The 565,092-nt window shown below is 45.4% G+C and overlaps 26 protein-coding genes and 6 long non-coding RNA genes across 53 annotated transcripts; 19 read left to right on the top strand and 13 right to left on the bottom strand.

Annotated features, from left to right (window-relative positions):
* The first annotated feature begins 19,398 nt into the window (after window positions 1–19,398).
* LOC143822709 (gamma-aminobutyric acid receptor subunit gamma-4) lies at window positions 19,399–61,378 on the top strand. Of its 2 annotated transcripts, none has more exons than XM_077308174.1 (9): window positions 19,399–20,028; window positions 33,548–33,696; window positions 35,806–35,873; window positions 51,334–51,554; window positions 52,024–52,106; window positions 58,165–58,302; window positions 59,160–59,312; window positions 60,187–60,389; window positions 61,056–61,378. In XM_077308174.1, the coding sequence occupies exons 1-9, from the start codon at window positions 19,922–19,924 to the stop codon at window positions 61,356–61,358; spliced, it is 1,425 nt and encodes a 474-aa protein (XP_077164289.1). In that variant the 5' UTR covers window positions 19,399–19,921; the 3' UTR covers window positions 61,359–61,378. The 2 variants fall into 2 exon arrangements, with proteins under 2 accessions (XP_077164289.1, XP_077164290.1); XM_077308175.1 differs by having other exon boundaries at window positions 19,444–20,028; window positions 61,052–61,378.
* Window positions 61,379–119,208: 57,830 nt separating this feature from the next.
* CNGA2 (cyclic nucleotide gated channel subunit alpha 2) lies at window positions 119,209–133,055 on the bottom strand. Of its 2 annotated transcripts, none has more exons than XM_077307760.1 (7): window positions 132,890–133,055; window positions 130,424–130,554; window positions 127,927–128,037; window positions 126,945–127,106; window positions 125,197–125,304; window positions 122,191–122,297; window positions 119,209–121,207 (listed from the first exon to the last, which is right to left on the bottom strand). In XM_077307760.1, the coding sequence occupies exons 2-7, from the start codon at window positions 130,513–130,515 to the stop codon at window positions 119,796–119,798; spliced, it is 1,992 nt and encodes a 663-aa protein (XP_077163875.1). In that variant the 5' UTR covers window positions 130,516–130,554; window positions 132,890–133,055; the 3' UTR covers window positions 119,209–119,795. The 2 variants fall into 2 exon arrangements, with proteins under 2 accessions (XP_077163875.1, XP_077163876.1); XM_077307761.1 differs by having other exon boundaries at window positions 127,927–128,034.
* A 4,838-nt stretch (window positions 133,056–137,893) lies between these two features.
* LOC143822521 (mitochondrial fission factor-like) lies at window positions 137,894–149,819 on the bottom strand. Of its 2 annotated transcripts, XM_077307762.1 has the most exons (7): window positions 149,684–149,819; window positions 145,405–145,604; window positions 144,746–144,912; window positions 143,842–143,924; window positions 142,125–142,280; window positions 139,149–139,227; window positions 137,894–138,944 (listed from the first exon to the last, which is right to left on the bottom strand). In XM_077307762.1, exons 2-7 carry the CDS (start codon window positions 145,592–145,594, stop codon window positions 138,813–138,815), a joined length of 807 nt encoding a protein of 268 aa, XP_077163877.1. In that variant the 5' UTR covers window positions 145,595–145,604; window positions 149,684–149,819; the 3' UTR covers window positions 137,894–138,812. The 2 variants fall into 2 exon arrangements, with proteins under 2 accessions (XP_077163877.1, XP_077163878.1); XM_077307763.1 differs by lacking the exon at window positions 142,125–142,280.
* A 2,332-nt stretch (window positions 149,820–152,151) lies between these two features.
* On the bottom strand, window positions 152,152–164,832 carry PRRG3 (proline rich and Gla domain 3). Of its 2 annotated transcripts, none has more exons than XM_077307764.1 (4): window positions 164,681–164,832; window positions 160,814–160,858; window positions 158,575–158,735; window positions 152,152–157,350 (listed from the first exon to the last, which is right to left on the bottom strand). In XM_077307764.1, the coding sequence occupies exons 2-4, from the start codon at window positions 160,818–160,820 to the stop codon at window positions 156,817–156,819; spliced, it is 702 nt and encodes a 233-aa protein (XP_077163879.1). In that variant the 5' UTR covers window positions 160,821–160,858; window positions 164,681–164,832; the 3' UTR covers window positions 152,152–156,816. The 2 variants fall into 2 exon arrangements, with proteins under 2 accessions (XP_077163879.1, XP_077163880.1); XM_077307765.1 differs by lacking the exon at window positions 164,681–164,832 and adding an exon at window positions 163,597–164,622.
* A 5,178-nt stretch (window positions 164,833–170,010) lies between these two features.
* Window positions 170,011–176,744, bottom strand: RIPPLY1 (ripply transcriptional repressor 1). Of its 2 annotated transcripts, none has more exons than XM_077308154.1 (4): window positions 176,255–176,744; window positions 175,424–175,523; window positions 173,364–173,425; window positions 170,011–172,908 (listed from the first exon to the last, which is right to left on the bottom strand). In XM_077308154.1, the coding sequence occupies exons 1-4, from the start codon at window positions 176,356–176,358 to the stop codon at window positions 172,710–172,712; spliced, it is 465 nt and encodes a 154-aa protein (XP_077164269.1). In that variant the 5' UTR covers window positions 176,359–176,744; the 3' UTR covers window positions 170,011–172,709. The 2 variants fall into 2 exon arrangements, with proteins under 2 accessions (XP_077164269.1, XP_077164270.1); XM_077308155.1 differs by having other exon boundaries at window positions 175,424–175,499; window positions 176,255–176,742.
* Window positions 176,745–189,045: 12,301 nt separating this feature from the next.
* On the top strand, window positions 189,046–192,579 carry CLDN2 (claudin 2). The gene has a single exon (XM_077308152.1). It carries the CDS (start codon window positions 189,276–189,278, stop codon window positions 189,960–189,962), a length of 687 nt encoding a protein of 228 aa, XP_077164267.1. The 5' UTR covers window positions 189,046–189,275; the 3' UTR covers window positions 189,963–192,579.
* A 3,211-nt stretch (window positions 192,580–195,790) lies between these two features.
* LOC143822747 (uncharacterized) lies at window positions 195,791–199,003 on the top strand. The gene is made up of 3 exons (XR_013226248.1): window positions 195,791–195,851; window positions 198,580–198,673; window positions 198,780–199,003. It is a non-coding gene; the product is annotated as an uncharacterized LOC143822747 (long non-coding RNA).
* Window positions 199,004–206,144: 7,141 nt separating this feature from the next.
* RBM41 (RNA binding motif protein 41) lies at window positions 206,145–213,997 on the bottom strand. The gene is made up of 7 exons (XM_077308593.1): window positions 213,803–213,997; window positions 213,131–213,250; window positions 212,713–212,905; window positions 211,508–211,712; window positions 209,578–209,894; window positions 207,803–207,950; window positions 206,145–207,523 (listed from the first exon to the last, which is right to left on the bottom strand). The coding sequence occupies exons 1-7, from the start codon at window positions 213,808–213,810 to the stop codon at window positions 207,372–207,374; spliced, it is 1,143 nt and encodes a 380-aa protein (XP_077164708.1). The 5' UTR covers window positions 213,811–213,997; the 3' UTR covers window positions 206,145–207,371.
* A 6,205-nt stretch (window positions 213,998–220,202) lies between these two features.
* Window positions 220,203–238,031, top strand: MMP11 (matrix metallopeptidase 11). Its single transcript, XM_077308591.1, has 8 exons — window positions 220,203–220,409; window positions 228,838–229,079; window positions 231,895–232,038; window positions 232,999–233,132; window positions 233,960–234,207; window positions 234,525–234,738; window positions 236,435–236,692; window positions 237,335–238,031. Exons 1-8 carry the CDS (start codon window positions 220,233–220,235, stop codon window positions 237,466–237,468), a joined length of 1,551 nt encoding a protein of 516 aa, XP_077164706.1. The 5' UTR covers window positions 220,203–220,232; the 3' UTR covers window positions 237,469–238,031.
* A 2,982-nt stretch (window positions 238,032–241,013) lies between these two features.
* SMARCB1 (SWI/SNF related BAF chromatin remodeling complex subunit B1) lies at window positions 241,014–250,494 on the top strand. The gene is made up of 10 exons (XM_077308592.1): window positions 241,014–241,295; window positions 242,783–242,894; window positions 244,439–244,468; window positions 245,464–245,593; window positions 245,886–246,023; window positions 246,892–247,019; window positions 247,514–247,680; window positions 248,206–248,396; window positions 248,597–248,728; window positions 250,208–250,494. The coding sequence occupies exons 1-10, from the start codon at window positions 241,203–241,205 to the stop codon at window positions 250,245–250,247; spliced, it is 1,161 nt and encodes a 386-aa protein (XP_077164707.1). The 5' UTR covers window positions 241,014–241,202; the 3' UTR covers window positions 250,248–250,494.
* A 1,601-nt stretch (window positions 250,495–252,095) lies between these two features.
* Window positions 252,096–258,325, bottom strand: LOC143822885 (derlin-3-like). The gene is made up of 7 exons (XM_077308594.1): window positions 258,048–258,325; window positions 257,758–257,823; window positions 257,419–257,492; window positions 255,429–255,522; window positions 254,353–254,548; window positions 253,648–253,738; window positions 252,096–253,234 (listed from the first exon to the last, which is right to left on the bottom strand). The coding sequence occupies exons 1-7, from the start codon at window positions 258,138–258,140 to the stop codon at window positions 253,102–253,104; spliced, it is 747 nt and encodes a 248-aa protein (XP_077164709.1). The 5' UTR covers window positions 258,141–258,325; the 3' UTR covers window positions 252,096–253,101.
* Window positions 257,743–259,577, top strand: LOC143822886 (uncharacterized). The gene is made up of 3 exons (XR_013226284.1): window positions 257,743–257,988; window positions 258,236–258,596; window positions 259,523–259,577. It is a non-coding gene; the product is annotated as an uncharacterized LOC143822886 (long non-coding RNA).
* Window positions 259,578–261,812: 2,235 nt separating this feature from the next.
* Window positions 261,813–279,968, top strand: SLC2A11 (solute carrier family 2 member 11). 3 transcript variants are annotated; one of them, XR_013226389.1, is made up of 13 exons: window positions 265,211–265,339; window positions 267,125–267,223; window positions 267,324–267,484; window positions 270,413–270,537; window positions 272,688–272,817; window positions 273,313–273,461; window positions 274,175–274,362; window positions 275,195–275,305; window positions 276,479–276,580; window positions 276,681–276,756; window positions 277,571–277,698; window positions 278,664–279,406; window positions 279,524–279,968. XR_013226389.1 is itself a non-coding variant. In XM_077309132.1 (12 exons), the coding sequence occupies exons 1-12, from the start codon at window positions 261,911–261,913 to the stop codon at window positions 278,862–278,864; spliced, it is 1,491 nt and encodes a 496-aa protein (XP_077165247.1). In that variant the 5' UTR covers window positions 261,813–261,910; the 3' UTR covers window positions 278,865–279,968. The 3 variants fall into 3 exon arrangements, 2 of the variants coding, with proteins under 2 accessions (XP_077165247.1, XP_077165246.1); XM_077309132.1 differs by lacking the exon at window positions 265,211–265,339 and adding an exon at window positions 261,813–261,931 and having other exon boundaries at window positions 278,664–279,968; XM_077309131.1 differs by having other exon boundaries at window positions 278,664–279,968.
* Window positions 279,969–280,852: 884 nt separating this feature from the next.
* Window positions 280,853–297,816, top strand: LOC143823146 (solute carrier family 2, facilitated glucose transporter member 11-like). Its single transcript, XM_077309133.1, has 12 exons — window positions 280,853–281,428; window positions 282,417–282,515; window positions 285,456–285,616; window positions 286,520–286,644; window positions 287,854–287,983; window positions 288,907–289,055; window positions 290,593–290,780; window positions 291,603–291,713; window positions 292,732–292,833; window positions 293,504–293,579; window positions 294,696–294,823; window positions 295,037–297,816. Exons 1-12 carry the CDS (start codon window positions 281,402–281,404, stop codon window positions 295,244–295,246), a joined length of 1,506 nt encoding a protein of 501 aa, XP_077165248.1. The 5' UTR covers window positions 280,853–281,401; the 3' UTR covers window positions 295,247–297,816.
* Window positions 282,822–303,036, bottom strand: LOC143823150 (uncharacterized). 5 transcript variants are annotated; one of them, XR_013226393.1, is made up of 8 exons: window positions 300,779–302,030; window positions 299,171–299,238; window positions 297,827–297,928; window positions 295,014–295,115; window positions 294,210–294,324; window positions 292,199–292,275; window positions 289,689–289,719; window positions 282,822–285,321 (listed from the first exon to the last, which is right to left on the bottom strand). It is a non-coding gene; the product is annotated as an uncharacterized LOC143823150 (long non-coding RNA). The 5 variants fall into 5 exon arrangements; XR_013226394.1 differs by lacking the exon at window positions 289,689–289,719; XR_013226391.1 differs by lacking the exons at window positions 282,822–285,321; window positions 289,689–289,719; window positions 292,199–292,275 and adding an exon at window positions 302,812–303,036 and having other exon boundaries at window positions 293,791–294,324; window positions 300,779–300,872.
* Window positions 302,324–313,709, top strand: LOC143823148 (solute carrier family 2, facilitated glucose transporter member 11-like). Its single transcript, XM_077309134.1, has 12 exons — window positions 302,324–302,582; window positions 303,501–303,599; window positions 304,625–304,785; window positions 306,308–306,432; window positions 307,684–307,813; window positions 308,982–309,130; window positions 309,498–309,685; window positions 310,692–310,802; window positions 310,994–311,095; window positions 311,766–311,841; window positions 312,743–312,870; window positions 313,147–313,709. Exons 1-12 carry the CDS (start codon window positions 302,559–302,561, stop codon window positions 313,351–313,353), a joined length of 1,500 nt encoding a protein of 499 aa, XP_077165249.1. The 5' UTR covers window positions 302,324–302,558; the 3' UTR covers window positions 313,354–313,709.
* Window positions 313,710–314,810: 1,101 nt separating this feature from the next.
* Window positions 314,811–317,299, top strand: MIF (macrophage migration inhibitory factor). The gene is made up of 3 exons (XM_077309135.1): window positions 314,811–315,013; window positions 315,721–315,893; window positions 317,072–317,299. Exons 1-3 carry the CDS (start codon window positions 314,906–314,908, stop codon window positions 317,136–317,138), a joined length of 348 nt encoding a protein of 115 aa, XP_077165250.1. The 5' UTR covers window positions 314,811–314,905; the 3' UTR covers window positions 317,139–317,299.
* A 2,773-nt stretch (window positions 317,300–320,072) lies between these two features.
* DDX51 (DEAD-box helicase 51) lies at window positions 320,073–334,692 on the top strand. 2 transcript variants are annotated; one of them, XM_077307615.1, is made up of 16 exons: window positions 320,073–320,194; window positions 321,938–322,221; window positions 322,915–323,108; window positions 323,505–323,655; window positions 324,271–324,416; window positions 325,859–325,930; window positions 326,333–326,439; window positions 326,910–327,018; window positions 327,483–327,628; window positions 328,940–329,132; window positions 329,908–330,023; window positions 330,104–330,220; window positions 330,842–330,943; window positions 331,104–331,167; window positions 333,311–333,445; window positions 334,215–334,692. In XM_077307615.1, exons 1-16 carry the CDS (start codon window positions 320,172–320,174, stop codon window positions 334,239–334,241), a joined length of 1,986 nt encoding a protein of 661 aa, XP_077163730.1. In that variant the 5' UTR covers window positions 320,073–320,171; the 3' UTR covers window positions 334,242–334,692. The 2 variants fall into 2 exon arrangements, with proteins under 2 accessions (XP_077163730.1, XP_077163729.1); XM_077307614.1 differs by having other exon boundaries at window positions 321,938–322,302.
* Window positions 334,693–334,854: 162 nt separating this feature from the next.
* LOC143822457 (glutathione S-transferase theta-1-like) lies at window positions 334,855–342,710 on the top strand. The gene is made up of 5 exons (XM_077307616.1): window positions 334,855–336,840; window positions 338,748–338,835; window positions 339,777–339,927; window positions 340,887–341,063; window positions 342,473–342,710. The coding sequence occupies exons 1-5, from the start codon at window positions 336,729–336,731 to the stop codon at window positions 342,656–342,658; spliced, it is 714 nt and encodes a 237-aa protein (XP_077163731.1). The 5' UTR covers window positions 334,855–336,728; the 3' UTR covers window positions 342,659–342,710.
* A 2,221-nt stretch (window positions 342,711–344,931) lies between these two features.
* Window positions 344,932–352,403, top strand: LOC143822341 (glutathione S-transferase theta-1-like). Its single transcript, XM_077307352.1, has 6 exons — window positions 344,932–345,134; window positions 346,519–346,575; window positions 349,422–349,494; window positions 350,775–350,925; window positions 351,365–351,541; window positions 352,176–352,403. Exons 1-6 carry the CDS (start codon window positions 345,023–345,025, stop codon window positions 352,374–352,376), a joined length of 771 nt encoding a protein of 256 aa, XP_077163467.1. The 5' UTR covers window positions 344,932–345,022; the 3' UTR covers window positions 352,377–352,403.
* On the bottom strand, window positions 349,488–358,068 carry LOC143822344 (uncharacterized). The gene is made up of 3 exons (XR_013226132.1): window positions 357,837–358,068; window positions 351,620–351,702; window positions 349,488–349,684 (listed from the first exon to the last, which is right to left on the bottom strand). It is a non-coding gene; the product is annotated as an uncharacterized LOC143822344 (long non-coding RNA).
* LOC143822342 (glutathione S-transferase theta-1-like) lies at window positions 354,184–358,594 on the top strand. Its single transcript, XM_077307353.1, has 5 exons — window positions 354,184–354,388; window positions 356,312–356,399; window positions 357,192–357,342; window positions 358,067–358,243; window positions 358,364–358,594. The coding sequence occupies exons 1-5, from the start codon at window positions 354,277–354,279 to the stop codon at window positions 358,562–358,564; spliced, it is 729 nt and encodes a 242-aa protein (XP_077163468.1). The 5' UTR covers window positions 354,184–354,276; the 3' UTR covers window positions 358,565–358,594.
* Window positions 358,595–359,024: 430 nt separating this feature from the next.
* On the top strand, window positions 359,025–361,937 carry LOC143822343 (D-dopachrome decarboxylase-like). The gene is made up of 3 exons (XM_077307354.1): window positions 359,025–359,380; window positions 359,915–360,090; window positions 361,542–361,937. The coding sequence occupies exons 1-3, from the start codon at window positions 359,273–359,275 to the stop codon at window positions 361,612–361,614; spliced, it is 357 nt and encodes a 118-aa protein (XP_077163469.1). The 5' UTR covers window positions 359,025–359,272; the 3' UTR covers window positions 361,615–361,937.
* A 2,383-nt stretch (window positions 361,938–364,320) lies between these two features.
* On the top strand, window positions 364,321–432,361 carry CABIN1 (calcineurin binding protein 1). Of its 2 annotated transcripts, none has more exons than XM_077307295.1 (36): window positions 364,321–364,660; window positions 365,319–365,411; window positions 367,988–368,101; window positions 368,676–368,810; window positions 369,534–369,714; window positions 370,941–371,070; window positions 371,714–371,863; window positions 372,775–373,052; window positions 373,564–373,732; window positions 374,024–374,160; window positions 374,981–375,198; window positions 376,070–376,148; window positions 376,506–376,669; window positions 376,981–377,130; window positions 378,684–378,878; window positions 379,539–379,775; window positions 380,194–380,356; window positions 383,353–383,474; window positions 384,028–384,189; window positions 385,709–385,915; window positions 386,567–386,712; window positions 387,190–387,451; window positions 387,553–387,813; window positions 388,302–388,453; window positions 388,767–388,858; window positions 395,949–396,128; window positions 396,609–396,919; window positions 397,913–398,026; window positions 409,338–409,501; window positions 417,059–417,155; window positions 417,239–417,889; window positions 418,290–418,364; window positions 420,540–420,804; window positions 425,178–425,351; window positions 426,678–426,892; window positions 428,345–432,361. In XM_077307295.1, the coding sequence occupies exons 1-36, from the start codon at window positions 364,658–364,660 to the stop codon at window positions 428,486–428,488; spliced, it is 6,390 nt and encodes a 2,129-aa protein (XP_077163410.1). In that variant the 5' UTR covers window positions 364,321–364,657; the 3' UTR covers window positions 428,489–432,361. The 2 variants fall into 2 exon arrangements, with proteins under 2 accessions (XP_077163410.1, XP_077163409.1); XM_077307294.1 differs by having other exon boundaries at window positions 388,767–388,945.
* On the bottom strand, window positions 389,200–397,899 carry LOC143822318 (uncharacterized). 2 transcript variants are annotated; one of them, XR_013226128.1, is made up of 5 exons: window positions 397,739–397,899; window positions 396,964–397,219; window positions 393,713–393,968; window positions 391,903–392,064; window positions 389,200–390,578 (listed from the first exon to the last, which is right to left on the bottom strand). It is a non-coding gene; the product is annotated as an uncharacterized LOC143822318 (long non-coding RNA). The 2 variants fall into 2 exon arrangements; XR_013226127.1 differs by lacking the exon at window positions 396,964–397,219.
* An 8,942-nt stretch (window positions 432,362–441,303) lies between the features above and the next one.
* LOC143822583 (T-box-containing protein TBX6L-like) lies at window positions 441,304–453,638 on the top strand. Of its 2 annotated transcripts, XM_077307920.1 has the most exons (10): window positions 441,370–441,457; window positions 443,047–443,296; window positions 443,465–443,615; window positions 446,328–446,430; window positions 447,081–447,245; window positions 448,156–448,302; window positions 448,662–448,732; window positions 449,136–449,218; window positions 449,819–450,014; window positions 452,470–453,638. In XM_077307920.1, the coding sequence occupies exons 3-10, from the start codon at window positions 443,593–443,595 to the stop codon at window positions 452,879–452,881; spliced, it is 1,200 nt and encodes a 399-aa protein (XP_077164035.1). In that variant the 5' UTR covers window positions 441,370–441,457; window positions 443,047–443,296; window positions 443,465–443,592; the 3' UTR covers window positions 452,882–453,638. The 2 variants fall into 2 exon arrangements, with proteins under 2 accessions (XP_077164034.1, XP_077164035.1); XM_077307919.1 differs by lacking the exon at window positions 443,047–443,296 and having other exon boundaries at window positions 441,304–441,457.
* Window positions 453,639–454,332: 694 nt separating this feature from the next.
* Window positions 454,333–466,534, bottom strand: CRKL (CRK like proto-oncogene, adaptor protein). Its single transcript, XM_077307273.1, has 3 exons — window positions 466,042–466,534; window positions 463,516–463,972; window positions 454,333–457,796 (listed from the first exon to the last, which is right to left on the bottom strand). Exons 1-3 carry the CDS (start codon window positions 466,353–466,355, stop codon window positions 457,662–457,664), a joined length of 906 nt encoding a protein of 301 aa, XP_077163388.1. The 5' UTR covers window positions 466,356–466,534; the 3' UTR covers window positions 454,333–457,661.
* Window positions 466,535–466,571: 37 nt separating this feature from the next.
* LOC143822301 (uncharacterized) lies at window positions 466,572–469,136 on the top strand. Its single transcript, XR_013226122.1, has 2 exons — window positions 466,572–466,829; window positions 468,706–469,136. It is a non-coding gene; the product is annotated as an uncharacterized LOC143822301 (long non-coding RNA).
* A 1,298-nt stretch (window positions 469,137–470,434) lies between these two features.
* Window positions 470,435–485,200, bottom strand: KLHL22 (kelch like family member 22). Of its 3 annotated transcripts, none has more exons than XR_013226184.1 (8): window positions 484,945–485,198; window positions 478,817–479,076; window positions 477,519–477,684; window positions 475,817–476,535; window positions 474,509–474,701; window positions 472,638–472,871; window positions 471,617–472,407; window positions 470,435–471,581 (listed from the first exon to the last, which is right to left on the bottom strand). XR_013226184.1 is itself a non-coding variant. In XM_077307800.1 (8 exons), exons 3-8 carry the CDS (start codon window positions 479,041–479,043, stop codon window positions 472,030–472,032), a joined length of 1,917 nt encoding a protein of 638 aa, XP_077163915.1. In that variant the 5' UTR covers window positions 479,044–479,076; window positions 482,639–482,763; window positions 484,945–485,200; the 3' UTR covers window positions 470,435–472,029. The 3 variants fall into 3 exon arrangements, 2 of the variants coding, with proteins under 2 accessions (XP_077163915.1, XP_077163914.1); XM_077307800.1 differs by adding an exon at window positions 482,639–482,763 and having other exon boundaries at window positions 470,435–472,407; window positions 484,945–485,200; XM_077307799.1 differs by having other exon boundaries at window positions 470,435–472,407.
* A 1,319-nt stretch (window positions 485,201–486,519) lies between these two features.
* On the top strand, window positions 486,520–519,153 carry MED15 (mediator complex subunit 15). 2 transcript variants are annotated; one of them, XM_077307296.1, is made up of 18 exons: window positions 486,520–487,102; window positions 490,164–490,251; window positions 493,050–493,101; window positions 494,401–494,424; window positions 495,783–495,998; window positions 499,441–499,688; window positions 502,047–502,376; window positions 503,392–503,502; window positions 508,313–508,432; window positions 512,835–512,977; window positions 513,089–513,210; window positions 513,663–513,797; window positions 514,508–514,571; window positions 515,190–515,256; window positions 515,885–516,045; window positions 516,704–516,870; window positions 517,123–517,221; window positions 518,226–519,153. In XM_077307296.1, exons 1-18 carry the CDS (start codon window positions 487,047–487,049, stop codon window positions 518,360–518,362), a joined length of 2,340 nt encoding a protein of 779 aa, XP_077163411.1. In that variant the 5' UTR covers window positions 486,520–487,046; the 3' UTR covers window positions 518,363–519,153. The 2 variants fall into 2 exon arrangements, with proteins under 2 accessions (XP_077163411.1, XP_077163412.1); XM_077307297.1 differs by lacking the exon at window positions 508,313–508,432.
* Window positions 519,154–519,393: 240 nt separating this feature from the next.
* On the bottom strand, window positions 519,394–526,200 carry CCDC74B (coiled-coil domain containing 74B). 3 transcript variants are annotated; one of them, XM_077307300.1, is made up of 9 exons: window positions 526,022–526,200; window positions 525,696–525,940; window positions 525,558–525,602; window positions 524,957–525,049; window positions 524,694–524,844; window positions 521,532–521,742; window positions 521,364–521,446; window positions 520,516–520,566; window positions 519,394–519,686 (listed from the first exon to the last, which is right to left on the bottom strand). In XM_077307300.1, exons 2-9 carry the CDS (start codon window positions 525,847–525,849, stop codon window positions 519,551–519,553), a joined length of 924 nt encoding a protein of 307 aa, XP_077163415.1. In that variant the 5' UTR covers window positions 525,850–525,940; window positions 526,022–526,200; the 3' UTR covers window positions 519,394–519,550. The 3 variants fall into 3 exon arrangements, with proteins under 3 accessions (XP_077163415.1, XP_077163413.1, XP_077163414.1); XM_077307298.1 differs by having other exon boundaries at window positions 519,394–519,689; window positions 526,022–526,194; XM_077307299.1 differs by lacking the exon at window positions 526,022–526,200 and having other exon boundaries at window positions 519,394–519,689; window positions 525,696–526,015.
* Window positions 526,201–531,206: 5,006 nt separating this feature from the next.
* SMPD4 (sphingomyelin phosphodiesterase 4) lies at window positions 531,207–551,943 on the bottom strand. 2 transcript variants are annotated; one of them, XM_077307271.1, is made up of 19 exons: window positions 551,782–551,943; window positions 551,589–551,675; window positions 550,909–551,051; window positions 550,726–550,801; window positions 549,728–549,836; window positions 548,170–548,222; window positions 546,816–546,964; window positions 545,975–546,107; window positions 545,154–545,225; window positions 542,319–542,408; window positions 539,140–539,285; window positions 537,845–537,935; window positions 536,930–537,030; window positions 536,598–536,761; window positions 535,930–536,135; window positions 534,805–535,038; window positions 533,836–533,967; window positions 533,305–533,433; window positions 531,207–531,737 (listed from the first exon to the last, which is right to left on the bottom strand). In XM_077307271.1, exons 1-19 carry the CDS (start codon window positions 551,854–551,856, stop codon window positions 531,411–531,413), a joined length of 2,517 nt encoding a protein of 838 aa, XP_077163386.1. In that variant the 5' UTR covers window positions 551,857–551,943; the 3' UTR covers window positions 531,207–531,410. The 2 variants fall into 2 exon arrangements, with proteins under 2 accessions (XP_077163386.1, XP_077163387.1); XM_077307272.1 differs by lacking the exon at window positions 542,319–542,408.
* Between the last annotated feature and the right edge of the window lie 13,149 nt (window positions 551,944–565,092).

Genomic DNA, 565,092 nt, shown 5'->3' with positions numbered 1-565,092 from the left:
AGTTACCAAATAGGCTGGAGCTTCCAGGAATCCTGAGCAGATCATAAACCAACCTGTTTCTCCTTAAAATTAGTTTCTCAGCATCAGGTCTGAGCTCTGGACAAATCTGGAACTCCCCCACCTGCTAGAAAGTGGGGGGGCATCCTTTAAACTTAAAAAGACCTACAATCTTGATCCTTCAGTGTGGGGCATAGCTGTGTTGTTGCACAGAAAGAATCCTAAAACAGAACTTGTGTAATACCTTTCATTGGGACCAACTAAAACAGAGTCACAATGCAGTGGGCAAGCTTTTGATTTATCTAGATGTATATTAAAAAGAAGAGATGGGAAGAGAGTGGAAGATATATTTCAGACCATGTTGTTCAGGTCTCTGGTCTGTATCCTGTATTTGCAGGCTTCCTTAGATGAGGTACATTTGGGTGTAGCTCAAAGGCATAGCTTCTACAGTATATGGCAGTGCCCTTGCATGTCCAGTTTTACAATGTGAACCATCAATCACGGCCAATATTGTGCCAGTTTTTGCCCCTAGAAGCCAGGTTGGCCTTGCCAGCAGGCATATCAGGCAAAGATTGATGGATTTCCCCAAAGTAAACTAGAAAAAGGGGGTCTGCTTGAGTATTTATGTCTCTTGTGGTCATTCTCATTCTCAGCATTCCAAACCCAACCCCTGCATTCCAAGCCCAATCATCTTTCATTGCTGGTGGCCAATCAGTTATTGTAGATCAGCCTTCCTCAACCTTTCTACCATAGAGAAACCCCTGAAACATTCTTCAGGCTTCGATAAATCCCAGAAGTAATATCAGCAGGCCACACCTCCCTGTCAAACCCATGGAAGTCACGTGTCATCAGAAGTGACATCATCTAGATCAGGGGTAGTCAAACTGCGGCCCTCCAGATGTCCATGGACTACAATTCCCAGAAGCCCCTGCCAGCATTCGCTGGCAGGGGCTCCTGGGAATTGTAGTCCATGGACATCTGGAGGGCCGCAGTTTGACTACCCCTGATCTAGATGCTCCCACCAGAAGTGACATCATCCTCTGTTGCTCCCCAGTCCTACAATGTCAGAAACAGCCCAGTGGCCTACTCCACCATTATATCACTCCCTACCACCACCACCCCAATGGAATTAAGTTGAAATGAGAGTACTTACCTCTCTGTACCCCAGGCACGACCAGTGCCATGAGCTTTGGCCAGCAAGGATTTTTATGACAAGAGCCCCTTTCCACCTCGTCCAGGCCCATCATTGGCTATTTTGGGAGGCTTTTTAAAAATATATTAAAATTAATCAACTCCCACCAAGTCAGAGAAGCCCTTCCAAGGCTGTTGAGAAACCCCAACGTTTCACGAAACCCCTGTTTTGAAAGCCTGCTGCAGACAGTAGTAGTGTCATCTAAGGCACCTCACACCCTATCCTTGTTGTTGGTTTTTGTTTTATTTATTTATTTCTATTTACATAACACCCTCCCTCGCAGCTCAGGGCAGTTTACATAGAACACGAGAGAACACAGGAGTAAGTATAATATGATTCAGTAACAACATCAAGTAAAACAACAGTAACAGTAGTGATTTCAACAATATTTCAAATATAAATTGATTAACTATGGTCCCATCAGTTGGTCAGTTTGTGAGGAGGGGTTGGGGGGCCTGGTGGATGTTGCTGGTTCAGTCGATCTCAGCCAAATTCCTAGCAGAAGAGCTCCATTTTGCGGAATTGTGCTAGCTCCGGCAGGGACCTGATCTCTTCTGGGATGGGGGCCAGAACAGAGAAGACTCTGGCCATGATTGAAGTCAGACATGCTTCTTTGGGGCCGGGGATCTCCAGTCAGTCAGTTGTGGCAGAGTGTAGAGCTCTTTGGTGGGTATAGACAGCGAGGTGGTCCCTCAGATACACTGGGCCCAGACCACATATGGCCTTGACGATGATTACCAGAACCTTAAGTTTGATCTGGCATTCAACTGGTAACCAGTGCAGTTGTTGGAGAATGGGCCTGATCTGTGAATCACAATTCAGCAGAAATGATTCCAGTACACACTGACATAAGCCATTACCAACTTAATCTGTTTGTGGGGCTGTTGAGAATATAAACACCAGGGGTTAATCAACTATCCTCCTGGCACCAAACAGAACATAATATTCCAGGAGCAAATAGGAAATGTGGAAGTCCTTATATCACAAAAATGAAGATGAAGTATTTAGTAAAAGAAGGATAAAGAAGAATCTTGACTCAGCAAAGGTGAAGCTTATGAGGACAGGAAGAGAGTAGCTGCCTGCCTGTCAAAAAACACTCATTTTGTGTCTGTGAAATTAAAAACATTTCACAGAAGGGTGTCCTAGCATGTCCCCTAAATAGACCATAAGTGGCCCTTCTAAGTTTCCCCCCATTTAATGCTGCAAGGTTTCATGCTGCCCTCTGATAGGGAGGACATTTTCCGCTTTGAGGTGCAGGTGGCACTTCTGACCACCTTCTGAATGCCTTTGCTCTGTCCCCTTGAAGCCCTCCCACCTGATTTCTCCAAGATTTGAGAGTGGCAAACAAGATTAAGAATGTGCACACATACTGCCTGAGTCTGTGTTCATCAGAGAGAGTTCAAGTAAGCCGGTGCAATGCTGTATTGTCCGGTGTTTATTCTTTCCCGAGCATTAAAGCAAGTGCTCCTTCAGTGTGATAAATCAAAGTTTGCCAGATCAGCATTTCAAAAATGAATTGAACCTTAATCCCCGAAGAGAAGAAGAAGTCAAAATGAAGGGCTGCAAGAGATACAGGAAGACGAGGCCTTATTCCAGCGATAGTTATAAGCCCAGCTGCCTGCAGGAAAAAAAGCCCATGGTCTTGTGGCAATTAATGTGGGCTTCTTTTTTATTTTCTTTTATTTGACTTTGTTTCTATCCCACCTTTCACGCCAGCGGGGACCCTTGCCTGGTTCCCCTCTCCTCTTGTTTAATCCTCATAACCACTCTGTGAGGTAGGCGAGACTGAGAGTGCATCCATGGCACTCCCTTAGTCCAACACTGTAGCCACTGCTTTAGCAGGACTGCCCCTCCTTCAGGGTCCGTGGGAACTGCTGATAGTGACACTTCAGATGAAAAAGGGTCCATTGCAAGTCCTGAGATGCCCATGGTGCAGGCCCTTCTAGATGCTTCCCAGGCAGCCAGATGCTTCCCAGGCAGCTGGGGTTCTTCCCCAGCAAACAGGTCCAGGTCCCCACAGTAAACCATGCTGCTTTCTCTGTTTAGGATCCACAATGCTTCTGGGGCAGAAGGCACCAGCCCAGAAGCTGAGAAAGATCCTTCTCTCTGCTGCAGGATCACTGCCAGTCAGAGCAGAAAGCACTGAAAAAAATGAATTGATGGCCTTGAAAGACCCTTCATATATCTGTCAGGAGCCTAGGCATGCACTGCTGCAAAGTCCTTTATATCCCCTAATGCAGCAAATACCAAGGTTCAGGTACTTAACCAATTGAATAAGAGACATACAGGAGATCACCTTGCCAAAGTTAGCTCACGGAACAGACGAATTGACTCTGACAAAACTCTAGGTTTGACCTGGGATTGACTCAGGATCCCCCCACCCTTCCAAAACCCCAGGAAGACCCTTCTCATGAAAGAACGTTTGATCATAGCCAGGTGCGAAATCTAGAGACAAGCTGGCTGGGGAAATTATTCAGATGGCCTTCACTAGCCCACACAAGTACTTGTTTACCATTTCAAAAGCGCAGGGAGAGATACGCATATTCACACTTCTAACACTTCTAACGAAAGCCAGCATCCATGAAGAGGCACCCAAGAGGGGGAAATAAGCCACAGATGTAAGGAAACCACCCACCTCTAGAAGAAATCCAAGGGGATCCAGGGGAAAAGTTCAGACACCGGAATATATCCAATAAGTGGGGCAAGTCCTCAAAATGCCTAAATGTGCTGGCCACACCAGTCCCTAAGATGAAATGCCTTGCTGGACTTTGCAGGATAAAATTAGAGTCCAGAAGCACCTTTAAGACCAACCAAGATGTATTCAGGGCGTGAGCTTTTGAGTGCAAGCCCTCTTTGTCAGACTATGATCTCCTTACATGACAGGGAATTTATAGCAAAAATAAATTCTGTTACATCAGTAGACTGTGTCACAACCAAATACAGCCAAGGATAATCCTTTGTCAAAACAGCCGATCAATCCTCTGAATTCAGTGTAGTTTACAAAAACACAAGGAGAGACCAAACTGCCTGTTGTCAGTGATCAAAGCCTCTCACCTCCCCATATGCTGCTTGCTTGTGAACTTTGCAGGGTCACCCTAATGGGAGCTCACCCAGTTTCACTGCAGGTTCTATATATTTTCCCTGCTTAACTTGATAAGATGAACTTAGGCTATGTTCTTCTCCAGACCCTGCAGGGAAATACCTTTCTACACAGGAAGAGGTTCAAGCACACATCTTCCTAAGGCTCCCCTTGTTGTCATGCTTCTTGCTTGGTTTAGTGAACTTTGTATTCTAATTTACATTATTTTGGGTTCTAATTCATTTTTATATGGATAAAGAATGGAAATAGAGTGAATTGATGACCAAAGGCCTTAAACAATAAAGAAGGTGGAAATTCCTTTGCTTTCAATTGTCATGCAACAATAAGAACTATTATTGTATGTTTTGAAAGTACCTTTGTATTAATGATGTAATTATGTAGACTAACATACCATCATATTTTATAACTACAGGACTTAGCCACGGAAGAAAGCAATACGTTTGAAAATGTGCTTGTGAAATATCCAGACCCCATTTTGGCTGCTCCCTTTTTGATTAACACTGAGAATACACTTTTTGTGAAGAATAACATCATTTATTTAGAAGCCACTACATTCAGTTCTTCTGTCCTGCTCAGTTTAGAAGCCATATCCAACTCCATCCGTATCAATGCAGGAAGCACAGTCAGGAACCTGGAAACCAAATGGATCTTCTCTGCTTCAGACAGCATTGGCATCTTTAATTACGCTGGCACTGGAGCCCAGCTGGAGGGCAGACAGATGACATGTGAGCCAGAATGGAGCATCTGTTATGTGCAGGTCCTCCCCAGGAGGCTTCGCAAGTGTGGGACAATTGCCCTTGCAGACGGTGCAGTGGGGCAGGAGATCTGTTCACCTTGTCTCCGGTCAGCTTATGCTTCCTGCTTTTGGCTCCAGTGCTGTGGCTCTTGTGTGCCCACAGATCAGAGTTCTGTGCGTACACATCTGACATGCATCATTTACACTGTAGACCAAAGTGATCAGCCTCGTTCCTCTAGCAGGAGCTTGGCAGAGATCCCAAGTTTGACATTATCAGTGACTGAGCTCTCTTGCAGTGGAAAGGAATCACACAACATCTTCCCACTATCCAAGGCTGAGTTTTGGGGGTCCATGATTGAGAGATTAAAGATTAAGAAAACCAGAACCCAGTTTTACATCTTGATTGCCAAACGATAAATACCCAAACTGGAGGGAGGATAAAGAAGAGTACTCCTTCAAAGCATCAGCCCAGCCCAGCCAGAGGCATATTGATCATTGTCCCTCCCAGGGAAAGTCCTGGGAGGCTACCCTGACTCCAAGGGCCATGCATTCCCTCAGGGAGGCCCCATTCACCATCTTTCTGAAACTCTTTGCCCTGGTTTTCCGACACTCTCTGCCTGTCTCTTTCCCAGCCTCCTGGAAGAGGACATGGGTTAATCCTTGGCTCTGTAGATCCGCTGCAGAGCTCCCTATATCTTGATTCCCCTTGCCATTGGCCTCAACATCAGGAAATGCTGAGAATGTCTTTCTCAATGCAGAAATTGCTGCTCCAGTTGGGGTACCAACCAAGCCCAAAATAGAATCCACTCCAGGCTATGAATTTCACCCTTGGAACAGCCTTCTCTTCCACAATGCAGGGATTGTATCCTATACCAGGGATAGTCAACCTGTGGTCCTCCAAATGTTCATGGACTACAATTCGCATGAGCCCCTGCCAGTGTTTGCTGGCAGGGGCTCATGGGAATTGTAATCCATGGATATCTGGAGGACCACAGGTTGACTACCCCTGTCCTATACCATTACAGGTACTCTGTAGCAGCACACATCCATCTTGTATAGTCTTTTTGTCTCAAAAGTCCTTAAACTTGAGACTACTGCTCCATTCAGAACCACACTACTTGAACAAAGTTTTTTAAATAGAAATTTAGCTCTGCTTGCTTTAATTTATCTTTCTTAATTACTGCAATAAGTTCCCAGCCCTGTGAGCATGGAGATGCTTTCCAGATTGCAGCCAGGCTTCTAGTGGTGGGTCATTCCTCCACTTGGAAGAGTAATCATTGCTGGCATTCTTCCCACTGACTCAGGAAGCCCAAGGACTGAGATTGTCACAGAATAATGAATAAGTCTGCATGGGAGGGGCTGTAGCTCAGTAGCTTCTGCTTGGCATTCAGATGGTCCCTGGTTCAATCCCTGGCATCTCCCATTTAGAAAAAGGATCAGGTAGTAGGTGAGGTGGAAAACCTCTACCTAAGACCTTGGAGAGCTACTGTCAGTCAGAGTAGACACTCCTGACATTGATAGACTAGTGTTCTGATTCAGGATAAAGCAGTTTTGTGTGAGCAGGTTGTGAGAGTGCTTTTTATATCATACATGAATCAGAATGAGCATTTTGTATCGAATGAGCACTAGAAAGTAACACCTTTTAAAAAGGGGGTAAAAACTCCTCACTCAAGTTTTCACAGAATGTTGAGAGCTCATGTAAAAGCTTATTGTAAAATGGCAATCTAAAAGACCTGGATTTGAATCCCCATTCTGCCATAGGAGCTCACTGGGTGACCCTGCATTGGTCACTGTCTCTCAGCCTAATTTACCTCGCAGAGTTGTTATTACGAGTATAAAAGACAGGAATAATGAGAATAATCTGCATGAGATGAGCGGCGCGGCCCTGATTCCATCTCCCCGCCCCCCCCACAGTAAAAAACTTCCCCGGGCCGCAAGCTTGTGGCCCGGGAAGCTTCTTACTGTGGGAAGGGGGGAGAGGGAATCAGGGCACGCACCGCACATCGCGCATGCGTGGCCCAGCCGCGCATGCACACATGCACGATGCGCAGCCAAAAGCACGCATGCGCTGCATTTCGGCCATGAATTGCGCATGCATGCAGGCGCGGCCTGGCCGCGCTTGCACGCTGCGCAGGCGGGGCAGTTGCCCCGCCAGTCCCCGGCCAGAAAAAGGTTGGGGACCACTGGACTAGATGGCCTGTCTGGCCCCTTCCAACTCTATGATCCTATGATTCTGTAAGCAAACAAACTGGAGTGGCTGAGCATGAGCAACAAGTAACAGAACTGTTGAGGAATATAAAACAATCAGGGGCTTGATGTGGATGGCCCAGGCTTGCCTTGTTTTGGATGCTAAGCTTGGTCAGCTCTGGTTCATCCTTAGATAGGAGACCACCACATACTTCTGGACACAGTCTGAAGATATTTAGTTCATCCTTTTTAGTGCTACTTAAAGAAAAAGGTATAAACATTATTTGTGGCTTCAAGATCCACCCCCCACCCCAGCTCTGCATCCTATTACAATCACTATGTGCAGTCAGGTAGTGAGCTGGTGTAGACTCTCGCAAAACTGTTTTCTATTCATGCTGGATTCTTTAAAGCTAAACGGATTATGGCAAAATGTTGGCATTTGTTATTTTTAGTTACATTTCAAAAACAACCGCCACTGTAATGGCAACTTACAAAAAAGTGATTAGGCAAGCAGAGAAAACCCAGGATCCTGCTACGCCAGCAGCCCACTAACACCAGCATCTTTCTCCTGGCAGAAACATGACAGAGGAGGAAAGGGTCACTTTTTGCAGTGGGAGAGCATAGCAACACCAGAGAAATCTACGGCGACACCAAAACCCACCAATCATAGGATGTCATGCTCCATTCCACACACAGAAAGAACCAATCAAAACAGACCCACACCAGCTCACCCATGATGTTACCATGCCCCACTAAGCACACCTGCGAAGCACAAGACACCAATGCAATGCAGTCCCCTTCTGCTGTGTGAATCACCGTGGTGTGTCCCACAAGGAGCCCTGTAATTACCTATCGCCCAAGGATCCCTGCCAAGTGGGAATCAAATCCCCTTCTGCTGCACAGGCTGTAAACACTTGTTCTTTTGACAAGAGGACACATGAGAAAGGGAGGGAGGGACGGCCCAGGCAGCTCACCCGGCCTCTTCCAGAGCTCGCTTCAGTGAGAACCCTCAAAGGAAGTTCCCTACCCCTACCCCCAGGATAAGGGTTCTGGTCTTGCCTGGAAATGCAGTGTGCTCCTCAAGGGGGAAGGAAATTTCTGGAAGGCATGAGGAGACAAGATACTGGGACAAGGTAAGGCACAATTGCTCATTTATACAAACTCACTCTGCCATCTCCTCAACTACTGGAGAAAGCACAGAGATACAGGTACATGCATCCTATTAACATACAAACAGAGGGAGGAGAGGAAGAGAGATTTCACACACATACTTTCACTCAGGGCAGTAAAGTGGTCTGACAGAGCTTAGGATATCAGGATAAGTCCTGCTCTTCCCCCTTTCTGCCCCGACTCCTGTCCCATACATTTGTGACCCCTGCTCTGAAAGAGATATGCTGACATCACCTCATCCTCAGCCATGACTCAGTGTTATAATTCACATTATGCTTCCTCTTCCAGAAAGCCAAAGCCCTTTTCATCCAGAGATGCTTCCTTGCATAGCTTACAAGCCATGTGATTCTGACCACTAGTAGGCATCCTATGGAGCTGATGGGCGGTAGGTTCAGGACAGACAAAAGGAAATACTTCTCAACAGAGAGTGATTAAAAGGTGGAATTTGCTGCCAAAGGATGTAGTGGTGGCCACAAGGATGAATGGCTTTAAAGGAGGATTCAATAGAGTCATGGAGAATAAGTCTATCAGGGCCATGGTAGTTGAGGGGAAATCTCACATTGACCGTTTATGCACTGGAGGTTTCATGCTGTGCTGCAGGCTGGAGTTTTAGTCGTGGCAGGTTGCCCCACCTCTTCCTGTACTCACATGGGAGAGCATTTGGCCCAGTGCACCTCATGCTCCCCTGATTTGTGCTCCTGCACAGGAGCTGGGGCAGTGAAGTTCCCAGTGCATAAACGGTCATTCAGAGGCACTAATCATCTGAATCCCAGAGCCAGGAGGCAACATCAGGGGAATGCCTCAGTCTCTGTGCCCAGTTGTTGGCCCTCCAGAGGAACTGGTTGGCCACTGCATGAGAGGTATGCTGAATTAGATGGACTATTGGCCTTCTCTTCTTTACCACCACAGCACACTGTCTGTTCATATTTATCTTACAGTTCACAAGTACCCCAATATCTGGTCCATCCATGCTGCTCCCCAGAATTTATCTCCCATCCAGTATGTATCTTTTGCATTTCTGTGACCCAGATGTAGAACTCTGCACTTATTCTTTTTTAATTGCATTTTGTTCTCATTTGTCTCATTTTTCCACCATGTTCAGATCTTGTTGAACTCTATCTCTAGCTTTTGGGAAGTTCACTACTCCTCCCAATTAGGTGCCATCTGCAAATTTAATGAGTAGTCCCTCCACCCTCTCATCCAGATAACTGATAAAAGTGTTGAAAAGTACCAGATCCAGTACCAAGTCCTGCGGCATCCCACTGCTCACCTCCCTCCAATCTGATGAAACACCATTGCACCCTTTGGGTGCAGTTTTCTAATCAGTTCCCTATCCACCTGACCATCCAAAAATCCAATCCGCAGTCAAAGGCCTTACCGAAATCCAGGTAAACAACATCTACTGAGGTTCCACAATCTAGTAAGCCCATCACTCATTCAAAGAAGGAAACCAGGTTGGTCTGGCAGGACCTATTGGAAACAAATCTATACTGACTTCCCTGGATCACAAAATTGTACTCCAGATGTTTGCAGATTGCCCCCTTTAAAATCTGTTCCACTACCTTCCCAGACTCACTGGCCAGACTCACTGGCCTGTAGTTTCCCAGGTCATCTCTCCTCCCTTTTTTGAAGGTTGGGATAACATTCACTCCCCTCTAGTCTTCTGGCACCTCTCCAGTCCTCCAAGAGGTCCTAAGGATGATGGACAAAGATTCAGCAAGCTCTCCAGGATGCTCTGAGCACTCTCAGGTGCACACCATCCACCTCAGGGGACTTGAAGTCTTCCAGTGCAGTCAGGTGCTTCTCAATAACCTTTCCTTCCATATCAACCTGCCACTCAGACACTATAACTTGCCTGCTATCATCCTTAGATGTGTCTATATTCTTCTGGGGAAAACAGAAGCAAAGTAGGAACTGAGCCATTCTGCTTTCTCTCTGAGTGTCTCCATCTTGACCCAAAAGGAGGCCTATTGCTTCATTTATCTTTCATTTGTTCCTCCCATATTTGAAGAAGATTTTCTTGTTATAGTGTGCTTTCCTGGCCGGTCTCAGCTCACTCCCAGCTTTGGCCTCTCTGATGGCTGACCTACAGTGCCTTGTAACCTCTAGATACTCTTCTTTAGACGTCTGTCTATTTCTTGAACATCTTCTTTTTCTTCCTTAGCTCCTACTTAAGTTCTCTGATCATCTAAATAGGCTTCTTGGATCCTACCATGTTTCCCTCTTGCTGGAATAGTCATGGCTTGATCATGCAATAGCTCTTGTTTAAGGAGAGCCCACCTGTCATTTGCTGCTTTCTCTTCCAGCATTCTTGTCCACAGATTTACTCTCAACATGTTTCTGAGTTTGTTAAAGTCGACTCTACAAAAGTCTGACATACACATCTGACTACAAACTTCCTTGGCTCCCCATCTCAAAAAAAAATTCTAGGAGGACATGGTCACCTCCCCAAGTTCTTATGTTCTTAATGTCCTGTCCTAGCTTTTGTGTTTTATTTCTTACCCTTCCCTCAAGCAAAAGCTTTTCCATTTTTCTAAAGTTTGCCTATAATTAATGTTGTAGCCATGATTAGATACAACCCCCCCAACCCTTTTCTTTTTAGAGAATACTACTCCTGTTAGCCCCAAAAGTATTAATGAAGTGGTTCTTGGTATAGAATATTCAATTACAGCACTAATTATATTTAGAGCCCTTCTAAAGAAATCACATTCATGATTTATAAGGTAAAAAGTCTTCTTCTATGCACAGCCCCTCCGACAATTTCCTCTGCTGTCACAAAAAGCCTTCTCTAATTCCACAGGGGTCGGGCACCATCAGAAAAGTAATCTTTTGCTGCATGAAAGAGAAGGTCCATTATCCTACTTATTCTTCAATGGAATAAATATCTTTTAAAGGAACATAAACTCTAACAGAGGAAAGAATTCCATCACAGAGCGTGATGATCACTTATATCTAATGAACACATTTCTACACATAGGAAGGAACAAATTCTTGGGAGGGGGAAACAGACTCTTGAAGAGAGATCTAAAGCTCTCATCATCATCCAGCTCATTCACTCTGCTCCGTAGAATCATGGAGTTCATCTAGTCCAACCCCCTGCACAATGCAGGAAACTCACAGCTACCTGCCCACCCACAGTGACCCCTATTTCATGTCTAAATGATGTCCTCCCCAAGAAAATCAGACTCCATGGCCAGTCTGCCCTGGAGGAAATTCACCTCCAGACCCCAAAGTGGCAATCAGCTCCTTCTCCTGGCCCAACTTCCTGTGTCACAAGAGCCAAGAACTGGCACAGCCCTTCCCTCCTGCCCACCCACCCATTCACTCACCCACTGACTCACTCAGTCACTCAGTCACTCCCCCATGCACTCATTCACTCACTCATTCACACACTCACTTACACACACATTCACTCACTCCTGCACTCACTCATTCCCCCACCCACTCATTCAATCCATCAATCACTCACTCATCCACTCATTCACCCACTCACTCACTCACACACTCACTCACAATCTGCTATTTCTAACCAACACACCATTCTACTGGGAATGGGGAAATGGGTGGAACCACTGGAGTCAGACCATTGGTCCATCAAGGTCAAAAGCATCATAGAATCAAAGAATCATAGAGTTGGAAGGGGCCATACAGGCCCCTTCCTAGTCCAACCCCCTGCTCAACGCAGGAACTTAAAGTGTCTAGTCACACTGATGGCAGCTCTTGGGTATTTTTCATATCACCTCCTAGCTGGTACTTTTAACTGGAGCAGCCATGGATTGAACCTGGGACCTTCTTGTATGAAAAACAGATGCTCTGCCATTGAGTCTGCCAACCCATATTGTGTGCACACCTCACATAACCTGTCAGCATTACCCATATTAATAACGCAATTTTTACATTTAAAAATATTTCCATACTGCCTCTTACAGAAGTTTTAGGGACAGTGTATGGCCTAAAATGCTTCTTTAAAAATCATCTAATTTGTAATATAGATATAGATCTGGAAACATAAAACTGCAATACAACAGGAAAAAACAGGAAAACAGGGGGGAAATGGACCATCCCTTCACTAGAGAGGTAATGAGATGGTCTTTAGCAGGTGATGTTATTTAGGTCCATGCCAGGAAAAGCTTCAGCTGCCCATTTCCACAAGCTACACCATGGGTTAAGGGTCTAGATGGATTTTCTACAGCCCTCTAGGTAACCCTATCAGGGCAGTGATAAATGTGACATTGCAATCTTCTGGGGCAATGTACATGAGAAAGATCCCAAGTTGCTTCCCCAGCATCTCCAGTGAAAAGAATCTTGGATAGAGGGCCAGAGCCGATCTCTACCTGGAAAATCAAAAACACTCACGCAGGGATAAATTATTTCTTACATAATAAATAAATAAAAAACAAACAAATACATTTCTGGATGTAAGCCCCACCGAATAAACCTTTGTGAGATTCTTAGACTTGCTTGGGGTTGCTCCCTCCGTGTGTTTATGTAAGATAAATCACAACGTAATCATAAGAAGAATTAGATCCTTCTATGCTTACTGACATCCGTGCATTTAGAAAGGTGTGGCTGCCTAGGATTGCAAAACCAAAACGGGAACCGTAACACAACCTGAACAGAAGTCAGGAACCCCAAAGTTGATCTGCAAAATAATATTAAAAATCATTACAAATATTTATTAAACAAAGTGCATCAAATGCTCTCTGAGGCCACCACACTCAGCTTTTGCCTAACTCTACATCAAGAGTGCATTTCCATGTGTGTCAGAAAAAGCTTTGATGTAGAGTTAGGCAAAAGCTGGGAGTGCTGGCCTCAGATAATGCATATTTTAGAAGGTGGGCTCCAAACCAGATACTTTAGAAACACTAGTTGGAGCTACACCTAATAGATTTTTCTTTGTCACCAGCAAGCTTTTAGATTTTATTCTTATACAAGAGAGCATCTCACACAATATATTGACCACTGAGGAAGACCCCTGTGGGTCAAAACACGTTTGGTCTATTCTGACATGTATGTGTTGTTTTTACTTTGTTTTTAATATATTATTGGTGCACTTTGTATAATAAATATTTTAATGATTTTTTAATATTGTTTTGCAGCTCAACTTTTGAGTTCTTGACTGCCTAGGATTGCACTGGTGGGCTATAATTCTAAAGATTAATTCCTAAGAGTAAGATCCATTGAATAACATGGAAATTATTTCTGGGTAGACCCGATTAGGAATAATCCCTGATGTCCTTCCTTTTAGATCACAGCCACTTACAATACTTAAAATCAACACAATCTCCCCAAATCACAGAATTCACGTGAACATTTCTGGGTTGAGGCTAGTTGCATTTAAATATCTATTGTCAAAAGCTGGTAGCCTGGGGGGAGCATGCATGCGTGTGTGTGTGTGTGTGGGCATGCAAGTGGGTGCGCATAGGCATGGGCATGCTGTAAGCTACAGCAGGAAATGTTTAACTCAGCAAATAACACCAGACAGGTCAATGAAAATATTTCCGTAAGTAAGGCTGCAAATCTTTGATTCATGAAGTTATTATATTTGTTCAGTGTGATATCGTTGCAGAAATGTAAACTTGAATAATGAAAGTAGATTTTGCAACTGAGTGTATACTGTGTAGCAATTGCAGACTTTTTTCTACGTATCTCTTAATGAAAGCTTTTGTGAAAGCCTTAATTAAAGGAAGCCAAGTAGATTGTGCTTCCCTCCCATCCCTTGGAGCAAGTATAGAACACGCTATCAGAAAGATGTCAGTTTTGTCCCAATCCTTTTAAACTTTGTAGACATATGAAGTCCAACTCTATTAAAATAAAGAAAAACAGTCTTGGGATTTGGGTACTGATGCCTCTTCCAGGAATTCAGCTGGGCTATTAATGAGACCATGTTCACCCTGTGTACTATGAATCAGTTGATCACAGCCAGAAGTAAATGAGAACTGGAAACCATTTCAAATACTTGCTACTTGCCTTAATCCTGACTGCTATAGGATGGAAATGAATAAATCGGTGGATGCATGAAAAGACATGTCCAAGAAACAATTGTGGCACCCTGCATATGCAGCTTCCTGTGTCTTGTTATCATGGCTTCTCCTCCATGAATAACTGTTAAATATACTTAAAGCTCAAGTAAAGAGAAAAATAGGGGAAAGCACTTAGAAAAAGGGGTCTCTTGGCTACAGCAAATGCCTCACCTGCTCTCCAAAACCACTTGGCATGAAGAGCAATCAAAAGAGGAAGGTGAATTAACCTCAGCACTCACCTTATGTTCTAGCTGGGAATTTTGCATGCAATAGAAGAGGCGTTCAGTTCTCCACAGCCTAGCCTCCAGAAGAATCACTGTGAGCAATCTGAAAAGCACACCTTTTGAACGCAGACCGACTGCTGCCCATTTGCCCACAGTTGTTGTAGAAACCTGCTCTGAGTGGGCAGGATGCTCCATCCAGCACTGCATGGTCGAACAGATGGACAATCAGGTTAGAACCCTGGGCTAGCAGAGAAACCCAATTGTGTCAAGTGAATCATTTGCAACAGCAGTTGATAGAGAGTCACCCTCCACATGATGAGGCTATGCATTAGCAAAACAGCCAGCTAGTGGAGCTCAACATCTACCTGGCACAAGAAATTGACAAAAGTCCTGACAGACAGGCAGCTGAGACAGGAGAGCTGCTCCCCAAAAACTTGGTGGAGATTTAGCTCTCCATCTGCTTCTTTGGCCTCATTACTTCTTGCCATGTGTAGTCAGAAATTTGCTAATCAAGACTGGATCCAAACTACAGCCATTTGAAAATATAGTAACTGTTCCCATTCCAAACAAATGTGTTCAGTAGCACCCAGGAGCAATCAGAAGTTTTGCAACCTGATAGTTATTCTGGCATTTTGCTATTTGTCTTTTTTTATTTCCCAGGGCCATAGAAAGGGTAGGGAGAGGAAAGAGTGACTCAGCAAATATGTGCCAGATAGGGACATCATCCAACCACAACAATTAGCCCCTTGCACCTGATGGGGTTATCCTTATTGGAGCCCTTTCTGTGCACAATATTAATTTGCTACATTCTGAAAATAGTTACATTGTCCCACTGGGTTTGTGAGATCCTTCTGATTCTACATATGCTTGTATGAACTGTTTCATTCTCTGAGGTTATTCTGCTGAGGAACAAAAGCTTTCCTTAGGCATGCTATGAAGTAGGACACTGCAGGACAGAAGCAGAAGCTTAACCTCAGGTCCATTCACCACCTCATGACAGGAAGCCCATTTGCAACTGGGGAAGAAGCAATGGCATTACTTGGGTGGGCTGGCTGGAAGACAGCAGGGTTGCAGACACTTGAGAAGAACAGAGGAAGATGCCAAGGTTTTTCCTTCCCACGCCAAGTAGTAAGAGACCTACCTGCCCTGTAGACTCAGAGGGATGCGAATACAGGGAAATGCTTGAGATTGACTCCTGCACAACAGTGGGGATGCTGTCTGTCTCACAGGCACCATTTCCATACTGGGAACTTCGTTGTCCCAGTTCCCGTGTGGAAGCACAAATCCGAGGTGGATGAAGTGCCTTGGCCCAAATGCTTCCCCATGTGGGAGCAGAAAAAGGTGGGGCCACCTACCCCAGCTCAAACTCCAGCCTTCACGAAACCTCCAGTGAAAAACCAGTTATATAGAGAGAGATGTGAGAGAAATCAGTGGTGATAATGGATAGGATAGAGCCTCTTGTGGCGCAGGGTGGTAAGGCAGCAGATATGCTGTCTAAAGCTCTGCCCATGAGGCTGGGAGTTCAATCCCAGCAGCCGGCTCAAGGATGACTCAGCCTTCCATCCTTCCGAGGTCGAGGTCGGTAAAATGAGTACCCAGCTTGCTGGGGGGGGTAAATGGTAATGACTGGGGAAGGCACTGGCAAACCACCCCGTATTGAGTCTGCCATGAAAATGCTAGAGGGCGTCAGACATGACTCGGTACTTGCACAGGGGATACCTTTACCCTTACCTTAATGAACGGGCATGAACTGGCTCACAAACTAAAGTTTCTGGTGAATTTTGGCCAGTTCATGGTTTGCATGGAAGGTCGTGTGTGACAGGACAATGTGTAAGTGTGTAAGAGAGAGAGTAGGGGTCAGAAGCCAGCTCTCAGGTTCAGACAAAGAAAGCACCTCCTTCAAGGAGATAACACTTATACACAGAAGGATGTAGCATCCCCCATTTTCCAGGCATACTGAATGGCTCACTCCAGCACTTTTATCCCTAGCCCCAGTGCCTGAGTAACCTTTCATTATTCTTTAAAATTCTGGTACATTTTCCAGCAATTGCTGTGGTGCACACTTTGTCAGTTGAAATGTTTATAACTATTCTGTAACATCACTAACAATAAACCTCATAAGCAACAGTAACCAGTATTGTAAATTATGCACACATTGTCTTTAGATTTTCCACTTCAACTATTATAGTAAGCCAAAATATTTAGAACAATAGCATTGCCTGTTCTTCCCAACAACACCCATACCCGTGTATCTCTTATTATGCAACCCTGTTCTATGTGAAAGTGGTGTTAATGACCCCAAATGGCTGAAGGACTGCAACAACATCTTTCAGTGTGCTGTCTTTCTACCATAAGGCAAGTGCATTGAAATTGTGCAGAATTATTTACATACAGTAAGAGCCTCTTGTGGCACAGAGGTGTAAGGCAGCAGATATGCAGTCTGAAAGCTCTGCCCATGAGGCTGGGAGTTCAATCCCAGCAGCCAGCTCAAGGTTGACTCAGCCTTCCATTCTTCCGAGGTCGGTAAAATGAGTACCCAGCTTGCTGGGGGGTAAACCACCCCATATTGAGTCTGCCATGAAAACGCTAGAGGGCATCACCCCAAGGGTCAGACATGACCCGATGCTTGCACAGGGGATACCTTTACCTTTATTTACATACAGAAAAGGATTTTTTACACCAAATACTATAAATCAGATTAAAGTATAAATCTTGGAATAAGATTCTACTAAATTATTCGTGATTTTGCGCTTCTTGAAAGGAACATTATGTCATCCGTTTAAAAAGTGTCCAAGAGCTGGATAGGCAATATTTATCATCATCATAATCATCATCATCATTATTATAATTATATTTCTAGCCCACCACTCCCAAGAGGCTCGTGGCAGGTTACAACATATATAAAACCCCCAATAAAAACTACCCCTAATACATAAAAAATCTCGCCAAAATACCTAAAAACCCAAACACAGAGAGTAACCAAGCGGCGGAAAAACTACCCAACCTAACCCAACCTGCCCACACTGAGAAAAGGGCTCTGTGGGGCAGCTGAAACAGAGCAGAGAGGAATAAGCAGCTGTATGAAGCATCTCTCAGGCAAAGACCCGTGAAACTACCTGCCCTTGTTCTGGCTCCCTGCTGCTGAGGGCTCCTCTGTGTGGCATTCCCAATTCTTGCCTTGCTGGGATGTGTCTGAATAACTGCAGGGTGCCCCACTTTGCCAGTCATCAGGCCACCAGGCTTTTCATATCCAAGGGATGCCTCGTGCCAGTTCCCTCCTCCTGCCAGCAGATAATTGCCCTCGCCCAGGCTATAACATAAGAAAACAAGAAAAGCCCTGCAGAGTGAAACCAGTGGGCTACCTGGTCCAGCACTCCATCTCCCACAGTGGCCCCTGGAGAGCCAGCAGACGGGGCAAAGAAGCCATAGACGCCCCTGTTGTTGCTGCCCAAGGTTTCCTGCCTCTGGAAGTGGGGGTTTCCTGTAGCCCACCACAGCTTGTAGCCAAGGCTTGGCCTGTCCTCCTTGAATCTGCCTAGCCCCCACAAAGCCCAAGGGTGCATCTAATGACCTCAAGCAGGTTCTCTAGAAAGGTGTGATAGTTCAGCATCCAAAAGCCCACGAGCCAGGCAGGAAAGCAAGAAACCTGTTCCGAAACTGGTATACAGATACACTGCCCCTGAACATGGAGATTACGTTTTGGTATCATTGCTGGTAGCCACTAAGAGACCTCCCACAAAATAACCAGTGCCCCCCTCTCATACTCCCCTCTATGCATCAAATCCCATAACAGTGGAATCATTCCCATTGAACAATCTTAAATTCAAGTAATCTGGAGGGCCGGGGAAGAGCTGTCTCTTCTCTTCAAACCATTTGTGATTTTGTCAGTTTCTAACTTAGGTATCCCCCACACACACACACACACACACACCTGCTGCCCAGGGGGGCCCTGGCATCCCCCAGCACATTTCCTGGCACCCACTTCTTCCTGGGGGCAGATCCTGAATTTCTTTCACTTCACTGGGGCAGGAAGTGCTTTCCAAGAGCCTGTGTGCCTGCAGGGAGCCCCCGGCGGGAACCTGCCTCCAGCAGGGGATGGGGGGGGTGCTTTGCTTGGCCCCGCCGGACATTTGTGGGAGCTCCCAGGCTTTGGTGGCCGGTCGTGCCCTCCGTGGCGCCCATGGTATTGTGGCACACTAGGTACCTGTCCTCCAGGTGCCCCTCCGGTCCGGGGGGGGGGGGGGGCTTCTGTTCCAGCGCGTTCCTTTTCGGCCTCTGCAGCCTTTCGGGGTGGGGTGGGGAGGCATTTGTGCTGCCTGCCCAATTCTGCCCCCCGCCCCCATTCCAGCTCGTGGGTTGGTGGGACTGAGACGGAGCGAAGTGTCAGCAGGGCTTCTAAAGACGGTAGCCCGGAAGACCTCCCCGAGGGCTTGAGTAGGGAACCCCTATTGGGAGCCTGGCACCCCCTTACCCCTAGTCCCGGAGCGCCCCCCCCCCCCCAGAAGCCAGGCTGGCTGTCTGGCCACCGGCAACCTCCTGCTCGGGCCCGGCGGCCCCCTGGGCGCAGTGGCAGAAGCGAGGCGGGGCCAGGGGCGAGGGCCGAGACATCCCGGAGGCACGCCGAGCCCTCGCTCGACGGCGGGCTCCGAGCGGGCCCGGCTCAGGCGGAGGGGCTGCGAGACCCGAACTCGGCGGACGGGGGAGGCGTGCGGGGGAGGGGGCGTTAGGACCCCGCGCGGGCGGGCGGGCGGGCGGGCGTGGCGACAAGAGCTGCCCCCTTCCTTGCCCGTCGGCTCGCCTCCTTGCCTGGCTCACTCGCTCGGCTGCCGCTGTGCCGGGGAGGGAGGGAGGGAGGGCGGCAGAGATGCCCGCTGGTGGCGCCCCTGCCCCGGACCAGCGCGAAGCGGCGGTGGCGCGCCAGGCGGGAGGGGGCGGCCGGCAGGCGGAACGACACTGCTCGTAACAGCCGCCGCCGCCGCCGGAGCCCTCGGGGAGGACGCGCGGAGCCCCCCGGGAGCGGCCCTCGGCCCCCGCGCTCGCCGCCCGTCCCGCTCCCCCTGGGATGTCCCCCGCGCGGCCGCGTCTGTCTCCCGGCGTCCACCAGGGGCTGCTCCGCGGAGAGGCGGCCCGTCGCAGTCCGCCCCGTCGGGCTCGGGGCCCTTTGCCCGGCGCACCCGCCGGATCGGGGCCGCGGAAGGACGGCGCGCCGACTGCCCTCGGCGGCCAGAAGAGGCTGAGCGAGGACGCCCGGGAGCGGAGGCGAGCGGGGGAGCGTCGCCGGAGCCTCCCTTGATGCCGACGGCGCGGCCCGTCTGGGGGAGCCCGAGCGACGCGCTGAGGACGATGTCCGGGAAAGTTCTCCTGATGTACCTGACCATCTGCCCAGCCCTGCGGATTAGGTGAGCCTCGACGGGCGGGAGGGGGGCTTCCGCTCCCTCGCCCTCCCCCTAAGCCGTCCGGTCCCTCCGCAACCTCGTGGGCAGCTGCAGGTTGGGGGAGGGGGGGGGGTCGGGTTGTAGGTGGCCCTGCGCTTGGAAAGGGAAAAGCCAGCCCGTAGAGAGCAGGGCGGAGGGAAAGGATCGCCCGGCCATCGCTACCTGGCCTCGCTCTTCGTGCCTGTAAAATGGAAGCGCCGAGACGGCCGTTTGCGCGGGGCTTGGCGAAGCAGCAGGTGCGGAGGGAGCAGGCGGCCCAGCTCCGTGGCCTTGACGCCGCAGAAGGGACACGGGGAGGCTGCCTGGAAGAAGAGAGGGGAGGAAGAGGCGCTTCTCAGAAGCGATGACGGATCCTCTGCAGGCGCTGCAGGCTGGTTCTCCCTCCACCCCCCCCCTGGGTGTCTCTCCTGCTTTCATGTCCCTCTGGCTTTTCATTATGTGGACCTCTTTAAACTTGGGGAGGGGGGAACTCTGTTGAGATAGGCTAGAAATCCCCCACCTGCACCTTGAACATCCTTGGACTGTCAAGCCACACTTTTCAAGTCCACCTTTCAGAGCATATCATGTGCTCCCGAACCAAAAAAGACACCTTCGGAGTCCGGATCAAAAGTCGGTTGATGCCAGAAGATGCTCAGATTTGCTCTTTGGAGAGCCTGTGGAGGAGGAGAAATGCTGAAACCTTTCTCCACACCTTTCTGGCTCAGATGCAATGGCCAGTTGATGGGGGTGAGGCAGATTCACTCCACTGAGAGTGCAGGTGTGGCCATGCCTAGTCTGTCCAAAAAGGCATTGTGGCTCCAGCTGTGGCAGGCCAGTGTGTGCGCAGGTGAGCGGAGGCAATGTGCTCCTGCCGCTTTCTCCCCCCCCCCCCCCGGAGTCCGGCTGCCACGTCCCCCACCAGCTACAGAGGAAGGGAAATGTGGCTTCTTCAGCTCCCTGTGCCCAAATATGTTCATATCAGCCCTGAATATCTGGCGGTCTAACCATTTCCTGCAGGCAATTTTTCTGCCCGCCACAGTCCTTGCTTCCTCTGCAGCTGATCTTCCGCACCAAGATGTGGTAGCCAGACAGAGCCCAATAGGACGAATAAGCATGATGCTGCCTGGTACCGAGTCAGACCCTTCGTCTATCAAGGGCAGAACTGAGGCTGACCAGAGACCATTCCACACACGTTGGATAATGCACCTTCAGTGTGCTTTTGCAGCTGGATTTCCCTGTGTGGAACAGGATAATCTACTTCTGAAGTGCATTATCCAACATGTGCAGATGGCAGCTGCTGTCCAGGGTCTCGAGTTGAGCTCTTCCGTATCACCTGCTGCCTGATCCCTTTGGAGAGAGTTGCCAGGAACTGAAGCTGGGACTTTCTTCAAGCCCAGTAGGCACACGGAGGCATTCAATGATCACTTTGTCGGTTCCTGGGCTGAGCAGAGCACTGGTCTAGACAAAAATTCTTGGGTGAAGTCTTGACCATTCCCTGCTTATATTAAGCCCTGGGCTTGGGCAACAGTTTCATTGCAAAGGAAGCTTGCTGCGCCCGGGGTGTAAATGGGGCGGTGGGGGGAGAAGAGAAGAAGTCCAAATGGGAAGAGGTGTTGTTTCCAGTCTTCTTTGCTCTGCTGGTAAGTTTAATGGGGGAAACAGGGAAAGAACATGCTGTCAGCAGATCATTTCCCTCAGCTCTCCAGGGAAGAGAGATTTGACTGGCTGGAGCTAATGGACTAAGCCGACTTAAGGACCATGAAATCCTTCCACAAAGGCTCCTGGGAGGGAGAGGAGGGAGCCCAGGACTGACCCGCAGAGGGCCACCAGGAGCCCCCTCACTCCAGGGCCAGGCGCATCCCGGGCTGCAGGCACTTATCTGTATGCTAATGTTTGCCCCTGCGCTCGGATCAGCCTTGGATCATTTGCATATGTGCAGTCTGCTGGATTGGGTGCAGATTGTATGCAAATGTAAATGCCCGGCTTGTACACAAGGAGCACCGCAGGGAGGGAAAATGGGATTTCCACTCCGCAGCCCTTCTTTCTGGGTTCCCCCTTTGACTTCCCCAAATCCTTAAAGAATGTCATTGGTTCCCTTTGAGTGTCTGGGGGCTGCTTTGGCTTCAGCCAGCCCCCCTCCCTGCCAGCATTTTCAGAATAGTTTTGCTTTGGGTTGATTAATCATCTGTTGTTCTTGTTGTTCTGTTTGTTTTGTTTGGGGGGGGGGGAGAAAGACCTTATGGATTTCAGTACTTGTGTGTCTTAGAGAGAATCAAATGAAGGTGACCGATAATCTCTCCAGGAAAAAACGGGGAGTGGGGGGAGGGGGGCTAACATTATTAAAAAATCATCGGAAAGTGGAGCCAAGCTGTGCAGAGATTGATGGCGATCATTCTATTAGAGAACTGGACACCGTGTCAGAGGGCCGAGCCCTCTATTAAAATGCAATGCAAAATTCAGAGTAGTGTGTGATTAAGTGGCCATTTATCATGTTGATCACTTCCTTCTGTTCTCTGTCCTTCGGATACAAAACAAAGATAACTTACCTTCCTCCAAAGAACCCTGGGTAGCGTACCTCCTTCTCCCCTCCTCCATTTTATTTTCACAACAACCCTGTGAGGTAGGTTAGGTGAGAGAGTGCGTCTGGCCCCAGGACACCCAATGAGCTCCAAACAGAACCTGCATGTCCCAGAACTTGGTCTGACACCTTAACAGTTATAGCATGTTTTTTTTCATACTACATTAGATTTCATACTACATGACATACATTACATACCACATACGACATTCAGATACAGCTGAATTATTTGTGCACAAAGGCCTTGGGACAAGCAGAGATAGAAGGGCCAGAATATCATTGCCCCCAGCATGGGTATTGCATCCGAATTTCAATATCTTACTATGCAGGGGGGACAGAGTGTCTCGAAACCCCCCACAGTGCTTAAAAATGATGTGGAAGATGGAGGCTGCCGTAAGAATCCACAAGAGCCACTGCAGGCCAAACCACGGTCCATGAAGTCTGAGCTTCGTCACTAGAGTTGGTGGCTCATGGAAGGTGATCTGGGAGCTCTCCAGGAGCTCAGGACAGCACTTGCCTTTTGCAGTTCGCAATAACACCCCGGGGGTTCCTTCATGGCCCTGAAAGGATTTCCCAAATGGGTGAGAGTTAACTTTTTTAAAATATAATTTTAAAATTTGTTAAATGCATATCAGGTGGTTATGACCATAGATGGACATGTCGGCCCCTCCCCAAATGGCCAGTGATGGGCCAGGGGGAGGGGGAAGTGAAGGGGCCCTGGGTGGGCATGTCCACCGCTCTGCTTCTCCACCATATTCTGCACGATCTCACCCCTTCTGGGGTTTCTCGAAGCCTGAAAAATGTCTCAGGGTTTCTGAACAGTAAAAAAAAGTCGAGAGCTGTACTAGGTAATAGCCATGAAATTAATGGGGATCTTTTTGGAGCTGTCCAGATGAATGGCCTTCCCAGTGTCTTAGGGCAATGAATTTCATATGTTAATTATTAATTGCATGAAGACAGCTGTACTTTTGTTTGTTCTGAGCCTTTTGGCAATCAGTTTCATTGAATGTCCCCAGACTTATTCTTTGGAAAGAACAATCTCTCCCATTCTCTCAGCGTCCACAATCAATTTACATCCTTGCTGCTCTCCTCCATCGTTTCCCCCCCCCCTCAAGCTTACACCCTCCACCATATCTCTTTGCATCAGCATCATCTAATATTTCCCAAAGTGTCCTACATCATGCACAGAGGGGCCCGTCAGCAGACCACCTAAGCTGGTGAACGGAATAGAACTTTCCTGAGACAGAGCTGGCCCTCCTCCATGGGGATGCTCCGTTCTAGAAGCTGCCAATCAGGCTGCCGTGCACACGCCCACTTCTCGGCCATGATTAGGAGCTGAGGGCAGTGTGCCCTTTCTTGAGCCAAATGCAATTAGGGCCTGCTGAAACTGCATGCTCTTGGGATAATGTCAAGCATTGCCCAAGGAGGGGATGTCAAACTCCATCTGTCCTCTTCTAGGGCTGATCATTCACACAGCTGACACATCCCAACAGAGGGAAGCTATCTCTATGCCGTCCTGGCCCTGTAAGGCCATTGGACAAATCCCCTCTCTGTACAAACACACATCCATGCCCCAAGCTCCAGCAGACTCCTTCTTTTATCTACTACATTCCAGTGCAGGGCTTGGTCAAGAGAGGTGGTTGTTTTGACAAGCAGGTGTTCCAATATGTCAAGCATGGGATTGTCTCCCTCTTTGATTCTCCCTGAGCCATCTGGAGCTGGGCTGCACCTTTCATGAGTTGCCAGATTGAACTGCTCGGGTGCAAAGCAGCATCTCCTCCTTTCTGCTCTGCTCTTGATTGCAAAATGTTTGCTGCGTGTGACATTTCCATTAACAGACACAAGGCATGGCCCCTCCACCTCCCTAATTGCTCTGTGCCTGCAAGAACCAAGCCATCTCTTATTACACCTGGGAAATAGAAGAGCTTCTTGTGCTTATCTTTATTTGGAAAGCAGAGGCAGGGAGTGGAGTCCTTAAACCAGCCACCAGCCTCAAACTGGAAAGCAGGAAGGTTTTACAGTCATGCCGTGGTAAAGGACAGCCACTGTTGTGCCTTTGGGGAGATGTAGCTCAGTGTCAGAGGAGGGACAGATCCTTGCCTAAGACCCAGAAGAACAGCTTCTGGTCAGGATTAACACTGGCAGTTCTAGGCTAGATAGACCATTAATGTGTGACTCATGTTAAAGAAGCACCTTGCATCAACTTGAGAACAATCCCACCTAAGCCATGCAAAAAAGGTTCACTAGGGGTAGTCAACCTGTGGTCCTCTAGATGTCCATGGACTACAATTCCCATGAGCCCCTGCCAGCAAATGCTGGCAGGGGCTCATGGGAATTGTAGTCCATGGACATCTGGAGGACCACAGGTTGACTACCCCTGCACTAGAAGGCCTTTGTAGAGGTTGCCACCAGAATGGTTCTTTGTTGTCTAAGAAAGGCTGGACTCACAATATTTCTCTGGGCTGGACTGATAACCAGGGAAGTTTTTTGAACACTACTTCTGAGCAGTTCATTTTCAGTGAATAAATCTGTGGGAATGTGTATTTAAATAACTAATCAAAACCTCAGTCATTCTCACTAAACCACACTGGAAAATCATCACTCAATACTATTCGTAGATCATCTGCTCTGGTCATCCTTCTGTCACCCGGCTGTCTGACACACAGTTCAAGAGGGTGAGAGGGAGAAGAGATGTTACAGTTGTGTAACCGGCAGGGACTTTTACCAATCAGCAGAGTCGCACACAGGCTATGCCACCAAGAGGCTTGCACTGAGAGGTCCACCTATTCAAAGTGGTGGTTACATCTCCAACACTGCCTGTGCTTGGGTCAGAGAGGAGGGCTTAGATTTGAGGAGTTCCTGTTAGGGAATCGTCCTAACCCCACATTGTTTGCTGTCACTGGTGCTCCTGATTGCTTTTCAGCAGTTATATGGGAGGCCATTCCCAAGTGGCCCAGTATAGCAGGATAGGGGGAGTCTTACAAAGACAAGCAGCTCTTTGGTCCTCCCTTCCAATTAGATGACATCCTGGGATATTTTGTAGATCGTGAAGGAGAGCCTTCTCCCCATTGGCTGTTTTTCACAGTGCGGCTTCATTGCTCTTCCATTATCAGATAGAAATGGAATTATCTCAGTGGTTCTGCACAGTTCTTAATATAGCGCTCAATTTCGGCATGAGCTTGTCATGTCCACCCCCTCACAGCAACTGCGTATTACTGAGCCCTCCCAGGTTTGTGACCAGGAAGCTATCTGAGGAAATTTGCCTGCCCCACTTTTGTTAGCACATTAGTACATGGGGTTTCCCCCATGCATCTTGCAAACATGTGAAGCCGTTGGGGAGAACTGTCAAAAAATCCTTGCTTTTTTGTTGAAAAGGGCAACATTCTAGTCAACATCAAACACCTCCACCCTGTATTGCTTGCTTTCTGTGCTATTCCAGTTAATTTCTATCTGCCTTAGGGACTGTGCATTTTTTAAAAAGAAAGCTATCTGTCAGTGGCTCTATTTATTTACCCTTGCACAGAGATAAACCTAACACTTACAAGCATGTACTTGCAAGCAATCCCCAGCCCAAATTGTGAGCTCACACAGAACACCATAATCGACCTTCCTGATTTCATTTCTCTTTGCTTTCTTAGCATCTGCTCTTTATTTTTTGATTGATCTCTCAAAACTGTTTCACTGGTGTAAGATAAACAGGTAAGGTCCACAGCAGTAGCCCTGCTCTGATTACACACACTCACACACACATAGTCCTTCGAATATGACATGGGTGGCTTGCAACCAAAGCTGGATTGATGCATAGGCTACTGTTGCAGGGGTAAACTGTGGCCCTCCAGATGTCCATGGACTACAATTCCCATGAGCCCCTGCTGGCGCCAGTAGGGCCTCGGATTATGGAGAGATCTAAGCTATAAGGCAGTGGTCCGCAACCTTTTTCAGGCTGCGGACCGGCAGCGGCGGGGAGGGCGATTGCCCGGCCGCACATGCCGCGCATGCGTGGCCGGGTCGCGCATGCACGTTTGTGCCATGCGCTGCTACAAACGTGCATGCGTGGCACTCCCACGTATACGCAAATGTGTGGGAGTGCCACGTACGTGCGTTTGCGGCCATGCATGACGCAAACGTGCATGCGTGACCCGAATCTGCATGCGTGGGGTGCCGTGCATGCGTGTTTGCAGCTGCGCATGGCACAAATGCGCATGTGCGGCCCGGTGTGGCCCTGCGGAGGCAGGGAGCCGCGGCCTTCGCGGCCCAGCACCGGTTGGGGAGCACCACTATAAGGGACTTCTTGAACATAGTTTAGGGCTCTGTCATGTCTGAGGGCCAAACTAGACATGACAATATCCCCATCTCTGGCCCATTTTAAAGCCTGATGAGACATTTTAAAAAGGCTACATGGGCCTGATTCAGTCCACAGTGCCGCGGGATGAGGGAGATCTTGTTTCTGCCCTGTATGTCTTTTCAAGTACCTAAATAGCCACGGCTGTGTGAGTGACAATTTCAACACTTGGAAAGGTTGGGGTGGGGGTGTCTCTCACCTGCCCCACTGCAGGCTCTTGCAGCTGGGGACTCTTGTCACATCTAATCCAGCCTTTAATCTGCCTCTGCCGGCAACGGAGGACGGGGCCTCCTCTGTGGTGGTGCCTCAGATGTCGTTTGCCCTCCCAACAGAAGGTTGCTATGTAGCTTGTTAAGCTTTATGCACCAGGTGGTTTTAAATTTTTCCTTTGCATTTCTCTGACTTATATGTCCTTTCTACTCCTGTTGAGCCCTTGCTGTTGTCATCATTTTTCCTGCTGCTTTTATGTGCTGGATTTCTTTCTTTTATCATTTGCTGTTTCCACCTGGACATCTTACTCTGCTTTGGATTCCTTACAGCAGTGCTGTTTTCGCAAGCAGTTCATGACTATTGCCCTCTTTGGATCTACTGCTGCTTTGCTCCAGTTGCCCCCAGCCTCATTAGGTACGATCCATTCAGAAAAACCACAGTCAACGTGTACTTTTAAACACTGTGTGGATGGGAAGATACATATTCTGCTGACACTGGTACCATTTTGCACCAGCTTGGTATAGTGGTTAGGAGTGCGGACTTTTAATCTGGTGAGCCGGGTTTTATTCTGTGCTTCCCCACATGCAACCAGCTGGGTGACCTTGGGCTTGCCACAGCACTGGTAAAGCTGTTCTGACCAAGCAGGAATATCAGGGCTCTCTCAGCCTCACCCACCTCCCAGGGTGTCTATTGTAGGGAGAGGAAGGGAAGGTGATTGTAAACCACTTTGAGACTCCTTTGGGTAGAGCTGTTCTGACTGAGCAGTAATGTCAGGGCTCTCTCAGCCTCCCCTCCCTCACAGGGTGTCTGTTGTGGGGAGAGGAAAGGGAAGGTGATTGGAAGCAGTTTTGAGACTCCTTCTGGTAGAGAAAAGCAGCATATAATTACCAATTCCTCCTCCTCCTGCTTCTTCTTGCCCCCTCCTAACCTGCCATGGCTGCCATTTCCACTCCTTCAGCAGACAGCTTTAGTCAGGGCTCCACATTTCCCTTTACATTTCCTCAACAAAGGAGCTAAAAACTTCTTTTGGGAAAAAATAAATAATGTTAAAATGCTACAGCAATCTAGGTATTTCCTATTTTTAAAATGGTTGGTGGGAAACCCTCCATTGTTGGGGGAGTGGCAGCCACAAAGTGTTAAGGTGTGGGAAGTACTGGGGAAACTTCCATGGGGACGCTCTGTTGCTGTTATAAACGCCTCTGTGTTCACAACAGCATAGAAATCCGCAGAGACAACTGCATCTGTCTGAGAGCAGCTGTGGCTGTCACTAACTACTGCTTCTTCTGCCAGGTGTGCCAGTAACACTTTGCCATTCAGACTGAACAGGTTAGTACTGCAGTTGTTTTAAAGACCAAACATACTCCCAGAAGCCAGTTCTTTTAAAAGATGGAAGGACTGCAGGGGAAACACTGGTCTGCAACTGCTTGGCAGAGGTATTTTCAAGGTTCCCCTGAAATTTGCAGAAACACATTTCCAGACAAAAAGGCTGGTAGGAACATAGCTGGAAATGAGAGCTTTTTATTGAGACGGGCTTTATTGCAAGTATGTGTTTATTTATATTCTTCCTTGCTTCCATAAGCATAGGAACTGCCCTGCTGGATCTAGTGCAGTGGTCCTCAACCTGGGGGTCAGGACTTCTTCGGGGATCTAACGACCCTTTCACAGGGGTCACGGCACGGCAAGCAACTTGGCAGGGGAGCGCCATCCACACAACAGCCTTGCAGGGTAGATCGAGATAGAGCATTTGTCTGTCTGGAGCAGCGGGAAAGAGTGAGCTCGGCATGGTGGGACAAGAGGCAGAACTGAACTGAGAAACCCCAGAAGAAGAAAAAAACTTATATACAATCATGAACAGTGGATCTTTATGCCATTGGTCAGTTTCGGTTTAATTTCTGTGAAAGAACACTTGCATAATTTTATGGTTGGGGGTCGCCACAACATGAGGAACTGTATTAAAGGGTCATAGCATTAGGAAGGTTGAGAACCACTGATCTAGTCCAACATCCTGTTTCATACAGTGGCCCAACAAATGCCCCCAGAAAGCCTGCCAGCAGACCATGGAGACCAAAGCCTGCCCCTTGGTTGCCCCCTGACCTGTTGTGTTGCCTCTACATCAACTGTTCAATCATCAGCTATCCTCCATTACTTTACCCTTCTTTAAAATCAGCTAAAGTTGTGGTCATCTCTACATCCTATGACAGTGAATTTAGCAAATTGATTACTTCCCTTTGCCCAGAATCTACTCCCCATCATTTTCAGTAAATGTTTATGAGTGAAGACATGGGGTGGGGAGTTCTCTGTATCCATTTTCTCCTTCTCATGCATAATTTTATGAATTCTAGCATTCTCTCCCCCCGCACACAGCCATCTATTCTTGAAACTAAAAAGCCTCAAATTCCTTAGCCATTTTTTGTACTTAAACCCTTGGTCCTTTTGGTTACACCTTTCTGCATCTTTTCCAGTACTACAATATTAAGCGCAAATACACTATCAAATTCAACATTTAAGATTTCCAGGGAGGGGCTATGGCTTAATGGGTGAGCATCTGCTTTGCATGCAGAAGATCCCGGCTTCAAGCCCTGGAATAGGCAATTGGAAAAGCAAGGGCCAGATAATAAACCATGTGAAAGATCTTGACCAGAGACCATGGAGTAGACAATACTGACTCTGGCAGACCAACAGTCTGACTCAGCATAAGGCAGATTCATGTGCTGAAGCACCCCATTCAACACTGAGCAGCCCCCAAATTGTTAGGGTTAGCAATATTGCTCTCTCTGGCCATTATTTATAACTGTAGTGACCATTAGGTAGTGAAATGTCAGTCTTTTGTATATTCTGAAATGGTTGTATGGGACGGGGACTGTTCACAAGATGGGGAACCATTCCACAACAGTCAGCTTCTGGCAGAAGGAGGTCTGAGGCTGCTTTCCTCCTGTGATGTTTACTTGAGAAGGAATTGCTGGTTTCAGCCAGTGAGTTGTGACTGTCCTACATATCATTTTAGAAAGTAAGGAAACATGGAGAACACTGCTTTTTTTTGGGGGGGGGGGGGAGCAGCCATCAATCCTAGCCAGGGCGGGCAGAAGGAGTGACATTGTACTTCTGGACTGTCCAGCAGGGAAAATGGAAGAAGGCTGGTGTAGGATATTCCAGCAATAATAATGTCCTTAACTCAGTGTTAGAGCTACTGCTGCACAAGGCTAAATCCTATAGTTATGATGAAGCACAAATCTGTATGTAGGATGTCTGAGCATAAGGGGCAGATTTACTGGTAGATCCAATGTGAATCCCTCAATAGCTCATCCTGCAAGTTCCTCCCAACTACAAATGCATAAAAGACATGCATCCAGTTGACCCTGGTTCTTGCTGATCCCTTCTCTCATTTGGAAGAGCTAGCCATCTGCTTCTTTGCTTCTCCCCACTGGACATATTTCACTGTGCATGTCCATTGGGCTTTCTTTGTCATACTCCATTGATTTTCCTCCCTTCAGTTCTCAGTTTGCTTTTTGGTCACTGTTTCCCCAGGTTTTCTTCCAATTTCCCCCCTGTTTAGCTTCCATACCAGTCATTCAAGTGTGTACAGATTCCTTCAGATTTTCCCTCCCACCCTTTTGCCACTCCTCGAAGGTCACCCCTCAAACACATTGAGGTCATTCCACCCACTTGACGCCTTCCACCATCCTTTCCCCTTCCTTGTTGTATAAGCTCAATTTTCTACTCATTTTTTAATTTTTAATTTTTTTTACATGCAGCATAAGTCTAACAATATGAGACTATTGCTAGTCTCAGATCACTGAATATAAAAAAAAAATGTAACCAGGAAAATGTTTAGAAGGGGCTACACAAGGTTTAGTTCCCTGCTGATATTGACTTGAAAGGGAGACTGGAGAGGAGGTAAACAGCAGCATCCCCAGTGGAAACAAAAAAGAAGAATTTCAGTTCTGCTTGTAAACAAAATAAAGGAGAGGGATCATCAGCCTGGAATGAAATTGACATGAGATGTAAACAGAGACAGACACTGGGATGTCTAAAGCTTTGAAAATGTTTTTCCTTTTCATGTTTTAGTGAACAAAGTGGGGGGGGGGGAACCATTTTGGCAGTCTCTGGAAACCTAATATTAAAATAGCAGATGAGCCACATGGACCTTCTGCAAACCACCAAATTTAAGAATCACTTGAGATCGTTCCAGTTGGAGGACAGAATGCAATCTGCACAGCACAGGCTCAAAAAACTGCTAAGATCACAACCAGTGTGCAAGATCAATTTGGAGAATCACAAAGAGAAAACCAGGCTGATTTGCAAGAAAGGAAAGGAAATCAGTCTTTCTATGCAGCAGCTCTAGGGTATTGGCAAAAATATCTCCATTTTTTTTTCAGTTTAGTGGCAGAAGGCTTGTAATGCTCTTCAAACCTTCTGCCAGAGGACTTCTTGCCTATATACATTGCAGCCTTGTACAAAGTATGGTAGAGTTGCAGCTGAATTTCCACAAGCCCGCACACGTGCAGACACACACACACATTGCCAGTGGTCACAGCCTGTGATGCCAGTGTCAGTGCGTTCCACCATGCATCCTGCACACTCAACATGTTCGCCCATATTATGAGATCATGTAACTCCTTCCCATTTTTCACAGCAGCCAATACCGTAGCAGATAATTCCCTCGTTCACAACAGTATGGAAAACAGCTTTACAGCTGCTTGTCAGTTTCCAAAAAATACAGGTCAGTTTCAAAATTGGTCTGCATTCCTTTCTGATCCCAAACTAGTGCTAAAAATTCATGTGTAAAACCTGAACCACAAGGGTTTAAATGGAAGGGGCTTGTTGGATGCCATTGCGCATCTGCAATAGGGCACTTGCATAATTTTTTTTTTAACTTTGGCTGCCACCCCCAACACAAGTGACATTCCACCCTGATTTAGAGAAGTGTGGGTTTTTATATTGTAGCTTCAGAAAAAATATACCGGATGAGACCATCTGTATAATATTGCCACAGAATCTGAAGTCAAGATTTAAGGCTTACTGCTCTGAAAATAAAATCAGAGTCCAGTAGCACCTTTAAGACGACAAAGATTTATTCAGAGCATGAGCTTTTGAGTGCTTGCACTTGAAAGCTCTTGCCCTAAATAAATCTTTGTTGGTCTTAAAGATGCTACTGGACTCTGATTTTATTGTGCTGCTTCAGACCAACACGGCTACTCATTAGAATCTGCTCTGAAAATCTTCACCAAAGAGTATGTGTTGTTGTTGTTGTTGTTGTTGTTAGCCATTCAGTCATGTCCAACTTTTGGCGATCCCATGGTATAGTTGTCACCACAATCCACGATCCCACACCACCTCCCTCAGCAGTGCAATGTTGTGTGTGTGTGGGCAATGAGCCAATAAGTGGCTGGACAGACTTTCTGGCCTAGAAAAGTGTTGCACCTCCAAACCAGAGTAAAAAAGGTTGGCAGCGGGACATGAACAAGTGAACAAGATGAAATGTTTTCATCCCACTATAAAAGCACAGACAAGTGCCAGGTTGGAAAAGGCTTGTTGACCCGAGTGGCCTTCAAACGACCTGGCAAAGCAGACTAGCGGGGGGGGGGGGGGTGGATAGTAAACGTCGGTTTTGATCTAATCCATGAAACGGAAAAATCTCTGGATGTTGACATCAGCTTTCAAAATGTACCTTTTTTAATGAGCTGAATCATTATACTAAATATAATATGCTTCTGGTCAATTGCCACTTAATATGAAATGCCAGCATTCTCCATGCCAGGTAACAGATACTGTAAAATGATGGCTGCAGCTGCAAGTTCTTTGTATGTCAACTATAATATATTCATGGAACATTTAGTGTATGTTCATATGCCCAGAGAATACTTCCTACCCACATTTAATGAGGAAGCAGCTTTGGAACAATTTTTTGCTGCTCTTGAACCTCCTGTTTTCTACCCACTTCTACCTATCTTTTGTTGGTTTGTTTGTGTTGAGAGAGAACGTCCTCTTTATCTCGTAACACTATAATTCATGCTCACGCATTGAACCAGGTAGTTGCCAGGGGACAGACAAAAGGAAGTTCCTCTTCATATACCCCAGAATACAGATTTTACTGCCACAAGACATAATGATGGCCACTAGCTCAGTTGCCTTGGTAAGGGAGCTGGTCAGATTATTGTAAAGGTAGAAGTATATCGATGATTATTAGCCCTGAAAGTTAAATGGATCTTCCTTGTTTGAAGGCAGTCTACCTCTGGCATACCAGTTACTTGGAGGACAGTCAATTGGAGAGGCTTCTGCTGGAGATAGAATACTGTACTAGATGGACTCTTGGCCTGATCCAGCAGGATTTTTCTCTCGTGCTGCTCTTTTTACACTCCTCCTGTTTTCTGCAGGGCCGAGAGCACAGAGGAATATGACTACGATTACCTCAGCACCAATAAAACGTGGGTCCTGACCCCCAGAGCCCAGGAAACAGATGCTACCCACATCCTCAACTCCCTGCTCCAGAATTATGACAACAAACTGAGGCCTGATATCGGCAGTAAGTGTTGCTCTCAAGGTCTTGGTGGAATGAGAGTTCTTCTGAGGAATGGGGATTCCTAACAAACAAAGAAAATTCTGGGCTGTGTGGCCATGGTCTGGCCATTTTGGTCCCTGACATCTTTCCAGTCACTGTGGCTCGCCTCTTCAGAGGTAGGACATGGCAAGATGGGAATCTCTCCCTGCCAAATCTCTCCACACCTTGCCATGTCCTACCTCTGAAGATGCCACCCACAGTTACTGGCAAAACATCAGGAAGGAAGATTGCCAGACCAGGGCCACACGATCTGGAAAATCTACAACAACCAGTTGACTCCACCTTGGACAATTCATCAAAATTGAGTGTCTTTGCACTCTTGCTTTGCGGTATATTATTACCTTCCAGCACAAGGTAATGTGCTGGAGGTCAGGAAGAGACCTGAAGGCAAGACATTATCAACTTAACCAAATAAGGGTAATAGAGACTCCAGGAAGCCCTGCCCAGAATTACACCTAAATCCAATGAAATCAATGGACTTAGAAGGATGTGACACTGGTTGTTAACTTCCCACTTACCCTTCTGAAGCATCCCTCCCTTTTCTGAGTGTTTCTCCATGAACAGGTGGGATAGAACCTTTAATTTGTTTAAAACTGAAAGGAAATTAAAGCTGATATCACAAAGGAAAAATGATTACTAGGGTGGATAGGATTGAGATCTTGTCAAAATCTGGGTAACGTTGAAGGTTTGTGTGGGGGAATGAATAAGGACAAAGAAAGCTCCAGCATCTTTGGAACTCTGTTCTGTCACAGTATGTTGGTTTGTCTTTAAGAATGATAGAATTCTTTGATGTTTCCTTCTGCTCCCTTTGCTCCCTCCACCCCCAACTACAGGAATGTTTTGCCTAGCAATCTAGTTGAATTGTATTGGTTGGTTCCGATTAACTGTGGCTCTCTGGGAGTCTAGGGCAAAGAAAAGGCTTTGTGAACACCTGATATGCAAGGAAGTTTAATACGGAAGTGCCAAAGCCATGTATGATATTCCTCCATCACATTCTCAAGAGACCGGCAATGATCTTGGTGGATAACAGTTAGCCACACTGGAAATATGGTCTCTAAAACCCTTTAGTTACAAGGCAGTTTTTCACAGACAATAAATAACACACTTTCAGTCCACTTCCAATGCAATTTGCAACTGGATTTTACTGTATGAAATGGCAAAATCCACTTGTAAATATCACTGAAGTGGATTGAAACTGCATTATTTAGCGTGTGAAAGTGCCCTTAGAGAGTGAGATAATAAACATGGGTAATTCCTCCTCCTTCTCACCTATTCACCCTCCTTTGCCAAGCTGATTTCTGCACACCCAGTTCACCTCTGTGGAGTTCAGGCCCCTACCGCCATCCTCTAGGGAGAAACCAATCTGTGACACAAAGGAAACATGGTTTATAAGGGTCCACGTTCAATTCTTTGGCACTGGAGAGCAGGGCCAGTGGAAAGCTTATGCCTGTAATGGCAGGCAAGTCTCTGCTTAGTTCTAAGCCCATGGGTCAGTCAATGTACAGGTCATTAAATGAGTATGAAGGGGAGACCTCCCACAAGAGAGCAGGGTTTTGTTTTGTTTTTTATAACAGCTGTAACTGAGCAGGATCAACAAGTGGCTGGACACTGCCTTTTCCCCCATCCTCTTTATTGTGGAAAGTGCCATCAAGTTGCAGCCAGTTTTCAGCTACCCTGTAGAGCAGGGATGGCCAACTGTAGCTCTCCAGATGTCCATGGACCACAATTGCCATGAGCCCCTGCCAGCATAATATAATTCCATGGGCATCTGGAGATCCACAGTGTCTCCAAGGCAAGAGACAAACAGTGGTGATTTGCCATCACCTGCCCCTGCATAGCGACCCTGGACCTCCTTGGTGGTCTCTACCCAAGTCTGCTTAACTTCTGAGATCTGATGAGATTGACCAAGACTGGCCATCCATGTAGAGTATCCTCTTTACAGAAAGGCTTATTTCCTGCAAGAGGTCTTTCCTGCCTTCCTCTCTGTTTCTCATGTCTTCCACCCCTTGATGACTTCCTTAGCACGGAACCTTTTGCATAGCTGATCCATGACTTTTCGGGTCTCTTTTCCAGTCAAGCCCACTTTTATTGATGTGGACATCTACGTAAACAGCATTGGACCTGTCTCTGTGATCCACATGGTGAGTGTTGAACCTGCTGGATAATTGGTGCAAAGCAATAGGAACAGGGGTAGGGATTGGGGTGGAAGGGATTGTCCAGTATAAGGAAACAAGTTTTCATCACTCTCAACCCACTCTTTGCATCCATTGCCAATGTTCACCTCATCTTTGGCTTCTCTGGTCACCAACCTTTCCGCCCTTTTGAATAGAGCTTGCTTCTCCCTTACTGATTTAGCCTCCTCCCTCCCCTAAGCTTTTGCTACATTTCCATCCTGTGGCTCTTTCCTCTGGGTACTAAAGTTTACCCAGTTTGCCTTGAGCACCTTGAGTAATTTCTATGCATTTGATTCTGTCTGTCATGCAAGACCTGAGCAGCCACATCACAGGCACACGTTCTCAGTTGCAAGTTCACTTATTTATTTATGTATAGATAAAATATTTACGTCCTACCTTTCACTTCAAAGAACATCTGAGGTGTCTAACAAATAAGGGGAGTGGGCTGTGTCTCAATGGCAGGACATTTGGTTTGCATGCGGAAGGCCTCAGCTTCAATCCTCTGCACTTCCAGGTAAAGATGAAGTGAAAGATCTCTACCTAGGACTTTTGGAGAGCTGCTGCCAGTCAGAATAGACAGTACTGACCTTGATGAGACAATACTCTGATTCAGTAGGCTCAATCGACTCAGTAAAAGGTCTCTTCATGTTTTCAGTATAATAATATCACTCACAAACTCTAGCAATAATAAAATGAATCCAATGAGTGGCAATGAGAACAGCAACCATAGAATCATCACAGAAGAATGGAGTTGGAAGGGACCTCGTGGGTCATCTAGTCCAACCCCTTGCGCTATGCAGGACAATCACAACCCTATCGCTCATCTACTGTAACTTGCCACCCCCTTAAGCCTTCACAGAATCATCCTCTGTCAGATGGCTATCCAGCTTCTGTTTAAAAATCTCCAAAGATGGAGAACCCACCACCTCCCGAGGAAGCCTGTTCCACTGAGGAACCGCTCTAACTGTCAGGAACATCTTCCGGATGTTGAGACGGGATTTTTTTAAAATTAATTTCATCCCATTGGTTCTGGTCCATCCCTCTGGGACAAGAGAGAACAGCTCCACTCCATCCTCTATATCAGCAGCCCCCAACATTTTTCGGGCCAGTGAATGGTCCGCGGGGGGGGAGGGGGGAGAGGGTGGCCCAGGTGCCGGTGCACCGGCAGGTGCAAACGGGCATGCGTGGAACTGCCGTGCAAATGTGCATGTGCGGAGCTGCCGCACCGGCGCATTTGTGCCCACCGGTGCTTGCGCCTCCCTCCCCCCCTGCAGCACGGTGCTAGCTGCGCTGGGAGCATTTGGCCGCTTTGTCGAGCTGCCGCACCTGTGCGTTTGCGCCTACTTGCATGCTGGCGCCCACACCTTCCTCCCCCCCTGCCCTGCAGCACAGCATTCCCCTGATCCAGCAACATAGTCACTTTCTTGAAAAAAGAGATAAGGTTGGTCTGACATGACATGTTCTTGCAAAATGCGTGCTGAATCTTAGAAATCACAGCTCCCTGTTTACAGCAACCACACCAAATCAGGTCTCTCTGGCTAAAGCTCCGCAAAAGGATGGTCTTCTTCTGGCATCCGATGACCCAGAGAGAATGTGTCAATAGTCTGTGGGGAGGAAATTCCATCAGGAGGGCTCCACCACAAAGAAGGACCTTTCTTATTGTGACCAGTTTCTCCTCTAAAGCTAGAGAAAGAGCCTCACTAGACATTTCGAATTGCAGGACAAGTTGGTAAGCAATAGGGCTGTCCTTCCCATTATCATAAGCCCTTTCCCTGTTTGAAAACATCAAGCCAGCAAACGAGACCCCCTAACGCCCAGGGTCCTCCTGTTAGTTAAGCCTTTCAGATCTAGTCTTACCCTTTGGTGTAGCAGAGAACAAGTCCTTGCCCCTTTGGGAAAAACATCAAAACTTGGAAGTTTCAGAAGTTACATTTTATCATTTAAAAATATTTTAAAAAGGAATATTTTAAACTCTATTGTATGTCAGCAAATTGTTGCTTTTTAAAACTCCAAAACATAATGATTGTTGCTTTTCCACCCACTGAATTCCACTCAGCAAGCATTTCAAGGTCACAGCCCTGCTTGTTTCTGGTATTTTGTCTTTTCCCATAAACTGGGTCAAACTTCTAGAGAGGGAAGTTGTTGACCAGGATATCTAGCTAAGCATGCTGGGTGAACCAGGAGCGTCAAAGACCAGGACAGTGCTTGAAAACTGGACTCTATTCCCATGGCGAAAATGGCACACATCTGGTGACTCTCACTGTGATGTGCAGAAGTGTTCAGGTGGAAAATCACCTCGACCACAGCATTTGTTAAAATGCATGGTTGGCAGGAGTGGGCCAATGCAGAGGGTTGTGAGCCCCATGGGACAGCAATGCACCTGAATCACAGCTGGCTCAGAGTTCCTTTCCTAGAAGATGCAGATGTATCTAGCATAGGAAAGCCTTGTCCTTTGATGAAGGCTCAGCCTTTCCTTTGCATTTATCTGACAGCCCAGGATCTTACAAACAGCTGACATCTTGGGTAGGGGGTGATGTGACATAGAGGGCAGGGAGCCTACACCACAAAGAGAAGTCGGCAATGTGCCAAACTCAACTGCTGATCTGGAGCTTTGCGCTGGGCATGTCTTTTGAGCTCTCTACCATCAATCATTCAGTGGAGGCAGAGCCTGTGTTGTCATTGTTCAGACTGTCTCTAAAGAGATGCAAAAGCTGAGCAGGACAAGAGCTGTAATTTCAGAGCAGCAGGAAGGGAGGTACCGGGAAGGTCTCAGCGGTACAGATCTGCTCTGAAAGAGAAAAGGATGTCCTTCTCTTCACCTCTTGGGGGACATCTGGTCAAAATATCAAGAGGAATTTTAATCCAATGCAGTAGGTGATGTCCATCTCATTGGGGATAGGGTGCATGACTGACATTTTGCTTTGGTCCAATAGCCAAATGACATTTTGCTTTGGTCCATGAAGCCTGTGCTCCACACTTTCAGGTCAAGTGACACTGATGAGTGTCCTTGAGGGGGGATCTCTGAGCAGCAAATATGCCTTAGATGCAATCTCTTCTCAGAAAAGACGGATGCTAAATTGTGGGGGAATTGAACAGCCAGTTTGTTGTGTCTTTGGGTCTTTTTCGAAACTAAATTAACATTTGAATGCAACCGGGTCGCACATGCGCATTTGCGCCATGCGCGGGAGTGCCGTGCATGTGCGTTTGTGACCGCACATGCACGTTGCGCATGCGCGGCCCTGCTTCCCTCTCCCCTCCACACAAAAAGAAGCTTGCCAGTCCGCAAGCTAATCGTCCACTTTTGTGGCCGATTTGCTTGCGGCCTGGGAAGTTTCTTACTGGGGTGGGCGGGGAGAGGGAGCCATGGCCCGGTGGTTGGGGAAAACTGCCTTAAGCGATCTACTATCCCTATCCAATATCTATCCCAGCTTTCCTCAGGAAGGAACTACAGCAGAGTTTCTCAACCTTCCTAATGCCACGACCCTTTAATACAGTTCCTCATGATGTGGTGACCCCCAACCATAAAATTATGCCAGTGTTCTTTCACTGGAATTAAACCAAAACTGACCAATGGCATGAAGATCCATTGTTCATGATTAGGTATATGAATTGGTTTTTTTTCTGGGGGTTCTCAGTCCAGTTCTGCCTCTTGTCCCACCATGACAATCTTGCTCTTTTCCACTGCTCCAGACAGACAAATGTTCTATCTTAATCTACCCTGCAAGGCTGTTGTGTAGACCCCCCCCTAGCCAAGCAACTTGCCTTGCCACGACCCCTGTCAAAGGGTCATTTGACCCCCAAGGGGGCCTGACCCCCAGGTTGAGAACCACTGAACTAGAGCTACACCTACATCCTGCATAATCTAAAACAGTGACTTTGGGCCAAATAGCCCCTTGAAAGTTTTTTTTCTCCCTCCTAGGTAAACTTTAGGCTTTATCAGCTGTTCTACATTTCTTCAGCTTAACAGAGTTATTTTGATGTAGTGCTAATAAGAGTCCTTTGCAAATCATATCCTTAACTTTTCTTTCTTTCTTTCTGCTTTTGGTAAATCATTTGCAAAACAGTCCAGGATTAATCGTGTTCACATGAGTGGGCACATGCGGAGGCGTGGGTAGGGGAAGCGAGGTCCAGAAAGAGCCTGTTTTTCAATTATATTTTTGCTGACTGCTGTAGTTTATTGGCAGGATTTGTGGCTGTTTTGCTTTGGAATGGTTTTATAGTTATGGATGGCAGCTCTGTTGGGTGTCAAGGGCAGGCAGACTCTTTGGATCTGCTTGGCTTTATGGCTACTAGAAACAGAAGAAATCAGTCAGAAAAAAACAAGGGCCTGTCAAGTGTACTAGGGAACAAAAATTGCATGGCCCCAAAGGCCAAAGTCCTGTTTTGCTCATGACCACTTCTGCTCCCTTCCTGAAGAGCTGTTTGCAGATCTCCCATTTTGTGCTCTTCTGATTTGGAGCAATTCCCCCACTTCAGTGCTCCAGGCAGTTCCCTGCAGGTTAATTTCCATAAGTGCAGAGCAAGTGGGACACTCACATTCTTGTATTAACAGTTTTCAGGATCGGTAAGGCATCTGATATGAGCCTTTTGTGGCGCAGGGTGGTAAGGCAGCCAACATGCTGTCTGAAGCTCTGACCATGAGGCTGGGAGTTCAATCCCCTGCACACAAAAAATGGACGATTCCAAAACAGTGACGAAAGAGACAGAATCTATCCAGTGGCTTAATAAAGCATAAGAAGATAAAAAGTCTCTTATGTTATTTATTTAGGCTTTGACTCTGCCAAAACGGTCTCTAGATTTGTTTTCCATTTTCAGTCTGGCTTTCGTCAGTGGCAATGAGTCCGTCCTTGTTAACATTTGAATATAATTAGGCAAACACTCCTGTATCACAGCCTTGACTCTCCATGATACATGGATGAGACCATTTCAAGCAACCGTGTCCAGAAGCATCTCTAGAGAATATCTCTTTATTTTAGTTAGTTCATTTCTATCCTTGGCTTTCTCCAGGGAGCTCAGGGTGGTTTGAGTTGAACTGTCTATTTTTTATTTTATCCTCACAACAACCCTGTGAGGGAGGTTAGGCTGAGAGAGAGTACGACTTGCCTAAGGTCCCCAGAACACTTCATGGACATTTGAATCTGGGGTGTAGTCTGCAAAGGGCTTTTTACCCAGTCCCAGTTCAAATGAATCCCTCCTGTCTACACTGAATTCGATTTCCATTTTGATTTTGGGCACTTTAAATTTTCCCTCTGCAACATTCAAGATTTATCTGGCGTGACCCTACAATTCCCCTGTGATATCCAGAAGTGGATATAACCCTCAATATTTGAAAACCCAGCATCAGGAAGTGTGTAGATTTTTGCTTTTTTTTTTTAATTAACTCCCCTTGCAGCAAAGCAAAGCAGTCTTCCCTGATTGGCCAGGGCGTCAGTTCAAAGACTTGGTTCCAGGTTACAAGGCTTCCCTTAAAGTAACTGTGCTCCAGAAGCCCTAACTTCTTTCAGCAGAGATTTGCCTCTTGGATTTATTCCCCCCCCTCCTCTGCTGTTTCCAATCCTCCCCCCTTCAAGAAAAGAAAAAAGAGCCTCCTGCTGCACTTGGCTCCCACTCTGAGCTTCCCCAATCAAGTGCAGAACACTTTCTGTTTCAATTGGGGGGCGGGGGTAGAGGAAGACCTGAGTTCAAATTGATCTGAATTCAGCTGAATCCACAACGGAAAAAAACAAAGTAAGTGCAGAATCAGCCTGGGTCTCCCAAATGCTAGTCGAAAACTTTAACTGGTATCCCCAGCTGGCCATGCCAGCTCAGTCTGCAACTGACTTGTTGCAAAGTCAGACTATTGGAGGAAGGAAAACCTGCCACATCACAAACCAATCTAAGTTTGATTTAATGGCTGACTCAACACCCCATCTGTATGTTTGGCAGGATCTGGCAAATAGGGCCATAAACCGCTGTGGAAGTCGACTGAACAGGGAACAACAGACCTCTCTCTGCTCTCTCTCCTCCTTCCCCACTTGGTTGTAAGGGGGAATGCTGAAGGAAGAGGACAATGGAGACCCATTGAGCCACCTCAAAGCCCCCCCTCCCACCTCTGCCTTCCACTAGAGCAGGCTCAGCTAATCCCTGTTTCATTGTCAATTGCTTATTCAGAGGGGTGAAGAGACCCCTTTGCTGTTAAACCTCCCAACATGTGTTTTCAATAAGCCATCAGCAGTTCTTCAGCAAACAATAAAAACCTTCTTAAAGCCATAATGCTGAACCTCTTTGCTGTGGTTGCTGTGGTGCATACTAACTAAGTGGAGGGAGGAACCAGCTTTCATGGGAGCAGAGCCTACCAGAAGCAGCGCCACTTTGAGAACGGGGGGGCGGGTGCCGGGGAGGGGGGAATCTACAGCCAGACTCCGCTGAAACTGGTCAATCTTAAGCATTCACTTTTGTGTGCTGTTGTATACTCTCCGGACCGTGAACCAAGGGCAAAGGGCATTCAAATATGATTAAGGTAGATAAATTACAAATCCGGTCTGTGCTAAACTTGAATGAGCAGAGTTGCAGAGCTGTTCCCATCAAGATCTGGACAGCAGCTTTTCCCAAATGAAAGCAAACAAGAAGAGCACAGACCCTAACAAAGCAAATGTAGACCGCGGCGATACAGCAGAACTCTGAGCCGCAAGTTGTGAATGAGAGAAAATGAATCATACAAAAGGCCTGGAGTCCATCTATAGCAGACAGCCAGCCAACGAGACCGTGGGGTCACCACATGGCTCAGATGTAAAAGGTGAATCAGCAAAGGAAGGGCAATGTGTCGAGCAGCTAAATGGACACTTTATGGCTCTTCAGTGTTTCCCTCCATGGAGAGCGATTTGTTGATTTGAAAATGGGCAGCCTGAAGCTACCACTTTTTGGCAGTGCTGTTAAAGAAGGGGCTAGAGAGGATCTCCTGTGCACCTGTCCCCGAAACTGAATCAGTTCATGCCAGCCACTTTTTTCGCCTCTTCAAACTTGGAAATGAGCTGTGAAAGGATTCAGTCTATGAGGGAAGGGGATGTAGTGAAATAAGGCAGTGGGACAGCACCAGTCCCCCCTGTGTGAGTCTTTTGCCCTTAAAAAAAGTTAGCCCTCTCCTAAATTCATGAGAAATTAACAAATGAGCCTGACTGCCCCTAAGATGTATAATTTTGTCCGTATATAAAAGTGATAAAGGGTAAGGCTTTCCAAAAAAAATAAATAAATCTGGCATGAACTGCACTAAGCTTTTCCTGTGATATCCTCTGGGGAGGAACATCTGTTGTGGGGCAAACACATCTGGATTAAAAGTGTTGTTCTTAAAGGTGCCATTTGACTTGAACTTTGTTTATCCAGATTCACTGTTTGCATTTCTGTTATCAGTCCTGTGCATGAGAACCTTCTCTGTCCAAAGAGGGATCCCCTCAGTGTTCCTTTTAAAAAATAGCAAATGTGCCCCATCAGACAGTATCTGTGCTAGATTTTTAAGCTCTGCTGCCTCTCCTCTGTCTCCAGCTTCTACTGGAGCCTTCCAAAAACTACTGAATCTGGCTCAAAGAGAGGGCTTATGAAGTGCAGTTCCTTTGGCACGTTTCCAGTGTGCTAGAGGGCAGAGTCCTATTCTAACTGAAGACTATCCATTCTTTGATGTGAGGTGCTGGGCTCTTTCATGAACTTTGATCCATCACATGGCCTCACCATAGAGGAGGTCAGCAAGCAGTTTTCAAGCAGCAGTTGGATGGGTACTTATCATGGATGCTTTAGGCCAGGGGTCCCCAACCTTTTGGCTCATGGGGCCGCATTAGCATGCCCCAATATTGCTATTGTATTTTTTGCAAGAAAGGGACAGGATGAATAGCAGTAGATGGTTCCTCTTGAGGCAGGAAGAACAGCACGGGTCAGAGGGGAAATGCCCTGAGGGTGATAGCAGCAGACAAGCAGGTTGGAGGGCCACAGGCCTCAGTTTGGGAACCTCTGCTTTATGCTGATCCTGCACTGAGCAGGGCGTTGGACTAGATGGCCTTTATGAGCCCTTCCGTGTTTCTAAGCAGATAGCACAGAAGCCCTGCCTGCTTTGCAGCAGCTTACCAAATGAGCAAGCACACACACATGCACCTTATTGACTCTGCCCTGCCTGCCTTTTGAACCTAGACTTTCTGCACCTTTATTTGAAAAAGAAAACAATCTCTTAGAAAGCACAGACAGCTTGCATTTCTCTGAGAAAAGTTTGTCTGATGTCATGTCTCGACTCAAGGACTCTTGGTCCCTTGGGTGATTACTGCTAATCAGGAGCTAAACATATGCATCTAGGCCACTGTGGTCTGGCACGGATGGTGTCAGGCTGCACCTGCTAAGGAGGAGAAAGCGAGGCCAGAAGAAGAACAGCTGGTGTGGAACCGGGCCTGCACGATGTCAGAAAGTGCCAGTGTCATGCGGGCAGAGTGTCTCTGTAAGTGACCCTTCGGGAGCAAGTTAACTTCTTGTGCCCACACAGCACATTTTAGGGAGCCTTTGAATCCAGATTGTCTTGCTAGCCTATGTCCAACAACCTATCAGTTTAAGGTGACCAGATTCTAACATTGGTAAAGCGGGACACCCTTGACCGGGGGAGTTCTTGATTAAAAATTTGGTCTATATGGTGCAACAAATATTTTCATAGAACGCATAGAATGCAAAAATAGTATTGTATTATATATATATTTAAATTTCAACATAAGTACAATTTGCCAGGTACCCCCAGATGTCCCTCCAAAAGTGAGACAATCTGGTCACCTTATATCAGTTGCCACTGTTATGCGTGGCAGAACCCCACATCTATGGACCCGCACATTGCGCCCAACGACCCGTGGCACCGTTCATTAGTCTAGGCTTATGCCAAAGCCAGACATTGTGCTTTCATGGTCCACCGAGAGCAATCTTGGCCAGACTCCATCTTCTCTCCAGTTTGACCCAAGCGACAGGTGCAACATGACAGCTGCAGCTTGTGTCACGTCCTGCATTCCCCCCTCCCCATATTGCATTGCTGATCAAGGGGCCGGCAGAGTCAAGTTCACCTGGAAGCTTCTGGGGGATCTCTTGTCTTGTCTTTGTCTTCACACCTCTGACTCATCCTAAGCCAATCTGCCAGGGGAAATCTCTCCCCCACCCCAAAGATCTAGTCTATAGAAAGCCCCAGACATACCTATTGAGACATGATGGTTTCCTTTCTTTATGTCCATTATCACCCATCTCCTCACCCAGCCATGCAATTTCCCCAGTGTCTTACCCCTGGATAATGCCATCATGTTCCATGAACAACCCTCCCCCTAAGAAGGGTTTGCCAATCCAAAGTGTGCTTGTGATCCAGGACCATTTCAGATCACCCATCATACTGCTGGACAGTTTTGTCATCCTGTCTCGGTCTCCTGTCTTCAAGACTGACCGCCCAGACCTTAGGCTGGACTAAGTGTCTGCCCCTTGCTACCCCCCCCCCCCCTCTGCTGGACAGATTGTATGCTTTTCTTGCCTCCAAGTTAATTCCTTTATCTTGGATGCTATAATCTTTATTTCTCTCTGAATGCTTGTGTCTGTGTGTGTGTGTGTTAAATTGTTTAGGATTTGTTTTTAAATGCAAATATATTTGCATTCAATATTAATCTGCCTCAGTTCCTGCATTTGGACCCTGGTATGCACAAGAGATGAAATCTTGCTGTTATTGGCCTCTTGCTCCTGTCACTTTAAATATTAATAATTCCCCATCATAATTCATGGCATGCTATTTCAGGTAACTCCCTTGCCTACCTAGTTTAGTTTATAACAGCCAGCATAAGGGTGGTAGAAGGTCAGACAGAGCATGGGTTAGGGATCCCTCTATAGTGCATTGGAGCAACAGGCACAGGACAGCCTGTTGATGTGTGACTCCAGACCGTGGGAGAGGGTAGCCATGGGATACTTGGCTCTGCTTGTTTCAAAGAGCAACCTCCCGCAGTAGCAGCTAAGGGATACCTTGCTAGTCAGTCAACAGCTAAGGAACCTAAATGTAGGCAGTCCAAATGGGCCACCTACAGCCACCCTGGAGAGGATGTGGTTACCAACAGCAGTCAGACAAGTCTACCTTTCATCCAGGTAAGACTTCCAGATTATTTATGTTCTCCATCAGGAAATGAGTCTTTGCAGAAACCCATGAAAAAGGAGACCCCCCTTCTCAAGCACCCTGAATGTCCTTTGTCTATATCAACAGCACCCCTTGATGTTTCCCAAGGCTTGATTTTTGCAAGGTAAATTAATTCTCCAGTCCTTACTCTGGAGCATTTTAATTTCTGGTTTATTGCCCAGGGGAGAAAAACAGTCCTTTCATTTTCCAGGTCCAAATTAAAAGGTATGCCAATGTTTAGCACTGGCCCCTTTCCTCTGTGTGTGTGTGTGTGTGTATGTGTGTGTGTGTGTGTGTGTGTGTGTATGCCTGAGCTGCATTTAGTTACACACTTCAGATTAATTATGTACACCTGGGCGGCCTCATGCAAAACACAGTCACTGCACAAACTGCATTGAATATTGATTTAGCATTAGAATTTCGACTTTTCCCAAACCTTGCTCCACAGTTGCACTTTTCCCCTACTTGTCTCCACCACTTCCCCCATCCCCATTGTTCTCTTGACTCCCCTAGGGCAAATTGTAGACTGCAAGTACCTTGGGGCAGAAGTCTGGCTTCTAATAGAAATGGACCATGCCCACAGATGGTACTTAGGGAGCTGGCAGTTTTAAAATCAGCTGTCCCTTTAACATCAGCTTGAATTGCAGCAAAAAGCAAATGACATTGTTTACCTCCATAGCCTGAAAAGGCTTCACCAGCCCATTTCCATGCATTAAGCCTTGGTTTAAAAGGACAGGACAGTTTTCTCCAGGACTGTTGGCAACTCAAACAGCACTATAATGATGACAACAACAAAGCTTGCAACTTGTAAAGGGCTTGAGATTACTTTTCCCTCTGCCTTCATATGATTTATGGCATGTCGTGGTGATTTTACTGATAACTTCATGACTCTTGCATTCTGTCCCCTGTCTTATTCACCAGTTGGCAACTGCAGCCTCTGCCCAGGGCTGTCTTCTGGCACAGGAAGAGGAGGGGGGCATGAGGCCACAGTAGCCCTGAGCCGAGGTTGCTCTTCTAGAAGCCCCTGCCCTGCAAATTCTCAAGGCACCCTGTTGTGCCTGGGCAGTCATAGAAAAGCCCTCCAGCCACTGCCTTTTCTCAAAGCTGGAGCTACAGGCTTTTGAATAAGAGACCTGCAGATGACCCATCCCACAACTACGAGAGAAGGCAGTGTTATCTCTAATCAGTGGAGCATCCGGTACAGTCTGTGCCAGCCTCAAGGTTCTTGGCAAGATCAAGGTTCTTGGTCTGGTGATTGATACTCATGTTCTGGTCCCTTTATTTAAAAAATGGCTCGATGCTCCTGATGCAGAGAAACTGTGCTGCGGAGAGGACTGCGGCACTGAACATGATGGAAAAGGAAGGTGTCACCTGGAGAGACCAGAGATGTCCTTCTGCTGTGGCTGCCCAAATCCACACCGAAGTCGGATGGGGACAGGCGGTACCATTAGCCCCTGGCACAAAGCAACGGTGGATGGCATTAATCCCACATGGCACACAGAGCCTATGGAGCCTGAGGGATCACTGCGGCAAATGCCCGTGAGTGGGCACCTGAAAGGGAAAACAAGCTGCAGCCATGCAAGGGAATTTGCTTTAGAATAACAGGCAGGGAATCAGCAAAGGCACTTCCGGATAAAACAGAGAGGGAGCCACACCTTGCCTTTTTGGCCAGGTGTGTGGGCTGTGATCCCTCTTATGCTCTCCCTGACGCATGCAACTCCTACTCAAGAAGAGGCCACCTTTTCTCTTCTTGTGCACCGTCTTCATTTCAGGACAAGGCTCTATGACAATCAGCCAATCAAGCGGTGGATTAAAAACTGATCCCACTGCAGGGCTCCGAGATGCTAAGAGGAGAATCCGTCTGTAGGCAGCCAGCAAATACCCTAGAATGAAACCAGCTAGAGCAGCGGTTCTCAACCGCTCTGAGTTGGCGACCCCAACTATGGCAGCGGGATCGGCGCATAGGCAGCATGCGAGTGTGAGCGTGCACGTGCATGAATGCACGCGCACAGGCGCACAACGTTCAGGCAGCGTGAAGGCGGCCATTGTCATGGCTCCTCCACTGCCCGCCACCACCACCCACCGCCACTTGTGGCCGCCACCCACTGCAGCCGCCGCTGGCCATCACCAGCCTCTGCCGCAGCAGCAGCAACCAACTTAGGGATTCCCCAGAAGGTGCCAGGTTGAGAACCACTGAGCTATAGGCATGTCATGCATGTGCACATGATCGGGGAGGCAAAGGTGAGCAGCACACATACCCACTTCCCCATGCAGACCTCTTCTTTCCGTACAGCTTCCCTTACCAGACCACTCAGGTGTGGAATTGGGCCTCTGATTCTCTCTACTCCATCAGTGCATCTCTACAGAGCAACAATAAGCTGAAAAGAGTGGCCTGGGGGAGAGGAAGAGGATTTCCCAGTGATGGGATATGTGGAGGTTTCTGGAGCACAGCCAAATTTCTTTGCTGAAGAACTTCTTCACCATCCTGCTGGGCCTCTCTGGTCTGTCTTCAGGATGGCCAGAGGACTCCTTTGGCTGTTCTTTTACATCAGGGACAATGCTTGACGCCATCTAACTCCAGTCAGGATTGTTTTACACCAGGGGTAGTCAAACTGTGGCCCTCCAGATGTCCATGGACTACAATTCCCAGAAGCCCCTGCCAGCATTCTGGGAATTGTAGTCCATGGACATCTGGAGGGCCGCAGTTTGACTACCCCTGTTTTACACATTGTAAACGGGTGCTGAGATAGCTGCCCTGGCTCTTGCAGCCTCACATGGAAAGAAACAAAAAAAGCAAAGGAAGGGAGATATTGTATTGCTTACATAAGATCAGAATCGGTGCAAAAGATACATTTTGCTTTTAAGTCAGGATTTCTATCACGGTGTAGCTCAATTGATAATAGAAACCAGACTAACTTGTCTGTACATTGCACTCAGAACCACAGTAAGGAGAAGAATGTAATGCTTTTCTTAGACTGGCCCTTTGTCCTCCTAGCCAAGAGGGAATTAGCAAAAGATAGATCAATTATATGTAAATTAGTGATCTCCAGGGTGAGTCTTGGCAGTTCGTTTCATTATGGCACTTACTTGCTTCTTCAATCTTGGGGATGAAACCCAAAGAAAACAAGGAGATTTGTATCACTCCCTCCCAATTGGCTGACTAGCAAAGTGCTGAGCTCAGACCAAGCAGATGTGTCACAGATATGCGTCCTCAGCTTGGCCATAGACAGGGGCTGCCAAGTTCTCTCAGAACTAAAACTGATCTCAAGATGACAGGCATGAACTTCCTGGTGGAAATGGGAGCTTTGGAAAATGACCACTGTGGCATCGCGTCCTCACAGAGCACCCTCCTCAGGCATTGCCCCCAAATCTCCAGGAATTCCCCAAATCAGAGTTGGCAACACAGACTTTCTTATGTCTGGGCTTGGTAATTTGTCCCTGTGGTCATGCCTGAAGCAGGCCTTCCCTTTCTTTGGAAAGCAAAACCAAACCACATCTGTTCCCAAATCAAAGAGCAAGTCACAGATTTCCTCCATCTCTTTGGTACACCAGGGTATTTTTAAGGAGAGCTGCTTTGTATCTGCTCTACTGTAGAAGGATGCTTGATTTGAAGATTCCCAGAGTCTTGAGATTGCCCCCACCCCCACCCCATAGCAGCCATTTTGTGAGTCATTTTGTGGTGGTGTCGACTACCCTTCCTCAAAATTCCAGAAGTGCCCTCAGATTCAACAAGGTTGGGGACCCTTAATTGAAGCCACTCGTGATTATATGCCTCAAAAACTGGCCATTATAATATTCAGCCAGTGAGGGTTTTGATCTCCATGGAGCTGAGATAAGTGCTAATGGTAAGAAGAGAGGACATGGGCAAATTGCCCATTGTGGCAGACAGCCTTCCTCCCCACAAAGAATGACACCACCACTCCCCACTCAGACACACACATATACATACACACAGTGCACAGCAGTTCCCCCAGGCAATGATTCTTTAGTTAACAAGATGAAGTCAAAACTTTCAGCTTGTCAGAATTTCTCGGTTACGGAAAATGATTTGCCACACTAACTCTGAATACCAAAAAAAATCATCTTCCCCTCACACGTTCCTTCCTGAGGATGCCCAGAATCTCAGTCATATTCCCTCAGTCTGTGGTTGGGCTCCAGGATGGTCTCCTGTTTCATTTTAGACCAAAGGGCGCATTCAGTTCCTCTCAGCTTTTTCACAGGCAGCCAAACTGGGGGAAAGTGACTGAATGTTCCGTTTCTAATAAGCATACAGATCGTCTCAAGGAGCGGGAAAAATGGTTTCCCCCTGACTGAAATTAGAAAAGCATATTAAAGTATCTCCGGTTTGACAACATCCCTTTTTCACACATACTTTCAGTAAATAAGCACCTTTTCCCAGTGATTATCCTTCCGTTCCCTAATCTACCCTTCAGACACTGTAAGGATGTACAAACATGTATTTTTGTCTTTCCATTGGGTGCCACTGTTGGTTGTGTTGATGTTTCTGCATATATATTTTTATGATGTATGAATTTCAGGGGTGATTCAAGGGGTTTGGGTGCCCTGGGCAGCTCATGGCTAAGTTTCCTCCCCCCCCCCCATGTGAATACACACAACCTCCACCCCCTTGCTGTGACCTGGATGCACATGGAGCCAGGCAGGCAAGGAACTACCTTCCCCATCACTAGCTGCTCTGCACGAAGCTGATGGCCTCCCTCTCTTGGGAAGGTGGCACTGGGGCAGTAGCATAATACAGGTATGGTGACTGGGGCACACGTCCTCGGTTCCCATAGTTCCCAGTGTCCCTGCCATAGCAGCATCTAGGGCCCCGGACTTCTTATCCCTCAGAAGGCTTATGCAGTTTCTCCATTGCTGATACAGCTGCTGATAAAACAGCAGCAATGAGGTTTCCACACTGCAGGTTTCTCTGAAGTCTCCATGCTGCCGTCCCCCAGCACCTCCTCCCCTAGGCCACATTTTAAAAAAATCAACAGGCACTAGAATATTTCTCTATGCATGGCTGATTGGCCCAACTCCTATATGGGATCTGGCTCCAACTCAGAGTGGATCCGGGTATGGATGCATTAAATTGGGTGCTTGAATTCCCTCTTTCCTGCCCCTTCTTGTTCCATCGTTTCCTGGAGGCAGCATCTGGACTGAAAAGGAAATATATATGTGAGGATCACCAGCTTCCTCGTTCTAATGCCTCATTCCAAACCTCCGCGTCACGTGCTGAATTGAGATCAGTGCCAGGACCCCCCCTGAATAGCTGCTCTCTTGCATCCTTCCCAGGAATACACCATCGACATTTTCTTCGCCCAAACATGGTATGACCGGCGCCTTCGTTTCAACAGCACTCTCAAAGCTCTTACCCTCAACACCAACATGGTGAGCAGGATTTGGATCCCAGACACCTTTTTCAGGAACTCCAAGAGGGCTGACTCCCACTGGATCACCACCCCTAATCAACTCCTCCGCATCTGGAATGACGGGAAAGTCCTCTACACGCTCAGGTGGCTGCCACTCTTGCGGGGGGGGGGGGCGGGGCAGGCAGGCTCAGGAGGTGACGGAAGGTGGGGTTCTGTTCCCCTCCAAACTTAAGGAAGATGGCCCTAGTGGTATGCTGATTGGTCCTACCCACCCCATGCAGAAACCAGTTGCTTGATGCTCCTGATTAATGGGAAAGGGAGAGAGGTAGTGTCAAACCATATCAGAAAGCAATCTGGGCTAGTGTCTGGACACAGAAGAGAGGTTTTCCAGGCTTGAAATGAAAGAAAGAGAGGAACTTGGTCAGTTCTGGGGGAGGACTTTAGTGGCCTCTGGTGTTTCCCTGCTCTTAGTTTAGCCTGTGGAGGGCCTCCTGTTAAGGACAGAAAACGGTGCGGAAGGATGGGACTGAGCTACTGCAGCATGGCCCAGGTGAGTTGCTCGGCTGCAATTGTGGCATTGCTAACGTCCAGCCTCCCGTCTCTCCTCCTCTAGGTTAACAATTGAAGCTGAATGTCTGCTTCAGCTGCAGAATTTCCCCATGGACACGCACTCCTGTCCTCTTGTTTTCTCCAGTTGTGAGTACCAATCATGCAGATGCCATGACAGGGGCAAGGAGGAGAGTGGCGAAGACGGAAGGAAGGGAGTGATAAGAGAATCCGGGCCTGTTCTTTTTCAGGGATGGCCTGGAGTGCAAAGGGTGGATTTGTAGGGAACCAGGGTGAAGGGAGGGAGGTTTGTGCGGGGGGGGGGGGGATCTAAGGCTCTTCGATCAGAATCTTCAGGGTTCACTGCCGCTCAGGCGCATCCAGCTTTGGAAGAGGGCTGAGAAGTCTCCTCCACTCCCTCTCTGCCCACTGCTTGCTATTCCCCTTGCCCAGCTCCCTCTGTGCAGAAACCACTTGCAGTTCCAGGTGCCACATAGTCATCTCCAAGAGAGGGACCCCTGCTGCTGTCTCCCTGCTAGCAACCTCAGAGGCCACCTAGAAGCTCTGGAGTTGGAGAGCAGCCAGAAAAGGATGTCAGTTCTGCCCATTATAATGAAACCGGCTCTGCCTTGCCCCCACGTTGCTTGCCGGCATTTTTTCCAACTGGCACGCAAGTCACTTGCTGGTGTTTGCTGGACCCCGCCAGCAAGCAGTCCTGGAGCTTGTCTTCCCACTTTCTGCCGCTCCCGCTAATTCTGGTCTATGATCAGCACAATCCCTTTCCGCTGCCTGATGCCCACATGGCTCCCGAGGACTTCCCATCCCAAGCCCATCTCTGTAGCCCGGCTAATTAGCAGTACATGCTACGCATGCTTGGCAATTAATTATAAACATAGCTTAGCGATGCTGTGAGGTCTCTCCTTTCCCTCGAGGATCTATCATATAGGCATCAAGATCACTGCTTCAAAATAGTTTTGACATTTTGTTTTACAAATACAGTCAGGATGCCAGATGAAACCCACACTGGCAGCTTGCGAGACTCCCATTCCTGCTTCAGGCAGGCATCTGCCTCTTCCTCCTCCTTTCTCCCCTGCAAACACAGGGAGAAGTGGGGGCAGGAGGGTGCCACGTGGACAGACCAAAACAGCAGCACTCCAAGGAATCTACCGCATAGCCTGTCTCATAGCCCTCGTGAATGGCCATGGGCTGATCTATGCTCTGCAAGGGACTTCTATCTGGCTTGAAGGCTGGTTTCTGCTTTCTGTCACTTTGGGAAGGGCTGTGGTCTTGAACAAGAGTCCTGTTTCTATGCATTGCTGGCCACCGAGTTTCTTTCCTTGTGAAGAGCCCAGGCAGGTCTAGCAAAGCTCTTGTGCCAAGACTCTCACGGATTGCTTTTTAAAGGGCAGGAAAACAGACTTATTCAATAGCATAGTGTATTTTTATCACACCCTTCCCAAGTTAGCTTCCAAAATGGCTCACAAACAGCACAATACAATTTAATCCAATTTAAATAAAACACTATTTTAAAAGGTTAAAAGTACACAGAACAGCCTGGGCTGATGGCCATCAGGTTATCCAGCGAGGCTAAGGCCATGGCCTGCAAGTCAGTTTGCCAACTCCAGGATTGGAAATTTCAGGAGATTTGAGGGGTACAATTTGGAGGAGGAGGAGGCTTGGGGAGGGTCCTCAGTGGTGTATAATGCCACCCTTCAAAACAGCCATTTTTCCCAAGGGAACTGATCTCTGCTTTCTGAAGATCACTTGTATTTCCAGATGATTTCCAGGCCCCGCCTGGAGGTTGGCCACCCTAAATGCAAGCCTGGGTAAGAGCTATGGGCCAAAAGCACTTAGGCACTTATCCTTCAGCTGACACCCCTGGCCACGTTCAGGCTTTAAATATTTGCAGCAGGAGAGAGAACAACACTCAATCTGGGTTTTACAAGCTGGCAGTTCTCCTTCCTGATGAAAATTGAGCTTGTCCTTCGCCAAACCTTGGATAGCTCACCCCCATAAACTCACATCCTGAAGTTGCAAGGCAGTTCTAAGAGCCTGTGTGCCCAGTGCTAAGAGCCTGCATCATGTGCTCCTGAATTCCAAGACTTTCTGGCTTCCACTGTTCGGGTTCAATCCAGACTCAGTTTTCCATCAGCAGAACAAAACTTCCCTCTCTGCCCCCCCCCCTTCTGCCGCAGCCTCCTGACCTCCACAAGACCCTTCTTCTGGGTGGCAGGGAATTACATGAGGGAGGTTTGCAGCAGCAGGGGAAACAGGTAGAAATTGCCAATTTGATCTGGACTTATCCCTTAAATCGCTGTGGGCTTCCTGTAGCATAAGCCTAGTGGTCTTTGAAAGTTTAGAAAGCATGGGGGGCATTTATGAGCATGCTAACAAGCAATATATCAGACACATTTCGAGCAAGCAATCAGTATTATTTAGAACAGGGGTAGTCAAACTGCGGCCCTCCAGATGTCCATGGACCACAATTCCCAGAAGCCCCTGCCAGCGAATGCTGGCAGGGGCTTCTGGGAATTGTAGTCCATGGACATCTGGAGGGCCGCAGTTTGACTACCCCTGATTTAGAAGAACCTGTATGGGGGGAAGAATGAAACACTGCATATTTCCCCCAGTTACAGTTTCTCTTCCTCCATCCCTGGTTTGCCTTAGAAGAGAAAAAGTCACACTCTGGATGCCCGTTGTTTTCCCCGCTGGAGCTTAACATAGCCGAGAATCCATTTCAGTGGTGGAAATAGTGGTGGGGAGATAAACCCCATTCCCCCAGCACATGGCCCCAATCCAGATCTCCCCTCTCCCCTTCGCTTGTTAGGATCAAATTATCCAAGTAGCGTTTCGCGTGGCTCAGAGAGGCTGAGCAATACGGCCTGCGGACAGCCCCAGGTTCGATCTCAACATGTCCAGTTAAACAATCATAGAAAGTGGGGACAGGGAAAGACGCTGCCTGAGACACTGGGGAGCCATTGCCAGGCAGACTGAGCACCTCCTCCTGAGCCAGACGGGCCAAAAAAAATTGGTAGCAGCTGTAATCCTAAATACAGGGGGAAGGGTGTTGTTTTCCCCCAACCCACAGTTTAATGAAACAAAAAAGCAAATGATTAATGGCTCTGTAAATCATTCAGACAAATTTAACAGCTCGACAATATATTATACATTTCACACATGGGAGATAACAACAATCGTCGCGCCCCCCCCCATCTCCCTCCCCTGGAGTCCTGCGGATTGATAGTTGAGCATCTATGGTTGGCAACAGCCACCAATTTTGTTCTTGGGGCTTTTCCAAAAAGGCTGCAGGCTGGAGAGGATTCTAATGAGACATGAAAAGAAGCCCCAACACGGTGATGCACTCTTGGCTCCAGCTGCCTGTGGTCAAACAAAGGGAGGGATCTGAATCCAAGCTGAAAGTCACAAGGGAGGGAATCCCTTGCAGTCAAATGAGTTCTCTCACATGATGCTCGTGGGCCTGGATAACATTTCATCTTCTTCAACTTCCTGGTAAACAACCACTTCTGCCTCCTCCTCCTCTTCTTCCTCCTAAAGACCAAGGGGATAAAGTAAGAGGCCTAGATCATTTAGGGACACACACACACACACTGGGCAACTTAGCCAGGCCATAATTATCATGTGCAAGAGCCATTCAGTAACCTGAACAGTTACTGAAACAATTTCCACAGTGGTGTTGGGTGCAGAACCTGGGCTAAATGATCATAATCTTTATTTTTATTTGTATAGCTTGCCTTTCCTATTTGACCTGTTTGAGTGGGTCAAAACATATTAAAACATACAGTTTAGAATCACAATTTATAAACAGCAAGATAACAGCTACAGCAAAATCCTGGGCCACCCTCCAGGCCTCTCTGCCCTCCCTTTCTCCTAGTGCCCAACATCTCGCTGGCTACAAACTTTGATTGATCTCAGTATTTGTAGCTGATGCAAACAGTGATTTATTTGTGGTTTTAAAAATTCTTAATTTGATTTTATATATGTGAATGTTATTGATTGTATTGTGTTTCTACTGTGTAAACCGCCCTGAGACAGTACATCTGAGAGGGGTGGTATACAGATTGCTAAATATATTATATCCTTATACATTGTTCCTCTTAATATTTGTGAAACAGCCTGGAGGGTGGAACGAGTCTGGGGTGTTCGAGTGGGAATAGGGCTAATCAGGGTGCAGCCGCACCCTGATTGGCCCTGCCCCTATAGCTCCCACCCTCCTCTCCTGGATGCTAGACACTTTGCTCTCAGATGCCTGAGAGAGAGACACACACAAAGAGCCCTGCCAAACCACAAACGACCTCTGATTACCTGCTATGGCTCCTGCTGCAAGGGAGACAGAGACAGAGACAGTGACAGCCACCCCAAACTGCAAGCGAGCCTTGATTCCCTGCTGGGAAAGAGCCCTGTTACCCCCTATGGCTCCTGCTGAGAGAAATCTGTGCCTGCCGGTGTCCCCTGGGTCCTAGCGCCCATTGTATTCTTGGTTGCAATGGGCTTTCTTGCTACTTATTATATAAATATATATTAAAAATAGCTCTTAAAATGTTGTGGCAGCTGGAGAAGATAAGGTTGTAACAGCAGATCAATATGCTGGAAATGATAAGGTCGTAACAGCAGATCAATATTTTATAAGTGGGGGATTCTTTGGCAGGGAGGCCAGCAGTCTTCTGTGTTAAATCCCTGGCAGAACAGCTCTCTTGCAACCCCCTAAGAAGAGCATTCCACCAATTCTGGTCTTTTAGTCTAAGTGCTCTTTGGAGGGAATAGCAGAAGAGGCAGTCCCATAGACACAGGGGTCCCAGTCCATTAAGGACTTTAAATGTTAAGATCAGAATCTTGAATTTGATTAAGTTTCCAATCTGGACCTGGGAGAGCGCTGGTACAATATGTGCTCTCCACTAAGTCCCAGTGAAAACTCAAGCTGCTGCATTCTAGATCAGTTGGAGCTTCCAGATCAGCTTCAAGGGCAGACCAGTCTGGGGGTGATTGTTGCAATGAAGCATAATGACAAGTGCCACTTCTCAGTGATAAGCAGGGATGGAATGGGGACTTCAACATTTGCCCCCTTCATTGTTCGATGCATCTTCGTGGCCGATTATGCACGGGGCAGGAAATCCAGGCTGGCAGCAGCAGGGCAGCCCCACTGTGCATTACGCTGCTACCATAATTGATAGGGACACCACACGCAGGGACACCGCACACCCCTGTCAGCTCTGCGGAGCCATGGAGCTGGCCAGGGAGTCCCCCCACCTCCACCTTGGTGGGGGAGTGACAACTCAGAATTCTAATCTGGCAAGCCAGGTTTGATTCCCTGGTCACCCACATGCAGCCAGCTGGGTAACCTTGGACTTGCCATAGCACTGATAAAGCTGCTCTGACCAGGCAATAATATCAGGGCTGTCTCAGCCACACCTCCCTCACAGGGTGTCTGTGGTGGTGAGGGGAAAGGGAGGCAATTGTAAGCCACTTTCAGATTTCTTCTGGTAGGGAAAAGCGGCATTTAAGAACCAACTCTTCTTCTCTCTACTCATGACAAAGAGCTTACTGGAGACCTTCAGCCCCCTTAAATGTTGCCCTGAGAATTTGAAACTCCAAACGAATCAGTAGCAGAAGGGTTCACGGAGGGTTCGTGGGCAGGATCCTTTCACATGTCATCAGAACGGTTTCACATCAGTTGCACTCCTGTTGCTTCTATAAAGCATAGGGGTTCTTCTGTGTACTGGCACAAAGAATGTTTCTCCCAGGCAAAACTGGAAAAAGCCTCTTGCATCAGGCTCCCTTGTGATGAGGACAGAGTGATAAGAGGGTACAGGAAAGGGGTCTCCATCTATGGTGTCTGCCAACACTTTTCCTGGTGTCCACCAAGTGTTTTCAAAAGGGGATGGGATCAGGTGGGACTTTTGCCCAGCAAGACTTATGACTGGTGTGCAGATTTTTAAAAACATTCCTTTGGCCTTAGCTTAGCTGCCACCACAGCACAAGACTCTTTGCTGTGTGCTTGGTGGTATATTGTGGCTGCCCTTTCCTGGCTGGCTCTGCCTCCTGCAGCAGCCATTTTGAGACAGTTATTTTGTGGCTGTGCTTACCATGGAACTCCAAATGTTCCCTCAGTCTCAAAAAATATTGGGGGACCTGTGGTATAAAAAGGAAAGGTCTGTGGCATTAAGCTTTCCTTGTGTCTGATTCCTTCTAGATGGCTATCCACGAGATGAAATAATATACCGCTGGAGAAGGTATTCCATTGAAGTCTCTGACCAGCGCACCTGGAGGCTGTATCAGTTTGACTTCACAGGTCTGAGGAACACATCTGAAGTTCTCAGGACAGGTGCTGGTAAGGCATCATTCCAAATGAGGCAGATAGTATCAGGCTCTGAGAAGGGCTTTTCCATGTGGATGGCAGAAGGTAGTAGGAGACCAGGGCCATGGAGTAGGAAGACCTGGAGCCTGCTGGTGCCATCTCAAAGAGTTCTGGAGTATGTAGAGGCCTGCCCCTGTGTTTAAATATTTCAAGAGAACTCATCGATCCCTATATTTGGAGAGCCTGCCATCCCTAACCCTGAGAATGGCCTTTACTCATCTAAGATTTCAATCGTTCCCACTGGCAGTATGCACCAGCCAGTTCTCCCTTCCCCCCTTATCTAAGGTGACCAGATTAACTGTTGTTACAATAATTTCCATTTTCAATATCTTCTTCAGTGGTTGAGTCCTCCAATATAAGATTGTTGTAACAACAGTGAAAGATTAGTGTGGAAAGTCTTTGACTAACATTACGCAATACCTTTGAACCGATGGCCTATTGAAGTTATTAAAACACATATATAAGGAAATACTGTAGGATTTTCCCACACTAATCTTTCACTATTGTTGCAACAATCTTATATTGGAGAACTCAACCACTGAAGAAGATATTGGAAATGGAAATTATCTAGAAACCGTTAAAATTGTATTAAAATTGAATATATATATTGTTAGAACAAGAATATTGCCTTGGATAGGTTCCTTGTTTTTCTATTGTGAACCTTCCTTTTTTCTTGTTGTAACCCATCTACACCTGGCATATTTGAATTACTGAGTCTGCAACCTATGTAACAGTCCAGATGGACATCAAATTTCAGAAGAAGCTGTTGTGGCTGGATTCATTATATGGTCTTTTCTGAGCCACCTACTTTTTCTGTGCTTTCCCCCTAGGAGAATACATGGTCATGACGGTGTCTTTTGATCTGAGCAGACGAATGGGCTATTTTGCTATCCAGACGTACATCCCCTGCATCCTGACCGTTGTTTTGTCCTGGGTCTCCTTCTGGATCAAGAGGGACTCCACGCCTGCCAGAACATCTCTGGGTAAGGAAGGCATTTGTCTACATCTGTTTCTTCATTTGGCAAATATCTGAATCCTTCTCCAGGGAACCTGTCCAAGGCAATTACAAAACAGAACATAATAAAAATATAAAACATCATTAAAATTATTAATTAAAACCCACCATTTAAATACTCAGCCATAGTATAAAACCTCATAAAACACTGAATAGCCTGAAATGAATGTTAAATGTTTCTTGGGCTAAGAACACACTATAAAATTATGTGATGTTTTTTTTAAATCAACCATTTAATTAAAAGTTGGGGTAAAAAGAAATGTTTTGGCCTAGCACCTAAAAGAAAGCAATGTACTTGGCAGGAAGGCTTCAAGGGGCAGATGGCATTCTGTGAGGTTTCACTATTGGAAAAGTCCTGGCTCTAGTCACCACCCTCCCTAGGGAAAGGCCCAGAGAACAGAGTTTGTAAAGATGTTGGGGGGCAGGAAAGGAGGGGAGGAGGCAGAGCTATAAGCACTGTGGTTCCAAGCCTTAAAGATCTCCCATTTTGACGTGCCTGGAAGCAGGGTGATCACAAGCACTGCCTGGATGCTGCATTTTGGACACTTCTGGACATTTTTCAAAGGCAACCATATCTAAAGGGCATTGATATATTTTAACCTGAATGTAATCAGAGCAAGGACCGTTGTGGCCAGATCACACATTTTGAGGAAGGGCAAAAGTGAGCTTATCGGCCAAGGGCTCCATGCCGTGGCAGACAAGCGAGCCTCCAATCCAAAATCAGGGCTCAACAACAGGGGCAGTCCAACTCTCTATAGGACAGGCTGACTCTGCAGTCCTCAAGCAGATTCTCCATTGACGGTCCTTTGAACGTCAACTAATGTATGTGGTTCCTCCCCCAGGTATCACTACAGTGCTCACCATGACCACCCTGAGTACCATCTCTCGCAAGCATCTCCCCAGGGTCTCATACATCACAGCCATGGATCTGTTTGTCTCCGTGTGCTTCATCTTTGTCTTTGCTGCCCTCATTGAGTATGCCACACTCAACTACTTGGTGGGAAACAAGAAACCGGCAGAGCACAACAATAAGAAACCCAGGCTGGTGAGTAAGAATTGTTTAGGAGTAACTGGAGATGCTGTCAAGCAGAACAGAGGCAATGGATTCTACATCGTCCATTTTGAGCAACACATGGGATCTCCATGATGACTTCGGAAGGAATAGAGTGACAATAAGACCCAGAACTTTGTGACAGTAGGTTGTGCTTATCAACAGGTGAGGGTTTGAAAGGCCTTTATCCATTTTGTACCTCCTAGATATTTCCACATGTATATTCTATTGACTCCCATTCAACCCCTTCCCCCCATTTTAGAACAAGGCTTTGCATTGGAATTTCTAGAAATGGAGAGGCCTGCCCCTGGTTCTCCCCTTTGCTTTTTTCTGTCCAGACATGGGCTTCTGCAGGGTTGCATTTTGGGCCCCAAGAGCTCAGTCAAACTTGCAGAACAGCCATTAGGTTTGTCTGGGTTCCCAGTGAACTGTGTTATTGAGATATGCAGGATGAGACTCTTTCCCATGGCAAGGGCTCACGGGAAATGTAGTCTATGGACCTCTGGAGACCCACAGTTTGGCCAACCCTGCCTTAAACTATGCCTGCCAAAGAGATGCCTGAGTGCCAGTCGACCAAGGCTGGGTGGCTTGGAGGATAGAGGCTGAGCTCTCTGCTGTTTCACTGCTTCTCTCACCTATCTTTTGTCCTGCTCCAGCCAGCCAGTCATGCCCACATGGTGCCCTCCTACACCACCATCAACATCAACAGTATCTTACACTGGCCGCCAGAAGTGGAAGACGATGAGAGTGAAGAGCTGGGCTCCCCTTGTACAGAAGGGAAGGAATGTCAGAGGTTCTTTTGCTGCATTGAGGACTGTCAAACAGGGATGTGGCGGGAGGGCCGCATCCGCATCCACATTTCCCGCCTGGACTCCTATTCCCGGGTTTTCTTTCCCACTGCCTTCCTGCTCTTCAATATTGTGTACTGGATTGCCTATCTCTATCTCTAGTTTCCTCAAATAAAGATTTTCAGAAAAGGGAAAGTGTCTTGTCCATCTCTTTATCTCACTGCCCATTTTCAAACCAGAAGCAATCATTGGGCCTGGCACCTTGTAAACAGACCCTACGCCTGACTAATGGAACCATTTCTAGCTTCCTCCCCTCCTTTTACCATCACTATTTTTTTTACTGTTATTGTTGAAGCTTTTTGTAGTAACGCATGCAGATGTCTGCAGTACCTTTAAAATTACTGTGTGTAAATACTCAGCTGGCTGTCCCCAGGTATCTTCCAAATCATCTGCTCCAACCAGAACAATGGGATTCTAGCAAGTTTGCCAAGCAAGAACTGCTGCCTGCTGACATTCTCTGCAGATCCAGTGAAGGCAAAGAGGTGTGTAAGAGATGCCTCTGTGTTTCTCCCTTTACTGCAGGGGCAAATGAACGGGATACAAGTCCTTACCAGGATTGGGAAATGTGAAGCTAAGAATGAATCAGGGAAGATCGCCTTGCAGGGTCAGATTCTGAGCTGGTGTAACCCGGAAGCTGCCACAGGCTTTCAGCCTTCCAAGCAGCTACTGTTTGCTCAAAGCTTCTCCCCATTAATATTTACTCATGAGGTAAATTGCAAATAAATGTTTTAAAGAGAACATACTTCAGGAGTGAATGTCACATTAAGGGGCTGTCACTGGAAGAGATGCGGGATACAGAAAAGATGCTGACAGGGACAGCTGGTGCATTGGGTCCTATTCTTAGAGAACATATTCAGCCAGGAGTGGAGATGAGTTCTGACACTGTTGAATATGATCTGAATAATGATATGTCATGTTTAATACATTCATAAATTTAGCCTTGCCTGGGCTCTGTGGAAGCACAGGGTGAGCTTAATTGCATGATGACACAACATTTGGCTAAGGATTTCCTAATGGGGCCAAGCCAGAATGCAGGCTGCAAGGCAAACTAGTATTTCCTTCTTTCATTGAACGGCTGTACAAAAGGCTGGGCCAGGATTTCCCGTCTTTTTGCTGACTCTGGGTTGGGAAAAGAAGATTATTCTTTAGTGAGGGAATGAGGATGGGTTCGCTCTTCTGTTCCTCTGTCAGGCCAGGCTGTAAAGATGTCAGGAGTTCCGGAGGGGTCCTTCTTCCTGCATAATTCCAGCCTATTAACCTTCTGAGGCCTCTTTGGTTAAATAGGTCTCCATGGCATGGTGAAAAAACTGGAGGTTTCTTTAACCTCAGAAGGAGCAAGGAAGAACCAGATTTCCCCTGGAGGGTACCCGTCACATCAATGTCCTGATGATAAGTCCACTTTCCCAGGAGGGCTTCCAATGAGAAACACACCACTGATCGTATGGAAGACAGATGTCAGGTCTTGGGCGGCCCCAGGTGCAGCCATGTGACTTCAAGGAACTACTGTTTCCAAGAGCTTGAGAACCACAGTCAGACTGAGCTGGTGAGGGCTTCAGGCTTCCTTCCTGTGCCATTTTGCAGAGCTAATGTGGGCCCTCAGCAAGATAAAATGCCACACCACCCATGCCCCCACAGCTGTTTTGTCCATGTTCCCAAGCCAATTCATGCCCTAGAATGCCTGGGAATGTTGCTTCCCCAAGAAGTCAGTAGAATTCTAAGCCAGGACTAGGGCTGACCCAGTCCTATATGGACAACATCTAGAAGACTTGGGGGAGCAGAGCATGGAAAGAGGGAGCATTGCTGATGTGGTTTCATTACTTCTGTATCACCACAGAGATTGGGGAAATTCCTGGAGTGTTGCAGCTGAGGCAGCCGGAAGTGATGAGGCCATGTTGTGTCTGCAGCAGCATCCACTCCCCCATTTTCTCCTACTGCTTAATTGCTTGAGAGTAGGTTGGAGCAAGAGATGGTCTTAGTCAGGTCCCCAACCCTATGTACATTTGATGCATCATCTAGTTTGGCTAGGGTTGCCAGACCCCAGCTGGTGGAAGCAGAGGTCCCTCTCTGCTAGGTTCCACTGACCCACCACCAATCAGGTGGCTGATGGGAAATTTATCCCCAAAAAGAGGGAAGCCCAGCTGACATGCAGTAACTTGTCTATGTCACTGCCCCATGTTATCACTAGGCATTATACCCTATGGATCAATGGCAAATCTAGCCTGAGTCTATTCTGGAACCAGGGTCTGAGGCAGAGGCAACAAAATCACAGTGTAGCTGCTGGAGCCACTCCTCAAAAAAACAAACCCAAAACCCAAGTTTCAAAAGATTAGGCTAGGGGGCTGAACTTGATGAGCACCCAAAGAAAGTCCCCTCATCCTCCACTGTTTCCAGTGGGGGAAAATAGATAGGCAGTAGTACAAGTCCAGCAGAATGTCCCAGAGAATCTCTGCAGTGAAAGGAGAGGCATTTTTGCAAGGGCAGCCCAGCAACAGAACCAGTGCAACGTGCCCGGCAGAACTGGTGTCACTGTGGCAGTGCCAAACCCAACAGGACCAAGTCCACATCTGAGAATCTCTGAAGTAGAAACTGAGGGGGAGGGGCATTTCTGCAGGGACAGCCAAACCAATGCGACAGTGTACTGGAGCCCAGCAGCAGAACCCAGTGCTGCCAAATTTTATCCAAGAGTTTTTGCCCAAATACCGAGGTGTCACCCCAACGTCACCATGTGAAGGCGACACTTCCAGCTCATTTCAGAAGTGATGTGAACACATTACTGAGGTCTCCCTCCAGCTCCTGGTAAGACCCTCCCCATCTCCTGCCGGTTGCCAGGAGGGGCCTGGCATTGCTAACACACACACTCTGGCAGGGTCTCTACATCAAAGACAAAAGGCTGCCAACCTCCGGGGGGTGGGGAGGGTGTACAGATCTCCGTACTATAGAACTCAGTTCTCCTGCAGGAAACGGCACCACTGGAGGGTGAACTCTGTGGAATCAAACCCTCCCTGAGCTCCATCCCCTCTACAAGTTCCAGCCCCAAATCTCTAGGAATTTCCCTGCTTAGTGGGGCAGGTTCTGTTCACCATGTGTGGTCTTATCAAGCAGATGCATGAGAGTAAAACTGCCACACACTTTTCTGAAGTGGATATGCCAACAGGCCTGAAGAAAAAATGTTCTTTCCCTCTAATAGAGCCTTAATGTGTAGAAATGGGCAATAGAAGCTTTTCATGGCATGGATAACACCCCATTAAGCCTCTGTTAAAACGATAGGGCATTTTTTTCTCTACTGGCCTGTTGCCATTCCTCTCACTCTCAGCAGAAAAAGCCAGGCACCATATGAAGAGGGCAGTAGACCTCCAGTTTTGCTACAAATGGTGAACTCTCACAGATCTCCTTTTGCCAAGGATTTTCTGGCTTTTAGTGCCTTCCATATTATTTTGGTTTGCTCCACTGCTGCTTTAGGAATTAGTTAGGATCTTGAGCAAGCCTTCGGGTTGCTATGGAAACCCAGTGGGCCTCTCAGAGTAACCACTGGGTCTTGAACAACAAAATTGTTGGGTGTTTTAATGGGCATTTTGCTTGTCAAGTGCTGAGGCTGGAAGGGGATGGGCAGTCTGTAAACATTACTCTTTTGATAATAAAGAACGGTTCTTCTGAGAACAACATTATGTGGTTCATACTGAGTTTCATAAAAAATAATGCATCTGTGTCTGCTGAATCTAAACAGAAATCCACAATGGCAGGAAAACAAGAAGGCCATTATTTCAAGCTGTCCTACAGGGGCTAAACTGTGGCTGTTTCACCAGCTTTTACATGAAGGAAGGAAACTATGAAAGAGCAGATATCATTGCCCATAGGTTGATTCAGCTTCATAACATCATCACAAGGCCAAATCTGGTGGACTGGCCATATGACAGCCAATGGGCTCTAGTGGTTAAATTGTCAGAGTGAGATCTGGAAACCCCAGATTCAAATTCCCATCCTGTCATGGAAGCTTGCTGGGTGACCTTGGCCTAATCAGTCTCTCTAACCTACATCATAGTGTTGTTGTGAGGATAAAATGAGAATTAGAACATGAGAGGATCATGTATGCTGCTCTAAGCTCCTTGGAAGAAATGTCAGGTAAAAATAGTACCTGATAGAATCAAGCAGCCTAAATGATACTCATATACCAAGATTGCTTCAGAGAACAGCCATCCTTGCAGCCATCCTTGCAGGTAGGAAGAAACAGAAGCTACATATTAGATTACAGAAATCATCACACAAACAAAATCTAACCATACACTCAAACATAGTTGTGGGCAAAAAAAGCTCTGCTCCAAGGCCATTCATAGTCCAGGCTCCACATAGCTGAGCTATAGCCTGTCTCCTTATGCCCCCCACCCAAGGCTCTTTGCTTTGCGAGCACAAATCTGTTGGTGGTCCCTGGCCATGGGAGGTACACCTGGCCTTGACCAGGACCAGGGCCTTTTTCATCCTGGCCCTGACCTGGTGGAATGAGCTCCCAGAAGAGCTGACAGCCCTGACAGAGCTGTCACAGTTCTGCAGGGCCTGCAAGATGGAACCCTTCCACCAGGTAGGCAAGGAAGATCATGAGGGCAGAATATTGACTCTATTTACATCAAGACTCCATAATTCTGGGTGGTTGAAGTCTGTGGAGTCAGGGTGGGAGAGGAACATTTTTGCTGCCTGGGGTTCGTTTCTATGACTAAGTTAATTGTTTTAATGTCAAGGTTTTATTGTTCAGTTTTAGTATGTAACCCACCATGAGCCAGCTTGTCTGGGAGTGGTGGGTAACAAATCAAATCAATCAATTTATTTTACAGAAAATGGAAAGGATGCTATGCCCTGCAAGCAGGAGCCACCAGCTCAATACAACTTAGATACACACATATATCTTTCTATCTCATCTAAGGCTCTATTTAAAGCTGAAGCCAGATCAATGAGGTAGGAGAACCATGACTGGGTAAAATGGGCATGTATTTGGTTGAGGAAGTTTGGATTTTATAACTCCCTGAAAATAAAGCAATGGCATACTGAGGAACAAGGTTCTAGTCTAGCCCTTTTCATAATGTCCTTGTTTTCCACTTAGAGGGAGCTGCTAAATTGGGGGAATGTAAGCTTTCACTTGCTTTCTCAAGCGGTGTGATCCACTTCACCACTTCATCATTGGGCCACAACATTACTAACTCCTTCTGTGGCATATAGAAATCAGGCTTAAGTCAGACTGCCTTGTATCTGAATCCATCAACATTTTCCCAGTTGCTGCTAAATGCACCTGGATATTAACTTTGCTGACACTGGAATATGGGGGACAGCCCTCAAATGGCTGATCTCCTTCCTACAGGGTTAGAGGGTTATCAGCTCACGTGTGGAGTCCCGCAAGGAGCGGTCATCTCTCCTATTTTATTTACCATCTTCATTGCTCAGCTGGTGTGGAGGCTTGGGCTGGGTTGCCATCAATATCCCATGCTCTCTCAATCTTTTATTCCTGAGACCAAAACACCAGGTCCCGAATGTGATTGTGGTTTAGCCCGGCAAACTATTTTCCATCTCTCACAATGAATGTGAGCATTGTACTTTCCAGGAAGATGTGATGGAGATTTTTGTACTTTCCCCAACTGAAATTGAGTGGATTGAAAAGCTAGATGCTAGTATTTAGGGGGATCACCCATTCTGGCTGCATCACCTTTGAACCTATTCGGTTACATATTTTATATTATTATATATATATATGTTTCCTGTACGTAGCTCTGCCAAATGATAAATAATACCCCCAACACATTTCTAATGATAGTTGGCAACATCAAAAACAAAACCAATAGATAATCAGCAGTATTACTAGAAACAAAATCAGTAATAACATCCACAACAACAATAAAGGTAAAAATAATAGGAAGGAATCAACAACAAAACCTGCAAGAAGGTCTATACCCCTCAAAAATCTTTTAATAGGAGGCTTGGATGGATTAGTGAAGGACTGGACAAGGGGTATCACTACCAACGCAAAACTGGAAGTTTTGTTGCCCCATCAGGATGATGGGCTAGGGAATCCATGAACATTGCCCCAAGGCAACAACATCACTTTCAGTTTCAAATCACAAGTGATGTCAATGTGACACTACAAATAGGTTTCCCAGGACACCCAAATTCTCACCCTGGATTGCCAGCACCCCTTGCCATCCTCAATTTATTATTTTGTCCCTTTTGTAGTAACACAGTGTAAGGACAGGAAGGAAGCACAAAGTTCATGTCAAATCATGCATTTTTATTTTCTGAGAATTAAATGTCGGGGTACCTGAACTTGCCACAGAGTATGCAGCAGATGACTTCAGTGAGGTTTCAGTAGCCAGCAGCTGCAACCAATCCTTTGAGAGCTCACCTTGAATTGCGATGTCTTTGTTGCCTGCTACAGGAAAGAGAATATCATTACTACAAGGAGGGAAAATCTTTTTGGCAGGATTTTGCTTATCCCAGTCACTTTTGCACCCTGTCTGGAAACCTTTAGAAGAAGAGAAGAAGAAGAAGAGTTGGTTCTTATATGCCGCTTTTCCCTACCCGAAGGAGGCTCAAAGCGGCTTACAGTCAGCTTCCCATTCCTCTCCCCACAACAGACATCCTGTGGAGTGGATGAGGCTGAGAGAGCCCTGATATCACTGCCCGGTCAGAACAGTTTTATCAGCACCGTGGCGAGCCCAAAGCCACCCAGCTGGTTGCATGTGGGGGAGTGCAGAATTGAACCTGGTATGCCAGATTAAAAGTCCACACTCCTAACCACTACACCAAACTGGCTCAACCCCTACTGTGTTAGAGATCTTGAGGATCTAGTCTTTATGAAGAAAATGCACTGACAAAGAAAATCACCTCATTTGTACAAAGTACTCAGATATTCACATAGCAACAGTTGCCACAGGGGGGGAGGGACTTGAAGCAGCTCCAGAAGTACTTCAGCATTGCTTTAGCTCAGAGCCCCTTGCCCCGTGCAATGGTTTATGTGTATATGGCAACACATCTAAAGAACCTTTTTTGGGGGAAAAAAGGCAAATGTTCTAACCTATCAGGATCCTTCCCTCCAGCCAACGCAGGGGCAGGAACCAGCCCTGACTCTCCTCTCCCCCCCTCCCCCCTCCCCCCTCCCCCATAACCAGCTCAGGAGATGTTGGGTCTGTGTTCATGTCATGAGCCCCTTCAGAGACCTCTTGATACCATTACTCGAGAGCCTTCCCTTTCCTCAAGCAACAGAAATGAGCAGATATACAGAAACCCACCCAAGCAAAAGAGGAAAAACACAGATTCTGGCACGCATAATGAATAAGAGATGAAGATACCGTGTGACTCCTCCTGCCTCTGAGATTTAGGGACTGCTGCATTTTCTGCATGCCCGCCCACAACACAAACAGTCACACACTGCAGTGGCAGCATGCATCCACACACTTCTAGGAGGTTCTTGAATGCTTTAATAAATAAAAAAAGTCAATTCAAAGTTATCGTTGAAGCTTTGAAGTTGTGATGGAATTGGCACAGCTCTCATTGAAGTGGTTTTGTTGGTGTCAGATCATAGTCTCTCACAATGATTTATTAATAAGTCCGTTTGATGGCACCAGCAACAGAAAGGTGTCCGAAAATTTCACAGGGACAGGTAAGTTTTACCCACACCACATGTCTGGAAGGCCAGCCCACAGCTTCCCACGCAGAAAAATAGAGAGGGAAAGAAAAAAAGACTGAGAATGGTGGACACTTGATCCAGGCGAGTGGGCAGGAAGGGGGGGGGGGGGAGAAACTGGCTCCAGAAAAAAATTTCCAATAAGCCAGTGTTCTACTATGAAGCTACTAGGAAATATTCTATTCCCAAATACCTCAAAGCTCAATGGCTTTAAAACGTTTCCTGATCAGCTACCTCGTAAAAGCTGCCTAGAGGTGTCTTGGAGGTGAGTTCCTAGCATGAATTTGAAAACAAAAATTTTATGAAAGGAACTCAATTTGAATTCAGAAGTGTCCTAAGAAGATGAGAATGGGGCATATTCCATAGTCCAATGAAAGAGGGAAGAACTGGGGCTGGCTGGCTGCACACCAGTTAAAAGGTCTCAGAAGAAGAAGAAGAAGAAGAAGAAGAAGAAGAAGAAGAAGAAGAAGAAGAAGAAGAAGAAGAAGAAGAAGAAGAAGAAGAAGAAGAAGAAGAAGAAGAAGAAGAAGAAGAAGAAGAAGAAGAAGAAGAAGAAGAAGAAGAAGAAGAAGAAGAAGAAGAAGAAGAAGAAAAAGAAAAAGAAAAAGAAAAAGAAAAAGAAAAAGAAAAAGAAAAAGAAAAAGAAAAAGAAAAAGAAAAAGAAAAAGAAAAAGAAAAAGAAAAAGAAAAAGAAAAAGAAAAAGAAAAAGAAGAAGAAGAAGAAGAAGAAGAAGAAGAAGAAGAAGAAGAAGAAGAAGAAGAAGAAGAAGAAGAAGAAGAAGAAGAAGAAGAAGAAGAAGAAGAAGAAGAAGAAGAAGAAGAAGAAGAAGAAGAAGAAGAAGAAGAAGAAGAAGAAGAAGAAGAAGAAGAAGAAGAAGAAGAAGAAGAAGAAGAAGAAGAAGAATTTTTTTGGGAGGGAGGCATGCTTTTTGTGCAAACATGTGGGGGAAAGTTTTTTTCCTCTCTCAGACTGGGTGATTGTACACCTATTCATTGCCCTGGGCAAGTTTTTTTTAAATAGAAAGCCCTGTTCCGGGTCAAGAGAGAGGGAGGCGTGCTTGAGGGAGGGAATTGGAGCTGGAGATCTCGCTACTTTGGTAATGCACGTGTCTTTTTCTCGTGGCTTGCTGGCTGCTCTCATCCTGCTCACGCTACATAGCATGGGTAATCGAGTTTATGCAATTCCTATGCAAGCGCTTTAAAATGGAGGATGTAGCTGCTGGTTTGCAGATGTAACGCTGGATGTTCACAACGTTGTGCAAAACGCCAAAAATATGGCATTTACCAGGTGCAGAATGGTCCTTAGTTTTCCTTATGCTATACTGAGATCAGCAACACCGTGCCCTGTGGGATTTTGAATTGAGCTATTGTCCAGAGCTAATGCCTGGGCCAGACTCACCCAATTCCCCACCACCTTTGGCTGGACCATCCTCGACAATCAGACTGGCAGGCACTTCACCTGAGGCCAGGAGAAGTGCCACCAGTTGAGCTACTGAAAGGAGAACCAAGCCAGGGGGTGCCAGTAGCTGACAGGAGCAGGAGCCAGCCTAGATTTAACCCAACACACCCATTGGTATCTTTGACCAACAACAGCCTAGTGGCAATCACACCAGCCAGGAGCTACCCCCTGCTGCCCCGGACGCTGCCAAGGAAGTGGCTCCACTTCCAAACATTGACGCAAGAGGTCTGCGTTACATCATTATGATAAACAATTGGAATCAAACAGAATATATGTTAGCAGAATAATCAAGAGGAACCATGATTGGAATTGCAGCTTTGTAGTGGTATATCTGGTCGACTTGATTCCAGTAAATATACTTTAATTTTTTTAAATGCCTCAATGTGATTTCAGTGGCTTAATAATATAATTTTGAATGGCTTTTAGTTTATCTCTGATGAAAAGTACATAATACTAGAAATGCGTCACAGAAGCTAATTTGGAGTACTTCAGCAAATGAATAGCCATTTTATCGTTGAGCACCTTTTGAGGCTGGCCTCATTGTTTACTTGAACAATTTATATCTCTCTGTGGCAAGTCTCCCTCTTTGCATTATATGGCGTGTGTGTTTTATGTATGCAATTGGAGCTGGATCCAGACTGGCTTTGTAGAGAGCATCTGGGGAGAATGTGAGCTCCACAGCACGCACAACATCTAGGAAGACCCTGGTTCTCACTTATGCCTCACAGATCAGGACATAGAAGGGGTGAGCAGGCTTGCCTGTTGGGAGCTGTCTATCACTGGCTGGGCCACCTCTCCATCACCATGGTTCATTTTTGCCAAGAGGTAAGGGAGCTAGAAGCCGGGTGGGGAACAGCCAAGGAGGTGGAGCAGAAAAGGGAAAGGGGAGAGAGATGAGGCTAACTGCAGAAGACAGCTGGCCTAGAAAATGCTGAGGACTCATCAGGAAGGAAGGAATGGAGCTGATGCTGAAGAACTGAAGTTCGTGCTGAACCCGCAAAAAACAGGCACAAACTGCATGACAGACAGTTTGTAACGCACTTCCTTCCTGAAGATGCTAGTGCCTTCTTTTAATGGCCTTGTCCTCTGATGCTGTGCACTGAAGGTACACCTGATTTGGCCTTTCCTTCTGGGCGTTGAGGGGGGGTTACACTTGCTAAGACCATAAGACAGAGGACTGGGCCAACATTACGCACAGAAGACCTGTGTGAGTCTCTTCATTCACTCCAAGAAAAGCAAATCTTTCTATAAAAGTTTCTTTATTAGAGCAAAGCAAGCTGCTACACATAAGGCATAGTTAGAACTAACATACAGAGCACCAGCAGACACATATAGAGTTCAGGAGTGGTGCCCCACATTCTGGGAACATAAAACAGGTACCGTGGCAAGGAAGTCACAACATCTTGATAACAACTATGGGTGAGAAAACGACGGGAAGAAGGGATACCAAACGGATGTCGGAGGGGGAAGGGAGGTGAGGAGAGGAATGTTAGGGTACCCGGCATGCTTTGGAAAACTGCAAAGGGAATTTGTCCTTGGGTGTTAACTGGGCCTAGGCATGGCAAGGGAATAAATCTGAACAGGACTACCTATTACTAAGTCATGACAGAAATACATGTGGGATTCTGACAACCTGCTCTTGGGTGGAAGGCTACTGGTGAGAGGAGTAAACACCTGCATTCCTGGCAAAAGGTACACTGGTGGAGGACAAAGGATTTTCAGCCTAAACTTAATTTGTTTCTTAGTATGCCTGGCCCCTTCAGAGAAAGCGACAAAGGCTTTGTTTGTATTCTCTGTAACTGTATTCTCTGTAGCAAATGCTGGCAGGGGCTCATGGGAATTGTAGTCCATGGACATCTGGAGGACCACAAGGTTGACTACCCCTGCATTAGACTACATGCTATGAGTTTGATTATTCCCTAGATCAGTTTTTGTCCTGTAGGCAATGAAAAAAAAAACAAAACCAATGTATTTCCTGTTGGAACAAGGATAGTTCACTATGATGACAATCAAATTCAGATGAAAATCTCTCGGCAAACTTCAAGCTACGCTGAGCTAGTTACACAAGGACCACTGCAGGCACTCCTGAAGAAACTGGTTAAATTACCTTGCTTAATAGACTCCAAGCTGAGGAATCCAACTGTAAAGTGTGCCTTCGAGGTCCCCAGAGCTAAGGAAAGCAAACTGCACATGGCTTTCCCATTCCAGGTGGCTTTTGAAGCACCAAGGAGGTTTCAATAAAAAGGGCTTTTGTGTCCTTGGGGTTTTCCTAGGGCAGCCATGTGCATCATTTTGCAGACATGCTGAGTGTTTCAGTTCCTGGTGTCTGTTGATGCTCACATAGTTATAGAATTGCATGGCGCATAGTGCATCCCCAAAAGTAGTTTTTTTGTTTTTTTTTAAGAAGATACCAGCAGTAACTGCCAACAAGAAATATACTTTAAAGAAGTAACTCTCATTCCTGGTGAGGATTAGTACTCATATTAATTTGATATGAACAGTTTGTTAAATCAAGCAAGTCTCTGGAGAACCAGCCTGAAACTTCACAGAATAGCCTAGTATTTTGACTAGAATAAAAATGAATGGAAGTGGGGGTTCTCTTTTCTGTTTTGCTATATTGAATATGTGGAAGTCTGCATCCCAGGATTGGCCTGAATTCTGCAAATAGGTGACAATTTCTGTGTGTGCTTCTTCCTCAAAAGAACCAGCATTTCATCACAGGAGAACTCAGCAGACTGGTACCTGAGTGGTGGGGCTGTGGGGGGAGGCTTTCTAGCAGTTAATGGAATTGAATGGTTCATTTGGATGGTCAGGCTGGAAAACACCTTTGTTGCTAACAGTGAGGGTTTTGCTTATTTTCAACAGCAAAATAGTAAATCAAGAGAGTACAATGAAAACAAGACAGTGGCAGTGATGCCCTCGTGGTTGTCAATCCCTGCTCCTTGCAAGACCTTGATTTTCAAAGACATAAACATCCCAGCTGGATCCTTGGGCATGAAGGAGCAAAGTGCTTCCCCATCTATTTTTTAGCTCCATTTGCTACTGTGGATGTCAGCCTCACATCCTTCCATTCAACTGTGCTCCCACCAGGGTTTTGCTTGTATTCTTGACCCTACAAGAGACCTGCATGGACTTTGTGTTTGTTGGGAGGGGGGAATCAAAGTACTCCCATAGTGCTTTGATTGTATCCTGGTGAATTCAGAGGCCTGTCGAGGTGAGGGGTGGGGGCACAACATTCTGCCAACACTTGGAGCTGCAAGTTGGATTCAGCTTCCTTCACTCCACCCCAGGCTATTTGCAAACAAAGCAAGAGATTGTTTCTTCTCTATCTTGCCTTGCCTCTGTTACTGTTTCTTTTAAAAAATACTTTGGTAAGATTGCAGAGTGGAGGCTATTGAGATGCCATAGCATGCAATCCGTTGGAATATGCAAGATCTGCAATGTGAATGATTCAGAAGCATATGAAGAGAATTCTACAGGGACCATCAGAGATGTATATTTAGCATAATCAGAGTAGGAACATCCTGACATTTTTCAAATGGCTTTTTCCTTTGTCCTGATCGGTTCATTTGGAGACTTCCTGCTCCTTTGAGCACACTTCCTCCCAGCTTGCCTCCAGAACAGACTGAAGGAATGCAGGACAGTATGACAAAATTTGAGTCCAATGGTACCCTTAAGACCAACAAAGTTTCATTCTAGGTGTGAGCTATTGTGTGCATAAACATGTTCTCAGACAATGAACTGATGAGTCCCATTTCAATGTCTGATGAAGTATGCATGCACATGACAGCTCACACCTTGAATAAATCTTTGTTGGTCTTAAAGGTGCTGTTGGATTCAAATTTTGTCCTGCTACTTCAGGCCCACAGGGCTACATACGTGAATGGAAAACAGTTTGACAGTTAGGTATCTCTTCTCTTCTCTTCTCTCTTCTCTTCTCTTCTCTTCTCTCATGGGAATTGTAGTCCATGGACATCTGGAGGACCATAGGTTGACTACCCCTGGTCTAATGATCCTGGAGGCATAGAATAAAAGCCTGCAGTGCTGTGGGCTTTCTGGAAGTGCAAACAGTGCAAATTCACATCAGTGACTTTGTGCTTGCATTGTCTTTCTGCTGATGATATTGTGGACTTGAGCTCATCGCTCAGAATATCTCTGAGACCTTTTATCAGTGTCTCATCTTGGTGTTGCTGTATGATGGTAATAGCTTCCAAATGTGACCCATCTCTGGGCTTGTAATGAGCTCTCTTGACCGATGGATTGTAAGAGGGATGTGTTCATTTCAAAACCTCATCTCATATCAAAAGGAGGAGCAACGCTTTTTCAGCATTAGGACACCAAATGGATATTTTGTCCTATGTCGAAAGAATAGGTTCTGATAGCATGCGCAAACTATGTTGACCTAATAAACACTCCTTCCACCAATGATTTATAGATACAACAACAGCCATTCTTTATCTTGGGAGAGAGCTCACCATTCATCCAATTTTCCAGAAATAAGTCTTGAAATCCACAGCTGAGCCAAGAATCAAACCTGCAGTTCCAGTTTTCCAGCTGTCTAATTGGCAGCAGACCAGGCTAGGATAGAGAAAGAGGTGGTTGACCTTGAAATGCCAGATCTAAAATTCAGGACCTCCATTCTGCTTTCTACTGCAACTTTAGTTGGTTGTTACATGATTTAACTCATGAGTTGAATTCTCATTATTGTTGCTTTGCCCTCCTTTGAATCCATTCAGATTGGTATTCAGGCAGAGGGTCATTTCTCTGCCCCTCTAACTCACTGACTTCAGTAATCTTGTCCTTTTAGGTTTAACTGGACACTAAAGGTTAGAGTCTTAAACCAGTCATTTTAAAGGAAGAGGTGATGGGGTGGGGGTGGGGGGGCGGAGACTAGGAAATATGGAAGTGGAAATGTTTTTCATTTGCATCTGAATATACAAAATCTCATTGCTACCAAGTGGTGATTTATTGCATCAGCAATATGTTCCCTATGAATAATTCATTGCGGTTTTATGATGGTTTTATTGTCAGGCAAAGCTCTCCCCCGCCCAGCCCGGTGTCTGGGTCTGCAGAGGCTTCAAGCAGCATCCCTCCCACCCCACCACTTAAATAATTAGTCACTCTACAAAAGCGACAAATGGGTTTTTGTTCTTCACCTGCTCCAGCTCCTCTCCTCCTTCCAGTCTGGGCTTACTGGCCTTGCCAGAATGCTAAATGTGAGCCCAAGGGGGACCTTAATGCCGGCTGCCTGTCTACAGGAATCCTACTTCATGAAAAGCCAGTTGTGGTATAGTAGTGTAAGAGTGTCAGACTGGAACCTAGGAGGGCCAGGTGTGAATCCCCACTGTGCCAAGGAAGCTTTGACCAGACACACATGCTCAGCCTAACCCACTGCACAAGGTTAAAGCACAGATAAAACAAAGGGAGGGGCGAACACAGCTGCTTTGGGGAAAAGATGGGGCATTTATCTATCATCTATCTATCTATCTATCTATCCATCCATCTATCCATCCATCCATCCATCCATCCATCCATCTATCATCTATCTATCCATCTATCCATCTATCCATCTATCCATCCACCCACCCACCCACCCACCTACCTACCTACCTACCTACCTACCTACCTACCTACCTACCTACCTATCTATCTATCTATCTATCATTTCAATTTATATACCACCGCATTTCCTCGGAACACGCAACGGTTCACAGAACAAAACATTAAAATACAATAAAACCCCATAAAACCCCAATTTACAATAAAACAAGCAATTAGTCATAAACACCAATAATCTATCTGTCCCATCCCACCTCGTTCAGATGGTTCAGACAGAGGCCGAGTCTTCTTCCACTAGGAGTGAGTGGGTCCATCCATTCATTGTAGTTCACCCTTTTCACAGGAAGCCAAGGCAGATTACACTTAGTGAGTCAATACAATCAACCAAATGGGATATTCGGTCAACAACTGTGGAACCAGAAAGAAGAGTTGGTTTTTAAACCCTGCTTTTTTTCTACCTTAAGGAGTCTCAAATTGTCTTCCCTTCCTCTCCCTGCAACAGGTACCTTGTGAGGTGGGTGGGGCTCCAAGAGGTCTAAGAGAGCTGTGACTGGCCCCAGGTCAGCCAGCTGGCTGCATGAGGAGGTAGAGTGGGGAATCAAACTCAGCTCTCCAGATTAAAATCCATCGTTCTTAACTACTATACCGCATAGTAACATGACACATTGGAGTGGTGTAAAAAAAATTACATAATAATAATTTACATAATACTGTAATAATGACTTACAGTAAAGGAGACACAGTGATACAGGTATAAATGTTTAGGTATATAAATGGAGGAAATAAATGTTCACAATATAGCAGCACAGTAGCACAGTTAAAGGATTATTAAGGTTTGTGTCAAGCTTTTTGTTCCATGTAATTCCATGCCTCTTTACTTAGGCCAGTGACACCTCCCTGCTTTACAGTTCCCAATCTCCAGATGGTGCCTGGAGATCTCTTCGAATTATAGCTGCTCTTCAGAAATAGCTGCTTGGTAGCAAATACTCTAGGGTATCACATTCCCAGCAAGCTCCATCCTTTCTCCAAACCTCACCAGCCTCAGGTTGCACCCTGAAATATCCAGGAACTTCCCAACTCAGAACTGGCAGTCCTAGCTTTGATCAAAGATGTTAATGATTCACAATAAATCATGGCAATGAATGGAAGAAATACACAGTACTGGTGGGTGTTGTGTTGTTGTTGTTGTTGTTTTTTCCTGTTGGGGGGTTTATACAGTGCAAACCAGGAATTCTGAGTTTTCTCCAACAGGCATCCTCTTTAAACTTGGATCATCTTTGTGTTATCTTTCAGAACGAGCAGTAACTGTTGTGCTGGAGCCAGGAGAATAATCCTGCACTTCAGACAGAAGAAGAAGGGTACTTTCATCCCTGAGACCTCTGCTATGTCATTAGGAAGTGACTTACCCTGGAGGGATCTGCTGCCGCCACTGCAGATCCATCACTGACTGGACTAGGCACACCTGACAGCAGGCATGAGAGATAGAGAACTTCCTAGCTATAGAAGCAGCATTGACCGCTGTTGCAAATCTAGCCACACAGGTGGCTGTCATATTTCCTTCCCTACCAATATCAGACTCCCCTTTTCCCCACCCACCCAGGACACCCCTTTGGGATTAATGAGGGGCTGCAACTTCCTAGCTGCCTCTTTCAAGGCTGTCATTAATCCCCCAGCAAGGTCTGGAATGATACATTAAACAACCACACATCTGAAATGCAAACGAAGAGATACTGTCTGGATTGAATGCAGGGAATGAATAATCAGAAAGGCTCCTTTTATCTGGAGCCCCTGCAGGGGGACATTTAGATCAAAACACACAAGGGGAGAATTCTGGACTCTGGGAGACAGGTGCCAATTCAAGGGATTTTGGTTCATTCACATAGAGAGCACAAGGCACCTTTTCATTTCGCAAGTGGGCGGGATAGACAACAAAACAACCTGAAAAGCAAACAAGCTCTTTGCTTTTGTTCGGGCAAGGCGGTTTTGGCTGCCGTTTGCAATGAGGGAGTAAATGACTCCGTTAATTAGTTTTCATGCCTATAGAATATTGGGAGAAAGTGTGAATCCCAAACTTTGCAAATCAGAAATATGTACAAATTAATATGCCTGGCCATGGTTTTGAGAGAGTCCAGGCATTTCTCTGCCATATTCAGTGCAATGAATGGATGGCTTTAATTAGCCTTTCAAGGTTAGAAAAACTGGGTGACACAGGCAAGTTGGGCCAAACACAAGGAACTGGTCCACCCTGTTCTAGGAAAAAATGGCAGGACAAATGAAAACCTTTTGAAATCTCCCCCTCCCCTTTGTAACAGAACTTGGATTGTAAAAGGATGCCAGAAGGAACATGCATATTACATCGCTGAGTCAGAGCCAGATCAAAGTCCCTCTCTCTCAGCACTCAACACAGTGGCCAGGCAGAAAATCCAGGGATGCTTCCATCCCCCATACCTTGTCCTTTCCCTCTGAAAATCAGAGCAAGGTAGCCTCTGAGCCTCTAGAGCTAACAAACAGAGATGGTCCAATTCTCCACACACTTGACTCTTTTAAAAGGTATATATGCTAGTGCCAGTACGGCAATCAATTTGCACAAATTAAGTAACTCTAGATCCAGTTCTGAAATAAGGTCACCGAGCTGCTTTTCCCCCAGCCTTTGCCAGAGCCGAAGGCAGAGTTGGAGACGTGGAGTGAGACAGAACAATGATCAGCCGTGGGGCCACTGTCCTTGCTCAGGTCAACAGCTCAGTGGTGCAGCAGTGATCTGTAAAGATGTCTTGGGCTATCCTGGGCATCTAGAACAGGGGTAGTCAAACTGCGGCCCTCCAGATGTCCATGGACTCGCATGCATTCGCTGGCAGAGGCTCCTGGGAAATGTAGTCCATGGACATCTGGAGGGCCGCAGTTTGACTACCCCTGGTCCAGACTAAGAGCTGGAGGCCCCTCCTCCTCCTTTCCAAGATGTTGTGAAGTTCACTGAACAGGTTAAAACATACCTTTCGCCTGACTTGGGCCTTTTCTTTCTCCTGCCAAAGAAAAATGAGTCCCTCTCAAGCTGAAATGGCAGCAAATCACTTGGGCTTATGAAATTTGACTGGTGACCCAAAATGGCCCGTGCTCCTTATTGGCAGAAGGCTTCTCTCAGTTCTGTCTGCTGACCTGAGTCAGCAAGCAGGCTCTGCTTGCTGAAAGGCCCAGATTCAGACTCAGGTTTAGAAGCCTGGGGAGTCCTCTGGAGAGCTCAAAGAGCCATTGCTACTCAAAACACACACTGCTGGCCTGTTAATAGGGCTACCAGCTCTGGGTGGGGAATTCCTACAGATAGTCTGAGGAGGTGGGGTTTGGGGAACGGAGCCGTAGAATCCACCTCTCAAAACTACCATTTATTCCAGGGGAACTGATCTGTATCTCCTGGGAATCAGTTGTAATCCCATGAAATCTCCATCCACTAATTTGGCATCCCTATAAATTGACCAGCAGTCTGACTCTATAGAAGGCAATTTCATAGAGCCAAGGGAGTCAGTAGGGTGTTATAGTTGGAGCTGTATTTATTTGCTTACTTACTTTGGTGTCTTGTCTTTCTCCTGAGATTAACCACAGATTTTACATTTTTAAAAAAGATGTAATAAAAACAGCATAACAATAAATATAACAAAATTACAAACTTGGGGGGACAATGCAAGAAAAACAGTGTAATACATACAATAATCATTGCAATAATGTGCTCACAGAATGACTTTCCCATTTAAATAGGGATTAGAAAGACTGAATGTCCAGGTCTTGGAGAAGGATGGAGAAAATCATGCAGTTCTTGAGACATTGGCAGTGCTCTAAAGATATTAAATTGTCCAGTGCCCATAGTATAACTAACTGAGACTGTAATTAGGATCCTAATTGAAGAACCAGCTTGGCGCGGTCCTGCTGTAAGATTGCCTTCCCTCTGTGTGCTAATTTATGTGCCCACATCTACTGATCTTGCTGAGCAACAGAGCACCCAGCCAGTATACATGGAGAACTCTAGCGTGTTCCAGGTCAGTGTAAATTATGTGGGTTTGTAGGAAATAACGCCAGGCTAGTGGGCAAATAAACAGCCAGTTTGGTATAGTGGTTAGGAGTGTGGACTTCTAATCTGGTGAGCTGGGTTTGATTGCATGTTCCCCCACATGCAACCAGCTGGGTGACCTTGGGCTCATCACAGCATTGATAAAGCTGTTCTGACCGAGCAGTAATATCAGGCCTCTCTCAGTTTCACCTACCTCACAGAGTGTCTGTTGGGGGGAGAGGAAAGGGAAAACAATTGGAAGTCGCTTTGAGACTCCTTCTGGTAGAGAAAAGCGGCATATAAGAATCAACCTTCTTTATTGATCTCAGCGGTGAGTACATGTTGAAGGAAGCAACAAGAAGACTGGAAACCTCCAAGAAAACTCCAATTTATATACAGTATAAAGGTAAAGATATCCCCTGTGCAAGCACTGGGTCATGTCTGACCCTTGGGGTGACGCCCTCCAGCGTTTTCATGGCAGACTCAATACGGGGTGGTTTGCCAGTGCCTTCCCCAGTCATTACCGTTTACCCCCCAACAAACTGGGTACTCATTTTACCAACCTTGGAAGGATGGAAGGCTGAGCCAACCTTGAGCCGGCTGCTGGGTTCGAACTCCCAGCCTCATGGTCAGAGCTTCAGACAGCATGTCAGCTGTCTTACCACCCTGTGCCACAAGAGGCTCCTATATACAATATATACGAACAAAAAGGATCTCCCCCAGCAGAGCCCGATGGGCTCAGCTGCGCCTGATTGATTTTAAAGGATTGGCTTCTGCAGTGGGAAGCCTCGCAGTGCATTGGCCGTTTTCGGAACTGTTTGGATCCTACCTCGGCCCTCAAGCTTGGCCCTCAACAGATCCACATACACAACAGAACAGTCTGCAACCCACTGCGAGACATTTTCCGAGAGCAGCGGGTAATAAATAAAGGAATGAATAAAATAAAAAACAAACAAGCCAAACTGCCATTCTCTATCCATTGCCAGGCTTAAACTCTGAGGTGCACCCAAGAGCAACCTGCTCCTCTCAGCCTGCCAAACCTCTCCTCCTGACTGGGGAGAAGTTGCTGTGAAGGACTTTTGAGAGGCCCATTCAGCGCTGTGCAGTAACAAAGGCCTCCCTTAAGGCATTTGCTGGCAGGGGGCTCATGGGAATTGTAGTCCATGAACATCTGGAGGACCACAGGTTGGCTACCCCTGCCTTAAGGGATTCAGAACATCCATCAATCTTTTTCTCTTAGCCCTTTCAGCAAGCTCAGTTTGACTCATTGTCACAGCTACAGGGCAGACTCAATGGCCAAAACTTAACTACATTAGAGATTATCAGAGTCCAATTTTGTTATGAATATAAAGCACATCACTGAGAATGTACAGAGTGCCTTTTCTGCAGCTCTGGAAAAGCTCAATCAGCCCACACACATCTTGGATTCTGGTCTCCCCTGACCCCTCCTATCTCCTTGTTTAATTGGACTGCATCTCATGAAAATGTTGACAGGATGACGGTAATCATTTTGATTTTATTTCAGAAAGGAGAATCTGCCCGGTTGGTTAGCCGTTCTGCTCCTTTTTAGGTCTCAAAAGATGAGGGAAGGTGACTTTGTCTTTCTGGACAGCTAGAATGCCATCTGGAGACATACCTATTGATTTGAAATCCTGATGAATCGGAGAAGGAAGTATTGTTACCTGGCACGCACATAGTTGCTGTGATCACAGCAAGTTTTGTGACCTCTGTGGGTGTCCTGAAAAGACAGAGCCTGGAAAAGTGAACACCTTGGGGGATTGCTAATTGGTGCTGAGCTCCGGATGGTTGGACTGGGCCAAGGCAGCCTTTATCTTGGAACTAACTCTTTCACATTGATGGACACCTTTCCCAATTGGTAGGAACGGACTTCTCCAGGCACCCAGGAATGAGCATGGCAGAGGTATCGGGGAAGGGAATTGGTTACTTGACAATTTCTGGAAGTGTTGGGGAGGGGGAGGGGGAAGACTGGAATTGCACGTAAAGTCTCCTTCTTGAGCTTGGCTCACCAATGTCACACACACACAGTCTTTGTGCTAAAACACATTGCAGGCACAATTGCAGAGTGGTCAGAGTGAGCCAACCTAGCCTTAGCCAAGGAGAACCAGCTGCAAATAGGGAGTTGTCCTGAAAGCAGTGAGAATGTAAGACAAACCTGGCTAGATCAGCCAGGGAAGGATTAATCACTGGGCTGTCCTGGGTTCCTTGATGGGGGTTCCTAATCACCACCAACCACACCCCTTTGACAGAGGGGCAGCTAGTTCAACAGCAGCAGCTTCTCATACTTGCCCCAGGTGGGGCTCAGGCAGCAGTTCCCCATCCACCCCTTGCTTGGACCCTGGTGGGATGGGGCAAGTGCATGAGGGGCCCAGTGCAGGTGGCAATGATTCTGGGGGCTTATTTTGGTTTGTTTGGTTTTTTCCCCAGGGCTCCAAAATTCCAAAGATTACCCCTGTAATCAGACCAAGGTAGGTCCATTTAATCCCTCATTCTGTTTCCCCATCCGATCCAACCAGATGCATCGAGGAAATCCAGAAGGAAGAGTAAGAGAGAAGCAAAGAAAAGTACAATAGTGAAGTGAAACATTACTGCCCGTCCCAGAACTGGCATGCAGAGGTTCTCTACCTTTGAGCATGGAGGGTTTCTAATGGCCATGGTTACACACATGTGCTTCTGGAATGTATTTCATCCTCTTTTCAAAGCCATCTCAGTGAATAGCCTGCACTGTATCCTGCATGCAAATTTCACATGTTAATTATGCGCAGTGTGAAGCCATGGTCCCTTTCTTGTGTTCTGAAATCTACTGACAATCGATTTCATTCACCCTAAAGTTACGGGAGAGGGAGGACGGGCTTCCTACTATGCGTAGTTTTATAGACCCCTTTATGCCAGGCTTGCTAAGGTAGAAAAGACATTTCACACAGACGTCCCTGGAAGATTCTGCCCAGCGGCAGAGTTTGGGATGCCTCTGGTGTTTTTTCTGAACTTGCTTTTTAAAAAAAATCTTCCCCTTTCTCTGGGTCTACCTGGGTATCATGTTGAACAACTCTTATTGGGGTCAAGATTGTCTGTATCCATTTTTGCTCAGCAATGCTCATCCCAGTTACTTTAAATAATTCAGGCCATCACAAATCCCTTGGCATGAAGAAGGCGATTAGGAATTAATAGGCATGAGCTGGAGTAGCAGAGCCAGTTTCTTTGTTTTTTTAAAAAAATAAATTAGTTTAGATAGAGCACATGAGAGAGGCATTTTAAGTTCTGCATTACTTATTGATGTCCAGGCTTTAATGCCAGTCTGCCCCCAGCCAAAACCTCCCCATGAAAGAGAATCCTACTTGTTTCTCTGTGGCATTCTTTTGTGTCTGTCGTCTGACACTGAAATCAGGTAGGGGAGATTTTATTACAAAATCCCAAGTTCTACTAAGACATGCAGGAGTTCCAGGAATACAAATGTATACTGTAATAAGGCCTGCAGCTTTGATGATCTTGATGCATTTCACCCAGCTGAGCACATGTCATATCAAGATGCATAAGGCTGTCGAACGCATGCATACATTCATGCTAATGCTGAGAAGGGCGGATGTTCCTGATTTGGAGTCAGATCTGGTTCCCTTCTGAAGAGGGCTCTCTGCCTCTTCTTAGGGAGACACAGACTTGTGTTTCTACTCTTGCTCTCTCTCTCTCTCTCTCTCTCTCTCTCTCTCTTTTTATGCCATAATGGTCAGAGCGCCGGACAAGGGTCTAGGAGACCTAGGTCAAATCCCAAGTGAAGTTAACTGAGGAACTGAGCCCACCTCCACCAAGGCAACCTTAAATGTTCTGCCTCTTCTGCTTGCCAAAACCTCAGTGGGCTGGGATTTCAGCAGACTCCTGGGCAATCTGTCTCAGCAGCTTCATGTCTCTGCAAATGACCCCGGGGGCTGCCATTAGAGTTGCCAATGCCCAGGTGGGGCCTGGAGATCTCCCAGAATTATCACTGATCTCCAGACTGCAGGGATTAGTTCCCCTGGAGAAAATGGCTGCTTTGGAGGATGGATTGTATGGCATTACAAGCTACTGAGATCCTTCCCTAGGCTGCATCCCCAAGGACGTGCCAACCAAGGGCTAGTAACCCCAGCATATCCCTCTTTTCTATTGCCTTGGGGAGAAACAGAATTTTTCCACTGCCTTTTTCTGGATTTCTTTCTTCTTCTTTTTAACAACTGTGTTAAAGAAATCAGAATGTATTTTGCTCCTCAACAGTTCTGCTTAAGCAAATCTTTTTGCAACTGCCAAATTTCTAATGCTCCACAGGGATTTGTTATGAGGTTTTATCACAAATTGTATAGTCATCTGCTTCCACCATTGCCAAACTGCATGCATCACAGGGATGACACCGAATCCACCTCTTTGATAACAAAACGGGGCTTTAACATTGGCTTTGTGGGTTTGTAGTCGCATTAGGGCCTATCAAAGTCAGCCCCGTTCACTGACAGGCATCCGTCTTTGCAAACAATCACCCATCCCCCAGCTTCTTCATAAAATAGAAGCCACCCTCAAAAGCTATGTGCAGCCCCTGAGATGTGAATTGACAGTTTTGGACTTGGTCTGATCAGCTGCCCCAGTTTCCCCTGGAGGGACGTTCTGCTTTTTATCCTGTTATCCTTTTTATCCTTTTTTCCCCACCCTGCCTGCATGACCTTTCCTATGCCAGTGAAAAAGGCTGAAGCTGAAAGGATTATTTGAAGCAAAGATCAAATTCGACAAATTTCACCAATTTGCTGTGTGCTCTGAATCCAAGTTCTCTGGCCATCAAGGTACATGCCCCCTGGGACGTGGGGAATCAGCCACATAATCACAAGCCCGGAGAGTGGTGTATGTTTCATATTGTCATGGATAGAAGATTCTTCACAGGCCCAAGAGCATTTGTCTGTGTGGACAAAGGAGGAGGAGTGATTCCTCTCCCACAAGGCTCCAGGGCCATGCAAAGAAAACAGGATGGACTACGGAGGGCCCACTGGGGAAATCTCACTGTATCATCCCATACTGCTTGGGATCTGATTAAGAACATAGGAATATAAGTGCCATACTCACCAAAGACCATCAAATCCAGCACTCTATTCACATAGTAGAAGTAGCAGTTCATCCATGTAGCACTTTTAGCACATGATAAGGGACCCATGGTTAAAGGGGCCCTGTCCCTGTCTTGCTGGCAAAGCCCCTGAATTGAGTGACAGAAAGCTTGCCGGAGAGCACATGCACAGAGAGTTTACACGCATACTTCTGGCGCTTTTCTGCCCCACCAGCTTCAACTGAGGCAAGGAGCCTCATTGCCTAGATTGTCAAGCTGCAGAGAAGGAGTTGGAGAGGAGAAGGCAGCAGCAAGTGGGAGGTGATTCAGCTGACCAGATCTGAGGCAGTCTTTGGATTCCATCTCAGTAAATACTTTGAAGGGATTTGTTCATTGCAATGTAGCAGAAGACAGGCTTTGCGGCCTTCCATTTACTATGATTGATAACACATGTTGTTTATCGCATGCCTAGCTGAATGCAGTTGTAATTCTAGTATTCTAAAAGGGGGATTCTACCTAATTGTAGGTCAATAAGCCTGCTTTCTGTAGTGGGGAAACTGTATGCCAGGCACCTATTAAATAAACTTATTGCTTGGATGTCAGAGCATAAGATTCTATTGGGGCCCTTATCTGAATGACTTAAGAAAATAATCTAAAAGGGGATTGAAACGGGGACTTAAGTGTATCAAATGAAGAGCATAACCTATTCTTTTCTGTGTTAATAATGTCGATTATTTGTACTGTACCATCTTTAATTTTGGAAAATAAAATAAAAACTTTGCTATAAAAAAAAGAAAAAGATTCTAGGATTTGAACAGGTTGGTTTTTGCCAAGGAAGGTCTACCTAAGATCATTGTATTGTCTTTCTCTTTAAATTAATAAATATAGCAGGAGACAGGGACCTGAATTGTTTACAGCATTCCTTGATCTCAAGGGAGCTTTTGATTCCATACCCAGAGAGCTCCTTTGGGAGAAACGGGCCAAGATGAACATGGACAGGAGATTGTTATTTTTAATCAAGAAGCTGTTGTCAGATTAGCTATACTCTTACTGAGAATTTAACCCCTAAAAACGATGCTAATAAATGAGTAAAACAAGGCTTTAAAATATTAGTCCCTTTTCTTTTGAATCTCTTTATTCATGACCTTTCCCTATCCCTGCTATGCATAGATGGCCACTGCCCCAGTCTTGGCTCAATTCGACTTCTACTGCTCCTATATGCAGATGATGCGGTTTTATTCTCCTGTCCATGTGTTGGGCTGAAGCATCTCCTTTATCAGCGTTTAGATTACTGCAATAGAAATAAGCTGTCATTGAACTATGAAGAATCTAAGATCCTAGTTTTCTCCAAATCATGGAAACCCTCTGCATGGAACATCAGGGGTAATTACATTGAACAGGCGAGGCATTTCATCTGAGAATACATTTCCATTACAATGCAAGCTGGGTAACACATTGTAAACTTGCTATAAACATAGCAAAAACACTAGCAATAATTCATTTTTTTCTACACAAAAGGAAATCAATTTGTGCCCACAGCACTTAGGGTCTTCAATGCTAAATATGGCTCTCAGTTATTGTAGGATCTCCAATCTGGATAAGTGCCGTCAATCAAACTGTTGAAAGCATCCACTCTTCATTTCTGCTCAGAATATTGGGAGCTCCAAAATGTGTACCAAACACTGTGATGTGTTTGGAAACAAATCAAACACTGCTGACAACTAGAGCATGGCTGTCAGCTATTAAGTTTTCGCTGCATTTACTATTTATTATAACTGATCTTATATTTTTAACACTCACTGAAAATCAGTTTCAATGGACAAACTTTATGGAGAGTAAAATTAAATCTATGGGAATAGCATCAGAAGATTTGACCCAGGAATCTGAAACATCTGCCTATGTAATCATAAAGCACAGAATCCTGACCATAGAGTATTTAGACCTTGTCAGAGCTGCTAAGAAAACTTGCTCTCCTTTGCCTTTTGGCATAACACTATATTTTCACCATGAATTTATGTTTATATCACCTAACAAACCCACAATAACATAAAGCATATATGCTTGCTAGGTTCAACACTTTGCCCTCCAAAATAATGACAGGGAGATTTCTCAATATTCCCTATTCAAATTGTCTCTGCCTTTGCAACCAAAGCTGCAAAGACTTGGTTTCACATACACTGTCCACTATATGGAAACATTAGGGCCAAATTCTTGCATCCGCTCCTAATTAGGAAGTGGGAGGCTTCTGACAAACATAAGATCCTTATGATGCTAAATAGTCAGAATCCCAACTACAATTAGAATACAAGCATCTTATGTTTAATGTGGTGTATTTTTCTGGTTATTGTATTAGCTGTTTGTGCTGTATGCCAACAAAGGTGTTGTTGTTGTTGTTGTTGCAAGAAGTCCTTCCCCACCTCCCACCCCCCACTCGTCTTTAGGTACTCCCCTAAGGTGTGTACTCAGGGACAAAGGAAAGCCTGGTGTCAGCTAAAGTCCCAGAAGAATCCCAGAGGTTCTCTTTTGTAATGGGCGCGGACAAATCTACCTACTCACAGGAGCTGCAGAACACATTTTATTGCAACTCGATGCAAACTAACATTGTTTCTTGTGTCTCTTATTCACCTTTTTCCCTAAGCTAAAGAGCTGCCTCCCTTTCTCCTGATCTTGAGTCCCCAGCTGCCCCTTAGCCACCAGCTGAGGATGGGGGGAGGTGGAATAGGATTGCCAGATTCAGGTTGGGAAATTCCTGGAGATTTAGGGATGGAATCCAGGAGAACAGAGGCCTCAGTGGGGTGCTGTGTCACAGAGTCCACCCTCCAAATCATCAATTTTCTCAGGGGAACCACTCTTTGGAGATTTGGAAGTTGGCATCCCTATCCTGGCTACTTTTTGTTCCCTTTATGACCTGATTCCCAGTCTAAGGAAGCCACGTTCTCCCCTACAAGTACCATCTCCCTGGCCTTTGGCCACGCTGGCAAAGGTGGAGTCATTCTTCCCTTCTGGCTGGATGGGTGTTTTAAGGCAGGGGTAGTCAACCTGTGGTCCTCCAGATGTCTATGGACTACAATTCCCATGAGGCTCAAGGGGATTGTAGTTCATGGACATCTGGAGGACCACAGGTTGACTACCCCTGTTTTAAGGCACTTAGTTGGGTATTGCAGTTCTAAAATACTATAATCCACCAGGGTTACACTCTTGCACAGAGTTGGGGTATAAATATTTAAAGCAAATAAATAAATAAATTGCAAAAGAGCAGCTATTTTTAACCTCACAAGCTTTTGCCTGATTATTACCGAACATCTTCCTTAAATATATAAACTGCAGCTTTCTTAAGTTATCCCTGTTTATTCATTTAAAAAATTCATACACTGCCTCTCACCCCTCCCCTCCTGGGGCATCCAAGGTGGCACTACTGAAGTGTGGATAACTCTTCTTGCCAAAGCATCTGCTGAAGGCAGCCGGCAATATGTGTCTGGCCAGGGGTGTCTGTGGTCTGTTTCTCTCCATGCTGTTTCCAAAAGCAGGCAAATTTGAGAGGGGCTGTGGCTCAGGGGCAAAGCAGTTGTTTTGCATGCAGAAGATCCCTGGTTCAATCCCTGGCTTCTCAAAACCATTTGGCTGTACCTGAAATGAAGGGCTTCAGCATGAGAGATATATTGTAGACTTGCTGTCAATCTGAGTATAACATACTGACCTTCACAAAACAAGAGTTTGATACAGAATATGTCTGTATATTCACATCTCTAGTTATTACATCAGCATGACAGGCGGTGTGTGTATGATTGAACCAGATGGGGCTAGAAAGAGCTATGCAGAAGACTGGAGATACTGTGCTTTATGAGTACCCAGCCTTGTAGAAGAAGAAGAGTTCTTATAGGCCACTTTTCCCTACCCAAAGGAGTTTCAAAGTGAATTACAATCGCCTTCCCTTTCCTCTCCCCCCAACAGACACCCTGTGAGGGAGGTGAGGCTGAGAGAGCCCTGATATTACTGCTCGGTCAGAACAGTTCTACCAGGAGGAGTCTCAGTGCGGCTTCCCATCGCCTTCCCTTTCTTCTCCCCAAAACAGACACCCTGTGAGGGAGGTGAGGCTGAGAGAGCCCTGATATTACTGCTCGGTCAGAACAGCTCTACCAGGAGGAGTCTCAATGCGGCTTCCCATTGCCTTCCCTTTCTTCTCCCCAAAACAGACACCCTGTGAGGGAGGTGAGACTGAGAGAGCTCTGATATTACTACTCGGTCCGAATAGCTCTACCCAAAGGAGTCTCAAAGTGGCTTACATTCACATTCCCTTCCTCTCCCCTCAACAGACACCCTGTGGGTGGGTGAGGCCCTGATATTACTGCCCAGTCAGAACAGCTTTCTCAGTGCTGTGGTAAGCCCAAGGTCACCCAGATGGCTGCATGTGGGGGAGGAGCGGGCAATCAAACCCGACTCAGCAAATTAGAAGTCAGCTATCCTAACCACTGCGCCAAGCTGGCTCTCACTATACCAAGCTTGTACCAGCATGTTCTTTCCTTTCCCTGCATGGACTACCTGTTTTCTTCCACCTCACAGTATCCTTTTTCCTCCCTGTTGCTTCCTGACTCATTCCATCTTGTCAGCAACTGCCTGTCCCGCCCTATGATTTAGCCAGATTGGTAGTGCTTTGTAGCCCTTGTTTGGCTTGAGGACACTACTGGCTCTCCATAAATTTCTTTGAAGCTCCAGCTGCACCCATTGAGATCTGACTTCTAAGCCCTGGCTTTCAGTGGTGGTGCAAGCAATGATCAGAGACAAGCAGGGCCTTTTCAGTGGCGGCACCTCAGGCTCGCCTGGAGATTACCTTGATGTCCTGCTGACACCTAGCCAAAACAGTTTTTTGTTTGCCCAGGCTTTTTAATTAACGGGTTTATACTTTTTTAGATGCTTTGTGATCTGCTTCTAGCCTGGGATCCCTTTTCCAGCTTTTTTTTAAGGCTGCCCAATGGTACCTTTAGGTTGGTTTTTTTTTTTTGGCCTGGGGCCCTCCTAGCTAATAGCTATTCAGCTGCCCAGGTCCCTGCTCTGAGGGGAGGGGCAGTGAGCTCCCACTGTTAGCATTGGTTATCCGTGTTGTTTTTTAGCCCCTTGAGCTGTTCTTCTGGCCTCTACAGAAGCAGCATAAACATCCTCCAAGTAAAGGAATGAAACGAGCTCACCTATGAAGGAAAGCTGGCAACAGTAGTGCTCTCATGACAAGTGGGAAGGACTTGGCACCAGCCTCTAGGGGTGATGTCAGGCCAGCTTTTTGCACTGTGCTAAGCCCAGGGGAAGTGGGGCAGCCCAAGGAAAGGCAGACTGCGCCAGAAATACATGGAAGCAAAGCAGGGAGAAAGTGAACGCCAGTCGGGTTATTTGCAATGTCTCCCTTGGGAGTCTGAGAAGCGGAGGGACCGTTCAGAGGGGAAAGAGGATCCTCTCCCTGCATGCTTTGCCATTTCAGATTGTCTCAGCAACTCATCAGAGGCATTGTGTAAAGAGGCAACTAGGGGGAGGGAGGGATGGAACAACACCTGACCTGTCGTCCTGCCCAAGCACCCTTGTTTGGACCATGGAAGCCAAACACTCTGCGGAGGACCTGAGGAAGCTCCACATCCCCTCCTCCGCCTTATTTGTTAACACAAGCCATGGTGTTTTGTGACTTTCTGACACGCAAAAGCCGTAAAACGCGCCATCTGTCTTCCCAGTCTTGCAAATCAGCTTCGTCTGCTGCTCAGAGGGTGCTAACAGCAGCCCAAAAGTCTAATTGTCTGTAAACAGAGTCAGACGTGATTGATCAACATCAGTCTTGTCTGCTCTAACAGGCAGCAGATCTCCAGGGTCTTAGGCAGAGGCCTTTCACACCACCTACTATGAGATTCCTGTAATGCAGGGGTAGTCAGTCTGTGGTCCTCCAGATGTCCATGGACTACAATTCCCATGATCCCCTGCCAGCATGGACTACAATTCCCATGAGCCCCTGCATTTGCTGGCAGGGGATCGTGGGAATTGTAGTCCATGGACATCTGGAGGACCACAGGTTGACTACCCCTGCTGTAATGGACATGAGGGGGGTTAAACTCACAGTAGACAAAGCCGATGCTCGTCCACTGAACTAGTTGAAAAGGGTTGCCAACCTCCAGGTCTAGTGATCTCCCTAGAGAAAATGGCTGCCTTGGAAGGTGGATTGTATGGCACTATAACCGGCTGAGGTCCCTCCCCTCCATAAATCCCACCCTTCCCAGACTCCACCCCCAATCTCCAGGAGCCTTGGTTGGCACCCTAGTTGGACAGGAGCAAAGAGACTAGTGCTGGACTAGTGGTCGTTTTCTAGGGTCCATCCAAGATATACAAAGGTCTCCACTTATGACCATAATTCTTGGAGTTAATCAGTGAATAATATGCATATGAAAGGTAAGTTACTGGCTTCTCCGTTTTTGATACTTTCACACTGATTCATGAGCTTTCCCATTTCCCAAAATGTACACTTCAGCCAAGTCTTCACCATAAAACTGCAGGCCATAACAATGTGCGCTTGCTCACCAAATATTCCCCTTGCTCTATTAAAGTGTCTTTGTTTTCTACCCCACATTATGACCTCTGGTCTGGAACACTGAAATAATTTTGGCTCAGATCTAGTAGAAGATTCATGCAAGATAACAGTGATGTCAGGCCAGCTTTTTGCACTGTGCTAAGCCCAGGGGAAGTGGGGCAGCCAAAAATGGAACTACACCATTTTTTTTCTCCAGGTTGCCCCAGGTGTGAAATTCTCAGGGATTGTACTGCTTGTAGATGATATCCCCTGTGTTAAAAGTTATACAGAAAGAAAAAAGCATTCACTTTTAGATTCACTTAAATTTCATTTGTACAGAATGGGATGAACTGGCAGGTGGGTGCGCTTTTTCTGCTTGTTCAGCATCTTCAGATGTAGGGGTGGCAAGTTGTGCTTTAAACAAACTGTCTCCTACTAAATGTGCAACAGCACAAGCAAGGGGGAAATAAATTACGCACTAATAATTAAAACTGTAGGAAAAGTCTGTTTTGAAAAGCATACCATTACACAGAAGAATCATTTTAAATATATCGAAAGTCTATTCTATAGATAAATACAGTTGCATAGAAAAAAATGCATCCTTAAAAGTACAAGAAAATACAATGGCTTCCTGCAAGAAAAGGACACAAGAAGAACTGAATGGCATAATGAAAATGTCAGCTGCAAGTAAAAAAAAAAAGCTGGAAGCCGAAGGAATAAAGTACGATGGCTGCTAGCAGGACGTTCCAAATTATGTTCTTCAGATAAATAAATGTTATTATTTTCTTCAACTATGAGCTGTGCTTCTGTCTCCCATGCAGAAAGCCACCAATAAAAACAATGAGCAGAAGATACAAGCTCATTCAATGCAAGGTCACAGCTGTCTTGATTTTCAAACAAAAGTAGGGAACATGGATGAGAAACTCTGCACTGCCCCACTGCCTTCTCTCTGGGTTTAATGTCAACATTTCCGTCCAATCCTGATTTCCCATTTGGCAGTGGGCACAAGTGAAACTGTTATCCCTGTCTGGCAGAATAGCCCTGAATAATGAAAAAAAATACTAGAAATCACTCATAATTGTGTAAAATCAGAAAGCTCTCCCAGAGACAGGAGGGACGATGCAATCATTGATGGAAGTCAAAAACACTTTATGCGAAAATTCCAACACCAATTATCCTGTTTGCTAGGATGATGAGCCGACTTTTCTGGTTGGACAATGTTCCCATCAAGCAGATATCTGATTAGACTCCCTCTCCTCTCCTCATAGAATCTGGTAATCATAGAGTTGGTACGGACCTCCAGGGTCATCTAGTCCAGCCCCCTTTTCTTCTCTTCTTTTGCTGCCAAGAAAGCTGAAACCAGACTGTGAGATGCCAGAATAATGACAATAATTATCAATTCTGAACATTTCTGATTGTTGCTTCATGTTGGAAATGGTTGCAACTGCATTAAACAGGCACGATTTGAGTCAGACTCTGACCCATAACTGATTACACATCCTTACTGAGAGTCTCTTCAACGTAATGCTGAGCTCTGTCGGCTATTTTCCTTTCAAAGAGAACTGAAATGGCTTGTGCACAAATACAAAAATTTCTCCACAGCTTCCTTGAAAGAGAAGTTCCATTGTAGTCACGTGTTATAAACGAGCAGCTGGTCCAGTGAAATAGATTAGGTGGTTTAGATTAATGAGATAAGATCAGATCAGATAAAACGAGATTAGATGGAATCAATAAAACTAGATTTGGGGAAAAGAGATGAGATGAGATTAAATCAAGAGAGATTAGAGGGCAACGGGGATGAGCCCCCTGGAAAATGAGGCTCTGCTCCAGCTGCTGCATAGAAAGAGTGTGTTACACACAGACGTGTGTGTGTGTGTGTGTTTTCTAAGCAGTCACATCAGGTTTGTTTATATTGCTTTGCTTTGGGGAAATCAGTAATTATCACTGATGTTGCTTTATTACTTGGGCAACGGAAAGCAACCCAACTTCCCAACTTCTGCATGCTGGCAGAATACCAATCAAGTACTGACAGGACTGCAGAATGCTTGAGATGCATCAGGCATTATTTCATCCGGTTGCCAGTGTGCATTTCGAGCCTTCAACAGCCACAGTAACAGTAACTGGGCCAGCCATGTGTGCTTGGATTACTGACATTACTTTTGACATGCGAGCAGACATTCCTGTTGGGACACTGCTCCTCAGACCGGTGGCTCCCTCGGACTGAAGGGTCTATTGTTGTGTTTCAAGCAGGTTCCTCATGGCCAACGGCCAATCAAGAGAATGTTCCCATCTCTCCACCCCCCCCCCCCCCGCACGACCACCATAATCCAGGACCGCAAAACAAACCATCTTATTATAAGTCAAAGATTCCTATCACAGTCTGGTTCACTGCTGCTCTTTGTTCTCAAAAAGAATTCGAATGATAATTTCAACCATAGATGGTCCCTTCAGGTCAGAGAGGGAGCTGTCTGATTTGGGAGGGAGGAGGATAGGCTTTTTTGCTGCTGGGATAAGACTATTGTGAGTCTCTTGGACTGCAAGGCGAACAAACCAGTCAGTCCTAGAGGAGATCAGCCCTGACTGCTCCTTAAAAGGCCAGATCCTGAAGCTGAAACTCAAATAATTTGGCCACCTCATGAGAAGGAAGGACTCCCTGGAGTAGAGCCTAATTCTGGGAGCAGTTGACAGCAAAAGAAGAAGGGGACAACAGAGAATGAGGTGGCTGGATGGAGCCCCTGAAGCAGTCAGTGCGAGCTTTAATAGACTCCGGGGAATGGTAGAGGACAGGAAGGCCTGGAGGATCATTGTCCATGGGGTCATGATGGGTTGGACATGACTTTGTACCTAACAACATTATCAAATCACATCACATCACATCATATCATATTTCCGTCTAAACATCAGGAAGAAGTTCCTGACAGAGCGGTTTCTCAGTGGAACAGGCTTCCTCCAGAGGTGGTGGGTTCTCCATCTTTGGAAATTTTTAAACAGAGGCTGGATAGCCATCTAACAGAGAGGCTGATTCTGTGAAGGCTCAAGGGGGTGGCAGGTTACAGTGGATGAACGATATGGTTGTGAGTGTCCTGCATAGTACAGGGGGTTGGACTAGATGACCCAGGAGGTCCCTTCCAGCTCTATTATTCTATGATTCTATGATTGTATGATTCTATATTATGTAACCTGCTGCGAGATGGTTTGGCTGATAGTGGCGGGCAATTAATATAACAACAATAATGACAAAAACAATACCATCCTGGGTTTGCAAGCAGGAGGCCATGCGCCTCCATGCAGAAATGGTCTGAAAGTTGCAAAGCATGGAGCATGGTGCCAGGATCTGACTCATCCAGAAATGAGGAGTATCTTAAGCCGTAAATGGGAAAAGTCACTCAAAGCCAACAGTACTTGCCTTCTTTGCAGAAATCTGGCTGGCATCTCAGAGCACCCTGGGCTCTTAATTGCTGCTTAGTGTGTGTGGGTTTAATTCCAACTATGAAAAACAGGCATTTCAAGAACAACACTGGTAAATCCGAGCAGTACCCACTTCCTAGTCCGAAAATTCAAAGCTTGACTCCCAAAAGGCCATTCTAGTCAATTCAAGGACAATTCACTCACTTTCTTCTGGAAACTCACACCACATTCAGGGATACACTCAAGGGCTTGCTGTTTCTCTAAAATGCACCTTTTTCGCAAGGCAGTCATATCACAAACACACCAACTTCACGCTAAATCAACATGATAAAACCTGCCAACCTGAGAACACTGTAGTGGGAGGAAGCTGCCTTGAATAACATGAGTCTGGGCTGCTCAGGAGCTCAGAATTACTTCTGATGCCTGAGAATTGAAACATTTTGTTCTAATTGCTCTGGGGGCTCATTGACCATCATCGTCATTTAAATCCATCTTTTAATAGGCACCAAAATGCATATCCACAAGATTTCAAGCTGCAGCTCACAGCAAAGTCAGCAGGGCCCCCAGGGTCAAAGTTCTGTTTTGACTTTCTGCTTGGAATTATGAAATGTGCAAATTAACTATGAGTTAATGAGAATTATTACGGGAGTGACAGCCTTCCTAGATAACCTCCTAATGAGAGCAAGCTTACACTCTGTAGCTACAAGATCCTTTCCCCCTGCTGTCTGTGTGCTCAGGAATTAATTTTGCAGCTACTTCATGCTTGCAACTCAAAACGGCTTTGTGTGGAAACGGATCTCTGAATTCATTAAGCAGTGGGGCTTCATGAAAGGCAGGATTCCTACAGAGCCCTGGGTGACTTCTTCCCTCTTCTTTTAGGTTGCTCGGGCTCAGTGGCAGAGCGTCTGTTTTGCATGCAGATGGTCTTGGGTTCAGACTTAATTCAAAAGATCAGGTAGCCGTGATATGAAAGGCCTGGACCCTGGAGAGCTGCTGCCAGTCAAAGTAGCCATCTTGATGGGTTGATGGTCTGACTTAGGCAGCTTCATCGGATCCTGATGGTTTAGCTGTGAAAGAACGTATCTTCTGCTCTTCCTCCTGGGCCTTTCTCCCTTGGCATCCAGAACTGCCAGAACAAAGCCAAAGTTTTCAAGCTTCTTATGTTGCAACTGATGTGCCTGATGAGATTTCCCTTTGGAAGACTTAGTGGGCGATTCATTTTCCAGCTGTTTACCCCTCTCCCTCCCATTCTTCTCAGAGCTGCAGACAGGCCACAAAAAGGATGCTCAGGAAGCTCAAAAATATGCTCTAAAAGCTGCAGGATTCCTGGAACACAATTTGGTTCTTTGGCGAGAGAGGAAATTTTCTGATGATGGAAGTCTAAGAAAGAGGATAATTGTGGATATCCTTGTGCATAAGTGTGCTTCTTATCAAAATACAGCAAGATCCCTCCGCAGAGAAAAAGCTGGGCTCATTATTCCATTGAGATGAAACGAGCCGCCTCCGCAGGCTTAACTTCCCCTCCTCTTGTCACAGACAGTTAAATAAAATAAGGCAGACAATGCATTATTATTATTATTATTATTACTATTATTTCATTTTTTTTTAAAATCCACCCTACCTTATAAATCTCACTGGAATGTGTTTGCAATGTATTTTTAAGACTAATCAATAAAGGCTCTGGGCAATGCATGACAAAAAAAAAATGGTGGTTTAAATTAAGAAAAAAGCCAAGATGATTAATGGATTAGGGGGAATGTGGTAAAAAGAGCAATTAACAAGGATGAATTATGTATGGCTTAGCTGAATTGTCCTTCCCTGAGCCCTGCGAATGTGCAAAGTGCCCTCTACTCTTTTCTGCTGTTCATTCAGCCAACAGTCGGGTCATGAAAGCTCCTCTGCACAGCTAGGAGCTAAAGTTGAAAGGCAGGATGAGGAGCACCAGCCTACCCAAGAGCCCCTTGCAAATGCTTGCTTACAAATGACTCTCTCAACCCTTTCCGTTTTGGCTTTACACCAAGCACATCCACAGGGATTGAGTGATTTTAACCCGGGACCAGCATGGTATAATGACTAGAGTAGGCTTTCTCAACCAAGGTTTTGTGAAACCGTGTGCTTTCTTTTATGGCCTTGGAAGGGTTTCCCGAATGGGTGGGAGGTAATTAATTTTTACTGTTTATTGGGTGATAGGAGGTCATGTCAACATACCCACCCCTCTCTCAAAATGGCCACTGATGGGCCTGGATGGGGTGAGAAGGGGAGGGGCCCTGGGTGGGCTCTTACACAGCTACACTTCCCAACCATATTCTGCACGATTGTGCCACTTCTGGGGTTTCTCAAAGGCTGAAGACAGTTTCAGGAGTTTCTCAGCAGTAAAAAAGTTGAGAAAAGCTGGGCTAGAGCAGGGGTAGTCAAACTGCAGCCCTCCAGATGTCCATGGACTCCAATTCCCAGGAGCCCCTGCCAGCGAATGCAAGCCACTTTGCGGAGAAAAGTGGTTATAAGTAATTTTTTAAAAAAAGGACAGAAGGAATCACACACTGACCCATAAAAGCCAGCCCTTATTTTCTGCTCATTTAATGCACACGCAGCAGCACATTAATAGAAGTATCCATAGCATCTTAGTGATGCAGCATCTGCTTTGCACATACAATTATTCTCTGCTTGTTAAAAGTCATAGAGTAGCATGTGCCAGGGAGAACCTTTCTCCCCTCAAGGATCGAAGAGCCTGTCACAGCAGACAATACCAAACTTGATGTAGTAACACTCTAACACAGTCCTATGTTCATATATTTTCTCAGGAAAATGGGAATTTCAGTGTTGAATCTTCAAGATTCAGTAATACTTCTCCAGAATTATTCCATGCACCATATTGGGCAAAAGGCTGAGGAAAAAAATGAACTAGACTGCCTGAATCAAAGGCTGAGCTGGGCATCGCCCAACATAAACAACATCACAGAATAGATTCAAATGAGTAGCCGTGTTGGTCTGAAGTAGCACAATAAAACCAGAGTCCAGTAGCACCTTAAAGACCAACAAAGATTTATTCAAGGCGTGAGCTTTCGAGTGCAAGCACTCTTCCTCAGATCTTCAGGTAAGAAGATCACAGTCTGACGAAGGGTGCATGCACTCGAAATCTCTCGCCTTGAATAAATCTTTGTTGCTCTTAAAGGTGCTACTGGACTCTAACATCACAGAATGAAACCCTAATTTCGATAAAGAGCGATAAAATGATTTCACCATCCAGCAGGCATAACAATTTTCACATAGCAGCAAACGACACCAGAGCTAGAAGTTGAAGACAGAAGAGAGAGCAATGCTGAAGCATAAACTGGTTCATTGAATGCTAAATGAAATAAAAATGGCCTCGTGCCTAAATGGCAGGGCTGTTCGGCAACCACAGCTCTACCACTAAAAAGGCCCTGCCCTGACTCTTGGCCTGCCTGCACCCACTTGGCAATGTTAGCTATCCCGATCTGCAGATGACTACGCCAAGTGTCAGCGTTTTGCATGCCTCTGACCTCAGCAGATCTGTAATTAGAGAATAAAAGTAACAAGCGTGCTCCCAAAACCTATTCCATGTATGCTAGAAAAATGGAGCGCCAAGGATGTGCCATGTGCATATCAGCATTGTGTCTCTATTTTTCCTTGTGGCCATTATCACAGGAGGGTTTGGTGGCTGCTGCCTCAACACAGAATAAGCTGGTGCTGGTTTCCTTCTAGACCAGGGCTAGTCAAACTGCAGCCCTCCAGATGTCCATGGACCACAATTCCCAGAAGCCCCTGCCAGCGAATGCTGGCAGGGGCTTCTGGGAATTGTAGTCCATGGACATCTGGAGGGCCGCAGTTTGACTACCCCTGGTCTAGACTGAAGCAGCCAGGCTCTGCCGCCCACTCCAGCCACTGTTTCCCTGAGTGAGTCAACAAGAGGGCAGTTCCTCGGTTCTCAGGACACAGAACGGCATCAGGGAACTCATCTCGCCTCATGCCGAGAATGTCGTGGCTTCACGTGAATTCTTCACGGTTGGATTTGCAATCGCGACACTGACAGCAATTCCGTTCCCTTTGGCTTCATTTATTTCATTCTTTCCGTTCAATTACTTCGTCTTGGGTGGGACGGCAGCTGCAGCACAAGCCACCTCAGCAAAGCCGGGCTTCCAGAATGCAGCATGTGTTTGGCAACGCAGCGTCGTCTTCAGCAAGTCGAGCCTTCCCAAGCAAGCGGACGTTTTGTGAGTGCGCCTGCTCTTTGGCAGCCCCTCGGGAAGCAAGACCCTGGCAGGGCAACCCCAAGCCAAGTCACAGCATTCTGTTGAGGTAATCGGCTTAGGATGGGGCGACCGTCAGATGCTGGGCGGCTTCGGTCCAAAGTGAAGCAACGTTGTAGTTCTGTTTCAGTTTACAATCTGGAGACTGGGAGGCCATTTTGGATTTCCACCACGAGATTTCCCGCTCTGCCCAGGAATTCCTACATGTATCAGTGCCAGCTCATTCAGGTTTCTACTCACCCCAGCTCTTGTCGGAAGCGGGATGGTGGAGGGTGTTTAATTTAGATTGGCTAGACCAAGGGAGCTTTTGCAGAAGACTGTATTTGGAGAGAGAATGCCCGCCCTCCCCCCAGTCAGATTAGAAGCACTGAAGGTTCTTTGCTTTTCCCTTGGATCTTCTGAAGCCCTTTGCTCTGCTGTCTGCCCCTCCTCCAGGTCTTTTCCCTTTTTTAAGAAGGCGAGTGGGGATGGAATGCAAGAGCTTCTTGGTCTAGCACATTGTGTGCCCAACCTGCATCATGGTCTCAACAATTCCTAAAGGTAAAGGTAAAGGTATCCCCTGTGCAAGCACCAAGTCATGTCTGACCCTTGGGGTGATGCCCTCTAGCGTTTTCATGGCAGACTCAATACGGGGTGGTTTGCCAGTGCCTTCCCCAGTCATTACCATTTACCCCCCAGCAAGCTGAGTACTCATTTTACCGACCTCAGAAGGATGGAAGGCTGAGTCAACCTTGAGCCAGCTGCTGGGATCGAACTCCCAGCCTCAGGGGCAGAGCTTTCAGACTGCATATCTGTTGCCACAAGAGGCTAGAGAACAATTCCTAGAGAACTATAAATGTTTCTAAAATGTGTCAGCAGCCATGAGATGGATCCATGGCCACCATTACTTGTAGCCTGACTCACAAGTACAGGTTCTGAACTATAAAATCAGAGTCCAGTAGCGCCTTTAAGACGAACAAAGATTTATTCAAGGCGTGAGCTTTCGAGTGCAAGCACTCTTCATCAGAGTGCGTGCCTCTCTCTCTCTCTCTCTCTCTCTCTCTCTCTCTCTCTCTCTCTCTCTCTCTCTCTCTCTCTCTCTCTCTCTCTCTCTCTCTCTCCCCAGAATCAAATTTGCAATTTCTTTTTTCATGTAGACACACAGCTGGCCCTTCCCAGCCCCTTTAATACTTAAAGAAAACCTTGTCCTGCCACTCAAGGACAACCAAGGAGACATGGACAATTGTTGAGATGTATTACCTTATCTGTTTGTTTCTTTGTTTGCTTGTTTGTTTGTTTGTTTTTAAACTGTCCCTCTCCAAAAATGGTCAGAAGGCAAGGCCTAGGTCTGCCAAACTCCAGCTGGCGGCTGTAGATATCTCAGAATTAGAATGGATCTCCAGGCTGCAGAAACGGCTGTCTTGGGAGGTGAATTCTATGGCAGGGGTAGTCAACCTGTGGTCCTCCAGATGTCCATGGACTACAATTCCCAGGAGCCCCTGCCAGCGTTTGCTGGCAGGGGCTCCTGGGAATTGTAGTCCATGGACATCTGGAGGACCACAGGTTGACTACCCCTGCTCTATGGCATTAGACGTCCCTGAGGCCCCTTGCCCCTCCTACCCCCTCCAAACTCTACCTTCAAAACCTCCAGGAATTTCCCAACCCAAAGCTGACGACCCCAGCATGCCACAATTTACAGTGTTCCAAACATTGTTTCTTCCACTCTGCAAAAGAGGAAAGGGGAAGCGGGCAACAATTCTTGGCAGGAGACAGAGCAGTCCTGCAGAGTCCTGGAGGCTCCCCAAATATTGAGTTTTGTCTTGCTACAAGCTAAATCTTTCGTTTTCTCTGCCCTGAGGAACAGAAACTGCAAAACCAGCTGCCATCCTCTAGGCTTCAGGATGCAGCCCGGTCTGATCTCTCTTCGATAGAAACTCTTTGCATGGTAGAAATGTACGGAGTCCTGTAATTGCACAGCAGATTTTGCTGAGAACTCTAGTTAAAGGGAGTGACACAGAGGCCAGGATCCACAGACTGGGGGTGGGGAAGGGAAGGAAGGCAGTCGATGCTCCTTTGAGGCCATTCATATCAATGCAAAACACTCACATGGTGTGATGGGGACAGTGTTCAACTAGGATCTCGGAGAACCGGGTTTTAATCCCCTCTCCTGTTAAGTATGGCAGGACCCCTGCCTCCCAGCCCACATTCTGCCAAGCTAGGTCAGACTCCATCTTAAGAGCTTGCTCTTAGCCACAGGTTCAGAATGGCAGCCTCTGCCTGACACATGTCTTCTCCTTCTCCCCCGCCCCATTGTATTGCTGATTCAGTGGCCTGGCTAACGTCTGTTTGCTCAGGGGCTCCTCGGCAAACCTCTTTGTCTTACAAATATGACTCAAGCTTGGCCCCTCTGCCTGGAGAAATCTCTCCCACAAACTCAGCAGCTAGACCTATTGAGACATGATGGTTCCCTTTCTTAGACCCATGAACTCCTTTGTCTTAGTCCATCTACGCCCATCTCCAGACCTGGCCAGGGCATATCCCATCATCCTGCTCCATGGAAAATTCCATCATGTGCTCACCTGGCCCCTCCCCAAAGACGTAGCCTCCTCCCCAATAAATAGTCGCTTCACAAAGCCACCTTGTGCTTTACAATTCTGGACCCACTGAAAACTCCCTTCATGCTGGTTCGTGTTGCAGCTCTCTACCGCTCTACTCTTTGAGACCGGGGATTATACTGAAACCTGTATTCCCACTCTATTTTTCCCTATACAAGTGCTTACTAGTGTGCTAGATATACTTTTGCCTATTATTTTCCCTTCAATAAAGATTGTTATTATTTTTACAATATACCTGTTGTCTGCCTTGAGTTCTTAAGGGTGTAATCACCTCATATATGTTGGCAAACGATCCATTTCTCTACGTCACCACCTCTCGCTAAGCTCATTCCCCGCTGCGGAATATACACGTGTCATGGGACACGTGTGTAAGCGGTAACACTCCCCCATGAAAAGTCACTGTGCAGCCCTGGACCGATCCTTTGACCTCATGGGATTGTTCTTGTGGGGATAGAATGAGGAGGAGAGAACAACGTTGGAAGCTGTTTTAGGGTTCTTGTGAGGGGTGCACAATGTGGCAAAGCTCACTTTGGCAGGGGTGGTGTGGGTGTTGGGGGGGTCAGTGAGGAGTCACTAGCTTGGGTTGCCAATTCCAGCTGGAGAAACCCCAGGACACTTTTGGAGAGAAGACTGTGGAGTGAAATGCTAGATCACTTCTGCACAAAACTCACTCTGCCTCCTGCTTGCAAATGTGCGGTTGTAAGACGCGCATTTGAAAGTCTCCTCACGGGAGACCTCTCCCACATTTTCCCTCCACCTCATCGCAGCTCTTTGCCTCCCAACGAGGCAGCAAGGAAAAACGAAGTCAAACTCCTCCCCCCAGCTCCTCAGTTTGTCAGTCACAGCCCTGATTTTTTTTTAAGTGCACTTCCCGCATTGCTATGGAATAATGCCACAACAACAAAGCATTCTTCCTCCCCCTTTTGGGGACTCATGGTGTTTCAGACTCTATTTATGTTTGGGTAAAGTTGTGCCTCTTGTGGCGCAGAGTGATAAGCAGCAGAAATGCTGTCTGAAGCTGTCTGTCCATGAGGTTGGGAGTTCAATCCCAGCAGCCGGCTCAAGGTTGACTCAGCCTTCCATCCTTCCGAGGTTGGTAAAATGAGTACCCAGCTTGCTGGGGGGTAAACGGTAATGACTGGGGAAGGCACTGGCAAACCACCCCGTATTGAGTCTGCCATGAAAACGCTAGAGGGTGTCACCCCAAGGGTCAGACATGACTTGGTGCTTGCACAGGGGATACCTTTACCTTTACCTTAGAGCTGCGTGAGGCTGGACATGGTAACTGGACCCTGAAGAGTGATTGTGTGTAAATACTAGGCTTAAAAACAAAGAGCACAGGCACCTGGCTGATTGGGAGAGGGCTGCTTCATCACTGCTACCCCCATTCATTCACCTCTGCCAGAAAACACAAACAGGACTGTGTTATTCCTGCCCAATCCCAAAGATACCATGGACACATTAGGGAACGTATTATTTTAAATTATGCAAAGTAGCTCTGCAGTCCCTCAATAACAAGGACCATGCCATTTTTTAAAAAAAATTCTTAAGCATGAAACGGAGTGGGGAGGGTGGGTGCAAGGGCGGGCAAAACACTGCAGGTACTATCGCTCATTTCTCCCTCCACACAGGTTTGCCCCTGATTGCTCCCTGATGTGAAGTGTGATAACAAGTAGCAAATCCAGTTTTGGTGATTACCCTTATCTTGAGGCAAAACTGGCCAAAACTCAAGCCAGCCCCTAGACAGCCTCAGGATGCAGACGATATCATGTGGAGGAAGCTCTAAAACGTGCCAGCAACCAGAGGCAAATTCATCATGCAGAATTGGTCCTAAAAAGTGCAAAGTAGTTGTTTTCTTTTGTTTACAACATCAGTTGTAATTCTGAGAGAGCTCCAGGCCCCACCTGGAGGATGGCAACTATAACTGGAACTCCCTTTCTCCAGGCTGTTTCTGCATGTGGTCATGATAACTCTCATTGCTAGTCACCACATGGGTCCTGATGTCATGCATGATGTGGGAAGCTTCCACTTCATCCCAGCAAATTTGACTGCAGCCTCCCTGCTAGGGCTGTCAGATGTCAGCTTGCCCTTTGGAAACCACTATAAGGACTAAGAAAAAGTCCTGAAACGAAGAACTCCTCAAGGCTGTGAAATGTTCCTTGCTCTGCCAGGGATGGCTCCAAAACGCCAGGCTCAGAAGCATGTGATAGGACTGTGGCTGTCAGAAATTAATTGTAGCCACTCCAGGAGAGGAAAGAAGGGAAGCTTGAGGGCCTTTTCTTGCACGCTTCTTCCAAGAGAGTCAGGGGAACAAAGAAATCTATTTAAAGCCCTTTTTCACCTGGTTTTGGGTTTTAATGTGTTTTTTTTTTTTAGTTCTCCTTCTCTGAAAATAAATCATGACTTCTGATGACCAGATTATTTAGCCGTGAATTCAGAACATCCAGTGTTTTTCACAAAAATCAGGTCCCCCTCCCTTTTTAATTTAAACACTTGGAGTTCTATTATAAATACAGCTATACCCTTCTGAGCCTATCGACTTGCAATGGTTTGGGAACATTAGTTCCTCAATGTCACATCTGTCTGCAAAATGAATTAGGGAACCCCGAACTGACTCGTGGGAGACATGACGTCTAGCTTGGCCCTCAGCATTTGATTGGGGAGGGGGGGAACCCTTCTGCAAATACATATCCTTCTGTTTGACTCTCTGCCCTCTAGTACAAACACTCTTGTGACTAGCCATACTTCTCTGTGCAAATATGTGCTTTCTAGGTGTGCTTGCTCTTAGGGAACTGCCTCTCTTCCTGTGCAAACAGTTGTTTCCAGAATTGATTATAGCTTTCCTAATGCAAATCCCTTCTCCTAAGAACTGGTCAAGGCTGAGTAGAAGCTGATTTGATGTGCTGTGGAATGAAACCAGCTACAGGGGAAATCTCTGGGAGTCGTAAAATGCTGAGAAAGTAGAATTCATGGCATTCCAACTGCAAAGTGGGGGCAAATTTCAACATTGAGTCATATAGATGGCTGCTGGTCGGAACAGGTGAAAACAGAACAAGGAGATCCAAAGCCAGGTAAGACAACTTTTTGTGCAACAAACAAAAAACAGGACTATACCAGAATACTCTGGAACCTGAGCCCACTTTGTCCCTGCTTTACAGGGCTTGGGATATTGGCTCTCTAAGAGCAGACTGCATTTATTTGCAGTGGGGGTTGCAGCTTGCTAAGTGCATTTCATGTATACTCTTCAATTCCCCTGGCTATCATCTCCTTCCACAATTGTGTTGAATTGTGTCTGTTCTTGTTTCTGGCCTTCATGCTCACACTCTTCTGGCCAAGCCATGTCCTTGCTCTCTCCAGAAATGACTTGTTTCTCAAACAACCTGAACAAGGGTTGAATCCATCATTACTCTTTAAAGCCACAACCACAACCACAACCACACACACACACACACACACCAAGCCATGTCCTTGCTCTCTCCAGAAATGACTTGTTTCTCAAACAACCTGAACAAGGGTTGAATCCATCATTACTCTTTAAAGCCACAACCACAACCACAACCACACACACACACACACACACACACACACACATACTGATAGAATAAAATATGAAGATGGGACATGAAACTGGTGCTCCCATTGAAGTTTTATAATTGGGTGTGTGAGGCAGGCAGGGAGACAGCTGGCTAACTCCATCCCCTATAGCAGGGGTAGGCAGCCTGTGGTCCTCCAGATGTCCATGGACTACAATTCCCATGAGCCCCTGCCAGAGTCCATTCATACCCATCCTCTCCACCCACCCTGATATGCAAGAGGCCAAACTGACAGGCCTCCAGGCAGCCCTTCCTATGGCATTCTCAGAGACCTTAAAGCCAAGATAACCAGCTGTTTACAGACTGCAAAACTGTTGTTTAGCCATGCCGGCTCGGAAATATTTTATTGAGAGTGTGTGGCATGAATAATTTAAATAAGTAAGAATCATCAAAGAGGGCTCCAGAGAGACAGCGCTTGGAAGCCAAAGGTGGGGTGCAGCTTCCATTGCAGTCCAACAGCGACAGCTCTTTCAGAGTCACAAGAATCTTGCCTCGCCAAGTTTTTTTGCCGCTGAATTTCTCAGCTGCTCTGAGCTAACAGCCGCGTTGAGCTTGTTTCTCATTCCCAACTGTTAGCCACATGAATTACTTATTTCATCCCAATGAATGAAGCATCATTCACATGCGCAGCAGAGCCAGACAAACAATGATCAGCTCACAATCTCGGTTTCATCTTAGGTATCTTTTGCCACTGACAAACGGCCTGCAGTGCATGTTAAAGAGGCTCCCGGTCGGTGATGAGAAGAAGACTGTAGGGCTCATGGGCTTGGATCCTGTGCCCCCATTCTGCTTGGGGCTGCCAGGCCTGGACTGAGAAGTACCAGGAGATTTGGGAGGTAGAACCTTCAAAGGGCTGTGTTTGGGGAGGGAAGGGACTTCAATGGGATATGATGTTGTCTTCCCAAGCAGCCATCTTGTCCAGGTGAACTGATCTCTGTGGCCTGGAGATGAGTTATATTCCTGGGAGATCTCTAGCTGCCATGTAGATCGGGGTAGTCAAACTGCGGCCCTCCAGATGTCCATGGACTACAATTCCCATGAGCCCCTGCCAGCATTCGCAGGGTCACAGTTTGACTACGCGTGCTCTAAAAGCTGCAGGATTCCTGGAACACAATTTGGTTCTTTGGAAAGAGAGGAAATTTCTGATGATGGTTGTCTAAGAAAGAGGATAATTGTGGATATCCTTGTGCATAAGTGTGCTTCGGGATATAATGTCGTCTTCCCAAGCAGCCATTTTGTCCAGGTGAACTGATCTTTGTGGCCTGGAGATGAGTTATAATCCTGGGAGATCTCCAGCTACCATGTAGATCGGGGTAGTCAAACTGCAGCCCTCCAGATGTCCATGGACTACAATTCCCATGAGCCCCTGCCAGAGTTCTCAGGGTCACAGTTTGACTACCTCTGATATAGAGGTAGGTAACTATAGTTACCTGGGGAAGGCACTGGCAAACCACCCCATATTGAGTCTGCCATGAAAACGCTAGAGGGCGTCACCCCAAGGATCAGACATGACCCGGTGCTTGCACAGGGGATACCTTGACCTTTACCTTTTAACTATAGTTCTGCTTACGCTTCATGTGTCACAGAGGTGATCTGTATCTGTGGAGCCTCAGAGCCCTGCACTTCTACTTGTGCCCCAATTCTGCGACAATCCAAAAGGTGCCTTATGTGAAAGGAATGCACTCTGCAGCAGAGAGAGGGCTGAATCTGCAGTGGATAAAGCGGCTTTCAAGTGGAAACAGGGCACAGGATCCAAGCCATCATGTCTCGCCGAGCCCCAAGAAAGATCATTAGTCAGTCATTAGGTGGAGAGCTTGCTGAAGGCTGCTTCCTGTACGCTAAAGGATTCTCAGCCTCCTGGACAGGGATGGTTCGGGTGAGGAAACTCGAAAGTTACAGGGACAAAAATGAAACCACTGCAGGGAAAGGCAAGGTTAATAGACTGCATTTTTCCACTGAAAGTCAATGTGACTTGATAAGCCAGAAAGGAGACTTGAAAAGTACTTTGATGACGATGTAAAGCAAAAACAGCCTGAAGCAGAAGAAGTTTGCTCTGAATCAAGGTGTTAGGTGGGGTTTAGGCATGGGTGCATTATGGCCTTTGCAGCAGAGAAGTCATTTCACATTCAAAATGAGGATCCCTACTGAATTTCACTGATGAAAGCAGATCTGCCCATTTCTCTGAACAAGCATCAATAGGTAACCCATATCACATGACTATGCCTTCCCATACACTTTCTGAATTGGGTCTTGGAGAGGTATGGTTCATAGGGGACATTGGCAAAAGCATTCTGAAACTGATCCAGCATAGTAACTGATCAAAAATCTGACAAATTATTTGCACTTTAATATGGTTAATGTTACTGATACAGCTGCAACAATTATCTGACAAGCTACAATAAGAATTGTTTTTTTAGACCCCACCTTTCACTACCCGAAGGAGTCTCAAAGCAGCTTACAATGGCTTTCCCTTCCTCTCCCCACAACAGACACCCTTTGAAACAGGTGGGACTGAGAAAGCTCTGACAGAATTGCTCTGTGAGAACAGCTCTAACAGGACTGTGACTAGCCCAAGGCCACCCAGCTGGCTGCTTGTGGAGCAGCGGGGAATCAAACCTGGCTCACCAGTTTAGAGGCTGCCACTTTCAATCTCTATGCCAAGGATGGCCAAACTATGGCTTTCCAGATGTCTATGGACTACAATTCCCATGAGCCCCTGAGAAAACCATGCTGGCAGGAGCTCATGGGAATTGTAGTCCATGAACATCTAGAGAGCCACAGTTTGGTCACCCTTGGTGGAACAATTGGAAATGTTCAGACTTGACTACTATTTTGTTGTCTTGCCACTTGGCTTTAGTTCTGAATAGATAGATGCCTGACAGGGGCAGCATCCAATCAGAACATTTTCCGATGTTTCCACTGAGCAGGATTTCCCCATTTCTGTGTATCCCATTTCTACTTTCCACATTTGCAGTGTCTCAGTGGCAAGGTTTGCTGATCCTTTATCCGCATGGATCCTATTGAGGGGGAGTTTCCTGGACAGGAGCAAAGGTTTCTTGTACCAACCGGCAGACAGGCAAGCAGGTAAGACTGCACAGACTGGGGATGATAGAGACAGAGGCCCAAACTTTGGCCCCTCCTAGTGACAGATAAAGCTATGCCTGGCAGTCAATCAAGAAAGGTGATAGAAGCAAAAGCTAGGGTTCACACACTGGAAGCAATGAGATGAGACCAGTGATAAGGAAGATTAGATCTTCTTTCTTGGAGAGAAAAAAAGTTGATTCTAAGATCTCAGTGCTGCTGATAAAAACTAGCTGCCTCTTTTTCTTCATGGCCACTTTTTCTTTAGCCTCTTTTTATATGGCCACTAGAGGCAAAGCCAATTACAACCAGGAATACAATGGGCACTAACACAGACACCTGCACTGTGACCTTCCTGAGTTCTGGACCTCCTCCCCTCCCCATTCGATCTTGAGATCCAGTGTGGTGAAGTGTTTAGAGAGTAGCGGACTTTAATCTCAAGAGCTGGGCTTGATTCCTTATTCCTCCTCCATATGCAGCCAGCCAAGTTTCCAACTTCCAGGTGGGGACCTGAAAGCCTTCAGGAAGATGAAATAGAGAAATACAGGATGTGAGAGAGAGAGAAAGAGACAGAGAAAGAAAGAGAGAAAGAAAGATGGGTGAAGGAAGGGAGGAGAGAAGGAAGGCATCCGTTCCCCTGGAGAAAACCGCTGCTTTGGAGGGGCACTGGCCCTCCTACCTCCACCCCCATACAACAGTGTCTACACAGGTTACCACTGTCCCCATCTTCCTATGAAACCCCACATCTTCCAAAGGCCAGGCCTGGCAGGCCATGGTCTACCAAACCTCGAGGTGCTTTCAGCCTTTCCCCCTTCCCCTCCCCAGCCTAGTTGTTTTCTGTTAACTGAGCTGAGCTGGGAGGAAACTGCTGAAAACATTTGAGTGCAGAGAGATTAGCTCTCCTTGTCTGCATGCTCCGTTTAATGCATGTGGCGGGGAAATGAACTCTACCAATCCTTGACAACCCTGGGAAAGGAGGGCACGACTCACTCCCATGCCAATGCATGCCTCCCTGTGCCCACTTTTTATGGACACTTTCTCCTATTTGCCTGAAATTTGGAAGGGAAGATCCCCTTAGAGATGGATTCATTTTCACCACAGTTGAAAACAAGTTATTCATACCGTGTTCCCCCTTAATACTGATAGAAATGACTAAATTTATATAGCTAGATTTAATTATGATGTTAAAGCATGTGACTCATTTTTAAAGTGACAAATGACCCAAATCTGAATTTGACTGCCGTCCCCCAATCTATGACAAGAAAGCAAAGGGAATTGAAAGCAGTTCTGGCAAATGTTAAAATAGGGTTGAAATCCATTCAAATGGCTGAGTTCTTGCATTGCTTCTAAAAACATCACTTTTTTCCAAGAACTAAAGCTGTAGAGCAGGCTCAGAAGTAACTGGGATACTAGTGACAAATAGGCACCGATTGTGTAAAAAGCAGGAATGGGAATATCAGGGAAAGTGGAACATCTATCTGGTCTGGTTGACGCGCATTACACAATGCTAAGGGAATTAACTAACAAGCCCACAGATCATTAGGTACGACACCAAAAAAAAGCCATGACAAGCCACATATCTCCTAAGACTGCAAATGATTTCTCCCCACCAACTCCTGCGGGTTTTGAACCCAACAGAACTTCTGAAGCAGATGAATGAAGTCCTGGCAAAAAAGACATGCATTCTCCTAAGATGGAAAGTTTACAAATACAGGATTTAGGAAAGAAGGGGATATGAGGAGGGGAGAGCTCCACCCTAATTTTAGGTGGCCAGAATTATTTCTGCTCCTTCTGTCTTTGTTTCTTGATGGCCCTGAAAGGGTTTCCTGAAAGGGTAGGAGTGAATTAATTTCTTACATACTCTTTTTAATTTTAAATATTTATCAGGTGATATGACTATATATGATCATGTCAACCTGCCCCCACCATCCCAAAATGTCCAATGATGGTCCTGGAGGGGGCGGGAAGGGGAGAGGCCCTGGGTGAGCATGTCCACAGTTCTGCTTCCCAACCACATTCTGCAAAATTGTGCTACTTCTGGGGCTTCTCGAAGCCTGAAGAAGGTTTCAGGAGTTTTCTCACCAGTAAAAAAAGTTGAGAAAGGCTGCTATAAACACCATACCACACTAGCTCTGGCTGTGGGATGGGGGCTGTAAAGAGAAAGGTAATCCATCAAGATAGAACCCAAAAGAGCTGGATGGGTTTAACCCAATACACAAAAGAAAATAATTTGTTTGCTTACTTTGAAGACTTGTCCCTTGCTTTTCACCGTGCTCTCAGTGGCTTCCAAGAAATCACCAGAAGCATAACAACAACACCTAAAACAATACTACATAACCAAGGCTTAAAACAGTGGTCCCCAACCTGCGGGCCGCGGCCCGGCGCCGGGCCGCAAAGGCCATGGCGCCGGGCCGCGGCTCCCTCTCCCCGCCCCCCCCCCCGCAGTAAAAAACTTCCCAGGCCGCAAACTTGCGGCCCGGGAAGCTTCTTACTGCGGGGAGGGCGGGGAGAGGGAATCAGGGCAGGGCCGCGCCCGCGCGGCCCGCGGGTGCGGCCCAATCCACGGGCGCGGCTCGCGGGCACGCCCCGATTCGCGGGTGCGGCCTGCGGGCGCGGCCGGGCGCGGCTCGTGGGCGTGGCCCGCGCGGTCCCTGCGGGCGCGGCCCAATGCCCTGCCGGTCCCCAGCCTAATAAAGGTTGGGGACCACTGGCTTAAAATACTCAAAGCACAGAATCAAAAAACACTTTTTTTATTTTTATGCAATTTGTAAAACCTATCTAGGACCTAATCTGCACACAATAGATAATGCACTTTCAATGCACTTTCGAAGTAGATTTTCCTGTTCCGCACAGGAAAATCCAGCTGCCAAAGCACATTGAAAGTGCATTATCCTGTGTGTGCAGACTAGGCCTAGGAAAGGTGGTATTTTGTGACGGCAGAGAAGTCCATAGTTCTAACTAAAGCTTAATGGAAGGCACTTTTAAGAGGAGGTGCTGGGCCAATCTCATTTGGGGAACTGGTTTGGAAGAAGCAGTCCTTGAAGACTAAAGTCAAAATCAACTCTTTAAATTATGTTGGAAACAAATTAACCAGCGCAACCATTGAAAAATCGGTGACCCAGTAGTGGTCAGTTCAGTTACTGCATTTCATACCAATCCAACCCCCTCCAAGTTCCACAGAGCTAGCCCCTCAAGATCATCTCCTTTTCCGTCACATCCATCTTGCCTGGATTAAATTTTTTCTTCACCCTCGTCTGCTTGACCAAGGCATCTAGGCACAGACAATGCAGCATCTGGAAGTTCTGACAAAGAGATATATCTCCGTGTGTCATCAGCATACTGATGGCAGCCAAGTCTAAAACCTTTAATCATCTCATGTATAATGGTCGCATATAAATATTAAAAAGTACAGAACCTTAAGGGACACCAGAAGATAACTCCCAAGGCACTGAATCTACAGCTGTAATGGAAATCCTCTGCCCTTAATCTGATAGAAAAGGTCAAAACCAGCCTGGGACAATATCAAACACTCAGGGGGGGGATCAATAAAATGGTAGGGTGCACCACATTAAATGTAGCAGACAGACTGAAGAAATCAGCTGGGAAGTATCCCTCTCATGGTGTGAGATTCTGCCAACAGTTCCAGACTCTTTGCACAATCTTGTTGGTCCCTAGAATCATAGAATCATGGAGTAGGAAGGGACCTTCAGGGTCATCGAATGCCCTGTTGGATTCCTTTCTAACTGTTCTGCAGCAGACCTCCACAGCTATACTCTGAAACTGCTTTGGAGCAGTTGGTCATAGGACCAATTGGAGAGAAAATGCCCCTGGACTTGATCCTCAGTAGTGGCCAGAACCTGACATGAGATGTAAGAATAGCTGAACCAATTGGGATCATAATGCTATTAAATCCAGCATTTAAATTAATGGAAGGTCACTGCAAAAGACCATCAGGAGCACAAGCAGAAGAAGAGCTGATTTTTAGTGGCCTATTTTTTATTACCCAGAGTCTCAAAGTGGCTTACTCTTGCCCACCCTTCCTCTCCCCACAACAGACACCCTGTGAGGGAGGTGAGACTAAGAGAGCTCAGGAAAAGCTGTGACTGGCTGCATATGGAGGAATGGGGAATCAAACCTGGCTCTCCAGATTAGTGGCTGTTGCCTTTAACCACTATGCCAAGCTGGCTCTTGTCAACGTCAGAAGCGGAAGCCTCTCAAAAACAAGGAGAGTGGAAAGGAAAAGTAAAGATTGCTTCAGAATACTTTCAAGTTTTATTGAAGTTCAGAATGAATGAGTTTGCCTCAGATCAAGAAAAATACTAAGTCTAAGAATATACAAGCATGATTAATTAGCAAAGTCAAGGAAACCAGGGAAGGCAAGAAGGTTTCTCATAAAAAGTAGAACTCTTGCCCAAACCAGGAGAAAAAGAAGGAACAAAGGCAATTAAGTATTAAAGGAGAGAATCTGAAGAACATATTCCTAATAAAGATTAAGATAAACAATAAGAATTTGTTGAAATACCTCTGAATCATTAGGGTGTATATTATGCTCCAGATCTGTCATTATCCTGAAAGATAACTTTCAGGACAGCCAAGGATCTGATCCGTTGAGCAGTCACTCAGATGTAGAACTGGCCACATTTGCCTTCTTCTAGACTGCAAGTTACAAAGCAGATGTACCATCCCTTGACTGAAACACGCCCATCAGAGGCATTGCCATGAAGAGACTGGCCATCAAGGTGCTTTCAAGCATCTCAAATTACCCAGGGCAGTATAATGAACAGGCGGCTAATGGACATTCTTTGTGCTAATTGCATCACTTTTCATTAAATTGGGAGGCGACAGGAGAGAAAGTGCAACGTACGTACACCAGTGACACACATCTGCAGCTTTTAATAACAATTCCATTTGCACCAATATGTCCTGCCAGATTAGTGGTTTAATTTATTTAAAAATCAGTTTTGATATGTTGTGGGCCCATGATGAGTGGTAGGAAAGGGTTCATAATGAGAACTTCCTTCCCTCTCTGACCAAATCCTAACTTGTCAAAGCCAGCTCAGGTTTACCTTGTCCCATACCTTCCTGTCTGCATAGAAGAACTGAGTCTGTACAGGACTACAGAGATAAAGGACGAGAAAAATAATAGCAGAGTGATGAAAAACGTATGAGTTTTTCTTCAATACTGACTCTGGTTCTAAATTAAATTAAACCACGTCTGCTACAATTTCTTTACCTGATAAACAAGATGTTTTCTTTTTTGACCCATTGTGCTTGTTGGTTATAATCCTCAGTTATATTATTTTGTTAAAAAGTTGTCCTTGTCATCTGCTTAGAGGATTAGTGTAAAGCAGATGATGAGGATGAGGATGTTAGCCATTCGGTCGAGTCCAACCCTTGGCCATCCTATGGCACAACTACCTCTATGATTTTTGATCTTGCACTGCTTCTTTTAGTTGTGTAATATTCTGGACGGTGTCCATTTTGATCATAAGTCACCAGTGTGTTCTTTGTCGGCCTGGTTTCCTATTTCCACTGACCAATCCTAGCATGATTGCTTTCTCCAATGAGTTGGATCGCATGAAATGGCCAAAGTAAGTGAGTCATTGTGATTTTGTCTGTCAGTGATAGATCAGGGTTTATGTACTGTATGCTGCCATGGAACCTGCAGAAGTCTGGAGGACTACCGGTTGACTACCCCTGATCTATATTCTAAGACCCTAGGGAGCAGTTTCCAGACTGAAAACCATGGAAAGGGATGGATTCTTGGGCGAGCTATTCAGAAATATGCAATTTTGGGGGGAAGACTCAAGAATAGGCTTTGCTCTTCCTATAGCTGGCTGCCATATTTGAGTCAGGACAGACTCCCCCATGACAACTGTACTCAGAGTTTCTCCACTTTTCTCAATACAGAGCGGCCTGACTCATCTGGACCCATGCAGTTTGCTTATGAAAAATGGATTAATTATAAGAAACCTAACCAAAATGTTAATCGCCTCATTTTAAATCCCCAAACAGTATTTTTTTTTAGAGCTAAGAAGAAGAAAAAGGGAAGTGGCAAAAGGAAAAGATGGTGTGTCACACTGAATATGCATCCTTCCAGTTGATTTCTCTTGGGCTTTGATGGTGGAGTCGCCACCCAATGCTGGCAGCCTGCCAGGAGAGTTTGGTACTTGGGACGGTCTTCTTGACATCATGTCAATGTTCAACATCACTTCTGCTGAAAAAACGGATGTGTCGTCATGGTGCTGGGGTGCCTCTCTAGGAGTCACATAGCTTTTCATAAGAAGTGACAGCACTCATTGGCATGATGGTGAGGATACCCTTTCATTCCCCCCCCCCCGGCCTTTTAAGCAGTGGCAAGGAATGGAGGGGGCCCTCCAGCAGAGTGAAATCAGATCAGTGACATTGTTTGGGAGCAAGTGGAGTATCAGAGGAAGGAAATGGGGCCCACAGATTGTGCATCCAGTGACAATGAGAAATGTATCAAAATGCACCCAACTTTCTAGTTTGCTTTTCCACGCAAGATACTGGAGAATGTACATTTCCTGGTTGCTGTGTTTCATCTCAGAATTTCCACTTCTTCATTATTACAAAGGACTGATTTGTGAGGTTATTATTATTATTGGATTTATTACCCGCTGTTCCCAGCAAGCTGGCTCGCAGTGGGTTACAACATTAAAAACACCACAATAAAATATAAACATCCCCAACTAAAACCATTTTAAGTCCAATGACCAATTAACTCTTTCCCACCCCCCTATTTGACACCCCCATCTGACACTGGAAAAGATGCAATGGGAGGAGAGTCTGACGTCCTGGCCAAACTGAGGAGGGGCCCTCGATCTGAGGTGCCCAGAGAGCCAGCTTGGTGTAGTGGCTAGGAGCATGGACTTCTAATCTGGTGAGCTGGGTTTGATTCCCTGCTCCCCTACATGCAGCTGTTGAGTGACCTTGGGCTCACCACAGCACTGATAGAGCAGTAATATTGGGCCTCTCTCAGCCTCACCTCCCTCACAGGGTGTCTGTTGTGGGGAGAGGAAAGGGAAGGTGAATGTAAGCCACTTTGAGACTCCTTCGGGTAGAGGAAAGTGGTATATAAGAACCAACTCTTCTTCTTCTTCTTGCCACCCAGCATCAACCCAATGCTTGGTGAAAGAGCTCCATCTTGCAGGCCCTGCTGAACCGCACACTTCATTAGATTCGTGAGACTTAAACGCCAAGAGATTCTCATCCAATATCCCCTTTGAAGTGCTGAAAGAAAATAATTCTCCAACAATTCTCCCCCAAACAATACTGTTCCTGCTTGTAGATCATGTCCTGCAGTAGCACAAATCCACCAGTTCAGTGAGTGTTGGGTCTGAGAAATCCTTTCACTCCAGAGTAATTACCTTTTTGATTTTAGTAAGCAAAACGCTGGTACTAAATTCTTTAACAATTTGGGGACTCTAAATTTCTGGCACCGTAAGATATCAGGCAGAATCACCTCAAAATTTTTTCTATAGAGAAATTGGTGTGATGGTTTAAAATGTTCCCAAGTAGGTTAATGGGTTGGGCTCTGGCAGATTTTTTCAGAAGGCAGAACACATCCACCATGAGATGCCGCTGCACCGTTCCAGCCCGTTCCAGTGCCTGTGCTTCAGGGCACATTTCCCTGGAACGGTACATCGCCCCAGCTGCTTCTTCAAGCCGCTGTCCAGAGTGCTGAAAGAGCTGCATTGGGGGTTTTCTTGCATTGGGGCTTTTTTAAACTTCAAAACTAACCCCCCATGCAAATGGGTCACTTGACTTGTTCACTGTGAACAGAACCTGAAATCATGAATTGCATCACAAACCTTCCCATCAGTCAGCAAAAAATCACAGTTCCGGTTTCATCTTGGAGGATGTTCTGCTTGCTCCAAGCAGTAAGCAACCACAAGAAGAACAACGGTAATAACAAAGTGGTCTCTGTAGGCAAGGTGGCCATGTGTCAGGGACAATTTGCAGCACTAATTTCAGTCACGGCCTGCTACCTCCTCTGCCCTTTTCACGGTGCTTGAGGCATCGTTGGCCTATAGAATTCTCTTTCCTCTCCAAAATGATCCCTCCAGCTTTATTGAGTAGGCAAGGTAAATTGCTCGATGAGGGGACTCTTGAAAATCCCCAAAGACCATTTTTTATTGTAATACTTTGTTCATGGAACAAATTTATGTTTGGAATTAATCCTGTGATATCTCAGGATGGAGGAGGGCAGGGCATGAATGTGCAATGTTCTCATCAATGTTCCAGTGAAACCCCATGGGCAGCAAAATGCCAGCTCTTGCTCACAAGCAATGCAGATTAAAACGTATGCACATCTGGACCAGCAATTGCTATGATTCAGGATTGCACAGCTCCAGGGAAATTCCCGAGTTTGCAAAACAATCTCATCTGTGAAGAAATGGGGCTTAACTCCTCCACAAAACATGTTCATAGGCATCATCCCCCACCCCAAAATAGAGAGACTTTAGTTAGCATGTTGAGTAGCAATTCAACACCACAGCAAGAGAAGAAGGAGAAGAAGGAAGAGATGAGGGGAAGGGAAGCTGGAGTCAGCAGGAAGGAGGGAAGGAAACTGGAACCGAGGGAGGAAGCCTGTGACATCAGGGAAGGAATGTCACCCCCACCTCCTTTGCAGGTCCCCCACTTGCCTTTATAGCTACCTTGTAACAAGTCAATGGAAATAATTCTGTGGGGACGGGAAGGTATTATATATGGATTAAAAAAGAGTCTTGTGAACATTCAAATGCCTGTCTGGAGGTTAGTTCATTATGCATCTAACACATGTCAAAAGTTGGCTGCAGAATTCCTGCAGGGCCACTATTTGGAGAAATGCACAAGCGTCAGCTGCACAGGGACCATCAGAAATGGATGTGAGAATCCACAGGTTATGTGAAGACTCCATGCGCAGTGGGTTTGCTTCTGCTAAGGGATGGGGGTGTCAGGAGAAAAGAAGGATCTCACTCCAAATGCCACTTTATATCCCATTTGCGGTAATTTGGTGATTTCTCACTCACTTGTTTATCTCATTCAGGAACTGAGCAGACTTTCAAGGGTTCCATGGTACACAGCACCCCCTTGTGGCTCACTTTCTTTAACTGCAGGGATCGAAGCTAAGTCCCCCAGGGGGCGGAGGGGGGGAGCCCTTCTGCGCTGCTACAGATGTAACATTGCTTGAGACATGCGCTGCAAAGAGTGCTGCAGGGCTATTTGTTCTGGAAATAAGTATACTCTTGGAACATTAGCTGGGCCTGAGCCAAAGTCACAGACAAAGAGATCCTCTGCTTGGCCTAGCTAGAAGAGAAATACAAGGGGAGACAGAGAGACAGAGGCAGAGGCAGAGAGACAGAGAGGGAGAGAAACCAACTAGCCACTCACACATTTGTTCTCCCAGTTCTAGATGCATTCGTTCTGCACAGAAGCATGTCCAATTATGATGCCGTGGGTACGTGCACATGAAATTAATATCCATGCATGTTTCTCAAAACATGTTTGTGTGCTAAAAACATAATGTATAACCTGACCCAGAGTCCCACTGCAAGCTATCCAGAGGGTTTCTCTTCTTCTGTAATTTAGGATGGCAGCTAAAAAAATATCTTGGTCCAAACTCTAAGCAGTCTCTTTTTATTCTGTCACTATATTAGGAGAAACCAAGATACCAGCCGTTATTTGAGCAAACCCAGCGAAGCCCAGTAAAACTGTCGCAAGGATGCTTTCAGAGTAATTTTGGACTGCAATGTTGCTTAATTTAGAAATAATCCCTGATCCCAGGTCAGGAAAGGAGGCTGTTCATACCTCATACATGGCATTGAATTTTACCAGATCAACCTCTAAGTTTAAATCTAAGTTGGACAAATAAATAGTATTTGTACAAAGGTTCTTCTTTTGATCAAAGTGATTCCATTTGCCTGATATCTGAATCTGTGCATCAAGGCCAGAGATAAGGGCTGGAGAGAATTATTGGCAAGGAAAAGGTGGACGATTAGGTGAATCAGGGTAGGAAGTCCTCCTTAAGAATACAGGATATTTTAGCTGATGCTGCCTGCACATTAAGGAATACTTGGTTTCTAGAACGTAAATTCTTGGAAGATATAGTCAGAAAGGCCTCTAGGACCAAGGGTAGTCAACCTGTGGTCTTCCAGATGTCCATGGACTACAATTCCCATAAGCCCCTGCCAGCAAATGCTGGCAAGAGCTCATGGGAATTGTAGTCCATGGACATCTGGAGGACCACAGGTTGACTACCCCTGCTCTAGATAATGGGGCTGAGCATAAACTTCTTGCTGGTTCCAAATATTCTTGTTCTGGTAATCATTCAGGCATCCCTACCTGCCTGGCTACTACACAAGCACAAAGAGTAAGTAGGAGCAGCTATGCTGAATTATACGGTGCTGGGGAATGCACTTAGATGTCTCCCTTGAGTGTTCAGATTGGTGCTGCTCCAGAGTGTGAAAAATGTGTCCAGCTCAACAACTTCCTGGGGACAATTTTTTAAGTGTGCAAAAATCTTTGTAATTATACAACCATCTTGGTAAATGAATGTGTTTTGCCATGAGCTAGATCTGTAAGCACCTCTGAAAGGAAGAGCTGCTGGGAGGCGCACCAGTGAGACAGTGTTAGGGCTCTTTGCCAAGCCACCTTCTCAGCCAGACTGAAGAAGCTTAGTAAAAAAAAACAGAGTTACTGAAATGCAAGCAAATGCATGTGCCCACACACTATTAATTCTGAAAACTGCTCATTCTAGCCCAAACAGGTAGGCTTCTGCCCTGAGCGTGACAAACTCCAGCCACAAACTCCAAATGCAGTTAGAAGCCCTTGCTCCTCCTCCATGCCCACACATGAGGGAGACAGCAGGAGCAGCCTCATGGGGTGGGCTGCGTAGGGAAGCGCTACACAGACAAGATCTGGCTTAGGACTTTTCTCACAGGCTTTGGCGTTAACATATTGAATCATGCGTTGCAAAGGGGAAGAGTTATGTTACATAAGCAGATGTCAAAAATGAGTTAACGTGCAGTGCTTGGTTGGCTGAGTCCATCTTGGAAGGCTAGCTGCTAATTCTGTGGGACTGTGCCAAACGAACATCCTTCTGGTAGACTCCATCTGGAATATCTTTGGAGGGGGTGGGGGGGGAATACACATAGGGAGGAAAAAAAGTCTCAAAGAGGAAGAAGGCGGTCCGTCAACTAATGGAGAGTAATCAGGAACACCCCACTAGGAATGGCCTTGAAGGTAGCCAGATGTGGAATAGATGTGCAAAACCTGCCAGTGTGGAGGCATCATGGTTTGGCTTTCGCTTCATCCTCCAGTGGGTCATCAGAGGCATCGGAAAAAAAGTCATCCTGGTTGTACTGCTTCAGCTTGTTCTCCAAGTAGGTTATGCGCCGTTTGAGCTTCATCTGGGCAGCATCATAGTCAGCCAAGAGCCGGGAGAACCGGGTGTGCAGGGTCTCCAGGCTGCCCTCAAGCCTGTCCAGCTTCTGCCCCACATTCCCATCCACACTTTCAGCACCTGCTGCTGCTTCGTCCAACAGCCCTTCTTTGATCAGAATCTCACGGCCACGTTCCTCCAGCACTTTCTTGGCATCGGGATACTCAGTCACGGCTTCCATGAGGTCCTCCTTCGACAAGCAGAAGAGGTCAGAGTAGCCGAGGCTGCGTATGTTTGCTGTCCGCCTGTTCCCCATTTTGCTCCCTTTGATGTTGAGGATGCTGATCTCACCAAAGCAGCAACCCGAAGTTAGCAAAGCATACTGAGTCACGCCATCATCAGCCACCACAGCCAACTTTCCTTCTTTGATGATATACATCTCCTTGCCAACATCCCCTTTCCGGCAAATATAATCACCTGGGCTGAAAACCTGAAGGCGAAGCTTGAGCACAAGTTCTACCAAGAGTCCGGCCTCACAGTCCTGGAATATCCTCACCTTCTTCAGAGTCTCCAGGTGGACATTGATGGCTATCTCGGCTCGCAGTTTGTCAGGCAGGTTCCTCAGCACTTCCCACTCATCTACAGTTTTCTTATTGGTCCAGAGATAGTCAAACCAGCGGATGACCTTGGCCTCCATGTCCTTGCTCACCTTGCGGAACTGCATATAGTGCTTGACGGCATCAATCTTGGCCTGGAACTCTGCTCGGGTGGCATTCATGTTGGAGATCATGGAGCCCACGTTCCCCACAATGGTAGCAAAGATGAGTACGCCAATCAGGAAGTCAAAGATGACAAAGAGGTACTCTTCATCACGCACAGGAGGCGGAGTCTCTCCAATGGTCGTCAACGTTAGGGTAGACCAATAGAGACAATAGATGTATTCCCTTGTCAGATAGCCATACTCTGGATCCGATATATTTGGATAAACCCAGGTGTCTTCTCCAAAGCCAATGGACTTAGAAATGGCATAATAAATGCAGGCGTTCCAGTGGATGATGACCAAGATGTACAGCACTAGATTGCTGATCCTAAAGATGTTCGGGTAGCCAGTCCTCGTCTCCGTCCGGTCAAAGAATTCAAACATGCGGGAGAAATGTAGCAGCCTATTGAAGCGTACCTCAGGCCGGTTTAAGCCCGTGGCAAAGTATGCAAAATCGGTGGGTAAAATTGAGAGGAGATCGAGCTTGAATTGTAAGGTGGAAACATATTTATCACCCAGCTGCTTGGGTTCTCTGACGAGTAAGCCCTGCTCAAGGAAACCTGCCAGGGAAAGCATAGAAAGGTATTAACTCCAGTAATGTGACTGCCAATACTCACTCAAATATTTCCACCCAATCACCTCACTTTGCAAGCTGTAGCCTTCACCAGATTCTAACTGTGTAAATAATATTAGTTGAAGAAGTTAGTTCTGATTTGTTGTTGTTGTTGTTAGGTGCGAAGTCGTGTCCGACCCATCGCAAGCCCATGGACAATGATCCTCCAGGCCTTCCTGTCCTCTACCATTCCCCGGAGTCCATTTAAGTTTGCACCTACTGCTTCAGTGACTCCATCCAGCCACCTCATTCTCTGTCGTCCCCCTCTTCTTTTGCCTCAATCGCTCCCAGCATTAGGCTCTTCTCCAGGGAGTCCTTCCTTCTCATGAGGTGGCCAAAGTATTTGAGTTTCATCTTCAGGATCTGGCCTTCTAAGGAGCAGTCAGGGCTGATCTCCTCTAGTTTTGTTCGCCTTGCAGTCCAAGGAACTCGCAAGAGTCTTCTCCAGCACCAGAGTTCAAAAGCCTCAATTCTTTGACACTCGGCCTTCCTTACGGTCCAATATCATCAAAATACAAACCACCCACCCAGATTTCCCATCTTCCCAGTGATGAATTAGCAAAGCAGGGTGGGGATTGCCGAAATCATCCTACAGCCCCAGAGATTCTGAGATCACTGAAGTCTATACTTCCCCCTTTAGTTCATTCATTAATTCAACAAGACATAACGTCAGAGGCCTTAATGATTCCTGAATGCTAATGCCTGTTTTGGAAGAAAAAAATGTTCAAAGCTGAGGCTGATAAATCTTTCACTGGGAAGCTATTTGTCAGAATGTCAGTTAACAAGAATCTCTTTCTTCAGACCACTTCAGGGCTGAGAGGAGCAAGGGAGAATATTGCTCAGACACAACTGAAGTGGTCAGCAATGTTACGGGACACCTGTGGACTGATGCTTTCCCAAGGCATCTAACTCACCTAACTCCTAACTCACCTGTGCGCAGCCGGATGATAATGTCCATAATGTAGATGCCATCAGAGACATAGTCCAGAACCAGCCATAGGATCAAGTACTCCGTGTGGAGCTCATTAAAACAGGCTCTGCGGGAAGATCAAACAGAGACGCTCAGGAGGATGAAGGTCATCACTGGCAGCAGGGACCATGCCTGACCTGATTAAGGGGCAATAGAGACTAGTGTTGAGCTGCCAGAAGAGGGGTGGCACTGATAAACATATTTGCCCTCATTTGCACTGTTCGTGAAATGGTGCCATGCAGCTCACAAGGGGACAAACATCAGAGGAAACCTGCCTCCCTCTATCAACGAAACTGGCCTAATGCTCTGTTCCTGTTGCACTTATATGCATCCAAAGGAATCTCACTACAAGGAAAAAGGTGCAGAGACCCCCTCTGTGTCTGTCAAGTAAGTGACACATGGAGCATGAGCGCACACATACACTGTTTGTTAATATCCAAATGGATCCAAAGTCCTGGGGAACCCAACAGCTTTCACTTTGCGTTGTGCTATTCTGGATTGTCCTAATAAAAGGTATCTGCACAGCTTTAGGTTTGAAACAAAACCAACAGCATTTTTTGCTGCAAAACTTTTCCTTTGCAAAGGTTGGCACTTAAGGGGAAGATGCAACAACGCATCCCTTCCACTGTTTAACAAGTGCTTTGTAAACATTTGGCTCAGGCCTAGAGCATGACATGCTGCGTTTATTCAAGGTGGCAATGCTGGACCAGTGGGTGGGCTGCATGTCAGTCAGGGCAATGTTGCAACCACACAGACAACACCTACCAGACAGCAGGCCTCTGTGTGTTGTTTGAGGAAAGACAGAACAACGCTTCCCACCAGGAAGCAGAAGATGAAGATGGCCACAGATGGGAGCGTGGGGCAGCAGCCAGATTCATAGGTTAGGCCCTAAGGCAGGGGGTAGTCAACCTGTGATCCTCCAGATGTTCATGGACTACAATTCCCATGAGCCTCTGCCAGCAAACGCTGCCAGGGTCTCGTGGGAATTGTAGTCCATGGACATCTGGAGGACCACAGGTTGACTACCCCTGCTCTAAGGTACAGGGAGAAGTCACTGATAGGGATGGGCATTCGTTTTAAAATGTCATTTGGTTTGTGGTTTGTGGCATGCACCCATTCACAAACCATCCTGAACCTTTAGCCACCTCATGAACCGCTTTGGTTTGAGAGGTTTATGAGGCAGTAGAATAACCCTCCTGTGTGCTAGAGAGACCACGTTTGTGGCATATCTCCCTCTGACTCTCCTCCACCTGCCCCCCAGGTTTGGTGAAGATTGGATTTATGGGGTCTGAGTTACAGCCCACCCCAATGTAGTTGCCCCTGGGAATGTGCTTTCTAGATAAATGATCGCTTGTCATTTCCACAAAAAGCACTTTCCTGGAGGCACCTTCTGTGGTGGGGAATAACTCAGAGTCCATAAATCCAATCCTGACCAGACTTGGAGGGCAGATCGAGGAGTCATCCAGCAATCCCTAGTAAGTTTAGTGTATCTGGTTTGCACAGGATCCATTCTATATGTTCCTGAATCTGTGCCTGTCAAAATGACCACCTGTCAGATGTCATTTTGACAGGCACAGGTTCAAGAGGATCAGGAGTGTTCAGAACAGATCCTGTGTAAGGTAGAGAGATCAAACATGGAGGACATGTAGAGGAACATCCAGGGGCAGTCTGCTGTGAGTTTGATGCCTCTAGCTTGCACAAAATCCAGTCTATACACTCCTGAGCCTGCACTTTTCCCAAATGACCTAGGTTCTGGAGTGTCTAGAACAGATCCTGTGCAAGTTGAAGACATCAAAGTTACAAGACACACACACACACACACACACACACACACCAATGCTTCTCCATATACCCTCCAATTCTCTAGCTTGCACAGGATCCATTCTATACACTCCTAAAGCTAGGTCATTTTGACAGGCATAGGCTCACAATCCTGTGAAAGCTAGAGAGACAAAACTCACAGGGGATATTTGGCTGCCTCTCCTCTACATGCCCTTTCAATTGCCGCTTTGAAGTTCTGCAAACACGTGGATTGTGTGGAAACCGTGTGTCTGGAAATGTCTCTGCTCACAATCCAACACAAAACTCCACTGACAGCTTGAAAGTTTGTGGAAATGTCATGCCACTTGACTTGCCACCAACTTGACCCTGCAAAGCCCAAACTAGCCAAAATCCATCGCAAACTTTAGTTTGTGAGCAAGTTCATGCCCATCCCTAGTCATTGAAGGGATGCTTTCAAAATAAGGGGGGCTTTTGATGACATTTTCCAGGCCTGTTAAAGTACCGATGGTGTATTTTTGGGAAGTTCTGCAACAGTAGGTCCAAGCACAATATAAGCTGCTAGGGGAGCATAGCAGTTGGCCTAAGGCCGGTTGGCAGGATCCAGGTTCAAATCCTTGGTCAGACTGGGTCAACCTCAAATCACATGTGCCTGACCTGAGTCGCTGTGATGATAAAATGAGAAAGGAAAGAGCCATGAATGCTGCCCTAAGGCCTTAGAGCAGGGGTAGTCAAACTGCGGCCCTCCAGATGTCCATGGACTACAATTCCCAGGAGCCCCTGCCAGCATTCGCTGGCAGGGGCTCCTGGGAATTGTAGTCCATTGGGCATCTGGAGGGCCACAGTTTGACTACCCCTGTGTTAGAGGAAGTGAAGGATAAATACATGACAAACAGATATAAGTCCTGGTTGACCAGCAGTTTAGTGTTCGTGTGTTTCAGGATCTGAGCAGGGGAGACTATCAGCCAGTAGAGGCCAGTAAGAAAGTAGCCAGATTCCTCCCATCTTCTGCTCTGAACCTCCAAGAGAAAGAGTGCCAGTAAAACATGCCAGTTACTCTCTGAGACAGAAAATACAAGAGGGGAGAGGACAGAACAAAGGAAATAGAGAGACCCATTTCACTAATTGCACATAATATTTCAGAGGAGGGAAGAGTTACCTTACAGGCCACAAAATCTGCCACTTACCGTGCTACCAGCATGCACCAGTTGTACAGAACGGGCAGTGCGATGACCATTAGCCAGCGGTAGTACCAGTCCCCAGAAGGATCCAACACAAACAACTCCCGTTTCTTCCTGAAAGGAAGTCAAAGCAGCCCATTAAAGAACAAGGCCTTCCCATGGTCACAGGGGCAGATCAGTGACAAAGAACATTACTTGGGTGCAAAAAGTCCCCTTTACACTTCTCAGCTTGGACATCAACTTACTCACCACCTCGTGGCAGAGAAGGGGGTTGCTTTGGAGCAAGGAAACAAAGGACGACGGAATGGTTCGCTGTTCACATCCATCACAGCACTTACCTGCTGAAGAAGATCTGCAGTTCGGGCCTCTCAGAAGCCTGGAGATGCTGATTCCCTGTCTCATGAGCCAGATATTTGCAGGCTGACAAGGGAAAGTGCTGGGATCTCTATGGCTGTATCAAGGATACCAGGAAACAAACTGCCTGGCAGGGCAACATGGGCCCATGTGGTCCAGCAGCAAGACCGGCCTGGGTGGAGCAGGAGGGGACCAAGAGCAGAAAGGTGCTGTAGCCTCAACAGCGGGGCAGTCTTTGCAGTCTGGCCCAGTGAGCTAGCCTGGATAAAAGAGCAATGGCTCTCCAAGCCATGGAGGAGTTTTGAGACAAGGGAGGGAATGGAAGAGAAGAAGGTAGAGCTCAACTCAAGGGCCAAGCTAATAAAAAGGGAAGAAAGAGGAACTGGAAAGAGGCTGGAAGGAGAAGCAAGAGGTAGATTGCAGCACTGTGGTTCTCCTCCTGTGTAATGCAGTATAACCCTGAGGAGGATGAAGTAAACTGCACCTTCAGGGATCTGGGCTGATAAAAAGCAACTGAATAAGGAAACAGTGGCTGGGTTTGTGATCTTAAGGCCCCATAGAGTCTAGGCACAATGTTCCCCTGCCCTCAGTGGGTACTACAGGCTGCCAGGCTCAGATAAAGTTTCAGTTCTTGTGACAGTCCCCAAACCCTTTCACGGTGTGGCAGTCAGCCTTGTGTTATCACAAATGGGACAAAAAAATAAAGTTGACCTTCATCATCCCATCGGTCTCTGCTGCAACAACTGCACACCGAGACATTATAACAGCTGCATGAACATGATGACCCCTGTTGTCACAATGTGTCTGGGCTCCAGCCACCCACTCCACATAAGGGCTCCCCCCTCTTCCTTCTTCTTTTGTGCCACTTTAAAAACAAACTAACCAATTTGCTGGAATAGTAGCTTGGGTAGGGTAAAGTCCACTAGCATCCATAGGGCTGTGAGTCCATAAGGTACCATGAGAAGGTTGCTTTTAGCTTCTGCTGAAACAGACCAAGGGGGAACGCTTCTCTGGAACAGGTTATTAACAAGATCCTCTTAACCTGACAGGGAAGATCCCTTTTTCATACTTCGGCTATTAATACCAAAGGTGCACATCCCTGCCCTCCCTTCTGCAGAAAACAACCCTTTCTTCATGCTCAAATTACTTTGGTGCAGGCTCATCAGTGAGGCCTGCCCTTTAATTATACAGAGGAAGAGAAGCTGGGTTATCACTCCCTCTCCAGGTATGAACAGGCAAAAGGAGTAGGTGACAAAACATCCTTGAAACAGGAAGCCTGGCAGAGAGTTTGGGCTTCTGCAGAACAAGCAAATAAACCCCCAGACAACTGATTTCAACAGGCCTCAAATAGAGGAACTGAATGTTGCTCCAGCTAGATGGGCACAAAGAAGGAGTCTTACGTCTTCTTTATGCAACCATGTTTATCCTGGGTTATTTCTTTACTACTGCTGGACTGCACATCTGGCCCACGGAACCGTTCGAGGAAAGAATCCATGCGCTCGTGTTCATCTCGCCGGCCCTTGCTGGCCCATTCCCTGAGCACCACCACCAGCTGGGCAATCCTGGAAAAGAGCAAAGGCAGAAAGGAAGAGTTAGAAAGATGAGGGAAGAACACAGTCATTCTGCAGCAGGGAAAACTTGACAAAAGCCACTTGGGCAGCCTTGGGGACTGAGACGTCCTGAGGAAGGTGACCTGTCCACACTGTCTTGTTGAAGTAGACATCTATGGATGACCAAGAGCCCTCAAAAAGAGATAAAGGATTACATCCAAAGATGCAAATTGATGCATACTTCCTGTAAGTTAAAGGGAATTGCAACTCATCATGGTGTCATGTCTGTCTAGGGAAGGAGGCAGAGCTCAGCCATTAGGGTGACAGTCTGTCATTCAAATGTTTGCAAAAGTTTTCTTTAGAAGGTAAAAAAAAAACACCCTACTTCTAGACAGAATCAGAATGCGGACATTTCAGAGGACAGGCCTAAAAACAGAGGTGTCCTGGTCATCCTCATCCCCTCCTCCCATCACCATCATATTTGGCAGCCTCTGATCCAAAGAAGACAGTAAGGGCTCAGGTATAAAGGACAGTCCAAAGTCACAACAGGATGAAAACCATCCACAATCAAACAAAACACCAAGCAGACCCCACTCCCCCACAATGAAGAACCAGAAACTAAAGCGACCAGTCCCTGCCCAGAGGAAGAAAGGATGGCTGCATTTTAGGTCACAGGAAGACATTCTGCTACATTTTCCAATGCCATCATACATCTCATGGCAATCCCCTGTAAGACTACATCCCAATTGTGAAGGCACCAGAAGCTGCCTCTTTGCCTTGCTCGTGCAGTGCTTACCCTTCAGGCAATACATGTCTAAAGCCCCACAAGTACCTGCCAAGGCCCTTTTTCCCACGATGGGCAGTGCGGGATTGCCGGCTGGCCTCATCCAAGGCAGCAATCCGCTGCAGCTCTGAAGAGGTGTCATCGTCAGCTGATGGCCTTCTTTGGAGACAGAATTGGTCAAGTTAGTTTCTGCTGTGGCAAGACAGGAAAAGGAACTGTAATTTCTACATAGGTCTTCCTTCTCCTCCTCCCACAGCCCAGCAAAACTGGATCTCTGCATCAGTCTAAATCAAGGTTTTCTCTCCCAGAGGGCTATTGACCCCATGATACTCTCCTGAAGCAGCAATTGCCCCCCCCCCCGCTGCTCAGTGGCTAGCCAGTCCCCTCCTCTAGTGCTGCTCAGCTTCTCTATGGGGAAGGCTCCATAGTTTGAGAATTCAGAGTAAGCCACCTGAGAAGAGCACAGGGGTGGGGCATGTGTCCAGAATGCAGTCATGCTACTACAGTGGGCTGATCCTGCCTTTAAGGGTTTACTTGTCTTCACACGCACTAGGAGTGCCAGTTCTCCCAAGAGCATTGGGGCCATATTCCAGTGGCAACCATGGCAGACATGAAGGAGCTTCAATCTTACCCCCAAGCAATTGGCACAGTTGAAATGGACCAGGGAGTTAATAATTGCTCAGTTGGGAAACTTGCATGTCAAGATGTCATGCAAGACAAAACCACGTGGTTTTCAAGACAAGACCCTGTATATTAATATATATTTCTAATGTTAGGCATCTTGGTGGCCCTCATGAGGCCAGAAAGATACATTTTGGACATAAAGATAATAAATAAATGAGTACCCCTTGCAGATCTGCAGACAGCGTCTCCTGGGCTTTTCTAATGTACTCAAGAAAACCAAAAAGGGGATAGCGTTACAAAGCCAAAAAGCAAGAAATCTAACAAACGAGTGGTTAGGACCCAAAAGGTTAGGTGTCCACAAAATATAAATAATCAAATTGCATTCATTCATGGTGCACAACTTATAAACTTAAAAAGTTAAAAATATAGACAAAGCCCATAAGTTAATAATTGAAATCATAAAATATGCACCATTCGATGGTAGACCTTGCATGCTTCTACCTCAAAATGGGTCTTCCTCAGAAGTCTAATCCTGATGCAGAATGTAGCCGGTGAGATTTTTTTTTAATTCCATTTATTCGCTATGAATACCAAGTTCAATCGAAAAGGAACTGATAGGAGATGCCCATTTATCAAGTGCAAGTCTCCTTCTCCATGGCTGATAAAAAGTTCTGCTGTCCGTCAGCAGCCTCCGTGCATGTATGGAAGAAAATGAGTGACTTGATGCATGGACATCTTCTGACAGTCCCATTCTAACTGATCTTGTTATTCAAAGAGAGCAAATTGAATTTCTTAAAAATCTCACAGGCTGCATTCTCTGCTGTATCATGTGTGTGTTTAAACCTCTGAGGAAGATTCATTTTGGAGCCATATGCCCTAGTCCTAGCACTGTATGGTGCATATTACGTGATTTCAATAATTCGCCTATGGTCTTTGTCTATGTGTTAAACTTTTTAACTTTATACGTTTTTCTAATGTCCCTCCTGAACCGTGAGCCCACAGGACAGCCGAGACCAGCTGTTTGCTTTGGAAGAGAAATGCTGTTTGATTGCCAGGGCTAAAAGGAAGGGTTAGGAACATGAACTGTTTCAGGACCCAAAAATGGTAAGGCAAAAGCCCTTCCTTCTCCTGTTCCACAGTGCCAATCCGAATTAGGCCCCTTCTGCATTTTTTGCACAGGAATTGCCAACAGGGACTCACAACTGTTATATGGCTGCAAGTCCCCATCCCCCCCACTCCCACCACTTGTATAATGTATAGTTTCATTCAAAGTTGTTGAACCATGACGAGATCAAATGAAGGCTTCTAAAGGGAGTTGATGGCCCTACTCATTCCTGTGGCCAGACCTGGATCCTGGATCCTGCAACAATCTAGAAAATGGTGCTCTCCTCCTGCATGACTTCGGAATAAGGGAAGCCTGAGCCCAAAGGTATGGGCTTCTTCCCTTGGTCCACATTCCAAGATTGGCTCCTTGTTCCACTAGCTCTTGAAGCCTGCTGTGGTAGAGCTGGGGGGGGGGGAATCATCCCCTAGAAGTGGGTGGAGCAGGGAGCCTCTATATCAGGGGTAGTCAAACTGCGGCCCACCAGATGTCCATGGACTACAGTTCCCAAACACTGGCAGGGGCTCATGGGAATTGTAGTCCATGGACATCTGGAGGGCCACAGTTTGACTACCCCTGCTCTAGGAGAAGCCTCCAGGCAACAAAGGCAGCATCCTGTGGTTTCCAAACAGACTTTAAGCATCTGCCCCAAGGAAAGAAAAGTCTGGTCCACGTTCCCTGGCCTCCTGCAGACTGGAGAGGGGAGAGGGGACAGAGTCCCCTCAACACCTCTGGGATTAATTTCTAGCCTCCCCATAGCCCCTCTGACCAAATGGTTTGGTGGACCCGGCCCTTGCCAGACACCCAGGAGCACCTCACCTGCTCAGATTATGCCGCTCTTTTCTGGCAGTGACGGTTTTCAGGGACACTTTGCCAGGAGACGCCTTCAAGCCATTGCTCTTTTCCGTCATCCTCCATGCACAGAAGAAGGAGGCACGGACATGAACCTGCTGCAGAAGATACACAATAAAGGATCACTTGACTAGATCTGGAAAGATGCCTGCACGTGGGTGCCTATGCCTTAGATAAGGGGTAGTCAACCTGTAGTCCTCCAGATGTCCATGGACTACAATTCCCATGAGCCCCTGCCAGCAAATCTCATTATGCTGGCAGGGCTCATGGGAATTGTAGTCCATGGACATCTGGAGGTTTGCAGTTTGATTGCCCCTGGTCTACTGAATCCCTAAATTCAGAAGGATACAGATGTTGCATCAGGTTCCTTGGCTCTTTGACAAGTGGGTCTGCCTGGGATCCAGATGTGAGACCATGCTGGAAGGAAATTAACCCTACTCTGATGGAGATTCCCTGGGGAAACCACAGCCCTCCAAGGTCTTTTGTCAAATGTGCAACATATACTCTTTTTCACTTAAGTAGCCTACTTCTTTCAGATAATTAAGAAGCTAGAAGGACACCAGTGCAGCTGCATCAGTTCCAGATTTGCAAAGTAACTTTGCAACCCTCACAGTTCCACACCAGCCACACACACACACACACAGCCTTTAGCTTGCAAATTGTTGCTTTGCATTGACAGTTTCCCATCTGTGTTACGGAGAAACAATTCATTACCTACAAGGATTCCAGAGGGTTAGGCTGTTGCAGCAGAAACAAACCGGAGCCCCATGGCACCTTGAAGGCTAACCAGATTTTATTCCAGTGCAAGTGTTCCTGGGTTGTAATTAGTGATATGGACTGTAAGTGATAAATGGCTTTGTTTTTTAGGGGGGAAAAGGTTTACGTGTTAATAAGCGTTGGATTGTCATCATTTTCAACTAATGCAGGCACAACTGGCTGAATGCAAATGTGAGGTTGTTTCCAATTTTAATTATGTCCTTCCTCCTCTCCTATGTTTCTCCACTCTTGGACTCTTGACATTTTTTTTTCCACCATGCCCCTTTCCCCACACTCTCCCATGTGATTCTTCTGTGTTATTAGTAAAGAACAAAGGAGCTTTCCCCAGTGGCTTTCATCTTTGTCACTGTTACCAAGGTGACAGCATGAGCATCAAGCCCTACCCTAACAACAGGTGTGAGATGCCCTCGCAGACATCCTTGATAGGCCTGCAGCCATAATGAGAGCCCTGGTGCTGACAGGAGGAGCCACCTGGGAGCCAGGGCTACTCTTTCTGAGCCTCTTGATGAAGGAGAAAAGTAGGACTAGCCACTGCAAGCATGAGCAGAGCAGCCTGACCACAAGCTTTGAGATGCAGCTGTTTGAGGCTGACTTTTTCACATCAGGTTTTTTTTTTAATTATCACCATATCCTAAAGCTAGAAGGGGCCTTGAAGGCCACCTAGTCCAGCCTCCTTTTCCTTCCAGACTCTTCTGGAAAACCTTTAGTGCACAAAAGCCCACTTGATGGCCAAACGGCTCTTTTCATTCGGAAACTTCTTTCTCCTAAGATCCCACTAAAATCTCCATCAGATCTGGCAAACATGTTTCTTTTCTGGCAACTATTTAAGCCCCCTCAGATGCTGTTAATTTTTGAACAAGTTTTACTAGATGCAGAAGAGGAGGAGCTGTTTTTCGTACCCCACCTTTCTAGTACCTGAAGGAATTTCAAAGTGGTTTACAATTGCCTCCTCACAACATACACCCTGTGAGGAAGGTGGGGCTCGAGAGAATTGCTCAGATAGAATTGCTCTGTGAGAACAGTTTTAAGAGAACTGTGACTTGCCCACGGTCACCCAGGTGGCAGCATGTGGAGGAGCGGTTCTATGTAGGGAAATCCCAGCTCTGTGCCTCTATTAATTCTACCAGTAACTTTATCTCCAGTGGTAAGCAAGCAACAGGCTAGGCCTAACTGACCCAAGTCAGTTCCAAAGGTGATGAGGGGGGAGCGGGTTGCAGCCTGAACGTGATTTCATAACTCAGACAATACCTGTCGCCTGAGAAAGGACAGAGCTAAACTCTCCATCCAAAACTGGTTTGGATAATCTCAATAGGCCTGCAAGAAGCTAATCTGGCAAGCAAGATCAGGGCTTGAAAGCAGAGGAGGACCTTCTAAGGCCACTTTCTGGCCATTTAGGGTTGCCAACATCCATGTGAGGGCTGGCTGGAGATTTCCCAGAATTACAGCAGATCTCCAGACGACAACCATGAGGCCCCATGGAGAAAACAGCTGCTTTGGAGGGTGGACTCCGCAGCGTCACACTCCACTGAGGTCCTGCCCTTCCCCAAACCTTGCCCTCCTCAGGCTCGGCCACCCATTCAGAGTTGCCATCCCTCCATCTGACAGAATTCCTCCACCCGCCGGTTCCCAAATAGCACAGGCATTCTCCTCTTTTACCTCCTGGCTTTTGAGCGGAGGCAGGCGACACTATGGGAGGGAGGCGTCCCAAAGAGAGCTTGCGGCCTGTCTCTCTGGTCCACGGGGGCCAAAGAGGAGGAGGAGGAGGCCCGATCCTCGGCCACTGGGGCTGGAGAAGGAGGCCGCAGCGCCCAGCGAGCCACATGCCTTGTGAGAATGCTGGGGAGGGCGGAGCCGGGTGGGGTGAGGCCCGGCGTATTCCAGGGCAGTTAGGAGCGTCCGTTGGAGAGGAGAGCCCAGCCCATCGGGCCGCACCTTTTCCATTGTTTACAGGCCGAAGGCTTACTGGGAGTTATTAGAACCAAACTATCTGCGGGCCAGACTAAACATCCAGACTAGTTAGCTAGTTGAGTCTGGATTCCCAGCTGGGGTTCTCCACGGCCACCCAGCAGCTGCAGGGAATGGTTTTTGAGAAATAAAGGAGAGCCTGAGTAGGCTCAGGGTGCCCCCACAGGGAGAGGAAGGGCTCCTGCATTCCTGCCAAGACATCTTCCTGGGCTGAGGAGGAGTCATTTCCCAGGTATTGCTGTTCCAGGTACAGGTTACAACACATGGAGCAGCAAGGTAGAAACTGGTAGAAACAACTCCCCCTCCCTCTAAGGTGACCAAATTGTCCCACTTTTGGAGGGACATCTGGAGGCACCTGGCAAATTGTACTTATGCTGAAATTTTAAAATATATATATTACAATACTATTTTTGCGTCCTATGCATTCTATGAAAAATTTTGTTGCTCCATATAGACCAAATTTTAATCAAGGACCCTCCCCCCGGTCAATGGTGTCCCGCTTTACCAATGTTAAAATCTGGTCACCTTAACCCCCCCCCCTCCCCCACTTCCCAGCATTGTTGGTAGATCCGGCCCCAACTCATTAAAACTTTGCAGTTGGCTTTGCCTCCATGACGGGACTGCTGTTGCTTCCTCCAAGAAGGCTGCTTACTGCTTCCGACCAACACAGCTGCCCACCTGCTTACCGTTCTTCAGAAATTATCACCACGTCCTTTGACAGTAACTCTCCCTGCCTGTCCCATGAAGACAAACAACTGCCTGGGACCTTTTCAAGGGCCTGACACATGAAGAATAACACCGCCTCCACCCTCTTCTTTTGGTTTGTTTTGTATAGAAGCAGTCAGGGGCAACCTAAATGTCGCCGTGAACACAATGGCACAACGAGAGATGCACACAAAGTAGCCTCAGTCAAGCAACGTGTGGCCAGTGCAAAATGGGGGTGTGACTGTGGGCAGCCTCCTGTCTGTCTTTGCCCACACACACACACACACACACACAAACACACATATTTTGATCAGGTTTAAGATAATGCAATTCCTTGCCCCTCTTTTACTCACGATCAGGTGTCCTGCACAGCACCGTGTCTGGGAGCCCAACTCAGCATGGAAAAGGTGTTGGCCAGCAGAGGCAGCCGGTTCCAGTTAGCGTCGGTAGTAATGCAAAGCAATCCACTCTGTGAGCCCAGGGTTCCCTTCTCGGCACTGTTTCCGAGCAGTTGTGAGGACTCCTTGGGCTCTGCTGCTCCAGAAGGCTGCCAGACTAACCAGGAGTGTCCAAAATTCATCCCAAGGACGCTGTGGTCTCTGCAGCCATCTGGGCCAGTCCTAGATGACCCACCACCATGATTTACAGCAGAGAAAAACAGTTCCCCTCCGTCAGTCACTCACTCTCTGCTTCCCAGCCCCTGAAACCCAGCCGGTAGCATCAGGTTCATGGAGACCACAGAGAGCTAAAAGACTATGCAAACTTTGGTGAGGGGGCCAAAATCCAGGGCTGTTCTTCCAAGTACGTGGCTCTCACTGCAACACACCTTCCTCCAACTGGAAGTGATAGTGCCCTTCATACAAATTAATTGCTCACTGCTTTGTGTCCGGAGGGACGAAAGAGGAGCTGTACACATGCTTTCTCTCTCTCTTGCCTCAGCTGACTTAGCGCTTAACCCTTCATTGGGTTTTGGTTCAGCGAGGCAGGAGGGATCTTGTGCAGCCAATCATCCCCTCCAATGATACTTTTTAAAACAAAGGCTGAGTTTTGCCCTGAATGCAGGGCACTAGTGTGGGTCCCCATTGAACTAGCCGGATCATAAACTTGGCAGGAGTGTGGTAAATGTGGCATTTTAAACTAGAGCTCCTGAATGATAGCTCATCTTCACATGGCAGATGTCAGTTTTCCTGGGGGAAGTGGATGTTTTGGAGGGTGGGCTCCATGGCTTTGGTGTCTTACCAAGGCTCCATCCTCAAATCTCCAGGAGTTTCCCAACCTGCATCTGGCCACTCTTCTTGCCCTGACACACCCCGCAGGTGGTTAGAGGGGGCCTGGCAACCCTAATCTCACCCCCTCACACCCCAAAATATGTAAATTTCTCAAGGTGAACAGAAGCTTTGAGGGTTATGAGAAATGCACATTTTCCAGTGACACTTTCCAAAAATCCTTTTGACTGCATATTGCCCAGAACTCCTTTGGCTCACTGCTACCCCATTATGAATCACACATGTACGCATAATGTAAAACACATAATTTCTAGCTTAGCTTCCAGCTGTTTGAAGGAACATGCCAGAGCCGGCTCGGAAATTCAAAATTATGTAACCCAGGAGATGCAGTCCTCGGTGAAAGGGACTGGAGGACTTTGTGTTCCAAAAGAGCTGCCTCTGGCAACTGGAAAACTGCCTTCCCCCAATACCTTTGCAGCACCAAGAAGAGAAGAAGGAAAAGAGCTGGCTTCTATATCCTACTTGTCTCAACCCCTGACCTGGTTAGCCCAGGCTAGTGAGATCTCAGAAGGTAAGCCCGGCCAGAGATCCCCAAGGAATACCAGGAGGCAAGCAATGGCAAACCACCTCTGAATGTCTCTTAACTTGAAAATCCCATGGAGGGTCACCATAAGTCAACTGGTATTTGATGGTAACAACAACCGAGTCTCAAAGCAGTTTATAATCTGCTTCCCTTCCTCTTCCTACAACAGATACTTCGTATGGTAGATGGGGCAGATAAAACTCTGAGAGAATGGTGACTGGCCACCCAGTGGGCTTCAGGCAGAAGAGACATGGGAAGTCAAGTCCAGCTCTCCAGATTAGAGTCTGCTGTTCTTAATCCCTGCACCACCCAGGCTGTCATCAAAGGAGCTCTACCAGAACAGACAGATGCAGAATGGCTGGTGGGAAATGGAACACCCTTACACAACAGTTTCCTCCATGCTCAATGTGTAAGCAGGGAGTAGTCACTCAGTGCTGCAGCTCAATTTGCAAACAGGAAGTGTCCACAGCCCATCCTGGCAATGCTGAAATGACAGATCCCTCAAACAGATCTTTCTGCCATTTGTCCTACCTGGTTACAGAAATAGGAGCCTTCAGGGTTTTATTTATTAATTTATTTTATTAAATTTATTAAATTTCTAGCCCACCACTCCTGCAAAGGCTCATGGCAGATTACAATACATATAAAATCCCCCACAACTCCTCTGGAGGGAGAAAAGCAAACACTGGGCAACTGGTGGAATGCAGCCCTTTACTCCGAGGGCTTACAAACATTGTCAACGGTGGGGGAGGGGAAACTAGAAGTTTACTTTTCTAGAGAGGTTGGTCCAGTTCACTGCATGCACACAGCAGAGAATGGTTATCCCCTGCCCCCAAAAAATAAAGAGTCCATTTAGCTTCCATGGGTGGGAGGGAGAAAGAGCTGCTGCCTCCATCCCCCTATAGCCATTTTCCCATGTCACTGGGGAGAGTTGTTCCACATGCACAGAACGCTCCACTTGGAGCAGCAAAATGGGGATAGAACTACCCCCCAGTACAGGAAAAAGAGGAGGAGGAGGAAGCATCCCAAGCCCAGATGAGCTCTGTTGTGTGGCTGCAGGACATCCCAGTTCCATCAAGGAAACCCAGGCCCAAATTATTTAAAAGGCAGATGTCTAGATGGGCTCAGAAAGCACAGCTGAGGCTGGAAGAGCAACAGTCTATCTGTTTCCGTTCCTGTGCTGCATGGCCTTTAGTTCCCCAGAGTTTCTCAGTTACAAAACATTCTGTTAAATACATAACACACCTCTCCTGAGGGAAAGCCACAGTGGGGATGAACAGGGAGAGGTGACACCATCCATTCAAGGAGGCAGAACTGCAGGTAAATCTTCACTTGGTTGTCACCGTCCAGCTTTTCTTCAAGCAGCGAATAATTAAACCTTTGGGATGAAGAACTACAGAGGAGAAACTGAGGCCTGGACCCAACAATCTGCCTCAAGGATGCCACATGGGTTGGTTTAGTTGGGGGAGGGGCATAAATTGGGCTCTGTATATCAAATCCTTACCAAACTTCAAGGACAGGAGAGAAGAGTCAGACAGAGATCCCCTGCATGTTTGGCGTCTCTTGCTTGCTCAGGATTCATACTATGCATTTCCAAACTTGTACCTGTCATCTCCTCAGAAAGCAGTTTCCTGGGGGGCAGTAACTCAGACTCTGTAAATCCAATACTTACCAAACTTGGAGGGCAGGTAAGGACAGTCATCCAAAGATGTGAATTTGGCATCACTAACATGCCAGAGGGGCCTTTTTTTAAGGTCAAGCCCTTTGGAACAGTGGACCATCTTTTCAAGAGCCCCTTGGCCAAGACTTGTCTTTTTCTCAAGCCTGAGAGAGCGAGAAAGCTTTCCCTTGCCAAACATTTGTCAAGAAAACAAGAGTGTGTGCACAGATCAGAGGCCAGGGAAAGAAGGCAGCACAAATGTCATGGCTTTTCCCATTCATGTCAAACATTACTAGACATTGTATGGCTCAGTGGCAGAGCGGCTGTTTGGTAGTCAGAGGGATTCGGGTTCAGTTCTTGCCTTCTCCAGTTTAGGATCTCAAAGAAACAAAAATGCTGGAATTCCATCCAGTGGAAGTGTGCAAGCCCTCAGCCAGTGTTGGGAAATACCTTTTTCAGCCTGGGAACTTGTATAGACCATCCTGAACAAGATAGACCAAAAGTCTAAAATAATATGTCAGTTTCACATTTTTATTAAGAGTTCAAGACACTCAAATATTATTAACTACACACAGGCAGCCCAGATGCTCACATTCTATGGGGATAACATTGCACTCAGGAGAATGTCAGTTTTGCAAATCCTTTTCCTTGCTGAGGAGGGCCCTTGGCATTAGCAAAGCCCACTGGCACCACCCCTGCAGACTCTTAGTACAAGATTACAATGGACACTGTGGTAGATTCTATAGCCAACCGCTCCCAAGCTCCTTTCCAAGGAGACAATTTCTGTTACCTTCTGGTGACTTCCTTACCCGTATTTTAGGATTGCACATGTGAAACCTAGTGGAATAGATAAAAGACACTTCTTTTCCCTTGTCAGGACAGACAACTGGCATTAGGAATCCCACCCCACCTACCCACCGCCCAAAACACCCATCATCTCAGGGCACTCAAGTGTCCACTTGTTCTGGGGTCATTCCAGTTGGAGCTGCCTTGCCCCAAAATGCCCTGAGGCTTCCCTGAAAGGAAACATGGTTTTAGGCTGCTGAGGACTCAGGTGGGTTACCTGTACTCCAGGCTGATTCAAGTAAAAGAGCTGCTTATTCTCAGGGTAACCCATCACCATTCCTTAGAGCATGTGACGTCTTTAGAGAACTCCAAACTCCACTCATTGCTGGTCCAACTGCAGCTAGATAGAATAATAGTCCAACGTTGCTTCCTTCTCTTCAAGCCACCACGTGTCCGCTCGCTGGCCCAACTGTGGCATCCATCCCGCCTCCTCTAAAGGAGCATCTCCTTCTGTCCATTCTCCTATTACAACTAGGAGCAGTCACATCCCGGAGTATCTAGGCAGAGGGTCACTGAAAGTTAAAGGGCACCAAGTGCAAACAAGCCTCATCCTTTCCCAGTCTAACAAACGCCGTTTCCTACAGCTTCACCGCCTCATCTGCGCATCCACAGCCACATATTGAGAAGACACGTGGAGACCAGTACGGAGTAGACCACCAGCTCCTTCTGACGCCAGCCCCTGTATTGCTCCTCCAGACACCGAAGCCTCCCTGAGATTTTAGCCAACTGCATATTTTTTAAAAAGGAAAGAAAAGGTCAGCAACAAGGCACCGTGCAAAAGAGAGGAGCTGAAGACGCAGGGCAGGCCTGGGCTGGTGGCCCGGGAAGCCTGGTGGAAAGGAATGCAAGCAACCCTCGGGGGGCCTCTCCCGCCAAGGGGGCGCAGGGACCCCACCCTGGGGGAAGGGGCCACAGAAAACATTCCCATACTTGTTTTCTCATTGCCAGAATCTCAGTGGTGTCAATTTCCTCAAAGGAGTTTTCCAAGATCACGTTTGTCTCGGGAGCACTAGAAGGAAAGAGGGGGAAAAAACAGGACCACAAATGTGCAGAGGAAGAAAACCTATGGTGTGCACATGGGGCAGGAGGTTCTCCCAGACACAACAATGGCAGTCCTTGCTCTGTCATTCCTTTGGATCTCCCTCTCCCTTTTCAAGGAAGTATTATATGCAATACCAACTTGGGATGTACCCATCTTTACCCTGTTTTAGTTTCGATTTTGTTATTCCTTATTGTCAAGTGTTCTTTTTCTTCGTCTCTTTTTGAATTTGTGTCTGTTGCAGGGGTAGTCAAACTGCGGCCCTCCAGATGTCCATGGACTACAATTCCCAGAAGCCCCTGCCAGCATTTGTACTTCTTACAATTGTACTTCTTATTCACTCAGCTGGCAGCACCAAATCTTTGGCAGCCCTACATAATAGGGAGTCTGAAGTGGAAGGCATGACTCTAAATTTAAAGTCAAACCAAGACCGCTTCCGCACTGGGGGCTCTGTGCCGGACTACAGGCTGGAGTTACCCTGCTTCTTCCTGCTCCCGCACAGGGGAGCATTTGGCCTGGTGTACCTCATCTGCCCCGGATTTGTGCTCCCACATGAGAGCCAGGAGAGTGATGTTCCCAGTGCAGAAAAGGCCAAAGTATACAGGCAAGGGGAGCTAAAACCCTCCCTCCCTAACCTCACTTCACTGCATTCTGGAATTTCAAGCATCTTTCTCCTGGTCTGGCTACAATACCGGAAGTAATATTCACTGGGAGAAAAAATGCTGAACAAAAAAACAGAGCACTATGAAGTGCTTTCAATTTTTTAAAGTAGGTCCTCTGACATCACTTTCTTTAGATATGAACTGGAGGTTCCTTGTCTTCTCCCCCAACCACAGCTAGTTGCATTTTCAAAGATGACAAATGAATTTTAAAAATCCAGAGGTCTCAGATCCATCCTCCTCTCTGATATCTCTGGAACCTGCAAGTTCCCTGGCTCAGCCGTTCCCTCTCTCTTTTGGGATCATATGATACACCCATAAAGATTCAGTTCAGAAAAATATCTCACAAAATGATGAGTTAAGTAAACAATGGAGTTAGTGTGAGTTAGTGTGAGTTATCTAAATTAACTAGGGTTAGTTAGGGTCTATCAAGCCAGGATCTGAAGTTGTTTTTTTAACCACAGTTAGTCTTCAGTAAGTGATACACAAATACCTTAATCCTGGTTCAGTCCTGGTTTGTTCCCTGGTGATGCTCTCCAAGGCCACAGAGGAAAAGCAACAAAGTCAGCGTTTGTCAAGGTAAACCAGATTGTGAATCCCCGTCCATAAGGCGACTCCTGGTGTCGCAAAGTAACCATGGTTAAAATAAGCCAGGGTTGCACCTGATGCCTGAACCAAGCCTAAGATATGTGGCAAACACTGCCTGTCACCTTCTGGGAAGGGCACAGTCCAGCATTTGCCTCCAGTCAGCCAGCATATGTGCATTTGAAGCATATGTGCCAGCATGTGCAAGCAAGCAGACTGCTTGGCCCTTTGCCTTGCAGGCACGGTCTCAGAGAGAGGTCAGGATATTTAGCAAAGTGGGGGCATCATCGTGGGAAGAACTATCTATGCAACCCCTTTGGGGTCAAATCTGCATGTAACTTTGGGTAGAAAACATCCCTGTTAGTTACATATCTGCCTAATTCAAAGTGCTGATGATTGACCTTTAAAATCCCGAATGGCTTGAGACAAACATCCCATTGTGAAACTATCTGACCACTGTGGTCATCTTCAGAGGCCCTTCTTTGGGTGTTCTCTCCATCCGAGGCTAGATGGGTAGCAAACCCAAGAAAGGGCCTTCTCAGTCATGGCACCAAAATAATGGAATTCCCTTCCCAGGGAGATCTGTCTGTGCCCTTCTATCATTATCTTCCTCCAACACTTGTCAGTTTCCTCTGGTGTTTTCCCACTAATCCTCCTTCCTCTGCATCTGTTTTGTTAAACTGTGGTTTGTAATTGTTTTTATATTATGAATTTCAAAAGCTTGTTTTGATATTGTTGACTGTTTTCTGGACAGATAGCAAATGAATATCCTAAATAAATAATGAATACACAATATCTGCTAAGTCCTTCTCTTTACTCTCACCTCCACTAACCTTCTTGACCTCTGAGACAAACTCCAGAAAGTCCCATTTGGATAACTTGCCATCATGTCATTAAAGAGAAGGATCCTGCCATTGAGACTGAATGGCAACTTTCTAGGTAAGGCCAAGAAACATCCCACAGGAGCCTCTCACACTGATCAGACCGGAGAGCCATTCTCTGAACACTTGCAGCAAAATGAGTCTTTATCACTAAAGAAAATGGGACTGTAATGATGTACGAGAACACAGCAAATTTATCACCTTCACTTCCCCCGATCTTTATATTTTCATGAAATACTTCTCTTAATGGTTTTATTTTGGGCTCCAAGTCAGGAGGTCGGGAACAAGAAGCCCATGAGAGACTGAAAAGGATTTTTGACAGTTGGGGGGCAAAGCTCAGTGGGACTGGGGAAAGCAGAATAAAATAAATGATGCACAGTGAGCAAAGCGCATGTGAACTTACAGTTCACTTGCATAATTTGTGCAGGTCAGAGAATCCAGATTTCCCTAGTGCGGAGTTTTGGGAGGCCTACCGTCACAGAACGCAAAGATCTAGCTGCAGGCATCAGGCCAGATGTTTCTCCTCTACCGCCCCCATATGGTGCTGGGGGTCGCCTGGTCCAGTGGAGAACCAAGGACAGCAAGATGCGGGTGGATGGGGGCGGTGCAGAGAGGTGAGGGCCAGTCTTTGAGCATTTTCAGAGATTCAGGCACGAGAGCACCAAGCAAATGCACGTGCCGAAAGCTTGTTAGGAAGCACGGGCTGCCTTCACAAGCCTTGTTAGAAGCAGGAAAGAATCACCTGAGTGGGGCAGAGCCAGGCTTCCAAAACAACTGGAACAGTCGGTGTCCCAGGAAACGCAGTGCCTGAAGGATGTTCTGTAGGGAGAAGATCCTGCCCTCCAAAGGGAATGAAGGAAACTGAGGGGCTGGGTCAGGGGGCAAGCTTGTATCCAGCCTGCAGGGCACATATATAAACAGCCATGTCTATTCATCTCACTGGCCAGGCATTGAGAAGCTTGCCTTGCCTTCAAAACACCAACATATAGTCAAAAACTGGGTCCCACCCAATATTTCCATGTGACATCTCCAAAAGGCAAAAAACCCTGACTTCTGAAAAGAGCCCAAACAGCTACGAATTAAACCTGACCAGACAGAGGGTCTTCCTCTTTCTCATTTTCCTCCCTTGTGTGCTCCTGTCACATTAAGGTTTTATTCCTTTTCTGCACATTTTGCTCCCCCTAGTGGTCGATTCAGTATTACTTTGCATTACATCCAGCACAACAACCTGCAGTTTAAATATGTAAGGAGCAATGCCGGACATAACGGAGTATAATATTGAACTGCCTACTAGAGGAAGTAAAACAGGTACAGAAAAGGAAAAAAACTCAAAGAAATAGGAACACACAAGTGAGAACAATGGAAATGCAGAAGAACCTCATGTCTTAACACAAGAGGGTTTTTTTTTTAATTCTTGCTTTGAGATAGCCACTCCAGCCACTCTTGGTTAGATAGACCATTAAAAAAATGAAGTTCCATTAATTTGGAATAGAACCACACCACAGGGCAACACGAGCCTTAAAGACACAGCCCAATCCTCCAAGCAATAGACTGTTAGGGGGAAAGGGTTGCATCTTAGTCTATATCAGCTGACACCTGTTTTGTGCTGCTAACCCAGAAGATGCCACGGCAGGTGTCATGAATCCTGGACCAGAGCCAAAAGAAGGACCAGCTGACAGACTGCCAAAGAGCCAGGTTCCATCCAGGCTGTGTGTCCTGGGAAAGAAATGATGCCAGAGGAGACCTTACAGCAGGAGTCTCCAACATTTCTATGCCTGCAGGAAACATTGAAGTCTTGACACACTGTGATGGGCTCTGCCACTAAAAGACTACCTCAAAATAAATGCCTTGGCTGGCAGAACCAGTCACAAAATGGCTGCTCGCCTTCAGTTATACAGTAAAGAAACCAGTACTGTGGTGGCAGCTGATGCCAAAGCAACTTTAAAAAAAATCTGCTCAGCCAATCAGAAGCCTTGCTGAGCAAAAGGCCCACATGGCCCTGTCCTAGGTTGCCAGCCCCTTCCTGGGGGCAGGCCATCCACTGTCTCTCAGAGGCCCCATAGCCAATCAGGAAGGCCCATGCTACAGGGGGGAGATGAGGCTCATGCTCCGTGAGTGGAAATCTTTCCAACTATGGAAATGCCCCAGTGAAGCCGAGCCTCAGAACCCAGCCTCATCTCTCTCCCACTTGATGTTCCAGTAGAGCCTCCTAGTGGTGTGAAGGACACAGGGGTAGTCAAACTGCGGCCCTCCAGATGTCCATGGACTACAATTCCCAGGAGACCCCTGCCAGCGAATGCTGGCAGGGGGCTCCTGGGAATTGTAGTCCATGGACATCTGGAGGGCCGCAGTTTGACTACCCCTGCTTCAAGGGGAAAGATGGCTTGTGGTTTTGCTGGTCTCTGCACTAAACTGTGTTCACACACATACACACACACACACACACCACTTTTTCTTACCCTTCATGCCTCTCGTTGAGGCACAGGGCCAGTTGAGAGGTCCCACTCAGGATTCTCTCCTTCCGGGCTCTGCCTTGAGAAATCTGTGGAAGCAAGACGATGATGGGGGGGGGGAGTCACTCCCCAGAATCTCCAACAGCCTCTGATGTGAGTTCAAGAAACCCTGCAGGCCTTTCTCCAGGAAGACGCAAAGAAGTGTCTGGCTGCAGCTCCAGTGGCACCAGGCCAAGGGGACAGGACACAATTAACACTGCAAGGGATATCCCCCCTCCAAAAAAAAATCAGGCCAACCTTGTCCATTCCCATTATGCATGGAAGGGATGTAGTGTGTCTCAGACTTAATTAGGACTAATGAAAGAAGCCAAAATGCTGATACTATCTGGACTGAGGTTTCCCCAGGCCTGCTGTGCTGCAATTAAATGCCAGGGATAGTCGTGGCCAATGGGCAACAGGCAAGCTGTCTGGGCCCCATATTTAGGGGGGCCCAAATGCCTACACCCCACGGAGCCATTTATACCCCAGCTCGCTCTAACTGCCACTCACACCCACCCCAATCCAGAACTAAGGTTGTGGATGGTGGAGTCCAAATTGGCCGTTCCAGGCCGATTCAGACGCCGCCACGCACAACCCTAACCCAGACTCCAGCAGTTGGCTTCCAGCAACAGCACCCATCTGCCTCCTATTGGGCCAGAGCCATCCCTTGTGGGGAGTAGCGGTTATTCCCAGGCCCCATCTGGACTTTTGCCCAGGGCCCCAAAATGAATGCCCCCAAAATCCCCACAATCCCCCTCCTTTTTGTGCTTCTTTCTGCCGAGTCTGGAGAAACAGGTGATCTTCCTCCCCGCCCCTTTATGGTCAACGTTTTAATTGTAAACCACCTCCCATCTGTCCTGGGCAGAGTTACCAGCCGTTTGCGTTTCTGAGATCCGGGCCTGGAAACAAAGCTCAGAATGGGGTGCTCCTCGTAAATGGTGGGCGGGACAGAAGGTTCCAGAAGAGGGTCAGCCACAGCCAGACCGTGTTGCCGTATCTGGTTCACCAAGGCGGGCTTGAAAGCAACGTCTCTGGATTCTACAGAGAGGATGAAAGGAAAGGGTTGTGAGACCATCTGACCCCAAGGTAACACTGTTTGGAAAAAGGCACTCTGAAGGCACACTAAATATAACATCTCCGTAGGCATCTCAGTGGACTTTAAAGGGTGTTACAGAGATGGCTGCACACCTGAGACTCCTAGGGAGGGACAAGCACTTCCTCAGCCTCTACATCTCCAGGTCACAGCAACAATGAATCAAGAGGTTGTACACTATTACATGTGTGACCCTCCTCCAAATCCATCTTGCAACCAAAGTCTGCAGCTTTGCATTCAATTGCACAATCCTTCCCCACATCACAGGAACACAAGGCTGCATCAGGTGTCCCCCCCAGCCTTCATGTCCCACGTGCTTTGGCCTTGATCCCTCCCTGTTCAGTGACCAAGCCAACAAATATACACACAAGGATGCCACAGGAACGACACATCTCATCCATTCACTTCCTGATCCAAAACAGGCACTTTTGTTTTACCTGCTGGCAGAAGCCTATCAGGGACGTACATCTGGAAAGCCGAAGGGAAGTCCTCCGAGGATGCTCGCTTTGGGTATCTTGAGCCAGAGTCATCTGCCACTTTCAGCCGGTTGGGAACTCGCATCCTCTTGTTGATAGCTTCTGTGAAGTCCAAATCGGCCCTGTTGGGCACACTCCAAACAGGCCACATGCTCTTCTGCCTTGAGGTGGTAGATATAAAACATGCACCTCTTTGTTCCCATTCAAAAATTAAAAGGCAAAGACAGGGTTTATCTCTTCAAATGCAAAAGATTTTCCTTTTCTCTGTGTGTGTGTGTGTGTGCACGCATGTGCACGCGCATGCACACATGTGCGCATGCACCACCTGCAATTCAGGACCTACATTAAAGGAGACAAGAAAATCTTTCTGGGTTTCTGCCCAAGGTTTGTACATCAAGGCTGGAGAGAAATGAATTTGACCATGTGCTCTTCTCACTGGTACAGACCCCCTTAAGCTGCAGCCTATGGGAGACGGGTGAGAGACGACTGGGGTGGGCAGTTCTCAGTGGCAGGGGTGGGTGGCAGGTGTCTGGAGAGGTTGAAGAGCTAGTCTATAACTCATAGCCCCTTTAGCCCCTCGAGGCCAAACACTGCCTGTGGACATCTAACAGGGCAATGATGACTGCTATCAGAAGGATTGAGAGATGGCCTAGGGCAGGGGTAGTCAACCTGTGGTCCTCCAGATGTCCATGGACTACAATTCCCATGAGCCCCTGCCAGCATTCGTGAATTCAGCATTCGTGAATTCGTGAATGCTGGCAGGGGCTCATGGGAATTGTAGTCCATGGACATCTGGAGGACCACAGGTTGACTACCCCTGGTCTAGGGGATGTAGATTGTTTATTGCTGCCACCAATTTTGATCATACTGGGGGATTTATCTGCTTTTATGTTTTTGTGTAAACCACCATGAGCCAGCTGGGCTGAGAGTGGCAGTCTATAAATACAATAATAAATAAAATAAAACATTAAAAAATCAAGACTGGCCTCCTGCTGCCTTCAGGGAGCCATCCACAGGGCAGTTTTTGCCCACAAGATCTCCAAGTGGCTTTAAAACATCTCAGGCATCTTAGTTATATGTGGCTTTTAACTAACCCATGACCTAAAGTAAATAAAACAGAATCAAACAGGGGCCAAGATCCAGAAATCTGAGGCTGTGTGCAGAGCTGGCAAAAAAAGAGCTCTTCAGCAAAGCCTCCACTTGGGCTGTCAGGCTGGTTCTCGTTTTTTAAGCCTTGTTCTTTTTATAGGTGCATCGAGAAGGATAGAACATCAGACTGATGAGGGAGCTCCTGGGCATGTTCCATCAGGGGGAATAAAAGGGAAGATGAAAGTAAAAATTCAGGTCAGAAGCAGCCTTCGCCCCCTCAATTGCACAAAAGGTGCCACCAGCTCTGGAGTCCCTCCTGCCTTCCTGAATCCCACAAAATCTCTCCACAGCCCCCCTGACACTGCAGTAAGCATCTGCCCCGTCACCTGCAGCCTGCTCCGTTCAGGAGCTCTTTTAAATCTATCTTCTCCTGCAAATCACCTGCAGAGAATCCCTCTCTGCATCACCAAATGTGGTCCGGGGCTTCTAGAGTTAAGGGGACAGTAAAAATTGATCTTGGAGATCACACTGCGAGCGTCAAGGAGAGACTGCGTGTGTAATCATCAATAGCAATGAGCTCAGCTCGTTGCTCTGTCCTTTTGGGGTGCCCTTGAGCCAAGGCTTGTGTCCAGCACGGGGTGGGGGAGTAGGAGAACCAACCTGGAAGAAGTGGAAGGAGGGAATAAATCAAATCATGTCTGGTAACAGCGCAAAAAGAAATCATACCAGTACTAAAAGTCCCTGGCGCCCTCTGGTGGACATATAAGAAACTTGTTTTTTTTTAAGGCTCAGCCTCCGCTCCACCCACACATACCCTTGGGTGCAGGGATTCCCCTGTAAGGCAGCTCTGCTCTTTAAACCTGAGAAGCCCTCCTCTTTCCTTCCTGGAGACTGAGGGGGGAGCAAGCAGCTTAAGCCGCCAGCCTCCTGATTGCTGGGTAGGCTCAGAGACTCATGCCTTTGGTGAGCAGTAAAGCACAGAAGCTGCAGAACGGCAGAGCAGTTTTTAAACCACCTCCTCTTTTTCACAACCCTGCTGGAGCCTCGCTATTCTATTTTAAACAAGCTATTCCAGCACATCCTAGGCAGAAAGGGTGTTTTGCTAAAAGCCGACGAGCACTCCCAAGCCAAACCCGTTTCGGCTTTGTCTGTGGCACAGTAGGAATCAGTGCTGAACGTCAGGTTTTGACGCAGGCAAGGAAGGAAGGGAAACAACAAGACCGGAACGATGAAGCGCAATGCCAGCCTAGCCCGGCTCGCTTTCTCAACTGCAGACCCCCCTTCTTTTGCTATGCACTGGACGTCACATTCAGAGCAGAGCTGGGATTCTGCAGGCATTGTCACAACAGCTGCACCCTTACAACTTCTTCTGCAGTCCAAGTGCCCAGCAATCTAATTTCCCACAGCCAGCAAAGGGTTATCAAGGGCGGACACAGACACTCTCTCTGCCCTCCCCCCCCCCCAGGTTAAAATTATACGAACATGTGAGGCAGGGAAAGATTATGGAAAGCAATTTGTCCATTAGTCCAAAACCTGGTTCAGGACAGGCTGTTTTCTTGAAAATCCCCCAGCATCACTGGCCCTCACTGTTCCCCAAGTGGCTGTATAGGACCTGCAGCCTGAACCCTTGAAGCATCTTCTCTCATAGCCCTGAGCCCTCTCAAGGCACACAGTGGTACGAATATCTGCTCCGCCTGCAGATGATCCCAGGTTCCATCTCTGGACATTCATGCAAACAGGCTGGTGGCTGATGTGAAAGGCCTCGCTGCTGCAGAATGAGCCTTAATAATCTGCCTCTGCAGGTAAGGCTGACCATCTGACCCAGACTGACCAACAAGACCGCAGCTATGGGCCCGATTTGCTGGGTGGCGCATGCTAAACCAGCAAGCCACACAGTGTGCGTGAAGTCGAACTCAGAACTCATTCTAGGAACTTCAGAATGGTCAAATTCTCCAAGGAAACTCCTGGGATGTACTGTTCAACTACTCATGTATTTTACAAAGCAGGACTTTCCCACTCACTCCAACTGCTTGAGCCACCCCCTGACATTTTGTTCCTGGAGGTCAGTGAACCTGGGGATCTGCAACAAGAAGCCAGGGTTGTTGGAGATAGCCACAAATGGAAATGCCATTCCCCTGGAGGCACTGTGTCCTTGGAAGCACATCCTGGGGCCAAACACAGTGGCCAGGGAGTTAACAGACACTGAACGCAGCATTACATGGATTGTGCTGGCTTCCAATATGTCTCCAGGCCCAGGCCCAAACTATCCGAAGCCCTGCCTTCACCCAACCCCATTTGCTCAGTTCTGACCCCCCCTTCAGAGGGGTGGCAGGGGCTGGGAGCCCCTGGTGGGACCCACTCAGCTGCTGCCCCTTATTGTACAAATGGGCACTGTCTCCTTTGTGAAGGAGCCAGAGGGCATCTGCAGCAGTGGAAAACCTGCTGGGAAATCGGGATCGGGAAATCCTTGCCTCAGTAGACCTGTAGCAGGGCCGGGAATTCAGTAAAGGGGAAGCCTAATGGCCCAATTGGCCAGCTAGAGAATCCCGAACCACAGTCGACTCTCGAGGCCGACCTCACAGCAGCATCGGGCTCACGAGGCCCTTAGCAGAGAACAAGGCAGACCTGGGGAGGAGTGAGGGTTAGGTTGCCAACCAGCCCGGGGCAGGTGGTGCCCTGTCTGTTTAATCATGGGTGTCATTTACCTCCACGCCATGAAAACATGCTAAGCCTCCACGTCAGAGACAGGCTATTTGGGGGACTGCGGTCCCTATCGGAAGCCCAGAATAAAGCCTTTGGCTCCCACGCAATATTGGAGCAGATCCACGGGGAGGCCCTGGAGCAGGGGTAGTCAAACTGCGGCCCTCCAGATGTCCATGGACTACAATTTCCATGAGCCCCTGCCAGCGGGGCTGGCAGGGGTTCATGGGAATTGTAGTCCATGGACATCTGGAGGGCCGCAGTTTGACTACACCTGCCCTGGAGCAACAGGCGTCCTGGCCCAGAGGGCAGTTCCCGGGCTGCCCCGCATCTGGGGGCTGGGGATCAGCGGCCCGCGTCCTTCCCTGACCCAGCGCCGCCGCTCCGGCCTCGCCCCCAGACATTGCCCGATGCGGCTCTCCCCCACTTTCTCAATGGGACTTTTACGCACCTGCAACTCCGTCAACAGCTCGCCTCCCCTTTCATCAGCCGCCCGTGACGTCAGTCGCGGCCAGCCTCAGGCACGGGATTGGTCGGGGACTGCGGCGGCCGCCCCGCCCCCGTCCCGGCCTCTGGGCCGCCTGTGCGCGGGGCTGCAGGGAGGGCGAGGCGAGGCCGCAAATAGAGCCGGGGCGCCGGAGGGCAGCCAGGGAGACGGCTCGGAAGGAGGCTCGCAATGCCCTTCGCTACCGGGAAAGCGCCTCTCTCCTCGCCACTCCTTTCTTTGAAGTAGATGAAAGCGCCCTTTCCTATTGGAGTCGCTCGGTGCCGACTGTGCATGTGCGGATCTTAGAATGTTGGACCAGAGTGGGAAGATCTGGGTTCAAATCCACGCTCAGACATGAAGAAGAAGAGTTGGTTCTTATATGCCGCTTTTCCCTACCTGAAGGAGGCTCAAAGCGGCTTACAGTCGCCTTCCCATTCCTCTCCCCACAACAGACACCCTGTGGGGTGGGTGAGGCTGAGAGAGCCCTGATATCACTGCTCAGTCAGAACCTTAGGTGACCTTTGTACATGTGCTGGCTCAGCCTAACCTACCTCAGAGGGTTGTTGTGTGCATAACATGGTGGAAAGGAGAATGGTTCATCACCCCCCCCCCCCCACCGTGCCACGCTCGAAGAAAGGGTGGGATAAAATTGTGACATGTCAGAGATCTCACTGTGCCTGTCACAAATTAGTCACAACGTTCCCATCCTGTGTGTCTACCAGTTTTGGAAATAGGTGTGTCTGTTTTTGTTCCAAAAGGACAGAGAGCGCCAACTAGGCATATATACCTCCCCCCCCCTGTGCCCGATGCTGCTCTGGCACTCTCTGCTGCTGGATGCCAACCAACTGCAAGCAATGTGGTGGTCTTAGCCCTCCCCCACCCACCCAACCTGTCCCCAGCCTCTTTCAGGCAGACAGAAGGGCTGTGCAATGGATTGCTTCAGTTCTTCAATCCTTCGAATAATTAAGTTCAAAATTATTTAGTCAGTTGCAACACCATTTCTGTGGATTTCAATGGGAAATATGTATTTGGATGCTGTGAAATTTTCAGGGACACTCTGCCAAATCAGAGGAAGGCAAGCGGGAATGGCTCCATTGCAAGTGCTGGCTGGGGCTCGTGGGAATTGTAGTCCATGGACATCTGGACGGCCGCAGTTTGACTACCCCTGCCTGCACTCTGGAGATGTAATTCCAGAAGATCTTCAGGCCCTCCTGGAGGTTGGCAACCTATTGATCCCAGAAACGTTGCTGCAACTTGAGCTCCAAGGGTTAACATGAAAACCAGCGTAGTCCCATGGCAAGGACTCTTCCCTTGTAACAGAGACCTCCTAGCTCAGCTCTAAAGTTCAGTGAGGGTGTCTCCTTGGGCCTGCGCCCCTCTCTCAGGCTGCCCTAAAAGGGAAAGGCGAACCACAAATACCACTTAAGGTAAAAGCAGGATGGATCCTCCTCAACCGAGAGCTCAAGAGGATTGAAGCATTACATTAAACGAGTCCACAAGTGTTTCTTTTATTTTGTTTTTTTTTATAAATTTATTTTCACAGAAATAGACTGGGCTTTACAGAGTACCAACTGCAGGATTGGATACCATGAAAGCTGAAGGGGAAGGCCGAGGCATTTCCCTCTCTGGCCAGTTCTCCAGCAAGATTCTCCGGTACGTCAGCGACCGTCCTGGCAGCCAAGACTCTGAGGGTGAGAGGGAGCCACACAGACCGACAACAGGGCAGGCTCAGGGCACTGCGGGCCCAGAAGCCTGAGTACAAGAAAGGCCACAAACCAGCAGCTTACTGTCATATTTCACAGTGGGTGGGGTGTGGGGGGGAGAGACCTGATGTGGACAAATACCAGGAGGTTTGTGTCTGAATGTCCTGGAGGGAACTCTGTTTTCCAGCCGCCTGACTTCAAAGAAAGCTTTGGGGAAACGACAACCAAACAGCAGTTACAGGAAGTGCCACCGCACCTCTTCGGCTCAGGAACGGATTCACACCATTGCATTTTGAAAGCCAGTCCACAAGGAAATCTGAAGAGCAGAAACCCACTCTGGGGCTAAAATGTTCCAGGTAGAGCTCACCACGGACCTGCAATCTACGTGGATGCGATTTTTCATGTTTTTTTATTGAAAAGCCCTGTCAAGTGACGGTTTGGGCTCAAAGCTAAGAGGCACCCAATTCAAACTTCACTTCTAGGGCTGCCATCCCCCCACCCCCAAGCTGCCAGCAGCATATGGGGGAGGTAGAGTCGCCAGGTCCAGGTTGGGAAACTCCTGGAGATTTGGTGATGAAGCTGAGGAGGGCAGGGTCCTCTGTGGGGTACGATGCCATAGAGCAGGGGTAGTCAACCTGTGGTCCTCCAGATGTCCATGGACTACAATTCCCATGAGCCCCTGCCAGCGTTTGCTGGCAGGGGCTCATGGGAATTGTAGTCCATGGACATCTGGAGGACCACAGGTTGACTACCCCTGCCATAGAGCATCCAAAGCATCCATTTTGTCCAGGGAAATTGATCTCCATAGTATGAGGATGAGCTGCAATTTCAGGGAATTTCCAGGTTCTACCTGGAGGTTGGTACCCCTACTCACCTCACCTGCCTGATTACTGTAATAACAGCAAGGCCTCTTTTACAAGGCCTCAGGGAGGTTTAAGCCAACCAAAGTCTTTGAACTCCAGAAATGTGACATGTCACTACTGGGGAACCTGCCGTGAAGGCCTGAAATGGGTCAAAAGGTGATTAGAAGTTTAATTATAGCACATGCATGCACCTGTAAAGCGTCACTTCCACATTTAGCCTGTACGTCATCTGCCATCCATGCTTGAAGAATGGAGCATGAAAGAGCCAGTGCTATCACCCGAATTATTTATTATTTATGGCTTGCCTGCTTTTCTATTATGTTTTGGAAGCAGCTTTTGCTGAGGCAGGGAATAAAATCGTTTCCAGTTTTTCCTGGTTTTACAAACCAAAAGGGGAGGGGGCTGAAGCTTTCTTTGGTTAGTGTTTGTGCTCCTGTTGTCAGCATAAAAAGGGAAGGATTAAAAGCAGCAGGGGGAAAGGGGGCACCAGAGAGCCCAAAATATGCTACGGGAGAGGCAGTCAAGGCGCCCACGTACTCTGTTGTGAACAGTGTGAGGGGAGGGGCAACTGGAAGCCAGCCTCTCTCTCTGGCTTCCAGGGACCTTGAGCAATCGACATCCTTCCTTTTAAACTAATGGAAGGTCCTTCTCCAACAGGATTCCGTTAGCAAGCTCACCATTCCATGCATGGTGCTCTAAAGAACATCTGAGGAGGTCAGGGTAGCCAGCTCCAGGTTGGGAGATACCTGGAGACTTTGGGGGTGGAGCTAGTAGTGGGCAGGATTTGGGGCAGGGAGGGACTTCAGTGGAGTATAATGCTATGGAGTCCACCCTCCAAAGTAGCCATTTTCTCCAGGGGAATCGACTTCTGTCACCTGGAGATGAGCTATAATTCCACGGGATCCTCAGGTTCTACCTGGGGACTGGCATCCCTAGTGGTGATGCTTGCAGGGGCTGCTTCATGTTCATGGGTCTTTTTGCGCCTCCACCCAATCTTTGGGAAATCCTTACCCCGAGTGGGAAAGAAAAGGGGCGATTGGCATTTTATGGCCTTTTATTTCTTGCTCTCTTCTCATCTGCATACTGCTTCCCCTAACTACAATAGAAGAAGAGTTGGTTCTTATATGCCGCTTTTCCCTACCCGAAGGAGGCTCAAAGCGGCTTACAGTCGCCTTCCCATTCCTCTCCCTACAACAGACACCCTGTGGAGTGGGTGAGGCTGAGAGAACCCTGATATCACTGCTCGGTCAGAACAGTTTTTATCAGTGTCATGGTGAGCCCAAGGCCACCCAGCTGGCTGCATGTGGGGGAGTGCAGAATCGAACCCGGCATGCCAGATTAGAAGTCCGCACTCCTAACCACTACACCAAACTGGCTCTCAGGGCAGGGCGGGAATCCTCCCAACCACACAGTTTTTGAAAGGCCTGGTTTCTGTATGCTGCTGACTTGTTTGTGCCGGTGACATGACACAGTGTTGGCTCTATGCAAAATAGGTAACTTCGTTTCCCATGTTACACGATATACACTTTGCTTTCAATATCTACGGGGGGTGGAGAGAAGCAACATATGGAGTAAATCCACCATTGGCAATACCTGCCTAAGCTTTAGCACCATTGAGAAAGAAGGGTGTTGGGAGAGAACACCGAGGCCACCTCAAGCCTGAGCCAGCCGTTGCAGGAGGAGGCAAACTCAACTTTTCTGTGGCATGAAAGGAAGCATCAATTAGGAGGGACCAGAACCTCTGCTAGGGGACTGGGGCTCAGATCCTTACATTTTTCGGCAGCTGACTTGGAGGCTTTCCTCCACTGGTGTACTTCTCCCTTTCTCCCATGTGCCCAAGATCAATATTTTTCAAGGACTCCCTATGCACACAGAGAAGCGTTAGAGGTAAAGGGACTAAGTCGTGCACCAGAGGAAAGCCCTCATAACAACTAGAAACGCACAAGGGATATGATGTTGTAGTTAAACAGTTCCACAGGGCCTGCAAGACAGAGCTGTTCTGCCAGGCCTATGGTTGAGGCCTGGAAACAATATTAAAAATGTGTTGGCCTCCTTGCCCCCAAATCCACCTAATTAATCCATCTGAGGATATTTATTATATTCCCCCGCCCCCCTCTTTTCTCCCTGGAGAAAGAGGCAGCCTCAAGTAAATTAGTTTTTTTTTTAATTTTGGATTTGTAGAAACCTTTAAATTCCTATTATGTGTATTTGAGTCATATTTTTTTTAATTGATGTAATCTGCCCATGCGGATGGGCGGAATAGAAACATGATAATAAAATAAATAGAATCCAAAGTCATATCTTAGCCTGGACTGGGCACCACCTTCTCAGAAAGGTATAGACCTGGGGGGGGGGGGGGGGGAGACTTCTAAGAAAGACGATGCGGTGTGCAGCAAATAACGGGCAAGACAAAGCAGAAAGATATGACCAGGCCTGTCCTCATATCTTCCATTGGTTCTGCTGGCATTCGGATCAGATTGTGGCATCCAGGCATACAGCCTCTCTGACTGGCATTATTTTCCAGGCTTGAAATAACTGGCAGAACTACTTTTGACCTCTCTGGTGGAGCTTATATGTAGGATCCACATGCTTCCCTGTTAGGACAAATGGCAGCCCCCAGCCCCGGGCAATGTCTTCATCTGTAGAAAGAACACCAATGAAGACCAAATCCCCCTCCTTCCACACTCCCAATACACACTGGGCCCACACACCCCTGGGAATGGAACTCCTAGAATGCTTCTGTTGACAGGAAGTGGGCATGGCCCGTGGCCAGTTCCAAATATCCCAAAGGAGAGACAGGAGACAGAAAAGGCCAGGCTCAGCTGAAAAGGTTTCAGGTGGCTTCGTCCCTTCTTTCTATTCAGATTAAGAGCAGACTGGATATAGACCGCCCAGGTTTTGCAGGCTGTGGCACAGTGGAAGAGCCTCCGCTCCGCATGCAGAAGGTCCGAGGTTCAATCCCCAGCATCGCCAGTTAAAAGGACCAGGCAATAGGTGATGTGAAAAAACATTACTTGAGACTCTAGAAAGCTGCTGCTGGTCTGAGTAGACAGTACTGGTCTTGACGGACCAGTGGTCTGATTCAGTATAAGGGAGCTTCACATGAGCCTCCCCTCGTTCCCGCTATGACCCCCTTCCTCTGGACATACGCAGTACAGTCTAGAAGCAAAGCTTGAAGCCGGCAAGGAAGGCTGGCAGGGAGGGGAGGGGGCTGTTACAAGTGCCCAATTCCACATGTCCTCAAAACATGAAGCAGAAACTCTTGAGCAGGGGCAGGCAAACTGTGGCCCTCGAGATGTGGCTTGCAGGCGCTCATGGGAATTGTAGTCCATGGACATCTGGAGGGCCACCGTTTGCCCACCCGTGCTCTAGAAGAACACAGTGGGAGGAACAGGAAACCTACTCCCCTTCCCCAAACTTCCAGCATAGCCCCAAGTTTCCACAAGGACAAGAGGAAGGAGGAAGACATGCATCGCTAAGCAACAACGGGGCAGGGGGAAACAGGCTTTGGTTCACTCCAGGCAAAAACAAGATCCCCGGTCTCATCCAGCAGCTTGAAAGAGACAGACACAGCAAGCCCACCCCCACCCCACAGTTTCACAGAACGATTGCTCAGAGACATCAAGACGGCGGTGACCATCAACACAAAGAAGGTGAGACACACTAAGAGGAGTTTCACTTTGGGCTCCCTAACAAGACCAGAGTTTCCTCTGCCTGCAGGGACCCAAAACCAGTAAAATGCGGGTGCGGTGGGAAGGGAAAGCGAGAGGCAGCATGCTCTGGCTCTTGCCCCTCCCCGAGCCAACTCCCTTTGTTGTGCAAAGCTGTGCTTGGTGGAAGAGGAAATGATACACACGGCCACACATCCAGCGCACACAAGAAGTGGTGGAACACATCCCAGGACAAGGGCTCTTTGGCAGTGAGCCAGTGACAAGCGAAGTGCCGCCCAATCGGCTCTCCTCCCAGGACACACCGGAGGCCCAATCAGGAGCTTATCGAGACCCCAAAGCACCGACTCTCAAGAGCCGTACCCCTCCCAACAGATGTGCCCTCAGCAGGCCCAGGTGAGCTCCAGCGAGAGCAGTGAAGCAGGTACAAATGCAGGGGAATGTCACTCCCCTTGCTGGGGGACCCTACACAGTGAAAAACCCAAGCCCAGTGTGCAGCCAGCCACTTCCTCTTACGGCATGCAAGGGAACAGGAACACTGATAACCCTCGGGAAACACGGAGAGCGACACCCCTAAAAAGCCCCCCAAGGCAAGCATGTTGTATTCTCACAGGAAGTCTTTCCACATTGGAGCACCGAGGGGGGGGGGCAATACCCTCTCCCTGCCTTCTACAACTGCATACTCAGGAGACGAGAAAGCTGAGCTCACTGGACCTGTGACCCTTTCTGCAGCACCCCCTGCTGGAGAAGGCGAGGGCATTCTTGGAATCTGCTACCACCGGAGTTTTTGGTGAGTGTGGATAAGGCTTCTCCGTGATGGCATCTTCTGGTCAGACATAAATATGAAGAGCAGCACCAGCCTCCTATTTCCCTGTGCCAGGTACGGCAGCCACGATCTCCTCATACTTGGGCGGTGGGTCACTGTAGGACAAGCTGGTCTCCTCGCCACTGCTGTTCTCGGGATGCCCGGTCACTTCCTCGTATGAAGGCGGCGGGGTCGCGCTCGACAATCTCATGAGGGCGGAAGCGGAAGGATCGGGGGGGTGAAGGGTGCTATCTGGGTGGCTGGTAGACCCAAGGCCCCACCGGCCACTGCCAGCCCCTCTGGTGCCTGGGTCCCGCTGGCAATGAGTTTCGCTTTGACTGTGGGAGGCTTCCCGGTACACCATCACCCTGGGGAGGCTGCGGCCCCCTCGGCTGGCCAAGTAGCGGTTCTGGGCATAAGAAGGACGGTGTCGCGTGGCCTTCTGGAGCTGACACCTCCATATGATGAACAGGGCAATGACTATAAGCAGAGCGACACCCAGTAAGGGCACAACAACGTACATGGCATCTGAGCGGCCTGTGCCTTCTGTGGGATCCTTGACAGAGTAGGCATAACCTTTCCAGAACTCCATCTGCATAGGGGGGAAAACAAATCCCTGATGAGCAAAAGATCTTCTGGAAGGCCCAGTGCTTGTACTAGGAGTGCTTGCACTCGAAAGCTCACGCCTTGAATAAATCTTTGTAGGTCTTAAAGGTGCCACTGGACTCCAGTTTTGTTTTGTTGTGCTGCTTCAGAACAACACGGCAACTCATTTGAACATAAACACACACGTGTGCCACAAAAACAGCAATCGGCCTTGCATCTACAAAGAGTAGGAACAACAAGCACACCTCTCTAGCTCACCTGGAAATGATGGGATGTTTCAGTTTGCAAAAGGCATGGAGTGGCTAAAATGCTGACTGGAGCAATATCGCCAAGTGAAGAAGCACAAGTCTTACCCTCACGCATGCCATAAGGCAGCCAACATGCTGTCTGAAGCTCTGCCCATGAGGCTGGGAGTTCAATCCCAGCAGCCGGCTCAAGGTAGACTCAGCCTTCCATCCTTCCGAGGTCAGTAAAATGAGTACCCAGCTTGCTGGGGGGTAAACGGTAATGACTGGGGAAGGCAGTGGCAAACCACCCCGTATTGAGTCTGCCATGAAAACGCTAGAGGGCGTCACCCCAAGGGTCAGACATGACCCAGTGCTTGCACAGGGGATACCTTTACCTTTAAGCAGAGTTACATCAGAGTAATATAGTGGGTGAGAGTGTCAGACTAGGGTCCAAGAGACCCAGGTTTGATTCCCCACTCTGCCAGGTAAGCTTCCTGGGTAACAGGGTTAGCATGATGATAAAGTGGAGAAAAGAGAAACAATCTAAGCCACTTTGGGTTCCCAATGTGAAGAAAGGAAATAAATGAATCCTAAGCCCCTGGACTTCAAAGGACATAACTCTGCTTAAAATGGCACCGTGCATTACCATTTGGAGATGTTGTTCACCACACAGGATAAAAAAATACACTTGTATGAGGTCTTTTCTCCCCACTGTGATAGCAAGAGCAGCTGGAGAAGGGATGTAGATCAGGGGGAAAAAATCAAAATTGGAATTCCCCTGCCACTGCTCCATGTCAAAAAATGCCACCAGACGATCAGATCAGATATCTTCAGGATGAGGAAAGCAAGAGGCTGATAAAGAATGTAAATAAATGCTAATTCCTGTGAATGGAAGGGAAGAAACAGAGTATAATCCACATGGCAAGGAGGAAAGTGACACCACCCCACAGCTCAGCCCTTCCCCTCTCTCTACAGCCACCTACCGTCTTCTCCTTGTTTTCAAACACCTCCTTGACCTCCTCATAGCTGCAGATCTCCTCGACACACTCCCGCTCAATGGTGCCCTGCCGGAATTCCTCCAAAAAGCCATTGGCTCGAGGGAAGCGCTTGAGAACAGAGTGGGCATTCTGGGCTGCCAGAAAGGCTGCAATGCACAAAGGAGAAGATGCAAACAGAAGCCCCCCGCTCCTCAGCACAGAGACATGGGCCACCAAGCCAGGCATGACTCAGGGCTGGCCCAGGGACAGCCAACTGAACTGTTTACCTGTCCCAGACATACCCAGCCCAAGTCCGGCTTCTTTCTCTCTCTGTTCTGTTGTGAGGTCCCCCCAGCAACTAGTGGGTGACTTACCTGGATGGGGTCAGGCCTTCACCAGCAATGTAATCACCAACTATTTGCTGACATTACTTTCCATGAGCCTCATGGTATTTTGCCCAAATGCAAGGCACTAACATCAATTCTAGGCACACAGGGGTGTGATGGCAGTGCAATGAGATGCTGTCAACATACTTCCCAATTGCCTGACAATTTCCCCTCTGGAGCAGCAAGGAGCACCCACTAGCAGCAAGGGATCCTGTGCCCCCACTGGCGGCTTAGGAACCCTATTCCCAGCTGTTACACTAGGGAATCAATCCTTAGAATGGGGTTTTCTCCCAGGGAAAAGGTTCATAGGGTTGCAAGGTAGACTACAATTTGGACAGGGAGGCCCCACCTCAGATAAACTTTTTCTGGTTTTGTTCATACTGAAGAAAATATATTCTTCATGTCATTACATGTTATGACTGGTTTATTATGACAAATATTCCATATCGGAGTCTCCAACGGGTAGCTTGTGAGCACCTTGAGGCTCACTATTAGCTGAAGAGCATCTTGTGCAGCCCCTAGAAGACCCATATCATAGCCATCTGATGGAGAGGCTGATTCTGTGAAGGCAAAGGGGTGGCAGGTTACAGTAGATGAGTGATTGGGATGTGAGTGTCCTGCATAGAGCTGGGGGTTGGACTAGATGACCCAGGAGGTCTCTTCCAACTCTATGATTCTATGATTCTATGATCAGGGGAGTGAATTCTCTTGTGAGACTCAAAGACCGAAGAAGGCTGTGTTACAGAGTTTTCTCCCTTTTGCAGGGAAAATATTGTTTTTAAAACAGGCACATGAAAACTAAGCAATTCAAGGTATAACATTAACCACTACACCATAAGGCTGTTTTGAAATTATTATTCTCTTTTATAAACAAGTAATCAGCCCTCTGACTGGAAAGTTGTCAGAAGGTTATGAAAACACCTTGTGGAAACCATGTATCCCAGCCACAAATTACTCAGATGTTATATTTTTAAGGTTTTTATTCAGTCAAATTAAATAAAAAGAATCACAATCATACAAAAAAATTAGCATATATCAATGAAATCAGAAATTAAAAACCACGTTCTCCCTTATCTTCTCTGTCTTAAATTTAAAAGACAAAATACAGTTTCTAAGATTCTTGCCAAAGCATCCTAAGAGACCAAAAAGTCTCACTGCAAACCAAATCTGAGAGAATAAAGAGGGTGTGGCTTCCTTACAGAGGTCCCATTAAATGAACCGCACAATGAGTTTATTAAATCATCCAATACATTTCCTCTGATGTATGACACCTCTGAGTGCAGAATGACACTTTCCCAAGTAATACTTGTTTCAAATTGGGTTCTGCTCATTCTGAATTTATTCTGGGCATGGAGCCATTTATTCATAAACTATCTTTCTCAAGGTTGGGACAATGAGAATAATGAGCCACACGCGCTTGCAAATTTGACAAACTAAAAATCAAATTCTCAAGCCAAATTCTCAAGCTCCTGTACCATTAAGGTCAAAATCCATAACAGCTCAATCAATAGACCTGCCATTTCTCTCTGTACAAAGAGAACTGGAACCAGTCCAGCCTTTAGTTACAGGGGTGAGGGGAAGCAAATGCAATATTTATATTAAATTTCTACATCTTATATGTTTTAGTAGCTTGGGGTGTTTTTCATTCCCCAGAAGTAGCTCTCGTTCTTTATCTTTTCGCAAATGTGTTTAGTCAGCCAATGGAGGAAGTTTTTAGTTTTCTCAGCTGCAGATTTCAGCATTCTCTCTTACAGAAGCTACTGCCTCAACAACTTATTCTACCTTAGTGTCCTATTCATTGATCTTTCATCCCAGGAAGAGGAAAAAGCATAAGTCTCTAAGAGGGGAGGATCACTTACTTGCCATGTTGACACTTTGCTCAGTTACTTGAAGGTCTCAGCCATCTATGGGAAGAGAACAGATCAGCCACAATAACCTGAGCTGCCAAGCACAATCTCCAATCCCACCCACCCCCATCCCAGGAAGCATCTCAGAGTCAGGACTCCTGAAGGTATACATCTGCCAGCTCAGCTCCCTGCCCCTCTCAAGAAAATCAAGACAATATGAAAGCAAATCCCAGAAGTAACTTCCAGTGACAATCTTTCCCAAAGGTACTAATTATTGATCCAGACATTTGGAAAATTGGGTTGAAACAAGATGCAATTCAATAGAGACAAAAGCAAAGTTCTTCAGTTAAGCAAAAAACAAACACAGGATGGTGGATACCTGGTTTGGCACTAATTCATGAACTAAACTCACAAGCAGAGTGTGAGCTGGCAGTATGGAAGTGCTGCTGCAAAGGAGACTACTGCAATTTTATATTGTTTTAATAGGAATATAGTACCCAAGCCATGTTTCACTTCGCAACACATTAAGCAGACTTTGGCTGGAGCAAGTGTGCCCAGTTCTGGATACATAATGGAACAGGTTCAGAGGAGGGCAGCAAATATAGCCCGAGGTTCAGAGGGGAAATTGCATAAGGGAAGGTTGAAGGTTATGGATGTATTCAGCGTGGAGAAGCTAAGATGGAGATCATGTTCCTAAAATATTTCAAGGGCTTTAATAGGAGAAAAGATTTGTTCTGCAGAGGTCAAGGCTCGATATAAGAGGTCTCAGATATAGGAAGGTAGACTTTTATTGAATGTCAGGAGAAACTTTCTAACAGAGCAGTTGAACAATGGAACCAATTAGCTGAGGATGAGGATGTCTCTCAGCAACAGTCTTCAAACAGAGGATGAACCATTTGCCAGAAATGTTCTTGATCTGGATTTCATGCATGGAGCAGGGGGGCTGGGCTAGAGGCCTATGACCCTTTCCAACACTAGGAATCAATGACTAACTTAGGAAGTTTTGTTTCTGAGATGCCCATAACTATTCAAACAAGCCATGGATCTAATATAGCAACCAGACATCCTCCAAAGGTCTACAACGAGGGCATAATTATAAAGTCTTGCCAGTTGTGATCCAGCCCAAACACACTGGAATGCAGAAGGTTGCTGGCGCTGAACATGGAGATTTCATTCAACCATCATGACTAATATCCATTGGTGGGCCCTGTCCTCTATGCATTCGTACCATCTCCTGTTGAAACCAACTAAACTAATGGTCATATCCCCATTTCATAGCAGTGAATTCTACATGTCCACCACTGATTGAGTGGAGGAGTTACATTCATTTCACCACTTCACCAGGCATCTGCCAAGTTCAAGTATTATGGAAGACAGAGGGAAAGTTTTCTCTCTCCATTTTACACCCTGGGCATAATTTTAATACATTTCTGCTATGTTTCACCAATAGTTGTCATCATCAAGAGACTTGCTCACCTAGAAACCTCTTGTCTATTCAGAAACACTGGGTCAGGCTGAGGCCTTGTAAAAATCATGGAAGTCTGAGAACCTGAGAAGTCAAGCTGACTGTCACTTTAACAAGTGAGACAAGGAAAATGGGAAGCTGACACAGGTTCCATTTAGACCAGGGGTAGTCAAACTGCGGCCCTCCAGATGTCCATGGACTACAATTCCCAGCATTCGCTGGCAGGGGCTCCTGGGAATTGTAGTCCATGGACATCTGGAGGGCCGCAGTTTGACTACCCCTGATTTAGACCATTAAGCCTATGGTTTCAAATCTGATGTATCTAGGTGAGAATTTGGCCTACATATTCTATCTCTTCAGTGCAAGGACTCATGGGTGGGAAACGTGGTTCCATGATTAGGCCCTATGCAGTAGCATACATCCTCATTATTGCAGCTCACCTGATCGGTTGGCTCACCTGATTAGCAACACAACTGATTCTTAAGTTACATAATTTGCTATACACTTGATCGGTCAACTAGAATCAGCTTGATCAGTCAACTAGTTTTGCCCTTTGAATTACATCTAAATTTAAGATGCCTCTTAATTCTGGGTAGGCCAGGTTAGATATTTAGCTTTATTATTTTACCCTCACTATTCACTGCTCTTATATTGTATATTCCTCCACATTCTTTTAATAAGCCACTTTAATTATATGTTGTGGTATCCTTGGATTTGAGGCTTCCATCTAAATCCATATTGACTATAGCTATTGGTATAACCTTTTCTTCCACTTTTTTTGGGGGGGAGCTCAGCTTGCAACTGTTCAGCCTGTATGGCTGACTTTTTGCCCTTAAACCCAGGAAGGCAAGAGCCTCAGTTATTTCATCTCTGGCTGGCCGGTTAGTTAAGGAGACTGATGATAGCATTGAGTTTCTGAGGCTTCACACCTCAGCATTTTGCGGTTTTGTCTTTAACCAGCCTGTTACCTTTTATAAATCTTTGGTAGTTATCTATTCTCTAGAGCAGAAAGCCTCCAAACTCCTTAGTATTTCCTAATAGGAAAAGAGCTCCACCCCCTTTGTCATTTTGTTGCCTGTTTCTGCACAAAATCAGTGTTAGGATAAAGTAACCAGAACCATGCTCAGTATTGCAAGTTCAACCACATAGTAAATCTATACAAGATCATAATAGTAATAACTACATTGTTTTGAATCCATCTTAATAAATCCTAGCACATTTACTCTTTTCTCTCCTGCCATACAGAGTCAACAGACAGAAAATATGAATGTCATCCTTAATCTTCCACAGACATTTCCACTCAAATCCACACAAACCTCTCAAAACTTACCCTTTAGACTTCAGCAAGCCATGTGTTCTGAAACAAATTGCTCTGTGCCCCCATTAGTTAAGACCTAGAGAAGTTCTGCCTTTCAGGTTTGCCTAAGTCAGTGGCAGAGGCAATTACCCAAAACGCAAAACCCAGCTTTTTCAGGCAGCAAAACCAGCACACAGAGGAGGAGTCTCTCAGCGTGACCGTAAACATGAGTAATATTTCATGCTGTGAACAAAAAAAAAGGCAACTGACACCCGCAAAAGATAGCAACGAAGGATAGGATGGATAATTATCAGAGATACCCGTCACCCAACTCTGTAGCTAAAACAAGGACTTAATGATGTCACTAACATAACTAGGGAGCTCCCAGACAGACACACAGGCTTTTGCATTCAGAGAGTAGGAAGCAGCAGATTGCAAAGCAACCTTCCAAACGTCTGGTGCGAAGGGAGAACCTCACAGATGTCAATGGGTTAATTCTCAAGGCTTTGTAGGGCAAACAAGCTCCGGGAGCCCAACCCCAAATGCCTTCTCCTCCCCCGTGTTAAAGGAGCGTTTTCCTCTATAAATATACCATCCCCATCACTGGAGGAGGTTGCCATGGCAACCGCGAGGAGGCGTGAGGGATGCAGCGATGGGGATGCTGCTGACGTCACGCGCTCCACATGCAGGAATGTGGTACCCAGCGGCCGCGGCAGGACTGGCGGGCGGGCGAGCAGGCAGGCGGGCGGGGAGCCCTCCTACGAGCCCGGAGCCGGAAAAAGCCCTTCTTTCGCCGCGCGGGATTCCCCAGCCGGCGGCAGCCGGGATTCCCAGACAACCCACCGCATTTAGCGTGAGCCCTCGAGCAAGTTTTAGGAAGCTCCGAGCAACGATCGCGGAGGGAAAATCACAGACCCGGGGCAGGACATGCCTCCCGCTTCCCAGCCGTCGCCTGGGGACCCAGGGGAGCCGTATCCAGGGCCATCCTCTGCTCGGCAGGAAGGCACGTCCCGTCCAGTTTCCTCCAATAGTAGCCGCACCACTTCGGTTACCCTGATGGCCCAAGCACGTACGCTCCCCCGCTCCCCCGCTCCCCCTTCCCTCCGACGCTCCTCACCCTGGCTCCAAGTCTCCCATACGCCTCCCTCGTCCTCAGTCTCGCAATCGGCCGCCTGAATCCCTCTGGTCGGGATGGATCGGGCAAGATCCGCTCCGCTCTTTTTCTCGCCTGTCCGGCTCTGCCCAGAGCGGGAGCAGCAGCCGCCGTCCGCCGAGGGGGCGGGGCAGAGCCGGCCGTCCTGACCAATCACACCCTCCGAGGGGGGGGGATAACTCGAGGCGCTGTACCGAAACCCCATTCCTACCGTAAGAAAAGCGCGTCGGCGAACTGGGGCTTTCATTTTCCACCCAATCCCAGAGATAATTGAGCACTAGAGGCGGGCCTTATGGTTGTCCTGCCCAATCGGGTAAGGCCAAAGCGGAGTCCTTGGGGCGCCTGGCTTTGTGGGGACTGTAGTCTGTCGGGCGCTTCAGAAGCTATGGAGGGGATCCGCACCTGGGGCGGAGATGCTGTCGGCGTCTGAGTTTAGGGCCCTTTAGGGGCGGGACGGCCCCCCCCTGAAAGCAAACGGAGCGGTGCGTCCGCGAGTGCCTTGGTCAGCCTAAGCGCCTGGAGGGCAGTCCTGCCCCCCATGCCCTCCTTGCCTGCTGCAGATGCCGAGGCGGGGGGAGTGGCGGCGGCTGCCTGGCCACCTTCCGTGCACGCTGCTGCGGAGCTCCAATGCAGCAGCTCCCGGCGGCCAGGCAGAGCAGGGGGGCACCGCCGAGGCCGTGTTGGCCGGAGCAGCTAGCCAGGGTTGGGCAGCCAGACAGGGCGCCGTGGAGGGATGAGCCGTTCAGTCGCCTTCCTCCCCCCTCGGCTGGTCTAAGAGACGGAAATGCTGAAGCCCGTCGTAAGAGACGAGGCCGGTGGCCGAGGAGGGGCTGCCTGCCTGTCTGGCGATCCCAGCGCCCGCATACAGACTCCCAGAGGGAAAGGGGCCGTTTTGTTCGATCTTTGCATAGATCTTGCCCAGAAGTACTTGGTGCCTTTGGAAGCTTGTTTCGCACTCAGACCAGCCTGCCAATGAAGGTTGCGAAGCATCCTGTTGGAAGACTTCTCAAGTGCCAGCGGTGGGGCTTCCCCTGCTCGCCTGCCCCCCCCCCCCCCCCATGCAATGCATTTTCACATGTAGGAGGTTGCCTCACACTGAGTCAGCCCCTGGTCTGTCAAAGTCACTATCATCTATTCTAGCCAGTGGCAGCTCTCCAGACAGAGAATTTTTAAAAAAAATATCCCTTTAGCTGGAGACCCTGGGACTTGAACCTGGGGCTGGTGAAGTCATGCATCTGACAAGTCAGCTCTGACTCACAAAAACTTGTCACGATAAATAAGTTAGCTTTTGTGGATTCCTTTGCTATTTAGCCAGATGTGGGGCACTCCAAAGAGTGCCAATTTATAATATTTTGGCTGGTCCTAATTTTTTAAAAAATCACACAATGCAGACTCTGGGACCAGCAATCCTGGGGGGAGGGAGATGAAACGAGAAGATAATGGTATTTTGTGTAAGATGGAATAGCCATGGAGTGGTGTGATCCTGCAAGATGCATTATGTTTAGAAAGGGTTTTTTTTTAAGCTTTTAAAGGCATTGCCCTTGGTCTCTTGTTCAACATACCTGTTCCATATCATTTCACACAGGACTGCGGTGCTGCCAACAATCTAAAACTGCACCACTTCGTTTCTAAAATAAAGAGGTGCCATTCCTAAAAAAAAAAAAAAAACAATGTGTGGGGTGCAGAAAGAGGATGGAGAACACTTTTGTCTCCTCCTATAACTTGGGCTCATGCAAAGGAGCTGGTTGGCAGGATATTCAAGACAGAAAGGGTTAGGTATATCTTTGCCTATTTTACATAATTTATGGAATTCACTGCTGCAAAATGTGATGGCCATGGAGACTGGAAAACAGGAAGGTGGCTGTATTATTCGTGGTTAGCCATGATGACTAGGTGGAACATCCAGGTTTAGTGACAGTATGCTGCTGAACATCAGTTGCAGGAAGGATAAGTGAAGGAAGATTGTTGCCTTCATTCCCCACAGCCAGGTTCCCTGAAGTACTCAGGAAACAGGAAGCTTGGGCAGGGTGAATCTTTAAACCAGGATTTCTCACCCAGGGTTTTGTGAAACCCTGGGGTTTCTTGACAGCCCTGGAAGGGTTTCCCAAATGTGTGGGAGTTACTTTTTATATATTTTGTAAATTTGTAAAACATTTATTGGGTGATATGACCATATATGGCCATGTTGACCTGCCCCCCCCCTTCCCAAAATGTCCAGTGATGTGCCTGGAGGTGGTGGGGAGGAGAGGGGACCTGGGTGGGCATGTACACAGCTATGCTTCCCAATCCTATTCTGCATGATAACACCACTTCTAGGGTTTCTTGAAACCTGAAGAACGTTTCAGGGGTTTCTCAATGGTGAAAAAGTTGAGAAAGGCTGCTTTAGATTCATCCAGCAAAACTCTTAAATATTGGCAAGATATGCACATATTCTTTGATGGCTGGGGAATTAATTATAAACATACACAATATACAATGAACAAAATATTTACCCTCTGCTTCTAACAGTCCTCAGGTTCTGCTTTTCTAATAGGTGTTTGCTTTTCATTGACACTCCTACAAAATCACCAGTCCATACCTTCTGCCTCTCAGGATTTTGGAAACAGCAGAGGCTGGGAGAGCTCTCCAACAGATACTTGGGGACCAATAAAATCAGAGTCCAGTAGCACCTTTAAGACCAACAAAGATTTATTCAAGGCGTGAGCTTTCAAGTGCAAGCACCAGAGTGCTTGCACTCGACAGCTCACACCTTGAATAAATCTTTGTTGGTCTTAAAGGTGCTACTGGACTCTGATTTTATTGTGCTACTTCAGACCAACACGGCTACTCATTTAAATATATACTTGGGGAGTTTGGCCAGGTCAGGAGATGCGTGTGAAGCTGAAATAAACAAGAATCTTGTGGAACCTTGAAGACTAGGAAGTTTTTCATCTCGCATAAGCTAGAAGAAAACAATGTATAAAGAACAGAATTAAAGAATGCATAAATAGCCAGGTCAAGTAGCCATGACACTTGGGAAGCACAAGAGGGGTGTAATTACATAAAATGTGTCTGTAATGGTGAAAAAGTACAGGCAGCAGCTACTTACCAACAACTATGGGACCCCATAGAGACACAACCTGGTGATCAATTCCTGCAATGAACCCAGATGCCAACTGTGTTCCCACATCCACTCACGCAATATTATTACTGGACCTAATATCACCAACAGTACCATTCCAGGCTCTATATGTGATCACACACACACCCAAGTGTTTACACAATCATTTGTCAGCAGTGCCTTCTGCTCTTGACATTGGTCAAATAAATTGGCGTGTGGTTGTGATTCAAAATGATAACTTCCAGAAACTGGTACAGGGACATTTCAGTATCCCAGGAACACCCAGATGTGAAAGTCACTAGTCTGCAGCAAAAGAATCTCAAGTAGAACTTCCAGTGTGATGTCACCGAATGCATCAAGAAGCTTGACACCTTCTCTCAGAAACTTAGCAAGGTTTGGGATTCTTCAGTCATCACAGATGTTAACCATCTTAGCATAACTAGTGAAACAGGCTTGTCATCAATAATCACTGGGGTGAATGGTCTCTGTACTTTTCTTCGTTACATTTTGCATTTTACATGGTTGCATCTCGCCAGGTACTTCTTGTTTTGTGGCCTCATTTGGAATAATCTGTGCACAGTTCTGGCCACCATCTCTCAAAAATGGCATTGCAGGGCTGGGGAAGGTGAGCAGAGGACAATCAAAATGATTCAGGGGTTGGAGCACCTTCCCCATGAAGAAAGATTGAAGAGTCTGAAATTCACATTTTAGAAATTAGACAGCTCAGGGGCAACATGATAATTTTTTGTAAAATTTTGGAGGGGAGGGAGTTGATATTTCAAGATACTAGAACCTAAGGGCACCAACGAAGCTAGTGGCCTATAGATTCATGATAGTCAAAGGGAACTACTTCATACAGCAGGTAATTAAAATGTGGAATTTGCTAACATAGGGTGCAGGGATGACCACAGTCACAGATGGTTTTAAAAAAGGATGAGACTGATCCATGGAGGATAAGTCTACCAGGGGCTACTAGCCATGGTGACTGAGGGGAACCTCCATATTCAGAGGCTAGAGCTCTGAATCCCACAACCAGGAAGCAATATCAGGGGAAGGCCTCAGCCTCCCTGTCCTCTTGCTGACCCTCCAGAGGAACGGGTTAGCCACCATATGAGACAGGATACTGGCCTAATCCAGGAGAGCTTTTCTTAAGTCCTTTTTCTTAAGTCCATTTACAAAGAGTTCCCCCCCCCCTCCAATAATCTCTTATAAAAATGTTTGCCAGATGCAGGTTGTGGGCCATCATTAAACAAAGTAAGCCTTAAACTTAAAAAAAAAAAGTATTTAATCTGCCACAAGACTCTTGTTATGTTCTGGTGCACCAGACTTCTATGGCCACACTTCTGGAATGGCATGGAGGTGCTGCCACACTCTCACCTGGTCGCCCCTTTCCCGACCTTAGAGGCCAAAAGAGAAATCAGAGCTTCACCTCTCATTCTCCTCAGATCCAGGCTTCAGGTGTGCTTTTTGAAACAAAAGCAAATTTACAGTGCATTCCTATACAGGTTTGCTTAGAAGTAAGTCCTGCTGTATTCCATAGGAAATGAGCAGTTACAGTCTTCCTGTTTGCATTCTCTCACATTAGTTTATGTCCCTGGGAGACATCCATTCTGCATAAGGACTGGTCTGGAGCCAGTTCTGGAACTGAAATGGCATTCTGTCTGTGCGCTCCCGCCACTGTCTCCCTGGAGAAGCAGACGGCACTAAAGATGCAGAGGCTGAATACTGGTGGCGCCCAGAGCACATTAGGAGGAACAAGAATCATGGCATCAGACACACACACACAACCTTTATAGCTGCTTTTAAGTCCTTCCTACTTTTCATGTTTGTTGAGAAAAGGATGGTTCCCCTGTATGCTGCCCTGCACTCCTTGGAGGAAGGATGGGATGTCAGTGTGAGAAATAGAAGGGGGGGAATCATATGTTGCCCTAGAGATAATATCATGGCTCATCATTTGTGAAGGAATGTACATCCTTGTAATGACTTCTCAGGTTGTTTTCTCCCATGGAACGTCAGGCCACAGTACAGTTACATTTTCCCCCCAATTCTTTATTGTTGCATGCTCCCCGCTTTCTTGAGTTCTAAGATGTTTCATGAGCAGCCTTTCCAGGGTTGGTTTTCTTTGGAAGAGAAAACACTGGGCACTTATAGTGTTTTTGCAATACTTGCTTTATTTATAAATATTCAAGCACACACAAGTGGAAGCAAAGAGGAAATCCCGAAGAGTGCCAGGTCCACTACTACACCTCAGATCCAGAGCAAGAGATGACTCCCAGTGGGCCAACATATAGCAGCCTGTCTGCTTCTCTCCTTCCAACTTCAGCTTTTTCTTCACACGAACATCATAACTTCTGCCTCCTTTAGATGGTATTTGCGCAGAGTTATTGAAAAGCAAGCAACTAAAAAAGGAATCTTGCCCCCCTTGAGGAAATATCCACAGTTGTTAAGGGCCATGGAGGGTGTTTGATTGTCAAAGGTCTGCCCCACAAATCCACAACAATCACTGATTTTGCATGGGGAATATATAGCACCTTCCCAAGTAGCAGTCAATAAGGGTCAAACTATTTTCAGTTATTCTACAGCTTGTAACAGAAACAGTCAGCAACCCAGAGTGTTTAAAGGTAAAGGTAAAGGTATCCCCTGTGCAAGCACCAGGTCATGTCTGACCCTTGGGGTGACGCCCTCTAGCGTTTTCATGGCAGACTCAATACGGGGTGGTTTGCCAGTGCCTTCCCCAGTCATTACCGTTTACCCCCCAGCAATCTGGGTACTCATTTTACCGACCTCAGAAGGATGGAAGGCTGAGTCAACCTTGAGCCGGCTGCTGGGATCGAACTCCCAGCCTCATGGGCAGAGCTTCAGACTGCATGTCAGCTGCCTTACCACTCTGCGCCACAAGAGGCTCTAAGAAGCTCCAGAGTGTTTACATTGTATTAAATATATTTTGCATGTTTGGATATATTGGGATCAATAAGAGATCTACAGAACATAGCAAGGGCACTTCTGGATTCTCCTATTCCCTGGAGTCGATTTCTCTGCTTCCTTCCTTGCTACTTGTTTAATGCAAACAAATATATTTGTGAATAAAACAAAGGGTAACGGTGGCCTGATTAAGCAAGCAAGAAAAAGGAAGTGTAGGAGAAACAGCACTTATTATGGCATAAACATTCAAGCCACAGAACCAAAAGCTAACATCATCAGCTTCATGAAGCAGTGAACAAATATGCTGAATATTATAAACCAGTTGGAAAAGGAAATACTCCAGTGCAACATCTAGTTAGACAGTGCAGCCGTGCATCAATCTACCATATGAAGTTAACAAGCCCATCCCATCTCCAAGTCTAGAATCAGGTTCTTGGTAGATGGGGAGTTCTTCTCTGTGGCCACCAGATAGAGCTATTGCAGTGTTTTTGACACATCAGCTCCTGTATCGGCCTCTGTGGTAAATCTGATAGTTGTTGTGACCATAAAGGACTATTCACTGTTCACACACATGGAAATATACTTTTCTGTGTTGTGCTATTTTTAACAAATGGTTGAAGTACATGTAATGGAACAGCATACATTCTGTGATGACAAATTTTAAAATAAATCCCCCAAACAAGAAATCTTTGGGCATTTCTGCACATTGGTAAAAATAGCATTACGCCAGTTGAATGGCATAGCGCAAAATATTATCGTGCCTCCCAGCCCTTCCACACCTTCTTGCTGTCTCACTCTAGTCTGCCGCCTTTTCACACTTTTCACCCTCCACAACTGCTGCTGGAAATGGCTGAAGATAGCAATGCGCCTTATATGCGACTCTGTTCCACCTGTCAATCAAGCCAGGCAACCAATCCTCTTTCTACATGTTTTAAAGGTCCCGCAATGCCCACATTTTTTTAAATCATACTTCTCCGTTAAAACGCCTATGCATAGATGCATAATGCTATCAGAACACCACCTTTAGATACTTTAAAAAATTAATCTTGTTCTCGATTTGGGGGAGGGACTTTAGAGAGGCATGCTTTTTGTCACAAGTTTGGAAAAAATACTTTTATTTCTGGCATCACCTGCATGTTTGTGCACCTATTCGTTGCTCCAGGCTGTTCTCCATTTTTAAAAAGCACTTCCCAACCCCCGTAAGAAGGGAGAGGTAGGTGGGTTCGAGGGCAGGACATTGGACATTGGACTTCTTTACCTCCATACATTTCTTTGGCTGCTGGCCTGCTGGTTGTCCGCTAGGGGATAGCGCTTTTTAGGTTGGTGAATCCACTTTTTGGGATTTACCAACTCATACTTTCAAATGAAGTATATAGCGAGATGTTTGCTGGCTGGACGCGGAAGGTTGATGTCATGCAGAGCAGCCGGAATATAACGACTACTTTAGGTAAGCAATTCACCATATTTATTTCATGCAGAAAAGCCTTTTGTTGTGGCTTTTGATCAACTACATATCTCAATCCAACCGCTTTCATCAGGGCTCAGGAAGAAGAGCCCTCCCTCCCCTGAAGCTTGTTTATTAGCTCCCTCCGAGTAGACACTGTCTCCCTGAGAAGCGTGGCCATCTTAGACAAAGTTCTTGCACTTTCATTATACAGACAAGTGCACGCACACGCACACACACCCCTCTACTGGAGGACTCTGCCCATTCCCTAACTTATGTGGGGAGCATCTGTTTATCCTACATTCACAGAGATTCATAACAGTGTTTACCCTACCTCCAGCATGCTAGCCAAAGAGTCCTTCGAGCATGAGATGCCACAATTGTTCAGCAAAATGGCAACCCATGGGAGGTAAACATGACAGCACTGTATTCAATATGCTTCCTCAGTCAGTAACCTGAGAAATGGCCTAGTCACAATTGGTAGGTTTGCAGCATCAAGTAGGTCCTACTCTCTAGGGAGGGCAGCCTCACTTCTGGAGAAAGGGGGCAGTACCAGACCTCTGCTCCTTGTCTTCTTCTTCATCACCATCCTCCTCTTCCTGGTCACTGCCTGATTCCTCAGAGTCCTCATAGAAGCTAATGGTTGCCTGGACTGGGAAATTCTCCAGCAGCTTCTCACCCTCTGCATACAAATAGTCAAAGGATCTTGATTTGGGCCAAAAGAGCCTGTGGGGAGAAGAGAAGAGAACTGAGATGTGCAACCTCTTTTGATTCCTGTTTGAAAGGAAAGTTCAGTGAGGAAGCCGTGTTGGGAGTGATAGGACTAGGGTTCTCTTGGAATTACAACTGATCTCAAGTCTAAAGAGATCAGTCCCCATGAAGGAAATAGTAAATTTGGAGGACAGACTCTGTGTCACCATATCCCCACTGAACTTCCTTCCCAACCCAAATTCTCCCCTCTCTAGGCCCTCTCCTCAAATCTCCAAGAATTTCCCAAGCTACATTTTGCAACCCTAGTGAGAGAGCCGAAAGAGAACTGGAGGAGCATTGTTTGGAGATATGATGGGCCAAAAACAGGAAAGGGAGCAGTCCTCAAGTTGCATTTCCTAATGGTAAATGGTGGGGACAGAACAAATAAGGGTGCTGATTTGTTGGGGTTTTGCCGTTAACTGTGTACACACCTGACAGGATGTCGGAACGATGTAAGCTGCTCCTTGCTTATCTTGTAACCTTCCCTGGAGGCCTGGAGGACACAAGTAAGACACATTAACCAGTATTTCTAGGGTGTAGCAGGACAACCTGTCGATCACCATCCTGGGACAAAGGGGGCACCTGGCCCAATGCTGACAAGCAGTTTCCTCACAGCTGAAGTGCTGAGGAGCAGCAGAGCCCACCAGCCAGTGCAGGGCCATGGGTATGGGCAGTCTGAGCAGTGCCTTGGGACAGCAATGATGGCTCCATGCACAGCAGGTAGTGCAAGGGATCCTGGCTGTGTTCTCAAGTGTGGGCGGTCTGTGCAACCACTTGAAATGAGGAGACATCCTGAACTATCCCTGTAGCCAGCTTGAAGTCTGAACAAGTGGGGAAAGCAGGGAATGGCAAGGCCTCGTCTAGTTGTGCAGGGCATATGAATGTGCCAGTTATTAGTTCTCATCATCCAAAGCCTTTGATCTGAAGCATCTGTATATCTTTTTGGTCATGCCACTTCCCTGTTGGAATGCTTAAGACATTTCTGTGTCAAAACTTCAGTGCATGCTGGCCAGTGGTGGGAAGTTGCTGGAGAGGCAGAGAATCCTCACATAAACCCCAATGAGATTCATTAGATTCATCAATAGTATATACACAGTAAGGAAATAAGTAATCTCGGCCTTAATGAACCCACTGAATGGAACAGGCTGTGCTAGCCAAGCAGGAAGCAAAATGCCTTGGATTTCAGGCTCCTCCCTCCCTCTCCTTGCTTGCTGACTAGTTTTTTCTCACAGCTGTTGCGGCTGCTGTTTTGTGTGTGCGCTGTGGTTTCTTAATGTAGCCGATTACGAGAAATTGCCCCAGAGATAAGCAGGACTTGTTAGGGCAAAAAAAAGCACTTTGAACACAGTGAACTGCTCTGCAAATTCTGCAATCCTTGCTGTTTCTTTTCAAAAGTAATTCTTGATTATTTATTTATTTGCTTCTTTCCTGCCTGCTCCTCAACACCTTTCTCTCTTACTTTTAAACTTGGAACAATGACAGGACAGAACCACACTGGAAATAGTGGCTTGAAGACCTCCTGCCTCCCCATCTGAATGTTAATTTATGAGAAAAGGACTGGGGCCTAAAAAGCTGAAGTTTTCACCTAAGCAGCAGCAGGAAGGAAGGCAGGCAGGCAGGCGGGCGGGCGGGTGGAGGGACAGACTGGCTCTCAAAGCTGGGCTTTAGCCAAAGCCTCTTGTGAGAAATCCCACTAACTCCCTAAAGAATGCCGGCCTTGCCAAGGAACAGGCCACCCTTTCACTCCAAAAGCCTGCTATGGCAACAAGCATACTTTGGGTTCTCTTCAAGACCCAGGAAATGGGCTGAGAAGATAACAAACTTCTTCATCAGGTCACTCCAAATTGCAGTCCACTTCCTGCTTTACTGCAACCCTCACTGTGCCCAGCAGGAATACGGAAGATTTGCTAGGGATGCCAGTCCCCAGGTAAGGATCTCCTGAAATTACAGGTCATGTCCAACCTAAAGAGATCAGTTCCCCTGGAGAAAATGAATGCTTTGGAGGCATTCTGTAGCATTATACTCCACTGAGATCCCTCCCTGCCTCAGATCCTGCCCACTCCTGGCTCCACCCTCAAAGTCTCCAAGTATTTCCCAACCCAGAGCTCGCAACCCTAAATATTTCCCTAGTGACACTGCCATCCTGCCTTTGTATGCCATCGTGGCCCCCATCGTTTCCTTTCTTTGCTTGCCCCATGAGATATCGACCCCATCATTCCTGATCCTTTGGCTTGGATCCCTCTTTCAGAGGAGCAGCTAAGTGTTGCCATCTTCCAGGTGGTGACTGGAGATCTCCTGGGATTACAAGTGATTCCCAGGTGACAGAGATCAGTTCACCTGGAGAAAATAGCCACTTTGGAAGGTGGACGTTATGGCCTTATACCCCACTGAAGTCCCTTCCCTCCCCAAACCTCACCCTCCTCAGGCTCCACCTCAAAAACCTCCAGGAATTTCCAAGCCTGGAGTTGGCAACCCTAGGAGCGGCACTTACGGGACACTCCTGCTCCTTGGCTTCTCTGGTGGCCTTCTGTGGGTTGGTCAGCCATGGCCTCCATAGCACATCGGGTCTGTGACAAACAGGAAAGCGGATGCTGAGAGGCAGACAAAAAGATCCAGGGGCACCATTCTGATCTGAGAGCAGCCTGGCCGCCAACTAGTACATGGATAGATGTAGGTGAAGGTTCAGGATAGGAGTCCCTCTATAGACTTGGGGAGTTCATGGCCAATCTATCCAGGCCCCCATGCGCCCACCAGCTGAGAAAGACACCATGGTAAACATCTAGATGGGAAACAGATGATGCTAGCAGTGTTCAGCATTCTCACTGGTGTTCTGGTCACATGTGTGCTCTGATCAAAGTGCATATGGCTGGAACCCAAACTTGCTGCCCCAGGAATGCCTGGTAGAGAGGATTGCCATGGCTCCACAGGTCCCAGGAAGAAAGCGGCTCCCTGCACAAACACTTCTTAACTGGGGTCGGCCTACAGATGGAACTGGAAGTTTCCCCAGAATTACAGCTGATCTCTAGACTACAGTGATTAGTTGTCTTGGAAAAAGCCCAAACTCTATGGCATACCACAGATCCTAACTGGAATTGTTCTCCAAATTCCCCCTTCCACAGGCACTGCCTCCAAATCTCCAGGAATTTCCCAGGCCAGAATTGGCAACAAGGGCACCATTACCAATGCATGCGTGCACATGCACAGTCTCTCTCCTACTGACTCTGCTCAAGGCAGCAAAACGTTTTGGGCTTGGTTTGACCCCTTCTTCTCCAGGCTACACCCCTGTGACGTTTTGAATGAGCCAAAGTCCGGAGCCCCTTACCTTCTTCCTTGCCTTGGATCCTGGCCATGGTTCTTGGATTCAACATGCTGCGGGGTCCTCCTAAGTGAACTAGGCAGTGCCAGGCAGTTCAAGGAACCTTCCATAGCGGAGCCCTTGGTGCTCTCCTCTGACTCCTTTGCTCTTAACTTGGTGGCCTTTATAGGCCTTCCATGAGTGCTCGCCTTGGGCAGGGGAGGGGGAGCTGCCCAGCCTGCGAAATGTGCCCCAGTTGAATAAACAGTGGGTCAGTGTGGGGCTGAGAGAACTTTGTCAGCTCCAGTGACAAAAACAAACACTGGAGAGAAAAGTGAGACACCATTTGTGAGAAATGCCCCAGGGGGTAAGGATGGGAAGAGGAGGAGGGGCCTTTCATTTGGGGGTCAGCAGGGACCTGAATGTAAAACTGAGGAAGAAGGAGGCAAGGTCAGGTCAAGCCACCATAGAACAATTACCTAGGGCATTAGCTGTCCCCAACAAGAGTGTCATTTCCCACCTGAAGAATGGGAAAGTTTCAAAATATTGTATGCAGAGTCCATTATATATTACTTATACCCAACTGGCAGCTACTTTGTGTGACACAGCATATTGAACTACATTTGCTGTCTTCTGATCCAGCAGGGCTCCTCTGGTCTTATCTATTTATTTAGCTATTCATACCACATTTTTCTTCCCAACGGGGAACCAAACAGCTTACAGCTGTTCAAAGGCGAGCTTCCAATAGCAGTGAGCTTCCAGGGCAGAGTCAGAATTTGGATCTGGTTATCCCAGATTCTGCTCTGGATGGCTAGCCAGTGCCAAGAAAATAATTTCTACTTGGTTATTTCAAGTGGGTTGTCATGATGGTCTGAAGCAGCAGAGCTAAGTTTGATTCCCATGGCACCTTTAAGACCAACGAAGTTTCACTCAAGATATAAACGCACTTCGATATGGACTGGTAACTCCCGTTTCATCGCATCTGCGGAAGTGCGCATGCACACGGAAGCTTATACCTTGAATAAAACTTTGTTCTTAAAGGTGCCCCTGGATTTAAACTTTGATCTCATTTACTTGATCAGCAAGGAAACACCTCTTACTTTTAGTATTTAATTTATTTACTGTATCTAGATCCTGCAATAAAACATATCTAATGTAAGACACAATTTAATATCGTAAAGCAATAATCAAGGAAGGAACAAAGCCAATGAATGAGATAATGGCAGGCAAGGATAAATATATAAAAGACACCCAGATGTGGAAACCTGAGCAGTGCCATCAATAAACATGACACTAGAGTTTAAAACAAGCTGGGCGTTAGATCCATGGGTCAAGAAACATATATCCGTTTTGGGGACCCCAGTTGAAGAGGGATGTAGACAAACTGGAACATGAGCAGAGGAGGGCAAGAAAGATGGTGAGGGGTTTGGAGACCAAGACATATAAAGAAAGGTTGGGGGAGCTTGGTCTGTTTAGCCTAGAGAGGAGATGACTGAGAGGGGATCTGATAACCATCTTCAAGTATTTAAAAGGCTGCCATATGGAGGATGGAGCAGAGTTGTTCTCTCTTGCCCCAGGGGGACGGACCAGAACCAATGGGATAAAATTAATTCAAAAGAAATTCCGTCTCAACATCCGGAAGAAGTTCCTGACAGTTAGAGCGGCTTCTCAGTGAAACAGGCTTCCTCGGGAGGTGGTGGGTTCTCCATCTTTGGAAAATTTTAAACAGAGGCTAGATAGCCATCTGACAGAGAGGCTGATTCTGTGAAGGCTCAATGGGGTGGCAGGTTACAGTGGATGAGCGATAGGGTTGTGAGTGTCCTGCATATTACAGGGGGTTGAACTAGATGACCCATGATGACCAACTCTATTATTCTATATACATACACATATATACACATACAAACAAGCTGGATGTTAGATCTATGGGTCAAGATACATATATATATATGAGGGTATACATACACACACATATATAAACATACATTCAAGTCAAGGCAAATAGGACTTCCTGCGCTCCCACCTGTGCAGTTCAAAGTGATTGGATCCTGAGTGGGTCTGGCCATGCACTCTCCAATCAGGGCACGGAGAGTGAATGAGTGACACGGTATTGCAATCCTGCCTCAGACCTCAAGCTCAGGTCTTCATAAGATCCACATACACAAGACCCTGCCCCCCAAGATAGTCACTTAGCCAATTACAAAGTCCTGGATATACTGAGGCACAGTCCTTGTTCACACAGATCTCCAGGGCTCTGCAGCCATGAAGACTGGAGCTGAGGTAGGGTCCAACAAGGGTCGAGAGTCCATTCCAGCCAGAGCTGGGGAGTTAATGGGAACAGAGCCCAAAGGTGCTGGAGGTCCAGGCAGAGGGGGCCATGCTGCCGGCTGTGGTGCAGGCGCAGGGGCTACCTCTGCAGGTTCTGCTGGGTACAGTAGTCCTGTATCCCACTGCCATAGGTGATCCATGTGGTGGCAAAGCATGCGGCCCTCCGGGGATTGGACCTGGTACAACATAGGTCCGGTGACTGTTGCTAGAATCCAGTCAGGGCCATCCACGTAGTTCCAAGCATACACAGGATCCTCAGGAATGAACAAGCAGGCAGGAGGCATCGCAGCCTCCTCTGTGCACCCACCTTGCCAGTCTTCCATGTGATCTGGGTGCAGCCTATCCAGCAGGGTTGTCAGGTGCCGGTTCATGGGTAGCTCTGCTGGGCTCTTCCCCATTGCAGTTGTCAGTGTAATGTGCTGGTGAGCCAAAAGATTTGTCAGCACTGGTCCCAGTCCCCTGGTGTCATCCAGGAGAGTGCATCCTTCATTGTGCACACCATCTTTTCTGCTTACCTGTGCAGCTGATGGCCTCTTTGCCCTCCTCACCAGTGTTGGAAACCTTCGTGTTGTAGGCAGTGGTTTCTGCAAGGAACCTCAGCCAATGCTGCCTTAAAGTTAGGATTCTGTGTGGTGAAAAGGTGGCGTTGTGTCTAAGGCCATCTCTAAGGCGTTGTCTCTAAGGCCACACACCGTTTGGTTGCAGATCATCTCCTCCATGGCAGTGAATTTGCAGGATCTGGCTGTGCTGCGGAGGGCTGCAACGAATTTCTGGATGGACTCACCTTATTTTTGAACACATTTGTAGACTGCATCACAGCTGGCAGTGATTCCAGGCTTCGGGCTGAGGTACCCTTTAAGCTTGCCAATGACCTCGTCAAAGCTGACCGTCTCTGTCAGACAGCGCAATCAGGCAGGGCTCCGCAGCAGCGATACCAATGGCGATCGATTACTAGGACTGTATTCCCGGTGTCTTGATCCCACCTTCATTGCCAGTGTAGATCCGTAGGACAAGGAACACGGAGGCACTGAAATGATTCAGCTCTTTATTGTGACTCGACTCATGGCACAAACTGTACTGGAAAACCCGGAACATCCTCATCAATAGATACAAGCCAAGGACAATAGGATTTCCCGTGCTTGCAGGAGACTGGATGCCTGCAATAAAACCTATCTAACGTAAGACACAATTTAATATCATAAAGCAATGATCAAGGAAGAAACAAAACCAGCGAAGGAGATAGTGGCAGGCAACGATAAATATAGAAAAGACACCCAGATGCGGAAACCTGAGCAGTGCTATCAATAAACATGACACTAGAGTTTAAAACAAGGTGGGTGTTGGATCCATCGGTCAAGAAACACAGAGGCACTGGAACCATTCAGCTCTTACTGTGATTCAGATCATGGCGCAGAGAGTACTGGAAAACCCCCGAACACCCCACCACCACCACCCCCAAGATATATATACAAGTCAAGGGCAGTAGGATTTCCCGTGCTTGCAGGTGACTGGATGGCTGTGCTGTTTAAAGTGATCGGACCCTGAGTGGATCTGGACATGTGCTATCCAATCAGGGTGCAGCAAATACCTTTGAATCCACAGAAGAGTTGGTTCTTATATGCCGCTTTTCTCTACCCATAGGAATCTCAAAGTGGCTTCCAATCACCTTCCCATTCCTCTCCCCACAACAGACACCCTGTGAGGGAGCTGAGGCTGAGAGAGCCCTGAGATTACTGCTTGGTCAGAACAGCTTTTTCAGTGCTGTGGCGAGCCCAAGGTCACCCAGCTGGTTGCATGTAGGAGAGCAAGGAATCAAACCTGGCTCACCAGATTAGAAGTCTGCACTCCTAACTATACACCAAACTGGCTCGGTGGATCCACATACACAGCAGTGGGGACAGGAGGCTGTTCTGCCTTGGTCCTTTTCGGGGATGGGATTGTGAGGCGAAAAGAAGCCGCCCTCCGGCATTTGTGACCCCAGACTAAGCTTTTTGGGCCAGTATCAGCTTCCACGCTAACAGTCACCTAGGAGCGCATTTCTTACATTGGCTTCTCTGGTGTGTCACGTTGGACACGTCAAGTTTGGCTGAGACTCTGTCACAGCACCCCAAAGACAAGTCCATCTGGACTGCAAAAGGAGCTTCAGCATGATTAGGTGCTCTGTGCCGCGAAAGGACAGATGTGGGGTGCAGTACTGCACTGGCAGTGCCAACTCAAACCGTGTCAGAATGGCTTAAATGAACCAGAACAATATGCAGACTGCACCAGCTGTTCTAGGGCCGTTCCTTTGCAGTGCGAACTGGGTTATCTGAGGACTGAGGGAGGGAAAGGATCCTTTACCCCTGTTGTTCCCCGTAGGCACAGTCAGGTGCATGTGCACTTTTCCCTTCATCCCTTATTCTTTCCTCTTTGACTGTCATTGCAATTGACGCGAGACTGAACTGGAGGGCCAGACTGCGCTAGCAGATGGTCAGGCCCTTGGTGCGAGGGAGGGCCTCCCGTTTTTGGAAATTAGTAAGGCTGAGGCAGCCAGGCTGAGATGCTGTGTGTGCTTCTCTCTACTTGTTTCTTCTTGTTAGGGGTTACGTGCCCAGGAACTGGTACTAAAACAAGGAGGCATGGAAGAATAGTGTGGCTGGGGTGAGGGGGCATTGTTTGCTTGTTGTTGTTGTTGTTTTGTGGAGGAGGGTAGGTTGTGTTTTTCATTTTGAATAGGAGTCATAGACTGGAAAGCCTTAAAGGCTGGCTAGTCCAACTCCACCTAAGACTGATGGGAGATTTAGTGGCCATGAAGGGGGGAATATACTCAGTTTCCACCACCCTTTCCAGATTTTTTGCCAGGCAGTTTCAACTCCAGATGTATGGCATGCATGACAGAATAGGTTCTATTAGTCTCCATAAAAGTCTTTCTACCTGAGCTATGGAAACTGCTCTTTTATTTGCTATCGACAGCTGCAAGATATTTAATCTTCAAGGAATCCAGCATTCATGCCAGGAATGCCTTATTTTGGGGCTTCAAGGTTGCCATGGCAACTGTGAAGCTGTCCCCAAATATTTTGGCCCAACACAAATAGGAGGGCATAAAGGTTATTTGGTTTTCAATGTTGAGCAAATAAGTGACAATTTGGGAATAACAGAAATTTCAACATCTTCGTCACCGTCAAGCCATTATCAGATGAGCTTTAGACTCAGGACAGAGCAAAGCCCAACAAAATCTAGTACACTTTTTTGAACCTACTGTAAAGGGGTGACAGGCTGCAAAGCCCAGTTGCTTACCTGGCACCATTTTATCTGCACAAAGCCACCCTTCCCTCCAGAAAAACTCAGAATCATCAGAAGCAAGCTGCAACTTGCCTGCAAATATTGTTGCCAATACAACCGAAGCACACACCCAAGCAGTAGATCACTTCTTAAGAAACTCGTTCGATGAAAATTATTATTTAGAACCATTGAAATCTGGCTAGCTGCTAATCTATTTTTATGACTGAAACAATCTTGATTGCTTTGATAGATGACTATTACCAGGAGACATACAGGTGGAATGTGACCTTGTTGATTCTCCTGGGTATCTCAGCAACCTTCTGGGAAAGGAATGCCACACCCTGATGGATTCTACTTGACTAGGCATTCCCAAAGGTGGCACTGAGGGGCTTCTGCCCAGCCCAGGAGTTTTCTTTGCAGCTGCTGCAAAAGACCATTGTCTTCACACATGTTATTTAATACCTACATGAAACTTTTGCCTTTTAGTATTGTCTATAGAGTTTTCTCTATAGCTGTGAATGTGGGACCATAAGGAAGACTGAGCATCAAAGAATTGAGGCTTTTGAACTCTGGGGCTGGAGAAGACTCTTGCAAGTCCCTTGGACTGCAAGGCGAACAAACCGGTCAGTCCAAGAGGAGATCAGCCCTGACTGCTCCTTAGAAGGTCAGATCCTGAAGATGAAACTCAAATACTTTGGCCACCTCATGAGAAGGAAGGACTCTCTGGAGAAGAGCCTAATGCTGGGAGTGATCGAGGGCAAAAGAAGAAGGGGACAACAGAGAATGAGGTGGCTGGATGGAGTCACTGAAGCAATCAATGCTAGCTTAAATGGACTCCAGGGAATGGTAGAGGACAGGAAGGCCTGGAGGATCATTGTCCATGGGGTCGCAATGGGTCGGACACAACTTCACAACTAACAACAACAACAACAACAACAACAACAACAACATGAAACCTTTGGGCAAGATCATACACCACTGCGGCCCTCCAGATGTCCATGGACTACAATTCCCAGGAGCCCCCTGCCAGCGTTTGCTGGCAGGGGAATCCTGGGAATTGTAGTCCATGGACATCTGGAGGGCCGCAGTTTGACTACCCCTAGGATCGTATAAACAGTAGCTGGTTCAACATTGTGGCCTTTCTAGAATAATATAAGCCGACCACAGTCTATGCTTGTTTCCAATGACATAAAGCAGGGGTAGTCAACCTGTGGTCCTCCAGATGTCCATAGACTACAATTCCCAGGAGCCCCTGCCAGCATTTGCTGGGAATTGTAGTCCATGGACGTTCTGGAGGACCACAGGTTGACTACCCCTGACATAAAGTGTTGGCACAGTTCTATTGTCCTGTTCAGCCCACAAAGCTCAATGGGCCAGCCACTATTTTTCAGCAAGCCATCCTTCCAGGGAACTTGTTCTGAGGATTCAATGACAGGAGGCATTCCTATATATGAGCCCACTAGGAAGAAGGGCAGAATGATAACGTGGCAGATATATTACCATAATGCTCTCTAGGTTGGGCTGCCTATCAAGATGGCAATCCACTTGTTTCTCAGCACAATTCAAAGTGTAAGGCCTTATCTCGGAAGCCCCTGAGCTGTCTGTGACTGGGCAGCTGAAGGACCCTTACAAACCTACCCATTTAGATCCTTCCTTCCATTAGCCAAGGGACAATATTCCAGTTCTAACAAGCAGAGCTGCATTAAGAATATGGGCAGCATGCTATAAGTGTATGGTGGATTTCATGCACTTTCCGTCCACGTCCCAAAGGGGCTTTAACATGAGAGAAATGAAAATAGCAAATGCCCCTCTCCCCCGAACCTCTCAGTCCAAATGTTCTTCCTCTTGGACAGCAAAATGTGTCACCCCCTTGCTTTCTCCATTTGCAGGCTGTGCAGGCCTGTTGCTTCCCTCCATTTGTTTCTCATTTGGGACAAGAGTCTTAGAATAACAAATCCTGCAGGGGCCTGTGACGCTCCAAAGAGGCTACTCATCTCCAAAGAGTACACAGAGACAAGGAGTCTGGTGAATCATTCCCCTTGCAACAAGACCCCTCTGCCAGGCCCCCTCTGTCAGTTCAGCAGGCCTCTGACTGGCACAGTGCTGCAGCAGCAGTGAAGAGGCCTGCCTAGGAGCGGCATCCATCCCTCTATTGCCAAGTTAAAAGAAACCAGGGATGCTTTGCTAATGCAGATGGAGCAGTAGTCTCTACAGGCTTAGAGAAACTTCCTTGTTGGTTAATACCTTTTTGAAAGAGGAGCTGACACCTCTTCTTTGCCGAAAAGGACCATCGGCTGCCTTCTGAATGGACAAAAAAGACGGGGGGGGACTTTTCACGCCACATGCAATTGAATTGTGGGATCCACTGCCAGGGGATATAGTGATGGCCACTAGCACAGATCACCTTAAAGGGGGTGTAGGCAGATGCAGGGAGGTCTGATCCAAAGCTCTCGCGTCCCGGCACTATACCAGTGTTCCCCAACCCCCTGGGCCGTGGGGCCCTTGGTACCGGGCCGCAGCAGGAGGGAGGGAGGCGTGGGTGCCTCCCTCTCCCTCCCCCTGGGCCCCGGGCCTCCCTCTCCGCCGACCCAGTCCCCAGCCCGAAAAAGGTTGGGGACCACTGCTCTATACCAAAGCTTTCCCAGTATAGTTCCTGTCTGAAATGCTTCAGAATTCGGGTACAGAGTAGAAATTCAAGGGCCATATAGTCCAGTGACTTAATAACCACAGGATTCCCTGGAGGCAGATTTTGTATGGTGGCATTCTCAGGAAACACATAAAATCACTTTTAGAGTGTTCCATGGTTGCGTAATGACTTCCCTCAAATCCACAATGAAATGTTAATGTGTTATTATGGTTTTAAAAATAGCAGCTCATAACCATTTACCGGTGCAGGACCAGCCCAGATGTTGGAGACAGGCAATGTTCATTGTTTCAATCATATCTGCTTACAAGAAAAGGAAATATATTCCACTGGTCATTTAACCGTAATAACTTCATTTCTAGGGACGATTGTTGAAGTAAGAAATGGTGACCCAGAGATTTTCTCACCCATATTCTTGGGCCTGCACTGATGCTTAAATAGAAACTGAAAAAGCCCTTCTTAGCATCGCTTGTGTCATGCTTATTCACTTCCCTAAGCCTTTCTGGCATTGCAAGCTGTTAACTATAAGAACATAAAAAGAGCCCTGCTGGATCAGAGCAGTGATCCACTTAGTGTCCAACTGTATGTGGACCAACTCAGGGAGGCCAGCAATAGGGCATAATCTCTATGCATCTCCTCTGAATAGGATCCATTGGGGTCCATTTCATAAAATCTGGGTATAGTCTACACAGGACGTTTTACCCACTCCCAGTTCAAAGGAATCCCTGCAGTCTACACTGAATTCAATTTCCACTTTGATTTGGGGCGCTTCAAATGTTCTCTTTGCAACAAGCATGATTGATTCGTGGTGACTCTACCTTTCCCCCGCGATATCCAGGAGTGGATATAAGCCTCGATATTTGAAAGACCACTATGAGTAAACGTGTAACCGGCTCCTTTTTGCAAATTAACTTGCCTGGGCGCAAGGGAGTCTTCCCTGATTGGCCAGGGCGTCAGTTCAAGGACTTCCTGGTTCTGAGTTGCAAGGCTTCCCTTAAAGTGACTGTGCTCCAGAAGCCCTAACTTCTCTCAGCAGAGATTTGCCTCTTGGATTTATTCCCCTTCCTCTGCTGTCTCCAATCCCCCCCCCCTTCAAGAAAAGAAAAAAAGAGCCTCCTGCTGCCCTTGACTTCCCTCCCCATTCTGAGCTTCTCCAATCAAGTACAATGGGAGGGGGGATAGAAGAAGATCCGAGTTCAAATCGATCTGAATTCAGCAGGATCCTCATTTCTAACTTCTAGCATTGCTGTCAGAGACATGTCTTCATGAGATTGGGGGTTATTTGTTTCAAGGGAAGTCAAATGAAACCAGCTGCCCAGATGTTCTGCAGAAGTAACCCTCAGCCATTGCTAGGGCTCAGCCTTGCCCGGATCCTTTCGCAACCATCTCCCCCTCTTCCAAGTCCTTGCTAGCACCCACTCATCACATCCTCATCTAGCTTCTCCAGCTAGCCTGCCAGTCTTCACTGCTGCTCAGAATTGCTTAATGGCGGAGAGGGGAGGGGAGCAAGGCACCACAACTCCTCAATCTTTTATAGCCCTTAAAGGGTTTAATTCAGATCTGGAATAAGCCTCTAACCCAAGTGAAGATTTGTAGATGGATTTTGCAAAGCTGCAGCCAACAATCAGAATGGCCTTATCCCTCAGGCCCTTACCCTTTCTTTGCTCCCAGCAGGCACCCTCTCCCACCCATGGCTGGCCGGCTCCCATCCAATGCTCAGCTCATCCCAGGAACCACAGCTCTCAGGCTCCCACCGTAAGTATTTCCAAGGTGTCACGTGTTTCTCCCAGTTCCCTTATTTGCCTCTTTTAACACCCCCCCCTTTCCCCTTGTTCCTCAGTCCACTGCTTTGAATTGATCTGTCCAAATGCCAGGGAAGAACACGACAAGCCGCATCTGATGTTCCCTTTACCTTTTCTTGGCTGCACTTTTAAAGCTCTCTAAGTTGCCTGTGCACGGGTTTTATCAGACGCTCCACAAATAGCTCTCCCCACTCCTCCTATTCAACTTCTGGGCCTCCGTCTGGCATTTATGAGAACACATCGGTGCCAAGAGAATAATGGGGCCAGCCACTGCCTGGAACTGGGAGTGAGAGGAAAGCAGTGATGAGTAGGGCTTTCTGCTGGTGGGTTCTTTCCGAATGTTCAGAAAGAGAAAGTAACAGTCCCTGTTAAGCTTGAGCCAGGGAAGAAGAGCAAAAGACCTACCTACGCTTGGAAAGTTTATGACAAACTGGAAGGAGGGGGGAGGCACTGCCTTATTCAGCGACCACTTACCTTTGTTAAGTAGCAATGGGACAGTCATCTGGCCCTTGGATGGAAATGCTGCTAGCTAGGATTGCTGATCTCTAGGTGAGGCCTGGACATCTCCTCAAATGACATCTCCAGACCACAGAAGTCAGTTGCCATGGAGACTCATCCCTTTCCAGGCTTCACCCCCAGACCTCCAAGAATTTCCCAACACAGAGCTGGCAACTGTAGACTCCTGAACATTTATGGAGCCATGGAGCAAGGCTCTTCCAAACTGGGAGAACAAGGAAATCAGGTGGAAAACAAGAGAGCCCTCTGACGTTATCTAGATAGAGCCTTTGCAGTAAGATGTTTCTGACACCTGCCTCTCCTACTTCTACTACAAGTTGTTGGGATAGACCAAATTATTCATCTGTGAGGCTGAAGCCTATTTTTCTCAGAAATCCAGGGAGGGACTTTATTAGACTTTTTAAAACTAACACAGAGTCAGAGAGAGTGCAGTGGGGAAAAAAATCTCAGCTCTCTAACTGTTTCACTGGCCATTGTCGCCTAGAGCAGGGGTAGTCGACCTGTGGTCCTCCAGATGTTCATGGACTACAATTCCCATGAGCCCCTGCCAGCATTTGCTGGCAGGGGCTCATGGGAAATGTAGTCAATTGACATCTGGAGGACCACAGGTTGACTACTCCTGGCCTAGAGTGACAAATTAGGGCCAGGGAGAAACTGGTTCAAATCTCCATTCTGCCATGAAAAGTTACTGCCTATAGTCACATACTCTGACTCTAACCTACCTCAGAGGTTTGTTGTGAGGTAAAATGGAGAAGAGGAGAACAGCATAAGCCACTTTGGGTGCCCACTAGGGAGAAAGCCAGGTCAGCACTCTTCTGAGAAAGGTAATGATATGCGTCTCACTTGCCTCAAAAGCTCCTTGCTGGGGCTGCCATGTCAGCTGCAAACTGATGGCACTTAAGTATATGCTACAATGCCTTTTAAGAGCCTCTTGTGGCGCAGAGTGGTAAGGCAGCAGACATGCAGTCTGAAAGCTCTGCCCATGAGGCTGGGAGTTCGATCCCAGCAGCTGGCTCAAGGTTAACTCAGCCTTCCATCCTTCCGAGGTCGGTCAAATGAGTACTCAGCTTGCTGGGGGATAAATGGTAATGACTGGGGAAGGCACTGGCAAACTACCCCGTACTGAGTCTGCCATGAAAACGCCAGAGGGTGTCACCCCAAGGGTCAGACATGACCTGGTGCTTGCACATTGGATACCTTTACCTTTACCTTACAATGCCTTTAATCTACACCTGACACTAATCTCATTGCAGTGTTTTGGATGAACTGAAGTGTCTAACCTGTCTTCAAAGACAGCTCCATGTAGAAAGCACTACAGGGGACAAAGATGGAAGCCCTGAGAACATGCACAACTGGCAAATACTGCCTTTGGGACTGGGAGGCCTATATGTTGGGGAGCCAGGTGAAACTGGTTGCATTTATTTTTTTCCCCCTTATAGTCCACCTTAGCTCGAGAACCGAGAAAACTGTCATTGCTCACGAAAACTGTCATTGGATCCTGTTACCTATTTCCACTCATGCAAAGCCTGGCACTCACAGGAGAACACTGCTCTAAATGCATGTTTGTGAAATAATTTTAATCTGTAATTGAATACAGCAGCTAATGAGTTCATTTTCGAGGCGAGACATGTAATGTGCTCACAACTGTGCTAGAATTGTGCCATGTGCAGCGCACCCACTTGTGAAACGACCCATGTGTTCATGGAGACCTTGACATGAACTCTGCTGATGTTTCATTGGATACGAACTTGTCCCATAGTGTCAAGCAAAAGTAATTATCCTACCAATAAGGCTCAGAGTTCTGTATACTCTGGCAATGATGTTACTGTGTGGAGCCAGAGCATGGTATTCTGCTGGTCAAAGATGATCTGGCATTGGCCATGCACTGGAAAGCAATATTCAAAGACTCAATAGGTACAGCTAGAGGGCTACTGGAAGGAAAAGACCAGGAAAAACAAAGCCAGTGTTATAAGCCGGTTTACATCGAACGATAGCTCTCCCTCCCAGTTGCTGTCAAAGGCCTAAGTACAGATGAGGAAAGTGGGTAACTTTATGCGTCATCCGATGCTCCCTTCCCTTGCCCCCGCCTTGCTTCCTCTGCTTCACTTACGATTAAAAGACAATCAGGAGATTGCCATTCCTTTGCTCCCTTTGGACCATTTATTATTATAAGTGGGTTTTCTGACTTTTTGAAATGTAATTTCTACAGATAACAGAGGATGAAAGGGCGTCCTGCGTTTTTCAGAAGTCACTGGTCAATCATTAATCCCGTGTGGCTTTTCCTCCTATCACTCCAACCCACACCAAGACCAGCATACAAGGACCCAGGATCCAGGACAGAGATGGACAGGAGCAGATAGAAAGAAGAGGCGCCACACACCCCAGGGCTGTTCATCACGAGATGGGGGACTAGACGAGCAGAGCGATGAGCAGGGAGAGAAAAACAGCAAGCCGCTGATGAGACACCTGAAGCTGAAAGAGACCAGTAGCAGCGAAAATGATCTCAGTTGGCCTCCAGCTTGTGGGGTATGTCCTTGGGCTCTTGGGTTTGTTGGGTACATCGATAGCCATGCTCTTGCCCAACTGGAGAACAAACTCCTACATCGGCTCAAGCATTGTTACAGCAGTTGGCTTCTCCAAGGGGCTCTGGATGGAGTGTGCAACCCAAAGCACAGGCATCACCCAATGTGATATCTACAACTCTCTGCTCAGCTTGCCTTCTAACATCCAAGTGGCCCAGGCCCTGATGGTCACTTCCATTGCAGTCTCCCTGCTGGCATCTGTCATCAGTGTCATGGGGATGAGATGCACCATCTTCTCCCAGGGCTCCCCAGTCAAGGACCGGATAGCTGTGTTTGGAGGGGTGGCCTTTGTGGTTGGGGGATTGCTCTGCTTCATCCCTGTGGTGTGGAATATCCATACCATCCTCCGTGACTTCTACAACCCCGTTGTCCCTGAGAGCTTGAAGTATGAGATTGGGGAAGCTCTCTACCTGGGCATCCTCTCCTCCCTGATCTCCCTCATCGGCGGCTTTATCCTGTGTGCCTCTTGCCCCCCTCGGGAGCCGCGGGCAGTCCGTTATAGTCCTTACCATGCTAGAACCTTGGGTGGAAGGAACTCACCAGCCCCCGACCAAAAGGCCAAGAGCGAGTTCAGTGCTTATAATCTGACTGGCTACGTGTGACAGCAACTGGCAGCCAAGGATGCCCAAGGAGCACCCCTGCTGCCCTCTCGTCAGGTAGATGAACTGAACAGGTAAGCAGGAGACATGCCTGTTCTTCCTACCCTCTTCCCCATGAGGCACAACTTACCACGCAAGCCACGTTTTCTCCCAGCCCCTGCTGACGGCTCCACATGGTGTGTTGTTTGAACATCGACCTCTGGTTCTTTGAGGACATCAAAGCTAAATCGCCTTTGGGGAGAAGCTGTTCTTGCATCCTGAGGAGCCCAGATGATGTGAATCACGTTGAGCATCAAGTCAACAAGCTGCTAGTGATCAGCCTCGAACAGGCGTGTCAGAGACATCTGCCAAACTCCAGTGGCCATTGCATGCTTCATGGACATACTGGGCTGGCCAGTCCTTTACAGAAGATGTCGGAATGGAGGGAGGGTGGGAGAGGAGCAGGAATCTGAACAGCTGGGTGGAATTTGCAACTCTGAAGGGAGTTTTGTGTATCTCAGTAGAGGGGGAGAGAGAAATGCTGGCTTGAGCTGTAATCCAGGAAGAAATGCAGTCAATGGAACTGTCAGTGCAACTGCCTGTACAGAGGGTGACTGTGAAAGAGGTGCCTTCTCACCCTTGGCAGAATCCCAGCATCCCCCCCTCCCCATGCAGCCAGACTAGTCAGCCATGTGCCCCTTTGCATGGAAGGAGGTGCTTCCTTAGCAGCCCATTTCAAAGGGGGAGGCATGAAGCACCCATTAGTAAAAAAAAAAAATGTCTGATCTTGCTGTGTTAGTTTAACCTTGGCTTTGAAGAGTTGTGCTTCTAGCATGTGGGTGGGGGGAACACACCGACCTTGGCACATGGAACATTTCTTTAAAAATGTAAAAACCAAACTCTGAAAGGAGACAGATTGAAGGCTTTTTTACTTTGTTATAAAAGTTCTGAATCTACCGTCTCCAAACATGCTATTCAAGAGAAAAATAAAACTGTCCTTCATGAAACTGACTTTTAAACTTGATGCACTTTTCAGGACTGACTTCTAAACTTATTGTACTTTTGGGGACTCATATTATTCCATATTATTCTGCCTGTCTCCAATATATAATGCATAAATTTCACACCAGTTAATTGAAAGTTTATATATTATTTTCAGGTTTAGTATTCATAACTATAGAGGACTACTGAGCAACAGAATACATTCCCTGGCCATTCCATACCTTATGCAGAGATAAACCAGTCTCCTAGAATATTTTTAAACTTATTTTTCTGTTTCTCAGTAAAATAATAATTTGTATATCCGTCATAATAAATCATCTTTTGGTTTTGTAATTGGCTGTTTGAACTCCTTCGTTTCTCTTAAAATTCCATCGTCCATGGTGACATACATCTTTAGTCATGAAACCGATCGGTAACATAGACTAATAAATTTAGAGTCCAGTGGCACTTTTAAGACCAACAAAGTTTTATTAAAGGTATGAGTTTTCATGTGCACGCACACTTCCTCAGATGCAATATAGTAGCCATTGAATGTACTTTTTAAAGAAACCTTTATTTACAGAAAATGTTGGTTCCTTCAACTACTTCACAGGGTGTCTGTTGTGGGGAGAGGAAGGGAAATGAGTTCATAAGCAACTTTGGAACAACTTTGGATAGTGAAAAGGAGGGTATTAAAAAAACCAGCTCATATTGCCGAATAATTAGAAATCACATTTATTTCTCATATTTTTATCATGATGAGCTTCAATTGGGGACATAAGTGGAGAATTTGGAGGGATCAATACGTTCTGATGTGTAAATTATAATCTCAAAAGTCCATCTCTAATTATATTCTCCTCTCTTTTGATAGAATAGTTTTGGTTGATTTCCTGATATGTAAATAGTTGTATAAACCTTCATCTGATTCAAGCTTTACTATTCTTTGTCCTGGATTTTTAATCCAGTCCAATATCCAGACTAAACCCGCTGCTTGATAATATAATTTTAATTTAGAATTGCTAATCCTCCTCTGTTTTTCTCTTGGCGTGTTTTAAAATTTATTTTGGTTTCTTGTCATCTCAGATAAATTTATTTATCTGTCTTTGCTACCCTGTTCATGTTATTTATTCTATATGTATAGGTAACATTTGAAATTAAAAAATAATTTTGGCAATACATTCATTTTGATTCCTGAAATTCTATCCAGCCACAAAATTTTAAATTTTGTCCATCTGGAAAAGTCTGCATGTATCAGTTTCCAGGTGTTATGATAATTATTTTGAAAATATTACAGTTTTGTCTAGTCACATTTATCCCCAAACATTTAATAGAATTGGTCGCTACTATGCATTCTGTACTCTTTATATCTTTTTGTTGTTGTAGCATTAAAATTTTTATAATTTTTGTTTTCTTAAATTTATATACTGTAACAATTTTTCTGGATCCAAAACTGTTAAAAACACATTGTCCGCATAACTTTTCATTTTAAATTCTAAATCATACACTTTTATTTCTTTGATTCTTCGGTTGTCTCCTCTTTTTAAATAAAATCTCTATTGCTAAGATAAATAATAGAGGAGATAGGGACATCCCTGAAATGTTCCTTTTTTGATCAAAACTGTTTCTATTAATATTATATTTATTAAACCATTTGCTTATTGGTTTGAGTGTATTCTTTACATCCAGTTCCAGAATTCTGGGCTGCAACCAACATTCTAGAGTACATTCAGTGGAAAAAAAAGCCAGATTTTCAAACACCTTCTCTTTATCTAAAAATTAAAATTCTGCTTTCTTCTTTTTTCTTGTTCAGAAATACAATTGCTTCTATTAGAAATCATATATTATCTTTAATATACCTCACTGGTACAAAGCCTGTTTGATCAACATGTATTAAATTTGGTATGCATTTTCTTAATCTTTCGGCCATTATTGGCACCCGCCCAAAAAAAAATTGTAATCTACATTCAGTAAAGGGATAAGTCTGCACGACTGTGATAGCTTTGCATCACTGCCTTCTTTATAAATGAACATTATGCCACGTCTTTCCTTCTTTTGTCTCATGCATAACTTTTTGCAAAGACTTTATTAAGACTTCTTTAAAATGTTTGTAATACAGTGCTGTCAGCTTTTTGTCCTTTTTAATATTTTTATATTGCCTTGGAGACTTCTTGAATTGTTATTTTTAATTTTTACATTCTTTTATCTTCTGGTATTAATTCCTATATTTTAAATATTTTCTTATGCCATTTTCTGAAACAGACTTTATAGAGCCCTGAGAGAGAACTGGTACATTGTTCTTGTATTTATTTTTCTGCATATGTGATTTGATTTCCTTTCTTTATACACATTATTACTCTCTTTTTTCCCTTTCTTAAGACAGCATATCAAATATCTGCCAGGTTTATCTGCACGTTCAAAATGTCTTTGATTAAATTTTTTTGAATTTTTTCTGTACCCCTTCCAATTCTAACATCTAACTGATTTTTGTCTGATTTCTATTAGTATATCTTTGTTGGAATTTTTAATGCTTTTGCTCCAATCTCTCAAATTTTTCTACTAATATCTTGGTTTGTTCTGGGTTCCGCCCCTTTTTATTTTTTAATTGGCAGCAGCTGCTAATAAGATTCCTCTAATGAAAGCTTTATTTGCTTCTCAATTTGCAGCTGAGGACATCCCTTCTGTATTATTTATTGTTTTTTAATTATTCCAAATCTTGTTTATAATATCATATTGTAGCAGAAAACCATTGTTTAATCTCCATCTTCCTCTTGATTTTCTGTTCCATTGCCAAACAACCCCTTTAGATCTATGATCTGCAAATATTTTCTGTTGAATCTCTGATTTATTTAGATTAATTCAATTTTATGCTGATAAGAAACCCACAGAAAGAAGACATATGAACATATTTTAAATGATAATAATAGGTAAAGTATATCTTGCTTCAGTCTTAAACAAAACGTTCAGAGAAGCTATTTATATAAACAAACCACAATTAGAAGTAATAGAAGAATTGATTTAAGAATTTTTTAAGAAAGACTTCTAAAAGGCAAGGTCTAGCAACAATATATGTGCCAAACAATGAAAAAATTAAATTTTGGGAGAATTCTTTTCAAACTCTGCTAGAATTTTAAGATGAAGATACCGTGGTTTTTGGAAACATGAAGAGAGTTTTAGATCCAAGGATAGATCCTAAATGTGTGAAATTACCAAAAATGTATTCCTATATTGGGAAATGCTGAAATTAGAAGACACCTGTAGGATCAAACATTCAGAAGATAGAGATTTCAAAGGTATTCAAGAACAGACATGTGTTGGATATCAAAAAATTTAACCATGAGTTTGTGACATTTCTATGTGTAACTCAAACTCATCTGCCAATGTAACATTTAGACTTAATAATGTGCTGTCCACATACAACAAACAGATCTGTCCTTGGGCAAAAGAATAAATAGATAGAAAATTGACATTAAAAAACAACTACTTCCAGAAACTCAGAACAGAACATTTCCATCTACCAGGACATTCTGTTGCTGACCTGAAAATCATAATTGGTCAAGAAAAGGACTTCAAAGAGGATGTTCCAATGAGAAACTGTTTAACTAGCGGATTCAGGTGGGTAGTCACGTAGGTTTGAAGTAGTGGAACAAAGTTCGAATCCAGTGGCAACTTTAAGATCAAAAAAGTGTTATTCAGGATATAAGCTTTTATGTGTATGCACGCATCTCCCAGTAAATTGAAATGGACCTTGCCAGTCCATACACTCTCTGCCTATATGTATGGACTGGCAACTTCCATTTCAATGGTTCTGAAGAAGAATGCATGCACACAAACACTTATCTGAATATCTGAATCTGAACATATAAATAAAACAGGAAGGGGGGAGGAGTTATGACTCATCATCTAATTGCCAGTCAGGTAGGCTGTCCCGTCCCTGGTTGGCTGTCCATCCAACAAACGGCCTATCAGGTAGAATGTCCTGTCTTGTCTAAACTTCCTTAGCATAAAAAAGAAAACAACTAATATTTTAAATTTGAGTCCGCTCAGGGAGTGTCATCCTCTTTGAGGGCTACAACAAAATTTGAGCCCAATGGCACCTTTAAGTAAGGTGACCCCAGATGTCCCACTTTTGGAGGGACATCTGGGGGCACCTGACAAATCTGGTCACCTTACCTTTAAGGCTGGAAAGATTTAGGTGTGAGCTTTCGTGTACATGTATACTTCTTCAGACAATGGATCATAAGGGTAGCGATATAAGGAGAAAGTAAATTAGTACCAAATTAATAAAATGCCATTACACAACACATGCACAGAATAGCTCACGCCTTGAATAAACCTTTGTTGGTTTTAAAGGTGCCATTGGACTCAAAGTTTGTTCTTCTACTTCAGACCAACATGGCTACCCATTTGCATCTATCTCTTTGAAGGCTGTAATTCCAGTTCTCACTAAGGGATCCTTTTACATGTGCCAGCTACTCACTGCAGTGAAGAGGGCACCCTCCTGCCTCAGCTGACACCAGCAGCTCCAAGCTGCCCACACCCCCCCACACACACACAAACACACACTGCCTTCAGCTTTGCCCTTCAGTAGCTATTCCAGATTTTTTGTGGGGGAGCTCTAGCATTCCCTTCAAGGGTTTTCTTGCCAGGGGGGGGCTGTTTCTTTGGAGGTGGGTTGCCTTGTCACTTGGCAGACTGTGGTGGAAGCCATCAAACACAGCACATGCTGCCGCCAGAGCATTCCCTTCCCTTTTCTCCTGTTGCGCTCTGTGCCTGTGTGTGTGAATGTAGTAAAATGGACAGCAAAGAGTTAACTGAAACCTGATTAGGAGTAGAGGAAAACTCCACCCCCTGGATTTGTTCTTTTTCCTTAGCTTTCCATTCCTAAATCAGTTGGAGTTGGGTTGCAGTAAAATGTTCTGCTCTCCAGTTCCTGTGAGTACATAAATTTATTTTTTCCTCCATTACAAAAGAGAACATCTGGGATTCTTCTGGGATCTTAGCACTGTCTGTCTAAGGCAGGGGTAGTCAAACTGTGGCCCTCCAGATGTCCATGGACTACAATTCCCAGGAGCCCCCTGCCAGCATTTGGGAATTGTAGTCCATGGACATCTGGAGGGCCACAGTTTGACTACCCCTGGTCTAAGGGAAAAGGGGAGCACATAAAGATGGGGAGGGGGACTTCTTGCCAAAGGAAGGCTGCAATGCCTATGTTCTGCATTGCAATGAACAAATCCCTTCTAAGTGGATGGAATCCAAAAACTACCCCAGATCTGGCCAGTTGACTCCTCCCCTTCCCCCGCCCTGGCTCCTCCCTAGCACAATCACTCTCTAACTTCTCCACAATTTGATGATCAGGCAATGAGGCTCCTTGCCTCAGTCGAAGCCAGTGGGGCAGAAGAGCACCAGAAGTATACATGTCAGCTCTCTGTGCACGTGCTCTCTAGCAAGCTTTCTGTCACCCCTGCCAGCAGAACAGGGGTGGGGCCCCTGAACAGCAGGGCCCGTAGCATGTGCTACAAGTGCTTCATGGATAAACCGGTACTGGCCAGAGGTACTGGTCCTCCAAGAACAACAAGGAAGAGACCTTTGTGGCTTCAGCTGTCATTGTGCATGATTACCCTTGGGAGGTGGAAGGCCCAAGGCATGAGAGCAGAGGGGAGGGGGAACTGAATTTTGCCTACTGATAGAACTAAGCAGGAATTTTCCATGTTTAATCTGGCAAGGAGACAATTCTACATCAAATGAGCTCCCAGGGAAAATGGGAAACAGGGTGGCGGCCCCATTGCAGCAGCATCCCTGTTTCATATGTAGCTCAATGCAAACATCTAAGGATTACTTTGGAGGATCACACCAAAAAGATCCATCCAGCCCTGCATCCTGTTTGCAATAGAAGCCTTCCAGCTAGAGTCCCTAGAGGGCCCTTGAAACAGCGCATTGCTGTTCCCTAATTATTATGTCCCCAACCCCTGTTACTCAGAGATATACCACTATGTATGGAAGCCCCGAGAGCCTCTTGTGGCGCAGAGTGGTAAGGCAGCCGTCTGACAGCTTTGCCCATAAGGCTGGGAGTTCAATCCCAGCAGCCGGCTCAAGGTTGACTCAGCCTTCCATCCTTCCGAGGTCGGTAAAATGAGTACCCAGCTTGCTGGGGGGTAAACGGTAATGACTGGGGAAGGCACTGGCAAACCACCCCGTATTGAGTCTGCCATGAAAACGCTAGAGGGCGTCACCCCAAGGGTCAGACATGACTCAGTGCTTGCACAGGGGATACCTTTACCTTTACCTTTATGGAAGCCCCAGTAAGAAACAAATGGCCATCCAGGAAAGCCCAGTGAATAACTAGACATCCTGTACTCTGCTCTGTTTCGGCCTCACTTGGAATACTGTGTTCAGTTTTGGGCACCCCAGTTGAAGAGGGATGTAGACAAACTGGAGCATGTCCAGAGGAGGGCAACAAAGATGGTGAAGGGTTTGGAGACCAAGACGTATGAAGAAAGGTTGGGGGAGCTTGGTCTGTTTAGCCAAGAAAGGAGACGACTGAGAGGGGATCAGATAACCATCTTCAAGTATTTAAAAGGGTGCCATATGGAGGATGGAGCAGAGTTCTCTCTTGCCCCAGAGGGACGGACCAGAACCAATGGGATGAAATTAATTCAAAAGAAATTCCGTCTAAAACTCAGAAAGAAGTTCCTGATAGTTAGAGCGGTTTCTCAGTGGAATGGGCTTCCTCGGGAGGTGATGGGTTCTCCATCTTTGGAAAAATTTAAACAGAGGCTGGTTAGCCATCTGACAGAGAGACTGATACTGTGAAGGCTCAAGGGGGTGGCAGGTTACAGTAGGTGAGCAATTGTGGGATTTGAGTGTCCTGCATAGTGCAGGGGGTTGGACTAGATGACCCCTGAGGTCTCTTCCAACTCTATAATTCTATGATTCTACAAAAGGCCTGGGGAGGAAGAAGACAGCCCAGCATATGAGAGCCACGGTCATAGAAGCATTCCTCTTGGAGAAGCTCTGGATTGAGTGACTATTGAAAAGTACAGCCAGAGGAGGGCATCTCCACTACGCTCATGAAGCCAACCATTATTAATGCACGGTGGTGGCATTGCCAAGATACCATGCTACAGACACAAGATCATGGGAAGAGGCAGCTGGGGTAGGCAAGATGGGACAGCTGGGATACCACAACAAACTGCTGTTGGTGTGCAGGGATGCTTGGCTCCGGGGCAAGGCTGCACCATCAAATCCTCCGCCTCCAGGCTCCCCTTCCAGCTGCTACTTGCACAAGTTTCCCACAGCACACAAATGCAAAAGGTGTACAGCAGCATTTTAAAAGATTCTCAGCCATAAAGTGCTTTAGATGAATGCCGAAGAGGGGAGAACCAAGTTCATTAACTTTACCGACCATTAAACCTGTTTACTTGACACTTTGGTATCTTAGAAGATAATAGCCTGACTAATGCATTCTTCCCTTCACACGGGGGTCACGGCCCAGGCACCTGGCCTCAATGAGGAGAGAGGTGCAGCTGGCTTCAAGGTGAGAGATTTCCTCCCCCGCACTGAAGCAGAAATCTGTTGTGTCAGGAACTGGCACTTCAAAGGAAGGTGCAGGTGACTTGAGGCTGCTCAGAACTGACGGATTTGCTGTTCTGCACAACTTTAGGCCAAGCTGCCTCGGATGTCACGGAACCCCCCCAGACAGAGGGTGCTGTTGCACGTGGAGTGGTCAACCTCACTTGGACACTAGTGGGGAAAGAGTGAGTTCTCCCCCCTGCTTCCACGTGGCTTTGCAGTGTTTTCCAGCACCTCCCTGCTTTCCCCCAACCTCACTGCTCTCTCAACTTAATCTCCTGTACCTTTTAGAAAGCTCACAGGAATTCCAGAGTGGCTGCGGTGTAGACAGGAAAATCCAGACCTTCCCCAGTCCTAGCCACAACCAAGCCATCTCCCTCCCTGCTCAAGACCCTACAGCTGCCATTCCTCTCACTGTGCCATTTTTTTTTAGAATTGTTAACTGAGAATTAATTATAGTTATAATGCTATAGTGAAGTGTGAATGGCTTTTTAATTAAAAAAACATTAACTTCATTTTGTACTCTGTCTTTCTCCCAATGAGGACCCAAAACAGTATGCCTTGTTCTCCTCTGCTTCCATTTAATGCTCACAACAACCCTTTGAGGTAGGTTGGGCTGAAAAAGTACAAGTAGCTTAAGATCACCCAGCCAGATCACAGGTAGAGATCCGAACCTCTTAAAGGTTGGAGCCTGAACAGCATGGCCCCTTCTGGTCTCTTCCAGCTCTGTGATTCTGATTCTGAACCCTGGTCACCCAGATACTAGCCCAACACACTTAACCCCTGGACCCTACTGGGGGCCCAGAGGGAACAGTTGCCCTGGGGGTCTCAGCCAGGGGAGATGCAGGACTTCCCCACCCTGTGGAAAGCCTTGTTGCTGTTGGGCTGAATCGGCAGGTGTATAAACCACAAGAACACTCCCGAGGATCACTGCCTTGTGGAAGACACCCAAGGTCTCCCCATGCAAGAAGGTTGGTTTTTATACCCCACTTTTCACTACCCAAAAGAGTCTCCAAGTGGCTTACAATTGCCTTGCCTTCCTCTCCTCACAACAAACACAATGTGAGATGGGTGAAGCGGAGAGAGCTCTGTGAGAACAGCTGCAACAGGACTGTGACTGTGACTAGCCCAAGTTCACCCAGCTGGCTGGATGTGGAGGAGCGGGGAATCATATGTGTGGACTCTTATGGTTAACAAGCAAGCAGCAGAGAGAATGCTTCCCCGTTTCCTTGGAGCTGGCAAAGGAGCTGTGAAGGGCCTCATTTCGCCAGATCCAGCAGGCAGATCCCCCTGGGGAAGGTCCCTTCCCTACAGGCTCATTCAGCTTGACACGGGGACACTAATTGCTCTCGCGGTTGAAACTTTCCCACAAATTGGTGGTCATGTCTTCCAGTCCGTATTGATTTGGCTTCCTCATTAGACTGCTGCACGAAACCATCTCTGAGGGGCCCATCTAACAGAACGCTGCTTCTCTCGGCTCGAGGTCAGAATGAGCCAGAGGAAGAACTCTGTAAAAGATCAGGGGCATGCATGTGCAGGACCAGTTTGGATCCCAGCCAGGGAGGGACGGGAGAGTTACCCTCTCTCTCTCACACACACCCTTTCTTTCACTAATCAAAATGGGCACTGTGATCAGTATTTTAAACAGGAAAGGCGTATCTTTTTTGAAAAATTCCCCTCCTGAAATGTATTTATTATTTATTATTTGTTTGTTTGTTTGTTTATTAAATTTTTATACCGCTACTCCCAGCAAGCTGGCTCGTGACGGTTCACACTAAAACATGTCATAAAGCAACATAGTCCAATCCTAAAAACATTATTATAACAATAAAATTACTTTTAAAAACCCACAATACAATAAAGAGCATGGCTTTAACAATATATAAATGTTGAATCTTATTGGTTTTATATTGTGAACTGCCCCGAGACAACTTGGCATGAGGGGGGGTATAGAAATGTGAAAAATAATTCGCCCCCAACGACTCAGAGCCCTTGTCGCCAGTATGGATTCCAGTCATAAAAATCGGTGTTTATTTCAATGGTGTGTTTATTTAAATTCGCACATCCCACCTTTCTCCCCAATGGGGACCCAAAGTGGCTTACATCGTTTTCCTCTCCTCTGTCTTATTATCACAACCAACCTGTGAGCTGGTTAGGCTGAGAGGAGGGTCTGGCAGAGTGGAAGTTTCAATTCGAGTCTCCCAGTCCTGGCTGAACACACTAGGCCAGGGGTAGTCAAACTGCGGCCCTCCAGATGTCCATGGACTACAATTCCCATGAGCCCCTGCCAGCGTTTGCTGGCAGGGGCTCATGGGAATTGTAGTCCATGGACATCTGGGGGGCTTTAGTTTGACTACCCTTGCGCTAGGCCTTCCAGCATACTGACTGATAGAACTACGGCAAGCCCAGCACCAGGAGTGCTTTAAGAATTTGCAGTGTCTGCAGCACCAGAGCCAGTTTATGGATTCACAGGACCGTGGCAGAGTACAAATGCAGTGGGAGCAACCAGACTGGAGGGGGAGGAGCTCCCCACAGTGGAAAGGGGTGTCACTCCTAGTGTCCTTGAAGAGGAAAAAGGGGGGAGAAGAGAGGCTAGAGCCCTGCTCCATGGAGGGAAGGCACCATGCAGGGCGTAAATAAAATAAGAAATCTTTTGCAGCCCCGGCATACTATTACCAGCATTGCTGGAGACTGTCCTTGTGACCTTCTGATTCTCTGAGCTACAGTCCCTCCTGGGGTACACCACAAGCCCCCATTCTGAATGCCCTGCCAAGACTAATGCCAACAATTAATGTGGGTTTTTTTGCACCTGGTGTCTTCTGGTAGAGGATGGTGTGGAAGGCTTCCACTGAGACTTGGAGAGCCACCTCCAGTTGGAGTAGATCAAATGCTGATCTTGATGGAGCAAGGGGATGGTTCTGTAGGAGGAGCCTTGAAATATTCATGTGTCCCGTGAGTCCCCACTGTGTAAAAAAAAAAAATTAAAGAAGGGAAATTCCACCTGCAGAAAAATTATTTTTTTAGAGTGGAACTGGCCCCGTGTTTTTTGCCATGTGGGGACACGGATAATAGCAAAGTGCTCAAGGAAAACGGAATTTTGCAAACACATTTCCTCTGGAAAGGCACAAAATCTTTGGCAGCCGAAGATTGCCATCTAGTGGAAAGTTTTACCTACTACAATTACGGAAACATGGTAAAAGCACAGGTGTTTGGGCCCCTAGCAAAAAGCTTCCCTATGGATTAATTCACTGGAAGCCTGTTTTAGTCTTTTCCAGTAAGGTGCCTTGCTAGCTCCAAGGGGTGATCTATGTAGTCTTTGGAGGGTTGAAGACTATAGTGAAGCATAGTAACACATTTTCTGCTTCTCTCCCCCGAAAGTAACAGGAGGGCTAGCTGGAAACAGAAATTACCAAGATGCATCTTACCTAAATGGGACATGTGTGTGTATGTCAGAAGAAATGAGGTCTTTGGGGAGACCAAGAAAAGATCAATCAAAAGGAAATTCAAAGGAAGAGAAAAGAGGGTCAAATCCCTTCAGGACGCAGGATAATTGACGCTCAGAATGTGTACCATAGACTAGGAAAGCTTCCACCAAAGAAGAATGTCAGCATGATTCATAAGCAGAGTCAAGAAAACCATAAAGATTGGCTCCCTTTAAATGTAGAACTTGTGCCTAAATGAGCTGAAAAAGAAGATGCACAGGCAGGGCTGGATTTTCCTATAGGCTAACTAGGCTTCAGCCAAGGGACTCAAGATCAAGAGGGGCCTATATTCCACATTTTTTACAAAGGTTAGTACCAATCACAACATGTTTCATTTAACATATTGATATATATCGCAGTAATTATGTATTTTATTATCTCTCATGTAGTTTACAAACTTAAAAATGGGAGGTGAAAGGGCCACATCAGTGGAATAGCCTAGGGCAGGGGTAGTCAAACTGCGGCCCTCCAGATGTCCATGGACTACAATTCCCAGGAGCCCCCTGCCAGCGAATGCTGGCAGGGGGCTCCTGGGAATTGTAGTCCATGGACATCTGGAGGGCTGCAGTTTGACTACCCCTGGCCTAGGGCCTCTTTTCATGTAAATCCGGCCCTGTGTATGGTGATGTCACTTCCAGTGATCTCACTTCAGAGGCGCATGGCAGGGAGGTGTAGCCAGCTGACATTACTTCCAGGTCTCCTCAAAGCCTGAAAAATGAGTTCAGGGGCTCCTCCATGGTCAAGAGGTTGATGAAATCTTTTCTAAATAGATGCAAATTCATTAAGGTGACCAGATTTTAACATTGGTAAAGCAAGACACCATTGAACGGGGGGGGGGGGGGGGGGGGCGTTCTTGATTAAAAATTTGGTCTATATGGAGCAAAAACAAAAAGTTTCATAGAACGCATAGAAAGCAAAAATAGTATTGTAATATATATTTTTTAAATTACAACATCAGTACAATTTGCCAGGTACCTCCAGATGTCCCTCCAAGGGTGGGACAATCTGGTCACCTTAAAATTCATGATAATGGCCTTGGACCAGGGGTAGTCAAACTGTGGCCCTCCAGATGTCCATGGACTACAATTCCCATGAGCCAAACCTCTGCTGAGAGAAGTGTGGGCCTCTTGAGTGCAGTCACATAAAACAGGGAGGGAAGCCTTGCACCCGAGAACCAGGGAGTCTTTGAACTGACGCCCTGGCCAATCAGGGAAGACTGCTTTGCTATGTCAACATTGGAGGCATGCAGCAGGAAATTATATGCCTGATTGATTTCAAATAACCTGATCGTTGGAGGTGGGGAAGACTTTTGGGCTGGAGGGAAATATACTCACAAAGATTGAAGTCCTGAGTGAATGGCTCATGTCTAGAGCACTCTGTGTTTGTCTTTCTCTGATGTCTCCACATTTCAGAAGAAAAATCCTGAAAAGTTAGATGTTCTTTTCTGTTCCCACTGAGATTCCACTTTCTGAGGCCAGGGCTGAACCTACACAGAGCTTTTATTCCAATCCCAGGTTGATTCAATCCCTGCCGTCTACACTGAATACAATTTCCATTTTGATTTGGGCAATATAAATTTTTCATCTGCAACAAGCAAGATTGATCCGGAGTGACTCTATATTTTCCCCATGATATCCTGGAGTGGATATAATCCTCGATATCTGAAAAATCTGCATAAGTAAAGGTACAGCTCTCTGCTTTTCCCCGAAGTAACTTGCTGCCAAGCTTCCAACTCTGTAGAAAAGCCCTGATTGGCCAGGGCATCAGTTCAAAGGCTTCCTCATTCCCAGGTCGCAAGGCTGCCCTTGAAGGGGAAGCCCTAACTTCTCTCAGCAGAAGCTCCAGAAGCCCTAACTTCTCTCAGTAGAGATTTGCCTCTTGATTTTTCTCCCCCTCCTCTGTTATCTCCAATCCTCTCCACCCCCCTCAAGAACAAAAAGAGGCTCTTGCTGTGCTTGGCTCCCCCCCCCCCCCTTCTGAGCTTCCCTAACCATGTGCAGAACACTTTTGTTTCAATGGGGAGGGGGCATAGAGGAAGACCCGAGTTAAAATTGATCAGCAGGATCCACAACGGGATAAGCTAAGTAAGTGCAGATTCAGCCCATGAATACTCCCAAATTGCACAGCAGAGCATGTTTTCTGCTTTCCACTGCACAAATCATCATCATGTTTTCTTGCAGGCTCCTTGCCTGGACACATTAATGTCATGAAAGGCTACCTTCTGACTCATAGAGAAGGCAATGCTTTTTGTTTTAAACAAGCAGTGTTTGAGAGATTCCTGCACAGAGATAGATGTGGGTGCAAGCAGGAAGATTACTTCCAAAGGTTCAGCAGAGGACACCACAGTCATAGGCAGAAACCATAATTCAGACAGACAACCCTGCAGTCCCTTAATCAGAACTCTTCCTGTTCTCACTCCAAGGCTCAGAAGAAAGTGTTATGGTTAGAGTTAAAAAAGGAAAGTCGAGGAAACATCCACCAACTCCTGCTTTAATCAGATTTGCTACTAATCTCATCTCAGTGCCTGCCAGTGCCCCTGAAAGCTTCTCTTTAAACCAGGGGTCATGGTTTGAAGAACGGCAGGAGAGGCCTGTTCTTCCTAATCCAGATTATGCTCATTTTGGGGTCAGAGGAGGAAGATGCTAGAACAGCAATCCCATCAGGCCATTCTTCAATGGCGTCTGCTGCTCACCCAGCTCCTCAAGGGAATCTCGGTGTCCTCCTCATCAGGAAACATCTGCAGTCCTCTTCAGAGGTCCTGCTTTGTGCCCCCACCCCCTGAGATGAAGCAGGTTGCAAAATAGGAAGTCTTCTCAGGCACGGCTCCAAAACCCTGGGACTCTCTCTCCAAAGAGACTTGTCTGCCCCTTTCTATCTTCCTTCAGCGAGTGAAGGGTTTAATTTGGGATTCCCTCAGTGGTCCCTCCTGTCTGCTCAATGTTTTAATAGTTGTTTTCATATGTGTCTGGTTTAGCTCTAGTTTTAAGTGTTTTTCTGATGTGCTGTGTGTTGGTTTTAATGGTCTTTAAGAAACAATTTTATCATAAAAAGATAAAGGTATCCCCTGTGCAAGCACCGAGTCATGTCTGACCCTTGGGGTGACGCCCTCCAGCATTTTCATGGCAGACTCAATACAGGGTGATTTGCCATTCCTTTCCCCAGTCATTACCGTTTACCCCCCAGCAAGCTGGGTACTCATTTTACCGACCTCGGAAGGATGGAAGGCTGAGTCAACCTTGAGCCGGCTGCTGGGATCGAACTCCCAGCCTCATGGGCAGAGCTTTCAGAAAGCATGTCTGCTGCTTTACCACTCTGCGCAACAAGAGGCTCATAATTTTATTATATCTACTTTTAATTTGTTAGCCTTCTTGGTGGTCCTTATGAGCTCAGGAAAGCAGGGTTTAAATTTTGTTAAAACAATAACTACCTGATCTTCAAAATTGTATCATAGACTGATTCGCAAAATGTTGAGCGAGACTGCAGTGCTGAAGGCCCTCTTGGCATGAAGCCATGGTCCCTCTCTCAGCAGGTCCCTCTCTCTCGCAGGGCTTCCGAGACCGTCCCTCCTTTGCTGCAAGGTACCCTCTGCCTGTCCTGCACTAAACTCCATCTTCCATTAGCAATAGCCTGCTCCCCTTAAGGCAGGGGTAGTCAAACTGCGGCCCTCCAGATGTCCATGGACTACAATTCCCAGGAGCCCTTGCCAGCATTCGCCAGCGAATGCTGGCAAGGGCTCCTGGGAATTGTAGTCCATGGACATCTGGAGGGCCGCAGTTTGACTACCCCTGCCTTAAGGGATAAGTGCAGGTTAGCCGAGGGCAGGGGTCAGCCATTTAGGATAATAATCTCAGGGAATCCCAACAATCCCAAATTGTTGCTTAGGGAAATTCCACAAGGACTTTAAAGGGCCGCTCACAACAGCTTAGGAGCAAGTCAAGTACTAAGACACTTCAGAAGAACTCTCGTTTTTGTTTTGTTTTTGTTTGTTTCTTAACTATTCTTCAGCACAGTGTGAACCACACCACTGGCAGTATGGCATCTCTCCAGGTAATTTTCATGTGCCTATCAGCAATGGGCATATGTACCTGCCAACCTCCTCCTCTCATATTGTTTTAATGGTCCAGGTGGAAGAAGGTTAATCAACTGAAAACATTGCACCATAAGGAGTCAAACAAGCAAGTTAACATTAGTGACTTTACTGGAACAATCAGGAAAGTGTGCCAAAACTTCTCCCAGACATGAACATTTTCTTTTGCACTGAGATTCGCCCAGTACATGCAACAGCTCCATGTGTTTACTGAACATGCCGAGAAGAAGGAGACAGAGCATGCTTCTGCAAGGTCAGTTGGTCTTCCAGAGGGTACAACCATGTGAAGGAAGCGGCTCTGAATGTGCCCCCCTCCCCTTGATCAGCAGCACAGCTTTCAGGACTTCCATCATCACCGGGAAAGAGAGTTCACACAGCCACCTTCTCTGCCTGGGTCAGTTGTCTCTGCAGACAGCCAGGCAATCGCATGCCTTTGCTCCCACTCTCCCCCCCCCCCCCCCCGTGTGTTCAGTGTCCACCAGGCTACAATGTCAGGCAATCCATTCAAAGTAAATGTGGCTGTTGCATTTTGGTTGCATTCCACTTAAGACTTGATGTGACTATTAGCAAAGGTCACACAAGAGGCAAAATGGAAATCATCTCTTGATATGGGAAGGCAGTGTGTCATGAACCACCAAATGGTCTAAGTAGAGCAATGGTTCCTTTGCTGTTGAGAGGCATCGGCTGAAAACCCTTGCCCCATCCCTTCTTGTAGGGGGCATGAACTCTACAAAATATGTTATTGTGGGACTGCAGCGGGTTGCGAAGAAATGTGAGCTTTTGAAAAAAAAAATACTGCTCAAGACACTGAGAAGTAATCTTTCCATTAGTTTTTTTTCTCAACAAAAAGCAAACAGAATAGCAGCCATGGATGAGTAACTGTGCTTGTTCCTGCAAGCACATGCTCCAATTGCTGGCAAAAGCCTCGGCCAGAAGTGCCTACAAAGGCCTGACAGCACAGGCTACAAGGACTCATGGCTTCCTGCAAGGCTGCTTCTAAGGCTTTGGCAGTACAGGAAAAGCGTCTGTCTCATTTTCTAAAACAAGAGTCTTCCTTCTTGCTAACAAGTTGACTAAAAAACCATCAAATAGCCGTTCTTCTCAGCCTCATGTTGGAGTCTGTTCCTCTCTTCTTCCCTCTCTTCTACTGAGAATCTTGTTTTTACTCGTGGGGGGGGGGGAGGTTCTTCCTTTTCTCTCCCCACAGTGTTCTCTCTGTCTGGACTCAAAACAATTGCTGGTTTTGCTCCCAGTTCCAGAGTCGGGAACCATGACCTGCTAAAGCCAACACAACACCTGTGAACCACTCGCCCTCTACGGTGAGCCGGAACTGCCAGAACTCGGTGCAGGCTGCGCATCGGGAGGAATCGGGCCAACTTTGTTTCTCCCAAACTCAATCACAAGTGGCTTTCCCAGCAGCCTGAACCCGTTCACCAGTTTCAGGGCAGCCTGCGCTGTTGAGACACCTGAAACCAGAGAGGAAGACAAATTCAGCACTCAGGATTTCACCAGAGGCGATGCTCATAGTTCAAGGCAAAAAGGGCACAGATAGGTTGGGAGCTTTCCCAGCAGATTCAGCACAACAAGGGTCCTGGGGAACCTCCTGGGATTCTCCAACAATTTGTTTTTTGTTTTTTATTTATTTTTAAACTTATATACCGCTGCTCTCAAAGACTCGCAGCGGTTTACAATAAAAGCGTACTTTGCAGAATGATGCTGCTGGATCCTGCGGGTTGGGTACTCACTAGGAAATGTGACAAAGGCCTGTCCTCTCATGCGCCCACTCAGCATTCGGAAGTGAATCTCCAGGCCGTCCTTTTCCTGGAACCTTGCAAACAACGACACCAGGTGCTTCACGGTCACACGAGGGCTGAGGTTCTTCAGATACAATACCTGGCCCACATCCAAGAACACAGGCTATCATCAGTGGCCTTCGACAGCACGCAACACACAACCGCACAGTTGCATAACTCACACTGGAAATGGACTCACGAGTATCAGAAGAAACCCTTTCGAAGAACTAAGTTTCAGTCCAGTGGCATTTTTAAGACCAAGAAAGTTTTATTCTGGGTATAAGCTTTTATGTTCTTATAACCTAGAATAAAACTTGGTTAGTCTCGAAGGTGCCATTGGACACAAACTTTGTTATGATGCTTCAGATCAGTACAAATACACACCTGAATCTCTCTTCAAAGAATGGTGTATGATTACCTGAGATGAAGAGTTACAGTACTTGCTCTATTACTGGGAAGCTCTATTTCTACCAAAGGAGTCTCAAAGGGACTTCCAATCGCCTTCCCTTTCCTCTCCCCACAACAGACACCCTGCGAGGTGGGTGAGGCTGAGAGAGCCCTGATATTCCTTCTCGGTCAGAACCGTGGTGAGCCCAAGGTCACCCAGCTGGCTGCATGTGGAGCAAGGAGTCCACCGCTCTTAAGCATTACACCAAACTGGACAGAAGAGGGCTCAGGGGTAAAGCAGAATTAGCAAGGTAGGGAAAAGATCTCCCTGCCTGAGTCATGGACAGCTGTTTTCATGCTGAGTAGACAAACTACTCCCTGGCTAGCTTGATCTTGTCAGGTCATGGAAGCTAAGCAGAGTCAGCCCTGGTTCATATTTGGCTGGGAGACCAGCAAGGAATTCCACAGTCATTCTGCAGAAGAAGGCAATGAGAAACTACCTCTGAACGCCTCTTGCCTTGAAAACCTCTACAGCAGGGGTAGTCAACCTGTGGTCCTCCAGATGTCCATGGACTACAATTCCCATGAGCCCCTGCCAGCATTTGCAGGCAGGGGCTCATGGGAATTGTAGTCCATGAACATCTGGAGGACCACAGGTTGACTACCCCTGTTTTACAGGGTTGCCATGTCAGCTGATGGCACTTTACACGTACAAGACAGGCAGCTGAGATAGGTGGGTAAGTGATCTGTCCCAGTGTAAGGCAGAGTTCATCTCTGCCGATTATAGGCTGAGACTTCAGGTGGCATTTTCTTGCACAAAGACAACTGAAATGAACAAAATGCCATCCTTTTGCACTGGTTCCATGCATTTCAATTGGTCTTGCTTTCTGAAAATTCCCACTCAGTTGTGCCCATAAATTGTTAAATATTTGCCCGGGCTTCAGACAAACTGATCCATCATCAACATCCTGCCCCACTACCATCAAAGAACAATCAGAGCATAATTCTGCCAATCCCCTGAAACCACAGTCAATATGAATTCAATTAGCCCTTCTCCATCTTGGTTCTCAGTGCCAAGAGGAAACACCACATGGGAAACAGGAAGAATTAATAGCTACCAGAGGGGTACTCTTGAGCAGGGGTAGTCAACCTGTGGTCCTCCAGATGTCCACGGACTACAATTCCCATGAGCCGCTGCCAGCAAACGCTGGCAGGGGTTCATGGGAATTGTAGTCCGTGGACATCTGGAGGACCACAGGTTGACTACCCCTGGTCTTGAGCACTGGAAGCACTCACACAACTGTACTGCAGTCCAGCCACTAGAAAAGGAAGGCAATTACCTTGTTCAGCTCGCCAGGGCTATAGGAGGAAAACCTGGGGATCTTGCGGATTTCTTCCTCTGAGAGACGATTCTTTAGGATCTCCTCTTCTGGGACAAACTCCACCACCTCTGTGACCTTCACAGGCCCTGGGACAGACTGTGGGGTCAAGTCCTGCCCCTCTTGAGAGGTGCTAGGGGTCCCAGAGCAAGGGGGATTCATATCACTTGTGGAAGGCTGGACCGATTCAAGCTGCCCTTGGCTGAGTATTTCCTGATAAACAGTCTCCAGGTGACCCATTGGGTCTTTCTCATGTGTGGCTTTCTGCTTAACCTCATCTGAAACATAAAGATAACCAAAAAGCACCATTGAAGAAATTGTCAAGAGACGCCTTTCCACTAAAGCATTTCCGAAAGGGGCAATAAACTCAAGTTGTCCTCCCAAGTGGGCACATATTGGTACAGAACTTATGGGGATAAATTATGCATCTATCAAGTGGCTGTATCAAAGATTTTATCCTTTTTTAGTATAATACCCCAATAAGATCTTATGGTATCTTCCCAGTACAATCCTAAACAGAGTTATGCTAATCTAGGCCCACTGACATAAATTTAGAAAGATGTAACTCTGTTGAGGATTGCATGTAGAATATCATCAGTGTACCATTCTATCTATAGATACTTAGATCCTGAGGGCCATGTATGGACAAGACAAATCTTTCAACAGACCTGAGAAAAGCCCTAGATTTGAGGACAATCTGAAACTGGAAAAACTACATTGGAGGGTTTTAATACCCAACTGATAAAAGCAGCACCTGTAGTTTTAAGAACTAATGCCTACAGTGGCTATTGCTAGGCAACCAGAACAATATTGCCAACCTTCAAGCCTTGGTTTCTATCATGAAAAGGCAGAGGGAGGGGCCAGAACCTTTAAGAGAGCACTTTTGGCCTTTGAATGAATTTTCATTGAGACCAAACTCAGCAGCAACCATTGAGTGACTTGCTGCCATGTAATCTGCAGGGCTGTTTCCTACTGTTTGACAGAAGGCACCCCCATGACAGCCAATGTACTGTCATAGTTACATGTTCAGATTCGGATCCATGAAACCCAGGTTCAAATCGTCACTCTGCCATGAAGGCTCACCAGGTGACTTGTGCCAGTAATACATTCTCAGTCTAATCTACCTCACAAGGTTGTGTTAGGATAAAATGGAGGACAAGAGAACAAGGTAAGCTGCTTTGGGAGAAATACATAATATAAATGAAGTAAATTAATAAATATAGCTGAAGGTGGGGGAGCAAATAAAAGGAAGGTAAGTTAGTTGGTGGTGTGTGGAAAGGAGATAGTGAAGCAGGAAAGATTAGGATATGGGGCATCCAGGAGGAAAAAAGAAAATAGTAGAGGGAGGCGATACAAGGGAAAGTGAGGCATCTCCCACAAGTCCCTGAAGGTTACCCACCACCCAACTGGGCAAATAAAGGGAGGGGGTGAGTGGGAAGGAGAGGAGGTACCAGGAAAAGGGGAGAGGCAATGGGGAATGTCAGGGAAAGGAAAGATGAAAATGTGACGCTCCAGCAAGCCCTTGTGAATCTGCTGTTTGTAATAGGCAATTTGCTGTCAGATGAATGTGAATTGTATTATTTACAATTACAGCAAAGAAAATCTATGCCAATTGTTTGCAGGCGCAGTAATGTTCTATAATTATTTTAAACACTTTTAAAGACAAAAATCCTACTTTAATATTACTGTTTGGATCTTATATTTATCATTTATAAGCTTATATTTATCAATTATTTTGTCTGAAGCTTGCTTGTGAAACCTAAGAACATCAATTCATGATTACATCTTTGTATTTTATGGCTTTTGCTTACAGCACTTAACACTTTATCTTTGAGCTTTCTCAAGGGGTGAGACAGCACTGGGGCAGCAGGGAATAATGGGAATAACATACTTTGGTGATACAGCATCCTCAGGAAGGAGTGGCGGTCAGTGCCCTGGAAGAGAGCATTTTCTATTTCCATCTCACGTCTGCTCAGCTCTTTGCTGCCAGCAAATCTCTGTGGCAAGGAGAATATGCGTTGTCGCTCTGCGATCTTCTCCTGGATAGCCTGTATCCTGTCCCGCATTGCTTCCGGGGCTGCCCCAAGTCCAGAACTCTGGCAAGACAAGAACAATAACAGATTGCATCTGTGTGGAAATGATAATAAACTTACTATCTAACTCTTACTTCCTCCTTTTTTTCCTTAATTGTAAAATGTGGTTTGATCACTCTGCATTATCCAACGAGCAGGTTATACCACCTGAAGCTAAAAGCCTGCCACTTGAGTTTCACAAATTAACTGCACACACCCCCAGGAGATCCATTCAATCGATGTCATCCCTGACAGTAGTACACTTCTGGATTTGAATTTCTATTTGGCATCCTTCTTCTGCCCAAAGCCAACGGGATCACACATGTGTGACTGGACACAAGACTGGACACAACTCCCGGAGGTTTGCCCAGGCTGAGATCAGCCACCACCTTTGCACCAGATCGATTTTGCTAAACTGGCAGGATGTCCACACAAACTGACCATGCCCTACAACTAATTGACTTTGTTTGGACGGGTGTCTATAAAAATTGTATCAGGGTTTGGGTGTCTATAAAAACTAATGAAACCCTAAAAAGCTGAATGTCAGTCTTCTTCCTCAACATGGCCTTCCACTTAGCCATAACGAGGATGCTCTGATTCTACATGAGCTGAGTATTTAACTATGGGAAATGAATAACCTAATGCACATATTCTAAGTATCTCCAATTCCAGGTCTCCTTATTGTGGCAAAATCTGTGATTTTGTACTAGATAGAGATGAGGTTTGATGTCTCTCACATCTCATCCAGGTGCCCAGAAATGGTACATGGAAGCCTAAGAGAAACAGAAGCATCTACCAAAGATCTGAGGCCATCCTTGGAAAGAATATCTCCCTTCACAAACATCCTTACACAACCACCACTGTGTGCCCTGTGACTCCTCTCTCCAACTTAGTCAGCTGCTAAATAAGGTTACAGTATTAAACTAACAGTTGCAAATGAGCTCTTCTGCATCGAATAATTCAGTAACCACAAAAGAAGTTAGCCTGGAACCCAGTGTTGAGTGCCAAACTTTCTCTGCACTACCTTGCCTGCTGATGCATGGTTCTTCCAGAGGTGGATCTCAGACTCTGAGAGGCCAAGCTCCCTGAGAGAGGCAATCTCCTTGTTGCTCTCCTGCAGAGCCTGGAACTGGGGCAAGCTATGAGTCCCTGCGGCTTCTTCACCAAAGGGCTTGTACACAGCGGCAGGTGCAAAGCGCCGGCGCTTGGACACACACCTGCAATGCAAAAGAGCATCAGCAGAGGGATGTTCTGCAAGGTTAGAAACCGATGCTCAGACGAGCACTTGGGTACACAACAGTCATCACAATCACTGGGGTGCACATCGTGCTTCAGAAGATTCAAATCACGTACGTTTCCTTGCCACGTGGTGCCCTGCCTTTACCATCCCCATCCCGCTCCCCATCCAGCTGCACTGCTTTGCTTAAAAGGTCAGTCCTCACTCTTCGATAGAAGCAGAAGTGTCAAGTTGATGCTGTAGAAGGCTCTTGAGCTGCCGCTCTCCTTCTGTCTCCAAGTCCTCCAAGAGGAGATCCTCCCCACTGAGACTGCTACTGTTGACTCTGCAAAATGCAAGCACAAGAGTGAAGGAAGGGGGGAATAGGGGAGGCAGCAGGTGCTGGACTTGGACAGCTTTTCCACCAACAGCCTTACAAGCATCGCCGTGGTTACAAACCCTTTGGGGTTCTGATCCAGCAACGCAAATCTCCTGCTTCCCTGATGTACAGATGGCGGTCAGGGGTGCATTTGACCATGATATCCCATTATGGGAGAGAATAATAACATCCAGATTCTAGTATGAATAAAATAACTCCTGCAGCGAGATGCTTTTCGCGCACATTGCCTTGTCGGCAGCGCTCCATCCAAGCAGGCCTGGGCCACGGCATACTCTCTGCACTCATGACATGCGCCGAGGCTAGGAAGCGACCCATGCAGGGTTACGTCCGCGTCCCCGACCTGTTTTGACCGCAGTTGGGCCAGGCGCGGCTGTCAAACATACGTCGGGACGGAGGCAGCCGTCTTTGAAGCCACCTTTATTCCTGACGATGCGAATTAAGCTGCCCGTTTAGACACCGCGACCCCACACCGCAGCCAATATTGCCTGCTTGGCTCACCTTTTCATAATAGCGTCGCGCGGCTGCCGTGGACGTCGTGCCGGACCTCAATTCCCTGAATGCAACGCGCGGCGGAGGCAAAACAAGAGCGGAGCCGCAAGGGCTTCGGGGAGTTGTAGTGCGGTGGGTGAGAAGCGCCGCAGGCGGGAAGAAAGGCGGAGGTGGCAGAGGGAGCAGCCCAGCACGCGAAAAACCGCGGGAGCAGCCCTTGAAGGGAGGCTGCAGGCGGGTACAAGCCTGGCACGCCGCAACATGTTGTGAGGACCCAAGAAGAGCCCTGCGGAATCTGCATCCTGCCGTCCTCTGAAGCCAAAAAGACCCGAGCTGAAGCCCATCCCTGTTGTTGTCGCCCCTCTCACCTCCCCTGCCCTCCCACCCCCCAACAACTGGCATCCAGAAGCGCCTTGAACGTGGCTAACCACCGAGATACACATTCAGCCCTTCTGAAGCCACTTAAGCTAGTATCTATTCTGAAGCCACTTAGGCTAGTATCCGCCAGATCCTCCTACCAGTATAGACGGAAAGCTGGGTTCTTTTCACAATAACGAGAGTCACTGCACATTGTCATTTGCTGTGCTGTAACACTCTTCTTGGTGCGCCTTGCATTCTTCCGTTTTCACCATCCGAACAAGTTGAAAACTTGGTCGCAGCACTCCGCTGCTCCCCCATCCCCCCCCCCCCATTCTGGATAAGATAAGAACAAACTCAAAAGCACCAGCTCTCACACAGTCCTCTGGGGGACCCCGCTGATTGCTTCCCTCTATCCATTGACTTTTGTCCAGAGTTTCCTACTTTGACACTTTGCTAAAAGGTTATCTCTTCTCATATTTCACTGGGGTGGAGTAATGCTGCTGTGCAGACAAGTCACAATAGAAAGAAGTATATTGTAATCTCTTTGGAGCCTGAGCAAGCCACTTTGCCTTCCTTTCTCCATTTCCTTCTTTCTCCCTCTCATTACCTTTAACTAACCCTCAACTGTCCTCAAAGCTGCATTTGTATAAAATGGTTTAAAATTATACCTGGGTTTAATAAAGCACATCAAAGTCTGCACACAAAGGGTTCACTCTTGACAAGGGCCAGCCCAGAGGGGGGAAAATGGTATAACTTCCTCTACGCCTTCAAAGCACTGCTGTATGTAAATTGCCCAGGGCCATACAACAGTATTTCTGTTGGGGAGAGTGAATGCAGCAGGACTCCAGAGGCACTACTACAGGTTGATGTAATGGTTAGGAGCGCGGACTTCTAATCTGGAGAGCTGGGTTTGAGTCCCTCCTCCTTGTCCACACTCAACCACTTAGGTGACCTTAGGCTAGTCTCACAGTTCCTCTCAGAGCTCTCCCAGCCTCACCTCCATCAGGATGTCTGCTGTGGGGGGGGGGGAGGAGAAGGAAAAGAAGAAGAAGAAGAAGAATTGGTTCTTATATGCCATGTTTCCCTACCCAAAGGAGTCTCAGAGCAGCTTACAATTTCCTTCCCTTTCCTCTCCCCACAACAGATACCATGTGAGAGCCCTGATATCACTGCTCAGTCAAAACAACTTTATCAGCGCCATGGCATGCCCAAGGTCACCCAGCTGGCTGCATGTGGGGGAGCACAGAATCGAACCCAACTCACCAGATTAGAAGTCCGCACTCCTACCACTACAAAGTGATTGTAAGATGCTTTGATACTCCTTTTGGTAGTGAAAAGCAGGATATAAAAACCAACTCTTCTTTACAGACTAACAAAATACACTTTTGGAAGTCAAGGCTAACTTAACCAAATCCATGAAATGTACATCCACAAAGACCATGAAAACATATAAAAGACTGCAAACAAAAGAGAAGGAAACTTAAGATGTAAATTCTGTCTGTGTGTGGTGTTGTCCATTTGTTTCTGAGCTATGAATTAGACCTTCAGAAAGTCCTGTCTTTATCTGGCTAGCTCAAGCCTTGCAAACTGAGGGCCAAGGCTTCCTTTATTGAATCAATCCAGCTTGCATTGGGTCTTCCACTTTTTCCTTCCACCTTCAACTTTTCTCAGCATTATTGTCTTCTCCGGTGAGTCTTGCCTTCTCATAATGCTACCAAATGTACAATTATCTGTTTAGTCATTTAGCTTCTAGGGAGAGTTTAAGCTTGATTGGCTCTAAAGCCTACTTATTACTCTTTTTGGCAATCCGTGGTATCTGAGAAAGAGAGAGACCAGGGTTTGTTTTTTTTCTAATGTTACAATCCAAATAAAAGAGCCTGTGTATAGTCTAGCATTGAGTCTGTATAAAATGCTAGATGAATTGTTACAGGGATGGAGTTCCATAAACATGGTACTACCATGCAGGCTTTTTCCTTTTTGGCCACCTCTCTTCATTCAGAAGCTGGTGGCATATGGAAAATGGCCTGTATCCAAAATGTTTTGCATGGCTTCAGATGAGATTAATCTGAGGTCTGAGCCTCACAGAGATAAACAAATCCACATAATGTTAGCAGCCAGGACTATTCTGTAGGCTTTATGAATTCAGACAAATCCTCAGGCTTGCAGAAAATTCTAATCTAATGTAGGCAAAGTCCCCCTCCTGAAAAGCAGTCCTTCCCTGGGTTGCCTATACATGTGCAGACATGGCCAAAATAAACCCAACGTGAGTTTGAGTGGTATAAACGACACAAGGAAACCAGATAGGTCCACAACCCAGAGGGCTGAGAAACAGAGCCATTAGCAAGGAGGAGGAGACAACGCTGATGTCTCGAGCCTTCTATTGTCCTTAACAGTCAAGCTTTTCTAACCCATAATTGCAGCTCTACCGGCATCCTGTGGTCACCTGAAAAATAACAAGATTCAGCAGTCAATCTGTTCATTCTGAAAGTGCTTAGTGGTATGAGATGTAGGTTCTGTTGCATCTATTGGGAACAGTGATCACAGTGTTACTTAGTAGTTCATCGTTTATGTGAATGTCTCTTCAGGATGCTTGGTAAGGACTTGAATCCACAATAAAAGAAGCTCAGAGTGCACATCACAGATTAAGAGGCATACCAGCAAATCTAAGAGGATGCCAGGGTCGTTAACAATGAGCAAAGACAAGAAACACAAGAGGGCTTCCTTTAATAATGGAATACTATGTGTTTGTTCATGACATACAATCATCAACAATGGATCTTCACTCCATTGGTCAGTTTTGGTTTAACTTCTGTGAAAGAACATTTGCATAATTTTATGGCTGGGGGTTACCACAACATGAGAAACTGTATTAAAGGGTCGCGGCATTAGGAAGGTTGAGAATCACTGGCCTACTAGGTAAGAATCAGCATGGCTTCTGCCAAGGCAAGTCCTCTCTCATTATCCTTCTGGAGTTCTTCAGGAATGTTAGCAGTTCAGTCTATATCACGAACAGTGCTCTTTAACTTGTTCACTAATGAACTGGAATCAAGTGAGCAGCAAAATGGATAAGTTTCACTAAACACAACTTCAGCTTTCCAAAATATTATATCTCCTGAATTCCAATTGGGGGGAGGGGGAGCAGGTGAAGTTTTGGCATCTATGGCCAGTTAGTAGGGATTCCTGGGACATCTTGTTGACTAGTTTGGAAAACACTGTTGGACTATGGAGCCTACTGGTCTGATTCAGCAGGGTTTTTCTTACATTCTTAAGTTACTTTTGTAGAGTTTCAGTATCTCAGAATCTTTAAAAACCATTCAGATATAACCCATAAGGACTTTTTCCGATTAAAAGCCTGCTATTTTGGTTGATTTCTATAGATTGATTGAAGGCCAACTGTGGACGTATTTTATTTCCAAATAAACAGTGCAAATACAAACGTGAATAAAGAAGACAGCAGGAAATCAGTAACATCAGGTAAGTGTTAGCTAAATACCTGTGATACATAGGATTTTAATAATGATGCTATTGATTTTTGTCTAGAAATCTGAAGGATGTATTTATTTGCTTAAGACATAGATCATTTACAGTGAAGAATAATTAAGAATACAATTTTTCTATGAAGTTTTTCCTGAATTTGGCATCAGCTTTGTCTTTTTTTGTTTAATTGGTCTCAGTTGGCTAACCCATTTTTTGGATAGACGATAATTTCATTTTGTCACTTGCACCATCCTCTAATCAGTGAAGCAGAAATATACTCAATTCTAATTAAGGGGATTTGAATACATACAAGCAATGTAGAAGAAGGCTTTGGGGTCCAGTGGGTTATTACCTGAGTTGTTGTTTGTTTTTTCAATAGAAGAGAGAGTTGTAACCTCAAATCTTTTTTTTTTAAGAGCAAATTTACCCAACTCCGGTAAATGCCTGGTTTTGGTTCCTGAATACCATTTCAGCTTATTTGGGGAAAGGTGCTTTCCGTACCATGTTTTGAACACATTTTCCCTAGGACTATCTAGATTCCTGCTTTCTGGATTTTGCCTTTGTCTCATTTCCTTTTCTCCCAAAGACTTGAATACTCTGGTATAATTTTCCAATGAGATGCCCCTAATCACACACAGAGATGTAAAAGAGCACCTGTGATGAAAGTAATAGTGATTTCCATAGAATTACCTATGATGAAAGTAAAGCTGATTTCCATGGAGTTATAAAGGGTGTGCCTCTGCATGGGATTGCCCTGTAAATCAGCGTTATCAACTTTCAGAATCGGCTGCTTATGGAAGTCACTCAGGAGAGCTGACTGGAATCTGGCTATTAAGTGTTATTTATAGCACTGACTAATGAGCTGCTACTCATACCTCCATGAAGTCTGTTTTGCTGGGAAGTCACTGCCCAGCCCTTGCTCTACAAAGGAATTTATAGCCGGCAGATGCAAACGTGAAAAGGAAGACAGGCATGGTCAAAAATGATTCTGCGTTACCTCTGTTCAGCCACGAAACATTCATTGTGCTTCATTAAGATGCATTATCTGAAACTGATGGATTAGTCAACCCGTGGTCCTCAGATGTCCATGGACTACAATTCCCATGAGCCCCTGCCAGCATTTGCTGGCAGGGGCTCATGGGAATTGTAGTCCATGGACATCTGGAGGACCACAGGTTGACTACCCCTGGATTAGTACACCCACTTCCTTTCTGGATATGGCAACTCCTAATTACTTCAGTGTATGTGCTAGCCCTTCCTAAGAGAAATGCTTTAGCAAATATTTAGCAAATATTTAGCAAATATTTTGGGGTAAGAGGGAAAATATTGGAAGATATACGTTTGGATTTCCACTCAGAGGCTCTGCTCTTCCTGTCTGGCTCCTCCTGGATGTAATAGATTGAGGGTACTGGAGAAGGGGTGAATGTGTATGTTTCTAAGCTTCCCTGATAAGACACCAGAGAGATGTAGCCCCATGCCGTTTTATATAGTAAGGAATGTTGTGATTGGTTGCAGCTCCAAATCAAGGGCCTTGTGCATCTGGAAACTGACTCCTCAGCAGAGAACTTGCCGTTCACATCTGATGGAAAGTCTTTTTGTCAGAACCTGGACAAGACCAAGAGCTTTGAAATGCATTGATTTTGTATCATGTAGCTGAGCTGGAACTCCCACCCCCCTCTATATCAGTTGTTGGCCTTCCACTAGCTGTGGTGACAGAACCTGGAAAGATTTGAGGCTGCCCATTGCAGAGTTTAGTTATTTGTCTGTTGGGCTGAGATCTGGAAGCCTTGAGTTCAAATTCTCACTGCCATGAAGCTTGCTGGGCCATCTTCGACCATGCATTCTTTGCAGGGTTGCTATGAAGCTACTATTGGGTGGGAGAACTCTTTGTACCCTTGCAGGCTTTTCATAGGAAGGATGAGATAGCTACTGTGCTATGGTTGCACTAGGGCTATTATTCATTGCTGAGTTTTCCTGTGCTGACAAACCAGATCCATTAGTGGTTGCTAGTATCTGGCTGTGTATAGGTTGAATCAGGATCTAGTCTTGTGTTAAGCAGCCTGTGGACCTCCACCCCAGACAGCAGAGCAAGGACAGCAGAGCAAGAAAATCAGGCTGCTCAGAAGCTTCAGGAAGCCAACAGATGAAGAGGGCAGTAGTCTGAGCTTTGCACAACTGGAATAGGTTGTGCTTAACTTTCGACTTTGCTCCGGCCAGGTGAAGGGTCTGTAAAAGCACCCCCTGCAGCCAAACCTCTATGAGCCAGGGTTGTTTTTCTCCCCAGAGTCCCTCCAGGGTTGTTTTCCTCTCCAGTGCCCCCCACCTCCACCACCACCACCACCCTACAGCCTTTCCGGGCCCCTTCCTCCATCCCAATCCCCGCAGCCCCTTCCATGCAAACGCTGGCGCCAGGCTCCGCGATTGAGATCGAGGGCTGCCGTCGCTTGCGGAGAAACCCGATCCGCCCCCACCCTCGCCCCCCGGGCCTTGGCTCCGCTTCCCGGACCTGCTCCGCAACAGTTAAAGACCCGCCGCTTCCAGCCCCGAGGGGTCTCCTCCTCCTCCTCTCCCCCCCCCCGCGCCGCCGCCGCCGCCACATGTGATGCGGGGGGAGATCCGGCTGCTGCTTCTGCCGCGGCTGCCCCGTCGAGGCAAGGAGAACAAAGGCGCGGCGCATCAAAGGATGGCTCCTCTGCCGTGGCTCCTGCTGCTGCTGCTGCTGCTCCTGCCGCCGCCGGAGACCCCTGCCGCCCGACGCCCCCCCAGGCACCCAGCGCCGGTGAGTTCGGGGAGGCACACGGACGGCTCTGTACGCGGGAGCGGGGTCGTGTGAAGCACAGGACACGTGTCTCCAGGTAGCCGGGGTTCGTAGGTGGGTTCTCTCCCCCATTCCCAGCGGCTCTCGCCCTCCCTTCCCCCGGCGTCAGTGCGGGACGGGCCAAGGGTCACACCTCGCCTTCGAAGAACTCTTCCACGACGGCCGCGGCCGGGGACTCGCCTTGGCCCGTGCACAACTGCAGGGCGACCCGGCCTGCCTTCCTCGGGCGTCCTGCCCAGCCCTGCCCAGCCCAGCCCGCTGCCCTTTGTTTCCCGGCCGTGTCAGCCAGCCGCGAGAGACGGGAGCCCCCTGGAGAGCACGAGAGGCGGCGTGCTCCTTGGCCCCCTCCGCCCCGTCCAGGCGGCAGCGGGAGAAAGGCAGCCGAGTGGCCGGCCGACCATGCCGGGCCCCTGGCGGGACACGCGGGCGTCTGCAGTCTGGACCCCCTTCCCACCCCCTTCGGCAACCCTGCTAAAAATAACTTCGCGTAGCTCTCGTGGGAAGAAAAAACAACCAGCGGCTCCTCCGTCGGTCTCTCTCCCCCCCCCCCCACCAGCAAGCGGCGACTTTTCTCTCCTCTCTCTCCCCCCCCCCCCCCATTGGAGTTCAGGCTCCAGCAGCTGCGCCGAGGGGGGTTGGTGTTTGCGGATGGGCAGGGGGGAGGCTTTGCCTGCTGGGAAGCTGGTTTTAAAAATGAGACCCCTTCGTCCTAGGAAAGGAGAGTGGGGGGGGGGGAGTCCCCATCTGGGAGAGCTGCCCCCTCCTCCTTTTTTCCCTTCTAAAAATAGACTCCCGGTCAAATATGTTCACCTGCTTCTTGTTTGTTTGTTTATTATTTGGATTTGTATGAATGCCGCTCACCGCAGTTTACAAGCATGTGAATTACAGATCCAATCCATAACAATAAAACAATAATATCAACAGTATAAAATAATCTCCCCATAAAATAACTCTAAAACTCTACAATATTACAATGGCGGTAATAACGAACAACTAACCTCGTTTCCCACACAGGGAACCACTGGGTCCGTCTAGAATCTGGCAAATCTCAAGGAACGGAAATATATCAGAAGGGGTTGATCAGACGATGGCTCAGGCACAGCCTCATACCAGCCCAATCCCAGGGGGGTGGGGTGGGAAGACTCAATCTTAGTCACGGGAACACCACCCAGCCTCAACCAAATCCCTCGCAGAACAGCTCCATCTTGCAGACCATGCGGAACTCAGAGAGCTCCGTCAGGGCCCACAGCTCTTCAATGAGCTCATTCCACCAGGCAGGTGTCAGGACAGAAAAAGCCCTGCCCCTGGTCAAGGCCAGGTGTGGTTCCTGGGGTCCCAGGGTCATCAGCAGATTCCTACCCACAGAGCGAAGTGCCCTGCAGGGGCGATAAGGAGTTTTGTGGAGGCACCAGGGCTGAATCTGCATGGAGCTTGTAGTCCTATTCCAGGTCGATTCAATCCCTGCCGTCTATGCTGAATGAGATTTCCATTTTTATTTCGTGCAATTTAAATTTCTCCTCTGCAACAAGCATGATTGATCCGGAGTGACCCTACCTTTCCCCCACAATATCCTGGAGTGGATATAAACCTCAGTATTTGAAAAATCCACATGAGTAAGCGTGCATCTGTCTGCTTTCCCTGAAATAATTTGCTGCCAAGCCTCCAATGCTGTAGAAAAGCCCTGATTGGCCAGGGCATGTTCCTGGCTCCCAAGTTGCAAGGCTTCCCTTAAAGGGGAAGCCCTAATTTCTCTCAGCAGAAGCTCCAGAAGCCTTAACTTCTCTCGGCAGAGATTTTCCTCTTAGATTTATTCCCCTCCTCTGCTGTCTCTTCTGCTTCCCCCCCCCCATTCAAAAAAAGAAAGAGGCTACTGCTGCTCTTGGCTCCCCCCTTTTGAGCTTCCCTAATCCCTAAATACTTTCTGTTTCAATGAGGGGGGGGGGGGGAATAGAGAAAGACCGAGTTCAAATCAATCTGAGTTCAGCAGGATCCACAATGGAATAAACAAAGTAAGAGCAGAATCAACCCAGGCATGTTCTAATCCAGACCCTTGGAAAGCCCTGCTGACTTTCCGGAGCAGGAAGGTATAGAAGGATCATTCGACTTTGTGACTTTGCCTAGGAATGGCCAAAGAGAGTTCCCTAAAGGAAGAAAGCATGTTGGACGGCTGAGATTTGTTTTGTTTGTTTAAGATAAAAATGCCTTTCCCACCCTAGGCTGCTCCCATATCACAGGCATTTTCCATGATGTTTTGATCACTTCTGCAAATGTAGACATATGCACATTGGCAATGGGGCTTCTACAGGTGGCGTTTCTTGTGCATTTTCCTTGGTAATTCCCCCTGACATTTCCTTTCCACATATGCTCTGCATTGGCTCATGGGGTGTGGCTGCCATGGCAACAAGCTGCCCCCTTTTTTAAAAGATATTTTTCTAAACCCTCTCTCTTCCCCCCACTTACATAGGTGAAATGGACAGCAGTTAGAGACTGGGCTTTTTCAGTGGTGGCACCTTGCCTTTTAATTCTTCCCATGCCCACTTCTACCTAATCTTTTTCATACCAACCCCAAGACATTTCCTTGCATCCAAGCTTTTAACTCAGTAAAATTGTCAAGTGTTGACCGGTCCCCGGTGATAAAAAGGTTGGGGACCACTGATTTAGAGCAGGGGTAGTCAACCTGTGGTCCTCCAGATGTTCATGGACTACAATTCCCATGAGCCCCTGCCAGCAAACGTTGGCAGGGGCTCGTGGGAATTGTAGTCTATGAACATCTGGAGGATCACAGGTTGACTACCCCTGATTTAGAGCACCACTCAGTACCATAGACAGCAACTGGGCAGAAATGCCCAGGAAGTTGACTCAGATGAGACAATGAGTGGGGTTACCCCTCACATTTAGGATGCTGCCCACCAGTAGTTCCTGTCTCTGGAGCTAAGGAAAGCAGATGCACCTATCAGATTGTCTAAATTGGTTGTGGGCTAATTTGTGTTAATGCAAACATACCATCTATAACATCAATCAGCATAAAGTCAGAGTTTGCAACTCCAGCTGTTTTTCCTTGGATTACCTTGTTCTGACAAAGCAAAAGTCTTAACACCATGATTGTTTTTAACAAAGGGGGCCTTAAGGTGCCATTTTATTAATATGGCTCACAGCCCGACCTCCGCATGAGTGGGAGCTGCTGTTGCCCGCCATGGGACCAGTCTGTCTTCCTTTGCTGCTCACAGCCTCCAGGTCCTTTGTCTCTCCATCACACTCAGCTATTCACTTTGGGTTTATCTCCTGAGCATCTTGAATGTTTGTCTGCTCAAATGTTTATGCTATGCTTTCAAAAATGTTTATTTATTTTTTTTACATTTAGTTTCATAATTGATTCAAGGGCTGACTGTTATACAAATCCAGAGAAACAGGTTTCCACTGATTCAAAGGAGAAGTAATTATTTATCCTATTCCATTTATATCTCACCTTTCTTCTCAGCTGGGGCCCAAAGCAACTTGCATCATCCCCCCCCCGCCCTTGTACTTTATCTCCACAACAAACCTGTGAGGTAGGCTAGGCTGAGTGTGTATGAGTGGCCCAGGGCCACTTTGCATGACAACCACTTCTATGGGACCCAGATGGCAATGTCCCTGTAGTTATCCCACCCAATGAACATCTGTAGAGTTTCTGGGCACAGATTTCCCTATGGATGAGGGAGATTGTTTGTCAATTGCTTTTATTGACTTTAAAATATACCTTGTGCATGAGCATCAGCTTATTTTTTTTCAACAGTAAAGTAGATGTGATACCCGGCATGTGAAACCAGACGTGGGGGATGAGGGAGCTAAACTTCTGATAAACTTCTGATAAACTTTGGTGTTCACAGTTAATTCAGGAATTACTCATGCCTGCCATGGTCATCTAATCTGAATTCATGAGAATATATGAACAGAAGAAGCTGTCTACTCTTTGTCAGATTAGGCTGGCCTAGTGTTATCTGACTGGTAGTAAGTTACCAGTCTTCCACAAACCTGATCCCGGAGATCCTTAAAGGATCTTCATTTTAGAAGCAGAATCCATCCTTCTGAGGTCGGTAAAATGAGTACCCAGCTTGCTGGGGGATAAACGGTAATGACCGGGGAAGGCACTTGCAAACCACCCTGTATTGAGTCTGCCATGAAAACTCTAGAGGGCGTCACCCCAAGGGTCAAACATGACCGGGTGCTTGCACAGGGGATACCTTTACCTTTTTTTTTTTTTTTACTGCCTGACAACAAGCAGTGTAAAGGATGCATATGGAAATGAGGTTTCATTCATTTATTCTGGATAGGCAGTCTGTGTCTTTATGTTGCTGATGCCTTCAGTAATAATGTCCCAAGCAGGAGTGAGGTATTGACTTCAATATATCTGTACTCAATTGGGTTCACTGTCTGTTTATAGACTGTATTTCTCATGGCCAAGGAAAAATTGTTAATACTAAAAAAAAAGTGTTTTATCTTTTTTTTTTTACAACAGATCTTTGAAATTAAGGCATCATTCCAAATAACTATATTTACTTGGATTTCAAGTAATCCCTTAATATTATATTAACGAAATCCCTCTTCCTCACCAATATTTTGTTCAGTTTAAAATGTAAGTTTATTTAACTAGTGGCAGACATACAATATTTTCGGTTCTTTCTTAAAGTCCAGGTGCCCGTGCATGAGTTTCTTTTCCCCCCATAGGAATACTTGAAGTACCAAATAAGAAACAAGTCAAACTCTGCATAGGGTAATTGAAACCTATAAACTGTTATTTCATATGGTTTGCCGTTTTTTTGTTAACTAACAAACATGTATGATTTTCCCTGACAACATGGGTCATTTTCTTTGATCTGACAGATTTATTTGCTTCAATTGTAAATGTTTTCGGCTGACAGATAGAAAGGAAGCATAGCTAGAATCAAAAGAGCAGAACTTAATGAAAGGCCTATAACTATAGTTTGATTGATATCTATGAAATTTATGAGCAAATGTTTTTGTGAAGCTCATCTAGTACAAATAAGGAAAAGGTACAAATCTGGGCCTCTGAGGCTTGCTCTTGATGTGGCTATTTTGCAATGCAGTACTAAATTAAAAGTATGGAGAAAAGTCCAAGAGAGATACTAAATAGCATAAAACCAGAGGCTGGGTCACACCTACTGCCCCTTCGGATGTGGCATTCATGCTGACTCAGTTACTTCCCAAACTGCAGCTGAGGCCAGCAGGATAGTCCTCATGTTGTTTGTGAGTTTCACAGAGGACAGACAGTCTGCCATCTGTCCATGTAAGATTTCCTAAGAAAATCAGACAAGGCATCAGAACTAGTTCTTGGCTCACCTCATAAACCATGATTCTGAGTCAGAGTCATGCTTTGTAAACTGAGATCAAAACTAATTCAGATTCCTGGTGATTACTAGAGTGCTGTATCAACATCTGTTATGTTGCTGTCTCAGCATATCGGATGTTTCCTGCATTCACATCAGGACAGCTCACTGACATCAGCTGGAACAACTGACAGGGGGCAAGCTGAAGACAAGAAATGCATCTTCACCTTGGATTCTCTGATGTGAATGTTCTTGTCTAGTAGCAGCTTTAGTGTCCAGTCGCAAGGGGTAGTCAAACTGCGGCCCTCCAGATGTCCATGGACTACAATTCCCATGAGCCCCTGCCAGCAAATGCATTTGCTGACAGGGGCTCATGGGAATTATAGTCCATGGACATCTGGAGAGCCGCAGTTTAACTACCCCTGGTTCAGTGAACTACCTCTGCGCTGTGCTGATTCACATGTTTTTATTGGGGCCAGGTATACATGAAGGTTACAGCCATGGGAAAGCAATTGTTTCATTGCTTCTTGCAGGTATGTGGAGAGAAACCTCATAAATTTAGGCATCTGTTTTTAAGTCAAAATAACAAATCCAGGCTGCAAAATCCAGAGTTCTACTTCTCTGTAATTTCAATAGGCGAAAGTCATTTTGTGTCCTTGGGGTTAGCTCTGTCACAGATGCTAGAGAAACACACACAGACATTCTTTTTGTTAATGACCCATGGAAGTACCAGGCTAAACTTTTCAGATAAACTCCTGTTATGTTCTCTTATGCACCTCGGCAATTATGGGAAAACCAGGTCCTCTCAACATCATGTCAGAATCCACAGATTACTGCCATGATTTAATATGCTTAGCCTTTATGTAGCCATTTCTGTCTGCATTTTAGCCCTGACCTGTCTGCTACCAATTTATTCGTGTAACAACTAAAGTTTATCTTAGATGTAGTAACACTGGGCACTCCAAGGCCAATGCTAGGCATGTTATCATTTGTTGGATGCTTTCCCGGATGGCACCTGGACTGTCTGTTTTGCCTCTGAGTGTGTGAACCTTGTTTGAGCGGGAAATCGGGTGGATAAGAACTGCATTTTTGAATTGACACGTCAGATTTGGCTTTGTTTCCATCCTGGATAGATCTGCTGAAATAAACTCTTTATAAAGAAGCTGTTTGTTTTCAAGTCTGTCATCCTGACACATCATTTAGGAACCCATATTGACATGAGTATCATAGACCTATGGAGGACATGGTGCACCAACACAGCCATCTGAATGATGGTAGGATAGTGAGCATTAACGGATACACACGGATTAACGGATCCCTAGAATGTGCATGGATGGCCCTATTGCTAAGAGGACTGCATTTGGGGATGAAAATGGGAGTTCCTCTCTACAAAAAAAAACAGCCAGCATCACAAAATGTATGGGAATACAGAGGGCCCAATTTGGGTGGTGCTGGAGGGGTGGTACAGGACCAGAGGTCCTTGCAATTATTGACTTATTTGAATGGAGCAAAAATGTTTCAGTGCTGTGTAGACCCCCTGCTCTACCAGACTTGCTTTAGATTACAGAATGCCTTACTCATTAGGTATGGCTGGCACCCAACTTTGCAGCCTTTCAAAAGACAATGAAACTCCAGTTTTTGCACTTAGCTTCCAGTCTGCAGACAGTCTCCTGGTGACTCACTTAAACTGTGGGCTGCCTCTTTTGCTCCTCTGTCAGCATTTTCTCTTCCCAGCAATTTTTTCCAGCCTGCTTCCTGGGGCTATTTGTCTAGCTTTTCATCCCCATCTTTGCTGTCAGACTCCAGGACTGACAAAGCCAGTCATTTGTCAACTACGGAGAGCCATGCTATAACATTTATTTATAAATTATGTTATCCTAGATCCATCGTTACTGCTGGAGAAGCAACACAGCTACAAAGCAGGCTTTTCCCCAACTCTGTCTCAGCCATTCATGCCACAGTAACACTAAGATGAGACTTCTGTAATGCACCCTACATACATCTCCCTGCAAAGTCAACATGAAAACTCATTGATGCAGAATGCTGCAGCTTGGTTATCATCAGGAGCCAGACAGAGCTTGCATATTCCTCCCATTCTGCAGTCACTCCATTGGCTGCCCATCCATTACTGGGCTTAATTTGAGGTATTGGCTACCACAGACAAAGCCCTTCATGAGCTTGAACCCGCATACCTGCAAAAGAGCCACTCCTGTTGTGTTCTGCCAACAGTAAACCAATCCATTAGACTCTGCTTTTCTCTCCAATTGAGACTCAGGTGGCTTACAGCAGACATGTCACAATAACAATTGATGATGAAGTAATTTATAAATTACTATTTTGCACTTTTGGATGCATTATACAAGATTACACAGATCTTTTTTTCTGGTGTTTTCAGTTTACTATGTATCCCAGTTTGTTGTACCCACCCAGGGGCTGGGTACATGGGACCTGTATAAGCAAAGTTAATCTTTTCCCTATAGATGGCCGTTTTCATGCACTTCTGAAAACATATTCTTCAGCAGATGCAGTTAGACAGATAGTACAGAAATAAATCATGCCTAGTGAAAGACAGGTTCGGGGGATGTATAAAACTAGCCAATAGTAGCCTGCATACCTACAGCTATAAGAGCACTTCCTAGAGGTAGCTTCTGCCAACATGGTTACATTCTCAACATTCAGACAATCTTAAGCATTTAATTTTTACTCCCCTCTTTTCTCCCCAGTGGGGATCCAAAGCAACCTATGACATCATTCACCCCTCCTTCTATTTTATCCTCACATCAACAGCCTTATGAGGCTGAAAGAGTGAATGGCCCAAGGTCAGCCAGTGAGCTTCTATTGCTAAGTGGGGATTTGAACCTCAGCCTCCCAGATCCTGGTCTCACTGTCATGCTAGTCCTGGAAGGTGTGTTTTATATGCCACCTCCCATTCCTTTCTCTACTTCAAAGAATTTTCAGGATTTGGTGGCGCCAAGATAAGGCTTTATCCAATATGATCGGGCAATGGGTTGTTTGCATATTTGACCTATGCCCTCTGAGATTTGTGTGTGTGTGTTTGTTTTTAGGGTGGGTCATTGAAACAGAGCCCCTGGAAAGAACAAGAGGAAAAGGGCTCCTCCATTGTCGCTGCAATAGAGACTCTCAAAGGCTTCTCTACAATGCCCAATGACCAGGCAGCACAGTGGAATCCACCCCGCTGTGGGGTTCCAGATCTGCCCACCCTGCCTGGGAGCCGCAATACTCGGAACCGACAGAAACGGTTTCTATTGTCTGGAGGACGTTGGGAGAAGACGGAGTTCACTTACAAGTAAGGCAAGTCTGAGCTCAAAATCAGTCGCTGTGCAGTAACTCTGTCTCTGTTCTCTCCACAAGAGTTCAGAGCTGTAGAAACATAAAAGGTGTATGTACCCTGCTCCCTTCACACTGCTTCCTCCAGGGATTCACTGGGTGGAAAGCATGTGGATTAATGCTGCTGGATACCTATGGGAAAGGCTGTAAACATGAGCACAGCTGGGGGGCCCTGGAGAGTTGCCAGCTATTAGCTGATACACCTGAGTAAGAATGAAGGGGGGAGGGTGACCCCTGCAAGCATTAATCAGGAGTCAAGTAACAAAGGTATGATAGGAATGTGGACTTCTTGTAGGTTGGAATCCGAAGTTTAGGGAGAAACTATGAGAAAGTGCACAAAAACTTTGTATCATGTACAATGCAATCCTATACAAAGTTAGACCTTCCTAAGGCCATTGAAGGGTATATGTTTTCTTGGGATTGTATTGGTGGTGTATTAGAGTGGTCATTCTACCAAGCACAGAAACTGTTAATCTCATGAAGATGCTGCTACCAACATTTTCACACAATCCCCAATTTTGATTCCACTGTGCTGTGTAAAAAAAGGCAAATTTGATTGTTTGAACACCAATGGGGAAAAAATTTCCTTGAATAGAAACATCCTTAACAAGGAACAAGTGTAGTGCAGAGCTTAGAGCATTGATTGGAATCTGAGAGACCCAAGTCTAAATTTCCCACTCCGCCATGGAAGCTTGCTGGGTAACCTTGGCCAGTCACATGCTCTTGGCCTCACCAGCCTCATAGGGTTGCTGTGTGGATAAGAGGGAAATGCTGTAATCCACAGGTCCCCAGTGGAAAGAAAGTAAATGAAGTAAATAAATAGGCATAGCAAACATAGTGGTAGGGCAATTTGGAACTTTTCTTATTCTGCATTTCACCTGATATAGCTGTTGAATATAAACTAAATTCCCTTGGTATGGGAATTGGACATCAAATTCTTGCTTTGAAAGTCATCCCTTTCTTTTGTCACAGTTGTTCTAAGCTGACAAACTTTCCAATTGCTTTGAACATTCAGAAAATGTGAATTGAGAAGTTTATCCCACCAGTTTCTCATTTAATCCTTTTAAAAATCATCATTAAAAAAATAATAGCAATTAAATGTGATCAGTTTTTTTTCCCTTTGTCAACACAAAGAACAAAATTCCTTAACATCCCATTTCTTGTTCATCTTCTGTTCCAGTACATCAATATCCAGTGTCCTGGCTTACACTGAAACAAATTTTTTTTTGTTTTAAAGTGTCACTAGATGATTGTTCTAAGTTTGTCACCTTCTCACAGAATCTGAACAAAATTTGAATGGCTTTTATATACCAATTTACCAGAAAGTTTAGTTTCTCACAACTACAACTATTCTAAAAACAAAACAAAAAACTCCTCCAGAGAAAATTAGAGCTCATGTGCAGACTGTAGTACTGACGTGGCTGCCCATGTTAAGGTTTGCCGTAAGGAGTCACCACTTGAGAAGGTCTCTCTTAGGATCAAAGAGATAGCTCAAAAAGTGTCCTTGTGTTCCTAAAGAGACCTCAGCCTTGTCAATCAAATGCTGGAGAGTTGCATAGAGACACTGGAGTAAAATTTACATGAGCCAGGCTGTAAAATGAGTACAGCCATGGGTCAGGATATCAGTCCAGACAGCCTGGCTTGATCAGTCTTGAGCCTTGAAAACAAGGTCTTATTCTTCACCCTCAAAAACAGCTAGAAACACACCTGGCATTTGAAATCATGCAATTTTTAGAGTTGGGAAGAGGCAACAATGGAGAACATGACCCTACAGGTGCACCAAGCTAAAGAATGTAAACCCTGACTTTCTTTGCTAAATGGAAACAGATGCTGTTGAAAAAGAATCTGGTGGTATGTAAACCTCCTGTCAAACATTCTCTTTTTTTCTGGCTCAGTGTAATGACCCTGTTCATTTATTTATTTGTATTGTATATCAAACTAAACTCAGTAGTATATACATTTCTTTATGTGTGCATTATGAGAACGTTTAACGGTTTGTCTGTTATTTATTCCCCCTTCCATTTCCTATTGTACCTGCTCAGCATAGCAGTACCCTCTTGCTTAAGGTGGCTGTCCTGGCTACAACCAGAGTCCATGCTTTCTCAGCCATAACTCCATTAATATGTAATATGCTCTTTGAAGTGGTGGGGGGCACCGTCTATGGAAATGCTTAGATGCATAGCAAGGCAATTTTACATGCTAGGGCTTTTCAGGAGAGTGTAGAATGCAGGCTTTTTTTTTGGGGGGGGGGAGGTTGTTACTGAGGGTTTCATTGTACTTGGTATCAGACTTGGATCTGTAAGCCACCTTGAGTCCAAAAGGAGAGCTGTGATATATAAATAAGCATTCTAATCAGTAAATAAATGGTTATGCTTTTTGAAGGCTTAACAAATAAAGGTTTTATAAAGTATTAGTAAAGGTTCAGCAAATAATAAAACACGCTAACTGTAAGCTAACCCTTTATCAATCAACAGACTAACCAGGGCAATGGAAATTTAATGTTAAAAGGAAAATACATTTAGCAACTAACATCTGCATTCTGAAAACTGCAGACCATGTTGTGTATTTCACTACAAAATAGCGGCAGTGACAATGCTGGTGTATGAACCACAGCTGAACTAGATTGTATAGAGAGCAGAGAGGATCTGCAAATTCACCTTTACCTGACTTCGACCGTTTATGCACGGGAGGTTTCATGCTAGGCTGCAGGCTGGAGTTTTAGTCGTGGTATCAACCACCACCACCACCCTTTGCTCTTCTGCTCTCTGTCGTAGAATTGTAAGGTTCCCTTGGCAGTTAGTGAAAGCAAAAGTGAGACAAGCCATCGCTACAGCCTTGAAAGTCTGGAGTGATGTAACACCCTTGACCTTCACAGAAGTGCACAGGGGACGAGCAGACATCATGATAGATTTCACACGGTAAGTGATAAAATTTACAACTCATAACACCCTTTTGTGGGTTTTGAAGTAAAGCTACAGGACCTAAATAAAGCTGGCAAAATTATTAGCAGAAGTTTAAGAAGAGGTTTAGCACTGTCCAAGTGATTTAAAATAAAAGAAACACCCTGTGACTTCCACTGAGCCCTCCAGAAATTGCATGCAGGCCATGGGATACTGCATCTAATTCCATATATTCTGGCTTTCATGAGGAAATGGAGGAGCAATGAGTTCCAAAGATTTGGAAACTTCCAAATCAGGGGTAGTCAAACTGCGGCCCTCCAGATGTCCATGGATTACAATTCCCATGAGTCCCTGCCAGCAAATGCTGGCAGGGGCTCATGGGAATTGTAGTCCATGGACATCTAGAGGGCCGCAGTTTGACTACCCCGTTCCAAATTGATCTCTCTAGCTCTAACAATCTGTCTTCTCTCTTCTGCTCTTTTATCATGTTGTGCTGTACAAGCTGCTTTTCTCTCAGCCTCATTTCTTCTCCCATCTCTATCCATCAAGCAACTTCCTCTTCCTCCTGATCCATTTTGTCTGCAAGGCACACAGCCTCCCTTTGTCCTGTACCTCTTTTCCCTATTCCAGCCCATCTACAGGTGGCTATATGTTGTTATATCCTCTCTCCCCCTTTGTTTGTACAGGATCTTAACAGCTTTCTGCCAGCAGAATGCCCTTGTAACATCCCGATTTGACGTGATATTCTTTGACTGAACCCCCCTCAGCCAAGAGTCACAACAAATCCTTGGTCCACCAGGAATGAAAGGGAATAGGTTACTTTTCTAAGTTCTATACGGTGTTAATCACATACTACTAATCATATAACCAGTACTTTATAAGTCCAATAATAAATATAATACATTTTAAAGACAGTGAATATAGAAATGTATAAGTTGCCACAGTCACCATGTGAATGGGCATATGCTTCTCCTCCAGGTATTGGCATGGGGACAACCTGCCTTTTGATGGCCCTGGGGGAATCCTGGCACATGCCTTCTTCCCAAAAACCCACCGGGAGGGAGATGTCCATTTTGACTATGATGAAACGTGGAGCATTGGGAATAACTTGGGTATGTTGTATGCTGTAACTAATGATTGAACAAGAGCCTCTATAAATGTGATCTGAACACACACACAAAAAACATGGGTCAAATATCAGCTGGTGCACAAACATGAAATTGGGCAAATACACAAAATGCTGCAGAAGAAACCTAGGCCTCCATTTGCAATTTGGTCTAAAGGAACCCTCAAGCTATAAACCGTCTCTTTGGGAAGGTCTACAAACCCATCTGGAACAATCGGACAACCCTGATTCACTTTATCATTGATCAATAGCACCTCAACCTTGCCTAGATTAAGTTTTTGTTTACTGGCCTTCATCTAGTCCATTACTGCCTCCAAAATACTTAGACAGATGTCTCCTGACCCATCCATTTTTGATGACAGGGGAATTAGAGCCAAATGCCAAGATCACATTGATAACTCCAGCAGTTCCAAGGGCTTGTACAATGGAACTCTTCCACCAAACCTTTGGTTGAGGCCAGCATCTCCCCCATTTCTCCACTTCTTCATGCCAATGCTAATTTGCTCCCGGGTAACCAGGTGTTCCCACATCAGGACCAAGAAGGGTAGCAATCTGTTTATATCAGCTGATTGTTTTGTTTTATTTTAATGGAAATTGTTTTATGAATTAATACCGTTTTATTGTAACTAAAATGTTGTTAGCCACCCTAGGACATGAGGGTCGGGATATAAATCAATAAATGAAATAAAATAAAAACTTTCCAAACCTTAGACAACTTCCCTTAGCAGCTTTGTGGGCAGCATGAGGTACATGTCTTAAGTAGCACAAATGTTATGGAATTAAATAATGCCTTCCTTTTTCTTCACCTTACAGGAACTGACCTTCTGCAGGTTGCTGCTCATGAATTTGGCCATGTTCTGGGTTTGCAGCACACAGCAGTGTCCAAGTCCCTGATGTCTCCTTTCTACTTCTTCCGATACCCGCTGAAGCTGAGTGAGGATGACAAACAAGGCATCCAGTATCTCTATGGGAAGCCAAAATATGAAATGAATATTGACCTAGAACAAGAGGAGAAGCCTTACCAGCCAGATATTGAGACCAATGAGATCATCCATGTACAGGTAAGCTTTTTTGGCATATTGCTACCAGAGGTATATTAACTGTCACACCAAGAATACTGTGGCCATGTATAAAACTCAGGTATAGAATATTTCAAGTTCTTTCCTCTTTGAGGTTCACCAGAGCATCATAACACTGCTTAAGACTGAGGTATGGATTGAGGTTGGGGCTTCAAGAATCAGGCTGGCTAATAGTTACTTTACTAGAAGTAATTCTTAATTCAGTTTCTAAAGATTTTAAATCTCTTCTTGGATAAGTTACCCAACCAGTGTTCTCAGAATAGCAGTGTAAATTAAATGAATGCCTGTGATTTTCTCAGTCTACACAGCCTGATGCTTGTGATACAGATTTCGATGCGGTCTCCATGATCCGTGGGGAGCTGTTTTTCTTCAAGTCCCACTACGTTTGGCGGCTCCAAAATGGCAAGCTCCGGGCTGGCTATCCAGCCCTAGCATCTCGACATTGGCAGGGAATCCCATCTTCTGTAGATGCAGCCTTTGAAGATTCTCTTGGTAACATCTGGTTCTTCCAAGGTAAAGAAATGACAGAAGGCATAGGACAATCCATCTGTCCAAGAAATCCTGGAGCTTCCTTATCTCTCTCTTTTGTTTTGCAAACCACCACCTCTGTTTTAATCAAAATAGATTTAATCAAGCAAGGTTACTGACTAGCACTATTTGTGGCCAATCCCACAGTTCCCTGTACATGTATACATGTACTCTCTCACAGATAAACACAGAATTCCACCTTCCCCCTGCCTGTACACAAGCACTACGAAAGCTGTCTGCTTGTCTGACAGGGAAATTACACATTTTAGCTGGATTCAAAGAAGGGGTCTAAATCACTACTAACAACTGGAGAAGAAACACTTTTCTTGGACAAGGACAGCATCTGTTCCTAAGAAAGTTCAAAATGCTGACATTCTTACACTGTTCACCTTTGGTTTTTACAGCAAGTTTTACATCACAAGACGGCAGTACATATAATCAGTCAATGCATGCCTACTTAGCACTTCACTAACGCCAAGCCAATAGAAAAGTAATCTGTACTTCTTTCATAACATACTTAAAAAAATATTACCACTTTATCTATGGTACGACAATACAAACTGCTGACTACTGTAGTTCACGAAAACAAGTTCTGTGCTCAAGGTTGGATTATTTGCTCTATGAGGAATGCTGACTTTTGGAGACTTCAGCTAAAAACATAGATAACACAGCTGGCTCATAACTGGATCAAACTCCCCCACCACCACCACCCCGTTATTTATTTGGCTACACTGTGGCTTATTCACATTTCATCTCTTCCCCTCCACCCAGCCTACTGCTAATCTACATACTCAGACTATGCTCTGTTTTATGGGCCAGAACCCATTTCAGGAAGCTCATGAACTGGAACCTTAGATGGCTGATTTATATAGCCAGAACAAAGATGAAAGTCTCTCCAAGTCTGCAATTCAACAACCCAGTTGGACAAGGATTGTATGCAATAGGGTACAAAGTAATTTTGCTTGGCCTACATAAGAACATATGAGAAATCACATTGGATTAGGCAATGGCCCATCTAATTCAACACTCTGGCAAAAACCCAGGTGTCACCAGGCGGGTCACCAGCAGGGCCAGAACTCCAGAAGCCCTCCCATTGTTGCTCCCAAGCACCAAGAATACAGAGCATCAATGCCCCAGACACTGCGTTCCACCTATGCCTTTTGGATCTCATACGTTTATCCAAGCCCCTCTTAATGCTGTCTATGCTCGTAGCTAGGATTGTGCGTGGCGGCGTCCAAATTGGCTGTCAGCGCCACACCGCAAGGGGGGGAGACGTGGGCACTGGTGCTTAACTCAACGCACACACGCAGGCGCGGAGCAAGACTAGGATGCCAAGTGATACCAGGTATTCTCAAAAGACTGAAGAGGATCAAGTGAGCGAGAATTCTATAGCCATAGGCCTAGTTCAACTATAGGCAATCTTTTCATAGAATAATAGAGTTGGAAGGGACCTCCTGGGTCATCTAGTCCAACCCCCTGCACTATGCAGGACACTCACATCCCTATCGCTCATCAACTGTAACTTGCCACCCCCTTAAGCTTTCACAGAATCAGCCTCTCCGTCAGATGGCTATCCAGCCTCTGCTTTAAAATTTCCAAATACTGGCATTCTAATTCTCCTCAGCTAACCAACAGTCTCCAACCACTCTTTAAGTGCTTTCATCCTTTTTTTTTTTGCCAGGTGCTCACTACTGGATTTATGAGGGTGAGAGGCTCATTTCCGGACCTTTGCCTATCACAGAACTGGGCCTTTCTTCTTCTCCCATCCAGGCAGCCTTACTCTGGGGGACAGAAAAGAACAAGATTTATTTTTTCAAGGGAGGGAGCTATTGGCGATTCAGCCCCAGCACTAATCAGGTGGACAACATCTCCCCACGCAGAATGACTGACTGGCGGGGAGTTCCTCAGGAGATTGATGCGGCTTTTCAGGATGAGTTTGGTGAGTACAGATAGGAGCAGAGCCAGCAGTAGGGGAATCAACTGCATTAAGGAATCACCAGATCAAAAGGACCAATATGGCCCCTTGTCCAATTATTTAATTTCTCAAATACAATCACTAGGCCTTTTGTTGCTTACTGTATCTACGTTGACATCTGCTACTCTGAATTATATGTGGAACAAGAAGAATGGGGAAGTGCAATCAGCGTAGCCATTGTGAGGGCCTTGTCCTTACCCGCAGCTCTTCCAAATACTTTTCTTGTCCCATACGGCACAACATCATGATCACAGGGCATGCCAGGGGTATGAGTGGTAGGGGTGAGCCTTATTATAAAGTAAAATGTTCTAATCGCATTGTATTTGGAGTAAAATGTCTATTTTTAGCAGTGTTGATATAAGAGTTGTGAGCCTCTGAATAGCTTTTAGCCACCTCATCTCCTCATAGCTGTTTTAAGCCCAACAATCAGTTGTGCTGATTCTTATGATTGTGAAGGGCCATGTCATTCACTAGCAAAAATGCAACATGTAAAACAGTTCTAAGCTCACAAAGAGTTATAACAGCAAAATGTACACTGAGGTTCAAGATTGCTGTCATTGCTCCTATTTCTCTGACACTTTTTTCTTTCTGCTATCACATTCACAGGGTTTGCCTACTTCCTGAAAGGTCGGCAGTACTGGAAGTTTGATCCCACTCATGTGAAAGTGCTTGAAGGCTACCCCCGAATCATCAGCCATGATTTTTTCAACTGTGTATCTTCTCCCAACTCTTTCAGATAGACTGTGTTTTTAGACCATCACATTGACATGAGGAGGAATTAACTGCAGTGGCCATTTACCTAAGTTCATAACTTGTCAAATCCAACAGGGTTCCAGGCACAGGGTTCCAGGCTGTTGTTTTTGTATTATATTCTAAAATCTGGACTTAGTTTTGAAGTTTTTTTTGTGATGCCAGTCAAATCCACAAAGTAAAACTGGGTGCCTTCTGTCACCTCTCCACAGTTATCTACAGTTGCAGAGTGCCACAGCTTGAGAACTTTTTTGTGTTTACTGTTCTTCCACAGAGATTTGTGATTGCGAGAGCTGATTTCACTATCCTCTCCTTGATATCTGTCAAGAAATTGTTGACCACTTATTACTGGCTGATAAATTTGGACTCCCAAATAGACCCCCATAAGCATTCATGGGGAAAGGGGAAGGAATAAGATGCGTTTCAGTATCATGTTACAGGTTTATTCTTACATTTTGCATTGTATTTTACTAGGAAACATTACATTTTTTTATGTACTCTCCAAAATTGTATTGGTGTATATTTTTAAAACTAAAGTACTAAGATTCTGTGATCCACTCTGCTCTGTATTGGTAACAACATACTTAACTGGCTGATCAAACGAGTTAACCAGTAAGTAGTTCAGCCTAATAAGAAATGGATCCAAAGTGGACTTACACCCTTCTAAAACCACTGACTTCAACTAAGAAGCATGTGATCCTATTTAGGACCACACTATCAGCTGACCAGTCAATACAAATGGAAAATTTCCTTCATCCAATGCACCCTGTTTTTCGTCCTGCCCTCAATCACTTCCAATTTTAGGAAAGCAAACGTACTGTATGAGGATCTGTTAAGTGCCTACAAGGATTTAGGGAGGAGGTCCCTGCTGCCCAGACCAGCATGGCCTTTCTCCCCAGTGGAGACCTAAAGTGACCTACAACATTATTCTCTTCTATATTTTATCCTCAAAACAATCCTTTGAGGTAGGTTAGGCTGAGACTACATGTACCTGGGTTACATGTAGCCCATATTCATTCAACAAGGTTCCGGATTAGAGTATGGATTTGAATCTAGTTTTCCCATATCCTAGTCCAAACCAAGGATTCCCAACCATCTAAAATTGGGCCACCCCAGCCTTTCTCCAGCCTTTATGAACTCAGCAACAAGCTATTGCTGGCATTGCCACGGAAGCAGAGAACCAGCCACTTCCATTGACTTTGTGGTTCTGCTCTTGCTTAATTACCATGCCTGGGAAAGGGGACAGACTCCTGCCTCAAACTGCCTCCTTTCTCTCCCCCCAGACTTCCTTTGATGTGGCAGGGAGGCATGGCTAGCTGACATCACTTCCAGCCTGGTTTTGGGGCTCCTCAAAGACTGAAAAATATTCCAGGGGTTCCTCCATCCATGGGCAAAAGGTTGAAAAAGGCTGCTCTCACCATTACCAAAACTACATTCAATCAGAAATTAGCTGTGAGGCATTTGCAAGCTACTTCACGGACAAAATCTTGACATTATACCATGACCACCCCCAACCTTGGACACTGAACATGAACTAGTGCCCCTTGGCTGCCTCTGGAGGGAACACTGAATGACTTCAGGTGATTCCCACTGACAGAGGTGGACAGAATGCTTGCATCAGTACCGCTGACCACATGCCCATTATGACTACTTAAAACAGCTGGCAAAAGGATAGATGGCCCCCTTCTGGGAGATAATCAACATCTACCTTTCAACAGGAGAATTCCCAGAGGGGCTGAAAGAGGCAGTGGTAGACCCAATGCTAAAAAAAACATCCATCTGTGAGAGCCTGCAAAACTATCTATCCCTCTCACATCTAGCATTTCTGAGGGAAATGGTGGAAAAGGCTGCATAGGTCTAAATATTAGCATTCCTGGATGAAGCTTCAGTCCTAAATCCATCCCAGTCAGGTTTCCAGCCCGGCCACGTGGTTGAAACAGTGCTGGTCACCATGACGAACGACCTCCATCACTAACTGGACTGAGGTGGGTCAGTGCTGCCCATGCTACTAGATCTTATGGCAGCGTTTGACACAGTCAACCATGAGCTTCTAGCTCACTGCCTTACCAATGCCAGGATACCCGGGACAGCCCTCCAATGACTGATCTCGTACTCAACGGTCACAGATAGAGTACCAATTGGAAAGACAATCAAGCTGCTACCAACTCACATATGGAGTTCCACAGGCAGCAGTCCTCTCTCCAATCTTATTTAACATCTTTATGTGCCCTCTTGCCCAGCTGGTGCAGAGGTTCAGGATAGGGTGCCACCAATAAGTTGATGACATCTAGCCCTTCCTCTTGATGGATGGCCACCCTGCTTCACCCCCAGAATCTTTAGCCAGATGTCTGGAAGCAATGATGCGATGGCTCAAGCAGAGTCATCTGAAGCTCAACCCTTCAAAACTAAGGTCCTATAGCTAGGAAGAAAGTGTCCAAGCAAGGAGGCATGATTGCCCAAGCTGAATGGGCTGCAACTATCAGTGACTCACCCCGCCAGGAACTGGGCATGATCCTGGATGCCTCCCTCTCCATTGAGGCACAGGCCAACTGAACTAACAACATCTACTGGGCCCCAGAACCCCTCACACAGATATGCCCATTAAGCAAACAAAAGAACAATCCTGGATTGACCAATTTATAGGATTCAGTTAACTGTTAATGTCCAATTAGAAAAATATAATTATCCTTAAATGTTCTTGTCTTTACTGTTACCACTGTTGTCATTATCAGATATTATTATTGAGCCATGTTTTACCTGTATAAATTATGATTTCTAAGCCCTCTATAAACCACGCTTAGCCACAAGGCTTTCATTCTTACATAAATATAAGAAATAAATAATGAAACATTTAAAATAAAGTACATATATTTAGTAAAAACATATAAACACACATCACTAGAACCAAGAAGTTCAATAATAGTTACTAGTCGCCACCACACTCTGAGGCAGCATATTCCATCTAGGAACAGCCCTCGCCATCCGAAAATGCTTTTTAAGAGTTAAGTGTAACCTTAACTATGGCGTCAGATGTGACTCTACACCTACACACCTTCTGCTTTTTGTACAGGTAACAGCCAGGAAATCTCCAATATCGCAGCAGGAAAACAACCAGCCGGCCTATCCCAGAGACAGGTCAGCTTTCCACAAGCCCGTCGTAGGGCTCTGCAAGCGGCCTGGCCACGGAGCGTGAGCCTTGGCCTGCGACCAACCACTATGGTGCCATAGCAACCGGAGTCCACCGGGGAGCACCTTCTGCGGCTCGACCTGCACATTGCCTAGAAAGTCCCATTACGGAGCGCCTGGGTTCCACCTCCCCTCACAGATCCGGCGAGGCTCCACATAACAGCGAACAAGACGCCTTCCTGCCTCCTCCTCCACGCAGCGGCACTCCAGACCTGACCCGAACCAACAGCTCTTGCACAGCCCCTCAGAGACCTCCACCTGTGCCGCATGCGCAGAAGGCGGAACGTCGGGAAGGAGCGCATGCGTGGCCGCTCTAGAAGGGGGCACTTGGTCAGTCTTGCGCACGCGCAGCCTCTCTCTCTCTCTCGTGGGTGTGACCATCGCCCGTCAGGATTTCCTCCTGCTCGCCCGGTGCTCCCCGCAGAGCGAGACGAGCGGGTCTCCCGGGGGGGCGCATGCGCAGTATTCCCGCCGCTTAGGCCGCGGCTTCTCGCCCTCGCGTGTTCGGCCCGGTTCGGGTTCTGCCGCCCCCTTCGCCATGATGATGATGGCGCTGAGTAAAACCTTCGGGCAGAAGCCCGTCAAGTTCCAGCTGGAGGAGGACGGCGAGTTCTTCATGATCGGCTCCGAGGTGAGCGCCTCTCCCTCCCTCCCGCGCTGCTGGGCTCGGGGCGGGCGGCGGAGAAGCGCCTGGCTCCTCCTCGCTTGGACCTCCGGGAGCATCTCCCCGGGCGGCGGCGGCGGCGGAGAAGCGCCCCCCACGAGCTCCGCCTCCCTGTGTCCTGGGCAGGCCGGCCGCAGTCCGGGGCAAGGGCGGGATTCTCCTACTGCCTCTTTGGGATGTTGTGAGGCTGTTTGCTAACTGGCTACTCATGTCCTCTCTCCCGAGACCTGCACTCTTGTGCTCCCTGGTCCATTGTAGCCGAGGGAGGCTGCGTGCACTCGAAAGCGCACGCCTCGGATACGTCTTGGCTGGTCTTAAAGGTGCCGCCGGACTCGCATTTTGTTAAGACTCCCCCTGTTCCGCGAGGGGTCGTCGGAAGTAGACTGGAGCTGACTCCGGAGCCGGCGCTTTCGCTCCCGTGGATTGCACGCAAGCCACCCACGCTGCTTTCCCCAGAGAAGGCCGCCCTGGGTGGTGGTTCTGCGGCATGAGAAGCGTGGCTGCAGGAGAACAAAGGGATCCGCTGCATGATCGAGGGCCCTTAGCATTTGTGGAGGATGGACTTTGGAGGGCAGCACCCCGAGAGCTTGGAGGGATGTTGTCGCCAAAAGCGTTCATGGGAGCTGAGGGGCTTTGTTGGGAGTCCTGGGTTCAGAGGGTCTTTGGACTCTCAGTAAAGTGGGGACGGGAGCCTGGTTCAGGTATGGAGGCGATGGAGTAGTTAAGCACAGAGGTAGTAGAATGTATTGTGCCTCCTCAGAATGCAGGTTCAAATTCTAGAATGCTTCTGTATGTGGAAATGTTTCCTTGTTTGTTTTTTTTAAAAAAAACGCTTCAAGAAGCAAACCAACCATGTTTGTGTTGGTTTCGCACAACTTTAATAATGCAGAGGAACTCTGAAACATGGAATCCAGCTCCTATACTCCATTCTCCCATCTTACTACTATCCTAAAGGAGGGAACCAAGCCTCACTTGCTCTTCAATCTTGTGCTTCTGTGATCCGGAGCAAGAAAGCCTACAGTGCACAAAACGAACATGGGGGGGGGGGGGACAGGATCACCCTTGCACAGCTAGCCTGACATGGTTATGAGCCTAAGCATATATTGTTTATGGGTTCATTGCCAGCATTGTGATGTATATGCAGGGATGGAACTAGAAGAATCAGTGTCCATTGCTTTCCTATATACATTAGCTGTATGATCTTGTGTATATAAGGTTTGTATAATATTAAAATCAGATGAGGGCAGAAATGGTCACACACCACCTGCTTTACACATTTACAAATTAATGGTTATGTGCTCTGCTAGATCTCTCTCTGCCACTCATAGTACATGCTAAGCCATAGTATGCAGAAAGCCACTTTTAATAAGCTGTGGCCCACTTGGATTGAGGAGGTTGTATGCAGCATAAGGCTGACACCTGTAGTTGCAGCAGCATTTCTCTTTGCCTTGCAGGTGGGCAACTATTTGCGTATGTTCCGTGGTTCCTTGTACAAGAGGTACCCCTCGCTCTGGAGGCGACTGGCCACAGTGGAGGAGAGGAAGAAAATTGTTGCCTCTTCCCATGGTAAAAAATTCTGACAAAATTGCTAGTCGATTCATTCTGCATTGAAAACTCACTGTTACTTGTTCAGACAATCAGGGTGACTGAGTTTCCTGTGAAGAAAAATGGGAGCACGAGATTGTTTCCTGCTAGTATTTTTTCTCAGAGTGTAGCCAGAGTCCGGCCAGCCTGATAGTAAATAAATTTAAAGATTAGCGAAATATAATTGTATCCAGCATCATTTAATTTCTGCCCTCAACTACTTTTCATGCCATAATAGCACTCCAAAGAGTGTGCACAGGAATTGTGCTCATGTGCTAGCGCTGGTGTGCATGCATACAAGCATAGGGGCCCACTTTCAGCTAGATTAAAAATCACACTGGTAAATCAGGTATATAGGAATGAATGACATTTTAATTTAAGTGCCTTGATCTTTGTTCAGTGAATCTATCTCACTGTCATTAAAACAAAAATGTGGGGAAGACGGTAAAATTTTGTGGCAGATCAACAAGCATGAACTTTCCATGCACTTTCAAGCTGTTCATGGAGGTTCGTGCCAGTTTGAGAGCAGAGACATTTCAAGACAGTCTCTGCTCAATCAAAATATTTATATAACTTCCAAGCAACAACTTGGAGGACATGTAAGGGAGCATCTGGGAGAGATTCCCCTGCTGCATCAATGTCTCTGTTCTATACATCCCTGAACGTGTCCCTGTCAGGATGGCAGTTGACAGGCGTAAGTTCAGGAGTGTATAGAACGGATCCTGTGCAAGCTAGAGACACCAAACACACAGCAGGCTTCCCTCAGATGCTCCTCTACATGCCCTTCAAGTTTGATGTCTCTAGCTTGTACAGAATCTGTTATGTATATTCTTGAACCTGCACCTGTCAAAATGACATCTGACAAGTGGTCATTTTGACAGGCGCAGGTTCAGGAGTATTTAGAACAGATCTTGTGCAAGCTAGAGGCACCAAACTCACAGGAGGTCTCTGGCTGACTCTTCTCTGTCTGCCCTCCAAGTTTGGTGAGAATCCAAGTTGCACACACACTCTCCAAGATGACCCAGGAAATTATAGTCATTTCCCCAGGCAATTGTTCCCCAGGAAGCACTCGCCTAGGAGCACCTGGGGGGGGGGGGTGTTAACTCAGACCCTGTAAATCCAGTCCTCAGCAAACTTGGAAGGTAGGAGATCCCCTGTGAGTTTTGTGCCCACTGGAGGACCATTCTACCATCTCACTGACCGAAACAGTCCGTGAGGTGACTAAAAGTCATGACAGCCTGTGGTCTGTGAACAGGGCACACCGGGACCGCATTTTTCCAGTTTGTGCCCATTCCTATTTATAATGCAACAACATAACAAATCAGATTTTTCTGTTACATTTTTGCACTGCTTTCAATTGTTTCTTTGGAAACATAATATGAACGCAGAATCATTGCAGCCCTGACTGGCTGTAAGTTTACTTGTGGCTGCTATAGAATTCCCTGGTAGGGTGGGAGCGGTAGCATGATTAAAAGTATAAGTCCGTTGGTCTCTGAATTTGCTTTTTTCATTTTCTCCTTTCAAAGAATCTCAGCGGAGCCACAGTCCGAGAAGATGTAAGTCAATCAATACATATGTATATGAATCATTCCAGTATTAATTTGATTCTTTGTATACTAATTCATGGGTTGTGGAGGGGGGAATTTACATTGCTATATTTTAAGGTAGTCATCTCGGTTGTGGCCCTTCTTGGTGCTGTTGAAACCCAACATTTCTGTCCAGCAGACTCTGAATAGTATTTTTTTTTTTACTATCCAGCTAGAGTGACTTTGGATATTTTGACCTCTGTTACTGTACTGTTATGGGACCCTGGGCTGTGATGTTGGCCAGTCAAGTCCAAACATTAGCTGCTAATTGTGGTCATTGGTAGCTCAGAAGTAGATGGATATTCATTAATATTGAATTGCTTTAGATAAACACTGAGAAATTTGCATTGGGTCACCGAGAAGGGATCACAGAATGAGTTATTGCAGATGGACCAGCAAAATACTCTGTGGGCCTTACCCAGTAGAATCAGTGGAAACTATAAGGGCAGCAAGAAGAGGTTCAGTAGGCTATGTATACCTTACTTAGCCCTTCAGGTGATTTCCATGAGTATTTGTAAGGGAAATATAGGGATCTTTCTAGCCCAGGTTGCTGTATGAATTGCATGACCCTTGATATTTGATTCATCTCTCAACTATTGTATTTATGTCCACATCTCACAGGGACTTAAGGCAGATTACACATAGTGAGTCAGCATAGTCAACAAGATGGGCCATTCAGTAATTAATACAAGTAATCAGAAAGGACTGAAACATAGGATAAGTATAAAAACAACACATTAAGCGATACAGAAATTATATCAACAAGACCTTTCTTACAATAAGCTATACATAGCAGTATAGTACACAATCCAAGCGGGTCTGTAAAACCATTTTGAACAGTGCAACCTACTCTCTGCACAGAAAAGCCCTTGTGAATGGTTCATGTTTTGTGTAGCTGTAGGCATAGGTATAGCTATATAAATCTCAGGAGGACCATGTCCACACAGCTCCTTTTCTGATTCTAGATCATGGTTATACAACTCTAGCCACAAGTGTGACCCTCTTGAAAGCTTCTGAGGTAGAAGAGATCTTGGATGGAAATGATGAGAAATACAAGGCAGTATCAATCAGCACAGAGCCTCCCACCTACCTCAGGTAAAAATGGATGCATCTTCTGCTCCCTGAGAAAACCCAGAACCATAGGAGTCTGCATTTGTCATGGTATGAAAGCGGCCATTCAGTGGGCTTATTTTAAGTTGATAATATTTTATTTTGCTGACAAGAACTGTCAGCAACAGTCCTCTAGAGTGACTGCATTTTTTATTGCAAATGAATTACTCTGGTTTTGAGAGAAAAGCATATTTAGACTTTTTTTGTATTCTCAAAGCAACCAGATATAAATGCCATGATGCTTGTTTTCCATTCAGCAAATGATCTCCTCTTTTAGAGAACAGAAGGCAAAAAGGAACAGCCAGTGGGTTCCAACCCTCCCCAACAGTTCTCACCATCTTGATGCCGTACCATGCTCCACTACTATCAACAGGAACCGGATGGGTAGGGACAAGAAGAGAACATTTCCACTCTGGTGAGTGTATGTTGCTAGCTTGTGTTTTATCAGAGGTGACTAAGTGTTGAGTGACTGAACGTGGACCTGGGAAATTTGAGTTCAGATTTAAGTTGTGAGGTTTAGGTACCCAAGCATCCATTTTCTGCGTGTAAAAGGAATATAGTGATGACATACCAGGTAAATGACAGAGACATACATCTGGCCCCAGGGCCTAGTAAAGTCTTTAGGTTGAGAGAAATGCCTACTCCAAAGGCCTTCATGATCCTGGGGGGATGACAAAGTGTCCAATTTTGAAAACTTGATGGGGCTGTTCTGTCTTGGGGATCCCCACACACACACCATCTTTGTTACATATAGATCAGGGGTCCCAAACCTTTGTGAGTACATGGGCACCTTTGGCATTCTGACACAGCATGGTGGGCACAGGCAAAAAATTGCTGTTGCAGGAGGGGGAACCAGATACAAAATGTCTGCTGTAGCTTACATTAAGTCACGCAGTGAAGATCTCTGTGCTATGGCAACAGTCGCTGCCAACGCAACATTTTTGTAAAAACAAAACAAAACAGCCAATCAAGCCTTGCTGGGCAAAAACCGTACCTGGCCCCATCCACCCATTTTCTTAAAACACTTGATGAGTGCAGTGGTGCCCGTGGGTACCACATTGGGAACCCATGGCATAGATGGATGCTGTCTTTCAAAGATGAGAAACAGGTACTCAAAAAACATCCTTGTCTTCATTGTTTCCAGGGTTTAATTCTGTAAGAGCTACCATGGCTATAAAAGAAGTACCAGTTCATATTAAGGTCTTTTATTCCCTCTTCCCTTTCCTGCTGGCAGGGGTGACTTTCGTGCCTCATTAATTTACTGCCACAATTCTGTATTCCAGCTTTGATGACCATGACCCAGCTGTAATCCATGAGAATGCCTCTCAACAAGAGGTGCTTGTTCCAATTCGACTGGACATGGAGATAGATGGGCAGAAACTGAGGGATGCTTTTACATGGAACATGAATGGTTTGTAAGGGGCAGTAGAGTGCATGGGAATATGGAATGGGATTATTGATTTTCTCAAATATCCTGCAGTATACACTGATAACCATTCTCTGAATGGTGAATTTTCTCCAATATTGTATCTTGATTATTCTGCTTACTTTTGAAAAGATATTCCTAAATAGTGAAGAAAAGCAGTCAGGAGTGAGTGAATATGTTGAAAGGTGGGCTGTAAGATCTGATATTGAGAAGCAAGGTATTCTCCCTTTCCCCGGAGGAAGGGTCAGAATTCCAGCATTTTAGTATCGTTGTGGCCCTGGTAGCTGCACAGTTCATGGAAAGTCTGCTTCTCTTGAGCTAGAGATTCTCTAAATTCTCTAAAGGGATGTGAGTGTCCTGCATAGTGCAGGGGAGTAGACTAGATGAGGTCCCTTCCAACACTGTGATTCTAAATGCTTCTGATTAGTAAATACAACAACTTTAATAATAATAACAAGGACTTTCTTTACCTCTATCAGAGAAACTAATGACTCCAGAAATGTTTTCGGAGATTCTCTGCGATGACCTGGATTTGAATCCTTTGACCTTTGTTCCTGCTATTGCGTCAGCAATCCGACAACAGATAGAATCTTACCCTACAGACAGTATCCTGGAGGACCAGTCAGATCAGCGTGTCATTATTAAGGTAAAGAGAGGTGGCCAACAATTGCCCTGGTTCTGCTTGCAGCTGTCTGATTAAGGGGATACTTCAGCTCATTGCAACCGGTTTACAGGGAAGTGCTGAGTGTCAGTGTTGTCAGTAAGGCTGCTGGTAATAAATGCATTCACAAGAAGCACATCCAGTTCCGTTTCTGTTGTAATTGATCCTCTATTTTAACTACATGCAGGATTACCCCTGCAGTTCATCAGTTTTGAGCTGGCTATTCTGTGCTCCTTTACTTTCAGTGAAACCATAGAAAGGATGGGTGGCAAATGCTGGCAGGGGCTCATGGGAATTGTAGTCCATGAACATCTGGAGGACCACAGGTTGACTACCCCTGCCTTAAAACAGTCAGTAGTAAGATGTAGAGTATGGAAGAAAATGAAGCCATCCATTTCCCTTTTCTTTCAAATTCTGCACAAACGTGGTAGGGCTGGGGAGAGTATTATGATCCTAAGATTATGTGTAGTGCCAGCAATATGATGATACCTCTTTGCCATTTTCATCTAGCTCAACATACATGTGGGGAACATCTCCCTGGTGGACCAGTTTGAGTGGGATATGTCAGAGAAAGAGAACTCACCAGAGAAGTTTGCGCTGAAACTGTGCTCAGAGCTTGGACTGGGTGGCGAGTTCGTCACCACTATTGCTTACAGCATCCGGGGGCAGCTGAGCTGGCATCAGAAGACATACGCATTCAGGTAAGAGGCACGGCTTGTCCCTCAACAGGTGCCACAAGGCGATTCTAGACTGCTTGTTTGGAGTGTAGGCCTCGTGTGACTCCAGCTGTTGTGCTGTAGAGGCTTGCTGAAAGTTCTCTCGATGGCGGGAGAAACCTGCGCTCTGAACTGCAGCAGCATTTCCCCTCTTTTTCTTTTGTCCTGTGTCTTGGTCTTTTTAGTGAGAATCCTCTGCCAACAGTAGAGATTGCCATTCGTAACACTGGAGATGCTGACCAGTGGTGCCCACTACTTGAAACTCTGACAGATGCAGAAATGGAGAAGAAAATCCGGGATCAGGACAGAAACACAAGGTGCTACTGCCTGTTCATGTGGATTTCATTGTTATTAGTTGGTAAAACACAACTGACATTTAGGATTTTTTTTCATGTGCTATGTGTTATAAGGATTTCAAAATTGCTCATAGCTGGGGGGGGGTTAATTTATCTTGCGATATTAACATTGGTAGTAGTATCACCACACATTCAGTGTCATTTGCTTCTTGCAGATCTCTAGGCCCAACGGAACAGTACTTAGTTAGGCAGGAGCTGTTTTGAAATGGAGCTGTCAAGATTCAGACGTCATCCTGGCTAATATTCCTTTTGTTCATCCAATTTCATATCCAAAGGGCACCAATAGTCTGCCATATGTACTAGCAGAAACGCCCGTTGCAAAATAAATACAATGGGCTCTAGCTCCCCCCAGCATCTAGGTCAGCTCCACCAAGGCCTTGCAAAGCCAGGGCAAGGCTGCTTGGGGCCGGGGGGAGTGCCAGCGGGTTGTTCTCACGTCCCTCCTCCCCAACCCAGCTCCGCCAAGGCCTTGCAAGGTCATGTGGAGCTGCTTGGGGCTTGGGGGGTGGGTATGGCATTCTCCCCCCCCCCCACAATGCCAAGGACAGGGCTCGTTCTGTCTCCTCCCAACTCCTGCCTACCAGCTGGCTGCCCTCTTGGTGGCAGGCAAGGTCCCAGCCAGCCTGTGCAGCTGCCCAAGCATGCAACTTGCAGGCGAATGGGCAAGCAGCAGTGAGGCCTCACAGTGTGGCATCCCCCTCCCTCCCAGGCCCTCCTCCCTGCCTCCCTGCAGCGACCATGGCCTCCACACAACACCAAGGCCAGCTGTCACTCCACCTCCCTCCCAGCTCCTGCCCGCTGGCTGCTAAGCCTCATGGTGGGAGGTGACGCCTCGAGTCATGCCACTCCTGGCCCCCCCACACACACACAACAGTGAGGCCGGGGCTGCCCCCCTTCCCAGGCTCCAGTTGCTGGCTGGGCAATTGCCCTCCCCACAACCATGGTCCCAGCCCCCCCTCCTTCCCACTCAGCTTGCACTGGCTGTGGGTGGCTTACCTGTCACTGTCGGTGCTTCTTCGACATAGAAGATGTTGGAGGGGGATGCAGCCAGGGGCAGGAGAGCCTACATGATTGGCTGTTCGTTGGACAGACAGCCAATAAGGTAGACGATGAGTCCCAACTCCTCTTGCCACCCCTGTAAAGCTTTATTCATGTTACAGATTATGCAGAATGACGCAGTGTGCCTTGAAATCAAATGGCATGCTTCAAACCCTTACTGAGAACTATCATGAAGCAAATGCACAATTTGATAAACAGTAGTGAGTCCTGCATTTATGCTAATGTTTACATATGATCAGCCTTTGTCATACTCCAGGTGTTTTTAAAATAAATCCTTAGAACCCACGCACACAACAGGGGCAGTTTGGTCTGATCATGTTTCAGGAGGGTTTTTTTTCCTCTGTAAGCTGCTGATCATGCCTGTCTCTGTCTCCCTTGCAGGCGTATGAGGCGTTTGGCCAATACTGCTCCTGCCTGGTGATTGGCCTGAAGTGGCAGGAATTCAACCTCCAGACTGTTTCCGTGAAGGACTGAGCCTTTGGCCTCTGTCTTGCTGTAATTGTCCACCCTCGGACTGACAGAACAGCACATCAGAAGACTGGGGCTTCATGGCTACGTGTTGAACAAGGGTCCAAGTAGAGACCTGAGGCAGTTGTCTGAGCCTTTCTTTCTTTCTTCCCTCCCTCACCTAGTGTGAACAACTTTTTAAATAAAAGACGTGAGTAATATCCAGGTTTCAATTAAATGTCTCCAGTGTGGGCGTCCCCTTTCCTGCTAATGATTTTCAGTATAGCTGTGGTTTGTCTGTTCTGCATGCAGACTGATGATACCCCGGCCTTCCTTGCAGGGCAGTGGAATTCTAAACACCTTTGCCAGAGAGAAGGAAGAGACACGTATCAGGACTGAACTGCATTTCCCCCATCTTGTTACAGGCATTTAAGCTTGGATGTGGCCAGAGGCAGAGGCCTTTTTCTTGACTGTTCACCTATGGCCTGGATTCCCCAGTGCTGAGAAAAGTATAAATATTTGAATAAATTACTTGGAAGGAGTGACAGGGCTAATAGTGGAAACAGTTGTAAGTCTTATTTTACAGTAGAGGTGTAGAGGCAAATTCCTCCAAGAGATGACTGGTAAACAGAGCAAAATTAGGAGTGTTTCTTACAAAGGATTACAACATTCTCATCTGGCTGTTAGTCTGGAGGAATGAGCCTAATGGAGGTTTCTGTTTATGCTGAATTTATGTCTTTCAAGCAACAGCAGGGATGGTGTGGTCAAACCTTGCCTCCTGCTACAAGAGTCACAGTTGCTTCTTCAGCCCGATATTACAATACTGGGCACAAATTAGACTCCTGTCTCTGGCAGGAAAAATGCTGAAACAGCATTGATTTGATTATATCTCCTCTTGAAAGAGAGCCTCTTGTGGTGCAGAGTGGTAAGGCAGCAGTCTGAAAACTCTGCCCATGAGGCTAGGAGTTCAATTCTAGCAGCTGGCTCAAGGTAGACTCAGCCTTCCATCCTTCCGAGGTTGGTAAAATGAGTACCCAGTTTGCTGGGGGGGTAAATGGTAATGACTGGGGAAGGCATTGGCAAACCACCCCGTATTGAGTCTGCCGTGAAAACGCTAGAGGGCATCACCCCAAGGGTCAGACAGGACCCGGTGCTTGCACCGGGGATACCTTTACCTTTTACCTCTTGAAAGAAAAAAGTAGCAAGTGTTGACTGGCTTCTGTTTTCCTGGTGGCTTCCCTCTTAGTTTTAACTGCTGAAAGGAGTTCAGAGCCCTCTGCAGACAGCCTGCTGTTATGGTGCTTGGACACAGAGTTCACTTCATTAAATTTGCTCTTTAGTGTAAGGGGTACCATAGCTGCCTCTAATTGTCAATGTACAAGCTTGAAGGCAATTCTAGAAGGACCCATGTTGAGAACATTGCAGTCTTGCAAAGGCAGAAGTATGGAGAGTGATATTGGACCGAGCAACCTTAGAAGCACTTGGGCTGTTTTCACCTTGGTTCTCAAAGTAAGTGCATGTTGGTGTCTATCTTGTACTCCTGGCTGGCAGGAACTTCTTGTGTTTGATACATGTTCACACCCATTTTGCAACCAGAATCATAAGTCTGTACAAGCAGCCTCAGCACTGAATTTAAAGGTGGAGAACAGCCTAGCCCTAATTCATACTCTGTCACAAAGCCTATTAGATTATCTTGGGCCAAACATTATTTCTATGATCTAGCAAAGACTTGACAGTCAGGCTTTGTATATTGTGTCCCAAATATAGGCCTTCCTTGTGGCACAAGGCAAGAATAAATGCAAATAAGCATCGCCACTGTTCATAATTCTGATTGCATTTATTAAGTCAGTAAGTTCAAGTGATTGTGGAAGAAAGGAGAAGCAGAAAGGTTTGCACTTGTACTGAACAGATGTCGTCTGCCATATTTTGCACCCACTTTATTTCACACTTAGATTACACAGCAAGGAAATATGGATCTTCTCTCTTAATTAGCATATGGGGGGTAGGGTCAAGGTTACAGGTTTGTACGTTTTTAACTGCTACCAAATGTTATAGGTACAGACCACAGAGAAGGAGAAATGGAACTGAGCCATGGGCAGTGTTTTTTCTCTCTCCTGACCTGGTCAATTTGATTTCATATTCTTTCCAGTTATCTTTGATGCCTGTTGCCACCTTCTGCAAATTGGGAATGAGTGGATCAGTAACCAGGCAGGAGGTTTTACCTGCTGAAATCATGAAGGAAATATAAAACACACTTGCTACCCATTTTAAAAAAACAACAGAGCCTGGGGGTGAGTAGGTGAGGGATGTAGGAAAACGGGGCCAGGCCTGGATTGAGGATTTCAGTAGCTTCTGCCTGTGCAAAACGTCTTAGGCACCTGAGGCCTAGAAAGCTGGAGAAAAAAGACAGGTAAATTGAATTCTGTGGCAGATCCTCATTCCATGCGTCTTGGCACATGGAAAGCACAGTGACAACTGAAAAGGCGGCAGCTCTCTTTACCGTGTTTTTGAAGCCGCCATATAAGAGTAAAATTTCTGGCTTGATGTGGAAGTTGAGGGTACTTAAGATGCTGAACCACCTGGTTTTAAATGCCCAGTCTGTAGAGTCTTTTGCCTGTAACTTCCATGGAGTTCAGCAAATGCATCTTCCAGTCCTTTGCAACATTCAATACTTCTACGGAGTTCTCCTTCCATGTCCTGAGCTGCAGCATAGCTTGTCAGTGGAAAGGAGGAGAGTGGCACAAGAATACAAATCAGCTCTGCTGAGATGACAATCTGTATCTGGTTCAACACCATATAAGGCAGGGGATATGACTGTGCCTTAATTGCTATGGCAGCTGTGGTTGGTTTGGGTCTTGAGCAGGTGCAGGAGCCTCCTCTGGGGGAGGGTTAAAGTTAGGATTCTCCTCAGGAAGGGGATTGTAGTTAGGATCCTCCTCGGGAGGGTCGAACACAAGTTTCCTGTGACAGAAGAGGCCCGCCCCGACAGAAAATAAATCCAAAGTGAAAACTAGGAGGGTGTGCCCCCATCCAGCGTCTGCCACCAAATGTATGTCCATCCACCTACATATACTATGCATTTAGAATCAGCCCTGTTTTTTTTGCCCTCCTGAGATATTAAAGCCCTGCTTCATGTTCATTTTCCTCTCCTGACCCTAATGGGTCACTTCCAACCCAGTTTCCTGCCCCATCAGTGCGCCCCAGGGAAAGAAGTCATATCTGTCTAAGCCACAGTACTGACTTTTTAGGAACATGCTGGTTCTTCCATGGGAGCAATCACTCTTCATGCAGCCTGGATCCTGCTTGAATGTTAATCCTCAAGGGCTGCCTAAATGCTCTAAATGGTCATTGGTCTGGACCAAACAAGGACTTACAGGAATCCTGGTGTAAGTAGTAATTTCTTTCCTCCAGGCTGGTTGGGGAAGACATCTTCAAGGAAGTAATAGACATGGCCCACAGCAATTCCTGTAGAAACAAGAATGCCCAATAGATGCCCCTGTCTGTCTAAAGCAGCATTACTAAGTTATCCAGTTTAACTAGAAGCACTGTTTGAATAGATATGTTCTGCCCCCTGCAGAGCCCCAGCCAAACACCCCAACTCTTTTCATGCTGCTGATTGTGGAGGCAGGGTCTTCCTTTGCCACCACCCCTTTCATTGTCTCACTGATCATCCAACCTATGAAAGCCTTCTGAAGAGCTCAATGACTTTTGTATTTAATGTTTTATTGTAGACCCAACATGGCTATTTTAACATCTCTTAATCTGGGCGTTGCTTATATAGGTGTCTGAACTGTTGTGCCCAACAATGAGGGTCAGTGCTTCCATGTTTCATGCCTGAATCTGCAGCCAAGCAGCTCTCTCCCAGTGATAAACCAGAGCCTCTGTTTATTCTCCCCCCCCTCCCAGATAGCTGCAGAGGGTTGCTGCTGCAGATTGAAAGCTCAAAACTTGCACAGTAAATCTCCCTCTCACACCTCTCTTTAAATAGGTAGTAAATATGCTTGTCCACAGATATTTTGCACATCTGTGCCGAAGGAATGATTTCACTGCCCCTGACTTTGTAGCATAGTCCCTCTTACCTAGGAGGTCAATGAGAATGGAGTTGCCCAGCAGTAGTGAGAATCCCATCAGGACCCATGGCAGGAATGGGGCCTGGAAGTTCAGCAGACCAAAGAAGTTCATCCGGATATAAGGGTTTCTCCGGCTCCACACATACACCAGCATGATGGTGAAAGCCTGGCCTAGAAAGAAGAGGCCAGCAAAGAGACCAAAAAGCTGCAAGCTATGGAGTGAAAGGAAAATCATACATGTGCTTTATAAAAGTCTGAAGTTGCTTTTTTTAAAGGGGAGACATATTGCCTTAAGGAATACCACCATGATTTTGCTATCTTGATATGCCTAAAATGAACTAGTGGCCCCAAAGGGAAGCCACTAAAGGCAGGGAGGGATGCTTAGTTAAAAGTAGTGAAGTATGTTTTTAGACACAATTTGAACACACTGCACAGGATACATCTGCTCAGGTGCTATTTCAGAAGGTAAACAGAACCAAGATAGTAGACATCTGCTGGAGAAACAAACCAGGTTGAATTCTGAGGCTGAGGAAATATTGGTTGGGTTACCTTAATAGGACTGCATAAACTGCATAAAGTGGGTACTTCATTAAGGCAGTCAAATGCCATAGAGCAAGTTTTAGTGTTGCTATTTTAAAGCTATTTTTACTTTAGAGAAAATGTTATCCTTCTACCTCCATCAAGACCAATTGAGCAAGTCCTAGATTGCAGTGCAAAGATGCTCCCTCCAGAGTCTGTAAAGTGATCCCCTGGCCTGGAGAATCCTCTTTGCAAATTAAAAATACTTGAGAACTTGTAAAACCCAATAAAAAGGGTGTTGCGGTTCAGGAAGTAAATAATCACAATCAGACTGACAAATGCCATACCTAGTGTCTAATAATATCAAACTATTTCAGCTGATCAGAAATGTCATCTGTCTCTTGCAGTTCCCACCCCCTAGTATGCTACTAGTGTGAATGCTGGAAATGGTTCAGGGCCATGCCCTCCTTTCCACCAACCATGAAAGCAGTGCAGAGAGGCTTAGGTGACAGCCATCCTACTCTTCTCCATGTGAAGTATACACAGTAGCTCAACCAAAAGGATACTGTCATGAGAAACCCTCCAAAAAGGAACATGAAGATAAAGTCAGCTGTCCTTCCACGGAAAGAGCCTTCTTCCAGCATGCGGCAGTATCTGTACCTGTGACCAAGGAAGAAGGCAGCAGTAAAGGAAGCTAAAAGATGGAAGATTTAGTGGACTGGATAGCAAAATTGCTCCAGTGAATACAAGAAACTGCACTGAAGGAAACAGCCTGATGGGAAGCTCAAAACTGAATCAACCCCATTCTGCAAAGTCCTCTCTTGAGAGCAGAGTATTAACCACTGCAATTCTGAAGACATCGTACGGCTGCAGGGTGAAGCTTCTGGGTCAGGCTTTCTCAACCATGGTTTCATTAAACCCTGGGGCTTCTTGATAACCCTGGAAGGGTTTCCTGAATGGGTGAGAGTTAATTAATTTTTCAGGAATTTTTTCAATTTGTTAAACATTTATTAGGTGCTATGACCATATGTGGCCATGTTGACCTGCCCCCTATCCCAAAATGGCCAATGATGGCTCAGGAAGGGATGGGGAGGGGCCCTGGGTGGGCATGTGCACAGCTATGCTTCCCAACCATATTCTGCATAATCGCACAACTTCTGGGGTTTCTAAAAGCCCGATGAATGTTTCATGGGTTTCTCAATAGTAAAAAGGTTGAGAAAGGCTGTTCTAGATAGTGACAGACATGTTCCAGAGTGGCAGGGGCAAGGAACATGGCTCAGAATTTGGTATTATGTTTTGGTTTTTTTAGGGTCCCATGTCTACTGCTAATGTCTGATAACAGGATATTTCCTTCAGCAGCAGGAAGGAATTTATCCTTGGGATAAATGTCCTGCAACTTCCTTACTTCAGATGGAAAGCATCTGGTTTGCTTCCTAGGGCCCTGAGTGTATTGTACGGCACTTGTTTTGTGATTACAAGTACCATATTGGCATTTTACAGCTGGGTCTTACAAAAAGCTACAGACTATAAAATAATATTGCAGTTTGTATGAAGCAATCTGCATTTTTATTTTGACTACATACAGATTTATGTACAAAATCTTTATCCTACCTTTCTGTCCTCAAAAGCAGGGGTAGTCAACCTGTGGCAAACACTGGCAGGGGCTCATGGGAATTGTAGTCCATGAACATCTGGAGGACCACAGGTTGACTACCCCTGCTCAAATGGACACCTATAGCACCTAACAATTTGAAACATACATAACTCGGTTTTGCTGTCATTCATTTGTGCTACTGCAAACCTTCTACCCCAACGGATTCTCTACTTCTCCTTCACTCATCTCCATTTAACAGTGCATGCCAAAATGCTTTAATCTCTGTAGAATACCAAACACTACTTCGAGTTCAGTTGCTTCAAGTGGCAGCCAGGCTGCAACAGGGTTTGCTCTGGTATGCTCGAAGAGTGAAGCAATTGTATATCTCCCAGCACGCAGCTATGCAGTTCCTTAATCTTGTCTCTACACCTAGATATACAAAGCAGGAGGTAGAGGGTGTTAAATTTGGGGGGGGGCTTTCTGTGAATGGCCGAAAACAACAGCAGCAACTCAAGGAGTTCAGGGAAGAAGTAAGGTTTAAATGGAATGGGAAGGAAATGAAACGTTCTCAGTTATGGAACAAATTGCCACCTCCTTCCAACCTCTTTTCAGCAAACAAAGCCTGACTTTCTGGAACTTAGTCACAAGTTTCCTGACTGTGCCAGCTGTTAAACCAAAGAAAAAGGTTAACGTCTTTACTACGGCTTAAGCTCAATCCTAATTGTAATAACTGTGTCAGTCTTTCAGGCGGTTTGTTGCAGTGAACTGAATGACTGATGCAGTTACTGCATCTGCTAGTTCTTCTGCTTAGAGCCTTACCCTTGTAGACATGCAAGTTGGCCTGAGCCCTAGAATGCAGAGACAAAAGGCAGCACAGCACAGATCTCAAAACCGGGTAGATTGACCAGGAGACAAATCCAAGTAGACCAGGGGAAACGAGAGGGGCCAAGCACAAAGGATACAGGAATATCATGTTGAAGAAGAAGCTGAATCCCAAGGGCCCGAAAAACAGGAAGTTGGTGAGGAGTCTCCAGATCTGCAAAGAAACAACAGGCCATGCATAGCAGTCCCTGCCCATCCCCTCCAGAGCTCATTTTGTCTCTGTGTGTCATGCACTGCTAAGTTGCTCCCAAATAACAGATCACAGTGGACCCTGTCATTAACATCCTCACTCAGTTCTTGTGAACTAAAGGTCATGGCTTCCTTTATTAAGTCAACCCATCTCATGCTGGGTCTCCTATTGCTAAACTGCCTGGGAAAGCAGGGCATGGAAAACTGGGGGGGGGGGGGGCGTGTCTCACCTGCAGTTTTCTGAAAATTAGATCCGGGTTGAAGTACAGCTGGAAAGGGGTGAGGAGATCCAGTTGCTGCAGGCAAGGAAAAGATGGAGAGGGACATTTAAGCGGCCAGGGACCAAGGCAGCCACTGCCCTCCTTGCATCACAGGCAGAGCCAGAGTCTGGCCTAGCGACCCCCTCCCCACAGGAAACCAAAACCTCTTGACCAGGAGCAGGGACGGCTGCAGCCCCGCAGGTAAGGAAGCGGCGCTCCCTCCCTCCCCCCCCCCCCGTCTCCATCAATCTCCCCGTTACCACGGCAGCAGTGGTGATGACGCAGGCGGTGGTGTAGGCGCGCGTCACGGCGGGGATCCCCAAATATTCTGCAGTGAAACCCTGATAGGCCATGGCCGGGAGATGGTGAGGCAGGCAAGCCAAGGCGGGGGGGCTCTTTAAGAGCACCCCACGATTTTCTTTTTTCCCCCCCCCCCTCCCGGTTTCAGGCCAATCACAAGGCGAGGAGCAACATCCCCCCCGGGAAAGCCCAGCCAAGGAGCGCCGAGCCTCGTCGCCGCGCTCCCGCCTTGCCCCCGCCGGCTTCAACCCGGAAAAGCCTGGCTAGGAAAGGGCTCGAGCTATTGGCCAAGTCTCTGACAACGGGGCGGTCGGAAGAAAAGAGCGACAGGCGCCCCGACCAATCAAGTCGCGCGGATCCGGCGCGTGGTTCATGTTGTGTCGAGAGAAGAAAGGCACACGTGTGCGCTGACAACAGGCGAGTGGCCAATGAGCGGGAAGGGTGGAAATGGAGACGGGCTCTCGCGAAAGGTGTCGCGGTTGCCATGGAGAGGAGTTGCTGTAGAAGCGGTAAGGAAGAAAGGATCGGCGGCGCGTGAACGGGGAGGCTCGGAAGGAAGGCAGCTGACCTCACTCGGTTTCCCTTGCTCTGGTGTTCTGCATCGTCACTTCCCCACCCTCTGCTCTTGGTTTCCTCCCTTCCTCGGGCGTTGCTCTTCCTGCCTTGCTTGTAGCTATTGGTTGATTGATTGATTGATTGATTTAGATGTAGTGCCCAGTGAGGGTATTGGCGGGGCTCTTGGTCTAAGAGCGGCCAAACATACTTCTGGGATCTCTAGTGTGTAGCGTGTAGTAGACGAAAGGGGCTTGACTATCCATTTTCCTCCCTAGGGGATTTTCGGGGTGCGCTGGAGATCCCCGACCAAAGGAAAAAGTTGTATTCTTAAGCATCTGTTATAGGGGTAGTCAAACTGCGGTCCTCCAGATGTCCATGGACTACAATTCCCAGGAGCCCCTGCCAGCATTCACTTCCCTTTCCTCTCCCCACAACAGACACCCTGTGAGGTGGGTGAGGCTGAGAGAGCCCAGTTAGAACAGCTCTATCAGTGCTGTGGCAAGTCCAAGGTCACCCAGCTGGTTGCATGTGGGGGAGCGCAGAATTAAACCCAGTTTGTTAGATTAGAAGTCCGCACTCCTAACCACTTCCCCAAGCATTAAGGACCTGTCTTTGTATTCTTCTCAAAGACCCCTTTGTTTGTTCTGTTTTCCAATGATCCTACAACCTCTTTAAATGCCTGGAAGGTTTCTATATGTTACTTCTATATGTTATTACCTTATCCCCATTTAGATGACATGGACATCAGGAATTAATCATTGTGAGCTGGCTACTCATTTCTGGCTGCTCTCCCCTTGGGCTCATGATATATTTAGCATTGCTGTACAACCTTGCATTTCATAGCCTCCTGTCACATTGTTTGTCATGATTTTCTTCATAGATCTGCTGAAGGGGACTCTGACCTGCATCAGTTTCTACCTCAATAAATCTGTTTGGTATCAAAGAACCACAAGACTTCACTTTGTTTTTAGCACTGATGAGGCTTACTCAGTTTCGGGTTATAACTTTAGTCATTTCAATTAACTTTTTGTCAAAGAATCTTAATCTCAACTGTCTTTCCCAACATTATTGTTTTGATCTTTAATAGTCACTTCCAAATTTTTGCCCTTAATTAGGGTGAATATTTCTTGCAAATCCATCATCTGGAAACATAGTGGCTTAGCAGTGAAATGTCAGGGCATAGGGAACAATGCAGATTAGCTCATTCCTATTACGTAGGAGAGAAAGGTGAGAATACAGCAGTGTGTTTTAGGTGAAAATTCCCTTTCATTGGGAAGCTTGTGGTGATGTACATGATTCTTCACTCCTCTGTTTTATCTGGTGGGATAGGTTAGGTTGAAAGAGCAAGTGGCTTAAAGTTAGCCAGTGAGCTTTGCATCCAAATGGGCACTTCAACGTAAGTTTCTCTTGTCCTATCCTGACCCCTTGACTATTATAGTACCTGGGCTATTCACATTATTCTTTTGCAGGATTTTTGTTCTGAGCAGCTTCCTTGAAGAAGGTTAATAAGAAACTTCCATGTCTTCAGTTGTCTTTGTTTTCTTTGGTAGGAATCCATTGCACCCAGTTGTGAAGAAACAAAAGCTTCACTTGCCTATCCATTACACAGAAAGTGCCGCAGACATTTATGTGGCCTTTAAAACAGCCCATAGTCCAAAGGTAGGCTTAGTAAGGCACAGTACAGGAACCATGTTCTTTTCATCAATTATCTGAAAGCAGAATAACAGAGTTGAGGTTGGAAGACTTGATTCAAGTGGGTAGCCGTGTTGGTCTGAAGCAGCACAATAAAACAGAATCAGTGGCACCTTTACGACCAGCAAAGATTTATTCAAGGTGTGAGCTTTCGAGTGCAAGATAGTATGAGGAAGAGTGCTTACACTCGAAAACTCACGCCTTGAATAAATCTTTGTTGGTCCCACTGGACTCTGATTTTGTTTTATTGGAAGACCTGAGTTTGCTTGTTTACTTTATAATCTGCCTTTCTCAATGAGACTCAGGGCAGATTACATGTAGCAAAACCAAGTAATGAAATAACATGAGAGCTCTAACAAGCAAAGCAAAAGAACCAGTATTACAACAGTTAGAAATAGAGCAGAAAGCTTCAGATTTAATATGTCAAGTGATGCAGAAAATGCAATTTCAAAAGTAGACAACAGTAAGAGGAGGATAATACAACAAATAGATAATGTATAGCAGTGGTTCTCAACCTGGGGGTCGGGACTTCACAGGGGTTGTGGCAGGGCTGGCAGCTTGGCCAGGGGGGCACCATCCACACAACAGCCTTGCAGGGTAGATCGAGATAGAGAGTTCATCTGCCTGGAGCAGCAAAGAGTGGGATTGGCATGGTGGAACAAGAGGCAGAACTGCACTGAGAAACCCCAGAAAAAAACCAGTTTATATACAATCATGAACAATGGATCTTCACGTCATCGGTCAGTTTTGGTTTAATTTCTGTGAAAGAACACTTGTGTAATTTTATGGTTGGGGGTCACCACAACATGAGGAACTGTATTAAAGGGTTGCTGCATCAGGAAGGTTGAGAACCACTGATGTATAGGAAACACAGTGACATAGAGTATAGGCAGCCCTGGGTCAAATCATTGCTTTCTGGTTATAGTTGTTCCTCCTGATGGAAATGTTTTTTTGAACCTTTCAGTTCCAGTGCTTGGATCCGGAGACAGGCAGGAAGCACGTCCTGCATTTTTTAAATCAGCAATTACTATGTACGTATGCTCATGCCCCCCCCCCCCCGCCAGAAAAACAGCCCTCAAGTCACAGTGTGTGGGTTTAATGGTTTATCACCAACAAGAGAGGAAAGTGGTGTACAAAATTCACATATCTGAATGCCGTAAAGCTGACAAAATATTTCTATAAAAAAAAAATTCAGATTGCAGCTCTTAGGACTTGACCAGCTTTTCAGTGTTGTGTATCCTTACCAAGTCCAAACTTTCGAAAGATTCAAATGAGCAAATACTCTGGCTACTGTTCCTGATATGGAGAAAAGCCAAATTTGCAGCAGTAGTTATTGTGAAATCCAATCATACATACTTTAAGAGGCCTCAGAACCCAGCCAGTGTGTTTCCTAAACTCTCTAATAATTGTTCATGGCCTGTTTATGTGTCAATAAATTCTCACTTGCAGGTGCCCCACCTGCCAAGTGAAGTGTTCACAAGAGCATATAATGGTTGACTAAATAGATACATTCTTGCCCTTGAAGTTCAAGTAATCCTGCAAGACTTTTCCTGGACTAGCACAGACCTACAGCAGAATGAACAAACTACTACGGGTGGTACGTTTTACACATTTGCTTTCATGAATTTCCTTTCAAGCGGTTCCTTCTAGAATCAGAGGCTTGGGGAAGAATGGAGGGATGGGGGGCAGAACAACTTTACAATTTGTGTCTCTTTAATCTGATGGGAATGCAAACAGGTTAATCTACCAGATTAGAAAAGCCAAAGAGTATTTGGTATAGTTCCAGAAGATTTTAAAAAATAATTATCTCTTAATCCTGACTCTTGTCAAAGTTCCAAGTTTAATAGAGCCCAAATCTTGTAGTGCCATTACGGGCTGCTACATGAAAAAGAAAGTGTCTTAATCCCTGTTTTTTTCACTGGGGTGATGATGCATGTAACATATGAAAGTTTAGAAGGATCAGATGTATGCAGTTATGTATATAAATTAACTGGCATAGCCTGGTCAAGGGTAGGAGTCATTTAGCACAGTCACCTCCAACCTTTTGAGGTCTGCCCGTCTTTATCTCAAACTTGAGACAAAGATTCCGTTTAAAATTTATCATATATTTAGCTTTTTTTCCATGCCTTTGTTAAAACCCTACAATATCAGAAGTGGCAGGCCCCGGATGAAGAGGGGGTATGATCCTTCTGTTGATCAGCTCATCAAAGAAAGACCAAGGGGATAGCAGAGGAGAACTCAGTAGCTATAATTATCCTCCGTACTAACAATTCCTTACACCTATATATGGGCACTCTTTTCTTACAAGGTGGAAGTTACCACATTTTCAGGTCGGGCTATGAAACTAGAGGAGACCCAGAAAAGTTTTTTAGAACTTCAGTTGATAAAAACAGGAACCTGTTTCAGCATTTATGAATTATTTAGAGTCCTAAATTGTATGCATTCAATAGTTCAGGAGCTTTTAGCTACTTATAATGAACATTGTACACAAACAAGTAAGCAATTGTATGCATTCCATAAGTCCGGGAACCTTTAGCCATTTATAATGAACATTGTCCTCAAGCAAGCATTTTTATTGAAAAAAGAAAAGAGGTTGAGAGAAGTGAGTTTGCAGGGTATAAAAAAGACAAGTATAACAAAAATTAATTGGAAAGCTCTTGACAAATGTCAGTATACTTTTCAATAAAAATTAAATTTTATCACAGATACCGGGAGAAAGGGATACCAAAAGTGCTACTGCTAGGAATTTAAAAAAACCTGAGGTTCACTTTCTTTAAAAAAAATCAGTTTTACTTCATTTTAACACAACAGATTAAGAAATAGTAGGTTCACAATACAGGCAGAGTCCAGCAATCAAATTGATTACATTTATTAAATGACATTGAACATCTACATTTCCTTACATTTCCCTTTGAAATTAGCCCCTTTTTAATACTGTAAAAAGCTCATCCTGGCCCATAAACAACAAGGCAGGTGCTATGTTGGCTTGAGAGAGAAGCCAGGGTGTGCTGGCTTCATCCCTCCCCTGAATTCAAAGAGCGAAAAGGGGACAGTGGAGTTTCCCAGCCCTAGAATTCCTGAGGACGCAGCAGCTGCTGTTTAGTGCTACAGCCTCAGCTCAATTCAGGCTGAGGGACATTTCTGCACATTGGTAGTACTCCTGCACATAATATTATTTTTGAGTCAATGAAAGACATGCAGGATTGTGCCCTCTGCATTTGGTGTGTGTGGAACTTTCCCACTGGCAATCACAAGTAGACCGAGGGTGTTTCATATCAGAATCATTGCAGCCTCACGAGGCTCAGAGAGTCCTTGAAGATGGCTATCATTTCTTAGTCGTCTTATCTCCAGGCTAAACAGACCAAGCTCCCTCAATCCTTCCTCAAACGACTTGGTCTCCAAACCCTTTGCCATCTTCGTAGCCCTCTTCTGGACATGTTTCCCTACATCTTCCTTCAGTTGTGGAGCCCAAAATTGAATACAGTACTCCAAGAAAGGTCTTACCAGAGCGTATTCTAGTGGTAACCTCACCTGGGTTGATCTGGACACTATACTTCTTTTAATACAGCCCAGAATCCAGTTTCTTCTTAGCCACCGAGTCACACCGCTGACTCATGTTCAGTATCTGGTCTACTAAGACAGTGGTCCCCAACCCGCGGGTTGCGGCCCGGTGCCAGGCCGCGGCTCCTTCTTCCCTCCCCCCCCCGAAGCTTGCCAGGCTGCGAGCAAATCGGACGCCAAAGCGGCCGATTAGCTCGTGGCCCGGCAAGCTTCTTATTTCGGGAGGGGAGGGAAGAGAAGCTTGCTTTAGCGGCTGATTTGCTGGTGGCCGGGAGGGGGAGCCGCAGCCGTTGGCATGGCGGCGGCGCAAACGCGCATGCGCGTTTGCGTGGGGGCTGCTGCTCGTGTGCAGGACCCCGGGCCGCCCTCTCCACCCACTACGCTGCAGCGGTCCGAAGCGGGCGAAAGCTTGCGGACCACTGTACTAAGGCCCCCCAAATCCTTTTCACATGTACTAATGCCAAGTCTCGCCCATCCTATCGTGATGTGTATGATATTTCCTACCTAAATGCAGAACTTTACATTTGTCCCTACTGAATTTCATTCTATTTAGTTTAGCCCACTTCTCGAGCCTATCAAGTTCATCCTGTATCCTGATTCTGTCTTTCTGGTGTGTTTGCGACCCCTCCCAATTCAGTGTCATCTGGAAATTTAATAAGTACCCCCTCTCTGCCTTCATCCAAATCATTTATAAATATCCAAGGGTCAGACATGACTTGGTGCTTGCACAGGGGATACCTATACCTTTATCCATGTGCTACATGGATAAACCGGCCGGGGGAGGTGGGAGACAGCGCAAAGCCGGACTCCCGGGAAACGGGACAGCAAAGGCCGCGGGGAGATGCAGTCTACAACCAGCTTTGAGCTCTCCATTTGCACTGTCTTCTGCACTTTGTCGAGGTTTCCCACTCATAGCTCGCTCCTCTCATTCCACACACACACACAGACCCGAAATATCCAGGAGGAGCAGCAGACAGAGGCTCGCCGGCTGCTGGCCAAGGAAATCCTCCGGCTGAGGCGGAAACAGCCACGAGGCAGTCCCCGCTGGCGCATGCCAATAAGTCCCAGAGCCACTGGAGCAGGGGTAGTCAAACTGGGGCCCTCCAGATGTCCATGGACTACAATTCCCATGAGAAATGGGAATTGTAGTCCATGGACATCTGGAGAGCCCCAATTTGACTACCCCTGCACTGGAGCCTCGCAAAGGCTGGACGCGCCCTGCACAGCGATGCCGGCCTTGCGCACGTGCTCCCATACGCCGTAGTTGCGGGAGGAGAGCGGCCCGGGTCCGCCTTCCGTCCCGATTGGCTCTCCCACGCTGGAGGCGGGGCTCGAGGCGCTGCCCGTCCTACCGGCACCTGTCCCCGCCGCAGTCTCTCCCGCATCCTGGCCGGAGTCCCGTCTCATGGCTGGCGACGCCCCGCCCGAGGACCGCCCTCGCCAGGTGAGTCTCTCCCGCGGCGCCCCTCCTGCATCTCCTTCGGCTTAGCCGAGGCCCCCCTCTCCCTCCCACCCACCCACCTACCTCCATGCAGTAGCTCCCCTGTGTCCTTTCGCCCAGTTCACACCGGCCCCTCCCCGGAATCATACAAGAGCAGCAGATAGTAACGCTTCTGCATCGTTAATGCTTTAAAAAAGAAAAACAAGACAGGGGAGCTTTATCAAGCTTTTTGGCAAGGAGGACCCCCTGAATATATATTTCAGGCTTGGAGGAACCCCAGAAGAAGTGACAAGCCTTTTCACAGAAGTGGGTGTGGAAGCCAGCCAGTCGTTCGATTGATCTCTTACTGTTTTCATTGTGGAAAAACAGATTAGTCCGGAGAGCAACAGGGGAAGTGGGCTCCAGTGAGGTCTAGTGATGTCAGTGGCTGTCTGAACTTCTGGGAAAGGTTGCCTAACCCCTGGGGAGCTCTCATGTTGGGAATCCCTGCTGTAGACAGTCCCCCAGTCTTCCAAGTGCTTTAGTAAATAAAAAGGTATTTCCAGGAAGGTTTATCATATGGATGCAAACACAGAAACTCTTCCTTGAAATAAAGATTGAAATTGGTTAGTGATCAATATTCTTTCAGAAGTTCTTTATTCTTAGTATAAACTGTTTGAATATCTGGGTTTTCTGTAGTCCAGCTCAACCCATCACTTTAGTTGTGAACTATAGTTGTCTATGTTGATGCATCTAAAAACCTTTTTGTTTTCCCAAGTTTGTTTGGGCTGTGAGAAAAGGAATCACCCACTTACATGTGCTCAGTTTGGTGTGAGAGCCAGGTTTGATGTAGTAGTTAGGAGTGCAGACTTCTAATCTGGCATGCCGGGTTCGATTTTGCACTCCCTCACATGCAACCAGCTGGGTGACCTTGGGCTCCCCAAGGCACTGATAAGGCAGTGATATCAGAGCTCTCTCAGCCTCACCCACCTCACAGGGTGTCTGTGGTGGGGAGAGGAATGGGAAGGCGATTGTAAGCTGTTTTGAGCCTCCTTCGGGTAGAGAAAAGCGGCATATAAGAACCAACTCTCCTTCTTCTCTTCTTCTCAACTTCTCTCTTTCCTCTGTATTATTATCAGAGTCAAAACTTGGTAATGAAAATAATTGCTGGGGCAAATCCTCATGAATCGTGGCTCAGACAAAGCACTGAAGGGTCAAACACCAATCTTTGCAAGAAGTGCTGCAATCAGAGCCAGGACCTGGCCATCCTGTACATTGAAGGGTGTTTGTAAACAAGGAGTGCCCTGGGGAAGAAAGTCACCCACCAGGCAGTCTCTCATAGCTTTTACCCAGCACTGCTACAGTGATTACATCAAGATGCTTTGCTGCCCCACTTGTTTGCAAGGGAAAAGGAGGAAAGACTAGTGGCAGATTGGGTGGGCCATTTGCCAAGCTGGGACATTTGAAACGGGTTGTGTAAGTCTTCGGTGGCGTTGATGCTGATGGACATGAGCAAACGGTGCTGCTGCCACTGTCCTCAAAGCACTCTGTGTGTGTGTGTGTGTGTGTGTGTGAGAGAGAGAGAGAAAGAGAGAGAGAGAGAGAGAGAGAAATATGAGGTTCATACTACTTCTCAGATCTCCCCATCCAGGTTTCCTTTTTGTCTCATTTGCATCCATTTCCTTTACATATTCCAGGCTGTTAACAATAGAGCATGTTTTTTTTTGGGGGGGGGGGAGTATTAATTCATAGAGTCACTTGACACAGACACATTCTTCTAAACATGCCTTTGTGATTGCTGCTCCTTAGATTCAGGGTAAGGTCCTGGTTCTGACTGTTTGTGCTGCAGGAATTGGAGGTACATTCCAGTATGGCTACAACCTCACCATCATCAACGCCCCAACCTCAGTAAGTGACCTTGAGCTGCTTTCGCATCAGAGGAGTAAGTGAGTGGCACCTGAAGAAAAATATTTATTGCATTGAAATGCCTTGTCCTGTCACACTGCAGTTTATCCAGGCATTTATCAATGAAACATGGCTGGAACGCACCGGTCTGCCCCTGGAAGGAAGCAGGATAACCCTCATGTGGTCCTTTGTCGTCTCGGCGTTTCCTCTGGGGGGACTCGCGGGAGCCCTCCTTGCAGGTCCTATGGCCATTAAACTGGGAAGGTGAGTGATGTTTAGATTTCTACCTCACTCTGTGGGTGCTGGAAGGTCCAGCACTGAATTGGGCAACAGGCCAAGAATTGAGAAAACATAAGTGGAAGGAGGGAGGGAATATGTACGCTCCAACATTCATCCAAGATGAAAACGCATTGCGGCAAAAAACCCCAGATGTCTTTAAGCAATGTTGTTGATGAACTCCAGTGAACCTTGGTCTTAAGTGAAAAAGACCAGGTCCAAATCTCATTCCAAGTAGCCTGCTGTGTTTTTGCATATGGATCAGTGAGATTCTTGGCCCCCACTTCCTGATCTTGGGACAGTCTGCACACTTGTACTGACTCTGCTTATTTTGGGTATGCGCTGTGGAGTTCATCCAGGAACCATTTCTGCTGTTCTCTTCCACTGAAAACACTAGTTTGGTTTAAACTAACCTATATAAGCTGGGCCTTGAATACAGCTGATGTTTCACTTGGGCTGCTGTCTCATTCTCTCTGCTGTTCTTCTGTGTTTTGAAGTCAGGAGAGTATTGGCTTACATTGCTAAGACCTATTTACTTGGAAATAAAATCCAGGGAAATCAGTAGTACACATAGGGCAATCTTGAAGGACCTCTGCACACCCTGTCTAATGCCTATGTAAGGGCTGGACTCCTAAATAGGACTCACTTCAGAAAAGGAAGCAGGAGTAGAATGGAAAGCCAACGCACCAACACCAGCAGCCCCCAGGCTGTGCACAGACAGCATCCACGGTGTGTCAAATACACAATCTGTGACAGCCTCCAAGGAACAGGGCACATTTTTCATCGCCCATCCACTTGATTGGCTCAGCAAGGAGGCCATGTCCAAGTGAAACACTTCTTGATTTATTACAGTGGCATTAGCAGTGACAGTTCACTGGCCCAAATGTCTTCTGACTCACCAACGCAGAGTTTCTGCATTTTCTCCCTCCTTCAGCTGAACATTTATTTATTTACTTTATTTGTTTGTTTATTATGGGATTTATAGTCTGTCCTGTCCTCAGAAGCTCATGTACTGTCTATCTCCCCATCCTCTTATTCAGCTCTGGTTTATCCTCACAACAACCCTGTGAGGTACGTTAGGCTGAGAGTATGTGACTGGCCCAAGGTCACTCAGCAAGCTTCCATGGCAGACTGGGAATTTGAACCTGGGTTCCCCAGATCCTAGTCCAATATTTTAACCACCATATTGTACTGGCTCTCATAACATAACATAAGAACAGCCTGCTGGATCAGACCACTGGTCCATCTAGTTCAGCATCCTGTCTCTCATAGAGGCCAGTCAGCTGTCCTGGAGGGCAAACAGGGCATAGAGAATGAGGCTTTCCCCTGCTGTTACCTTCCTGTACTGGTATTCGGAGGTTTCCTGCCTCTGGATATGGAGGCTCCCAATAGTCACTAAGGCTAGTTACCTCCTCCATAAATTTGTCTAACCCCTTTTAAAGATTTCTGTACTTGTGGCCACCCCTACCTCCCCTGGTAGTGAATTCCACAGTTTAATTATGCCTTGAGCAAAATGTATTTCCTTTTGTCTGTTTTGAACATATTTCATTGGGTCCCCCCAAATTCTACTATTAAGGTAGAGAGAGAAAAAGTGCTTTTTGTCCACTTTCCATTCCATGCATGATTTTATAAATGTTTATCATGCCCCCCCCCAACTGTGTTTTTTCTAGATTGAAAAGTCCCAGACTCTCCCACCCTTGCTCCTAGGAAAGATATTCCAATCATTTTGGTCATTCTCCTTTGAACTTTCTACAGTTCTGCAAGATCCTTTTAGATATATGGCTACCAGAACTGCTCACAGTATTCCAAATGAGGCAATCCCATAGCTTTATACAAAGGGACTACAATACAGGCTGTTCTAGTTTCAGTCTCTTTCTTGATGATCCCTAGCATGGAGATTGCCTGTTTCACTGCCGCCACACACTGGGCTGGCATATTAATTGAGCTTTCCACAACAATGCACATTCATTGTCATCCCTATCAACATATTCAGAATCAGGATTATTTGTTCCCATACGCATCTCCTTACATTTACCCAGCTGAACTTCCAACTCACCTAATTTAGAGAGATCCGCCTATAGTTCTTTATACTCCATCTTGTTTTTCACTATCCTGAATGATTTGATATCATTTGCAGACTTGGCTATTGTGCTGCTCAGCCCCAGTTCCACACTGCTTATGTCTCTTCCTCTTTTTTGACCTCATCCTGCATGTCTTTATATCTTTTTACCTTCACCTTCTCTTCTCCATGGCTTCGTCCTCACTGTCCTCCTGCTTTCACCAGGAATCACAACAGGGCCTACACCAGAGCTCCCTGGTTAGCTCAGTGGGAATGAGCAGAGCATTGGCACATACGGAGATGTAGGTCTGAATCCTATACCAGGAAGGTTTCAAAGAGAGTTCTCCAGAGCAGCAGCAACACTGTAGTCTTCAGGTTGCATTTCCGGTGGGAAGAAGATGTGGACGTGGTGTGGGCTGCAGCAACAGACTCTTTATTTGTGAACTTTGACAGGTAGCAAGGCGTTCCCAGGGCAGTTCACAGCACTCCCTTTCTCAGCCCCCTACTCTGCACCCATGCTCTGTCCTTGCCTCTCACATTTTCAGGCATGTTGCTCTGATCTTGGCCACCCAATTCCTCTCCACAGCTGTCCTTAAATCCTCCCCAGGCTTCTGCCAAGCACCCTGTGGCAGAAACACTGTTCTCGCCGGGCTTTGTGATATCTCCACCCCAGAGGCAGGCCCTCTCCTGACCCAGCAGCTCCAGCCCCTACAGCCAGCCTCTTCCCAGCTGGTGCCCTTCCAGCCATACTGGCTTATGACCCTCAGCTGAGGTCCAGGGTTGGAAATCCAGAGGTGCTGCTCCCTCCTCCTGGCTTTGAGCTTTTGAATCTTTTCTCCTTCTTTCTCTTTCCGAAGGAAGAAATCTTTGCTGCTTAACAACATATTCGTGATCCTTGCTGCGCTGCTGGTGGGATTCAGCCGTATAGCCAGATCCTTTGAAATGATCATGCTGAGCAGATTTTTTGCAGGGATCAATGCTGGTAGGTAAAAATGAGTCGGTCACTAAAACATTAACTGGAAATTAAGTTCTTGAGTGCACGGCTCTCTGAACATGTCTAGTTGACAGAACCAGGGCAGACACGGGACGTGAGGGGTTGTATAGTTAGACTCCATTTTCTGTTAGGCATGGGGTATCCTCATCCAGCTTCGTTTAGTGGTTAGGAGGGTGGATTTCTAATCTGGCGAGCTGGGTTTGATTCCCCGCCCCGCCACATGCAGCTGCCTGGTTGACCCTGGGCTCGCCACAGCACTAATAAAATTGTTCTGACTGAGCAGTGATATCAGGGCTCCCTCAGCCTCACCTCCCTCACAGGGTGTCTGTTGTGGGGAGAGGAAAGGGAAGGCGAATGGAAGCCGCTTTGAGACTACTTCAGGTAGAGCTGCTCTGACTGAGCAGTAATATCAGGGCTCTCTCAGCCTCACCCACCTCACAGGGTGTCTCTTGTGGGGAGAGGAAAGGGAAGGCAATTGGAAGCCACTTTAAGACTCCTGCTGGTAGAGAAAGTGGCATATAAGGACCAATTCTTCTTCATCCACCATGAAAAGCCTTCTTCTGCCACCAACAACTGGTGGAAGAAGCCTACCTATCACGTCCTAAAAACAGAGGACAGATGTGCAGCTTCACTTATTCCTCCTCCCGTTGCATTACATCAGGGGACTAGAGAGTGTATCATAGGAATAATTATTTACATTCCTCTCCCTATTAGTTCAATGAGTGTCCTGCAAGTGGTGGTGCCAGGAAACAGGCCTCCTCTATGGGGAAAAGCTTGGAGGATAATGTTAGCTGTGGGCTGTTTGTGGAAGGCAGAATTATTCTTGGAGGGCTGCCAGCTAAATGAGCATTCCCTGAGCTGGGAACCATAGTCCATGTGAGTCACACTTGTCATTTAATTATGTAACCAGAAGGGTCAAAGGAGAATGAGCAAGAATATCTGCAAATGTCCTGGGTGCCTGCCTGTATTTCTGAATACACGGGGAACATGCACACATAGAGAAAAGATGTCAGAGGAAGTATACCACGAAAAAAAGGATGGTTCAAAATGAGTATAATAACAGAAAAAAGAACCTATCCTAGGCTATAATAAACAGTTTCACAATGAATGTAACTAAACGTGTCTGGTCTCTTCTTTTAATAAAACAACCAAAACGGACTCCAGATTAAAACCGTTTTCAAGTGAGTTTTCATCAGTGGTTGTTTTTCAACTTAATGTTTGCTAATGAAGTCTTTCAATAGGATCAATTCTTCTTGGCAGGATTTAAATAATATATATATATATATATGGCCTTAGGCTCACAGGTACGGGGAAGTCTGTTCAAAAGAGAATAGACACGTTTAGTTATAGTCAGAGGAAGTATGGGCAAAGATTAGGGAGATGAGAATTGTGTTGGCAACATTCCTGAAAATGCAGTTCATCTTATCTTTCATAGCCGGTATAAAGAATGTGAGTGAGTGAGTGAGTGAGTGAGTGAGTGAGTAGCAAGTTATGCACTGAAAGCATAGCTACACAGTGCTCCCAACATGTGCCGGGTCACAAGTGCTATAGACATAGCTCATTAGGAACTCAACTTAAAGAGCACTCATTTGCTGGGCTCTATGATGGAGTATTGTAAAGATGGAGGAGGAGGAAGAAGAAGAGTTGGTTCTTATAGGCTGCTTTTCTCTACCTGAAGGAGGCTCAAAGCGGCTTCCAATCACCTTCCCTTTCCCCACAACAGACACCCTGTGGGGTAGGTGAAGCTGAGAGAGCCCTGAGATTACTGCTCAGACAGAACAGCTTCATCAGTGCCGTGGTGAGCCCAAGGTCATCCAGCTGGTGGGGGAGCATGGATTCAAACCCAGCTCGCCAGATAAGAAGTCCGCACTCCTAACCACTACACCAAGCTGGCTCTATCAGTTTCCATCCCACCCCATTTTTTGACAGGCAAAAGGGAAGCAGGGGGACTTTTCAACCCTTTTCTTTGGCTTCACTTCCCCTTGCAAGAGCACATTTTATGGTGAGTTCCCCTGATGCACCTCTCTCAGCAAGCCCCTTTGTGCACCTGTAACTCAGCGTGTGTTGGATGTATTGGGTAGCCTGGCCTTGAGGGGTGAATATCAGGCCGAACTGCTTTGTTGATCTTTTCTGCCCAGGGGTAGGCATGAACATTCAGCCCATGTACCTGGGGGAAAGTGCACCCAAGGAGTTTCGTGGAGCAGTGACCTTGACGTCAGCATCCTTCACGGCTCTGGGGCTGGTGCTGGGGCAAGTTGTTGGCCTCAGGTAAGATACCTGGGAAGTGCTGCAGGGATGGGGTGGGGGAGTTCATTGTAGCTTCTGGCCCTGCTCAAAGTTCTTCAAGGCCACCCCAGAGCACTTTGGGTAGTTGTGAGTTATATACCCCACCTTCCTTCTGTCACTCAAAGCTGGGGGCCAATCTCAGGAGGTCTCCTAACAAGGTGCTTCCCAGACCCAGAGCTGCTTAGCTTCAGCAAGGCTGCTGCCTCCTGTGCCTTCAGACCTTATCTTGAGCATCCTGTATGACAAAGTCCCTGTTGCAGGATCCACCAGCAGGAGGCAGGCAACCATTCCTTAACTTCAAAATGTAGCATTAGACATCTTTGTTTTTGTGTGGGGACTTTAAAGCATCTTGGGCGCTGTTTAATTGTCTTCCCAGCTGGGGACCATCTTTGTCATGGGAGATGTCACTTTGTAAATGATGCCCTGAGAAAGTTGCTCTGGGTTCTAATGCTCACGTCGTTCTACATTTTAACACAGAGAAATATTGGGAGCAGAGGAGAACTGGCCTCTTCTTTTGGCCAGCAATGCGGTGCCTGGTCTGATCCAGCTGTTGCTTCTGCCCTGGGCTCCAGAAAGCCCCCGGTACTTATTGATTGATCGAGGAGATAAGGAGTCATGCATTTGTGGTGAGTACATGCTTCCACTTTAGCATCCTGGGGAACAGGGGTGCTGGATTGCCACAACACACAAACAAGTCATGAAGCTGCTCTACTGTAAAGGTTTGGGGTTCCATCCTGAAGGAGTAGCCTTCAGATCACAGCTGCTAATGCCAACTGGCATCTTGTATGCTACAGAGAGCACTAATTTTTTTAAACATCATGGCCATAAAAATCAGCTGCAAGGGATTAGCATTGGCCTTAGGGGATGATATATTCCAAAAGACTTCTAATCTGGCAACCCCGGTTTGATTCTGTGCTCCCCCACATGCAGCCAGCTGGGTGGCCTTGGGCTCGCCACAGCACTGATAACACTGTTCTCAGCCTCACCTCCCTCACAGGGTGTCTTGTTGTGGGGAGAGGAGTGGGAAGGCGACTGTAAGCCGCTTTGAGACTCCTTTGGGTAGAGAAAAGCAGCATATAAGAACCAACTCCTCCTCCTCCTTAGGTTAGTACCAGGTTAGCCTTCCTTAGGTTAGCATCAGGCTACGGTGCTTATTTGAAGTGTTGTCCCCACTGGTATTCTCCCTTGAAGCAGAATTTGGGCTTTGGAATACATTGTTGATTCCCGTTTCCTAATAAATTTTGGACCCCTTACTAGAAGTTGGTCATTCTGTGACTGACTGAGTGGAAGAGCATGGCTGGGACATCCCTGACGCTACCCTTTTCTGGCTCTTTTACAGCGTTGCAGAAACTGCGGGGCAGCAGTGACTTGAGCAGCGAGATGAAGGAGATGTTGGCTGAGCAGGCAGCTGTCCAAGGGGAGACGGCCAAGGGGCCTTGGGAGCTGTTTGGGAACCCTGCCGTGAGGTGGCAGCTGATCACCATCCTTGTGCTCAGCAGTGCGATGCAGCTCTGTGGCAATGACTCGGCAAGTGTAGTGGAGGAGGCTGGCTGGACCTTTGGCTTAGATCCCATCTCCTGTTTTTTAAGCTGGTAACAATTGACAAGGACCAGAATCCTGAAGAAACTCTGTAAGAGCATGTTGGCCTGCTGAGTTCATACTGGGTCAGGGCTGGTTGAGCAGCTGTGGTCCCGCAGGGCCTTTTCCAAAAGAGCTAGAGGGCTGCCTGGAGTCAGTTTTGCATTGCCACGGAGAAGTGCAAAATAATCTCACAGAAGGTACAAAACTGTGTGCAAATGAACAATCTTGATAACTCCAGTTCTGTCATCCTGGTTGCTGGGTATTGTCTGAAGTACCTTTTCCCATGAGCCTTTCCAAGCTATTCTGTCTGGTATTGGTTGCTCACAGTACATTCCGAAATGGAGTTATGCCTTTCTAAGCCCATTGACTGTGATTAACTTAGAAGGGTGTAATTTTTGAACTATAAAATAAGTTTAGATCTTATTTGAAAATAATTACTGCATATATTTGATCCCCCCTCCACACACACACACACACATATTGCTGGTCCTACCCTCACAAGGGAAAAAAAGGTATTTGGCTTAAAATCTTTACATCTTTCATGGTGATAGTATAGACCTGTATTGAAGGTTATTATGAGGATTGAAAAATTTGAAAAAATGAAAGCGCTGCTCACAGATACCCAGCATCTGGTTTCCCCTTGAAGAACCTGGACAACAATATTTGACAAGTCACCCCTTCCCTCCTAAATTCTTAGAAGCACATGATGACAAATCGGGGAACTTTGAGGCCAGTGATCTATACACCTTCTCCCATGCTTCTTTCTTTCTCTCCCCAGATGTACTCCTATGCTTCCTATGTCTTCCAGGAGGCGGGGATTCCTTATGACAACATCCAGTACTATATTATCGGCACGGGAAGCTGTGAACTGATTACAGCCATGACTTGTGTGAGAACCTCCTGCAGCAATGGCATTGTGTATAGTCAATGAGTACTTTTCGGCCTTTGGCAGAATACAAGCTCTTCCCAGAGGAAATGGTGGTTTTCCCACCCCTAGCACAGGACTTATGCACCTTGCTTTCCCCTCCCTTAAGAAAATGAAGTAATAGGGACACACAAGAGAGGAAAATGTCAGAGAGCCCCTATTGGCTATATGCCCACTCAGCTTCATGTGTGTTCTCTGTCAGAAGTGAGCAGCCCTGAGAGGATTCAGACATCAGCTGTTCTGCATTTGGGTGTTTTGTTTTTGTTTGTGTTTTTTTTTTTTGTGATAGTAGTCTGGGAAATTCTGCTTCAGCTCAAAATATGGCAGAGGGGTGGCCGCATGGCCCTAGAGCAGGGGTAGTCAAACTGCGGCCCTCCAGATGTCTATGGACTACAATTCCCACGAGCCCCTGCCAGCGAATGCTGGCAGGGGCTCGTGGGAATTGTAGTCCATGGACATCTGGAGGGCCGCAGTTTGACTACCCCTGCCCTAGAGTCTCTTTCTTCTTTACTGAGTATCAGCAGGACATCTCCTGCCGCAAAAGGCTTTTCTTTAGTGATTCAAGCCAAAGCTCAAAGTGCGGCCTGCAAACTGCTGTAGCATTCTGCCCTCCTTCTGTTTTATCTCCCTCACGGGACCACTAGGAGATAGGAAGAGCGGAGAGGCAGCCATTTTACCTCCCAAATGTTTTTCTGGCCATCCTCAACCAATTAATCAGAAAGGGAAAGAGTGGAGGGGTTCAAACAGTATCAATGCCGTTTCTCCATTCTGCACATATATGGATTTGTGCACACTTCTGTTCATACCCGCAGTCCATGACTGAAACAGGGGTGGGATTTCAGGCAGCCACTGGCTTATCCCCAGAGCCTTCTGCTTCTGCACAGACTCAGAACCAAGAAGTACCCCCCCAAAAGGCCATTTAGTCCATTTCACAAGCAGAAAGCAGATGTGCTGTAAAAGATGGCTCTGGAGACATAAGGTGACCAGGCCAGGCACATTTTCATGGTCGAGAAAGTTAACCAGAGAGGATGTTTCTGAAAGTGGTCCAAAGCAGTGACTGAAAAACCAGTGAATCTGTATCAAATGAGAGTGGCAGGTCTCCTGCCTCAGTGAATCTCCTGTGATGTTTTATTTCAGAACCTCATCATAGACCATGCTGGGCGAAGGATGCTGATGATAGGAGGATACAGTCTGATGGCAGTGTGGGCCGTGGTCTTCATGGTGGCTCTTTCCCTGCAGGTATCCAAGCAGTAGAAATGGAGTGAATTTCAACAGCAGGGGCTGAATAGGCATCAAACTCCTTGAGAACTCATTTTCTACTGTCTTCTTGGGCTTGCAGGATCGGTTTAGCTGGATGCCGTATCTCAGCATGGCCTGCATCTTCGCTTATATCCTGAGCTTTGGAATTGGACCTGGTTAGTCAGCACAGAACTGCTTCTTTCATGCAAAATATGTCAAACTGAAATGGAGACAGCCTTGCACATCACAATAGCATTAGCATTTCAATGAGAGTTTCTGCTGTTTATTTATTTGAGTTTGATACCACTCTCCCAGTAGACAGGCTCCATGAAGACTAATCACCCTCAAACAGGGATTCTTAATCTGATGTCACCCTTCTCCAGTGGACCCCTCACTCAAGAGGCTATGTGAAGCTTAGTAGCAAGACCCAGCTGTTGTTTCTGAAAATATCACTAGGTTCTGGGGGACAGTGTGGAAAGCCAGTGACAGGAATCAAAGAGGATATGGTGGATGTAGAAAGGGAACAGACAGCTCACTCCCTACTGCCACTAAAGAAGAATGGTGTTTTTTAATTATTATTTATTTATAGTCTGCCTTTCTCCTGGGAATTCAAGGTGAATTACCCAGAGTGAGTCAATACAATCAAGAAGATGAGACATTCAATAAACTAGGAATTAGGATTTCAGTTCTAGGACCAACCAGGATTGGCCTCAGGACACCACACTCTCTTAGCAGAAAAATCCTGCAGACATGGTACATGAATGTAATAAAATTGTGCACTAATTACAGAGATAATGGGCTTGATTGGTAATGGCCTTGAGGCTTTCTACCATGATCTTGGGTAAAATATATGTATGACACACTGGGCTATCCCTAATGTAAGACAGTTGTTTGAAGGTGGGACAGGTGTTTTGCCACTTGTAGTATGTTTAATTGAATCAGTTACACGTCAAAACAGAGAACAATAAATAATTTGCTTGCTTTACCTAGCTGGTGTGACAGGAATGTTACCCACCGAGATTTTTGATCAGATGACCCGCCCTGCTGGCTACGTGATCTGCGGCTCGTTGCTCTGGACCAACCTATTTCTGATGGGAATGGTATTTCCTTTCATTGTGGTGGGTATACCATATATACTATTATGGTATTAATTTTATTATTATTATTATTATATTTATATTTATACCCCGCCTCCCCCCGAAGGCTCGAGGCGGCTTTATTTATTTTATTGTATTTCTATACCGCCGTCCCGTGAGTCTCAGGGCCGCTTACACAAAAAGTGAAGAATATACATAGAAACATCATACCAATAACAATTACAGTTGCAACAGTGGGTTCCAAGTTGAACAGCAGGGGTTATAACAATGTATGTGAGCTGATGATGGCTAGATACTCTCTCTCCTATAGCTACCCTCTTGTTTGTGACCCTGGAGAAAATAAATCAGCCATATGAGGGCTGTCCCCTGTAACCCAGTCTCAGCGAAGGGGTGAGCTAAAAGCTCATGGTAGACTTGTGTCAAACACTGCTGAAAGATCTAATAATACAAGTAGTGCTGACCCATTTCGGTAGTAATATGATAGTTTCAGAGGATAGTCAAGTTCGAGATTCTTGAAAAGTTATACCCTGAAAAACTTGTGGGTCTTTGAAGTCCTACTGGATTTGAGCCTGTATTTATGATGTTGTTCCTGACCCAAATGTTAATACAAGGAATGGACCACAGCCATTTTAAAACTGAATGTTCCTTTTGTTCAGTATCTCTTATGAGCTTACCTTTAAAAAGATTCTGAGTAACAGTATTTCACCTGCCGCATACTTTGCATGAAGGTTGGCTCCTACGTAAGATGATATTTTTGGACAGTATACTGCTGTGTATGCACTGATTTTATTGAGGCTATGAGATGAGATAAGCCTTGGGTTTTTAATTTTAATAAATATTAGTACTTAATTTTAAAGTTGTGTTCTACCCTAGGTAGACTTAAATTCGTTCCCTATGACCTTTTAGGGTTCTTGTTTCTAAGAAGTACTAACTTATTTTCTAATGTCTTTTCATTCTCTCTTTCTCTCTCCCTCTCTCTCTCTCAGGAAGGACTGGGCCACTTCTGCTATCTTCCTTTTTTCACAGTTTGTGTCTGTACCGCTCTGTATGTCAGTTTTTTCCTCCCTGAGACCAGGGGGAAAAGCCTTCTGGAAATCTCTGCAGAGTTCAACAAGCGCAATTTCAAAATTCAGAGTTGTGAGAATTCGTGGACCAACTTGGAAGATACCAAATCCACCATGTTATAACCTCTGATCAAATCCACCATATTGTAACCACTGAACAAACTGAAAGGATACTGGAAATAAGAAATTCCATCCCAGCTCTCCTGTTGGGAGTTGAACCCAGCTTGTGCGGGGGTGGGGTGGGATATTTCTAAAATTCTGTATGAAAAGTTCCTTGCCTCAGAATCCATATTTCAACTTAGTGTATGGAAATGCATAAGAGCTGGAATAATCACAGTCTTGAGAGCCAAAAATCTCCAATTTTGAACCTCAAATACTGAAATCTGCATAAATAAATGGGATAGATAGCATAATTTTCTAGGCAGCATTCTGAATAAATTTGAAACAAACTAATGAAAACCAATTATGGAAATCCCAGGTTTTAATATCTGTAAACCCACACCCCTAAGCTGAGGATTGAGGATTTTATACACAAAATTAGGGGGTTACATTTTCTTGTTTTTTAAAAATTCTCAGCTGATGGTTGAAAATGTTTTAACTACCCCCTTCCATATCTTGCCCCCCTCTGTGAGGGGGGGAGAGGCAGGGGACTGTCTATGCCAGAGGTAGTCAAACTGCGGCCCTCCAGATGTCCATGGACTACAATTCCCAGGAGCTCCTGCCAGCATTCGCTGGCAGGGGCTCCTGGAAATTGTAGTCCATGGACATATGGAGGGCCACAGTTTGACTACCCCTGGTCTATGCCATCCATCCTACCCCACTCACACACAAAACTAATCATAACTTTGGGAGGCGATTGTCATTTAATCAGCAGAAACACAGGAGAGGCAGGGAGTCAATTACCTTATTTTTTTTAAAAAAAGAATCTTATGGTACCTTAAAAACTGCACATTTTGTAGCATAAACTTGGAATGTTCACTGTAACTCTCATGCCTTTTGATTCCTGATTTCAGGGTCTTGGGGTGGTGGGAAGTCTGATGCTAGGAGGAGACCCCAGCATGGGGTCTTTCTTTGAAGGACATATGCTGTATATTTAGTATAATGATGCAGTCTTCTCTGTGACCTTGTTGAGCTCTTGTATTAAGGATGCGGATAGTAGCAAGAAAAATATCTGAAGAAGTCTTTACTGATATGCATCATTTAATAAATCCTTTGGATTTTTAACCACTTTTTGAAATATTAGTGCTGTTCTTGATGAGAATTAAATAATATGCTGGAAAGGCAATGGCAGAAAAAATGCTTTGATATTGTAGTATCTGATGAGATACAGAAAACTTTATTATTTACTTAGAGCGAGTAACAATAACTGACTCTACTCTCTAGCCAATTATAGTTTAGAAAATCAGTCAGGCCTGGTTGGGTAAAAAGCACATAAGAACCATACAAGTGTGATTTGGTTTCCCATATGCAGAACAAGCGAGGGAGAGAATTATGTGCAGGTAAATCTGGAGTCCAGTGCTTTGAATCAAACAAGGCTTCTAACAGGAACTGAACTTGGAGTTCAGAGAGGAAGCTCAGCAGCAAGTAAGAGAGAGAATCCCTATAGTCTGATTTTTCTGAAAAAGGACATACAAGCTCCATATCAGCAAGGAGGGCAGTGTACTGTACATAATATCCTTTGTGCCACAGAAATTGGTACAGATTCTGGTAAGCAGCCTATGTCAACTCCATAATACCTTTAAATATCCAACCCAATGACAAAGATAGAAAGCCAGTAGAGAATGGGTGTATTCAGTGCTTTGTATGGAGTGTCACATTTAGCATCCACGTGACCCCAATCTTGTGGAGCCTCTTGTGGCGCAGAGTGGTAAGGCAGCGACATGCTGTCTAAAGCTCTGACCATGAGGTTGGGAGTTCAATCCCAGCAGCCGGCTCAAGGTTGACTCAGCCTTCCATCCCGAGGTCGGTAAAATGAGTACCCAGCTTGCTGGTGGGTAAACGGTAATGACTGGGGAAGGCACTGGCAAACCACCCTGTATTGAGTCTGCCATTAAAATGCTGGAGGGCGTCACCCCAAGGGTCAGACATGACCCACCTGTGGGCACTGTTCCATGTGGGTATCTGCTGACGAACTTTTTGTGCCCACCAAGTGATTTCACAAAGCACGCAGGGCTTAGCCCAACATTCACGCCCACATGGATTGTAGAGAGTTTTACCACCTTTCTTCTATGAATAGCAAGGCACAATACTTTCCCCCTACATGTTGCTGTTCCAAGCGCCAGCAGGCAATATGTTCTTTTTTCCTCTTGTGGATTGGAGAGGCCTCCTCATGAGACAAATGTTAAGGGTCACAGACCTGATCGGTCGGGCGAAAGAAACGTGAGGAAGCATTTTTCAGCTTTCCGCACTAAGTCAGGTATTAATACGATGTCTGCTGTTGGGAGCTGTCCTCATGATGACTCAGGGTTGGCTTCCTTGCTTCTTGAAATGGTTAACCCAAGAGAATTCACCTTCAGCCATTTCCCAATGAGGGCGTAATGCAGTGAATCTAAGAAGTCACATTTCAATCCAGTCTTCACTTTCGAACTAGAAAGGACCAAAGAGCTTCCATCAGACAGCTGTCTTCCACTAGCTGGAGCCTGCCTGATTTTCCAAAGAAAATGACATCAAGCTTCCTTTCAGATCTGGTGAGTAGCTGCCCATTCAGCCTGCGGGTGCTTCAAAATCATCCTGGCAATCAGGCTAGATTAGGGTGTCCGCAACCTTGCTAAGCCTGAGGGCACTTCTGGAATTTTGAGGGAGGATAATGGGCATCACTACAAAATGGCTGCCAAGGGATGGGGTCAATCACAAACATTTGAAAGTCTCCAGAAAAGAATACTGGAAGATTCTAAACCAATTTTATTATGGAGACCACTGTTTCTGAATGGTGCAAAGGTGATGTCTCCTGGGCTCTTCTAAAGCATTTTCTGCATTAAGGAGGCAAAGAAAAACTGGGATTATCCTTCACTTTGGAGAAGAGATTATGTTTGATTTCAGTTTCCAAAAAGCAAGAGAGGGTTTGCTCCTCATATGGCCACAGAGAGTTTTCCAAGCTCAGGATATAAGAATATCTATGTCTGTGACCCATATGCCCAAAATCACTGCCTTTAATGGGCAAGGAGCACAGGGAGTGATCTGGAGTGTTTCATATTCTGGATTTTATCTTCAAGACTCTTTGAAGCAAGAAAGCATCAGGAAACACTTCTTTTGACTGAGTTCCCTTCCCATGTGCCATTTAAAGTGCCTAACAAGCACACATGAAGGGCATAGAATCATAGAGTTGGAAGGGACCTCATGGGTCATCCAGTCCAACCCCCTGCACTATGCAGGACACTCACAACCCTATCACTCATCCACTGTAACCTGCCACACCCTTGAACAATGCTCAAAGTGCTCATACTGCATTTCTTGCTTGATTGTTGGAGAGCACAGCCAGGCTTTCCAACTCTCAGGAGAGCTATCGGGCATAGAAGGAGCACTATGGGCAGCAAGATTTCCATAGCACCAAATAGCTCTCAGCCTGTACCCAGCCTGATACCTCTACCATACAAAAATAGATAGTCGTCTATGTGACAATTTTCTGTCACAAGTATTAATAACCCTGTTGGGGGGAAAACATGTCTTTTTTCTCAGGTACAATACCAGCGACTGTTCCAAATGATCTTTGTGTTAGGACTGGGTGGAAATCTCCTTATTGGCTTCCAGGTTTCTGTGATCACCTATGCTTCTGAGGTAAGCGATGGCTTCTTATTTATAACTGCGCTGTCAACTTTCCAGGCACAGGCTGGATACTATCCTGTGGATGCTTATCAGACAATGGCCCCAACCCAGTACGCACACTTCACAAGCTGAGCAGACTGAGGCTGAAAGTTTCTGTAACAGAAGGAAACTTCTGAAGACAAAGGGACAAGCAGCAGGCACGGGGAACAGGAATAATTTGGAATTTGAGCTTATAACTGTGCATTATTTACCTTTGTGTTTCTTTTTTTTTTTTAATTCAGTTTTTATTGTTATTTGTTCTTATAAAAAGCATTTACAGAAAAGCAAAAAACAAAAACAGAAAAGCAAAAGACAAAAAAAGCGACCAGCTGATAAGTGTCATCAATACACGTATATCATACTTGATGTAGTCTGATATTATCTCAAGAGATATATAGTCAGTTCCCATTACATATTGGTCCTACTCTAACAGTTACTGCTGTCTTTCTTAAGAAAGTCCAAATAATCACTCCACTGTTCATCATATTCTTCCGGAGATCTCTTCTTAACCATGTTGGTGAGTCTTGCCATTTTTGCTAAGTCCGCTAATTTATCAAGCCATGTAGAAATAGTTGGAGTCTCAGTCGCCTTCCAGTGCTTTACCTTTGTGTTTCTGATCAAATTCAATACTGAGAAGTATAATTGCTCAGGAATCTTAGTCGTTACATGGGCTTCTTCAATATGTGCCCAAAATTGCCAGTAGGGGAAAAAACTACAGCATTAAGAGTCTCTTGCACAGTGATATTTCTAACCAATGGTTGATGTGGTCCCCTCTGAAAACATTTATCAGGAATTGGGCAGCAGCTAAATTGCAAACCTTTCCCCTCACTCTTGCCTTAAATGGGCAATTGGGCTGCCAGAGTTCACCACACCAATCACCTGGTTTGGTTAATGTGCATGTGGAGACTGGCATCCTCAGATGTATGTGGAAATCAGTATCCTCAGGCGGTCTGTTGACCCAAGTTTTATACATCTAGTACAGGGGTAGTCAAAACTGCAGCCCTCCAGATGTCCATGGACTACAATTCCCATGAGCCCCTGCCAGCATTTGCTCATAGGAATTGTAGTCCATGGACATCTAGAGGGCCGGAGTTTGACTACCTCTGATCTAGTATATTCAGTGCACTTTTGATTTCTGTCCGGTGCTGTAACACACAAGAAGAAATGTGCATATATATTTAAGGAGTTCACAAGGTATCATAGGAAAGGAAGCTTAGACTCCTCTATATGTCGGAGCTCCACCCCTCTATACGTCACCCTTGGTTTGGTTAATTTACAGAGTCATAACACCCTATAAATTTGGGGGGTATCTTAAGAAGATAGAGATGCTTTCCTTCCCTGTGGGTGACCCAGTTTTGCTGCAGTTTTGCCAGCCATTTTATTATTTCATGCAGTAACATTTATACAACCCCCTTCTATTTCATAACTGCATCCTGGCCTATTAAGCAAAGCTTGGCAATTCCCCCATGGGTTCCCCAGGGAAATTAATACCATTGTCTTGAAAACCCAAAATAAGTAATTGACCTTATCTTACCTCCAGCTTTTAGTGACAGCTGTTTCAGTGTCAAACTCCCTGAAGTACTGTTTTCTACCAACAACTGATTCTGCAAATATGCCCTTCATATCAGTAAGAAATGCAAGCAGTAGGTCTGGATAATGAAACCTAGTTTCCTGCTTGAAGCCATGGATTAATGTAGCCGCCGTGAAAGCAGTAATCCGATTTGGTTGCAGTTCAGATGATCCGATTATTTTATGTTCCTCTGTCTACTAGAATAAATAATGGTTTTTTAAATGGAAAGAGGGCTTCCCCTTTAATCCTTCTTGGTGAGAGAGCCAGCTTGATGTAGTGGTTAGGACTGCGGACTTCTAATCTGGTGAGCCACTTTGAGACTCCTTCGGGTAGAGAAAAGCAACTCTTCTTTTGCTGCTGCTCTTCAGTTAGCAATGAGTTTTAAATGAAAAATTAGTGCTTAATATTTTTAAAGGGGAATTAGCCAGCACTGAAGTTGTACACTATCTTTAAAAGAAATTTAAAAGAAAGAAATATTACATCTGTAATCTGTAACCATTATATATATATATTGGAAGAGCCACTGTGGGTGGAATGGTATCCAGGACCTGTCCGGGGGCCCAGACATCGCTTCCAGCTCCACAGGCCAATCCAGGTGCACCCAGCCTCATAGCCACGCACTCCCTGGCTGCCAAGAAGGGCACTCCTGTGGCGCCCTGGCCAGCCTGCCGCACGACCCAGCCACCAGCTTGCACAACAGGCTAGCCGGCTGCCAGTGGCACGCACAGGAAGGGCAGCAGCGGCACCCTTAGGGGGGGCCACCACTAGCGCCCGTTGCATTCCTGGATGCAACGGGCTTTTGGGCTAGTATTATATATATTACATAACTGCTATTTGAGGAAAAAATGATAAGCATAAAGCTGGCATTTGACAATACATATTTTGTTCTTTAGCATCACATACTGCATTTCCCACCTCAGAATGTACAGTTTCCCGAAGTTAGCATATACAGTCTAAAGATCAATTATTTATTTTCATCTCATATTCTATTGTTCAGTATAATTTAATATTGTACACTATATGCCATTGACCCATAGTCCATCAGTTTATTTAACCATCTTGATGTATAAAGCAGCTTTGACCATATATTTAACATTTTAATATTATTTGGTACCATACTTACTAGCATATATTTAGGATCCAGCACAAATTTAACTTTTCCATCTCATCATGAATCATAATCCAATATTTTCTTGTTTTCAGGTAAGTCTACGACAAATGGTAAAATGATGCATTTATATGTTGACATTTCCAACATTTGCATTATAGCTCTTAGTGGATTTGCTATAACTTGGGGGCCAAATTGTATGCTAATTTTAAAAGTCATGTTTTTTTCATCCCAGGATATCAAGACATTTATCAATGCAACCTGGGTAGAACGGTATGACTCTCCTCTTCAGCCCCAAACACTCTCCCTACTCTGGTCCTTGGTTGTGTCTGTCTACTGTGTAGGAGGCTTGTTGGGCTGTCTCTTGAGTGGGCCTCTAGCAACAAGATATGGAAAGTAGGTATTCTTCTAATCTATTGTTATGATCATAAATGTGTGCAACCTTTACATTGTTTTATGTACAACAGGGGACATACAACATTTTTTTTAAAATAGAACTATTTTGGAGTAATGAAAAATGTCCAGAGCTACTTCATACAATTTTGGGCATGTTACTAAGGGTTGTTGTGCCCTGGAGACAGAACAAGAACTAGTAAAAACTTTTTTTTTAAGTCTAGAACAGATCCCCCCCCCCCCCCAGGTCTCCTATCTAGGCTACAGGATTCATGAAGTTGCTAGCTCCAGGCTGGGAAACAACTGGAGATTTTATTTTTTTTAATTTTTTTTTTGGGGGGGGGGTGAGAAAGAACCTGAATAGGGCATTTTTGAGAGGGGGAAGCCTCAGTAAGATATGTCATGGAGTCCATCTTCCAAAGCAGCAGTTTTCTCTAGAGTCTAGGTCAGGGGTAGTCAAACTGTAGCCCTCCAGATGTCCATGGACTACAATTCCCATGAGCCCCTGCCAGCGTTTTCTGGCAGGGGCTTATGGGAATTGTAGTCCATGGACATCTGGAGGGCCGCAGTTTGACTACCCCTGGTCTAGGTGAACTCATCTCTGTTGTTTTGAGATCAGTTGTAATGTGGGGAGATCTCCAGCAACCAGCTGGAGGTTGACAAGCCTATACATGAGCCATTCTTCAGCAGCCAGAAACAATACTGATAAAGCTACCTTTTTAAGTACACTCCTGATGTACTACATTTGGTCTGATTTTGCCACAAATTCAAACTCTCTTGCAACAGAATTAAAGCTGCAATAATGGAATGACTTGAATCAACCAGCAGTATGTTGTAGCTGGAGAATGTTAAAGGTAAAAAACAAGGATGCTGCTTTTATTTACACCACTGTTTTATTGCTTACAGAAAGAGAAGCTTCATGATCAATGATCTCATCATAATTGCAGCTGCCTTGCTCATAGGCTGCAGTAAAACAGCTAGATCTTTTGAAATGATTCTGATTGGACGCCTCCTGTATGGCATCACGGCAGGTAGGACCTAAAACAAAGCTAAAACAAAGCTGGGAAGCCATGATGAATGTCAAGAGGGGAAACAATGTGGAAACCGAACCCCACCAGGGAAAAGACATTTAAACCTCTTTCCAAAAAGGGGATAGAGAGGTTCTTCTACTTTAATGCAGGCACAAATGCTGAGTCTTATTTTGCACTTCCAGTAGATCCCAGGAAGGCTGTGGAAAATGTGAAGAGGTGCCAGATAGCAGTTTTGGGAAGATGAGGGCTAACAGGCAAAAGCTTCATCCAGACAAAATCGAGGAGCTGCTGGGGGAGGGGAGGACTAAAACAGGAAATGGATTATCGCTGTTCTGGATGTGGTTGTACTTCCCCTAAAGAAGCAGGTTTGTAGTTAGGCCCTAACTGTTAGGGGATGCTGCTGGATCTGGGCCTCCTGTTGGATAAGCAGGTGGAAGTGGTAGCCAGGGTGCCTTTTACCAGCTTCAGTTGGTAAGGCAGCGGTGGCCATTCCTAGGAAGGTGTATGCTCTGTAATGTCATCTAGATGTTTATGTGGTGTAAACATTTAGATTACATTGCTGCAACATACTGTACATGAGGCTGACCTTGAAGTCTGTCTGAAATTACAGCTGGCACAGAACGCTGCAGCCAGAATTTTGAACAGTGTCGGTTATAGGGAAAGGGTTGCATCAGACAGTCTCTGATTGACCCTCAGTCGGGAACTGCTGTCACTCTGTTCAGGGGATGTCCCCCAGTGAGGGCCAGTCAGTGAGAGCATGTTGTTAGAAGGTTGGTAAAGTTTTTATGTAGTATGATATTTTAAATGGTTGTAAGTATTTGAAATGACTGGATGTGTTTTAATGTTCACCACCTTGGTGATGATGAATTGGGTGAAAAGGAAGCATAGAAATGTTTTCAGTAAATAAATACATATCTTCATCCATTGGGTTCTGGGCATAACACAGCCCCATGAGAGTGAAAACCACCCAGTGGGAGTTTGGTGGTTTCTAGCAAGGCATCTACACCTGCTAACTAGGTTGCTGTGGCCCCTGAAACTATGCTGTTCCTTCCAACTTACCCCATTAATTTAATTTAAATACTAAAACAGCAGGAGTACATGGATATATCAGAGAAAACACAGAATATATAGCTGATGGCACATAAGGATTGTGTTTCTGTTGATGTCTTTACAATGTTCCTGGGAATTTACCTGTTCTTTCCCCTGAAGGTGTCTCCTTTAACATCCATGGACAATACGTTGGAGAAGTTTCACCCAAGAAGCTGAGAGGCTTTGCAAACGCTGCATCATCTGCATTTTTTGCACTAGGAAAAACCTTGGGGCAATTGATGGGCTTAAGGTAAAATCACCCTGACTACTGATCTACTAAACTATCTATGTTATGCCCATCCATGCCTTTGCTCCTCTTTCCTACATTGCTTTATTTGTTCACATCCCCGCTTTTCTTCCCAACGAGAGTCCAAAGTAGCTTACATCATCCTCACAATATCCCAGTGAGGTAGATACGGTAAGTCTGAGAGTATCAACAGGCCCGAGGTCACCCCGTGAACTTCCATCACTGAGCAAGGGAATCAAAACGTCTCCCATATTCGAGTCCTGCACTTCAACAAATATGCCATGCTGGGATAGATAACTATAATAAATAAGAACCAACTCTTCTTCTTCTTCTAGATCAAGCCACAGTGTGAGCAGACCATTGTATCTAATGTTGACTTTTCTTCCTTTTTTGTTTGGATTAATTTCATCATTTTCTACAGTCAATTTGTACAATGGGGATTGACCCTAGGGTTTTGTGAGAGGGTTGGGGGGCAGAGTTGTTATAACTGGAGTTGTTATCACTGGAATTTTTTTAAGAAAGACATCTCCTAGTTCAGGGGTAGTCAAACTGTGGCCCTCCAGATGTCCATGGACTACAATTCCCAGGAGCCCCCTGCCAGCGAATGCTGTGAGGGGCTCCTGGGAATTGTAGTCCATGGACATCTGGAGGGCCACAGTTTGACTACCCCTGCCCTAGTTCCTCCCCCCCCTTCCGTTAGATAATTGTCTGTGACTATAAATGAATTATCTGTTATGTTCTCAACAGAGAACTTTTGGGCACCCAAACTTTCTGGGAGGGGGAATGCTGGCAGGGGGCTCCTGGGAATTGTAGTCCATGGACATCTGGAGGGCCGCAGTTTGACTACCCCTGCCCTAGTTCCTCCCCCCCTTCCGTTAGATAATTGTCTGTGACTATAAATGAATTATCTGTTATGTTCTCAACAGAGAACTTTTGGGCACCCAAACTTTCTGGCCGTTGCTGCTGGCTCTTTCTGGATTCGCGGCCCTGGTGCAACTGCTGCTCTTGCCGTTCTTCCCAGAATCCCCCCCATATCTATTGATTCAAAAGGATGACAAAGAAGGCTGCTTACAAGGTAATGTTGGCTGCTCTGTTCCCTGCTTTTATTGTTTCTTTGCTGACATCCACTACAGAGGGAAGGCCAAACAACATGTGGCAGCATCCTTGGGGCTGCCATTTTGAAGTCATCCAAAAAATATTCTTTCAGGATTGGGCCCCAGCTTGGCAGACTTGTCCCCCTCCCCTCCCTAGCCACACATGCAATTGTTATGGGCATGTGAAAAGACTGGGAGGAGAAGAATGAGTGGTGCAATCAGGACCAGCCCCGGTGGCACTTCTAAATAACTAAGATGGCAATGGCGTCCTCATAGCAGCCATCAGATGCCATCATGTCTAGACTGGCCCTTAGATTGGCTAATCAGGTCTTTATTTCCCATTTTGAAAGTTTGTCCATTCAGTGTTCACATCTGCAGCTAGACTACACCCCTCAATGAAAAAAGAATCTTGGACATAGGGTGAAGTGCCTTTTCTATAGCAAACCCAGAAAGGTTGTATATGATTACTGTCCCCTGTTTGGCAGACCTCTTTGGCTGGGGGACAATCTTTTGGATTTTTTAATGTCTTTTCTTCTCTATGCTTTCTGCCATCTTGGCAGATATCTCTTTGTTCTCTTGCGCTTATTAATATATTTACAAAATTTATAACCCACCTTCCTTCCCTCATCAGGATCACCAAGGCAGCTATCAAATTAAAAACATACATAATAAAAGCACATATTAAAATGAAACAAAAACACATTATTAAAACAACTAAGCCACTCTAAAAAACATACACGAAAACATAAAACCAACAATTTGAAAGCCCGTAGATATGTATTTGTTTAGGCATTCCTTCTGAGCTTGGGAAGACTGTCCACTTTCTTAATCTTTTGAAAAGCAAGAAACTTAAGGGTAAAGGCCAGCTTCCCTAATGGCAGCTAAAAGATCTCCGAAGTGTTATTTGTGGTGAAGTGATTTCTTCTTGTTGGGGAGGGGGGACAGGATGGGACATACAATTGTTTGTCTTATAGAGCTACTAATGTTAATTCCTCTGACAGCTGATTGCCACATACAGTCGTTTTTTTAAAAGCGTAACTAATATTAGACCCCAGAATGGGGACGTATGTCTACACTTGTGCTTTCTACACATATTTTGTATAGGGTTTTTATTGGGGTTTTTAAAAGTTGTAAGTCACTTTGAGCCTTCGGGGGGAGTGATAGGAATTTATTAGAATCTAAATAATTATAATATAGTAAGGCTGAATTCCTATCACTTTTCGGAGACCATTAAAAAATCTTTCAGATTCCAGTTCAAATCAGGAAGTCTGGGTGAAATCTAAAATCTATTGTGTCCATTTAAAGTCAAATGGAATTATCAACAGGGAAGATATTATTTGGCCTCTGCTCAAAAAGCGGATTCTTCAGTCATCTCTCCCATGTCTGATTTTTCATTTTGGTAAGGCTTTTGATACCTGAATGCTGCCTTGCTAAGTTGAACTTTGAGTTCACCTGACATATGAACAATTGAGTAAATTGGTATTTGAATAACTGTCTTTTCTTTGTTCTTCCACAAAGCTATGAAAGACCTCTGGGGTGAAGGCCATCACCAAGCTGAGATGGACGACATGATGAAGCAGAAGGCAGCCATGAAGAATTCAAATGTCTTAAGCATTCTAGAAGTGCTGAAAGATAAATCCCTACGGCCATCTTTATGCATTATCTTTCTGCTGACACTGAGTATGCAGTGGTGTGGCCTGAGTGCAGTTGAGTAGAACAAATCACTTAATCCCATCTTCTCTCCCTTGGTGTGACACACATCATATAATAAATCTTGTAGGTAAAACAGTTCATACAAAAAATGATGCTATAGGAGCAAGTTTTGGCATTCAAGTTGCTTCTTCTCCAGAGCCAGTTTGGTGTAGTGGTTAGGAGTGCGGACTTCTAATCTGGCATGCCGGGTTCGATTCTGCGCTCCCCCGCATGCAGCCAGCTGGGTGACCTTGGGCTCACCACAGCACTGATAAGACTGTTCTGACCAAGCAGTGATATCAGGGCTCTCTCAGCCTCACCCACCCCACAGGGTGTCTGTTGTGGGGAGAGGAAAGGGAAGGCGACTATAAGCCGCTTTGAGCCGCCGCCGCCACCTCCCCCTCCCCCTCATTGAACACGATACAGATAACAGCCGGTTGGAGGCTTAGTGGGGTTGTAGGGAGGGATCTTGGGGTGGTTGGGGAGTGTAGGAGGAGATTCTTAATTATGTTTTATTCTTTTACTGTATTCTATTGCTGATGTGAGCTACTGGGATCTAGCTGGCATAGTCAGAAAAGTCTAATAAATAAGGAAATAAAGGAAAATGAAGATATCAGTGACCATGGCCATTAGGCAATGAGCTTGGCTCCTTGTGGCAAAAAGTATCAGGAATCTGACTCTGTTATTAAAATATCATATGATGTTGTACTAGTGAAAGTTCATGGATGCTTGAGGCTGATCCTGCATTGAGTTGGACTAGATGGCCCATATGGCCCCTTCTATGATTCTAAGTTCATAGTTATGGCCTCTGATGTGTGTTACTTTTCTCTTTCCAGATCTACTTCTATGCTTTTGAAGTTTTCCGCACAGCCAAGCTGGAAGATGACCTTATACCCTATGTAGCATTAGGAGTTGGCACCTGTGAATTTATCTCTGCGATCCTGTGCGTAAGTAAAACTTGCTCAAACTTGTGGGAACAACTGTAGTGATTGCCTCAGATGATGTTTTTGGAGGACGAAGGTGGCAAAGTCCTGTGTACCTGCTACCAATCTCTCATCTTACCTGCTTCACCTCTACTTGTGCCTCCCCACCTGAGGGCCATGCATTTAACTTCCTTGACTCCTCTTTACAAACTGGGCAGCAAGCAGTGCATGCCCAGTACAGATTTCCAAACTCTTGTGGGATTCATTCCTCCTTTTAAAGGTCAGACACCTTCTTTGGCCACAGGCAAAAAAGGTAAACTCTTTGGAGAAACAGGAATCTTGTGGGAATTTTGGAAGATGTTTGAGCAAGTTAGAAGGCAGCATTTGGCCAGCTTCACACACAACTATTCATTAAGCTGGCGCAAAGGCAGCCTAGTTCCTAGGAACAGATCAAGATAGACCCAACATGCTAACATGGGCATTATTCCATATAGTAATGGTCAACTGACCTCATGTTGACTTGAGAGGGCACAGTGACAGATGAATTCTGTCTTGTCATAAGTGTCATTCACCATCGCTAGAAACCCTTTGGAAAAGGAATAAAAAACAAGGCTGGTGAACAGCAACCTCACTTTGGAGTCACTGCTACAAATCCCTCACAAGGCATTCTGTGATAAAGTCATCAAATGCTCAAGGAAATCAGTCTTATGTCATTTCTGAGAGCCAGTGTGATGATGCGGTTAAGAGCCACAGCCTCTAATCTGGAGAACTGGGTTTGATTCCCTGCTCTTCCATATGCACCCCAGTGAGTGACCTTGGGCTAGTCATAGTTCTCTTAGAGCTGTTCTCACAGAGCAGTTCCCTTAGATCTCAGCCTGACTTACTACACAGGGTGTCTATAGTGGGAAGAGGAAGAGAAAGATGTTTGTAAGCCACTTCAGGTAGTGAAAAGAGGGGTATAAAAAAAAACAGCTGTTCTTCTTCGGTTAGTTGAGATTTTCTCTTTTGTATGCCTGATGATGATTTTTTTTGGACCAAACAGAGCTCCATGATTGACCACATTGGCCGAAGAATTCTGCTGCTGGGAGGCTATGCAATGATGGCCTTGGCTTTAGCCCTCCTTGTCATGACCCTCTCTCTTCAGGTAAGTCTCTACCTGTACTACTCCCCTGCCCAGTTACAGTTCCCAGTTTGGTTTATGATCTGTGTTGAACTTTTTTTGCCCTTCATCCTGCCCAGTGTTGGAAGTTTCTTTTAGATTTACAGCTGGCTAATGTTTCCAGAGCTGAAAAGCCCCATCGTTGTCTGAAACGACCAACAGTCATGAATGGTAGATGCTGTGGGAACCAGGCTTAGCTGAAACCAAAGTAACCGTGGAAGCTCTGTAGACAGCCTTGTCCCCCTCTTTCTTCTTTAGGCCGGCTTCAATCCTTGACTGCATTGAATTCCATAGACAACAAGGAGGCAGGCAGGCATCAAATTGCTTCTTGCCTCCCCACTCCACCATCACCCTATACTGAGACTCTTCCTCTGACCTTATAGTGAGGCTCTTTCCTCTGACAGAAGGGAGAGACAAAACATAGAAAACCTGCCACTGCCAACCAGTTAAGGATCCCTGGCCCTAAAAAAGCCCACCTGGCATCAACCAGGGCCAGAGCCTTCTCTGTCTTGGCCCCCATCTGTTGGAATGAGCTCTTGGAGGAGATCAGGGCCCTGACAGATCTAAAATGGTTCCGCAGGGCTTGCAGAAAAAGATGTAACATTATCTCAATTTAGATGTCATTTTCTTCATTTCCGTGTACTCTTTCTTCCAGGACACGTTCCCTTGGATGTCCTACTGCAGCATCGCTCTCATCTTCTTGTTCGTACTCTGTTTTGGACTTGGTCCATGTAAGTAAATCAAAATGGGGAAAATAGCAAATGAACAAAGGGTTGTTTCAGGAAGTGCTGGTGGCTTTTTCCTAAAGTTGGCTACAGGCAGCAAAGGTGAAGGAGGAAATCGGGGTTTGGCACCAAAGTAAACTGAAAATGAAAGTGCTTATATTATTGGGGGGGGATGAACAGACTGGTCAAAAGTTCCAACTCATACAAGAAAACTGGATGAAGCAAAGGGAAAGATTTATTTTGCAGAAAATAGGGAGGTCAAAATTGCCTAGCAAATATAGCTGAAACATGATCTCTTCCCTCACAAGGCCAGGGAAGAAGTTTTAATACTTCTCATTCCCATACTTTTACGGTATCCATCATTGATTGGTACATGCACAGACGCTAAATATTTAAGGTCGTATTGGGTTGGTCAGATACCAGATCCATTGTTTGGATTCTGCTCTGATAGCTCAAAAGACCTCTCGCTCTGATGTCAGAACATCATTTCCAAACCGTTCTCATGGGAACAGGAATTGCCCTTGGATGGGCACATTCTTTACCTCCAATTGGTAACAGTTACAATGAAAAGGAACAGTCTCCCTAGAAATCAATGAACTTTGTTGTATTAGTGCTACCAGATTCCATGAGGCGTACAGTGTATGCGCTGTCTCTGCTTGCCCACTATGGCACATCCTGACCTTCCAGCTGAACCTTGTAACTTCAGTCAGCCTACTCCAGAATACATGCTGGTCATGATTCATCTTGACACCTATACAAGAAAGTGACAATTAGTATTCTTATTAACTATGGACTAGTAGGAAATAATACCACAATTTCTACAAGGCTAGCTTTTCTCAAGTATCTTCTCAGGCCTATCAGCAGAAAGAAACAATGATGTGAAAAGCACATGATTTAGGGGTTAAGCTCTCATTTTGTCCTACCCTGGGTGGCTGCCTTCATTTCTCAATCTTGATTATATCACTGAATTGTGATTGGCCAGACAGCACACTTCCACAGTAAGCTGCAGAAATAGCATATTTGGTGGGAGGAGAGAGACTAACGTTTTCCTTCTTTTCTTTTTTTAAGAACAAGGAGCTAACAGTTCCAGGCTCTTATTTTCTGTCACCATGTCCTTTTCAGGTGGTGGTGTCATCTCTGTCATGGTTGAGATTTTCAACCAGTCATCAAGAACATCAGCATTTGTCATTGTGGGTACCACTAGCTGGATGTGTCTCATTGTGGTTGGGATGGGTTTTCCCTTTGTTGTGGTAAGTCATCTTCTGTGGGATTGAAATGGGAGGGGGATGTACAATGATTTCTATGCAATGATTTCTGTCCATTTGCTGGCAGGTGCTCCTGGGAATTGTAGTCCATGGACATCTGGAGGGACACAGTTTAACTACCCCTGCTACATAGACTCTATTAATTTGAGAGATTTGGAAGAGAATTTCATTTTACCTTTGTGTGTTTTTCTCCCACAGGAGCTCCTTGGTCCCTACTGCTTCCTTATCTTTTTAGTAGTACTCATTTGGATCGTGATTTTCATCTACATCTTCCTTCCTGAAACAAAGGGGAGAGCAATTGCAGACATCACAGAAGACCTAGGAAGGATACAGCTTGGAAAGAAATTCATACTGACTGCACTGAGAATGAATTTCACAAAAGACCCTGGTTTGTGTACCAAGTTATGATTGGTCACCAAAGTGGCCTGGTTTTTGGCTGTCATGCTGACCTTTCATGCCAAGGGACTTTAATTTATTGCAATTCAAATTCCTCTACGTGCACAAAGGTGAGTTGGATACACTTAGATGACTGTTTTCTTATTCTTAGCGCTGCAAGAGGCCCCAATTTGTAAGTGATAGAATGTCTGATGCTTGACAGGGTGGTTTGCCGTAACGGCAATAAAGAACAGTGACGGACAAGAAGGAGACTGAACTCTTGAGGCATGAATAGTTGAGGCAAGGAAGGCTTACGGAGAGAAGCAAGAAGACTGCCCCGGGGCATAGAAAACCCTCTGAGACTCCGAATACTTTCATCTTATTTATTTATTTATTTTTAATTTATTTATTTAGATTTTTATACTGCCCCTTCCCTACGGCTCTGGGCGGTTTACATAAACATTGTAGAACGTTTACATAGAACAATATCAATATAAACAGATAACAATAACATAACAACTAGAACAGCCTTTCGACAAACAATAACACTGACAATCCTTGGGTAGGTTCGGCCTCTCATTCTGAGGGTGGGGGGGGGGAACCTGTAAATGTTTTGAGTCCGTCAGCCTCAAGCAAATGCCGGGTGAAGGAGCTCCCTTTTGCAGGCCCTGCGGAATTGTGGAAGTCCAGGCAGGGCCCTGATCTCTTCAGGGAGCTCATTTCACCAGGTGGGGGCCAGGACTGAAAAGGCCCTGGCCCTTGTTGAGGTCCAATGTGCCTCTTTAGGGTCAGGGATCCGCAGCCAGTTGGAGGTGGCGGAGCGTAGAGCTCTTCTGGGGGTATAGGCAGGGAGGTGGTCTCTCAGATGCATTGGGCCCAGACCGCGTATGGCCTTAAAAGTGATTACCAAAACCTTAAGCTTAATCCAGAATCCAACTGGGAGCCAGCCAAATTCTTGGAGTTCTTCTAAAACCAGTATTAGAAACTTGCTCTGGGACGCAAATTAACATGCATCCAGAATGCTATGCTGAAAGAAATGCCATTTATATTTTGTTACAGGACAAATTGGGGGGGGGGGGCATTGTGCCATTTGAACTTGCAGCAACCTGAAGAAATGTTTTGCCCCTTCACAGAGGCTTAATGTATGGAAGTAGGAGGTTGTGGCTGGCTTGCTTCGCCAGGAACTTGGGCGTGATCCTGGATGTTTCCCTCTCAATGGAAGCCCAGGTCTACTACCTTCACCAAGCCAAACTACTAGCTCCATACTTGGCCACGGAACACCGAGCCACAATGATCCATGCAATGGTCACCTCTAGGCTAGACTTCTGCAACTTGCTCAATGCAGGCTTACCCTTAACTCCGACCCAGAAACTGCAACTGGTCCAGAATGCAGCGGCCAGGGTCCTCACAGCAACACCCTGGAGGTCGCACATCCAGCCTGTTCTCCAACAATAGCACTGGCTACCAGTCAAATTCCAGATCAGGCTTAGGGTCTTGGTAATTACCTTTAAGGCCATACGTGGTCTGGGCCCAGTGTACCTGAGGGACCACCTCTCTGCCTATGCCCCTCAAAGATCTCTGAGCTCTGCCACCACCAACCGGCTAGTGATCCCTGGCCCCAAGGAAGTCTGCTTGACCCCAACCAGGGCTAAAGACTTTTCTGTGTGGGCCCACCTGGTGGAAAGAGCTCCCAGAGGAGATCAGGGCCCTAACGAAGTAAAACAGTTTTGCAGGGTCTGCAAAAGGGAGTTCCTCCGCCAGGCATTTGGTTGAGGTTGTCTGAAACCAAACAACATTGACTGGTCCGCCAAACATTGACTGGGCCACCCTTGTACCCATATGCTGACCAATCATGGGTCTGTTAGATTGTTACAGTTATTGTTTGGATGTTATTGTCTCTATTTATTGCTATTATTACCTTTATTTGATTGATATAGTCACAGAGTTCATTGTACTGTTCTTTGTTTTTTTGTTCCATGTGAACCACCCTGAGCCTTAGGGGAGTGCAGTATACAAATGTAATAAATAAAATCAAATAAATAAATAAAATCACCTGTTAAGTCCTATTAAAAATCTGTTAAAGGGGCAGGATTGTTTTCCCACCAGGTTGTTGGCAAGTCCAAAGGAAAGTGAGCATTCCCTAAATCCCCAGCTGCAAATGGTTATTGAGTCTTTAAGGTAATTTCCAAGGCCAACAGAATTATTGCAAAATATTGCCAAGAAAAGTCCCGGTACTAACATTTCCAGACATTTCAGCTTAATAAAAGCAAACTACTTTTGTAGAGTATGCAAATTCATAAATTAAGCTCCTAAGGAATCACCCCCATGTTCCATGCTGAATTATTGTTTGATGTTTGTTGTATTCAGAGGGTTGAAAGGAAAGGGGTGAGTACCTGTGCCTGTGTTCAGAATCTAGAAGAGACAGGAAAGAAGTAAATAGAGACTGCTCTGAGTCAGCCCAAGCACCTTGGATCTCTTGCTGTCTCTCGGGGGCTCTTATGTGGAACACATTTGGGTGAAATGTTGCTGTGCAGGAGGGCTTTTTTTTGTGCCTCCACCTGTGCTTTACCTGTATATTTACAAATAAAGTAAAAAATATCCAACATGGCCTACCTCTCCAGTGCTTTCTTCTCTGAAGGGAAGTCGCTCAGGTAAGTGCTGGCCCTGGGACTTCTCACCTCTTGGAGAAATTAAGGGCACATCATGGTCACTTTTCTATATGCAAAGCAACAAACACAAATAAAAGAGAATGCAAGCAACTACAAGAGGGTAAAACTTATAAAATACCATCTAAAACTCATAGCCCCTTCCAATTCTATGACTCTACATTCAGATTAATACTGCCATACAGGCATGCTGAGCAGTCATCAGCTCTCCAGGCCAGTTTGAAAGGGAAGAGGGGAGGGATGCTGATATTCCGGCCTAAGGCTTTCCTTAGCCAGCTAGCCCTGAAAAGGCCTTTGTATGGTGATGGTGAGAATGGTGGCTTTGGGGGCTGAGGCAAGGAAAATGGTGCTCGAGGTGGTTAGGGGGCCAGGCACTCCTCCCTGGGGAGATGGTTCCATGAGAGCCAGCTTGGTGTAATGGTTAGGAGTACGGACTTCTAATCTGGTGAGCTGGCTTCAATTCTGCACTCCCCCACATACAGCCAGCTGAGTGACCCTGGGCTCGCCATGGCACTGATAAAACTGTTCTGACCTAGCAGTGATATCAGCGCTCTCTCAGCCTCCCGTCCCTCACAGGGTATCTATTGTGGGGAGAGGAAAGGGAAGGCGACCATAAGCCACTTTGAGCCTCCTTTGAGTAGAGAAAAGCGGCATATAAGAACCAACTCATCTTCTTCTAATTGTGAGGCTGCCAGGAGAAGATCCAGTCTTGTATGCCCATCAAATTCGCTTTACCCTGTGATCTCAATCCTGGGGCAGGAACATATGTAAGAAGACTGTCCAGATATCCTATCCCAAGCCATAGAGGGCTTTAAAAGTAAAAAAAACCCAACACCTTGAATTGGGCTCAGGGGTGGATCAGTAGCCAGTGTGATCTTTTGTCTGAACTTCACCCACCCAAGCCATCTCATGGAAGTACCCATATAAAAACTCCCCCAGTGACTCAGCCGTGAGGTAGCAAATGTCACTGACATGTGCTTGTTAATTGCTCACTTATTCATTTCTGCTTCTACGGCAATCCATACCAATCCCTTCCAGAGACAAAAGGGGAATTATTTGTGCAAAACCCAGCTGATTTCAAAGTATCACCTATGGGGAGGGGGGACTCATGGCTGTAAAACTCCCTTTGTAATAATGCCCATTCTCAAGCGGTCCTCCCCCCCCCTCAATATGTTCTCTTCTTCTCATCATGCATTTGAAAGCTTCTGCTGAAAGAATCATACCGATTGCTCATTTTGATGTTATTCATCTTGATCAGAATATGTTTCAGAAGCCATTTATATATACTGACCTCTCCTGGCTGCTGTACTGAATGCATCTCTGGCTTTCCAACAAACCATGGTCCTTTCTTCTCTGTGCCTCAAAGCAAAATGATTTGTTCTGTTAAGCTTCATTCAGACAAACACAGATGATTTAACTTTTGCTCAATCTAGGGCTTCCCACTATAGCTGGAGAGACTGCTGGGTGTAATCTGCACGGGGCTTTTTTACCAACTCCCAGTTCGAATAAATCCCGCCCATCTACACTGAATTACATAAAAATAGATTGAAACCCCAATAAAAACCAATCAGCACTCCCTTTAAAAACAGACCAAAGAAGGCGGCATAATCCCTCAACTACCCTCCCCCATCTTCGTCCTTAGCCAGCACCGCAGGGTGAGTTCTCATGATGTTAAGCATTATCCGGAGGAGGGGCCCCAGTTCTTCCTGACCCTAGTCTCAACCCAAGACCTGGTGGAAAAGCTCAGTTTTACAGGCCCTGCAGAACTTAGATAGCTCCATCAGTGCCCTCAGCTCTTCTGAGAACTCATTCCACCATCCCTGGGCCAGGACCAAGAAAGCCCTGGCCCAGGTTGAGGCCAGGCACACTTCCTTAGGGCTAGGGACCATGAGCAGAGGGTCCTACGGGGGACATAAAGAGATAAGCAGTCCCTCAGGCAGGACCCAAGCTGTGAATGGCCTTAAAGGTTAATAGCAGCACCTCGGATCTGATCCTGGCTACAACTGGTAGCCAGTGCAGCTGCTTCAGCACAGGCTAGATGTGGGCCCTCCAAGATGTGAGGGCTCTATCAGCTGCATTTTGTACCAGCTGCAATTTCCAGGTCAGAGATAAAGGGAGGCCTTCATAAAGCGAGTTACAGAAATCCAGTCTAGAGGTGACCATTGCATGGATCACTGTAGCCAGACAGTCCGAGGACAGGTAGGGTGCTAGTAGCCTCACCTGGCGCAGATGATAAAACGCCATGCAGGCTATGCCTGTGACTTGGGCTTCCATTGAAAAGGAGGCGTCCAGAATCACCCCCAGATTCCTGGCCGGATATTAGTCACTGCTTAGGTGAGTTATGACTAAAGTCCATTCCTTCACAATTCAATGATCACTTACACATTAGGAAACATTTTCATGCCAAGAAACCACACCTACCTATTGGATTGGACTAGACGCAAATAGCTGATGTACAATTAATCCAAAGTTCTTCCAACTGCTGAAAAGAACTGAGTGCGCTAATAAAAAATTAACCTTGAAAAATAGGTGCCAAGTCATTTTTGCCACACCAAAGAAGGAGAAGAATCCTGATGATATGTAAGTGGACGTGATTCAGCTGATTCAATGGTAGCAGAAAAATTACTTTGCCACTATCACTGAGACCTCATATGCTTTCTAATGAGCACTGTAGTGGCCTCATTTTGCCCTGAGTTTTCTACAAATGACACTCTAAGCATCTCCTTCCACTTTCCAGTTCACCAAGGACCATGATTAAACCAGAAGTAAGAGATCTTTATGGAAGAGAACCGTCTATCATGCTGCTACTTTTGATGTTACAACTCTGGTTCTCAGAAGCAAATCCAAATGTCAGTCTTTATTTCCATCATAAAATGCATACTGTCACCATGATGCTTACTAGCAATCTGGAGGTGGGTCTAGTCTATTCCCTTGACCTAGTCCGGTAAAAATACAGGATGGAGCCTTCCTACCATTTCCATCACAGCAACAACCTGCAGAAGCACAAAACACAGAACAGTTACAGTGGGCATGCCTAAAAGACTGTTCATTCCCAGCTATGAGACCCACTCAGATTCTGACAGATAACTACAGGTCCTGGCTTCCTCTGAGTACACTTCGAATAGCCTCAGTTTAGCCATTTCAGCTTCTACGAAAAGTTCAGGTTGATTGGATCTAGAACCCATTTATTTGACTATTTGGCAATCCTTGGTATCTTCCAACAACACATTTCAAACAAATCAACTTTCTTCCTGTCATTTTATTCACTGTCCAGCTTTCACATTCATACATAGTAATGAAGAATACTACTATAGTGTGAATTATCTTAATAACAGTGGGGGAATGAGCTCCCTGAAGAGATCAGGGCCCTGTCTGAACTCCCAGAATTCCCCAGGACCTGCAGAAGGGAGCTCTCCCACCAGGCATTTGCCTGAGACTGACCACAGGCCTCCCTCAGATATCCCCGCCATGGCCTAAACCAGTCTGACCTCTCTAAGGGCCTTAGCTAAGTTCCTGTTATTGTTAAGATCACTGAAATTGTGTTATTTAGATTATTGTTGTTGTAGTATTTGTTTATGTTACATATTAATTTGTTCCATGTATCCCCCATGTTGTTGTATGTAAACCACCCTGAGCCATATGGAAGGGTGGTATAGAAATCAAATAAATAAATAAATATCAATGTGATAAGACCAGAAATAATATATATAACCACCAATGCAATGCTCATTCTGATGCATATCAGTTCCATTATTTTCAGTTTTTACTGTTCCACTTTCCCATGTGTTCCACTTTCCCATGTGGCTCTAGCGATTCTTGGCATCTCTAACAACAAAATTTGAGTCCAATGGCACTGTTAAGACCAACAAACATAAATCTCTGCTGGTCTTAAAGGTGCCACTGGACTCAATTTTGTTGTGCGACTTCAGACCAACACAGCTATCCCTTTGAATGGCACCATGCCTATTCCGCCACCTGGTGTGAACCCGGCACCTAGTCTTGGTGTTAAGGTTGCCAACCTCCACGTGGTGGCTGGAGTTCTCCTGGGATTACAACTGATCGCCAGGCGACAGAGATCAATCCATCTCTGCCCTCTTGGTAACGCAAATTCAATAGCATTCGACTCCATTGAAGTCCCTCCCCAAACCCTGCCCTCCTCAGTCTCCACCTCCCAAATCTCCAGGCATTTCCCAGCCGGGAGCTGGCACCCCTACTCGGAGTGCCCCTTTAAGGGAATCATCACATTCCTTCAGGGCTCGTCTCCTTGCCCATGGAAAAGTCGAACTCAACCGGAAGTCAGGCTGTGAGGGCGAGCACTCTACCCTACGCTCTCTTTGGCTTCAATGCATCGCTGCTGGTGTTCCCTAGAACAACGTCCGTCGGCACACAGCCACGGAGCACTTTGGTTCCGGCCAGCATCCCCGTTAGTCTGCTTGTTCAAATGGGCTGGTCGGCGTGTCGCATCCCGTGGCGGCACGAGGCTGACCCTCTCCACCCGCAGCATTGCCGGCAGCCTCATTGGCCGTGGGCGATGGGTGGTCACCGGTTGGCCGCCCCGAACTTCGCTCGAAAGCAGTTAATGGACAACTCGTGGAGTAAAATTTAATCGGTTTCCGAAATGTGGGGGCGAAGGCGGCTGCACCCAGACATCTCCCACTCGTTGCCCAGGAAAGGAGGAAATGGGTAGCTTTCGCTCCGACCTGGTAAGTCCCGCCGAGTTCCTCGTTTCATGCGAGAGAGAAAGAGCAACCAGGTCTCAGGTAGAAGCCGTGCAATCCTCTGTAGAGAGACGCCACTCTAATCCCATTGGGACCAAAGTATTTAGACTGAAGCAACAGAACTAGCTCCAAGTGCATTGCCCTGTTAGTATGCTGCGGTAAAGTTAAACAGGTGTCCAGTGACGTAAAGATTGCTTAAGTGGGCCTAACCTACCTTATAGGTTTGTTGTGAAGATAAGAGAGGATGTCCTTCAGCCAGTCATGTATTCTCTCAGCCTAGCCTCCATCATAAGGCTGTTGTGAAGATAAAGCATAGGGGAACAGAACAATATAAATTGCTATGGTCGTCTTTTGTGGGAGAAATGTGGGCTTGGAAGCAAATAATTCTTGTAGACGGGAACATTAGCTGCTTCTTGCCAGTAAGTGGCAACAGTCGATTAATGCATTCAGAGAAGCATGTTTTCTCAAGCAATTAGTAGGAAGGTTTTTGGGCCCCTCAGTTGTATAATCAGCATTTAAAGCATTTAGAAGTAGAGCAGGTGTTGATAATGTAGCCTGCAAGACTAGGAGACCCCAAGCACTTAGCATGATGGTGAAGACAATGACACTTTTCATCTTCACATAATCAAAAGCTTAGGTATCAACTGTCTTAAATTTCGTTGTAAATAAATTAGTGGAGCCTTAAAAAATCCTAGGATGTTTGGCACAGAGCAGGGGTGGCCAAACTGTGGCTCTCCAGATGTCCATGACAGTAGTCCATGGTGAGTCACAATTAGGCCACCCCTGGCATAGTTTTTTACTTGTACTCTTCTGTGTCCTCATTTTTTTCTTTTGTTAAATAGATATATAATTGAGGATGAGCAGGCATGAGGTAGGCTCTTAATATTTTGTTTGCCTTTGCAGAGGCAGTACCGAGGCCTATTTCAGATGATTCTAGTGCTGGGAATAGGCGGAAGCTTCCCTTATGGGTTCCATATTTCGGTAATCAACTACCCCTCCTTGGTAAGCCAATAGCTTCCTTGTGTCTCTTGGGTTTGGGTATTCAAGAGCACTGAGCATCTGTGTGCTTGTTTGACGCTGCATTTGCACTTTTTGTTGCAGCAATAGAAAAAGCAGGAATTCAGTAGCACCTTAAAGATTCTGCCACAGATTTTGTGAGTCCTTAAAGTGCTACTGGCCTCTTGCTCTTTTCTGCTGCTACAGACAGAATAACATGGCTACCCATATTGATCTGTTGTGGGAGGAAAGACAGGTGGTTTCCATCTTGAGTAAAAACTAAAAAACATTCTGCCAAAAATTTGCAAGAGGAATTCTTTTCTACAAGCAAAGTATGCTCCCAATTTCAGGCTACCTTAGTTCATTTTGCCTGTTACATTTTCAAAGTGTTCATCAAAATGTTTTGCATAGCAGATCTACTGGAATGGCCAGTAGTCTTGGGGGCTTCTGCATAAGAGAGACCCTAAGTTTGCAACACTGGCAGATTGTGAAATCATAATGCATCCATTTATAGGAAATGTGATGGCTCCCAGCAAGCTTTAAAGTACAACTCAAGGTGTTAGCTCTGAACATTCTGATTACCCCTAAATTCCTTGCCTGTTAATTTGAATGAACTGGCCCTTCATTGGTTAATAATGCATGCTTCTGGTTCTTTAAAGAAAAGATTTTCAGGAAATTCTTTGATGACATATGGATTTAATGATATCTAAGCAAATGCTAAACTCAGCATCTTTATTGTGTGATTCTGAGTGGTTTTGTTATGAATCTGGAAGCTGCCTCAAGAGGATTTTTTACTCTGAAAGATGCATGCTATAAATACTGTAAACAAATAAATCTGTTTTTTTCTGCATATCTCTGGTTAGAAGAAGCACACAAAGTTCATGAGAGGCTGTGCCAACCTGAGAGTATATTTAAAGAAACAAAATACTAAGTATCAGAATATCCTGATCACTTCATTTGAAAGGCAACTTAAAAATGGCAGATATGAGGGCAGACAGTGGTTTTGTAAAGCATATAATTTTTGCTTACAGTATATTAGAACTTTTATCAATGAAACCTGGATGGAACGGCATGGCTCACCCCTCTCTCAAGAGACTATCCTCTTAATGTGGTCCTTCATCGTCTCCATCTATGGCCTAGGAGGCCTGCTAGGAAGTGTTTGCTGTGGGTACCTGACCACAAAATATAGGAAGTAAGTATTTCCAATGCCTGGAACATATGAGTGTTCTCAACACTGTTTCTGAAAAAGCACTCTTCAGGAATCATCCTCCTGCCTTATAACTTGGGTTGCATAACTGAAAGGGGCCTCTCAGTTCATTGCATCTAAAGGTATCCCTCTTTATTCACACCCCTCCACAGTGGGTTCCTGAGCCTGGCTGTAGTGTCTGGAAGTCTCTACCCCACATGATGCCTCTTGTCCCACGTTAAGACCTGAGGCTGAAGTTGGGCCATGGTTGTGTTGGGATTTAGGGAGAATAGAGGATTTACCACAAGAGTCAATAACCTTTTGTAGCAAGTGACAAAAAAAAATCAGAGTAAGGTATCAACAAAGAGCCAGTGTCAGAAAATCCAGTTGCCTAAATGAAAATATACCAATTTACATGGATCAGTGACATGCTGGTTAGTAGTCCATAAAGTTTCTGCAGTCCAAACACTAGTTGTCGTGAGTCCTTTATTAAGTGATGACATGCAAGATCTTGTAAGAAGTAATACATATGCACAGGAGCACCATGTGCAATTTTTTCAGCACTCTGGCATGCAGCTGTGCATGACTTGCCCTTGGGATTCCTAGGAACTGTTCATTTCTATCAATTCCCTTTAAGCCAGTGCTTCTCAACCTAGGGGGTCGGGACCCCTTTGGGGATTGAATGACCCTTTCACAGGGGTTGCAACAGGGCAAGCAGATTGGCTGGAGGGGGGGTGCCATCCACACAACAGCCTTGCGGGGTAGACCGAGATAGAGCGTTTGTCTGTCTGGAGCAGCAGAAAAGAGTGAGATCGGCACGGTGGGACAAGAGGCAGAACTGAACTGAGAAACCCCAGAAAAAAACAATTTCTATACAATCATGAACAATGATCTCCACGCCATTGGTCAGTTTTGGTTTAATTTCTGTGAAAGAACACTTGCATGATTTTAGGGTTGGGGGTCACCACAACATGAGGAACTGTATTCACGGGTCGCGTCATTAGGAAGGTTGAGAACCACTGCTTTAAGCCTCTCCAAGAAGCCCCTTATTCCCATAAAAATCTTTGCCTGCCATTCCCTTCACATACCAGCTATTGTGGCATCCCTTGTTCCTCTCTAATGTACCCTCACATAGAGATTTCATTTCATTTATTTAAAGAGCCATTGCTGGTTCCATACTGTTCCACGTTTGGCAGTAGAAGCAGAGGTTACAGACTCTGGATTTACCAAGTGATAGCTTCATGCAGTATTCATTTGATAAGTTTGTATTCTCCCACCAGCTGCAGGGGAGAAGTTCTTTTCACTTTTTGTGTTTAATCAAAATATGGGAAGCAAAGCCAAGGAGTGCTGAGATTTTCCTCCCTGTTTGGTAGTATGATGCATTTGGCTGGCTTATCAAGCATCTCTGGTACATGCCACAAAGTAAGAAAGCATGCTGCAGTATAGGGGAGCGATCAAGATGGTGCTCAGGAATCCACTGGGAATACCTGCTAATAATCTTTTCTATGTTCTGCTGACTTTGTTGCAGAAAGAAGTGCCAGATGTTCACCAACTTGATCATGCTGGTTGCTGCACTGTTCATGGCTTTTAGCAAGATGGCCAAATCCTTCGAGATGATCTTTGTTGGGCGTCTCCTTTATGGAATTGGCATTGGTATGCAGAAAGTATCATGGCTGCCGTAACGCTGTACAGGTCATTGAAACCTATATTTTAAAGAAGATTTGTAGCCTTGTTGTCAGTCAGATTGACTCCTTTGTTAAGTCCATAACAAACTACAACTCAAATGATGACTTGTAGAATTTTATCTGTCTGACTGACTGAATAGCAGATAAAAGAAAAGAAGGCTAGCCTGTGCTGGCAAGACAGCTTTCTTCCATACAATGAAAATGTGGAAAAGGGTAATTTCAGGATGGCACCCTTGTTGTTATTACAAACCTGTAGTGTTTGGCTCTGCTGCTATCCCATGCTGCCTGCTGTCCATCTGCTGCTCTTAGTCCGTCTTTCCCAAGAGTTTGTTTTCATGATCAGGAATTCCAAACAGCCAATGTAGTGCTGTTGTTAGAATGTAAGACTGGAGGAGACTTAATTCAAAATTTTCCCCAAGCCATGAATCCCACTAGGCCAGTTGCTCTCTCAGCCTAATCTACCTCATAATGTTATGTTGCAAATATAAAATGGAGGAAGGGAGAACCATAATGAAAGGACCTTGAATAAATGGCGGAATGAAGATAGGATTGATTGATATGTGTTATTATCGATGCAGGCCTCTTCTGAATCAAAAAACATTGTTTACACAAGCAAGGAAACTGTATGCTCAAGTCACCTGTAGCCAGTCTGTCATAAGTGTGAATGGCTTTCTTATATGTCTATATTGGGACCTTAAGATACTTTGGGGGAGATTTTTCAACATTTTCAACATTTTTCAACATGTTATACCCGCCTTTCTCAACTTTTTTCATTGAGAAACCCCTGAAACCTTCTTCAGCCTTTGAGAAACCCCAGAAGTGACGTCATCATGCAGAATATGGTGGGGAAGCATAGCTGTGTCCATGCCCACCCGGGGCCCCTCCCCTTCCCACACTCTCCAGGCCCATCATTGGCTATTTTGGGAGGGGGGAGCTGGGTTGACATGACCATATATGTTATATCACCCAATAAGGGTTTAACAAATTTTAAAAATATATTAAAAATTAATTAAATCCCATTCAGAAAATCCTTCCAGGGCCTTCAAGAAACACCAGAGTTTCACAAACCCCTGGTTAAGAAAGCCGTGTTATATCCTATGTATCGAACTATTCTCATGTCACCTTTCAGAGATATAAAGGGCCAGTTCTGACTGCTAAGTAAACCAGTACTTACAGGCATAATGATTTATAGTGACTTCATCTTTTTTTTTCCCTTAAGGATTTTCTTTCAACATACACCCTCAATATGTGGGAGAAATTTCACCCAAGAAGCTGCGTGGTTTTACAAATGCCACAGTAGCTGTTTTTTTGACCCTGGGCAAAGTCTCAGGGCAAATTATTGGCCTCAGGTAAGTACAGCTACCTCGGTGCTATGTAAAACAATTCTAGAAAGAATTTAGAGTCTCCAATAGCACTACATTAAAATGAAACTATAAAATGTAATGCTTTTTTATTAAATTTTGAAGCTTCTCATTTTAGGCTTGGGACACTCATATATGCAAAGTTCTGGTTTCAGGTGCAGAATTCAGGTTGAGAGTATAAGCTCCATCAGCTTCTTAATGTTGGCATCTGACTGTGCACTTTTGCATGTTGATTGTTTTTCATCAAATTGGATAAAGCCCAATTTGTAAATTGAATTGTTCCAGGGTCTGCTGAAGCTAAAAAAGAATCACCTGCTCAAAACAAATGCAGGGCTAAAAATGTAGTAGTCTTGAATATTTTATTTCTCATCAGATTTAATATATGGGATAAAACTGGAAACAATAATAAATGAAATAAGATTGAATTCACGCTACACCAGCATCTTGAATGCCTTAAAATACATGGCCTGTCATTATACCTCAAATAAAATGTGTTTGTTTCAGGAAGGGGAAGAAGTCTGTACTGGAAGTCTGTGCTATTTTGACATGTAAAAACACTGAATTAAACTGGACACTTGAATGATGAATTAATGTTTTTAATTTTTTGTTGGGAGGGGAGAGAAGCAACATTTAAACTATTTTGATTCTGTTTTGGCTAGAGTTTTCAGATTCAGTATGAGTCTGAACTCTTGTGACTTGCAGAATTGTGGCATTCATGTTTGTTTTCCTCTTAGATATGTTTGTAATATGTTATTATTAATTGATGATTAGGTAAATTTGTGGAGCAAAACTCCATTAGTCATGGTGACTAAAAAGAACCTCCACATTCAGAAGCAGTTCACCTCTAAATACCTAAGCTAGGGAAAGCCTTGGCATCTTTGCCCTATTGGTTGGTCCCTCAGAGCAACTGGCTGGCCGCTGTGTGAATCAGGATGATGTTCCTGAAGGACCCCTCTCTGGTCCAGCATAAGAACAACCTTACTTTTCTTATGTAGCATGGCAGTAACAGAAGAAGTGACCTGTTGCAACTATGCTATACAATGAAATCTGCAGCAGTGAAATTTGGCCTCTAGTAAATCCTGGCTCTCAGAAGCAGGAAAATGCTTGTGCTTGTATTAGATGGACAGTAATTTGTTTCTACTAATTATTTTCCCAGGGAAATGTTAGGAAGTGAATCTCTGTGGCCTTTACTGCTGGCTTTTACTGGATTCACAACAGTGATTCAACTAGTTACTCTCCCTTGCTTTCCTGATTCCCCGTCTTACCTTTTGATCCAGAAGGGCAATGAGGAAGCCTTCAAGAAAGGTAGGAGACCGCCATTCCCCTAATTTATTTCAGAGGATCAATCTTTTAACCATCTATGTAGAAAAAACAATTTGTAGGTCACAGAGTGCCCCAAGACTGGGAAAGGAGGTGTTTATACTGCTGTCATATGGGGACAAGACTGGTGATAGAACACATGGTGACATTTGTACTGGTCTAGGATTTGGTGTTTGGGACTGTTCCTCCTGGGTATCAGAGTGACCTCCAAAGGTAGTCACAGGTGCCCTTAGCTCTCAGTCCCACTGAGTATGCAGGTGCAGCTGTAGTTGCCTTATCTTCCATATCAATCAATCAAAAGTTGGCCGGGCAGGTGGATGGATTCAGACATTTAGGTCCTTCCATGCCACAGCTATCAAGCAGCTCTGGGGCGAAGGTGACCATCAAGCTGAGATCGAGGACATAAAAAAGGAGAAGGCAGCCATGGCGAGCTCCAAAAGTCTGCGGGTTCTTGAGGTTATGAAGACCCAGTCCTTGCGCTGGCAGCTCTATGTGATGATCACCGTCATGACTACGTTGCAGCTCTGTGGCATCAATGCAGTTGAGTGTTTATTCGTCGTGGACTCAGCAGCTGTTGGGTTCCTACGTTCATCAGGGATGATGGCATTAAATAGCTTGCTGCAGATCCAAGGAGGGTTTTGTTGGAATGAAAGAACACATTCAGGAAAGGAAGTGTAAATCATCATCAAAGAAAATATCTAGAGTCTCCTTGGTTGTGTTTGCAGCCACTTTGGCAACTGAGCCACACAATATGCCCCTGCTGTATATCGGTTCTATGGGAGTGGCACCTCAAATGCATAAATTAGCAGTGTCCTCCCCCTGCCCTGATATGGGTGTCTCTGTACTGAGAACGGATGTGAAGCTAATATGGGTTTGAAGGGTTAGTGGGAAGGATTTTGTCTGCATTTTAAAGCCTCAAGGTAGTAGGAGCATCCCTTTGGTGTCCAAGGAAAGCAGTAATTCTTCAACCATTTAAAATGAAACACATTTCTGATGCACTATACTTTTAAGACCCACTTTCTTATTTGTTTTATAATCCCCTGTTCCTATTGAGCCGCAAGGTGAATTACATGCAAAGGAACATCACAAGTACATTCTCCCTTCTGATCATAGTAACTCAGCATTCTCACACTAAACAGGTTCATATATTATTCTTTACACTTCCTGTTTATGAATCTATAGCATTACTGAGCATCATACTATATTTCATGGCCATTTTACACATTATGTGGAAACAAACACATATTTGCCATTCATGGTACTCTTCCAACTGACCCTGTTCCTCTTCCCCTCTCTGAGAATTGCAACTTTTGGATCGTGTCTCCCAGTTTGAAAACCAGTGAGGTAAAGAAATGCTCCATGAAGCATGACAAGGACTCGTATTCTTGCTACTGCATGTGCAGAACATTTCCCTTCTTGCAGAAAACAAATGGTGACAGAGAATCCCTGTATATGTGGAACAGTATGTGTTTTTTGCATACTGGATTCAGGCCTCAATGTGTGAAACAACTCAAGTCTCTTCCCTTCCTCTCTTCTGCCTTTCCAGATCTACTTTTACTCTTTTGAAGTCTTCCGCACAGCCAAATTTGAAGAAGCCCTCATCCCATACATCTCTTTGGGCGTTGGTATTTGTGAGTGTATCTCATCCATATTGTGTGTAAGTTCAGAGAGCACAGAAGACACTTAAACATGGAACAAGTTACTTTTCTTGCTCCTGTCTCTACCAAGTCATGGGGAGTGATAGCAGGTTTATTTTATCCTATATTATACTTCTGAAAAAGAAATTGGTAACTTACTGTCCCACAGATGGACAATTCATGCCCACAATCCCTTGATTTTCACTTCCAGAGCTCCCTTATTGAGCGTTTTGGCCGGAAGGTGCTGCTATGGGGAGGCTATGCACTGATGGTTTTGGTTCTTGCTCTGCTCACACTGACTCTCTCACTCCAAGTAAGTAAAATGGGCCCCCTCCTGTTGAAATTGAAAAATTTTGCTAATCACATGGCAAAACTGGGGGGCCGTTAAGACTGGTGCAGGGCAGGAGACACCCTGACCTGTGATGACACAATCCAGGTACCCCATTTCAACTAATCTCTTAGTACAGTGGTCTCCAACTTTTTTATCACCGGGGACCACTCAATGCTTGACAATTTTACTGAGGCCTGGTGGGGGGGTAGTTTACTCCTCTACTCTCAACCACTGCCCTAACGCTCTCTGATCGCTATGGTAATGTTTAAACATCCCTTCAAAATAAGATACAGACACACCACAGTACACTAGTACACCACAACAATGAACATTTTATTTTCATGGAAATTTTAACTCATGACAATGACAAATCAATGGGAACCCTGAGCTTGTTTCTCTGCAACGAGATAGTCCCATGTGCACCTGCCGGATCGTGGATGAAGTAAAGGGCCGGGGGGGGGGGGGAGAGAAGGCGTCCTTCGCGGCCCACCTCCAGTTAGTCGACGGACCACATGTGGTCCGCGGCCCACAGGTTGGGGATCGCTATCTTAGTATCTAGGCCTTTGGCACCCTCATCCTGAGCTTCAGCTATCTTGGCAACAAGTTCTCTTAACCGAATACATTTTTTCCCATGCCTTCTTTCCCACTCTAGCATCGTTTCTTTTGGATGCACTACTTCAGTGTCATTCTCATCTTCTTGTTTGTTCTCTTCTATGGGATTGGACCTTGTAAGTACTTCATCGTAGGGCACAATGGGAGTCGGGGCATTTTGCAGCCTTGCTTGAATGTCTGAGTAGTGTAAGCAGCCGCCTAGGGCTACAGATCCCTGGATAAATTTACTGGCCGGTACAGAAAGCCCCTGACCACTTGGCCAAGAGGAGAGGTATTTATTTATTACATTTGTATACTGCCCTCCCCTAGGACTTAGGGTGGTTCATATAGAACTAAAAAGGACAATAATCTAATTAAGTGATTATAATGAATGAAAGGTAACAGTACTAATAACAATAAACAGAGAAATAACATTCTAACATAGTGAACAATCCAACAGGCCCATGGTTGGTCATATCTGTCGCATGGGCTCAAGAGAGGGAGGTTCAGAGGCCCAGTAGAAGTTGTTTAATTCCGGTTGACTTCAACCGAACGCCTGGTGGAGGAACTGCCTTTTGCAGGCCCTGCGGAACTGCTTTAGTTCTTCTGGGAGCTCATTGAGAGTGGGAGTGAGAAACTGGGAATGGCACTCAATGGGTGATTAATATAGCAAAGGCTTTATATCTTAGGGCAGGGGTAGTCAAACTGCAACCCTCCAGATGTCCATGGACTACAATTCCCATGCTGGCAGGGGGTCATGGGAGTTGTAATCCATGGACATTTGGAAGGCCGCAGTTTGACTACCCCTGTCTTAGGGATATGTAAAAGGTCCAGAGGCTGTTCCACTTCATCTCCCCCCCCCCCCCTATGGGTAAATTGCCGTGCCATTCTGGGAGCAACCCATAAAGCTTTGTCAGAGACAAGCAGATATAGCTCACTGTTTTAAATAAACATGTCTCAGCCTGGTATAATATGAAATATTGAAGAGCAGTAAGAATTTTGTGTGCTATGGCATTTATTTTTCTCTGCTTCCCCTAGCTGGTGCCACGATTTCCGTCATGGTTGAGATCTTCAGTCAGGCCTTCCGCCCATCAGCTTTTGTGATTGTGGGGTTTATCAATTGGATGGGTCTCTTCTTGCTCGGGATGATCTTCCCACTCTTTGTGGTATGAGATGTAAAACTGGCAATCAAATTAGAAATTTACACAAAGCATTTGGAAAACATGAGGTGCTCAGTTGTTACAGCCCCTCAGAATCATTACTGTAATAATATAGATGCTTGAAGCTAAAAAGTAGGATATTGTTCATCTGAATTTCTGGTAAATCCCAACAAATGCAGAGTATGGTCCTAATCTATACATTGACCATAAACTTTAGAAACTTTTTGAAGGAGTTTTAAAGGGGATTCTTATCTATCTTTTCTCCCTAATTTCTGTTTTCAGGAATATCTTGGACCCTTTTGCTTCCTTATTTTCATGGGAATTCTTGCAGTTGCAGGAATATTCATCTATCTGTTCCTGCCAGAAACAAAGGGGAAATCCATCATGGAAATTACACTGGCGTTTGATAAGTTAAATTACAGCAAGAAGAAAGCTTTTCCTACAGAGACCAGTTTTCCTAATGCGACAGTATTTTGCACCAAGCTTTGAATATGCAATTGTACCATTACTTTCAGGGGGTTGGGGTGGAAATCGTCTTTACTGCTGTTAAGAGTGAAGCCCTGGCATTAATTGAAGTAAGTTTTTTTGCATTGCTCTGTCATACCTGTAACAAATTTTGGAGACCCAGCGGGGTATAGGAGTGTCAGATTAAGACCTGATTAATCGCCACCATTAATCTCACTCAGTGACCTTGAGTTGGTCAGTCTTTCTCAGCCTAACCTACCTCACAGGGTTGTTGTGAAGATAAAATGGAGGACAGGAGATAACCTTATATGGTGTTCTGAGTTCCTTGAAGGAAGTGTGGTATATAATGTACTCAATAAATACAGATTTATGGTTGTGAATTTCATGTGTGGTAACGACATGTGTTGTCTTCAAGATGGGCTAGAAACAACTTGTACCATAAAATACAATTCATCAGACGGGTTTTCAGGAGCTCAGCCTTCTGGGAGGGGAGGGGCAGGCTGGGGGGCTCAAGGCTGCTTGGAGGCATCTCTGTTTGCAGGAGCTACAAAAAAAGAGAAAAGCCTTCTGCATTGCTGTGGCAGTTAGCACAGATTTCTGAGTTCACACATTACATTAACCCCAGAGAGTGATTAGCTGGGGCCAGTCAGAAGATTCACACTTAAATTGAAACAAGACTGCCCCTAGAAATTAATTTCCGTTTAGAATGAGCCCCAGCAGTGTAAATCTCCTTATAGCAGCTGCATCACAGAGGAGCCCCCAAGCATCCTCCCTGCCCAGGCTGCTCTGGATTTAGAACTCCCATCCAGTACAAACCAGCTGGCTTCAGACTCCAAAGGACTGAAACATTATCAACCCTCTCCAGGCAATGGGAATAAACAAGCACAGGACTTGAGACATCATCTTACTATATTGATTCTAGTGGGTAGCAGTGTTGGTCTGAAGCAGCACAACAAAACAAAATCTTGGTTGGTCTTAAAGATGCCACTGGACTCTGATTTTGTTTTGTTATATTGATTCTGTAGGTGTCTTCCAGGCTCTGGACCAGGGGTAGTCCAACTGCGGCCCTCCAGATGTCCATGGACTACAATTCCCATGAGCCCCTGTCAGTGTTTGCTGGCAGAGGCTCATGGGAATTGTAGTCCATGGACATCTGGAGGGCCGCAGTTGGACTAACAATTAGCACGTGCAACTAGAAAGAGGGGCTGTGTACTATGTACAAGTACTAGAAGTACCGGAACAGCGAGGAGGACCACTCCATCTCCACGTGTATCAGAGAGTGATTTCAAGCAGATTTTGGTGGAGGGGGCTACATTCCCCCGTCAGCACACCCCCCATCTCCGCATGCCGTTTGCCGACCTGGGCTGACTGCTGCCCCCGGGGGAGCGGGGTGCCATTGATGATGTGCAGCCGGGCACGGACACGCTCTTGCTGCGGCTCCGAGCGGGGGGGGGGGGGAGGGAGTAGGGCAGGGCTGCCGCGGGCCCTTTAAGCGCCGCCCGCCCTCGAGCAGCCCACAAAGCCGCGAGTCGCTCCGCTTTGCGCTCAGTGGGTGTTGCTGCGCGCTGCCGCCAAGATGCCGATGCTCGTGATTAACACCAACGTGAGCCGCCAGGCCGTCCCCGAGAGCCTGCCCGGAGAGCTGACCCAGCAGCTGGCCAAGGCGACGGGCAAGCCCGCCCAGGTGAGCGGCGACCTGGGAGCCTGCCTGGCTGGCTGGGCTCTTCTCCCGCGCAGCCTTGGCAGGAAGGCCAGTCCTGGGGACGGAGGAGGAGGAGGGCGGGTGGAGGTTCTTTGGCCTCCTAGCGCTGCTTGCGTGTAGCTCAGGTCTCGGCATCGTGACCGAGCAGAGATTGGGATATTTCCATCGTGAACTTTAACAATGCATAGATTGAAATGGGTGGCCTAAAAATGTATCTCCATGATGCTTATTTGGAAGCAGATTCAAGTGATTGTCTGAAGTAGCACAACAGCATTTGAGTCCAGGGCAGGGGTAGTCAAACTGCGGCCCTCCAGATGTCCATGGCAGGGGCTCATGGGAATTGTAGTCCATGGACATCTCGAGGGCTGCAGTTTGACTACCCCTGGTCCAGGGGCATCTTTAAGACCAACAAAAACTTATTCAAGGCCTGAGCTTTCGTGTGCGTGCACACTTCCTGGGATGCTCACGCCTTGAATAAATCTTTGTTGGTCTTAAAGGTGCCCATGGACTCTTACATTTTATTTAGAAGCAGGGCAGCAATGGGGCAGATTGCGGCGTGAGCGGAAGAGTGGTTTAGTGTTGATCAAGATGGCAGTAATTAAGGCTGCTCTTTAACCATGTGTAATTAACCCAGTACCAGAATAGAAGCAGCCTGACGCTCTGTCTGTCGTTGCTCCCTTCCTTTGCAGTATATTGCGATCCACATCGTGACTGACCAGCTAATGACCTTTGGGGGCTCAGCCGAGCCCTGTGCCCTGTGTAGCCTACACAGCATCGGCAAGATTGGCGGGCCGCAGAACAAGGCTTACTCGAAGTTAGTGTGTGAGCTGCTTACTAAAACCCTGCAGATACCTGCTGACAGGTGAATGTCCAGTCCCTTGTATTTATGAATGTATTTATAGCCTGTTTTTTGTATTGATGCTCAAAGTGCATGGCACAGTGCAAATCAATGCAATTGGAGGAGGGTTACAGAAATGTGAATACATGCAAAAAGTTTTAGATGTGCATAAAATTGTATTAGATGAGTCCTGGGGGATTGGACTGGATGGCCCTTTGTGGTCTCTTCCAGTTCTGTGCGATTCTGTTTCTGAGTTCAAGACCAAATTTTTTTATTCAAGGCATAAGTGTTTGTGTGCATGCACATTTCACCAGATACAGTGAAACAAAACATTCTCAACTATTGCATATAGCTGTGGAGGTTAGTTGCCAGGAAGGAGTAGTTAAAGTCAAGATTCATAAGTAACTGGGTGATTATAGCTGAAATTGTATTAAGGCAGTTGTGTGGATCTGTGAATAGCAGTACATTAGCATACAACCTTAACCAATGAAGTTTGTGAGTCCAGTGGCACCTCCAAGCCCAACAAAGTTAAATTCTGGGTATAAGCAAGAACTGAGAGACATACCATGTGTAGATGGGCATGTCATCAGATACATTGAAACAGATTTACTCAAACACTGCATATATGTGGGAGGAGGTGTTTTTTTGTTTTGCAAGTTTGAGTCAAGATGCATAAGTAGCTGAGCAGTAAACTGGAGTAACTGACCTTAAATTGAAATAACAAATTTGATAAGATCTGTGAATAGCAGCAAATTGGTATGCAGATAATAAAGGATTTAACAACAAGTGAAATAACTACGTTTGGGGGTGTAAGTGAGAACTGACTGACTTATCAAGTGTAGATGCACACTCCCTCAGATACACAAAACATATAGGTGGATAAAACTGAGACCTGTAGGAGAACATTTCAACCTCTGAGGGAGACATCTGATCACAAAAGAATTTCAGAAAGACTGGAATGGGGGATTGCTGAATTATTGTATCACTCAGGTCAATGGAACTCCCCCAGGTCTTAACAGAGATATTGGGATCATCTTACTGCATATGTGAAGGTAGTTCCCATACCAAGAAATTAAACTTTGTTGATCTCTAGTCACAAGTTTGTTCTGTTTTTTAGTGCATAGGGACCAGGCTTGCTAAAGCGGGATGGGAATGATCTCTAGTGGACATCATCTTAATCTGCTCTTGGTTTCTTTTCACAGGGTATACATCAACTATTATGATATGAATGCCAGTAACGTGGGCTGGAATGGCTCCACCTTTGCATAAGGCTCTTTGTCTTTAAGGGCCTGTTGCATCCTTCATGTACCTCAGACACCACAGTCAAGCCCACCTCCCTAATGCTGGTCTCCTTGCTGGTCTCTTGTGTGCTTCATAGTTGTAACATTCCTCTATACCAATGGAAAAAAAACAATAAAAACATAGAAAGATGTTGACTTTTGCTGAAGCATTTTTTTAGGGAAGCCTTTGCTTGGCCCATAATGATATCAAAAAGAAGGAATATTATTCTAGAACATTTGGGTGGGTAGGATGCCAAGGATAGCTGCAGTGGGCAGTTGAGGGCTAAACATGAACCAACAATAATTTACCCAAACATACTCTCGGGAGGGAAAAAGCAATGGGTCACATCTGCCTAGGAAACTCTTTCTGCTCTGGAAGTTGTCTTTTGTCCAGCTGAGGCTATGGCCGGATTTGCTGTGTGGGTGGGGCAAGCCCTTCGTGGGTTCTTGGGATGGTTGCTTCAGTCAGGACTTGGTAAAGACAGGGCTTTGCAGCCGAAGGGAGGCTGGAAAGGTTCCCCCGGCCCCCCCTTAGTGTCAGCGTCCCTTTGGCCGCAAAGCCCTGTGTGGAGGCTGTGGCGCCACTGTTAGAAGGCAAGAAGGGAGGGTGGGAGCTGGAGCGGGAGGGTCAATCAGGATGTGGCCAGCTTTGCTGGCCACACTCTGATTGGCCCTATTCTATCTCAGACAGACAGGACACTCTCCACCCCCAGGGCTGTTTCACAAATATTAAGAGGGAACAATGGATAAGGATTTTACATGTATTTCTAAACTTAAGACAAACAATTTGAAATACTTTAAAAATACATCAATTTAAAGCCGGAAAGTAAGTTCTGAACCTTTGCTCTTAATATTTGCTGTCCTATTGAGGTTCATATTATTTAAAATTATTAGGACCATCAGCTCCCCCCCCAAAAAACTTAAACCCAAGAAAACTAGTAAGAGCTAGTAAGATGAGCAAAGTACCAGCTCTTCTACATAACATGGAATGACCAAGTCTGTCATTCCTCTATTTTATGAACAATTCACTGCAGGGATTTCTCCAGGGCAAAGTCCAGGAGCAAAGCAAAATGCAGCCTTTTCTCCCAATTTCATGACAAACCTCCCCGCCCAAATATACTCATCCATGCAAAGGTGCCTCCAGTGTCAGTAGTGGCAGACAGCTGAAGAAGCAGGCATAGGACCCTGCTGGAGCTGGTGTTTTTATGTCTAGCTCATATATGCTTGTTCGTAACTCAGAGCTGCAACATCCAGCATCAACTTGCAAACACTAAAAGGTTGAAGAAAATACTACCTCAACCTTCAAATACTGCCATAGGCAGCCAATTTTAGGTGCACTCAATTTCATTTTTCCATTTAAATGAGATTCTCACCCAATGTCTTGTGCTTAATTTGCAAGTCTGCATAATAATGTAACACTAATTCATGGCAGGCTAATTTGATTGCTGTTCTTTCCTCCTATTTTTCAAACAGAACCCCCCCAAACAGGGTTGACTGTGGGGGGAAATGTTTTCCTTGCAGTTGAGGTTTAAAAGTGAGGAAATTATGGGTAGCTGAAGCTTTTAATTACATGAAAACATATGTAGGGAAGAGAGAAGACTTCTCTCCCTCTGGACAGTTGCTAAGTGCTCTCACGTTGCCTCATAGGAATAAAACTAAAACAAATAATAGAACTCTGATTTTATTGTGCTACTTCAGACCAACATGGCTACCCATTTGAAAATAACATGTCAATTCAGCACTACTCTTCCTGAGAGAAGGTTCCTAGCCAAGCAAGAGGGAAGGGAAAGGCCTGGTCAGGATGGGCAGAAACTTTGGGCACCATTCCCATTGGCTGTTGAAGGTGACAGATGCTCACTGGAGACAAGGAGTCTGTACCTGTAACTGGGCAATAACCCCCCCCCCCCATTAGAAAAGCAAAGAATGAAATGGGCATAGTTTTAAAGACTCCCCTCGGAAGAAGAGAGAATACGAACCTTATTACTGTGCGTGAGAGGCTGGATTGGGGTTGGTCATTAAACTATTCCGCATTGCTAAGTAAGCCAAGAGCATCTTGTAAAAACACAAGTGGGTTGCCATTTCAGTCTGAAGCAGAACAAATACACAGAACAAAGTCCAGTGGCACTGGTTTTATTCAAGGTATGAGCTTTTGTGTGCGCACACAGTTCTTCCAACACAACGTCATGGAATTGAAGCAATTATGCTGTATTTTAATTCTAACATTCTACCTGTAAGGTTTATTCCTTCCATCCCATGACATTGTATCTGAGGATGTGTGCCTGCACACAAAAGCTCATGCCTTGAATAAAACTTTGATAGTCTTACAGGTGCCATTGGACTTTAAATTTGTTCTACCCACTTTACCTTTAAGTTTGATCCGATTCCTCCCATCTCATGACACTGTATCTGAGGAAGTATGCCTGCACACGAGTGTGCACACCTTGGATAAAACTCTGTTAGTCTTAAAGACGCCCCTGGACTCTAAATTTGTTTTACAAGAACCCAGCACTGTAGTCCGGTCCTTTTGAGGAGTGACCAGAGCACATGCTCTGCCTAGTGAAAGTTCCGGGTTCACTCCGTGGCATCGCCGCGTTCTGGAGACAAGCCACTTAAGTCAGCCCCGGCCTAGACACCGTCCAGGATTGCAGTCCGTGGCACTGGCTGGTAGGGAGGGCTGGAACCACCCCAGCCAAGAGGCACCCGAGCTGGGATAGCCAGGAGCCATGCGCGCCCCGGCCATGGTCCCTCGCGTTCCCGTGCACTGGCGGCAACCAGCCTGCTAAGGGGCTGCTGGGGGTCCCTCCAAAAGCAGAGAGCAGGAACCGCTCCGACCACGCAGCACAATATTAAGGGCCGCTCGCGCTAGCGCACGTGCGCCAAGGGAAGGGATGGGCCATGAGGCCTCCATTTCCGGTTGGAGCCCCGGCTGCCGCGAGCTTCCAAAGCGAGCTCGAGCGGGCGCGACGTTGCTTTCGTCATCAGAAAGCGCCGAGCAGAGAGGAAGAGCCTGCTGCGGCGCGCGATGGCGCTATTCCTTGTCCAAAGGTAAGAGCCGCGTGGGACGTGAGGATTCATTCCCGGTTGGGAGTCAGGTGTCGTCTGTTCCGTTTCAGGTCAGCATTCCCTTTGACTGTGCTGACCGTGTGAAAAAACGTAGTGCATGCTCTTTTTGTAGCCTTGATGAGCTGTACGACATAATTTGAGTCCAATAGCCAACAAAAGATTTATTCAAGGTGCGAGCTTTTGTGTGCATGGACACCAAAGCTCACGCCTTGAATAAATCTTTGTTGATCTGAAAGGTGCCGTTGGACTCAAATTTCAGATGGCTGCCCACTTGAATCTATCTCGATGAGCAGCGTGGTTTTGTTTATTTCAGAAAGGTCCAGTAGTACCTTTAAGACCAACAAAGTTTTATTCAAGATATATAAGCTTTCATATACAAGCACACTTCTTCAGATATAGTGAAAAACAGTTTGATCCAGACAACTGTATCTGATGAATTGTGCTTGCACATAAAAGCTTATACACTGAATAAAACTGTATTAGTCTTAAAGGTGCTATTGGATTCAAACTTTGTTCTGCTGCTTCACACTGACACAGCTGCCTGAATCCATCCTTTAAGAATATTAGCTTAGCCTCCACAAGATGCAAGGTTTTGTGTGTCTGTGGCTGCCATGGAAATGTGGGGTTCTCTCCCACCAGCTGTTCATTTGGCTTCTTCTGTGATGGTATTAAGAAGCTAAACATAATATTACAGTATTTGCTGGCGTATAAGACTACCTTTTCCCCATGAAAAACATGCCTCCAAGTGGGGGGGGGGTCGTTCTATACGCCGGGTGCACTTCAGTAGGGATAGTACTGTAATTTAATGTAACAAACTCTATATTTTGAGTGGAAATGTTGGGGGTCGTCTTATACGCCCAGTCGTCTTATACGCCGGCAAATACAGTATATCAAATGCCTTTGGGAGACAGTAACCATGTAGTGGTTTGCTGCAGCTTCAGCTAATGCTCAGTTGGGCTATAGTGTCTTTAGTCTTGTCAGTTCTAATGTGTGACTTTAAGAAGTTTGAGTGAATTGCTCTGTACTCGATTTTGGGAATTAAACCCTGTAAATAAATAATAAGCTTGGCTGTTGTTGCTAATACCTATAGACCTGATCTCCTTGGTTTGCTTTTTCTCATTCCCCTTTGAAGACATCTTAGGACAGAGCTTTCACTTTCTTGTAACAGCAAATTACATACATTTAAGAAGGTGTGCTTTCTTTCACAGCTCCTATATGGCCAATGATTTTCATTGGATAACCCAGAATTTTGATTATTACAAGAGACAGCAAAATCTCTGTACCCACACTCTTTATACATCGATAACTTCACAAATGTCTCCTATATTCTCCCCCACCTCCTTTCCCCCCTATGCCCCAAAGCTCCAAACAGCTTAGCTTTTATCATAGGGAAAGTACTCCATCAGTTCTTCTCAGTTCTTTCAACTCTAAAATATCGTTGGGATAGGAGGGAGAGGTAGGGCAACCAGAGTATTATATAGTTCCTGCTGGAGGTTCTTATGACACTAGAAGCTGCAACCTTATTATGTTGCATTCTGCACTAGCAGAATCACATCTGGATTAGAGTTAGATGCATCTTGTTGCTCTTGAGATTTATTGCACCCAGAAACTAGTTTCTATTTGCAGCAACTGGAATAAACCTTTGTACATTATGATGGGACTTTTAAAACTAACTTGTTACAATGCAGTGTTGTAAAATAGCTGTAACCGTTGTATAATCCACAGATACACTGGTGATGAAGAGGGTGAGCCAGAAGATCAGTCTCAGGTGCTCTTGCAGCGGCTTCAGGAAAGGGCAAGAGCCCGCCAATTGCAGAAACAAAAACAGAGTCAGCCAATTTCTGTAGAGCAAACAAAGGCAGAGAATGAAATCTCTGGAGTGAATTCTGAGAAGGAATCAAGGCCAGAGATCAAGAAAAGAAAGAGGAGCTCAAGTGATGGATCTCCTTATCGGAAAGATCAAAGAAAGTCAAACAGGCAGTCACAAGCTGATGAAAAAGAAAGTCCTGGTAAGGACGATGGTTCGAGTAAGAGCAAAACTCCAAAGAGAGGAGGAAAGTCCAAAAGGCCTCCAAGAAAAATTGAAGCAGGTATGCAGGAAGAGCCTAAACTTGGTTTCAGGGACCAGTGCTTAGGGCCTTGTTAAAATTCTTGTGCCATTCTCACTGTACAGTGCACTATCATCTTTGCAGTTGAGGGAGATCACTTTTATGAGGAGCATAGTATGATTCACATGATACTTTATGGCTTGGTCCTGAATTGCATGAAGAACATATTGCAGGAGCAATCTACTTTTGTGAACAATGTAACATTCTTGCATCATGCTACTCACATAGTAGTTTAGGAGTTCCATCCCAAGCAGAGCAGTTTGCTTCAAGCAGCTGTTGTGTCTTTGATAAGTCTTTTTGTGTGAGCATCTGTTGAGAGGAACTAGCTCTAGTTTCCTTCTGTCATTGTAAAGTAGGTAGCTGTGTGCCGCCTTGACCTTGGGGCTGATGGGGTCCCTTTTCTATTTTTCTCTTTGGAGGCCCTCTCGTAGGCATACAGAGACGCATCTTAGGTTCAGCCACTGCGACACCAACATTGTGTGTGATTTTTGAATGCCACTGTGATTACTGCAAGAACTCTTTTCTCTTAGTGCTCTTCTGAATTCAAGTAATTGTCATATTTATATATTTCTTTCCAAAATGTTGGCCAATCAGGAAATGATGATAGCTTGGAGAGTCATCTGGACAACAGCTGTACAGCAGAAGCAGCAGGAGAGAGAGAGGACAGCTCTACACCTTCAGAGAAAGATAGCCAAAGAGAGAAGCAGAATATGTTGAATCAGAAAGGAACTCCTCTGTCTTCTCCCATTATTGTCCTTGGCACTTCAGATAAAAAGGCTGTGCTGAAGGTAACTGGCTGGAACTGGTTGCAAATATATATTATACCATAATGTTTAAGGTACATATGGAAGCAGGCTGATAGAAGTTATATTTGTTGAAGATTAGGGTGCTGGGGTGACTGTTAAATTCTTGTCTAAACTCCCTTCTAAGCTGAAGGTAGACTCAGAATTCTAATTTCTTTCTTCAGTCAGTGCCAAATGTTGGACAGGAGGGGGAGGATCCTTAAAACATATTGAAAAGTAAATTTTCAACTGAGAGGGTCAGAGGGGCATTTTGTCTTCAAGAAAACTACCCAATGTGCTTTGTGGCTTGTTGCCCACAGTAGCTGATGTACAGGTACATCTACACATGTGCTTCCTTGGGTTGGGGCCACAGTGTCAATGTTTTGCCGATGTGACTTGCAGGTGCAGCCTTATTTGCCACACTGGCTTGCTCAGCCCAAACTAGTCCAGAAAAGGATCAAAGAGAACCTTGTTCCACTCCAGGATATTCCAGAAATCCACCCTAAATTAAAGAAGAAACTGCAAGCAAATTCAATAGAATGTTTGTTTCCAGGTATCCTAATGAAGTGGATAATCTCTTATAACAAGAACATGTTTTATTTCATACTCTTATTGAAGTTTTTCTAAACTGCATTTAGTAGACAGCCAAAGTCTGTGTTTGTTCCTAGATGGTGGAAAACTGGGTTGGCTAAGTAACTCTTGGTGGGAGTTGCCTATACCTTTAGTTCAGGATCCAGCATAGATTTCCCCCAGTATGATACTTTCTGGTTACTAGGTAATGAGGCCTTTTCTGTGTTGGGCTGTCATTTGGTCATCAGACCATAAGAAAAGGTTTTAATGCCTCTCCCAAGATTTTAATTGAACTAGGGTTATGTTTTGTTTAATCTGTTGAACATTTTGGGGCTGGGCTAGAAGTGTCATTAAATATTTGACTGTAGCACTGATTCTATGTATACCATCTCCCTCTGGGACATGTCTGTTCTGCGGTTAGATATGAAGGAGAATTGAGCCCATTTGTGTGTTGCTGTGAGAGGTGTGTCTGAGAAATTTGGTTGGGGCAGGCAGTGGTTGACCTACAATACCTTCTGCCAGAAATGTAACCCTGTCCTAACCCTAAATGTAACCCTGTCCTGACTGTACAGTGACTCTCTCTATCGTTCATTTTCAGTTCAGGCACAGGTGATTCCAGCCATTTTGGAAAGTGCATCTGGTGGGTTTTTGGTCACGAAGAATGGTTACCAGCCAAGTGATATTTGTGTCTCAGCCCCTACAGGCAGTGGGAAAACACTAGCCTTTGTCATCCCTGTAATACAGGTGAGTTTTGGCTAGACTATATAGACCACCTGCTGGACTATATGGCCTGTGTGTGTCCTATGCCAAAATCTTCAACCTCCATTAGGTGTTGCAATGTGTGCATTGACTTGGGGGGTTGAAAGCAGAACTGGGGAAAGCACTACAGACTTGCACCTGTTATATGCTTTTCAAAATAATTACCTGTGCTGGTACGTTCAAGTTCTGTAACCTCAGCACACATGACCATGTTTTGTAAAGCCAGCTGGCAGGTAGCCAATTTGGTCATAGTGTGCAAGTATGTCTTCTTTTTATCCTTTACCTGGCGATTGGTGGAGCAGGTTGTCCTCTTAGCCAGTACACTGCTGTAGGTGCCACTGGATTTTTTCCCTTGTTTATCTTTCCACTCTTGGAGATTGATGGTAGTAGTTTGGCCTTGTGGATAGTCAACCGCTGGTTTCTAAGATCTTCCTCAATCTGTTTAAGCCACGTTTTCTTCGGCGCCAGTCAGTGGATCTACCATTCAGTTGGTCGTTCTCGCCAGAAGAGTTTACAAGGCAGTCTGCTGGTGTTCATCCTGCAGACATGGCCAAACCATTGCAGCCTGTGCTTTTGGATTTGTCCTTTAATTTGCGGCTGGTTGTCACATTTTATCTAAACAGTCTCATTTCGATTATGATCACATAGAGTATGTCACATGTTCTGTAAGTCTTCTTCTCTCCATTCTCTTGGGTATCTGGACTTACCAAGCTGCCTTAGCATTGCTTTAGAAAGTGTGTTCTTCAGTTTTAGAATGACACTCCTTTAGATTGTTTCCTATAGATGGCCAGAAGTTTGATTGGGTAATTCAGATGAATGAATGAACTTTAGCCTTCAGCCCCACTTGTTGCTTTTGGTCTTGAAGGATACCATGGTCCTCCTCTCCCTTCCTGCCTTAAGTACCAAAGGTCCTGAGATTTCTATGGCTCCTGTGCTTTTTTCTTTTGTCACTTATCCGTCTGCCCCCTCCTCTTTCCAACCACAGCCCTGCTGTTTCTGCTCAATATTCCACCAAATCTTCTGCCTCCCCCTTTACCCCTCTTCTTCCACCAAATCTTCAATAGTTTGCAAAACTGACAAAAACAATTGTGTAGCCAAAACAGCCATTCATATTGTGCATAATCTAATCAAGTTACAAAATTTTAATCTGGTTATAACTCCTTAATAGTTTTGCACCACATTCAAAGCCAATTAGGTGGGAGGTAATGTAAAATGAATTTGTGAGTAGACCTCTCTGACTAGCTCATCGAGATCTCCTGAAGAGTGGGCTGTTGAATTTGGGGAGTGCAATATGAAAAACACTGGAGGCAACAAACTAAGATAATTTAGAAGGGTGTGTGTATGTGTTCTGCTTGCTTTCATGTATGTATTTGAGTGGACTGAGATTTGAGCCAGCTGTTGCTAATATTTTGACTCTGTCTTGGCAGGCCCTGTTAGAACGAGTAGTTTGCCAGGTGCGAGCCTTGGCAGTTTTGCCCACCAAAGAGCTGGCACAGCAGGTAAATTTCTGAATACTTCTCTCCTTTGCCCTACACAAGAAATGGGATATTTCAACACACCTGTTGGTTAAAGTGCTGCAGATTGTTGTTTCATTTGGAGCTGGGGGTCATTAGTCTCCCACTTAGATGGATAGCTGAGCTGATTGACAACAAAGGTCTCATTTGGAAGGGGCTGTCCCGTGTGAGAAGCAAGGGGGAGTGAATTCAGGGAGTAAAGTCCAATTGCTCCACTTTCTCGACAGCATTGGAAGGATGGGATGCATATTTATTCATTTGATTTATCTCCAGCCTTCTGCTTGCCATCAGGCTTAGCGGAGATTGCTCAGTCTTCAAGCCAAGGGGTGACTTGAGCCTGTTGTGTTCTCACATTTCCCCCTCCTCCTTCTCATTCACTCCTGGTAGGTGAGTAAAGTATTCAACATTTACACAGATGGAACAGGATTGAAGGTCGTTCAACTGACTGGGCAGAAATCTTTTGTAAAGGAGCAAGAGTCTCTTGCTGAGAAAACGTAAGTTTCATTCTCACCTTGATGCCATTTCTGTATTATTTTGTTGGCTCATTGATTGAACAGATGCTGGTCTTAAAACCATCTGAGCAACAGGCTCAGAGCAGAGCTCTGCTTTTATTCACTCCAGCCAGGATTCCTGGGGTGGCGGTCGCCTTCTGTGGCCATGGAATTCAGTGTTGGCTCAGAATGGTATTCTGAACAATGTGCTTCAAAAACTCAGAAAGGCAACCCTGGGTGTGTGGGAATTGCTCTTATTGTGATTTGTGGGATCCTGATCCGATATGAGCAAACTCTTGGCCTGCAATGCCACAATTGTGGTGGTACTAAGGAGACCTGGCCAAATGGATGTCAGGGCCTGTGGGGTTAAGAGGTGGCTCCTTAGCATTTCCTGTCCTTGTCTGTCCAATACATCCTTGCACATACACACAGTTCCATCCCATAGAAAGCTCTCATTCACTGGCATTTCTCAGGCTCACTGGATTCCGCAGTCTGGCAGACATCGTTGTAGCCACGCCGGGACGCCTGGTGGACCATCTTCAGCAGAGTCCTCAGTTCAGCCTTAGAGAACTTCGTTTCCTGGTGAGTGGCAGATGTCCCTGCCTGAATCCCTACTGTACAAGTTCACAGTCTAGCTGGGCTGGTTTGGATGCCAGTGTGGAGGTTGGGGGGGTAAGATGCACAGAGGCTACGATTGGGCCTGTGTTAAACACTTAAGTCCCTTTGATTCAACTGGAAAAATTAAGGGCTTTCTTAATGATCTCCTGCTGAAATAAATGAGATGCTGACCAAAGTATTTTCCCCTTGGCTGTTGTACTGCACATGTGGGTTTCTGTGTATGTGTGTTTGTATGTGCATCTAGCAACAGTTTTGTGATTGAGGTTTTTCTGCTCCTTCATAGAGCTGATACAGTCCCTATTCCTGTTTCCCAGCTGCATGTCCTTTTTTATCTCCTGCATGGGTATAATAGGCATGGCTATAAGATCTTATTAATCACTAATTCCATTTGCGATCTGCTCCTTTGACTCAATTGAATACGAGGACAGATCATTGATGAAGCAGACCGCATGGTTGACAGCATGCACCAGGACTGGCTATCGCAGGTCGAGAAGGCTGTGTATGAGCCTGAGGAAGGCCCTGGACCACATCAGCTGTTCAGGAGGACACGGCCGGAGCCCATCACAGCAGCCAGGTGAGTGAGCCAGCAGGGACTAGGACAGAGACGTGGAAAGGTGGCTAACTGACAGCCAGTAGAGGCAGATTAGAGTGCCAGGGAGAAAGCACAGGAGGCAGAGCAGTGGAGATCGAATCTCCTCACTCTTGGCGGCTCAGTCAGCCTATTCTGGGAATTAAACTTCTATGGCCACAGTTTCTGCTAAGGGTTCAAAGCCTGAGATGCTCCTAGGATATGCCCCCATGACCTGCTCTTGACCCTGACCCAGAAACTACAACTAGTTCAAAATGCAGCTGTGTGGGTCCTCATCAGAACACCTTGCATGGCTCACAGATGACCTGAATTCAGGCAACTGCATTGGTCTCCAGATCAGTTTCAGGATATTGGTACTGGCTTTTAAGGCCATTTGCAGTCTGGGCCTGGCATACATGAAGAAGAAGTTGGTTTTTATATGCCACTTTTCTCTACCGGAAGGAGCCTCAAAGTGGCTTACAATTGCCTTTCCTTTCCTCTCCCTACAACAGGAAGCCCTGTGAGGGAGGTCAGACTGAGAGAGCCCTGATATTACTGCTTGGTTGGAATAGCTTTATTACAGCCGTGATGAGCCCATGGTCAACCAACTGGCTGTACGTGGGAGAACGGGGAATCACATGCAGCTTGCCAGATTAGAAGCCGCTGCTCTTAATCACTACACCAAGCTGGCTGAGGAACAGGCTTTCTGTCTGCATCTCCTGAGGAGTGCTCTGCTCTGCCAATGCAAACAGGCTGGTGATCCGTGGCCCAAGAGATGTACATTTGGCCTCAACCAGGGCCAGCGCCTTTTGGGTCCTGTTCCTGACCTGGTGGAACGAGCCCCCAAGAGAACTCTGGGCCCTACAGGCCCTAGTTGCAAAGGACCTGCAAAGGACCTGGAACTCTTCTGTCAGGCATTTGGTTGAGGCCAATAAGTTAGGATACTATCAATAGGGCCCTTCTCCATAACCCTCTCCCACCCTGGACTGAGAAGGAAGCAGAGCTGTTCATTTGATAGATCTGGCAACTACAGTGTACTGGTTCGTTTTAATGATTCTTAGCTCTATTAATTGTTTTATGACTGTTTATTGTTCATGTTGTTAAGTGGCCTGAGACAGGTATGCCAATACGGTGTGGTATAGAAACTGAATAAATAAATAGATGAACAGGCTGAGACCAGAAGATTGCAAAATACTGACATGTAGCTACGGGCCTAGAGAATGGAACAGGCCTGGCAAAGGGATGATGAAAAAGGGCCAAAGGCAGGAGATGCTGCAGAGCTCCTTTGCAGGAAGGGAATGCCTTCTGTCTTTCCAGAGCCTTCTTCCCCCAGTTCCCTCTGCAAAAGCTCCTCTTCTCAGCCACACTGAGCCGGGATCCAGAGAAGCTGCAGCAACTGGGCCTCTATAAGCCTTGCCTCTTTACTTCCGTCTACTCCAAGATGCAGCCTGATGGCACTACTGTACAGCAGGAGCCTGAGAAGAAATACACCCTGCCTGAGGGGCTCACGGTAAGAATGTGGCTTTTATTAGCATGGTGGTAGCATGATTGGCATAAAGTCTGGCATTTCCTCTGACCAATGAAGTGGCAACACATTTGGGGAGAGCTCAAGACTGCCAGTGGGGTGTGGATGGGGTGGATATGGGACTTCCATCATTCACTTTTACATTAAGGCAATGCCCAGGGTCCAGAAGATGGTCAAAAGTCAATATTTCAGGCAGTTCCCTGGAATTCTAGGGCAAGAGCCAGTCAAGGGCAAAAGTCCTTGCTAACAGCCAACTGGCTTAGTTTGGGAAGCTATTATCATAACAGTTCAGAAAACAAGGCAAGAGAGTCAGCAAAGATTTGGTGGCTTCTTAGGCCAACTGATTATACTATCTGTACGTATTCAGTATTCTGTGGTTATTTTCTGGGGTACTGGTTTTGGAACTGAGCCTCTGTGATTTATGGATGGAAATCTAGTGGACAGAATACATCACCAGCTATTTGAAATGGATAGAAACATTTGCAGAGATAAGAACCATGATTCCTATATCAGCAACCTGTGCATATTAAAACCTGAAACCTTGGAGTGGAACGCATGTTCATATTGTTGGTGACAAAAATACACAGTGATTTCTTTTTTAGATGGGCATTTGGACATTAAATCCTTTTAAAGGTACCCATGAGCGCCATCTAGTAAAAGAGCAGGAGCAGTTTGGTCTGCCAATGGCTTAGTGTCCCTGATCTTGCCAGCCAAAATCAGAGCTCTGTGGGTAGTAGCTGTTTGTTCTTGTTTCCTGCAGCAATATTACATACCCTGCAGCCTGCGATCCAAGCCACTGCTCCTTCTGCATTTTCTGCTGACCATGAAATTCAGCCGAGTGCTATGCTTCACTAACAGCAAAGAAACTTCCCACAGGTGAGTATTGACCTTGACATGTTGATAGGCTGGCTTGCATCTTGGCCAGCCAGCCAAAGTATGTCTTTCTCTTTCCCCAGGTTGTTCCTGCTAGTTCGAGCCTTTGGTGGGGTGAATGTGGCGGAGTTCTCTTCCCGGTTGAGTCCAGCAGAGCGAAAACGGACCCTGAAGGAGTTTGAACAAGGGAAGATCCAGCTGTGAGTATTGGTTTGAGCACGTATAACAGTTTTGACAATAGGAACTTGTGTCAAATAGAAATGGATAACAAAATCAACATTTAACAATAGGACAGTTTCCTCCATTTTCTGCACTGTGGTTCCTGTTCTTTTCTGTGAGTGCAGATTGTGGGTGGAAGGGACCTCTGGACTCTAGTTGTTTACATGTCTTGACCGAAAGCCTGGTGGAAGAGCTCCACTTTACAGGCCCTGTGGAATTGTGTAGCTCTGGCAGGGCCCTGATGTCAGCCTTGCCTGGGCTATCCAGGTCAGGGGTAATAACATCACAAGCAGCACAAATGGAAATTAAATGAACAAGGAGGAGGGGCCATGGCTCAGTGGTAAAGTATCCCCTTGGCATGCAGAAGGTTTCAGGCTCAGTCCACTGGCATCTCCAGTTGAAACAACCAGGCAGGTGATGTGGAAAAGCCCCTGCCAGTCTGAGTGGACAGTGCTGACCTTGATGGACTGATGGTATGATTCAGTATAAGACAGATTCATATGTACACGTGTGATCCGGAGGTTGGCAATCATACCTAGGTCTGCTGTGCCACTGTTTGGGCTGTGACAAGGTGAGCACTTAGTACCTTTCTTTTCAAACAGCTTAATCAGCACGGATGCCACTGCTCGAGGAATTGACATCGGAGGAGTGAAATGTGTAATCAGCTACGATGCCCCTCAGTTTATCAGGACCTATGTTCACCGGTAATGTCTCCCAAGAAAAAGATTTTTTTCCCCTTCTAAAAATATAGATTAATTTGCTCCTGAGAGCTTGGAATTGGCAGTGCATTACGTACTGCAGTGTAGGCTGACCAGAGCCAAGCAAGTAATTAAATGGGCCATTTTTCCTGCGGTCTTCTTTCAGGGTGGGCAGAACAGCTCGTGCTGGAAAAGCCGGCCTGGCCTTCACCATGCTGCTGAAAGTGCAGGTAGGTTTTCTGCTGGCTTCTGTTGTCTCCCATAAATTTGCACTGTGTTCACTGTAGAGACAGGTTTCTTGCTTGTTCTCCTTCAGTGGGGGAAGTCCTCCCGGATTGGTTAGGCCACGCCTCCACTCGCTCCAGGCAGGGCTATACAAATTAGTATGCCTTTAGTGGACCACACTGAGGTGACCCTCTCCAGTTCAATTAGCCCTGCTAGCTTCAGGAAGACCTTCTTAGTGAAGCTCTGTGGCTCTGCAGCATGGCCATTTGGAAGACAATGGATGCTTCTCCACTAAAGAAGAAAAATGCAAACAGCCAGCCAAAGAAAAAAGACAAACTGGAGAAGGCAAGGAAGGAGAGGACTCAGACGGTCGTCTATGTCTTGGTGCCCAGAGAGTAATTCCTCCTCCCTCCCAGGTCCCATTGCACCAATGCAGATCCCCCAGTCCCTTACCCCTGTTCTGTCAGAGCAGGGAGGGGACAAAATAGCCCAGTCCTCAGCGACAACACCTACTCAAGTTAAGAGGCGCGACATTCTCAGGCAGAATTTACCGTGTCTGGAGGCAGACAGCGAAGAAAGAGGAGCACAGTTGGCCCCATCACTACAGATTGGAAGTGTGCAGCTGATGAGTGTGGTGAGCGGCCTGGGGGGGTCGATGGGACCCTTTCTGTGGCAGGACCCTCTACCCCAGATCGAGAACACGGTAGCAGCTTCAGATCAACCTGTGCCGTTTTTCCTGCCCCTTTAGCACCCCCTGTGGCGGACTGGAGTCATTACTGGCAGCAATTGTGGTTTCAGCAGCCAGGATTGGGCAGAGGCAAGCAGCCTGCAGCCCAGACAACAAAGAGTAAGCCAGTCCAGCAGTCACAACCTGATAGAGGGCTAGAGTGAGAGTTCTTAAGGGTCAATCAGTGAGGGATTTTACATCTTTAAAATTGCCTTCCCTGAAGTGATTTTTTTATGCTAGCAAGGCTAAACCTCCTGCCAACAGCAGTGACTAGGGCACTGCAAAATTCTTCACAAAAATGGTCTCAGGGTCTGTATGCTCTTCCCCAACACAAATGTTGAGCAGGGTATCCTGCAAAGTTAGGAAGATTGGAGCAGACCTGTTACAGGTAGCACCTTGCTGGCCAAGAAGGGCTTGGTTCTCGGCCATAGCACAACTAAAGGCGGGATGACCTTGGTTGCTACCAATAGAGCAGACCTATTAAATCAAGGTCCAAGCATTTATTTATAATTATACTTGGCAGGCATTCAATAATTGGTCTAAAAATCGGAGAGTCAATCTGAATAACCCTTCTTTGAAGGACATATTGAGTTTTTTACATAAAGGGAGAAGTAAAGGTCTCAGACCAAACACTTTAAAATGTCAGGTTTCAGCCCTTGCAGTGATTTTGGAAGCAAAAGGCCTCAAGGGCATTACGAGTAAGAAACTAATTCAAAAGTATTTAAAGGGTGCTACACAACTAGCACTTCCTATACAGCATGATTCCCCATGTGGAGTCTTTCCAAAGTTTTATTACCCTTGATAAGACACCCTTATCATTGTATAATTACCCACCCATGGTTAAGCTGTTATACATAATCAATCCTGGAGGACTTCCCCCACTGAAGGGGAATGAGGAATTGGCTTACCTGAAGACCTCTTCAGTAGGGCAAAGTCCTCCAACTTATATTCCCACCACTGTTCTAATTCATTATAATTTCGTTGTGAAGAAGGAACAAAACGTTATACTATTGTTGTAAACGTTTATTAAATGAAGTTAAGAATTACCTAACTACGTTTCTTGGGGAGCTTTGTTGGCTGTTGCATGCCTGGAGAGGGTCAGCTCCCTGTGGTCCAGTAAAGGCATACTAATTTGCACAGCCCTGCCTGGAGCGAGTGGCGGCGTGACCTAACCAATTCTGGAGGACTTCTCCCCACTGAAGAGAAGAGGTCTTCGGGTAAGCCAATTCCTCATTCTGCTTCCAAGAAGAGTTTCAGATGTCCTGGCAAGACTTGGGGTAGCAACAGCCCTGAGAAGGGGAACCGGCAGGGTTTGGGGTGGGTACAGGACTGGGCCTGTGATCCCTGGATGCCTTGTTCAGGCTTGGAGCATTTTCCCAGACTCCTTTAGTTTCTCAGATGACGTGACTCTCATTGTCTAGGAACACAAATTCCTGAAGATGTTGAAAGAAGCCGGCCTTCCTGAGTTGGAACAGCAGCTAGTGAAGAGCGAGAGCCTCAAGCCTCTCCTCCAGCAGTATGAGGAAGCCCTGGCTGAACTCCAGAACGTTGTCAAGGTACCGCTAGCTTCTGAGAGGGAACCTCGGATTTGAACAGAAGTGGGAGCCTGTCATCTGGAAATCACCAGCAACAGCAGCCTGGCATAGCTAAGACGCCAGGTCTCAAGGCCCTACAGCAGGGGTAGTCAAACTGCAGCCCTCCAGATGTCCATGGACTACAATTCCCAGGAGCCCCTGCCAGCGTTCGCTGGCAGGGGCTCCTGGGAATTGTAGTCCATGGACATCTGGAGGGCCACAGTTTGACTACCCCTGCCCTACAGTTTCAGGGGTAGCCACGGCAATTTCAGAGAGCACCAGGCCTGCACTTGGGTGAGTGTGGTGTGTCTGCACTCCCAAGCAGACAGTGGTGCTGAGGGGCAGCCTAGCAGTCTGGAAGGAAAGCGATGGGGGATTTCGGGGCATGTGGAATTGCTGCAGACGAAGAGCTTCCACCAACAGGCTGAGAAGCTCTGTCTTCCAAGGTAGCGGGGATAAAGGCTGAAGTTTGGTGGGATTATCAGGACACTGTGGTGGCAGGCATGTTGTACTAAGACCTGGTGGGCTCAAATTCCACTTGGCCATGAAGCTTGCTGGGTCAGTCACGTATCTCTCTAATTTGCCGTAGTATCAAAGTGTTGTGGGAGGGAAGGAACATAATAGTGACAAAATGCAAAACAGAAGTGCCACTAGCTAATCTTTGTTTCCCTTCCTGAAACTGTTTCCAAATCCCACAGTTGCTTACTCGGAGAATATTAGCCAGGCATTGACCACTTCTTTGTCTCAACAGGAGGAGGAAGCCAAGAAGCGATCCTGAGCAGCCAAGGGAACGGCTGCTGTATGCTTAGCTGCTATGAAAAACAAGCAGGGACTGGAGTGTAGCATTTGAGAACACATACCATTACCAGCACCCTGGAGAATGGGGAAGTGAAAAAGAAACATCTGTTTGAAACTTGAGCAGAGCAAGCTGCGAGCCTGTCTTTGTTCTTACAGTGCCATTTGCAGTCTTAGAGGACCAGCAGAACATTGTCAGGAGGAGAGGCTGTTTCTCAGTGGGGCTTTAACCCAGCCAAAAGGAAAGAGCAGAGAATCTCCAGCCTCCTCTTGTTCAGCCTTCATGACAGAGTGGAGCTTCCTCATTGCCTTGCCTTCTTTTCCTGGTCTTTTAAGGTCCAGTTGTGCTTCCAGAAGTGACTACTGGTGCTCCACGTAAAGTGCACTTTCATCGGAGAAATGCTATTTAAATAAAAATTGCTTTTTGTTTCTTGGTTTGAGCAAGATTTTTCCGTGGACCGTTGTTTGTGAGCAGGAAGATTGGTGCAGGCACTTAGAACAAACTTGAGAGTATGAAAATATTGTGAAACCACCCAAACACAGAATTTCCGGATGCGAGTATACATGTGGCAGTGATTCATTTAATGCTTCTTTTTGTCCAACTATTGCCAATAACTTCCTCTGAGGATTCTCACTTTTAATAATATGAAGTATTATGTCCTCCTTTTCTTCATGTTCCTGATTATATACGTTGGTTTTATTTTTATATATTGACTAGCAAGAAAGCCCATTGCAAGCAGGAATGCAATGGGTGCTAGGACCCAGGGGACACCGGAAGGTGCAGATCTCTCTCTGCGTGTCTCTCTCTCCCTCTTGCTCCCTCTTGCTGCGTGTGCCTCGCAGCAGGAGGCATAGCAGGTAATGAGGGCTGGTTTGTAGGAGGGAAGGAGGGCTGATGTGCAGTTTGGGGAAGCTCTGTCTGTCTCTCTCTCCCTCCGTCACAGCAGGGGCGGCTCTCTCTGTGTCTCTGTCAGCAGCTTGGGGCAGCTCTCTCTGTGTCTCTCTCGGCCTCCCTTGCAGTAGGAGCGATAGGAGGGAATGAGGGTTTGTGTTCACTCTGGCAGGGATCTGTGTGTCTCTGGGTCGTGTCTGAGAGGAATGTGGCTAGCGTCCAGGGAGTGAGGGTGGGCGCTGTAGGGACAGGGCCAATCAGGGTGTACGGACACATCCCACCCCCTAGGCTGTTTCACAAATATATAGAGGAACCATGGATAAGGATAGTGATAACATGGCCTACCCTTAACTTTGATCCGGAAACTACAAATGGCCCAGAAAGCAGCAGACAGGCCCTCACAGGAACATTGTAGAGGTCCCACAACTGGTCCACTGTCTATTCCCCTCAAAGAGCTCCTCACTCTGCCACTTCCAACTGGCTGGTGATCCCTGGCCCTAAGGAAGCTCACCTGACCTCAACCAGGGGCAGAGCTTTCTCTATCCTGGTTTTCACCTGGTGGAATGAGCTCTCATAAGAGATTAGGGCCCTGCCAGAGCTAGCTCAGTTCCACAGGGCCAGCAAAATGGAGCTCTTCTGCCAGGCATTTGGTTTGAGGTTGACTGAACCAACAACCATCTACTGCCCCCTGCTCCCCCCCCCAAAGAAACTCCCCTCTTCCTCAACTGAATCCTGAACTGACCAGTTCTTGGGGTTATATTTAATATGTTAATGTTGTTATGTTATAGCAACAGTATAGGGCAGTATATAAATAAAACTAATATAAATAAATAATATGGTGAGTTCACATGTAAGCCACCTGAAGTAGAATTCTGGACAGGCAGCCTAAAAACTTCCCAAGTGAGTCCAAAGCTCTTTTCATTGTGGAGATATAAAGGAAAGGGCATGTCTCCACATTGAAAAGGGGTCATAACATTGTAATGGTATTGCAATTACCAATTTAAAAACCAGTAAAGCCCACCCACCCCCATAGTGTAGGGAATGGGGAAATTGTTTTATTGGTGCTGCCTGCCCTGAGTTGACCAGAGAATCCTTCCGATTTTAAAATATTCAAAATGTATTATTTGTGCAATTACAGATTCTTTGGATTCTGTTAACTGAGGAAGGTAACAGAGAAACTAACCTATTGGAACATAATCTTAGTTTTCTGGTGCAAATCTAGTAGTTGGGCTGCAGGAGGGACCTGAAACACAAGGGGTTACTATCATAGGACTTGAGGACAGCCCTATCATCTTTCTTGCAACCCCTGGAGTTACTTTGCCCTTACTTTAAAGAGCCACCACCTTTCTTATTTGGCAGAAATTCCGACCTCTCTGAAATTTCACTACTACCATTCATGGGAAAACAAGCTTCACTTGACAGATGGTGGGTGGAGCTGGAGGAAGAGAGGTTCTTGATTGGTCTAAAGCAACAGTAGTTGGGCCGGCCAACTTTCAAGAAGTGCTGTAGAGACCAGTGCTCTGAACTTCAGAAGGCTTTTCTCATCCTTGCCTGCTTTTATCTCCTGTACCTGTTACAATGGGCCTGAAGCTTTACTTGGATCTGCTCTCTCAGCCTTGCCGGTCTGTCTACATCTTTGCCAAGAAAAATGGCATCCCCTTTGAGTTCAAGCAGGTGCTGCTCCTGAAAGGTGAGAGAGGGAGCTGGATTCATAGGCTAGACTTAGAGGGCACCTTGCTCTGCCCAGTCAGTAACCCCTGATTTTAACCCTCCAAGCAATCACACCCTTGATGGAAACATGGCTGGGGATGGGAGGGGTCTTTTCTTCCAAACCAGGTGTTGAGTTCCATTAATCTACTACATCAAGGATTTTGTGTGTCTTCATGGCTAATTAGCATTGGTTTTAGGAAGAAATGCCCTTTCTTTGCATATTTGACCCGGGTGGGGGGTTAGAAATCGAATTTAACCCTGGTCAGGATACATACATTTTGGGGACAACTGGGAGTGTGATAAGTTATTGTGCATATTATTTGGATTTTGAGAGTTGGTCTGTGTGGTCCTTCCTACACCGTGAGTGGACTTGTTGGGCTGGCTGGTCTTTGTTTTTTTCCCCAGTCAATGCTATGATCAGGTGATCTTTATTTCTAAAATATTATGCAGTGGGGAGTTCAATCTGACAACAAGGAAAGAATCCGAGTTACATATGGGCTAAATTAATATGGATGGATGAATCTGGTTGAGTGGAAGCAGCTGTATGCGAGACTCTTGATTTGCTTGAGAATCTCCCCAGTGTGAAGTACAATTCAGCTGTACATGCATGTGCACAAGAGGGAAGTCAGGATTCAGATCTCTGCTTTGCTGTTTCCTCACATTTTTCTTCCTGTTTGTATGCAGTGTGAACTAACTTATGCAAGCATTTCCTGCAGTTTCTTACACAGTGCTAGAAAATGCATGCATCTGATACTCCGTGGCACGTTAAGGCACATTAGTAATTAAGATCCCACATCTGACCTGTACTCCAACAACTCAGCTGGCTCCCAATTGAATTCCGGATCAGGTTTTGGCACTTACTTTCGAGGCCATACACAGTCTGGGCCTCTCAGTGTACCTGAGAGACCGTCTCTCTGCCTATACCCCCAAAAGAGCTCTACGTTCTACCCCTACCAACCAGCTGGTGACCCCTGGCCCTAAAGAAGCACGTCAGTCCTCAACGAGGGCTGGAGATTTTTCCATCCTGGCCCCCTAGAGCTTTTTCCGTCCTGGTGTAACGAGCACCCTGAAGAGATCAGGGCCCCGCTCAAACTCCCACAATTTCGCAGGGCCTGGAAAAGGGAGCTCCTCCACTAGGTATTTGCTTGAGGCTGACCGACCCAACAACATCCACTGGTCCCCCCTGATGCCCCCTTTACATGACTAAATATGACCTACTCAAGGGTTCCGTTAAAGTTGCTATCTTTGTTGAACAATGTTCTGTTGAAATATCCTAGTTGATATGTTATGATTGTTATATTTGTTGTGATGTACCATGTAATTACCTCATGATGTTTCATGTAAACTGTCCAGAGCCATATGGAAGGGCAGTATAAAAATCTAAATAAATATGGTCATTTAGGAATATAGGTTGATGGTGATCGGTATGCATGGTGCAGTGTGTGCTGAAGCAACTAAAGTGGTTTGCATTTCGCTATTGCATATGTGCATCTACTCCAGGTCCTTGCTTGTTTTGTGCAACACCTTTTTGTCCCATTGTTAATTGCTAATTTTCTCATGGTTAATTTTAGTAATTTTATGCTGTTTTGATTGTTTTATCCTACTGTTTTGAACTGCCCATCGAGAGGAGTGGTATACAAGCTGAGCCTCTGGGGAGGGCGGTATATAAATATAAATAAATACTATAATAAATAATATGTGAATGAATAATAGAAGCTGGCTTAGGAGAAATGGCAGAGAAACATGCACAAAACCCAAGTGCAACCAATGAAGATGGGAGCACAGAACTGGGTGTTCGATATAAGCTGTATGAGCAGCCAATATTTCTCTCCTAGCATTCTTTGTTGTCAAGCAGCCACTGTTGACTCCTCTTTTAAACCTACCTAGGGCAAAACAAGGCTGAAGAGTTTGGCAAGGTGAACATCCTCAGGAAAGTGCCAGCTCTGAAAGATGCTGACTTCACCTTAGCAGAGAGGTAAGGGCTGTTGCCATTGGGAATGGTGACTTCACAGCTTCTGCTAAACTTCTGCCGTGTCTGCAGCAGAGGTTGCAAAAGTTCAAGCTTATGGACACTCCTGGGGGTTCAGAAAAGGGTAGTCTATGCCCCTAAATCATGGCAGCTGCAGAAGGTAGGGCCAGTCACAGAATGACTACTAAGGGGAGCAATTTTTTTAAATAGCTGGGAGTTTTGGAGGCAAGCTTCCTCCTATGGAAGGGGGAAGTTATTTTTGATGTACTCCCTGCAGACCCAAATGTGATGTCTTCTGAAGCACCTCACCTCCTCCATTGGGGAGGAAAGGTAGGGTTGGATCTTTTGTTTTGGAAAAGAAGCCAGGTCACCCACTGGCATGGTGCCTTCAGGCACACCAGTTCTCTGTAGAAATCTCTGCTTTCTCCTTGTTTTGCATTTTAATCAATTCCAAGGCCTTGTAGTTTCAGAAAGGAGTTTCAGAAAGTGTAGTTTGCAAGAAGCTGATAGAGAGGAAGCGATTTTGAAACACATTTCTCTTGACTTGCAAAAGAGGTGGTACCAACTATGCCCAAATTCTACACTTCTGCAAACTTAGCTGCTAAGCTGCCTCAGGCTCATTTTGGATTGAGAGTTGGGGCTTTTCAGGATCCTTCTAGCTTTTCTGGACAGTCATTTATAGAACTGGCTGTTGCTACACTGTTGGAGCAGAGCCCTCTAGATCAGGGGTAGTCAACCTGTGGTCCTCCAGATGTCCATGGACTACAAATCCCATGAGCCCCTGCCAGCAAACGCAGGGGCTCATGGGAATTATAGTCCATGGACATCTGGAGGACCACAGGTTGACTACCCCTGCTCAAGATGCTTAGAATCCCTCTGGTTTTCTGGTGCATCAATCTGCTCTTTTGTTTTCCCCACAACTTAATTGCTTTCCCTCCCTTGAACAGCATTGCTATCCTTTTGTACTTGGCAAGGAAATTCAACACCCCAGATCATTGGTACCCCTCTGACCTGCAGAAACGAGCCCGTGTGGATGAGTACCTGTCTTGGCAGCACTTGGCCACTCGTTTGTGTGGAAGCAAAGTATTCCTGATCAAGGTAAGGGCTACGCAAGATCTCCTCCCCCTACTCCTGTGTGAGGAGCACAGAGCCAAATTGGAGGGCAAGAGTTTGCAATGGCAAAATCGGTAGGCATTTTAAGAGTGAAATAAATAAGTTAAATGGTGCTTCTTCAAACCTTCAAGCTAGAGCAAAGAGCTCCATCACAAATGTCAAAGCTCTTGGGTTCAAGGCAGAGTCTGCATAAACAGCATCAGGTGTGGAGTCTTGCCTATACTGTTTGGACCCATTAAGTGCAGCGGGGAAAAAAATCTTCATAATCATCCTGATATCAGTGGACAGCTATTTAGCAGAAGGCACTCTCCTGGGCAGGAAGCAGAGAGTAGGGCAGACGGAAATGGTCAGAGACCCTCTTACTGTCTCAGAATCATAGTGCTTAGGTAGAAAGATCTGATAGATCTGAAATAATCAACCTTTTTCAACGTTTTGACCAAAGAGTAGGCTTTCTCCACCAGGGTTTCATGAAAGCCTGGGATTTCTTGATGGCCCTGGAAGAGTTTCCCGAATGGTCAGATGCTAATTAATTTATAATATATTTTATAAACGTGTTAAACATTTAGCAGGTGATATGTCCATATATGGTCATGTCAACCTGCCTCCTCCTCCCAAAATGGCCAATGATGGGGATGGGAAGGGTCCCCGGTGATAAAAAGGTTGGGAACCACTGAAAGTTCCCCTGGAGCAAATGGATGATTTGGAGGGTGGACTCTGTGGCACTGTATCCCTCTGAGGGCCCTGTCCTCCCTGGGCTACATCCCCAAATCTCCAAGAGTTTCCCGGTCTGGATCTGGCCATCCTACCCATCCATCTCCCCCAATGACCGGGGAGGACCTGGCAACATGACTTCTTTCTTGCTGCTGCAGTGTGAGCATGTTAAAAGCAGTCCCTAGCAAAGTTCGTGTTTTTAATTTCTCCCTTTCCCTTCATCTTTTGGCTAGGCTTTAGCACCCATTTATAGGGATGAGCTACTTTCACCTGCCAAGTCAGATGGTGCCCTTGAAGATCTGATTGGAGTTCTGAAACAGTTTGAAGAGAAGTTTCTCCAGGACAGGCCTTTTATTGTAGGCAACGAGATCTCTTTGGCAGACCTGGTGGCCATTGTGGAACTCATGCAGGTGAGCACTTCAGTGTCAGATAACACAAAACATTCTGGATGCCCCTGGCAATCAAGCCCCTCACAGAGCTGCTGCAAGGAAGCTCTGCAGTATGGATAGGGAAGTATGCCTTCGAAGTCCAAATTGGACCCTGGCCTGGCATGCCTTACCAAGACATGACAGGAATTCTATTTAAGCAGAGTGATGCTTCTATTGCAACAGGAGGTGATGTCCACCTCAAGTGGTTGTCATGACCCAAGGAATGCACCTCAGCTTGGGGCCCTCAGAACTAACACAGCAGAGCCCCAGGCAAGAGAACCATAGCAAAAGTCAATCTTAAAGGCACTTTACAGGAGCAGGCATCAAAAGCAGGAACACAAAGAGCTAGGCAATTGGCAAAGACAGTACAAAGGGAGAAGTGGGGTTTATATCAACTCAAACTCACACTGAGCGGGAAAAGTGGTTCCCAGGGCTGGAACCCTTTGATCAACAAAGGTACAAAACTTGGAGACTGGCCGTCTGCTCCCTTGTTCTTACCCCAGTTGCCTCTCTCAGTGAGCCTAGATGTTACAGCTCAGAGCAAGGCCATTCAGATAGCATTTGCATTTCACGGGAGCTAGCCAGAACAGCACCTGGATGAAAAACAGAGGAAACCAAAGGGGAGGATGGACTGAAGGGACCCACCTCTAGCCCTGGAGAAAACAAGGAAAGGTTGGTATCAATGTATGCTAATTACTTTCTCAAGCATGTGTAAATAATCTTTTCATTACATGTGTCTTCATGAATCAACTATAGCCATAACACAAATAATTGGTGATTGGGCAGGGTTGGCTGATACAATTTGTACAATGATACAAATCATACAATTGCTGCTTGATATGTTGCCCAGTTCCCACATTCAGTTTCATCTTATCTTGCATGTTTACTAGATACAGTCTATGAGCTGCGTATTGTTCTCCCAGGATAGTTACAGCCTTGGCTAGCATGGAGCAGATACTGCAACTTGTTCTCCAGAATAATAGCTTATAGTCTCTTCACTGATACTTTGCTATGCATGTGTTTGCTAGCTTAAGCTGATCGCAGCCACCTAAGATATTTCTAAGCTAAAACAGATTGAAAATGGATTCACTCTGGCTCATCACCTTCACCTTTTTGTGGGGCCTCAACTCTTGATCATATTTAAATAAGTAGTAATTGCTCTTTTGAGACCCAAAATTATTTTCTATGATTTCATGCAAGCAAACGATTGAAGTAGGAATCCAAAATCACTCAGACAGTTCCAGCTGTTGTTGAAGCCTTGAGAAATGTTAATCTGTACCAACAGATAATAGGTTGTAGTAACTGAAATAGGTGACTGTCCTTTAAAGAGTTCTTGAAAATGTGAAGAATCCCCACCCCATCTACCTGCTTAACCCACTTTCTCACTGCAGCCCTTAGGAGCTGGCTGGGACATCTTTGAAGGCAGGCCCAAGATGGCAGCATGGCGACACCGAGTAGAAGAAGCCATTGGCAAGGACCTCTTCCTGGAGGCCCATGTACCACTCTTAAAGTTCACAGAAAATCGTCTTCCTGAAATACAGGAGCAGCTGAAGCAAGCTCTGCTAAAGTATCTGTAATTAAGCCTCAGGAGGGGCAGCACTCTCTCCCAATAAAGCTCTTGGTCTCCTCTGGGTTGCTTCCATTGTGCTACTGTTGCATAGCTGCCTTCTCTTTCCCTACTGCTCTGGGCAGACAATGCCTCTTTTTACTTAGGGTGAAAGGATCCTTGTTCTAGAGGAAAGTGGCCAAGTTCTTCAAATTGTACTGGACCCACTACATTTTTATTTTGTTTATGTATTATTAGATTTTTATACCGCCCTTCCATACAGCTCAGGCACATATTACATGTGACTGCATGCACCCAGACTAGGCTACGTATGCCCGGTCAAGTGTCAAGAAGAACCTTCCTTTCCCCCAGGTTTTCGGTCACTTCTGAAATTTGTTTGCTCCTGGAAAAGATAACATCTATGGGAGGGGGGAGTTCTGGTTGCACCTAGGGAAGACTTATCATAAGAACAATCAAGTCAAGAATAACTATTCTCCCATGCTAAACCTTGAAATGGTGGTCAGGGCTAGGTTTTGGCCCTTGATCTGCTCTCTTACAGACTGGTGGTGATCTCATATGAACTTTGACAGAGAAAAGGGCTCTTGTTAACAATTTTTTCCCTTCTGTATGATGTTTAATTGGATTGAGAATTTCAGGGGCTCAGCTTATTAAATGTCTTGGGACTGTGGATCAAGCGGAACACAATTCCATGAAGGCAGGACAGGTTCTACCTCCATAGAACCGTGGGCGTTTTCACACGTGCGAAATAATGCAGTTTCCACTTCAGTGCCTTTTTCCAAGCAGATTTTGCCATTTCACACAATAAAATCCAGTTGCAATGTGCATTGAAAGCTATCGTTCTTTGTTGCCACTTGGGTTTTAAGATCTGGAAGAGTTTTTGAAAACGAGGTGTAATTGCTTTCCATTGCATTACTAACAGCCATCAAAGGCAGCTGAGTTATTGTAATTCGGATGAGTTACTGTAATTCACCACTCTAGGTGGGACTGACCTGCCTTTGGCAACAATTCTGAAACGTGTGCCAAATGTGGCTGCCCATTTATAATCTGGGTCTGGTTGGCAAGAATATATTGCAGCTATTTCGAGCACTCTTCACTGACTGCCAGTTTGTTTCCAGATATAGTCCAAGGTGATGGTGTTTGTCTTCAGGGCTTGTCACAACCTGAGACCCAAGTACTTGAAGGGCCAGCACTCCCTGTACCAACCCACATGGCAGTTCCAGTTCCCAAGGTCATTGCCTGTCACTCAGTGAGCAGTGAGCTTCTATAGCGCAGCGGGGATTTAAATCTGGGTGTCCCAGATCCCACTCTGAAACTACTCAACACCATTGGCTTTAATGGGGCAGCAAGCAGTCGGGCCTAGAGTAGTCAAGCAAGTTGCCCAGAACTGCTGTCTGGATGACCTTCATGAGTCCATCAAAGGTCAAATCTGCCCTGGGAAAGGCTGGGCCCCTCCCCCTCCGTTTCATGAACAGAAACCAAGGATTGAAGGCTGGAAGTACTGTTGTAGCTGCCTAGCAATGCTTCTTGAATGCATCAATTTCTTAAAGCTACAGGTGCTGTTTCTATCATTTGGGTTTATTAAAGCCCTAATGTATTTTGGGGTTGGGCAAGCTAGGGGCTTTTATCAGGTTTGTAGAAAGATGTGTCTTGTCTGTCCTTGGTCCAGATTTCTGGATTTAAGATTTCACACATGGGGCCATGTTGAGAAGTAGATTTATTGATGATGGTAATAAGAAAGACCTCGTAATTTTGGGTGGCTGTTACAAGTAGATCTGAGCTGGTGGATGCTCCTGAGTCTGCAAACAGAGAAGCAAGTAAAGATGTTTCTAACCAGTTCTCATTTTCTGTTTTCTTTTTGGATACAGAAAATAAAGTTCTTTGTGGGGGTGGCTGAAAAAAGATGAGTGCAAAAATGTTAATCTTTGAATGTAAATGGTTGAGTATGTTGTAATTTTGCCACTTAATTTCCAAAAATATTCGGGATAGCAAGTCACCAGGCTGGCATCAAAGATATTTATTTGGCTGGAAAGTTTGAACAAATGGTCTCTGAGCACATTGGATAGCCGACTAATCCAAACAGTACCCAGTCCTGTCTGCCCTGACCTCTAGAAGCAAGAGCCTTGATCATCCGTGCCTATCCCAACTACACTTTTGTCCTTTGCTTCAATTAAAAAAAAAATCATAACTGGCTTGCTTCAGTCCCTGCCCCTGCCCCACCCCTTGGAGAACATCTGGCACTAGCTGGGTTGGCTCCCAGTTTTGCAACTCTCTGTATATAAAGGTTTGTTATTCCCGGGAACACTTCCTGCCAAAGCAGATCAGGGCAAGAGTCAATGTGCCTAGTTGAAACATTCGGTACAAAGCTCATATCACCATGGGTCTGGAGCTCTACCTGGATCTGCTCTCTCAGCCCTGTCGGGCCATCTACATCTTTGCCAAGAAGAACAATATCCCCTTTGAGTTCAAGGACGTGGAGGTGTTCAGAGGTGAGGAAAGACAAAACTTGTCGGGAGGGAGGGAGGAAGCTGGGCTCATATCATGGCTCTTCATTTATTTCCTGGAGAAATTTGCTCTGTGAAATATAAGCAGTTTACAGTGATCACAATGTGTAGGTCTTTTATCGAATGTTTTAGGATGGAGCAGGGGTTGTGTTTGACAACAGTGATTGTTACACATGAGTTTGGTAGCCCCTTAAAGACTAACAATATTGATTTGTGTGAACTTTGATTAATCAGAGATCTCACTTCCTCAGTTGCTTAGAAATTTACAGCCATGAGGCTGTGTTAAAAATTCAACAGAGGGAATGGGGAAATGTTACAAGGGCAGGATGGTATAGAATGAGGTCCCATCAAAGGAACTACTGATGTATCTAGAATGCAGGTGGGAGACTCAGTCAGCAACAGCAGAGAAAAAGAAAAACTCAAATCTAATGCAGGAAGCAGCAAAATTAACTATAAGGGTGGGGATATGCAAGCTATTAACACCTTTAGTGAGTTAGGAATCCTAGATCTTTATTAAGATGGAGTTGGGGTTCATTGTCTTGAATTTCATTCAATTACCTTGCATTGGATCCCACCTCCAAATGCCTTTTGAAGGAGAACAATTACTTTTAATTTACACACAATATGTCCAGGGAGACTAACATGCGTCCATGGACTCTGGAATGGATTGATGTATCCTAAATAAAAGATATGATATTGTGTACACCCCAAATGTTGTCTGGCTTGGTAACAGCCTACCAAGATCACCAAGGAAGACTCTGCATAGGAAGGTAATGGCAAATTACCTCTGTGCTTCTCACTTGACTTGAAAGCCTCTTGATAGGGTGACTGTAAGTGGGTTGCAGCTTGACACCACATATGTACTTCAAACCTGAATTCCCACAGCTGACCAAGGCAAATAACTAGAACCACTGTGACAGGTGATCATCCTGGAACCTGATGGGTAGAAGTTGAGTCCTGTAGAAATGCAGAGACCAATCACATTTTGCAGGTATGAGTTTTCAAGAGCCAAAGCTTCCTTTGAGGGATACCAGAAGGAACTTTGACTTTCAAATGCTTGTACCCTCAAAATCATGTTGGTCTCTGATCTAGCAATATGACTACCTTCTGCCTGAAAATAGGCACCACATTTTTGTTTCCTGGGAAGCCAATGGACTTTCTACTCAGCAACTGGGGAGCCTGCTGTTGTGGTCTTTGGAGGTATGTGGGTTACACAATGTTTGCTGGCTCTGGTAGACAGGGCCCTGAAGTTTGAACAGCAAACAATCTTCAGTTCGGTTTTGCCTAGATGGGGAAAGGCTGCCCTCTTCAGAGCATCTGGCAGGAAGCACACAAGCTCCTCATATTATAATTGCATTTATGTTGTCAGATTCCATCCTGGGAATGAAAACACCAAGTGAAACGAGCCCAGGATCAGCACAGCCAGGTAAACTGCTTTTACGTGATATACAAGACTAATGGTAGTCTCAAGGATTGGCCTAATACTGCAAGTGAGGCAGCAGTCTAGCCAGCACTACTCAAAAGGACTTTGCTAGGTTAGAAGCACCAGGAACCAGCACCTCCTTTCATGCTGCTTCCCAAACTGGTCACCTGGCAATTCTTCCATCAGAGAGAGGGGAGGGTCTGGCCTTCAGAATATTATTTGCTTCACTCATATGGCTAGTTTTCCCACCTTGAGTATCTGTCCATGCCTTTCTCTGATGCTTCCAGGCTAATATGGCCACCAACTTTTCCTGGGAATGAGCACTGCTGAATGAAATGGGACTTCTTTCTGGATCGACCTGCTTAAGAATGCTGGCAGTCCCTATAACTCCTGCAATGGTTCTGTACCAGTGCAGCACTGGCACATCACTAAGTGGAAAGGCTGCAAGTAGCCACATTGGTACAAAGCAATTCCAAAACCAAAAACCACTTCTTAAGAACAACCAAAATGGCACAAATAAGCGTTCAAGCTTTTGAGTACTCCAGAACTCTTCACCAGAAGTAGCTAATAAGCACCACTGGAAAATGTGCCAGCACCGAGAGATACAATTTTTGTCATGGACATCAGTAATTGTAAATAGAAAAGAGGCAGAATTTATGCAGGGGGGGTGTGCATTTTGCAAAAGAGAAGTGTTTGGCATAGTTCAACACATGTTCGGTTCAGTGTCACCAGCACTGCCACTAACACTTTTTGGATAATTTGGGCAAATGCACAAAGTTCAGGAGACACAAGTATGGTTTAAGTATTTGTGGGGCCTGTAGGACCACACACCCAGTTTAAAGATTTGTGGGGCCCTAGCAGAATACAGTTGCAACAAGGGATGGAGGACCCTTCCAGCACAGAAGGAAATGTAACCCCGAGACCGTTTATGCACTGAGAACTTCACTGCCCCAGCTCTCATGGACCGTTTATGCACTGGAGGTTTCATGCTAGGCTGCAGGCTGGAGTTTTAATCGTGGCAGGTTTTTCTTTTCCTGCACCCACACAGAGGAACATTTGGACCGGTGCTCCTCATCTGCTCCTGATTTTTGCTCCTGCACAGGAGCTGGGGCAGTGAAGTTCCCAGTATGTAAACGGTCATGCAGGAGCACAAATCGGGGGTGGATGAGGCGCACCAGGCCAAATGCTCCCTCATGTAGGTGCAGGAAGAGACAAGGCAACCTGCCACGACTAAAACTCCAGCCTGCAGCCTGGTATGAAACCTCCAGTGCATAAATGGCCCAAGTGTCTTAAAGAAAAACGACAGCCCTAAACCATGGGGAGCAGGCACCGTGTGGGGCCGTTGGAACTGCGAGACCCATAGTACGTGCTACATGGATAAACCAGCCCTGAGGAGAAAGCCAGAGCAGCAGTCTTCACTTCTGACCCTATTAAGAGTGAAACTATCAAGAAAGAATTTCCCTTAAGCTGCCAGAAATATGGTTAAACTTCTACTTTTCCAAGTGGCCCAAAGAATGCGGGTTGCTAACCACTGTTTTAGTGAAAACAAAGAAAAGATTGGCTTGGAACAGCATCTGCTATTTTCTTTCTCTGCTTTCTTCATAATTTAGAATTTCTGGGTGACCAGCAAAATTAATGCTGGGTGTAAAGAATGCAGGAGGAGAGTGGGTCCAAATGTGGGCCCTTGGAAAGAGGCAGAGGCAAAGTGCCACCCTCCCACAGCTAGAGACACACCCTTACTAAACTGCATTTTCAACATTCCTCTCTCCAAAAAGGCTGCCCTTAGGCAGAGCGAAGCATACATCTTCCTCCCATAAGGCAGGCCGTTTTAAAAGTCAGAATTCCACCCTGTTCTTAATTTGCTTATATTTCTATTTGCTGTGTAAATATGGCCTTGCAGAATCCAAAGGGCAACTAATGTTGCAGGGATTCTATTCTGCCTACTCAGCCTGTGCACACAAGCTGTGTCCTCTTCTAAAGAGACATTGAGCCCTGAGCAGAATTGTTCTTTTGCTCCAGAGTTGAAATTGATTCCTGATTTTCCTCTGAGAAGTACTAGAGATAAGACATTTTGCCCTTGTACTTTGCCTGTGGGGCCAGTCCTTTTGCCAGATACCGCTCTGGAATTCTGAGAGCTGCTCATTAAGAAAGGTTTCTTTCTGCCAGTCTCTGAAATGCAGGGACTCACTACCAGGCCACAATTATCTGAGATAAACTTATTTTGCCTGACATTATTCCTTCTGGAAAAGAGCTGGCTATTATTGAACTGAAAATTGCCTGTTACAGGGCTCTTTGTGACAATCCACCACGGCAGGCTAAGATTATCAAATGTGAAGGTTTACTATGGGGGTCGGGCAGTCCCTGGGGTGTCCGTCTAGCTACCCACCAGGAGAAGAAAAAAGCTCCATCACATATGCCCGCTGTAATCATTTTTACCAGGCTTCTAGAAAAATGGTTTCCCTTGTTTTTTTCAAGTACAGAATACAGTCTTCCTTGATTTTCACAGTCAGAGTAGTTCAGCAGTGGAATAGGCTGCCTAAGGAGGTGGTGAGCTCCCCCTCACTGGCAGTCTTCAAGCAAAGGTTGGATACACACTTTTCTTGGATGCTTAAGATGCTTAGGGCTGATCCTGCATTGAGCAGGGGGTTGAACTAGATGACCTGTGTGGCACCTTCCAACTCTATGATTCTATGATTGTTGGATCCGGGCAGATTGTTAAAACCACTAGATCGAAATATGGAGATGGAGAACTGTTTAACTAGTGCCCCAAGTTAGTGTGCAAACACAGGCAGGCATGCAATGCCTTGCTTCTACTCTGACTGTAGACTGTTGTTTTCCCTTATTTTTAGAGCAGCTGCGCAAAATCAATGTGGTGAAAAAAGTTCCTGTCTTGAGGGACGAGTCATTTTGCTTGTCAGAAGGGTAAGGAGGACACAAAGCAGGAAGTCTTTGCCCCGTAACTTCCTCATTCGTTAGGCTGCTTTCCCGTATCAGATTTTCTCTGCCCTGGCTCTTAAACTGGTACAGGTATTTTTGGAGCATTCACATGGTGTGGTCATTTCCCAATTGTTCTCCTTCTGTCTCCTTTTGTGGTTTTCCACTTTCTCCTACCCTATCAGAGAGAGCAAATTCAGAGCAGGTGTGGACAAGAAAAGCCCCCTCCCCAATCTCTAGCATTATTTTTTTCTTTGTATCCCCTTACATTTATATTTCCTCCCCCAACCATCACCCCCAGGCTTCCTGCTGGTTTAAAACAATATCCAGGAGTTGGATATATGGCTGCCACATGATAACACTGTGGTGATATAATCATTAACATTTTTTTAAAGCTGGTAATGAGCGCACACCAGTGTGGAAGCAACCTTGAGACGGCAATATTGAGATGGCAATGTTAGCTATTTGTAGTGAGCCAATAATAATTTGAGGTCTGGGGCAGAAGAAGAGCAGGAGTCCAATAGAACCTTAAACAAAATTGGCAGAGTATGAGCTTTCATGAGTCACTGCTCAAAAGTGAGTAGTGCCACAAATGTTGTTAGTCTTTAACATACTATAAGGTGACCAGATTTTAACATTGGTAAAGCGGGACACCATTGACCGGGGGGATTCTTGATTAAAAATTTGGTCTATATGGAGCAACAAAAAGTTTCATAGAATGCAAAAATAGTATTGTAATATATATATTTTTTCAACATAAGTACAATTTGCCAGGTACCTCCAGATGTCTCTCCAAAAGTGGGACAATCTGGTCACCTTGATGTACTAATGAACTCTTGCCTTTTGCTGGACTCTTGTGCTTTTCAACTGCAATGGATAGACAGGGCTACCCATCTGGATTTATAAATGTGCAGAGAAACCTTCCTCAGTTCTTGTGTTTGGGCAAGACATTCCATAGGAGAGGGAGAGTATTCTATAGCTGTAGGGTAGCTACTAAGACAATTTCTTTCTGTTTTCATGATACAAATCCTCCAGACTTCAGAAATTACCATCTTCAGGACTTTAAGAGGGCAGAGGGAAAGTGGTAGCCAGGTGGCTGATTCATGTTTCTATGGTAGCTTTGGCCTTCCTCATTATGCAAACAAGCCTTTTATCCAGAGGGTCTTTAATTGAGCAAACTGTCCATTGCATAGGGCAGCTGACTCTGCTTCATTGTAATCTTATTTCTCTCTTCCCTCGCTCTTTGCCTTCCATTACTGTCTTGGTAGCATCGCAATCCTCCTGTATCTGAGCCGCAAGTACAACACCCCAGACCACTGGTATCCATCTGACATACAAAAACGAGCAAAGGTGGATGAATATCTGTCATGGCACCAGACAAACATCCGATCCAATGCTCCCAAGACAATGTGGATCAAGGTGAGGACTCTGAAGGGTGCTGAATATTTGGTGAACTTTGAGACTCCCTGTGTCCTCCACTGCTTGGCCCAGAATACTGACAGTAAAGGAAAAGCTGAGGTCCACTATTTATTGCTTCTTAGTCTATTCATTTAACCTGAAAGTTCATTAGAATGAACCTGAGTTCTCTTCAAGAACATCAATTTTCCGTTCTGTTGGGCCACTCCCGAATGCTTCAAAATGTAGTCTGAGGCCTTGGGCAGCCATCTCAGCATGGAACTTAATGTTATCAACTCAGTTCTTAGCTCAGTTGCTTCCCCTAGTCGAACCTTTTTGCTTTCTTGATGGTGTGTGTAAATTAAATTACATACAAGTGACAATTCCTGTGCTCTGCTTCTGATATCTATGGGGCACTTATGAAGTTAAGAGCTCATGTCTGAAAACTATCCATCTCACCCAGGTGTTGATACCTCTCTTCACGGGCCAGCCACTTGCATCCGAGAAGCTACAGGAGGTAATGGAGGGGTTGGCAACCTCCTTGAAGCAGTTGGAAGACATATTCCTTCAGGACAAACCCTTCCTTGTGGGTGATGAGATCTCTCTTGCAGACCTGATGGCCATTGTAGAGCTCATGCAGGTAAGGCCGGTTGTTAATAAAAGTCAGGCCCAGGAAAGGCTAGTTTATTAATCAGTAGGAGATTTAGCCAGTACTGACCTTTAGTTAGTAGGAACCTTCACTCTCAGCTGATAGCACCTTCCAGGCTGAGTTCTGGTATAGACCGTTTGTCACAGGGTAATCTGTGAATGTTCAAATGACAGAAGCTGTAAATTCTGTAAACAATGAGTCACAAGAATGGACCTGGTGCACTGCAGAAGGGCAATGGTCCAAATTGACTCAAGTGGGTGAGCCAAACCAAGGGCAAGCATGGTATACAAGAAAGCAAATCACATGCCAAACCTCCATGCTTGCTTTGACTCTCCAATCCTAATTCCAAAAAGACTTACTTTGCCCTTCTGAACTTTACTCTGTCATGTCAAAAACCTGCACTACATCCCCATGCCTAAATTCAGCATGGGCATATCCCCAGCCATTATAATAGTACCAAGACAGCCCTAGAGTGAGCCCTGGCTACAATGCCAGTGGGTGTTATAGAAGAGGTGTATGGTTGTAGGGACATGGGGCTGAAGGCAAAGTGAAGGAACATCCCTCTTTAGGTTTAAGGCTGTGCATTCACTCTGCTGCTCTTGCCACATCTATCCCACCTCTGCAGCCTGTCGGGGTTGGATGCAACATCTTTGAAGACAGACCCAAGCTAGCAGCATGGCACAGAAGGGTGGAAGAAGCAATTGGAAAGGACATATTCCTACAAGCACATGAACTGATCCTGAACATTCAAAAGCTGAGCACGATACAGATCAACCCACAGCTGAAAGAGCAGCTGGGCCCTGTGCTACTGAAGATAATGAAATGAATAAAAGTGTTTCAGAGAAAACAGGCACCCTAGAGTGGTAGTGTCTGTCCAGTCTTTCTTGTACATATCTGCTTAAGAAATTGTCTATACAGTCAGAACATAATTTGTAGCTGACCTAATCTAAGTAGCTCTTAGCAATTCATGTCTGCCACAATTTGACATAGCCTAGGCCCTTTTTATGGCATCAACAATGAGAACTTCAACAGAAACTTCCTGTTTTGCTTTCTGGACTCCAGAACACCACATTGAAAGCACTGTAAGTAATCTTGTAGATTGCACTATTTATTTTATTTTATTATTTATTTATTATATTTATATACCGCCCTCCCTGAGGGCTCAGGGCGGTTTACAGAAAACAGGAAAAGATACAATTATCCTCTCCTGTATGCTTTGCTTGAAATATGGCAGCCATACCAATTCCAGATGAGTAGCCATGTTTATTTGTTGCAGCAGCAGCATCTGATGGCCTGGCTCACCAAACATGACGCTGAGCATATAAAGCTGATCCAGCTCCTGACTGCCCCATAGGAGAGTTATTAATTTTGTTTATTTATTTCCCGCCGCTCCCCAAAGGCTTGCAGCGGTTACAGTCAGCTGAATAAAAACACCACTAAAAGTTCCAGACCCGGCCCTGTGACCCTTCCTGCCACATTCAACCCCTTTGTTTTCTTGTGGAAACCAAGTAAAGGATCCTATTTGCAATGATGAGGGATCCCTGGGGGAACATACCAAACTGCCTTCTAGTCAAGTAGACCATGGAGTCCATCACAGTAGCTTACTCCAACTGGTAGGAGTACAGGGGCACAAGTTAGCAATACAACAGCTGGTAATAATGTCACAAATGTAATCCACTATTGGATTTGGAGCCTGCCAGCTTTTCCACTCCAGCTTTTCTGATTCCACTCTTCACTGTATCTACCATTTCCCATGGCTTCCTCTCCACACAGGTCCCATAATCCAAATCATAGTTGTTGTTTTTTTGAGCCTTTGAGGTTACACATACTTGGCTATTGACATATGTGACAAAAACAGCAGCTGACTCCTTTGGGTTATAGTGCTGGCAGTCTTGAGTCCAGCCCTGAAGCAACAAAGGGTTGGTGAAATTATAATCTTCATTGGGCCATTTGTAAAACGACACAAGCATTTGGTTTTCATGGAAATCTTTCATCAGACAACTGACATTTGCTCCCCCTCCATTTACGTGGTGCTGTTTCTAAAGATAAGACCTATGTTTTTAGCAGCCAAGCCACGTTTGTCATTTCCAGTTTGATAACTTCCTGGGGAAATGTAGGTGGTACATGGGGAAGGTGAGGTTTGGGGTGAATGCTTTGAAGGGATTGACATCCTAACCTGTCCTCCGCAGTTGCCATTTCTTCCCAGAGATCTTGCTGTCTAGAGATCAGCTGTAATTCCAGGAGAACTCCAGGCCTGACCTGGAGCCTGGTAATCCTAACAAAATATCCACCACAGGGTAGGTCCTTCTAAAGAAGCAAGAACATTGTCCCTTTCTGAAGGGAATGGTTGAAGATGCTTTTTTCCTCTTCTGCTAGCAACACGTTTTACCTCTCGTCGTTTCCTCCCCAATTTTCTGCATCTGTAAACAATGCTATACTTTTTGATGGTCAAAGCAAAAGCCCTAAACAGATCCTCATATGAAGGGCAACTTTTCCTCATCTCAACATCTGGGACCAGTAGGAACAGGAATGACATTGCTAAGGTTAAAGGGCAACTACAGTAAAGGCATCTAGAATGCTCTCCCCTGATTGGCCTATCAGATTCCTTCTGTGCAGGCTGTTTACTTTACAATCCAATCAGAAGCTTAGGAATATGTTTCTGTTGGTCCCACTGGTGGGGGAAGTCACATCTACTGGACTCTCCCATCTAGCTCCCTCCTGTTGTGATGGTGCTAGAACTCTACTTAGATCTACTCTCCCAGCCCTGCAGGGCGGTCTACATCTTTGCCAAGAAGAACAACATCCCTTTCATAGTGAAAAACTTAGAGCTGCTTAAAGGTAATCGGGCACAGGGACAGAGATATCTGAAATATACTTTCCTGTCTCAGTCCTACCACACACACACATCTGTTGTGTTGAGACAGTTAGATTAATTTAAATTTTTAAGTTTGTCCTCAGTTAGATTCAGTGGGACAGGAGAGAGGCAGAAATATAAAACAGGCAACTCAGAAAGTAACAAAAATTATTCCAGCATAAGGTTTCATAAGTGAGAGTTCACTTCATCACACATACACTTATCTGGGATGGTTGCCTTCTTCCAGCAGACCTTAGCTTCAGGAGGGATGCTCATGGAATAATGGTGAGGGAGGCTGTGATACCTGCCTAGCCAGCCAGATCAAACAAATCAGCCCTGGCTGACATCCTAGCTAGATCCCTTCACGTACACTTCACCAGATATATGAAATGTATCTTGATAAAGATGATAATAAATGTATATAAAGGCAGTAAACAACAGAAAGATGGGGAAGATGTTATGCCTTTATGGTTCACAATGGATTTAAGGCAGTTAAAGAAGATGTAAAACCACAAGCAATTCTTGGGACCCGTCAGGGGCATCAGCATGCAGAGTCTGTGGATATCAGTCTTCCTTTCTTGCTACTTGCCACGGGGCCATTAGAAGAACACTCCTGGATTTCATTCTCCCTACGGCCTACTCTCCCCTCCCCCAGAGCCTCAACTTTTGACATAGCTGAAAGGGACTTATCTCACGTCTAACCTTCTCCATTTGTCAACTGCTAACACATACCTTGAATATCTCCACTAGCTTTTCTACCAGCACCTCCTATGAGCACCTCTCCCACCTTGGAAACCAGTGAGGGTTTATTTTTGCAATTCCCTGCTCTCCACCCACACGATAGATCTTGCTTCAATAACGCAATAAACTCTAGTGCTTTACTGTACACTCTTCGGTCTTCAGAGCTAAAATAATGACTTGCCCTCTCCTATCAACTTGGAGGAGAATGTAAATTCTAAGATGCTTTCCAAACATCAGATGACTGCTTCAACACCACTCTGAATGAGATGACTGAACCCTACAGGTTTTACTGCCTATCGCCTCATACCATTGTGCTCCTTAAGCAATACTTTGCTACTTCACTGAAACAGTTATGAGAACGACTACCGCATAGTAGCTAGAGCAGGGGTAGTCAAACTGTGGCCCTCCAGATGTCCATGGACTACAATTCCCAGGAGCCCCCTGCCAGCGAATGCTGGCAGGGGGCTCCTGGGAACTGTAGTCCATGGACATCTGGAGGGCCGCAGTTTGACTACCCCTGAGCTAGAGGAACAGACAAGGATCTCATACAAGTCCCCCACATGATTCTTCCTGGGAGACCTGCAGCCAGTCACTCTCTCTCAGTTAAACCTACCTCACAGGGTTGTGGTGAGCATAACATGCAAGAGGAGGAATGCCATGATTGCTGCCCTGAGCTCCTTGAATAAAAAGGGTGGGATAAAAATATGACAGATAAAGTACTTCCTATTGTTATAATGATGGACTGCTCCAAGCTTTGTGGAAAAGCTGCTAGCAGAGAGGAAGTTTTATTTACTTAAACCCACAGAGAACTAAGAGAGGGGAGCATGCCATTCACTCCCTCCCTTTGACACCATGTTTCCACAGCTACAGGTAGTCCAGTCCAGTCCTTCCTAGAAGAAACTTTCTCACATAGTACAACCTGAAAGAGCGATGACAGAGGTGCAGAAAGTTTGATGCTGAAGAGAGAAAAGAGGCTATTGCTTTTATACCTGATTTGGGAGCTCCCTTATATATTTGACTGGCTGCTATTGGATCTTGCCCTCTTATGTTCTCTGCATGTATCTCCTGAAAGCACAATAGCCTTCAAGGGTCATGACTAGCGTCTGAGGTGGCATATATCCTAAGATTTATAATGGCCTTCCCTGCTCTCTTTTGCCAATGTTTAGGGCAGCAGTTCAGTGAAGAAATTAACAAGGTGAATATCCTCAGGAAAGTGCCAGTTCTGAAAGATGGCGATTATACTTTAGAGGAGAGGTAAGAAGAGCAACACAAAGGCCCTCTGGCTCTCCCTATTCCATAATTATTGCAAAATGTGAATGAACAAAGTGCTTTACAATCCTAGTGCCAGATTCTCTGAGCAAGAAGGGAGGCACTCTCTCCTTTTACAAACTGGAAGTAGAAAGCAAAGTCTTTTTTTTAAATTGATGCTTTAACTATCTTGCAAACATACAGATTGTGCACGGGGGTGGGGGTGGGGGTGGGGACTTTTTCACTGTCCAGGGTGGGAAGGCAACAGGGAATCTGTCGTAGCCAGAATATAGTCCTGATGGAATTAATTTGTTTAGAGATGTAACCCAGGACTGCTGTAAATCAGCAACAACTTGATGGCACATATCACATACGCAATCTATAGCTGCCATCTTTTCAACTGGATTTGAGCCCAATGGCAGCTTTAAGACCAACAAAGATTTATTCAAGGCATGGGCTTTGGTGTCCATGCACACAAAAGCTCACGCCTTGAATTGGTCTTAAAGGTGCCATTGGACTCAGATTTTATTGTGCTACTTCAGACCCACTTGAATCTATCTTTTCAACTGAGCACTGTAAGTATGCCTTTAACAGCCGCTCCACATGTAGGTTTTACCAAATTGACCTATATCCATGGAATGAGAAGCTCCACTGGCTAATTCCTGATGGTCAAGATTGTTGGCTATTCGAGTATAATACCTCCCAGTGCTGCCTGGCTCCTTTCAAAGCATTAAAGAAAGTCAAAAGCTGGCAGGGCTGTCTGACTTCGCCCTCACACACTACTTTTTGATCCAACAGCACAGCCATCCTTCTATACTTGACTCGCAAGTACAATACACCCAGTCACTGGTACCCCCCTGACATGAAGAAGCGGGGTCGTGTGGATGAATATTTGGCCTGGCAACACAGCACCATCCGACCAACTGCTTCCAAAATCTTATGGCTTAAGGTAAGGCTCCCAAGACCCTCAACACAGAGAGGAAAGTTGCTTTTTCACAGCTTTTCGCTCTGCCTGGAATTCCTTCCTCGATGGTTCAGGAGCCTTTGTTGCAAGATGCAGCTGCAACAGGAAGAGCCAACGTTGCCTGGTGAACTTTCTGACATCATAGGGCTAGCTATAAAAACCTGTGTTAGGAACCGGGATGGCAACCGCAGGCTCAGCACTGGCTGTCTGAGCCTTTCAGTAGCTGCTACAATGGAACTTCATCAGCTTCTGTCTCCTATCTCCCTGGAATTCCCTGACAGGTATTTTGCACCTTTTAACAACAGGGTGACAGGCAGAAATTCCCCTGAATTCTTTAGTGTTTTATTTTGAATACACAGAAAGTATTCTGCACTGAAAGTATACTGCACTGAAGAACAATCTACATACCTGTTCAGTTTCTAGTGGAATGCCTGATCTGGTTTTGGACAAATCTCAGACATGTCAAATAGTATATTTACCCACATGCTGTCAAATGCACCGATTGGTGGAAGAGATCCCTGGATGTGTGAACTGGTTTAGCTGTAATGGTGCCCTTCCGTTCTCTGCTTTTAGGAACCTGCTGACGTTTAAGCTAAAATAAATGCTAGGCACCACTGGATTGTTGTTTAATTTGTTTGTTTCTAGGTGGAGATCTCGGCCTGGCTTCATCTCCAGGTTTTAATAACGCCTGTGCTTTTTTGGGGGGTAGGTGGTGATCCCTCTCTTCTTAGGTCAGCAAATACCCCCGGAAAAACTGCAAGATGCAATTGAAGATCTGACCTCTTCTGTTAGGAAGCTGGAAGATAAGTTCCTGCAAGATAAGGCCTTCATTGTTGGGAATGAAATCTCCCTGGCTGACTTGGTGGCTGTTGTGGAGCTCATGCAGGTAAACTGAGGCCTCTCAACTCTTGCAGTGATCCTGATGAAGGACAGGGAGGGGGAATCTGGTGTTAAGTCCACAGACAGGCAATTGGTTCTGTCACTTGCCTGCTTATTCTCTCTCTAGCCCTTGGGAGCTGGCTGGGATGTTTTCGAGGGCCATCCCAAACTCACAGAGTGGCGCAGAAGGGTCGAAGGTGCTGTGGGGAAGGAGCTCTTCATGGAAGCGCACGGACGGATCCTGAACACCAACGAACTGAAGAACATCCGCATCGATGCCCCCGTGCAAGCACAAATGAAGCCCATGCTACTGAAGATGCTGAAATAAACAGGGTCGCCAGCGACCCGCTAGACCTATCCCCGCGTCTTCTGTGTCTTTTTCTGCGGCCTGGCTTTACTTTGAGCTCCTGGGGCCTGTAAAGGTAAAGGTATCCCCTGTGCAAGCACCGATCGAACTCCCAGCCTCAAGGGCAGAGCTTCAGACTGCATGTCTGCTGCCTTACCACTCTGCGCCACAAGAGGCTCTCCTGGGGCGTGTAGCCTTTGCCATGTGTATTTTTAAAACTTTGCAGATACATTTCTTTTCCTTTTCCGAGCAAAAGTAAATGCGCGAGCCCTCATAAACGGAGGCGCCAATCCCTCGTCATGCAGGTTAAGTGCAGAAAGGCCGATTTTGCGCGATCGTTGGCAGAATAAAACCAGGCCATTCGGCAAACAAGAGGCGGGCGGCCCAGTCGTGACGGCGGAGCCTCTTCCGGCCAGCGTGCCCTTACGGGAGCAGAGCGGTGGCCGGCCCCTTTGCGCAACCCAGAGTTTGGGGACGGAGTCTGCCGGCGCTGCCCTCGTCCCAGGAGCCCTCGCCCAAGGGCAAATTCCTCGACTCCCCGACCGCGCGCGCTGCCAGCGCCGCCTCTAAAGCTTCCTGAGCGCCGCTTCCTCCGCAGCTCCGGTTTAGCTCCGTGGCTCAGCCCAGCCCAAGCCCAGGCCAGCCAGCGCCGCTTGGGGCCTGCCGGTGGCAGCCGTAGCAGGAGCGACGATGCCCTTCGTGGAGCTGCAGACTAACCTGCCGGCCTCTCGGCTGCCCAGCGACCTGCTGTCCAAACTGTGCTCGGAGGTCGCCTCTACTCTGGCCAAGCCCGTGGAGGTGAGGGTCCCCAGTCCGGCAGGAGGCCTCTCCCTGGCGGGCCGGGTTAGGGGCTTCCAGTTCCAGAGTGCGAAGGCAGGAGCCAAACGAACGGCGCCGCCTTGCAGGCGAGAGCCCGGCCTGGAAGCCTCTCACCGGCGTCTGGTCTGATCCAGCCAGCCGCTCTCCTTCCTGTTCTGTTGAATTATGCCGCGTACAGCGTCTGAATGCGCCGCATGGAGAGGCTTTGCGCCCGATTGTGGAGGTCTGAGATCACTCTGCACATGGGCAGGAGTTAGGCAGTTCGTCTCGCGGGAGCTTTCGTTTGAAGTCCAGGAACAGAGGCGAATCCTAGTCCCCTGTCGCTGCTTGCCAGCGACTATGGTTGGGTGGTCATGAAACTGAAAGGCCTGGCTGGGCTGAGAAGGAGCCCTGCCTTTTCCTGGGTAGGGAGCTTCCCTGCTGGCTCTTGTCAGCTCCCTGGTTCCTGTGTGACTTTGCCTTCTAGCTGTAGGATGCTAATTGTTTTTTTGCTGTTTCTCCCATACCTGGCAGAGGGTGAACATTACAGTAAAGAGTGACCTGCCCATGATGATCGGTGGCTCCCAGGAGCCTTGTGCTATGTTGGTTGTGTCTTCCTTGGAAGTGGTGGGATCTGCAGAGCAGAACAAGAAGCACAGTGCAAAGTTCTTTGAGTTCCTCACCAAGCATCTGGAGCTTGGAACTGACCGGTAAGCACTGGTCCCTGGGAATGAGCCAGAGGAATTGGGGGAAGAGGGCACCCCTCCAGGGGCAGTCAAACTGCGACCCTTCAGATGTCCATGGACTACAATTCCCATGCCAGCATTCACTGGCAGGGGCTCATGGGAACTGTAGTCCACAGACATATGGCTTGCCGCAGTTTGACTACCCCTGCTCCAGGCTTTTCCCTACCCTTTGTATTTTCAAGATTCAAAAACATCTGTGAAATATATTCTCTTTTGGAGTGTCAAGGTTATGCCCAATCAACATTATGCAAAATTTATTTGCAAAATTTATTTTGCATGTTGTGGACATCTTCAACACATTTTCTAAGATATATTCATTGTAAATTTGAAGGCTTTTGTCTGCAAACGCTGCAATACGAAAGAAAGCATGTTAATGAAGAGCAGCATTACAGACGTTTATCTGGATAGCCTACTAGTGTGTGTTTTCTGTGGTCCACTTTGGGTAATGGAAAAGTAGAAGCTGCAGTACGGTTTTGCCTCATTATACCCAGCAGCATATTTCCACTTTTGCAAGGCATGCTGCTTTCAGCAGAATATTAAAGTTTAATGTTTGTTTGTGCAATTATGGTAATTTGTAATGCGGTTAATGCATTTTCAAAACAGGACATGAAAAATGTTCATGATTGTGTTCATGATCCTTCAGCGTCAGCTGCTAATGTGGATCTTAGAAAACAACAAGAAGACAAACTTATTTATTTAGATCTAGTTGTGTGTGTGTGCGTTAAGTGCCACAAGTATAAGGGAATGTTAAGTGTCTTGTCCATATAAAGGTAAAGGTATCCCCTGTGCAAGCACCGAGCCATGTCTGACCCTTGGAGTGACACCCTCCAGCGTTTTCATGGCAGACTCAATATGGGGTGGTTTGCCAGTGCCTTCCCCAGTCATTACTGTTTACCCCCCAGCAAGCTGGGTACTCATTTTACCGACCTCGGAAGGATGGAAGGCTGAGTCAACCTTGAGCCGGCTGCTGGGATTGAACTCTCAGCCTCTTGGGCAAAGCTTTCAGACAGCTGCCTTACCACTCTGCGCCACAAGAGGCTCGTGTCAAAAATGTATTCTGTACATTTTGTACAAAAAAATGTAGCGGGGTGTTGCTAGAGAGTGAATAGATCCTATTTTCTTGGATTTCCTATAGACAGAGGGGAGGAGTGTATGTTGGAATACCTTCTGCACATTTTCGGCTTTCCTCTCCCAAGCAAAGTTACAAAAGCAGTTCCAGAATCCAGAAAGGGAAAAAAGCCAGGCTGTGTCAGCAGCTAGATAGCCAAGTCAGAGGGAGGCACCCAAAGACTTTACAGCAAGGGATGTCAAGTGCAAAGCCAAGACAGCTCCATCAGTAGGCCCAGTGGTACTGTAGTTAGGCTTTAAGTCAAAGGTGCTGTCTACAATAACATCCTTTTTCTTTCCACTCAAAGGATTGTCATTCTATTTAATCCTCTGGAACGCTGGCAGATTGGCAAGAATGGGACCATCATGACTTTTCTGTGAAGTGTCCATCAAATCATCTCTCGGCCAAGGCCATAAATTCCCCTTTGTCGTGCTCTGCAGGATACTTGGAGGAGGGGGGTGTACTTGCTTTTTCTCTCTGAAGTTTCCAGTTTACCTGTCAAAGAAGATCTGCTTATATATGGTCACCTGTCAGATCAAGCCTTGTATTACCTTCCATTGTGTAGGTTTTATGTGAGGTGCCTTTATTTTATAGGGACAACATTTGTCAGCTACAGCCTGTTGAAATGCTGTATGTGTAGGGACCAGTAAAGGTAAATTATGTTGTTAACAAAAAAACTTGCCAATTAAATGTTCACTGCTATTCTTTTGTCTGTTTCTTGAATGCTGGTATAATGTTTGATGTGACTGCATTTCCTTGGAAGTTATGGTTGGGAGGACCAGATGAGATATTTATTTTTTTATTTATTTTGTATATTTCTATATTGCCCTCCCATGAGGCTCAGGGTGGTTTGCACAAAACATAGGTATAATATAGCGCAATTCATAATATCAATATTCCATAACTGAAAGCAATAAGTATTGTAAAATTTCTCATAACAATAACTTTCTAACCATGATCCCGTTGTTTGCTCAGTTTGGGTTCCGATTGGGGGGGGGACACCTGGGAGCCCAGCAGATGTTGTTAAATTGGTCGGCCTCAACCAAATGCCTGGCGGAAGAATGTTGTAAGACATTTCAGCAGACCCTGGTGAAAACTACCTTTGTTTTTGTTTAGGGTAGATGTGCCATGAAGAATGCTTTATTCTTTGACCACTGGGAAACCAATATGGCAATAAAATATCCAAATTGGACTTATATAGAGTCTTCTCTCTTCAGTAATTCTTTATTCTTATTATTTCACACAAGTCCCGATGTGTTTCACCTTACAGCTTTTTCAAGGGACAATGGTTCTTGGAAAATACAAAGGTAAAATGAGTGGTTGTTCAGCATTAATAATTATGTATATATTAACAAATTAACAAGTAATGGTCATGAATACATACTTTATATTTAAGGACCAACTTCAACTTATTAAGGAATTTCTTGACAGAGTATCTAAAACAGAAATAAAATATACAAATTATTCTGAAAACAGGAGTAAGTATATTCTTCAATGATTGTAAAAATATAACAAGCTAATAGTTATTCTATAGCATTAAACTTGTAGAAAAAAGAAGACGAAACAGAGGCTTACGTTATGCTAACAATAGCTAAAACTTAGCTTGTGGTGCTCCAGAAGCACCTGTACCAGCGAGAGGAGAATGCTAAATACTCTCTCTAATTATCAACAGCTGGGATACTACAGAATCTTGAGACAAATAATTGCAGTGATTATAGAAAGCAACGAAAAATCTAAGAAGTTATTCAATCCTTTAGGTTCTAATGTTCCAATTTTAAAGATGGCACGAGTTTCCTCTTGTTCTAATAATTTATTATCTAGTCTTTTAAAGCATTTTTCAAATTTTTAAAAAACATAACACAATTCTTCCCATTTATGATTTTTGGTTATACAATGTTCAACAATAGGGGCAGAAAGGACACCATTTTTTATTCAGGATTTATGCTCGCTTATGGCTCGAGTGCTTTTACCAATATAAATTAAAGAACAAGGACATAAAATGAGATATAATAGATGAGTACTGGCACAGTTTCCACAGTTGCTTTTTGTAAAGTTTGTAGTCCTCCCCAGGGGAGACCGATGCAGGACCTGCAACTGGCTCATCCGGGGACAGTTCCGAAGTTGATTCAGGGCCGTCCTGCCTGGGTTGAGTCTGATCCTCAGCTCTCCAAGGCAGGCAGAAATCTTTTTGGAAATTACATTTTCTCTAGGGAGATTATCTGCCAAAATTTCAGCTATATAGGGCAAAACATTGTGATACTACAAAGAGTGGGGGTCCTAGGCATGCTATAAACATGTCTTATGTACACAGATTCTTACATGATTGTATATGGATGATCCAAATGGCTAGTGTTCACTTTTGGAAGAGGACCATTAAAAATCTGACCTCAAGGATCATCTTTCTAGAAAGCTATACCCGTTGCCAATCTCCAGGTAGACCTTGGAAATTTATCAAATTATAACAGATGTCCAGAAGACAGGGATGAGATCATTTTGGGGAAATGGTTGCCTTGGAAAATGGATTGTAGGACATTATGCCCTGTGGAGGGCTCCCCCCCCAACCTTTCCTTCCTCAGGATCCATTCCCAAAACCTCCAGGAATTTACCAACCTTGAGTTGGCAACCCTATCTGAACCAGTTCACAGTGTGATTTGGAATATTCATATTTTAATGCACCCAAGCTCCTTGCAAATAAAAGGACACCAGATCTTTGAATGCTGTGCTAATGTTTAAATTTCAGGATAATTTATGCTAGGAAATGCAACCCGCCCTAAGACTTAAGATACACAGTCCCTCCCACCACCTCATTCTGTTTTATGTGCAGACAATGCCTTATAGGAAGGGGCAGGAAGACACTTCTGCTAAATCCTTGAAATTCTGCCTCCAAGAACCCCTTTTTCACTTGGTCAGTCTACCACTAGGAACGTTCAGCTGCCCGCGAGAACAAAGCACGTTGACGGAGATACATTTTTGGCGGGAAAGGGTGGATCGTTCTACTCCGCCCTCTGCTTTCCTATTGGTCGGCTGCTGTTACCCTATCAGGAGACGCTTTGCTGGGCGGCCGCGGAAGTCCGCCCGGCCGCCCGCCTTTTCCTCTCAGCGCCCCGCCCCCGGGAGACTTCTCCCTCCTAATCCCCCTCCTCGCCGGGGCTACCTTGACTGACTCGGCAGGCGATTAGTAGACACGTGTCGCACGTGTGAAACCGGCCCGCCCCTTCGAGAACAAGCGGTGTTCTCGGGGTACATCTTTCTCCCTCATGACTCCTCCGGCGCGGCGGGGCTCTGAAGGAGAGACCGGCGCTAACGAGGCGGCGGCGCTCGCTCCGAGCCCGGCTGACTGAGGGGCTTCTCGGTCGTTGCTCGTCCCCTCAGTCGAGCCTTTCTCGGCTCTGCTGCTGCTGCTGCTGCGGGCTCTCCTCGAAGATGGTGAGGGACCCTGCTGGAAAGCGGGCGGGAGGGAGGCGGAGGCGCATCTTTCCTGCCCCTTTCTTTGCGGGAGAGCGCCGCGTCTGCTCTCCTCTCACCCCGAGCATGTAGGCCCGAGAAAGGTCGCCGCCGTGTCTGCCGAGACCCCTCCGAGTGCCTGCCGTCCTGCATGACATGGCGTGGGAGATTGAGTTTAATCCTTGCACGCAGTCAAAGCAGCGCCGCCGATTGCTGGTGGGGTGGTGATGGTGGCCATATTTCCTCCCGGCGCTTCTCTTTGGACAGGTGTCAAAGTGTATCGTAGTGGGTTCGTTGTGTCCCCACTTTTGATGGAGTGATGAGTTCGGGGATGAGCTAACGACCAGCTAGGAGTGGTTTGAGGATTGCCGGGGTCATGGCAAAGTACAGTTGTAGTAAGAGCGGCCAGGCTTGGGGTGGAGGGGCCCCCCATAGTGGAAAGGATGTCAATCTGAGTGTCCTTAAAGAAGGAAAAGGGGGGAGGAGAGTGGCTACAGCCCATGGGCAGGGGTGGCACCATGTGGGGGCACTGGAAGCATGCTGCCCGTAGTGTGTGTTACATGGATAAAACGGCCCTGTGTCCAACAGGTTTGTTTCAAGAGTTTTAGCAGTTTGTTTCCCGCCCCCTCTTTGTCTCCAGATAAGAATTGCAGCATTGAATGCCAGTTCTACTGTTGAAGATGACCATGAAGGAACCTTTAAAAGCCACAAAACTCAGACAAAGGAAGCACAAGTGAGTAAACTTCAGTTCCTGAAATATACATAGGTTGCCTAAACCTTGAATCTTGTTGGGACTCTGTGATGCATGAGCTATAGCAGCCCTAATAGCCCAGGCTAACATGATCTTTTCAGAGCTTGGAAGCTAAGTGGAATCTGCCATGGTCAGTACTTTGGTGGAAGACCACCAGGGAAGTTTGGGTTTATATAAAGGAAGGTAACAGCAAACCATCTCTTCTCATCTTTTATTTGGAAAACCCTGGAGTCACCATGATTTGCATACAACACAACTATACATTTTGCTTACTTTAGTCCATGGGTTATAGTTATGTTCTCTTAACCCAGCCTTTCTCAACTTTTTTTACTGATGAGAAACTCCTGAAACATTATTCAGGCTTTGAGAAACCCCAGAAGTGGTGTGATTGTGCAGAACATGGTTGGGAAGCATAGCGGTGTACATGCCCACCTGGGTCCCCTCCCCTTCCCACCCCCTCCAGGCCCATTATTAGCTATTGGAGGGGTTGATATAGCCATATATCATATCATATCACCCTATAAATGTATAACAACTTTCAAAAATGTATTTACAATTAGTTAACAACCACTCTTTGTTGGTAAACCCTTCTAGGGTCATCATGAAACCCTGGTTGAGAAAGCCTACCTTAATTTAATAACAGTCTAGGGACAGTTGATTGATATATAATAGCTGCTGTCTATTGGTTTGATTCGGGGCACTTCAGTATCAATTCTGATGCTATGCTGTCTGTAAGAGTTTTAAGTGGCTGCCATGATGTGATTACCCCAAGCCCTAAATATGTAGCAGGAGTTATTTGTGATTTGGTGTTCTGTGCAGGGTGTGAGATTAGTGATCTAGAGAAGTTTTATTTAATTCTGTTGTGGACAGATTGTAGAATATTTAACCGCTCAGTGGATTTTCTTGGTTGGCTCTTGTGTCAAGGAGTTGGATCTCTAGAATCAGGGGGGCACCAATACACAGTTGCAGTTCTAGAAGAGGTCTAGTTTTTTTGTCCATTTTGTGGGGAAATTCTCTTGTGAACTGCCATGAACCAATTCTGGAGTGGCAATATAGATATTGAAATATAAATAATAAATATGAATGTCCTGCATAGTGCAGGGTGTTGGACTAGATGACCCATGAGGTCCCTTCCAACTCCATTATTCTATGATTCTATGAAATAACTGAGAGGGAAATGAAGTGACTAGAATGATGGCTAGAGTGATGGCAGAGATATACTAAAGATAAAGCTCACCATAACGACTGTTCTGTGGTAGTCAGGGTAAGAAGGAAAATGGACTTTTCTGTCCTTTTGAGTTCTCACAGCATCCTCCAGCAGTACAGTTCTGAGCCCATCTGTGTTTCCAGGAGAAAATAGTGGGCGTCTTGGTAGCGTGCTACATCCAATTTTGTGAACACTTTGTGGATAAAATCCGTCTTATCCAATCAGACAAACTCCACATCAGTCACAGAAATTTTAAAATGTTACTGTGGTGTAGGAGGCTTCACTGAGGCTTTTCAAAGGTTTCTATCAATACCTTTCAGTTAGTGCAGCTTCAGAATATGAACCGAATACTTAAGGACTTGTCTCCTGGATCCATGTCCTTCATGGCTAATAAAGTCTTAGAAGTGGGTTGTCCTAGTGGTTGGAGAATATTGACACCCCCTTCATAATAAGTTTGTTATCTGTAGCATTAGATTAGGTGTTGCGTTTGTATAAGTTCCAGTCCGTATCAAATGACATATTTAAGACAAACTTTTAAAAGTGATGGCTTTTCAACTCCAGGTATTTCTGTTTGAGACTGATCATCTAGATCAGTGGTCACCAACCCCGGGTCTGGGGACCAGTCCCGGTCCATGGATCAGTCAGTCAGGCTGCGGCTCCTCCTCGTCCTTCTCCCCAGCTGCTGCCTCGGGGGCTGCCCTGCCACTCTGCCACTGGCTCACCTTTGGTGTTCTCTAGCAGCCGCCGTGGCTGGGGCTCCCCCTCGGCGTGGCACCGCACAGCTGCTGCTGGCAGCGCCCCCCCAGTGGGCGGCAGGAAGTCAGGGGTGCCAGCAGGAAAGCAAGTGGAGCAGGGGCTCCGGCCGCAGCGATGTCCCTCAGCAAAAGATTACCCCCTCCCCCGCAGGCCTCAGTAAAATTGTCAAGCGTTGACCGGTCCCCGGTGATAAAAAGGTTGGGGACCACTGATCTAGACCCCTTTTTGTCTAGCTTCCAACCCGAACATGACACTGAAATTGGCTTAATTGTTTCTGATTGAGCTACTTAATGGGAAGTAGATGCCTGTTTTCTCCTGCTTTTGATGGAATTCTTTTGGGCTGCCTTGGTGGGGATGGTCACTGAAGGTAAAGTTTTACAGCAACTGTGGTTCTCCCAGAAGGACGTTTCAGATGGTGGTGATGAAGGATTTTTCTCTGACCCATGGTCTTTGGTTTGCAGGGTTCCATCTTGTATTGGTTTCATGTGTATATTTCATTTTATCTTTTCATTTGTGAGTCACTTTCTCTGTGTATTTGCAGAAAGATGGAGTAGAAATTATCAGAATAATTAATGGTGCTGCTCTTGATCTATAGGAAGCAGAAGCATTTGCTTTATATCATAAAGCTTTGGACCTTCAGAAGCATGACCTGTTTGAAGAATCTACCAGAGCTTACCATGAGTTACTTGAGACCCGCCTTCTACGAGAGGTCAGGATCCTGTTGGGTGAATGATGCATTGCCATTTCACTATTTGTAACATCTTGTGGATTGTGTGGCCCTCAGTCTGGTCCTTCGGGGTAGAGCTTGTTTATGTAACCTTTTCTTTTTCACAGCATCTGAACCTGGAATGGATGTCCCTTGCCTCATCAGGAGATGTTTGGTTCAAAGTACTTCAGTTTTCTGGTGGAGCTGACCTTCAGATGTCTCTCACTGAACTTTCAGATCCCCACCCAGCTTCTAATGGCCATGCTAATGGCTAATCTTTTCATAGTATCTCCATAGTGAGGATTCACTCAATGCATCCGAAGAAGAGAACTCTACTTTAGAAGCTTGTGCTAGAATAATTTTAACAACCATAGGAAGGCATCCCACGTTCCCTTCAAGTTGATATTTGTGGTGGTGGATTTGTGAACCTTTTGTGGTTCACTGAGATGGTATGCCTGTTTTGCTTTCCAAAGTCTGGTTTAGGTGGCCTTGAATGACTTGATGTTATGTTTGTCAAAGTCAGATGAGTTGTTATTGTTAATGATTAATATCCTTTTCCCTTGTTTTCAATTTTCAGGCACTCCCCTCTGGTGATGAGAGAGAAGGATTGAAGCATCCTGGCTTGATGCTCAAATATTCTACTTACAAAAACTTGGCACAGCTGTCAGTGCAACGAGATGACTTGGAAACAGCTATGGAGTTTTACTTGGAGGTGCACTGTTTATGTTCTAACATATATACTAGGACTGGTGCTTCCCTGTATGTGGCTAATACAACAGCAGAGTAATTACACAGCCATCTTTCAAAAGAGGGACAAAATGTCTGCTGCTGTTGCTGCTTTTGGGTTTTTCATTCCAGATATGTGAGTTTGTCAGCAAAAGTACATAAATGCAACCAAAAAAGGGGAAAAACTAACTACAGAAGAAGAAGAGTTGGTTCTTATATGCCGCTTTTCTCTACCCGAAGGGGGCTCAAAGCAGCTTACAGTTCCCTTACCTCTCCCCACAACAAGACACCCTGTGAGGTGGGTGAGGCTGAGAGAGCCCTGATATCACTGCTCAGTCAGAACAGTTTTATCAGTGCTGTGGTGAGCCCAAGGTCACCCAGCTGGCTGTATGTGGGAGAGTGCAGAATCAAACCCGGCATGCCAGATTAGAAGTCCGCACTCTTAACCACTACACCAAATTGGCTCTCCATGGGCATCTGAAATCACATGAAGTTAAAACCTACTCTGAGACTATGAGTTGAAAGATAGACTAAATAGGAAGATCTCAAGTTATTTGTTTTGAATTGTTTGTACCAGGGTGAACTTTTAGATTGCAGGATTAATGATCTAGCAATCAAGGCATCTGAGATAAATACCCAGTCTCTGAGTTGGTTATTATCTACTGAAGTATAATCTTTGTATTCATGATTGACATTTTGTGTTTTTCAGGCTGTAATGTTGGACTCCACTGATGTCAACCTATGGTACAAAATTGGTAGTGTGGCTCTCAGGCTTATGCGCCTTCCTCTGGCACGACATGCTTTTGAAGAAGGTCTTATTTGTAACCCAGATCATTGGCCTTGTTTAGATAACCTTATCACTATCCTCTACACACTCAGTGACTACACAAGTAAGTTAACTCCTCCTGTATGATTTTTTTGTAAATGATAATGTTATTATTGCAGTAAAGCTTAAGTCATTGCTAATAATTTCCTTAAAATTAGATATATCATGAAATTGTAATTATAGATTTAGGACATCTGAGATAGGAGTACTCTCCAAGGACACAATCTGGATGAAATTTGAAATCTGCATCAATTTTTGGGTATCTTTCAGGTAATCCAGGAAATTAACTTTTTTCAGAATAGGTTTTGGCATTTTGGAGGACTATGTCTTGGTGTGGAGTGCTCAGGAATGGAGGGCCATGTGAATTGGGCATTTTTGTCATTTCCTCTGTGAGAACCCACACCCATTTTTTCCTAGCTTGCTCTTTACTTGCAGGTTTTCGTATATATTTTAAATAATGGACAAGGCCAGTATAGTAGCTTTACTGGATCACAAAATGTTGAAATACTCTAAGCCAGGGGTGGTCAACATGTGGTTCTCCAGTTGTCCATGGACTACAATTCCCATGAGCAAACGCTGGCAGGGGCTCATGGGAATTGTAGTCCATGGACATCTGGAGGACCACAGGTTGACTACCCCTGCAAGCAATGCACTGACTTATTCAGAATCCTTATTTGGGTATTGGCACTCAAGAATTGAATTTATAAAACTGAATGTTCTTTAAAATAGAGGGACAGGAAGTGTTGTTCTCTCTTGAGGGAAGGAACCTTGAGAAGAAGAAACCTTCACCGTAAGTCCAGTGTTTCAATTTAACTGGATTTCAATCATATGGCCTCCCGGAAAGTTTAAATAAATAGTCACTTTCACCTCCCAAAGAGGGAAGCAAATGTAGGAAATATATTCAGAAAGGAAATACTAGGAAAATAGCCAGCACTATTAACCTACAAACCAACTGCCAAGTAGGCAAGTTTGTCTATCAGTTGTTCTGAGATGGGTTTATTTTTGCCATATTCGAATACAGTACCTCATCTTGGAGAAAATACAGCCATTAAATCCTTAGAAATGCTTAATGTTTATCCCCCCCATCTATGCCTTATTGTACTTTTTTATTCTAAGTGCATTGGTAATTTTCATTATAATACAAAAAAATATCACCTTAAAGTCTTTATTCTGTTCAGTTAGTGCTCTTATTTATCATGCTGATTCTATGGTGTTGAGTATATGAAGAACTAGGAGAAAAGAGTATAGAATGAATGAACTAGGCTCCTTACTTCTGTTTCTATTCCCTAGCATGCTTGTATTTTATCTGCAAAGCACTGGAAAGAGACTGCCAATACAGCAAAGGACTTGTTATTAAGGAGAAGATTTTCGAGGAGCAGCCGTGCCTCAGGAAGGACTCGCTAAGAATGTTCCTTAAAGGGTGAATTTCCTCCAGTGTCTTTGCATCCATCCTTTTATTCTGAAGTATCTTGATTTAGATAATGTGAATGAAGAGTCCAGTTCCTGTTGGTCAGTGCAGCTAGCTGTGTGGTTATTTGCTATTGTGTTTGGAGGCAAAGGTGTACCTCCAAAGAGCAAAACAGAAACAAGGGTATTTGTTGAGACTTATCTTCAAGTGTAATATGTTTGTTGTTCTGTTTTATATTGCAAATTCATGTATCAGTATGATAAATAAAAATCTTTATTATAGGACCAGAGGAAATTGAATGTCATCTGGTTCAGGTTTTTTTTTGCATTAAGAAAGACAAGCAGAATAGAACAGTGGATCAGGTCACTGTGCCTATCTTTTAAAAATCACTTTAAACATTGAAAACAGGCATGTATGCATCCTGGTCTTTAGACTTGTGAAAATTGTCCAGAGCTGGTATTGTTGATGGAAAAGAGACAGTATCTTCCCTGAAAGAATGCTTTGCTTATTCCTTAATGCTGCTTCCTGTATTTGAAGTGCAGAATTGCTCTATTCAATATAGTGCATCCAGAGTTGCTACTACTACCAACATAATACTTTAGGAGAATTTAATTGTCTTGATTAACTAAGCATCTGGTTTTCCCTTCATTTTTAGTGACATGTCGATCCATGATGTAAATGTGAGCCCATCTGAAGCCAGAATAATAATTGAGGAGGCACTAGAGCTGCGAAGAAAAAGGCAGGCTTTGATGGCACGGAAGATTGAGCCAGATCTGAAGCTTATCCAACCAATTTCTGTTTTCACGTATGTATAGAGCACCTTCTCCTAGTTTGGCAGTTCAGAATGTGGTCTGAATTTTGGTAATATCCACATTCTTGTTGTGTTACTACACTATGGATCAGCTTTGTGTCCTTTACCTCACAACTGTACACAACAAGTTCCTGGAGTTGGTGAGAATTAATTCTATTCAGTGGCCTGTTTTGAAATGAAACACTTTGATTGGGCACTGTAGTTCTGTCCCAGGCTCTGTTTCCTTGAACTTGGCTCCCAGGGCCTGATGCTATACTGAGCACATCAAAGTAAATAATTAATAACACTTTTCTAGAAGATGTAGTTGTGTAACAGCCTTACATCATTATGACTTACTTTAATCTCTTGGTTTTAGCCGCATATAAATGTTATTGTTATGAGAAGTGTTGAGTGTGGTGATTTTTATGGCCATTGTTATTTTATACTGATATGCTGGAAATTTTGTAAGCTATTTTTGAAGCATTGCAGAAAAGACAATATATTAATATTTTTAAAGTAGAACATTGTCTGTGTTTGAAGTACACTGGAAGTTCTGGTTTCAGAAATATTTCTCTCACTTTTGTGGTTTGGCTGAGTAAATGGACAGCAAAAGGCCTGAGGTGTTTACTCCAAAACTATAATGTCTTTTGGGTTTGGAAGACCAAAATATTTTCTGAATAAACCAAATATTAGCCTGGTTTGCACCGTGTATGAAATATAACGATAGCTCATTTACATGATAACAATACAACTGTTTCACCCTTATTTTTGCATGTGATGCTTTAAGGTTTTGACAGTGGGGAGCAGAGTGTGCTGTCCATCTGCCTGTCAGTGTACTTTTATGTTGTCTTTCTTCCAAGAAGCACAAAGTGTGTCTACAAAGTTCTCCCAAGCTGAGCTTGCAATGCTCATGTACTTTCTTACAGGTGGAAATGTCTTGGAGAAAGTTTGTTGGCAATGTATCAACACATGACAACTTGTGAACCACCTCAGCCCAGTCTGGGCAAGAGAATTGACCTCTTGGAGTATCAAGATCTGGAACAGCACTTGACTGTCCCTACAACTTCGGCTCCTGTTAGTGTCATCCAGCCCAACCCAGTGAGCACTAACCCTGTAATGTCTGTGACGGAGCCACTGCTAACATACACACCAGTGACACCTACCTTTCCTAGTTCAAATATTCTAGAATCGGCAAGCTCTGCAGGTGAGAATGTCATCATAGTAATTTCTTGCTCATTGCTGAAGAGTACTTTTAATACTTGTGTCTCCACTGCCTTTGTTTGCTCTAAAATACTTACATTTGAGTTATACTCCACTGCTTTGCTGGAAGGTACAGCTGTGAATTGGTTTCCAGCTGTTGATCATTATATCAGGGAATATTGATCAGTGCTGCTTGTTGCTCCCAGACATTTAGAGAAACTGTTTTTTTGCTTAAATAATTCAACTTTTAAAGAGAAAGCTCTACTTTCCTTCAGCTTTAGTGCTAAGCGGCAGTTGCAGAAGTAGTGGAGTCTGGCTAGCCTTGTACCTGGCTGAGAGTTTGGGCACACCTGGCTCCAGACATCAGCCTATAGTGAAGATGCTACCAAAAGTATAGCTAAGAAGGTAGAGAATGTTCCTGTAGACAAAATGCAAGCACTACAAAAAATTATCCTGATAAAGTAATATCTCTAATTCGGTCATAAATTGACCTTTGGAAGTTTTCTATCTCTTAGGTGAATCCTCTACAGGTGACAAATCAAAGAAAGGAGTGAAGCGTAAAAGAATCACTGAAGATAGTGGTGAGACAGCAAAAAGGCGGTCTGCTAGAGTGAGGAATACCAAGTGTAAAAAGGAGGAGAAAGTTGACTTTCAGGAATTGCTGGTGAAGTTCCTTCCTTCACGGTACGGCAGCCTGTTTCTTAATGTTTAGCTGTTGTCCTGCTTCTCAGTGCTTTTTCCATGAGCTTAAAAGTAATGCATGGAATCCTGTACTGTCTTGGATTTGGTTGCCTGGCCATGATTATTCTTAAAAATAATCTAGTAACATAAGTCAGCAATACCTTGCTGAATGGCATTACATTAAAATACATTTACTACAGTTTTTGTAGGTGTGTTTTTTGTTTTGCAAATTGGGTTGCCATGGATCAATAGATTCAGATGGCTGCATCACTAGGGCTGTGCTTCTCATTTTAGCTTAAGGAAGCTTGATCCAGAAGAAGAGGATGGTGCTTTCAGTAACTATGAGGTCCAGTGTGAGGCCAAAGAAGAGAGCTTCCTGCCTGTTGGTTCTAATAGAACGTCGTTTGATTTCACCTCATGCATGGAATCTGGTGAGTACTTCTGTGTGCAATTGGAGCAACTTTCTCATTAATTTCGTTAAATGTTAATTAAACATTAATTTGACCAATTCACTTTCTTTCTTGATTATAAAGGGTAAAGGTATCCCCTGTGCAAGCACCGTGTCATGTCTGACCCTTGGGGTGACGCCCTCTAGCGTTTTCATGGCAGACTCAATACGGGGTGGCTTGCCAGTTCCTTCCCCAATCATTACCGTTTACCCCCCAGCAAGCTGGGTACTCATTTTACTGACCTCGGAAGGATGGAAGGCTGAGTCAACCTTGAGCCGGCTGCTGGGATTGAACTCCCAACCTCAGCTTCAGACAGCATGTCGTTGCCTTACCACTCTGCGCCACAAGAGGCTCTTTTCTTGATTATAGAGGGAATCTATACTTTAATATACCCAGGGATTTTGTAATATAGTCATGGGATTGAGTGAGTTGTATCAAAGTGTATGCTCCATTGATCCTGCTTACATTCATAGTTTTTAGTTAGTGCAACCTGAGTATGTGGGCAGTGTTGTGTAGTGTGCAGAAAGCCAGGAGGATAGGAACGGGCCACATTATTATCAATTTTTAGATTCTGATTAGATTAGGATGTAGGGTGGGTTATAAAATAGATCTTAGGCTAGTTAGATACTCCAGGCATAGGAGGAAAGGGAGTGAGGTATGGTTGGTGGGTGTGTTGAACAAGGGGGCCCCCGCAATGGGTTGGGTTCCCAATTCTGTGGGGCCAAGGGAGATAACGCAGTGGGAGGAGGTTACACAATAGAAGGATTGGGGCAATATGCACTGATTTTTGTTTTTCTTCCAGAGAAACAGGATGTTCATAAATTCCTCTTGGCTAACTTGACCAACGGAGGCATCCTTGAACTGATGATGAGATATCTAAAAGCGATCAGCCTTAAGTTTCTAGTGAAGTGGCCTCCTGGGTTATCTGAAGTTGTCTTGAATATCTATAACAACTGGAGAAAGCATAGCAGTAGCTTACCCAATCCGCTGCTAAGGGATTGTAGCAACCAACATATCCGAGTAAGAAAATGTTAAAGGTTGATTTAATTCCATTATCACCCTGCTACTGTCTCTGAAAAATGTGTTGCTCAGGTCTTCTTTCACCTATGCTAGATTGAGGCCTGACCCCTCCAGCCCAGGCTTTTGAGCCTTCAGAGCATGCCTCTTGGAGTCTTTAACTTCTGTACTATTTACAGCTTAGTGCACAGCTTAGTGCAACATTGCTGCCGTAGGATCTGATGGATGGCGTGTTGGACCAGGGAATCTTGATTCTGATTCCATCTCACATAGAACCCTTCTTATGCCTTTGCTGAAGTTCCTCACTTTTGAAATAGTAGTTCTTGTTCTCCATCTGTGGAGGAAGAAATCCTTGGGCAGATTATGCCTCCCGCTCACTCCTCTGGCAAGGCATAGGTAGATTAATTGCAAAGGTGTTCACATCACTGTGGACATAGATCCCTGTGCAAAAAACAAAGGAGGGGTTGGGGGATGATATCAAATGCAGCGTGTCAGTCAAACTTTATTACAGTCATTCAGACCAAGTTAACAAATGCAGTATGGTTGCTCATATGTACAGTGCAAATCCCTACTTACAAATCAGGGCTTCTCGTATCAAACCTAAACAATGATCCTCATCGCTGCAAAAAAAAATTAATCAAGACTCCATAAATAAATGGAGCACTCATACTTTTCAGATGAGGGACTCTGGGGCTAAATAATACATCCATCCTCATGATTTTTTATATTAACAAACTTCTTAGTAGATGTAGCTTCACAAAGGAAGGGAGGAAGCCTTTCTATAGGTAGAAGAACAAATCAGCAGTTAGAGTTAACTTCCCACTGAGATCCTGACATTTCCCTTTTCCTCGCCTGCTTTGTCTTCCCTCTCTAGGATATGATGCTGATGAGTCTATGCTGCATGGAGCTGCAGCTTGATCAATGGTTGCTTACCAAAGGGAAGAGCTCAACAGGTAAGAGCTGGAATTCAGTTAAGTGTTCCAAGAAGCTACATTATGCAACATCTGGAACCACAAAAGGCAGCTTTGGGTGTTCTGAGCATTCCCTCATCCATGCTTTTGGTTCTCCATTGAAAACACAGTTTCTTTTCACTAAACTTCCCTGAGCCACAAATGTAACAGTGTAATAGATAAAATAAAAATTTAATGAATAAATAACTTTAGTATATGCTCTTTTGGACATAAGTCCTTGATGCTTACAGTTAAGCACATAGTGGATGAGTGTTCTTTTTTTGTAGAATTTATAAGATGTTGTGTTGAGATGTAAAAAGAAAAAAAAATGTTTGTTTCCCTGGAATGACTCTACTGCAGGTTCTGGAAATGGCAAATTTGGCCTCGATTTCCCTGGCACCCATTTCTTGGGCGATCTGCTACAGCTTTCGTTTGCATCTTCCCAGCGAGACCTCTTTGAGGAGGGTTGGCTGGAGTTTGTGGTTCGGGTGTACTGGCTGAAAGCGCGACTTCTGGCCCTTCAGGTTTGTTATTTGACCTAGTTATTTTACCTTTTCTGTCACTTTAAAATCCTCACAAGGAAGTGATTGAAAGGAGAAACTGTGGTGTTGCACTTTTAACTGTTTTGAGCCATTTCTGTACTAATTGTAGCCAAGTATTAGGCATTGGGCCCTGGCTTTTTATTTAGTTTAGTGTGCATTTTGATCCCAGTACATCCCTATGGAAAATCATGGTGATTAATAAAGAATGAAAAAATGGTTGCTAAAAACAATTTAGAGTGTGATATTTATAGAAGGTGGTCCAACAGTTGAAGTCTTCCTGGTTGCTTCTCCAGGGTGATATGGAGCAAGCCTTGGAGAACTATGATGTCTGCACTGAAATGCTCCAGAGCTCTGCTGCAGTTGAAGCTAAAGCCAACAATGAACAGAACGTTGTGATCAGATTGCCAAATCTCCATGTTGATTCTGTGGTTTCTTTGGAAGAGGTAAATCAGTTGGCTGATGGTTTTGCTGTTAGCTAGATTTGCCTTATAGGCTTCCTTTTGAATTCCATGAAGATGGTAAGCATGTGTCTGTGGCAGAGTAGGGATTTGAACCTGGGTCCCCCAGATCCTAGTCTGACATTCTTAATCATTACAGCCCATTTAGCACTCAATATGATGTTCATTTGCAGTACATTTAGTTAGATTTGGCAGTTGCCACTGCTGCGTTTCTCTGTACATAAATGGGCACTGATAATAGTTTCTGTACTGATCATTCATCTGCCCTGGGTCAGGTGCCTACTTGGCCACCAGGCTTCTAAGTAGTACCTGTTCCATTGAAGATCGTATGACAAACAGTGGTTCCACATTAGTTCCATAAGATACTACTCTAAGCATAAAAGGCCATTGTTACTAGAAATACGTTGTACAATTTAGCATCATTCATTCATCCATCCATTCATTCATTCATAAATGCATTCATTCACTGCCCTCTCTTTCGGCTAAAGGCAGTTTACATTGTAACTTTCATAAGGCAATACAGTACAGTAAACATCTTGACTCAAATATACATATTTAACAGTGAACTGGTATTGAAAAGTTTATAATTTAACAATGTACACAACAATCAACTATTCAGTTTTTCTGCATTGTGGTTTCATTTTTCTGTTGATGCAGTTTGATGGGAGGCTTCTGGTTAATGGTTGGTGGCTTGTTTACTTGTCTTGACCGAAAGCCTGATGGAAGAGCTCCTTTTTTTAGGCCCTGAAGAATTGTAGCTCCGGCAGAGCCCTGATGTTGCCTGGGAGCTTATTCCACCAGATGGGGCCAAGACTGAGAAAGCCCTAGCTGTAGTAGTTTGTCAACGAGCCTTCTTGGGGCCAGGAATCACCAGTTTGTTGGCAGTGATGGAGTATAGTGCTCTTTGGGGGCCATGAGTGGGGTAATTACCAGAACCTTAAGCCGGATCTAAGAGCCTCTTGTGGCGCAGAGTGGTAAGGCAGCCGTCTGAAAGCTCTGCCCATGAGGCTGGATCCAGGGATGGTTTCATCATCAGAGGCCGGACCACTGCTTACTTCAGCCTCTCCAGGAATTCTCCAGTTGAGCGTGCGAGGTGGTATATAGCTGTCTACCAGAAAATAATGCCATTCACTCTCTGAAAACTATCGGTGCTCAGTTGCTGATTATTTTTTAATGTTTTAAACAAAATCTTGTTACAAAAGTGTTACATATTTGAAGTTTGAGGTGTGTTTTTTCAAGGGGTGCTTGATTTATTTTCCTGATAATTTCTGCGGTATAAGCAGAAGAGAGTGAAAAACCAAAAAGGGCACCATGGCAGGGAATGGGCAGGAAGAATCAGAAGTAGAAAATCTTTTATAATACTTGGTCAAACACATCCCCACACAAGCATTGCATGCACTTTCTTTGCAGTTTTCCTGCATCTTGTGTTAAGCTGCTCTGTTCAGCATTGTTTCTCAGTCCTGTAGCCAGTTTTGTTTGTAATTATTTTGCACAGAGAGAGGAATTGTTGCTTACAGTACACTCCGTATCTCTTGCAGATTGACAAAAAGCTGAAATCTCTGGAGAGATGTCAATCTCTGGAGGAGATCCAGCGCTTGTATGAGGCAGGGGATTATGCAGCAGTGGTGCAACTCCTTCGCCCAACATTATGCTTCAGCGGATATGGCCGGACGAAGCATTTGGAATTTGTGATCTCCATCCCAGAAAGGCCAGCTCAACTGCTCCTGCTGCAGGTTTTCCTCCTCCTGATTTAATAACTATTGGCAGATTGTTGTGAGGTTGGGCAATCTAAAGTTGAACAAGCAGAGCCAGACCCTTTGCTAGTTTACGTAGCTGAAAACAGAGGGGATCCCTGAACCAGGAAGCATTTGCTACCTTGATAATAAGCATATTCGTTAACCTTCCCATTAGATTTCTGTAATGTCTTTCAAGGCAATGGGTTTGGATGGCTTCTATGGAAGGCATTCCTGTGGTGCAATATGGTCACATGACTGAGGCATTCAGAAATAGCTTTGATAGAGGGACAGAGTGAGTGTTCAAAGGGGAGAGATGGGTGTTCTGATGACGCTGTGTTTATGTTGGTGACATCCTGCAAGTCTGGAGGAATAGCTGGCACAGATGTTTAGTGGTTTCTGTTAAAATAGCCTGTTTCTGCCCAGCCATTAAAGCATCACTTGTTGAGTCTTAACTGCAGTCCAAAATGGAGTTTCCCATTGCGTGCAAATCTCCTGCCACTGTTCTGCATGCTGCTCTTTGCCTTCCAATTTACAGAATTCCTGAAAGCTTTGTGCAATGGAGATGTTATGTACAGATACTAGTATGTATGGATTGGCTTGTTTTGTCCTCAAAGGAATGTGCAACAATCTCATTATTTTTTTCTTAATGTGTCCTAGGATTCCCTACTCAAACTGAAGGACTATAGGCAGTGCTTTGAATGTTCAGAAGTCGCTTTGAATGAGGCTTTCCAGCAGATGATTAACATGACATCAGCATCTGCAAAGGAAGAGTGGGTGGCTACTGTGACACAACTGCTCGTGGGGATTGATAGTGCCCTGTCTGCAGACAGCAGCTGCCTAAAGGACACTTCTGCAACACCAAGCCTCATTCGGCTGTCTAACAACCTCATCCAGGTATTCAGGTTTACCCACAAAGCCAAGCAGTTCTGCAAGTTTACCTGTCTTGGTGACCTGATATGCTGGCAGCTGCTTTCTGGTTTAAAGATCTGTCACAGCTGGAAATTGTAGTTTAATTTCATTCAACTCAATAGTTGCCACAGTTTTTGCTAAATACTATTAAGTTCAGATGGCTGAATGGCTAAATGCCATCTCTTGTTCCAGTATGTGGGCAGTCCATAATTACTTGACTCTTTGCAAACTTTAAAAAATCCAATTGGGTTACAGGTACAGCAGTCAGATGTGGCGAACTTTAATGTTTGTTGAACTCAGATCTTAGATTACTGTAGGTGAGCTGTCATCAACAGTTAAACTGTGTCTGAAGTTCAGATTTTTTGTTTGTTTGTGTGTACTTTAGTGTTTATTTCTTTAATAGATAATAGATTGCAGCATGGCAGTCCAAGAGGAGACCAAAGAACCGTTTGTTTCTTCTGTGCTTCCATGGATTATTCTTCATAGGATCATTCAGTATGAAGAAGGCAACTTCCAATCCCTTTGCTGTCAACAAGAGGAACAGATACAAAATCAAAATGAAGAAGGTCGAACATTGTATACTCTTACGTATTAGTTGTAGTGAATTTCTATGGACAATGGCAAGAAATAAGTTCTGAGCACTTCAGGGAAGAGGTCAGAGAGGAAATGTAAACTTGAATTGCTGCTGGTTACATGTCACACATAGGCCCATTATGCACAGCCGCCGAAACGGCGATTTCGGGTCACATGGAAAACGCAGAGGGGGAAGACGCGAAGCACACTGGATATACACGGGAAGGGGCACAATGGCGGCAAAACCCAGAGTAACCGATTATGCACACGGCAATCCCGGTGACGCTTCTGGTTGCACCCCGGTCACCCGGAAGCTGTGCTTCCGCGTTTCGCTGATGCGGCTTTTTTGGCAGCATGTGCCGAAGTTGCGGCCGGTTGTTATCGGCTCCGTGCGTTATTGGTGATTTTAGTCGCCGCCATTCCACCCCGAATGTGCGTTATGCCCCCTGTGCATAATGGGTCATAGGGAAACACATTCGAGGTAACTGGAGTTGTAGTATAACTTGTGGGGCCACCAGTTTTAATTTCTTCACTTCAAACATTCATTCTATTAACTTGTCTCTCTACCAAAGCAGGGTCATGTGATAGTTTGGCAGAGCTCATGCCAAGCCTCCCAGAAAAACTAATGCTCATCCACATGATGATATATATAAAACATCATAGAATTACTGTACGTAAAGAAACTCATGGGATTTCATGAGTCATGCACAAGTCAACTTTCTGCTGGGTAGAACTGTCTCATTTCCCAGTTGAAAGTTCCATTCATCAAAAAATTGAACAGTGATTGGTCTGACTGGTTAAGCAGACGTGTACTAGGTCTGGGTGATGTGATTATGTCTAGGATGTCATTATGCTGATTGACATGTTCACTTCTAAAGATGTTCACGTCGAAAGCCATTCCGAGCCTCCATGTTTGTTTTAAAAAACCAAGAAGCCCATTACTTGAAGCCTTAATGTTCTAGCTCAGTCCTGGGCCAGAGGATCGCTGTATGTATTTCAACCCTGACCTCTTGTCATGAGCATTCTGAGCAAGATATGGAAAAACAGAACATGTGTGCTCATTTGTGCCCCCCAATGGCCAGGTATCCATGTTTTACTCACGTGTCATCCTGCAACTTGAAGGCTGTCTTAAGCTTTCCTTCAAGCTTTCATTTCCTAAGCCAAGGACCATTCCTCTCCCCCAACTTAGCCCTGTTTCAAATCTATGCCTGCAGGCTGAAAAAAATGGAACTAGGGATGTTTATAATAAATAAAATAATAATTTATAAACTGCACTTCCCTAGTAAGCTCAGGATGAGTGACATATGGTTTTAAAACAATCATACAAATTAAGCATTAAAACAGTTTAAAAACACCTTTTAATAATTTAAATCTTTCTGAGAGGTTGGTCAGAATTTGGAGGGACTTTTATTGGTGGATGGGTTCTTGGGCAGGGAGGCCAGTGTCTTTTGATGTTGTTTCCTGACTTCAGCCATAGGCCTAATGCAATAGCTCTGTCTTGCAGGCCCTCCAGGGCTGTTTAAAGTCCCAAATGGCCTTGATCTTGTCAGGCAGAGTGTTCCACCAGGTGGGGGCCAGGGCCAGTTTTCTCTTTATGGCTTGGGATCCAGAGCAGATTTTAGCTGCTCAATATTAGTGCTCCTTGGGGGTATAGTGGAAGAGGCAGGCCTGTGTACACAAGGGTTCCAAGGCCATTTAGGGCAGGCTTTCACAAGCAGGTTTTTATGAAACCCTGGGATTTATTGACAGCCCTGGAAGGGCTTCCTGAATGGGTGAGAAATTATTTTTAATATCTTTTTAAAATTTGTTAAACATTTATCATGTGATATGACCACATATGGTCATGTCAACCCCCACCCCAAATAGCCAGTGATTGCTATTGGAGTGAGTGGGAAGGGGAGGGGCCCCAGGTGGTGTGTACACAGCTATGCTTCCCAACCATATTCTGCATGATTGAGCCACTTCTGGGGTTTCTCGAAGCTTCACTTTGCTGCCCAGTGTAGTAGATTTCAGGCTCAATACACTGCGCAGAAAGTAGCCTCAGGCTCTTCTGCCTTGAAGCAATTGCATTGTTTTCCAGTTGTATTCTGGATCCACTTCAAGGTTCAAAGCCATACACAGTCTGGGCCCAGTATATCTGAGGGACCACTTGGCTGACTATACCCCCTCAAAGGATTTTACGATTGTCCACTGCTAACCAGCTGGTGATCCGTAGCTCCAAAGGGTTACATCTGGCCTCAGCCAGAGCCTTTTCAGTTCTGGCCTCCTCCACCTGATTGAATGAACTGCTGAAAGAGCTGAGGGCTCTGAGGGAACTGGACCTATAAACAAACACTATTTACAGTCACTTAGACCAAAACAATAAATGCTGAAAACTGGGCCTATAAGATGGAGCTCTTTTGCCAGGCATTTGGTTGGGTCCAATGAACATCATAATGGTGCCAGATCAAACATCGATTGGGCTCCCCTTTATGAATACTCCCCCTGAAACCCAAATGCAGTAATATGAGCTTTTATCTGACTAACCAGCTGGTTTGACTGATTTGTTGAATAATTATATTTTACTGTTTGATGTATTGATTGGATTGGATTGGATGGATTATTTGGATTTTAAAATAATGGAAACCGCCCTGAGCCGGTCCTCTGGAAGGGGTGATGTATAAATCTCAGAATAAATAAATAAGATAGTTGCTGCTGGCGTTTGGGAGAAGTGGAATGTTCCTCTTGGTGCAGCTCTGGCCAAATCTGTCTTTAGAACAGAACCAACCGGCTCCTAAAGGACAGAGAGGAGATTACTCAGCTGCTCAGTAAACAAGGAGAAGAATTCACGGATAAGCCAAGTTTTCTGTTCTGTATTCCCTCTGAATGACTGTGTAAACATAATAGGTATCAGGAATGCTTATTCCTTACAAAGCGTTTCAAACAGCAAAAACTATGTCTGCCTCTTCTGGGAGTGTCAGAGTAATTACTTGCTTCTTTTTGTTAACAGTGGTGCAAACCCTTGACACTCCAATGCTGACCTCTTCCCTAATGCTACTAAATACAGCTCATGAATATCTTGGGAGGAGGGCCTGGTGCTGTAACTCAAATGGAGCCCTTCTTAAGTTCTATGTGAGTAGTAATGTTTGAAATGTCTTTTTTGCTGCTCATTGCCCACCCCACCTGTCGCCATAATAAAGATGTATAAAATTGTCAGTGGTGTGGCCAGAACTGTAGATGTTTTACTCTCCTTTAGATTACAGTTCTAGCATAGAGAGTTATATAGTGAAGCTGATTGGTAATAAAAAATCCTTTTAAGGCATTTAAAGCCATTTTGAAGACAGTCCTTGGACTGGAGCTCAAAGAAGCAAGAAAGGCAATTATTTGGATATGAATATAAATATAAATGAAATGTCTTTTTAGACCTTCCTATCTTGCCCTGAGAATGTGAGTTTTCACTTATGAGGAGACTCCCTCTTCCAGTTATATTCTCATGGAGAAGTTGTCTACTTCTTGATTGGGCTTCTGAGATGTCTTCCCTTAGCAAACATAGCACACCTTCCTAGGGGAAGGAACATCAGAAGTCACACAGCAGTGTACAATTTATATTGAAATGAATTCAGAGAGCCTACAGAAGATAGGCATTGGCAGTTTATATAATTGATATGTGCGATTATTGTTCCAGGTACGGGTTTTACAAAAAGAGCTTTTGGCCTCCACCTCTGAAGACACCCATCCCTACAAAGAGGAGCTGGAGACTGCTTTAGAACAGTGCTTCTATTGCTTATATAGTTTCCCGAGCAAAAAAAGCAAAGCACGGTACTTGGAAGAGCATTCTACACAGCAGGTACATTTACCTAAACTCATCTTTAGTGTAATGGGACAGGCAAGCATACTTCTGGAGAACTGAGGGCTGATTTCCTTATGACTCTTTGCTTGCTTGTACTCTGGTTTTATCTAATCCAGCATCCTTCTTCCAGAATGCAGCTGCTAGGGGCCTCACAGGAACACCTTGGAGGACCCACATCCAGCCTATGCTGAGGCAGCTGCATTGGTTGCCATTGTGGCCCAGATCAGGTTCAAGGTTTTGGTATTGATCTTCAAGGCCTTATGCGGTCTGGGACCCACATATCTGCGAGACCGCCTGTCGCCCTATGTCCCCCACAGGGCCTTGCATTCTGTGGGTTCCAAAGAGGCTTGCCTGGCCTCAACTAAGGCCAGGGCCTTTTCTATCCTGGCCCCTACCTGGTGGAATGAGCTCCCGGAGGAGCTTTCGGCTTTTCACAGGGTCTAAAAGACAGAGCTCTTTCGACAGGTCGTTGTTTGAGGCCAGTGCGAAGAGAAGATGTGTGGGCCCCCCGGAAGGGAGGGGAGGGGAGGGGAGGGGAGGGGAGGGGAGGGGAGGGGAGGGGAGGGGAGGGGAGGGGAGGGGAGGGGAGGGGAGGGGAGGGGAGGGGAGGGGAGGGGAAGGAAGGAAGGAAGGAAGGAAGGAAGGAATTCCACCACATTCTAACAGTGGTGGCCAGCAGTTTCCCCTAGTCCCCAGCAGGGGTAGGTGGGGGGTTGGTTTGCCATCGTGTTTGTTGCTGGTTTTTGTATTCTATTAATTGTTGTGTTTTAGTAGGGTTTTTAGGGGACTTGTATTTTACTTTATTTTATCTTGTAACCCGACACAAGCTGGCTTTGCTGAGAATGGCAGGTAATAAATTCAAATAACAACAACAGCAACGGTGGCTAGCCATGTGTTTTCAGAAATCTCACAGACAGGGAATGAAGGCAAGAGTCCTCACGTGTTCTGTCTTTATTCATATGTTTCCTGGAAAGACTTTAATATCATATCAAAAGTTGCACAAATGGTGAAAACCAAGCTGCACACAAAACATTCCTAGAAACGTTGCAAGGAGCAGGACCTCCTGCTGCCTAAACACTTGGAGAGTCACTTATAGAGAAGACTGAGCTAGGCGAGCCAATGCATAAGGCAATTTCTCACTATATAGAGCAGCTCCCAAATTATGAAATCAGTTGTAATAGAAAGTAGATAAACTCACAGTGGGGCCTCTGTAGCCACCTGAGCCCCATGCTGGGAATCCAGAGAATAGCCACATGGAAAGGATATTTGTAGGACTATAGCAGAGCAAAGGCATCATGGCTCAGTGGTAGAGCCCTGGCTTTGCTTGCAGACATTCCTGCGTTCAGTTACCCCAGGTAAGGGGTCTAGCAGGTGAGACTTCTTTCTACCTGAGAACTTGACGAGCTGCTATCAGAGTAGGCAACATGGAGCTAGATGGACCATTACTCTGACTTGGTGTAAGATATGCATGTCTCTATGATAAAACAAAATATGTATTTTCATTCCTTCATTCAAGGTGGAGCTGATGTGGGAAGATTCCTTGTTCATGTTTGAATATTTTAAGCCCAAGACTCTTCCTGAATTTGATAGCTACAAAACCAGCACAGTTTCTGCTGACCTGGCCAACCTTCTGAAGAAGATGGCAACCATTGTTCCTCAGACAGACAAGCCTATGCTGAGACTAGAGGAAGTGTCGAGCTATATTGAAGGGATTCTGAGCAAGGTACAAAGAACTTGGTGCTGGGGAAGGCAAAAAGAGATGTGCTAGAGGTCATGTCCTCTTTCCTTGGAAGCCCCTATTCCTAATCCAAGTAGTTTGGGAGTTACATAGAAGGTGGAGAGTTGGTCCCAACTCCTGGGATGATGTGTGTCTCCTCTATTCCTGTTCTACAGTTTGCAGCTATTGCCTCTAATAATGAAAGTGCTCAGGAACCATCATCATGGATGAATCCATTTGGATTCTGGTAACTCTACGAAGAAGTTGCCAACCTTATTTTCCTCACCTACTACCAATGTCCAATGTCTCTGGGCTTTAACTCTCAACCTGTTCCCTGTTGGTTTAAGTAGAACACCAGAAAAATTGTGTCCCATGGGTCAAAGTGGAAACTGCTTAGGAAATATTGGTGGGTTCTCTAGCTCTGAGGGCATGAATAACATGAGTCCTTTCTTATCCTCTTTTCTTTTGCTCAAGGCATTCTCTGCCAACTTCATTGTGGTGTATGTGCAAGACCAATTGTTGGCACTGAATCTTTCTGGCCATGGGGAAAAGACTTGGTAATAGTGCAGTTAGAACAAATGGGAGGGTAGCCCAATCAAAGATTCTTTTAGCCACTGAAGAGAATAGATTAATCATTGTTTTCTGCTTGGTCTTTAGGTGCCAGCTCTTCCTGAAGGTGCAGACTACTGTCCTCCAGTTGTTACAGAGCTGTACTACCTACTGGCAGATTACCACTTCAAGAACAAAGAACAATCCAAGGCCATCAAGTTCTACATGCATGACATCTGCATCTGCCCTAACAGGTCAGCAAAACTTAGTGGACTCACCAAATTGCCTATGAACCGGTTTGCCACCAGCATGTGTTGTCTAAATTTGTATACCATCCCCAAGTTTGGAGCATTTGTAAGGGACAAGTGGCCTGGTTTACTCTCACTTTCAGATCTCTCTTTTTGCTGCATTGACTCTCAGATATAACTATGTTTGTTGTTCATCCCAGAGGTACATACAGACTTAACTACAAAGAGGATCAGGTTTGGGGTTTTGAGCTGTGGGGTGAGCTCTGTTCCAAAGTAGGGTACCTTTCGCTGGCAGGGGCTTATGGGAATTGGAGTCCATGGACATCTGGAGGGCCGCAGTTTGACTACCCCTGGTGTAGGGTATAGTAAAGCCAATAGGGTTGATAGCATCTCAAGCATGGATAGAGACATGTTGCTGTTTGCATGTAAACTCTCCTGAGTGAATCACGTTTCATAGTGTGCTGCTGCTTTTGTTCTTTTCAGGTTTGACTCCTGGGCTGGCATGGCTCTTGCTCGGGCAAGTCGGATTCAAGACAAATTGAATTCCAATGAGCTGAAGAGCGATGGCCCCATTTGGAAGCACTCCACTCCAGTCCTGAACTGTTTCAAAAGAGCCCTTGAAATTGATAGCTCCAACCTCTCTCTGTGGATTGAGTATGGCACCATGTCCTACGCCCTGCATTCTTTTGCATCCCGGCAGCTTAAGCAGTGGAAGTCAGAATTACCACCTGAGGTGGTGCAGCAGGTGAACTAAAACTTGTCAACATGCAGATTCAAAGCAATTTGCCTGTCCTGAAGGGACCAGTTGCTGCTGTTTCCTAGCCTTAAGCATGCTTCTTCTTTCAGATGGAAGGCCGACGGGATAGCATGTTGGAGACAGCTAAGCACTGCTTCACATCAGCGTCTCAATGTGAGGGGGATGGGGATGAAGAGGAATGGCTGATCCACTACATGCTGGGCAAGATTGCTGAGAAGCAGAAGCAACCTCCTGCAGTCTACCTCCTTCACTACAAACAGGCAGGTCACTTCCTCCATGAGGAAGCGGCCAGGTATCCCAAGAAGATACACTATCATAACCCTCCAGAACTTGCAATGGAGGCCTTGGAGGTAAAATCATGAAAGGAAAAGGCCCTGAAACGTTTACTGGCTGTGAGTAGCTTTTAAAGCAAAGCAAAATCCTAAGAACCTGAAACATAAAGATATGACTGTCATATCTGTTAGCACATAAGCTTTAGTGCTGCTTTCTTTTTATGTGCCTTTGTTAGTCGTACTTTCAAACAGTAGCACAGCTTTGCTCATGTTCCCTAAGGCAACTCGCCCATTTTCCTGCATATACTTATGTTAGATGGTACATAAGTAGCTCAAAAGAAATTATATGAATTCCTTATTCCACAAACTACCCTGCCTGTTCTTTTGGGCAGCCAAGTGTATGACTATCTATGAGCCTACTCTAAACAGCCTTCTGATGTGTGTTTTACTACCAATGGTTATGTATAATAAAGATTTGATTTTGTAAAAAACTTATTTAGTTAGGATTTGGAAACAAATTAAAAACCCTGCAGAATATTGCCATGCAGTACACTGCTTTCCCTTAGGTGTATTTTCGACTTCATGCCTCTATCCTGAAGCTAGTAGGAAAGGCTGACTCTGGAGTGGATGCGGAACTGCTTGTCACTTTTATGAAGGAAGCTGCTGAGGGGCCATTTGCCAGGGGAGAGGAGAAGAATACCCCCAAAATCACTGAAAAGTGAGTGCTGGTTTGCTGAAAGGGGAAACAAGACAGCTTTGAAGTACTGTTTCAGTGTATTCTTGGTACAGGGACTCTAGGAGTACCGTATTGATTGGGTGAAATGTCAGCTGTCTGGTTCTTACAAAAAGCCTCTTTTATGTGAGGGTGGGAGAGACTAAAGCTAATATAAATGGGGCAGTGCTTCCACTCTTTATTTCAGTGATAGTCAGTGATATCTGATGTTGTCTCTTCCACAACACATGAGCAAGCAAACCTATGAAATTATATGACAGTACAAGCCTTTTCTCTTCTTGTCCTCTTCTTCCACCAGGGAAAAGCTTTGCATGGTGGATGAGGACTCCCATTCTTCTGCTGGAACAGTGCCAGGCCCTGGGACTTCCCTTCCTTCTTCCTCTGGTCCAGGTCTGACATCCCCACCCTACACAGCCACTCCAGTTGACCACGATTACGTCAAATGTAAAAAAAACCGTCAGCAGGCAACACCGGATGGTACAGTCCCTGTTCTCAATACTGCCAGCACACAGCGGTGCTGTAATCATGGGGGATTTCACTTGGGAATTTCAATTCGCTTGCTTTGAGGAGGGTGATGGGTCTTTGGTAACACGGGCAATATTGCAACTCATTAACCTCATAAATTCATGGTGATCAGCTGCTGCCTCCCATTCAACCTAAATGAGATGGACCATTGAGTAATATGTATACAAGATTGTTTAATACTCTGATTAGATGCTGAGGGCTCCCAAAGTCACAAGTTTAATACTCAAACTATACAGGATTTAGATCTGTCTGGTTCAGAAATATTTCCCTGGCACAGTTTTTCAGTCCTGACTCCTACCATTTGGGAAGAAGGAAGGTGGCAACTGCATGGGTGTCTGATTCACAGTGTGAAGTAGAATTGCTCCCACTGACTTCTCTCTTTTGTTATCTCTTTATTTACCTTGATTTCCAATGCGTGGTGAGTACTTTTCTGTAGCTGATAAAATTATATCCTTGTGGGAATAGTTGGCTGGTATAATAATCTTGATGGCAAAGTGCCCTTGAGATAAAGTTAGCATCACAATTCACATGAGGTAGCCACACAACCAGATGTGTGACAAAAAGCTGCTGTTTTTTGGACAGGAGAACTTGCATGGTGGGGCTGCCATATATCTGCTTTTTAAGATTATGCATTATGCTGGCTTTGCTCAAGTTGGATCAGTATACTTGCAGTATCTCAAAATACATGTGAATCCTGTAGTGCCCCAAAATTCAGTATCCTAAAATAATGGGCAAGGTATGGATGAATTCTGACTGTGTGCATAGACCATGCCTGCATTGCAAGAATCTTTTTTGCATGGGTGGGAGTATGTTGGATAATGTATTTAAAGCAAAGCATTGTACTGCACAGGAGCATGACTGCCACAAAATCAAAAGGTTATATCTTCCTGCATTTGCTTGTTATGTGACTCAAGTTAATATTCTTGAGGCTACCACAGCAATTTGAGTCTCTTCAGGGAAGGCAAAATATAATAGCTGCTCCAAAGAGCCCCTGCAGAGTCTTGCATAACTGGACACCTGTTGCAAATAGAAAGCAGAGGAGCAAAATCATGGTTTGGGCAGCCATGGCTGAACAGTGCTCTGATGGGCTGAAGCAGCGCAGCTTGATGCTCAGATTGTCCACTGTGCCTTGCTTTGGTTTATGTTGGCATTATTAAGTCTTTTTTTTCAAATGGAGGAATACTGAGATATTTAGGAAAATGCTCCTGCCTGCATTGCAATCAGCATCTACCTGGAAAAAAACCCCTCTATTTTTAGATTGTGATTTGGAAACAGCTTGCTGTTACAGCTTGCAACCATCCGCAAGACTGTTCATTAGTCAAGAGAAGATAGCTTTGAATGCCTTCTTTTTTTGGAATGTTAACTCTTGCATTATCACCTTGGTATCTACATGCTTTTAAACAATATTTGAAATACAAACGATAACTTTTTTTAAAAGCAGAATCTGTGCAGAGCCGTCAGCTACACTTACAACACTGAATGATCTTTGATCTGGGTAACCGTTGATACAAGGAAGAGGTTTTCAGATCAAAAATTACTGTCAGCTCGTCAGTTATTTGGAAAGCTTTTCAAGGTCATGAAAGGCCTGGAATAAAACAAAACAGGAAAAGAATAGTGAAAGTCAACTGCAGGGCAAGATTGGCAATGGAAAAACAGAGAAGCAACTTCAGGAATGCAAGAATCCATCTTGTTCAAGATTGAGGAAACAGCTGAGAGAAGAAAAGAGAGAATGGACAGGGCTCAGTTTAATGCCTCTACAAACCCAGAAAAACAACAGTGTCCAATGCGTCACATATAGTGGATGATGAGCACCAGACACATGCTTCAACACAACATTACCCACCATTGCCATGTAAATTCACAGTGCATTACCATAAAAAATTACTCCACTTTAAGGCTATTTAAATTAGTGATCTTGGGTTGGAGTAATTCTGCATATGATTGGAGACTGCTCAGTAATGGCTCCTAGTCAAATTAATGGTATAATATGGAATCGGCTGTCTTATTCAAAGCAGAACAAAAATTATTTTCAAAGGAAGAAGTCTGCTTTCCTTATTGAAGATGTATCTCTTAACAAACCAGATCAAACAGTGTTGGGATCCAGGTTATGAGACTATCCTGCCTTTTCCAGGTATGAAAGATTGTGCAAAATTGGCTGGCAGTGCAGGAGATGCTTCAGTATATTTGAATCCCTGTGTTATGGAGCACGTATGTAGCCTTCAGGGAGCAAATCTGGCTTTTAAGCTGATGCTGTAAAATCAGAATTCCTCCAGTCTTGCCTTGGTATAGCTGCCTCTTCCTAACAATTATAAGCAGCTTGCTCTTCGTTCCATTTTTTTCTGTTAGCATATGCATAAGAGTTGGCCTTTCCCATTGTCCTTCCTTTGTGTATTCTCTATTCCCTCCTCTCCTTTTAGCATAGCTTTTGTACCCCCATAGCCAAGGTGTGTGACCTAAACCAAGGCTTCCAACTGTCTTTTCTACAGCATTTGAATGTTTGCTTTTCATTCCAGCCTTTGTGTAGATTAAGGACCTAAAAATCAACCTCACCTAAAGAAGATAGATTTTGCTTTATACTTATTTGGTAAAGATTGAGGTGGAGTATTTGCAGCTGGCCATCTGGGGACATTAAAATGTTGATTGCTTAGAAGCCAGGTAGGGAGCTATGAACCTCAGGAGGGAGCTATATAAATATAACAGATAAACAAACATTTCTATACCACTTCTGCAGAAAATAAATGCTGCAGCAATGTACAGACCATAAAAATAATAGAATAAATACAAGAATACTTAAGCCTGAGCCTCATGCCAGGGCAGTATAGAAATATATAATAAATAAATAAATAATAAATACAGTACATTCATGAGAAGTCACTACACAACCATAGCAACTCTAAGAAATAACTTACGAAAGATGATTTTTGATGGAAACTTGAAAAGCTGGTTTCTTCCTGATCCTCCACCCTTCCCATCTTGACTACCATCAATTAAAGATCTTTCAGGGACTCTGATGGAAAATGGAGAGGCTGGGTTTCTTAATCCCTCTCTCCGCTGGTAGAAGTTGGTGTGGCCTCCGATCAAGGCAGCAGAGATGGAAAATGAGAAGAAGTGGGTGTCATCTGAATTAAACAGTTACCCCCAACCAAGACATTTTTGAGGCATTGTTTTATAAGGTTTGTCTGGTTTTGGTGTCACACTTGTCTTTTGTGTTGCTGTCCAGCTACCCATGTCCACTAGCAGAGTTCTGGCACATTATGCAACAAATGCATGGGGGGGGGGGAGGGGCTTGTGAGTTCACTAGGGCAGAAAAACTCATTTGTGTCATTTAGCACTCTTTGTACAATGAAATGTGACTGTTGTTGTCATCATTATCATCTTTTGCTGTCTGTGCATTTGTATTTTTGTAACCAATATTGCCCGTGCTGCCCTAGCCCTTTCTAAAACTCTGTCTGTGGATATTCTCTCCCTGCTTTTTACCCATCACGGCTTGCTTGAACTATAGGCCAGAACTGCAGCTTAATCGCCCCGCTTGGTCAATGGAAATGTTGTTCTGTACAGACTCACTGCAAAGGCTCCTTCCAAAATAAATTAGTCCTCCAGCTTTTGTCACCGTTGGATCGTTCTGCCCCTTCAACATGTTTCCTTCATCTCTTCTTGTTCTTTATGCAAGCAAATGTTCTTTGTGTTTTATTAATCATGTGATATAAGAAAGTCAGAAGGATTACATATTTGAAGGGGGGGTTCAGGTCGTGTGTGTGTGTGTATGTGTGTGTGTTGACATATATCACGATTTATAGCGTCTGCATCTCAAAGACAGGTTAAGAGTTCTTAGAAATTAAATAAACCACACTCATTTCACATTCATGTTTTTCTGTAGCCATAACAACAGTGACCTTGGATTTGGGCAAGTCTCTAGAGCAGGGGTAGTCAAGCTGCGGCCCTCCAGATGTCCATGGACTACAATTCCCAGGAGCCCCTGCCAGGGCTGGCAGGGGCTTCTGGGAATTGTGGTCCATGGACATCTGGAGGGCCGCAGTTTGACTACCCCTGCTCTAGAGAAACCTCCCATAGTTGAGAGGTAGCCACTGAGCACACTTTTCTGTGTCCCATTAAAATTCTGAATTATTGCTTAGCTATAAAACTTGGTCGTAGGGGTAATTTTCAAATACATTTAACCATAGATGTCTAATGCTTTAGTTTGTAGGTCATCAACAATACTTTGAATTGAGCCCAGAAGGCAATCAGGAACCAGGGCAGATCCTGGTTATACTTCAGATAGCTTGCTCCCATTGGAAAGCAGAATGCAGCATTTTGCATTGGCTGAAGTAAACCTCATAGACCTAAATCTGTTTGGTTGGTTAGAATTACAGCTACTTTTATGTAGTTTGCCGAAGGGGACTATGGTTTCCCTTGGCTGAGCATCACATCTCCTAGGCCAGTTTTAGTCAACTTCTGCAGTGGCTTCTTACATTTGGGGAACCGTGGCAGGAAGACTGATTCTTAATGAGGTGTTGGTTTCAAACTCAAAGGCTTTCATGTTAACCATCTGTGATAAACTGAGTTGGGAATGAAGGGAAATCCCATCCCAGCACTGATCAAAGAACTAGGGGCTTATTTTGTTTAGGGGATGCTTCCTTTCTCCACCACCCTGAGCCAGTTTGCTGTGGGAGGGCAGTATAAAAAGCCAATAAATAAAATAAATTATACTCTCAGTCTTACTGGTTGGGTGAGGCTATGTTTTTGGAGCTTGTGAAGTTAGCCATGTGTCTTCTCTCATCTCCCCAACACAATTATTGTTGACTTCCAGATTTCTGGTGACTTCACACTCCAGTTAAACTCATACTTGGAAATTACTTTTCAGAGGCAGTCTGGACTTTAGCCAAGATACTTTGTCTTTCCTTCCACCTGCCTGAATTCAGTTGTGAAGAGGGCTCGTAGTGGTCAATGGTTGTCCAGTGTGATGGTTTGCAGGAAGCTGTAGTATATAAAAAAAAGACTTGTTAAAACCTTTTTGTCTTCTAAGGTATATGGAACTGCTCCTCATTGTGTAGTATCCACAAGTCTGCTTCATTTAATTTATCTTAGCAGCTGCAGCAGCCCTCGTAGGAAAAAGCCATGTTACAGATACTGTGGTGTGCTTAAAGGCTTCTTTGTAAGCTAATTTGGATTAAGGACTCCCTGGCTACAGGTCGTGATCTTAACCAGTGTACTACACCAGTGGCTAGACCAATGCACATTAACCTGTTTAAGGCTGCTTCCACATGGAGGTTTTTCTCTGCCTTGGATTTGAACACTTATTTTTTTGTTGGAGCTTCTGCAGAATAGGCTGTAATTATCTTGTTTCAAAGTTTTCCCCCTCCCCAATACACTCCTTTGCAAACTTACTGGGTACTTTAAAAAGAAACCCTCAGCCCTAGTGGCATTAGCATGCCAACTGGAAGGAGTGGTGCATATTTTCCTGTCCTGCAGTGCTCCCATCCACATTAGCACCATTTTCTTGCCATTGATCTCTCACAGTATGATTCTTCTGAGCATTTTTTTCCTATTCATACCACTAGAGAGCTTTATCAATAATTGTTATAGCACCACCAGGGAGCTTTTCCCCACAATGCTATAACAATCTGTTGCCATTTATCTATTTCCATTTCTTATTTTACTAGAACTGTAAGGGGGGGAAAGGATGGTGAATTGCCATGGCTGTTGTGATGCACCCCAAGAGTCAATACAGGGTCACCGAAGATCATGAATGGAATGGGCAGGGGGAGATGGGAAAGAGGGCAGAAAACACCCACATGTGGAACCTTCACTGCCAACTTTTGTGCCCTCTGCATTCCTTGCGGCAGCAAAAGAACACGGAATCTTTACCTCGTGGAAGCAGCTTAGGAATTTTTTCCACCTCCCATTTGTGGTGAAGCTAGAGAACAAATATCCTGCATGGATTCAAACATCTGTTTGCACTGTTCTTTCCAAATTACAAAACCTGCTTTCTTCCTTTCTGTTCACAAGTACATGGAGGCATCCATGTGCTCTGGTTAAAAAACGAAACCACTCGATGATGTGTCCACTATTTGCTGGCCTCTTACTCCTTTTCAAACTGGCTTCCGTAAGTCCTAGGATTCCCCACGCCTTGAAACTTTATCATGGATTGTCGTTTCTGAAGCAAACTTTTAGGTACCTGCAAGTTAGACTTAAGGGCATTGTTTGCATATCTGAGTACCTTTATGTACCTGATAAGCAGTGGAGATGACCTAGGTTTCCATTTGGCTCCCTTAACACTGCTCTAACCCAAACTAGCCCAATCTCATCAGGTCTTGGGTATTAATCAGGGTGAATCTGGTTTGTACTTGGAGACCACCAAGAAAGTTCAGGATTTCTATGCAGGAGCAGGCAATACCAAACCACCTCTGTCTCTTCTCTTGGAATCCTTATGGGCTTGCAATAAGTTGGCTGTGAGTTGATGGCAGTTTCCACCACCATCACTGCTGTTGCCCTGTGTCCCTGGAAACGGGGCCGGTTGCAGATCTATGTGCTGTCTTCCCCAGGTAGGGCAGAGCCTCCTTGAACTCCACAGGGAAATGTGGAGGTTATGGATAAAGCTGCTGCCCTTGTTGAAGTCTCCCTTCTAACAACACTCTATTTGCTTTCTGAGCGAGCTCAAAGATAGATGTATGATGCCATGCCCGGATTCTGTTTCAAGTGCAGCTTTGTCTGTAAAAGTGAGATGAAGGTGAGGCTGAGAGTTGGCAGAGAGGATGGATGCATTGGCTGCCTAGACTGGTAGAGCTTGGACTGCAAGATGAAGAAGGAGCCTTTTTATGGCCAAGAATGATGAGGAAGTAAATCCTTGTTGCAAGGCAGAGATGTGGGGCCTGTGTAGCAAGACAGCACAGAAAGCATGTACGATTTGTTTTTTTTGTTTTGTTTTGTTTTGTTGGTCCTTGTTTTTCTCACGCAGACAGGAGTCAGGATAGCACTGCAGTAGTACTGTCGGATTCCAACTCTACACAAGACATGTTCACTGAGCCTGCCAGCTCGCAAGACAGCGCTAAGAAAACTTTTCCAGAGGCGAGGCCTTACTCCTGCTTAGAAGCTTCTGCTCCTGGCAAAGAGATCCTAGTACCCGTGGAGGAAAAGGGTATGTGGTTTATCGAGTGTTGGGTCACACTGCCTGTTTGTGTGTGAGATTATTGCCTAGCAAAGCCACTAAAGAAAGCCTACTCCTGCTCCCTTTCCTCCAGCAGTAGGGGAAGTTCCTGATGAAGGAAAGGAATGGTAGAAGTTTGAGCCAGATTTAATGTGGGTTGAGGAGACAGGTGGCTTGCTGCTGGATTGTAGTGGGAGGATGGTGCTTATCCAAAGGGGAGCAGTTGCTTCCTCCTTTCCTTACCTTCCCTTGATTGCTCCGACCAAGGGAACAAGAAGCAAAACTGTAGGATAGGGATTTTTTCCCCAAAGGAATGTGCTGTGTTTCGTTTCCCTTTCTCACCACACTGCAGTCTTTTTAAAAATAGTAAGATATTGTGGGGAATCATTTGGAACGTGTTTTGTTCCAAATCAGCATCTGATTGAACTTGATTTCTTGCTGTTTCTGACCATGTAATATTGATAATCTCAGGAAAGTCAGAAGAACCCTTGGAGAACTCTGAATTCTGCCACGTAGCTGAGCAGAAGCTAGATCCTCAGGCACCATCTGGCATCTCCTCCAAAGCCTCAGCTGCCTCACTTTCCCAGTGGGACTCTAAAAGGCAAGCTGATCCTTGTGCAGACCAGTTTCCTCAGAGTCTTCCAGTGGATCTGGAGGAGCAGCGGCAGTTCCTGACTGAGCAGTGCATCACCTCCTTTCATCTGTGCTTGAGCCGTTTCCCTCAGCACTATAAAAGCCTTTACAGGTTGGCTTATCTCTACGCATACAGCAAAACCCACAAGGTAAGAGAATTGTATGTTGTGTGCACGGAAAGCAATAAACTTGCCTTCCATTGACTTGGCATGTCCCTAGAAGGGAACAGCAGCATCGTTGTGATGGAGGCCATGGCACAGTCGCTTTTGGTGGACTAGTCTGGGATGGTGGAAGTCTGTTGTTCAGTGGCTTCTTCTCCTCCCTCTCCTTTTGGCCAAATTACATGGCTGATGGAAATAGCTAGATTAAGCTTATATGGGAAGTATTGTCTTCTGTTCTTGAGGGTGTGGTATATATAGCTCGTCGCTTTCATCTCTCTTGCAGGAGCTCTGCCAACCAGTAGAAATAAAAATTCTATTTAAGAATTTAAAATAACAGAGGTGAGAAGTTTGGACACTGTAGAGACAAGACTGGCCATCTGTTGAGGATGGATAGGAATTGATTCCTATCCATCCTCAACAGATAACATTTTATTGATAACATTAATTGTAAACTGCCTCAAGCAGGACTGAGGAGGCATTGAAATATATATAAACTAACAGCATTGCAAAGCAGATGGTCTTTTGTGTGCATGAGAATGTTGGGTTGGAGTGTGAAAATGCTGCTAAGGTTAGATGATCTTTTATGCTCCCTACTCGTTGCAGGGCAGTGGTCCAAACACTGAGTGCCTTCTGGCAAATTTGAAGAAAGGGTGGCCAGAGGTACAGTGTTTCTTAGTAACTTCCTTCTCTGTGTGAGTATGGGTTAAGAGGCTTCTTTGCAGGCTGATACAAAATGCTGTAACATGGCTAATTGCAGGGACCTCCTAAGAACATAAATAAGAAGGGCTTTGTCATAGGATATTGTACCTGAACCTATAAGAAAAGTTTCACAAGAGGCCTCGGGACAGTTGTGTGGAGTGCAGAGAAGTAATACCAAACAGGAAGAATCCCTGAAGGAATAAGGAAGCAAGAGTAAGCAGCCATCATACAAAACGTTTCCTCCTTCTCCAGCTCATGATTATTATACTTTGCCCTATATAGAATCTTCAGTGGGCTAGAGACGTGTTACTAGGCAGCAGTATCCCATGGCAGCAACTGAAGCACATGCCAGCACAGGGTCTCTTCTGTGAGAGGAACAAGACCAATTTCTTCAATGTAAGTTGTGCATTCTATGTCTGAAACATATTTCTTTTCTGACCCTTGATTACACGTTTCCTTCTCATCTGAAGAGGCCAGCAAAAGCTCTCTGTTTAAAAAGCAAAATTATATTTGCAGTATAGCAAAATGTGTGCTCTACATTCTAAGGGAAGAACAGAATTGCTTTCTAGTACCATGTTGAGAACTCTGAGGGGAAGGAAATGAGTCTTGCAGAAGGCTTTGACATATATTCTGTTACCTAGCTAGTGCTCAAACAATAATTTACCATTCAAGCCTGACTTTTAAATGCTGCCAATGAGCCAGTTTCCTTCCAGCCCAAGTTCAACGTGATCCTCACAGTAGATCTGACTGATTTTAAATGTTCAGTGGAAGGAGGCAGTGGTTGAAAGCAGCCCTTAAACACTGCCTTCACCCAAGTTACAAACTGAGCTGATAGTTTCTCCTATACTGAACTTAATGGTTGATTGTCAGACTTGGGCAGGACACTATGTCTTCAGCATTGCAGGCAATCTCTGTGGCTGAGAGATGAGGCAGGCCTTATAGGCAGGCCACTCTGAAACTGAGTGATCAAAGTTTTGAGCAGAGAATGAATGGGGTTTCCAGCCTTTTTTGCCCAGCACTTGGCCTTCCCATCCATTTACCCCACTACTGCATGTACACTATTTACCCCACTACTGGGAATGCCACCTGCTGTGGCTGCCTGGAACATCATCATGCACTTACCTAACATATGCAGGAGGGAGCATGGGAGGCAAAGCACTAGAGAGAGTGGAGGAGGGGTGAGCGGGGGAAGGGTACATGGGCAGAAAGCAGGGAGGCATAGTGGGGAGGGGGGCTCAGTAGCAGTGGCCTTGTCAAAAGGCCTGGGTCCTGACAGCTGCCTCATCACCAGGTATGCTGATGCTGGACCCTGCGGTCTTACCCAGCATCTGTCAGCCAGTGTTTAGTTGGATGACCTCCTAGAAAATTCAGAAGCAGGGTGTGAAGGTGATCATTAGTAACAGCCTCTGCTTCTCAGCAGAGGTTGTGTGGTACCTAAATGTATCCTTGCTTAGCTTTACCCAGGTTGTTGAATTACGTTTTCTGCAATCCTATCCTGAGACTACAGAGGATAAAACAGCATTCTTTATCCAGCCCACTACTCTAACATTATTTTCTTCCACTGTGAAGCTGTTTAAATTCCCTTGATAATGAAAACTGCATAGCTATTTCACTTGTAGCTGATCTGATTTTGCACAAACTGACAAACATTGTAAGGGCCAAGGGGTAATGGAGCCCTTTGAACAAGCTACACTCCCAGACATGTGAAATCATGCATATTCCTCATGCGGTGTTATGACTTTTTTATGAGATGCAGTACATAAAATAAAACAGGCACAATGTGGCTTTTGCCCACTGTCCAGAGGGCCTTGTGTTCTGTTGCCCAGTTTGTTGAGCCTGTGCTCTGCTGCCTTCAGGTTAAACCTTGCCACAGATTGCTTCTAGCACCGTAAAACCACCTCGTAATTCTCAGAAAAGGAAACCTGGGTATATTGTTTCCTTGAAAACCTGTAGGTGGCTAGCCTGAGTGCGTGCCTGAAAAGAAGAGAGAAACCTGCTGTGGCATTGTAGACACTGACTTGTTTATTATACTGAGAGTAGTATCATGACTAGAAGCAACGTTGTAAGCTGCTTTCAGATATAGCACGTGGAATGAGTAGCTAAACCTTCCTCCAGTGACCCAGGAATGTTGTTTGATTGCATTACAGTGGGTGGTTGTCTCCATTTTTCTGGCAAAGGGAAACTGTAATAAGGCATAGACAGCTTGAATGCCTGCTACAACAGTAGAACTGGAAGATCTGCTGATTTCTGTTTATAATAAATTCATAGTATATAGTAAATGCTTTGGGACTTGAGTGGGCCACCCTTCCCCTTGATGCTCCACAGATCTTAGTATTTTGTGCCTGCAGTCTTAGTGAGGTCCTTTTTTGTTGTGGGGGGGGGGAATGTCTTTTTAAAATACCTTTGTGAGAGGATGGGGGAGGGAATTCACCTCTTATAGTCCTTGAGTTATATGTGATGCAATTTAATTAGACCTGAGGGAAGTTTTTTTTCCCTCTGATCCTCAAAGCGCCTGCAGACCTTTAATGTTTATAGCATTGTTGGGGCGGGAACAATTAAAATTATGAAAGGTGTCCTGTGTGCCATACATCCCTCCACCCCCCACAATCTAATTTCCCTCTCCAGCAACACTATAAGTTCTTAGTGGCTTAGGAGTCCCACAAGTATGTCATAATCTCTAGCTTGGCTGCAGGTAGTCCTGTTTTAATTGCCTTCCTGCTAGGTACTCAACATTCAGCTTCAGTATAAGAAAGAAAAGGCTGCAAGTAGAAAGGGGGAGTAATTTGGCTTAAGCAAGCTACTTTTGGCATCCCTCCATCTTATGCTTGCTAAAGTATGTCTATTTTGTGGGTCTGGGGAGCAAAATACAAAAACTGCAGGGTTCGTGGCACAGGGTGTCTGCTTTTGCTTACAGGCATAAATGACAGCTCAGAAAACAGCATTAATACTAGGATCTTCCATTTTTCCAAAACGCTTTTTCGTTTTTGTGTTTTCTAAACACAAGTGGTTGCTTGTGGCCGTCTAAAAAAAAATGCTTATTTTTATGTGACTGATTTTCGTAAAGATAAGTGCCCATAAGCGGTCAGGATAACGGTTTGGCTTCAGCTCCCTGGGGCATCTTCCAAACGGTACTGTCGAAAGCAGCAGAGTTTGCTGGACTTCCCGATGGGAGCAGCATGACAGACCCCCCCCCCCGGGTGCCACTGTTTCCCGTGGCTCCGAAATGCAACTTGCAGCGAAAGAGCCACCCCAGTAGCGCCTGTCCCTCGCTGAGAGGCACCGAGATCCCCCGGTTGATGGACTTTGCGCGCCAAGGCGGGCGCGCAGGGCCACCGAAGCGGGGGCGGACGAATTGCTCGAAAGGCTCCGCTGCACCGGCCAGCCTGCCTCCGTGGCGGGGGCCGGCCGCGCTCTGTTCGGCGGCGGCTGCTGCTGCTGCTGCAAGCGCGGGGGCGGCGGCGGCGGCGAGCCACGTGACGGGCGCCGCCTTGCCCGCCGAGCAGAGAGCGCGGGCGGCCCGGCGGCGATGGCGATGGGCGGCCTGGCGGCGGGGAGCCCCCTGGCACGCCGCCTCCTCCCCCTCCGCTCCCTCTGCCGCCGCCGCCACCACCCTGGGGACATCGCGGGGGGGACGCAGATGGCGGCGGCGGAGGACGGCGGCCGGGAACAAGGCGGCGACGGTGAGCAAGGGAGCGCGGGCGGTGCGGCGGCAGGCAGGTCTCTTTCCGTTTGTCTGCAGAGCGGGCGGCGCCTGCTTCCCGCCTCGCTTCGCCCCTTTCTCGGCCAAGACAGGCGGGAGCCCCGAGGATCTCCCGAGGCTCCGCCAGGCCGGGGCTGCCGACGAGTTGACGCCTTTCCGCGCGTGTTTATTAGCCCCCAGACTCAACGCGCAGGCCCGGCTGGTGGGAGAAGTGCCCCCCCCCCCGTATCGCGTGGTCTAGCCGGGGCGGTGCTTCCAGCCCATCCCGGAGCGCCCCTCCCCGTTAAGTTAGCGACTGGGAAGCGGGAGTCGCGGCCGATTTGGGGCCAAGAGTTAACGCGGAGGAAGGCAAGCAACCTGCCCGAGTTGCTAGGCAATCATCCCCCCCCCCTCCGCCCCCGTTGACATGACACGGGCTTTTCCTGCAAGAAAACAAAAGGCCCTTTACTCCTTTGCGTACGGCGGGGGGGGGGGGGGACCTGGAACGCTCTCAGAACAGCTGTAGGGAGGCATTTCAATTTATGAGGGTTTTAAAATGCCTTTCTTGTTCAGTAGTTTGTTGGATTTTCAAGGGCTTTGCTGTAATTAAACATAAGTGAAATCCAAAAATAAAAAAACACATAATTCCCTTTATTAGTATTCATGAGTGGAGTAGCCCATGTGGTTTGTTGTTGCCACAGATAAGCAGTGTAGCGTTTGCTGTGCTTTGCGTTTGGGAAACACTGGACAGCAGTGAGAGGAAATGAGACGGTCTCTACTCTCCGGGCAGAATTCATTGAAACCAGTGGCCTCTTAGATTTTTAATACACCTGTTTTAGAAAGAGTTAACAGAAGTGCACATGGCAATAATGGATTCCAATAGCACCTTTAAAATTTACTATTGGACTCAATTTCTGTTGTGCTACTTCCGACCATCATGGCTGCCCACTTGAATCTAGAAATGTACATGGTTTCCCCCTCCATTTTATTTTCAGAAGAGTGCTGTGTGGTAGGTAAGGATGCAAGTGAGTCACCAAAAGTCAGAGCTGGATTTATGCATAAGCTCCAGTTTAGGGACTCAAGTTACGATGGGTTTAAAATATTATTTTTAACACACTACAAAAAGGACTGTGTTAGCAATTTTTGGTAATGCTATTGGATCTCAGAGATGCCATAATAAAGGACTTCAGTTTATCTTAGTGTGGCATTGACCAAAGTAACTCAGCAAGCTTAATGGAAGATGTGGATTTGAATCTGTGTTTTTTACATCCTAGTCTGATATTCTACCAACTGCTGTACAGAAGCTTAAATGCTCCATTCGAAAAAGTTTGTTAATAATCTATTTGTTTATTTATTTATCGGATTTATCCACCACCACTCCTGAAGCCAGTTTGGCTCATGGTGGTTTACAATAAAAGAATAAAACTCAATAAAAAAGAAACAACAAAAGTGCTTAATGGTGGGTAAAATAATCTAACCCTCCCCCTTCCCCAATCACAGCCTGTAACGCCAGGGCACACCAATCTCCAACATCCATCATCGTCCTCAGGAGAGGCACCTATGCCCAGTTGACCAAAGACTGTGGCTCAGCAGGGGCCTATATAGGGAGGGACCTGTTCTTCCTGGCCCAGCCTCAACCAAATGCCTGGCGGAAGAGCTCTGTCTTACAGGCCCTGCAGAACGTTGACAACTCCATTAAGGCCCCCAGCTCTTCCTGGTCCTGCCCCTCTTTACCCAGCCAGAGGACTTCCATCTTGGAGGGGTTGAGTTTCAGGCGACTCTGCCTGAGCCATCCAGACACTGCTTCCAAACATCTGGCATAAGTTTCTGCCGGGGAGTTTGGCTGGCCATCCACCAGGAGATTGAGATGGGTATCATCAGTGTACTGTGCCAGAGGGCGCATATAGATGTTGAAAAGAGTGGGGAAGAATATAACCCCCTGCGGCACCCCACAAAAGAGCCAGACAACTCTTTCCCCACTGCTACCTTCTGTGCCCGGTGCTGGAGGAAAGACCAGCCACTGTAAGGCTGTGCCGCTAATCCCAACTCCAGCGAGGTGGTGGGCTAACAACTCGTGGTCAGCCAGATCGGCTGACAGATCAAGTAGCCCGAAGATAGCCAAACCTCCATGAGCCAGCCCTCTCCCCCACAGATCTGGGGATGGGACGGAGATTTGAAGGGCAGCGCACGTATCGGCTGGGGCCCACTTGGACCTGCATACGTTGCTGCCTCCCTGTTATTGAACCTCCTCCCACTGCTGTATCTCCCTTGGCCCAGAATCACTGGAATCCCCTCCCCAGGTAGGATCCCGCCCAAGGCTCCCCTCCCACCTCCTCCCACTGATGACATGATGGTGGAAGTTGATCCAGCAATAAGGAGGCTGAATCCCCCAATCCTATACTATCCTTAGCCTAACTACAATCGATCCATAGGTATAAGGGTTCCAGACAGAGATGAAGTTGCAGCTGTAAATATGTTTGTTCAAACACTGAAATGTGCAGGGCCATTCCTAAGATGTGCTTCTGGTTTTGAATCTACAGTTAATGAATTAACTGTCCAGAGATGTTAATTTGGCAAAATTTTGTACCACATCTTCCCCCTTGGCCGCGTCTTCAGTGTAATAAATAGCAGGAACTAGAGGATTGCAGTTCATACATACATATACCCATCCTGAGCCAACCAGGAAAGGTGGGCTATAAAAATAAAAGTTACTATTATATAGAAAGCAACAATCCTCCCTGGGCACTTCAATTATAAGCAAGAAACCAGCATACACACGCAGGGGTAATCAAACTGCTGCCCTCCAGATGTCCATGGAGCCCCTGCCAGCATGCCATGGGAATTGTAGTCCATGGACATCTGGAAGGCCACAGTTTGACTACCCCTGAGTGTGCAGAAAGTAGAGGTGATGTTTGGGCTCTCAAGATGTAAGGAGTTCATAGTCTGAGGAAGAGTGCTTGCACTCAAAAGCTCACACCCTGAATAAATCTTTGTTGGTCTTAAAGGTGCTACTGGACTCTGATTTTAAGATGTAGCCTTAAATGCATCAGGGATCCCAGATGCAGAGCTGTGGAGGAGAGTTTTGGCCCCGCTGAGGCAATACAGCCCAGGAATACTCTAATCCTTAGTAGTTGATCCACCCTTATAAAACTGGTTTTTTAAGCTCTAAATTCAGGTAGGTCTTCCTCAAAAATGTACCCTGGGAACTAGTAATTTTAATTAGGGATGCTCACAAACTGAGATACAAACCAAATTTTGTATCTCAGTTCAGGGCGCCCTGAACTGAGGATCATGGAATACGCCTCTCTTGAACATTTCCTGAGCCTTGGTTCAATTTGGGAGTTCAGCTGGCAGCTATTTCAGGTTGATGGCTGATGGACACACCCGCCCTCCTGTCAGGCTAAAATGGCTGCAAGCCACTTTAGCAATCAATTTTACTCCCTCCTGCTTAGAAGTGGGAAAGAAGTAAAACAGACTACTAAAATGGCTGCCAGCAGATGAGAATGGCTACCCTACTGTAAGGCAGGAATTAGTGAAATCAGTTGCTGAATGGCTTGCAGACATTTTAGCCTGATTGCTGGAGAGGTGCTCCTGTCTGTTGTCAACCTGAAATAGCTGGCAGCCATTTTAGAAGAAGAAGAGTTGGTTCTTATATGCTGCTTTTCTCTACCTGAAGGAGTCTCAAAGCAGCTTACATTTGCCTCCCTTCCTCTCCCCACAACAAACACCCTGTGAGGTAGGTGAGACTGAGAGAGCCCTGATATTACTGCTCGGTCAGAACAGCTTTATTAGTGCTGTGGTGAGCCCAAGGTCACCCAGCTGGTTGCATGTGGGGGAGTGTGGAATGAAACCTGGCTCATCAGATTAGAAGTCTGTGCTCCTAACCAGTACACCAAGCTGGCTCTTAAAGGTCCCTTTTGCTTCCCCTCCCTTGAAAGAAGGAGGAGCAAAATAGACTGTCCTAAACTGAATCAGTTCGTTTGAGGGCTTTAGGCTAGGTTAGGTTTGGTTGTTCAGTTTGTGAAAACCCCAAACTTGAATTTTCCTGTTCGTGCCCATCCTTAATTCTAGTGACAGAACAGCAGTGTTACACTGTTAGAGAATCACTAAAAAGATACAGCAAGCAATATAAAAGTTCACACTGAAAATATAAATGCTCGAGAATAAATATCAAGTTCTGTAATGTAGCCTGGATATAAAGTTGCTCAATAGTCTATCAGTGTAGATGAGATAGTTATATGTTAAATAAATTGCTTCTGAATGAATCCTAATGGACAGACAACCTCATTGCCACATAAGCCCAGGCAACACAATCACTGGATCTAACACCAACTACACCATCTCAGGCTTATTCGCCTGCTCATATTCTACCCTAACTTACCAGATAGACACTTCTGAGACTCCTAGATTGAACCTGGATGCCAGACAGTTCATAAGACCTACCAAAGGGTTCTTCAGAACAAAATTTGAGTCCAGTGGCACCAGGTTCAAATTTGAGTCCAGTGGCACCTTTTGTTTGTATCTTTCCAGACTGTTTTGATGATATTTAAAAGCTAAAGTGGCCATTTCTGGGAATGGTACTTTGTTAAAGGGCATAGCAAAAAAGTTTTATGCTCTTCCAGAGTACACTGCAGAGAATATACTGGCTCTCAGCAGCTGCTGTAGCTTTTTCAAGTTTTCTCCCAAGGATTCATCTCATGAAATTCTGTCTATCCTTGCTGTCTGATAAATTATCACATCAGTGGAGTTGCTAATTCTAAGGTTGCCACTGTTCTGATGCTGGTCACTTCTGACTGGGCGCTGTTCTTTACATATAAGAATATTCTTTAGATGGCATTCTTAGAAATTGTTCTTTCAGGCATGAATAGCCATCACTGGCCCTTTTGACAATTTTTCCCCCCAGTTTCTCTAGCTATGCCCAGCGTTTTGTAATGAAACAGGCATTTTCTCTCTTCTAATTGGTCCCCCCCAATATAATTCCCATGAATAAAGATGATCTGAAGCAGATTGGTTTGGGCCTCTAATAGAATTTATTCATAAGAGATTTATTTGGAATATTAAGTAATGTCCATTGACAGAATTAGCCACAGTGATTCATACGACAGTCACCTACAGGCTGGATTTCTGTAATGCCCTCTACACCAGCCTTCCCCTGATGCTGATCCGGAAATCTCAACTGATCTAGAATGTAGTGGCACAACTCCATGGAAGAGCCACGCCTGGCCTGGCCTGCCCTGAGACAGCAGCACTGGCTCCCAGTTGAATTCTGAGTCCACTTTAAGGTATTGCTGTGGTCAGCTTGGCTGACTGTGCCCCCCAAAGGACATTAATAGTGTTCAGTTCAAGCAAACTGGTGGTCCCTGGCCCAAAAGAGGTACATCTGGTCTCAGTCATGGCCAGGACCTTTTCAGTCCTGACCCTGACCTGGTGGAATGAGTTACTGGAAGAGCGAAGTGTCCTGATGAAGCTAGGTGAATTCCACAGGACCCGTGAGACAGAGCTGTTCTGCCAGGCATTTAGTTGGGCGCCAATAAACAGCAGACTACTCCAATTAACATCATTTGGGCTCCCTCTATATGATTATCTCCCCCCCTCCTCCCGAAAACCAAAATCTGGACACTCTTAAACGAACCAATTGGCCATGCAGCTGGCATGATTGACATGATTGTTTCAGTGTATTGTTGAAGTTTTAACATATCAAACTAGTATTTATTATGTATGTTTATAAATTTCAGACGTTGCCCCAAGCCAGCATGCTGGGCGGGGCAGAGTGTAAATGGAAAAATAAATACAGTAAATAAATAAATTTAGAATATCTTTGGACTCACTGTAGATCTTAATATAGTTTCTGCATTTATTTTGTGGACTTTTTAAATTTAAAAAATTGAGTGATCTATACTCGTTGATTGGATGTTAATAATAACAACTATGCATTTGTATTTATGATTATATCCTGGTAACAATGTTATTTTTTGCCATTGTAGTTATTAATTCTTCAGCATATTTTGAGATGGATTTTGTGTGTCCTGGTTGTTTTTGTTAGTTTACCCTTTTCTCACCTCTCTTCATTTGTGAAACTGATGGAGCTTGTGTTTGTGTGATAGTAAATCCTCTTAGTTTCCTCATTTCATAACACTTTGAGGTTCAAGTATTTAGGTGCCTCTGTCTTGTAGCTATTCTAGTTTACTGCTTGAATGCTTGGATGGTGGAAAAGCTGGCCTGAATTAATTGTTTCTTGCCAAGCTAAACAGAACCCATTAGCCTGCTCGATGCTCAGTTCCCGCCCCCAAGTTCTTGCAGCAAAAACAAGACATGTAACAAAGCTGTAGTTAGTTGTGGTATATTAAGTTGTACAGAATGAGAAATACCATAGTATGAATTACCTTCATCTTGGTTTCTTGGTAGTTCTCTAGTGATATGGAAAAGTCTTGTAAGCGTTACTTGGGACTTCCTTCTAGTAAAATATGAGGATAATGGATTCGAACCTGGGGTACAACTGTCTTATTCTGGAGCATATACTACAAAATAATGCCAGTAGAAACACCAAGCATATGGTAACTGCACAAGCAGATAATGGGGGCATTTGGAAGAGCATGTGCGTATTGCTTGTGACTGATCTAGATAAACGTAACTGAGAATGGAAGAGCAGGGGAAAGGAACAATTTGAGATTGGGATTTGAGTGACAAACCACTACAGGAAAAAAATTGTCAAAGAACCTCCTCTGCCACTTTTCTGTTTCCAGTTGCAAGTCTACCCAAACACATTTTCCTTCAGGCTACAAAAAACGAGCATTCAACTTAGTGTCATATTTAATTTGGCCCTAAATTAGTGTTAAACAATAACAGTAGCAGATGGCCAGCAGCTGTCAGGCCTTAGACACAGAATTCTAAAAATCTACTCCCCTGTGCTAATTTTTCTGGGTCTAATTCAACCTCTAAAAATGTAAATGGCCTGGGTTCAGAATATCCTGTTCTGTGTGGTCTTACAGAAACTAGGTAACAGAGCCCCCAAGACAAGGTCTTCTCAGTCCTGGCACCCTACCCTGGAACTTCATCCATTCAGAGCCTTGTTCGGTGCCAAATTTGCAAGATTTTAGATGATAGAATAAGAAATGGTATCATCTTCCCAGGGCTTTTCAATCCCCCCTCCCTCGTGTTGTATCCTTTTTGCCCTATTATTGTCATAGAATCATAGAGTTGGAAGGGGCCATAGAGGCCATCTAGTCCAACCCCCTGCTCAACGCAGGATTAGCCCTAAGCATCCTAAAGCATCCAAGAAAAGTGTGTATCCAACCTTTGCTTGAAGACTGCCAGTGAGGGGGAGCTCACCACCTCCTTAGGCAGCCTATTCCACTGCTGAATTGTATTAGAAGTCTTTCTGTGATTATAGTTTGGCTTTATAAAGGTTTTAAGATCTTCCCAGTTATAGCTTTTATTTGTTGTTTTCATTGTTTTACCATACTTTATAGCTGTCTATTGCAAGTTACATTGCAGATATTTATAAGGAGAACAGCAATACAAATATTATAATAAATAATAACAAGGTGAATCTTGCAAACCGCATCCCTGACAATGTCCTTCATTTGTGTGAACACTTCTCTGTATGTTGTGTTCAATTTCACTTACCTAGTTCTTTGAATTGTTTTTTGCTCCAACTGACCAACATTGCTGCAAACTGGAAAGGAAGAAATATAGAAGCATCCCGCCCCCCCCCAACATTGGTACTTCCCCCTTCATTGGTATAATGAATTACTGGCACTGGATCAAAGTTATAGCAAGTGCCTGACAGATGGAAAAGATCCTTTTGTCCTTTAACTGTTATGTATGGAGTTAAGGTAGTGAGATTTGTAACCAATGTTCTTTTTGCATGATGAAAATGAAGGACTTGTCTTCAATAAATTCATTCTGTGTAGATTAATTTCAGCCATATTTCATGTTGAAACTGGACAAGGAAGAGATTTCACCTCTCTCTGTTCACATAACTGTTCTTCCTTTGAAGATGGTCTTTTCCTTCTGGTTTCTGTACAGGGTATTTGGCGCATCCCCGTGGATGAAATTGACCGCCCCGGTAGCTTTGCCTCTCACATGAACCGCTCCATCGTCCTTCTGCTGAATGTACTGTCACAGCTCAAGGATTATGGCACCCTGCTGAAAGTCTCATCTATGCTCCAGAGGACCCCCGACCAGGGAAAGTGAGAGCCTAGGGATTTTTGTTTATTTTCTTATGATTTCCCATGATGTATGACTTCAGTGTCTCGTGGACTGTCCTTAAGCCCTTTCCTTTACAGGTGCTGCTTTCCTGAGAGTTTTGATAATCTCTAATTGAATGATATTAAAACGTATTTGTGTCTCAAAGGCTTCCTTCTAAACTGGACAAAGTTTTATCTATTTCTTGACCCCCAGAGAACTTCATTGCCAAATTCTCATCATTGCACAAAATAGTTAAAATCGTAACATTGGTTAGCAAGTATACATATTAGGGATATGAAAATCTCTCTGGGGAATAAGTGGGGAGATTTGAGACAAAAAAGGGAAGTTGAGTTGTGGGGATGGAAGGCTAACAACCTTCTTGCTTGGTTTAAACCAGGCTGTAAGAGAAGCCAGAAACAGCTGAGGTGACCCTGGATGATCCTTGGGCTGACTTCTACAGTCCCCTGGGCTCACTTCTGCTGCATATGCCTGCCCACAAAAACAGCTGAGGCAGGAGCAATCTGCTCCAATCTCTTTGTTGTTTTCAGATCTACCCCAAATTCTCAAATGCATTGGGGATTTTCTTAGAATTTTTTCCATGGTATTTTTTGATTTTCCCAAGAGCCATTTTTGGGTATATTTTTGGTTAAGGTGGATTCGAATGTACAGCCCTATTTGTAAATTGTTCCTGTATAGCATCTCGCCTTTCTAGTCTATGCATACTAAACTGAGCAATATATTAAGATGAAAACATTCCTTTTGGAGTCAAAGCATAATGTTTGAACCAGGGTTAGTGTTTGTCCTGCAGTTCGAAATGGGGATTAGGGCCAACTAACACTGGCTGCCATTAGTAGTGTCACAACTGAACAGCCTTTTTACTTGTTTCTCATTAAGTACGCTGGGTTGCAGTTTGAGATTCTGCAGAGAGGGAAAAATCAATAGTTGGTGCTATGAATCCCATGACCACTAGGTCTGCTATGAAGGATGACTCTAAAGACTCTAAAATGTTTCCTTTTCATTGTTTATGGCTTCTTCCATCTTCAGGAAAGTTTCACTTCTCTAAGCAGGGTTCTAGTGTTTCTGTTCCTTGCCTCAAGATTACATTTTCAATCTTCTGTGCACATCTCAAACAGGAGAGAAAGCACCTTCTTGCTTTGTTCTTTTCTGACTTCTGCAATAACCGCAGTGCAGGAGTCATTTCTTGCTCTCCTTTTCTAGTTCTTTGCTTTATTCTTCTTTTTAAACTTATTCTAATATGGGATTTGTTTTATTTAATTTGGGAGTCATCTACACCAGGGGTAGTCAAAACCTGTGGTCCTCCAGATGTTCATGGACTACAATTCCCATGAGCCCCTGCCAGCAAATGCTGGCAGGGGCTCGTGGGAATTGTAGTCCATGCACATCTGGAGGACCACAGGTTTTGACTACCCCTGATCTGCACTATTACTTTCTCAATTCCTTCGCTTGTGAGAGGGCCTGTGGCACAGTTCTTTTTTTTGTTGGCTTTTTTTGTTTAAGGTGTTGGGGTAAAATCTTGGATGTGGATGAGTACTATCAACTTCTATGAAGGGCAGCTTGGTAGATTCTTGCTCACACTACCAAAGTCAACCAAATAGGCAAGATTGAACAGCATTTCCTCACCTTGTGCTTTGTTTTGTGAGAAGGTATCGGCTACCATTTCAGACCAGGCATGGGATTTCAAGCCATGAGTACCACAGGAACTCCAAGAGCAGCAATCTACTTGTTTTAGGGTTCCCTTGATGAATCTGGCTTATATGCATTCTGAATTCCAAGAGCTCAGTGGCGAAAGATTTTGTCTGAGGAAGTGTGCCTGCACGCGAAAGCTCACGCCTTGAATAAATTCTCGTTGGTCTTGAAGGTGCTATTGGACTCAATTTTTGTTGTGCTTCTTCAGACCAACATGGCTACTCACTTGAAGGATTTCTAAGGCATTCATCCCATAAGGAACTGAATACAAGTGGTCTCACATCAGTTCCTTTGACCAATTCCTGTTACATAATTGGAACTGAAAAGAAGATAAAGATGCATTGCATTGATGTCTTTCCTTCAACTTTTTCTTCTGGTGGTATTGTACTCTTTGTAAAACCAGTTGTGGTTCCTGATCTGTTTATTTCATGGTGCAAATCTCTGGCTATTGACCCACCTGTATCTGTGCAATCAGAACAGAATATGATACGCTGCAAAAACTTCTACATTGGCCGAAGATACTGCCACTGTGACACCATCACTTCAGGGGTACAGGTGAGAATTAATGACAGCCATTTTTTCCTCCATTGTTTGGTTGGAATTCCAGCCACTTCTTCCCACTCAGTATTAGAGAAGTCTACCATTGTTGCCTAGAAGTGTATAATTGATGCAGATGTCTATTCTTAGATTTTCAGAACCAAGACCCTTGTTCCAAAGATTACAAGTTCATGACTGATGAGGAAATTGACTTCCAAGATCAGTATCTAGGTGGCATCCTGACTCATACTAGGACAATTGTGAATATTAACTTTACTCATGAAACACTTAGCTTGACACTTTTCAGGTTAGCATGTACTCCGTCACCAGTTCTAAGAGTTGCTCCAGGCAGCATCGCTCCAGCACCGCTGACATGATCTCCTTGTTCGCAGGTCCAGCAGTTGCTATATCACCGAGAACCACAATAGCATCTGCAGTCCAGGCAGCCAGCCACCACTGCAGAACTACCTGCAGCTTCTATGCCTGTACTTATTTCATCAGTATTAACTGTAACAGGGACTACTTCTGGACATTCAATATGTATAGTTGTTGCTGCTGTTCTTTGCATCACAGTGCCTGTCTAAAAATAGCCAGCAAGAGGAAGCACACCCTGCCAGGAGAGATCCAATGAGAGATACTGGGAGCAGCTGTCCAAAGGTTGCAGTGCGATCTAGCCTGGAGATATAAATCTTCTGCCTCCAGGCTGGGCCCTCTTATCTGAGCAATTTGTCCTTCATAGAATCATAGTTAGAAGGGGCCATACAGGCCATCTTGTCCAACCCCCTGCTCAATGCAGGATCAGCCCAAAGCTTTTTAAAGCATCCAAGAAAAGTGTGTATCCAACCTTTGCTTGAAGACTGCCAGTGAGGGGAAGCTCACCACCTCCTTAGGCAGCCTTGGATGCAGTGCTGAACTACTCTGTGAAACTACTCTGACTGCTGAACTACACTGACCTTAATCAAAGACTGTGCTAGGTCTGTTGATCCTTGTTCTTGGCTCCTGCCTGTTTGGCTTGTGCCTTGCCTTGGTCCTGGACTTCCTGGTGAATTCTGATCTTCTGGTCTGCTCCTGACCATATTTTTGCCACTGTAGATTTGTTGTCTGTTTATGACTCTTAGCTCAATTTTGGATACTTCCATTCTGCCTGATCTATTCTCTAGCTATATGCAGGCGTAAGGTGCTCAGTAGGATGGAAACTGGAAAATGTCTGATGCTTTTGGTTGGGACTTGATTATCTTGATCCATTTCCCTCTAGTTTTAGGGCTGGAATTCATTTGGACACTCCGGTTGCTTGTTTTTGCTGAGAAATGGGCAAGGGGTGTGACCTTGTTGGTCCTTCAGTGACTTTCAGCAATATGGTATTTCAGCCATGATATTGTACTGGGCCATGTCGTAATGTACAGAGAGTTGTCAGTTTTCCTCCTTGTGTGAATGGGCCTACAGGGGTCCACAGAGTTCAGTTTTAACATGAAACCATTGGGTGAATAATCTAAAAAGAAAGTCTGTGGAACTGAGATCAAGCTGATCATACTCATCTCTCTTTTTCATCAGATCTAGATGAGATCCCTGAACTACTGCTGAAATCGGTGTTGCACAAATTAAGTTTGTTCAGACAAGACAGCAATGTCAGTAGCGCAGTATATGAAAGGATTGATTGGTGTAAATGACTTTTCTAATGGGACTGCACTCTCTCTAAGATCTGGGCATATTGCTGCATCAAGCCTGCATCCTTCATAGCACCTGTGGTCCAGTGTGCCTTTTCAGATGGAACTGTCCATTATCATGCCTAATTATTTAATGATTTGACTGCTCTAATGCGTTCTACATGAGCCTGCCCCTGATAATGTTCCAGAGTCTTGAATTGGTCAAAATGCTGCTTCCTCTCTTTAGAGCAAACAAGAGCAGAGTGCACTTGTTTTACAGCAGCTTTATCAATTGATAATATGTTTTCAGATCCAATTCAAGGTGCTTCCTTTCACCTTGAATACCCTCAAGAGTCTCACGCCAAAGTATCGGAAGAAGTGTATTCTTTCATGTGAATCCTCCAAACCATAAGTGCTTGCCAGTGAGTCCATGCTGAGAGTACTGGTTTTCATGGCCATAAGAATGATTAGGAGCAGGCCCTTTTCAGTCTTCTTGTACCTTTTCCTGGAGACTCATTTTTTGGGGTTATTTTGTGTGTTTGCAGGCATGTGTGTGCAGGCATGTGCATTGGGCGTTTCAGGATTGGTCTACCACTGAGATGCCATTATTTATGTTGTCTCAAAATACTGGATTTATAGATTTTAAATGTTTCTGTTAAATTTATTTTAGAGATATATCTTTTTTGTTCTAAAATATTATTAAAACTCAAATCAATAAATATTTAGCTTTTGCTACTTCCAGGTTGTCAAAATTCTCCTTTGAATGACTGGTCACAGAGATTTGTTGTTACAGGTGGCTGCCATTAGCAAGAAATGCTGTTATTCTGTGGCACCCTCCTAAGGCTGTAATGCAGTATCCCTGTAAGGTTATGTGCATCTTAAGTGACTAGGTGGCCTGGGAAGCTGAAACTTCAAAATCTATCTCTCATAGTCTTCATTTATGTCTGCTGATAAAACTTCTGGTTTGGCACTGGGTGAATCCAGGTTCTCAAGGTCTTTTATTCTGCAGCTCATACAGCATGGCTATGGCATAGGCTGAAACTTCTAATTCCAGCTGTGCCTTCATTTCCTTTGAATAGACATTCAGTTAACAGCATCTGTCAAGCTCCTGACCTCCCAAGGGTTTCTTTTATCCAAAGAGATCTCATGAACAGCTGCAGAGAAGCTTAAGTCACTGCCCTGTACTTCTCAGGCGCTGTGGCAAAGGCATTTCAGGCCTCTGTAACTGCTGATGAAAAGCATGGCTGAAGTAGTCATTTTAAGTTCAGAGGCAGGTAACAAATAGGAAGTCCAGTGTCTCTCTGATAGATGCAACTTAATGGATTAAACTGAAGACAGAGTCCTTACTGTCCTATTAATATGTTTTCTTATACTCCCATGCAATTCTGCCCACCTGAGACAATGCCTAGTACAGCCTTTCTCAACTTATTTTTACTGTTGGGAAACCCCAGAAACATTCTTCCTGCTTTAATAAACCCCAGAAGTCGTGGGATCGTGTTGAATATGGTTGGGAAACACAGCTGTACACACGCCTGCCCAGGGCCCCTCCATTCCCCATCCCCCGGCCCATCATTGGCCACTTGTGGGGGTAGGTTGGGTCGACATGACCATATATGGTCATATCAGCCAATAAATGTTTAACAAATTCAATATATAAATAATTAGCTCTCACCCATTTAGGAAACCCTTCCAGGACTGTCAAGAAAGCCCAGGGTTTCTTGAAACTCTGGTTGAGAAAGCCTCGCCTAGTAGCTGACCAAGGATATTTTGAGAGCTGTTTTAGAAATCTAATGATCTGATGTCCTGGTTGGTGCTGGCTTGGTCATCAGAAAACCCTTCATTGATCTTGGATTTGAAGCGAGTTATAAAGAGATTTTTGGGTAATTATCAGTTGTGCTAATGTCAGCAGGCTGTGATCCCAGTACACTGATCCTGTGTCAGACAGAGTGAAATAGTCGCTGTTATTTTGATGAAGCAAGGCTTGTGTGGCATTAATGGAAATTAAGAACCTCTATGAACCATGTAAGTAACTCTAAAATGAGGTAGTTAAGGAAGCTGAGGGATTTGGGGGTGTAACAAACTGGCAGATACAGGAAACCAGCTGAAAATGCCTGCTTCTGTGCACCTTTTCCTTTTTAAGGGAAAGTCCACGGGCTTTTTTTTTTTTTTTAAACCTAGCTCATTGGGCAGAAAAATCTGGATAAAGACTTTTTTAGGTTAGGTGTTCTAAGGTCCATATAAAGTTAGATATGAAGTAGCATACCTGTGAATCTAGGAAAAGAATTCTAGGTTCATTAAGGAGGAAGTGGTTTCTCCTGTTGTATTCCCCTGTACTTCAAGACCCAGCAAATATGCAACACTGTTTTTTCTTTCAGAAGGACTTGCATTCATTGAAGTCACACAGAAATTAACGCAAAGAATCTCCTTGGCTTTTCTTCCAGCTGCACAAGTAGCTTTACTTTATGTTGCAGCCTGGCCAGAGGAGAGAGAGCCCAATTCCTTAAATATCATTTTGAAAAGCAGCAGGAGTTAAGGTATTCCTGTTTCATTCTCATGTTGATTCCTTCCTTGATGAGCAGTAGAGGAGTTCGAACATCAGAGTCTTAAATTGCATTGTTCAACTGAAGTAAGATGGCCTGTTTATCAGAAAAGGGGAGAATATCTTTGAAAACTACATCCTGAGTTTAAGAAGCAGTTCCCACATTGCTTGCATATTTGAAAATGATTCTGCGCTCCCCATTGCCATTGATGATATATCTCTGTTTTACTGAAAGTTAAGAATGCTTGCACATGGTTATTATTTTTGGATTTCCAGCCGAAGTTTATTGCTTAATTTGTGTCTTATATAAAGTCTTCTTGAATCAGCTGCTGCTTCTGTGTGAATTCAGCAAAATAATGGATTTCATTCTCCCTTTGGGAAAATAAACTTTGTGCAGAATCTTTTTTTCTCTGAGGGAAAAATATCATTGATTCTGGTAAAGGAAAAAACAACAAATAATCTTGGTGCTTTTTGAATTAAATGGAGTCATTTGTAGGTACTGTGAGCTTTAATCAGAATTAAACTTTGACATTTTGTTTTGTTGTGGCTGGGCTGGTTAGGTGTAAGTTTTGCCTTAAAGAGGTTTTCTTATAACAGGAACACCCTAATTCTCATTCCAGCAGTTGTTCTGGAGGGCAAGAGAGGAGGAAGGGGTTAATGTATGCAGCTAGAATTGTTTTGCCTATATGCCACCTCCATTGAAGAGTTGGTCAGATTCTCCCCAGTTAATTTCACAAATGGTTATATGGTTAAAGGAAAGTAGAAATGTTCTGGTCTCTCCTCCAGTCCCTTAAAAATGGTATTTGGAGACTATTCAGTGCAGATCAATTTAATTTCCAGATATTTTGAATGGTAGTTTTTTGTTATCTAGGTCTTATCAGAGCATCATTAGTGGGAGAGTTACAGTCCTTGTAAAAGGATAAGCTTTAGTTTGGTGTTCTTGTTTTTCCCCCTGGGATATCTGGTTTATGTATTTTTTGTTTTTGGAAAAGGATCTTTTTCTGTTGATTCAGTAGAAAATTTCCAGAAATTCCAAATATTTATGTGTTTTTCCTTTTGTATTTTGGGCATGCTTCAAATTGTAAGAAGTTACGCAATTTACAATTCACGTTTGCCCTTTTACCATGTTGCAGAAAGTACCTGCGGGATGCAGATCGCCAGGTTCTTGCCCAGCGCGCCTTTGTTCTTACAGTGACAGTGCTGGAGGACATGCTGAATGAGCTCACAGAGGTAAGGTCCTGCCTAAAGCTTCTGCAAGATCAGAGGGGATGTCTTCATATTTCAAAAGTACAATTAAGGTCTTTACTTCTAAGTTTTCAGAAGATCAAGATTCTGAGCACTGCGGCCTTTGGGGGGGAAGAATGACAACCGATGTCTCTAACAAAACTAGTGCTGAAGAGGGACAAGAGAGCCTCCCCAAGAAGACAACTTTATCTGATGGGGTGGTGGCAGCAGGTGGTGCAGAAAATGGGATAAAAGACGTAACCCAAGGGCAGCCTCTCACTGCTATGGACACTGTGGAACAAGAAAATAAGGGTGACAAAGAAATGAAGGAGACATCTCGGCCGGGTTCAACTGAGCCAATGGATTTTGATGGGTATTCTAATGATCCTGAAAAAATGGATTCTTCCTTTAAGTGCACCGAGCCAGCTCGAGTGCTAGCTGGCAGGCTCTCCAAGGACAAAATCTCTGAGAGCCGAACTGCAGAACTTTCTCTGGAGGACCTGAGCATCAGCTCTAAGCATCAGCAACAGGAGGCAATGAAGATCCGAATGCCTGCAGTCTCATCAGAGGAGGTCATCCAGAGACCAAACAGAAAAAGGAAATTGGTGACTGATGCAGAGTCAGGGAAAACTCTGCTTCTGGATGCTTATCGTGTGTGGCAGCAGGGGCAGAAGGTCATGTCTTATGATCTAGGCAAGGTTGAGAAGATTATGTCTAAAACTTACATGCTAATTAAACAGGTAAGCCGTTTTCAGACAGGTTCAGAATGTGTTTTCAGTGCTGTATCCTCCCAGTCTTCTTAACTCTTTTTGACCTTTCTCCTAAACGGCAAACGAAATTGCAGAAACCAAGGGTGGGACATTCTTCCAAAGCTAAGACAGTGTGTACCCCCCCCCCCCGCCCTCATCTGGTGTATTCTCAATAGATCACAATGCTTGGGGCTCTAGTAAATTTCCCCATTGCTAATTTGATCTTGAATATCTATAGTGCTTGCTCAGGGAATTCATAAAGATGAATGAAATTTGCAAATGCCAATGAGCACTTGTTGCCATTGGGTTAAAAGGCACTTTTTCATTAAAGGAGGCCTTAAGTGGAGGTGCCTTTGTTATATTAGTTTATTATATTAGTTTTGTTCTGCAGGTGGATGAAGAAGCAGCCTTGGAACAAGCAGTCAAGTTCTGCCAGGTGCACATTGGAGCATCAGCACAAAAGCAAGTAAGTCTTGATCCTCCTCGAGCCTGCCTGTCTCTTAGGATGTTGAATGAATAACAGCACACACAAGAGCTGTGCTGTCTGCTGCTGAAGAGGGGAGCAACAGGCTTCTTGAGTTCTCAGTCAAGAGCTTTTGCTTGACTTCCCTTTCACTCCGTGTTTGAGCGTGTTTTTCTTCAGGCTCTGCTGTGTTTCTGCGATTCTTTATACTTATTGTTCCTTTGAACTACCTTTATCCAAATCCTACAAAAGGGTTCTCTCTCTGATAAGCAGATGATAAATGACTGTTTGAGCGCATCTGATGTTGTAGCATTGTTGAAACTAAGCAAGCGTGGGCCTGACCATCATCTGAATGAGAGACCATTATGAATCCCACAGGAATCTATCTCCCAGAGGAAGAAAGAGATTTAAATTGACTGAGTAAAGTGGGCCATGACCGGCTAGATTTTTCAGTTCAAGGAGTCTAGGGAACTCTGGCTCTTAGCTTGTGCCAATTGTAGTCTTTGAACTCTATACTGTGCCACTTGTGGTCTCCCAGCTCTCCCTACAGTTCTAGCCTCCAGTCAGGTGATGGGGGAAGTTATCCATCACACTGTGTGAGTCCACAGCCATTTCATGGATCTCCACAAGCTAAGCAGAGTTGGTTTAGCTCAAGCCTGTCTGTTCTAAAATTCATTTCACTTTCCCTGCTGGTACCCTCTCTGCCCTATGCCGGTCATGGACCCATGCAAGCCAAGTGCAATGAATGTTGTAAGTCTGCATTAAGGGGGGAAAATAATTGACTCCTGTTGAAAAAAGCCATTTTAGAGCCCATGTGGTGTTGTGGTTAGAAGCGTTTGCATCCTGACCTAGCAAAGAAGTTTGCCAGGTGAATTTGTGCCAGTTGCATGCACTCATTCTGGCCTATCACAGGGTTTTTGTGAGAATTAAATGGATGTGACCTGCTTTGGACCTCTATTGGCTAACGATGCAGGGAATAAAAGAAAATCGTACTTTGTTAGAAAATCAGATTACTGTGGTTTCAAGAAATGTGTTGTTTCCAGGTACAATTAGTGAAGAAATTGTCTCTTCTCTTACTGTTGTTCTGGCCACTCATTCATGCCTCTGTAATTTCAAGACTAGACTACTACACGCTACATGAGGCTGTCTTTGAAAACAATTCCAAAACTTAAATCCTTACAGCACAGAGCTCTTGTCTGTTGATTACAGATAATAGATATGATCACATTGCTCCTGTTTTAACATGGATCTGTTGATTGCCTCTATGTTGCTGGGTACAACTTATTCTGACAGTTCTTGTGCTTTAGGCCAGTGGTCCCCAACCTTTTTTAGGCTGGGGACCGGCAGGGCATCGGGCCGCGGCCGCAGGGCCCGCGGCCGCGCGGGCCACGCCCACGCTTTAGGCCGCGCCCGCGAGCCGCACCCGGCCGCACCCACGGGCCGCGCCCGCGGGCCGCACCCGCGGATCGGGCCGCGCCCGCGAGCCGCACCCGGCCGCACCCGCGAGCCGCACCCGCGGGCCGCGCGGGCGCGGCCCGGCCCTGATTGCCTCTCCCCGCCCTCCCGCAGTAAGTAGCTTCCCGGGCCGCAAGTTTGCGGCCTGGGAAGTTTTTTACTGCGGGGGGGGGGGCGGGGAGAGGGAGCCGCGGCCCGGCGCCATGGCCTTTGCGGCCCGGCGCCGGGCCGCGGCCCGCAGGTTGGGGACCACTGCTTTAGGCCATGTCTGAGGCCTGTGCCCCACCTAGTTGTAGGGCCACATTTCTTGGTGTGTACCGGTGCCCCAACTTAGATTGTCTTCTCAGATCTCTCTCCTAGTTGTTTTTTTCCCTAAGTTATTAGATCAGCAGCTTGAATACGTTCACAGCAATGACACCTGTCTTTTGAATACACACTGGAGTAGTTTCATAGATACTACAAAGCTATCATGTTTAAAAGAGGCTTCACTGGCCTTCTGTCTGATGAAGCTTGGAAATAAAGCTATGCCTTGTCATTTTTAATTGTTATAATGTGTTAAATAGTGCAGTGCATATTCTGTCATTTTGAGCCACCATGGATAATGGGAAAGGCAGAATATTACTATATCATTATTATTATTATCAGAACATTTCTCCTTTGTGAAGGCTAGTACTTGCAGTAGCTCTGTGGATTCCTTACAGTGTTTCTTTTCTTCCACTCTAGTCTACAGGGGAAATGCCCACCACTCCAAAGCCCACAAAAGACATCAGAGAGAGCTTCTTCTCAGTAGCTCCCACATCACTGAGTCTCCCTTCTTCAGTGACTGCTGACACGGCGGCTTCAGAGAACTTTCTGAGACTGACTGATTTGCCTTTGAAGCCGAAGACAACCTCTCCTTCCTCATCATCAGCTGTGCTGCTGCCACCCCAGGCACAAATGGTGGCGGAGAGCATAGAGAAGCCTCCCACTATGCCCTGCCTTGCACATGGTAAACTAATTCTGAATAATGCTGCCTTGGATTGCATTTTAAGCAAATCATTCAGTGGCATAAGAAGTCAGTGCGCATTTTAGTGTCCAGTTGCGGATTGTAAATGACAAGATACTTCTTGCAGTAAGGATGGCTGCTTTCATCTCAAAGGTGGCTGAAACATCTTTCTCTTTTACAGTTCCACATGTAGGATTCTGCACCTGTGCAGGAAGTTGCAGAACATTCTGTAGGATGCTAGCCAAGAAAGTGCTAAGGAGTCATTTTGAAGCTATGTACTTGTAGCATTTCCTCAAAGAATGATTTCCTGTGGCCATTATATTCTTTGTGGCCCAGGATATGGCCCTGCATATAGAGTTTTCTATCCATGTAAGAAAGGGCCCTCTGCACTGGCAGGGGCTCATGGGAATTGTAGTCCATGGACATCTGGAGGGCTGCAGTTTGACTACCCCTGATCTGGATGGTCATATACCCCAACCTGACCACTAGTGGCATTCTCTGCCTTTGTCTTGGGAGAGCTGCATAAGGCAGTCAGAAGAAACTGATCAGGAAAGTTCTGAATCCTCTCTGATAGGTGTTTTCAGAGAAACAGACCCTCACATGTGTAACAAATATCTATCACAGGTAGGCAGCAAGTTTTGCTGCTCTTGAAATCCATGGTGATTCAAAGTTTAAGAAAAAGTTAAGGTGACTTTTGATGGCAGCACATTGGGAATGGGGGAGCATCAGCCAATCCTGTGCCAGCATCCTGTGCAAGGCAATAGAAATTCCAGTTTAAAGTACATGTTGTTGTGTGCCTTTGCGGCTATATGGTAGCCATTATGGTAGTCATTCCTCAGTGAGAACAGTGGTCTCTTGTGTGCTGCTATTGGGTATTGTGTACCCTAAGGCAAAATATTTGTCCTGTCTCCCTGGAAAAATCCAGTCTTTCTTGCTTGATCTTCAGAAAATTCAGATACTTTCACATTTTGGCCAGCTCTAAATGCATGTTGGTTCCAACATAGTTACCAGTTTAAAGATTCCAGGTGTTTGTCTTTATTGTCACGCTGTATAATAGGTTATGTAGTTTAGGATTGTATAAATCAGTCGATCTGTCTGTGGTTTTTGCATGAGTTGTTGCAAGAATGCAAATGTTCTGGCATGGAATGCCACAAAAAGGCAGACACCTCAAGAGGACAAGGCATGCTTTTCAGTGCATATATTTTATGCATTCATTTGTGTAGACTGGTTTTTTGTTTTGTTTTGTGGGGGGTTGCTGCCATTTCGAGGAAAGCTGCTCAGGGCAATTGTAAGGAATGTCTCATGAGTAGAAGACTTTAGAATGCCTCCCAGAGTATTAACATTGAGGTGCAGAAGTGATAAACATGCAAGGTCATGCAGAATTCAGCAGCAATAAATAAATATATAAATAAAGTTTTATTATGTAATATGGGAGCTAATATTCTTATCATTGGGGAGAATTGTGACTTCACGTTTGAAGACACGTAATCTCTGCAGCGGCTTCTTACAGGTAACTGGCTATCTGAAAATGTAGCCAGGACGGATGAAGTGGACACATCTCAGAGTAAACTATTTAAGGGCACAGGAGATGTGTAAAACCCTTGAGTTTCTGCTGTTCCTCATGCCAGCTTCAGAAAATGTATTTCAACATACTGAAAACACTCTGGGAGGGAGAAAGGAGACATGTGACCTTGCAACAAGGTTATTCCTCTCTCTGAGAAGCACAACCTTTAGTAATACATTGGAGGTGTAAGACTAATGCATGCACTGCGGCTGAGGCACCCTGCCAGTAGCTGGTAACACATAGTAGCATTAAACAATCTAGCTGTTCAGAGCATGAGTGTTCAAACTCCCACATCCTACAGGAATTAGTTTCACTATAAAACCAACCTATTCTGACAACAGCTGATGACCCCAGTCAGCCTTAGGAGAGCTCAACAGTTGACTGTAGAATGCTGCTGATTGCATGAAGATTGTGCAGTGATTGTGGTCCTTTGTGAGCCACAGAAAGGAAGATGCTGCTAGGTTGCCGGCCATTTGTAGGAAGAAGGCTTGCAGAAGTTACATAATGTGCGTGTGCTTGATGCGTGTGATGTTCAAGGCGAGTTGGTGAGAATACTAACCACCAGCTGATGAAGTCGTGAACTTAGGCGCTCACTATCGGCATCCGCAAACCCTGGTTGCCCTGGCAACAAGTGGGAAGAGGTGGCAGAGCAAGCTGAAGTGGGCTGTTGGTGCCGAGTTGTTTTCAGTCTGTTTCTTCCTCTCTAAGGCAGGGTGATGTGGAAAGGTATGAAATGCCTTTTTCTATCGGGCAATTATCGATATCACGGGGTTGCTTCAAAGAGAAGTCTTTGAGGGCTGCTGTGGTCCATTCCATTACGGTTAGCCGTGCATTTTCAAAAACAATCGGTGTATGATGGCAAATCTGTTTCTCTTTTGGGGTTTAATTGCTAGAATTTTGAAGGCTTTATACATATCTGTCCTGTGAATCTGTTTTGCAGGGAGGTTTGGCAGGTTGTAACACTTGGGGAACAGGGTTGGTAATGAATTTTGGAAGATTACTTGAGAACCCTTTTGATGTAAGTGATGCTTGAAAACCTTCTGGAGCAGCACTTAAAAATGAGCCTCCGAGTTCCTCTTGGCTTCCCATAAACTATTCCTGGAGCTTGGAGGCCAGATCTCCAAGGGAAATTTTTGGTGAAATGTTTGAATTGTGGGAACATCTGTACAGGTTTTTCAGCCAAAGGGTTTTGTGTTCTCTTCTCATTCTGATGCACACCTTTCTGATGAATAAAATGTTTTAGGTGCAATACCATTTACTCTGCAAGTCCCATGTCCTTCTAGGGCAGTGGTTCTCAGCCTTGGGGTTCCGACCCCAAGTGGGGTTGCCTGACCCCCCTTCCACAGGGTTGCCAGGACAGGGTGGTGGTGGTGGTGGTGGTGGTGGTGGTGGCAGCGGAGCCATGCCACTGGCTGCCTCCACGCTGCCTCCAGATTGTTGAGTGCCTGTGTATGTGTGAGCACAGCTGCGCGGCATTACGACGGTTGAGAACCGCTGTTCCAGGGAAAAGTGGATATTTTTGTATTTATACTTGGAATAGATTTCCCACACAACATTTAAGCTCAGATTGAAGTCCCACATCTGCACACATCTTTTACATCACAGAATGCTGGTAGACTTTGTGTGTGCTGTGTCTTACTTATGAAATAGATGATATGGCAGAGAAACTCCCAGACTGTTGTTCATTTCCTTAGCATTGAAATGTGAAGTCATTCCCTTCTTGGACTATATTTCTCACTCCTGTATAAAATACTACCTTAAGGAAGAGGGTGGATGGGCTACATTGAGGCAGTCCTATTGAAATTATGCATTTAAACTTTGATATGAATGTTTCACATGAGAGATTAATTAATTAATTAATTCATTCATTCATTCATTTGTTCGATTTCTATCCCAACACTTTCCATAGACTTGTGGCAGGTTACATAAAACAGATTTTAAAAACCAATAAAACCAACCCCCTTAAAAATATAAACCACAAGAAGACTGCATAGACCCCCTACCACCCCTATTATCAGCCAGTCATCACAGGACTGGGGGTTCGCATGATGGTAACATGTTGGCTGTAGGAGGGGCCCCAGTGGTTCCTAACCCGGGCCTCAACCACAAGAATCTGGGGAACTGCAAAGCCAAGGCTGCCACTGCCTCCCAGAGACTTGGCAGGCTACCTGAGGGAGTGTTGGGGGGACATTGTGCTAAGCAATTTCCTCCTTTGTCATTGGGGTATTGCTGTCTGGTCAGAAAGATGTCCCATTTGCATTTCCATATGCTGCTAATTTCGGGAGGTCTTGTTAGTTGCCTTGACTCTCCCAGTCCTTAGATGCTTCACCAGTAACTCAGCACTTGCAGAACCAAAGCCCACATCTTCATTAGATGTCCTAACACTGACTTAGACCATGCCTACAGTTGTCTTTTGTAGGAGGGACTCCATATGAACACTGGCTTTTACATCCCAGCTCTGCCCCAGAGCAATACAGGAAGTAATCATGCTTGGTGTTTGGTATTTTGGTCTATGTTAATGAGGCATTAATCCAACCCTCCTCCCTAAGTGCTGGAACTTCAGTTGCCTGCTGATTTGAGATGTTAATTCTTAGGCATTGCAACATTAGATTGACGGGTTTTTTGGCCTGCTGCACCATTGAACTGAACAAACACTCGTGTTCAGATCTTCTGTGAAAGGTCCAGAGTGCTCTATTGAAATGTGATATTGCCTCTAGATTTCACTTCTCATCATTATTCTTAAGGGGAAAAATCTTCCGTGTTCTGAAAGAGTCAAGAAAGCCTTCATCTCTTGCTCATCTTGTTTGTGCAGAGGAAGAAGGGAAGACAGATCAGCCTGTGGAAGGGCTTGGCTTTCAGCAGCAAGAGTCTTGCCTTTGCCAGCAGATGAAGATGGCGACTGTTGCCCCCTCATCCCATCCTACCCGTTGGCAAGTGGCGTTGGAGTCAGCAACTGGTACAAGCTCAGGACAGGTCTGTAGCCTAGGTAAGAAGGATCTCGCTGTGGAGCAGTTCTTAATTTGCAATGTTATAACCCTGTGAGAATTCCACCTGTGGTTTTTGAATTAATGTGGGGTTTTATATGCACATTGGGCTGTGGGTTAAAATGTAGGCCTCTACAATATGAAAAGGATGATTGAAGTGTGTTAAGCTTGGAAAGTAGCTGTACCCTGAGGGGGACAGAGTTGATGAAGTTGTTGGGTATGGAAAGGGAAAAGTGACTTGAGTGGGTGAACAGTGTGGAAAGTGAGAGAATTCTTGTGGTAGTAATTGCGGTAGTCTAATGGCAAGTAAGAAAATAAGCCTTTGTAGTTATGTCTACTTAAGGATCTAGAGAAAGATGAAACCTATCTGAAACTTATGAACTTTACTGAAGCCATTATGCCATTTTACTTCTATATAAACTCTGTGTTTAAGAGGAAAGAACAGTTTTATTAAAGGATCCCATTTTATCTCAGAGCCAGTGTTTGACCATTCTGTTATTCTACCAAATATAAGCTATCCTGTTCTTGGGTCCAATTAAGAATTCTAAGGCAAGAAACTTTGGTGGCAGCAAAAATAAATAAGGCAACGAGGCAGTATAACATGTCACCTCAGAATGTGACAGAGGGGTCCCTTTACAGGTACTAAATACAGGTCACAGAAGAGAGAAAAATGTTATATACCCTCTCATGCCAGTATTGTGGAATATTTGTCCAGAGCTCTTTTGTTTTTTCTCTTTCTCTCTGTCTTTCCATCACCTGTTTTGGATTAGACAGATATCTGCAGTTCACCCTCCCCTCTGCCAAGGCCTTCTTGCTTTAGATTGTAATCTGTGTTATTTTTTTTAACATTGGGAGCTTTTGGTTTTTCAGAATGGAGATGACACTGCACTCTGCAGTCCCCCAAATCTAAGACGTTGGTATTCCATAGCTCTAGATTGTTCTTTTTTGCCCTTTCTTCAGGCTGGTTGGAATATGCTCCCAGAAACTTTTCATGACTAGAAATGGTTTTAGAATAAAGGCACATGTTTTTCTTCCTGTGCAGTAATCCCATTAAAGTTTATGGAACTGCCATGAGGACAGAACCTTTGAAATGTTGGCCAAAACATTGGGGTGGGGGGAGTGGCTACATGGCAGGCTGGAACTCAGTGAAGCAGATGAGTATGGCTAACTTGGATGCTGCACAGGTACCTAGCCTATTTGCAGAGTTGCATAGGGCTTGACAGCTAATCTCTGGCTTCAGATATAATGGGTGGTATTTCTAATATATCTATATTTTAAGGATCTTCAGCTATGTGACTTTAAAAGAAATTATTTGGTCTATTCCTTAGCCTCTGGTTCCAAGACAGATCCACAGCTGTTGGAAAGCCAGCAGGGCAAGGCCGACAGCAGCCGAGTAAAATCGCGCCTTTTGGCTAACATGCCAAAGCTTTTCATCCCGTCGTCCATCACCAAATTCCCCCCTGAGATCACCGTCACCCCACCAACCCCTACTCTGCTGTCTCCTAAGGGCAGCATTTCAGAAGAAACCAAGCAAAAGCTCAAGGTACTTCAGAAGCAAAATAGCAGCACTAGTAGTCTGTCCCTATGTGCCCTTTGAAACAGAGCCCGAGGAGTCATGCTTGATAGGTCTTTCAGGCCCTACCAAATACTGCTTTGCTACCCACTGTCGTGACATTTCACAAAGGAAAGACCTAAATGGGCTTGCTGGGAGAGTTCGGATTATTCATTTGAAGCAAACCAAGCTGCAGGGGGATTTTTATATGTGGAGGGGAGAAGGGAGGCAGGGTGTCTCAAGACTTTCTTCTGAGTACTGATGTCTGCTTATGGACCTGTTTTTCAAGTGTGACAGAATTTATCTGCCATAGTCGTGGTTCTAGAAGCAGTTTGCTGCGAAGCAAGGAAGCAACTGTATATTCTGAACAGACAGCACAGTCCTTGGGGTCTCATGTGGGTTCCCTTCTTTGTGATTAATGTTATCTCCCCCCCAATAAAATAATGTGGCGAGCCGGCAGCCGCTCTCCCCCATATTTCCCAAACCAATGCATTGGCAAGTGGTTATTATTTAAGCAGAAAGGGTTATGTGCCCATCCAAGCCCAAGGAGTCTCTGTAGTCTTTGAGTCTCTGTAACCCTCTGTGGATTGGAGCACCTGCCTTATTTGAACTGCTTGGGCTGAGTAGGTGCTAGAACCTGCTTTGTAAGCCACCTCCCTGGAGCCAGCTGATAGAAACAAGTGGGGAACAGCCAAGAAAGGAAGAAATTTAAACTATGAACTTTGTTGTCCTATGCCTCCCCTTCAGATGACAGTATGTCTTATTTCTAATGCTTGTCTAATCCCATCCCATGTCTCCATACGTCTGTGGTACAACCCAGGGGTAGTCAAACTGCGGCCCTCCAGAGGTCCATGGACTACAATTCCCATGAGTCTCATGGGAATTGTAGTCCATGGACCTCTGGATGGCTGCAGTTTTACTACCCCTGGTATAAGCCAATCCTTCCTATGCAGTGTTGCTAGAAGTACTTCCCACTGTGTTCAGCAGGGCCTACTCCAAAATGCGTGTATAGCAAATGAAAACCCCCAAAAGATATGGGCAATCAGAGAAACAAAGCACTGAGGCACAAAAACTCAAGCTGCATAAACTGCCCCAGAAGTCTGATCCTGCTTCTGCTGCTGTCACCATTGCTATCTCCACACCACCCAGCCCAAGATCATCAGTGTTAGCAGATCCCCATTTGTTAATCCAGAACAGTTTCCATGTCCTGTTATGTAATGAAAAACCATTGTTCCAGTTGGTAATTAATACTAAGCATAAGTATGCTTTGAGAACACAAAAGGCCCAAATAACTTTGCCAAGTATGAAAGGCTAGTTAAAGTGTTTACGGGGGAAATTATCTTGAATATGCACCATCAAATCTTCTGGGTTGACTCTGGATTAGAAGGAAAGACTTTGAAATTAATTATTTTATTTTTTTTAATATTCCCTTTTTCGGGCCAGTCTGCTATACTTTCAGCCCAGTCTGCAGCAAATGTGAAGAAAGAGAGTCTCTGTCAGCCTGCTCTGGAGATTGTGGAAACCTCAAGTCAAGAGTCCTCCCTGGAGAGCGATACTGAAGAAGAGGACGACTATATGGACGTATGATATTGCTCCACCTCATTTCAGCAGCATTGCTATCCAGCCTGTTTCCTACATTGTCCCCCTTTTGCCATTGCGACCTTAGTTGTTGCCTCACCTCCACTCAAAATGCTGGTTGTCCTTCCTCAATCTCTCTGGGATTCTGCACTCCATGATCTCGGAGCCTTGAAAGGCTGCAACACTTCTCACTCCTTCCCTCGCCTCCCAGTTTGGCCTGCTGGCTGAGCAGAGAGAGGTTGGTCCTGCTACCAAAACCTTGCATCACTTGCTTCATTCAGCAAAACAATGGCTTGTTTGTCTCAGTGTTGGCTTAAACAGCCAGATAGAAGGGAACACTTGTGGGTTCTGCCTCTTCAGGTTTCTTCAGCCAGGTTGCTTAGGCCAAGGGGTGACAGGATATTTTGGTGGCATTGGAAAAATGTTGCAGATTTTAATATCATTTTAATAGTGTCTGCTGGTGTTTTTTTTTAACAGGGGGAGGGCTTTTTTAATGCAGAAGGATTAATTGCATTTATATGGGGAATGATAAAGGGAACCAAGCATTTTTTTTACTGAATGTTAACTTTGTAATATAATGAATGCATACCCTGCACAAAACGAGAGAGAGAGAGACATGTCACAAACATCACACACATAGAGCTTTCCTTGCTGGGGTATTATTTGTTGGGGAGGGGGGGGAGGGGAAATTTGAGTTAAACAAATTGTGCAGTGCGGAGCTTTATATAAATATACATTTTTGTAATAAAGTGAAGCTGTGTTCACCTGAGCCTCCAGGCTCCTCCTATGATGTGTGCACGTACTGCCCATCCATCACAACTCGCTGTCCTGCCAACCTTCAATTCTCACGTAGGGATGAAGACTAGATGGAGAGAAAAGCACATCTTGCTCCTGATACAAATTTAGTGAGTGGGTTCTAGTTTTTTTTAAAAAATGACAATTCCTCATCCGCTAACTTGTTCTCCAGTCAGCAAGAGGGAGCAGTTAAACTCACCCTAATTGATAGCAACGTGTCGAATTTGACAAATCCGTGTCTTTAGAATTGTTTCCCCCAATATCCAACAACTCCAATGCATACCGGTTGAAGCTGCCTGGCCTTGTAGTCAGTCAAGCCAGGTAAACTCACCTGCCAAGAAAGTTCCTGCCTTGGGGATGTATCAACGAAGGACGGCAGCTAGAAGGTAAAGAAGATAATGAGGGCAACTTGACTATATCAGAAACCATCTCCGGTTTCAAAGCCTTTCAGACATTTATGTTCAATAGTAATTGAATCTGCAGCTGGTTTTGTAAAGCATAAACGATGTGGAAGGTCCTAAAAAGGAGGTTTGAAGACTTCTCTTGTTTTCCCTCCTTGTAAAATATTTCTTTCCCTCTAAAGAAGCTCTCAGATCTCTCTCTCTTTAAATATTTGCCTTGGGAAAGAGAGAAGGGAGGAACATGTTAGAGCCAGCATAATACCTTGATTCTGCCACCTTCCCTTCTGCTGTGCTGCTGAAGGGGATGGAGGAACTTGCTTTACCCGTCTGTCTTCCCAGTCTAGTGGAAATGATGCTGAAGACTCCAGGCTCAGGGGGCTTCAGAATACATGCTGAGACCTCATCTTAGTTGACACAGGAGTTTGTGGTCTTCAGATGACTACAGACTTTTCCAAGATACCTGACTCTGTAAATTTAAGAGGGGCTACCCTCACTCTGAAAATTTGCATTTGCTCTGATTATAATTTTTATATTATATTTTTATATTGTTTATGTAGCTCTAGTAATATATGTGGGGGTGGGGGTGGGGAGTCCTGCCTCAGCCAAAGTTGTAGTCACCACTGTTTTGGAAAGAGATTAAAAGTGACTTGCCTTGTCTGAATCTTTCCAGCACTGCCAGCCCCTGCCTGTCTAAAAAGTTCTCAGATGCTGTTCATGATCTATTTGTAAAGCACCTCTTCAAAAAGCTGTCACAGTAAAGGGAAGCTGACCATAAATGGATGTGAGGTCAATAAGTATTGAACAAATTAAAAGCCCTGCTCTCTCGTGCTTTCTCCTGCATAATAGGCTGTTTGCTTCTTGGTTTAGTTACTGGCTTTTGAACAGAAGCCAAATTGAAAAGTGAAAAAGTCTGGAAGGGAGATTTTGCAGAGACCTTCACAGAATCATAGAGTTGGAAGGGGCCATACAGGCCATCTAGTCCAAGCCCCTGCTCAACGCAGGATCAGCCCAAAGCATCCATGAGAAGTGTGTCTCCAACCTTTGCTTGAAGGCTGCCAGTGAGGGGGAGCTCACCACCTCCTTAGGCAGCCTATTCCATTGTGAAGTGGAAAAGGTGAACTCACACTAGCTGTCCTCCTTTACCTTCCCAGCACTTCCCATCCTATGTGCCCCCCTTTCCACAAATACACTCAGTCACACATTTCTCACGCACACCCTTGCACAGCCATGCAGACATGCAGATACCACATTCTAACAAGGGAAAATACAGGGGGCTGACCTTTCTCCTTGTAGGGAGTACAGCTGAAAAGAAAGGGGCAAGTGGCAGGCCGGACAGTGTTTCCTTTCTTTGCATTATCCCAGTGGTACATCTGCTATGGATCCTGCAGCCACACATTCCTATTTGGCCCATGCTGCCTGCAGAATCCTTATATCAGTGCAGGTAATGAATGAGTAAAAGCCTTTTTTTAATCTTCCCCGAGTGTGTTAGTTGTACTGTGTGCTCCAAACATAGTGCCACTCCTTAAAAATGGCAGATCCTTTTCAGGACAGGTTGCTGGATTTCCTCCCCACTGAATGGTGACAGCAGGTGCTTAGCTATGATTGAAGACTCTGTCTCCATCAAGGTCCAGAAAGAGCTTTCAAAACTCCCCAAGACTTTTGTGTACTGGAAAGCATTAAGCAACCAATGTAAAGTTCCCTCCCCAATTGCAGTGCAGGAATCCCATGGGAGACCTCAGGCAGTTTTAACAAACCCTTATGTTCCCATTAATGATTTTTAAAGGCAGTTGGTCGCAAGAAGGAGGCAAGAGAAGAGAGTTAATGGAAGGTGTTTGCCAGTACCTAGTGCACTAATAAATCCAAAGTGGGACAGCCAGTGAGTGACCTTTCTAATGAAAGCCATTTGCATTTTAATGGGAGATTTGAGAGTAGCTTTTTATTGCATTAAAAGACTGGCTAGTGTTCCAATGCAGGATAATAGCCCCGCACAATAGATGTCAATAAAGATGGTAGCAAAGCCTCACCGTCTTCCAACTACTGAGGAAAGAAGATGGGAATTAAACCCTGCTTCCCACAGCACCCAGCAATCAGAAGTATTCTACCTGGATTCACCTGAGTTCTTTTAGACTTCAGTGGTTAACACTTAACGAAAAAGACACAGACTCAGTAGCTTAAATGAAACCGTGTAAACTGATTCAGTAAAGAAGAACAGGAATGGTAGGTGAATTTTTTATAGCTGAGAACACATTTGAACCACAGGATCAAAGATGTATCAGAGCATAATACATTAATAGTGGAGACATGAATATTAGAAAGCAATGCAATTTAGAACAGAAGTTGCCACAATGGGGGTAATGAGATCAAAGGGGTCCCTTTATTTCAAAACACCTGGAGAATTGGGAAGTTGATAAAAGTAGAACTGGGATTTTGCCCTGGAAGGGCAACCGCGAAAGACCAGTGAGCCAGTCACAGGCTTGCCAACTGACAGAAGGAAGAGAGCTGTGCTTCCTGCAGCAAAAGGCATGTATTCTCTCCTATTTCTCTATGTTTATATTCTATATATGAAAGGTATAAAACAGTTTTTCTATCTGTATTGTAAACAATGTTTTGATTGATCACCACTGGAGGACCCTAAAATGGGTAAAAAGGTGGCATGCAAAAGTTTTAAATAAATTAATGAATAGGAGCCTTCAGAAGAATTAAGGGGGATTGTTTTGCTCAAAAAACTAATGTTTCAGTCAAAATAACAGTGTTAAATAATCCATATTCTCGGTGTTTGTTTATGGCCTGCTTTTCTTCCCTGTGGTGATGGTTCTTCTGTCTACTCACCACCAGCCTGTGAACTTAGCTAGGCTGAGAGAAGGACTGTACCTAACATCACCCACCAAGCTTCCATACCAAAGTAGGGATTGAACCTCTGTTACCTATTACAGGGGTAGTCAACCTGTGGTCCTCCAGATGTCCATGGACTACAATTCCCACGTGCCCCTGCCAGCGTTTGCATGGACATCTGGAGGACCACAGGTTGACTACCCCTGAACTATTACCTACACTTGGCTGGCTGTCACAGCAGCAGTAGCTAATTTTAATTTATTTTTCATACTTCTAGGTCACCGCTCTCAACCTGCTGGCTCGCGGTTGCTAGCAACACATAAGACAAATGTGTACATATTTTCATGTTTTGTGTCGTTCTTTCACTCTCCCACATACACAAGTGCTAGGATGTTTTATAGCTATTGCTCCCCCTGTTCCTTTTGGAGGACAGAGCACTGAAGACTTACCCTGCTTTTGAAAGATTTGCTTAATTTACATATACATAGAAGAGCACAGGTGGAGGTAAGGAAGCTGCCTGACTAGCAGAAGACCCCTTTCCCCACTACAGATTGCCAGAGAGATTGAGATCCTGCACCCCCATGGCGTCACAGCAGTACCTGCTGCTCTCAGGTCTTATTCCAGTCTCAAGCTGTTGTTTCTTCACACAAACAACCCCCCTCACCCGTCTGGGAAGGGCTGCCTTCCTTCAGCCCTGATGGACCCTTGAACTGGGCCACTGAGGAAGCATTTCCTCACAATCATCTCCTGCTGAGAAAAACATCCACAGTCCTTAAGAGGCATTAACATTCCCCCCCCCCCAAGGCTCTGGCTTCCTAACAGGCATGCCTGCAGGATCAAAAAGAAGAAGTCCAGTAGCACCTTAAAGACTAACATTTATTCATGTAAAAAGAATTGTGAACTAGAGTTCATTGTGCCTCCCACACGCTCATACTAGAACAGATGTTAGCCTTCAAGCTGCTATTCATATTTGTGTTAACCTTAAGGTTGCTGCCGGATTTTAATTTTGCCACATTAGACTAACGTGCCTGCCCCATTAGAAGAAGAGATGAAGAGTTGGTTCTTATATGCTGCTTTTCCCTGCCCGAAGGAGGCTCAAAGCGGTTTATAGTCGCCTTCCCATTCCTCTCCCCACAACAGACACCCTGTGGGGTGGGTGAGGCTGAGAGAGCCCTGATATCACTGCCCGGTCAGAACAGTTTTATCAGTGCCAAGGCAAGCCCAAGGTCACCCAGCTGGCTGCATGTGCGGGAGTGCAGAATCGAACCTGGCATGCCAGATTAGAAGTCCGCACTCCTAACCACTACACCAAACTGGTGATTAGAATCACTACAGAATCATCCCATTCATGCAATATCGTATAACACTACATCCATGTTTCACTAGCTACTCTACCCTGCATACCAGTGTGTGTGTGAAAAAACACTCCGATTATTTACCTCCTGCCCCTTTTAGTATGCAAGAACTGATCCAGCATCTGCCCCAAGCAGCGTTACGCGTCTTCTTACCCTAGCAGTGCCATTTAGTTGAATCCCCACATGCAACAAAACAGTCCCCCTGCAAGCAAACAATGTCACTGCAACACTGCCTAAACTCTTGGCCACTCTGCCACATCTCTTTAATCTTACAACTGTATGCAAGTGAGGGCTCCCCTTGAAGGACTGCATTTGGACATGACAGCATCCTACTCAATATGCGTACAAAACTCAAGACTGGCATCAAAACATCTTAGTACTGCGCCACGATGCCGTAAGCAATAATGCAGGAACCCATCCCCATAGTCACACACTACAGAATATCCTCAAATGAGTAGCTGTGTTGGTCTGAAGTAGCACAATAAAATCAGAGTCCAGAAGCACCTTTACGACCAACAAAGATTTATTCAAGGTATGAGCTTTTGAGTGCAAGCACTCTTCGTCAGAACATTACGCAACTAAAAAGAGCAAGATTGGAAATCATGGCAGCAGTTGGGCTATGGGATCACCAAGATTCGGACTCGACTGAATAGGTAACATCACACTGCAAACTCCCTCAGCATGTACATCTCTGCCTGCAGTAGTGATTGAATCTAGAACATCTTGCCAGGATGATGCCGCTAAAGAAACCTTTATTCTTTTGGATTGCAACCAATGCCAGCCTATGGTTAGAGACTCTCCTGTCAGGGCAACACTGGTAGTCCTCAAAGGAAGCCATATTCAATTAACTGACTGGCATCAATGGAAATCTTCCTTGACCTAGAGGCAATTGTGTGCAAGGTCCATCGGTCCCATGTTATGATAGCAGACTAGTCATTGCCAGTCCGGTGTCTGTAACCAATATGGTGCCAATGTCCTTTCCCAAAGCACAGAGCCAGTTTTCCTCCACCTGGTTGAAGCAGAAAGTACTTCAGAAGAACCTAGGAGTCCCTGCTGTTACAGCTCCAGGGAGAATTTGAAAACTGCCCTTTCTGGAAATTCCCAGAATGCCCACAGGCTCAACACTGGAAGCCCCTGCTATATGCACACACACAGCAAGGCGCACACCAGCTTACCATGAAGGGTGGGATACTTTCACATTATCTGAGCAGACTGCAGCCTCCTCTTGACACGGGCAAAAGCTCACGTGCTGTTCGACACAATCAAATATATTCAAGAGGTTCAAAATGGCTAGACACACTGAGCCAGAATACCGCTCCTGAGGGGGAACAGATAGTCTGTCAGGTAGTATTCTAGTCAACATGGGAGGTTTGAGAACAGATGCATTAAAATGTATTAAAAAATAATATCCTGTCAGGGGCAACTTGTGCAAGCAGTCCAGTAGCCCTCAGAGGAAGCCCTATATACGCATAAACTGCCTCTGCATGTTGGGCCAGAGCTTTTTCTGTCCTGGCCCCCACCTGGTGGAACGAGCTCCCCGAAGAGATCATGGCCCAGCCTGAATTCCCACAATTCCGCAGGGCCTGCAAAAGGGAGCTCCTCTCCAGGCATTTGCCTGAGACCGATCAAACCAATAACATCCACAGGTCCCCTCAGACATCCCCTCCATGGCCTGAACCAGTCTGACCTCTCCGGGGCCTTATCTATGTTGCCTTTCCTGTTACGTTGTTGTTGACTGTCCATTAAAATGGTGTCGATTTTAAACCACAGTTAGATTATTGTTGATGTTACTTTTGACTATGTTATATGTTTAGGACATTCCCTGCGACATTATACGTAAACCACCCTGAGCCGTAAGGGAGGGTGTTATAAAAATCTAATAAATAATAAAGAAATAAAATTGTCTGTAAGCAGTAGATAAGACCAAGAGTCCAGTAGCATCTTACAGACTAACAACATTTGTGGCAGCTTCCGTGACCCACAAACGCTCATTCCTAGCACCAGATTTTGTTAGTTTTGAAGGTGCTACTGGACTCATCCTCTCTTCAATATTTGGAGAGGATTCTGGATCTAGTGAAGTGCCTTTCCTGCCTTCCCCTGAGAGCTATTCAGAAGCTCTTTGAGAGGGGAAAGAAAAACTACCAATAAACTCTTTGGAGTGAAAATGAAATAGCCCCCTGAGCCCCTTGGACAATCTGTAGTCGCTGTTAATGGGATGACTGCTTTTCTTAATACTGCTGGGGTCCCTCAGGAGTGTTTAAAGAACTGTGAAATATACCCACCTCCATCCACAACCTTCCCCCTCCCCAACCACAGCTGCGCAAGAGTCCAAGATTTGTTTCTTAGTTAGATACTGCCCTTCCTTCACTTAGGGCAGGGGTAGTCAAACTGCAAGAGCCTCTTGTGGCGCAGAGTGGTAAGGCAGCCGTCTGAAAGCTTTGCCCATGAGGCTGGGAGTTCAATCCCAGCAGTCGGCTCAAGGTTGACTCAGCCTTCCATCCTTCCGAGGTCGGTAAAATGAGTACCCAGCTTGCTGGGGGGTAAACGGTAATGACTGGGGAAGGCACTGGCAAACCACCCCGTATTGAGTCTGCCAAGAAAACGCTAGAGGGCGTCACCCCAAGGGTCAGACATGACTCGGTGCTTGCACAAGGGATACCTACTCAAACTGCAGCCCTCCAGATGTCCATGGACTACAATTCTCAGGAGCCCCTGCCAGCATTTGGACATCCATGGACATCTGGAGGGCCGTAGTTTGTCTACCCCTGACTTAGGGGGAAGCCTGCTGCACCATCTGAGAGTAGTACGGAGAAGAGTTCCCAAGTGTGGGTCTAAAATTCTCTGCCAAGTGGTCTGTGAGGTCAGGAAGGAGGTAAGGAATAGGGATGTGAGTGTGAGAGACTTCCCAGAAAACTTGTTGCTCAGATAAAACACATTTTAGGAGTGTTGGCCAATGTGAGGACACAGGGACCAAAACATGGTGTTATTTTGAATGGGGATCCCTAAAAGAAGAGTCAGTTTAGAACTCAGTCTCACTTCCAGAAGTCTGAGAGAGTCATTGACTGGGCTGCAATGTTGGACCTAGCGGATTTGTCCGCCATGTTTCTCCTTGAGCTCATTCTTCTCCCTTAGTCTAATCCTCTCACAAGATTGTTGTCAGGATAAACTTGGTGTGGGGGGGAAACCAATTTAAAGTTTTTTAGAGGGAGATTTAATAAATCAAAAAATATCAAAATCAATATTGATTGATCAAAACACACTAGCTGTTTATCCTTTTACAAAATGGACCTGGGAGGATGGACAATAGACGCAAAATATCCTGGGGTGGTGGGAAATTGTTGTATGATGATGAAAACGAGTTAAGAGATGCCAAGGAAAAAGAGGTTGAAATACAACCTCAGGACCTGGAGAACAGAGGGGCTAAGTTGCATAGAAGGGTTGTAGTTTTTTTTGCCAAATATGGCTTCTTCTACCATCTCAGCACTGTACCCTGGCAACGAAGGTGAGTGAATCAGTGGATCTGAGGGAACTGAATTTTAAAATGGAATCTGAAGGGACAACTGGGCCCCACTCCACTGCCCAGTCTGAACATCATGTGGAACATCATATCACATGACTCCAAGCCCTTCCCAATTGTGTTCCCCAACTCTCCCCTCTCAAAAATTGATCAGACGGCTGAGCATAGCCTCACCTCACCATTGAACAGCTTCAGCGAGAAAAGGCAAAGAGCTTGGAGATGATGCTTAACCACCGGCTTTTAGTCACAAGACAGGCTGTTTTAGCTCTCACCTTTTCCACCAGAAGGCCATGGAGCCCTGAAACATGCAGCTCAACAACCTTACCCAGCAGGACTCTTCAAACAGAAGCAGATAGGAGGCCTCAAGTTTATTGGTCTGTGCGCACACACCCTCCCCTTTTAAACATCCAGTATGATGAAGAGTTTTATAGAATACAAAAATTGCACTATAAAATCAGAGAATCCAGTAGCACCTTTAAGACCAACAAAGATTTATTCAGGGCATGAGCTTTTGAGTGCAAGCACTCTTCCTCAGACTTGCACTCAAAAGCTCATGCCCTGAATAAATCTTTGTTGGTCTTAAAGGTGCTACTGGATTCTCTGATTTTATTGTGCTACTTCAGACCAACTCAGCAACCCATTTGAATCTAAAAACCTGTTTTGCTGGGCTTGATTTAAAACAAAAACACTACATGATTGTTTTTAGAGCTGAGGGACAGACAGCCCCTGGCGTCAGAGGCCCCCTGACAGAAGGGGAGGGGTAGTTCCATAGTTTGCATTTACCTTCACGAGACCCTCCCAGGGGTGTCAAGCAGCTGTTAAGTGTTTCCTGTCTTGTCTCAATGCGGCTAACTAGCCAGGAAGGGAGGGCTGCGGGCCCTCCTTCATTTGCAAGGGCCCCTCAGACACAGGCGTTCCTAGAAACGGGATCTTCTGACAGTCCTCTGCCCAGCGTGACCCCAGGTCCTGCCACTAGCTCTGGAGATGCCTTCCAAGTTCTTTCCCTAATCTGTTCCCAATTTTCTGAGGTGCTGCCTGCTTGTCAAGATCCCCAAAATTCTGCCTCAGGCAGTGTGGGATTGCCTGAGAGGCAGTATGGGATTGCCTGAGAGGGACGCCTGAGATGGGGCAAGGCCAACGGGGCCTGTGAGTGGCAGCTGTTATCTGGGTATCCAACAGAAAGACAGCATTTTTGAGGAATTGCTCTTTATTATTTAAGCATTTCTAGATTGGTGCTCAAAAAAAAAAACTTCAACATTGATATCAAACCATATCCTCGTCCCTGACATTGCAATAGAGCTGAAAATTAATGGATTAAAATGATAGGAAAGCCCTGGATTGAACCAGGATTTAGGATTTGTAAAGCACTATAACTATATTTTAAGAAAACCAGTGACTTCTGTCCCTACCAATTGCAGGCATTATTGTTTGGCACAATTAATTAATGGTCCCTATATTTTTCCAATTAGGTCTAAATTTGACATAACTACATTTCACTCTGTACTTCTTGCATTCCATGGCCTTGGTTGTTTATTTTCAAATCTACCATATAAAACAGTTGTGTGGTGAGGCCCCACTCATGACATCTGAAGACATGGGTATTTAGTGTAGTCTGGTGAGAACATGGTTTGGAGAAAGTGGGGGGGGGGGGATCTCAGCAGGATATAAGGCCACAGAGTCTACCTTCCAGGCAGCATTTTCCTCCAGAACAGATCACTGTAGCCTGGAGATCATTTGTAATTCCAGGAGATTCCAGGCCCTACTTGGAGTATGTCAACCCTAGCAATCCCTCTGGAAATATTCCCTGTGATGCCTGTCCCTTTTCTCCCCCAAGGCATAAAGCATTTCCAGCTTGGTAAACAAGAGGAAGAGTTAACCCAGCCTTTCTCAACTTTGTTGTCATTGAGAACCTCCTGAAGTGTTCTTCAGGTTTCGAGAAATGCCAGAAGTGTCACGAGGCAGAATATGGTTGGGTAGCATAGCTGTGTATGCCCCTCCCCTTTTCACCCCCTCCAGACCCATTATTGGCCATTGGGGGGCAGGTTGACATGACCAAATACGGTCATATCACCTGATAAATGTTTAATATTTTTTAAAAATATCTAAAAAATTAACTGAGACCCATTCAGGAAATCCTTCCAGAGCTGTCAAGAAACCCCAGAGTTTCCCAAGACCCTGGTTGAGAAAAACTAATTTAACCCCTCCTTCCTCTCCACCAGAGCCTTGATCCAGAGTGTTTCCCAGATATTTTTCATGCCAAATGATTCATCTGGAATATTAAAATAGGGTTCCAGCATCAGATGTTGGTTGGCCCTTAAATGCCAAGAGATTAACAATATTTTCCAGGATATACCAGCTGCCAGTCTGGGCTTTGACTCATTAAATCTTCTACTCTGGAAAATATTGTTAAGCTCTAAGATACTACTGAACTGGAATTTTGTTCTGTCGTTACAACCTACAGCTTCCCCACCTGCTCCTAAGGTTGGTAAAAGAACCAGTGTGATGCAAATAGTTAATGTTGGAGTTGGACTCTCAACCAGGAGGCTCACTGAGTAATCCTGGGTGAACCTACTCCACAGGGTTGTTGTCAGCTGCAATGAGCACATTCCACGCTCTTTGGAAGGAGGAGGAGGAGGAGGAAAACAGGACATTTATTTATTTATGTTTATATTTCTATAAGACCGCTCTCGAGTGTCTCTCAGCGGTTTACAAAGTCAATAAAATACAATAAATTCCCCTATACTCCTTAATACTATTAGCATAGCAAAATAATAGCATAACAAGATGGTGAACAATTAAATACCGGCCAGTCCCCCATTCAGCACGGGTCAATAACTCTCTCTCTCCCTGGGAGCGAGGAATCTGGTTGACCTCAACGTAGAGATCCTCAGGTAGTAAAAGCGGGTACCGCTCTGGCCTCAACCGTATACCTGGCAGAAGAGCTCCGTCTTGCAGGCCCTGCAGAAAGTTGACAACTCTTATAGGGCCCTTAGTTCTTTCAGGAATTCATTCCACCAGGTTGGGACCAGGGCTGAAAAAGCCCTGGCCTGGGTCGAGGCCAGGCGTATATCCCGGGGGCCCGGGCCAACCTGTAAATTCATACCCACAGAGCAAAGAGCCCTGCAGGGGGCATAAACATGTACAGAATGGCAAACAGGCTGCCAAGGGTGCTTGCAGATCTTCCTTCCTTTAAATTTGTCCACAAAGCAATGGCAGGTCCAACTGTTTGCATGCATCTACTGGACAAATTTGCTCCCTGGTGGATCACCCAGAGGAAATCCATCAGTCTCCCATAGGTACAAGCAAACTGGAGATGAGGGCAGAACTCCATAAAGTGAGAAGGGTGGTGTCATCCTACTCCCTTGCACAGCTGACTACACTTTGTTGTCCTGCAGACCCTAACACGATATTTGACCATGTGCATTTATGTGGAGGAATGGAAGCAATTTTGCCAATTGTCTCTTTAAAATCACCACCTTCCAATGCATGTCAATGTCCCTAAATGGAGAGAAACTTTCTCACTGAAAATATACACATTGCAGAGAAGATGGCACCCCAGTTAACAAAATCCAAAAGTGAAAGGTGGAGGGAGGAGGGAGACCTTTCTTGTCTCCCAGCCATAGTACTGCCTTTGAGGTCTCCCTTCATCTGGCAACAGTGTTGGTCTTTTATTTGTTTAAAAGTGCATTAGCAGTAAATCAAGGTACATTTATTTCCCCTCTGAGGTTTCCTGTATGTCAAAGCCATGTTAATTCTTTTTGAGTCCCCCCCTCCCATTCAGCACTGATGACTGCAAATTCTTCCTCTCTTTGTCCCTTTTGGACATCAAAAGACTGCAGAGGGGGGGCCAGGCCTGGCTGGGGAGAAGCTCCTCCCTGCTTGTTAGCCTTCATAAACCGGAAACTCACCTTGGGTCTAAGCCGAGTTGTGATGAGCCACATCCCAAAGCTCGGGATGTCTCTGGGAAACCAGCAAGAAGGTGCCTTTGGCCACTGAGTGTGTCATGGGATGGTCGTGCCTCCCTTGTGCTGGTAGCTGTGGTGGATCTCGGAGTCTAAGGAAATGCAAGCTGTGCCTGGTAAGTTGCTTTCCTTTTTCTTAGCTTCAGGATGATGATGCAAAGGGATGATGTCTCTTCCTTTCTGTAGGATGGGTGGTTGATTTACAGAGAGCTCAGTCCCAGGGGGAAGTTCTGGGCAAGACACCCTCTGCAACGCATGGGAGTCAAGAGGGACTCATCTACGTCCTGTTCAGAGGCAGTTTCTCCTAGTAGCACATGCTATGGGCCCTGTGATTCCAGGGCCCCAGGGGTGCTGTACAATTGGGGGGGGGGGCTTCACACTGTGATTGTTGGCGGGGGATCTTCATACTTAATGTGACTTGTGGAAATTTGCCTGGCTAGTTCCGTTACAGTTTGCCACAAGTTTGTTTTGAAGCTGCAGCACAAGTTGTGCTGCCTCAGCATCCTTGAAGGAAGGAAGGAAAGTGAAGATGTACTGAATAGATGGAGCCCTGTCTTGTGCACTGATAACCCATTTGTTGAAGATCCGCCTGGCTTCTTTGCTCATAGTTATAAAAGCCCAATGTGGGTTGATTCTTCTGTCTTTTGTTGTATAGTAAACCAAAAGTCTCCCTCCATGCCCCATGCGATTGACTAAGGGTCCCAGATTTACACTACTAAGTGTGCGGGAGGCCATTTGTGGAGAGTGGCACAATGTGACACTCTGGCTGACACCTACTCATGTCATTTTATGAACTTTTAAACTTCGGATGGTCCTCTTGGGGGCAAGCTGCTCCACTTCTGCATCCCACTTTCCATCATTCCCCTTTTATATTCCCCTTTGAAGAAGAAGAAGAGTTGGTTCTTATATGCCGCTTTTCCCTACCTGAAGGAGGCTCAAAGCGGTTTACAGTCGCCTTCCCATTCCTCTCCCCACAACAGACACCCTGTGGGGTGGGTGAGGCTCAGAGAGCCCTGATATCACTGCCCGGTCAGAACAGGTTTATCAGTGCCATGGCGAGCCCAAGGTCACCCAGCTGGTTGCATGTGGGGGAGCGCAGAATCGAACCCGGCATGCCAGATTAGAAGTCTGCACTCCTAACCACTACACCAAACTGGCTCTTCTTCTATATTCCCCTTTTACACGGCCACTGCTTTGTGATCCAGAGTTGGATGTAAATCCACGAACGCAGACTAGACAGGGACCAAAAAACATTTAAGAACGAAAGAAAGAAATGTAAGTAAAGGTTGATGTTAGCCTATCATTGTGATATTCCAGACCCCCAGCATGATCAAAGTGAAAACTGACACCCCCCTCAATTTAAGGTGCATTTGGCTGTACAATAAGCTCTCCTTCGTTTTGTTGTCTGAACAGGGCTTCTAATTTCTCTCCCCAAATACATCTGTACTGGGTGTTCAGTCTGCTTTTGTTAATAATTATTCACAAGAGAAGCTTGTGATTTGTCTTTTGGTATTATTAACATTAATAGGCTAAGAGAAGCAAGCAAGCAAACAAACAAACAAACAAAAGACAACCGTATTGCAGAATGTATGGTCACAGAGGACCCCAAAGCTTTTGCTTTTTGTGAAGCAGAATGATTGTTGCTTGACTGTCCTAAATTCCTCTCCAATTTTCCTTGCTGTCCCTGCATCTCCTTTAATTTCAGTTTGCAACCCAGACTGTAAACAATAGTGGTTTCTACTGATTGTTTCTATGAACTGCATCTGAAACAGAAACACAAGACAAAATCTCAGGGGCAGGAACCTGCAGACTTCTGGACTGTAACCACAACCGATCTAAATGGGGCTGCTGTTAAGAAGTCAGAATGTGTGTCCCTCCAGGGCTCTAAAACCTGCTAAACAGAGCTGAGCTCAACAAGAACCAAATCTCAGAGTGGTTGTGACCCAGAAAAAAGGGTTTGTTCTCTTTAAAGACTTCCACAACTGTACTGGAGGAGGGGGGAGGGACAGGTAGGGGGTTTGCTTCTGGCTCTGCTTGACCCCATATATTTGCCAGACCCTTTAGGAATCCTTGCAAGAATAGATGTTCAATGCCTGGTAGTATCCTTCATTTTCTTCCACCAGAAACCAAAGTGGCCCCTCACCTGGGGGTTTCTCCTTCATCCCTGGACACCTCCCCTCATCACAGCTCTGTTGTGGTCTCTCTCGAAGACCAGGACCTCTGGAACAAGTTTCACCAAGTGGGAACTGAGATGATTATCACAAAGTCTGGACGGTGAGCTAACTTTTGACAGGAATTAAAAACTGAAAAATCATTCAAAGATGACTTCGGCCTGAATTTCATTTGCATTGTATGGCTATTATCCCCAGATCCCCCAGGATATTCGCCTGGCCTCGACCCGGGCCAGGGCCTTTTCGGTCCTGGCCCCTACCTGGTGGAATGAACTCCTGGAAAAGCTGAGGGCCCTGTGGGAATTGTCAGCATTCCGCAGGGCCTGCTAGATGGAGCTCTTCCCCCAGGCGTTTGGTTGAAGCCAGGGAAGACTCCCGGTGTTTCCATCAAAGACCCCTTCCCAAAGTCTATTAGAGTCTGTTAGATCTGCACCTATTTAGTCCTAGTGGAAGAAGACTCAGCTTCCGTCTGAATAAGGTGGGATGGGACAGATTGTTGAAATACGTTTTTGACCACTTGCTTGTCTGTTGCAATTGGGGTTTTATGGGTTTTTGGTTGTCTTTTAATGTTTTATTCTGTGAACCACTGCAGGTTCCTAGGAAATGCGGCGGTATACAAATCGAAACAAATAAATAAATATTATCTTCTTGTACATACAGAACCCCCTTTTTTGTCTACTGTATACTGTTTCATGTGCTGCTTTCTTTAACACTCTTTCCATCATAAGCCAAATTATCATTGGTGGGGAAGTGACATTATCCTCTGGTCACCTCACAATATTAATAACCATTTATTATATTAACTTGATTTTGAATTCAGAATTTCAGGCTCTACTTAATGTCATTTTAAAATTATATTTTATGTATATGCATAAAAACACCAATCCAGTGCCTAATCAAATGCGAGTAAAAATGTAATATGCTTATAATTAAAATCCAAACATATGGTCTGTCAGTGAAAAAGTGTAATTAAAACAATAAACAAAATTATAGTACAACAACAACCCCCCCCCAAGAGGAAAAACTAAATCATCCCAAAAAATAACTGATTAAAAATATTCCTCAGGCACATCCACAGACTGTAAAAGTAAAATTTTATGCTGTAAAAAACTGGCCCTCCCTCAGGAATGTGCATATAAGCAATTTAACCTCAAAATGAACACCAATATTATTCAAAGTTTTAATGTTTTGGTATTCATCTATTTTAAAGGTTTCAATGTTTCTTAGCATTTTGATGTTTAATTAGTTATTATTAATGTTATTATTGTATACTGCCCTGAGCTGTTTCAGAAGGGCAGTATATAAATCAAATAGCTAAATAAATAAAAATGGGGTAGCCCATATTAGTCCAAAGCAACATCCAGAACCAAAAGCCTTTTGTTAGAACCAACGAAAACACCTCAACAGAGTATGTAAGCTTTTGAGTTTTGCATAACTCTTAATCAGGCTGGGAATTTTTTAAAAAGCTGGGGGAGGATAGAAAAAAAGAAAAACAGGTCCTTCTCAACCTCTGTAGAAAGCAATGCTGGATTCAGTGGACACAGGATGGCATTCTGGGAATGAGATGCAAAAATCGGAAGCCCTTGACATGTAACAATCGGTGGTTGATCAAACGAGACTCTGATACCAAATGCAACAAACAGGCTGAGAGGAAAGGCGGTAGTCCTTTTTGTTTTTAACAGTTTGAGCCTCTTTCCTCTCCTGTTTTTTAAACAACCCATCTGATGAAAAAATTTTCAGGAAAAAAATTGTCACAGTCAGAGTAGTTCAGCAGTGGAATAGGCTGCCTAAGGAGGTGGTGAGCTCCCCCTCACTGACAGTCTTCAAGCAAAGGTTGGATACACACTTTTCTTGGATGCTTTAGGATGCTTAGGGCTGATCCTGCGTTGAGCAGGGGGTTGGACTAGATGGCCTGTATGGCCCCTTCCATCTCTATGATTCTATGATTCTATGAATTCTGGAGAAATCAAAACCTTGTCTACTATGTTGTGTTATTTTGGCTGGTTCTAATAAAAGATATTACATGGCATATGGACTAATGCAAAAGGGAATCTCTGATGCAGAACTTTTTCTCTCTGCTAAAACAGAAATTTTAAAAAATCAACAGAATTTTCATTTTCTTATGGTGTGGTTCTGATGGTATGTCCAAAGGAGTCTTGAGCAGCAGAGTAGCATTTTTAGTTTTTAACTCACTTGCAGTACCCATGTGAAGAGAGAGAAATAGTGTGTCTCCACTCTCACATTGCCCTGACCTGGATAGCACAGTCTCGTCACACCTCAGAATCTAAGCAGATTCTGCCTAGTATTTGGACGGGAGACCTTCAAGGAACACTGGGGTTGTGATGTGGAGGCAAATGTCAAGCCACCTCTGAACATCTTTTGCTATCTATTGGGTCGCCGTAAGACATCTGTGACTTGACAGCCCTTTCCACTAGCACCACTCTGGTGTTATTGAGACTGGTCTGCTTCCTCTTTCCAGATTTGGAATGGAAGCTTGTTATGGTTCAGAGATTCTACCGCAAGTTGGGATCCTTCCCCCCCCCTTCAAGTTCTCATTAGGCATTTTTGTTAGCAGTCATGAGGACTAGAACCTTGTTTTAAAGAAAATGAAAGTTGTATTCTACAACCCTATCACTTGTGTGCAATAGCCACCTACTTTGCTTTAAATACAGTTATATCGACCCAAAAGTGCAGTGGGCAACAAGAGAAGCCTTGGCTAGTGGGTCTGTTACAGAAAGTTCCCCATCGGGATCCAAGGTCCCTTTTCAAAGCATAATAATGTTGTTTCTATCGTTGTCTTTGTTCCCTTCTGCAGACGAATGTTCCCACAATGCAAGATCAGGGTCTCTGGCTTGATCCCTTATGCCAAATATCTGATGCTTGTAGATTTTGTGCCAGTAGACAACTTCAGGTATAAGGTAAATACTTTCTCCCAGGTGGGTGAATATCATCCCATAAGCCAGGGGTAGTCAACCTGTGGTTCTCCCGATGTCCATGGACTACAATTCCCATGAGCCCCTGCCATGGGAAAGCCCGCATAGAGGTGTGCTTAAGAGCAGCAGCCTCCAATCTGAAGAGCTGGATTTGATTCCCCGCTCCTCCACATGCAACCAACTGGGTGACTTTAGGCCAGTCACAGTCCTGTTAGAGTTGTTCTCACAGAGCTTAGAACTCTCTCAGCCCCATTTACCCCACAGAATATCTGCTGTGGGGAGAGGAAGGGAAGGCACTTGTAAGCCACTTTGAGGAAGTGAAAAGTGAGGTATAAAAAAGTGAGGGAAGGCGAATGGAAGCTTTGGGTAGAGCTGTTCTGACCGAGCAGTAATATCAGGGCTCTCTCAGCCTCACCTCCCTCACAGGGTGTCTGTTGTAGGGAGAGGAACGGGAAGGTGATTGTAAACCACTTTGAGACTTATTTGGGTAGAGCTGTTCTGACTGAACAGTAATATCAGGGCTCTCTCAGCCTCACCTCCCTCACAGGGCGTCTGTTGTAGGGAGAGGAACGGGAAGGTGAATGTTTATTGCATGTCTCGCAACACATCTTGATGCTTTCCTTCCTCCCCACCAGTGGAACAAAGACCAGTGGGAAGTGGCTGGCAAAGCAGAGCCTCAGCTGCCCCGTCGGACGTACGTGCACCCCGACTCTCCTGCCCTGGGCAGTCACTGGATGAAGGAACCCATCTCCTTTCAGAAGCTCAAACTGACCAACAACACCTTGGACCAGCAGGGCCATGTAAGCTCAAATCTGGAGTGATGTGTTAGGTTAAATGCTGGGGGACAGGGCCCAGGTGGAAAAGCCAACAGCCCTCCTCTCTATTGTCGCAGAGTGATTGGGGCGCGGGGGGGGGAAGATTCATGGAAATAGACAGGTGAGGGTGGCTACTTTCCCACTCCTAGGGCCTAATGTGATGCCTCAAATCCTGCACTTACTTCCCTTTCTGTCCAGTGGCTGTTAAACATTCCTCACAAAAGCAGCATCTTTGGGCTGTGTCTTGCTAAGTGAGGAATGCTGGTGGCCAAGAGTTCTCTTCTGCAAGTCTTCCAGAACCACTCCAGGAAATGCTCCTGGGAATGCCTTCTGACTCTCGCCTTCCTTGATCCATGTTTTTTTTTTAATTTCTCCACATGGCATAAATGGGACCCTCAGCTCCTCTGTAATTTGGGCGGTGCTTTGTTTGCTATTTTACATTGTCTGGAACAGACCGGTCTCCTTCTCCAGCCCGCTTTTAAGCAAAGCTCTGCCCAAATCACTTTAAGCTGCTTGCCCTTTTTGTGCTCAGGTTTCCTTTGTATCAAGGCTCAGTCCCGGACCATCTGTACCTTTCTTCAAAAAAATGCTTCTGTGAACAAGTATTGGTCTTCCCACCAAGGGAACAAGACTTGCCCAGCAGAATTTTCTTCTGTCCAGCTACCAGCTGGCCCACCCCTGACCCACTCACATATAGCAGATGCTGAGTAAAAATGAAGGATGCCTCCAAAAACGGGAGACTTGGCATCTCCTGGCAGGTCTTTGGAGGAGGAAAAGGACCCATTAGACTCCTTGGGTGCTTTTCCCCACTGATGAGCAAGGCTGTTGTGCTAGCCCAGAAGGCCGTCCTGAGGAGAGACCTCTGTGGGCAGCCCCTTCTCTCTTCCACTTCCAGACTGTCCTTCACTCGATGCACCGCTACAAGCCTCGCTTCCACGTCATGCAGGCGGACGACCCGTTCAGTGCCCGCTGGAGCCCCTTCCAGACATTCAGCTTCCCAGAGACGGTCTTCACCTCTGTCACTGCGTACCAAAATGAGAAGGTGTGTGTATGTGTGCGAATACAGCCCCTCTCGGTCTGAGTAGATAGTACTGACCCTCATGGACGAATGGTCTAATTCAGTACAAGGCAGCTACATATGTTCATGGGTGTTTATCGCTTAACAAAGCTGTGCAAGGCTAGGCCAGCTTCCCAAACAGGTGGGCAGAAGCTTGGGAAGAGCCAAGGACATCTGGTCAGAACCGGAGCACACACAGTGTTCCCGAGTGTTGTCATCCCAAGAAGACAATACTGAGCTAGGAGGACCAACAAACTGACTTGGCGAGGCAATTTCAGGGATGTTTGACTTTCAAGCAGAGAGAGGCATATGGGTTATAACTCCGCCTTGTTCTTTCTTTCAAGATCACAAAACTCAAGATCTACAACAATCCATTTGCAAAAGGCTTCCGAGAACATGGGAGGAACACACGCAGGTAACAGGCTCCTCTGGGTGTCTTCCAGACCGTGCATCCATGCTGCTTGGCAAATCCTGTTTGTTCCCTTGGGGATTCTCCATAGGTCTCTTCCAACACCGTCCATGGTGGTTAATATCTTCCCTCCCTTTTGCCTCTTGCTGAGCCCGTTTTGGGGAGCTCGGTCTGCTGTATTTCAGGGTCTTGTATGCCCATTCACTGGTTGCCCATTTTCTTATACACTTTTCTGCATATTGAGGGCAGCAATGTGTGAAATTAAGTCTTGGGGGAAAGACGGCCAGCCCCATGGTAACTTTTCTTAGGTCCTGGATTGGTTCCCTTTGCCTTTCTATCAGGGCCTTGGAGGTCCACAACCCAGACGGAAGCCTTGTCAGACTTCTAGCATTTGGTACTTTTTCCTCAGGGAGGGACGAGGCCAGAAGAACAGCTCAGCCAAAGGTCAGAAGAGAGCCCTGATGGAAGAACCCAAACCTGATGCAGAACTGGGTAATATTATCAAAACAACGAAGTATATCGGGGAGCTATGCCTAAGAGAAATGAGTCCTCCATCCTCCCATCTACCATGTAAAGCAACTCAGCTTATAACGAGTTTATTGGTGCTGTTTATTTTGTCCGATTCTGCATTGGTCTGGCCCCACTGAGGGCTGGAGGCATGACTGGGCTGAAGAGGGTGGGGAGAAGATGGATGTGATACTTTTCTTACTAATATACTCATCACCAGTCTGTGCTTGTCAAACAATTTATATACTGTCAATTCCTATTCCTGTGTTTATTTCCTGCAGATAAATTATTTCACTTTAAAATTAATTTGCATTTGTAAAAGCGGGTCTGTTAACACAGATAAACACTGTAGCATTTCTCAGTTTTTTAAAAGACCCTTGAGTCCTGCTTTTGCATCTTTTCTGCCTCTCTCAACCTAACTTGGAGCAGGGCAGGGACCGGAGATGAAACTCACTGCCTGGAACGATACGAAAGGCAGGATATGTTTTATTAATAGAGAGTGTAGGACTCTTGAGGTTGTGCCTGCAAGCAGACTGGTTTTCTCTCTCTTCTATTGTCTTCACTCTCTGTCATCTTCTCTGCCAGATTTGGAGAGGAGTGAGAACATGGTGGTGAAGGAAGAAAGCCATGCCATGCCGATTAGTAGCAGCTGCCCCTTCTGGGTCTCAGAGCAAAACAGCATCCACGGTATCCCTACAGAGTCCGATTCAGGGGAGCACACAGAGCCACCTGCCCAAGAGCAGCATGTGCCAACATCACTTTCATCTTCCCAGGCATACAGGTGAGACTCAGCAGGGCACTTCTGGGCAGAGGGTGAGGGAAGTGGGGATGGAATCACCAAATTAGGTGGACAGCCTACTTTACAGATACTAATTTTCTTAAGAACTTCTCATAGTATCTTGGGAGAAATATTGAGCAGAGACCCACAAATTGCCCTCCTAGCTCCTGTGACTCCATGAGCCCAGGACTTGTTTGCATCAGGGTTCTTCTGGAGTTAGCTTTGTGGAGCAACAAGAGCTTAGGACAAAGCTAATGAAAGGACATTCATTTTCTTTCCTGCAATCACTCCTCCCCCCATCCCTGCCTGCTACCTACTTCAGCTTTCCTTCCTCTTTCCTTCATTTTGCTAACCTTACTCAGCCGAGCCACCTTTCCAGCTTCTGGCTGACTTGTTCATTCTGCCACGACCAACTTATTATTCTCTAGTATTCAAATACACTGCAATATGGTCCCGATTCTCCAAAGGCCATCCTCCCTCCCCCTTAACCACAACGTCCTACAGCTCACTCCCCCTGTGCTCTAACTCCTCTCTTAACAAGGGGACTTCCACCCTAGTCACTCCACGGAAACGGCCCTCAATGAAATCACTGGCAGTTGCCTCACTACCAAGCCCAAACATCTGCCCTTTCTTCAACCTTGGCAACTTTTGCTGTCTTTGATACAGTCTGTCACCAACTCCTAACTGACTCCATGAACAACCCAGTGCTGCTGTGACTGTCCTTAGGTGTCCTTCCTAGCCGATGCCCTGCTTGTACAAGGGGGAAACTTTGCATTCTGCAGGGTTTCCCAAGAGATCTGTCCTTGGAACTTTTCTATTCGCTCTACACACTATCCCTGAATGACCTCATTCCATCTCAGGGCTTCTAGTGCCACCTGTCTGCTGACACAGAAAACTCTCCCAACTTTCTCCCTCCCTTCAGTCCCACATCTTCAACTGCTCTTCCTGCTTGGATGTTTCTGGTTGAAACTCCACATGTCCTAACTTTCCTCTCCTTACTCTCCATATCCATGGACAACATCCATGGACAACATCTCCATATCCATGGACACACCCTTTCAACAGACTGGAACACTTGGCTTGATCTTTGACCTTTCAGTATCATTTACTGTCCCTATTCAGTTCATATAAATATAAGCATAAATAAATATATAAAATAACCAAGTCATGTACATGGCAAGATGTAGCCATTCCTTTACACTCCCCTGGGTGAAAATGCTGGCCATCTGTAATCCTATCACAACTTCTTTCCCTCTGGTCTTCCACTGTTATTCCTCAGCTACCTTACTGCTGTCAAACATGCTGCCCAAATCTCACCCCTTGTTTGGCCATTCAACATCCTTTCTTAGATCCCTGCCCCCTGTCCACTCCCAGACCCAGCACAGCCCCTTCCCTCAGACTTTCAAAGCCCTCAGTGACTCTTCCTTCCTTCCTTCCTTCCTTCCTTCCTTCCTTCCTTCCTTCCTTCCTTCCTTCCTTCCTTCCTTCCTTCCTTCCTTCCTTCCTTCCTTCCTTCCTTCCTTCCTTCCTTCCTTCCTTCCTTCCTTCCTTCCTTCCTTCCTTCCTTCCTTCCTTCCTTCCCCTCCCCGAAGGCTCAGGGCGGTTCACATGAAACAGAACAGAAACCATGCAGATAACTTAGATTAATAAAATATCCTGCCACACTGAAATTAATTCAAAAGAATTTTCAGCTAAAAATCCGGAAGATGTTCCTGACAGGGTAGTTCCTCAGTTGAACAGGCTTCTTCAGGAGGTGGTGGGTTCTCCTTCCTTGGAGGTTTTTAATTAGAGGCTAGACAGTCATCTGACAGAAATGGTGATTTTATGAACTTACAGAAAGAAATTTCCAGGCTAGCGATGGCAGAAAGTTTTATTCAGAAAGAGTTCCTAGGTATAAAACCTCGTTTTCGTATTTTACTTCCTCAGTAAACGTATTTCTGAATTGTTTTTTTTTTTCAGGGATACAAACAAAGTCTTCAACCCACTACCAAATTCTTATATTTTATATACCTTATATTTTATATTTTAAGTCATATAATTTGGGTCTATCAGTATCAAAGATCCAAAAAGGTAACATCTTATAAATGACCCCTCGGGGGGGACCCCTTCAAATGTAATATCTAACTGGCTAGCTATCATTACTGTTTGCTGATGCAACAATGGTAGCTGCGGTTTTAAACAGCTTTAAATTGCTTCTGTATTTTAACTGGTGATTATTTATTGTATTAGTTTACTGAATTTTATAGGTGTAAACCATCGTGAGACAATACCACTGAGAGGGGCAGTATATAAATCCCTAAAGAAAAAAAAGATACGTCTTTTTTAGGCTTGTTCCAAGCAGAGGCAACTTGGCCCTACAATTTCCTGCCTCAAGAACCCCATTTCAGTTTTGTTATTTTTATCTTTGGATGAGTAGACTCCAGTCTTTATCCCATCTCCCTTCCTCTCTGCCGTTTAGGTGCCATGAGATGGGTGATAGTCCACTGGCAGCACCTCTCCAGGACATCCGGGCCAGATGTCACACACTGGACTTAGCCATGGTTCCTGAGCAGGATGCCAAGCAGCTTTCAGAAGGCTTCCCTGGTCTGCCACCACTTTCCATCCCTTTTCCACCTCCGCAAGATTACTCCGGAATGGCTAGTTCAGCAGGAGAGCCTGCAGGGAAACCAGGACTCCGGAGGCCTATGTACAGCCCCTATGCCCCTGATCAAAACCTCAGCCAGTGGATGGTTTCTCCCCCAGCCCAATATAGGGCTGTAACCTATTCTGCATTTTCCACAGACTACAGTACCCAGGCTGCCTCAGGGTCTGCCCATGGTAGCATGGCAGACTGGGGCCAATACTCTTTGTTCCCTTATGCCTGCTGGTAAAGGGGGAGAAGGCAAGTTGATAGTGAAAAATGCCAAGGACCCCTCCTGAAACCTGCTATGGACCAGCTGCAGAAGTGTTGCAGTTCACAAACCCTCTGCATCAGCTCCACCAAACACGCTGGCAGGTGTCAGTAGGGGACTTACGCTAGGCAGTACAGTTTAGCTGTCAATAAAAATCACCGAATGTTGAAGAGCTCTCTTTTTCTTGGTTTCTGCAGTTAGCAGTGCAGCAGGCAAGTTCCTTTTGCTACCTTATTAGAAAGGAGGGACTTCTGTATCTTGCTTTCCTTCCTCCCTGTATTTTCTGCTTTCCTTATTCAGAACCCAGTCGTCTAAATTGGGGTTTTTTTTTGCATGACTACTGGGGGCTGCTACTGAGCAGAAATAACACCACATTGTGTCTTTCTGTTCCATGTCTTGCTGCATAACTCAGTGACTCAGTGTTAGAAACCTGATGTGTCAGACTTTTGAGTATTAGGACAGGAGCAAGACTCTGAATCATATTACTCCTCATGAAATTTGGGCCAGTCATACACTCAGCGTAACCTACCCCAAAGGGCTGTTGTGATGATAAACTGGGAGCAAAGTGAATTATATAAGCAACTTTGGGATCCATTTGCGAGGAATATGGGAATAAATGAAGTAAAATAGGAAATTCTGTAGTTTATATTAAATGCTCAGACTCATTTCAAAGGGAGGAGAATTTACATGAGTTGGAGAAAACTACAGTGCCAAGTATTGCAGTGAAAGTAAGCAGTCAGCCTTACCTTTAGAAATAAGGAACTTTAGCTCTGCAAAAAGCATAAACAGAATTTTAACCAGAGCGGCAGCTGCAGGCTCTGAGCGACATTCTGTCAAAGCACCGCCCCCAAATCCCTCCAGATCAGCCTAGGAAGAGGTGAAAGAACTGGGCAAACCAGAGTGCTTTGTGTACACACTCACCACAAGGCACTGCAGCAACAAAATCATGCATATCCTTGTCACTTTAACGTTCTTTTATGACAAAGATATTTACAGTGTTCTTTCTCCTGTGTTCTACCTCTCTTCATGTTCTCTCTCACGAAGCCTTACCACAGCACGCAGCAGCATGTAAACAGGAATCTCTATTCCCTCAACTGTCCTCACCAGAGACCAGCATTATTTTTTCTGCTGCCCCTTTTTTGTAGCCTTGGCCACACTTTGTACAGCCCACTGCACCAATAATAAGCACATCTAGCCTTACTAGATCTTTATCCCGCCCTTTCTCTTAAAACTCAGGGTGGTGGTATGATACATTTCCCCATTAGACTTGCCCCAAGTAATCCAGCAAGTTTCGTGGCAGAGTGGTGATCCGAACCTGGAGGTCCTGGGTTCACTACAGCTCTACTGGATGGCCTTCCATGAAGATCAGGATCCCTGCTGCTGTGCACAAGAAGAAAACGAGCACTAAAGACGACAAATGCTGCTGCCTGCAAGGTGATGTATGTTTTATTGAGAATATACAAACTGGGCACTGAACACTGGCTTGATGACAGGACCAACAGCAAAGTAAATTAAGACAATGAAAAGGCACTAATCTTAAGAAAGACACTTCATGTGTTCTAAGAATATAGTTAATACTGTTAAATTTGTAGCACGAGAAAAAAAAACAAACCAAAAACACACTATGATGATCCCCCAAATAAGACTAAGAATAATACATTATTGCCTCAAATTCAAATGACACCTCAGTTACATAAAACTGTTTGCACAGTAAGGACTGTCTTAAGTACAAGGCCACCTTTCCCTCTGTAAAAAGAAACACAGGTTACTAGTTCTGGACATGCTTGCATTTAGTGACACAAAGTAGTAAAACAGTTTTAACAGCTAGTCAGAACCTTCTACTGGTCCCATGAAGGAGGCCTGCAGCTGTGTGTCCTGTTCCATTGGAGATGCTGGAGAACCCTACTACAAACAAACAGAAAGGACAGCCTACTCAGTCCCAGAATGTTAATTACACAATACAAAAAAATTATTGCAGGCACATGAAATGGTACAGAGAATGCATTCTACCCCTTTATAAAAACAGGGGATGGCCCCTCCAAAACCCCCAACCAAAACAGGATATTCCCTTTTATGTACTCCTGCCTGATTTGTAAACAATCCTGATTTCCTTTAGGGCTTTAGTCAGTGGCAGCAGTTCCCACTCACCTCTTGCTTAGTGGCACCAACTGGTACAAACCAGAGCGGCCAAATTTCCAAAGGCTTTTTTTTTCGACAGCAGAAATTTAAGCCAATTACCAATTTGAACGAGTCTGACATACACTTACTCGGGAGCAAGTCCCATTGTTCTCAATGGAATCTGCTTCTGAGTAAACATGCTAAGGACTGCGCTATAAGGCTTTTAACACCCATGTAATAATGCATAGACTGATGAGCTCTCAGAATTATCCTTGAGGCACAGCACAGGTATATGCAAAGAGATAGCCTTAACCCAATCCTCAGTAATCCTATAAACCAGTGGTCCCCAACCTTTTTATCACCAGGGACCGGTCACCCCTTGACAATTTTACTGTGGCCCGGGGGGGGGGGTAGTCTTTTGCCGAGGGGCGTCACTGCCACCGCCTGAGCCCCTGCTCCACTTGCTTTCCCACCGGTGCCCCTGACTTCCTGCTGCCCGCTGGGGGGTGCTGCCAGCAGTAGCTGCGCAATGCCATGCCGAGGGGGAGCCCCAGCCATGGCGGTAGCTGGAGAGCACCAAAGGTGAGCTGGTGGCAGAGTGGCAGGGCAGCCCTCGAGGCAGCAGCCGGGGAGGAGGACGAGCTGTGGCCCATTACTGACTGATCTACGGACCGGTCCCGGTCTCTGGACCGGGGGTTGGGGACCACTGCTATAAACCACAGCAAATGCAGCATTTATTTTTTAAAGTAAAATAGTGAAGGAAACAGTGATGTAAATTTTTGCCAGTGATCAACTTAGTGCGCTGCTCTTACGCATCACTGATTAGCCCCGAAGCAGGCCACTCCCACAAAGGGATCAGATGCTCAACCTATGAAAACCCTTGGAAGCACCTGACAACTCTGGCTTGTGATCATGGGAGAGGCTCAATACTCTCTTGCATAGATGCCTCTCTTTTTTTCCATTTCACAATCCTCAAAAGGGTTTAGCAGAGGAGTCTGGATCAAGTATCTATTTGGCAGAACTAAGGAAGCATGTTTGGGAAGCACCAGGAGCAGGTGAGCAAGTTAAAAAGCATCCACACAGTGTCTGCAAGGAGGGTCACACAGTATCACCAGAGAGGATGCTGGGGCTAGCTGTGTAGCAGGATTATTTTATGGCAGACTGATTTTTAGTGCAGCTTAAATATTCAAAATGCAAAGCTCAGTAGTACTATTCTGCAGTAACAAGACAAATCAACAGGGACACCTGGGAGTTCTAGTGAATAGCTGCAGAACTTTCCATTGCAGAAGGCAGAGGGTCCCTCCCACTAAGGCGGAAACGCTTTCCGGAGCATTGAGGCTAATCTAATTCACAGTACACTTGTTTGGCAGTAAACCTGCTCTCTCTTTTGCCGAGAGAGCTTTCTCCAGACCAGTGGCCACAGTTTTAAGTCAACAAACTGAAAGACTTTTGAGACTGAATATGTTTAGTTCTGAATTCTTTGCTGGAACTGCACGCCATCAGCACCTTCTCGTCCTCAAATTAAGGCACTTTAACACTGAGTTGAACCTGGGGTTCCTCAAGTCCAAAATCCTTAAAAAGATTTTAAAATGAGCATTTAGGGAGTTGATTCCTCAACTGCCTATTCAACTTTCTGCGATTTCTATTCCCAATGACAATGTTTAAAACCTAAAGCAAAGAAGCTACAGTTTGGTTAACACAGCAGGGCACAGAAGAGTTTAAAAGTCTAAACAATACCTTTTCATTTACATCAGTGACCTCAATTAGTGATTATCAATGCTTGGCAAGGAGTTTTGTTTTTTTTTGTTTTTAAAGAGGCAGAAAGTGCCATTTCACCCAAGCTTGTGTGTCTGGTGTGAGAATTAATGTATTCTACAATCTTGTTTAAAAGTCTAGGGACCGTTTAAAAAGTTATTAAAAATAAGTGTCCTCAATGATTTTGCAATCAATCCCTTGATGCAAGTTTAATTTTAGGCAGGGATGCGACAAACTGACATGTCCGTGTGTCTGATGTCACACTTATAAATAAAAGCCTCTACTGCGGTGCAAAACTTTAAAATGATGCTTTGCTGTCATCCCAAAGTTGTTTCTAGGTCAATGACAAACTCATTAAAAAGTGTCTTGTTAACACAAACTTCAATTATGTAGCCTAGAGATTATTATTCCAAAAAATGCACTGCTGCTTTAACAATTCATTCTCTCTAAAATCAAGTCTTTCCTCATGCAGAGGGAAAAATAAAACTGGATTTTTTGTCGTTGTTGCTCTGTGGTGGTGGAGATGCTCAGAATTTGCCTTGAGAGCAGAATGCTGTTTGTGGACACCTTGGCAGCAACTGTTGATGTTTTGCCCCCAGCTGCAATGCCCGGGGGGAGGGTTCATTTATCTTCTGCAGCTTAAGGTCCGAAATTCTTCCAGGAGTGATTAAATTTTGAATGATGCAACTGTCCATATGAGCACCAGCAAGCAACTTCAGCTGTATGTATTCCAAACAAACGACAGGGCTGTCAAATCACAACAGCTGGGAAATGGGCAACTGGCTATGCTTACCACACACCATTAACAGTCATCATATCCCACTTCAAACGATGCTTGCGATAGCCAGGAAAATGAAGCAGCAATGCAGAAATGGGCCGATGTGAATCACTCATTTTCATCAGGATTCTGAGGGTCAATTATTTTGACATGTGTGAAAGGGAAAAGACCTTTCCGACCATTGACTTCACCTTCCCACTGACCATTTATATTCATCCTTGTGACCTTCACAATATCACCAACCTGCAAATTAAAAACAAGCAAACATCTGAAACATTTCAAAAAACATTATTTCATCTGAAGAGATATTTTCTATTCTTGAGATTACAGAATGAACAGAGAAATTAAACTTCATCAACAAGGGTCGTTACAATTTTTCCACAGACATGCAGGTAGAAATGTGAATGTCTGGAAAAGTTAGGGAGAGAACTTTACTCCTATCTCCTTCCTGAACATACTTTATTATTTTTCAAGTGGAAAAACTGAGACATTTGGGGAAGCAGTTGAAAAACCTTTTGTGTGATATTTTCTCTTTTGGAATGGGGGATATGATTTGGAAGATAATGTTTTTCTTTCTGAAAATACACAGCATGAAAAAGTCTGAAAATTTTCCCTAGTTTTCTAATGGATTTTTATTTTCATTTTTGAATGGGTGAAATAACTCTTTAAGACAAGATTTCACTCAAAATGTATAGTATGCAAAATTTTCTTGAAATACAGTCTACAGCATCAAATACTGATAATAGCTATATATAAACACTTACCAAACATTTTTGTTTCAATGTAAATAGTTTTGGCAACAATATGCTATAATGTGGCTTAATGACAATACACTACTAAAAGAATCCAGCGTTTTTGATACATAGGCCAGGAGTCCCCAACTCTGGTATGCCTGCAGGCAACTTTGAAATTTTGAAAGGGAGTGGTGGGAGCTATTCCAAAAGGCATAACTGAACCCAATATGGCTGCTACAGGAGCCAAACTCAGTGCCTTCCTCCTTACACTGCAAAAGAATCATATGGCAATCATGCTGAGCACATGAAGATATCTTATTCAGAAAGAATCAACGGATCTTCTAAGCTTGGTATTGTATGTATGAGGACTGGAAGCACAGGCTAGGCTGGGGGTATCCAACCCTATTGAGCTTGGAGGATCCTTCAGAATGTTGACATAGGGTGGCGGCTGTCACAGGAGGTAGAGCCAACCACAAAATGTTAGGGAGGGACGTTGTGCACAAGTCTTCAACATTTCAAGCAGAACCTCTATTTAACAGGATTTATTTTAAGATGAATACAGTTTTTGAATTTTCTTGCATACGCACAAAGTAAGTACCAAGCTAGGCAAGAACCCTGCACCTTGCAGTATCTGTCTTCATGTTGCAGGCATCTGAGTTGGCTACCCATTTCACAAGAGCTGGGCAAAAGTACCACCTAGCCCCACCCGTATTTTAAATATACTTGGTGGGTGCCAGGAAAGGCACTGATGGGAGCCATGGTGCCCATGGGCACCACTGGTCTAGCCAATAGGAGGCCATCAAGCTTGAAGAAGTGGAAGATGGCTTCTGCCCATGAAGACAACTCCCCTCATACAGTAGCCCAGGTTCCTGGACTTACAGTAAACCAAAGCTTCCTCTTTGCTTTGCAGGAAAGCTCATAGCAACAACTTCCCTCTCTGCCTCCTTTCATTTTACAATGAACACAGGAAGCAGCTGACGGTGAGTCAGGCTAATGACCTATCAAGGTCAAAATTGTTTCTGCTCTGACTGGTGAAGATTCTTGATGCATTTAGTGACATTCATGTTATTCAAATTTCTTTCAGGATTCCCATATTAATAAGACATTTTATAGAGGCAGCTGGTTCTAAAAAAAAGCTTGTTTCTCAAAGAGAAGGGGACTATGGCTCCAGCCACTCTTGGCACATGCCAGGAGAAGCACTGGCCGGTGCCCATGGGTGTCACAGGTGTCACGTTGAGGATTCCTAAGCCAGATGAAACTCAATGCTCCTTCAAAATTACTAAAAACTGAACATTGGCATATGTATTTCAGAGCTTCAGAGTGGAACTAAGCATGTTAAAAAAAAGAATGGCTGGTCTCAATTGCATGACAACCCTTGGTACAGAGAATGATTAGTGAGACTTCACTTCCATGCACACGTCAAAGTAATAAACCTTTTTAGATATGGTTGTCAGATAGCTTCCTACTTAGGAAGTAATGCTTCCACGGCTATGTCATTTATGAGGATATCTGGCTAATGATGGAAAAGCACGTTTTCTTTCCCTGGAGAAAGTGTAAAGCAAAGGCCAATTAAGATTATCCTTTAGGAATATACCCAATATTTCCTTCTTCTTTTTTGAGGTCAACTTTAGAAGGGACCAAGCCCTTCTGTAAGCCTTGGTATGACTCATGTAGCATCAAAATCTAAATAAAATAATTTAGCTAAGAAGATGGGGCAGCAGCTGAACAACAGCGTGTTAAGAAACTCATTCTTCAGTACATCATGTTCCCCAACAGACAGCACCATCTACCTGAGTCACAGAATAGCACAATTATGCCTAGAGATGCCTCAGTATCCTGTCTCGACTGGGTCTACTTTCAGGGATTTTTTAGTGGCCATAATCAGAGGTAAGAACTCCAGATGAACAATAATCTAAACATACAGTACTGAGGAGGCAGAAGGGATTGCAATCAGAACACAAATGCAAAAACCACATATTTCCTTGCCCCATATGTAAAAAAGAATGCCCTCAAGGGGGAAATCTACCACAGTGGGGAAGACAGTGTGCTCTTCACAATTTGCTGTTTTATTTCCCAAACCTTTCCTTAATGTGAAAGAGACTTAAAAAAAACATTCAATCTGCTGTTAGGCCAGGCCTCAAGTAACAATGAACAACATATGGACCCATTATGCACGGGGGGAATAACGCACATTCAGGGTGGAATGGCGGCGACTAAAATCACTGATAACGCACGGTGCCGGCTGCAACCGGCCGCAGCTTCAGTGCATGTTGCCGAAAAAACCGTGTTAGAGAAATGCGGAAGCTTCCGGGTGACCGGGGCGCAACCAGAGGCAGCGCCGGGATCGCCGCGTACATAATCGGTTACTCTGGGCTTTGTCGCCGTTGCGCCCCGTCCCATGCATAACCGGTGTGCTTCGCATCTTCCCCCTCCGCGTTTTCCATGTGACCCAAAATCGCCGTTTCGGCGGCCGTGCATAATGGCTCAAGGTGGCAACAGATTGACTTGGATCTTCATGCTGATGTTAAACTGCCCTGAAACTGTAGCTTTGAGATGCATTTTCATATCCTTGGAATAGCTACAGCCAGTGTCGTCTAAAAAAGGACATAAAGGAGAGTGGAAAGCTCAGAAGTCAAAATACGGTGGCCTTTTTAGCCATTCTACCCAAACTAAAACAGCACTTTGCCAAACTGCAAAGTTATCCTTCTGGTGCATAAGACTTTGATGAAATACTTTTGTTTTGGAAGAACAGCTTACTTTTAACTGGATACGGCTCAATGACCTTTCAGATACTCAAATTATTAAACTAAGTTGGATCCCATGTGAGTGTTTTATGAAGAAAACTATAATGAGTTATTTCAATGTCAAGGCCAATGAATGCAATTTAAATCAGGGAGAAGAGAAAACGTAACTTCAGTCTGAGATGACAAGAGATCAACTGAAGAGATAGACTATGATTTCCTCTTAAGCAGGGGTCGCTTGTTTGTTGACAAGTCTCAACCCTTCAGTCCCAACTGCCTAATTTAAGCTACGGGCACAAACCTAACAAGCCTGATTGAAACAAACAGAAGCTTTACAAGAAAATGCTTGTGCTGTAGCACATTAATTTTCACACTGGATTGTGACCCAAACAACCAATTTTCTTTCAAAATTCCAGGGAGGTTCATACTCATAGGAAGCAGCAAATGTGATGAAAACATTCTTAACACACAACTGAGCCCAACGGCAGCAAATATTTACAGGCTTCACCTCTTCAAGCTACCTATTTCTATATTTTGATGGGCTATGGGTAGCAGCTAAACAGAAACAAAGTTCCTTAAGATGGCATTAAATACAAATATGCTAAAAGGGACCATTTAAACGGTATTAGCCTCATTTGCCTTTAGGCATGAGGTTTTTAGTAGGTGAATATGGAAGATAGGCAGGGAAGAACGACTGTAGCATACCAGGGTTATTAGAAAAAATTAATTTCATTCTTAATTTGGAAAGACAATTGTTATGTTCTTTAAAAGAACTCACAAAAGTGACTCCATATGGACAAAAAATGGAATCAGGCAAGCAGTTTCTTAGCATGACATGGTCACATCTCTTGTACAATCCTAAATATACTACTGCCATGCACTTTGCATAGGGTTGCCTTTGAAAAGCCATCAGAAACTTCAACTAGTCCATACTGTTCAGGATTAACCACCAGAGTCCAGCTGTATTAGCATTAAATTTGTTTCTGTAAACAATGAAAAAATGCTGCCTTCAAATTTCAACATCTTAGCAGGAGATAAATATTCTAAGTATCTGTAACTACCTGGCTTCTTCCCTAAAAAAGGAATTGCAAGATAATCTGGTATTTGACAGAAGTAACCTAACCCTCTTTTGTTCAACTGTGTCAAGAAGTACTACATATAGGCACATTCTGCTCTACTTACATGCTTAGACTTAATTGTTTTCACTGCACACTAATTGCTCTAAACCCAGGAGAAATGTTGACGTCTTTCATATAATTAAGGTGAAAGGTGTTTTGCTTCATAAAAAAAATGGCCCCAGCTAATATCTGAAGCTCATATTTGCTTCCAAAAAGTGTTATTTTGACAATGCCTATAATGTACATGCAAATCTATCAACTAAACACTAATGAAGGAATGTCTAAAGCAGGGGTAGTCAACCTGTGATCCTCCAGAGGTCCATGGACTACAATTCCCATGAGCCCCTGCCAGCATTTGCTGGCAGGGGTCATCGGAATTGTAGTCCATGGACCTCTGGAGGACCACAGGTTGACTACCCCTGGTCTAAAGGACTGCAAGTTAAGTTGCTTCTTCCATGTTAAGATATTTCTGTACATGAGTAATTAATTTGCCACTTTCCTACAATGTGTTTACTTCATTTATAGCATATTTATTCAAATACAAGATGATACTTTAAAAGTTTTCAGTGTTTATTTTTTAAGAAAGGGGAGTCATCTTAAATTCTGATACACATTTCTAGAAATATTGTGCCTATGCAGAGAGGCAAGAGGGCACACCAGTAATATTTCACAGGCTAGATGTGCTGGCAGCGCACTATTTTCCATAATGCTTTTTAGCCAAGTATACAGTGATGCGAATCATTTTATAAAACATACAAGAAACTTCTGAAGACATTTAACCAAGCTATCTGTCCAACTGATGCTTTACTCTTCACCCCAGACATATGGCCACAACACGACTGAATTCCCACTCAACTTTAAGCATCAAATCCTACCACAATACATACAGCACAGAAATGTCATTGTGTAGTCCAACACAGATGGATGGGATAGGCATATGAATACTGCTGGTTGTCTGGGTAAAGACACTCAAGCCCACCATACCTCTTCAACAAATATATATTTTGCATGCAGCTGTTTAGAGAAAATATAGACTTTTTGATGGCTGCTGGAACTGGCTGTGAATAGCATAGTATGTCATTTGGTCTCAGTGTTCATAGAATGCTATTTTAATTTCATCTGGCCTCTTATCCCACATACTATTTCTTAAGACAATGAGATACATGGAGAAAGAATTATTATCAGTATTTGAAAAATATGCTGAAAGCCACTGTGCCCACAGGATATAAATGTTATATGTGAACAAAATGGAAGTATGATCAGGTTGGTATTTACAGGCCCAACAAAATTGCAGAATACAAAAATGGCTAAAAAATGACGAACAAATTGTATTAAACAGTCTCAATAGAAAGCCACTTGAAAAACTTACCTCTAATGCCAAGGCGGTCTTGTCATAAGCACATGGAACTCTCTTCTGAATTGCTTTGGCATAGACTGGTCCATTTTGCGTTGATGGAAGTGGGTTGATCACTGCCCCAGGAGCACTAGATACATTGGGAAGAGGATTTGTGGTCTGAGGCTGAGCATAAGCATGGGCAGGTTCAGGAATCCCATAGCTGTTGGAATTCCTGTTCCCATGTGGGGAAGATCTCACAAGCTTCTCAACATAAGGAACAGGGATCATCCCAACACGGCCATCTTTGTTTCTGGCACTCCACCACTGTTCTTCTGGCTTGTCTACAATGACCAGTATCTCCCCCTTTTTAAATGGCAAATCTTCTGCATCATTACCAGGGAAATCATAAAGAGTCCGAACGTATTCCACATTCTCTTCTGCAGCAGGCACAGTGGGGGCTGATCCAGATCCCAATAGTGGAGCTGGATACCTGAAGAAGACATACGTGTTAGCAGAACATATTTTAATCTGTCAAATCAACTTTGAAAAATGCTTGAGAAATGTCAGAGTTGTTTCTAATAATATAATTGGGGCCAAGTTCATTGGATTCAGGAATACAATGAGCGCTAGATTGGGGGGTGGGGTGGAAGAATTCTGCATACGGCCACCCCCTCCCCCCAGGACCTGGAAAAGCTGCAGGCAGCTGTTATGGAACTCACCAGCAGGGGCAGCTCTCACACGGCAGGGATCTGCAGCCTCCAAGCCTCAGAGGGAAGTGGAAGGAGGAGAGGGTGGCCAGGGGTGGGGAATGGAAGGCAATTGGCTGGCCGCTGGACAGACAGGCAAATCGGTTGGAGGAGGAAGCACTCAGGGGTGGGACAGCCGCCCGGAGTGGGTGTTAAGCGCTGAGTGGCACTTAAGCTATGAGACACACTCCTCCTCCAAAGCCTTACTAGAAATAAGTGGAACAGATAAATGCTCCTGGAACCATATTTAATACACAACCCTTAAAATCTCACCATGCAATATTTTTGATTATCTGTTTGAAGATGCTCTTGGGTCTTTCAGAACATTACTTGATGAACTAAAATAAACATATTTTGGAATTCAGAGCAGTCCTACCCTTTCTAACATCTTGTAAGTTACAAAGTTTGTACAAATACAAAGTTTAGTGTTAGCGCTTGAAGCCTACTGAACACTTTCCATGGAGTTAATCTGAGTGCATCCTGATTTATAGGACATTCTGTAACTGAAGGAGTCAGTACAAAGTGCATTTTAGTGCACAGGGATGATCAAGTTACATCCTCTAGATACCTGAACTCTGCAGTGCTTTCAGCTGTTGTATTAGGAATATTTATGACTCTACCAAACAGCAGGGATGTTAATGTTCCATCTTGGGAGAGAAACATCTGACCTCATAACTATCAACCCTTACTTTTGGAAAGCCTGGGGCATGTTATTCAGAAACTAGTCCCACTTTGGTCAATGGCTTTTGCCTGAAGATAATTGTATACAGTAGGGGTAGTCAACCTGTGGTCCTCCGGATGTCCATGGACTACAATTCCCATGAGCCCCGGCCAGCTGGCAGAGGCTCATGGGAATTGTAGTCCATGGACATCCGGAGGACCACAGGTTGACTACCCCTGGATACAGGACACACTCTTGAGCAGTCCTTGGGCAAACTTATGGCTGATCTACAAAATCTCCAGGCTTCAGCAAAGAGAACTTCAAATAGAGATACCAGTATGAAGCTGCTGAATTAAAATGCATTGTTTTGACATTTTCAAAGGACCTGAAAGCTATGACAAGTGTTAGCATTAGGAAAAAAAACCTCTGAAATTCCAGACACAAGACTGGTAAAACTCATTTATAGCGCTGACTTCTACATATGATATATTAGCTATAAATATAAGAGCCTTTCAGGTGAGCACATACACATTTTCACACAGCCAGTGAGATTTTTAGAACAGTATCTGCAGCTTTCAGGAAGAGGAAATAAACTCTCCTAACCCATGAACATCAACAAGGAGTGTCAGTCACAAATCATTTCTAGTCCGGAAATTTAAAATACCTCTATTCAAACATACTTATCGCCAAAATGGAGTGCCAGAAAGTGCATAAAGTAATAACTAAGAGCCTTCTGAGCTCTTGAGTATGCAAAAGTGATGATGCGATATCTACTCAGTTCCCTTTACAAGCACAAATTCTGCAATGACTCAAGGGGCTGGCTTGTGCCGTTCTTTAATTAGCGGTGCACCACTTTCCCCCTTGGCCCTTGATCTCTATGCTGAACAGCTTGTCATACGGAATTATCGTGGGCCAAGGGCCAGCAACAATTTGTCCTCCTCCTCCCCTCTCTGTATTAAGATAGCAGAGGGGCGGTTTGGGGTCAAGGGGGCCTTCCCCCAAGTGCCCAGGGAGGCGGACTCCGCAGGTCCCAAAATACTGGGGGGGGGGAGGGCTCTCCTCTGGGGCAAGACCCCTTTCCCTGCCAGCCCCAAAGGCCCCTCGCTGGGCACGCCCGAGGAAGCGGAAAGGGCTGGTGGCCGGCGGCCCTACCTGGGCGCGGGCTCGATGAGGGTGGTGGTGTCCAGGTAGTGGATCTTGTAGAAGTCGAGCAGGGCCGGCAGGTGCTCGAACTCCTGGTCGCCGATCTTGAAGCGCCGCCCGGGCAGCGAGTTGATGATGTAGTGCGAGACGCGCGTGTTCTCCGAGACGGACAGCACGTAGTCGCCGGGGCAAGTGGACGAGTCGCGCACCAGGAAGGTCCCGTGGCGCTGGCCCTGCAGCCGCGACTGCGCCTCCGCCCTCGACAGCGGGCCCGCGTACCAGGCCGAGCGGTCGGACGCGTCAAAGCGGGCCGCTGACGACATGGCGGGCGAGGGCCTCGGGCAGGGCGGCGGGCGGGCGGCCGGCCTCGCGGTCCCGCTCAGCGGGCGGGCATCTCCTCGCGCGCCCCTCCCCACACAGCCACGGCAGGCCCGGCCTGGCCCAGTTCGGCTTGGAGGGACGCGGCGGCGACAGCGACTCCAGCCCCGCCACTCGCCAGACCTCAGCGCCAAAATGGCGGCCCGGGCAGGATCGAAGGGAAGGAAGGGACGGGCAAAGCCACGCCCGCCGCGCAGGCGCACAGCGAGGGCGACGCAGCGCCGCCGCTCGCCGAGCCCGGGAACTAGTGGGCGGGGCCGGCGCAGGAATCCGAGCGACGAGTGCTAGAGCGGCGGGCGCTGGGATGACTTCCGCCTGGTCGGACTTGAGGGAGGACTACCGCAGGGGAGCGCCGCCCGGAGGAACCGCTCTGCCGTGTTGAGTGGCTTCCTCGAAGCCTTCCGTAAAGAGAGATTCAGGTGGGCAGCCGTATTGCTCTGAAGTAGCAGAACAAAAATTGAGTCCAGTAGCACCTTTAGGACTAACAAAGATTTATTCAAGGTGGGAATATCTGAGGAAGTGTGCATGCACAACGAAAGCTCACACCTTGAATAAATCTTTGTTAAAGGTGGTACAGGACCCAAAATTTTGTTGTGTCATAAACATAGATTCAGGGGGTGGGTAACTGTGTTGGTCTGAAGCAGCAAAACAAATTTAGAATCCGGTGGCACCTTTAAGATTGACAAAGATTTAGTCATGGTATGAGCTTTTGTGTGCACGCGCAGGTTCTCTGATGCAATATCGTGGGATGGAAGTAATTAATTATCCTGTATGTTAATTTATCCTCACACTCTATACGTTTGAACTGATTTCTTCAGTTCCATGACATTGTGTCTGAGAAAGTGTGTGCACAGGAAAGCTCATAGCTTGAATAAATGACAATGTATCACTGGAAGTGGGCATGCATACAGAAGATCATACCTTGAATAAAATTTTGTCATTCTTAAAGGTGCCACTGAATTTGTTCTTCCTTCTGTAAAGATAGATTCAGATGGATAGCTGTGTTGGTCTGAAGCAGCAGAACAAAACGTGAGTCCAGTCCTTTAAGACCAACAAAGTTCTATTCAAGATGTGAGTTTTTTGTGCACATGCCGACTTCCACAGACAATGGAACAAAAATTGTAAGAGTACAGATATAAGGAGAGAATACATTAGTACTAAATTAGTAAATAGCACCACAACTAATATGCCATTAGTTGTGACAGTCTAATAATTTACTACTAATTCTTATATCTTGTTCCATTGTCTGAGGAAGTGTGCGTGTGCATGAAAGCTCATGTCTTTAATAAAACTTTGTTGGTCTTAAAGGTGCCACAGGACTCAAGTTTTGTTCATCAAAGCTGTTAACAGCCTAGAACTCTTGCTTCCATTCCCAGGGTCTGAGGAGGTGGGGCAAACCCTGGATCTTCCGAGCCAGAACTGAAGGAGGACGAAGCTCTGCTTATTTGCTCATTGATGGTCTTTGCAAAATGGAGTGAAGGATTTGTCTGCCTCATTCCCTCTGGTTTGTTTTGGCTGAAAAGCTTTACAATTGTCCTCAGCCCAAGCGTGAGCATGACTAGTCCACAAAGAAGCTCCCCCCCCCCCAAGAATATGAGTGATGGTGGTAAGAAGAGAAAGGGGTAACTGGTAGGGGAGGGACGACCACACCAGGCAGTTGGCCATTACTGGGATACAGTGACAGGTCACCCAGCTAGGGAAAGTTTTGGATCAGCTTTTCCTTTCAGAAAAGCATCCGGTGGAGAGAGATTTTGGCGGATTGTTTGCAGGTTCAGCAAACACAGATTCAAAAGTTCTTCAAAAATAAGAACAGCACCAATTCCAAATGCATAGGAACAACACAAACTTAAATACAGTTAACCTAGTCTGCCAAAGAACCTGATTAGCCCTTAATGAGAGCTATTCATTGGTCCATACACTTAAGGCAAAGTAATATCTGATTGGCTGAGTTATGCTCCTTCATTTGTATAAGGGCTACTGGCAGCACTACTGAGTCCACATACACAACAGTTTTGGCAATCTCATGGGAAGTCAAGGAATAATAGCAGGCAGGGTGCAGGTCAGAATCCTGGATACTGTGGAAAGCTGGGTCTTTGGGCTACATGGTCCACATTAAGCAAGCTTGGCTGTTTCTGCATTGTAACTAATTGCCCAAGAGTACATGTGTTTTACTAAATAAAAGTGAAAAGGACTCCAAATCACAAATGCATATAATCCAATTTTTAAAAAATCAAGGTATAAATTCAACTGATTAGCTGTTATTTCAGTTTGATATGTTCATGTGTTTCCTCTCAGGGATGAAGGAATCACCAACTTTGGAACTAAGAGCAATGGTGAAACTGACCTGTCCCCTCAAGACCTCTGTTGAAGTTGAGTTGACCATCATATCAATGCTGCTATAGTGGTGTGGTTGGAATGTCAAACTAGGATCTGGGAGACCCAGGTTTGAACTTTCATTCTGCCATGGAAGATTGCTGGGTGACCTTGAGCTAGTCACACCCTCAACCTAACTACTTCATAAGCTGTTGTAAGGATAAAATGGAGGGGGGAAGAATGATGTAAGGTCACTGTGGGGAAGAAAGGTAGGTATAAATACAGTAAATATGTTTTGAGTATTAGCTTTCAGTTACCTTCCCCCCCCCCTTAACAGTGAAAAGTATGTAGAAGTACAATTTATATTGTCTTTAAATATTTATTAGTCTTATTCCAGTAAAGCTTTCAACAAATCTTTGAGTTCGTTTGACTATTTAGCCAACACTTGACCCCCCCAGCAAATATTTCATTTCAAGTTTTTTTTTTCTTTTGGGACACAAAATTAACAAACAATACTTTATAATTTTATTTATTCATAACAAAGTTGTTAGATCACATTCAATTTAGGGCAAAATTCAATTTTTTCCCCAGAAACTTGCACCAGTGCTGGTATCTGGTTGATGCTTCTGCTCAAAGTTCCTTCTTTTCAGTACTGCTGTTTAGTTTTGTTCACTTCCTGACTCTTTAATGCATCTCAGGAGAGTTCTTGTTAACTCTGCCTCCCTCTACCCAAGCCCAGACACAAATACAATTTCGAGAGGATGTTTTTCTCCCAGTCAGAGTTGCTGTCCCAGGAGGTAGTACATACAACTGAGAATAAACTCCTGTCCAGTAGGAGAAAACAATGTAGTTAGTCTTACTTTTTGATCTCACCAAGACTGACTGAAACAGAGCCAGCTCACTAGATATTGCACAAAGTTCCTTGCTTCCATTCTACCAAAGCTTGTTGGCACTGAGAAATTGAACCCTTAGAATCACAACCTCACAGTATGCCACTATTGTCTGTAGTAACTAACCAGTCGCTCAATGAGTAGCTGTGTTGGTCTGAAGTAGCACAATGAAATCAGAGTCCAGTAGCACCTTTAAGACCAACAAAGATTTATTCAAGGCGTGAGCTTTCGAGTGCAAACACTCTTCCTCAGACTATGAACTGATCAACATAACAGTAGGAATATATAAGCAAAAAACATTCCTACTGTTATGATGGTCAGTTCTTAGTCTGAGGAAGAGTGTTTGCACTCGAAAGCTCATGCCTTGAATAAATCTTTGTTGGTCTTAAAGGTGCTACTGGACTCTGATTTTACAGTCGCTCAATGTAACTGGCTTCTCAGAGGGATAGCTTCCCAGAGATCACAAAAGAAAAAATCCTTTTTAACTCATGTTAATCTCACTTCAAAAGACCTATTTGCCATAGCTTTCTTTTACAAGCCAAACTTTTACAACCCAAACTTATTATCTTGCTTACTGTATAATTCTCAGTGGAGCATTGCTGTTACTGTAGCACTGAACCATTTTGCTGGTGTTCAGAGGTCTCTAACACAAGGCCAGCCCAGACATCTTGGAGGGTGAAGTAGAGAAACCAAATAACATTTCTTTCCACCCCAGCTATTAACATCTCCTCCCCAGGGTCCACTAACATGAATAGATGTGCCAGAACAGTACCTCACCCTTTCACAGTTCTTGTGTATTTCAGTGGAGTTTATATAAAACATAAGACATCTGAAAACAGGTTTATTACTCAGGGAATTTTAACAGAACACGAGGGAATAATAGATTAGGCAGTATAAGACTACAGGTTTGTTGGAAACTTCTGCTATAGCAGCTGAGCACCCATTAGCTCTTTTCCAGAACTGGTTCCTGTAGGCAGTTGCTCAGGTCAATCACAGGTATTTTAGAGCAGAGACATATTTCACCATCATGGTTATCAGTCATGCGTTTGTTGACAAAAATCTAACCTGTCAGTGTGTCTGCCCTGGAACCTCTTTTCAAAAGTTACACACTTTCCTTGAATCAGCAGGCTGGCAAATCTACTTGTAATGGGTAAATGTGAGGTTTTTTACAGAGATGTCTGTCCATACAAGATACATTATGAGAAAAATCATCTTTAGTATGGTATTGATGTTCTTTGAATGAAACAAGGAAGTAGAGCTCTAACAAGGTGAGGGCAATAGCTACTGCATTCTGGGGTACAGTTAGAGTTTCAGCAGGCCCCTGGAGGGTAGCATTTATATTTTCTAAACACGATTTGCTGGTGGTGACAGACCTAAAGCAATGTTTACTAAGCTACAGAAAAATGACAACTGTATCCTGTATCTATTGTTCTTGCTGGACTGAAAAGTTGTATACAAAATGGAAGTTGAAAAAACCACTGATTAGCTTTAGAAAGAATGTGGGGAACAGAATACTAGGGCCTTCAGCTTTCCCCCCCTGATCTCTCTTGCGGACATATCCCTCTATTCAAGTGCATTCTGCCTGTTCCCACTGCCATTGATAAAGCAGTCTATTAGACACAACTTGGTTTTCTCCTGGCCTTGGTATATTTATCTGGCATGGACAAGAAGAAGCATTATATATATCCTTTTTAAAGGAAGTACAGAATAAAACTGAACAGCAAAAGTTCTCTCTCCCAAGATAAGCTGGTAATTTTCTGCTCACCTGCACAGTTCTGGGCTACCAGGATGTTGGCTGCTACTATAAGCAGCTAAGAAAGGTGCAGAGATGCTGGCAGCACAAAGGAGCTCAGAGGCTCAAGACACTGGAAGAAGATGATGCTCACCAAGGATTCTGTTTCAGAAGTAATGAGGCAATTTCATGCTGGACATCTGATGTTCAGGACTGGTTGAGCTACATCTTTTGTGCTGCAAGTCAAGCAGCTAGTAAGCTTTCAGTGGACATTATGACAATATTTTGATGAAAAAAAAACTCATTGGCTTGTCACATGTGGCAGACCAATGGTCAAAGCCATCTTCCTTTCAAACGCTTTTTCAAATCTGCAAATAATATGAATTCACCATTCACTGACACACGCACACACTGCTCCTAAAAGACTTCCCTTCATCAGGGGGTGCCACCCCTTTGTGCAAAGTGCCTTCATGCTGAAGGCCATTCCTAGCCACCTCTTCAGTAGCCTCTGGCCAGTTCTTGCTGCAAGTCCTGTCAATATGACCAGGCTGCCTAGGGTGTACCGGCTGCAAAACTTTGTTGGCAAGAGTGTAGGACTCAGCAAAGTTAGGGTGGTCACATTACCTGCTCAGTTACAGCAAGGCGAAAAGCCAAAAAGTCAGAAAAAGAGGGCAGTCTCTTGGGCTAATCGTCACCCAGATTATCAGATTCCTCCCAATCAGAAGTGGTCATGACCTTGGAAGAAACATCCAGGGGATTCTGCAGTCTGTCACATTGCCACTCAGGATCCCATCTCTCCACTTCCATTAGGGTGGCTCTCGGCAGTGTGAGGACACAGGCAGCCATCCCAGAAATATCCTCTTCTAATGGAGGCCCTTCTTCCCAGTCGTCTCTTTCAGCATCATAAATATGGACGTAGTCCACGCGTGTGCTCTCGTTATGGGACCTGCCCCCTAAGACATAGATCTCATGGCCCAGGACAGCAATGCCAGGTTCTCCATGCCCTGCAGGCAATGGGCGAACACAAGTCCACTGACCACTGCTTGCAGTATAACAGGCAACCTGCAAGAAAGCAACATCAAGAACACAAGATGCTGATCATGAAAGGAACAGCTCCTCAAAAGTAGTAGTAATCAGCGAGCTACTGGAGTTTTTATCACATAGGCAACTGCTATTTCTGGTACAACCATGCATGCTAGAAAGTTGTTTTGTTATAACCAAACACTGAATAAACACAGGTAGAGAGCAGTGGTATGTGTAAAAAAAAAAAAGTACACAGAGCGTTGACTTACCTGGTGAACATCTCTTCTATGGCCAGAATCATTGTTACTACCTCCGATCACATACAGCCTCCCCAACACTGCAGCCATTCCGTGCCAGGCCCGTCGGACAGGCCCATCAGCCAGCCTCTCCCAGCAATCAGCTACTGGATCATAACAATGCAGCTCTTTCAGGTAGTCCTCACCTCGTCTTCCACAGGTAATGTACATCTTCCCTTCCAAAGTAGCTCCTGCATGTGCATATACCTGCATCAAAACACACATAAACAAACACACACATACAGAGTGACCTGGAGTCACTACATGGAACTCTGAGCATTTCACTCAACTACTTTCCCCCCTGTAAGATATCAGTTATCTATTAAGAGAGAGAATAGATCTATAGGAGATTGTAAGGTAAAGAAAGCAGTCTAGGATGTGTAAGTTTTTTTTTCTCTGTTATGACTGAACTGCCTGAACAGATGTGAATGCTTTGCCACAGAACGCACATTTTGAAATCAGAATTCTCCCTGTTAAATATTTTGCTAGACTTGTTATTTATGAGCAACCTATTCTGCTCCCAAGATTCAGGCAATGTAATGGCAAAAGGATGGGCACAAAAAGAGGGCACAAACTTGTACAGTGCTCTGGAGCCCTCTTGCCCAGGGACCCTTTTCCATCCACATCCTGGTTTTGAGGCTTCACTTATTTCCAACTTTTGCAGCCATAAAAAGTATTCCTCCCCTCCACCAGCCCCAGCTTCAAAACTTAAAATGCTTAGAATGCTGTTGCAGCAGACATGCAAAATGGCTGTGACCCTTATTGCTTGGCTCCCAGCTATCCATTAGGAAGCCAAAAAGTTGCCTCTAGTTGAAGAAACTAGAGAGGAATTGTGCTTTTCATGCAGAAGACTCCAGGTTCAACCCATAAGATCTTCTGTTAAAGATCTCAAGTAGCAGGACTTGGAAAAGACCTTTACTTGCGTGAGAACTTGGAGAGCTGCCACCAGAGAGACTATAGGAAACCTAGTGGAGCAATGGTAGTCTGACAGGTGTGATTTATCATGGGCCAAATAGATCCTGAGTCTAAGGAAACACACCTTCCCTAATAAGGTAAAGGTAAAGGTATCCCCTGTGCAAGCACCGGGACATGTCTGACCCTTGGGGTGACACCCTCTAGCGTTTTCTTGGCAGACTCAATACAGGGTGGTTTGCCATTCCCTTCCCCGGTCATTACCGTTTACCCCCCAGCAAGCTGGGTACTCATTTTACCCACCTCGGAAGGATGGAAGGCTGAGTTGACCTTGAGCCAGCTGCTGGGATCGAACTCCCAGCCTCATGGTCAGACAGCTTCAGACAGCATTTCTGCTGCTTACCACTCTGCGCCACCTTGGCAAGAAATTATGTAAAAAATATGCTTTGGTGCCTATGGAACAGGCTTCCCCAACCACTCCTCAGTGGCTGGGCATCTCTGGCACTGGAATCTCTTGTGCTTCCAGCAGCAGTGTGGGAAACAAGAACAATGAGGTAGGGAAGGAGACCTGTACTTATGGGGCCTGATGTGTTATGACCTCTACCTACATTGCAGCTAACTACAGGGTAAGCACAGCTATGCCTCAGATTGCAAACCCAGCCTGCAATTGTGGCCTTAACTAAGAGTAGTTGTTGCATGCAACCCTTGGCATAGACCCAAAATCAACTTTGCATCACTCTCATCTCCCAGACTGGAAAACAGATTTCCCCAGGAATCTTGCCAGCAAAACAGAATGAAGGCAGCCTTCTATAAATATTCCGTGACTCCCCATCATATGACCAAGCAAGAGGACACTTGAGGCCATGGATCCAGAACACACTTTCGATAGATCCCATCAAGCACCCGTCTTCATGTATACCACCTGGTCTTACCTCCTTCTTCAGGGGGGCCACATATTCCCAGGTGTTGGTTTTGGGGTCGTATCTTTCCACCTCCCGTAAGTCTTCATGGTAGTCCCGTCCTGCCACAGCATAGATGTACTCGCCCACAACACAGACACAGAGGTCTGCGTGCTCTTGCTGAAGGGGCTGGATCTGGAACCACTTGTTGTGTCGTGGGTCATACCTTGCAAAGGAAGATGAGGCGCTATTGCCAGATTGCAATAGCAGAGACATCTGGGCACAACCTTAGGCAACCGGCTGCTCTCAGCATACCTAACAGCCCCTGTCACGGTTCTCCCCATCTGCACCATCTGGCTACAGTAAGAAAGCTTTTTCTTACTCTTCTTTTTAGCAACTGCCTCCAAATCAGCCACCAAGAGGCAGACTAGGCCTCCATCCATCCTTCTGCCAGGTGCTACCTTTATTGCTGTCAGTCTATTTTTTTTAACTTTGGGCCTAGCAACTTCTATAGCACAATCTCTCTTTTACAGTACAATGAGTACTGTAACCGGCAGCCATTCTGTTACTGCTAAGAGGAGTGATGGCACTCAGAGCATGAATTCTCAAGCTTTAGCTGGTAAGTGGAGGGCCCTTTTCTTCCAGACCCATATCCATTCAAAAGGAAGTCTGCTAAAGAGCTAGCATCCAGGATGAGGCAGAACTCATGTGTTTTCCCCTTTCACGTAAGCAGGGGCACAATTTTATCCTCCTCATTTTTATATATTGCGGAGATAATTTCCATCTTTATTGCATTTCATTAATGCCAATCTACTTGCACTTTCAGTCTACTAATTCCAACATATGTGATCAGAATCATTCCCACTTTACAGACAAAAACACAACAGTAAAGCAAAGGGCAGTGCAGGGAATGTTACATAAGCTTACAAGGAAGTTCAAAAACCAAAACCACGAGGCACACAAAGGATGGATTACGATGTCTCTACACTAATGCACAGATTACGGGAAACAAGCAGGAGGAACTAGTAGTCCTAATAGAGGAAGGGGGCTATGACCTAATAGGAATCACAGAAACTTGGTGGGGTAACACTGACAATTGGAATACTAGAATCAGGGAGTACAATCTATTCAAAAGGGACAGACAATAAAAGAAGGGGTTCCCCACAACAGACAGATTTCAAAATGCCAAGGATAGTTCAGAAAGCAACAGAGGTTACCAGAGCCAAGCATGGCATAATGGCCACAGTGCTGGGTTTAGTTATGAGAAACCCGAATTCCAATCCCTGCTCAGCTGAAAATAAAAACACACTGGCAATTTAAAATCAAGAAGTAGCCCCTTACCTCCAACATCTGAACTCTGCTCGAAACCCTCGTACATTGTTATCTCCCCCAATTAAGAAGACAAAGTTGTTGAGAACTGCAATTCCTTGGTTGGACATTTTACGGGACTGCGCTGGTGCGAAATGCCTCCATTCACCTGACAGCGGGTTTAAGTACTTGGCTTGGTTGCTGAGAACCGTAGAGGGAGTGGAATGAATCCCCCCGAAGCCCACAACACACCGGAACTCTGACCTCAGCTGTGTGTGCACATTCTGAAGCACTGGTTGAAGGCACTCATTCTTGTGATACATCAATGCACTGGCCACCATCTCCTTTAATGGACATGAGCTCAGTCTGTCATGGAGCCTCTGCAGAATGTGGAACTCCATCAGGGGGAAACGGACTGTCTCCAGCAGCTTCGGGGGCTCCATCAAAGATACCTGATCTGTCTCCACCTGCTCTGGTGTGTAATGGTAAAGGAGGGCTCCTTCATAGACCTCGTTCTCAGATGTAACTTCCAAGAGGTTGCTGCTGAGGAGGGTGTAGACCTTTTCAAGGGGGAGCTGGCGGTACATTTCTGTCTTTGAGAATGTAACAAAATTTTTCAAAATATAGGCGTCCAACTGTTCATTCAGATGGCTCAGGTCAAAAAGGTCTGCTAGTCTATACACATCCAAGATGTTCTCATCATCCACCCAAGACATGAGGAAGTCACAGCAGAATTTGATGACCTCAGGGATCTGCAAGAAGGAAAAACAGAAGAGTACCTTTGACCTAGAATGGGTTATGGCAATCTTGCAACAAGATTGTAAACTGCTTGGAACCTGCAGAATGATTAAAAATAGCAGATAAGCCCAAATCCCAGTTAAACAAGCCAATCTGATAAAAATTGAGGTTTACTTAATTTGCAAGCTTCACTGTAGTTCCAAAATTTGCAGATTCCCCCCCCCCCCACTGTGGTGTGAGAGGAACAAGAAGAGAAGGTAGGGACAGAAAGCCAGCAGTCATAGGACAGTAATGCAGGTGTTGTTTCAGGGTGGAGAGGAAGAACGTGTGCCTTGAGAATAGAATATTCCCCAGCTCATGTAGCAATTTCACTAGCAGTGTCTAGTGAGCCTGGAGCACCACTGACTCAAAAGCAGAATAAAAATGCTATGATGGAACTATAGTGGGAATGAGTTTTCCCCCCTAAACCTTCATTTGTGTTTGCCGGCAGAAACCTTCCTGTGTAGAGAAAGAGAAGATATCTGATTGGTTGATGCAGATGGCAGGAGTTATGGAAGCTGGGTCTAGAGAGCTCATGGGAATTCTAGTCCATGAACATCTGGAGGATCACAGGTTGACTACCCCTGCGGAAGAGGACAGCTACCTCTATAAAGTAGAACAGGGAGAATTTATATAATGTTCACCAGTAGAAATAAAAGAATTTGTCTTTAAAAGGGAGAAGTTTATATCAGCCACAATCCCTCCCTCTGTCACAAAAATGAAGATGTCTCAGGAATAGGGATTAAGTTAGGTGGCTGGCCCTCTCCTGGTTCTAACAGATGCAGATACTCTCAGTGCACATACCACCTGGATATTGCTAAGTGAGTGACACAAAACACAGGATGCTAAATCTGCCTGATGTTATTGACAGCAAGTCATGGCCCCAGCTCTCACCAGGTTTTGTGTGTGTGTGTGTGTTCCTTTCCCCAATGCATCTTTTAGAACCACCAGCTCTCACCTGAAGTTGGCATGATGCGGTGAGTATTTCCTGCACGTTGTTCAGGCTGAGCTCCAGCTCAGAAGTGTATATGAAGTTTAAGATTTTACACATCGCATTATAAGACACACCCTGGATCTGGACCTCCTCTTGTTCCATTTCTCTCAGTCCACCAGCAAACATTCCCCTGCAAAGAGAGAGATGCTTGAAGCATTCTTTTCAAAAAGCATGTTTTTGTTGCCATAATACATTACTATTACTATTTGATTTATTTCCTGCAACTCTTTGGGTAGGCTCGTGGCGGGTAACAGTTGTCTTAAAAACCCCAATTAAAACTCCATTAAAAGACATTAAAAATCATAACATGGCGGCAGCCAATCACAATCTACTCCCACCTACCAAGGTGATAGAGAATGGGGGGAGATGATGTATACTTCAGACCCCCTGGGGGGGGCAACACAATGCATGTATTAACATGGCATCTTAAAACCCTCACCCCAAGCATCTAATTATTTCCCAAATTTCCCACCACCTTCTTCATGGAATTCAAGGCAGCTGATGCTGATAAATCACATTGTATTTTCAGACAAACAACTCCCAGAGGTAGGTCAAGCTGAGATGTAATGACTGGCCACAGATCATTAGTGAGCTCCATGGCTGAACTTTTGGAGCTGACCTGAAGTAGCAGGGGGCTATTGGGATTTGGCCCTGGCACCTGGAACACTTCAGGCTCATTCATCCTATAGATGGATCCAGGTGAGTATTTGTGTTGGTTTGAAGCATCCTAGAGACTGTTCATGTTTAAAGGACTCTGGTACATATAAAGGTGTGGGGGTGTTGAACGAGGCAATGGTGGACTGGGATCCACGTCTCACCTCACTAGGGACCTCTTTTGCAGGCAAACCAACCACCCTCTAAGACAATGAACATTTTGATGTGCACACATTTTATAGGACATAAATGGAAAGAGAATTTAACACAGGGAAAGGAGGCAAGAAATTGCACCATTGGGCTGATCCAGTCTGACTCTTCTTATGCCTTTATTTATATTTATTTTTATACAATAAAGGGGCTGGGATCGCAGAATGTATTTCAGCTGTAAGCAAGGCCTTGGGCATGCTCATTGAAATTTCTGCCTCCCCACACCCTGCAACAGAAATCCTTAGTTGCCGTATCGTATCTCAAAAGACTTTCTTTGAACTTATCCCTAACAGGTTACTAAACTTCACTGGCAAAGCCCAAAGATATCCTAATTGAATAAGGACAGCATTGGGTTCAAATCTAAGCACAAAATGGCTGCAGCTCCGTGGTGAGCTGACCTGAAGTAGTCACATGATGCAGCCAGGAGGATGCGGTGAGCTTCAATAGCCTTCCCCTCCACCAGCAAGATAACATCAAAGAGGATGCCGCTGTCTCGGAGAGCTACCAAACCACTCAGCAGAGCCTGTGAATGTTGAGCGCTGCGGTACGTGTTGCTGATATGCTGCTTCATCGAAGGCTCAAGAGGAGTCTTGTATGTCTGCCCTGGCTTCTGATCCTCCGCCATCACATGTGGGCACGCTCAGGACCCCTGGGTTCCCTAGGGAGAGAATGATGTAAGTGAGGTTGGATTTTCTGATCTGGAACCTTTGTTTCAACCAGCCATATTTGCAAATAGTCCCTCTTCAACAGAAAGGATGTGAAGAACACCAGGGCCTCAAGGTGGTTTCATGACTGCAAAGTAACACTGATGCGGACAACTGGAACTGTTCACCTTCTGAGAGTCTTTGAACCAAGTCCCTCGCCAAGGAACTGTTAGGTACAATGGCGAAGCTGCCCATAACTAAGTAAGTAGGGTCAGGAATAGTGAAGAACAAGCCGATATATTTAGTTCCCACAACTGGGCGAGCAAACAGCTCCCTGTGGAACTGCTATGGGCTACTCATGAGTGAAACAAAATAAAGGAGGGGAAAAAGCAACCCGACCTGTATATACGAGCTAGGAATCTAGCTTGTGATATGAGAGCCATCTTTAAGTACTTGACATCTGGACTAAACATCTGGAAGACGTTCCTTACAGTTAGAGCAATTCCTCAGTGGAACAAACTTCCTCAGGAGGTGGTTGTATTCTCCTTCTTTGGAATTTTTAAAGCAGAGGTAGATAGTCATCTGACAGAAATGCTAATTCTGTGAATTTAGGCAGATTGTAAGTGGGTGGGCAGAAGGGATTGTGTTGGTGCTTGGCTCTTGTGGCCATTTCTTGCATTCTGCAGGGAGTTGGACTAGATGACCCTCAAGAGCCCCTCCAAGTCTATAATTCTGCAACTACAAATTCAGCAGGACCAAAAGCATACAAGCGAAGGTATTATGGTCTTGGGAAGCTATGTTGACTCATATGCTGATGGAACAAATCATCTGTGAAACAGATTTGGAGTGCCAACATGGACGGTGCAGAGTTGGGAAGGAGGTATGACAGTCGCAGGAACTGTTATCAAAGCATCAGGAAAAAAATCAAACAATGTTTGCCACATAATTGACCAATTAGCAAAATGCTACCCCACAAATGTGAGCTTTCACAACAGAAAATGGCGGCAGCAGGCAGAGGAGGGTGGAGGCGGCAGAACCATGGCACTGGCTACCTCCATGCTGCCTCAGCTGTTGTGTGCCTGCATGTGCATCCGCTGCCAAAGTTGGAGTCGCAGCACCAGAAAGCTTGAGAATCACTGGTCTAAATATTCCATACAAACAATATGGGCCGGTCACAGAAACATTCATCACTGTTGCAGGGTTCATGGGGTCAAGCAGAGGAGCACCCTGATTCTCTAGAACAGGGGTAGTCAAACTGCGGCCCTCCAGATGTCCATGGACTACAATTCCCAGAAGCCCCTGCCAGCATTCGCTGGCAGGGGCTTCTGGGAATTGTAGTCCATGGACATCTGGAGGGCCGCAGTTTGACTACCCCTGCTCTAGAACATTCCACTTCCAATATATTGTGCTCCAAGTAGACATATGCCAGCCAAGGGGTCTTGCTGAATGAGGTTTGAGAATTATAGTTATCTGGTGGACACATGGGGAGGCAGGGGAAGCAATGAGAATGCAATTTTCATTCCAGTGACTGAGGATTTCTTTCTCTCTTAGCTTTAGTTTGGGCTAAAAGTTTCCTACACATTTTTCTGTGATTTGAGAACACACATGCAGAAACAGAGCTAAGAGAACTTGGGTAAGAACTTCCTCATGGGTTGCTGAGTTTGGGACCAAAAGTGATTTTAGTTTTGCTTTGGTTATTGCCAAAGCACACTTCTGCTTCTTGCTTTGGTTATTGTCAAAGCACACTTCTGCCAAAGCACACTTCTGCTTCTCCTGCGATCATCTAAACCAGTGGTCCCCAACCCCAGGTCCGGAGACCGGGACCGGTTCGTGGATCAGTCAGTACTGGGCTGCAGCTCCTCCTCATCCTCCTCCCCGGCTGCTGCTTCAGGGGCTGCCCTGCCACTCTGCTGCCGGCTCACCTTTGGTGCTCTCCAGTGCCCACCATGGCTGGGGCTCCCTCTAGACGTGGCACTGTGCAGATGCTGCTGGCAGCGCCCCCCAGTGGGCGGTGGGAAGTCAGGGGCGCCGGTGGGTGGGAAAACAAAAGACTCAGCAAAAGACTACCCCCCCCTCTGGGCCTCAGTAAAATTGTCAAGCATTGACCAGTCCCCGGTGATAAAAAGGTTGGGGACCACTGATCTAAACTGTTCACGCAGCACTTTCTTTTTAATTTATCCATGCAGAGGACTCTAAAGACTGTTTTTCAAGGCTGCAGGGAATTGGGCAGTAGCTCAGATCACACCTTAAAAGTAGGTTGCAAGCCAAGCATGTGTGATGGAAGCAAGTGTTTATGAACAGGTGCTGGCCTAAAGGTGAGGCCTCCAGGATTGTTCTGAATCACCAGCAGCTCTAATAAGGTGAAGGGAAACCAGATTGGCAGTTTGCCCTGAGAATGCCTTGTCAAAGATGCAAATAGGCATAAGAAAATCTATCAGCTGTCATGAGGATCCTAGGAAAGCAGTCCGCAGTAAAGTCCCTTGCCAAAACAGAACCACAATGACCCCATTTAGTCCAAAAGCAGTACAGGAATTACAGTAGAGCAAGCATCTTTAGGAAGTACACAGAACAGAGGAATTGGCGAAGATGGGGAACCAGGGGTGTGTCTCCCCAAACAAAGTGTGGGAAAATTAATTTTCATACACTGCCCCTTTGATCTAATGGAGCGTGAAAACCAGGGATGGATTGTGAGGGTTCCCAGGTACTAATCCAACTTCACATTTTACCAGGTACTAATCCAACTTTACACTTTCAAGGACAAAATAACATAGCTAGAAGACAACTTTAAAGGGATGCCTGGATGAATAGGCTACCACAGGGAATGATCTGTTTCCTCAAATATTCACAACTATTAGCTTTTAGAAAATTCACACAGCTTCATTCAAAATGAAAGTTATATCTTGTATTTAACGTGAAAACATTTTTTAATTTGATTGTTGAAAAGGAAAATGTGGATCTGCGTGCATGGATAAAGCTTCCCCATTGAACTTGAACGTTTTAATACAGACCTTGACATTTATGGAACTTCAGCTGAGTGGTTTTAATGAACAGACATTCACAGTGTAATAAAATAATTAGTTAAAGCATCAACTGGGCTCAGCTAAGGTGGAACCAAATGTGGGGAGAAATAACCCCTCTTCTCCAACTTGCTTATGGGCCATTTCTCCAAGGCAGCCTTTCTTGATCTTTTTACTGTTCAGAAATCCCTGAAACATTTCAGGCTTTGAGAAACCCTGGAACTGATTTCATCAGGCCACAACTTCCTGCCATGCTCCCAGAAGTCTCATGCCATCACTCAGATGTCATATCACCTGGCTACTCCTACAGCACAGGAAGTGACAGTACAGAAATATTTTCAGATGATTTATGAACTGAACTATACCTGCACTCTGGGCTGGTTACCAGTTTATTCTTCTTCCCAAAGGGAGCCTACAGTGGGAACCTACAAAAACAGGGCTGGGGCAGGCCCATGTTGCTCTATTGCCTCCACCCACCTCAACACCAGAAACAGGGTTGGAGCATACCTATGCTGCTCCATCCCCATCCCAGCAGTTAAGTTAAAATGAGAGTACTTACCTCTCTGGAGTTCAGTGTGACAAATCTCAGCCAGCAAGGATTTGTATCGCTGGGGCTCATTTCCCTTCCTATCCCTCCAGGCCCATCATTGGCCAGGGGCTGGTTAACCATATTTGGTCCTATTTCTGATAAATATATTAAAAATTAATTAACTCCTACCCAATCAGCGAAACTCATCTGGGGCAGTCATGAAACCCTGGTTGAGAAAGCCTACTCCAAGCAAACACAGACTATCATTTTAAATTACGAGAGCTCCAGAAGGTAGCTTTGTTGTAAAACAGGTAGATTCAAGTCCAGTAGCACTTTAGAGACCTACAAGAACTTCAGGGAACAAGCATTTGAAAGTTAAAGTTCCCTTCATCAGACACAAGTAATCAGACCAAAGGAGCTTTGACTCATAAGCTGAAACTTTTGTTAGTCTCTAAAGTGTTACTGGGACTGGAATCTAATTATTTTGAATGAAATTATAATAAGAATTGGATATAATAAGAATTGGATAAAACCAACACTAATGAAGGGGGCAAAATTTATTCCTCCAAAACAATCTTAATACAGGGGTTTCAAATTATTAATCAATACCAAGTAGCAGACTAAGAAATGGAGGAAAATATGTGTTTAATATGCTGTAGATGGAACATAACTCTAGTCCCCATAAACAACTTTATCCATAAGCAAAATTTGAAACTATACATATTTTCTCCCATTGCTTCCATAACAAATAACTTTCATCATGGGTATTACAGGCATTTTGCAGTACATATTTCTATTAATATGAGAGGGGTAACCATGTCAGTTTGTTGGTAGCAATATAAAACTAATAATGTTTATACCTGCTTAAAATGTCATGAATCACCTGATGCGTAAAAGTGTACATCCCTAGTTGCTTAGACTTTAGTTTACAAGCAACAAACAGGCAAGAGTGGAGAGACCAGTTTGGAAAAACAGCAATGCAAACAAAAACAATCCATAGTAGTGTGGTGATTGTTCCCCATGCAGTGAGTTTGATATAATGGGTACAGTCCAAGAAACATAAAATTCAAACAAGGAAGTGCAGCATGAAACATGATATGTGGAACCTGTTAACATCCAAATGGGTGTATCCTGCTGACTTGTCACAGTAAGTGGCAAAACTATTTTTAGCGGTACAATTCAGTATTTTTAGAAATGTTAAATAATGATTAAACTAGAGTGTTGGTTGCTTGATTGATTGTAATATGGCTCCACGGCAGCCCCAATACCCACACAACTTTCAAAACCATAATTTAGCAAATCATGACAATGTACAAATGTCCAACAACGAGAGTATCACTACCATCTCCCCTTCAGGCTTGAACACACACTTGGTTTTCCATATTACCTAGAGAGGAATACCGTGGCATGATCCACCCTTTACAGATTTTAATTAACTCTGCCTATTAGATTCCACACTTTACCAGATTGAATGTTATATTTATCTCACTGTATGCATCTGCTATATCTACACTGTATGGATTTTCCCTCCTTTTGATTGTTTGATTTCTCTCCTTTTGATTGTTTGATTTCGCTTTAAACTGGTCTTTCTTTACTGAGCTCCCTGGGTCTGCCCATCAGTTGCTTGTAACTTTAAGTATAAACAATGGTTATAGATACATAAAATCTAATGAAGTGTGGTATATTGCAATAAATGTTGTCAATCTTTAGGGCAACACTGGATTCCTGTTTCATCCCATCTCATCAGTGTCTTCATTACATTCTGAATTTTTTGAATGTCCTCTAAGTCTTTGTTGACCCCAATTAGGCAAAAACCACAACAAATCCAACATGATCAAAACTTTGGCTTTGTGTCTTTAGCTTTAAATAGGTCTTCACAAAATAGCACAAGAGATTTTAGATGACCATCTAGGCCAAAAGCAGCAACAGCAGATCGTATTCCTTCTTAAACTTACAGTCCTGTCGTTCACTGCAAGTCCAACCTACCAAACAGGGCTGTTGTTAGAAAAGAGGGAGGGCGAGCCGTGGATTCCCCCACCCCCAAAAAGTAGCAGAGAAACGTCATACGGGAAGAAAAGGAGAAGGCTTTTATTGGTGCTGGAGGAACTTCGGTAGACAGCCACGCAGCAGAATGAAAAACAATACAGCGCAGCAGTACATCTTGCATCCTTTCCTAAGACAAGCACCTACCAATGCGCCTCTCCAGTCAGGCAGGAACACAGCGGAACTCTGTACATGTTCAGAGACACAAAGATAAAGGCAATTGCCATAGCAAAGCGCTGTGCTGCCAGCGAAGGATGCCACTATCCCCCTTGTTCCTTCCTTTCCTTACTCACCTGTCCGGAAACGCCAAAACAGCCGCTTCGAGAGCGCCCACCGACAAACAGCCCTGCCCGCCCCAACTCGAAAGCCTTATAAGAACTTGACGGGCACTTTGGGGAATTGTCGGCGGGACTTCCGGGGCACCTGAGTCTCTTTCTGAACAGTGTCGCTTCTGTACAACTCTGGCCTCCGCTTTTCATCTCACATTCTATTCAATCCAGTGGGCGCGGCCTGGCTTAAAGCTCCTCCCCTAAGGGGCTGGGCTAGTTACTGAGGCATTTCTATGAAGCGCGCAGGCGCAGTGGAGATTGCCCGGGTTATCGTACAACCCTTAACCGGAAACTCGTCGGGGGAGCCGCTCTAGTCCTCCTATAACAACAGGAGCGTGTCCTTAAAGGGACAGTCGCCCCTTTCCGCACCTATCGGTGACAGCTGTACAGACGGATTCGGGTGGGTAGCCTTGTTGGTTTGAAGTAACAGATGAGTCTAGTGGCACCGTTAAGAACAACAAAGATTTATTCAAGGCGTGAACTTTCCTGCACCTGCACACTTCCTCAGATAAAGGAACAAAAATCACAAAAATTACAGATATAAATTCGTAAACAGCATCACAATCCCTTACAATCCCCTCTTCATTTAATTTGGGACAATGGGACTGTAATGAGATGTATGTATGTAATATAATTTAGAATCTAACTTTCTGGTCTTCGGACAGGAGAACATCGCAGGGCAACTCACTTGTGGGGATGCCTCCATGCTTGAGTGGAGATGGAAGGGGCAAGCAACTGGTCTCTTACTTCTTTCCACAACTGGGAAAGCGTCTGCCATTAATCACTAGCCTTAACGTTTTTATACCCCCCATGCTTTTGTGAAGGACAACTGAACCCAAAGTCCAGATTCTGTTATTCTAGCAAGGAACCATCCAGTCTTCATCATCATGCTGCATATTTGTTGTGGCGCTGTTTACTAACTGGCTACTAAACAAATGTAGAGTGCAGTGGCACCTTTAAGTCCAACACATTTTTATTATTTTATGCCACTGGGCTCTACATTTGTTCTGCTGCATCAGACCAACCAACCATTAGAGCCTCTTGTGGCGCAGAGTGGTAAGGCAGCCGTCTGAAAGCTTTGCCCATAAGGCTGGGAGTTCAATCCCAGCAGCCGGCTCAAGGTTGACTCAGCCTTCCATCCTTCCGAGGTCGGTAAAATGAGTACCCAGCTTGCTGGGGGGTAAACGGTCATGACTGGGGAAGGCACTGGCAAACCACCCCATATTGAGTCTGCCATGAAAACGCTGGAGGGCGTCACCCCAAGGGTCAGACATGACTCGGTGCTTGCACAGGGGATACCTTTACCTTTACCTTTATCAGACCAACACAGCTACCCACTTGAATCTAATTGGCTACTCATTTACTCTCTCCTTATATCTGTACTCTCATGATTTCTGTCCCATGGTCTGAGGAAGTGTGCATGCACACGAAAGCTCACGCCTTGAATAAGATTTTATTGGTGCCCTTGGGCTCCCACTTTGTAGCTGTACAGACAAGCAGCCACGGAGTCCTCCCAGCGCTCGCGAGTTGTTCTCTCGCCCTAAAGGCTGAAGTTGGCGAGAGCGGCGCGGCCGCCTCCTGACGGCGTTTCAGTGTTCTGACCCGCGGCCGTGGGAAGCTGTGGGCAGCGCAGGCTGGGCAGGGGCAACAAGTGGAATCGGCCAGGCCAGGACGAGGGAGGGAGTCGGAGTGTCGCCTGCGCCTCTACCCGCGACAGCGCCTCTGGATCTGGATCCACTTGCGCCTGATCAATGAAGGAGCGCTCGATTGCAGCCGCCTCTTCCCTTCCTGGCGGGGAAGGTACGCCTGTTCCCGGCCCCCGGTTTCCCCTCCGCCTGACCGCGCGGAGCCCTACTACAACTCTCTGGGCTGGGCACGCGAGCCAGTCCCCGACCTGAAACTACACTTCCCAGCATGCCCTGGTTTCCCTAAGGGAAGGACTCGACGGGTCGCGTTTCGCCGTCACATCCGGTTGCCGGAAGAGGCGTCTGTTCCCATTCAGGCTGCGGAGCCCGAACGGTAGTGGCGGCTGCAGAAGAGGCGAGGCCGAGGCCGAAGCCACCGGGATGGAGGACAACGAATGGCGCAGCAACAACTTCAGGCAGAAGCTGGTCAGCCAGATGTGAGTACGGCTGCCGAGTGGGGCCAAAACGGTTGGGCGGCGGCTAGGCCCCAATCGCCCCTTGGTGGATGGGAGGCCGGCCAGCCCGGAAGGGTTGTTGAGGCGCCGGGGGCTCTGGCGGAGGCGGCCGGCCGGGCCTTCGCCGGTCTCGACCGGAAAGGATGAGGAACGGAGGCCGCGGTTTGGCTGAAGAGAAATCCCTCAGTCCAAGGGGATCTCCAATGGCCCGGCAGAATGGTTCTTCCTGGTGGGCTGTTGGTCTGCTTGCGGGCCGCCTACTGGGACAGGATTTAAAAGGGAGCCCTCCCCCCCCCCCCCCGGTTCGAAACGGCGCTATCCCGTGGCCTAACAGCCAGTCGCCACGTGCAGCATTCTGCGCATCGTTGTATAGATTGGGTCAAAAGCGCCCCGTTTCATTATTAATTTAGAATGCTTTTCTTCGGTTTTTCCTGCAAGGAGCTCAGGGTGGGGTCGGTCTGTTCCCTCCCCCTTCCCTCATTGTAGTATTGCAGTAGCCCTGTGAGCAAGGGCCTAAGGATACCCTGCGAATTTCATGACGCAGTGAAGTTTTGATCATAGTTCTCCCAGATCAGTCTCACGTGCCAACAATTAAGGAAGACAAAAGAGGTATAGTCTGAAGGCAGTGCAAAAACAAAACACATGTGCCTTGGCTGCCCTCGTGCAGTTTTTTGATACTTTGTATTTTGGTATTGTCAACTATTGAACTTTCTTTTTAATTAATATGCCGTTGGCATCATGAGTGTTCTTTAAATTTGAACACTTGATATATTTTTCTCATATGTTGGATTCAGATGGTGTTTTCTGTTTGAAATTCTAAGTACAGGCCTACTTTGATTATAATAATAATAATTATAATTATTATTATTATTATTATTTGCTCCTCAGCATTTATGTTGAGGCTTATCAGGTAGCATTTACAGGCAAGAAGAGTATTCCCCAAACATCCCCCTGCAATGTGAAATGGAATGGTTCAAAAGGCAATGGCAGCAGAGGAACTGCCAGCTTGGTCTTATTCCCCAAAGATGCATTTTTTCTAACCCACCCAATAAAATACAATGATAAATAAGATGAAAAGCTCAGATTAAAACAGTTAAATAATTATATACTTTTTATATCCATCTGCCTGATTAACAAGTATCTGAGAGGGTTTTGTTCTGTAGGTGTATGGATCCTCCTAACTCTTTCAAGAGGCTTCTGGAACATGATTACTTCTACGCCAGACTATCTAGTCCAGTGATTCTGAACCTTCCTAATGCCGTGACCCTTTAATACAGTTCCTCATGTTGTTGTGACCCCCACCCATACAATTATGCAAGTGTTCTTTCATGGAAATTAAACTGAAACTGACCAATGGCGTGAAGATCCATTGTTCATGATTGTATATAAATAGTTTTTTCCCCAGGGTTTCTCAGTTTCTGCCTATTGTCCCACCATGCCGATCTCGCTGTTTTCCGCTGCTCCAGACAGATGAATGTTGTATCTCAATCTACCTCGCAAGGCTGTTGTGTGGATGGTGCCCCACCGGCCAGGTTGCTTGCCCTGACCTCCAAAGGGGTCCCGACCCCCCCCCCCCAGTCCAACATCCTGTTTTACTAATGGAGAGCCCAGAGGTTTGATAGGAAGCAGCAGTTCCTTCCCCTGGTTTTCCCACTGTCTCTAAATGTGGAGGTTCTGTCTCATAATCCTGATTAATGTCCACTGATACATTTCAAAGGATTTGTGTAATGTTTTTTTTGTAAATAGAAAATCACTGTTTTCAGTTCTGGATTCCGTAAATTAAAACCTAATTTGTTTCTCTCCCCCCCCCCCCTTTAAACTCAACTTAGTTATTAGGAGTGATTGCATATTTTAGCCTGATGAGAGAGAATGTCTCTGTTTGCACAGGATGAAGAGAAAGAAACAAATGGTTATATGGAATAGGAATCAAAAAGGAATTTAGAAGTACATTCCGCCTGATGAAGCTGAATGCAAAGCATGCAGGGGTTATTCAACTAATAAAGATTCTTTTCCTTTTGCACCATTTTTTTCTTTTCATTTTGCCTTGGTGTGGCCCCCATTTATTTTCATTAATATCTGTGTGCACAGGCCATAGTTGCACAGGCCATCCCTGGTGAAATTAGCTAAATTTAAAACTTGGGCTTTCCTCTTAGGGAAGGGACTGTGCTTTCCAAGAGAGCATTTTTTGGAAATGTTTCCTGTGCCCTGTATATAGCTCACTAGAATGGTAGAGCTGTAAGGTGTTTTGAGCTGTTGAAACTGGAGGAGGAGTTAAGATTAGTTAAGTTCAAGCAAACTTTTCAGAAAAGGAGGCTGCTTATTTCACCTGTAGTAGAATTTACAGCAGGTCTCATCCTCGTGGAAACTCAAAAACAGGTTATTGATTCAATTATATTTATATACTGTCCTTCCTTGTTCGGGGTGGTTTACATTGAAGCTTTCATAATGTAGTACAGTATAACATTTTGATTTGAATATATAACATTTTTAACAGTGAGAACAATTAAGAACAGTAAGATTACAGATTAACTGTTAAACACGCATGAGCAGCCACAACCATTCCATCTTCAGTTGGTGAAGCAGTGTAGGGTGGTAGAAGTGAAGATATAGACATGCAAAGAATGTGAAAATGGAAAGATTTGAAGGAGTGTGGTGCAGAGAAGAATAAACAGCAGCTGCATGTTTGTGAAGGAGTGCACAAGGGAACAAGCAGTTGCCTAAAGGCTTGTGGAGATGCTTTTCTGGTTACTGAAGGGGAGGAGAATGAGAAATTGAGCACAGGAGAGTATGGGTTTGGAGTCAACATTGAAAGTACGTTATGTGGGCAGCTGAGCTGATGAAAGGTTTTGGGGGGCTTGTTAGGAAGGCTGTGCTGATGCATTAGGGATATAATGTTACCTTCCATGTAGAGAGTGAATTTGTCATACATGTTTTTCAACAGAAGAAAAGTTACCAGCAAAATACAAGAACTGGTTGTTCTCTTGTATTCAAGTCACGAAACTGTGCTGTTCTGACCAAAGTTCTTGTGTTTGCTTTCTTGCAGTGAAGAAGCAATGAGGAAAGCTGGAGTAGCTCCTAATAAAACCAGCAATGACATGGAGAACCATGTGTTCATGAAGGCCAAATCAAGGGTAAGATGCTGGATTTTCTTGTGGTAGGGAGCATTGCAGGAAAGATTGCAGCGCTGGTAAGGAGAGATTTGAAATGTCAGCAGCAGAAGATGAAAGACAAAGAAACTCCATATCCTCCTTTGCGGAAGTTTCTACCACAGTACCCTGCTTGTCTCAGAATACTTCCAGTTCTGCTTGTCGTTTTGCTCCTTCGTCCCATCACTTGTTGGGTTTGCTGCTGTCTGTTGGTGGGGCAGTCTCAGAAAATCCTATCCTTTCCCTGTGTAAATGATCTACTTTGTTTGTTAAATGTATATACTGCCCTTCCCTGAGGCTCAGAGCGGTGTACATGGAACGTAAAGAATTATACATTGAATTCAGTTTTGTCAATAAACTAGAATATAACAGTGGTAACAATAATAACAGTAACAGAAGAGAACAGTTTAACAGAATAGTAATCAGACAGATCCATGGTATAGATTCAGACTCATGGATTCTAGGGAGGGAGGTTCAGGGGCCTGGTAGGTGTTGTTGATTCTGGCCAACAGCCAAATGCCTGGCAGAAGAATTCCCTTTTGCAGGCCCTATGGAACTGCTTTAGTTTCGTCTGTGCCCTGATCCCCAGGAGCTCATTCCACCAGGTGGGGGCCAGGACAGAGAAGGCTCTGGCCTTAGTCAAAGTCAAGTGGGCCTTTTTAGGGCCAAGGATCACAAGCCAGTTGGTGGTGGCAGAGCGCAAAGCTCTTTGAGGGGCATAGGCAAAAAGACGGTCCCTCAGGTAACAGGGCCCTGACCGCGTGTGGCCTTGAAGGTGATTACAAAAACCTTTAGCCTAATCCAGAATTTGACTCATCGTCATTGTAGCTGGTGGAGGATGGGCCTGATGTGGTGCCTCCATGGTGTTACTATGCGGACCCTGACTGCTGCGTTTTGGATCAGCTCTAGTTTCAGGATCGAAGCTAAAGGCAGGCCTGTATAGAGCGAATTGCAGAAGTCTAGTCTAGAGGTGACTGTCACATGGATTACTGTGGCTAGGTGTTCCAGGACCCAGTAGGGCACTAGTAGCTTGGCTTGGTGAAGGTGGTAGAATGCCAGCCAAGCTATCCTCATGACCTGAGCTTCCATTGAGATGGAAGCATCCAGGGTCACTCCCAGGTTTCTGGCAGAGTGAGCCACTGAGAGCTGTTCACCTTCTAGGGTGGGCAAGTGTGCTTCCTTGTTTGGTCCCTTCCTACTCTGCCACAGGACCTCTGTCTTTGAAGCGTTGAACTTCAGACGACTCTGCTTGAGCAACCCCGTCACTGCTTCCAGGCAGCTGGCAAATGCTTTTGGGGGAGAGTTAGGGTGGTCATCTATCAGGAGGAAGAGCTAGATATCACCTGCATATTGATGACAACTGAGCCTGAATATCTGTACCAGTTGGGCAAGAGGGCACATAAAGATGCTGAACAAAATTGGAGAGAGGACTGCTCCTTGTGGGACTTCACAAGTAAATTGTTGGCAGCTTGATGATCTCTCTCCTATTGCTACCCTCTGTGACCTTGGAGGAAGGAGATTAGGCACTGGAGGGCTGTCCGCTTTATTCTGGCATCGCCGAGGTGGAGAGCTAGAAGCTCATGGTTGATTGTTTTGAATGTTGCGGAGAGATCTAGTAATATCAGCAGCGCAAACCCACCTCAGTCCAGCTGGTGACAGAGGTAGTCTATCAGAGTGACTAGCACTGTCTCTACCATGTCCAGGTCGGAAGCCTGACTGAGATAGGTCTAGGACTGAAGCTTCTTCCAGGAATGCCTATATTTGATCCATGACTGCCTTTTCTACCATTTGACCTAGAAACACTGTGTGAGATGGGTAAATAGTTGTCGGGCTTTCACAGGTCTAGATATTTTTTTCCCCAGTATTGGTCGTACCACCGTCTCTCTTAGTCAGTCCAGGAATTATCCCATTGTGAGAAAGTTTGATTATCTCCCAGAGGGGGGGCCTTATTCTTTGTCGGATGTTTTTAGAAGCCACGATGGGCAGGGGTCTAGTGGGCATGTGGTTGGCCTCGCTGCTGTTAGCGTCCTGTCCACTTCAGTCAACATGAGTCATCTGAACTTTCTCAGTGTTCTCTCCAGAGACGGCCAAGGGTCCTCCGGTTCACTTTCTGTGTCTAAGTTTGGAGGGCGGTCACGGTGAAGTGTCAAGATTTTGTTCTGATTGTTATGTCAGGTTTGTGTGTATGTGGTGGGGAGAGTTTCCTAAAACCCTGTAAAGCACTTTCTCATGACCTGTGGGATTCTAGAGAAGCTTTAAGCCTTTCAAAGGTATTCTATAGTTTTCTCCAATGATACAGTGGGAGGATTGTTCTGAGTTCCCCAAATGTGCACTGACTGTGTGATTCAGTTATTATAATGTGCTTTTACAAGATAGAATTAAGGCAAGCAGGTATGCATGGAATATTTTATTGACATGACATTTCTGTGATGAGGCTTGAGGGAAGAAATTGAGACTGGGTGGATCCGCTGTAAAAGGTCCATTTCCTTGTTCAACATGATAAAAGCTGAGCAGAATTGTTGCTGGATTGCAAAGGAATTTTTCTGTCCTGCAAGTTCTTCACAAATCACACGTCTTTTGCATTCTCCCTTTAATGTAGTTTAAATACAATGACCTCTTAATCAGAAACAGTTCTGCTTTGCTGTTTCTACAGGAAGCTTTGCCAGAAAGCCCTACAGGGCATTTCTCTGTTCTGTGGCAAGAGGGGAAAGAGGAAAATAAGTCACAGAGAACATTGCCGTTCTCTCTGGCTTCTGACGTGAATTTTGATTTTTTGACTGCAGGAGGAATATCTTTCCCTTGTGGCAAGACTCATTATCCATTTTCGGGATATCCGTAAGTAAATTTCTATCTTATGAGTTTTGAAAGAATGTAATTTATTAGTGAATGTAATGTTTATTAGTGCTTGTAAAGATTACTTATGAATCTGTATGGGTAAGAGTGTGACCCTCATTTTGAATCATGTGATCTAACAGAGCCTGCAGATTCTATAAAAGGCTCGACATTTTGACTGTTGAAAAGGAACTTCTGTTTCCAAGCTTTCTGCTCTGCCTGAAGAAGATACTTTTGGTAAAGCACATCTGGGCAAGGACTAGGAATGGGTCCCAATGTTCCCAATTTCTTGCTGTTGTTTAAAAAGTGGGCCAGATGTGCATCAATGATGGCCATGCAAAAATGTTTGAAAAACTGCCCTATGGATTCATTGACTGATGCTTAAGCATGGTCTTATAAGTGACATGGTCATGGCAACTTTACCATTGGCCTCAGGTAACTCCCTCTATTCAAAGGCTTTCCATCCGGGATGTGTAACTCTAAATTGCACAGCAGGTAAGGGATTCATTTCTAGGGGACAGATGGCATCTCTGTGGGTTCACACTCTTCCCTTGAGAAGGGATGTCTGGCAGTTTGTCAGTACACATGACCCTGTGTAAGCATCTGCCAGCACTGTACTTATGACAAGAATTCTATACTAGACTATTGTACATTGGTCTCACAAAATCAATTTGCAACCTCCAGTTGGTATTCAAAGCCTTGGCTCAGCTATTATCAGGAGCGACTAGATTTTGCTTATATATTGCTCGCTTTCTGCAGTCATTCTGTTGACTCCCCTTCTGTTACTGGCCTCAGTAAAAGTATCACATACAAAGCCCTTCATATCCTTGAATCCTCATATCTTTGTGACTATCTCTCCCCCTATGGTTGTCCGCATCATCTGATTTAGGCCTTCTGCAAACGGGCAAAATTAACAGCTGTCTGTACATGTGCCTTCTTAGTTGCTGCCCTTACCTTATGGAATGGTCTGCCTGAGGAGGTCAGGAAGGCTCCCACTTGCTTGGGGGAGAGAGGAGGGGAGTTCCCACCAGTGCCTCCCCCCTGCCCTCAAAAGGCCTGCCATGGCTTCTGCAGGCCTCGGCAGGTCTGCCAGGTGGGGGCTAGCATCTGTTGTAATTTTAAGTACAACGTGGTTTTTTGCTAGTAGTAAATAAATTGATGTCCAATGATAAATGCATCTGATTTACTTGAACCTTCTGCAATGTATAGAATTTACTTATTCATGTTTCCCGAACTATTTGTGCTCATGCCCTCAGCAAGCAAAAATCTTCATTCAATCATTTTTTTTAAACATTTCCCTAGATAACAAGAAGTCCCAGGCTTCTGGTAAGAACCAGTTCTTTTTTCAATCTTTTTTGTTTGCTTGTTTCATGAGAACTTCCTAGGGAATGTGTGTGAGTGGCCTTTTCATGTGCAGCCTCAAGGAATGGAAGGCTTTTGACTCCTCAGTGGCATGGTTGGGTTCAGCTGGCCCTTCTTGTCTTTTCAGTGTATGCTTCTTGTGCTGCCCTGGCAGAATGATAAATTGCCTGTACATAGCAATAACATACATAAGATGATTGAAGAGAATTAAAATAGTACTTGTCCTTTAAGAGGGGATTTTAGTTTGTAGAACTTCCTGGTCATATGTTTGTCTTGACTATAATGGATATAATTAGCCTTCCTTCCAGGGTGTCTGCTTGTAGGATTTTGTAAGGGACAAGAACTTTGTTTTAGCTGCTGAAACAGAAGGACATAAATTCAGTCTGTTTTTTCATGGAACGTCACAAACCTTCAATAGCAGGACATCTGGAATGTACTCATCGAATATGTGAGTCAGTTAAAACCCTGCTTAGGTTCTGCATTGATTTTAAGCCAATAAAACCTTAGCAGAGGTTCTTTTTATGCCGTCCTTGTTGAACACTGAGCTGAAAGAAAAGACACTCATCCAGGAGTAGTGAACTTGTGATTTCCATGAGATTTTCTTCTGCTGTGGGACAACTATATGCATCCTCTACTTGCAGAGCAGGTGGATCTTGTTAGGTTCCCAAGAAACGTCTGTCTCTTTAAAGGGAAGCATTTCTGCTCCTGCCCTTGTGGATTTTGTGGGAAGCTGCTACTTGGAATGGGAAGGCGACTGTAAGCCGCTTTGAGCCTCCTTCGGGTAGGGAAAAGCGGCATATAAGAACCAACTCTTCTTCTTCTTCTTCTTATCCCAGGCTCTGCTTTGCTCTCTTGGTTGTGCCTATATTGCTTCTCTGGAATCAGACTTGGGACACTTCCTTTGGAAGTCCTTGATAGTGCTTGGCAGCTTCGCTTGGTAGCGAGGGGTGACAGAACACTGAAAGTTGAGAACAGTCACCTGTTAAAGTTGCAGCTAGCAAGAAATAACAGTTTATAAGGAGTCTGTTAGTAACCCTTTGATAAGTGAATCAATATAATTTCTTTTAGGCTGTTGATATGCCTCAAATGGTTTTAAGATAGCAGTGGAGTAAAGGAATTTGCCCTTATATTGTGGTTGCCTAGTAATTTATTTGCAATTGTAGCTCAAGGCTGATCCGCATCCTTGGTCTCCCAAGCTTCTGTTGCATTTGTTATTCAGCTGAGCAAGAATACAGTCGTTTAGCAAGGCTGGATTATCTTGGAGCATCATGATGGGCAAGTGCATATGTATCCCCTCTGAGAGCTTGTGTTCTTCCCCACAGATCCTATGAATGCACTACAGAATCTAACAGGAGGACCACCCACAGGAGCAGCAGGCATGGGAATGACTTCACGCCCTCAGGGAGCGCCCATGGGTGGCATGAGTGGACTTGGCCCAATGGGGCAGCAAATAAGCCTCCCAGGGCAGCAGCAACCTCCTGGAACAGCTGGGATAGCCACACATGGCATTCCAGGCATGCCTACAGCTACCCAACAAAGTATGTATTTAGGATGTTCTCTCAAGATGGGGGGGGGGGGATCACAAGCCATCAGTCCTGTGATAGGAAGATGGAACACTAATGTCTCCGAACTTGTCTGTGCTAAAAAAACAACAACGCCTTTATGGCTGTATGGCAGCTTCTGTTGCTATCCTGCTGCTTCTGTCTGCATGCACGTAAAGAGAGCATCCTGGTTTTCTACCCATATTCACTGGCAGCAGGCCCTTCCATGAAAATGGAAAGAAGCATCGGGGGAGACATGGGGCCTACAGGTCAATGACTCCCCAAGAGGATTCTGACATTCAGGTTGAAGACCTCTGTTCTGAATAGGTCCTTTTAGGATCCGCTGTCCTAAACACTGAAATGCTATGTTCCCTCTTGTGAGAAAGAAAGCAGACTGCTAATTTTTATTTCTCTTACGGTTGTAAGTTGTACCTTACGGCTGGGATCCCAAAAACAATGAATGGATGGGTGATGGTGGTTCTCTGCACCTACCTGCTCTAGTAGGGAAGATGGTGCCATGTCATGGGACCTAAAACTGAGGTTATGGGGTATGACACTACATGGGGTCCTCAACCTGCCTCTCAATTTCATGTTTTCTAGGCAGTTTTCTGTGCGGAGGCACCATTTGGGAATTGTGTGTTAAGGATACAAATAGAATGTTTTTTTCTCTTAAAAAAAAAAAGAGATAAAGCCTCTGTTGCGACTAATTTGTCACTCCAACATGCAAACTCCATGGAGGTTTTGCTACAGGGTTTGGGGAATGACATTTTCGTCTCTGATGTGCTGTTATTAATTTGTTTGTGCTGAACTTGGGCCAGTGCCTGTCAGTTTGTTTTTGCAAGCAGCTACTCAGTTCCTGCCTATGTGACCTTCAACAAGAGCTGTTTTCATGATAGTGAACTATAGGGAACAACTTACCTTTATAGTGTGATGTCTTGGCTTGCCTTTCCCGGTACTTTGCTCTTTACAATTAATAACATCTAAGCTACCTGCAACTGTCAAGGCCCAGGAAACTTAGTAAATGTTGTAGGACTGATTGATGCTCCTTCATTTCTGTTCCCTTTAGCTGGTCTACCTCTTTGAGGAGGGCTTTATGTTTTACTTTCTTCCTGGCTCTTAGGAGTGCCAGAGCAAAGGTCAGCATGGCCAGCCTGTCAGCTCTGACAATCCTGCATTCCTCACATCCTGGGTACAGCATGTGAGGTGGCGACTGGCTATGTTGCCCTTCAGTTTCGTAATGACCTAGGCTTCTGATCTAGTCACATGCTAGAGCAGATGTCATTTTTCTGTTAATAACACCAGTGATCCCAAAGTGTGTGGGGGCGGGAAGAGGAAGACAACAACATAACAGGGATGTACCATTCAGCAGGTTGCTGTTGGAAGTCTAGGCTGGGCTTTGGTGGGTAGCTGTGTTGGTGTGAAGGAGCAGAACAAGGTTTGAGGCCAATGGCACCTTGAAGACCAAGCTTACCACTTGAATAAAACTTGGTTGGTTTTAAATATGCCGCTGGACTATGGTTCCATTAGAATGGACTTTGGTTGCTGTGAGTTGGGGCACTTGCCAAGCTGGGTCAGTTTGTATGGGAATATTTTCCCCTGTAACCAAATAGAAATATGACATTTAAAAGTATTATGCAAAGAGCCTTTATCACCCTGAACAACAGATGTGCAAACAGTACTGGCACCTCCTAGATTCAGGGAAGCATTTGAACAAAGAACTCCTTTCATACGCAGAAAAGCTGCACCTTGAAGCTACCCTGGGAAGTCCCAGAAGCAGAGGCTTAATTGCTAAGAGCTGGCAGCTGCTACTTCCTTGATGGCTGTCACCAATTCCTTATTGTTCTTGTCTGGTACATGCTGATGTTCTGTGGCTCTCTGCTGCCCTGTCCCTCCAAGGCGATTCTTGTATCAAGACCACATTTTGGGTGCCACATTGACTGCTGCCAGATCATTGCTACCATTGAGGCCACTGTCTTGGATTTATAAAGGTTTGGTGGATGTGGATAGCACATTCTTTGTACTTTTCAATCTCCACTGTAATACTGTCCCATGACAAAGTCTTTTATGACCCCTAGTTTTCACTCTTCATCGTTATATTGTCTCCATTTGCCATGTTGCCTGGCAACAAGCATTGTTATATGGTTGGGTTGCCCCCTGATCACTCTTATAAACCTTGCCTGAATATGTGTTGGGAACTCCTTTTTTGCATGTGCCGCTGTAGCCACAAAAGAGAATCAGCACAAGTACTGGGAGGCCAGGCTTGCCATTCTGTGTTATGCCTCAAATGGGGAATGTACAGGGACTACTTCATGGTTGCACTTGGGGAATATAGCAGTGACTGTTATGATTTTGATCTCCACACAGCTGCAGAACAAGGCATTAGCAGACTTGAAACCAGGGGTAGTCAAACTACGGCCCTCCAGATGTCCATGGACTACTATGCTGGCAGGGGCTCATGGGAATTGCAGTCCAGGGACAGCTGGAGAGCCGCAGTTTGACTACCCCTGCACTGAACCATAGCTCCTCTCTGGCAAATGTGTTGTGGCAAATACTGGGCCCTTTGCAAGCAGAAACAAATCACATAAAATGCAATTTTTTTTTGTTTTAGTAAATAACACATAGTAACACAGTTCCATGTTTTTCCTTTGTATGTACATAGAATACTGCAAACCAGTGTTTTGAACCTCTTTAGAGGGACTAATGACCTAGTAAGTGGGGCTCCATAATCCAGTTTAGGCACCTAACAGATGCGTTGAGTTCAACTGCTCTAGAGATGGGCCATGAGGAAGTCTTCATCATTTCATTTAATTTCAGAGGGTTATATGGACCCGAAAAGGCACCTTGAAAATTAGACACAATACAAGTTAAATATAATGTGTGTTAATATTTAGTTTCCTCTGCATCAAGAGGAAACAACATAATGGAACAGAAACACAGGTTTTCTTATATCAATGTCGCCATATGTGTTCTCAAATATGATACAGAGAGCTTTCAATAAGAACAAACCCCTAAAAGCTGCAGTTTTTACATAGCGATGTTAATGAAACCTGAACAGTTTTACCATCAGCTAGGAAAATGTAATCTATGTTGAGAGCAGTTTTTAACCACTTAACACCTCGGTTAAGGGTGTGAAGCCAGTGGCCTTCCAGTGCCTGTGTGTACATATCTTAGGCTGTCGTTTTGAGTGGGGAGGTAAGGGGTTGTCACCGCACTGCATGGCTCACCCAGGAAGTGGCTTTGCTTTTGTTCTCACCCTTGGGCTCCCCCAATTATTGCTAATGTAAAATTATGTCCAAAGTAGGGACACAAAGCAGACTAACTTATGGTCGGCTTGATAAGTCAGGCATTTAAATGTAAGTGGAAGAAGTCTGAGCTCGCTGCTCGGCTGTGGATTCCCCTGATCTCGCCACTCAGGCCTTCTTGCCTTTTGTATTATCAGCTCAGCTCCAGCTCCAGCAGATGGCACAGCAGCAGTTCCCAGTCCAGCAGCAGCAGCAGCAGCAGGCTTTGCAGCAGCAGCAGCAACAGTTCCAGGCCCAGCAGAATGCACTGCAACAGCAGTTCCAGGCTCAGCAGCAGCAGGCTGCAGCAATGGTACAGCAGCACCAAATGCAGGCAGTCCAGCAACAGCAGCAGCAACAGCAGCACTTGCTGAAAATACAGCTGCAGCAGCAAAGCCAACAGCAGGTAATGGAAAGAGCAGGAAGCAAGGGGAGGCATTTCCAGGTGTCTGGGCTGCTTGTACCTTGCAGCTTAGCCTCCAGCCTTGCAGTGCAGTTGCATGGTGCATTACCTGAGTAGTTGTGCCACTCCTGTTCTCCAGGGTTAAGGAGAAGTATAGAGCTAAATAAGTCCATAAGAAGAGACCTGCTGGTTCAAGTCTCAGTGGTCCATCTCCTTCCGTTCCCAATAGCAACCAGCCAGATAGACTACAGAATGAGCTAGAAGACAATTAACCTTTCTCCTTATTTCCCTAACTGGTGTTGCATGGTATGTTCAGACCGGGGGGGGGTCTGAAGTATACATCATCTCCCCCCATTCTCTATCGCCTTGATAGGTGGGAGTAGATTGTGATTGGCTGCCGCCATGTTATGTTATGATTTTTTATGTCTTTTAATGGGGTTTTAATTGGGGTTTTTAAGACAACTGTTACCCGCTGCGAACCTACCCAGGGAGTGGCGGGAAATAAATCAAACAACAACAATAATAATAATAAATGTGGGAGATTTCTGTGTAATTGTCCTTGTTAATACCGTTAACAGACTTCACTTCCATGAACTTGCCTAATTAAAGCTATGCATGTTAGTGTGTATTGCTACATCTTCTGGCAGTGAAGCCTGTGAGCTAATTTTGTGTTTTGCTGCTCATTGGCTTCATCAGGCAGTCCTGTGTTACAGGAGAGCAGAAAAAAATTGTCTAGCTGGCTTTGCCCCACCCCATGCATTATTTCATAAATCTCTACTTGTCAGCTTTTCTGCTCCTTCTTTTTGAGGCATAGTGGCCAGAACTGTGTATAGTATTACAAATGAGTCTGCACCATAGATCCATATAAAGGTAGTATGATACTGACTGGTCTGTTTTCAGTCCATAGCATAATTTGCCTTTTTCACCTTTCATAGAATCACAGTTGGAAGTGACCTCCAGGGTCATCTAGTCCAACCCCTTGCAGAATGCAGGAAATTCATAACTACCTGCCCACCCACACTGACTCCAATTCCTTGCCCAGATGATGCCCCCCTTGTCTGTCTGGAGGAAATTCGCCTTCTGATCCCAAATCCCTGTAGACAGGGCTGCCTACATGGCCCTTTAAAAATTATATAAGGGCCAATGGTTAAGATTGCTTCATGTAGATTCCTCAGTTTGAACCTCATTTGCATGTTATTACATGTTGACCTAACTGGAAAATATCCCCTTTGCTGTGTATTTTCACTGTGATGGAACTGGCTCCCTTTTGCCTGGTAAACCCAGTTCTGCCTTGCTTACCCCCTATTCTCGCTGGTTGCCAACTCCAGGAGGGTGGTGAAAGGGACTCTCTCTGGGTAACACACACTGTCACCATCTGATTGTAGTACAGGGCTGGGAGAACCAGGATTCCAAGCTGCCCCTTTCTCTCCTGAGGCCTTGCCTCTGTGTTCCCACAGCCTCGGCACACGAGCGCCATGGGGACAAGTTATTGCAAGGGTACATCATTCCAGAGAGGTAGCTGCTTGCCAAGTTCCCTCCCCTGACCCTGTGCCTTCCCTTTGCACTGGGCAACCGTTTCCAAGATGGGGGAGCACTATGTGGATCAGAGAACCATGGCCAGCTTCAAATTTATAAAATACTTACTAAAAGAACAAGGTTCAAAAGCAGATCTTGAGCACAGCACAGAGTTAAGCAAATAAAATATAAATGATGCTAAACATTATTCTCATTAAAATATCCAAAACATAATACCAGTATTAAAAGATTTAAACCATTATTCACAGTTGTCCAGTCTTTAACTTGGTTCAATCCAGCTGTTTCCATTGGGCATTTCTGATGGATGCTTAGGATGCTTTACACTGTTGAACTTTGCAAGGTTGTTGAGGCAAGAATTTATTTTCTTAAAGCCATGCCAGTTCTCGTTCAGCAAGCCTTTTCTGTGTAGTCGGTTCTCTTTTGTAGGCAGGACCATAATAATAAACCACCAGCTTTCCTGGTGAATGTAGTCCTGAGCTGGCTTTCTGGCAGGGACAAAATTATGTGGAGCATAAGGTGTTAATCACTCCCTTAACAAACCTGATTTAAGTATGAGAAGGAAGAATTAAATTAAGGAGATTGCAGCACCAGAATTTGCTGTCCTTAAAGGAAGAATGTGAATTTTTTCTACCCCTTCTTAAGATACTTTAGGAAGAGAGGCAGAACAAAAGGAGATATTGGGTGATTGGAGTTCTTTGAAACTGACCTTTTTGGGTGGGCATAGAAATTCAGGAGTGAGTATTGATTAAAACAGAGATGGTCAAAGAAGTGGTCTCAAGAATAAACCCTCTAAGAGGTGTCTCTTCAAATATTTCTGGTTTCTAGATGCAGCAGCAGCATCAACTACAGAGAATTGCTCAGATGCAGCAGATACACCAGCAGGCTGCCCAGGCTATACAGGCCCAGCAACAGCAGCAGCAGCAACAACAACAGCAGCAGCAGCAACAACAACAACAGCAGCAGCAGCAACAGCAGCAGCAGCAGGCAATGCAGCAACAGATGCAACAGCAACCTCAGCAGCAGCAAGTCGCACAAGCACAGCTGTCTCAGCTTCCTCCACAGCCAATGGTGTCCCAGGCACAGACAGTCACAGGGCAGATTCCTAATCCAGTCATGCCTCTAACATTAACACCACAGCAATTGAAAGTGATACAGGTAAGAGCTAATGCCCATAGGCCAGCAGAGGGCCAGCTGTAGAGAGAGCAGGCAAGTAGAGTGTTTTCAGGTCCTATGTTCCTCCTCAGTAGGTCTGCAGAACGCCGTGTTCTGCCAGAGACTTTGGAGAATCAGCTGTCTATCAGAATAGACTATTCTAGGCTAGATGAGTTAGGCAATTTCATATACAGCCAATAACTATGAGTTTTTCTGTAGAGCTGCTTACTGCTTGCCCCCAGTGTCATTTTATAGCTTGGCACTGTCTCTGTTCTTCCATGCAAACCCTGTGGCGGGTCCATTAGGCTGAAGCTGCACAGGTAGCCTTGTGAGATGCTTGGCTCAACTTGCAAATATGGCCATGCTTTTGCTAAAACGTTCTTAATCCATGTGGTTAGAAAGATTCTTTAAAATGTTGTATCTACAGTACCACTGGTTAGAAAGGGGAGGGAGTAAAGACATTAAAATCCAGAAGAGATTCAGTCCCTGACTTCTACATGAATTGCTTTTCATATAATTTTGAAAGGTGTCTTCTTGCAATACTTGTTGAGCAAACAATAGACAGTTGTTGAATAGAAGACAATATCTGAGGACTTTTTGTTCTTATGTCAGATGCTGGTTCCTCAGATCATTAAAATCCTTCTGCCTTCTTCCACAGTGGTTGTAGCTTGGGGGGTTTCAATGAAGAACTAAGAATAGTCCCTTCTGCATTTTTTTGTGATCTCTCTAATTTCCCATTGAAAAGAAAAACCTCTTGTCCCTTCCTTAAATTTTTTAGCTCTTATAACCTCCAAACCTGTACATCAAGGCTTACCATGGTTTCCATGTTTATGAGCAACAATTTCAGAGTGCAAAGTAACTTATCTTTGGCATTTGTGATATTTGTAAATGAGGTTAGCTGGACCACTCTGTCATATGAGGCTAGGGCCAGTGGGGTTTCCAAAAAGCCAGGTGAATGCTGGGAAGCCTCAGGTGGCTAGATTTCTGCAGAACTTGGTGATTTGTTTTGTTACTCAAGGTAAGAACTCTGCAGCAGCAGCACCAACAGCAGCAACAGCAGCAGCAGCAACAACAACAACAACAGGCAGCTGCTCAGGCCCAGGCTGCTCAGATGGGAGCATCAGGACAGGTAAGTCACGCACCCCAGGACGCACGGGCCCGGACCGGTGGCAAGTTGCGTGGCAAGTTGCATGCCAAGGTAGCATGAAGGGAGGTTCCTGGTGGCTTTCAGATGAAAACTCTGAGCCTGTTTTCTCCTGCAGTCCTCTTTGCCTTGTGATGGAGGCAAGGTTTTCTGGGGCCTTCTTTGCATGCCTGGGGTGATGAGGGTGGCCAAAGTGATGTGAACATGCACCTGTTAGTGGTTGCCTTCTGGAGCCAGGCTGCTCATGGAACTCTTGGGAATTTCAGGTTGTTTCTGGAGCACTTGAAGGTTCTCAGTTGTTTTATTTCCTTTTCCTCTAATGCAACCACAGTGCATTTCACCTGCAGAAGCTCTGGGATAGGTGCCCCTTTATGGACTGTCTGTTCTGAGTAATATGAGCTGCCCTAAAGGAAGATTCTTGCTTATGCAAAAGTTTGCATTATCGTGGTCGCATGAAAATCTGATTTGACACCAAAAGAGGGGCCGAGGCCTCGGATTTTGATTCGCAGCTGGTCTGTGTTATTCCCAACAATCTGGCTGCCTTAGTGTTTTTTCCTTCTATGGATTGTGAAGCACTTTGCAATTGATGGCAAGCCTTAGGAATGGCTTTGAAGCAGTGCAAAGCCATGGCAGCCATTTTGGTGGCTCAGCTTGGTCTAAAGTGGCCCATTCTCCGGGCAGCAACTATTTTCTGTCTTCAAACACATCTGTGAGCCAACCAAGACCTTGCCATTCATATTAGTTCACTCCTGGTAGCAGTCTTCATCCTACATTCATGTGACATGAATACAGGAAAGGAGCAATTTTTCCAACCGGTGTTGTACTAAAAAAGCTTGCGAACGTTAAACCTGCAATGAAAACATTTTCCCACTCACCTGCACCCTTTAATGCAAGCTGTTCTAAAGACAGATTCTTCCTGCTCAATTCAGTATCCCACAAAGTTGGCATCTGGGCGGTCCCTTTCCTGCTGGCAGCAATCTGGATGTTGGTCTCCTGCCAAGAGGTTTAAGAAAGTATCAAGGCAGAAGTAAGAGCGAGCCAGTTGGGTGAGGGTCATGTGAGGAGTGGACCTCTGTGAAGAGTGGTGAGGAAGATGAGCACAGTGGGGAATGGAGCTTATGAACTCTTAGTTGTGATGGCAGGAAGAGGGGGAAGTAGGGTGCCACAGAAGTGTCTTCTGCTCTTTGCTTAGTTCAGTGGTTCTCAACCTTCTTAATGCCATGTCCCTTTAATACAGTTCCTCATATTGTGGTGACCCCCAACCATAAAATTATGCAAGTGCTCTTTCACAGAAATTAAACCGAAACTGACCAATGGCGTTAATTGGTTATAAATTGTATATAAATTGGCGGGTGATTTCAGGAGGGGCAACAATAGTAGTGGTGCCCCCCCCCCCAGCCAAGCTGCTCGCCCTGCCGCGACCCCTGTGAAAGGGTCATTCGACCCCCCAAAGGGGTCCCGACATCCAGGTTGAGAACCACTGGCTTAGTTCTAGGCCTCTTGAGCCTGATGCAAGATGGGTCAGCTCTTGCCCACTTCCCTTTTGTAGACCACAAATTCTCCCTTTTCCATTCCACAACTTCAGCTAGCTTGTTTTCACTTATTTATAACTTTATTTCTGGACCTTTGGTTCTTTGCACTGTCCTTCAACAGCTATGTAGTTATGGATCTTCCATTTGGAGGAAGGGATGAGCAACTCTGGGGTGAGAAAAGCCAAAAGATATGGTGGCTCCCATTTGCTTGCATAGGGTATGAGTCGGCAGAGAGAGAGGGTTAACTAGTTTGCAATCATGGAGTGGGCCTGAACATTACACAGTGATGAGGAGATTTGGTTTCTTGACTACAAGTGCATAAGGCAGAAAGGCTCACAGGTTGGGGCAAGAAGACCTACTTGTATTGCTTTTTGGGTTTGTGTTGCTTTGTTCCAAAAGCCAGAAGTGGTACAGTTGTTGCATGGCACGTGGTACTATGGAAGACACAACTGTTTTTGTAATTGAGGAGCTCTTTCTCGGCTGGCACTCACAATTATTATAAGAAGGGCTCCAGCCACTCCAGAGGGCCTGTTGTGTCCTTGCTAGAAAAAAATTAAATGTGTTGCTTGTGAAAGGTTCTGCTTTGCTAATGTATGGGATTGGGCTAGCGAGACAGATAAGTAGTTGCCAGATAAACCTCCATAATTTGGGTTGGACAAGATATGTATGAGATAACATTTTTATAATTGGGCCAGTCCTTAGCTACTTGGGACTGGGGACCACGTTTTTGAACCTTGCAATTGTTTGTCCTGGGGAAGAATCCTTTGTGTATTTTATATCTCATTTCAAACAACTAGTAGTTATCTCTTCAGAAGCTACCTTGATCACTCACATTCTGCAACACCAGGATACACAACTTCCCTGCTGTACTGTGATATTAGTAGCTATTTTCTTAGTAACTTGAATGAGTTTTTGCTTTACAAAAAAATTTCCCTGCCTTACCTTACAATTCAAATGTCTTCCTGGTAATGCTGCGGTGGGCCTTTGAAAGGCAACCAAGGCATCGTTGGCTTGTAGGTTAGCTGACCTTCCACTTGAATGTCCCCTTTTGGCTCCTGGCTGCCTGATCTCCATTTTGGAGGCTACTGGGGCAGATGAGGGTGGGACATGACCCACCAAACTTTATTAAAGTTGCTGTTGTAACTAAAGGTTTTTGTCAGTCCCTAGTTTGATGGTCCTTACAAAAACGCCCCCCCTCATCCCAATTAGACTGACTACTAATATTTTCATTTTTTTTTAAAGGTGGGAGTGTGAGTCAAAAGGAGCAAGTGGAGGTATAGACTCCCATCTAACACATTCAGGGATTTGTACTTAGGTCTGTGCTGTACAAATTCAACAACTTGCTATCTACACAGTAGGAAGTACCCAGAGGAAGAATTGCTCTTCCTCGCAAGGAAACTGGCCTTGGAATTTCTGGGCCAGTGATTCGAACGCCTGCCCCAGTGGTGCTGGGGGAAATCCAGGTTCCTCCGCTTTATATCTTTCTCTCTCTGTTTGAACAAATGTTTCTATGGCCTTCCATTCTCAGGGTCTGCCAAGCAGTCTCCCTTGAGCCCTTTCCCCCTAGACCGCCCCACGATAATGGAGCCAGGTGATGGTTCCATTTGGAGGAGATTCTTGGCAGACCTGAACCAATGGTGGAAGGAACTCTGCTTTCTGTTGCCCTCCGAGCACCTTTTGCTCCCCTGCTGAGCCACTGTTTCAGAAAACAAAAGTGCTGAGCAGCAGGTGCTCCATCAAGAGACCTTGTAAGGAACTGGATGTGCTTCTGGCTCACTTGCTGTTGGAGGAAGGGGCTCCAGCAGGCTGGCTCCCCGTTGGTGTGGTGTGGCAAGAGGCATAGGCCCAAGGTGGTCCGCTTGCATTCTGTGCACATGCTGGTATCCATGTGGCTCTGCCTGGAAGAGCATGGGTTCTGCCAGTGGTGCCCCTTCCCCTTTTTCCTTCAAGGCTGTGTTGCTGCTGCACCACATTTTGCTTCTGATGGCACCTCTTGTCCCCGCGACCTGTAACATTATCCATATCCGCTTAAAGCCGAAGCTGTGTGTGTATTGTGCATTTTGTGGTGGCTCTTGCATGCTGCGTGCGTGCGTGCGTTAACAAGCATGCTGACTGTTTCTGAAATCCAGCCATTCATTTCCCTTTTGAAATTCTGTCTCGGACCATCCCTCCCTGCCCCAGGCCAGGAGGGGAAACATTGTGCTCTCATGAACTAACAGCTGCACTGATATAGATGCTGTTTCTTTTAAGTTGTGGCTTTCCTTTTCTCAGTCTTGATGTGTGTTATAACTGTTGTTTTTTTTTGTTTGGTTGGTTTTTTTTTTGTTAGCAACTTTGAGCTCTGTGGAGACATATTGCTAATGGCTGCTTCAATTCATTGACAAGGAGCACTAAATAAGGGCACCTGTCGTCATTCCCACAAATGGCTGGGCTAGTCTAAGGATTCTAAGGTGGTGGTCCCCAACCTTTTTCGGGCTGGGGACCAGGGGGGGAGAGGGAGGCCTGGGGACCGGGAGGGCGGGAAGAGGGAGGCGCCAGTGCACTGGTGGGTGCAGCCACACCTCCCCCGCCACGGCCTGGTACCGAGGGCTCCACGGCCCAGTACCGGTCTGCAGCCTTGGGGGTTGGGGAACATGGTTCTAAGGGTTTGAAAGAGGAGTGGCTCTCAGAAATGGTTGCCCACTTTGTTGGTGACTCGGCCACTCTTGTGTCCATTGGCCATACTGGGGCCTGCACCTTATATCAGACCACAATATATGCGAGTCTGTACGCAAACCGAGGGGGTGGCATTGTCCGTGTTGCACCGTCTTTGGAGAAAAATAGACCCAGTTTAGGCCTTAGCTAGGACCTAGGGGCCATATGTTGGGGTGGGGGACAATGTCCTCGGAGTAAGAGCCATGCATCCTGTGTTGGCACCCAGTATAGATCCTTAGCAGTCAACAATTCAGGTCAGATCAAATGTTTAATCAGTTCATGATCCCGCAGCCACTTCAAAATGGGTCCCTTTTTTCCATTGGATTGTAGCTATCAGTCCACTGGGTGTCCTTGGTAGGTAGATTGCCTTAGCTTGCAAAGCCAAAAAAAAAAAAAAAAAAAGGAGAGAGAGAGAGAGTTTTTCAGAGCAGGCTTATGCCAGGGTTGGTATCCTGAGACTAGTTCACCTGGTTTTCACCTCCTTGGAGGCTGCATGTGCTTCTCATCCTGCCAGTGTGCTGCATTTCTCGTTTTGCGATTACTTTTGTCTGTCCCTCTGTCCTCCCAAGATGATCACCGCAACTATGGCCCGAGGTGGGATGCAAATAAGACCACGGTTCCCGCCTACCACCGCAGTATCTGCCACGCCTCCAAGCACCATTCCTTTGGGTGGACAGCAAAAGCCTCAGGTATTTACTGAAGCTCACGAACATTGCAGTTGGGGATTGCGCGAGGGTTCGCTGAGGTTGCGCCAGCCATCTGCATTGTCCGAGGGCTGATTTGTAGGTTGTGTTCAACTGCTGATGTGCACATTTGGCAGCTTGTGAGAGTGACCCAGTCTTGCAGCTTATGGCAGGGAACTCTTGCAATAGCCTTCTGGAAACCTGGAACTTCAGACATCCCCCTTCTTGCAGAAGACACTCAAGAGGAGTTCACAGCTCACATGAATGGGTTACATGTAAGCTGCTGATTCGGCCAGAGATGTGTGCCTAACATTGAAGTAAGCTCTGAGGGAGGGTTGGCTACAGACTCACTCAGGAGATGTGTACTCAGTGTCAGCAGCTGTTGACCCTGCCACGAGAGAGAAGATGGATTCATGTTCACGTTGCTGTTTCCCTCCCATGTGTGATGCCCTACTGTGCATTACAGTTGTTCCTCTTTCTCCTCCCTCACCTCCAGTCTTCCACCTGAGAAGTTCAGTGATGCATCTGCCTGCTTGCTAAGCCCAGCTGCAGCCAAGTCTGTTCAGGTCCAGTCTTCTCTAGCATGCAGAGATTCCCTTCTATGTTATCCCTTTTTATCCCTCAAGTCCGCCATTTCCAGGTGTGGATCAAGTAGCCTATCCTTGTTTCCTTTTAGGGTTCTTCTGGTGGGCTCAGGAGGTCCGAGGAGGGCCTCAACATTAAATCTGCAGAACACTCATCTACTGCAGACTGCTGATTCTCAAGACAGTTGGAGCTAACTTTTGTTTAGTTTTGTTCTTTTTTTACAATCGGAAGCAGTCATTCTCGCATAATAAAGATGATATTATAATAAGGGCTAGAGCAGGGGTAGTCAAACTGCGGCCCTCCAGATGTCCATGGACTACAATTCCCACAAGCCCCTGCCAGCGAATGCCAGCGACTACCCCTGGGCTAGAGTGTAATAGGACTGCCTGCCCAAAGGGTTCATCGATTTTTACCTAGGTAAATTTAATGTTGACTACACCATATCGCTATAATAAATCATGGGAGGAGCAGTTACGTTGTGTCAGATTGGGATCTCTGTTTTAGAATGCTCTGACATCCTCAAACAAGGCATTCCTCCAGTGGTTCCTACCTTTGTTCTGGAGATGGAGCTTCCTTAAGCCTGTTTTGGTATTTTTGGTGCACAGTCTAGTTACATACTGTTAGGAACTGCCTGGAGTACATTATGGGACTTGGAAAGTACCAGCCTAAGAAAAGCCAGGATGCGCCCTGCACTGAACACGTCTTTCAGTGAACCATGTGGCATCATAAGGGGCTTGCAAGCTTAACCAATGTGGTAGAATTGTTTCTCTCCTCTCGAGTGTGAACTTTTTAATCTTACTGCTTTGACCTTGCACTGCACATATGAGGTAGGTGACTATTTCAGTTTTTACAGTGGGAGAACAGAGGTTGAAGCAGGTAATTTCATTATTTATTATTATTATTATATTACTTATTAGATTTATAACCACCCCTGCCGAAATAGGCTCAGGGTGGTGTACAACATTCATGAAGGTCAGCTGGGAATCTTTGTTAATGGAATGGGATACAGCCACAACTGCAACCGTTAGTCCTAAAGAAGGAGGTGCAAAACCATCTCATTGGATTGGTTTGGTAAAACGGATCTGTGAAGGTAATGCTTCAGTGAACAGATTTAAAGTTATCAAATTATATTAGAAGAAGAAGAGTTGGTTCTTATATGCCGCTTTTCTGTACCCGAAGGAGGCTCAAAGCAGCTTCCAATCGCATTCCCTTTCCTCTCCCCACAACAGACACCCTGTGAGGGAGGCTATCACTGCTCGGTCAGAACAGTTTTATCAGTGCTGTGGCGAGCCCAGGTCACCCAGCTGGCTGCATGTGGGGCTCGCCAGATTAGAAGTCCGCACTCCTAACCACTACACCAAACTGGGTCTCAGAGAAAGATGGCTATAGATATTAGAAGCATTACTGATCTGAGATTGTTCCCAAAATACAGTTTCCCACCATTGCATCTGTTTGATCATACTTGAAACATTGTAAGTAGATGGGCATCATCTCAGAACAGTTTTGTTTTCTCAGTGCATTTGCTGATGTTGTCAGTTCTGGATGCATGTACACACCCAGGTCTTTCCTAAACACCTGTGACCCTAAGTTATACTCCAGCAGCTGGACCTAAAAGAACGCTTGTTGTGAGAATCATACCACAACAGCAAAGCACAGTCCTGATACCCTTGAGTTAGCAGAGTTCTGTTCTGCAAAAGGGAACGCTAGGCAGTCAAGGTACAGCCAGGGTTGGACCTTCCCTCCCACACAACAGTTTGACTTAGGAAGTGTAACTATAGCATGCTAGTGGACCATTGCAGTGCATTTAAATAGAAGGCTGCCAGTGTTTGAGCTTTCTGTAAGTTAGGAAGGGCAGTTTTCCTCGGTTCCTGTAAACTAGGACAGAGGAGTGTCTTAAACACATTCCCAAAACATTTCATTTGTGGGGATAGACATCTATGTAAATATGCCTTCTTTTCTCTCTTTTACCAATTAAAATTTCTCACCTTTTACTGTTAAAAATAGCTTACATTAAAAGGTGCGTTTCAAAATCAGGTTAAACAGAAAAAAGAAAGCTTGTGGGTTGACTTGGCAGTAGCTAAGAGTCACTTTAAAGACATGTTTTTATTCTAGCATAAACCTCATCTATTCGACTCTACCTTGTGAGATGCATGTAGATGGATGTCACCAGGTAGTAAATGGAGATTGCTTCTTAAACAAGAGTTAAAGGACCATGAAATACAGAGTGAGATGCTGTTACATACCCTATACCAGGGGTAGTCAACCTGTGGTCCTCCAGATGTCCATGGACTACAATTCCCATGAGCCCCTGCCAGCGTTTGCTAGACATCTGGAGGACCACAGGTTGACTACCCCTGCCCTATACTAGTTGGGGCCTACCTGTTTATTCTTCCTACCATGTGATATACACCATCATGTATCAGCAGTGCCCCTCTGCTCTTTGCTTAGAAAGAACATAACCCTGACTAAGGATGGCAGTGGTCAGGAACCAGTGGGAGAACATTTTGGTCTCCCAGGAAACACTGGCACTGATCTAAAAGACATAGTTTTTCATGAGAAGAACTTCAATGCAAAACTCTTTGAAAGATCTATTAGATAATTTATTAAATAATCTATTAAATAATTAGAACACATTAAGAAGTTTAATCGCATCTCCCAAGCAAGGGTTTGTGATTTCTCAGTTAATATGCATGTTAAGTAGTTGAGCAAAACCAGGAAGAATGCCAATTACTGCAATTGTGAATGGCCTCTGTACTTACTTTGATTATAAAATCTGACATAATTAGATCTTATCCTATATTAGCACCATTTTATGGCTCTTTGACACCCAAAAGGTTATACTAACATAAAAACTACTCGAAGTACCCACTGGATGCCAACACAGCTATCCCTCCTGAAATATTGCCAAATTGCCAAGATAATTACCTTGAGAGCAAAGAGGAGCCCCTGGTTATTCTCGAACTGTATTTCAGACTCTCTATTTGTCTGTTTTGTAAATACAAAACAGAAGCAACTTAAAGGTAGTTATTCTCAGAATGAGTCTCTTTGATTTTAGTTCAAGGTCTTAGAATCATAGAATAATATAGTTGGAAGGGACCTCATGGGTCATCTAGCCCAACCCCCTGCACTATGCAGGACACTCACATACGGTCTTGTGACCATATGATGTCATAGCCCCCTTACTAGTCATGCAGACAACCTGATTTGAGGGTGGGAAGATCAGGATTAATCGGGCTGCTTCTTCTGGATTTTAGAGCGCTTGTCTGTGGTCTGGGAAGGGTCTCCCCCCTGAGGAGCTGGACACTTTGCCTGGTCTGATCTTCTAATGCTATTTTTGTTAAACTTTGCAAACATTGAGGGTAAAGTTGTAAACACTGGCAGTACTGAACACTGTCTATTACATCCATGAACATCCTTGAAGCTATTTCTGTGTACTGGGTGCTGAGCATAACTAGAAGTGCTGGGGATCAAACCTGAGACCTTTAAATATGAAAAGATATGCTCTCCTTCCCAAAAGATAATCTTGGCCTTTTGGTTCAGCATGTGCTGTGAGTATGCCCTGTAGAGGAATCCGGTAAAGAGATCTGGAGGCTGGAATGAGTCTCACCCTTGCTTTAACATTCTGACTGTATAGTTGTCTTACAGATACTTGCACTGGTACATGCTGGTATATTTGAGGGATCTGCCAGTATATCCACCTGCTGGTGAGGCAGCCTCTGCAGCCAACACCAAGCAATTGGTTGAAGGCCTGTTGTTGTTATCCTAACTGTAGCCTGGTTGGGGAAGGCGCTTTTGCCGACAGTTATGAGTCCTTTTGTTCCAGGTCAGCCAAAGCAGCATCACCATGATGTCCTCTGCTTCACCAGTCCAGCAAGCCCAGGCATCCCAGCCAATGCTTCCACCACCGCAGCCACAGCCCTCTCCCCAGCCAGGGCAACCGACTTCCCAGCCCAACTCCAATGTCAGGTGAGCTTTGCAGTGGGAACAAGAAGATGCTGGCTGCAAGGGGTCAGATTTTATCTTCCAGGGTAAATGGCTGCCTCTGCTTCAGTGCACAATGTCGTCTTCTTCTTTCAGCTCTGGTCCAGCCCCATCTCCTAGCAGCTTCCTCCCTAGTCCATCTCCACAGCCTTCCCAGAGTCCAGCAGCTGCACGAACCCCGCAGAACTTCAGTGTCCCTTCTCCACTCAATACACCAGGTGATTTGTATGGAATTGCCATTAGCAGCCCTTCTGTTGTCTTAACCAAGTCTTTGCCCATAATGAATTTTTTTTCATGAACATGGTTGAATGAAAAGAGCCTTTTTAAAGTCAGGATTGATGGAACGGGTGAACTTGTACCTGTTAGGTAGATGGTGATACTTTCTTCTCTGATCTCTTTTGTCATGTGCGAACATATGTTCCAGGATAAAACTACCAAACAGGGAAACTCCTCTGATACTGAAACAACTAGGTACAGAAGAAATCTTTAGGCTCCTTCAGCACCTTTCTCCACCCCAGCTTGGCCAGACACACTTGCAAGATTGCAAGAGTGAAATTTCAGGGGTGGCAGCAGGAAAGATGGGAGAAAAAGTCTGAATGTATGTTAGGGCCAGAACTGTTAACCTTCTGACAACCTTGGACTCTACCTGTGATCTCTTTCTGCTTTGAAGGCAACCCTAACTCGGTCATGAGCCCAGCCAGCTCCAGCCAGTCAGAGGAACAGCAATATCTAGAGAAACTCAAGCAACTGTCCAAGTATATTGAGCCTCTCCGGAGAATGATCAACAAAATAGATAAGAATGAAGGTACATGTGGCCCTTCCAGTTGTCTATCCTTTCTGGACCTGGGAAAGGGGATGAGACAGAAATTGAGTGTCTGGTATACCCATACCGAGTTGGATCCTTTGAATGTAGATTGATCAACAAGAGGGTATAGTTTATGGCAGACTGGCTAAAGGTCCTGTAATGTGTATGGGATGTCTTTGGCTGCTGGGATGTGTATGGAAACTGATAACATGTTCAGCTATACCTGGAGTTGCCAGTAGCCTGCCTTGAAACTGGACACCATTGTGGCTACGGGACAAGGAAGTACCAAGTCCACTGTCCTGGGCTTTGCACTGCCAAGTCTAGTATGCTAATTTCTGTCAGTTGCCAGCATCCTTAGAAACAGTAACCCCTTAATATGTAGAGTGACTTATAATGCCTGGGTTATTCTGTGGCTAAACTACAATTTGAAGGATTTGCTGGGCTAGGTTGGATCCTGTGCACAAAAGGCCCACTTCTGCATCATCTTGCTTTCCCAAAAGAGGATGGTGGTGACAGGGCTGCCTTACAGTGGGTGCAAACTAGCAGGTCAGAGGAAGAACTTTAAAACCTGTAGTTTTAGCACCTGACTTGCACAGGACAAAATCAAAGCCAAAGTGCCTATATTGCTGTCCGTCAAGCTGTGCATCACTCTTACTCACAGGACAGTTTAGTATAGCTACGTATCTGAAGTGTATCTTGCTTTAAGTTAGACAGGAAGAAGGACCTGAGTAAGATGAAAAGCCTTCTGGATATTCTGACTGATCCTTCCAAACGGTAAGCTTTACTTCCTTTCTGCCCTGTACAAAAGCTAGATTCCTACCTTCCAAATTTATTGTAATAAGAAAAATGTGGAGGTGCCCCATTCATCATCTGAAGTTTCGTCAGTAGAAACAGCACAGCTCAGAAAAATGTCAGGAACTCATATACGGAGCCAATTATGCTTTACTTTGTCACACAACAAGTGAAAATGGAACCCCAAAACAGCAAATACAAAGAATTCTTGATTCAAGAGCATTTCATACCATCCCATTACTGCCAAGCAAGAAACCGATTCTCTGAGCTCTTTGTTCTCTGCTTTTGTATTGAAGTGAGCCACAAGAGCTGAGCAAGTTCGCTGTGTGTCCACAGCTTCAAGAAATTTCTTCCTGTTCTTGTCTGCCCTCCATGAACAGCTCCAAAAGGATGAGTGTGTGCTGGGCAAGAACTCCCAAGAACTGCCAGTGGCTGCCATGCCTGTCCTCGGGCAGCCAGTTGACCCATGTGTGACCAGACTGCATATTTGCTTTTGTCGCATTTCTGTGGATTGGGGGTGGTGGTAGCTTCCCCTTCTTAATCTGCACACCTAACCACAGCATTAATGCTCACAGGCACATTATCCTCCTTTCTTCTCAGCTGTCCTCTGAAGACTTTGCAAAAATGTGAAATTGCTCTGGAGAAACTCAAGAATGACATGGCTGTGGTAAGCAATGTGTGGGTGGCTGTGGGTGGGAGACTGGGATAAAGAGGCAGACTGATGCTGTTGTTTCTCTCCCTTGCCCATACAGTTTACCTCCTGTTATAATACAGAAGCCAAACATAGCATTGGTCTTTCTCTTTGACATCAGGTTCACAGGCTTTTGACAGCATGTCCATGGGTATTCCTTATCTGGGAGTTTTATCTGAGCGCCCGTTTGTGTGGATGTGTTTGGATGCCTGTGGCTGGGTAAACAGAAGTTGTCCATCAATAAAACCTGGAAAGCAGAAGCCTGTTATCAAGCCACAAGGCCAAGCAGAATAGATGAACTTGGGGCAGCTGGGAAAAGAGGGATTACAGGGCAGGAAGCCAGTGCTTCTGAAATAATGCAGTTTCTATTGTCTGCCAAATTTGACAAGGTTGAGGGATGTGTGTGCCTGGGTGTGAGGCATGGTGGTGCTGTGGATCTCTACAGGAAGTAGTGTGAGTTTAGTTGAACCAAAATGGGTGAATTCTGGGAACCAGTGCTTTTCATTGGGTGATTGAAAATACACTTTTAAAAGCACAGTAGCATTCAATGGCATTTTATAGGATGATGTCCTCCTAAATCATGTTTTCAACGTCTCTCTCTCAGCCTACCCCCCCACCCCCTACAGTGCCTCCCACCAAGCAGCAGTACCTGTGCCAACCGTTGCTTGATGCGGTGCTGGCAAATATCCGTTCCCCTGTATTCAACCATTCCCTCTACCGGACCTTCATGCCAGCTATGACAGCGATCCATGGCCCACCTATCACGTATGTATCCTGATTGCTGTTTCTGTCCTGTTGGGGGGCAGGGTTAACTGTGTTTCACTGTTTAGGATGACTGTGTATCACTGTTTAGGATGCCTGAAAGTTTGACATGTTCTGGAGTAAATCTCTAGTTCTCCATTTTTTTACAGTTCCAATTAACTTAGTTTTCAGCCTTAAAGGATAACTTAGAAATAAATATGCCCAGAATAAATTTAAAAAATGGAGTTTGTAACTGTTTGAGATGCTGAGGTGTCTTATATTGTGCTTTTAGAGAGCAGGAATAACTTTTTATTGAACTATTGTAATTTCATTTTATATTGTTAACTTCCCTGAGCCAGCTTGTCTGGAGGGGTGGCATATAAATCCATTAATTAAGCATTGTTTTAATTCGGTCAGTGGTGAGTGGTCTTTATTTGTGTGGTGGCACAAACCTCCTGTACTTCATTAGATTTCTGCTAGTGCCTAAAGATCCACAAGACACTCTTTATTGTACCAGGCTAACTTTGCCATCCTGTTTTATTTCAGCTGTTCCCAAAGGTTATGTGGCACTTGCTTTGCTTTTCTTGTTAGACCTTTGTCAATAGATGTCTTGTATCTTCTTTGCAAATAAACAAATCAGTCCCAATTTTTACTCATATTTCTACCTATTTGTGCTTCACAGGGCTCCAATGACTTCCCCTCGAAAGCGAAAGTATGAAGAGGATGAAAGGCAAACCATACCGAATGTATTGCAAGGGGAGGTTGCTAGACTGAACCCCAAGTTCTTGGTAAACCTGGATCCCTCACACTGCAGCAATAACGGCACAGTCCACCTCATATGCAAGCTAGGTAAGCAACAAGGAAGCGCTCTTCTGGGTTCATAGGAGTGGGAGCATCTGCACTGTCAACAATCCCCCGCCCCCCAGTGGCAGCAGATTGTTTGGTACAGGCTAGAAGTTTGTCTTTAGATAAAGCTGAGAGGTTATAACAGGCTATAGAAGAGTTCGGTCAGCTGTTGGCTGCAGAGGTTAAATCACGTCATGTGACAAGCTTTCCGATGGTATTTGAAAAGATCTTAATGGCAAATGCCTTTTATTCCAGATGATAAGAACCTTCCCAGTGTTCCACCACTACAGCTCAGCGTCCCAGCTGATTATCCTGACCAGAGCCCCCTATGGATTGATAACCGTCAACAGTATGGTATGAAAAAAGGAGGGAAGTAATGACATCTTGGCTGGGTGGTTACGGCTTCTGTATTAATCAGCATAACCTTATAGTTCTCTTAGTGGAATAGGTTGGGGGCCAACCCAATATTTTCTTAGCACAGAATTAGGAAATACAGAAGGCAGTTTGAGCCTCCTGGAGCAGTGGAAAGATTTGAGGCTAAGAACTGAGTACAGCGCTTTAGAATATTTTCTCTTCCGGATTTCAAAGCTGTAAAAAAAAAAAAGAAAATAAATAAACTGGCAGTATAGGCTTAGGCCTTTCAAACTGAGATTGCCTAACTCAGGGGTAGTTAAACTGCGGCCCTCCAGATGTCCATGGACTACAATTCCCATGAGCCCCTGCCAGCGAATGCTGGCAGGGGCTCATGGGGATTGTAGTCCATGGACATCTGGAGGGCCGCAGTTTGACAACCCCTGGCCTAAATCCTAAGGGAGTTGCTTTTTCCTATGGATAGCATGCTGTGCCTTCTAGTATTTCCCATTGGTTTTAGAAGATGGCATTAGCCATGCGCTCCTAGACTCTGGCAATAAATATGTGGAGAAAGATCAGTCAGGAGCTGAAATCCTACCTCACTCATGTTTGGGCAAGCACTTCCTTTTTGAACTAAGGAGTTGCAGCAGATTGGCTGCCTCCACATCATCTAGTTTCATGGCCTTTCTTGCCCACACCACCTTTAGTATCTAGAGCAGTGGTCCCCAACCACCGGGCCACAGCTCCCTGCCTCCGCAGGGCCTCGCCGGGCCACACATGCGCCATGCGCGGCCGCAAACGTGCATGCGCTGTACTCCCGCGCATGTGCGCATGCATGGCTGGGTCGCGCATGCGTGTTTGCGTCATATGCAGCCGCAAACGCAATTGCCCTCCCCGCTGCTGCCGGTCCACAGCCTGAAGAAGGTTGCGGACCACTGCTCTAGAGACTTGGCAACAAAAATGCCTTCTTTTTCAATCTTGGGCCTGTCTTTCTTTTTTCTCCTCAGAAGCAAACCCCTTCCTGCAGTCAGTGTATCGCTACATGATGTCCAAATTGCTGCAGCTTCCAGACAAGCACTCAGTCACAGCACTCCTCAATACTTGGGCACAGAGTATCCGCCAGGCCTGCCTGTCTGCTGCCTAACATCATGGCCCCTTGCTGGACTACAGCCAGAAGAACCACAGAAGCAGAAGCCTTAACTCTTATTTGTTTGCTAGGAGCCAGGCTTTGTAAAGGTCTGGCGTTAGGTTTAGCCCTTGTGCTCCTTGCCAGTGGTTGGATGCATACAATGGATTTGTCAAGGTTCTCAAGATGGACGTGTCAGCAGATTTTTTTTTTTTAATCTTCTTAGAGAAGAATTTGTGTAGACTTCTGTCACGGAGTCTTACTACTATAGGGAAAAGGACAGTGTCCTTCAGCCTTCATCCGGTGCCAGGTGTTATGTATTTGGATGCCATCGTCACCTGAGGTTGCCTACGGTGGGGCAAGATCATTCAACTGTTGCTGTACTTTCAGATGACTGAGGAAGCAGGTAAACTTCCCGTGTTCTTCCATGCAGCTCAGTTGTGGTTGAAAGTGTTACAGGTCACCTTGAGATTCAGCATGGCAGTAACAGACTTGCCTAGGCGTGTTTCACAGAGCATCAGGTTTGCATTCTCCTGCCTGTTGCTAGTCTTTGTGGAATTTCATTCTTAGAAGTATTCCTTTTTCCATGTGCTTCTGCCATTACCATTACAGAAGTCTCTGCAAACTGACTGATTTTGTTTTCAAAACTGACTTGATTCTCTTCAAAACAGGAGCAGCTTGCTACGTCAATTTGAGGACATTTTATAAATTGTACTTAGTAGGCACTGATTATAATACAAATGTCAATATTGCATACCTTGAACACAGCTTTTGTTTTACTGTAATAAATGTATTATTCCCATGTTGAACAGCCCATCATTTTCTCTTGCTAAGCCACCACTGCTAGTTTACAACAGCCTGAGATGCTCATAATTGCCTTTACTAAAACCAGTTCCCAGCCTAGTTGTCTGATGGAGGATAATATGAGCTGTTCTATATGTATTTTGCTTGTAAGGCCCCAAAATTCTGTACTGAAGAGAAGTTACTTTCACTGATGTAGAAAGAGCAACTCTTTTAAAAGAGGTAAAACAGCAGGTCTTACAGCTGGGTGAACAAAAACAGGCAGTTATTTATGTACTTAACAGAAAGGTAAATGAGAAAGAACATCAGGCCAAGACCCTGTTGGAAGAATAGTGCAAACTCATCTGGGGAACAAACGTGGCTGGGGGTGGCTCCTGAACCACTTATAGAGGGGACTGGTTGTTGCTAGAGCATCGTCCGATGAAGCCTATTCCTCTGAGCAGCTTGTGCTCTCTTTTGTCTCTCAGCAAAAGCATTTCCTAATGTTTGCTTCAGTGCTGGTAGCACGGCTCTTTCAGCAGCAGGCAGTGGTGTTAGAATCCTACTGGAGAACAAAGTAGGCATGTCAGACTGCGAAGTACAGTATTCTTATGCTTCATTCTCAGCAGTATGTACTAGAATCTTACAGACGACTTCATAATCTGCCTTGCAGAGCCCCCTCCCCTCCTTCTCCCAGCCCTTTAATGGCATTTCTAGAGCAAGGCTGGCAGCATTAAAATGATCAAGCAAAAGAACTTTGAAAAGAAATGGGATATGGAGGGGGTGAGAATAGTCTAAATACTTATTTAAGGATTCTTTGATGCATAAGTTTGGGGTCCTGACTTGTCTATTCCCTCAGGCTACATTATGGCAATTTTTTAGAATGTTTTGATTTCACATAGAAAACAGGCAAAATAGGGTAAACTCATAGAGCCAGTAAGGGGGTATAAAGCCGTCGCAGCGTCCAACAGCAGCATATTTTCAGCTTCTCTATGAAGTCGTGAGGTCACTTTCATTATTTCCACCCTTAAAAAAAAAGAAACTGGAAGAAAAAAAATGCCCCACCAATGGACCAGAGAGCCCACCGTACCCTTCCTCCCTCCTGTAGGAAGATGTGTTGTGGTACCATGACCTGGCAGCATTTTGGACTTTTGATTCTTATTGGCAACCTTAAGCACTGATTGAGGGACAGCATATAAGTGGCAGTGGGGAAAAATTGGAAGCAGCAACTAGGATAAAGCTTACTCCCTGTTCCTAGGCATAATCCTATATAGTCTTCATCAAACTAAGGGAGTTCCATTTAAAAAAAAAACTTTGTTTCATATCTTTTAACTAGCTCAAATACTTTCTTTTAGATTAGAACTACTGTGTACCGATGGAAAACTGCTTACCATTTCTTAGGAGCATTCTTCACTCTAGGCAAACGTGTAGTATCCTGGTTCCTAAAGAGAAAAATTATTAATGAAGAGATAAGTGGCCACTTTTGTGTGTTTTGTCAAACAGACAGCTAGAAACCACTATGGATTGCTGTTCAAAAAATTTCTAGGTATGCTTGTCCTTCTCTTCGACCATCTAAGTAGTGTCATTTTTAAATGGAAAGCATGTTGGCCAGGAAATCTGTGACCTTAACAGTTTCTTCCAGCATAAAGGAAAATCATAGTCTCTCCTGAGTTTCCAAAGACAGGGCAGAATATAAATCCCAAAATAAATAATAAATAAAACTAAACAAGTGCGAACATAGTTTTAAAAAAGAGTTTCCACAACAGGCTTTGAAGCTAGATAGATAGAAGATAGGCTTACAGCTCACAACCCTTGACGCAGTAGGTCTAGTGTTTTAGTGGTTGTCTTAGAATAATGGGGAATCCAACCTGGCTCGCCAGATTGGAAGTCCATGCTCCTAACCACTCCTTCAAGCGGGCTCCATAATCCTCACAGGGTTGTGAGGGTAAAACAGGAGGCGATCATGAATGCTATCCTTTGTTACTTGAAGGAAGGGTAGGATACAAACTTAAGTAGGCTACTTTCAATAATTCATAAAAATCAGTTTTTAAGGTACTGATGTGAAAAAGTATAACGAGCATACTATCTAATCAAAATATGATTAAATATGACAGTTCCAAGACCCAGGCTATGACATTTATATAACTGCAACAAGGCATTTTTGGGAGTGGTGATATAGAAATTGAAATATTAAAAAATACTTATTTTATATCATCCTTCAACTAAGAAACCAGCTTACCCTAGTTGCCCAGCTAGCATATAGTCTTCAGGAATTCTTTTAGTCTTATGGATGTCTTCCAAACAGGATCTCAAATACATCAGCTGTCAAACATAAAGGAAAAGTGGTTTTTCTGCTTGCCTTCAAACTCTAATTCACCCCTGTTAAATTCAGGAGAGGGGAGCTCACCTCTTGCATCTGCATATGGTTGATGTTCCACAGCTGGCGAATCACCACCTCACACTCCTCCAGCGTTGGTGGCTTCCGCATGTGGGACGGAAGCACATTCACCAAGAATGGGTTGGAAGAAGCTGCAGGGATTTTCACCTCCCCACTTTTTGTTTGTCTTGGGAGTGGAAAAGGTATCGGGGATGTCATTCTGTCACAGACTTCTGTGTCTCTGTAACAAGGACAGAGCACAACCAGAAATTACTCATTGTAGTGAATGCTGGTTAAGTCCTAGTTAGTAGGGTTTCAGAACCTTTTCAGTGTAATACTGAAATATGCCTGCAATGCAACCACCACCAGAACCTTAATTTTGAAATCAGAATTTTGCAATCTTAAATTTGAATTAGAATGAAATAGTATGCTGATTAGACACTTTCCTAACTTCAGGAGTAAATTCTAGCAAATATATACACATCACCTGGAATTTATACTAGATTATTTTCTGGTAATCCTATACAGCAGCAAGTCTCAACCTGAAAGAGAGTCCCAAGCTTTTTTAGTGTTATTCATTTATATATTCTCCAAGTGGGTCACCATATAAAAAAGGCTGAGGACCCCTGCTTTATAGTCATCCCCATGCTAGCTGTCCCTAATTTAATTTAATGTATTTAAGATAGAAGTTGAATTTTCTACTGGGGATCTCAGGACTCAAGATGGGTAACAATATAAAAAGAATTTGATGATCCGATGAAACTGCAAGAGCTCCTTATTCTTACTGCGGTGTGGCAATTACTAAAGTGGCAGCTGCCACCCACCAATGCCAGTCTGTTTGACCTCCCAAGCACCAGATTGCATACAGAGCTGGCCTTAGCTCCCCCACCCCCAAGTCCCGCTCCTTCCTCACCAGCGGTGACTTCTGTGCCTCTTTAGCCTTCTGCTGCTGTTGTCATCTTTGTGTGGAAGATTACAGCCAAAGGGTGGTGAGGTGAGGAATTGTGGGGAGATTGGCTTATTTGTGTGTGTGTGTGTGTGTGTGTGTGTTTAATGGTACATTCTTTGCAGCCAAAGTGTGGTGGGGTGAGGAGATGGGGGGCTGTTTTTTATTTGCAGCCATGGTATTGAGAAATTGCGGCCATGGTATGGTGGGGTGAAGGAATTGAGTGTGCTAATGGGAGTGTGGCAGGTGGCGTGGCCAGCTGACACAACTTCCACAGTACCTTGAAGGCTGAAAAATATTTCAGGGGTACTTTCACAGTCAAAAGTTTGAAAAAGGTTGCCTTAGACAAGGGGTTGGAGGGTACCAATACTAGACCTAGCTGGGAAAGATGGAGCTGCTGCACAGGAACATGCACGGAGATAGTCTTTAAAGTATATGGGCTATGAAGGAATGTAAAGAGAAAGCCCTGGTCTCCTGTTGGGGAAATAAGTAGCCATGACAGCAAAAGATACCCGCCTCCAAATGCCTGTCGTTATACTGGATCTATGCTTCAGTAACCTTGATGCTAAATTACTGTAACATGCGCTACAGAAATTGCCCTTGAAGGTAATCCGGAAACTGCAGCTGGTATAGAATTTGCCAGTCCATTTGTTATCTGGGGCTAGCTAATGAAATTTTGTAATTCTTATACAGAAATCACAGTTCAAGGTATAGTCAGTTTCTGCAATTACATTTAAATTCTCCCATTGTCGATCCTGCTGAATTCAGATCAATCTGAACCCAGGTCTTCTCCCTTTGTTTTTCCCAAACTGAAACAGACCTTGCATTCTGCACTTAAGTGTGTGGCTGCTCTCTCGTTCCCGCTTAATTGGGGAAGCTAACAGGGGAAAGGGAGCAGTAGTCACGGAGCTCCAGCTGGCATTGAAAGAGCACAAGGTTGGAAAGGGGTTTATTTCCTGTCATCTACTCTACGGGCAAAGCAAGGGGAGGAATGGAGCACGAGGCTGCTTGTTTATTTTTCTTTTCCTGAGCGGGGGGGGGGGGTGGTGGTGGTGGTAATGAGGTGGGGGAGACAATCTGAAAAGCAAATCTCAGCGCATAGAAGTGTGGGCTTGGAGTATCGTCACTTTAGAAGTGGGGAAAAATAAGTATTGTGAGGGAATGGCAACTGGAAACCAGGCAGTCTTTGAACTGACGCCTTGACCAATCAGCGACAGACTACTTCGCTTATGTCAGCATTGGAGGCAGAGGGAGCAAAACGCTGACATCAACACTTAACACTGGAGCTTTCGGAGTGGATTTCTCAAATGTAGCGAGTTATATCTCCTGGATACTGCAGGGGAAACGTAGTGTCACCATGGATTAAACATAGACATTGTAGAGGGAAAATTTAAAGCACTATCAAAATGGAAATCAAATAGCATGTAGATTACTTTTTTTAATTCGGTGTCACCAGCCTAGTGCAGATTCAGCCCAGGTCTAGCACAACTCAAAGGAACATAAGAGAAGCTGTGTGTTCTCATCAATGGATCATGTAGTTCAACACTGTGTCACATGGTGGTCACGGCCCGGGGAGAGGGAAAAGGAGGAGGGGGGGAGGCAGGAAGCAGTGATCAGGGCAACCTGGAGAGATCAGAGAGGATTTGGAGAGGCCCCTGGGTAGGATGGATGGGGCACCTGACAACCCCTTCGACCCACCACTTCTTTGTCTTACCTGCATTCGGCTTCAGATTATTTTCTCAGACACTTATCCATTGCATTCAGACCATTATACTCATTCTTCCTTCACTTTCCTCAAGTGTGACTGGACTTCTTTAAACAAACTTTTTAAAATCTTCCATTTGCCTCATTGCCCCTATTATGTGACTTGGGAAGATCAAATACTCATCCAGTAAAAGTGCTAGCATAATGGAAGGGGGAAAGCGATCTTTTGAACTGTATCTACCCCATCTAGTTAAGACACATCCATGTTCTTTTGCTATGTGCAGGAATTGATAATCTCACCTGTCTTTGGTCATGGACTGCAAAAACTACAGGGCTGTGAACCACCTAGTTGGTGAGTTGTTTTCAACTTGGGAGGGCTGTAAGTGATTCTGGCTCACTTTATTCTCAGAAAAAAACAATGGATTGGCCTCTTCTGGTTACAGCAGTTGGATAAAACATTTTAAATATTTATAACTCTGCGGCTTTCTAAAGTGCACTCTTCTTGTTACTGGCTGTTGCTGCTGCTTGTAGTGTTATCGTACCTGGGGGGAGTCATCTCTGCTGGTATCTCCAACTCTGAAGGGAAGGTCTCAGCAGCCTTCTGCATCACACTGGCTGCAGCCTCATCTGCACTTTCCATTCTGTCTGTGAGCTCTTCATTCACCTGTTTCTTTTCCACTGGTTTTGCAGAACCTGTAAGGGAAAACAAAAAACAGGTTGCTAAAACACAATGCATACTTGACAGCTAAAAAAGATGAGCAGATTCAAGAGCAACATTCTCTCGAGAGCAAAATATGTTATGTACCTTCCTGTTTTGCTCCCTTTGGGGTCAGAGCTACCTTTTCCACAGGACTGCTCCTTGGGCAAGGCCTGGCAGACAGAGTGCTGGGACGAGAATCTGAAAAAATGAAACCAAGCATGATGCCAAAGACTTGGTAACCTGGAAGGTAATTATGATGAAGCAAGCCAGGCATGGCAACCTGGGCACAGTCCTTTTGCCCCTTACTATGACTTCCTCTTTGTGCTCTTTCCCAATCCATCTCCTATCACATGTTCTTTTTGTACTGCTAGACTCCAATGGGAGTGATTCAGCCCTTCCTTCTGCCCTGGGGCCATTCAGCCTACTGTCCTTTGTTGTATGGAGCATCTGCAGTAATGTGATGGTTGTAGGGTGACTTCTCAGTGGCTAACGAAGGGCTGAACAAGGAGCGCGACAGGAGCAGACAACAAAGGAGGCAAGGCATTGTGAAGACATCATTTCAACAATGCCATGGAGCTTGTTAGGGGTGTGGGGGTGCAGTTTCTGTGTCAGGCCTGTTTCAGTCGCCTCTAGCTCGGCTTCTCTGCAGCAGCCTGTTGCCCCCACGCAAAAGCCACAGAAGTCACTTGGCCCTGGAAACACCTACCAGGCTTCTGCAAGGCAGGCTGCATGATGAGCTTGTACTGCAGATCTGCAAATGAAGAAAAGCACGGGGTGACTGGGGGAGCCAAACGGTTCGGGGGTCCGGATTTGGAGTTCTTCCCCCCCTCCCACCGTCACGCACCCTTGTTCTGGCGCTTCAGCCGCTCCACCTCCTGGTGCAGCTGGGCCAGCGTTTCGGAGTGCTGTTGCTGCAGGAAAGCGACGCTGCGCTCGAGGTCATCGGCGCGGTGCCAGCGGGACAGCACCCCGAGGCCCGGTAGGCCGCCGCTCTGCATCCCGAGGCCGAGTCAGGTCGTGGGTCGGACGGCGAGCATAGCGAGCGGCTCCCCTCCGCTCTAGGCGGGCCCGGCCATGGCGCTGCGGCTCCTGCAGGAGTGAAGGGGTTAAGGCGGGGGAGGGGGCGGGGGACGGAGCCAGCCCTCCCGCCGGCGATCCCGCCCTCCTTACCGGCGCCCTGTGATGCGACTGCGCCTCGAGGCTCCCTCCAGGCCTCGCTTGGCCGTTGCCAGGGCGACGGCCGCGCCGCACAAGGGGCCTCTCGCGGGCGGAGGAGTTCTGCGCCCGCCTCGCGCGGGCCGGCGGCAGCCACGGCTTCCCCAGGGGATGGTTGCCAAGGGGGGAATTGGGGGCCGGCGAAGTCTCTTCTTCCCTTCCCAGCCAGGTGGCTGCCGGTTAGCGGCCCCTCTGCGCATGTTCCGCGCACCTCCTGCTAAAGGCCAGCTGGAGTCAGTTTTGGCGCCAGCGGCTCTCCGCCTCTGAGGGGCTGAGGTCGCGCCACGCCCGCCGGCTCCCCAAGCCTCCTGCGCCAGTGGATGCTAGACGGAAGGGCTCCTGGGGACGCTTTGTTTCCCTCCCGAAGACTATAGTATTGAATGGCTGAAGGGCCATTGGAAAACACACGGGCTAAGGAAATTGGTAGCTTCACTAGTTGGTCTTGAGGTGCTTATCTCCAAATGGCCACATATTGGAAAAATCCAAGACAGGCTACATATACATACAAAACGAATTTCAGAATACACACACACAGAGTCCTTTATTTTTTAAAAATAATTTCTTTTCAAGTAAGTTTTACATTTGGTAATGCGAACCATGTATTTTTCAGAATTTAATGTAGCAACACAAAACAAGGAACTCCCCATACCCATGGGCAGCAGTAACGGAGTGGGGCCGGAAGGAGACGCTTTCCAGACCCATTAAAGCAGGGGTAGTCAAACTGCGGCCCTCCAGATGTCCATGGACTACAATTCCCAGGAGCCCCTGCCAGCGAATGCTGGCAAGGGCTCCTAGGAATTGTAGTCCATGGACATCTGGAGGGCCGCAGTTTGACTACCCCTGCTCCTGTGTGAAGGGAGGACAACGTTTTCTATCAATGGCAAACTTTCGGTAAAGGATTTAATTTTCTTTGCTACTTCTTTCCAAATCCTGAAAGCTGATCAAGTGGAAAATAAACATCGAGCAAGTGCACCACTTTAAATACTTATGAGTCCACTTTCACCACATTTTGAAATAGTCCCTACGTTGGAAGCAAATGTCCAACTGTATAAATCTCAAGTCAAACGCAATAGCTAGGTTCTACTTTTCCAAGCCCCTTCAAGGATCGCTGCCTTGTGGCGAAGGGGTTTGCGTAGCTCAGTGAAGCTATGAGCTATACCGTGCAGGGCCATCCAAGACAGACAGATCATAGCAGTGAGCTCTGACAAAAGGTGATCCACTGCAGAAGGAAATGGCAAACCTGTCCAGTATCTTTGCCATGAAAACTCTATGGACAGTATCAAAAGGCAAAACGATATGACGCTGGAAGATGAGCCCCCCCCAGGTCGGAAGTTGTCCAATATGTTACTGGGGATGAGCAGACAGCTAGTACAAGTAGCACCAGAATGAATGAAGCGACTGGGCCAAAGCCGAAAGGACGCTCAGTTGTGGATGGAACTGGAGGTGAAAAGACTTTTATCCCATAGGAACCTGGAACGTCAGATCCATGAATCAAGGCAAGCTGGACGTGGTCAAACAAGAGATGACAAGACTGAAATCAACATTTTAGGAATCAATGAACTAAAAATGGACAGCAATGGGTGAATTTAATTCAGATGACGATCAGGTATACTACGGTGGGCAAGAATCTCTCAGAAGAAATAGAGTAGCCTTCATCATAATCATAATCAATAAAATAGTAGGAAAAGCAGTATTGGGATACAGTCCCCAAAATTGACATAATGATCTCAGTTTGAATCCAAGGCAAACCATTCAACATCACAGTAATCCAGGTCTATGCCCCAACCACTGCAGCTGAAGAGGATGAAGTTGACCAGTTCTATGAAGCTCTACACCTACTAGAAGGTCTATTACCACCTCCCTTCTTATCAATAAGAAAGTACTTTGAATAAAATCCAGCTGAAGCCAGTGAAAGGCCCAGCTCCAGAATTGCCCCTTTACTCAGAAGGCCAGCAATTTCCTTTAAAGCAGTGGTCCCCAACCCACGGCCCGCGGCCCGGTGCTGAGCCGCGAAGGCCTTGGCGCCTGGCCGTGGCTCCCTCTCCCCCCCCCCCCCCGCAAGCTTGCAGCCCGGGAAGCTTCTTACTGCGGGAGGGGGGAGAGGGAATCGGGGCTGTGCATGCACGGGCATGCATGTGCGATGCACGGGCGCACATGCACGGCATGCGCGGGCAGGCAGTTGCCCTGCCAGTCCCCAGCCTCAAAAAGGTTGGGGACCACTGCCTTAAAGTATCAGAATCACTAGAATCCAAACCTATTGGGGGGGGGGTTTAAAGTGAGGAGTGTCAGTAAATTCCAGAAAGTAACTATACTTTATTATGAAGAGAACCCAGGTACTCTGGGTAACAATCCCAAACATTGTAACAGTTAGCTAACCTGCTAACAAAACTAAAGGATGTCCCTAGTCATTGGGACTGTGTTTGACAGGGCTGTGTGTCCCTGACAGAAACATTCTGGTGGTTATGGCCACCACCCCTTCTGCAAGTCTGCTGATGGTAACGACAGGCCAGAGAGAAATCCCTCAATCTGTTATCAAAGTAGCAGAAAGACATATAGGGTTGACCCCGGAAACATCATCTACCCCACTGGCTGGAATGAGGACGGATAGTAGAGGTACTGCCTATATCCAGGGATTTTGCCTGTAGGTGGTACTTCCTCATCTCCAATACCTCATCTGTTTGTTTTCTAAAGAGTTCCCCTCCCTCAAAAGGTAGACCCTTCAAACTGGAATTAATATCTTGAGGAAAGGTGGAGGATTTCAACCAAGAATATTGCCTCATAATTATAGCAGTGGTCATGATCCTGCCACTGCAACAATATGTATTGAAGTGTCCACTTGTTGGTGTGCCAAGTCCTTCCCTTCTGTGGAGAGGGCCTGTGCAAAAGGCCTCTGATCCTCAGGTAAGGCCAATAATATAGCTGCCAATTTCTCCCAAAATGTTGCCTGATACCTACACATAATTGTTTTTAAATTCGTTACTCTAATGCCCAAATCCATGGACTTGTAAAGCTTACAGCCAAAGGCATCAACCCTTCTCCCATCCCTGTCTAGTGGAACATAGTGTTGTTTTGGTTTTCCCTTACCATAGAGAATAGCTAAGAAGACTGGTGTGCGTTTAGGATGTTTAAACAAAAAATTACATCCCTCATCTTGCACTCTGTATAGGTGGTCTATTTTCTTAGAAGGAAAAGCAGATGCTCCAAAATCTCAGTAACCCCCCTTATCAAAAGGACCAATATCTGGAAAATACAGAAATTCTAACAGAGGGTCCTCTGGTTTTTCTGTATTAACCCTATATTGAAGCTTGAGAGCATTTGCCACCCTAAACCATTGATGAGAATAAGGTTTGTTCTCATCAGTTGGTGAACCACCTGTGGACTCCTTCACAATATCAGATGGGGAGAGTAAAACATTATTGTCATTGTCTTTATACATTCAGTCATTATATGAGTCCAAGTCCACAGTCCCGTCTGTTGTCTTGGTCATCTTGACATCGATCGGCATCAGAGTCATTAAATTTCAACGAGAATGGTGGCCTTGACTCCACAGAATGTCGATGGTGATGCTTCTTTGCAGTGGAGAACTTCTGGCATTTCATAGATGTCAGGCAGTCTTTACCCCATCTGTGCCACAACAACAGCACCACCATAGGCGCCCAGGAGTCAGTCAATGACTCTGATGAAGAAAGACACCAACGTTTCTGTCTTGGCGGAATATTGTCATCTGACGTCAACAGCGAGTGCTGAAGACGCAACTTCGACAGCAAACCTATGCACAAGGATGAAGAGCCTTGTCATCAATTGCTAGTCATCAGTAGTCTTGCCAGCAAACCCATTGGCAAACCGCGCTCTATTGGTGCTGATAAGGCCTCGTTGGCCAGTTGGGGCACTGTCAACGTTGACGGATCAACAGAAAGTGGTCAAACTCCTTCTACTACCCCCTTAGCAGCCGCAGAAGGGGGGAAAGGATGGTCTCTAGCTGGTGCCATAGCCCACTTTTTCTTCTTAGGTGGTTCTGAAGTGGCCCTCTTAAGCTGTTTGCCTGGTCTCTGCCTGAAAAGCCTGTTGACATAGATGGGCCAGAGGGGGTCCACAGCCACGAGAGACTTTTCCCACAGGGTTTTCAGCCTTCGTGCCCTGTTATCCCTCGTCTTGGGAGTCAACTTCTTACAGGAAGGGCAATTAGAACACCCTTCTCCCAGACATAGAAGACATGAAGTATGATTGTCAACCTGGGCCACCTTGGACCCACACTGAGTACACTTTTAAAAAGTACCATTCTAGAATTCATTATCCAAGAAAGTAACCTGAGGTAAACTGTAGAGAGCTAGCTGGCTAGCGTCCTTCTCCTGCAGCAGCAAAGAAAGGTCTGACGGGAGAGTGCTAGCTCCTCCCATATCATGTGATTTCTGAGTGGGGAAAGCTCCCTCTAGATGGGAGGGGTGAGCACCCTTTGGAGCCTTTTAAAGCTTAAGCTAGCTAGTTATTTCTCCGTGGCAAGCCTGCGATTCTGCAGAGCCCATGTGGGACTGCACAGAAACCACAAGATGAACAGTTTTCTCTTATCATCACTTGCTATAGTGAAGCAGAGCATTGTATTCAGCACAATTGAAGCGCTGATTTTTTGTGTCTGTCTTGAACCTGCCTTCTTTACAATACATGGCTTGCTACCTTTTCTACAAGCTATCTCCTCCACTAATTTTCAATACACTGGAGTCATGCAGATATTCACAACGATAAGATTCCAAATTCTGCACAAATCCTTTTTCAACCCACATTCCAATATATAGCTGGCAGTTACATAAATAGCAGTCCCCAAAAATTGCAGACAACAGCTGATTTGTTCAGGCAAGTTATCAGACCAGAATACTGCACAATGTTACATTTAATTCTGTGCAGTGGAATTTTTAACATAAGAATATGCTTGCAATGAAGAGGCCAACTCCATTGAGAATTTTTCCTTTGTAAACCATTTAAGTTACTGAGAATTGTACCAAAGTACCTCTTGATCATCAGGGACTGAGAGCTACCATTTAGCCTGCTTGAAACAACTTATCTCATTGGTTTGGCCAACTAGTTGTAGTTTACAGATAGAGTTAAAACACTTTCCCCAACCCACCACTCTAATGCTAAACATACATGATGGCCTGTATTTTTTTATTTAAAAGTTTATCAAAACAACAAATTGTACAGCTTTGTCAGTCATGAAGGTACAGCCTTCTGATTTCAAGTGTTTTACTTGATTAAAAATATATTTTATAAGTTGCCAAAGCTATTTGTCCACAGAGTTCACCCTTCTTGGTTTAGTCACTGGGTGCAGGCAGGAAATCAATGTTGTAAAACATCATGATTGATGTGGCTTCCTCCTTTCAGTGAAGAAAGTCATCAGTACTGCATAAAAAACGTATCCAATAAAAAGTAGAAAGCTACATGTCACCGGACCAATGCAGAACCATGAGGCAATGAAGTATATCAGAAGCAAGGAAAGGAGAGTCCTGTAACTCGCCAGAAACCTTAGGCTGATTCTTGGCTGTCGAATCTGTCCTAGGTTCTGCTTGCTCAGGGGGCTGTGCCTGGCCCTCTCTTCTAGGCAGGGGTTGCAAAGATGATAGCGGCAAAAGCTGCCAAGAAAGCCTTCCTTAGCACAGAGAGTCTCCATTGAGCCTGCAAACTAGAGACACAAATAAAGTTCAGGGATATTACTAATAGAAACAATTAACATTACATGTTTAGTAGGGGGGAAAAAAGCTTTTTACAATTCTTACATCAACTCTGAGGTAAACTTGAACATATTTAATTTGGGAAGTGATGCTCCAAGGCAGTGATTTATCCAAGGCAAATGTAAGTTAGAAGCAAGGATTTGACTTTGTCCAAGTGAAACAGTATTACTAATGGATCACTCCATAATGAAGAATTGTTTTAATGTTACATATGAAAAGCAAATAAATGAGCCAATTCTAACTAGCTTGTAACAAATGTATGATTACTTGTATGCAATGATGTTTTACCATAACCTTCTGCATTTGCAGTTTCCAAGGAGGTGGGAAATAAACTGCACCGATTACTGGAAGATGCAAATTGCACCCATTAATTAATAATAAATAAATAAACAAATAACCCATTAATTAATAAATAATGATGATGACTATGACACCGTTTGCCTATAAGCAATATTTTGAAGTAGAATGCACTCAGTGTTGCCTTAAGATGAGGGTTCAGACCTGAATTTTGTCATTGAATGTTTTCTGTATGAAGGTGAAAATATGGTAACGAAAGCTGATTGTGTATACAGAATTTGACCAGGCATTCATGGACAAATCAATTTAAGTCTAGAAGACCAGTTTTAAACTCACTGCTCTAAGCCAAAAACGAAAGTGCATGATGAGAGTACCCTAGTAGAATTTCTTATGTGCCCAGCAGTAAGAATTTGGCACACAATTATTTTTAAATGATTTTTTAGCTACTGAAGCTGACTTGTTTGCAGGTACTGGATATTCTGATATCAAGTACTCATTAATTGTTCATTTCATTATTTTCTGACCCCTTTTAAACTTTTGAATTTGGGGGACATGGTGCATATATTTAAAAAAAAATGGAGAGAACTTTACTCCATCAATAGTGGCCAAAGCTGTCCAAGAATCACCATCAAAATTCCTTTGGTACAGAATTTTCTTGGAGCATCTGCTGTTTATGTAGAAGGTTCCACAATTCAACCCCAGTATCTTTAATTACAGGATCAGGTACATAAGTACATCGATAGATCCCTGCTGGATCAGACCACTGATTCATCCAATCCAGCCTATTATTACACACAGCAGCCTACCAGTTGCCACGTAGGATCAATCAGGTCACAGATGCCAAGGCCTTGATGCTGCCTCTTAGCACAGGTATTCAGAAGTCTGCAGCAATAACCTATGAAGAGTCCCTTGGCTAGTAGCCATTTATGGACCTCTCCTGCATGAATCTAACTTTTAAAGCCATCTATGCTCCTGTTTGTTAGTAGTAGGTAGCATGAAAGAACTCTAATACTATGGAGAGCCAAAAACAGTGAAAGGAGAAATTATTGGCCTTTACAGGCCAATGGTCACTTCTGAGGGTAAAGCACACATACTTAAAACACCACAAGTTAGCTAAACCGTGCAGAAACAACCCACAATGTGGACATTTTTTATTACGTATGTTAAGGAGAAACAGCGAGCTGAGAAAAATGAAGATGGGAGGCTTTCCACAGCACTTACTTGTCTGTTGATTGTGGAGGACAGTTGAAACAGAAGTCGCACAAGAGTGGTATTTTCGTAACTTCTGATGGGCTGGAGCTCAGGATCTCCTTGATATTCCACTGGAAACCTCCGCAGTCCATTGATGATCTAGGAGATGAGTAAGACGCAGCCTTGAATACTTTTGGATGAGGCAGTTCTTAAAAGCTCTTTAATATTAGTGCTACAAAAGCATAGGCCACAATGGGTTCATTAACCCTTAAGGTGTCACAGGAGTCTTTGACCCTGTTACTGTATCAGACTAAATTAGAGTTGATTATCAATTTCAATAGATTAAATTTCCCCCCCCCAATATAGTCTTACAAGTTTTAAACCAATTCTGTTATAGAAGAAAAATGTTCCCAAAAATCCCCACATAGCAACTCCCTAATCCACAAGCTTCTTCAAAGAAAGGGAGCAAAATGTTTTGGCTCTGGCCACATTACTCCACTCACAAGGCTGTTGAAAAATAAGCTGTTAGCTGCAAGGTTAGCTGGTGTGCCACCTGCTTACCTGATACCTGCCAAGTGGTGTCAGAATTAATCCATCTTCACTCTCAATACAGTCTGGAAGCTGCTTCTTTCCATTCTCATCTTGAGCTGCTCCCCAATTCAGCAGCAGTTGGCTCAGCTGAGCTTCATTCAACTGGCAAAATTGAAACAAGAATTCTATGCCATTACTACAAAGAGGCACAAGGATTAAATGTCACCTTATAAGAAATAAGAAATTAACCAGTTTCCAGCTTATGGTCATCACCATACTCCTTCCTATCAAGTATTTCTTGAAACTCTGATAGACGCTAAAGGTAAAGGTATCCCCTGTGCAAGCACAGAGTCATGTCTGACCCTTGGGGTGACGCCCTCTAGCGTTTTCTTGGCAGACTCAATACAGGGTGGTTCGCCATTCCCTTCCCTAGTCATTACTGTTTTATCCCCCAGCAAGCTGGGTACTCATTTTACCGACCTCGGAAGGATGGAAGGCTGAGTCAAGCTTGAGCTGGCTGCTGGGATTGAACTCTCAGCCTCATGGTCAGAGCTTCATACAGCACATCCGCTGCCTACCCTGCGCCACAAGAGACTCATTTGATAGACACTAATAGGCTCCAAAAGAAAGTTCTGCAGACAGGGACAAAGGTCAGGTTTGTGCTTGCAAGCACAACCCTTTACCTTTTTTTCCTTATCAGCTTGAAACTTCTCTCAGTTCTTTTCTTTTTTTTGGAAGCTGCAAACTTTCAGCCATTTTAGGAGGGCCACAGTGGTTTCAGATGCAGATGAATCAAGGTTCAAAGCACATCTACTTAAAAAACAGTTCATTTTTAAGAGGAAGATTTCTCTAAATGAGCAGCCACCTTTTCTAAAGTTGTTTCCAGTTAGTTTGCAATAGTTATGGAATGGAAAAATCCAATGTGTTTAAAGCTGTCTTCAGCTTGTATCCATGTATTTTATGGATTCCATATTTCAACCCAAATAGCCATAATTGTACCCGAAATATCTGGCATAAGTACTCCAGGGCCTTTTCCAAGTATTCATCTGTTTTCTTGATGCTGTCTTGTCCAATTTCATCCAAGTCATTGCCCGTATAGGAGCCATTCAAATCAGATGGGCCAAACCGGAGCCAAGAAAAGAAGGACTGGCTAGCTGTGGCCTCAATGGAGTGGTCCGATATGGATTTGGCCGTCTGCTGAGCCTGACCAATTAGTTGGGCTAAACGTAATACCTGAAAAAACACAGCAGAGACGAATTTAGGCTCAAGTGGGTAGCCGTATTGGTCTGAAGTAGCAAAACAAAATTTGAGTCCAAAATTTTGTCTAAAACAGTGGTTCTCAACCTGGAGGTTGGGACCCCTTTGGGAGTCGAACAACCCTTTCACAGGGGTCCCAGCAGGGCAAGCAGCTTGGTTGGGGGGGGGGCACTGCCACTGTTGCACTTGCACACCACCCAGGCTTCTCCAGCTTTTCATACAGTTTCCCAAACCCTATTTGCTGCAATGCTTTAGGAGAGATTGCAGCAAAGCCTGGATAGCTGCTGTGTGGATTTCCTCTCCCCCCCCTCCAATTGCTCTCTCACAGCAACCATTTTCTGTCCCCATCATTCTATAGGCCTTTTTGTTTTTAAACTAGAAATTCAGTATCATTATTGCAATCTATCCGGTCTTCATATTAAGTATGTCTGTAACTTCTTTCGCTGCTGCCATAGAAGAGGAAAGGCATAGCTATACAGTGAAAGGGGATACAAACAGACTTATACAAAAAAAATGAAAGCTGGGAATTCAAGAAACCTGATACACAGATTGCTGTAATGGTATACCAATATATATATATAAAATAACAATAATTAAAAAAAACTGAAAAAGCCCTGGAGATGCAGTTGCCTGGAATTGGGGGACCTACATGCGGAAGTCACATTTTCTCTGCAACAGAAACAAGGAAACTACACAAGCCTGTCCCTGTATGGAAAAAACCCCAGAGGCAGGATTCCTTTTGGGATTATGATGCCATGACTCCCAAGTTAAGCATTACATTTAATTTTACATTCGCTGTTGTGCTAAGGGACACTTCTATATTTCTATTCAGCTCTACAATTTTATGACAAATAGGTAGCTGCTTACCAGATTCCGTACTTCTGGTCCAAACATCTGTTTGTATTGAAAGTCCTGCCCTTCCAGACTATAAACATGACTCTTCACTTTAAATGAAACATCTGTGATGGTTGGAGTTCGGGATGACAGAAAGCTCCCTCCAAAAGAAGGGCTTACAAAGAGACGGTGTTGACGTGGAGGAACAACAAGGTCTGTTTCCAGAAAGAGTTGCTCTCCTGTAATGCAAAAAGTGAAACAGCGATATGGTTATCCTCATGTTGTGGAAGGCTCTGACTGTTGCAAACAAAGGGATTCAGATCCATAATCTAAAAGAAAGGGCTTTTCAGGCTACTTACTGGGTTTTGCAGCTGCAAACAAAAGGCAAAGACTTAGCCAACTTAATGCAATGAATACAGCATTGGGTTTAGAGATGAGAGCCCATGGTTAAAATTCCTGCTTAACTATTGATGTCACTAGAGTGTCTTGGGGAAGTGGCTGTCTCACTATGGGACCTTCAGATACAGCAAGAAAGGAATTTAGACCAATAACAAAACTAACTAGATTTCTGAATTTCCCTCAGGCCTGCAGGAGGCTTCTCTGCTTTCTCTGCTGCCAATGTGAAAGCAATGCCATAATGATGATGAAAGCATACATGCAAAATAGATCACAAGGAGGAAGGAATTTCTGACATCTTTTACCTTTCTGGATCATTTCAGCAAGGTTAGGCTGAGCAAAGACCTTGGCTACTCTGAACACCATGAGGGCATTCTTTGGACTGACCAAATCTGTGCGAAGAGCTCGATTCAAGAAGCCAACAAAGAGCTTGGTATACATCAGCAGATTCTCCTGAATGAAGGGTGCCCTTGTAAATGGAAGAAGAGAACCATTTATTTATATTTTATGTATTTTTACGTTTATACCCCTATCCTTCACTAGATGCTCAGGGAGACAATGACCATATCACACATTCAGAAAGAAAAATCACTCCTCTCCTCCTCAGTAACATATAATTTTTTTAAAGATGCCATACCATTTCTCTGACACACTGCGAGGCTGGGATTCTGCACTCAGAATTGGTTTCTCAGGGGCATATCTCCAAGGCTGTAAATAGCTTAACCACATCTCCAGAACCTGAATAAAGGGAACAGTTAAATATTTCTACTCAGTTTTACACTTCCTTAATCTTGGACAACATAGGAATTTTATTTCCTGAAGAGTCACTTTATAAAGTGCTGTGCAAATGTACTGGCTTCTGCTACCCAGAACCCTGTTGCTACAGAAGCTACTCTCTTTTGCACACTGCTCCCCTTGGAGTTAGTTACTGGAGAAGGGGACAAGCATTATACCTTAAGAGGCTAGATTTGGTTCAATATGTCTCCAGTTGCTGATCTTTCCCCTAAAACACATGGGAGTAGTTTTCTAGTTGCTGAAACTCTTATTTAATTTTTTTTAAATTACTGAACCCAAGTTCTCCCCTCTTCCCTCACTAGCATCTGCCATACACCAGATGGCCCCTTTCAAAATGCAAGGCAACCCGTCTAGGCCCCAACCAGCCTTCAGTGCTCTAAACTAGGGGTAGTCAACCTGTGGTCCTCCAGATGTTCATGGACTACAATTCCCATGAGCCCCTGCCAGCAAACAGAAAATCTTCTGTTGCAGACCTGTGGATATATTTTTTTGGGTGGGAGGGAGACACTTTGCTTTTCTTCTCTGCTTCATGAGGTATAGCAATTTGACTGCACTCTTTAGAAAGTAGTATTCCTATGATTTTTCAGGGATGATCAACCTTTCATCAGAGGGCATATTCTGTAGTTCAAATTGCCCCTACAAAACCATATTTCCACACTGTCTGGAAAATAATTTCCAAGCTAGAAATCTTCAGCCATAGTTATCTTTTAGGTTCAATATTATGAATAACCAACACAACATCAAGCTGAGTACATACAGCTCTAAAAGAGGCATCCAGAGGCCAGTGGCCAAAGCAGTGTTGCAGAAAGACGTAGAGCTTCTGTTGAACAAATCGAGGAATCACAATCCTGTAAAGAAAACCAACACACAAGCCCCATATATAATATAAATAATTGCCAGGGGAAGAAAAAGATCTACCTTTTTAATGAGAACAATAAAAAACTAGTATACTTTTTCAGTTAAGCATGCAGGAGAGAATGTGTTTCTCCTGCACATAAGATTAACTGATACACAATTTCTCCCCAAAGAGCAGGGGTAGTCAAACTGCAGCCCTCCAGATGTCCGTAGACTACAATTCCCAGGAGCCCCTGCCAGCGAATGCATCAAATAAAACCAGTGTATGTAAAATATACAATAATTGCTATAGCCAGTTGGTGCCTTTACATAAAAAGATATGTTTAGGAAACTATGGACCTATAGTCAATTCTGTGGTCTAGAACGTCACAAAACTATTGGAGGCCTCTAATATTTCAACAACAGGCCCTGGTCAAGGTAAGCACTTTCAGTGTCCGGTAAGTATCTTGTAATCAGGAACCAAACTTCATTGAGAGTATGCTGCAGAAACTTGGGAAAACTTCCTAATCCTCTGATGATGATGCATGGCTACTTTTCAGAGTCAGTGCATCAGGCAACTGCACCAGCCACTGTGTGCAGAATGTGCAAACAGAAAATCTGTAATACAAGAGGCTAACACTACTCTGGCAATAAGGGATTGTCCCTAGTAATACACAAACATGGTGAATTATAACATTCACAGTGGGCAATATCTTACCACTCTGTGTTCAGAAGGTGTCTTTTCCTGGATTTCTGACTCCTAAGAACAAGAACTCCTGGGCTTACAGGATCCAGGCACAGGAACAGCCACACTGGTTGGGAAGCTGAAATGAGGAAAGGTCAAGGAGTTGAAATCACTCCTCCTTCCTCTTCAACAAGCAGAGATTCACTGAAAGGAGGGGATAATCTCACCCTCTTGTCCCTCCTCACTTCCACCTGTTGATCCTCATAGCTATTCCTTTACATGGATCCTGTGTCCCAATGACTGATATTGGAAAGAGCTGCAGCAATGGAAAGAAACAAGGGAAATGCGCCTTCTGAACTCCAAAATGCAGGATACTGCCCAGTGTGTTCAATAAAGACCCAGGGGCTTTCGAGCAAATAAAAATTCACCAAGCTTTATCTAGCATTCACTCAAACTTTTCTTGCCTGTTGGGATTTCAACTCACACACACTGCACATACAATCATTTCTGTTCTAAGTAAGAAACAACCTTACCTCTTGAACTCTGCCAGAGGGCTGGCAGTGTGCGAATGAGCTGAAAGAGAAACTGGCTCTGGCTTCAGGCTGTTGCTGAAAGCATGTAGGTGCTTCACAAGCAACCGGATCACCAACACGTGCTCCTCAGTGGGTTTAAACAACTCCTGGATTGAAAGCACGAGGAGGAGAATGAAAGAAGTCATCTCCCTGTCATTAAGGGAGACCAGTACAGAGATAGCTACAGGGGCAGAGGCTTAAGCAAAGAGACTCTTCAGGTTAATTCCCGAGTGGTTGCTGTCAGCCCAAAGCAGAATGTGTTCATTTTCATCCCGAGCACACAAAGATATAGAACAGCTTCCTTATAGCTGTGATAAGGAGAGGAAGAACTCATTCTAACTGAGCTTTGGCAAGTGGCTATTGAAGACTAGCAAAAGAAATGGCCACTACATTTTCTTATTCAGGTCACAGTGGCCAGGTAAGACCAAAGGATCCAGTGATCAAGAGGACCGCAGAATGGGTAAGTGGAACACAATCTTTGTGAAGCAATCCTATCAGGTATAAGCATCCAGGACCAATAGGCTTCAACCTGATGGATTCTGTGGGCTTGGTCTACAGTTTTCAGAGCAATGAAAATCATATCAGCCTGTATTAGGAGTTTGCTCTGATTTCCATTGTTTCAAGTAACAAACCCAGATAGGTAGCCATCAGCCAAGGCAGAGAGACCAAAATAAATGCTGCAACAAGTTCCATGCAACGTTTCCAAATTCTGTCTTCTGCAGGTATGCATTTATGAAAAACCTGCAAAAATTCTTATTTTGGATACTTTATTGTCAAGTCAAATTTGGGGGGGGGGTCCAAAATTAAAATCATTTTATGTCCGGGGGGGGGGCTAAAACAAGGTGGAATTATGAAAGAGGAGCTGGATACACAAGACATTTGTAAACAGTCCTTGCAAGTGGAAGATCTACGAATGTAGAAGAATGTAACTTAGGCTAAACAATAACTGCCATAGTACAGCAGCTTTCAGGCATACTAGTGCTTATAAGCAGGGAGTCTTTTTAAAACTGATGAAGATATAAACGTTTAGAATGGCACTGGGAAACGAAATGCTTTATTACAGTGGTCCCCAACCTTCATTAGGCTGGGGACCGGCAGGGCATCGGACCGCGCCCGCGCGGGCCACGCCCGCGGATCGGGCCGCGCCCGCGGATCGGGCCGCGCGGACACGGCCTGCACGGGCGCAGCCCGGCCCTGATTCCCTCTCCCCGCCCACCCGCAGTAAGTAGCTTCCCGGGCCGCAAGCTTGTGGCCTGGGAAGTTTTTTACTGCGGGGGGGGGGGGCGGGGAGAGGGAGCCGCGGCCCGGCGCCATGGCCTTTGCGGCCTGGCGCCGGGCCGCAGCCCGCAGGTTGGGGACCACTGCTTTATTAAATTTTAAAACCTGGACCTGTTTGCACTGTTACAACTATCAGTTACAACTATCAGTTGCTTATACATTTTATGTAAACCGCCCTGAGCCTCCGGGGGAGGGCAGTATATTAATATATAATAAATAAAATACAGAAAAGGACCAACTGGTTTTAACCAGATACCTCAGCTGGGACTTGTGAAATTCAATGAAGTTTTTCTAGCTCCCTACAACCAGAACAGCAGTTTCCTACAGCTTATCACAGCAGATTGGAAATGTGCAGGTAGTGAAGGGTAAATACAGGGAAGCTGTTATAGATCCTTGGAAAGGATGGAAGATGGGTGCCTTGTGCCCTTCTTGGCCTCTCTTGAAACATACTGCATAACCCACTTACTTGAGCCACACATTCTGCTTTACTAAATCCCTCCCTAAGACATGCAGGAACCTAGTTTATTTATCTTCTCGACTTGGGACCAAAAAAGCCCCCTTTAGAAAAGGCTCTCTTTTGCATCACACAGACCTTTTTGAGTGGTGTTATTTCAGTTTTGGCATGTTCTCCCTCTTGAGGCTCACCTGGCCCCTTACCTTGCTTTCCTATATGTCTGGTCAAAACTGTTTATTTAGGCTTTTAACTTGAGAGGTTCAATTCTTTTAAGGCTGTTTTGTGATTTGCTTCTAGTCTGAAGAATGTTTTGTTAGTATCAATTTCAGCCTGCTCAATATTTTATGCTATTTTTATTTATGCACTGGCCTATTTTGTGCTGCAGTTTTAACTATCTGAAAAGGAACCATGTACATTTTCTAAATAAATAAACTGGTGCAGAGGATCCTGTTAGGGGGCCATGGTTGAGGCTACAGTCTCAAACACCACATTGTGCCTCAAGGCAAATGATGCCGTCATATTTTAAAGACCGGTTCTAAAACAATGAGAAGCAGAAAGCTGCTGTTTTCTTTTGTTTTTAAGGACAGTCAAGATGCCATGAATGAACTGCACACAAGAAATCATTATGAGATGAAGACTCAAGGAGGAAAAGCTGCAGGAATACAGCAAACCCAAAAGGAATGACTGGGCAGGCACATTTTTTTCACAATCTGCAAATGTGCAGGAATCACATTAAGCTCTTTTCTTGGGACTATTATTAGCAATCTCTCGCACTAAGTCAGGAGTCATGCTACCATCAATTCCAACCAAAACATTTAAGTCACATTCGATTTTATTTGATCCATCAACTAGAAACAAGAGAATCACCGACTCATTCTCAGCACTGCGGGAGGCTCAGAGGCACAGCCAAGTACTGAAGAGCCTTGTGCAGTTTTGAGCTGGGCAAGGGAAAAGTAAGAGTATCAGTGGCTGCCTAGTAACTACATGATGCATTCTTCTACCCCTGCCCTAGGTTCCGGGTTGAGGAGCATAATACATCCATCTATGGGAGGTGAGTGGCCCTAAGCAAGTCATATATGTGGCAATTGGACTGAGACAGGAGAGAGAGCCAACTTAAATGCTATCCCCAAGAGAAACATCACATTCAGGGATATCTGAAGGTCCAGATCTGGCTTTTGATCTCCAGTTTCCTGAGCTCCTTTATCAACAAAATGGGGAAATTTCAAGTGCCTAAAGCAGCTAAATGCTACAACCTGACCATACTCTGTGGCCGAAAAACTAACTATCCAGGGCATCTTGGTACCTATACCCACTGGCTGTACTTTTCCGCACCTGTGCCTACACCACACTTTGCAGATTGTATGAAGAAACAAGGGGTTAAAAAAATGAAAAGAAAAGATGGAAATACTTGATATGTATGGAGGGCCTGGTAGCTGGATTGGGCAGGACTACTGTGGTGAATACTGGACATACTGAGCCGATAGTGCAGAACCTCCAACTGAGAGACAACAAGAGGGAAAGAGAGGGGGAAGAGGAGAAAACGAAAAACGGAAAGAAAAAGGAAAACAGCAGTGAGAATGAGCCCAAGAGAAAGGGATGGAGAGAAAAAAACAAAACAAACAGAAGAGTCACAAATACAACTGATGACAACAATGTTTCACAACAGCAGCAGCTATGGCCAAGTACCTTCTTCTCCACTACCAGAAAACCCAGTCTCTGAGCTCAAAGCAGCACCCATCAAACTCTTTCCATTCTATATGCAAATTCTTAAAACAAGAGATTTGTTGAAAAGCCTTGAGTGTTTCAGAATTTGGTTAACTTTCAGGGAACCGGCACAACAAGCTAATAAAGCCTGGGAAAGTGATGGACTGAGAAAACAACTTGAGACTGTTCCTTCTATAAGAGATGCTCCCTAAGATCCACTGCAAGATATCCTGGATGTGCATCTCCAATTGCATTGCAACAACTTGGGCTGGCTCAGACTTTAGAAAAGGTAAGGCATAAGCAAATGCAAGGAGGTTCTCCACTCACCAATGGGGGGGAATGTAAAAGACTGACACCTCTTCAAGTGCCACTGTAAGAGAATAATCTAAGTGAAGTCTGATTCCCCCTCCCCCAGCACTGCACAATACAATCTGCAAACTTGCAAGTTTAATTTTATCATCATGGAAAAACTAATCTAAACTGACAAACTAACAAAGGCCTTCATAGCTGAACAAGTTACCCAACACTGGTGAAAGATACAGGGAATACTACTGTTGCTGCACCACAAAGACTGTACACAAAAGGAACCTCCCCCCATTGTTTGGTAAAGCCAAATCTAGCAATGTTTTACTCCTTCCTGGACCTCTAGCCATAGAGAACACAGTACAAACAAATGTAGATGTAAAATCCCTTACAGAGGAAAAATGTGTAATGTAAGCAATATACAAGGCAATAGATTCAACACACCTAGCCAATCCCTTCACCCCTCCCCCTGAGAATAGCTGGGAACAAGAATAGGATGGCAGGCAGGCACAATGAATGGGGGGGAAAGGATGTCAGTTTTATGTAACCAGTCACTACAAATTAAGCACATACATAATAAACGTACATATTAGCAACATTATGAAGAACAAAAGATGAACACCAGGATAAGAAGTAGGTTTTTAAAGCCCTTTCTCTACATCCACACTACACAAAACAGTCATTTAAGTGACATGTTTAACAAAGATAACAGGAAGCAAATCTGATCATCTCTGTACAAAGAATAGCCCAATAACAATCCACTAATAGTGTCCTCTGGAGCTATCAAGTAATGGACATAATATTAAACTGCACTGAAGATAAACAGAAGCTGAATTCCAATTTATTATAACCTACCTAACAACATACGTCAAACTGTGGTGTTCAAATTTGTCATGCTAAAAAATGTGTCAATTCATGAAAATATACTTGTTTAGCAATGTCCAAAGTAGGAGGCTTTAATGACTTCCATATATAAGGCAAGGATCTTTGACTTAGAACTTGAGTATTGACTCTGCTGCCAGACTAAACAGAAGTTTCTAATGGTGAGGCCATAATCTGTTCCAATTTCCATTCTAGCCAGAGTACAGAAACTACTTTCTACTGATGGGTTGTTTCCTTGCTGGTTCTTCTGGGAGGAATGCCTCTATGGAATCTTCCTGGATGACATGGACCTATGCGATGGTGGTTCCAATTTTTTTTGGAGGGCAGATGGTGTTACTGGTCCCTTGATTCCCCAAAATTCCATATTTTCCATGCTTAACACTGGAATGAAACCTCTGGACAAAATTCTCTCAAGATTCTGAATAGCAGACAGAAGATACAACTCTCTCTCAGCTTCCATCTCGATTCAGGGAAGCAATGGAAATACTGAACCAGTCCTTGGAAACTGTGAGGACTAAGCTGACCCCTAGGCAAGATGGAAGTGCTGTGGGTTGGTAGTAGTAGTAGTAGTAATAATAATAATAATAGTTGGTTCTTATATGCTGCTTTTCTCCACCCGAAGGAGTCTCAAAGCAGCTGACAGTCACTTATCAATTCATGGAAAAATCAGATGTTAAGATTTGTGAATGTTGTCTCATCCCTCAGGTACACAGTGAATAAATACCTAAAATTTTCCTTGCCCAATTCCAGTTTCTCACAAAAGAAAACTTCTTCATATAACCGAGTGGCCTGGGTCAGTCATTGCTATAAATGGCCTCATTTACATACACAGACCAGCTCTCTCCCTGAAACAGGGAGGCCCATGCATGGAAGGTTTCTTGAATACACATAAAAGCTTTAACCAACTACATAGATGTGAGACTGGCTGCTGGACCAGGGTGGGGTGAGGGTTATTATTTGCCATTAATCTTGTGGATTTTGTTTGTCGGGTTTTATAGGGGATTTTATCTGACCATTGTTACCTGATGCAAGCTGTTCTGGGAGTGGCAGGATAGAAGTCTAATAAATAAAGTTGCCAACCAACAGACCACTATTTAGGAAACTCCTTCAAACAGCTGCCCTAAAACAAATCAGCTTGTGCTATTGGCAAATGGCCCAGATATTAGAATACCACAGGGATTATGAGACACTTGTGAGTTTCAGGTAGTGCCATCGTGGTGCAGAATTCAATGAAATTAGTTCTCCATTGTTCATCTCATTCAAACCCTATAAAACTAGAAGCAGGGTTTCTCTGCCACTCTCAAGTATGGGCCAGCAAACACAAAACCTAGAATATGAAGCACACCCCCATTACCTTGATGTGAGGAGACTGCATTTTCTGATACATGTCCAGGGAGTAATGATGAAGCCACATTTCAACAAAGATCTAGGAAGAGAAATACTTTCATCAGCTGGCTGAACTTATGGAAAAGACCCAGACCTGGGCAGTCGCAAACTGCTTTTGGCACCATCACTGTTCTTTGATCAGACTAAACTTTGTAGCTACTTGCTGAATCATAGAAATATTCTACAAAGACTTCGAACTAGAACTAATAAAGACCAAGAATGAAGTCAGAGATAATTTGAAAATAAGAAATATTATATATTGAAATACATTATCCATTTTCTAATATACACATACAGTAAACAAAATAAGAAAATTTAGGCCCTTTACAGCAGTGGTCCCCAACCTTTTTATCACCAGGGACCAGTCAACACTTGACAATTTTACTGAGTCCCAGGGAAGGTTGTCTTTTGCCGAGGGATGTCGCCACCACCGCTGCTGCCTGAGCCCTTGCTCCGCTTGCTTTCCTGCCAGTGCCTCTAGCCTCTCGCCGCCCGCTGGGCGGTGCTGCTAGCAGCAGCTGCGCAATGCCATGCCAAGGGGGAGCCCCAGCCATGGTGGCCGCCGGAGATCTTCTATTATTGAGCCACTCACAACAAAATAATCTGCATATGAATTCAAGTTTTGCTTTGTATTTATGAATATTGGCCTTTTCAAGACATAGTCTCCCTAGTTGCCGATGTCCACAGTATTGCAAATATTGTTGTTTCCCACTGTGCTAAGCCTGCACAACATCCTAGGGCAGCTCATGGTTCAAGTATCAAGATGCAGCAAAACAATAACAGACACACCTGAAGCAAGGTTTCAGATCTCCAGATCTCTTGAGAAGCAGGGTCTGCATTCACCGAAGGCTGATGAGCAACATGCCTTTTCAGAAGGCTTGTGGGATGCATCCCATAGGAGGTGAATGACATTGAAGGAGATCTTGAAGGAGAGGCACAAATTAAGTATAAAGCTATCTCTGAAAGATCAATATAAGTGAGATTGCAGCTTGCAAGTTGCTGAAATAACAAAGAGCACTGAAATAACAAAAAGGATCTTACAGAAGCATTTCTTAAAACAATACTTGTAGTGCTTATGCCAATACATGAATTATGCTAGAACAAGCAACCAATGGTAAAACGAAGGGATGGCCACTTAAACAGAATACCTCTTGTTCTCTCGTGTTCTTTCCTCTCTTGTTTTGGGAGAAATAGCTTGGGGCCACAATCATGTCATCCTCTTGCTATTCAATAACCACCATCCCATTTATAGTAGTTAGGAAAGAAATAACTTAACAGCATTCCCATCATCTTAAATCAGTTAACACAGACACAAAAACCCATCAACAACTGCCAAATATTAGAGCAGAAAACTCTTTCAATGCCTCACTAGCAAATTCTGAATACAATTGTTTCCTTTCAATTTTTCAGAAAACAGTACATTATTATTACTTATAAATTTCATCAGCTGCTAGTCCTAGACTACCCCTAGAAGCTAGCAAATTTCAACTTAGAATTTTGCTTATCCTTTAATTTCTTAGCCTATATCTTATAGAACAGCTCCATTTACTATATGATTCATGTGGCAAACAGAAGGGAGTCAACTGCAAACATCATTGTCCTGCTATGTAGCACCAATATAAACACTCACCTTGGAGCGGGTGATGGGACACCCCCTGGATCAGAGGAAGGAGATGGAAGGACACTTCCTTCTGTAGGCAGGAACCACTTCAAGTACCTGTCCACCAGAACAAAGTAAGCACTGTTTGAAGTGCTTACATGACAGGTCATGGGGATGTTCTAGAACATACACAGAATAGTCAGAGCTGAATTATGCCAACCCCGTTCCAAAACTAGTTCTCTTGCAGAGAATCACTGAATGAACTGCTACATGTTGATCTTCAAGTCTGAGATATGTAGTTTGCTTGGTGTAGTGGTTAGGAGTGCGGACTTCTAATCTGGCGAGCCGGGTTTGAATCTGCGCTCCCCCACATGCAACCAGCTGGGTGACCTTGGGCTCACCACAGCACTGGGAAAACTGCTCTGACCAAGCAGCGATATCAGGGCTCTCTCAGCCTCACCCACCTCACAGGGTGTCTGTTGTGGGGAGAAGAAAGGGAAGGCGATTGTAAGCCGCTTTGAGACTCCTTCGGGTAGAGTAAAGCGGCATATAAGAACCAACTCTTCTTTTTCTACTACTGTGTTAGTAAAATAACATGTCTTTGTAAGCAGAGGATTAAATAACATGTGCTCACTAGCAGCACTGAGACTAGATGGAAAAAGACAGGCTAGCTGTTCTGCGGGAATCAGTCATGCACTTGATGTAAAGCAGAATGCTGAAAGAGCTCTAGAAGAGAGATAACAATTGAATCAAGACGCTGCAATGTAGGAGTAGAGTTCCCCCCCCCCAAAAAAAATAAACAAACTCAATACAGCAGACCTAACAGGTCTAGAATTTGGAAGGGTTCTCCTACTAGTGGGAATGAACTATCAAATTACATTTGAAGAAGAAGAAGAGTTGGTTCTTATATGGTTTTGTATGGTTTTGCTTGTGGAACAAGTAAGAGTAGTAAGCTGACTAGGATATCATATTCACCAGTGAGCCAACCTTTAGATTCCAATAAATCCCTCCTTCCTAAAAGAGGATTCAATGTAGTGTATTTGTCCAAGCAATGGGAGGACTTGGGTAAAAATGAAGGTCAGTCTTTCACTTGGTGAAACCTCCCACTCACCCCTTCCATTGGCAAAACTACCCCTATTAGTAGTACATAGATTTCAAACAAAATACTAAAATGTAACACACTATAGCGCCAAAAATGAGTGGACTTAGTATTCTAAGTGTTTTAATACAATATTTGGGTGGCTTTTCACTACCATTTATCAGAGCAGAAATGGAAGCACGTATGGTGCCATCTGTAAGAGCCATAAGACCGCAGCTCCCTCTCTTTCCATTTCCAGTGTTAACAAGACGTGGGGAATGGGGGAAGAAGATGTAAAATATTTACCCTCTGTGTGATAAGGCTTATTGCGAAGTAGAACATACAATATTCAAATGGATCTGGTGGTACAGGGTCAAGGTTAAAATGCAACTGAAAATATGGAGGACTGCATTCAAGGTTATACCATACAACAGTAATAATACAAGTGGATATTCTGTTCACTTCTCAGGCTTGACAGCTTGATATTTCTATCTTCAACAGCATGGCAAAGTACTCAATGTTGCCATGAAGGAAAACTCACAGTTGCCACTTTGAAATATAACTCAGGGTAGTTCTAACCACTAATGGAGTTCATTGTCTCAAACTGTAATTGTCTGGAACAGGAGGATGAACTCAAGAGCTCCTTATGCCCTCAGTTCTGTGGGAAAGGCAGCCCTAATTATAAAGCACTACAGCCACAGATGTAAATTAAAACAGATAGGAGGCAAGCAAATGAAGCAATTGTGTGAGTTCAGCTGCAGGACAAAGAAACCATGGCACTAGACTCTGTTCCTCTTATTTAATAGCTACTTCGCTCCAAATAAATCAATTTGTTTCAAATTAAAAGACATTAAAAACATTATAGGAGTTTCAGACAAGCTTCAAGCAAGAAATAAGGTAAGAAAGCAGGCAAGAGCCACTCCACCAATAGAGACAGAAAGATTTATGCATCTTTAAGAAAATGAGCAGTGAGAACTCTGTGGTGATGAACTATAATATATGTACCATATTTAATTTGTTTAGAAATATCAGACTATACCTGCAGCAACTGTTAGCTGCCTGCCCTGTTGGAGGAAAAGGCAAAAGACAAGGAGCAAGCTTCCAGGGTTTGCCTCAGATTATGAGTTCTTACAATCACATGAGCCAAAGTAGAAAGGAAAGTGAAACCTGAAGGTGGGATAGGCGGTGGGTTTACAGGGAGCAGCTTACAATTAAGAAGGCAGAAAGAGAATTTACAGTGACTCTGACAGGTTGGAAAGTTGGCCCAAACTTAATGAAATTATATCTGTCAGACTGAAAACTAAACACATGTATTTTGGCAAAAAAGACCAAATGCACAGGTATAGGATATATGAAGTAGTACAAGCGAAAAGGATCTTGGGATCTCCATGGAATTACAACTTGCCTGACAGTGCATTCTAAACTATGCCCAGATAACATAGCAATGAGTTCTGGTAAACACTTCTGATAGAAACTGGCTTCCTTCCCTCACTCCTGTGGCTGACTATATCTTAGGAAGCAGCAAAAGCAGCTTATATTTTGTATTATCCTATTTCTCATTTTTAGCTTTTGTTGCTGATGAAATACAATTGAAACAGGGATATACCAGCACCTTGTTCAGCTCAGCTTTCAGCATCAACTCTCACCATTGTTTAAAGGAAACCCTTTTTCATTGCGCTCCTAAAATAAAATCAGCCACATGATTAATTGTTCCTTTTGTTTTACTATATTGTTTTATCCTACAGTATTTCTGTTCCTTCTCTCACTAACCAGCATGTTTTTGGTGAGCCAAAGTCCTCAAGCAAATGGGTCAGGAAGCACAGGAACAAGCAACAAACTAGCTTAGACACTATCAAAAGGATACTAAGGACCAAGTTTAAACCTAGGCCTCCAGATGAAGGAAACTGAACTTTGTTATGGTATAGAGAACATTCAGGCAAAATCCTCTCTTGTATTGAAACTTTCACTGGACCCTGAAAATACAAGTTAGAAAACACCATCCATATAAAGTATATATTATTAAAACCTTAACAACAAAAAGTAAGTTGTATAAACATGTATGTTCAAACCCTAGATAGCAGGAAATCTGTAAAAGAATTAAAGTTGAGAATCTATAAGGCATTATTGGGGGGGTATAGATAAACAGGGGGAATCTGTGCCAAAATTGCTGTTATCTTCTTCCACTGTATAGTACAACTTGGGTATGAACTGTACCTTCCTCATAATTGCACTGGAGGTTTGGCTACTAGCTGCACTACAAGCTATGCAAACAAACATGTCACATACAACCCTTGGTCTAATTTCCACCCAAACTGTCCCAGGAAACACAGGGAGAGGTTAAGCTTTCTCCATACAGGATTTTAGTCCTCGATAATGCACAAGTTCAAGACCAACAGAATAATCTGCTATTCAACCAGCCTAGACTCTCCAAAATCACACACAGAGAGATTAAAAAACCCAGACTAAGATATATTATATTATAAAGCACTCCCTAAACCAAATTCCATTCTTTCTGTTAGGTTTACCCAGCATAAAACGCTATCACATTTATGCCTTCATACTGTCAGGATTCTCTGAAACTTGCATGTGGAAATAAGCCCTTCGTTTTTTAATTTGAGTGCTATGTACCAAATAATATTTTCATGCCTGAGAGCTCTCCATGTGCAAAAAACCCTTCTGCCAACAGATGGCTGTTTTGCTGGCCTAATGATCATCAGTTGGTAGCCTTACTTAAGCAAATTCATCTGCCAACTGACTGCAACAAATATACATCTACTACAAAAGATCAGTGTTATAACTACATTTTTAAAATCCTTGCTGGACAATACTTGAGTGGTCCTCCATTATTTGCTCAATAGTTACCGGAAGATAAGAGACAGGGAAATCATATCTGTATTCTTCAGCTTGAAGCTTGTAAACTAGCTTCATCATTGGGCCACTGTAGGGGGGAAGCAGTAAAAGAGAAAACAAGAAACATTATACTGGGAAAAAGGAACATATGAAAATAATTCAAGTCTTCTGTATATCTATAATGATGAAACTCACCCAGGATCAAGAAAGTCGAGAGCAATGTTGTACTCAGTAGGGTTAGTCCTTCCTTGTAAACAACGGAGGTTCCAGCCTAGAATGACACCATCCAAGCTGCCAAAGACATTCTCCACCAACCAGGGGAAGATAGCATGCAGTTCCTTTAAAAAGAGGGGGAAATGAGGAAGAAGGCAGAAACAATCAATTAAGAAACCAGCGCAGTTTCTGATGACTAACAAGAGTTCCAAACAACATACAGTGGCCCCTGGGAAGTAGCACTGTCCCCGCCATTATTTTCTTCCTGTAGGTACATCACTAGCCAACGAAGGGACCCCAAAGCATCAAAGTGCTGCCTGGGAGGGGGCAGCTCTAAGGAACCAGCGTTGGGGCGGTGCGTGTGTGAGAAGTTGGGCAAGTCTAATAGCAAACCATTAGTTTTGCAATCCGAGGGCTACGCACCAATCTGAGGACCATTATTATACCAAACAATATTTCTGCGTGCTGTTAGGCATGAAACCGGGCAGGCGACGGGACAGGGATGGGTCTTATCCAAAGCACCCGCAGCGGCAGGCCGCCCATTCCTCGGGGGCAAGTGGTGTGCCTGAGGCTGAGCCCGCCTGAAAGTGCCTTCCGACCCGAGCCTGAGCGCCAGCCCCACGGAGGCCGACCCCCCCCCCCCCCGCCCAACCGCCGCTCACCTTGGCGGGGAACTCTTCGATGACGGCGGCCAGATCGTGGCATCGCTGCGCGAAGGGCTTGTTCAAGCAGTCCGCCTTCAAGCCGGCCTGTCGCCAAAAGCACGAGACCAAACCTCAAAGCAGGCCGAGCCAAGCGGATCCCCCGCCCCCCGGCCCGCGGCCCGCCCGCGGCTTCCCCCCGCCTCAGGCTTACCAGGAGGTAGCTGGGCGTTGGCAGGTGGGCCGAAGCCGCCTCCGCGTTCCGGTAACGGCCAAACGGCGACGTCATGGCCGCGGAGAGAGCGGGGCCTCGCGCCGGACCCCGCGGCGCAGGGTGGGTGGGTGGGCGGGGCCTCGCGTCTCTTTTTGAGCGGGCACCACGCGTCACTCGATTCTCCGCCGGCCCGGGAGGGAGCGTCACGGGGGGGGCGTGGTCCGAAGGCACGTGACGCAGCTGGGCCGCTGAGGCGGCTCTTCACAATGGCTGCCAGGGAGGGGGGAAACTCCGGGGGGGGGGGTTGGGGAGTGGAGGCTCGCCAGGTAAAGCGCGGCGCAGGTCGGAGCTGATGAGCCCCGGGGGGACTGGGGGGAGGCTGTGGTGCGAATTGATTCCTGCACGAAAAATAGGTATAGAGAATTTGATGTTCTGTGTGTGCTTAACACTGACTTTGGCCATACGCGATCCAGCTAAGGTGACCAGATTTTAACATTGGTAAAGCGGGACACTATTGACCGGGGGGGGGGGGGTTCTTGATTAAAATATTGGTCTATATGGAGCAACAAAAAGTTTCATAGAACCCATAGAATGCAAAAATAGTATTTAATATATATATATTTTTAATTTCAACATATGTAAAATTTGCCAGGTACCCCCAGATGTCCCTCCAAAAGTGGGACGATCTGGTCACCTTAGATCCAGCTCAGTGAGAGAAAGCAATTATGCTAGGATTGGTCAGTGGGAAAAGGAAACCAGGCCAGCCAAGAACACGGTGGTTAGACACGATCAGAATGGACACCAGCCAGAACATTGCCTGGGGTGGATCATGGTGACCACTCTGCCATGGGAAAGTCAAGAGTCAGCTGTGACCGAATGGCTGGTAACAACGGGATAAGTTCACCACCTAGGTCTGCTACTTGACATAGCAGTGCCCTTAGAAAACCAGACAGAAAACCCTCTCGTGTGCTTTTGGCTAGCTTTAGCTGATAGGGTCACTTGCCTGTGTTCCTGGCTCAGTCCACAACTACCCATGTCTTGGTTGCATCTAGACTGGACTGTTGCAGTATGCTTTACTTGGGGCTGCCCTTGAAGAGGTGATGAGCACTCTGTGTAAATTTAAAATATTGATGTTACATTTGCGGGTTCAGCAGTCACAACACAGCATCTTCTGTAATTCAGCTTTTTATTAACACCAGCACCAACCAAACACTGAACAAGAAAACACACAAAGCCAACATACTTGTATACACTTGAGGCTTCCCACCAAACAACCTGATTGGCTCTAAAAGGAGCCTTCCAATTGGTCTATAAATGAAGTATTTCATTGGTTACAGCAGATAACCAATGTGGTTGTTGATTGGTTATATTACAATCCCTGTATTTGAACAACTGCAAACATAGTTCAATGTCCACATGCATAATAATTGAAATAATCTTAGCCACCATCTTAGATAATGATGGCTACTGGAAAAACATTCCAAGACTGGAATATCTACCCTCCACATTTAAAGCAATAGTGTCCTGAAACCTATACAAACAATTTTTGTGCATATTTTTTGAAAAGGTATATGATGGATCCAGGACTGTAAGGCTATAAGGATTGAAGAGTTCCGAGGTGTAATTTGAAGACTGTTAAAATAGTGGTGGTTGTGTTTGTTTAATCATGCAGCTATTTTTTTCCCCAACCTGAGAAATGCATTCTTTCTGGGCTTCAATTAGTATGGTTTTAAATAGTTTCCAAGCATCCTCTAGAATGGCTTTCTCAACTTTTCTACTATTAAGAAACCCCTGAAACATTCTTCAGGCTTCATGAAACCCCAGAAGTGGCACGATTATGCAGAATATGGTTGGGAAGCAGAGCTGTGGACATGCCCACCCAGGGCCCTTCCCCTTCGTACCCTCTCTAGGTTGGTCCTTGGCTATTTTGGCGGGGGGGGGGGGGTCGACATGACCATATATGGTCATTGTGGGTGTGAAGTCGTGTCCGACCCATCGTGACCCCATGGACAATGATCCTCCAGGTCTTCCTGTCCTCTACCATTCCCCAGAGTACATTTAAGGTCATATTATCTGATAAATGTTTAACAATTTTTTAAAAGATACATAAAAGCAATTACCTCCCACCCATTCATGAAACCTTTCCAGGGCTGTCAAGAAACCCCAGGGTTGAGAAAGCCTACTTAGGTGTTTAACTCTTTTGTATTTTCCTTTCAGCTTCCTTCCTTCAACCCCCTAATTTTTGTTAAGTTGCCTCTCTTGAAATTCATTGACACTGTGTTGGAATATAGGGATAATTTTCCATTAACATTAATGCTGAACTTAATAACACTGTGATTACTGTTCCCAATTTGATGCATCATCTACCTCTCACATTAGGTCTCATGCCGTGCTTAGATCCAAGTCTGATCCCTTTGGGTTAGCTCGGTGACTAGCCATTGCATTTCACAATAATTTATAATGAAACTCATTTCTACAACATGATTGTTCTGTAAGGTCATACAATCTTTAAATGAAAAAAATATTTCTAAATTGTTAGAAGAATAGTTTTCTTGTAATATTTTTGCCAAAACAGAATTATCAAACTGTTTAATGCCAGTTTTATGATTCTCCTCTAGAGGGAAGTAAAAGACCATATCCGCAGCTGCATTTTAAAAGCTGCAGCCAGATCTTGCACAGACCTAATTCAATAGAGCCACTGGCTGTTTTGAGGATGGGGCAGCCTTTCTAGCCATCCAAAGTAGCAATGGGCAGAGGGTAGAAAGTCAAGATACAGGTACTTGGTGCTTCCTGGTGCCTGTTACTTGCTAAGAGCTTAAACAGTTCTGCAGGCCTGCAAAAAGGAGCTCTTCCGCCAGGCATTTGGTTGAGACCAGGCATAACCAACAGTGACTGAAGGGCCCCTGCTCCCCTCCCTCCCAGAACTCCACCAGAGCGCTCTGGACCTGTTTGCACTGTTGCATTGTTTACATTGTTTATATTGTTACCACTATCAGTTATTAGTATTATGGTTATTCATATGTTATGGATTGTTTCATGTATTGTTCATACGTTCCATGTAAACCACCCTGAGCCTCCGGGGAGTGCAGTATATAAATATAATAAAGTAAATAAACAAAAGATTCATACAAAAGAATGTTGTGATTGACCTGATCCTATTAGGCCTTTCTTATGAGCCAATTATTCAAGATTTTCCTTAAGTGTGAAAAGATCCTCTTGAGCATGTTGTCTGGCTTTGAGTTTCTGGCTGATGTGAAATGTGATCATAACAATAACATTAGAAAATAGAAATGGCAAGTTACACTGATATGTGCAGTTAATCTGTCACTGCCTAACTGCTAAATAAAGTGAGTCAGGGTGGTGTTTGCCACTATGGATACACTGGACAGACTTGAGTTTATCTCTTATCTTTAGTATTCCCCAATTTAAGATATATTTATTACTTTGAGACTGCATAAGTTCCTTATTGGGATATAGTACACACAACAACCAGGTGTCTGGGCTGCAGAAGCTATTATTACTCAATATGTCATATTTGATTTAGTCATATCCGATCTTCTGTTCCTTAAGTAAACATCTAGTTTCTGTTTCTCTAAGGCAGGGATTCCCAACCAGGGGTTCATGGGAGCTCCAGAGGGGGTCTGCGGCCTTTCTCCTCCTGGCTTTATGGACTCCGGCCACAAGCTAGGGAACTGGCTGCTTCCATTGCTCCTCTGTCGTCCCACCCTCCAAGCATGTGAATTCTCTCGTAGTCTCTGTGCCTAGAATGGGGCAGAGACTGTATGCCTACTCCCACGTTCAATCACCTCCTATCTGCCCATCCATCCCCACCTTTCTCCTCAAGCCTCTGTTTTTTATTACAAATTTTATTTTAAAGGAATACATTGCATATTTCTGAATTTTATAATACAAAAGAGAAGTGAAGAAAAAAATATTTTCCTAGAGAACAGCTTTTAGAAAGAGAAGGGGGGGGGGGGAGACAGACCTGTAATATTGCAATTTCCATTTTATGTCAGTTATTTCATTCCATCACATTTTACTGCTCTATAGAGTCTAGAATAGGACTCCATTTTCTTCTGAAATTTGATATTATTATGTTGTGCATCAGGCATGTATGTTTTGCCATTGTCACCTATTCAAGCCTGTCTGCTAATGCAGGAGGTGTTGTCATTTTCAGGGGCATGGCAGAGAGGCATGGCCAGCTGACATCACTTCCAGGGCTCCTTGAAGACTGAACAATCATTTCAAAGGTCTTTCATGGTCAAAACGTTGAAAAAAGACTGCTCTAAGGAAAAAGGTGTGGTAATTCCCAGAAAAGCAGACGCATCACTGATTTTTCCAGTAACTAATGTTGATTTATAAATGAAGCGGAACATGTATTAAGTTTTATTTCTTACTAAAGTCTGGGAGCTGAAAAGGAAAGTGAAGGGGAGACAATAATTATTTCCAGAGAAGTAGATACAAGTCTAGATTGGTATAACCATAAGTTCTTTCTTGCACAGCAAAAATCCTTCCTTTGGAAGGACAGGAGTGGACCTTGGAGTCTGTGCACATTACACAGCTGCAGTGTCTGCTATCGCTCTGCACCTCTGAAAAGCCCTGACTCTCAGAGGCAGAGGGCAACTATAAGAGCAATGATGAATTCCATTTTCATCTCATCTTTCATCTAAGCTACCCCCTTAAACCGCCATACAAGCCTGTGCTGCTGGCAAATTTGGGAGAGACTGACTACGCAGTGGCCTCCCAAAGAGCTCTGTGGCTGAACAGGGCTGTAGACTTTTACATATGTGGTTAGCATTGCTAGTTGGTTGGCCCTAGATACAAGCTGCCTTCCCTATGTAGGCAACCAAATCCTATATATTAGAATAGGATGGAGGACTTTCCTCTTTGAAGACAAGGGCAGTGCTTGTTGGGTTTGTACAAATTAGGGAGGTCTCTTCATAGCTCAGTTTATGATGTCATCTGAGGCAAACTGATTGACCTGCTAATCAAAAGCTTCCCAGGATGCTCAGCTAAAGATCAGATAATGAGGTGGTTAAGTGATGAGAGCCCTCAGGTAACAATGCAGGTTGCCATGTTTTGAGTCACTGCTAAGTGATGAGTCCCCCCAGGTGACAACTCAGCTGGCTAAGTTTTGTGCCGCCGCCATAAAAATCCGATGCACTAAAGTAGCATAATTTTAAGTTCTATTTTATGATCTGTTTTAAATTGTATTATATTAAATGACCATATTCTTTTGGTCTTTTTTATGTATTAACTTCATACAACCTGGTCTGAACGACTGTAATAAAGTTTGAACTGAACTGAAATACTTAGTTTGTTAGTAAGATAGTTGTCAAGTTTATTTCCTTTTTCAAATCATTACATGTTTTAATTGTATTGTGTTTTGTGTCTTATTATTATTACTAGCAATAAAGCCCATTGGTGGGAGCACTGGTGGGGGCTCTCCCCCCCCAGCCACTATCTCCCCCCCCAGCCGCTATACCCTCCCTCCCAGCTCCAGCTGTCTACCTATCTTATCTGTGGCTGACACTTCTTCCTGACACTCCATATGGAAGAATTTGGAAGGGGATGTGGCCAGGGGCAGGACATCCCCCCTGACTGGCCTCTTGTTGGTCAGATCGCCAATCAGGGATGGGAGAGCTAGGACAGCCTACCTGATTGGTAGTTAGGCAATGAGTTCCAACTCCCAGCACCCTCTCACCATTTTATTAAGACGTCCAGATACTTGTATGGATTTCTGTTTTTTATTATGTGTAATCTGTTCTAAATGACTGTAACAATAAATTTATCTATAAATGTACATTCAGTTCACAGTTGGCAAGATTGTTATTGAGATGAAAACAGGAGCATTCTGTTTTTCCTAGACTTGGGATAAGCTACCACTTATGATAATAGTCATCCAAAATTTCAAGGCCGTTTTTGTTAGTATTTCTTCAGTCCTTTCAGTTGATTTATACTTTACTGAATTCCAACATCATCAGCATAAGCAAACATCCTGAATATTGTCTTGGCAATATCAGATATAGATTGAAAAGATGTATAGATTGGAAAGAACTGGAGCGGGACCCATACCCTGAGACAGACTGTTACTCAGCTTCTTTTGCTCGCCGATTGATTGACCCATAAATTACTTGGTTCTATCATTCACCATGTAACTGAGGAGTCAAAATAATGTTATGTGAGGAAAAACATGTAAAAACTTGTACAGCAGACCATCCTTCCAGACTGTTTTCTAAGGGCAGACAAAAACTGCTGTTGTTTTCAGACGCTTTCTCAATGAAAGTTGTTCAGCTGAGGACCTGGTATCCACAACTGCAACAGGTTCTAAATCCTTGTGGTATACCCTAAGTAACACTTAAGAACTAAAACTTGTGGTTGCCAGACAGTCATAGAATCTCCTGGCTACACTACACAGCCACAAGCTGTTGTCCAGCAATAAGGCAGCAGGATTCCAGAGCAGAGGCTAGAAACTTCTTGTGTACTATAGCAGTGATCCCCAACCTTTTTATCACCAGGGACCGGTCAACGCTTGACAATTTTACTGAGGCCCGGGGGGGGGGGTAGTCTTTTGCCGAGGGATGTCACCGCCGGCGCCTGAGCCCCTGCTCCGCTTGCTTTCCCTGCTCCGCTTGCCCCTGACTTCCCGCCACCCACTGGCGCTGGCTTTCCCGCCGGTGCCCCTGACTTCCCACCACCCAGCAGCAGCTGTGCAGTGCCACGCGGAGGGGGAGCCCCAGCCATGGCGGCCGCTGGAGAGCACCAAAGGTGAGCCGGTGACAGAGTGGCAGGGCAGCCCCTGAGGCAGTAGCCGGGGAGGATGAGGAGGAGGGGCTGCGGCCTGGTACCGACTGATCCACGGACCAGTACCAGTCCCCAGACCGGGGGTTGGGGACCACTGTACTATAGTCCTTCCTTGGTGAGGGAGCTCAGTTTGAAAGGTGGGGGGAAATGATGTTTAATTATTTAAACTAATTATGAAAATCACCTTGTTACTTTGTCAGAAGCCTCCCTGTGTGTCTTGTCCAAAAATTTAATTTTCATCTCAGGTTTTTCTTCTAAAATACCATAATGGCATGTTACTTGTTTTTGAGATTTGTATATTTAGCCCTGACTTGAATGACCTAGGCTAGTCCAAGCTTGTCAGATCTCAGGAGCGAAGCAGGATGGTTCCTGATTGATACTTGGATAGGAGACTACCAAGGAAGTCCAGGTGGACTGCAGAGACAGGCACTGGCAACCCACTCCTATTTATCTTTTGCCTTGGAAAACCTGAATCACCAAACTTAGGTGGGACTGGATGGCACTACCACCATCACCCTGTTTATGACGCAAAAACTATAATGCAGAAACTATGCAAGCTTAGTTAAAGTCACAGTTGTAAAAAAACACAGCCTGGCTCACATAGAGCTCAGCAACTAGCTTATGAACCATTAATTGTGTTTACACACATACATACCAAGCAAGCAATGAGCAGAAATTCTGTCCTAGGAGAGAAGGTGTAGTGCCAGAAGGAAACGTTCAACTCTAGCCACTCACGGAGGCTGCAGGCAACGTTAACAAGCGATAAATAAAATAAGGTCAAAACTGATAAACACAATCTACTCCTACCATGTCAAAATGAGCTCCTTTACTGCCAGTTGCACAGAGTTACATTGTAAACACATAAAGGTAAAGGTATCCCCTGTGCAAACACTGGGTCATGTCTGACCCTTGAGGTGACGCCCTCTAGTGTTTTCATGGCAGACTCAATACGGGGTGGTTTGCCAGTGCCTTCCTCAATCATTACCATTTACCCCCCAGCAAGCTGGGTACTCATTTACTGACCTCGGAAGGATGGAAGGCTGAGTCAACCTTGAGCCGGCTGCTGGGATTGAACTCCCAGACTCATGGGCAGAGCTTTCAGACTGCATGTCTGCTGCCTTACCACTCTGCGCCATAAGAGGCTCTTCTTGTAAACACATAGTGTGGTATTATTCCTCTTGAAATGTTATAAAATTGGTTCTATGTGTCTGAACCAATTACAGAACAACTTTTCTAAGTTAATGACCAAACCAAACAATGAAAAAGTACTGCGGCATGTAACTGAAGCTGAACTCAAAGTTTAATAGCACGATTCCCTACGGGCAAGGAACAAGGCTCAAGACCACCTTGAGCAGGTACTAGGGAAATACAGCATAGTAGTAAATAAGGAAATGCAAACAATTTGTCACTACAGAAATTTGCCAAGAATACACATGGAACCATTAGTTGCAACAACTCTCTTTACCCCCAGACTTTGAAGCTGAAGGATGCTATGGAATTGGAAGGATGCTATGAGAAGCCTGTGGAAGTCTGAGGCAGTTTTGACAGCCAGTTTCCTTTAGAGGAGAATGCACTAAAGATAAAAGGTGGCTTTACAAACACAGCTTGAGTAAATATGGGGGTGAAGAATGAAGCATGCAGGTCACAGAATCATAGAATTGGAAGGGGCCATACAGGACATCTAGTCCAACCCCCTGCTCAACGCAGAAAAGTGTGTATCCAATCTTTGTTGAAGACTGCCAGTGAGGGGGAGCTCACCACCTCCTTAGGCAGCCTATTCCACTGCTGAAATTTTTTCCCTGATATCTAGCCTATATCGTTGTACTTGTAGTTTAAACCCATTACTGCGTGTCCTTTCCTCTGCAGTCCCTCCACCCCCTCATCTAGATCATTAATAAATACAAAACAATCCCAGTATTTCCCAAATCAAGCAAACAGTTTACAGATGTTACTTGCATTCCAGGTATTTGGAAGAACAGACTGTTTATATTATCTGTCACGAAAGACCACAAAGTCACTTATCTACCTAAGAGCACCACGTGGGGAGCAGCAGTAAAGGTCTTGTTGCCAGCACACAGCTTCGTGTAGCAGTTTAAAGTGGTCGCCTCTAATCTGTAGGATTGGGTTTGATTCCCAACTTCTTCACATGCCAGATAACTTTGAGCCATTGACAGTTCTCTCAGAGCTCTCTCAGCCTCACCTTCATAGGGTGTCTGTTATGGAGCGAGGAAGCATAGGTGATTCTAAGCTACTTTGAGACTCCTTCAGGTGATAAAAAGCAGGGTACAAAAAACACTTTTTTCTTTTTAGGTCTTAACTATTAGGGCATCCTTTTAGAGAGCAAAAAGCAGAGTTTAGGACACTTTTAAAAGCACCTGGCACAAACTAGCATAGACCTGTAATGTTAGAAAGGGGGAAGACATGCTATTTCCTGTTTAACAGCTGTGTATGTATTAATGTCATAATCTATAAGCATATAACTGTAAAATCTATAACTAGAAAAAGGGGAAATCTCTTGTTGGAATAGCTGTTTCCAATGGCTGGATCAGCACCAAAAAAAAAGTTGTTAGAACAAAAGATGTGTGAAATAAATATTTTATTCACTAAGACAGATCTGATGTAATGCAGTTGTCCCAAGGCTATACAGTCTGCTAAGAAATTAGGCAGAACACCCACCCAATTAAATATGCCAAGAAGTCTTTGTTCTTTCTGCTAATTCGGTTGTCAGCAAATGAAGGATCCTGTGGCAGATTCATGGTCACACAGTACCTTTTAAATTCCTTAACGCTAGATATTACATGAAAGTTATGTGAAAGGGAGCTTTAAATATGCAACCCCAGTGCAGCCTGCAGAAGCCTAATGTATCTCCAGAGTCTGGCATTTCAGAGCAAAAAGGTCAGACTTGCAACATCTTGTTTTAGAGCATTAAGTCCAAAAAATCCAGACTTGCAAAAAAAGAAGCTCCATTTAGAGGATTGAGCAAGAACATAGAAACAAAGACCCTTTCTCCCCCTCCCCATAGCCTAGCTGGGAATTTCCAAAGTCCAGCACAAGAGAGATCACAAAAATCAAGAAAACAAGACTTCCCATTCTCTTGGATTTCTGAGCAGAGGCCAATATTCTTGCATACGATCTAAGTGTTTTGTACTTCTCAGCTAGAGTTCCTTGTAGGCTTAATAAGCCAGCAGTTCAAGGAATGACAACTGGCAAAGGTTAGAAGCTGTAGAAGCTGACTGTAGCCACTATCCTCAAGGGACATAGCGGTAGTACCAAAGCAAAGTTATCTATAGGTGTCTCTCCCCACATCTGAAACACAGACCAGAACTGAACAGTCAATGAAAAAGCTATCAAAGCTGGCATGAGCAAGTATGAGATGTGCACTCAAAACTGCCTGTCATAAGCATGTTGCAGATAGATGCTTACAAGTTGATTACTTCTATTGAGATGTGTTTTGGAGGAAATACAGCCCATTTTAACGAAAGGTAGAAGGATTCCTTCCTAATCCAAAATATGGTGTTTATTTACTCCTTGAATATGGGGATTAATCACAAAGTGAACATGAGGCACAGGGACAGGAAACTCAAAGGGTGACAAAACTTTCCGACCTTTTGATTTTTTGGGGTACGGGAAGACCCAACCTTCTGTTCTGGTTTGCCACAGCATTAACCACTAGGCAATGCATTAAGATTTCAGCATCAGTCTTGCCTAATTGTGGGCCCAACCCAGTAAAAAAATGCACGAGGTGACAATAGGAACTTTTGGGTGCCACCAGTAGCCCTAAAGAAACACCCTCAGCCAGGAGCAAAGGGTTTCCTCTAGTGAATGGCAGTTTGAGGATGCCAGCTCAGAGATGCTGCAAAAAAAGCTCTTTTGTGGATCTGACCCAACCTCTGGGTACCTCTTTCTTGTCAGAATGGTTCTGTCTCTAATGGGGAAAGGACTGTGGATGTGGCAGACCCTGTTACAATATATGTTGTATATATGTTTTTAATTCTAAAAGCTTTTTAAAAAAAATTGTGCACAATAAAAGTTTATTTATTTTCTTATATTTTTATACCGCCCTCCCATACAGCCCAGGCAGTTTACACAGAACATCATCGGATACATGCAACATCATACATTAAATTGTAGACACAACACATCAGTAAAAATTCTAACAATAAATATACGTTTAACAGATTACTGTAATTAATTCATTGAACAATTTCAATAGAACAACTTTAACAGAACCCCTAGGGAGGTCAAAATCATTCAGATTATGGAGGGTATGACTTGAAGGGGACCGCTAGATGTTTTTAGTTCGGATTAACCTCAGTTGAATGCCTGGTGGAGGAGCTCCCTTTTGTAGGCCCTGTGAAATTCTGAGAGTTCAACCAGGAGCCTAATTTCTTCAGGGAGCTCATTCTACCAGGTAGGAGCCAGTACAGAGAAGGCTTTGGCCCTTGTTAAGGCCCAACGTACTTCTTTGGGGGTCAGGGATTACTAGCCAGTTGGCAGTGGCAGAGCTTAGTGCTCTCTTGGGGGTACAGGCAGAGAGACTGGGCCCAGACCAGTCTATGGCTGAGAAGGTAATTACTAGAACCTTAAGTCTGATCCAGAATTCAACTGGGAGCCAGTTGAGTTGTTGGAGTACTGGCCGGATGTGGAATTTCCATGGTGTATTTGTAAGGATCCTGACCGTGGGATTCTGAACCAATTGTAGTTTCTGGATCAAGGATAAGGGTAGGCCTGCATAGAGCGAGTTGCAGAAATCCAGTCTACAATTTTAACATTAATACAGACATTCAACCTTTGAAGGTCCTAACTATCATCAGTTGGGTTTTTATGGCCCCAGTTCCAGTCCCCCCCCCCCCACACACACACACTTTGGTTTTGGTTTAGACCCTGTTGCAAGCCTGTTGCTTTCCTAAGCAGTTGGATTCCGCTTTCACAAATGTGTGTGCCTTCCCTGTGGACTTGAGTCTGTTCCCACCAGTTGGAGATCCTAGACATTTAAAGCATAACCCAACCTCCCAAGTTTGTTTATTTTAGAACAGAGTCTTCTCCTGTGGGAAGAAGTATTAGCGGGACAGGATTGCCCAAGGTCTTTGTAAACTTTTAGGACACAGAGTATTTAAGCCTGGCAGAGTCCTTGTGGATTTTTGTACTACTGCATTTTGGATACTTTTGCAGAGATTACATTGTAATAACGCTCCATGGCCAGGTCTGTTCCTATATGGCCTGCCCAGAGGAATTTCAAAGCGATTTTCCACAGGTGTAGATAGGTTCACTAGACTCGGATTGATTGGTCTCCAATTCTGGCAAAATGTATATAATGCAGGCGTGCCCATAGTGCAGATTTCAGCTATTAGTTCACAAGGCACTTAGCGTTTCATCCCGCGCTGCCAAACCTGTACAATGAAATTCTCAAGGTAGATGCAGTCATAATAAGCAAGGTAAGAATAGTACATTAATAGGCACTTGCTGGATACTTTCCTTTCAAAGGTCTTAAGCCCCAGTCAGAGCTGCAGCGGGGGGCTATCTCCTGTTCCACCACAATCTCCCTTCCCACCTGATGTGAGCCTCACATAATACGACTTTATTTTATAGCCCAGTCAGCTCAGGACAGGTGACAACAGAAAAAAAAATTATACAAAATGATATACTTACTATGCATACATAAAACCACTAATATATAACTTTGTCAGAATTATATTAAAACTGACCTCTTTAAAAACCTTACAGAGGGGGGCTTATTTATATTGGGCAGACTGACATTTAATTAGTGGTGTTCTTAGGCAGCTAAACCAGCATATTAATTTCCTGGCTTCAACTCTGTCTTACAGGCCCTCCAGAACTATTGCAGGGACACCACCAGGGACAGTGTTCCACCAGGCCAGTTTTATATCTTCAGGCTGGGGACCCCGAGCACATTCTGATTACTTGATCTTATTGCTCGGGGGGGGGGTTATAGCAGAAGGCTTTTATCTGATTTTGTTTTCTCTAAAGACATCAATGTTAGACACTGTTAGCATTCCAAAGAATAATTGTTGCAAATTCTATTCCATTCGTTCTGGGATTTATTCTGGGCATAAAGCCATGGTTCCATATATTCCCTAGGCTGAAAAGTTTGCATGTTTGCAGATTCACACAATAACCAAGGAGGAAACTCTCAGGCTTACTGTCAAAACATCTTAACCAATTGTTTAAAGTTGAAATCCACAACTGAACCATTTACCTTTAAAAAAAAGAAAAACACCCAACAGCCTAGATTGCAACTGGAATTATGGAATTATGATAGTGCTCTCACTTGATGCCCAGAATATACATTAATTTATATCCTACTTTCCTCCAGTGGGGACCCAGAGCTTTTTACTTTTTACAGCATTCCTTACTAGTATATATAAAAATAATTAACTCTCACCCATTCAGGAAACCCTTCCAGGACCACCAAGTAACCCAGGGTTTCATGAATCCCTGGTTGAGAAACCCTGCTCTAATCATTGGGGGGAGGGGACAGCTGTGTTT

Source organism: Paroedura picta, chromosome 13, assembly GCF_049243985.1.
Source record: "Paroedura picta isolate Pp20150507F chromosome 13, Ppicta_v3.0, whole genome shotgun sequence".
NCBI classification, from domain to species: Eukaryota; Metazoa; Chordata; class Lepidosauria; order Squamata; family Gekkonidae; genus Paroedura; species Paroedura picta.
This window is presented reverse-complemented; position numbering and strand designations above follow the sequence as displayed.

Coding starts and splice junctions, on each gene's coding strand:
- LOC143822341 (XM_077307352.1), top strand. CDS start 345,023: ATGGGTCTGGAGCTCTACCTGGATCTGCTCTCTCAGCCCTGTCGGGCC. Junction 345,135..346,518: donor GGACGTGGAGGTGTTCAGAG/GTGAGGAAAGAC, acceptor TTATGTTGTCAG/ATTCCATCCTGGGAATGAAA. Junction 351,542..352,175: donor CCATTGTAGAGCTCATGCAG/GTAAGGCCGGTT, acceptor CCACCTCTGCAG/CCTGTCGGGGTTGGATGCAA.
- RBM41 (XM_077308593.1), bottom strand. Junction 209,895..211,507: donor GAGGATGCTGTATCACCAAA/GTATGTTATTCC, acceptor TTTATGTTTCAG/ATGAGGTTAAGCAGAAAGCC. Junction 207,951..209,577: donor GCCCTGGCGAGCTGAACAAG/GTAATTGCCTTC, acceptor GATGTGGGCCAG/GTATTGTATCTGAAGAACCT.
- LOC143822885 (XM_077308594.1), bottom strand. CDS start 258,140: ATGGCCTATCAGGGTTTCACTGCAGAATATTTGGGGATCCCCGCCGTG. Junction 257,493..257,757: donor TAATTTTCAGAAAACTGCAG/GTGAGACACGCC, acceptor GTTTCTTTGCAG/ATCTGGAGACTCCTCACCAA. Junction 255,523..257,418: donor TTCTTCAACATGATATTCCT/GTATCCTTTGTG, acceptor CCTTGGTCACAG/GTACAGATACTGCCGCATGC.
- CNGA2 (XM_077307760.1), bottom strand. CDS start 130,515: ATGACGGAAAAGAGCAATGGCTTGAAGGCGTCTCCTGGCAAAGTGTCC. Junction 127,107..127,926: donor GGGAAAAAGGGCCTTGGCAG/GTACTTGTGGGG, acceptor GCTCTTTTCCAG/GATTGCCCAGCTGGTGGTGG. Junction 125,305..126,944: donor CATGGTTGCATAAAGAAGAC/GTAAGACTCCTT, acceptor ACTTCCTTTCAG/GAAGAAACGGGAGTTGTTTG.
- LOC143822457 (XM_077307616.1), top strand. CDS start 336,729: ATGGGCCTGAAGCTTTACTTGGATCTGCTCTCTCAGCCTTGCCGGTCT. Junction 338,836..339,776: donor GACTTCACCTTAGCAGAGAG/GTAAGGGCTGTT, acceptor TCCCTTGAACAG/CATTGCTATCCTTTTGTACT. Junction 341,064..342,472: donor CCATTGTGGAACTCATGCAG/GTGAGCACTTCA, acceptor TTCTCACTGCAG/CCCTTAGGAGCTGGCTGGGA.
- CLDN2 (XM_077308152.1), top strand. CDS start 189,276: ATGATCTCAGTTGGCCTCCAGCTTGTGGGGTATGTCCTTGGGCTCTTG.
- SMPD4 (XM_077307271.1), bottom strand. CDS start 551,856: ATGACGTCGCCGTTTGGCCGTTACCGGAACGCGGAGGCGGCTTCGGCC. Junction 542,409..545,153: donor TGCAGTCTCCTCACATCAAG/GTAATGGGGGTG, acceptor GTTGTCTCTCAG/TTGGAGGTTCTGCACTATCG. Junction 539,286..542,318: donor AGGCCCTCCATACATATCAA/GTATTTCCATCT, acceptor CTTTCAATCCAG/GAGTTGTTTAAACCCACTGA.
- LOC143822709 (XM_077308174.1), top strand. CDS start 19,922: ATGCCGACGGCGCGGCCCGTCTGGGGGAGCCCGAGCGACGCGCTGAGG. Junction 35,874..51,333: donor CTGTCTCTGTGATCCACATG/GTGAGTGTTGAA, acceptor CATCCTTCCCAG/GAATACACCATCGACATTTT. Junction 60,390..61,055: donor ACAATAAGAAACCCAGGCTG/GTGAGTAAGAAT, acceptor TGCTCCAGCCAG/CCAGTCATGCCCACATGGTG.
- KLHL22 (XM_077307800.1), bottom strand. CDS start 479,043: ATGGCGGAGGATCAGAAGCCAGGGCAGACATACAAGACTCCTCTTGAG. Junction 474,702..475,816: donor GCAGAGTTCAGATGTTGGAG/GTAAGGGGCTAC, acceptor TTCCTTTGCAAG/GTATGACCCACGACACAACA. Junction 472,872..474,508: donor TGGCCCCCCTGAAGAAGGAG/GTAAGACCAGGT, acceptor GTTTTGATGCAG/GTATATGCACATGCAGGAGC.
- MMP11 (XM_077308591.1), top strand. CDS start 220,233: ATGCGGGGGGAGATCCGGCTGCTGCTTCTGCCGCGGCTGCCCCGTCGA. Junction 229,080..231,894: donor AAGACGGAGTTCACTTACAA/GTAAGGCAAGTC, acceptor TCTCTGTCGTAG/AATTGTAAGGTTCCCTTGGC. Junction 236,693..237,334: donor GGCTTTTCAGGATGAGTTTG/GTGAGTACAGAT, acceptor TCACATTCACAG/GGTTTGCCTACTTCCTGAAA.
- LOC143822521 (XM_077307762.1), bottom strand. CDS start 145,594: ATGTGGCCTGTTTGGAGTGTGCCCAACAGGGCCGATTTGGACTTCACA. Junction 143,925..144,745: donor CTCAGAAACGCAAACGGCTG/GTAACTCTGCCC, acceptor TTGCTTCCACAG/ATTTCTCAAGGCAGAGCCCG. Junction 139,228..142,124: donor CCTGGCTCTGCCCCACTCAG/GTGATTCTTTCC, acceptor CTTTCCTTCTAG/TGCTCCCGAGACAAACGTGA.
- SMARCB1 (XM_077308592.1), top strand. CDS start 241,203: ATGATGATGATGGCGCTGAGTAAAACCTTCGGGCAGAAGCCCGTCAAG. Junction 245,594..245,885: donor GAGCCTCCCACCTACCTCAG/GTAAAAATGGAT, acceptor CTCCTCTTTTAG/AGAACAGAAGGCAAAAAGGA. Junction 248,397..248,596: donor CAGAAGACATACGCATTCAG/GTAAGAGGCACG, acceptor TGGTCTTTTTAG/TGAGAATCCTCTGCCAACAG.
- CRKL (XM_077307273.1), bottom strand. CDS start 466,355: ATGTCGTCAGCGGCCCGCTTTGACGCGTCCGACCGCTCGGCCTGGTAC. Junction 463,973..466,041: donor CTCATCGAGCCCGCGCCCAG/GTAGGGCCGCCG, acceptor TGTCTTCTTCAG/GTATCCAGCTCCACTATTGG. Junction 457,797..463,515: donor AGACCGCCTTGGCATTAGAG/GTAAGTTTTTCA, acceptor TTTAATTTGCAG/GTTGGTGATATTGTGAAGGT.
- SLC2A11 (XM_077309131.1), top strand. CDS start 265,301: ATGGCTGGCGACGCCCCGCCCGAGGACCGCCCTCGCCAG. Junction 267,224..267,323: donor TCATCAACGCCCCAACCTCA/GTAAGTGACCTT, acceptor GTCACACTGCAG/TTTATCCAGGCATTTATCAA. Junction 273,462..274,174: donor TAAGGAGTCATGCATTTGTG/GTGAGTACATGC, acceptor GCTCTTTTACAG/CGTTGCAGAAACTGCGGGGC.
- LOC143822343 (XM_077307354.1), top strand. CDS start 359,273: ATGCCCTTCGTGGAGCTGCAGACTAACCTGCCGGCCTCTCGGCTGCCC. Junction 359,381..359,914: donor CTCTGGCCAAGCCCGTGGAG/GTGAGGGTCCCC, acceptor CATACCTGGCAG/AGGGTGAACATTACAGTAAA. Junction 360,091..361,541: donor CTGGAGCTTGGAACTGACCG/GTAAGCACTGGT, acceptor TTCCACTCAAAG/GATTGTCATTCTATTTAATC.
- LOC143823148 (XM_077309134.1), top strand. CDS start 302,559: ATGGGTAGCTTTCGCTCCGACCTG. Junction 302,583..303,500: donor GTAGCTTTCGCTCCGACCTG/GTAAGTCCCGCC, acceptor TTGCCTTTGCAG/AGGCAGTACCGAGGCCTATT. Junction 311,842..312,742: donor CTTCTATGGGATTGGACCTT/GTAAGTACTTCA, acceptor TGCTTCCCCTAG/CTGGTGCCACGATTTCCGTC.
- CABIN1 (XM_077307294.1), top strand. Junction 373,053..373,563: donor AGAATCGGCAAGCTCTGCAG/GTGAGAATGTCA, acceptor TCTATCTCTTAG/GTGAATCCTCTACAGGTGAC. Junction 387,814..388,301: donor TTGCAATGGAGGCCTTGGAG/GTAAAATCATGA, acceptor GCTTTCCCTTAG/GTGTATTTTCGACTTCATGC.
- MED15 (XM_077307296.1), top strand. CDS start 487,047: ATGGAGGACAACGAATGGCGCAGCAACAACTTCAGGCAGAAGCTGGTC. Junction 514,572..515,189: donor CTGACTGATCCTTCCAAACG/GTAAGCTTTACT, acceptor CTTTCTTCTCAG/CTGTCCTCTGAAGACTTTGC. Junction 517,222..518,225: donor TGATAACCGTCAACAGTATG/GTATGAAAAAAG, acceptor TTTTCTCCTCAG/AAGCAAACCCCTTCCTGCAG.
- CCDC74B (XM_077307298.1), bottom strand. CDS start 525,849: ATGCAGAGCGGCGGCCTACCGGGCCTCGGGGTGCTGTCCCGCTGGCAC. Junction 524,845..524,956: donor AAAGGGAGCAAAACAGGAAG/GTACATAACATA, acceptor TTTCCCTTACAG/GTTCTGCAAAACCAGTGGAA. Junction 521,447..521,531: donor ACCATATGCAGATGCAAGAG/GTGAGCTCCCCT, acceptor TATGTTTGACAG/CTGATGTATTTGAGATCCTG.
- DDX51 (XM_077307614.1), top strand. CDS start 320,172: ATGGCGCTATTCCTTGTCCAAAG. Junction 320,195..321,937: donor GCGCTATTCCTTGTCCAAAG/GTAAGAGCCGCG, acceptor TATAATCCACAG/ATACACTGGTGATGAAGAGG. Junction 326,440..326,909: donor GAGTCTCTTGCTGAGAAAAC/GTAAGTTTCATT, acceptor GGCATTTCTCAG/GCTCACTGGATTCCGCAGTC.
- LOC143823146 (XM_077309133.1), top strand. CDS start 281,402: ATGACATCAAGCTTCCTTTCAGATCTG. Junction 281,429..282,416: donor CAAGCTTCCTTTCAGATCTG/GTGAGTAGCTGC, acceptor CTTTTTTCTCAG/GTACAATACCAGCGACTGTT. Junction 289,056..290,592: donor CAAAGAAGGCTGCTTACAAG/GTAATGTTGGCT, acceptor TCTTCCACAAAG/CTATGAAAGACCTCTGGGGT.
- MIF (XM_077309135.1), top strand. CDS start 314,906: ATGCCGATGCTCGTGATTAACACCAACGTGAGCCGCCAGGCCGTCCCC. Junction 315,014..315,720: donor CGACGGGCAAGCCCGCCCAG/GTGAGCGGCGAC, acceptor CTTCCTTTGCAG/TATATTGCGATCCACATCGT. Junction 315,894..317,071: donor CTGCAGATACCTGCTGACAG/GTGAATGTCCAG, acceptor TTCTTTTCACAG/GGTATACATCAACTATTATG.
- LOC143822583 (XM_077307919.1), top strand. Junction 447,246..448,155: donor CCTTGGACCAGCAGGGCCAT/GTAAGCTCAAAT, acceptor TTCCACTTCCAG/ACTGTCCTTCACTCGATGCA. Junction 449,219..449,818: donor CAAACCTGATGCAGAACTGG/GTAATATTATCA, acceptor CTTCTCTGCCAG/ATTTGGAGAGGAGTGAGAAC.
- RIPPLY1 (XM_077308154.1), bottom strand. CDS start 176,358: ATGGAAGGTTCCTTGAACTGCCTGGCACTGCCTAGTTCACTTAGGAGG. Junction 173,426..175,423: donor CCAAGGAGCAGGAGTGTCCC/GTAAGTGCCGCT, acceptor TGTGTCCTCCAG/GCCTCCAGGGAAGGTTACAA. Junction 172,909..173,363: donor TCGTTCCGACATCCTGTCAG/GTGTGTACACAG, acceptor TTCTCCCCACAG/GCTCTTTTGGCCCAAATCAA.
- PRRG3 (XM_077307764.1), bottom strand. Junction 157,351..158,574: donor TTGAAAACAAGGAGAAGACG/GTAGGTGGCTGT, acceptor CCCCCTATGCAG/ATGGAGTTCTGGAAAGGTTA.
- LOC143822342 (XM_077307353.1), top strand. CDS start 354,277: ATGGTGCTAGAACTCTACTTAGATCTACTCTCCCAGCCCTGCAGGGCG. Junction 356,400..357,191: donor GATTATACTTTAGAGGAGAG/GTAAGAAGAGCA, acceptor TTGATCCAACAG/CACAGCCATCCTTCTATACT. Junction 358,244..358,363: donor CTGTTGTGGAGCTCATGCAG/GTAAACTGAGGC, acceptor TTCTCTCTCTAG/CCCTTGGGAGCTGGCTGGGA.